The sequence below is a fragment of the Anomaloglossus baeobatrachus genome, chromosome 3, assembly GCF_048569485.1.
Source record: "Anomaloglossus baeobatrachus isolate aAnoBae1 chromosome 3, aAnoBae1.hap1, whole genome shotgun sequence".
In the NCBI taxonomy this organism is placed as follows: domain Eukaryota; kingdom Metazoa; phylum Chordata; class Amphibia; order Anura; family Aromobatidae; genus Anomaloglossus; species Anomaloglossus baeobatrachus.
In genome coordinates this window covers 621,423,603-622,000,318 of record NC_134355.1, presented here as the reverse complement: position 1 = coordinate 622,000,318, position 576,716 = coordinate 621,423,603, and the positions used below count along the sequence as shown (strand labels likewise).

At 47.3% G+C, this 576,716-nt stretch overlaps 2 protein-coding genes and 1 long non-coding RNA gene across 3 annotated transcripts; 1 reads left to right on the top strand and 2 right to left on the bottom strand.

Moving 5' to 3' along the window:
- Positions 1 to 3,180: 3,180 nt before the first annotated feature.
- Positions 3,181 to 68,632, bottom strand: LOC142295663 (uncharacterized). The gene is made up of 4 exons (XR_012751512.1): positions 68,468 to 68,632; positions 32,657 to 32,799; positions 15,558 to 15,635; positions 3,181 to 3,336 (listed from the first exon to the last, which is right to left on the bottom strand). It is a non-coding gene; the product is annotated as an uncharacterized LOC142295663 (long non-coding RNA).
- A 94,266-nt stretch (positions 68,633 to 162,898) lies between these two features.
- ODC1 (ornithine decarboxylase 1) lies at positions 162,899 to 167,638 on the top strand. Its single transcript, XM_075341109.1, has 11 exons — positions 162,899 to 163,073; positions 163,953 to 164,100; positions 164,180 to 164,323; positions 164,404 to 164,577; positions 165,020 to 165,192; positions 165,362 to 165,496; positions 165,604 to 165,769; positions 165,897 to 166,059; positions 166,141 to 166,256; positions 166,835 to 167,049; positions 167,203 to 167,638. The coding sequence occupies exons 3-11, from the start codon at positions 164,222 to 164,224 to the stop codon at positions 167,339 to 167,341; spliced, it is 1,383 nt and encodes a 460-aa protein (XP_075197224.1). The 5' UTR covers positions 162,899 to 163,073; positions 163,953 to 164,100; positions 164,180 to 164,221; the 3' UTR covers positions 167,342 to 167,638.
- A 103,621-nt stretch (positions 167,639 to 271,259) lies between these two features.
- On the bottom strand, positions 271,260 to 534,930 carry HPCAL1 (hippocalcin like 1). Its single transcript, XM_075341108.1, has 6 exons — positions 534,383 to 534,930; positions 438,405 to 438,464; positions 362,517 to 362,587; positions 288,762 to 289,167; positions 284,711 to 284,816; positions 271,260 to 276,376 (listed from the first exon to the last, which is right to left on the bottom strand). Exons 4-6 carry the CDS (start codon positions 289,137 to 289,139, stop codon positions 276,279 to 276,281), a joined length of 582 nt encoding a protein of 193 aa, XP_075197223.1. The 5' UTR covers positions 289,140 to 289,167; positions 362,517 to 362,587; positions 438,405 to 438,464; positions 534,383 to 534,930; the 3' UTR covers positions 271,260 to 276,278.
- Positions 534,931 to 576,716: the final 41,786 nt, after the last annotated feature.

The following is a 576,716-nucleotide window of genomic DNA, read 5'->3' as shown; positions in this document are numbered from 1 at the left end:
CAAAATTTGACCGGTGCAAAAGTATGGGCACCCTTATCAATTTCTTGATTTGAACACTCCTAACTACTTTTTACTGACTTACTAAAGCATTAAATTGGTTTTGTAACCTCATTGAGCTTTGAACTTCATAGGCAGGTGTATCCAATCATGAGAAAAGGTATTTAAGGTGGCCACTTGCAAGTTGTTCTCCTATTTGAATCTCCTATGAAGAGTGGCATCATGGGCTCCTCAAAACAACTCTCAAATGATCTGCAAACAAAGATTATTCAACATAGTTGTTCAGGGGAAGGATACAAAAAGTTGTCTCAGAGATTTAAACTGTCAGTTTCCACTGTGAGGAACATATTAAGGAAATGGAAGAACACAGGTACAGTTCTTGTTACGCCCAGAAGTGGCAGGCCAAGAAAAATATCAGAAAGGCAGAGAAGAAGAATGGTGAGAACAGTAAAGGACAATCCACAGACCACCTCCAAAGACCTGCAGCATCATCTTGCTGCAGATGATGTCAATGTGCATCGGTCAACAATACAGCGCACTTTCTACAAGGAGAAGCTGTATGGGAGAGTGATGTGAAAGAAGCCGTTTCTGCAAGCATGCCCCACAGTCGCCTGAGGTATGCAAAAGCACATTTGGACAAGCCAGTTACATTTTGGAAGAAGGTCCTGTGGACTGATGAAACAAAGATTGAGTTGTTTGGTCATACAAAAAGGCGTTATGCATGGAGGCAAAAAAACACGGCATTCCAAGAAAAGCACTTGCTACCCACAGTAAAATTTGGTGGAGGTTCCATCATGCTTTGGGGCTGTGTGGCCAATGCCGACACCGGGAATCTTGTTAAAGTTGAGGGTCGCATGGATTCAACTCAGTATCAGCAGATTCTTGACAATAATGTGCAAGAATCAGTGACGAAGTTGAAGTTACGCAGGGGATGGATATTTCAGCAAGACAATGATCCAAAACACTGCTCCAAATCTACTCAGGCATTCATGCAGAGGAATAATTACAATGTTCTGGAATGGCCATCCCAGTCCCCAGACCTGAATATCATTGAAAATCTGTGGGATGATTTGAAGCGTGCTGTCCATGCTCAGCGACCATCAAACTTAACTGAACTGGAATTGTTTTGTAAACAGGAATGGTCAAATATACCTTCATTCAGGACCCAGGAACTCATTAAAAGCTACAGGAAGCGACTAGAGGCTGTTATTTTTGCAAAAGGAGGATCTACAAAATATTAATGTCACTTTTATGTTGAGGTACCCATACTTTTGCACCGGTCAAATTTTGTTTAAATGTGGATTGCACATTTTCTGTTAGTACAATAAACCTCATTTCAATCCATAAATATTACTGAGTCCATCAGTTATTAGATATATGAAACTGAAACAGCTGTTGCAAAAACCCAAATTGTTATGAAGAAAAAAGGTTAACATTAAAGGGAACCTGTCAGCAGAAATTTTGCTCTAAACCTAAAAGTTTCCCCTTCTGCAGCTCCTGGGCTGCATTCTAGCAAGGTTTCTATAGTTTTTGTGCCCCTTTTTTAAACCAAATTAAATACTTTATAAAGTACCTTTTGGTATGCAAATCTTCTAAATTATCCATGGGGGCGGGCTGTCTGGTGTCCGTTACTGTCCCTCCTGCCGATTTACGCCGTGCCCCAACGCTCCATTTCATACCTCAGGACGCCGTCCAGTGCGCCCGTGGACCCGTGCATGCGCCATGCGTCTGTATCGGGACTGTGCACTGTGTGACCGCTGGTGACGTGTTGCGCAGGCACGAGATTATGGGCGGCGCTGTGATTGTTATCAGCAAGTGCCCGCCCATAATCTCGTGCCCGCCCTTTCCCCTCTGCCTCCAGCATTCTGCGCAAGCGCTGGCCAGATGACCTGACGTCACCGCTCGTAACCGGTGGTGTCCTGCTCCGCTCCTCCCATCTATTTCCTGCTCCATGGCAAGATGGGAAAGAGGTGACGTCGGGTTATCTGGCCAGCGCTTGCGCAGAATGCTGGAGGCAGAGGGGAAAGCGCGGGCGAGATTATGGGCGGGCACTTGCTGATAATCACAGCGCCGCCCATAATCTCGTGCCTGCACAACATGTCACCAGCGGTCACACTGTGCACACAGTGCACAGTCCCTGTACAGTCGCACGGCGCATGCGCGGGACCACGGGCGCACTGGGCGGCGTCCTGAGGTATTAAATGGAGCGTTGGGGGACGGCATAAATCAGCAGGAGGGACAGTAACGGACACCAGACAACCCGCCCCGATGGATAATTTAGAAAATTTGCATACCAAAAGGTACAACTTTATAAAGTATTTAATTTGGTCTAAAAGGGGGCACAAAAACTATAGGAACCTTGCTAGAATGCAGCCCAGGAGCTGCAGAAGGGGAAACTTTTAGGTTTAAAGCAAAATTTCTGCTGACAGGTTCCCTTTAATAGGGGTACCCAAACTTTTTCATATGACTGTAAGTGTGTCCTACCTACAGTCAGGAATGGTGGTGGGAGTGTCATGATTTGGGGCTGCATGAGTGCTGCCGGCTGTGGGGAGCTACAGTTCATAGAGAGAACCATGAATGCCAACATGTACTGTGACATACTGAAGCAGACGATGATCCTCTCTTCGGAAACTGTGGCACACTGCAGTATTCTAACTTGATGATAATCTTATACACCTCCAAGACAACCACTGCCTTGCTAAAGAAACTGAGGGTAAAGGTTCTGGACTGGCCAAGCATCCCTAGTTTGCATCTGTGTGGCCTCCTCAAATGGAAGATGGAGAAGCACATGGTCTCTAACATCCACCAGCTATGTGATATCATCATGGAGGATAGAAAAGTATTCAGCGGCTCCTGTGAAGCTCTAGTGAGCTCCATGCCCAAGAGAGTTAAGGCAGTGATTGAAAATAATGGAGGCCACACAAAAGTTGACATTTGGGCACAATTTGTTCATTTTCACTTAGGGGTGTACTCCCTTTTGTTGTCAGTGGTTTAGACAGTAATGGCTGTGTGTTGAGTTATTTAGAGGGCACCAAATTTACACTGTTATACAAGCTGCACACTGACACTGTACATTGTATCACAGTGTCAGATCTTCAGTGTTATCACATAAAAAGCTATAAAATATTTACAAAAACGTGAGGAGTGTACTCACTTTTGTCATATACTGTATTATAGTCTGGTCTATCATTCCCATTCTCGGCCTTATGTAGTTTCCTGAACAATCTGAGATGGGCTTTAAATTATTCATTTAATTGTTTCCATGAAAAGTCAGAACATTTTAGTAATCTGCATTTATCTGGTTCTGCTTGTACTGTTCAGGGTGTGCGTCCTCAGTCTCTAAAATAATTGATAATAAAGTCTCAGAGTTACTCATAATAAACACTTTGTACTGTGCTAAACTAGGCAGTGATTAAGACATCACTCAACAATTCAGGAAAAGTAAGGCCCTGACATGTAGAAAGAAAAAGTTATTGCCCTGCCGTGACTTGTTGGAGAAATAGGTGCAATGGCGTGAGTACTGGTAATGATTCTGGAACTGTTGGTAGAAGTTGTGGGAGGTATAGTAAATACACTGGAAAATATAAAGGTACTGCTGTGAGTAGACACAAATAAGGAATTTGGTTCAGCTCACCACTCCAAAGCAGGTATCTCCAACTTCTGGTCTGGTGCATGGAAAAAGTGGTTTGGCTTCCACAGCTGAATATCAGTCACATCAGGAGTAGGAGGGGAGGAGAGAAGATCCAGCACCGACGTAATAAACAATTCTTTATTCAAAATTCATAAAAAAGGTAATTCCAACCAAGTGCAGAATATATTTATGCTTGACGCGTTTTGGAGAAAGTAGACTCCTTATTCATAAGCAACATAAGGTTATGTTGCTTATGAATAAGGAGTCTACTTTCTCCGAAACGTGTCAAACATGAATATATTCTGCACTTGGTTGGAATTACCTTTTTATGAATTTTGAATAAAGAATTTTTTATTACGTCGGTGCTGGATCTTCTCTCCTCCCCTCCTCCTCTTGCTGTGAGTAGAGCCTGACTGGGAAATGCCAAGTAAGCATGGTCCGGCACTGGGCGGCATCGGCCCACAAAACGTTCAACTGTATTGGAGTTTTCAGGGTACAGATACTATTAAAGGGAATCTGTCACCAGGTTTTGCCCCCTAATCTGAGAGCAGCATAACGTCGGGGCAGAGATCCTGATTCCAGCGATCTCTCCTCTCACTGTATCTCTCCTGGGTCCAAACAGGCCTCCTCCGTTCTAGTGGATGTTATGATAAAGATTCCCCCTGCAATGCCGAAGTCATCCCTGGTTGGGGATTTAGGTCTCTACTAGGCCGCGGGGGCCAGTCTTAAGGCTGCTTTACACGCAGCGACATCGCTAGCGATGTCGCTAGTGAAAGCACCCGCCCCCGTCGTTTGTGCGTCACGGGCAAATCGCTGCCCGTGGCGCACAATATCGCCAGTACCCCTCACACTAACTTACCTTCCCAGCGACGTCGCTGTGGACGGCGAACCACCTCTTTTCTAAGGGTGCGGTTCGTGCGGCGTCACAGCGACGTCACACGCCAGGCGTCAAATAGAAGCGGAGGGGCGGAGAGCAGCTGCATTATCGACACGCCCACCTCATTGCCAGAGGACACAGGAACGCTGTTTTTCGTCGTTCCCGGGGTGTCACACGTAGCGATGTGTGCTGCGTCAGGAACGACGAACAACCTAACTCCACAATGACCAACGAGATTTTGAAAATGAACGACATGTCAACGATCAACGATAAGGTGAGTATTTTTGATCGTTAACTGTCGCTCAGAGCTGTTACACGCAATGACATCGCTAACTATGCCGAATGTGCATCACGATTTCCGTGACCCCGACGACATATCGTTAGATATGTCGTTGCGTGTAAAGCCACCTTTAGGGCTCAGGGTAGGCTGCAGGCAGACATGAGGACTTCTATGGAGGGTAGCAAGGTTCTATATGTGTTAATGGAGGACATATTTCAGGCCTATGTTTAGGGGAGTCCTAATGCAGATTAAAGGTTCCAGATTCATATATTCCGCAGAACAAAAAGTGTTTTTTCTCACAAATGGTACTATCTGCAGGCATGATACAGACGTTTAGGGGGTAAGTAAAATAATTTGCTTGCTGTGGGGTGTTAGGATGGTGGAGCTTGTTGAAAACACGTCTGCTCCATGTCCTGCCAGGTAAGAATCGTCATCATTACCCCTATAAAGTGTAACTGTTGTTTCATAATTCGCAGCAGACGTCTGCTTCCCTTTTCTTTCCCCTGCCCTCTCCATAGAATCTTATAAACAATATACCAACAAAAACCAAAAAGAAAAAACTCCTAAAAAGATACTTTATTCTAATCGATATTAAAATTTATGAATATAAAACACTGCTCATCCATGATTACTACAGTGATACATTACAGTGGGTGTGATAGGGTGATAGATCCGATTGGTGGGGACAGTGTTGATTGTTTACTGTTCTCAGGGTAGGGGCAACACTAATAGTTGCACTAATTAACTCAAATATGTCGATACGTGGATTGGGGGATAAACTATCTATCCCTCCCTATCTCCTACCTACCAGCGGAGGTGCACCATAAATTATTGGGTACCCCCCGCTCCACGTCGTCTCTCCCTAATATCTCCCTTCAAACTAGTCAGTCAGATCCGGGAGACCCACCACCAAGGAAATGTGCAAGTAGTCACAGTAGGTTAAGGTAATTTGATATATTACAGCTTTTTATAGATGTTAAATGGATCTCAGATCAAAAATTGGTTCATATATACATATGGATATAAAGTCCCAGCAGGGAATGACTTATCTGCCGAGACCATCCAGTATTCTATCCCGACGCGTTTCCCCCCTATATTTTTTCTAGGGGTTCATCAGGGGAATGATCCGGATTAGATCTCTAGGAAAAATAACATATCCATGACATAATATCTTGTTCTATTCCAATAAACCATACGGTGCTCATCAAGCTGTGGAACTACTGATATTAGCATATAAAAGGGGACATACCTTATATCTTAGTAACTGACGGTCACAACGACAGTGTGGCATCAACCGCCCATAAAAGGTCATTCAGTCTGTAGTGAAACGCTGCTCTCAATATTCTGCAGGTCCCATAATAACAGCTATCAAAAATAACATATCCATGATATACTCTCTTGTTCTATTCCAATAAGCTATAAGGTTCTCAACAAACTATGGGACTACCAATATTACCATAGGAAAGGGGACATACCTTATATCTTAGTAACTGACGGTCACAAAGGCAGTGTGGCATCAATCGCCCATAATAGGGTATTCAATCTGTAGGGAAACGCCGCTTTTAATGTCCTGCAGCTCCCGTAGTATCAGCTATCATATCATACAGCTTCCCTTCTCCTTCACTGTCTTATATGTACTTTGGAAACTTATAGTTCCCGCCTCCCAGTATCGCGCCGGAAGTGCTAGATGTATCACTTCCGTATCAGCTCACTGGGACTGTATCGTGACGCGCCATGGCGATCAACCGGAAGTGATCCGGAGATCACTTCCGTAGCTGCGCAGTATGGTGCGTTCCATGAAGTGCTAGCCGGAAATAGTCATCCAGCGTCACTTCCGGTATGCGTTTTTTCTATTCCTCCCCATATTCTACGTGCCGCAATGCCTCACTGGAAGCAGTCGATGACATCACTTCCAGTGTGCGGCTCCTCTATGTATCCCCACATATGCTGCATACAATAGTTCCTGGTCAGAAATAGTTAGTGTTATTCGCGTAATCTCAATGAGAACCTATATCTAATTGCACAAATATGAGTTAAATGTATAGATAAGAATACTGACAGCAGATATTACTGTCAGTCAATACAACAACAAAATTGTCGAATATTAGCCTGGCTACATTTGTACTTATAATACCTCTCGGGTATAGCATTATAACCTCATTTGATACTCTTAGATGAAGCTGGTGTAACTAAGAACCTCGTTAAGTCCATTTGGACTAACTGTTTCAAGTAGGAATGTCCACCGTGCCTCTCTCTGAAGGATTTTAATATCCCAATTCCCTTTCCTGCTTGGCCTCGGGACAACTTCGATTCCCTGGAATCGTATGCTCTTTAGATCTCCTCCGTGACACATATTTACATGCCTCGCTATAGGCGTATCACGTTTGTGAATTATGTCACCCACGTGTTCTCCTATACGGACACGTAATTGACGTTTTGTCTTGCCGATGTAACTAAGCGGGCATGTACAAGTACATCTATATACTAAGCCCTCCGTCCGGCAGTTCGTAAAGTCCCTAATATGAAAGACTCTGCCCAATTGGTGATTACTGAAGGTTTTATTCTGGTCAATGTAGGGGCAAAACTTGCAGGACCCACACCTAAAAGTCCCGTGAGGCTTTCTTTCTAGCCATGATCCTGGTGCTTTTTCTGCCACATAGTGGCTATGGACCACAAAGTCTTTGATGGTTTTGCCTCTTCTGTAAGTAACACTCGGGTGGGGTGTGATGTACTCACAGATATCTGGGTCTGATCTTAATATCCCCCAATGTCGTCTTAGTATATGCATGATCTTGCTATTTTCATCATCATAAGAGCCAATCAGTCTAGTGATCTTTTCTTGTTCAGGTTTAGGCTTAGGGGCTAGCAGTGTGGCCCTCTTTTGGCCCCAAGCAGATCTAAAGGCTGTCTGAATAACGTGTTCAGGGTACCCCCTTTCTCTAAAATTATCTCCAAGCCCAACTGCCCTCTGTTGGAAATCATGTAGCGAGGAGCAGTTTCTCCTAAACCGGAGAAACTGCCCCTTCGGAATGCCCCTACGTAGGGTCTCAGGATGGTGACTCTGCCACCTAAGCAAACTATTTGTTGCCGTTGGCTTGCGATAGACTGTCGTCCCCAAGGTACCATCAATGTTTTTCGTCAGGAGGATGTCTAGGAACGGCAGTCTATCACCTCCCACCTCACATGTAAACTTGAGTCCAAAGCTGTTAATATTTAGGTGTGCTACAAACTTCAGGAAAGATGCTGCATCCCCCTTCCAGAGGACGAGGATGTCATCTATATAACGCCCCCAGAAGATAATCTGGGGGGTCCACGTGACATCCTCGTCCCCAAAAACCACAGCATCCTCCCACCAGCCCAGGTATATGTTTGCAAAAGTGGGAGCACAAGGGCTCCCCATTGCAGTATCCCTGAGCTGGTGGTAGAACTTGTTATGGAAGGTAAAGTAGTTGTGAGTAAGCACAAAGGTGAGAAGTTTGATTATGAAGCAGTTATGTTCTCTATATTGTACCCCTCTTGTCTCCAAGAAATGTTCAACTGCTCTGATGCCATTATCATGTGGTATACAACTATACAGTTGTTCAACATCAATTGATGCAAGGATAGTATCCTCGTCAATATGTATACCATCTAGTTTACTCAGCAGATCTGATGTATCTCTGATGAAAGAGGGCTGTATGTTCACAAACTCCCTCAGGACTTTGTCCAAGTAAATACTGGGGTTTTGGCCCATAGCATCAATACCTGACACTATGGGCCGTCCCCTCAGGGGATGTATCCCCTTATGGATCTTCGGTGTGGAGTAAAAAGTCGCTATTGTCACATCCTTTGGGGCCAGGAAATCCATTTCATCCTTAGAGATGAGAGTCAACTCAAACCCTTCCTGCACGATTTCAGTAAGGGCTATCTTAAACTCGGATGTAGGATCTCCAGATAGAACCGCATACGTGGCTTTATCTGAAAGCAGTTGGAGGCACATAGAGCGATATTGTTCCGTATTCATAATCACAATATTGCCCCCCTTATCGGAGGGCTTTATTGTTATGGCTTTATTATGGTCAAGGGACAGAAGGGCCTCTCTTTCTCTATGTGTGAGATTACTTTTGTTACTGGTTAGTCCAGGTCTTATTTTACGTATCTCCTTTGTCACCAGTGATGCAAAGATGTCAATACTTGTGCATTCAGTAGGAGGAGGCATCTTCCTATTCTTAGGTTTCAGGTTGGTGAATGGACCAACCCCCTTATCTGTCCTGTCAATTTCTGATAAACTTGCCAATAGTCTGACGTCTGGGAGCATACCAGGGGATATCCCCAGCCTCTGACACTCATTCAAATCATTATGCCTAAAGTGCTTCCTCCATCTGAGCTTCCTCAGAAACAGTTCAAGGTCTTTGACCCAGACAAAAGAATCAAAACGTGTAGTGGGAACGAATGATAGACCATAGCCAAGGACCCTCTCTTCCATTTCAGACAGTCTATAGTCGGATAGGTTGACAATATGTTGACCGTCCGTTTGGCCTCCATTTGCCATTTTTTGGCCTTTCTGTTGTGTCTTTTTCGGAAGGGATACGGGTCCCTCATCCCTAAAAAATTGTTCTGATGTACAAAAGAGGCTGGTGGTCCAAAAGAAGAGGAGGATTCTGAACCCGAGGTATGTGCTCCTCGTTGGTCCTGATTTCCATAGTGATTTTTGTTCTCCCCCAAGGTACCACATCCTCTGATCCCACCACGTCCAGTAGACTGTGTACCTCCCCTAGATCTGTTTTGACCTCTCTCTCTCGATCTACTCTCAGAGTCTGAAAGGTCCGAGGACGATATGTCGCCTCCTCCTTCTGTAAGGTTATAGGCCCTTCTCTGCTTAAAATCTTCCAGATCCCTAATGAAATGTTTATGTTTACGGCTCTTAAGGTTTTGTTGATATTTCTCTACTGCACCTTGTAGAGCCAATTCCTTGATCTGGAAGTCAGAGTCGGTATTAAATTTCAGGGCCTCTTCTCTGAGGGTAGTGAGAGTCTTATTGGTCTCCTCAAATTTCTTTTTTTCCTCTTCTAGGAGGATATTCATGAAGCGGAGTGAGGAGGCCACACACTCCTCCTCCCACCTCTTGAGGAGAAGGGGGGTCCTTACTCTTTCTGCTGGAATTAGATTGATTCTCAATCCTCTGGGCACTATATTATTTTTTATATAGTGTTCCAGGGATTGTAGTTCCCACCAACTTTTTGCGTTGTCTATATATGCTGTTTGTAACTCAGAGAACACCACTCTGAGATTTCTATTTGTTGGGTTTGTGTCAAGGTTTTTGTCGGAAAACACCTCTTCAGCATCGCTGAGCCATCTATTGCTATTTAGAGGTCCCGAGAGGAAGCTGGCCATGTCAATATATTTATAACCAAAACAAACATATAGTGATAGGAGTAAATGTGAACAAAAACCAAAAAGAAAAAACTCCTAAAAAGATACTTTATTCTAATCGATATTAAAATTTATGAATATAAAACACTGCTCATCCATGATTACTACAGTGATACATTACAGTGGGTGTGATAGGGTGATAGATCCGATTGGTGGGGACAGTGTTGATTGTTTACTGTTCTCAGGGTAGGGGCAACACTAATAGTTGCACTAATTAACTCAAATATGTCGATACGTGGATTGGGGGATAAACTATCTATCCCTCCCTATCTCCTACCTACCAGCGGAGGTGCACCATAAATTATTGGGTACCCCCCGCTCCACGTCGTCTCTCCATAATATCTCCCTTCAAACTAGTCAGTCAGATCCGGGAGACCCACCACCAAGGAAATGTGCAAATAGTCACAGTAGGTTAAGGTAATTTGATATATTACAGCTTTTTATAGATGTTAAATGGATCTCAGATCAAAAATTGGTTCATATATACATATGGATATAAAGTCCCAGCAGGGAATGACTTATCTGCCGAGACCATCCAGTATTCTATCCCGACGCGTTTCCCCCCTATATTTTTTCTAGGGGTTCATCAGGGGAATGATCCGGATTAGATCTCTAGGAAAAATAACATATCCATGACATAATATCTTGTTCTATTCCAATAAACCATACGGTGCTCATCAAGCTGTGGAACTACTGATATTAGCATATAAAATGTATCACTGTAGTAATCATGGATGAGCAGTGTTTTATATTCATAAATTTTAATATCGATTAGAATAAAGTATCTTTTTAGGAGTTTTTTCTTTTTGGTTTTTGTTCACATTTACTCCTATCACTATATGTTTGTTTTGGTTATAAACAATATACCAACAAAGGTTATGGACCTACGCGTTTTGGCAAAGCCTTATTCATGGATATTTACAAAATAAATAGCCTTTGCCGAAACGCGTAGGTCCATAACCTTTCTTGGTAACTTGTTTATGTCATGTTGCGAATTTTAAAGGTGATAATCAATGTGATGTTTTATTCAGCATACCAGATGGCTATTCTTTTATGTGTGTCTCTAAATTTAATAAAAATTGTCATATGAACAAAAAATATTGCTAAAAATGGATAAGAAAAATACATTAAGTACTTTATTGTATAGGTAGTCCAAAAAATGTAACGTTTCGACCCCAGTATTTGGGTCTTCATCAGTCACAATAGAGTCTTGTACAATGATATGCCATTAGGATGGTGGTATTGTCAAAAATCGCCTTGCGATTTATAAAAAAAATCAGACTGCTGAAATGTATAGATGTGATGGCACGGTATAGCAGAGCATCTTACACATTGAAGAAGTGCGCCTTTCTCCACTATACCGCGCCATCACATCGATACATTCTGATTTATTTATAAATTGCGAGGTGATTTTTTTCCAATACCACCATCCTAATGGCATAACCCTGTACAAGAATCTATGGAGTCTGATGAAGACCCAAATACAAGGGTCGAGACGTTTCATTTTTTGGACTGCCTATACAATAAAATCCTTATATTAATTTTGGTGTGCCACGTTCTCTTTTTATCTATTGACGGTTTTGCCCCATATTTTGAAGTGTGCCATAAACCTTATTCTACTGACTTACACAATAGTTCATTTCAGACATTCCCTTTAAGAGGATTCAAAGTCTGTATTTTTGGCAGTTTGGTATCTGCATTAATTTAGGAGGGGGTCTAATAGTTAAGAGGATCCATATTTATTTAAGGGTTCAGGGGTTATCTTTTCATTTGTTGACAAGTTCTGGGGTTCTGTATTTATTAAAGGAGTCTTTAAATCCACAAAGGAGATAATAGTCCGGCATCATTACCTAACACGCACCTAGCTCCATTTTATAAATCTCCAAGAGAAAAAGGCAAAGTCAATATAACACCGGACTCAAGCAGGGAGGTGATCCACTTGGCAATCAGCACAGTAATCCAAATCCAACAAGAAAGGAAATAAAAACCGGTGGCACTCACCCTTCTTAACAATCTTCTTTTATTTTATCCAATGATAAAAAACATACAGTAGGGGGATGTCAAAGATGCAGGGCGAGTTGGGGGTGATGGTGACCGTTTCGCGTACCTCGGCGCTTTGTCGGGTCCTTTATGTTTTTTATCGTTGGAGGAAATAAAACGATTTTTATGAAGGTTGAGTGCCACCGGTTTTTCTTTCTTTCCTCGTTGGATTAGAGGAGTCTTTCGTTTGGTCTGTATTAGTTATGGGGTCTGATCTGGCATCTGTATTTGGATTATGATGGAGGAGGTCAGGTGCATTTCATGTTTCACCAGACATCAGATTAGGGGAGCTTCTATATGAGAGGGCCAGACAAAGCACACTGCTTTATATGATTTTGGTGATCTCATTGAATAGGGAGTTTTTCCCTTGGACACCAGCACTATTTGGGTCTGCAGTGTGCTATTTATCATCAGGATCCCCTCTTTGAATCAGCCATCAGGCTACAGAGGGTTTTTCTGAACCACCATTGTAGTTTACTATTGGCCTCCTGAGGAACCCACTTCTGGGAGAAACGCGTTGAGGCTTGAAATTACTATTTTATTCATATCAATGAGATAAGTTTTTGAATTTTCCTCCCTACTGTCCACCTGCCACACGAATTTATTTGTTGCACTTATCTTAGGCACTGCACCTTTTTTCCGGCAGGGACTTCAGGGGCAGCAGGGAAAGTTGTCGCGGAGTGGGGGCGCCACATCGCATTTTTAGGGTGCCAACCCCCGCTGTAAGGCTGTGTGCACACGTTGCGTTTTTTACCGCGGAAACGCTGCGTTTTGAACCGCAGCGTTTCAGTGGCAAATTGCATGCGTTCAGCTTTCCCAGCAAAGTGTATGGGAAAGCTGAAAAATCAGTGCACACGCTGCGTTTCTAAACGCAGCGTTTTTGATGCCAAAAATCGGTGCGGAAAGAAAAGCAGCATGTCACTTCTTTTGTGCGTTGTGGCTGCGTTCTCTCCCCCATTGAAATCAATGATGTGGGGTCAGAACGCAGCTACACCGCAGTGACCTGCTTTTTTGTTGCGGTCCGCGGGCTTTGTCGGCACGCCAGAACGCAGGCATTTACCTGGAAGTGAGGTCAAGAGGTTTCCTGTTGACCTCACTTCCTGGCAAAGTTCAGGAAAGCCCCCGGTGTCGCCAAAGTGCCCGCCCCGACCCAACAAAATCCAACATGGCCGCGTGCACAGTAGCGCACCGGCCGCCCTGCTCCTATGTTATCTGTCGCATGTGCCTTGAGACATGCGACAGAAAAATGCACCCAGGCCCTGCCCGTTCGCCCCAATTCCCCCCGGTGTCATACATACCTGTCCGGTCGCAGCGCTGATCCCCCGCGGCTCCCTCCTCCTTCACAGCAGACGCCGGCTGGTCACATGTGCCGAGCAGCTGACAGCCAGCACTGTGTTCAGTGTGAGCTGTGCTGGCTGCTCGGCACTCTGCAGCTGTGACCTGGGGAGAGTGGGTGCAGATTTTTGCACCCACTCTCCTCAAATGGAGGGTCTGCCCTCCTAGAAAATGGGGGATACGTTCCCTGAACGTGCCCCCATATTCTAGAAGGTCCAGAGCCGATGTGGGACATCCAAATGGATTTCTGCGGACCCATTTTTTTTTATTAAATTGGAGAACAAGGGAATGATTTGGGGAGTGTTTTTTCTAATAAAAAATTTTTTGTTGTCTTTTTTTGCTTTTGTTTACTGTCAATTAGTTATGTCGGGTGTCTGATAGACGCCGTGACATCACTAATTGCTGGGCTTGATGCCAGGTGACATTACACATCTGGTATCAACCCCATTTATTACCCCGTTTGCCAACGCACCAGGGCGCGGGATGAGTTGGGGCGAAGCGCCAGGATTGGCGCATCTAATGGATGCGCCACTTCTGGGGCGGCTGTGGCCTGCTATTTTTAGGCTGGGAAGAGTCCAATAACCATGGCTCTTCCCACCCTGAGAATACCAGACCTCAGCTGTCAGCTTCACCTTGGCTGGTGATCTAATTTGGGGGGACCCCATGTTATTTTTTTTTTTATTATTTTTATTTATAATTAAAAAAAAAAAACCTGGGGAGCCCTCCAAATTGATCACCAGACAAGATGAAGCTGCCAGCTGTGGTTTGCAGGCTACAGCTGTCTGCTTTACCCTGACTGGCTATCAAAAATAGGGGGGACCCCACGCCATTTTTTTTTTTTTGTTTTTGTGATAAAAACTAGGCTAGGCACCCTTTAGTGCCACATGAAAGGTACTAAAGGTGCCAGCTTAGAATATGCAGGGGGGGCTGGGACGTTGTATATATATTTGACCTCCATTGACGCTTTTTAGGCTGGATGCCCACAATCGGGGTTTGCAGCGTTTTGGGCGCAGAGTGTTTTCCCTGCGTCCATGACGCTGCGTTGTGCAGTAGAAGCACAGTGGAAGGATTTTTAGAAATCTCAGGCCCACTGTGCTTCTTTTCTCTGCAGCATAAACCGACCTGTGAAGCAGCTTCCCGAGCCTCAGCATGTCAATTTATGCTGCGTAGATGAGTGTTCTCTGCAGGTAGAATAGAGCTCCACAGCAGCCTGAACCCAAATCGTGGGCATGGGCAGCTGCGTTCTCCCGTGGGAAACACTCACATCTCTGCAGGAAGGCTGACACTGTGTACTAGACGCCGTGTCGCTGGATCATGGCCACATAGCCCAACAGTGAGAATATTGTTGCTACAGCTACATTTTGGGGGAAGTAGCTGTGGATTCAAAATGATTAATATACTCCTGAATAAAATCCTTGAGGGGTGCAGATTCCAAAATGGGGTCACTAGGTACCCAAGTCTTAAAAAACGCACCTAAAAAAACGCATGAAAAACGCATGCGTTTTCGATGCGTTGTTTCTCAAAAAGCATTGTTTACAATTCTCCCCTCTGCCAGAGGGTGCGTTTTTTTCCGCGCGGAAAAAAAAGTAACGTGTGCACATACCCTAAGGCAGTGCACAGATAGGTGCAGCTATTGAGGGCCAGCAATCTATCCTGTGCACTTTTAGTAAGCACGGTGTGGTTTTAAGTGATTTAATAAAGTATTTAAATTTTATAGGGATAGTCTATGTGCACGCATTTCATGTTTCACCAGACATCAGATTAGGGGAGCTTCTATATGAGAGGGCCAGACAAAGCACACTGCTTTATATGACAATTTTCAGAATCTCCCTGACATTCTTTTCCAAAAGTTGTCAATTCTGATGTACATATACCACGTGTAAATGATTGTGAAAAATTGTTTGTTTCATGAAACGTGGCACTATACACCAGGTCCTGCCTCGTTAATCCAAACCATGTGTTATTTTTTACATTTCTAATTTTACCTTATCACATCACACAGCCAGTAAAGTAAAATTACTTCCTTGATCTTCCGGTTTCCTCCTGTGATGTACGTCCATTCCCTGGAAACAAGATGGAAATTAAAATTCCAGCCACACGTCCGCCGCAGCTGTTTGGAAAATGTTTCCTATTTACACATTTGGTGTGAAAAAGGGGAAAGAGAAATCTTATAATAGCTGTAATGAAATGTTCCTCAGGGATTTGAAAGGTAGACCCAGTGAATGTATGGTGTAGTTCACCTTCAGGAGTCATTTTATACTTCTCATGTGGAGGGAATAAATTGAAAAGTAACTTTGTAGATGTTTTACTTTTCTAATCTTGTACTGAGTCCAAGATATAATAATTCTATAGTCTAATCTATTTGAGAACTGTATTCACACTTCTGAGCTCAAACATTACAGCCCTCCCTGCTTGTTCAGTGTTAATACTTAGCTTAAAGGGCGTCTGTAAGTATAGAATGACTGTAGAAAACAAGCACAGGTACTCGGAGCATCATGGCGGGGCCAAATATTTAAGTGTACCTTCCCATCTGCTTACTTTCCCTATATCTCCACCCCCACCCCCCTTTTTGATTGACAGCAATAGAGCTGGAGACAGATGGAAAACAAGCAGGTGGGAAGGAGCAGTTAAATATTTGGTCACGCCATGGTGCACCAAACTCCTGTGCTTGGTTTGTACAGTCATTCTGTGATGAAAAACTCTCTTTAATCAAAGGATTGTCAATCTGAGTAGTGTAGTCAACTATAGTATAGTAATTTTGTCATGCTGACTGTGGGATAGCGAGGAACCAGGCCTACTAAGCTGTCCCTCATGCTAGGGGCCCTATGCTATCCCTATTCTCAGGCATACCCTTAAAGATGGGGATGCCTGAGTCTCCTTCCTGGCCCTGTTCCTGACCAGTCGAGATCTGTTTTCTCCTCCCTTTCACCCCTGGGAGGAACGGGACAGGAGTGTAATAAAAGTCACAGATATATAGTGTGTCCACCCATATCCTGTCCACCGCTATTAACATGAGAACGGCGGCAACTATAGGCATAGAAGTGGTGTCTAGGTATAGTAAAGTAGCCATGCGCTACGCAATGAAACCACCTATGGCGCCACCTGGTGGAAAACAACGGAGTTAGTATTTTTAGCTCAAAAACGGAACAAGATGGAGAAAAAAAGTGAATTACAAAGTTGTAGGGCATCATCAGTTCAATACGAATCAACACCTTGCATACAGAAATGCTATGATTAGAATATATACAACTCACAAGGCTGCGAACATGAAGCGATGCCTCATGGAGACCTTCCTACAAGTCATTGGGTATGGTGGCCTCCACGCTCACCTGACCTGACCCCATTGGACTTCTTTCTGTGAGGTCACATCAATCAGCAGGTGTATGCGACCCATCCACCAACATTGCAGGATCTACGACGACGTATCACAGATGCTTGTGCAAACGTGTCACCTACCATATTGCACAACGTGCAGCAAGATACAGTATGCTGTCCAGAGTCCAGATGTGCATTGCAGCTGATGGTGGCCACTTTGAGCATCAAAGTTAAATGAGTGCCATATGCGTGACCAGCATTCAATGTTATGGGGGGGGGGGGTCATGGGTTTCATATCATAGCATTTCTGTATGCAAGGTGTCGATTCATATTGAATTAATGATGCCCTACAATTTTTTTAATTCACTTTTTTTCCTCTATCTTAGCAGATAGCAGAGAAACCATTGGGCAAAGTGTCAGAATCAGCAATGTGAAAAGAGCCCAGCGCAGCCATGACAGTCGGCTAAGTTTGTGCAAAACTCCGTGTGACAAATTTAAAGTAAACACATGCTAACCCACCTAATATTTAGCCCAAAACATACATAAAACTGAAGAAATAATTTTTTTGCAATGAATTTGGTGGTATTTGCCACCAATTAGTCTAATAACTTCTTAAACTTACAGAGAAGGAGAACCCTGAACCAAAAATAAATACAATTTTAAATAAAGGATTTTTTCTGTGTTTTGTCTTTTATTGCTTTTCGCTTACAGATTTTTAATAGGGGGGTCTCATAGATGCCTGCCATTACTCATCTAGGGCTTAGTGGCAGCTGTGAGCTGTCATTAATCCCATATTATCTCGACTGCCACTGCACCAGGACAATCGGGAAGAGCTGGAGTAAGTTCCGGGATCGTCATATCGATTGGATGCGACAATTCTGGATGGTGGTAGGCTGCTATTTTTTAGGATGGGGGGGGCCAATAACCATAGGTCCTGTCCAACCTGAGAATACCAGCCCGCAGTTGTCGGCTTTATCATGGCTGGGTTTAAAAATTGGGGGAGGTGTGTGCTGCACACTGATTTTTGTAAATTATCTATTTAAATAATTTAAAAGAAAGTCACATGCAGTCACTCTTATTTTTATATAAATTTATAGAGAACATTGGCACTCACCAGTTCTTGCTGTGCAGAGGATTCTTTATTTAATTGTGCAGGTTCAGACCAGCTGAAGCACTGAATGAAAGTGCGAAACGGCCGTCGTCTGACGTGTCGGGTGGTCCATTCTCTCCCCGCCAGCCCCACGTATGTAACCTCCACAATTAAATAAAGAATCCTCTGCATAGCAAGAACTGGTGAGTGCCATTTTCTCTATAAATTTATGTGGCTATATCTCTTCTAAAAATGAGCACCCCAGAGCAGCACCGACATTTGCTTGTTTGCTATAGACATTGATCACACAGCAGGAGAACAAGTGTGTGGAGCAGTGCCCCAGATTCTCTTCTAACCTTTTGAAGACTCTTATTTTTATACACAGCCAAGATAAGCAAACTGCTGGGGGCTGAGGCCTGTAGCCATATGCTTTATCTGTGCTAGGTATGACAATATGGGGGTACCCTACGCCAATGTTTTAAATTTATTTTTACACTCTAGACACGTACACAGCGTCTGTGATTAAAAGCAGCCAGACACGCTGTCACACAGGGTGGGGACACGTCTCACTGCAACCAGAGATGTCGGGACAGCCAGTAGGTGGGGGAAGCAGTGCATATGTATGAAAGATAATGAGTGGCCCTAGCAGTAGCGTTACAGCAATGCAGGAGACTGGTAAGTATAACGAGTTGCTCTAATCCCCGACGGATTCTGGTCCCCGTATGGGGACCGGCGTCCGGGCAGATATCCGGAATGGAACTGTTTGGGGGTTTTTTTGTTTTTTGTTTGTTTTTTTTTAAACCTGGTTGGACCAGCCGATCCCATGTATCTGTGGGTCTGCCCATCACTAGTCACAACTCAACATGATCCTCGGCACTGTGATCTCAGACACCACTGGAAGAGCGCCGGTACGGGAGGTGAGATAGTCTTTATTATTTTACCTTGGAGATACATGTAGAATCAAAAGGGAATGTCCTGGTAGTGGACAACCCCTTTAATAATGCCTTTGTGTCCTTATGTATCACCCTCTCATTGCAAGTGTTGCTGTAAGCATTTCCCAGAATTCTTGTTGTTCTACATCTCCTGCATCTCGGGGCTATAGTCTGTTTTTCAATGTTAGCAGATTTGCTTTATCCGGCCTGAGAAAATATGTCTGTGTTTTGACATTTCTCAGACAGGCTACTGTCATTTTGAAGAAAATTACTCCAACAAGCAAAGAAAATAAAAAAGCAAAGGTGCCGTCCCATTTTCCAGCGAAATCCTGGAGGTCTGCTCGCAGGCTGCTGTCTCAGGATGGGTCTGTAAGGAGTTTAATCGGGTCTTTTCAAAGCTGTTGTTTTATATTCCACATTGTTTTGCTTTGGCACAAAGATACGCTGGCGCCTCTCGTCTGGCTACTTCCATTCTACTGAAAACAGGCAGTTTTTTCCTTCTTATCTCAAGAATCTGCCTGGGCATCGGATGATTTAAATTAAAACGATAATTTGCTGTCTACTTTTGGTTAATGCTTGGGTTACGCTGTTATTCTAGCTCCACAGAAAGGGGCTTCCCTGTGATAACATGTTGTAGATACAAAAACAATCAAGACCGCTTCTTTGGAAAATTCCTTACACTGTAACCTACCATACTTGTTAATAGGGCTTTGATCTTGGGCCTGGAAAAATATATTCCTTGAAATTTACAAAGTTGTTCTAAATGCATCAAAGCAGCCATGTGAAATCCACATGAGCATCAGAGACTCTGAAATTTCGTTTCACTCGATCAACAAATTTAAAATGATTTTAAAGCGTCATTCCATTTTTAATATTTTAGGTTATTTAATAGCTAAAACGAAATAATAACACAATTTCTTTTGCCCTATTTTTTTTTTAATTAAAACCAATTTATGATTAGACTATCTTAGTATGTACACAAAAAACATGAGTCCTACAAAGACTGTACAACACTTTAATGGGTTAAAGTTTAAATGCAATTAGAAGCTTAACAAAAAAGCTGAAAAAAAAATACATCACAGATTTATGGACCGCAAAATAGGGAATATTACAATAAATAATTAACAAGTGTGAGAGGGGACAATATAGAGAGGGGGCAGCATGTGAGAGGACAGAGTGGAAAAGGGGCAATATGGGGGGACATTATGGAGAGGTGGCATCAAGTGATGGACATTATTGAGGGACAGAATGAAGGGACTATATGGAGAGGGGGCAATGTTTGGGTATATATATATAGAAATATAGGCGATTAGAAATGAGCAAGCCGAGATTCAAATTAAGAAGATCTCTTAAATTTGGCAGGGAAATTCAATTTCGATTGAAGTTATTCAATGTTATTTGAAGGTTCTTTATTATGCTCTGGGGTCTCTCCAGACTTCAGAACATAATAAACATGGGGTGAAAAAAAACCTAAATAAATACCTCTCTGCCTACTTGTCCCACTATATCAGTCCGCCCTCCAGTGCTCGGCGCCTCCTCTTGCTACTTCTTCCTGAATCTTCACTTGGAGCCAAACTTCTGGTTCCTTGCTTAGGTATCATGATGCTCACCGCCTGAGGCATGCCATAGACCTCCAGTAACGTGAGTCAGATAATCTGAGGCCTACTTGGCAACAGAAACCCGACAGTGGATGAAGATTGTGAAAGAATCAAAAATAGACATAAGGGTGCTTTACACGCTGCGACATCGCTAACGATATATCGTCGAGGTCATGTCTTTAGTGACGCACATCCGGCGCCGTTAGCGACATCGCAGCGTGTGACACCAAGGAGCAACAATCAACGAGCGTAAAAACGTGAAAAATCGTTGTTCGTTGACATGTCACTCCTTTTCAAAATATCGTTGCTGCTGCAGGTACGATGTTGTTCGTCGTTCCTGCGGCAGCACACATCGCTATGTGTGACACCGCAGGAACGACGAACATCTCCTTACCTGCGTCCACCGGCAATGAGGAAGGAAGGAGGTGGGCGGCATGTTCCGGACGCTCATCTCCGCCACTCCTCTGCTATTGGACAGCTGCCGTGTGACGTCGCTGTGACGCCGCATGAACCACCCCTTTAGAAAGGAGGCGTATCGCCGGCCAGAGCGATGTCGCAGGGAAGGTAAATCCGTGTGATGGGTGTTAGCGATGTTGTGCACCACGGGCAGCGATTTGCCCGTGACGCACAACCGATGGGGGCGGATACGCTCGCTAGCAATATAGGTACCGATATCGCAGCGTGTAAAGTACCCTATAGACTATGGAACATCAGGCTGCACTCGCGAGACAAGTAACTGGTGAGTTCAGTATTATTTTTTTTTCACCATTTGCTCACTACAATTCTACAACTATTTTGATAAACTGGAGTGAATTGCAAAAAAATTTCATTTTTGAGAATTTTAAATTTTGTAAAATTCAATTCATATGAAAATCCCCTAAATAGATTATTTATTTCTAATAGATAGTGACATGAAGAATAAGAAAAGAAACAGCATAAATTCTTAAAACTATTCTTAAAACTTCAGTTTTTATATTAAACTATGTTTAATATAAAAACTGTCATTTATAGATTTAAACAATGAGTCATTCACTGATTATATCATTTTCTTTAAACGTTAATCAAAGTTACTTTCTAAATACTTGTTTCTCTGTTTTTGTTTTCTCTACCGATGTACATAGTTTCTTTCAAAATTGTACTGCCTGCCCTTGGACAAAGAATTCCCTATCTGCCCTCTGATATTTGACCGGAGACTGAGCTGAAATTGTAAAGGTTACTATTGATGATTAGAATTCTGGCAGAAGGAAGTCTGCATCTTTAGTTAGAATATTTGCTCACAACTTGTGGTTTCTTATAATTGAGACCATCATTTGTTGCCGGATTAGTAGTGTGACATATACTAACGGCGCCCAATGGACCCCACTTACAATGGGGTCTGTTCAGTTCAGTTGATTTGATGAAAAATCATGCAGCCCGCAGTGCTAATCTTCTCAGCAAATATGATGAAATGAATGACACAGGCTCCGAAACTCCATTACAAAAATGACCGAGGCCTTATCATACATGTGGGGCAATAAAAAGACACAATGTAGAAGATTTTCTACAGAATTCTGGCAAACACTGTACCCAAAAAGTGGAATACATGGTGTACACCAGTAGTTTCCAACCTTTCTTACCTTGAGTGCCACATTTAAATCTAAGAAAGGGTCGCAAGCCACATCCAGAGGACTCCCCTCCCTCTGAGCAGTGACATCCAGTTCCCGCTTCCCCCACAATAGTGACACCAACAACACCTATTATTGGTATAATGACAGCCAAAGCTTCCCTCAAACATAATACGGTGGAAATACACTGACAAGTAAAAAGGTAACAATGTTTTGAATTTTTGACTTTCAGGCTCCATATCTCACCATCCACTACAGCTTTGAGTGTGAGACTACCTACATTTTATAGACAATTATCTTGGCTATCTCACACATAAAATTGACTTGCAACTATTTAGCATGTGATTATTTATGCAGAGTCTTGTCATGTCACTGTATTGTTACTGTTTTTAGTGTTGAGCGAGTATGCTTGTCACTACTCGGTACTCGCACGAGTATCACTGTACTCGGGCTACTCGGCGGGGACCGAGTAATCTCACGATACTCGTGCTGTACTCGTGGTCTTCATCCCTGCATGTTGGCGCTCTTTTGAGAGCCAGCCCTCATGCAGGGATTGGCTGGCAGACCACTGCAATACCACAGCCCTGTTAGTTGTGGAATTGCAGTGATTGGCCGGCCTGCACAGCGTGACCGAGCCTTTATACCGGCGGGCGCGCTGTGCTCTCCTCACAGCCATCCAGACAGTCAGTGCAGGGAGAGTGTTGCTGCTTCAGGGAAAGGTTTGCGGCCCTTTATAGTTATTTCCGTAGCAGGGCTGCAAACAGTGTGACCAGAAGTCCTTGTCAGGACTATTGTAGTTGTATACAGGCAGGCAGGGTATAGCCAGGTCGGAGTACAGGAGCAGAGTCCTTCTCAGGACTATTGTTGCTGTATACAGGCAGGGTATAGCCAGGTCAGAATACAGGCTAGTGACCAGAAGAGTCCTTCTCAGGACTATTGTAGCTGTATACAGGCAGGCAGGCAGGCAGGCAGGGTATATAGCCATTCCTAGTGGTGACCGTATACCAGCCTTCATCATATCTGGGGCTGGTGTACACAGTCTAAAACAGTCCTGATAGTGTCAGACGTCTCAGTAATTGTCGCTCCTAAAAACCTGTTAGGTTCTTAGTGCGTCGGTGCGTGCATTTAAAAACCGCAAGTGTGTGCCTGTCGGTGGCAGCGTACAGGTGCACTTGTGTGCGTTTTGCACAAACTAGTATATAACGCACAAGTCTAGTGAATAATACACGTCAGTCAGCAGTGTCTGATAGTGTCAAACTTCTCAGTAATTGTCGCTCCTAAAAACCTGTTAGGTTCTTAGTGCGTCCGTGCTTGCATTTAAAAACCGCATGTGTGTGCCTGTCGGTGGCAGCGTACAGGTGCACTTGTGTGCGTTTTGCACAAACTTGGATATAACGCACAAGTCTAGTGTATAATACACGTCAGTCAGCAGTGTCTGATAGTGTCAAACTTCTCAGTAATTGTCGCTCCTAAAAACCTGTTAGGTTCTTACTGCGTCCGTGCTTGCATTTAAAAACCGCATGTGTGTGCCTGTCGGTGGCAGCGTACAGGTGCACTTGTGTGCGTTTTGCACAAACTTGGATATAACGCACAAGTCTAGTGAATATAATACACGTCAGTCAGCAGTGTCTGATAGTGTCAAACTTCTCAGTAATTGTCACTCCTAAAAACCTGTTAGGTTCTTAGTGCGTCCGTGCTTGCATTTAAAAACCGCACGTGTGTGCCTGTCGGTGGCAGCGTCCAGGTACACGTTTTGCACAAACTAGTATATAACGCACAAGTCTAGTGAATATAATACACGTCAGTCAGCAGTGTCTGATAGTGTCAAACTTCTCAGTAATTGTCGCTCCTAAAAACCTGTTAGGTTCTTAATGCGTCCGTGCTTGCATTTAAAAACCGCACGTGTGTGCCTGTCGGTGGCAGCGTACAGGTGCACTTGTGTGCGTTTTGCACAAACTTGGATATAACGCACAAGTCTAGTGAATACACGTCAGCACAGCATTGCAAAATGCGCAAGGGCGTTGGCAACGAACAAGGAAGTGGACGTGATGGTGGTGCAGGCAGAGGCCGAGGTCGTGGGCTAGCTCTAATTTCGCCACAACAAAGGGCCACATCTACTCGCTCGCACGTCCTGTCCCAAATTCTTGGGGACCGCAGCAGTACACCGCTCTTGAACCAAGACCAGTGTCAACAGGTTGTTAGTTGGATAGCGGATAATGCTTCCAGTCAGATTGGCACCACCACAAACACTCTGTCTTCCACACGGTCAAGTGTCAGTAGCTGTGATACTGCACCGCACATTTCAGAACCTGATCCTCCTTCCTACCACAAGGCTGAGTACACGTCCACGGACATTACTGATCCCACACTTGGACACTCGGAAGAGCTGTTCACGTTTCCATTCGCACATTCTGGCCTCTCGCCAGCTCCTGTTGAAGTGGGTCATGAGGAGATCGTATGTACAGATGCCCAAATATTTGAGCAGCCACGTTCTCACGAAGTTGGCAATGTGTCTCAACAAGGGGTGGACGATGATGAGACACAATTGTCAGGAAGTCAGGAGGAGGAGCAGGGTGCGGAAGAGGAAGACGACGTGGTGGATGATCCAGTAACTGACCCACCCTGGCAGGAGGATATGCAGAGCGAGGACAGCAGTGCACAGGGGGAGGGAGGCGTAGCATCCCAACAGGCAGTAAGAAGCAGGGTGGTGGCCCCAGGCAGAAGTCAGGCAACCGTTCCCCGGAACAACAACACGACACAAGGTGCCTGTACAAATGGTAGGTCTTCCCGAGTCTGGCAGTTTTTTAAGTTGGCTCCAGATGATTCTAAAAAGGACATTTGCAACACCTGCCATGCCAGCATCAGCAGGGGTACCAAAACTAGCAGCCTGACCACCACCAGCATGATCAGGCACATGTCAGCCAAGCACCCGACTTTGTGGGAGGTACAACAGAGTCGAGGAGCAGTGCTTGCTGATGTCACTGCTACGTCTTCGCTTGTTGTGCATGCGAGCCAATCCCCTGTCCATGCTGCCTGCGAACAAGCCTCCTCCGGCCCTGCACCTGTAGTTGCCTACGCAGAAATAACACCATCATCAAGCACGTCCTTGTCCCAGCGCAGGGCTCAGTTATCCATTCAGCAAACCTTTGAGCGCAGGCGCAAATACACTGCCAACGCCCCACATGCCACAGTTCTAAATGCTAACATTTCGCGACTGCTTACGCTGGAAATGTTGCCTTTTAGGCTGGTGGAGACAGAAGCATTCCGCGACCTGATGGCGGCAGCTGTCCCATGTTACTCGGTCCCCAGCCACCACTATTTCTCCCGGTGTGCCGTCCCCGCATTGCATAACCACGTGTCACAAAACATCACACGTGCCCTGAACAACGCTGTTTCAGCCAAAGTCCACCTAGCCACAGACACGTGGACAAGTGCTTGTGGGCAAGGCCGCTACATCTTGTTGACGGCACACTGGGTTAATATTGTGGAAGCTGGGACCCAGTCTGAGCAAGGGACGGAACACGTCCTTCCCACACCAAGGTTTGCATGCCCTACCTCAGTCAGGGTTTCACCCACACTCTACAGCTCCGGAATGTCATGCTCCTCAGCCTCATCCTCCTCCTGCCCATCCTCATCCACTTTACCCTCCACACCAGTCCCAAGCTGGAAGCACTGCAGCACTGCCTCGGCGAAGCGGCAACAGGCTGTGCTGAAGCTAATCTGCATAGGTGACAAACCCCACAATGTAGAAGAGGTGTGGACAGCTCTGAAACAGCAGGCAGATCACTGGCTCACACCTCTGAACCTAAAGCCAGGAAATGTCGTGTGTGACAATGGCCGGAACCTGGTGGCGGCTTTGAGGCGAGGCCAGCTGACACATGTTCCATGCGTGGCCCATGTGCTCAACCTCGTGGTTCAGCGGTTTCTAAAGTCATACCCAGAGCTGTCTGCTGGTAAAAGTTCGCCGCCTGTCTGCACATTTTCGAAAGTCACCTACTGCTTCAGCCGGCCTTGCCGGCTTTCAGCACCGTTTGCATCTTCCGGCTCACAGACTGGTGTGTGATGTCCCCACGCGTTGGAATTCAACTCTGCACATGTTGGTCAGGATATGTGAGCAGAAGAGGGCAGTTGTTGAGTACCTGCATCACCTAAGCCGTCGGGAAATGGGTCAAACTCCACACATAACACATGAGGAGTGGAGATGGATGTCCGACCTATGTACCATCCTCCAAAACTTTGAGGACTCCACCAAGATGGTGAGTGGGGATGACGCCATTATTAGCGTCACCATACCGCTTCTCTGCCTTCTAAAACGGTCTCTGCTCAAAAACAAACATGATGCATTGCAGGCGGAGCGCGATGAGTTGGAGCAAGAAACAGTAGTGGGTGTGGGTGATAACACACAGCCGAGCCTCGTCTCATCACAACGTGCAGTAGAGGACTATGACGAGGAGGAGGATGAAGACATGGAGCAACTCTCCGGCCAAATTGAGGATATGACATGCACACCAGTCATATCCTCGGTTCAGCGTGGCTGGCCAGAGGACAGGGTAGATGAGGAGGAGGAGGAGGAGGAGGAGGAGGAGGAGGACAGCATGTTCAGTCATCGTGTTGGTCAGGATACTGAAGTACTGGCTGTTAAGAGTCTGGCGCACATGGCTGACTTTATGGTAAGCTGCCTGTCTCGTGACCCTCGCGTTAAGAACATCTTGGCCGACAATCATTACTGGTTGGTAACACTGTTAGACCCACGCTACAAGGAGAACTTTATGTCTCTTATTCCCGAGGCGGAGAGGTCAGCCAAAATGCAGCAGTTCCGGTAGGCCATAGTCACGGAAGTAGGCAAAGCATTCCCCTCACAAAACGCTAGCGGCATAGGTCAGGAATCAGTGGACAACCAAGGCGTACAGCCGAGAGGGGCACAAGTCCAATCCGCCAGAGGTAGGGGAACAGTCTTTAAGATGTGGGACAGTTTTCTCAGCCCCTCATGTACCACAGCCCCTGAGGTGCGGGAAAGTGCCACAAGAAATCCTAAGTTTGCCCAGATGCTCAAGGAGTACCTTGCAGATCGAACAACTGTACTCCGACATTCCTCTGTGCCTTACAATTATTGGGTATCCAAGCTGGACACGTGGCATGAATTGGCTCTCTACGCCTTGGAAGTCCTGGCCTGCCCTGCCGCTAGCGTTTTGTCAGAGCGTGTTTTTAGTGCCGCAGGTGGAATCATTACAGATAAACGCACCTGCCTGTCAACTGAAAATGCTGACAGGCTGACTCTGATCAAGATGAACAAGGGTTGGATTGGGCCAGACTTCACCACACCACCAGCAAATGAGAGCGGAATTTAAAGTTTGTAACGGGAATTTGCCATGTACCTCCACTCACCCATGGGTACACACTTCTGAACTTTGGATAATCGCTGGACTGCTCCTCCTTCTCCTCATGCGCCACCATGATGACCGTTACAATAGTTAGGCCGTTGTTTCAGGTATACCCCCAGTGGTAAATTTTTTCGCCCATTCTTTCAGAATGGACATTACAACGACAGGAGACCCGCTCCTTTGCAATGGGAACAATGTTTTGAGGCCCTCATGCACATCTCTATCCAGGGACAATGTGGAGCCTCCCAATTTTTTGCTGCCCTGCCAAAGGGCTATACTACAATAGACCCACTTCCTTACAATGGGCACTTCAGGTTTACAGGCCCTCATGCACGTCTCTATCCAGGGACAATGTGGAGCCTCCCAATTTTTGGCTGTCCTGCCAAAGGGCTATACTACAATAGACCCACTTCCTTACAATGGGCACTTCAGGTTTACAGGCCCTCATGCACGTCTCTATCCAGGGACAATGTGGAGCCTCCCAATTTTTGGCTGCCCTGCCTAAGGGCTATACTACAATAGACCCACTTCCTTACAATGGGCACTTCTGGTTTACAGGCCCTCATGCACGTCTCTATCCAGGGACAATGTGGAGCCTCCCAATTTTTGGCTGCCCTGCCAAAGAGCTATACTACAATAGACCCACTTCCTTACAATGGGCACTTCAGGTTTACAGGCCCTCATGCATGTCTCTATCCAGGGACAATGTGGAGCCTCCCAATTTTTGGCTGTCCTGCCAAAGGGCTATACTACAATAGACCCACTTCCTTACAATGGGCACTTCAGGTATACAGGCCCTCATGCACGTCTGTATGCAGGGGCATTGGTAAACCTCACAATTTTGGACTGCCCTGGCAAAGGAAAATACTACAAAGACTCACTTCCTCAAAATGGGCACATTAGACTCAAAAGGCCTTCATGTACGTCTCTTCTCAGGGACATCGGAGTGCCACACAATGTTTTCACGTAAAATCTTTCATGTAATCTCCAAAAGTAACATACACCAGCTCTATCTCACTATTGGGTATGTGCCCTTAACATTTCCGCCATGAAAATTCATTTTGGTGTCATTTTTGAAGGTTTTCTGGTGAGTCCGTAAAAATGGCGTAAAACGCGGACAAAATTGTTCACAGCTGTGACTTTTGAGTGATAAATGCTTCAAGGGGTCTTCCCCATGCTGTTGCCATGTCATTTGAGCACTCTTCTGAGACTTTCGTGACATTTTTAGGGTTTCTACATGCTGCCGGGGGTCATTTCATAAAAATACTCGGGTCTCCCATAGGATAACATTGGGCTCGGTGCTCGGGCCGAGTACACGAGTATCTTGGGATGCTCGGCTCGAGCCTCGAGCACCCGAGCTTTTTAGTACTCGCTCATCACTAACTGTTTTGCTTCCTAAAGTCTAAATTTTTATTATTTTTGTTAGTATTTTGTATATCTGCATTTGGCTTTCAACACTTCCTGAATCCTACTAGGCATTATCTCATTCACATTCAATCATGTCTCGACCAAAATATGTATGTATACAGCGTTTTCTTCAACTCTACTCACAATTGTTCAATTGGGCTGAGGTCTGTGGAATGTGGGGGCCAATACAGCACCTCTATTTCATTGTCATTGAATAATTTATTTGCTAGTCTAGGTCGTCAATAAGTTGTTGTCCTGTTGGAACAATAGGTCATCCTTTTTATACCCATACTACTCGAGTGTATGAAGTCTTGTAGGATACTCGTATAGCTCAACATTGAGAACAGTTTTGACCCTGGTCAAGTATCCAACATCGTTGGCTGTGAAACAACCCCATATCATCAGGCTTCCTGCATTGAAATTGACAATTTCTCGATCAGTTAGTGCCTTTTTCTCTTGTTTCATTCAGACCCATTTGCACAGATCAGAACCTAGGCTGCAGACTTTCATCTCATCGCTCCAAATCACCCGTTTTGAATCTTCTACTGTCCACTTTTCTTATTTCTTTCCAAACTTGAGCTGACGCTTCTTATGATGATATTGAAGTCGAGACTTCTTCACCTTTTTTCGGGCCACCATTTCAGACTTGGGCAATGTGTGTCGAATGTTACTTGCATTGACGTCTGTGATTTCATTATTATGAAGCATACGAGCTGCTTCCACTGCCATGTTTGTTACACAAGAACTGATAGACCTTCTGATGAGCCAACTTGTTGATATTTTGCCTAGACGTCTACTTCTTGGCTTTTGAATAGATGGATGGACTTAACTTCCATGTCATCGGAACTCACATGATGCAGTTTGGCAATTTTCTTAGCTGAGACACCGCCATCGAAGAGCTAAATGATGCTGTTTTCCTTTTCTTGGGAAAACTTCTCCATGGCTGCTCATTGATTCAAACTAGTGACTTTTCACTTGGCAAACAACCTAATAACACACAGAGCTATTAAGGAATGTGAGAACAGGTTGTAATTATTAGTGTATAGGAAGACATTTTTTTCCACAACAGGAGGAAAAAAGTAACAAATCAGTGACATGACAATAAACTACATAACTAATCATATGTTAAATAATTGCAAGTCAAATTTATGTTTGAGATAGCCAAGATGATTGCTATAAAATGAAGGCAGTCTCATTTTCTAAGCTCTAATGGATGGTATTGTGACGCCCTGGCCTATCAGGTCGTCACAAGGTATTGTGCAATCTAACCTTCTGTGCAATATCCATCTCTTCCTTGGTTACGGGTCCCAAACTAATAGTGTTGCCAAAACCAGCTAATCAAAATCCTAGGAACACTCTGCACCACACCCACCAGACACACCAGTGGATGGCCTGAGTGGAATAGGGTGGCCCACTTGGAGGGTTGGTTAAGGGGAGGTCAGGAGTGTCAGGAGTCAGTCAGTCAGAGTGTAGTGTTGAAGGTGAAAGTGAGAGGAGGTCAGGAGCTGGGCTCCTTGGAACTACTAGGTAGCAGACGTTGGTCTGGGCCTGGTAGGAGCTGGACCCCCGGTCAAGGGGATCGTGACAAGGGGCACTGAATTGTCGTGGAGGACAGCCGGCGGCCTTGTACCATCACCGGGCTGGGATCAGGGCACAACGGGGTATGTGGACCCTAGGTCAGGGAGTAGCTTCAGGCAAGCTGACAATTCGCCCGACGAGAACGGAGCCTTCAAGATCCGCTCTCCACCCGAATCTCCCGAGGGATCACCCAGGCCGTAATCTGGAGCCGGTAGAAGTGGTTGGATATACCCGACATTGGAGTGAACGGCGCTGGTATGCCCTTGATGTGAAGCGGCTCGCTATAGTTAACGGGCAGGTTGTGCCAGCCGCCGCTGTCAATTACCAGCCTCCCAGTGAGCGGTACCAGTAGCTTAATGAGTTAAATAGCAAATGTTAGGTATCTGTGCCTTCGTTTATTGTTTTTCTAAGTTTGTTATTTTTCATATAGAAAATGTTAGAAGATAAATACCTAATCAACCGGGTCTGAATGAAAGAGTGAAAATTACCAGATTTAAGAGAAGATTTGTTATAATGTGTACCCCGGTACATGGACTGTGTTAGTTATATATAGTAAAAATGGACCACAGTCACAGGACTGGTTGTGACCAACATGAACTTGTGTTTTTGTACATAGTTGCACCTCCTGTGCCCACCAGAGTAGTCTATCACAACACCCGGAACCTTAACCTGGTCACGGACCCACCATAGGTTTGCAGGGGGTCAGGTTGTTTGGGTGGTGGGTTAATGGGATACGGGACATTTGGACTGGACTGTTGCAGGAAGAGGCTGCAATGGAGCAGGTTGAGCCTACGCTACTACTGAAACCGGTAGCGTTCCACCGTTGGAAAGATGAACTCATAAAGTGTTAAGTATTGTTTAAGTGACAAACCTCCCTATTGTGGGATGAACCTGTGTAAATAAAAATGTTCTTTTTCTAATTTTCCACAGTTAAAAATAAAAAAATAAACCTCTGATGTCCTGTAGCTCGGGGCCGAGCTACGTTTAACCAAGGGGGAATGTGACGCCCTGGCCTATCAGGTCGTCACAGGGTATTGTGCAATCTGCCCTTCTGTGCAATATGCACCTCCTCCTTGTTTATGGGTCCCCAACTAATGGTGTTGCCAAAACCAGCTAATCAAAATCTTATGAACACTCTGCACCACACCCACCAGACATACCAGTGGACAGCCTGAATGGAATAGGGTTGCTCACTTAAGGGGTTGGTTAAGGTGAGGTCAGGAGTCAGTCAGTTAGAGTGTAGTGTTGGAGGTGAAAGTGAGAGGAGGTCAGGAGCTGGGCTCCTTGGAACTACTAGGTAGCAGATGTTGGTCTGGGCCTGGTAGGAGCTGAACGGGTCACAGGGGATCATGACAAGGGGCACAGCATTGTCATGGAGGACAGCCAGCGGCCTTGTACCATCACCGGGCTGGGACCAGGGCAGAACGTGGTACGTGGACCCTAGGTCAGGCAGTAGCTTGAGGCGACCTGATAATTCACCCGACGAGAACGGAGCCTTCAAGATCCGCTCTCCACTCACTCCAAACTCGGGGTACTAGCATAACGAGAGGGATAGGACTTTCCACAAATACGGTTCAAGAAATCCCAAACGTGAACTCTGAGAGCAAGCTACCTCAGTTAGCCATACTGGGGAGCGGGACTCGACTAGTTTCAAGCTACACGGACCAACTAGAAGGAAACAAAGTGCCAAGGGAAAGGTCACAGATCAACAGGCAACACCAGCAGAAACGGGACCCAAACATGCTCCCCCTCAGCGGCAGTGGTGTCCAGAACTTTGGTTTACTAAAGTTGTCGGTGTCAGCATTACTGGACTGAGTGAGTACATAAGTGACCCTTACCTCCCCAAAGGCACATCCCTGTCACCGTCACCGAGTCCCGGGGCATTCCCCCCTACCCGTGGAGGGGTTAAACACCTGGCTGCCCAGTCCATCACCACCGGGTACTCCCAGCTGCAGCGGTGGTACTCCACCTTACCACACACCACGGATGGCGTCATGAACTCTCAATATACCACCCCCCTGTAAATACCCCCTTCATTCGAGTGGCTGCGAGACCCCCGGGTCCGGACGCCCCTCGAGCCACCGCGGATCCGAATCCAAGCAGCTTGGCTGCTGACACGAGGGTGGCACACCTCGAAAAACTTGGCATCACGAACAGGATACGAACAGGACCTACTTACCTGGGTGACGTGCGCCTTGAAGACCGAAATCCGCGAGTCAAGATCCCGATCCCGCCAATTCCGCCATCTTCTGCCATCTTTTCGCGCCAAAAACGCCATCTTCTTCGGCTGCTGACACGGGGCGGCACAGTAACATATGGAGCCTAAAAGTCAAAAGTTAAAATATTTGTTACCCTTTTGCTCTTCAGTACATATACTGTATACCTGCATACCTCTCAAAAACTCAAAAGATGTAAGACTCTGCTACTTAGCAAAACAGTGGGTGGGAAACCCAGAACAACCAACCATGGCATCCCTATATTATCAACATTCATTAAGTTTTCCTCTTTCTATAAACTCCTCTTCCCAACTATATGACAGTGTATAGTTTATTTATTAGCTCATTAAGTGATGGTAGTTGAGGATCCAACCAATATGAAACAATAAGTTTATGTGCTGATATAATACTCTTGAGAAGCCAACTGCTAACGGGGATTCAAAATCAACGGCGTCTCCCAAGTGACTTAGTACAAAGGTCTTAAGATCTTGAATTCGCACACCAAACACTCTATCAGGGAGAATGTGTTTTTCCAGTATAAGCCTAAAGGCTACTTTACACACTGCGATATCGGTCCCGATATCGATAGTGTGGGTACCTGCCCCCATCTGTTGCGCGACACGGGCAAATCGCTGCCCGTGCCGCACAACATCGCCCAGACCTGTCACACATACTTACCTGCCCGGCGATGTCGCTGTGACCGGCAAACCGCCTCCTTTCTAAGGGGGCTGTCCGTGCGGCGTCACAGCGACGTCACGGAGCGGCCGCCCAATAGCAGCGGAGGGGCGGAGATGAGCGGGATGTAACATCCCGCCCACCTCCTTCCTTCCGCATAGCAGCCGGGAGGCAGGTAAGGAGAGCTTCCTCGTTCCTGCGGCGTCACACATACCGATGTGTGCTGCCGCAGGAGCGACGAACTACATCGTTACTGCTGCAGTAACGATAATCGAGAATGGACCCCCACGTCACCGATGAGCGATTTTGCACGTTTTTGCAACGATGCAAAATCGCTCATCGGTGTCACACGCAGCAACATCGCTAATGCGGCCGGATGTGCGTCACAAATTCCGTGACCCCGATGTTGGAGCGTGTAAAGCCCCCTTAAGCCTACAATCCCAGAAAATGTGCATTAGATGGGCATCTCTCATTCTACATCTGGGTGTCACGCTAGGTACGGGTAAGTACCAAGCAAATGGAGTTTGACATGACACAAGTCAGGTATTGATAATGTTTTTAACTTCAGTAGGTTAGGGACTGTCTCAGATGGGTACACCTTGACGAGGTGAGACAGCTTTTTACCTTTTTGCAAAAATGTATACACTAAGTACCCTGTTATTAAGCACTTGCAATTTATTTATTTATAGTCAGGGTATTTTTCATGCAATTTTCTCTTTGGTTTTTTTCTAGTCTTAAGGCTGCAATTCACATGCTTAATGTTGCATGTTTACTGAATATTGTTTCAGCTCAGGTTTTTTGTGTTTTCTGTCACACATACTTACCTGCCCGGCGATGTCGCTGTGACCGGCGAACCGCCTCCTTTCTAAGGGGGCGGTCCGTGCGGCGTCACAGCGATGTCACGGAGCGGCCGCCCAATAGCAGCGGAGGGGCGGAGATGAGCGGGATGTAACATCCCGACCACCTCCTTCCTTCCGCATAGCGGCCGGGAGGCAGGTAAGGAGAGCTTCCTCGTTCCTGCGGCGTCACACATAGCGATGTGTGCTGCCGCAGGAGCGACAAACTACATCGTTACTGCTGCAGTAACGATAATCGAGAATGGACCCCCACGTCACCGATGAGCGATTTTGCACGTTTTTGCAACGATGCAAAATCGCTCATCGGTGTCACACGCAGCAACATCGCTAATGCGGCCGGATGTGCGTCACAAATTCCGTGACCCCGATGTTGCAGCGTGTAAAGCCCCCTTAAGCCTACAATCCCAGAAAATGTGCATTAGATGGGCATCTCTCATTCTACATCTGGGTGTCACGCTAGGTACGGGTAAGTACCAAGCAAATGGTAAAAGGAAAGGTAAGCCTGTGTCTAGGGAAAGGGAAAATGATGACCCCTGACCAAACCTCTTGCTGGTCCATGGTGACCCTCACCACCCTAGTTGGTTCTGCACCTATGCGCAGAGCTGGATACCTGACCCTAGTATCCCTAATGCTGAGCCGTAAGTAGGGAACGGATGGGATGAGCTCTTCATCAACCCCACTAAACACTACATGACACAAGGAGGACACAGGGATATAATTCATGATTTACTTATCTACAGATGACACAGGTAGAAGTTCAGCAATGATGCCACAGAGGAGTGCAAGCCACTTGCTTGCATCCAGGGCCTCAATGTACTGAAAATATCACCAGCACCAGTCCAAGGAAGGAAGGGGTATTTAAGCACCAAGATAATGCTGATGATCAGCAACTGTGTAGAAGTCAAGCTCCTGCTGGGTCCGAAAGGGGGAAAGATGAATCCAGCAGGAAAGCTGCCTATACCAATGAACACTGACAGCAGGAACAATGGAAAGTCAGAGAGCATTCTGCACAGCCAAATGATGTGACCTTCTATGGCTAAAAACCACATGACTGTCTGCCACCCGTGACACACCCGTGACACTGAGGCATTCTGAGTTTGCCAAAATTCCAATTTTGAAGAGAAAATATGGTATTTTGTATACTCTAGACAACCTAGGAATAAGTTCCAATATTTCTTTCCATTGCTCTTCAGAGTTTGGCCCTATAACCAAAGCCCATTTTGATTTGACTACTAGAGAATATTGATATAGATATTGATATACTTTGAAAATAAGATCTTTCATATATCTTGTGAAGTTAATCGCATGCAACGCACATTTCTGTTGCCCAACCGGTGTGACCTCTTGAAACTGTTTCTGGTATGCATGTCTAAATTGCAAGTACTGGAAGAAGAAACTACTGAGAAGAACAAATTCCTGCCAAAGCTTGTCGAAGGATCTACATGCACAATTTTCCATCAACTGTGCTAATGTTTGTATTCCTTTCTCCTCCCAACCTCTAAAGCCAGTTAGTTTATCAAACTCCAACAGCTGAGGGGTGTGTCATATCTGGGTATATTTAGAATATCCGGTAATTTCCAGCAATCTCTTCCCCCTGTGCCACACCTTATACATCAATGTTTAAATTGGCCTAATTCCCGATTTGCACACCGAGAGTTCACTTTCAGTGCATATATAGGTAGGGACTACCTTTTGACAGCCATGACAAGATGTGCTATTTTACTCAGACTCTCCCTCTTTTCCCAGCCATGAAAGGTTGCATTTGAGAAACTAATAAATACATACATGGATCTGCTATGGTCAATCACTCCCATTTTTTCCCCTTTGCCTTTAAGTATCATTAGTTTTATCCTTGCATTATGTCTGCACAATATAAGGCTCTGTGCCCACGTGGCGTATTTTCATTCAGTTACGCTGCGATCTGCACCACAGCGTCCTGCGTCCCCAGCACAATCTATGAAGATTGTGCCTAAGCCATGCCCACGTGGCGTATTAGAACGCAGCGATTTGGCTGCTGCCAAATTGCTGCGTTCTAAGAAGTGACATGTGATTTATTTCGTGCGCTTTGCATGCAGCCCCCGCTCTATGGGAGGGGCTGCATCCAGAGCGCATGAATTTTGCAGTCACCAAAGCTTCAGAACGGAACTTTTCAGCTGCGCTCTGAAGCGCACATGCAGTGACGTTACGCTGCTGTGCAGAGCGCACACACGTGGGCACATACATTAGCCTTAATTCCCTAAGCAGTGTTTGGATTTTTTCGGAAAATCAGGGCTTAAATCCAGCACAGAGAATTATGTATTAAATAAAGCAGTTGCGGCATCAGTATCATTTTAATAAAATTCCCTCTCTATAGAACTGACAAGGGTAGTGTACACCACATATTTATTCTATATCTAAATCTGTCCAGCAAAGAGTTTATATGCAACATTATATATTCCCTTTGGGTTTGAATAAATAATGACCACACCGAGGTACCTAAATTTGTACTTTCGATCCTTCAATTATCCCTAAAAGGGGCTTTACACGCTGTGATATCGGTAACGATATATCGTCGGAGTCACGTCGTTAGTGACGCACATCCGGCGCCGTTACCGACATCGCAGCGTGTAACACAAAGGAGCGACGATCAACAAGCACAAAAATGTGAAAAATCGTTGCTTGTTGACATGTCGCTCATTTCCTTAATATCGTTGCTGCTGCTGCAGGTACGATGTTGTTCGTCGTTCCTGTGACAGCACACATCGCTATGTGTGACACCGCAGGAACGACGAACATCTCCTTACCTGCGTCCACTGGCAATGAGGAAGGAAGGAGTTGGGCGGGATGTTACATCCCGCTCATCTCCGCCCCTCCGCTTCTATTGGCCGGCCGCTAAGTGGCGTCGCTATGACACCGAATGCACCTCCCTCTTGAGGGAGGGATTGGTCGGCAGTCACAGCGACGTCGCTGCACAGGTATGTGCGTATGCCGCTGCTGTAGCAATAATGTTCGCTACGGCAGCGATCATCAAAAGTCGCATGTACGATGGGGGCGGGTGCTATCATGCTCTACATCGCTAGCAATCGCTAGCGATGTCACAGCGTGTAAAGCACCTTTAAGAGTGGCAGAGGATTTAGTGATTATTTTTCCCAGTTGATGTACATACCTGACCATTGACCAAAATCTGCTATATCCATCATTATTGGACCAATAGATGACTCCACATATCCCATACAGAGTAGCATATCATCCACATATAGGGTAACCTTTTCTACAATGTTGTTACATCTGAAACCCATAAATTCCCTTGCATCTCTCCATTTAAATATCATAGGTTCTACTGCCAAAGCAACTTGAAGAAGAGATAGCGGACATCCCCATCACGTGCCACTCCTCAAAGGAAAAAGACCTGATATTCGACTATTTACTCTCAATTTGGCAGTTGGCAACCTACAGTATATAGCAATTTAATCCAGGCGATATTGATTTTGTTGCTTCTCACAAATGCTTTTCCAGGCTTGTGTCAGCTGGGATTGCTGTATATATATCAATAGGAGATGCTGAGGGCATATACATCACAGAGGACACTGGGGGCATATACACTACAGGAGGGTCTGGGGAATATACTGTACATCACAGTAAACATTGGGAGCATATACATAGGAGGGGATGGAGACATATACATCACAAAATGGGATAGGGCATATACATCATAGGAAGGGATGGGGGCATATACATCACAGGAGAGGCTGGGGGCAAATACATCACAGGGAAGGTCTGGGAGGAATATACATCACTGGGAGCTGGGGGCTTAAACATGCTTGGGGAGGCTGGAGGCACAAACATCACAGGAGAGATTGATGACATATATGTCACTTGGGAGGGCTACGAAGAAAATACATAAATAGGGAAGCTGGGGGTATATATGTCGCGGGCTAGGAGGGGATGCTGCGCTCACCACGCTCGGGTCCGGGGCTGCTGCTGCTGCTCGGTGGCTCGAGCGGTGGCACGGATCCGAGGACTCGAGCGGCGCTCCTCGCCCGTGAGTGAAAGGGGTGGTTTGTTGGGGTTTGGGATGTCGGTTTGTGACGCCACCCACGGTATGTGGTGAGGTAGGTGCACCACCGCTGCTCTGTACGGGGATCCCGGGAGCGATGACAGGGAGCAGCTGGGATGGTTCTCTCCCCTCCATGGGTAGGGGGAATTTTGGTGGTCCTGGGGCCCGGTGATGTTGACTGGAAGGTGGATGGCAGGGTTTGGCGAGGTGCAGGGTCGCGGGGGCAGCGCGGTGCCAGACGGCACAGTGCTACTCACTCAGCCAGTAACGTACACGGAGTCTCTGGTAAAACAGACGGCTGGATGGACGGGTCCCACAGGCGGCTGCGGTGATCACTCCCGGTAGGTTGGCGGTGACTGTCTCTCCCTGCACCTTTGTTGTGTTTTCGGCCCCGATGGCTTCCCACCGGTAGCCCGCTCCCCAGTGGTGTGTTTGCCAGAGGAGCCCCTTTTGCCCCCAGGCGCTGGCCCTGGGAACTCTAGCTGTGGCAGTAGCTGTATTTCCCTTCACGGTTGAGCGGTTGCATTCAGTCGGGTCTTTACTGCTGGGAAACCCCGGAGGTTCCCATCGCTGACGGATTTGACCGGTTTAACGGCGACTCCAAGCCTGGTCGGGGTCTGTAGTCCCTGCCGGATGGTGCTGGCTTCTCTTCGCTCCCCGATCCGGTACCGGCGGGCCACCGCCCGTCCCCGGTCCTTACGGTTGTGCGTCAATCGGCCTCTCCTGCAGACGGTCACCACCGTCTGCCAACCTTGCTCTCCGGTGCCCGGGCCACGTACCCGGACACGGTCAGTCAGCTCCTCTACTACTACTTCCCTCAACTCCACTCCACTACCAACTGTTCTGACTTCCTTTTCCCGCCTCCAGGACTGTGAACTCCTCAGTGGGTGGGGCCAACCGCCTGGCTCCACCCCACCTGGTGTGGACATCAGCCCCTGCAGGGGAGCAACAAGGATTTTGTGTCTGACCTTGATGTTCCTAACCGGGGTGTGGGGTGTGTTGTTGCAGTACCTGTGACGTCCTGGCTCGTCCAGGGCGCCACATTCCCCCTTGGTTAAACGCAGACCGTCCGCGGGCTGCCCATCCATCACCGGTTTTATTTTCTTTTAAACTGCAAAAAGTAGAAAACACATAAACATCAACACATGCATTTCTTTATAAAACTTCCCATAACGGGAGGCACGGTACTTTAACGTTACTAAACGGTAGTCTTTTATTAATGGTAACGGCTTCCGCTCTCCCCCCGCCCAAACAACCTGGCCCTGATGCTGTGCTGCCCCTAAGAAGTGGGCAGCACCCCTTGCCCCAGTCCAGAACCAAATTGCCCGAGCGGGTACGGTCCCTTTCAGGGGACCCCGCGTCCATGGGGGGGCACCTGACCCCGGAGGATCACCACCTGTTACGGTAGTGGCGGGCCTGGGCCATCCCTTTCCTCCAGACCCATCCTCCTAAATCAGCCTCTCCGGAGGCGGTAACGGTATAAGCCAACATTCTTATTTACATGCCACTAGTTTGTGGTTGCCCTGCAAGTTCTCGGGCTTGTCCGTAAGCAGTTTCTTACGCACAGTGCAAAGGGTCAGCCCAGTCCGGGACCGGACGGTACATCGGGTTCTCCTTCCATATGCAGTGCAGTCCGGAACCGTTGATCGCTGCTGGAAATGGTGGAAGCGTGCTCGGGGTCTCCTCTTCCATCAACGGTACTCTCTCTGGACCCCTTGCGGCAGGGCCGGTGCCCGGCTCCCACTCAATCAGGGTTGGTTCGGGAACTTGGGTGGCCTGGTCACGACGCGCCACGGCTGCTGCGGCCCCTTGCTCACGGGCCTCCACTACGGCGACCATTCTGCGCACCTCCGCCCTCCAATCCAACAGCTACTGCAGGCTCTGCGCTCTGACCTTCATGCAGAACCGGCCCAGCTCCCGTTCCAGCCACGCAGCGGTCCCGGCGGGGAGCTCACCCGGGCCGCCATCTTCGAAGGCTACTCCCCCTCTGCTCCTCCAGAGCTTAGACGCTCCGGTGGCGGGTGCTCCCACGCTCCAGCCCCAAGACGCCGCCATCTCTCCATCCGCGTTCCCCCTTGGTTTCTTTCCGGCACCTCCTCTTCAGGGGCGGGGCTTCGGCTTTCGCGCCTCCACTGCTCGGGAAGACGCTCGAGCGGGGAACTTTTCGCGCTCAAGATGGCGGCTTCTGAAAATTTTCGGCCGAACACCTCCGGCGGGTCACAAGGCGCACTTCTACCAGGCGGTAGAATGGTAAGATCCTGTTCGTGACGCCAAGTTGTCGCGGGCTAGGAGGGGACGCTGCGCTCACCACGCTCGGGTCCGGCGCTGCTGCTGCTGCTCGGTGGCTCGAGCGGTGGGCCGGATCCGGGGACTCGAGCGGCGCTCCTCGCCCGTGAGTGAAATGGGTGGTTTGTTGGGGTTTGGGATGTCGGTTTATGACGCCACCCACGGTATGTGGTGAGGTTGAGGCACCACCGCTGCTCTGTACGGGGATCCCGGGAGCGATGACTGGGAGCAGCTGGGATGGTTCTCTCCCCTCCGTGGGTAGGGGGAATTTTGGTGGTCCTGGGGCCCGGTGATGTTGACTGGAAGGTGGATGGCAGGGTTTGGCGAGGTGCAGGGTCGCGGGGGCAGCGCGGTGCCAGAGGGCACGGTGGTACTCACTCAGCCAGTAACGTACACGGAGTCTCTGGTAAAACAGACGGCTGGATGGATGGGTCCCACAGGCGGCTGCGGTGATCACTCCCGGTAGGTTGGCGGTGACTGTCTCTCCCTGCACCTTTGTTGTGTTTTCGGCCCCGATGGCTTCCCACCGGTAGCCCGCTCCCCAGTGGTGTGTTTGCCAGAGGAGCCCCTTTTGCCCGCAGGCGCTGGCCCTGGGAACTCTAGCTGTGGCAGTAGCTGTATTTCCCTTCACGGTTGAACGGTTGCCTTCAGTCGGGTCTTTACTGCTAGGAAACCCCGGAGGTTCCCATCGCTGACGGATTTGACCGGTTTAACGGCGACTCCAAGCCTGGTCGGGGTCCGTAGTCCCTGCCGGATGGTGCTGGCTTCTCTTCGCTCCCGATCCGGTACCGGTGGGTCACCGCTCATTCCCGGTCCTTACGGTTGTGCGTCAATCGGCCTCTCCTGCAGACGGTCACCACCGTCTGCCAACCTTGCTCTCCGGTGCCCAGGCCACATACCCGGACACGGTCAGTCAGCTCCTCCACTACTACTTCCCGCCTCCAGGACTGTGAACTCCTCAGTGGGTGGGGCCAACCACCTGGCTCCACCCCACCTGGTGTGGACATCAGCCCCTGGAGTGGGGCAACAAGGATTTGTGTCTGACCTTGATGTTCCTAACCGGGGTGTGGGGTGTGTTGTTGCAGTACCTGTGACATCCTGGCTCGTCCAGGGCACCACGTATACACAGCTGAGGGGCGGGCACAGACAGCCAAGGAGCCACTAACAACTACAGGGGTGCAGACAGCTGGAGGGATGCTGGAGGGGCACATACAGCCATGGGGATGCTGGAAGGGCACAGACAGACCTGGGGGATGCTGGGGGCACAAACAGCGCTGGGGGCACAAACAGCCCTGGGGGATGTTGGGGGCACAGACAAATGTGGGGATGCTAGGGGCACAGACAGACCTGGGGGATGCTAGGGGCACAGACAGACCTGGGGGATGCTGGAGGTCCAGACAGCACAGGGAAGGCTTGGGACACAAACATCCCTGGGGTACTCTGGGAGTGTAGACAGACCTGGGGAACCATGGAGGTACAGACCGCACTGGGGATGTTGGGAACACAGACAGATCTGGGGGACACTGTGGGAACAAATAGCCCTGGGGAATGCTGGTGGAATAGACAGACCTGGTGGATGCTGGGGGTACAGACAGCACTGGGAATGCTGGGGGCACAGAGAGATCTGGGGACACTAGGGGCACAGACAGCACTGTGGATGCTGGGGGGCACAGACAGACCTGGGCAGACGCTGGGGGTACAGACAAACCTGCGGGGCATACTGGGGGCACAAACAGATATGGAGGGATGTTGGGGGCACAAACAGATCTGGGTGGGTGCTGGGGACACAGAGAGAAATGTTGGCATTGGGGCAGCTGCTCCTCTTTTGTGGGACAAGAGCGCCAGAGTGAGGATGTCATCGTCCAGTGTATGTATCACAGCATTCAGCATTGAACGTTGCATTTGGAGTTTAAAGGGCCGGCAGCCAGCAACACCCGGCTGCCACACGAGCACTGCAGTCCATGGTAATTTGCCCAGAGGATGCAGAAAAGGTCATCCATATGTGGCCCACGGGCTGGAGATTCCCCACCCCTGCTATAAACCTATGTCCAAACCCCATTCTGCGCAGAACCACCCACAAATAATTCCACTCAGCGCTGTTAAAAGCTTTAGCAGCGTTGAGGGGCATTATTGCTCTATGACCCGTGACCGCTCTACATAATTGTAGGTTTAGGTACAGCTTGATGGTCTCCTGAGGAAGAATTGTGACTTCTAAATGCATTAAGAAATACATTTTATGCAGGGGACATTTGTGCAGATTTTATCAAGTGCTGATTTTAATAAGTGCATAGCAGTTATTCATGGCAGTTGAACAGGGCAGGAGACAGGTAAGGCATGTAAGACAAACAAACAAACTTGCTCCAAATTTTTCCATATTGCAAAATGTTTCCACTCTATGTATTTGTACCATTTATATGCTAGCTGCTTCAATCCCTCATTTCTACTGCTCTTTTACACACCCAGTACACTCCATCTATATTAGTCCTTCTCTCCTCTCCTCTCCTCTCCTCTCCTATGTACTGCTCTCATGCTCTTTTCAAAATTATAAACCATCCAGATCCATTCACTCCCACCATGCAACGTAAGAGACAATCTCATAAATCTCTTAACCACATGCTCACTCTCTCTATTCTCCTTCTCTTGTTAGCAGGAGATAGTGCACCTAATCCGGGACCTTCTTATAATAGTAAGCTCAATTCCTTCCCTGGCATACTCAGAAACCCCTTAAATCTCATTACTATTCCTTGCATACCTTCTGTCTCTTTTAGCTGTTCCCTTTGGAACTCACGCTCAGTGTGTAACAAACTCTCCTTCATCCATGACCTCTTCCTTTCAAATTCCCTTAACCTCCTGGCTCTTACTGAGACCTGGATTCAGCAGTCAGACACCGCCACAGCTGCTGCTCTCTCATATGATGGCCTACAATTTTCTCACACCCCTAGACTTGACAACAGATCAGGTGGAGGTGTTGGTCTGCTGCTTTCTCCAAACTGCACTTTTCAGGTCATCCCTCCTGTTCCCTCACTTATCTTCCCTTCTTTTGAGGCTCACACTGTCAGACTTTACAAACCCTTCTCCCTGCAAGTAGCAGTTGTGTATCGCCCTCCAGGCCCAACCATCTTGGATCATTTCGCCACCTGGCTTCCACATTTTCTAGCCTGTGACCTCCCCACTCTTGTCATGGGGGACTTTAATATCCCTATTGATGATCCCCCCTCCTCAGCTGCCACTCATCTTTTATCTCTAACCTCCTCTCTTGGTCTTGCACAACTAACTAACTCTCCTACACATGAAGGTGGGTATACGCTGGACCTGGTTTTCTCCCGCCTCTGCTCAGTGAATGATTTTACTAACTCCCCTCTTCCACTCTCTGACTACAACCTTGTTTCATTCTTAGTCAAGAGCTGTCAACCCACTCAGGACACCCCCACTTACCTCCCATATAGGAATATACACGCCATTAACACCCAGAAATTTCTGAAGAAGTTGCAGTCATCAATGGCCCCAATATCCTCCCTCTCATGTCCTGGCTCTGCTGTAAAACATTATAATGAAACCCTACAGAGTGCCCTAGATGAAGCTGCACCTGCTACACACAGAACAACTTGGCGCAGACAGCAGCAGCCCTGGCACACGTTGCACCCTGTTTAACCCAGGGAAAAAGCCTATTATTGCTTCACTCATGGAGATAGGTAAACTTCCTGACAATTGAGCCTCCTGAAACACTCCCAATCATTTTGGAAGCAAAATCATCCCAAATTTTTTATACAACTCACACAGGAAACCATCCCAGTGGCCTTATCATCCTGTAGACCACTCAATGTGTCTTCCATTTCTTCTAACATCAGTGGCGGGCCTAAAAGTGTGCTCAAATCTGTGGATTGTTTAGGAAGCCTAATACCATCTAATGTCCTCTTCTTAAGGGCTCCGCCACACATCCGTGAAACACGTGCGTGTTTGGTCCGTTTCCGTGTATACTGGAGACACGGCCAAACGTGCACCAATGTTACTATATCTCAGCGGTTACAATTGCGTTTTTGGTTATGTCCGTGAGTCCGTCTCCGTGATGCGTTTTGTGGGCCGTGTCAAATGCCAGCATGTCCGTTTTATTCACGCAACACGCAGCACGGACCCAATGAAAGTCAATGGGTCTGTGCGCACGTCCGAGTGACACGGACGCATCTCTGTTTGTTCCCTGTATGTTTTGTGTTTTTTCATGTGATGTCAGTCTTTTTTCTTGTTATGTTTCGTTCTCTCCCTCAGTCCGTCAGTCGGTCTCTATGTCTGTCTGTCCCTCTATCTGTCTGTCGGTCAGTTCCCCCCCCTCTCTCATACTTACCATTCCCCGATCTCCGGTGCGGCGCTGCACGGCTGTTATAAAAACTCCAGTGGCTTTTCCTCTTTTGAAAAAGCCGGCCGCCCATTAATCAATCTCGTATTCCCTGCTTTCCCCGCCCACCGGCGGCTGTGATTGGTTGCAGTGAGACATGCCCACCACGCTGAGTGACAGGTGTCACACTGCACCCAATCACAGCAGCCGGTGGGCGTGTCTATACTGTGCATTAAAATAAATAAATAAATAATTAAAAAAACCGGCGTGCGGTCCCCCCCCATTTTAATACCAGCCAGATAAAGCCATACGGCTGAAGGCTGGTATTCTCAGGATGGGGAGCTCCACGTTATGGGGGGCCCCCCACCCTAACAATATCAGTCAGCAGCCGCCCAGAATTGCCGCATACATTATATGCGACAGTTCTGGGACTGTACCCGGCTCTTCCCGATTTGCCCTGGTGCGTTGGCAAATCGGGGTAATAAGGAGTTATTGGCAGCCCATAGCTGCCAATAAGTCCTAGATTAATCATGTCAGGCGTCTATGAGACACCTTCCATGATTAATCTGTAAGTTACAGTAAAAAAAACACACACACACCTGAAAAAATCCTTTATTAGAAATAAAAAACACAAACAAATTCCCTCATTACCAATTTATTAACCCCCGCAAACCCTCCATGTCCGGCGTACTCCACAGTCCTCCAGCGTCGCGTCCAGCTCTGCTGCATGGATGTGACAGGAGCAGCAGAAGACACCGCCGCTCCGGTCACCTCCATGCAGCTAATGAGATGAGTAGCGCGATCAGCTGCTGTCAGTCAGGTAACTCGCGGCCACCGCTGGATCCAGCGGTGGCCGCGGGTAACCTCAGTGACAGCAGCTGATCGCGCTACTCATCTCATTAGCTGCGTGGAGGTGACCGGAGCGGCGGTGTCTTCTGCTGCTCCTGTCACCTCCATGCAGCAGAGCTGGACGCGACGCTGGAGGACTGTGGAGTACGCCGGACATGGAGGGTTTGCGGGGGTTAATAAATTGGTAATGAGGGAATTTGTTTGTGTTTTTTATTTCTAATAAAGGATTTTTTCAGGTGTGTGTGTGTTTTTTTTACTGTAACTTACAGATTAATCATGGAAGGTGTCTCATAGACGCCTGACATGATTAATCTAGGATTTAGTGGCAGCTATGGGCTGCCAATAACTCCTTATTACCCCGATTTGCCAACGCACCAGGGCAAATCGGGAAGAGCCGGGTACAGTCCCAGAACTGTCGCATATAATGTATGCGGCAATTCTGGGCGGCTGCTGACTGATATTGTTAGGGTGGGGGGCCCCCCATAACGTGGAGCTCCCCATCCTGAGAATACCAGCCTTCAGCCGTATGGCTTTATCTGGCTGGTATTAAAATGGGGGGGGACCGCACGCCGTTTTTTTTAATTATTTATTTATTTATTTTAATGCACAGTATAGACACGCCCACCGGCTGCTGTGATTGGGTGCAGTGTGACACCTGTCACTCAGCGTGGTGGGCGTGTCTCACTGCAACCAATCACAGCCGCCGGTGGGCGGGGAAAGCAGGGAATACGAGATTGATTAATGGGCGGCCGGCTTTTTCAAATTAGAAAAAGCCGCCGGAACAGTGTGAACGCCGTGCAGCGCCAGGGATCGGGGAACGGTAAGTATGAGAGAGGGGGGGACACTTCAGTCACTCGGGGGATTAGTGGTCACCGGTGAATCCTTCACAGATGACCGCTAATCAGTACACAGCACAAAGACAGAGCCGCAGCATGACAATGAACTCGGGTGAAGTTCACCCGAGTTCATTCTCATCCCGCTACTCTGTCTTCCGACATGTAGTAACAACATTTTGCATCACACACGTACATTTCACACGGACAACACATACACATGTCAGTTATTTCACTCACGCACACACGGACATTCCACACGCACATACGGCTAGCATACGGGATACACACGCAGGCCACACATACCATAAAAACGGACCTAAAAAACGGAAAACGGACCCGAAAAACGGCCCGTTTTACACGGACGTGGTTTTCACGGATGTGTGGCGGAGCCCTCAGCCAAAGGTTTAGAGGCGTGTAGCTCTGCAAAATAAGAGCATAATATTGATTCAATGATATTCATGCCATTAACTATATTTCTATCTGCTATCAATATAACTACATGTGAGGGTCCATCTTGTGCCTTAACTATGGATGCCAATAATTGTCCTGTACTTTCTTCTTCAATAAAATATTTTCGTTTAGTAAACATTTGCCTCCGAGACGCCAGCGCAAGCAAATGGTCATTGAATTATTTTTGTGCTATCTCCTACTATTGCCTATTTTTATGGGATGCATCTTATACATACATTTCTTATACCATGACCACTTGTAAATCTAGTGATTTCTTCCATGTATTAGAATTCCCCTTATCCAAACACCTTTTCTGTACACCTTAATGGCATCCAGGGCTGTATTTTGCCTTCGTGCTGCCCTAGGCACTTTAAGTGGTCGTGCCCCTTATTGACAACGTAAAACTGAGTTTTCGCACACGACATCTGTTTAAGGCAGATCTACTCTGTAAAACACTTTAAAAAGTATCAATGAGAAACGAAGGGCACTAACCCCCCCCAATGGGGATCACCACAGGCACATCAAAATATAGCATGAGTATAAAATATTCCCACCATCCCCACTTATATACTGTGACTGTGACACTGCCCCTAATATACAACACTGCCCTCCCTTATAAATTATACCCACCACACCTTCCTCAATTATGAAATATGATCTGCACATTGACCTCACATCATGCACCCCCTCCTCACAATGTCCCATGCATGCTGCCCCCTCCTCACAGTGTCCCATGCATGCTGCCCCCTCCTCACAATGTCCCATGCATGCTGCCCCCTCCTCACAATGTCCCATGCATGCTGCCCCATCCTCACAATGTCCCATGCATGCTGCCCCCTCCTCACAGTGTCCCATACATGCTTCCCCCTCCTCACAGTGTCCCATGCATGCTGCCCCCTCCTCACAGTGTCCCATGCATTCTGCCCCCTCCTCACAGTGTCCCATGCATGCTGCCCCCTCCTCACATTGTCCCATGCATGCTGCCCCCTCCTCACAGTGTCCCATGCATGCTGCCCCCTCCTCACAGTGTCCCATGCATGCTGCCCCCTCCTCACAGTGTCCCATGCATGCTTCACCCTCCTCACAGTGTCCCATGCATTATGCCCCCTCCTCACAATGTCCCATGCATGCTGCCCCCTCCTCACAATGTCCCATGCATGCTGCCCCCTCCTCACAATGTCCCATGCATGCTGCCCCCTCCTCACAATGTCCCATGCATGCTGCCCCCTCCTCACAATGTCCCATGCATGCTGCCCCTCCTCACAATGTCCCATGCATGCTGCCCCCTCCTCACAGTGTCCCATGCAGGCTGCCCCCTCCTGACAGTGTTCCATGCATGTTGTCCCCTCCTGACAGTGTCCCATGCATGCTGCCCTCTCCTGACAGTGTCCCATGCATGCTGCCCCCTCCTCACAATGTCCCATGCATGCTGCCCCCTCCTCAGAGTGTCCCGTGCATGCTGCCCCTCTCCATGAGCTCCTAATGCTGCCTTCCTCTTTTCCATAATGACACCTCCATGCTGCCCCACTCATCATACTAAGACCACCACACTAGCGCTTATGCTGAGACCCACACACACACACACACACACACACACACACACACACTACCCCACTCTTGGTATTGACTCCCCTACATTGTTCCACTCCATACTGAGCCCACACATGCTGCCCCTTCTCCATAATGAGCTCCCAATGCTGCCCCCCTCTTATTCTGAGTCCTTACACTCCCCCCCATCGATATTGTCATTGCACTATCCCTCAACCCTTGTCCTCTGTCTCTAGCATTGGCCCCTCTCTCCCATTCCCCCAGCAGCAGCCTCTCTCCCCCCACCTCCAGCAGCAGCCTCTCCCCCAGCATCAGCCTCTCTCCCCCCAGCCTGCCCCAGCATCAGCCTCTCTCCCCCCAGCCTCCCTCAGCATCAGCCTCCCTGCTCCCAGCTTACCCCAGCATCAGCCTCTCTCCTCCCAGCCTCCCCCAGCATGAGCCTCCTCCAGCATCAGCCTCTCTCCTCCCAGCCTCCCCCAGCATGAGCCTCCTCCAGCATCAGCCTCTCTCCTCCCAGCTTCCCCCAGCATCAGCCTCCCTCCTCCCAGCCTCCCCCAGCATCAGCCTCCCTCCTTACAGCCTCCCCCATCATCAGCCTCCCTCCTCCCAGCATCAACCACCCTCCTCCCAGCCTCCCAGCTCCCATCCTCCAAGCCTCCCCCAGCATCAGCCTCCCTCCTCCAAGCCTCCCCCTCCCCCTCCCAGCCTCCCCCAGCATCAGCCACTCTCCTCCCAGCCTCCCCCAGCTTCAGCCTCCCTGCTCCCAGCTTCCCCCAGTATCAGCCTCCCTCTTCCCAGCCTCCCCCAGCATCAGCCTCCCTCTTCCCAGCCTCCCCCAGCATCAGCCACCCTCTTCCCAGCCTCCACCAGCATCTGCCTCTCTCCTTCCAGCCTCAGCCTCTCTCTCTCCCCCCCAGCCTCAGCCTCCCTCTCCCCCCAGCCTCCCCCCCAGCCTCCCTCTCCCCCCAGCCTCCCCCAGCATCAGCCTCTCTCCTCTCAGCCTCTCTCTCCCCCCAGCCTCCCTCCCAACCTCAGCCTCTCTCTCCCCCCAGCCTCCCCCCCAGCCTCAGCCTCTCTCTCCCCCCAGCCTTTCTCTCCCCCCAGCCTTAGCCTCTCTCTCCCCCAGCCTCCCCCCCAGCCTCATCCTCTCTCCCCCCAGCCTCAGCGTCTCTCTCCCCCCAGCCTCCCTCTCCCCCAGCCTCAGCCTCTCTCCCCCCAGCCTCAGTCTCTCTTCCCAGCCTCCCCCCAGCCTCAGCCTCTCTCTCTTCCGAGCCTCCCCCCAGTCTCTCTCTCTTCCCAGCCTCCCCCCAGCCTCTCTCTCTTCCCAGCCTCCCCCAGCCTCTCTCTCTTCCCAGCCTCCCCAGCCTCTCTCTCTTCCCAGCCTCCCCCCAGCCTCTCTCTCTTCCCAGCCTCCCCCAGCCTCAGCCTCTCTCCCCCCAGCCTCAGCCTCTCTCCCCCCAGCCTCCCCCCAGCCTCAGCCTCTCTCCTCCCAGCCTCCCCCAGCATGAGCCTCCTCCAGCATCAGCCTCTCTCCTCCCAGCTTCCCCCAGCATCAGCCTCCCTCCTCCCAGCCTCCCCCAGCATCAGCCTCCCTCCTTCCAGCCTCCCCCAGCATCAGCCTCCCTCCTCCCAGCCTCCCCCAGCATCAGCCTCCCTCCTCCCAGCCTCCCCCAGCATCAGCCTCCCTCCTCCCAGCCTCCCAGCTCCCCTCCTCCAAGCCTCCCCCAGCATCAGCCTCCCTCCTCCAAGCCTCCCCCTCCCCCTCCCAGCCTCCCCCAGCATCAGCCACTCTCCTCCCAGCCTCCCCCAGCTTCAGCCTCCCTGCTCCCAGCTTCCCCCAGTATCAGCCTTCCTCTTCCCAGCCTCCCCCAGCATCAGCCTCCCTCTTCCCAGCCTCCCCCAGCATCAGCCACCCTCTTCCCAGCCTCCCCCAGCATCAGCCACCCTCAGCATCAGCCTCCCTCCTCCAAGCTTCCCCCAGCATCAGCCTCCCTCCTCCCAGCCTCCCCCAGCATCAGCCACCCTCCTCCCAGCCTCCCCCAGCTTCAGCCTCCCTGCTCCCAGCTTCCCCCAGTATGAGCCTCCCTCTTCCCAGCCTCCCCCAGCATCAGCCTCCCTCTTCCCAGCCTCCCCCAGCATCAGCCACCCTCTTCCCAGCCTCCCCCAGCATCAGCCACCCTCCTCCCAGCCTCCCCCAGCATAAGCCACCCTCCTCCCAGCCTCCCCCAGCATCAGCCACCCTCCTCCCAGCCTCCCCCAGCATCAGCCACCCTCCTCCCAGCCTCCCCCAGCATCAGTCACCCTCCTCCCAGCCTCCCCCAGCATCAACCACCCTCTTCCCAGCCTCCCCCAGCATCAAACACCCTCCTCCCAGCCTCCCCCAGCATCAACCACCCTCCTCCCAGCCTCCCCCAGCATCAGCCTCCCAGCCTCCCCCAGCATCAGCCTCCCGCCTCCCAGCCTCCCCCAGCATCAGCCTCCCGCATCCCCCAGCATCAGCCTCTCTCCTCCCAGCCTCCCACAGCATCAGCCTCCCTCCTCCCAGCTTCCCCCAGCATCAGCCTCCCTTCTTCCAGCCTCCCCCAGCATCAGCCTCCCTCCTCATCAGCCTCCCTCCTCATCAGCCTCCCTCCTCCAAGCCTCCCTCCTCCAAGCCTCCCTCCTCCCAGCCTCCCTCAGCCTCAGCCTCTCTCCTCCCAGCCTTCCCCAGCCTCAGCCTCCCTCCTCCCAGCCTCCCCCAGCCTCAGCCTCCCTCCCCCCAGCCTCCCCCAGCCTCAGCCTCCCTCCTCCCAGCCTCCCCCAGCCTCAGCCTCCCTCCTCCCAGCCTTCCCCAGCCTCAGCCTCCCTCCTCCCAACCTCCCCCAGCCTCAGCCTCCCTCCTCCCAACCTCCCCCAGCATCAGCCTCCCTCCTCCCAACCTCCCCCAGCATCAGCCTCCCTCCTCCCAGCCTCCCCCAGCATCAGCCTCCCTCCTCCCAGCCTCCCCCAGCATCAGCCTCCCTCCTCCCTCAGCATCAGCCTCCCTCCTCCAAGCCTCCCTCAGCATCAGCTTCCCTCCTCCAAGACTCACCCTCCCCCTCCCAGCCTCCCCCAGCCTCTCTCCTCCCAGCCTCCCCCAGCATAAGCCTCCCTCCTCCCAGCCTCCCCCAGCATCAGCCTCCCTCCTCCCAGCCTCCCCCAGCATCAGCCTCCCCCAGCATCAGCCTCCCCCAGCATCAGCCTCCCTCCTCCAAGCTTCCCCCAGCATCAGCCTCCCTCCTCCCAGCCTCCCTCAGCATCAGCCTCCCTCCTCCAAGCCTCACCTTCCCCCTCCCAGCCTCCCCCAGCATCAGCCTCTCTCCTCCCAGCCTCCCCCAGCATCAGCCTCCCCCAGCCTCAGCCTCCCTCCTCCCAGCCTCCCCCAGCCTCAGCCTCCCTCCTCCCAGCCTCCCCCAGCCTCAGCCTCCCTCCTCCCAACCTCCCTCAGCATCAGCCTCCCTCCTCCCAACCTCCCCCAGCATCAGCCTCCCTCCTCCCAACCTCCCCCAGCATCAGCCTCCCTCCTCCCAGCATCAGCCTCCCTCCTCCTAGCCTCCCCCAGCATCAGCCTCCCTCCTCCCAGCCTCCCCCAGCATCAGCCTCCCTCCTCCCAGCCTCCCCCAGCATCAGCCTCCCTCCTCCCTCAGCCTCCCTCCTCCAAGTCTCCCTCAGCATCAGCTTCCCTCCTCCAAGCCTCCCCCTCCCCCTCCCAGCCTCCCCCAGCATCAGCCTCCCTCAGCATCAGCCTCCCCCTCCCAGCCTCCCCCAGAATCAGCCTCTCTCCTCCCAGCCTCCACCAGCATCTGCCTCTCTCCTTCCAGCCTCAGCCTCTCTCTCTCCCCCCCCAGCCTCAGCCTCCCTCTCCCCCCAGCCTCCCTCTCCCCCCAGCCTCCCCCAGCATCAGCCTCTCTCCTCTCAGCCTCTCTCTCCCCCCAGCCTCCCCCCCAACCTCAGCCTCTCTCTCCCCCCAGCCTCCCCCCCAGCTTCAGCCTCTCTCCCCCCAGCCTCAGCCTCTCTCTCCCCCCAGCCTTAGCCTCTCTCTCCCCCCAGCCTCCCCCCCAGCCTCAGCCTCTCTCCCCCCAGCCTCAGCCTCTCTCTCCCCCCAGCCTCAGCATCTCTCTCCCCCCAGCCTCCCTCTCCCCCAGCCTCAGCCTCTCTCCCCCCAGCCTCAGCCTCTCTTCCCAGCCTCCCCCCAGCCTCAGCCTCTCTCTCTTCCCAGCCTCCCCCCAGTCTCTCTCTCTTCCCAGCCTCCCCCCAGCCTCTCTCTCTTCCCAGCCTCCCCCCAGCCTCTCTCTCTTCCCAGCCTCCCCCAGCCTCTCTCTCTTCCCAGCCTCCCCCCAGCCTCTCTCTCTTCCCAGCCTCCCCCAACCTCAGCCTCTCTCCCCCCAGCCTCCCCCCAGCCTCAGCCTCTCTCCCCCCAGCCTCCCCCCAGCCTCAGCCTCTCTCTCTTCCCAGCCTCCCCCCAGCCTCAGCCTCTCTCTTCCCAGCCTCCCCCCAGCCTCTCTCTCTTCCCAGCCTCCCCCCAGCCTCTCTCTCTTCCCAGCCTCTCTCTTCCCAGCCTCCCCCCAGCCTCTCTCTCTTCCCAGCCTCCCCCCAGCCTCTCTCTCTTCCCAGCCTCCCCCCAGCCTCTCTCTCTTCCCAGCCTCCCTCTCTTCCCAGCCTCCCCCAGCCTCAGCCTCTCTCCCCCCAGCCTCCCCTTGCATGATTATAGTGGACAAAAAGAGGCATCGCAATTGTCAACGATCATCAACTAACCTGTAAGGTGCCCATACATTCTAGGCTCTGCCTTACCTGCTCCGGTGCCCGCCGCCCTGCTCTGGTGATTATCCTCTTCTGGCTGGCTCCAGCTTCAGACGCGTCCTCCTCCACGGCGTGTGTCGTCTGCAGCATTGGACGCTGCAGCACGGGGCAGTGAGCTGATTGTCGCGCCCGCGCGCCTCTGACACCGGAAGTGCAGGCGATGGAACTTCCGGGGTTAATCAGCTCACTATGCCTGGCGCCCGCCATGTATTTAAATAGACAGCAGAAGTGCGCCTCTCCTCCCTCTCATCCCCCCCCCCCCCGAACACAGCCGAGTGTAACGGAGGGAGGGACGAGGGGCGGGGATGTAAAAAAAAAAAAATATATATAATTTTTTTTTTTTTTTTGCTGCCAGAAAGTGCCGCCCCCCGCAACGTGCCGCCCTAGGCACGGGACCAAGGGTGCCTAGTGGCAAAAACGGCCCTGATGGCATCCCATACTATAGCTTTCCTCGCTGCTCCTTCATTAATACAAAAGTATTCCAAAATATTGGATGAGAGAGGTGCCCAAATAACTTGCAATCAATATGGATGTAGATGCCAAATAGATTTTCCAAGAGAACAAACATCCTCCAATAGCAATTGGACCAACAACAGGGAGTGGTCTGACATGTTTCTGGCTAAAAAGTTTATAGATTTAACATAGGCTGAAGAAGAGGTACATAACTCTAGTCTTCGAGGGCCACCAAGAATTCATGTATTCAGGATTTCCTTGGCATTGCAAAGGTGATGGAATCACATCCTGTGCAGATAATTAAATTATCACCTGTGCAATACTAAGGAAATCTTGAAAACATGAACTCTTAGTGGCCCTAGAGGCTGTTAGGACCAGGAGGACGGGTAGGCCCAGGAGGTGGATCCACTGGGCTGAACACCTCACCGAGGGCAAGGTGCCCGGTAGCCGGAGCACTACGGGTAGCAGGACAGTCCATTCAGAGGAGTGGAGTGAAGAAGTCCCTGGGACCACAGAGTCTCTGAAGGTAGTCCGGGTGACGGAGCTCAGGTTCGGAGGCCGAGATGATGTCAGGCAGAATCCGGAACCAACGGAGCGAGGAGGTGGGTCACCACACGGATCCAGGGATCGGAGATGGTAGGGACTGACGAGATGGCGGACAGTCACCGTTCGGGGTTCTGGAATCGTCAGGACCGGTTGGCGGAACAGGAGCGACTCTACAAGAGAGATAGGTAAGTACGGAACAAGGCACAGGGAGACCTGACTCCTAGCTTAGCAAACACGAAGAACAGGCCCCGCTCACTTGGAAAGGAACCCCCTATATACCCTGTACCTGATTCTTCAATATCCTGTTGGAGGACGCTGGCCCTTTAAGAAAAGGTCAATGACCGCGCGCGCGCCCTAATGCGCATGCGCGAGGCCCGGGTGCCAGAAGCCAGAGCAGGATGCTGTGTGCAGGAGGCAGGAGTGCCGGGCCGGCTCAGGACAGCAGACGGGCGCCGGGACCGGGGACCGGGTTGCCTGGAGGACGCAGGTGAGGGAGCATGGAGGCTGAGGAGCGGGGGACCGGGGAGCATGGCACGGGAGCGGGGAAGCGAGGTCTGGGAGCGGGGGAGCATGGCAGAGGAGCCGGGGAGCATGGCAGAGGAGCCGGGGAGCGTGGCAGGGGAGCCGGGGAGCGTGGCAGGGGAACCGGAGAGTGTGGTACGGGCACTGGGGAGCGTGACACAGGCCCTTAGAGGACTAGAGTTGTGCAGGCCTAGGCTAAAATATGGTTATTACAATGGCCTTTTCGTGATAATGACTGGTGTGAAGATGAAAAACAAGAGTATTGATTTACTCCTGGGTGATATAATCTCCACAGATCCCATATTCCAGTTTCTAACAGCAAATGATATAAAGCTGTGGGTCTGATATTTTGTGGGATGGAGCCCGAATGATATTTATCACAATAAGGGTATGGGTATGTCGCGGGCAGAGGAGGGGACGCCGCGCTCTCCCACTGCTCGGGTCCGGCTGCCGCTGCTGCTGCGGCCTGCTGCTGCTCGGTGGCTCGAGCGATGGGCCGGATCCCAGGGACTCGAGCGGCGCTCCTTGCCTGTGAGTAGAGTTGAGCGCGGTTCGCGGTTCTCCAGTTCTAGGCTCGAGTGATTTTGGAGCCTGTTCTAGATCGAACTAGAACTCGAGCTTTTTGCAAAAGCTTGATAGTTCTAGAAACGTTCGAGAACGGTTCTAGCAGCAAAAAACCAGCTAATTCCTAGCTGGCTTTCCGCTGTAATAGTGTAAGTCACTCTGTGACCCACACTATTATGACATTTCAGTGTATAGTGTGCGGGAACAGCGCCTTCAGATCACTGCTGTTTGTATAATGGCGATCACCATTTTTTTTTTCCTTGTCTTCCTTCCCTAAGCGCGCGCGTCTTGTGGGGCGGGACAGCATGTCAGCCAATCCCAGACACACACAGCTAAGTGGACTTTTAGCCAGAGAAGCAACGGCATGTGTGATAGGATGTCCATGTCACATGTCCCTGCATTATAAAAACGAGTATCTGGCCGTCCGGACGCCATTATCTCTTCTGCGTCCTTGGTGTCAGACATCACTGGCGCAGCTCCGTCCTTTGTCCTATCGCCGATACTGCTGTATGCGCTCCATACACAGCGCTGGACAGCATAGGGATAGCACTTTCCATCAGTCCTTTTAAGGGACCGGCAGGGTCAGAGCCATAGGTGACAGGTCCTGAAAACAGCGACAGCGTCTGTGTAGCAAAGGTCAGGGATTTCGTCGCTGCATTTCCCCATTAGGCTGCTTTCACACTACGTTTTTTTAACATGCGTCAGGAACGTTTTTTTGCTGCAAAAGCGGATCCTGCTTTTACAGCAAAAAACGCATGCTAACGCATCTGTTATTTTGCAGGATCCTGTCACTGGATGTTTAGGGGCGGGCATTGGAGTCATGTGATCGGGAGTGAGGGGAACTAAACGTGCCAGACTGGGAGCCGGCTTCTGACAGCTGCAGACGCTCGTAACCAAGGTAAACATCGGGCTTGGATACCCGATATTTATCTTGGTTACGAGTGTCTGCAGCTGCTAGGAGCAGGGCTGCCTGCACACGTAACCAACGTAAACATCGGGTAACTAAGAGAAGTGGTTACCCGATATTTACCTTGGTTACGAGTGTCCGCAGCTCTCAGGTAGGAGAGAGAGGGAGGAGAGGAAGGGGGAAAGACAGAGATAGAGAGGGTGAGGGAGGGAGGAGGAGAGAGAGACAGATCACGCGAGACTGGTTCTGGGCATGCTCAGTACTTTCTAGGCATGCTCAGTACAAAAGCAGGATCCTGTTACAACGCAACTCAACGCATTCTGCTAGGCAGGATCCAGCGCTCATTGAAATGCATTGCAGCTCGCGGCGCAATGTGAAGGATCCTGTGAGATGCGTTATTTTGACAAAGGTAAAAACGCTACAAGTAGCGTTTTTGAAACATGTTAAAATAACGCAAAAGTACGTATCCTGTGTCTAACGCACGCAAACGCATGCGAACGCAGGTGGACGCGAGTCAATTGCAAATGCATTGAAGTGAAAACGCATTTGCACTGGATCCGTTTTTCCGCTAAAAAAACGTTATGGACGGATGTTAAATAAACGTAGTGTGAAACCAGCCTTAGGAGGGAATAGAAAGGCAGGCTTCCATTCCTCTACCCAGAGACCCACAACCCTGCCACTGTACCCTCCTGTCCTCTGCACACTCCAACTCATTATAACTAAGCAATTATCCTAGCAAACACTCAGTGTACCTAGTGGCATCCTAAACGTGGCTATTGGACTTTGCTATAGTCCCACTAGTGCAAAGATATTTGCAGCACGTCTGCCTGCATTGCACACTCCAACTCATTATAACTAAGCCATTATACTAGCAAACACTTAGTGTACCTAGTGGCATCCTAAACGTGGCTATTGGACTTTTGTCTAGTCCCACTAGTGCAAAGACATTTGCAGCACCTCTGCCTGCATTGCACACTCCAACTCATAATAACTAAGCCATTATACTAGCAAACACTCAGTGTACCTAGTGGCATCCTAAACGTGGCTATTGGACTTTTGTCTAGTCACACTAGTGCAAAGACATTTGCAGCACCTCTGCCTGCATTGCACACTCCAACTCATTATAACTAAGCCATTATACTAGCAAACACTCAGTGTACCTAGTGGCATCCTAAACGTGGCTATTGGACTTTGCTATAGTCCCACTAGTGCAAAGATATTTGCAGCACCTCTGCCTGCATTGCACACTCCAACTCATTATAACTAAGCCATTATACTAGCAAACACTCAGTGTACCTAGTGGCATCCTAAACGTGGCTATTGGACTTTGCTATAGTCCCACTAGTGCAAAGATATTTGCAGCACCTCTGCCTGCATTGCACACTCCAACTCATTATAACTAAGCCATTATACTAGCAAACACTCAGTGTACCTAGTGGCATCCTAAACGTGACTATTGGACTTTTGTCTAGTCACACAAGTGCAAAGACATTTGCAGCACCTCTGCCTGCATTGTACTCTCCAACTCATTATAACTAAGCCATTATACAAGCAATTGATGCTGCCAGTTTAAGGGCCGTAGTTGCATTGTCAGGGATATTTATTCTTTATTATTCTGCTGTTAATAAAGCTAGACCACCGCTGCAATCTACAACACCTCTCAATTTTTACTACCACATTTTCAGTGCACAATCTTGTCGCAATCAACATGAGTGGCAAAATGACAGATGCTGGTGGAAAGGGGAAGAGGCGTGGTGGAAAAGGAAAAAAAGGGTTTGTCCGTGGGGAAGGTGGCAAAGCTCCATTATCATCTGCTGAAGATAGACCATCTACCAGCAAAAGTAAGATGTCTACTACTTACCATGGACAATCCGATGTGCTCCCTTTTTTACGGACACGAACAACAGGAACAAAGGTAGATGATGGCCAAAAAAGGAAAATGCTTGAATGGATCTCAAGTGGTCCAACAAGTGCCCTCTCAGCCACTTCAAGTACTGCATCCAAAAAACACCAGTCCTCTGAGTTGTCATCCCAATCAAACTTGCTTTCTCCCAGCTCTGAAGTCTCCATTAGCCCTGCACAGTATGGTGGAACTGAGATGGCTGAGTCTGCAGAGCTGTTCAGTCACACTATAGCCTGGGAATCAGAGGTCTGCTCCCAAGCTACAGTGAGTACAGAACAGGAAATGGTCTGCAGTGATGCCCAGAACCTTTGTGACTCTGATTCAGGCCGTGAGGACCAAGTTTCTGAGCATAATGTTGACCCTTTGTCACAAACTGTAACACCTGTGGTTATAGACAATGAGGAACATACTGATGAAGATGAGACGCAGATACCCGATTGGGATGACAACTTAAATATTCGGTCAGGGCAAGAAGAGGCTCGGTCTGAGCGGGAGGGGAGTGCAAACACAACAATTGATGATGAAGTTCTAGATCCCACCTACTGTCAACCCACAGTCAGGCACTCGAGGAGGTCAACAGAGGTGGTGGAGGAGGATGCAACTGATGACGAAGTTACCTTGCGCCTTTCTGGACACAGTCGGAGTCCTGGTAGCACGTCTACAACTGCATCCTCAGCCACCACTCTGCCTCTGAGCATTATTCGGGGTGGATCAACAGGTCGCATGGCCTCTAAGCCTTGCCTAGCCTGGTCCTTTTTTGACATAGAAAAAGATCGCCCCAATTATGTGATCTGTAAAATTTGTCATGGTTCTCTTAGTAGAGGTCAAAACCTCAGCAGTTTGACAACTTCTTCCATGAATCGTCACATGAATAAATATCATATGGCCCGGTGGGAAGCTCACCGTGCTGCAATGCGGCCTAGCGGAGCGAATCATCCACCGCCTGCCCCTTCCAGTGCATCCGCGCGCTCGTCATCTTCTAGGACTGTGGGGACAGCTGTCACACCTGTTTTTCCACCCACAACTTCCACCACTGTAACCGCAACAGGCAGTTTGCTTGGTAGGTCGTCAGTTGGTTTGGAAGGGAAACAAGTGAGTGTGTACAGCTCTCTCAGACATCGATAGCACCAACGTTGGATGAAGGCAACATCATGTCTCCGCCTGCACTTTCCTCACAAACCTGCATTTTTCCAGGGGCACCCTACTCAACACCGTCTACACACAGCAGCCAGATCTCTGTCCCTCAGATGTGGTCAAATAAAAGGCCACTTCCTGCGACCCATGACAAAGCTAAGAGGTTGACTCTATCCCTCTGTAAGCTGTTGGCTACCGAAATGCTGCCTTTCCGCCTAGTGGACACACAGGATTTTAGAGACCTTATGTCTGTCACTGTGCCCCAGTTCCAGATGCCTAGTCGCCACTACTTCTCTAAGAAAGGTGTGCCCGCGCTACACCAGCATGTCGCACACAACATCACCGCTTCCTTGAGAAACTCTGTGTGTGAACGGGTGCATTTCACCACCGATACTTGGACCAGTAAGCATGGACAGGGACGTTACATGTCGCTGACTGGGCACTGGGTAACCATGGTGATAGATGGTGAAGGGTCTGCTGCACAAGTCTTGCCGTCCCCACGACTTGTGTGGCAATCCTCTGTCTGTCCAAGTTCCGCCACTGCTTCTGCATCCTCCACCTCATCTGGGTCCTCCACCTCCGCCCCAAGCCTGCCTGGTCAGGCCACCAGCGTTCTCACTGCGCAGAAGGAATCACGCACCCCTCATTACTATGCTGGCAGCAGAGCGCAACGGCATCAGGCGGTCTTTAGCTTGACATGTCTTGGGAATAAGAGTCACACAGCTGAGGAGTTGTGGTCAGCTCTGCGGTCCGAGTTCAATAAATGGTTGTCTCCACTCAACCTGCAGCCTGGTAAGGCAGTGTGCGACAATGCTGCAAACCTGGGTGCGGCCCTTCGCCTGGGCAAGGTGACACACGTACCTTGTATGGCTCACGTGTTGAACCTTGTCGTCCAGCAATTTTTAACACACTATCCCGGCCTAGATGGCCTTCTGAACAGGGCACGAAAACTGTCTGCTCACTTCCGCCGTTCAAGCGCCGCAGCTGAGCGACTTGCATCGCTCCAGAAGTCTTTCGGCCTGCCGGTTCATCGCCTGAAATGCGATGTGGCGACACGCTGGAATTCAACTCTCCACATGTTACAGCGACTGTGGCAGCACCGCCGAGCCCTGGTGCAATACGTCATGACGTATAGCCTGGGACAACGAGATGCAGAGGTGGGTCAGATCACCCTGATGGAGTGGTCTCAGATCAAGGACCTATGCACCCTTCTGCACAGTTTCGACATGGCGACGAATATGTTTAGCGCTGACAATGCCATTATCAGCATGAAGATTCCAGTCATTTACATGCTGGAGCACACGCTAAACACTATTCGGAGTAAGGGGGTGGGACAACAGGAAGGGGATGAACTACAGGAGGATTCATATGCGCAAGACACAACAACATCACCAAGGTCCAGACGTTCATCATCACCAAGGCGCCAGGCATGGGACCATGGGGGACAGGGATCAACAAGGGCGCATAGTAGCAGGCTAAATGTTGAGGAAGGTGCAGGAGAACATGAAGAAATGGAGGACGAACTGTCCATGGACATGGAAGACTCAGCAGATGAGGGAGACCTTGGTCAAATTTCAGTTGAAAGAGGTTGGGGGGAGATGTCAGAGGAAGAAAGAACGGTTAGCACCTCTATGCCACAAACACAGCGTGGACTTGGTCCGCATGGCTGCGCAAGACACATGAGTGCCTTCTTGTTGCACTACCTCCAACATGACCCTCGTATTGTCAAAATTAGAAGTGATGATGACTACTGGCTTGCCACACTATTAGATCCCCGGTACAAGTCCAAATTTTGTGACATAATTCCAGCCATAGAAAGGGACGCACGTATGCAGGAGTATCAGCAGAAGCTGTTACTCGATCTTAGCTCGGCTTTTCCACCAAACAACCGTACAGGTGCAGGGAGTGATTCTCCCAGTTGTAACTTGCCAAACATGGGACGGTCTCGTCATCTTCAACAGTCTACCCGTACCAGTAGGACCGTATCTGGTGCTGGTAACAGCAATTTTATGGAATCTTTTCATAATTTTTTTAGACCCTCTTTTGCAAGGCCACCAGAGACAACAAGTCTGACACATAGTCAACGGCTGGAGAGGATGATACAGGAGTATCTCCAAATGAACATCGATGCCATGACTTTGCAAATGGAGCCTTGCTCCTTTTGGGCTTCAAATCTAGAAAAATGGCCAGAGCTCTCCAGTTACGCCTTGGAGATTTTGTCGTGTCCAGCTGCCAGCGTTGTCTCTGAACGTGTCTTCAGTGCTGCTGGGTGTGTGCTGACAGATAAGCGCACGCGTCTGTCCAGTGACAATGTGGACAGACTGAAGTTCATCAAAATGAACAAGTCATGGATCCACAAGGAATTTACTACCCCTGTGTCATCCTGGGGAGAGTAAATGCTTGTGGATTTGGAATGTGCTTGATGCAAATCAAAACATCCTGTTTGCAACTAGGGCACAACTGCTGCCACTGAAGGGGTGGGTGTGTGTGGGGCCCAATTTTTTGAAAAAAGGGAGACTCCGCTTGGAGTAACCCTTGCTTGCTGTGTTTTTTAAAAGGAGCCAAGATGAACAGAGCTGGGATCATGAAAGACTTTGCTACCTACCCTGGTGTCATCCTGGGGACGGTTAATTATGGCGTATTTTTGAATGTGCTTGATGCAAATCTAGCTGTGAAGTGTACAACTGGGGTACAACTGCTGCCACTGAAGGGGTGGGTGTGTGTGGGGCCCAATTTTTGGAAAAAAGGGAGACTCCGCTTGGAGTAACCCTTGCTTACATTGTTTTTAAAAAGAGCCAAGATGAACAAGTCATGGTTCAGCAAAGACTTTATCTACCTACTCCAGAGTCATCCTGGGGACGGTTAATTATGGCGTATTTTTGAATGTGCTTGATGCAAATCTAGCTGTGAAGTGTACAACTGGGGCACAACTGCTGCCACTGAAGGGGTGGGTGTGTGTGGGGCCCAATTTTTGGAAAAAAGGGAGACTCCGCTTGGAGTAACCCTTGCTTACATTGTTTTTTAAAAGAAGCCAAGATGAACAGAGCTGGGATCATGAAAGACTTTGCTACCTACCCTGGTGTCATTCTGGGGACGGTTAATTATGGCGTATTTTTGAATGTGCTTGATGCAAATCTAGCTGTGAATTGTACAACTGGGGCACAACTGCTGCCACTGAAGGGGTGGGTGTGTGTGGGGCCCAATTTTTGGAAAAAAGGGAGACTCCGCTTGGAGTAACCCTTGCTTACATTGTTTTTAAAAAGAGCCAAGATGAACAAGTCATGGTTCAGCAAAGACTTTATCTACCTACTCCAGAGTCATCCTGGGGACGGTTAATTATGGCGTATTTTTGAATGTGCTTGATGCAAATCTAGCTGTGAAGTGTACAACTGGGGCACAACTGCTGCCACTGAAGGGGTGGGTGTGTGTGGGGCCCAATTTTTGGAAAAAAGGGAGACTCCGCTTGGAGTAACCCTTGCTTACATTGTTTTTAAAAAGAGCCAAGATGAACAAGTCATGGTTCAGCAAAGACTTTATCTAGCTACTCCAGAGTCATCCTGGGGACGGTTAATTATGGCGTATTTTTGAATGTGCTTGATGGAAATCTAGCTGTGAAGTGTACAACTGGGGCACAACTGCTGCCACTGAAGGGGTGGGTGTGTGTGGGGCCCAATTTTTGGAAAAAAGGGAGACTCCGCTTGGAGTAACCCTTGCTTACATTGTTTTTTAAAAGAAGCCAAGATGAACAGAGCTGGGATCATGAAAGACTTTGCTACCTACCCTGGTGTCATCCTGGGGACGGTTAATTATGGCGTATTTTTGAATGTGCTTGATGCAAATCTAGCTGTGAATTGTACAACTGGGGCACAACTGCTGCCACTGAAGGGGTGGGTGTGTGTGGGGCCCAATTTTTTGAAAAAAGGGAGACTCCGCTTGGAGTAACCCTTGCTTGCTGTGTTTTTTAAAAGGAGCCAAGATGAACAGAGCTGGGATCATGAAAGACTTTGCTACCTACCCTGGTGTCATTCTGGGGACGGGTAATTATGGCGTATTTTTGAATGTGCTTGATGCAAATCTAGCTGTGAATTGTACAACTGGGGCACAACTGCTGCCACTGAAGGGGTGGGTGTGTGTGGGGCCCAATTTTTGGAAAAAAGGGAGACTCCGCTTGGAGTAACCCTTGCTTACATTGTTTTTAAAAAGAGCCAAGATGAACAAGTCATGGTTCAGCAAAGACTTTATCTACCTACTCCAGAGTCATCCTGGGGACGGTTAATTATGGCGTATTTTTGAATGTGCTTGATGCAAATCTAGCTGTGAAGTGTACAACTGGGGCACAACTGCTGCCACTGAAGTGGTGTCTGTGGGGCCCAATTTTTGGAAAAAAGGGAGACTCTGCTTGGAGTCACCTTGCGGTGTTTTACATGATTTTAGAAGGGCGTGCCATGCCTATATCTGTGTCTCGTCCTCTTTTTCCTCGTAACGCTGTTTTGTTTTCACATGACAATTTGTCCTTGTCACTTTCCCATGTGTTTGTGTTGTGAGTTGTTTGTCACCTTTTGGACACCTTTGAGGGTGTTTTCTAGGTGTTTTTATGTGTTTGTGATTGCCTGCCATTGTTTTCTATGCAGTTCGAGTTCGGTTCGGCGAACGTTCGACGAGCCGAACTCGAACGGGACCTCCGTTCGGCGAACCGACCTCGAGCCGAACCGGGACCGGTTCGCTCATCTCTACCCGTGAGTGAAAGGGGATTGGGATTTGGGATAGTTTATTGTCTGTGACGCCACCCACGGTTGTGGTGATTTGTTGACACCACCGCTGCTCTGTATGCGAATCCCGGGAGTGATGGTATGGAGCAGCTAGATGTTAGTCCTCCCCTCCGTGGGTAGGGGGGTTGGTTGTCCCGGGGCCCAGAGATGAGGTGGGTGATGCAGGGCTTGGTGGGGTGCAGGGACGCGGGGGCAGCGCTGTGCCGCACGGCACTGTGGTACTCACTCAGCCTGAGACGATGACACAGTTCTCGGTAAAACACACGGCTGGAAAAGACGGTTCCCACGGACGGCTGCACTTGCTTTTCCCCAGTAGGTGACGGTGACGGTCCCTTTTCCTGCACCTAAGATGATGATGGTTTCGATGGGTTCCCACCGGTAACCCGCTCCCCGGCTTGGATATGGGCCGGAGGAGCCCTACTTTGCCCGCAGACGCTGGCCCTGAGAAACTAGTGCCCTGGCGGTGGTGGTGTCTCTCTGTAACGGTTGGACTGTTGCCTTCAATCGGGACTTGCTTGTTGGGAGACCCAGAGGTCCCCTTCACTAACGGATTTGGCAAATTCACGGCGACTCCTAGCCTTGCCGGGATCCGAAAAGGCCCCTGCCACTGGTGCGGACTGCTCTTCGTATACCGCTCCGGTACCGCCGGGCCACCACCCGTCCGCGGTCCTTCCAGCAACCTCGAAGCAGTCACCCCTGCAGACAGTCACCGCCGTCTGCTGACCTTGCTGTCTCAGTCCGGGGCACACACCCAGACCAGCTTCAGGCTTTCTTAACTGTTCCTTTTCTGTCACTACACTCACTGTCCTCCTTTACCACTTCCTTCTACTTCACTCCTCTAAACTCATCTGCCTGGTTCTCCCGCCTTCAGGGCTGTGAACTCCTCGGTGGGCAGAGCCAACCGCCTGGCCCACCCCCTGGTGTGGACATCAGCCCCTGGAGGAAGGCAACAAGGATTTTAGGTTAGCCTTGATGTTCCTAACTGGGGTGTAGGGTGTGGTGGTGTTATGACCTGTGACCCCTGGCTTGCCCAGGGCGTCACAGATATGCATTAAAGTCTCCCACCATGATCACTGGAAGGTCTCCATACCCACTTACATACGAAAGTATTATTAAATAAATGAAATAAAGATAACTCTCCCCCAGTATTTGTATAATACAAACTATTTTATATAAAGGGATTTTTTTTAATCTGTGGCCAGGTTAGTTAGCACTTTTCTGAATTTTGCCTAAACTATAGAGAAGGCATTTTTTGTACATGTATTTACAAAGTTGTGGGATATGGTCGCTCAGCATACTGGTAACTGCATTTATCTGTGTACTATACTGAAGGAGAAAATGGCCTGGACATAATGAACAAACAATTTTATATTGTTTGAGAACCAGCAATTACTTTTTGGCAAGAAATCAAGAACTTAGACATCGATCAATAAAGCTGTAAGCATCAAGGAACAACTTCTTCATCATAGCCTGAAGACTGATGGCAGGTTTCTGTCTGTGGATCCAGGATCTTGCTCCAGGATGTTCTCAGTTTAATGATGACTTGTTTTTTTACGTCAAAACAAGTGAGTGTTGGATCTCAAATATATTTTACAAAGGTATTCAACGTTTTAGAATGTTATATGTTACAGGTGAAATGTTGTAAAGTAGTTTCTTACTTAAATGATGAAAAACAATAATGTAAAAACAAAAAGAGGAAAAAACAAAAAAAAATACAAACTGTCACTTGCTGTTTATTTTTTCAAATTGTCTCTCCAGTAAAGGAGACAAACTCTAGCACAGCGCCACCTATTGGAAGTAGCGATCCTAAAAGTCACAAGTGGATTTTTGACAATCCTTTGCAATATGACTCAGGATATATAAGCCAGATCAGAATCCCAATTTGCAGACACGGTGTTTCGGGGTTTATGTTTATTTTTTGAAAGCAATGGTCAAAATCCCATGCACAGACTGAGCTGAAAACCTAAGTTGCCATCCAAGGAGGCCATGGCGTCAAAGCCAACTTCATCGCAAAAGTCTATGAGTAACATCTGAGATGCATTAGCCTCACTACTGCTTCATTTAAGAAACTATATAGAAGCTCCATTTTAGGAATTGGCTATGGAAGGGGATAAAAAGGTGCTGGCTTAGCATAGCTGATCCATAGACACAGAAGGGGGCTGCTTTAGTTATTGAAGTAAGCCGTCAGCCAGCCTCCCTTCACACACAGTGAACTTGTGACGTCTGCCAGGAACCACAGACTCAGGATGGCTGTCAAGGACAGACTAGAGGCAAACCGCCCACTCAGCAGGATCCCGAGGGCCCCGAAACACTTTAACCCCTGTACAGGGATCTGGAATTACTAAAGGGTCCAGGAGGTCACTGCCTATGGAAGGCTGCAATCCAGAGAAGAGTAGTTGTCAGGCAGGATCAAAACCAGGAGGTATAAAAGGGACAAAATTGGCAGGCAAGAGAGTAGTCAGGAAATCAGGCTAAGGTCAAACTGGAGATGGCAGCAAAGTACAAAAACGCCAGGTAGGAGCATTGTCAGAGACCAGGCAGGGATCAATAGTAAGCGCAGGGTGTGAGCCAGAGACACAGCAGTAATACCACAAGACTATATCTGGCAGCAACCAGCTGACTGGAGAATCAATAAGAAGGGTGTGGTGCCTTGCCATTGGCCCTGGCTGAAAGGTGGTAACCTCAGCTGGAAGGCACACGCCACCACAGTCAGCCAGTGGTACTGCAGGTCCTAGTGACACCCAGCTTACTGGATGAGCGGAGCCTGCGTTCACCAGAGCCACTGGCACTGACTGCTCCCCTATCATAGTATCATAGTATCATAGTTTTTAAGGTTGAAGGGAGACTCTAAATCCATCTAGTTCAACCCGTAGCCTAACATGTTGATCCAGAGGAAGGCAAAAAAACCCCAATGTGGCAAACAAGTTCCAATGGGGAAAAAATTTCCTTCCTGACTCCACATCCGGCAATCAGACTAGTTCCCTGGATCAATACCCTGTCATAAAATCTAATATACATAACTGGTAATATTAAATTTTTCAAGAATGGCATCCAGGCTCTGCTTAAATGTTAGTAGTGAATCACTCATTACAACATCATGCGGCAGAGAGTTCCATAGTCTCACTGCTCGTACAGTAAAGAATCCTCGTCTGTGATTATGATTAAACCTTCTTTCCTCAAGACGTAGCGGATGCCCCCGTGTTCCAGTCGCAGGCCTAGGTGTAAATAGATCTTTGGAAAGGTCTCTGTACTGTCCCCTCATATATTTATACATTGTGATTAGATTTCCCCTAAGCCTTCGTTTTTCCAGACTAAATAACCCCAAGTTTAATAATCTGTCTTGGTATTGCAGCCCACCCATTCCTCTAATAATCTTGGTGGCTCTTCTCTGCACCCTCTCCAGTTCAGCTATGTCCTTCTTATATATCAGTGACCAGAATTGTACACAGTATTCTAAGTGCGGTCGCACTAGTGACTTGTACAGAGGTAGAACTATATTTTTTTCATGAACACTTATACCTCTTTTAATACATCCCATTATTTTATTAGCCCTGGCAGCAGCTGCCTGACACTGTCCACTAAAGTGAAGTTTACCATCCACCCATACACCCAAGTCTTTTTCTGTGTCTGTTTTACCCAGTGTTCTACAATTAAGTACATAATCATAAATGTTATTTCCTCTACCCAAGTGCATGACCTTACATTTATCTACATTAAACGTCAATTGCCACTTCTCAGCCCAATCCTCCAATTTACATAAATCTCCCTGTAATATAAAATTATCCTCCTCTGTATTGATTACCCTGCAGAGTTTAGTATCATCTGCAAATATTGAAATTCTACTCCGAATGCCCCCAACAAGGTCATTTATAAATATGTTGAAAAGAAGCGGGCCCAATACTGACCCCTGTGGTACCCCACTATGAACTGAGACCCAGTCCGAGTACGTACCATTAATAACCACCCTTTGTTTCCTATCACTGAGCCAGTTTTTAACCCAGTTACACATATTTTCCCCTATCCCCATTATTCTCATTTTATGTACCAACCTTTTGTGTGGCACCGTATCAAAAGCTTTTGAAAAGTCCATATACACAACATCCACTGCATTTCCCTGGTCCATGCTTGAACTTACCTCTTCATAGAAGCTGATCAAATTAGTTTGACAGGATCGATCCCTCATAAACCCATGTTGATACTCTGTCATAAGGTTATTTTTCTTGAGATACTCCAGTATAGCATCTCTCAAGAAACCCTCAAGGATTTTACCAACCGTAGAGGTTAAACTTACCGGCCTATAATTTCCCGGCTCAGTTTTTGTCCCCTTTTTGAATATTGGCACCACATTTGCTATGCGCCAGTCCTGCGGTACCGACCCTGTTATTAAGGAATCTGTCTATCTATCACCAGCACTATCCACGGCAGAAACACGGTGGCGCCTGGTGATCAAAGCAGAAGTCGCAGGAGCGGACTCTGGTGGAGACATGACAGAACTAATGAAGTCATTGGATAATTTAGGGTCATAAATAATCATAGATACAAAAAAGACAACATAAACCCTTATTAAATTTCATCCAAAAATAACAAATACTTTATCAGTATAAAGATTCATAATAAAAGTATAATAAAAGCATACATAAAAGCATGACGTGGTGTAGAGAAAGAAACCAAGCACTGGTATATGCAGGTATAATAGGGTACTGGTTTCAGTGTGGCTAGTAGCGGAACCAATTGTATATAAAGTAATGTAAACATAATAATTATAAGTTATAGCTAGCGGAGAGATGACATATCTCAATATAACACCACAAGAAATAAGAATCTAAAAAAAAATGGCTATAGACCAGCAGGAGGGCAATTAATTTTACCAAAGGGCCAAATAAGTAACTGGGAATATTGTGAAGGGCTGAACCAATTGGCTGAACTTAAAGGGTTATTCCCATCTACAAGATCCTGTCCCAATAGGTAGTAGGTGTAATAATAATATTAGCAAATACTTCCAATTAGAAATGTAGTATAGTTCTCCAGATTAGAGATGAGCGGACCCGTGGATGTTTGGTTCGGCAGGTTCAGCCGGACAATAATTGTGTGGTTTGGTACCCCAATGGAAGTCACTAATTGGTCAGTTCAGGTCTCCGCCCACATGCAGCCAGCCATAAACAGAGCACATTCATGGGGGTGGGTGGAGTTTTTCCATTTTTACTTTTTTTTGTTGGGTGCAAACTACATCTATTTACACTGTTGTTACCACGGTGCAAGCTTTTCAAAGATGCAGGTGGCTTGCACTGGGCTGAGCACCGAGTGCGCCCAAAAAAAAAGAAAAGAAAGTATTAGAAAAATGGCAAAGATGGCAATCAGTAGAGAGTGAGCTGCCCATCCTGTGCAGACAAAAGGGGTCTGGTAGGTTTGATAAAGTTGGGTCAGCCTTTAATTGACCAGTGGGGAGACTGTAAGATGTGAATAGACCACATCATGCTAGTCCTCTGCTGCAAGGATGGAATTAGTTAACTCCACCTATCCTTTACTAGCATCTAGGGGTAATCAACCTTGGCTAATAGAGGACGTGTATAGATAGCTGTAATCGGCCCTCTAGGGCCCTGGGATTTAAGATTACGAATAAAGGGTGCTTTACACACTGCGACATCGCTAACGATATATCGTCGGGGTCACGGTGTTTGTGACGCACATCCGGCGTCGTTAGCGACATCGCAGCATGTAACACCTCTGAGCGACCTAAAACAATCGCAAAAGAGGTAAAAATCGTTGGTATTGGAGAGGTCGCTCAAACACGAAAAATCGTTGACAGGTGAGTAGCGAGGTTGTTTGTCGTTCCTGTGGCAGCACACATCGCTATGTGTGACACCGCAGGAACAAGGAAACTCACCGTACCTGCGTCCCGCCGGCAATGAGGAAGGAAGGAGGTGGGCGGGATGTTTGGCCCGCTCATCTCTGCCCCTCCTTTACTATTGGGAGGCCTTTTAGTGACGTTGCTATGACGCCAAACGAACCGCCCCCTTAGAAAGGAGGCTGTTCGCCGGTCACAGCAACGTCGCCGGGCAGGTAAGTAGTGTGATGGGTGTTAGCGATGTTGTGCGCCACGGGCAGCGATTTTCCCATGACCCACAACCGACGGGGGCAGGTACGCTCGCTAGCGATATTGGTACCGATATTGCAGCGTGTAAAGTACCCTTAAGAGGATATGAGAAAAAAGATGTAGAAGTAGTGAACTGTGCACTGAATATATGTCTCAGTGGAAAGTACCTAAACATGTATGAGTGAGGAGTACCAAAGGTCTCCAGGGGCTGTGAAAGGGAGAAAAGAAAATTATTAACATACCTATAACCTAAACACATAAATCTCCAGGAAATCCACAAGTGAGGATCTGTAACCGCTAATACGGGAGGGTCCAATTGTGCCAAAGAGGAATGTCAGGGATAATGGAATTCTGTAGTAGCTTTTTAGAACCTTGCCAAATCTGTAGCGCCAATTTTTGAATGGGTAGGAGATTATTATTGTTTGTATAGGTTGGTCGCTGCAGGAAGCTCAGTAAACCACTACTCGCCATCCTGGCAGTTAGAAAAAAATTACCCACGGGCATAGGGCAAGATTGAAACAATGGCTTAATGCTCTTTGAGACTCATAGTTGGCGCATGTTGTAAAACATTAAACATTTAGGATGTAGAACCATCTTTATTAGGTTAATAAGACCCACCATAGAAAGCAGCATTTTGACTCGCTTATTAAATTTGGATTTAACTAGGTTCATAAATAAGGTTAAATTATTCTCCTGAAACAAAACATAATCTCTATTCATATCAATTACTAAGATTTTGAATGTGTCTGGAGGATAGAAAGCAGGAGGAACTAGATAGATAAGAATGGGAAGAATTGGCTGATTTCTGCCATTTAACATAAAGGCCTGACATGCCCTCAAACTTTATCAATTAAAAAAAAATGACCTCTACGGCAATGGGCAGCGATTGCTGTGGATCACTCACAGATAATACCAAGTCATCTGCATAAAGCCCAACTAAGGGTGGCTTTACACGCTACGATATCGCTAAAGCAATCTCGTTGGAGTCACGGAATTTGTGACGCCTATCCGGCCGCTTTAGCAATGTCGTTGTGTGTGACACCTATGAGCGATTTTGAATCGTTGCAAAAACGTTCAAAATCGCTGATCAGTGACATCACCCCCTATTCACAATTATCGTTACTGCTGCAGTAACGATGTTGTTTGTCGTTCCTGCGGCAGCACACATCGCTATGTGTGACGCCGCTGGAACGACAAACATCTTCTTACCTGCGTCCACCGGAAAAGGAGGAAGGAAGGAGGTGGGCAGGATGTTCCGGCCGCTCATCTCCTCACCTCCTTTTCTATTGGGCGGTGGTTCAGTGACGCTGCTGTGACGTCGCTGTGACGCTAAACGAACCGCCCCCTTAGAAAGGAGGCGGTTCGCTGGTCACAGCGATGTCGCTGACCAGGTATGTGCGTGTGACGCTGCCGTAGTGATAATGTTCGCTACGGCAGCGATCACCACATATCGGCCGTGCGACGGGGGCGGGTGCAATTGCGCTCGACATCGCTAGCAAATGCTAGCAATGTCGCAGCGTGTAAAGTCTTTTTTACTGGGCAATTCAATTCCTTGTACTTCAAAGGGGAATCGTTAAAGCCTCATTTGCAATTGCAAAGAGGTCAAGTGATTGTGGGCAGCCCTGCTAGGTCCTCCATATGCAGCAGGAAGGTGCCAGATGGAATGTCATTAAGGCCCCTTCACATGCCTGTGTAATACACAAATATGTGACACTGTCCATTTTTTCCATCCATATGGTGGAGTATCCGTGTGTCATCTGTTTTATTCATGGATGACTAAATAAATAAAGTTATTGCAAAGCTTTTCCTATACTATGCAATGTTAAACACGCACAGCACATGGATGTGTTTTTTATGGACCAATTGACTTGTTTTGGCCCTTGTGATCTGTGCTGCCGGAAAAAATTGGAAATGTGGTTACAGACACACGGTCCATGTGAAAACACGGACATGTGAAGAACACCATAGATTATAACAGGTACATGTGGTATCAGTGAAAAAAATGGATGCCACATGTACCAGAAGCACAGACATGTGAAGGGGCCTAACACAAACATTGGCAGACGGGGGTAGCATAAATGAGTTGTACCCATTTAATAAAGTTAGGGAAAAAAATAAAACAAAAAAAGGCCATTCCAATAAAATAAAGGCCTTCATTGAATCCTGTGAAACCAGAGCCTATAGTCTATCATTACCTTTGCCTAGTTGTATTAATGTCTGCATCTGCCTAAAGCCAGAGTCACACTTGCGAGTGCCTCGCATGCAACTTGCGCGAGTCTCTCATTGCATCACCTGTCATGGCCGCACACTCTCCAGACAGCAGCATGTCAGCTGCATAGAGATACATGCAACCAACCGCTCCTGCCAGGAGACTGTGAGTCCGTGCTGGGTGATTCAATGAGAGACTCACGTGAGTTACACGCGAGGCCCTTGCAAGTGTGACTCTGCCCTAATATTATTAGTAGAGGTATTCTTGGGCATAAAGCCCATTTGATCCGAGTGGATAATAGAAAACATTACACGATTTAGCCGCGCTGTTAAGATTTTAGTCAGTATTTTAAAGTTCACATTAACCTGGGAAATTAGCCTATACAATGCAGAGTTTTGCGGACTCTTATCAGGCTTAAAAATCACAATAATGGACTTCTACTAAAAGGAAGTATGGCACCAAAGGGTCCTTTTATGCTGTCTTTCGCTGTGCGAAAAATGTAGCATCGTACAGTTCTAGTAAAGTGAATGGGATTTATAGAAATGTAATGTCCACTGTGCGTTTTGTTTCTTTTTTTACCCGACCTGCAGTGCTCTTTGAAAACTGCAACATGTAAAATTTCTTTTAGGAAATATGCTTTTTATTTGTGGATTTTCCTCATAGTCTGAACAATGTGAGGAAAATCCACAGGTAAAACATGTACTGTATATGCATTTTTATTGAGTTTCTGCAGCAGAAACGGACTAAAAAAGCATGTAAATCAGATATGGTTATCAAAAAAGTTTTATCAAAGCTGAGTATGCTGAAATTTTTAAAACAAAAGTAGATTTAAAATATGACAAACAAAAAAAAAAGCAGCTAAAACAATACACAAATTAAAATGCATGGAAAAAAGCGTGTTTGTGATTACTTGGATTATCTTTGTCTCATATTTAAAGAAGTTTCATGATCTAAAACATTTAAATGTGACAAATTTGCAAGAATAGAAGAAACTGGGAAGGGGGAAAGTAGTTAGGACATTGTATACTCATCTGTGTGAACTGTATTCTTTTTTCATATTTTTGGAACTGCCAAGGATTTCTCCTATCTAGTAGCTGTTCCTGTTTGTCTCAAGGTCGGTCGGTTATGACTGGGATGATAAGCTCTTCCACCAGTTATTCAATCACATCTGGACACCTCAATAGAGAGGATCATTATTGGTGAATACAGCTTCTTGTTTTTCCTATCTTGAAATTAAAAAGCAAGTCAAAATACGATAAAAAGAATAATTTTTATTCAGTTCATGAAACAAGAAAAACAAGAATTGCAAATACTGTACAGTAATATTGAGACATCATAGCTAAGCAAAAAGAGACGGGTAATAATATAGAAAAAAACAAAGTTGGCAACCTAACTTAAAAAAGAGTAACCTGGGTACGTCAACTATACATGTGAATGAATAATCATGAAATAGACATGAAATTGGTGTATTTATAGAAATAGAAATGTGAAACGCATCAGGTGCGGTGGGCCCCTGGTTGTCAGCCCTATTCGTGACTGGCATTTGTACATAAAAGGGTGTTGGTTATATTTAAAACTATTTCAATAATTAATGGTACATATACTGTATATGTAGTCATGATATTAGTATAAATATCTATCTATCTATCTATACATATTGTGCATAGTCAACCCTGCACTGTCCTGTCTTCCCACCTCCACCTTGACAGGGACGCCGACGTACTCACTGCCACTGCCAGTCTGCTCACTCCCTTGTTCCACCACAGTCACTCACATGTTCTCCATTCCACTGCGACCATCCTGCTGCCTCTGCTCCGCTCCTGGCTAGGTCTGTGTCCTAAGACCTGTGCATGTGGCGCCCCTGAGGCTCCAGTCGCCACAGAGTATTGCATCGTATTTTAGGTGCGATATTCGCCTTGGGTAAGGAGGGGTTAATCACCGGTGTTCCATATTCACACCTTACATAAAGCTTAGGAGCCAGCTCACTGGGGAGCTGTGCTAGGGTAGGCAGGGGGTTGGCCATCACGAAGCATGGGAATGTCCCGGTCACTAGGACAACCACCTGGGGGGCGGGTTCCACATGGGGTAGAAGTTGGAGCATCTCACACGATCACCAGTCAGTCAAGCCGGGACTTCAGTTCTGGTGACACGACACCACCTTCTTCTTCTTTTTCTTTCACAGGGCTTGAGGCTTGGAGCGGAACGCTTAGCACAGGTTCCTCCCTACTGGAGGGGCACCACTCAGCAATGACACTTTCAAAATACCGGTGGCTACCTCTAACTTAACCGAGATTGACTGGAGCCCATCACGGCGGTGACCGGTACTCTGGGACAGCACTGCAACAGTGAGTAAAGACATCTGGAGCCGCAGAGACTGTGCCAGCCTGTTATTGTTGATGCCAACAATCATCCTACTACAACCCCCATCATCATCCCCCTTTATTGGTGTACACCTCAGGGCACGAAGCCGGGAAGGCCACCACGACATCCCAAACCACCACACTGGCCTGGTGACGTGTAACTCAGGTACAAGACTCCCATCCCTGCCAACCCCTGCCCCCTGGGTGCTACATGCACACCACAAAAGGTCTCCAGGTATGGCTCCTAGGGCGCGCGCACTTGCTGTTTCTTAAAAGGCAGCACACGCACTCCAAAAGTCTTCCCCAACCTATTGTTGGTAACCTTTAGGTTTTAAAGGCAACTTCTCCTTTTATCGAGGTACTTGAGCAACATGTGTTTTCAGTCAGTCTGCAAGTTGTTAGTTGTCAAGTCCCTATAATTCTGATCCTGTTCTGTGTATCTGAACCTGTGTTCCAGTAATCAGTTCTTACCCAGTGTTTTCTAACCCATGCTCCAGAACCAAAAACTGTCCAGTGTAGCCGCTCTTTTGTTTGTCTGTACCTGCTGTCCAGCCTGTACCAGCCATCCTGCCTGTACCAGTCACCTTGCCTGTACCTGCTGTACTATCTATACAGCCACCTGCCTGTACCAGCTCTCCCGCTCGTACCAGCTGTCCCGCCTGTACCAGTCCACCCTATGTTCCTGTACCCGTCTTGTCAGGGGTCCACTACCTGTGCCGCCATTCTGTACCTGTGACTCTGTCTGCACCGGAACCAGTCCTGCCTGTGTCAGTAGTCCTGTCTGCACCTGTACCTAAACCTCTCATGCCTGTGGCTCCAACTCGACCTGCCACCAGCCCAAACTCCTGCCTCTGGCCCTGACTCTGTCCTACCTGCTGCTGTTTGGGTCAGGTACTGCGGACTTGGGGATTGCCTTGGAGTGGTACTTGGTGTCTACCGGCAGCCAAGTCCAACCTCACCATCAAAGACTCTGGTGAATACCCGACAGTCACGTCTCTCCAGGGTAAGCGTGGGCTCTGTGGTCCAGGGGGTTCACACTCTCATCTCGGCTGTTACGCGCATTAGTGCTACGGCCTTAACATAAATACACCAACTTCATGTCTATTTTGTGATAATTTATTCACATCTGCAATCGACACACCCAGATTACTTTTTTCTAGCCAGGTTACCAACTTTGTTCTTTTATACAAGGAAATGCAAAAGTTTGGTCAAAATTACTGTTATGAACAAGTAAAAAGTTAAAAAACATGAAACAGTTTCATGAAAGCATGTGTAGACACACATGTCTACGCATTTCAAGCAGGTGGACTGCTCTAATGAAAAGACCTGCGTGTTGATACATGCTTCCATGAAACTGTTTCATGTTTCTTAGGTTTTTTCATTGAAATTTAAATTTTATTACATTTGATGGATGCCGGATTTTTCTGCCACTTTTTCTTCATGTGAACACCTGAATGCCGCTTCAGGTTTCCGAGCATTGCACCCATATACCTGCTGTTTAGTGAGCTGTTACTTTCTTTTTATTTTTGTCCTTAGGAACAATGCCTATTTTGGCCTTTAAGATACAATTATTTTCATCTTTTTCCTTACAGCTGTTATAAATTCAATAACTAAAAGTAGGTATCCAGATGTAGAATTTGTGAAGACCTCTGCACTTCACAAGTCCTAAGGGCCCCCTTTTATTGACATTTTGATCCCTGAATAAAGATCTGGACTACACTGCATGTGGCCCTTGGGTTGCATCAAAGGAGTAGCTGCTAATGGGAGGAACGAGATGAATGAAAAGATGGAACAATCCGGGTCAGAACCAGAGATGCAGACACAATTACAAAATCAGAAACAAAGGGATAGCAGAGTTCAAATCTAGCAGGATAGTCAAGAAAAGTGAAATAGTCCAAGGCTCAAATCTATGAGAAAATCAAAAATCAAAATGTTAATCTGAAGAACAAACAAAGAACAGAGCAGGTGCAGAGGTTAATCCAGTAAAATGTTCACTTGGGTAATAGTAATACAAGAGCAATCAAATAGTCCAAGGGTCAAATCTATAAGAACATCAAAGTGTTAATCAAAAGAACAAAGCAGTGTCAGATACAGAGGTCAAGCCAATGATAAGTTCATGTGGATAGTATAGCAATACACTAAGGAAGGAATTTAATTAGGGTGTTGTGCACCCTATTGGCTGCTGGACATGTAGGTCCACTGAATGGTGACATTTATACAGAGACCAGCAGGGACAGTTATATCTCCAACCACGATTCTTGGTTGGTTGGCAAACATGGCATCCAGCAGAAGGGTAGAGCACATTACCAAAATAATGAGGTTCCCGAGTATTTGTTTGGGGATAAAAACACTGCCCACCATGATGAAGATTCACTCCTGTGCCCATTAGGTGCCTTTGTCACAAATCTGGCCAAAAATATGCGTAAGCATGCTAATTTATATTCTCTTGTAAAATGATGGACAAAATGAAGGAAACTTGACAGGCCCCATTATATTCAATGAGCTTCATTGGTCATTGCTGGTGTCAAAATTTGAAAGCTCCAGCAATTCAGTAAATTCCATTGTTCCTCTGACAGAACAAATTACATTTGTAACTGTGTATAATATATACACTGGAGAACAAAATTAGAGAACAACACACAATTTCCTAAATGTTGTGGTCATTGTGTAGGCCTATGTGATTATATCCTAATATGAGTAAACTAGCAGTATATTAAGCTTATTTCATAATTTGAATTTATTACACAGCACATAATAAGAATTTAAATGAGATAAATGAAAAAGAACAGTGATGAAAATTAGAGAACACTTTCAGATACCTGCAAGTTACTGGTGTTAATCTGGCACCTGGTGCTAATTTCCTTAATCTGACAAACCCTATACAGTATATGTAACTGGCAGCCTAACTTTCCAGTTTGCAATGACTTTGAAAAAATGGTGTGCCGTTCCAAAGTGACTGAAACCCTCCGGCAGCAGGTTGTCCAGATGAAGGCCAAAGGGGTGACCCTATCAGTCATAGCAAGAGAAGTTGGTCGTGCCAAGTCTGTGATTTCAATCACAAACTCTTTCAAGTTACCCCTGAAAGACAAATGCAAGAGAGGACAGGATAATGTGGAGAATCTCCATGGGTAATCGCTTTAACACTGCAGCTGGAATTGCTCACCAGTTCAGCACTGACCAGGGTAAGGATCTGTCTCGTCATACAGTCTTATGATATTTAAAAACATTTGGACTGAAAGCCTATGTGCCGCCCCCGTGCCAGCAGCCAGGCTGCTCGGATCCGGATCCGGGGTGGCTCGAGGGGTCTCCGGACCCGGGGGTCATGCGGCCCCTCGATGAAATGGGGGGGCTATATACAGGGTGATTAGAAAGTTCGTGACGTCACCCACGGTGCGTGGTAATGTGAGGGACCACTGCTGCCGTTGGGGAGCCCGATGACGATGGTGTGGCAGCCTGATGTTTAACCCCTCCGTGGGTAGGGGGTTTGTGTCCCGGGGCCCATTGGATGGTTGGTGTTTGGGTGCCGTTGGGGATAGGAACCAGGGTTTTCAGTATACTGACTCAGTCCAGGAATAACAACACCGACAGTTTGTAAACCAGAATTCTGAGCACCACTGCAGCTTGTAGGGAGCACGCTTGGGTCCATGCCCTTGGTGTTGCTGTTAGCCTGCAGCCCTGTCCTTGGCACCTTTGTCTCTGTTTGGATCCTTGATATAAAACTCTTCAGGTCCCGCTCACCTGTATGGCCAACGGAGTGAGCTTGCTCTCAGGGTTCACGAGTAGGATTTCTTTGAACTGTATTGGGAAAGTCCTATCCCATCGGTGCGCTAGTACCCTGATTTTGGAGTGAGTTGGGGATGACACTTGAAGTCTCTTCACCCCCATCGGGTAAATTACCGGAACGCGTGAAGCTACTTTCCGGCCTAAGGTCCACGTACCCCGTCGTGCCCTGGCCCCTGCCCGGTGATAGCTCAAGGCTGCCGGCTGCCCTCCTCGGCAGTCCGTGCCCCTTTACACTGTCCCCTGCGACCAGGGTTCCAGCTCCTACCAGGCCCAGACCAACGTCTGCCACCTAGTGACTACAGGAGCCCTGCTCCGTGATGTCTCCTCACGAGGGCCACCACTCTCCACCTCGACTCCAGCTCAACTTCAGCTCAACTTCAGCTCAACTGTCACTTTCTTCACTTTCCCCTTAACAACCCCCCATGTGGGCGGCCCTATTCCCTTCAGGCCCCCCCAATGGTGTGTCTGGTGGGTTCAGTGTAAAGTGTTTCTAGGATATTGATTGGCTAAGCTGTTAGCAACACCAAAGGACCAGGACCCGTAACCAAGGAGGGTGGATACTGTGCAGAAGGGCAGATTGCACAATACCTTGTGATGACCTGATAGGCCAGGGCGTCACACCCACTCTGCAGTGACCAAACCTCTCAATAGCAGAAAGAATCAAAAGGAGCATGTTGTGTCAACAGAGAAGTGGTCCACAGTTCATTTTAGTGATGAAAGCAAGTTTAGTTTATTTGGGTCTGATGGGAAACATTATGTTGGTTGACAAACTGGGGAAAGACTGACTCCAAAGTGTGTTAAGAAGTCAGTGAAAGGTGGTGGAGGAAGTGTCATGGTTTGGTGAATGTCTTCTCCAGCAGGAGTTGGACGTCTCATACAGCTACAATGCACAGTGAATGCAAGTATGTATCAGAAACTTCTTCAACAACACGTGGTTCCTTACTTGCGTTCATCACTCAATCAGCCAGTAATTTTCATACAGGACAATGGCCCCTGTCACACAGCAAAACGAGTAGAGCAGTTCCTTGAAACAGAAAACATTGAATCAATGAAATGGTCAAGAGTCCTGATCTAAACCCAATAGAAAACCTCTGGAAAATCCTTGGTGACAGTAATGGCCAAGAAATCCACAACAGTCAAAGAACTGTCGAAGAGACTCGAAGAAGAGTGGACCAAAATCACACCAGAGCAGTGTGAGAGACTAGTGATGTGGCCACAGATGTGCTTAAGTCATTCAAAGCAAAGGCCTGTACGTCGCTAGGCAGGTAAGTACGTGTGACGGGTGTAAGCGAGGTTGTGCGACACGGGCAGCGATTTTCACGTGACGCACAACCAACGGGGGCGGGTACGCTCGCTAGCGATATCGATACCAATATCGCAGCGTGTAAAGCACCCCTTAGACTTCATAAACTAATAGCATTAAAAAACAAACTTAAACAGGCTCTTCTGGCTTAACCCTTAACGATCTTGACTTATCCTAAGCCATGATCATGTAATCACCTGGGGCTGCTGCAGGCTGCCGGCAGTGATTCGCGCATATGTCAGCTGATTTGTGCAGCTAACCTGTACCTTGCAGGCATGAGTGGATCCGCAATCCACCTGTGCCTGTTAACCCCTCAAATTGCGCTGTCAAAATGTGACAGAGCAATTTAAATGCCATTCGCAGTAAATCTTCACTCACCCGGCTCCAATGGCAGCACCATGACGTGATCACTGTGAGCCGATGGTTGCCATTGCAGCTCATGTGATGACTCCTGTAGCTCACATGACTCACTTCCTGTTTCACCCAGCCGAGTGCTGCCTGTAACAAGAGGTGAGTAGTTCTGGTGATCACAGCTGTGTAGCTCAGGGGACTAGTAAAATAAAAATAGTAACAAAAAAGTTTTAAAAAATTAAAAATAATAATAAAACCAAAAAGTTCAAATCACCCCCCTTTTGCCCCATTGAAAATTAAAGGGTTAAAAAAAATCAATCACAACTTCAGAAATGCCTGATCTTTCAAAATATAAAATCACTTAATCTGATCGGTAAATGGCATAGTGGCAAAAAAATTCCAAACTCCAAAATTACAATTTTTGGTCACCGCAAATTTTGCACAAAATGCAATACAGGCGATCAAAACATAACATCTACGCAAAAATGGCACCATTTAAAACGTCAGGTCGAGAGGCAAAAAAATAAGCTGTCACTGAGCCACAGACCCCACAAAATGAGTACGCTACAGGTCACGGAAAATGGCGCAAAAAGTGTGCCACTTTTTTTGGAGAAACTTGATTTTTTTAACCCCTTAATGTAAACCTATACATTTTTGGTATCTACAAACCTGTACCTACCTGAGTCATCACACAAACACATCAGTTTTACCATATAGTGAACACACTGAATAAAATATCTCAAAACAATCATGCATCACATGCAATCACAATTTTTTTTGCCATTTTCCAGTACATTATATGGTAAAACTTATGGTTTCATTTAAAAGTATCATAGTATCATAGTATCATAGTTTTTAAGGTTGAAGGGAGACTCTAAGTCCATCTAGTTCAACCCGTAGCCTAACATGTTGATCCAGAGGAAGGCAAAAAAACCCCAATGTGGCAAACAAGTTCCAATGGGGAAAACATTTCCTTCCTGACTCCACATCCGGCAATCAGACTAGTTCCCTGGATCAATACCCTGTCATAAAATCTAATATACATAACTGGTAATATTAAATTTTTCAAGAAAGGCATCCAGGCTCTGTTTAAATGTTAGTAGTGAATCACTCATTACAACATCATGCGGCAGAGAGTTCCATAGTCTCACTGCTCGTACAGTAAAGAATCCTCGTCTGTGATTATGATTAAACCTTCTTTCCTCAAGACGTAGCGGATGCCCCCGTCTTCCAGTCACAGGCCTAGGTGTAAAAAGATCTTTGGAAAGGTCTCAGTACTGTCCCCTCATATATTTATACATTGTGATTAGATCCCCCCTAAGCCTTCGTTTTTCCAAACTAAATAACCCCAAGTTTAATAACCTGTGTTGGTATTGCAGCCCACCCATTCCTCTAATAATCTTGGTCGCTCTTCTCTGCACCCTCTCCAGTTCAGCTATGTCCTTCTTATATATCGGTGACCAGAATTGTACACAGTATTCTAAGTGCGGTCGCACTAGTGACTTGTACAGAGGTAGAACTATATTTTTTTCATGAACACTTATACCTCTTTTAATACATCCCATTATTTTATTAGCCCTGGCAGCAGCTGCCTGACACTGTCCACTAAAGTGAAGTTTACCATCCACCCATACACCAAAGTCTTTTTCTGTGTCTGTTTTACCCAGTGTTCTACAATTAAGTACATAATCATAAATGTTATTTCCTCTACCCAAGTGCATGACCTTACATTTATCTACATTAAACTTCAATTGCCACTTCTCAGCCCAATCCTCCAATTTACATAAATCTCCCTGTAATATAAAATTATCCTCCTCTGTATTGATTACCCTGCAGAGTTTAGTATCATCTGCAAATATTGAAATTCTACTCCGCATGCCCCCAACAAGGTCATTTATAAATATGTTGAAAAGAAGCGGGCCCAATACTGACCCCTGTGGTACCCCACTATGAACTGAGACCCAGTCCGAGTACGTACCATTAATAACCACCCTTTGTTTCCTATCACTGAGCCAGTTTTTAACCCAGTTACACATATTTTCCCCTATCCCCATTATTCTCATTTTATGTACCAACCTTTTGTGTGGCACCGTATCAAAAGCTTTTGAAAAGTCCATATACACAACATCCACTGCATTTCCCTGGTCCAGGCCTGAACTTACCTCTTCATAGAAGCTGATCAAATTAGTTTGACAGGATCGATCCCTCATAAACCCATGTTGATACTCTGTCATAAGGTTATTTTTCTTGAGATACTCCAGTATAGAATCTCTCAAGAAACCCTCAAGGATTTTACCAACCGTAGAGGTTAAACTTACCGGCCTATAATTTCTCGGCTCAGTTTTTGTCCCCTTTTTGAATATTGGCACCACATTTGCTATGCGCCAGTCCTGCGGTACCGACCCTGTTATTAAGGACTCTGAGAAGATTAAAAATAATGGTCTATCTATCACAGAACTCAATTCCTGTAGTACTCTGGGGTGTATGCCATCCGGGCCCGGAGATTTGTCAACCTTAGTGATTTCGAGGCGGCGGCGTACTTCCTGCTGGGTTAAGCAGGTAATATTCAAGGGTGAATTTATGGTATCACTGGTCATGTCATCTGCCATGGCATTTTCTTGTATAAAAACCGTAGAAAAAAAGTCATTCAGCAGGTTGGCTTTACTCTCATCCCCTTCCACCATTTCACCAAGACTATTTTTAAGGGGGCCAACACTATCGCTTTTCAGTTTTTTACTGTTTATTTAGTTAAAGAATATTTTAGGATTATTTTTACTTTCTCTCGCAATGAGTCTCTCTGTCTCAAACTTAGCTAACTTAATTTGCTTTTTACATATTTTATTTAATTTTCTATAATTATATAATGCCTCATCACTACCTACCCTCTTTAATTCTTTTAAGGCTTTCTGTTTTTCTTTTATTGCTTCCCTTACAGCTCTATTTAGCCATAGGGGTTTCCTCCTATTTCTAGCATGTTTGTTCCCATAGGGTATATTTTCTGCACAAGCCCTATTCAGGATGCTCATAAAAGTCTCCCATTTGCTTTGTGTACTTTTATTACTTAGTACATCATCCCAGTTTATTGCACTAAGATCATCTCTCAACCGTTTAAAATTTGCTTTCCTGAAGTTTAGTGTCCTTGTAGCCCCTCTACTATACATCTTACTAAAGAATACATGAAAACTTATTATTTTGTGATCACTATTCCCCAAGTAACCCCCAACTTGTATATTTGATATGCGGTCTGGCCTATTGGTTAGTACAAGGTCTAGTAGTGCTCCCCCTCTTGTGGGGTCCTGTACCATTTGTGAAAGGTAATTATCTTTCATTGTTATCAAAAATCTATTTCCTTTGCTGGAACTGCAAGTTTCTGTTCCCCAATTTATATCAGGATAGTTAAAGTCCCCCATAATAATTACCTCTCCGAGACTCGTTGCTTTATCAATTTGCTTTATGAGGAGATTCTCTACCTCTTCCATAATATTCGGCGTCTTATAACACACCCCTATCAGTATTTTATTATTCATTCTCCCCCCCCTTATCTCCACCCATAGGGACTCTACATTCTCAGTACCCTCACATATGTTGTCACGCAGGATGGGTTTTAAGGATGATTTTACATATAGACACACACCTCCCCCTCGCTTATTTGTACGGTCATTCCTGAATAGGCTATAACCCTGTAAATTAACAGCCCAGTCATAGCTCTCATCCAGCCATGTCTCTGATATCCCCACTATATCATAATTTTCTTCCAACAATATTAATTCTAATTCCTCCACCTTATTTGTGAGGCTTCGGGCATTAGTGTACATGCACGTTACGTATGACTCTGTACCTGTATTCCTGCTTACTGTATTGACTGTCCTAACCCTTCCCCCCGTACCACCCCCAATTTCATTACTTGTGCCCTGGTCACTATCTGCACTACATTCCCCTTCTATAAAGTGAATACCCTCGCCCCCCATTCCTAGTTTAAACACTCCTCCAACCTTCTAGCCATTTTCTGCCCCAGCAGAGCTGCACCCTCCCCATTAAGATGCAGCCCATCCCTAGCATAGAATCTGTAGCCAACTGAAAAGTCGTCCCAATTCTCCAGGAACCCAAAACCCTCTTTCCTACACCAATTCCTGAGCCACCTGTTAACCTCCCTGATCTCTCTTTGCCTCTCTGGTGTGGCTCGTGGCACAGGTAGTATTTCCGAAAATACCACCTTTGAGGTCCATGCTTTAAGCTTACAACCTAATTCCCTGAAATCATCTTTAAGGACCTTCCACCTACCTCTAACTTTGTCATTTGTGCCTATGTGTACAATGACCGCTGGGTCCTCCCCAGCCCCTCCCAGTAATCTGTCAACCCGATCAGCGATGTGCCGAACTCGAGCGCCAGGAAGACAACACACTGTTCGGCGATCCCTGTCTTTGTGACAGATTGCCCTATCTGTCCCCCTAATAATTGAGTCCCCCACTACCAGTACCTGTCTTGCCTGCCCTGCACTCCTATTCCCCCCCTTACTGGAGCAGACACTCCTCTGGCATTCAGAGGTCATGCCTTGCTGCAGCAATGCTACCCCTGTAATGACATCCCCCTCATCTGCCAAGTTTGCAAACCTATTGGGGTGTGTCAGTTCAGGACTAGCCTTCCTAGCACTTTTCCCTTTACCCCCCTTTCTAACTGTCACCCAGCTACCTACCTCACCGTCCTGCCGCTCCCTACTACGATCCTCCCCCACATCTGACCCAGCAAGCTGCTGCTCAGTGAGCAGCAGACTCCTTTCCATATTTCTATTGCATCTCAGAGTTGCCAGCTGCTCATTTAGATCCAGTATCTGGGCTTCCAAACGTGCAACTTGCGCACATCTCGAACAACAGTATGCACCCTCGAACGGCTTTTCAAGGACTGCATACATGAGACAAGATGTACACTGGATCGCATTAGCAATAGTGGAGCACATTTTCTAATGGGGATAGCACTAAACAAATGCTAAGTAATTAAACAACTAAATACAAACAATTCTACTCACACTTACTTTTGCGCACACTTTGCTCACTCACGCTCACAATGAAGAAGACAGGCTAAATGTCGCGCGCCGCTAGGCGCGCGGCTTTCAGAAGTCTTCCTTCCGGCTGTAACGGCCAAAACCCGGTTCTCCTTGAGCTCGCGGTGACTCTTCACTTATCCCAGAAGGCACTGGGAATATGCAAATTATCCTCGCAAGACTCCTTCCCTGGCTTTCAGAAGTCTTCCCGGGAGTACAACTCGTCCCGCAAAAAACAAGCTCTCTTATGGCAAGATAGATGGAAAAATAAAAAAATTATGGCCCTCGGAAGAAGAGAAGCAAAAAAAGAACAAAGGGAAAATCGGTAGGGGTGAAGGGGTTAAAGAAACAAAGAGAACGGAAATAGTCCATATATAGCTGTAGGAACATGGTTTACGTCTTTCAGTATAAACGTAGCTCTGGAGAACTGCTCACCTCCATACACAGACCCCTGAGTGAATCCAGAGGTGTTCATTTTACCTCCTGGACCACACCCTAGGGTGGAGATATGTGAACAGCCATCCCACCCAACTCTTCAGCTGTTCACAAACCTGGGACCTTATCATGGATGATTTACCTTGTCAACATCTAACATGTTGGAGCATGCATCCAGGTTCACATCACTAAGGCTGACAACCTCAGTGAAACATATCTCCCATCCAGTATTTCATCAGTGACCATCTTACAGTATGAGGAAATAGGGGAGGAGCAAGAGATTAATGGTAAAAAGTGCTTTTATTGTCTGACCGAAGCCATGACTATAATAAATAGGGAATTCAAATAATTATATATGATCTGGTCACAAGCCCATATGTGTACAAGTACTGGTACAGAGTGCTATTAAGTGCATAAAGGGTGTAAACAGAAGATAAGAAGTACCAGAATTTGAAGAAAATATTGTAAGGGCAAAATGGGAATAGTTAGATAAGTGAGGTGAGATGATAGGCCAGTCTAAAGAAATGCGTTTTTACGGTACGCTTAAAACTGTGAGTATTGTGAGTTAATCAAATTGTTCTTGGTAATTTGTTCCAGAGAATAGGCACAGCTCGTGAGAAGTTACAGAGACGGGAATGGGAGGTTCAAATTTGAAAGGATATCAGTCTTAGATCATTAGTGGAAATGAGGTCACAGTTAGGATGACAGAAAGAGATGAGGGAGGATATGTAGTGCAGAACTGTGAACCACTTTGTGGGTGACAGTGATAAGTTTATATTGTACTCTGTAGCGGATGGGCAACCAGTGCAATGAAGAGCAAATGGTGGCAGCATCGGTAGCGGTTGGAGAAGAATATGATCCTGGCTGCTGCATTCAGGATGGATTGGAGAAGGGAAAGAGTTTAGTAAGACGGAGACCTATTAGTAGAGAGTTGAAATTTTCCAGAAGAGAAAAATAATAATAAAACTAAACTTTTAATAAATATTTATTAAATATATCTCCTTTTGTATGCAGCCTGCATTGTTCATTACACCTATTTTGTTATCCTAAATGAGTCCTTGTTTACTGGCCATATGAGCCCCTGAGACATACTAAAGGGGATTTGCGGTGTGTGGCACTTTTATGGATAACTTTTATTGAAATGAGGATCCCTTACTTCCTTTTAAGGAATATTTATTAAAAGTTAAGTTTTATTATTTTTCTATACCCACCCTGCTTATTTCTGACCTGAATCTGAGTTGTGGTACTGTATCAGTGGTTTGTTTATTTTCCAGAAGAGAATGAGAGCAACAGTAGACGTTTTTGCAGTCAGTGGTAAGAAAAGTTGAATTCTATAGATGTTTTGAGGTGTAAGTGACATGAATGACCAAGTGGTCAGTGTAAGTGTCACCCCCAGCCTGTTACCATGGATGGACCATACTGTAATCAGACCTACTTTAGCATTTTCTGTCCTGCATATGGTGGGGGCATGTGTGCCTTTGGTCCTCTCTACAGGGGGCTTCCCTAATACACAACCCATATAGACAGGCCGGAGACTTTGTGTATGTAAACTTCTTTATACTCTGAGGACATGTAGTAAATGTTTAAGGGGGTGGGTGTGAGCACTTCTGCTCATCAAGGAGGTTGATCCTAGGAGAGGTAAAAGAATCAGCCATATGTTTGGCTTGCGAGATGATGCTGTCCAGTGAAGGGCTAGGATCTGTTGCCAGGTCCTGGTGCGCGTTTATGGACTACCAGACATTGTAGATAAGTTGCCACATGGGGTTGTAGTATCTGGGCCACTCTGCTGGATTTGAATACAAAGCATGGGAAGATATACGCCTGCTTTGTAGACTTTAAAAAGGCCTTTGACTCAGTGTGGCACTCTGTCTTGTTCTTGAAATTGCTGGAGAGCGGAAAAGGAGGAAAGACCTACGATGTCATCAAAAGCTCCTACACCGAGAACCTCTGCAGTGTGAGAGTGAAAGGTAAAAGAACGGCCTATTTCCAGCAGAACCGAGGAGTCAGACAGGGCTGCAGCCTAAGTCCAACGCTCTTCAATATCTACATCAATGAGCTGGCTGCTGCTCTGGAATCTTCATCTGTTCCAGGTCTCACACTCCATGATGTCCAGGTGAAATTCTTGCTCTATGCAGATGACTTACTGCTGCTGTCACCAACCGAGAAAGGCCTCCAAGACAACCTACAAATCTTGGAGAAATTCAGCTCCACATGGGCACTACCAATCAACCTAAAGAAAACCAACATCATGGTGTTCCAGAAGAGAAAAAGGAGATTTGACCAGCATCCACCATTTGTCCTAAACAACTGCACTCTTACAGGAACAGACAAATACACATACTTGGGCCTGTAAATTCACCAGTCAGGGAGCTTCAAACAAGCCATAGAGACCCAGAAAAACAAGGCCTCCAAGACCTTCTATGCCATCCGAAGGAAACTCAAGTCTGGGGCCCTCACACTTACCCAGATTGGTCAAGGTGGGATTCCAGCCCAACAGAAATATTCCACCTGGAATTCTGTAAGCACCTTCTCCAAGTCCATCGAAGCACGTCCAACAGTGCCTGTCGAGCCGAGCTGGGCAGATTCCCTCTACACCTAGCAGCTCTGAAGAGGTCACTATCATTTCAGGCTCATCTAGAGAGGAGCAATCCAAACTCCCATCACCACAAAGCTCTCATATATATACGTGGGCCAGATGAACCAGGACCCCTGGCACAGCCCTCCCAAACCCAACTGGACAAAATGACCAATCACACCAGCCTGACAAAAACCAGAATCAGGAAGATGGTAGACGAGGGCCAGGAGAGGTATGTCAATGGCTGGAGGACGGACATCAACACCTCAAAGAAACTGACCACGTACCAGAGTCTACAGAGAGACTTCAGACTGGCCCCATATCTGGAAAAACTCCCAGACCCCAGAGACCGCAGAACCCTGAGCCGATATAGACTCAGTGCCCACAGTCTAGCCATTGAATCCGGCCGACACAAGCAGAGCTACAAGCCAAGGGAGGACAGACTGTGCCAACACTGTGACCTGGAGGCCCTGGAGGATGAAACCCACTTCCTGCTACACTGCACCAAGTACTCAGTAGTGAGGGACAGTCACTTCAGGAGACTCTCCCATCTCTTCCCGGATTTCAGCTCCATGAAGGAGGAAGAGAAAACATATATCCTGCTGGGGGAAGAAGAGAGCGCAGTGGAGATAGCAGCGCGGTATGTGAGCAAATGTCATAGACTTCGAGAAAGAGAACTATGATAAGCCATGGACTTCCATAGCCCCCCATCCCAAATGTGGCCCCCCAAACCCCATCCTGGATATGCCCCATCCACCGTTACTACAGTCCCCACCCTGGATATGCCGCATCATAAGCCATGGACTTCCATAGCCCCCACCCTAGAAGTACCCCCACAGTCCCCACCCTGGATGTGCCACATCCATCCTTCCTACAGTCCCCACCCACCATCCCCACAGTCCCAGTCCCTAATGTACACTTGCTTTGGCAAGACTAATTTATATTTTGTCCTGCCAATAAAGCTTATTTGATTTGAAATCATCAAAGGACTATTTTATTTTCCATGGTGTCGGATTTCTGGGTGGCGTCCAAAGATCTGTTCCTTTTGTTGTACCTGCCTTGCAGACTCTAAAGAAATATATCCATGTTTGATAGTATGTTCTCCCAGTCCCAATAAAGTTCTTTTGGATTGTTCACCAGCTCGCTGTCCTTGCCTGTTCTGTCGCACATCTAGTCACAGTCGGCTGTAGGGAGTGAAAGAGAGATCTGAGTCAAATATGACCCTTAAGCTGGTGTCACACACAGCGACAACGACAACGACGTCGCTGCTACGTCACCATTTTCTGTGACGTTGCAGCGACGTCCCGTCGCTGTCGCTGTGTGTGACATCCAGCAACGACCTGGCCCCTGCTGTGAGGTCGCCGGTCGTTGCTGAATGTCCAGCTTCATTTTTTGGTCGTCACTCTCCCGCTGTGACACACACATCGCTGTGTGTGACAGCGAGAGAGCGACGAAATGAAGCGAGCAGGAGCCGGCACTGGCAGCTGCGGTAAGCTGTAACCAGCGTAAACATCGGGTAACCAAGGGAAGACCTTTCCCTGGTTACCCGATGTTTACGCTGGTTACCAGCCTCCGCTCTTGCTCAGTGCCGGCTCCTGTACTGTGACATGTAGCTGCAGTATGCATCGGGTAATTAACCCGATGTATACTGTAGCAAGGAGAGCAAGGAGCCAGCGCTAAGCAGTGCGCTGCTCCCTGCTCTCTGCACTGTGACATGTAGCTGCAGCACACATCGGGTTAATTAACCCGATGTGTACTGTAGGAGAGCAAGGAGCCAGCGCTAAGCGCGGTTCCCTGCTCTCTGCACATGTAGCACAGCGACGTTATGATCGCTGCTTCTGCTGTGTTTGACAGCTGAGCAGCGATCATAACAGCGACTTACAAGGTCGCTGTTACGTCACCGAAAATGGTGACGTTACAGCGACGTCGTTGTCGTTTAGTGTGAACCCAGCTTAAGACATCTCGTGTGCTGCTGGGGAGTAATGGTCAAACCACATATGGAACTGGTAATGCAGGGGTGATGTCTGAAGACAATGTGTATAATTGGAGGTCATCAGCATACAGATGATACTGAACACTGAATCCACTGATGGTTTGTCCAATATGGGCAGTGTATAGAGAGAAGAGGAGGGAAGCTGTGCACTTATTGTGGCTGTCTATGAAAATAAGAAGAACCACATGCTGCTTTTTTTTTTAAATAAAATTAAATAATTTTTAAAAATGGCGTACAGCCCCCCCAATTTTGATACTCGGCCATGATAAAGTCTAACAGCTGGGGGCTGATATGCTCAGGCAGAAATCTGATGCAGACCTTTCAGCACCAAATGTGCACCTCCTGGCATTAAACCACACAGAAGTGGCGTAAAAACGTTTTTTTTTTTCACTTTTGGGCCAAGAGATGCAAATTTGTTGAAATTTTTACACCATATGCATGCACCCACTCTACATCTCCTTGCAAAACACTGCATCACTACCGCATCATACCACATGCGGTAGTGATGCACAAAATCTGAATCTATTTGCAAAAAAACAGCGGTTTTCTATCAGGTGATGCAAGTCTGTGAACTCAGTCACTTGAGGTCAGGTTACCTGCGTTCACAGGTGAAGGACCTTGGGAACCTCCAGCTATGACCGCAACTAACCTGAGTGATGTCACCACTCATTGCTGCAGCTGATTCATTCTCTTAGCAAGAAATTGGCCATAATAAAGTATCAGCTTATGGGACCACTAAGTAGTGGCCCATAAGGAATTGCCTGCTCCATAAACCATAAATGACTGGAGAAGAAAAAGAGATAAGGCAAGGAACATGTGTGAAAAATTCCATTTTATTCATAGAAAATATCATATACAGTGCCTACAAGTAGTATTCAACCCCCGCAGATTTAGCAGGTTTGATAAGATGCAAATAAGTTAGAGCCTGTAAACTTCAAACAAGAGCAGGATTTATTAACAGATGCATAAATCTTACAAACCAACAAGTTATGTTGCTCAGTTAAATTTTAATAAATTTTAAACATAAAAGTGTGGGTCAATTATTATTCAACCCCTAGGTTTAATATTTTGTGGAATAACCCTTGTTTGCAATTACAGCTAATAATCGTCTTTTATAAGACCTGATCAGGCCGGCACAGGTCTCTGGAGTTATCTTGGCCCACTCCTCCATGCAGATCTTCTCCAAGTTATCTAGGTTCTTTGGGTGTCTCATGTGGACTTTAATCTTGAGCTCCTTCCACAAGTTTTCAATAGGGTTAAGGTCAGGAGACTGACTAGGCCACTGCAACACCTTGATTTTTTCCCTCTTGAACCAGGCCTTGGTTTTCTTGGCTGTGTGCTTTGGGTCGTTGTCTTGTTGGAAGATGAAATGACGACCCATCTTAAGATCCTTGATGGAGGAGCGGAGGTTCTTGGCCAAAATCTCCAGGTAGGCCGTGCTATCCATCTTCCCATGGATGCGGACCAGATGGCCAGCCCCTTGGCTGAGAAACAGCCCCACAGCATGATGCTGCCACCACCATGCTTGACTGTAGGGATGGTATTCTTGGGGTCGTATGCAGTGCCATCCAGTCTCCAAACGTCACGTGTGTGGTTGGCACCAAAGATCTCGATCTTGGTCTCATCAAACCAGAGAACCTTGAACCAGTCTGTCTCAGAGTCCTCCAAGTGATCATGAGCAAACTGTAGACGAGCCTTGACATGACACTTTGAAAGTAAAGGTACCTTACGGGCTCGTCTGGAACGGAGACCATTGCGGTGGAGTACGTTACTTATAGTATTGACTGAAACCAATGTCCCCACTGCCATGAGATCTTCCCGGAGCTCCTTCCTTGTTGTCCTTGGGTTAGCCTTGACTCTTCGGACAAGCCTGGCCTTGGCACGGGTGGAAACTTTCAAAGGCTGTCCAGCCCGTGGAAGGCTAACAGTAGTTCTATAAGCCTTCAACTTCCGGATGATGCTCCCAACAGTGGAGACAGGTAGTCCCAACTCCTTGGAAAGGGTTTTGTACCCCTTGCCAGCCTTGTGACCCTCCACGATCTTGTCTCTGATGGCCTTGGAATGCTCCTTTGTCTTTCCCATGTTGACCAAGTATGAGTGCTGTTCACAAGTTTGGGGAGGGTCTTAATTAGTCAGAAAAGGCTGGAAAAAGAGATAATTAATCCAAACATGTGAAGCTCATTGTTCTTTGTGCCTGAAATACTTCTTAATACTTTAGGGGAACCAAACAGAATACTTGTGGTTTGAGGGGTTGAATAATAAATGACCCTCGGAATAAACTTTTCACAATTTAAAAAAAAAAAATAAAAAAAGAAATAACATTCTTTTTTGCTGCAGTGCATTTCACACTTCCAGGCTGATCTACAGTCCAAATGGGGGGGGGGGAGGGGGGGATGGGAAGCAACCTGCCTCTCAGAAGCAACCAGGGTGAAGTGTTCATGTGACTAAGTTGCCATCAACTGCAAGGCCAACCAATAATGAGGAACTAGTGGTGAAATGGGACCAAGAGGGGGAATACAGGATATATGTCATGTGAACCACATGAGATGTGCAACCATTCAGCAAGTGGGTATATATGCATGTAGTAAGCCCATCTGGAAAATGTAAGACCACAGTGAAAGTAAGGCTGAGTGACTGCGCGGGGCCACAGGCGAGGACCAAGTGATTCCTCAATTTATACATGTAGATGTATATATATATATACATGTGCACAGCAAGTCTGAACCGGGTGCACCGTGCAACCAAGGAGCCTGAGAATATGGAAAGATTTCTCAAATAATAATAGCTGTGGCAGAAGAGTTGAACCAGAAAGGGGCTACTAAATTATACATGCAAAAAATAATCACCAGCTGAAAGCAGCATGCATGTAAGTTCCCATTATATTCACCACAGACACATAAGAGTTAATACTGGTGCTGCACGGAGCTAAAGGGAGGGTCTATGGCAATACAAAGGCACAGGAATGCTGTGCAATTATTAGTCCCAATCCAAATCACCGTGCAGTCGGAGGAAGGCGAAACAATGGTGGGCAACATCAATAAGTATACCTGGTGGTTGGTTCTGAGGGGCAGGAAACAGCCTCCTGACAGCTGTTTCGCAGCGTTGCTTTTTCGAAGGAGGTATGGGTGGAATGAGCATGCCAAGCTTTATTGAGACTGAACCGGGTGTATACTATTAAGCCTAATTGTGGTCATTCACTGTGCATGCGGCGGCGCCCAAGTACGGGAAGCAGGAGGGAGCAAATTACCGCCGTGTACGGCGCACGCGCGGGACCACGAGACGCGTCACCATGGTACCCGCGCACCAGCGATCCCGCTTCCAGCCCCTGCCCGCAGTCAGAGCACCGGAGGACGCGCATAACCACAGGTAAATGGAGACATTACAATAGTTACACAAAGCATGTTAGAAAATGGCATAATAATGAATTATAAACATAATCCGGATTTCAACAAGGGGCCAAAAAAGAATTGTAGAAGTCCCAGAGAGAAGCTGTGATGAAACCTGAAGGACATAAGACAAAGGGATGAGCGAATAATACAATAAAATGGTAAAATAGGAAATATGAATAATATATATATAAAAATATATATACACAAAAGGTGTAATGACATACACAATTAAAAACCCCCACAAAATTACCCAACCACGGATTATAACCAGGGTGGAAAATTCCACCACAGTGAACCCGAACGTGGCATAGGAAAAGGACAGGAGGAGAAATCAGAATCGCAAAAGGTCCATAATCATATGGAACAATTAAAAATTATGATGGAAATTAGTTATCATGATGCAAAAAGGCCAAAATGAGAGAAAATGCCGGGTGTACATTACAGGAACGGGGCATAACTAACCACCTCGTTTAATCCGAAGGGCACGAGGGTGTTCAGGGAGACGATCCACTTGGACTCCCGCTGAGCGACAATCTTCCGTAGATCGCCCCCCCGAACCCCTCCGTGGATCACATCGATGCCCCTAACTTGCAATGATTTAGGGCTGCAATTATGGGCAGCCCTAAAATGACGGGGCAAAGTTTTCAAGAGGGTGACATTCTCCACAGAGGCAGCAGCAATAATATCTCTCACGTGCTCCCTGACCCTAATGCGGAGCTCACGGGATGTGAGCCCCACATAGATCAGGGAGCACGAGCATGTGGCGTAATAAACCACATGTGTGGTGCTGCAAGTGATGTAATTGTTGATGGAAAACGTCTTCTTACCATCAGATGAAGTGAAGGATGGCACCCTAATGATGTTAACGCATGCGGCACAATGGCCGCAAGGAAAACAACCCCTGAGAGGGTCCCTAGAGCCAAAAGGGTTCTGTCTGGGTGGAACGTAGCTGCTCTTGACAAGAAGATCCCCCAGGTTTTTTGCTCGCCTAGCCGTCAAGAGGGGTCTCCTGGGAAGCACTGCAGCCAAAGTAGGCTCGGTGAACAATACAGACCAGTGCCTCTCCAGGATCCCCCTCATCGTGTCCCACTCGTGATTAAAGGTCCCAATAAAACGGATCTGATTGTCCATGGTTGGCCGATGATGTTTGTATTGGAGAAGATTTTCCCTGGGGGTATGCTTTGCACGTAGATAGCCTTTTTCAATGCATCTGTTGATATACCCCATCGCTCTAAACCTGCATCGGAGATCGGACGACTGGGTTTCAAAGGTGGAAGAAGTAGAGCAGATCCGCTTCATCCTCAAAAACTGTCCGGTCGGGATGGCGCGTATGGTTGACATGGTATGATCAGAGGATGCGTGTAGGAGGGCATTGACCGACGTGTCCTTGCGGAAAACGTCAGTCTGAATGCCCCCCGCCGCATCCACATAATTGTTAACATCAAGGAAGTCCAAGCTGGAATTACTGGATCTGTAAGTCAACTTGATGTTAAGGGAACTAGAATTGAGGTCATCCATGAATTGATCAAGCTGCCCGACTGTGCCCTGCCATATGACAAAAACGTCATCAATGTAGCGGAGCCAGCACTGCACATGGGAGCTCCCCGCAGCACCGCCGTCGCCAAACACCAACCTCTCCCAATATCCTAGGAAGAGGTTGGCGTAGGCAGGTGCGCAGGAAGCACCCATCACAGTACCGCGCCGCTGTAAATAAAATAAATCGTTGAAAACAAAAATATTGTGAGTCAGGGCAAAGTCGAGCAGCTTCATCACCAGTGTAACCATGGCGCCATCGAGACCGGAGGTTGAGAGGTAGAAGCGGACCGCCTCCAAGCCATCAGTATGTCCGATGCAGGTGTAGAGCGACTCCACATCGGCACAAACCATGAGCATGTCCGAATCCATAAATATGCCATCAAGATGCCTCAGGACGTCTGTGGTGTCCTTAACATAGGAGGGTAGGTTTTCAACTAAAGGTTTTAAATAAAAATCAATAAATCTACAAATAGGTTCACACAACCCTCCTATGCCAGACACAATCGGACGACCCGGGGGGTTGAGGGCATCTTTATGGATCTTGGGTAACAAATAAAACGTGGGAACACGTGGACAGCTAGTGAGCAACCCCCGAAGCATCTTCTCGTCTATGATTCCCTGATGGTGAGCCTGGGTGAGAATTTTCTTCAGATCAAGGGAAAAGGAGGTCAAAGGATTATGAGTGAGGCGTGAATATGTTGTCTTATCCCTAAGTTGTCTTAGTGCCTCTTTCTCATATTTATCTATCGGCCAGACCACTATGTTGCCCCCCTTGTCTGCCGCCTTGATCACGACATCATCGTAGCTTGTCGCCTGTGGCCCCGTGCAGTCACTCAGCCTTACTTTCACTGTGGTCTTACATTTTCCAGATGGGCTTACTACATGCATATATACCCACTTGCTGATTAGTCTCACATCTCATGTGGTTCACATGACATATATCCTGTATTCCCCCTCTTGGTCCCATTTCACCACTAGTTCCTCATTATTGGTTGGCCTTGCAGTTGATGGCAACTTAGTCACATGGACACTTCACCCTGGTTGCTTCTGAGAGGCAGGTTGCTTCCCATCCCCCCCTCCCCCCCCAACCCACCTTTCTGTTTGATCCTTGTCCTTTTGATCACATATTGTTGTGATATAATTATATATGATATTTTCTATGAATAAAATGGAATTTTGCACACATGTTCCTTGCCTTATCTCCTTTTCTTCTCCAGTCATTTAAACTGATTCATTCTCTGACTGAAGCTCACAGCGGATGATCATGTTCTATGACCCCTCGCTGTGACTTTAGTGAGCTGGAATCGTCATGGGACTTAGTGTGGATTACGTCGGACCTGGGTGTTTTAGGGTTAATAAAAGAGGTGACAAAGGGTTTTTTGTATTTTATTTCAAATAAAGGATTTTTTCTGTGTTTTGTATTTTATTTCTTTTGACCTACAGATTAGTAATGAGGGGGGTCTTATAGATGCCTGCCATTACTAATCTAGGACTGAGTGGCAGCTGTGAGCTGTCAGTAACCCCTTATTACCCCACTTGCCACCACACCAGGGCAATCAGCAAGAGTCGGGACTTCCACATCTAATGGATGCGACAATCCTGGGCGGCTGCAGGCTGCTATTTTTAGGCTGGGGGGCTCAATAAGCACGGTTATCACCAGCCTGAGAATACCAGTTCCCAGCTGTCGAGCTTTATCATGGCTGGGTATCACAATTGGGTGAGACCGTATGCCGGTTTTTAAAATTATTTATTTAAATAATTATAAAAAAAGCCACATGCGGTTCCTCTTATTTTGATGCACAGCCATGATAAGCACATGCCAATTTTTTTATTTTTACTTCAATCTACATTGACCCGCAGACAGGGTCTATGATTGTTTGCAGTCAGACGCTGTTACACAGGCTGGGGGCACTGTCTGACTGCAACCAATCACAGACGCGGGGACTGTTGGTGAGCGGAGAAAGCAATGCATATGCATGAGCAATAATGCGCGGCTCAGAGGTAGATTGAGCGGCTGGGAAGCAGTTGAAGCTGCGCCGGAGACTCGGTAAGTATAGTGCGCCTGCTCCAATACTCCTATCTCTTCTACCACCATTTTTAAGTGCCGGATTCTGGTCCCCATATACTTACATGGGGACCGGCGTCCGGCCAGCTATCAATTCCAGGTTGGACCCACTTGTTTGTTTTTTTTAAATCCGGTTAGTCCCGCCCATCACCAATCGTTAACAAGCAATCAACTAATTTAGGACAGCAGGAGACAATAAAGCTGGGTTTACACACTGCAACATCGCAAAGGACATCGCTGTAACATCACCGGTTTTGTGACGTAACAGCGACCTCCCTAAGTCTCTGCTAAGTCTCTGGTGAGCTGTCAAACAGGCAAACCTGGCCAACAACTCAACAGCGATCCGGACCTGCAGAGCGACCTAGCTGGTTGTTGGGGACGTTGATAAGCAGCCTTTTGAAAGGGAAGTTGCTAACAAAGTCTCTGCAAAGTCTTTCACACACTGAAACTTTCCAGCGATGCTTGCTGCACAGCTGGAAACAAAGGACCTAGGAATGGTCCTGAACGATTTGTAACGATTACAACTTCACAGCAGGGGCCGGGTCGCTGATAGGTTTCACACACTGCAACATCGCAAACAACATCGCTATTGCGTCACAAAACCGGTGACGTTACAGCGATGTCGTTTGAGATGTTGCAGTGTGTAAACCCAGCTTTAGATGCAAAAGACAAACAAACAACTTGCAGGCCAACATGGATCATAAAATCTTTGATCAAGTAAGAGGACCTTACGGCAGCAGTTAGCAGCAGTTAACAAACACAGTAAGATGAATGACATATATGACATTACATGCTCGACAGATGGATTAAACACAGCAAATGAATGCAATGTATACCATTGATACACACTGTAAAGTTGGGTTAAACACAGCAGATGAATGAGATGTATACATGTACACTACAGTTCAAAAGTTTGGGGTCACCCAGACAATTTTGTCTTCTCCATGAAAAATCATACTTTTATTTATCAAATGAGTTGCATAATGAATAGAAAATATAGTCCAGACATTGACTAGGGTAAAAATAATGATTTTTACTTGAAATAATAATTTTCTCCTTCAAACTTTGTTTTCATCATAGAATGCTTCCTTTGCAGCAATTACAGCTTTGCAGACCTTTGGCATTCTAGCTATTAATTTGCTGATGTAATCTGGAGATATTTTCCCCCCTGCTTCCAGAAGACCCTCCCACAAGTTGGATTGGCTTGATGGGCACTTTTTGCGTACCATACTGTCAAGCTGCTTCCACAACAGCTTAATAGGGTTGAGATCCGGTGACTGGGCTGGCCACTTCATTACAGATAGAATACCAGCTGCCTGCTTCTTCCCTAAATAGTTCTTGCATAATTTGGAGGTGTGCTTTGGGTCATTGTCCTGTTGTAGGATGAAATTGGCTCCAATCAAGCGCTGTCCACAGGGTATGACGTTGCAAAATGGAGTTAAAACCTTCCTTATTCAAAATCCCTTTTACATTGTACAAATCTCCCACTTTACCAGCACCAAAGCAACCCCAGACCATCACATTACCCCCACCATGCTTGACAGAAGGCGTCAGGCACTCTTCCAGCATCTTTTCAGTAGTTTGGCGTCTCACAAATATTCTTCTGTGTGATCCAAACACCTCAAACTTTGATTTGTCTGTCCATAACACTTTTTTCCAATCTTCCTCTGTCCAATGTCTGTGTTCTTTTGCCCTTATTAATCTTTTCCTTTTATTAGCTAGTCTCAGATATGGCTTTTTCTTTGCCATTCTGTCCTGAAGGCCAGCATCCCTAAGTTGCCTCTTCACTGTAGACGTTGACACTGGCGTTTTGCGGGTACTATTTAAAGAAGCTGCCAGTTGAGGACTTGTGAGGCATCGATTTCTCAAACTAGAGACTCTAAAGGCTACTTTACACACTGCGATATCGGTCCCGATATCGCTAGTGTGCGTACCCGCCCCCATCTGTTGCGTGACACGGGCATATCGCTGCCCGTGCCGCACAACATCGCCCAGAGCCGTCACACATACTTACCTGTCCGGCGACGTCGCTGTGACCGGCGAACCGCCTCCTTTCTAAGGGGGCGGTCCGTGCGGCGTCACAGCGACGTCACTGAAACGTCACTGAACCGCCGCCCAATCGCAGCGGAGGGGTGGAGATGAGCGGGACTAACATCCCGCCCACCTCCTTCCTTCCGCATAGCGGCCGGGAGGCAGGTAGGGAGAGCTTCCTCGCTCCTGCGGCGTCACACATAGCGATGTGTGATGCCGCAGGAACGACGAACAACCTCGTTACTGCTGAAGTAACGATAATTGGGAATGGACCCCCGTGTCGCCGATTAGCGATTTTGCACTGTTTTGCAACGATGCAAAATCGCTAATCGATGTCACACGCAACGGCATCGCTAATGTGGCCGGATGTGCGTCACGAATTCCGTGACCCCAACGACTCCGCATTAGCGATGTCGTAGCGTGTAAAGCCCGCTTAAGGCTATGTTCACACTAGAAAAATGATTTTTCTTAAGAAATTTCTTAAGAAATTTCTTAAGAGTGAAGGATTAGTGCACCTGCGTTAAAAAACGCATCAAAAACGCACCTGCGTTTTTGCCTCGTTTTCGGTGCGTTTTTGGTGCGTTTTAGGTGCGTTTTTACCGCTGGTTGCTCCCTGCATTATTGTGCCAATTATCTATGGCAAAAAACGCAGTTAGCTGCAGAAAAGAAGTGACATGCTCATTCTTTTTCTTAAGAAAATCTACTGAAAGAATTTTCTTAAGAAAAAAACGCAGTGTGTGCACAGCTAATTTTTTTTGCCATAGGTTTTGCTGGGGAATGTCTGCAGAAAGGTTACAAGAATTTCTCAAGAAATTTCTGCAGCAAAAACGGACCCAAAACGCAGGTAAAAAACGCAGTGTGTGAACATAGCCTAATGGATTTGTCTTGTTGCTCAGTTGTTCAGCGTGGCCTCCCACTTTTCTTTCTACTCTGGTTAGAGCATGTTTGTGCTCTCCTCTGAAGGGAGTAGTATACACCGTTGTAGGAAATCTTCAGTGTCTGGGCAATTTCTAATATTTTTCATTTCTAAGAACAAGAATACACTGTCGAGTTTTTACATGAAAGTTCTCTTTTTCTGGCCATTTTGACAGTTTAATGGAACCAACAAATGTAATGCTCCAGATTCTCAACTAGCTGAAAGGAAGGTCAGTTTTATAGCTTCTCCAATCAGCAAAACTGTTTTCAGCTCTGCTAACATACTTGCACAAGGGTTTTCAAGGGATTTCTAAACATCCATAAGCCTTCTAACACAGTTAGCAAACACAATGTACCATTAGAACACTGGAGTGGTGGTTGTTGGAAATGGGCCTCTATACACCTATGTAGATATTGCATTCAAAACCAGAGGTTTGCAGCTAGAATAGTCATTTATCGGAATAACAATGTACGGAGTGTATTTCTGTTTAATTTAATGTTAGCTTCATTGAAAAAAAAAAGCGTGGATGGTGGAGCCCTCCGCGAGCAGGTCTTTTCCCCAGGGGTAGGTGAAGGGTTAACGTGGAGGCGCGTGGCAATGAAGCAGCCCAGACAGAGAGTACAGTTTGAAGGTTTTTACTCACTGGATTCACGCCCTGAGGACGTATTGGCTCCCAGGTGTGCCCGTGTCCTGATGGCTGTGCCTGCCAACCTGGTGCAACTCTCCACCTGTGCACTCTGGTGTATGCGGGTCCTCCCTGGCGTGGAGCACTTGGAGGTCCTCCTGGTGTCTGGGTCCTGCCGCAGGCAGCTTGCACTATTTAAGGGAATATGTCCCGGTCCCCTCTTTGCTGCTGATGCCTCGGACGTTAGTGGTGGCAGATGAGTCCTGGAAACCCACCCGCCTGGCAGAGTTAACATATGGCTTGAAGTCCTGGTCTGTTCTGGGATCTGCAACCCGTGCATGCAAAGCACTGTGAACCCTGGATGTCCACCCCACAGGATCCTCTGTCCTTGGAGCTTGCTCTCTCGCTCTGCAGCTACTTTCTTCCTCTGAGTGGCTGATCTTTCTCAGGTCTTTGCAGTGTCTTTACTACCACTCTACCAACTTTCTTACTCCTCACTTTCCTTTCTGGTTCCTTCCACTTTCTCTGTGTCTCAAGAGTCTCTGGTCTGTCTTGACACCTTTCATACTACTCCTCTCCTCACAACCTACTACTTCCTCCTCCTAAACTCCTCTTCTTCGACTGCTCACTAGCCACACTCCCCAGGTCACTTTCTCCTCCCCCCAGGTCTGGTCTCTTCCTCCCACTTGGCAGCCTGTTATTTAACAGTGCCCAGCCCTGTCATATGGCTAGGTGAGGCTCCCAGCCGGGTACAGCGAATGTAGATGTCCTGGTGTGCTAGTGTGTGTGTAGTGGCTGGCACAGTTATATTGGATCTGGGCTGTTATCTTATTTTTGTGACACTTGGTTACCACAGGGGTGTCACATTATCATAGCAATAAAACAGGAATCCTCTGTTCTTGTAAGTATTTTCTATACAATTTAGGGAATCCCTATAACATAAATAAAAAAATACAATTTAATAAAACAGCATCACAGTCCTATTAAGCACTGTTATAGGATATGACTCTGAGTCTCACGCATAAGCTTTGAAAAATCTATCAATTAAAAAAAATATATCAGCCTGGAAATGTTTATGAGCACAAAGAAGCTTTGTTTGCTAACAGAATCTGTGTGAGAAGAAATCACAGATATGTGAAGAATTTTTCATGATAAAAGAACTGAACTTGAAGAGTACACAAAAGAGATTTTGCTAAAAGGCAGCAGTGTTCTTGTAGCTGTAATAATTGTTAATTTTTTTGTTTAAAGATGTAATTAAAGGTACCGAACCAGAGAATGAATGTACACTCCAGTCACATTCTTCTTCTTCTTCAGACCCGCAACACACATCCGTTTAATTTGTACATGTGCGGTACGTATTTGCACGTACCGGAGACACGTACACACGGAGACCCATGTTATTCAATGGTAGATGGTAAACACACGTAAAATCACACGGAACGTGTGTCTGTGTGGTAAGTACGTGTGTGCGCTTTGCTACCCGGACGACATGTCCGTTTTTGGCTGGCAGCACGCAGGCACGGACCCGCTTTAGTCTATGGGTCCGTGCCTGCACGGACCGCACACGGAGTATGTCCGTGTTCAGCACGTTTCGTGCGTGTGCGTTTTTACACTAGCGATCTTATTTTTATTTTTTTTTAAATGAAATTCAGTATACTTACCTTTTTTCTGCTGTTCTCAGTCATACTTACATTGGCGCTAGTTTTTTTTCTTCCCCCAGCTCATACCGCTCCCCGATCACCAGCGCGGCGAGGAACAGCTGTGCAGAGAATATGCGGCAACAATTACTTTGAATGTGTCGGCCGCTCATTAATCAATCTCGTATTCCCTGCTTTCCCCACCCACAGACGCCTGTGATTGGTTGTAGTCAGACACGCCCCCCACACTGAGTGACAGGTGTCTCACTGCACCCAATCACAGCAGCCGGTGGGTGTGTCTATACTGTGCAGTAAAATAAATAAATAATTAATTAAAAAAACGGCGTGCGGTCCCCCCCAATTTTAATACCAGCCAGATAAAGCCATACGGCTGAAGGCTGGTATTCTCAGGATGGGGAGCTCCACGTTATGGGGAGCCCCCCAGCCTAACAATATCAGTCAGCAGCTGCCCAGAATTGCCGCATACATTAGATGCGACAGTTCTGGGACTGTACCCGGCTCTTCCCGATTTGCCCTGGTGCGTTGGCAAATCGGGGTAATAAGGAGTTATTGGCAGCCCATAGCTGCCACTAAATCCTAGATTAATCATGGCAGGCGTCTCCCCGAGATACCTTCCATGATTAATCTGTAAATTACAGTAAATAAACACACACACCCGAACATTCCTTTATTAGAAAAAAAAACACTAACAAATTGCCTTGTTCACCAATTTTATAAGCCCGAAAAAGCCCTCCATGTCCGGCATTATCCATGATGGTCCAGCGTCGCTTCCAGCTGTGCTGCATGAAGGTGACCAGAGCTTCAGAAGACACCGCCACTCCTGTCAGCTCCACGCAGCTAATGAAGGGAATAGCGCGATCAGCTGTATTCAGCGTTGGCCGCGAGTAACCTCAGTGACAGCTCAGCTGATCGCGCTATTCCCTTCATTAGCTGCTTGGAGCTGACAGGAGCGGCGGTGTCTTCTGCAGCTCCGGTCACCGTCATGCAGCAGAGCTGGAAGCGACGCTGGACCATCCTGGATAACGCCGGACATGGAGTTCTTTTTCGGGCTTATAAAATTGGTGAAGAAGGCAATTTGTTGCGTGTTTATTTACTGTAATTTACAGATTAATCGTGGAAGGTATCTCGGGGAGACGCCTGACATGATTAACCCCTTCAGCCCCCGGGCACTTTCCGTTTTTGCGTTTTTGTTTTTTGCTCCTTTTCTTTCGAGAGCCGTAACATTTTTATTATTCCGTCAATCTTGCCATATGAGGGCTTGTTTTTTGCGGGACGAGTTGTACTTTTAAATGAAACCATAGGTTTTACCATATATTGTACTGGAAAACAGCGAAAAAATTCCAAGTGTGGAAAAACTGCAAAAAAAGTGTGATCGCACAATAGTTTTTGGGATGTTTTATTCACCGTGTTCACTATATGATAAAACCGATGTATCTATGTGATGCCTCAGGTCGGTGCGAGTTTGTAGACACCAAACATGTATAGGTTTACTTGTATCTAAGGGGTTAAAAAAAAATCACAAGTTTGTCCAATAAAAGTCTGCTCTCGGCTGAGGGAAAACGAAAGTGAAACATCATAGCAGCAGGCGTCATCACATGACCCTGTGCTACGATGGCAACCACCGATAGTCACGTGATAACACACGTGACTTCCGGTGGGGGCGGCAGTAAGTAAAAAACATGGCCGCGCGCATTTAAATCTTGCTGCCAGACTTTGGCAGCAAGATTTAAGGGGTTAATGGCCGCGGGTGGAAGCGATTCCACTCGCGGCTAGCAGGCACACATGTCAGCTGTTGAAAACAGCTGATATGTGTGCCGATCCACGCCGCCTGCCCGCGGCAGGGGGCGGGGCTTAACGGGACACGATCTTGGATGGACAGATCCGTCCAAGGTCGTGAAGGGGTTAATCTAGGACTTATTGGCAGCTATGGGCTGCCAATAACTCCTTATTACCCCGATTTGCCAACGCACCAGGGCAAATCGGGAAGAGCCAGGTACAGTCCCAGAACTGTCGCATATAATGTATGCGGCAATTCTGGGCGGCTGCTGACTGATATTGTTAGGCTGGGGGGCTCCCATAACGTGGAGCGCCCCATCCTGAGAATACCAGCCTTCAGCTGTATGGCTTTATCTGGCTGGTATTAAAATTGGGGGGGACGGCACGCCGTTTTTTTTTAATTATGTATTTATTTTACTGCGACAGAGAAAGGGGGTGACCCTGCTCACCTGTACCCGAGATCAAATCCAGACCGTGCACGGAAAGAGAGAGGTAGGCAGACCTCAGCAGCAGCATGAATAGGATTCACTATTGAAATCTTCTTTTTTATTCCCTTATCCATTGTATACTGGTATTAATTGTGATATGAAAGGCATTAATATTTGCGATTGTTTAGAACCTTTTGAGTATAAATAAACAGAAAAAAGCAGGTAAAAATATTAATTAGTTTCTCATCATTCTTCTTCTTCATCTAGTATTTGCTGAGTTCCATCTTGTTCATGTAACAATATACACTCCTCAATATTGAAATTAAAACACCAAGAAGGAAAAGTAATGAAAATCACAGGATGGATAGACATGTTAATAATATGGAAATTATTTTCAAAATTCTTGATTTATTCAATATCAACTATGAGCAGCATGCAAAGAAATAAACACACTTAACTGCTATCAGTGAGGATATTAATAGTTGTCTGAGGAATATTCTGCTCGAACACCAGTAATACGGCCATTTCTCCAAAGTGTCCCAGGAGCTGCTTTTCAACACGACAACAGCAGGATGCATATTGTTTGTGTAACTGCGGTAAGAGCAGCCTGTGTGGCGTAAATGTGCTACCATGACCTACAGGCTCTCTGGACTTGTCTCTTATCAAGCATATTTGTGATCTCATCGGTTGGTGATTGCAGAGGAAGCTGCCAGCAATGGATCTTGATTTCCTTAAGTGATTTCAGCGTGGCAAAACAGTCCTCAAGCAAGAAAATATACACAATATAATAGACAGGTGTGTTAAAAAGTAAAAAGGGTTTAAAAAGTGTTAATAGCTCTCAATGGTCCAAAAGTGCAAGTTCTCCAACACTTAAGGAAGGTAGGTAAAACTTAGTCTTTAATCCTATTGGATACAAAAAATTACATTTTGTGCCCCTTCTGCATTTTTTTTTTATTGTATATGATTAAAGGCTAAGTTGTTAAGTTGTAATTACATTCCTTTGGTGCTGGAGAAGATTTCATTTTGGACCATTAAGACCTATTTCACCTAGAAGCCACAACAGAAAATACTCTGCCCCACACCCAGGGAACAGACTGTTAAGTCTGGATGTTTTGTGGGATACTTATCTATAACACAGGAGTGGGGAGCTAAATTTACATTTTTTTCTAATTTTTTTGTAGGTGTTAATTGTTCATTTTTATTGAGGAACAAAATGCAAAGTGAATGAACAAAAGAAAAATCTAAATCAAATCAACTTTGGTGTGACCGGCCTTTGACTTCAAAAAAGTTGATGCACTTGCACAAAGTCAGGGATTTTGCAGGATTATAGTCAGGTGTAACCGTAACCAGTTATACCAAACAGGTGATAATGATCATCATTTTCATTGACTGATTCATTAACTGAAACTGCTACATAAGAGGCTTAGGGTGAAGAACTGCCAAACTCTGCTGAAAAGGTGAGGTTGTCGAAGATAACAGGTCATACACCATGACAAGACTGAGCACAGCAAAAAGACACAAGACAGTTATACTTCATCAGCAAGGCCTCTCCAAGGCAAAGATTTAAAAACAAACTGGGGTTTCAAGATTTGCTGTTTTCTTTTGAAAAATCAAGAAATGGGCAACATTGAGTACCGTAGACACAGTGCAGCAGATGAAAGACTCGTCAAGCCTACTGCCTTTTTGAAATTTGAAGATGCTCAGTGGTGCCTTTGGCTTTGACATAGCAGCACCAGTGGTACCCAACTATACCCATCTACTGTTCTGAGACGTTTGCCCAGAAGTGGTCTTTTTTGAACCATTGCGGCCAAAAAGCAAGAACTTCCACAGTGAAATAAGGCGAAGAGACTCAACTATGCACAAAATTATAGTAACTGGGGAGCAAAAATATATCAGCAGGTGCTCTGGACTGATTAATTAAAATGTGAAATATTTGGCCACAACAGGAGGTAGTTTGTTTCCAAAGGGCTAGAGAGGAGAACATTAATAAGTGTTTGCAGGTGACAGTGAAGCTTCGTGGAGGTTCTTTGCATATTTGGGGCTGAATTACAGCAAATACAGTTGGGAAATTTGGTCAGAGTTAATGGTGTCCTCAATGAGAAATACGGGCAGAAACTTATCCATTATGCAATTTCATCAAGGAGGCATCTGATTGGCTCCAAATTTACTCTGCAGCCGGACAACTCTTCCAAACAGCCAATACCATTAGGAAATATATTCAGCTAAAGAAGAACAAGGAATCCTGGTATTGATGATATGGGCCACACGGATCCCTGATTTCAACATCATTGAGTCTGTCTGGTACTACATGAAGAGACAGAAGGTTTTGCATAAACCTACATCTACAGAAGAACTGTGGTGAGTTCTCCAAGATATTTGGAACATCCTCCGTGCCAAGTACCATCAAAACGTGTGTACAACTGTGGTGTTTTGAAGGCAATTTGTGGTCACACAAATGATTTAGATTTACCTTTGGTTTATTCACTTAATAGTTTATTTTTATCCATAAATAAAATACAAACACTTTTAGTTTTAAAGTATTCTTAGGCTGTGTGAGCACGTTGCGTTTTTTCATGCGTTTCCGCAGCGTTTTCAACTGCAGCGTTTTAATGAAAAAATGCATGCGTTTTGATTTCTAGGCAAAGTCTATGGAAAATAGGGCTTTCTTGTGCGCACTATGCTTTTATAAACCCAGTGTTTTAGTTGCTTAAAATTTGTCAAAATCCCTGCGTTTAAAGAAGCAACATGTCAATTGTTTTTGCCATTTTGGCAGCGTTTTACTCTCATTAAAGTCAATGATAATGATCAAAATGCATCCTAAATCAAATTCATAGCGTTTTACATGCTTTTTTGATGCAAAACGCATGCTTTTCTGACAAAATTAAAGCATGTGTTTTTGACATTATAGTGAGGTCATGACGTCTCCTTTTTCACACACATATAGTCTGACTATAAAATCAGTGAAAAACAATATTTTTACGTTATTTTATACATAAATATTAGATCACATTAATCTTTTTATTAAAATTAGCTATTTTGTGTATGATTTAAAGCATGATATTTGTTATCATTTTTTTCCTTTTTTTCATAGTGTTTGAATGTTTCAACTTTATTTAGTAGTGTATTTGTATTGAAAACCCATCTGTCTTTAAGCACAGAAAATGCAGGTAAAACGCGGTAAAAATGCGGCAAAAACGCATGCGTATTTCCAGTGTTCTTGTGGTCAAACCCAAATTTGACATTGACAAATTCTGCCAGAGGATGCGTTCATTTCTGCAAGGTACTGGACGCAACGTGCGCACATGGCCTTACTGCAGTATTTTTTTCTTCACCTGTGCAATATTGTTATCTATCGATCGATCTACCTACATTTTACTTGATGTACTATAAAATGAATGCCATGGATGCAACATTCTTTTTAAATTTTTTTTTTTTTGGCCGCGAAATGAAAGATTGAAATGAAACATTTTTTCACACAATTAACAGTTTACCAGTTAGTAAAAAAATGCTGATATGACATTGTAACAAGAAGATATTTCCAGGGACACTGAAGCTGGATAGCCAAATATATACAGATCTGTCTATGTAACCTTGGTACTTTGCAGCTCCCACATAGTCAAGTACTGTGTATTACCAAAGCTGCGACATACAATGTGGCTCAATATATAATTGCCTTATTCTGTCTGTCTGTCTGTCTGTCTATCTGTCTGTCTATCTGTCTGTCTGTCATGCTCCGAAATTGTGTCCTTACGGTGACACAAAGCTGATTGGCCGCTGGGCTCGCCATGGCCCCGCCCCCCCACACGGATTGGCCTCTCGCCCCGGCTCTCTGCAGGCCCCGCCCCCCTCACGCAATGCACGCTCGCTCTGGCCCAACTGACACGGAGCCCCGATTCCCAGGTGAGTACACACACACATCAGATCACACTCACTCTCACACTCACTCTCACACACACCTCACACATCACAACATGCTGGGATATCGCTTGCTTCTACACCGGCTGCGTCAGGATCCCAGCAGCGCCACACATAACCTTGCGATGCTGGAATCTTCACGGAGGCCGTGAAAGCTGGTAAACATTATACCCATCGGGTAACTAAGGTCCCTTAGTTACCCGATGTGTATCATAGTTACCAGTGTACACCGGCTCACACTCACTCTCATACACACCTCACACACACATCACATCGCATCCACACATCAAGGTCCTGCAGCTGCGGAACATACACACACATAACAGCACACACACACACAAATCAGATCACACTCACTCACACACACACATCACATCGCATCCACATACTCACAACATCCTGGGATATCGCTTGCTTCTCGGCGGCGATACTGTGCTGTTGTGATCTTCCAGGACCTGCCGGGGGATCACATGGCCAGAAGCATGTGATATCCCCGGATGTTGTGAGTATAAGCGCGTATGTGCGATATCGTCAGTGTCTGTGTGTGTGAGTGTATGCGATCGGGTGTGTGTGAGTGTATGCGATCGGGTGTGTGTGAGTGTATGCGATCGGGTGTGTGTGAGTGGATGCGATCGGGTGTGTGTGAGTGTATGCGATCGGGTGTGTGTGAGTGGGTGCGATCGGGTGTGTGTGAGTGGATGCGATCGGGTGTGTGTGAGTGGATGCGATCGGGTGTGTGTGAGTGGGTGCGATCGGGTGTGTGAGTGTCGGCAGAGGAGCACGGCGTGCTGGAGGAGGCTGGGAGCAGAGAGGCTGATCATGGGGAAGGCTGGGAGGAGAGAGGCTGATGCTGGGGGAGGCTGGGAGGGGGAGGCTGGGACGAGGGAGGCTGATGCTGGTGGAGGCTGATGCTTGGGGAGGCTGATGCTGGGGGAGGCTGGAAGGAGAGAGGCTAATGCTGGTGGAGGCTGATGCTTGGGGAGGCTGATGCTGGGGGAGACTGGGAGGGGAAGGCTGATGCTGAGGGAGGCTGGGAGGAAGGAGGCTGGGAGGAGAGAGGCTGATCCTGGGGAAGGCTGGGAACGGGAGGCTGATGCTGAGGGAGGCTGGAAGGAGAGAGGCTGATGCTGGGGGAGGCTGGAAGGAGAGAGGCTGATGCTGGTGGAGGCTGATGCTTGGGGAGGCTGATGCTGGGGGAGACTGGGAGCGGAAGGCTGATGCTGAGGGAGGCTGGGAGAGGGAGGCTGGGAGGAAGGAGGCTGGGAGGAGAGAGGCTGATCCTGGGGAAGGCTGGGAAGGGGAGGCTGATGCTGGGGGAGGCTGGAAGGAGAGAGGCTGGAAGGAGAGAGGCTGATGCTGGTGGAGGCTGATGCATGGGGAGGCTGATGCTGGGGGAGACTGGGAGCAGAAGGCTGATGCTGAGGGAGGCTGGGAGGAAGGAGGCTGGGAGGAAGGAGGCTGGGAGGAGAGAGGCTGATCCTGGGGAAGGCTGGGAAGGGGAGGCTGATGCTGGGGGAGGCTGGAAGGAGAGAGGCTGGAAGGAGAGAGGCTGATGCTGGTGGAGGCTGATGCATGGGGAGGCTGATGCTGGGGGAGACTGGGAGCAGAAGGCTGATGCTGAGGGAGGCTGGGAGGAAGGAGGCTGGGAGGAAGGAGGCTGGGAGGAGAGAGGCTGATCCTGGGGAAGGCTGGGAAGGGGAGGCTGATGCTGAGGGAAGCTGGAAGGAGAGAGGCTGATGCTGGGGGAGGCTGGAAGGAGAGAGGCTGAGGCTGGGAGGAGAGAGGCTGATGCTGGGGAAGGCTGATGCTGAGGGAGGCTGGGAGGGCAAAGCTGATGCTGGGGAAGGCTGGGAGGACGGAGGCTGGGAGGAGAGAGGCTGATCCTGGGGAAGGCTGGGAGAGGGAGGCTGATGCTGGAGGAGGCTGGAAGGAGAGAGGCTGATGCTGGCGGAGGCTGATGCTGGGGAGGCTGGGAGAGGGAGGCTGATGCTGAGGGAGGCTGGGAGGAGGGAGGCTGGGAGAGGTAGGCTGAGAGAAGAGAGGCTGATGCACACACACACACACACACACACACACACACGCGCACTGCACAACACACCACACACACACACACACACTGGGAACCACAAACAACTGCCCTACACAGACACCCACACATACAGACAATGCTGCACACACACAACACCCAACACACAAACACCGCGGCACACACAAATATACGCACATACCGCACAACACACACATTGCACAAAACATACCTCCCCCCAAAACACACCACACACACACAAACCGCGCAACACACACACAACGCTACAGACACACAGCGCTCCACAAACAACGCAACACACGCAACACACATACAACACCGCTCTCACCCCCCGTCACACCCAGACAACACCCAGAACATGTACAGACCCTACACAAACACTTGGTAACTACAGACAACAACATCTCTCTATATATATATATATATAACAAAAATCATACATGAACTACACAATACGTAAATTCTAGAATACCCGATGCGTAGAATCGGGCCACCTTCTAGTATATATAAAAAGAGCTACTGCTCTATGCAGGTGATCAATGTATCCATTGCACCACTTCTACATATTTCTTGGCAACCATGTACTAAAGAACAACAGGTCTCAATCATGGGAACTTCAGATGTAATTGCAGTATTTATGTTATCGCAAAGCCCTATTCTGGCTACATTCAATCGTGTGACACTTATTGACATGGCTCATACTAGGAAGAAATGTTCATGAACAATTTAAGAAAATGTTTGACCGGTACAATCTAAAATACAGTCTTTTAGATCAACAAGTGTGGAATATATACATATCTGTATATTATGCTATACTTCCTATTATTTAAAGAAAGTGCATCAATGTTCGTTTAGCTCTATACACTTGGAGTAAACATCTCTCTGCACTGTATGTAACTGAACATTGTTAGTGTAATAATTTATTCAGTTTTCTTAGTATATTGGCAGTACATCCCTGTTTACACAAGGATGTGTTGATGATGAATGTTGATTTTATGATCTCATAGTAGAAGCGATCAAACGATCTGCAGAACAGGTTTATAAGGACCATAATTAAGGACCAATAGTAGATATATAACATTCATCTGTGAGATGATCAGCTCATATAAATAAGGCAATTTTATACAACTAATTTAAAAGATGCATCCGTTTTTTATTTTTCTACCAGGTGTACATAAGACATTGAGTAAAGCCCTCAGAGTGTTTTCTAATAAAATATATTGTGTATGAATAACAAGAGGCTAACTGGTCTTCTGATAAAAGTCAGCAGTCACTCCAATGTTGCCAGCTTTCACATTAGATGGCTGCTGGGCCAATGATGGCTTGATCATTCGGCCAGCAGCTATCTATATTGCTAAGCTCTCCCATACACAGTAGCAACCACTCTGCAGAGCACTCCTGTGTTTCCTATGAGGTAGTTTCTGCCAGATATCTAATCTCAGGGAGAACAAAAGCATTAGCAATCTTAAGGCTATGTACACACACAGCTTTTTTGGTAAGTTTTTGCTGCGTATTTTAGCTGCAGATTTGCCTTGGTTTTATGCAAATCCATGCTAATAAAAAGCTGCTTTTTTCAGCCCCAGCAAACTCTATGAGATTTCTGAAATCTCATACACACTGTGAGGTAGCACGGTCGGCTGCGCAGCAGAAGACACGGGATCCAGGCATTAAGGTTCACAGCACACGGTTTTAATGTCCAAACAAAAGTCCATAACAAAATACATGTGCCTCTCCAGCAGAGAACTCAGGGAGTTCTGTTCACTCCCCCACACCCGGCACACCTGCCCTTGTTCCTGATTCTATTTAACCCTTCCTTCAGCCTGTAGGGAAACAGCATTAACCCTAGAGTGGATTTACTTTCTATCATGGAGTGAGCACAACCGGGGCGAGACATACCGGCCGTCATAGATAACCCCGGTCACAGTCTCACATACCCCCCCCCTCAGTTCAAGCGTGCGGGGTTGAACTCCTGCCATCAAACACGGGCCGCGGGACAAGGCATCGGCGTTGCCCTGCAACCTACCGGCCCGGTGTTCAACCGTAAACCGGAAGTTCTGCAGAGAAAGGAACCACCGGGTAACCCGGGCATTCCGTTCCTTGGCGGACCTCATCCAGACCAGTGGAGAGTGATCAGTCACCAAGCGAAACTGCCGTCCCAGCAGGTAATAGCGTAGGGACTCCAAGGCCCACTTGATCGCCAGGCACTCCTTCTCCACTACGCTATAATTCCGCTCGGGAGGGGTGAGCTTCCTACTTAAGAAGGTGACGGGGTGTTCCTCCCCCTGAACCACCTGAGACAGCACTGCCCCCAGGCCGACCTCTGAGGCGTCAGTCTGTACTATGAACTCCTTCCGGAAATCAGGGTGTACAAGAACGGGCTGTCCGCACAGGACCTCCTTCAGGGCCCGGAAGGAGTCCTCGGCCTGCGGAGTCCAGTGCACCATGACGGACTTCTTGCCTTTGAGAAGGTCCGTCAAGGGGGCTGATAGTCCCGCAAAATCCTTTACAAACCTCCTGTAGTACCCCACGATACCCAGGAAGGCCCTAACCTGCTTCGTGGTCAGGGGTCTAGGCCACTTCTGGATCGCCTCAACCTTGTTAATTTGGGGCTTAATCACTCCTTGGCCTATCACGTAGCCCAAGTAGCGGGCTTCCGTGAGTCCCAACGCACATTTCTTGGGATTGGCTGTCAATCCGGCTGTTCGAAGCGCGTCCACCACCGCTTGTACCTGTTTCAAGTGGGTCTGCCAATCGGAGCTGTAAATAATGATGTCATCCAGGTACGCTGATGCATACGCCTGGTGGGGTTCCAGCACTAAGTCCATCAACCTCTGGAACGTGGCCGGAGCGCCATGTAACCCAAAAGGCAAGACAACATAGTGGAAGAGACCCTCCGGCGTAACAAAAAGCGGTTTTCTCCTTGGCGGACTCCGTTAGTGGCACCTGCCAGTACCCCTTGGTCAGGTCGAGCGTGGTAAAATATCGTGCCTGTCCCAGCCTATCAATCAGCTCATCCACCCGGGGCATGGGGTAGAGATCGAACTTGGATATTTCGTTCAATCTCCTAAAGTCATTGCAGAACCTTAAGGAGCCATCGGGTTTTGGTATTAGGACAATCGGACTAGCCCATTCACTCCGGGATTTTTCAATGACCCCCAGGCGTAACATTGTCTTTACTTCCTCCGATATGGCTTGTCGTCGAGCCTCTGGTACCCGGTATGACTTCAGGCGTACCTTCAGGTGGGGCTCGGTGACAATATCATGTCGTATCAGACTAGTCCTACCGGGCAGCTCGGAGAAGACATCGGGGTTCTGCTGAACCAACCGTCTGGCCTCTCGCCTCTGTGTCTTGGTGAGGGCTTCTCCAATCCTTACTTCCGGTTCGTCCTCTCCGGAGGTCGCTGGAGCCGGATGTGAACGACCCGAAGAGGAGGGAGGTGGGGAAAAAACAGCCATCAGGCTTTCCCGTTCCTGCCAAGGTTTTAATAGGTTGACATGGTATATTTGTTCAAGTTTCCGCCTACCGGGCTGCAATACTTTATAGTTAACCACCCCTACTCTTTCCTTTATCTCGTAGGGGCCTTGCCACTGAGCCAGGAATTTACTCTCCGCCGTGGGGATTAATACCAACACCCGATCCCCGGGTTTAAAGGTCCGCACGGTGGCTTGTCTATTGTAGCGGCCGCTTTGCGCGGCCTGAGCCTCCTGTAAATGCTCCTTCACAATTGGCATGACCGCGCTTATGCGGTTCTGCATATCCAAAATGTGTTCAATCACACTTTTATGGGGGGTGGGCTCCTGCTCCCAGGTTTCCTTTGCCAGGTCCAACAATCCCCGGGGATGTCGCCCGTATAACAATTCAAAAGGCGAAAACCCCGTGGATGCCTGTGGCACCTCTCGTATGGCAAACATCAAATAGGGAAGCATCATATCCCAGTCTTTCCCGTCTTTTGAAATCACCCTTTTGAGCATGGTTTTCAGGGTTTTATTGAAACGCTCGACTAAACCGTCCGTTTGAGGATGATACACAGACGTACGCAACTGCTTGATCTGGAGTAGCCGGCATAGCTCTTTGGTCACTTTAGACATGAATGGGGTCCCCTGATCCGTAAGGATCTCCTTGGGCAACCCCACCCGGCAGAACACCGCAAACAACTCCCGAGCTATAAGCTTCGCCGCAGTATGTCTGAGAGGTATCGCCTCGGGATACCGGGTGGCATAGTCAACGATCACTAGGATGTGTTGGTGCCCTCGAGCGGACTCTACGAGGGGCCCCACCAGATCCATCCCTATCCGTTCAAAAGGGACTTCTATAATGGGTAACGGTACCAACGGACTGCGAAAATGGGTCAGGGGTGCGGTAAGCTGACACTCCGGGCAGGTTTCGCAGAACCGTTTTACCTCCCCAAAGACCCCGGGCCAATAGAACCTTTGCAATATTCGCTCCTGCGTTTTCTTGACCCCTAGGTGGCCACTCATCAGGTGTTTATGAGCCAAGTCGAGGACCCGCCGGCGATGCGGCTGGGGCACCACCAACTGTTCTACCCCCACGCCCCATATTTCATCTACCCGGTAGAGTAAATCCTGCTTAAGAGCGAAATGGGCACCGGGCAGCTGTGCCACCCCGTCAACTACTGTCACCCGACTCCGGGCATGTATTAACGTAGGGTCCTGGAGTTGGGCTGTCCCAAACGTATCCGGGGACGCCTCCAACTCCGGGATGGGCTCGACCGTCTCAGCCTCTCCTGCCAATACCTCTAGGGGCGACCTATCGGGTTCACACTCTGTCCCTATCATGGTGACCCCTACGGCAGGTGTCCCGGATTCAGGATTGTAGGGCTCAGGTCCCGGACCGACCAATATCTGAGGGGACTTAGGGGGTCCCCTCCATAAAGTCCAAAAATAGGGCGGATCCCTTCCTAGGATCACGTCATAAGGAAGAGTGTTAAGAAGTCCCACCTCATGTTGCACCTGACCGCAAGGTGCTGTGATGGTGACAATCCCCGTGGGATAGTCGCGGCGGTCCCCATGTATGCAAACCACCCCCACGGTGCGTCCTGTGGCCTTTACTTTAGCCCTTAGGGTTGATCGCACAAGGGTCACTAAGCTTCCGGAATCCAACAATCCTGTAACCGGACATCCATTCACCTGTATTTGGCACAAGTGGGGCTCCGTCTCTGGGGAGACCAGGTCAGCGGTACACACCACCTGAGCATACATTGAACCCCGCCGGGTAACCCGACAATCCATGGGCTCTGTGGTGAGTGGACACTGGGCTTCCATATGTCCCACCCGCTGGCACCGCCAACATCTAATGGGGACGGAAACCCCCTTGACGGGTTGTCGTTTAGGGTACAGAACCTTCCGGACCTCAGGAATGGCGGCCGCGGCCTCAGACGGGACGGTAGGGGACTCCTGCACCGTTGTCAGCGGTGGGTCCTTGGCCCTAGGCTTGGAGGGGCCGGACCGACGGGCGGTACGCAAAGTCTCAGTGTCCCGTATCAAGTCCTGCGTAGCCACATGCCGCTCTACCAGGGACACTAATTGGTCCAGGGTACTCGGGTCACCCTGTCCGACCCACTGTTGAACGGTGACGGGTAAAGTGTGCACAAAACGATCCACTACTACCCTTTCCACCATTTGCGCCGGGCTCAGAGTGTCAGGCTGAAACCACTTTTTTACAAGATGCAACAACTCATAGGCCTGGGAGCGTACGGGTTTGGCTTCCTCATAGAACCACTGATTTACCCGCTGAGCCCGTACATAGGTATTCACCCCCAACCGAGCCAGTATTTCGGCTTTCAGGGTCACATAGTCAATGGCGTCCTCGGTACAGAGGTCCAGGTACGCTTTTTGGGGTTCCCCCGTCATATAGGGCGACAATACCTCAGCCCACTGCGGGGTCGGCAGCTTTTCCCGCTCGGCCACCCGCTCAAACACCGCCAGGAACGCTTCCACATCATCACCCGGGGTCATCTTTTGCAACGCTTGTCTCACCGCTTTCCGGACGCTGCCGTCGTCACCCGGTCCCGGGGTTGTTGCTGCCGGTCCGGCACGGATCGACTTGGCCAGGAGAACCATCTGTTTTTGGTGCCTTTTTTCCTGCACTTGCAAGGATTGCTGCTGACGTTCCAACGCCCGGAGCAGGTGTGCATTGGTCTGTTGCTGCTGTGCATTAGCCTGTTGTTGCTGTGCATTAGCCTCTTGTAGCTGTGCATTAGTCTGTTGCTGCAGCCTTAGTATGTCTTCCATGGCGTCGCTGGGTTTGGGCTGTAGTATAGCCGCTCGAATCCAGGACATGTGCTACCGGGTCACCAGGGATGGATGCTACACCTCACCGGCTGTCATGCCCGCATTCTCCACCATATGTGAGGTAGCACGGTCGGCTGCGCAGCAGAAGACACGGGATCCAGGCATTAACCCCTTCACCCCCGGCCACTAAAACACCCTAATGACCGGGCCATTTTTTGCAATTCTGACCAGTGTCACTTTGACAGGTTATAACTCTGGAACGCTTCAACGGATCCTGGCGATTCTGAGATTGTTTTTTCGTGACATATTGTGCTTCATGTCAGTGGTAAATTTAGGCCGATATTTTTTGCGTTTATTTGTGAAAATTTAGGAAATTTGGCGAAAATTTTGAAAATTTCGCAATTTTCAAACTTTGAAAATTTATGCCCATAAATCTGTGAGATATGTCACACAAAATAGTTACTAAATAACATTTCCCACTTGTGTACTTTACATCAGCGCAATTTTCGAAACAAATTTTTTTTCCGTTAGGAAGTTAGAAGGGGTCAAAGGTCATCAGCAAATTCTCATTTTTCCAACAAAATTTACAAAATAATTTTTTTAGGGACCACATTACATTTGAGGTGACTTTGAGAGGCCTAGGTGACAGAAAATACCCAAAAGTGACCCCATTCTAAAAACTTCACCCCTCACACTGCTCAAAACCACATCCAATAAGTTTATTAACCCTTTAGGTGCTTCACAGGAACCAAAGCAATGTGGAAGGAAAAAATGAAAATTTTACTTTTTAACACAAAAATGTTACTTTAGCCATAAAATTTTCATTTTTACAAGGGAGAAAAGAGAAAGTACACAATACAATTTATTGTGCATGTTCTCCTGAGTACGCTGATACCCCATATGTGGTAAAAATCAATTGTTTGGGCGCACGGCAGAGCTCGGAAGGGAAGGAGCGCCATTTGAATTTTTGAACGCAAAATTAGCTGCACTCATTAGCAGACGCCATGTCGGGTTTGAAGACCCCCTGAGGTGCCTAACCAATGGAGCTCCCCCACAAGTGACCCCATTTTGGAAACTAGAGCCCTCAAATAATTTTTCTAGATGTTTGGTGAGCACTTTGAACCCCTGGGGGCTTCACATAAGTTTATAGCGTTGAGCCGTGAAAATAAAAAAAATTTTTTTTACCACAAAACGGTTGCTTCAACTAGGTAGCTTTTTTTTTCACAAGGGTAACAGGAAAAAATGCACCATAAAATGTATTGTGCATTTTCTCCTGAGTACGCAGATACCTCATATGTGGTGGAAATCAAATGTTTGGACACACAGCAGTGCTCGGAAGGCAAGGAGCGCCATTTGAATTTTTGAGTGCAAAATTAGCTGCACCTGTTAGCGGACGCCATGTCGGGTTTGAAGACCCCCTGAGGTGCCTAAACAATGGAGCTCCCCCACAAGTGACCCCATTTTGGAAACTAGAGCCCTCAAATAATTGTTCTAGATGTTTGATGAGCACTTTGAACACCTGGGGGCTTCACAGAAGTTTATAGCGTTGAGCCGTGAAAAGAAAAAAAATTTTTTTTACAACAAAACGGTTGCTTCAACTAGGTAGCTTTTTTTTTCACAAGGGTAACAGGAAAAAATGCACCATAAAATGTATTGTGCATTTTCTCCTGAATACGCAGATACCTCATATGTGGTGGAAATCAAATCTTTGGACACACGGCAGTGCTCGGAAGGCAAGGAGCGCCATTTGAATTTTTGAATGCAAAATTAGCTGCACTCATTAGCGGACGCCATGTGGGGTATGAAGACCCCCTGAGGTGCCTAAACAATGGAGCTCCCCCACAAGTCACCCCATTTTGGAAACTAGAGCCCTCAAATAATTTTTCTAGATGTTTGGTGAGCACTTTGAACACTTGGGGGCTTCACAGAAGTTTATAGCGTTGAGCCGTGAAAAGAAAAAAAATTTTTTTTACCACAAAACGGTTGCTTCAACTAGGTAGCTTTTTTTTTCACAAGGCTATCAGGAAAAAATGCACCATAAAATGTATTGTGCATTTTCTCCTGAGTACGCAGATACCTCATATGTGGTGGAAAGTAATTGTTTGGGCGCATGGCGGGGCTCAGAAGAGAAGGAGCGCCATTTGACAGCAAAATTGGTTGGAATCATTAGCGGACGCCATGTCACGTTTGGAGACCCCCTATGGTGCCTAAACAGTGGAGCTCCCCCACAAGTGACACCATTTTGGAAACTAGAGCCCTCAAATAATTTTTCTAGATGTTTGATGTGCACTTTGAACACCTGGGGGCTTCACAGAAGTTTATAGCGTTGAGCCGTGAAAAGAAAATTTTTTTTTTTACCACAAAACAGTTGCTTCAACTAGGTAGCTTTTTTTTTCACAAGGGTAACAGGAAAAAATGCACCATAAAATGTATTGTGCAATTTCTCCTGAGTACGCAGATACCTCATATGTGGTGGAAAGTAATTGTTTGGGCGCATGGCGGGGCTCAGAAGAGAAGGAGCGCCATTTGACAGCAAAATTGGTTTGAATCATTAGCGGACGCCATGTCACGTTTGGAGACCCCCTATGGTGCCTAAACAGTGGAGCTCCCCCACAAGTGACACCATTTTGGAAACTAGAGCCCTCAAATAATTTTTCTAGATGTTTGATGTGCACTTTGAACACCTGGGGGCTTCACAGAAGTTTATAGCGTTGAGCCGTGAAAAGAAAATTTTTTTTTTTTACCACAAAACGGTTGCTTCAACTAGGTAGCTTTTTTTTTCACAAGGGTAACAGGAAAAAATGCACCATAAAATGTATTGTGCATTTTCTCCTGAGTACGCAGATACCTCATATGTGGTGGAAATGAATTGTTTGAGCGCATGGCGGGGCTCAGAAGAGAAGGAGCGCCATTTGACTTTTCAAACGCACAGACGCAGTGCACTGATCGGCCGCTGCAGGACGCACGGTCGGATGCGATAAAAAAAAGCGTCGGGGATACGTAAAAAAAAAAAAAAGTCACGCCAAAAATTGACCATGGATGCAGATCCGTTATGTGCATCCCTGATCAGCGCTTGGTGGGACGCACGGACGGATGCGATACAAAAAGCGTCGCAAATATGGAAAAAAGTCACGCCAAAAATTGACCATGGATGCCGATCCGTTATGTGCATCCCTGATCAGCGCTTGGCGGGACGCACGGATGGATGTGATACAAAAAGCGTCGGGGATACGGAAAAAAAAAAGTCACGCCAAAAATTGAGCAGGGATGCCGATCCGTTATCTGCATCCCTGATCAGCGCTTGGCGGGACGCACAGACGGATGCGATACAAAAAGCGTCGGGGATACGGAAAAAAAAGTCACGCCAAAAATTGAGCAGGGATGCCGATCCGTTATCTGCATCCCTGTTCAGCGCTTGGCGGGACGCACGGACGGATGCGATACAAAAAGCGTCGGGGATACGGAAAAAAAAGTCACGCCAAAAATTGAGCAGGGATGCCGATCCGTTATCTGCATCCCTGTTCAGCGCTTGGCGGGACGCACGGACGGATGCGATACAAAAAGCGTCGGGGATACGGAAAAAAAAAAAAAAGTCACGCCAAAAATTGAGCAGGGATGCCGATCCGTTATCTGCATCCCTGATCAGCGCTTGGCGGGACGCACGGACAGATGAGGTGTAAAAATGGACAGGGGATACGGAAAAAAAAAAAAAAGTTATACTCACAGTACCCAGAGGACTAGCAGGAGGATCACTGACCAGAAGAGCTGCAGAGGAACAGATGGCAGAGAGATGGACAGCTTTACAGGAGCAGCAGGCAGATCAGCAGAATGCCCAGGAAGGACCCAGCGATGGACGCAGATGTGATCAGGCCGGTGAAGACAGGTAAGAGGACGTCGGGGGAGAGCAGAGGGGGAGAGGGGGGGGGAGTGAGAGCAGAGAGGGGGGGGGGAAGCAGAGGGGGAGGGGGTAGAGCAGAGGGGGAGACCGGAGAGGGAGCTGCAGAACAGAGATAATGGGGGAGGCAGTCAGATCGCGGGGGGAGCAGATCGGGATGTCGGGGGGGGGGGGGGGGGGGTTGGGGGGAGCAGATCGCGGGGGGGGCACGGCAGGGGCTACCATGGCAGCGCGCAGGGGCACCACGGGAGCGCGCAGGGGCACCACGGGAGCGCGCACGGGCTGGCTGCAAAGTGAGCACAGTACTCACGTGCAGCAGCGGTGACAGCTAGGGCGGCGGCGGCGGCAGCAGCGGCGGTGGCGTGGTACCACAAGTACCAGCCACTGCACGCTGCAGACATGTTGGGGGAGGGCTCGCAGGCCAGCACAGGCCTGGGGAGGGCGGCCACCGGCAGATCACACCGCCCCACTGCACACTGATTGGAGCGATTGCGCGTCATAGCACGATCGCTCCAATCAGTGCTGCAGGGGCTGGGGGCGGCATGTTTGAGGTCCACCTATGATATGCTGCAGCAGCTGCGGCATCTCATAGCTGGATCTCACAGGATCGCACTAATTCGGGCATTATTTTTGCCGAAATTAGTGCGATCGATGTGGTTGGCGGTTCAGATTTGAACAGCCAATCACATCGATCGTCGATAGGGGGTGGCGATGCCGCCCCCCCTAGGGTCAAGCAAAGGTCCCCTGCTGTAAGAAACAGCAGGGGACATAATTTGAAAGCCGTTGCTATGGCCACGGCAATCAAATGAAGTTTAGGCAGTAAAATTACGTCCCTGGTCGTTAAGTCACGTTAAAATAGGACGTAATTTTACTGCCCGCGGTCGTGAAGGGGTTAAGGTTCACAGCACACGGTTTTAATGTCCAAACAAAAGTCCATAACAAAATACATGTGCCTCTCCAGCAGAGAACTCAGGGAGTTCTGTTCACTCCCCCACACCCGGCACACCTGCCCTTGTTCCTGATTCTATTTAACCCTTCCTTCAGCCTGTAGGGAAACAGCATTAACCCTAGAGTGGATTTACTTTCTATCATGGAGTGAGCACAACCGGGGCGAGACATACCGGCCGTCATAGATAACCCCGGTCACAGTCTCACAACACACACACACACGTGCCGCCCCCATGCCTGTAGCAGCCGGGCTGCTCGGATCCGGGCCCGCTGTGTGGCTCGAGGGATCCTCCGGACCCGGGGGTCACGCGGACACGCCAAATGAAAAAGGGGGGGACGTAGTTGTACGGGCTTGGCCGTATTCAGTTCGTGACGCCACCCATGGTGTGTGGTGAAAGGTGGCACCACCGCTGCTGTTGTGGGACACCCCGGGGGAGATGTGATGGCAGCTGGATGTTAACCCCTCCATGGGTAGGGATGGTTGTCCGGGGCCCAGTGGCTCTGTGCAGGGGATGGCGATGGCAGGGGCCTGCGTGCCAGGGGATGTTTGGTTACTCACAGTTGAATAAATCACACAAGTCTTTTGGTAAACCAACCTGTTGGTGGCCGGCCGCCGCGGCCGGTTGTACTCTGATCCCCCACCCGGGCTGGTGGTCGCCGTCTTTTCCCTCCGCACTGTTTTTGCTTGTGTTAGACTTCCCGGTATGGAACACGGGAGTCCGCTCCTGGCCTGTTGTGTGCCTGAGGAGCTGTGCCCGCTGACCCGTGGGATCTACCGGGTCCTGGCGGTTGCCCTATCCCTCTCTGTGGGTGGTTGTCTGCTTTTGGGACTTTGGTTAAGACAGAACCTAAAATCCTGCCCTCAATTGGTTAATTAGCTAGGCCGTTGGTTCCGGTCCTGGCTTCAGGGTCCAAGTACCCCCTCTGTGCACGGTTTCCGGGTCGGTTCTCCGGTATCGGTACCGGCGGGCTCCAACCCTGACGCTCGACAACTTGAGCTTTGCCTACGCTGGAACCACACCTAGCCCCAGCCTCCACTCCACTCCACCTCAACTCTCACTCCTCAACGCCTGTCTTTCGCGCCCACTGGTGTGCCTGTCTTGCCCTGAGGGGGGTGGCTAGGGTTTCAGGTCGGCTGTGTGTAACCCTGCGAGGGATGGTGTTATGCGGGGGCCTTTTTCTGTGACTACCTGGTTTTGCCCGGGCGTCACATTCCCCCTTGGTTTAATACAGACTGTCCGCGGGCTGTCCGGCCGCCAACATTTATTTTACTGGAACTGAAAGATAAAACAGGGATAACAAGTATAAGAACATTTGTACAAACTTTTTCTTTTTCTTCCCTTACAGGAGGCACTTTTCTTAAATGTTACACATCTAAAACGGGACGGACCGGGCCACTTCTCACCGCACCCGCACCCAAAACAACCTGCCCCCTGGTGCCACCGCTACACACTGGTGCGCACCACTTGCCCAAGTCCGGGAACAGGTCCGGGGGTCGCCCACATGGGCTGGGTAAAAAGTTCCTTACCCGGCAGTCCTTTTGTCACGGGCCCCCTGGCCTGGAGGGTAGTCACCGGTCTCAATGGTGACTGGGCCTCGGCCTACTCTACCGCAGACCCTTCCTCCAATCAGCCTCTCCAAAGACTGCGGCAGGATGAGAGGGGTGGTCAGGGATTATTTACAAGGCCCAATAGTTTTTGGGTTGGCCTGCCAGTTCACGGCCTTGGTCCATTTTTAAAACTTTTTAACCAACGGTGAACGGTCCCAACGGGGTCTCACACAACTGGGGTAGCCGGGGTTCCACTACCACTGCTGCATGGGGCCGTATGGCTCACTATGGATGTGATGGCAGCTGGATGTTAACCAATTCGTGGGTAGGGATGGTTGTCCCGGGGCCCAGTGGCTCTGTGCAGGGGATGGCGATGGCAAAGGCCTGCGTGCCAGGGGATGTTTGGTTACTCAGTTGAAAAAATCACACAAGTCTTTTGGTAAACCAACCTGTTGGTGGCCGGCCGCCGCGGCCGGTTGTGCTCTGATCCCCCACCCGGGCTGGTGGTCGCCGTCTTTTCCCTCTGCACTGTTTTTGCTTGTGTTAGACTTCCTGGTATGGAACACGGGAGTCTGCTCCCGGCTTGTTGTGTACCTGAGGAGCCGTGCCTGCTGATGCTGACCCGTGGGATCTACCGGGCCCTGGCGGTTGCCATATCCATCTCTGTGGGTGGTTGTCTGCTTTTGGGACTTTGGTTGGGACAGGACCTAAAATCCTGCCCTCAATTGGTTAATTAGCTAGGCCGTTGGTTCCGGTCCTGGCTTCAGGGTCCAAGTAGCCCCTCTGTGCACTGTTTCCAGGTCAGTTCTCCGGTATCGGTAGCGGTGGGCTGCAACCCTGTCCCGGTCCACCTCGGATCTCCGGCTCCGTCTTCCCGTCGCCTGCTGACGGGGACTACAGTTTGCCACCTAGCCAAGGCACCAGGGCTCCAACCCTGGAGCTGGACAACTTGAGCTTCGCCTACACTGGAGCTACACCTGGCCCCAGCCTGCACGCCTCTCCACCTCAACTCTCGACTTTCACTCCTCAACTCCTGTCTTTCTCGCCCCGGGCTGTCTAGACCCCTAGGTGGGCATTTCCTAACCGCCTGGTCCCGCCCACTGGTGTGCCTGTCTTGCCCTGAGGGGGGTGGCTAGGGTTTCAGGTCGGCTGTGTGTAACCCTGTGAGGGATGGTGTTATGCGGGGGGCCTTTTGTGTCACTACCTGGTTCTGCCAGGGCGTCACACAAACACATCAGGTTTTTTTCCTGACTGTTTTGTCAAATACCTGCATTTTTGGTCAGGTTTTTAAAGAGTGAGCATGTCAATTCTTTGCTGCAGATTTGCTGCGTTTTTTCATTGATATATCCCATTTTGTAGAAAAAAAAGCAGCAAATCTGCACCAAATCTGCCACTAAAAAACGCATGAAAAACGCACCAAAAGCGCAGATGACTCAAAGGAGATTTCCTGCAACAAGATAAGGTTTTGGTCAGGAAAAAAAATTACCAAAAAAGCCCTGTGTGATTAATAAGACATGCTAAATCCTTAACTCACCCGACAATTACGGTATATGCCAGGCATCAAACACAGAAGCATCACCTTAGGGAAAAAAAAAAAAACAGGACACATTTTTATAATCTGCTTAATAGGGCTGGGCGGACCCAGACTGTAAAAGTCCAGATTCAAGCAGTTTCAAAGGTGCCAGGCACGGGATTTCGGGCGTTTGATACAGATTCAGCACTCAAGAAATAAAAAAAAGTAAAAGGAAAAATAAAGAAAAAAAGAAAGAAGCTAGTGCTTCATACTTACCAAGGCTCCATCGTGGCTGCAAACTGCTCCTGCGCAGCTGTATGCTGCTCATGCGACCTTCCTGGGCCACTCATCATTGCTCATTGCATAAGCACAACTTTCCCCTTCCACCGGCTGGCCTGACGTCTGTAATTGGTTACAATGAGACATGCCTGTGTGACAGCGTGTGAGTGGTTGGCATCCTCAGCTTCCTGCTGCATGAAGCATGCGGCTCAAGCTGGGCAAAGGAGGAGGGCACATCACGGGTGCAGCTCATCCTAGCTGCCTGCTGCATGAAGCAGGTGGCTCAGGCTGGGCAGAGGGGAGCACATTGCGGCGCAGCTCATCCTGAGTTGCCTGCTGCATGAAGCAGGAGGCTCAGGCTGGGCAAAGGGCACATCGCGGGCGCAAGTCATAATTGAGCTGCCTGCTGCAGGAAGCAGGCGGCTCAGGCTGGGCAGAGGGGGGCACATCATGGGCTCAGTTCATCCTGAGCTGCCTACTGCATGAAGCATGAAGCAGGTGGCTTAGGCTGGGCAGAGGGGAGAATATCGCGGGCACAACTCATTCTGAGCTGCCTTCTGCATGAAGCAGGTGGTTCAGGCTGAGCAGAGGGCACATTGAAGGTGCAGTTCATCCTGAGCTGCCTGAAGCATGAAGCAGGTGGCTCAGGCTGGGCAAAGGAGGGCACATCGCAGGCGCAGTTCATCCTGAGCTGCTTGAAGCATGAAGCATGCGGCTCAGGCTGGGCAGAGGGGGACACATCGAGGGTGCAGTTCATCCTGGGCTGCCTGATGCATGTGTTACGGGCGGGTGCCGCTGCTGCTTCTCTCTCTCGGGGCCCTGCTCGGATCCGGGGTACTGCTACGGCTCAAGTGGTGACCGGACCTGGGCTCTCACGGCCGCACATCCTCACAACCATCGGAAAGGGGATATTTACAGAGGAGTTGTTGTGCCTGTGACAACACCCGTGGGTTGCGGTGAGGGATGGTGGCACCGCCGCTGCCTGTTGATGGGGCGCCCAGGGCTGATGGAGCGGGGCAGCAAGATGGGATCCCCTCCACAGGTAGCGGAGGTGTAGTCAAGGGGCCCACGGTCTGAACACGGGAGTGATGGCTGCTGGAGGTGGAGCGCTGGGTTGGACCAGGGGACAATGATGTACTCACAGTTCAGTAATTTCACACAAGTCCAGTAATAAACCAAGTTGCCAGTGGCTGGCTGCCTTAGGAAGCTGCATTCGGGTCCCGCACCCAGGTTAATGAACAGGTATCCCTTCTTCCTGCACTTTGTGTTTTTCCTTTCCTTTTTGGATGACTTCGCATGGAACGGAGAAGTCCACTCCCGGTTCTGTGTCTTGGGAGCTGTGGCCCGCGAAAGCTGACCCTTGGGATCTCAGTGGGTTCTAGCGGACACCCTATCCCCTGCGTTGGGCTTACGTTTCGCTCTATCTGGGCAGTTAATGGGACAACGTCTGGAACCTTGTCCCCAGCTGGTTAATTGACAAGGGGCTTGAAGCTTTCCTCGCCCTAGGGTCCAGGCACCCCGATTGTGCACGGCCTCCGGACCGGATTCACGCTGTCGGCACCGGCGGGCTACAACCCTGCCCCGGTCCACTTTAGGTGTCCCGCGACCGGATCTCTGTCGCCTGTGGCCCTGTTCACCGTCTGCCACCTAGCCGGGTAGTCCAAGGGCTGCTACCCCTGACTACACTGCACACTTCGCTCCTCTCAGGACTTGACTACTACTTTAACTTCAACCTGACTCCAACTTAAAACTGACGTGTTCCCGCCTCTGACACCTCAGGACCCCTAGGTGGGCATTCTCATCCGCCGGATGCCGCCCACTGGTGTGTCTTATCATGAGGGAGTGGCTAGGGTTTAATGGCTGTGTGTTATGCCTAAGGGGTACTTTACATGCTGCGACAATCGCTAGCATTTGCTAGCGATGTCGAGCAAGATTGCACCCGCCCCCGTCGCACGGCCGATATGTGGTCATCGCTGCCGTAGCGAACATTATCGCTACGGCACCGTCACACGCACATACTACCTGCGCTACGACGTCGCTGTGACCGGCGAACCGCCTCCTTTCTAAGGGGGCGGTTCGTTCAGCGTCACAGCGACGTCACAGCAGCGTCACTGAACCGCCACCCAATAGAAAAGGAGGGGAGGAGATGAGCGGCCGGAACATGCCGCCCACCTCCTTCCTTGCTTCTTTTCCGGTGGACGCAGGTAAGGAAATGTTTGTCGTTCCAGCGGAGTCACATATAGCGATGTGTGCTGCTGCAGGAACAACAAACAACATCGTTATTGCAGTAGCAACGATAATTGGGAAGAGGGGGTGATGTCACCGATGAGCGATTTTGAACGTTTTTGCGACGATTCAAAATCGCTCATAGGTGTCACACACGACATCGCTAAAGCGGCCGGATGTTCGTCACAAATTCCGTGACCCCAACGAGATCGCTTTAGCGATCTTGAGCGTGTAAAGCCACCCTAAGTGTGGGTTTACGGTGGTAACAAGGAGAATGTACACCTTTGTGACTACCTGGTTTTGCCAGGGCGTCACACTCCCTCTTGGTTGAATACAGCCCGTCTGAGGGCTGTCCGGCCACTGATGTTTATTTTTGCAGCAACTGAAAATAGAAAAAGTAACAGGAATATATAAAAACATTATAAAAACTTTCATCCCTTACGGGAGGCATATTACTTAAACGTTGCAATAAACAAAGCATACATCTACTTTTTCACCCGCCACCCAAAACACCTGAACCCACCCTCTGTGCCACCGCTAGTCTCAAGTGCACACCGTCCCGGGTTCCTGCGGACATTCGCAATGTCCGGGCAAAGTCCCTCACCCGCCAGTCCACCCCAAGAGTTCCATAGTCAGCACCACATCTCCGGGTGCAAAGGGGGCAGCTTTTGCATGTTTGTTAAAGTGCTGCTCTTGTCTCTCCCTGCTCTGGTTTAAGTTCTTCTCCACATAGTCCTGGATTTGTCTGTACTGCATCTGGCGTGTGGCATTCCAGTCTGTAGCTGGTGAGATGGTCTCAGGCATCTCGATATCCATGTCCAAGTCTACCGGTAATCTTCCAGGCCTCGCCCTCATAAGATACGCAGGTGTACATTTAGTAGAACTGACAGGGATATTGTTATACATATCCACCAGATCGGGTAGTCTCTCAGGCCACAGGTTCCGCTCTTCAAGAGGTAGAGTCTTAAGCATATTGATAACCAAGTGGTTCATCTTCTCACACATCCCGTTGGTCTAGGCATGGTATGTGTCACGCTCCCCGGGTCCCCTGTGCTGCCCCCCGGCTCACCTGTCACGCTCCCCGCTCTCCAGCACCCCTTGCCAGCGCGTCCCCAGCGTCCTGGTCCCCGCACCCGGCGTCCGTCGGCTTCACAGCCCCATCCTGGCCCTGCTGCTTCCTCCTCGCAGCTTCCTGCTCTGGCTTCTGGCACTCGGGCAGCGCGCATGCGCATTAGGGCGCGCGCGCGGTCATTGACCCTTTCTTAAAGGGCCAGCTTCCATTAACAGGAAATGATGCAAAACAGGTACAGGGTATAAAGGGGGTTTATGTCCAAGGGGGCGGGGCCTGATCTTCGTGTTTCTTAAGCTAGGAGTCAGGTCTCCTGGTGTATATGTGTATATACTCACCTATCTCTCTTGTAGAGCCGTGCCTGCCTCGCCATCCGGTCCAGACCGAATCCCGAACGCAGTCCATCTGCCATCCTGACAGTCCGTACCATCTCGGATCCCTGCGGTGACCTGTCATCTCGCTCCAAAGGTTCCGGACCCCGCCTGACATCTTCTCGGCTTCCGAACCTGAGCTGCGTCACCCGGACTACCACCAGTGACTCCGTAGTCCCAGGGACTTCTCCGTTATACTCCTGTACACAGACTGTTCTGCTGCCTATAGTGCTCCAGCTACCGGACCCCTTACCACCATCTAGGAGTTCGGCCCAGTGGATCCACCTCCTGGGTCTGCCCGTCCACCTGGCCCTGACAGTATGGTATGGTACGGATCTCCTTGCATCCGTATAGACTGCAGAACTCCTTGAAGATCTTAGCTTCAAAGGCAGGGCCTTGATCTGTAAAGTACCTTCTCCAGGTAGCCATGCGGCCAACAGAAATGCGCCTGGAAAACCCTCGCTGCCGTGCGAGCTGTTAGATCCTTGACGGGTACCACGACCATAAATCTTGAGTAGTGGTCCACTATTGTGAGAGCAAATGTGTACCCGCTCCTACTCGGTGTGAGCTTGACATGGTCCAGAGCGACGAGTTCTAACGGCTGATTGGTGATGATCGGCTGCAACGGGGCCTTCTGGCTGTTACCATCTTTTCTTCTTAACACACAGGGACCACAATCCTGACACCATGCTTTCAATGGATTCCCTCATACCAGCCCAATAGAAGCGTTCTTGCAGCAACATCTCCAATTTCTTCAGCCGAAGTGTCCAGCTCCATCATAATAGGCCTCTATGACTACCGGTACGTATGCCTGAGGTACTACAACCTGACAGGATCCTCTCATGCATCTTGGGGTTAATCAGTCCTATGCACAGCTTGCCTCTCTACAAGTATAGCCGGCCCCTCTCTTTCCACAGCCTCTGTGCCTCTGCCAGTGCAGTAGACTCCATCCTGGAATCAGCCTGGGAAATCAACGTCTTGATCAGTCAGACTGCAGGATCTTTATCTTGGGCTTCCTGCCAACCATGGTGGGGTAACGGATTGAACGCTGCCTCCTGCTGACTGCTGTAGAGTCTCGTATTCTCCAAATCGGCAGGTTGGTGGAATGCAGGCAGTTCAATTCTTCCAACTAATCTTCATTCACCCACCATCAGGCAGGTGTGGCATTCTGGACAACGCATCAGCGTTGGTATTCTTCCGACCGGCTCTGTACTTTATGGTGAAATCATAGTTCGCCAACCGGGCTACCCAACGCTGCTCCAAGGCTCCAAGATTTGCTGTGTCCAGATAAGTTAAAGGATTATTGTCCGTATACGCAGTGAACTTTGCAGAAGCCAGGTAGTGCTTAAACCTTTCCGTCACCGCCCAGACGAGTGCCAGGAACTCCAACTTGAAAGAACTGTAATTCTCAGGGTTCCTCTCCGTTGGGCGGAGCTTCCTGCTCGCGTAAGCTATCACCTTCCACCTTCTCCTGGCCATTCTGCATCTGAGACAGACAGCTCCCAATCCCATGTTACTGGCATCAGTATAGAGTATGAACGGTAGACCGTAATCGTGGTACGCCAGATCTCTTCTCCGGTCAGGACCGACTTCATTTGCTGGAAGGAATCCTCTTGCTCCTTGCCCCAGGCAAATGGAGGACTGGGAATTTTACCATGTTTGGTTTGTCCAACAAGGAGATTTTGCATAGGGGCTGCCATCTTAGTGTAACCCTTGACGAAGCGGCGGTAATAGCCCATTAGGCCCAGGAACTGCCGTACTTCCTTGATCGTGGTGGGGTTGGCCAGTTTTGGATGGCGGTTATCTTTTCCGATCCGGAGCTTACACCTTCTGCGCTTACCACATGGCCGAGGTACTGGGACCTTGGGCTTCAGCAGGTGACACTTAGGCGGTTTCAACCTCATCCGTACTTGGAGAGGGCTTCAAAGACTTCAGCAAGATGTTCCAAATGTTCTTCATACGTCTTCGAATAGACAATGACCTCATCCAAGTATAGCAGAACCGTTTCAAAGCTCCGATGCCCCAAGCAGCACTCCATCAATCTCTGAAGGTTCCCGGTGCGTTGCACAACCCAAAGGGCATGCTGTTGAACTCGCAGAGGCCATCGGGGTAGCGAAGGCGGTCTTCTCTTGATTTTCTCTGCAACGGACACCTGCCAGTAGCCACTAGTCAGATCAAGAGTGGAAAAGTAATTTGCAGTTCTCAATGCAGCCAGCGATTCCTCAATACGGGGAAGAGGATATGCATCCTTATGGGTGATCTGATTAATCTCCGGTAATCCACACACGTCCTCATGGTGCCGTCCTTTTTCTTTACCAGGACCAACAGAGCTGCCCAGGGTTACAACTATCATGGATAACCCCTGCCTCTCTCATGTTCCTCAACATGTCCTTGGCACACTGGTAATGTGCAGGTGGTATTGGCCTATACCTCTCTTTGATGAGTGGGTGTGCACCTGTGGGGATGTAGTATTGTACCCCTTTTATCCTTTCAAAATCTAAAGGGTGTTTGCTGAAGACCTGCTCATACTCCTGCACTACCCTGTAAACCCCCTCCTTGTGATGTGAAGGGGTGGAGTCAGTGCCTACATGTAGTTCTCGACAACACTCCTCTGGCTGACTTGGACTGTCACTGGCTGGTTGAGGTGCAATATTGGGGGGCACAGTGGTTTGAATGGCATGTGCATCTACAGTGTATAGCTTAGCAATGGTGGCATATCTGGGTAGCTTAACCTCCTCTTCTGCGCAATTCATCACTCTCACGGCACTCTCCCCTTCCGGACATCAATTATCCCTCTGGCTGCCAAAACTGTGGGCCAGTGTTCTGAAGGCAGGGCTCCACCACTGCTTGATAATCCTGTCCCCCGGACACCTACTGCTGCCCTACACCAAATCATCATCTCACCTTCGCGGAGGCACTACAAGGGGTGGCTCATCCATCATTCGCACACCACCAATCTCTCCACCAGACAGATTCACCTGTTGCCGCTGCAGGAGGGCCCAAATTTCACATTGCAGAGCCCTCTGCTGGCCCACGCCTGCCGTTGCAGACAGTTGTTGCAATAGGTGCAATACTTTGCCCATACAATGTTCATTAACATTAGTCCCTAGGACCATTTTTGGGTTACGATCACTAGGGTCATTCTACACCACGATAAGTCCTTGATGCTCTAGTTCCACTCTCCCACTTTAAGAGTCACCTCCTTAAACCCCACTTGGGTCATGGGGAGTCCATTGGCCGCAATGATAGTAAAGCCAGAGTCTGGTGGGGTGAGGTCATCATCAGACCAGTAACTCTTATACAGTACATAGGGAATAGTCGTTACCTGCGAGCCAGTGTCCAGGAGCGCCAACGTCGGGATCCCGTCTATGGTGAGGGAGATGATGGGGCGGGCCTCTGACATACCGCTCATGCCAATCAGCTGGGCCTTGTGGATCTATTCCTGAGGATTGGCCCTTGGCCTCAGGGGTTGCTCGTTTAAAGGACACCGACGGGAGTAGTGGCCAGTCTTGTTGCATCTGTAACAAACAGGTTGTCCATATCGGTTGTTCCTCCTTCTCTGCATCCAGGGGACGTCTTCAGGGCTGTCGGTGAGCTGGATCTTCTCCGCTGGCTTGGTCTTTGGCTTCGAGGACTCGAGGATCCTGGCGACGTCCTTGCTCAGCTGCTGAACTTGGATGACAGATCATCGGGAGCTCCAAGGGTGCTGATGGCACTGCGGGTGGCTGGCAGGGCTAATAGAGGAGGTTTCACCAATAAGTGAGAAGTATCAACCGGCCAGGGTGATGGTAGAGTCACTAGCTTCTGGGGTTTGTAAAGCCTTAATGGCCCCGGTCTTTTAGGACTGCGAAGTTTAAGTTTGGATGCTCCAGGGCCCACAGCCGCAGTTGCTTACGATCCTCTACTGACCCAGCCCCTGCAGGAACTGTTCCACCAGCATTTTGTTACTCTCAGGCTCGTGATAGAGTCTACCTGCCTCAGAGTGTGCAGGGCTGGTTTGTAGCCTCAAGGCGTAGTCCCTGATACTGTCCTGTGGACGTTGCCGGCAGTTGTAAAAATGCGTTCTTAATTCCGCTTTCCGTGCGGGTCTCAAAGGCTACTTGCAGCTTGTCAAATATGGCGGTTACCAAGACCCGGTCCTCATCAGTCCAAGTTTTCTACTTCTTGCTCAGCGGCGCTGGTCAGCTGTCCAAGCACCACGGAGGCACGCTGCTTGCCAGTCATGGCGTACATATCAAGAACGGTACATATTTTCTTCTTGAATACCTGCAAGGCATCGGGTCGGCCATCATACTGGGGTAGCCAAGCAGCGCCAGGCACGTAAGGTAAGGTGATCGGCATCACTTCCGTAACTGCAGGGACCGCAGGCTCCACCGCTCCTGCGACCGAAGCGGGGCCTGCCGGCTCTCCGTCACCTTGCACCGCTGCGGGAGCCACCGCTCCATCATCGCCATCGGGTGCCGACATTCTTCCGGTCTTTTCGCCCTTGGTTTTTCGACAGTAGTCTCGCGGGACTCACTGTCCTTTGCGCTTCCTGTCTTGGTAGTCACCAGCTTCCGCCCGTGTTCCCAGGGGGCAGGGTTTCAACTTTGCGCCTTTTTCGGGGAAGATGTGGGAGCTGTTGTTTTCCAAAGATGGCGGGCAAGATGGTGGCAGTTCAAAATTTTCAACAGTTCACAGAATTCAAAGCAAGGCGCACGTCATCTACTGATGGGGTAGGAATCCTGTTCGTGACGCCAGGTTCGGGTTGTTGTGGGCGAGGGCCGCTGCTGCTTCTCTCTCTCGGGGGCCTGCTCGGATCCGGGTTACTGCTACAGCTCGAGTGGTGACCGTACCCGGGCTCTCACGGCCACCCGTCCTCACAACCGTCGAAAAGGGGATATTTACAGGGGAGTTTTTGTGTCTGTGACACCACCCATGGGTTGCGGTGAGGGATATTGGCACCGCCGCTGTCTGTTGATGGGGTGCCCGGGGCTGATGGAGTGGGGCAGCAAGATGGGATCCCCTCCACGGGTAGGGGAGGTGTAGTACAGGGTCCCGCGGTCTGAACACGGGAGTGATGGCTGCTGGGGGTGGCGCGCTGGGTTGGACCGGGGGACAATGGTGTACTCACAGTTCAGTAATTTCACACAAGTCCAGTAATAGACCAAGTTACCAGTGGCCGGCTGCCTTAGGAGGGTGCATTCGGGTCCCGCACACAGGTTAATGAACAGATATCCCTTCCTCCTGCACTTTGTGTTTTTCTTTCCTTTTTGGGCGACTTCGCATGGAACGGAGACGTCCACTCCTGGTTCTGTGTGTGTTGGGAGCTATGGCCCGCGAAAGCTGACCCTTGGGATCTCAGTGGGTTTTGGCGGAAACCCTATCCCCCGCGTTGGGCTTCCGTTTTGCTCTATCTGGGCAGTTAATGGGACAATGTCTGGAATTTTGTCGCCGGCTGGTTAATTGGAGAGGGGCTTGCAACCTTCCTCGCCCTAGGGTCCAGGCACGCCGACTGTGCATGGCCTCCGGACCGGATTCCCGCTGTCGGCACCGGCGGACTACAACCCTGCCCCGGTCCACTTTAGGTCTCCCGCGACCGGAGCTCCGTCGCCTGTGGCTCTGTTCACCGTCTGCCACCTAGACGGGTAGTCCAAGGGCTGCTACTTATGACTACACACTTCGCTCCTCTAAGGACTTGACTCCTACTTCAACTTCAAACTGACAACAACTCAAAATTGACGTGTTCCCGCCTCTGACACCTCAGGACCCCTAGGTGGGCATTCTCATCCGCTGGATCCCGCCCACTGGTGTGTCCCTATTATCATGAGGGGGTGGGTAGGGTTTAATGGCTGTATGTTATGCCTAAGTGTGGGTTTCTGGTGGTAACAAGGAGAATGTACACCTTTGTGACTACCTGTTTTTGCCAGGGCGTCACACATGAAGCAGGGGGCTCAGGTTGGGCAAAGGGGACACATGCGGTTTTGCAATTTTTGAAAATAGCTGTCCCCAAACTGTAGTTTATAAAAAAAAACTGTGCTTTACTAATCAATGTCTCCCAAACTCACTGGGTCCAGCGTTAAATCTCCTTTGCTGCTCCCAGTGTCTGATATTGTCTGCAGCGTGTATGTCACATTGACAGCCCTGCAGCCAATAAGCAAACTAAGTGGGATTAGCATGGAGTCGCTCATTGTCAGAGATCTTACTGATTGGTAGCAGGGCTGTTGACGTGACATAAGCGCTGCAGACAATAACAGACATGCAAAGTAATGGCAGTTACATAGCTCAGGAGTCAGTGAGGATGAGAAACAGCAGTTTGTTTTTTCAAACAAACTACAGTCAGGGAACAAGTAATATCTATGATATAATCATTACCACTCGTTAGCAATAATAATTGGTTGCTCAAACACCTGACTGTAAAGGTACCGTCACACTAAGCAACTTACCAGCGATCCCAACAACGATAGGGATCGCTGGTAAGTTGCTAGGAGGTTGCTGGTGAGCTGTCACACTGCGACGCTCCAGCGATCCCACCAGCAACCTGACCTGGCAGGGATCGCTGGAGCGTGGCTACACGAGTTGCTGGTGAGCTCACCAGCAACCAGTGACCAGCCCCCAGCGCCGCGTGGAAGATGCTGCGCTTGGTAACTAAGGTAAATATCGGTAACCAACCCGATATTTACCTTGGTTACCACTGCACGGAGCTACATGTGCAGAGAGCAGGGAGCAGCGCACACTGAGCGCTGGCTCCTTGCTCTCCTAGCTACAGCACACATCGGGTTAATTACCCGATGTATGCTGCAGCTAAATGTGCACAGAGCAGGGAGCAGCACACAATGATTAGCGCTGGCTCCTTGCTCTCCTAGCTACAGCACACATCGGGTTAATTACCCGATGTATGCTGCAGCTAAATGTGCACAGAGCAGGGAGCAGCGCACAATGCTTAGCGCTGGCTCCCTGCTCTCCTACTTACAGCACACATCGGGTTAATTAACCCGATGTGTCCTGCAGCTACATGTGCACAGAGCAGGAGCCGGCAGCACAGGCAGTGAGAGCGGCGGAGGCTGGTATCGAAGGTAAATATCGGGTAACCAAGGACAGGGCTTCTTGGTTACCCGATGTTTACATTGGTTACCAGCCTCCGCAGAAGCCGGCTCCTGCTGCCTGCACATTTAGTTGTTGCTGTCTCGCTGTCACACACAGCGATTTGTGCTTCACAGCGGGACAGCAACAACTAAAAAATGGCCCAGGACATTCAGCAACAACCAACGACCTCACAGCAGGGGCCAGGTTGTTGCTGGATGTCACACACAGCAACATCACTAGCAACGTCACAAAAGTTGTTCGTTAGCAGCGATGTTGCTAGCGATGTTGCTTAGTGTGACGGGGCCTTTATCCTACAAAAGCCTTGACTTTGTGAAAATGTTAGGGCACACGCACGCACGCACGTCCAGAGCTGCTGTCATAGCAGATTCAGCTCACTCCCGATCACATGACTTTAATGCCCGCCCAGTAGTGATGGGCAGTCCGGCTCTTTTTGGTGATCCGCTTCCTATGGCTCCGTTCACCAAAAAGAGCCGGATCTTTCAGCTCGTTCTCGGCTCCTTATTAAATATGTGTTCACCCCAGGTGAACACATATTTAAGATTATAGAAACGCTGCCAAAGCCCCGCCCACTTGCAACTAAGCCCCGCCCACTTACAAGTGGCCAATTAGATTGCTGAGTAGGCGGAGTTTAGCCGCGGGTGGGCGGGTTTTAACGGCAAAAAGAGCCGTTTAGATATTTCAGCGGCTAACACTTGTGATCCGGCTCCTGTCGTTCACAGCAGGGAGCCGGATCTTTGTGTCGGATCGTTCGCGACCGACACATCACTACCGCCCAGCCCCATTCAGCTCATTCCCGACCACATGACTCATAAACTGCAAGTCACAGGATCCAGTAAATAACACTTGCGTTTGCATGCATTGAACTCAAATTCAACAGGATCCGCTCACATGCAGTTTGCGTTTTTTTCCCTCAAGGCAAAAAAACGCTGATGTGAAACCAGCCTAAGAGAGTTCAGAAATGTGATGCACATACAAAACACTTGTAGTATTTTTTTCCTCACTGAAATGTCAGCCTCCTTGGTTTTTGCTGCGTTTTTGAAAGAAGCAGCATGTCAATTTTTTCAGCGGTATTGCATAATTTTTCACCTTTACAAACTAATGAGGAAGTGCAAAAACGCTTTAAAAACAGCGAGAAAAATTGCACCAAAACTGCAGGTTATTTCCTGCCAAGAGATGAGGTTTTTCTACAGTTTTACTGCAGAAAAAAAATGCACTGTGTGAACATAGCCTTAGGGCTTATGCGCACGTCGCATAATAGCATGCATTTACGCTGCGTATTGCATTGCAGCGTAAATGCATGCGTCCTGCGTCCCCAGCACAATCTGAAGATTGTGCATGAGACGTGAGCACAATGCTTTTAAGAACGCAGCGATTTGGGTGATGAAATTTTGACCCAAATCCGTGCATTCCTAAAAGCAGCATGTCAATTATTTTTGCATAGTGGATGCAGCTCCTACTCTGTCTATGGTGGGGGCAGCATCCCGAGCGCATGAAATCGGCTTTTTTTAACAAAAAAACTGCATTCATTATGCAGTCTTTCTGCAGCGATTTGACTCGCACATGTGCTGTCAAATCGCTGCAGAAGATTATGCAGTTACGTGCGCATGAGCCCTTAGACTACGTTACCACGATGATTTTTTGGCAAGTTTTGGTGCTGCATGTTTTCACTTCATAAAAAAACACAGCGTCTTACAGTTCCAGCAATGTGAATGGGATTTCCAGAAATATCATACCCACTGTGCTTATTGTTAAGGCCGCTTTCCACGCTGCGATATCGATACTGATATTGCTAGCGTGCGTACCCGCTCCCATCGTTTGTGCGACATGGGCAAATTGTTGCCCGTGGCGCACAAAATCGCGCGGACCCGTCACACTACTTACCTGCCTAGCGACGTCGCTGTGACCGGCGAGTCGCCTCCTTTCTAAGGCGGCGGTCCGTTCAGCGTCACATCGACGTCACTAAGCGGCCGCCCAATCAAAGTGGAGGGGCAGAGATGAGCGGGACGTAACATCCGGCCAACCTCCTTTCTTCCTTGCAGATTTGGTGCAGAAAATAATCTGCCGCATATAATTGCTTTTTTTCTACAAGATGCAGAGTTTCTGCATCAAATACTCAGCAGCGCATATTGCCTTAGGCCTCTGCCACACTCACGTGAAAATCACGCACGTGCCGAGAGACACGTATTTCCCCTGCGTGTTGCGTGCAGGTAAGTATGTGTCTCTGGTACGTGCGGTCCACGTGTGTTCTACGTGTGCTATCCGCGATAGCACACGTAGAACCGGTAATTTACATACTTACCTGGTCCTTCCTGCTGTCCGCGCTGCTGTCCGTGGTGCTGATCCTCGGTCTCCAGCCCTCCCGTCTCCCCGCTGCTGCCGGCAGCAGTGAAGTGAATATTAAATGAGCATAATGAGCGGCGGTCGGCAGCAAGTGGCAGCAACGGCAGAGACAGGAGGGCTGGAGAAGGTGAGTTAATGTTGTTTTTTTTTTTTCACTGACACGTGTGTTTTCTCCGGCGCGTGTCACACGGGACCGCATCCATACTACACCCGTGTGGTACGGGTGCGGGCCGTGTGACACCCGTGCTACGGGAGAAAACACTGACATGTCAGCGCTTTGAAAAACGCACACACGTACAAACGCACACGGACACACGTTCCGTGTGGTTTTACGTGTGTGTGCTTGCTACCATAGGGTAGCATTGCTGAACGTGTCTCCGTGCCGCCGGTACGTGTAAAAAATGACAAACACGTACCGGCGGCACGGATGTGTGTCGCAGGCCTTAGGATGTGTCAACACATTGCAGATTTGTCGCGTTTTTTATGCATAATTTCGATGCAGATTTCTCACAAAACCTGAAGGGTTTCCTGATGCCAGCAAACTGAGTAGCAATGCTAAACTAAAGTCTCATGCACAGTTGCGTATTTTCACCTTGCAGATTTAAATATTTAAATCTGCAGCTTTCTTTCGGCTTTCTTGCTGATAATTTCATCCATAGATGAGTGTCGTAATTGATGTCAGAGCTAGATAAATGCAACATATGTTTTCATGTAAGTGAATCCAGTCTATACCTGTCCTTTATTATTAAATACATGAGAGGACTGTAAATTTGCAGCACAATCCAACAGGTGAGTCAGCTTCTCTTTGTTCCTGGTGGTAAGTTCATGAATGAACACAAAAACCTCCTATTTTTGTTTTGCAAGCATGACAATGCAAAAAAAACCTGGGACAAAAGGGAAATATCTACTCACTTGTGCGGACAAAAAGGAACAGCTACCTAATGAGGTGAAACTAAGGCCCGTTTCACACATCAGTGAAAAACTGACGTTTTTCACTGGCGTGTAAAACACGCACATGTCCCTCCGTGTGCCGTGAATCACGGCACACGTGGGTTGTCTAAGTGCAATCCGGGCTCCGTTCTCCGTGGCCCATGATTGCACTTAGAGATTAACTCACCTGTGCGCGCTCCCGCCCTCCATGGTGCTGATCGCTCCCGCGGTGCAGCATCTGGCCGGCGCTGACCCCCGCAGCAGCTGCTTCCAGGTCGGCTGTGTCGTGCATCATGAATATGCGCGACAGTAATGAGCCGGCTCAGAAGTAACAAGCTGCACGGGCTGCAGAGCTGGGTGAGTAAAAATGATTTTTATTTTAAAAGCACGTTTCTTTCTGGCACGTGTTTCACAGATCACACCACTGCGTGGTCCGTGGGACATCAGTGATGCCAGAAAAAAATGGACATGTCTCCGTGCGGCAATCACGGACACGCGTGAACTCTGCACGTAGACATAGTCAGTGAAACATCACTGACATGTGAGCAGACCCATTCATTATAATGGGTCTGCGTATGTCAGTGATTCTGGTACGTTTAAAAAAAAGCACAAAAGTACCAGAATCACTGACGTGTGAAAAAGGCCTAAATGTGTATTATTTTTTTTTATAAAGTTCCAGGAAAAAGGGGTGATTGGAACTCTGCGCACGGTGATGTTTTGTTTCTTCAGCGAAAAAAGCACCCTCTGGCAATGAAATGCACCTCTAGCTCATTAAACGCATCCAGAAATCGCATGTTTTTACCGCCTTTCGGTGTGTTTTTCAGTACGTTTTTGCCTTTGCGTTTTTTTAAAATTGTCATTGGCAAAATGTAGGTCAAAACCACCAAAAGTAGTGACATGCTGCTTCTTTTTTCTGCAACCAAAACTGTAGGCAAAAAAGAAGCAACATGCGCACAGCCTTTCAGATTTCTCATAAACTTTGCTGGGGAAGGTCATGCATGCAGCTTAGGGCCAAAAACGCAGCAAAAAACGCAGAGTGCGCACAAGGTCTTAGGGCTCAGTTCTACTTGCATTTTACACGGACGAGTGTAATCCAATAAAACATCGGAATGAACTCGCTCCAGTGTAAAACTATGGGGCAGTGTCCATCTGTGATACTTTTCTCATGCCATATCGGTATGAGAAAATAATCACAGCATGCTCCGTTTGGCAGGGAGTCTCTCCTCACATGCACCATTACAAGTCTATGAAACATCTCACTACACTCACATGTCATCTGAGTGCACTGCGATATACGCACAGACAGGCAGCAGGAGGAGAGGGAGGAAGTGGCAAGATCAGATCCCAGTCGCATACCACTTGGCTCACGCTCGCATCAGAGCCTGAGTCCGAGGGTCATTAGCACATCGCTTCCGATGTCCTCACATCAGAAGTGATGCGCAAGTGGAGCCAAGGCCTTAGGGTATGACCGCACTTTGCGTTTCCACCTGCGTTTCAGCTGCTTTTTATGTCCGCTTTGAACTGCAGCATTTTCATGCCAAAAGGCATGCGTTATGCTTTTCCATAATGGTCTATAGAAAATGTAGATTTCTAGTCCGCACTTTGCGTTTTAAAACGCTGCGTTTAATTTGCATAATTTGTGGCAAAAACCATGCGTTCAAAGAAGCAGCATGTTAATTGTTTTTACCATTTCTGCAGCGTTTTGCTAACATTGAAGTCAATGAGAAGTGTCAAAAAGCAACAAACTGGGTTTTAGGCCTAAAACACACTTCCGCAAAAAAAATGTATGTGTCTTACGGTCCGTTTTTCGGGTCCGTGTTCCGTTTTTTAGGGGCGTTTCTCCGGTACGTATGGCATCCGTGTGATGGCGTATGCGAGCCGTGTGTGCGTGTGGAATGTCCGTATTGACATAAAATACGTACGTGTGCTGTCCGTGTGCTGTCCGTTTTTAAAGGCCCGCATTCTTACCCAATTACCGTTGTTAATAATTCATCATGAGATCCTGGTGTTGTTGTTTGCCATCAATTGACCTGATAGATTGGTAACAAGTGTTTCAGATTTTGTGATTAAAAATGGACACGGACGATACGTGCTGAACACGGACACACTCCGTGTGCGGTCCATGCAGGCACGGACCCATAGACTAAAGCGGGTCCGTGCCTGCGTGCTGCCAGCCAAAAACGGACATGTCGTCCGTGTAGAAAAGCGCACACACGTACTTACCACACGGACACACGTTCCGTGTGATTTTACGTGTGTGTGCCATCTACCATTGAATAACATGGGTCTCCGTGTCTCCGGTACGTGCAAATACGTACCACACACGTACAAAAAAAACGGATGTGTGTTGCGCGTCTTACATGCTTTTTAGGTGCAGAAACACTGCGTTTTTTACTTCAAAAACGCATGTTTTTCAAACATTAAAATAATGGAATAATATGTCTCTTTACACGCACATAGTCCGACAATTACATTTTTGATAATTATGATTTTATTGCTATTTTAGCAATAAATATTATAAAACCGCTATTATTTCATGAAATATAACTATTTTCTTAAATAATTCAAAAATAATGTTTTGCTTTTTTTCTCTTTTTTCATTCCGTTTGACTATTTAATCTTTATATAGCAGTGTCTTGATGTTCAAAACGCATCTGTCAAAACGCAAGGGAAAAAGCATGTAAATAGCGCTGAAAACGCATCTAAAACGCGGTAAATACGCATGCGTTTTTAGCGCTAAATTTCTGAAAAAGGCAACTTTGGCTAAATCAATTAATTCCAAAACGTGTGTTTAGAAATGCAACTAGGACAACGCAAAGTGCGGTCATACCCTTATACACAGCCAGCATCAGCGCTATATGGTGAGGGCACAGCTTCTGAGTCATTTCCATATATACGTATACAGGCAGGGCCGTATTTACCATTAGGCACCTGTGCCTGGGGCGGCAGGATCCGGGGGGGGCGGCACCTTCTAGCAGTTAAAAAAAAAATTTATTTTTTTTTTTACACATCCATTAAATCCGCTGTATTTTCGGAGGAGGGAGGGGGGAGAGGCGCACCTCCATTTACTTGTATCCGCGTCAATTAAGACGCGAATGCAGACAAACTGCGGCGGCAGGGCACAGAGAGCTGATTGACCTCGGAACTGCCGGCACTTGCATTTACGGGGTCACAGGCGCTCCAATCAGCTCCTTCCTCTGTGCTGCGTCCAATGCTGTGTGGACGTCACATGCAGAACTCACAGCAGGACGCCGTAGAGGACGCCGCGATGGAAGCCGGTGTCAGAAGAGGATACTCACATGAGCCAGGAAGATGACGGCGGGCCCTGGAGCAGGTAAGTGCTCGCAGAGCTGAAGATTCATAAGGAGCGTGGGGGTGTCTCTAATGCAGACCGGAGATCTGCGCATGTGGTGGGGGGAGAGAGGCTGATACTGGGGGAGACTTGGGCGAAGAGAAGCTGATACTGGGGGAGGCTGGGAGGAGAGAGTCTGATGCTGGGGGAGGCTGGGAGGGAGGAGGCTGATGCTGGGGGAGGCTGGGAGGGGGGAGCTGATGCTGAGGGAGGCTAGGAGGGGGGAGGCTGATGCTGGGGGAGGCTAGGAGGGGGGAGGCTGATGCTGGGGGAGGCTAGGAAAGGGGAGGCTGGGAGGAGGAAGGCTGATGCTGAGGGAGGCTGATGCTGGGGGAGGCTGGGAGGAGGGAGGCTGAATCTGGGGGAGGCTGATGCTGGGAGAGGCTGGGAGGGGGGAGGCTGATGCTGGGGGAGGCTAGGAGGGGGGAGGCTGATGCTGGGGGAGGCTAAGAGGGGGAGGCTGACGCTGGGGGAGACTGGGAGGGGGGAGGCTGATGCTGGGGGAGGCTGATGCTGGGGGAGGCTAGGAGGGGGGAGGCTGATGCTGGGGGAGGCTAGGAGGGGGGAGGCTGACGCTGGGGGAGGCTGGGAGGGGGGAGGCTGACGCTGGGGGAGGCTGGGAGGAGGGAGGCTGATGCTGAGGGAGGCTGATGCTGGGGGAGGCTGGGAGGAGGGAGGCTGATGCTGGGGAGGCTGATGCTTGGGGAGGCTAGGAGGGGGGGGCTGATGCTGGGGGAGGCTGGGAGGAGGGAGGCTGATGCTGAGGGAGGCTGATGCTGGGGGAGGCTGGGAGGAGAGAGGCTGATGCTGGGGGAGGCTGGGAGGAGGGAGGCTGATGCTGGGGAGGCTGGGTGGAGGGAGGCTGATGCTGGGGGAGGCTGGGTGGAGGGAGGCTGATGCTGAGGGAGGCTGATGCTGGGGGAGGCTGGGAGGAGAGAGGCTGATGCTGGGGGAGGCTGGGAGGAGAGAGGCTGATGCTGGGGGAGGCTGGGAGAAGAGAGGCTGATGCTGGGGGCAGAGAGGCTGATGCTTGGTTCAGAGAGGCTGATGCTGGGGGAAGCTGGGGGAGAGAGGCTGATGCTGGGGGAAGCTGGGGGAGAGAGGCTGATGCTGGGGGAAGCTGGGGAAGAGAGGCTGATGCTGGGGGAAGCTGGGGGAGAGAGGCTGAAGCTGGGGGAGGCTGGGGGGAGAGAGGCTGATGCTGGGGGACGCTGGGGGGAGAGAGGTTGATGCTGGGGGAGAGGCTGCTGCTAGAGACGGGGGAGAGAGGCTGCTGCTGGGGGGAATGGGAGAGAGGGGCCAATGCTAGAGACAGAGGACAAGGGTTGAGGGATACTGCAATGACAAAATCGATGGGGGGCAGTGTAAGGACTCAGAATGAAAGGGGGGCAGCATTGGGAGCTCATTATGGAGAAGGGGCAGCATGTGTGGGCTCAGTATGGAAAGGAGCAATGTAGGGGAGTCAATATCAAGAGTGGGGTAGTGTGTGTGTGTGGGGGGGTGTCTCAGCATAAGCGTTAGTGTGGTGGTCTTAGTATGATGAATGGGGCAGCATGGAGGTGTCATTATGGAAAAGAGGAAGGCAGCATTAAGAGCTCATGGAGAGGGGCAGCATGCATGGGACATTGTGAGGAGGTGGCAGCATGCATGGGACATTGTGAGGAGGGGGCAGCATGCATGGGACACTGGGAGGAGGAGGCAGCATTCATGGGACACTGGTAGGAGGGGGCAGCATGCATGGGACATTGTGAGGAGGGGGCAGCATGATGTGAGGTCAATGTGCAGATCATATTTCATAATTGAGGAAGGTGTGGTGGGTATAATTTATAAGGGAGGGCAGTGTGTAGTTTATTAGGGGCAGTGTGACAGTCACAGTATAAAAGTGGGGACGGTGTGGTGGGAATATTTTATACTCATGCCATGTTTTGATGTGCCTGTGGTGATCCCCATTGGGGGGGGTTAGTGCCCTTCCTTTCTCATTGATACTTTTTCAAGTGTTTTACAGAGTAGATCTGCCTTAAAAAGAGGTCGTGTGCGAAAACTCAGTTTTACGTTGTCACTAAGGGGCGCGACCACTTAAAGTGCCTAGGGCAGCACGAAGGCAAAATACAGCCCTGTATACAGGGCTAAGTGCAGTGGGCCTTGGCACTTTCTTATGGCGCCTACACTGCTTTAGCTATCCTTGGAAATACATGCAGTTATAATCCGTTAAGCCATTTGCATATGTCCAATATTCTCTATGCATTCATGTATGGGTCATGATTTCCAGACTGACCATTAGTTAGGAGACCTACAGCCCGTCCTGCAATCAGACCATGAAACTCCATGTGTGAAACTGACTTCAGGAAACTGTTTAATTTCCCTGCAGCACCACTAAATAAAAAAAGCAATAGGCTGACAATATACAGTACATAAACATGATCTTCCAAAGTGAAAGACTCTTTACCATCTCTTTTACTACGTGGCTAACCCCTCCTTTATTTAGTTAGAATTCTCTAATTTGAATTTTATTTTGTAACCCAACCATAGCCACATCTGTTTCCCTTTTTGTTTGCACACAATCTCTAGGAGAATGAACTTGTGTGATGTAAAATAGAGAAGTGTGGCAGGATGTCATTGATTCTGTGCTTTCACAACGCCCAGACTTTCAGAGAAAAGTGAGCAAATAGAAATGGGAGGATACCTGTGTAAAAGTGGTGAAACGCAAACAAGGGTGTACACAGGATCAGATAGAAGAAACCACTACTGGCTCATTATGCTGAGACAGGGGAAATAAAATGGTTAGAATGTTCATCAAATAAGAAGAATAGAGAAATTTACATTTCTAGTATGTGTTTAGATCATTTGAGTTGCAATGTATTATATACTGTATATCGTGTGTATGCAGTGACACTAAATGATTTTAGTTCTCTCTTCATATAAGGTGGGCACATTGTACCTGTGTTTAACTGACTAATCTGAAAATAACTTCCTGGCCTGTCCATTTCAGTTCGATGAAAAGAATAAACACTCCGCAATGCTGGGGAAACTGAAGGAGAATGGGGCTCGCTGAATTTACATACACAGCTGGTGTCTGGAAGAGCAGTTGTGCAGAGAAAACTTAAGAGCAGATGCAGCACCAATTCAGTTCATCTTGTTCTCAGGATCGATGTGAGGTATCAGAGGTTGATCAAGTAATGGCCAATTCTAAAGATTTGCTATAATGTTATAAGATGGTCATACCAATGTTAAGGAGGTTTTCCAAAGGCAACAACTTCTGTCATGAAGACTGGTTAGGATTTATAAGGATCTCCCACATCCAGAATAGTGGATCTCCTGTATAAACTGATTTCATTCATGTACTGTAAGTCCACTTTAGAGGAAATATTCAACTAGATACTACTTTCCTGGTAAAAACAGTTGATCGCACAGGGCTAGAGAAGATAGCTTCATTTCAAAAAGGGGTCATCTTCATGAGGCATTCCACGTAAAGAAGTTATCCACTGATATTATATTTATGATCTAACCCTAGTATTCATTATCAATGTCAGATTGGTAGGGGTCTGACATCCACACAGATTAGCTGTTAGCTCCAGATAAATGTAAACAGTGTGCAGCCCTGCACACTATTTCGTGGCCATTCCTAGGCAATGCAGATCACAGTCTGTAATTATAAAATAAGGTCTCCTTTCCCAGCAAAGCCAACACTCTTGTCCATTGGTTATATCTAGACCAAATATCCTCAAAACAAATAAATACGGTAATAAATTATAAGAAAAAACTTGATCACAAGGTAAACAATGTGTTATATTAGGTGCATAACACTTTACTATTAAATATATACCAAAACCCTAGAAAATTGTAGTGATCCCTAGGTTAAAAAATGATTAATGCAAAATATTAGTGCATTAAAAGGAGACTAAAATAGGTAAAACCTCCTATGAGGGAACATATAAATAGCCTGGAGAGTCAAGGAAAAGAAAGGGTTACACTAAGGCGGGCTTTGCACGCTGCGACATCAGTAACAATGTGTTACCGATGCTGCAGCGATAGTCCCGCCCCCGTCGCACGTTCGATATCTAGTGAAAGCTGCCGTAGCGATTATTATCGCTACGGCAGCTTTACACGCACATACCTGCCGTGCGACGTCCCTCTGGCCGGCGACCCGCCTCCTTCCTTAGGGGGCGGGTCGTGCGGCGTCACAGTGACGTCACACGGCAGGCGGCCAATTGAAGTGGAGGGGCGGAGATGAGCAGGATGTAAACATCCCACCCACCTCCGTCCTTCTCATTGCAGCCGGCGGCAGGTAAGGTGAAGTTCCTCGCTCCTGCGGCTTCATACATAGCGATGTGTGCTGCCGCAGGAGCGAGGAACAACATCGCACCTGTCGCTGCATCGGCATTATGGAAATGTCGGAGGCTGCAGCGATGATACGATAACGACGCTTTTGCGCTCGTTCATCGTATCATCTAGGATTTACACACTACGACATCGCAAGTGACGCCGGATGTGCGTCACTTTCGATTTGACCCCACCGACATCGCACCTGCGATGTCGTAGTGTGCAAAGCCCGCCTAAGTCAGCATGTGGTGCAATAAGTAGAATGCATGCATGCATCAATTAACCAATAAATATCCAAACCACAGGTTGCTCAGCTTACACACCAAGGTTCCTACTTGTCCATTACAGTACCAAGTATAGTCTAGTATTCAATTAAATTACCTGAATAGGTGATGCACAGTAAATGGCGTCCCAGGCAGAATGTCCCTCCACCCATAGGAGGTTTTCCCTATTTTATTCTCCTTTTAATGTAATCTAATAATGATACTATATTATTCTATTATTTTTGAATGAATCCCTTTAAAACCTAGGGATCACTAAAGAAGGGAATTTTGTTACTTACCGTAAATTCCTTTTCTTCTAGCTCTTATTGGGAGACCCAGACGATTGGGGTATAGCTACTGCCCTCCGGAGGCCACACAAAGCACTACACCAAAAAGTGCAAGGCCCCTCCCCTTCTGGCTATACCCCCCCGTGGTATCACGGGTTCTCCAGTTTTAGTGCCAAAGCAAGAAGGAGGAAGCCAATAACTGGTTTAAACAAATTAACTCCGAATAACGTCGGAGAACTGAAAAACCGTTCAACATGAACAACATGTGTACCCGCAAACAACAAAAAAATCCCGAAGGACAACAGGGCGGGTGCTGGGTCTCCCAATAAGAGCTAGAAGAAAAGGAATTTACGGTAAGTAACAAAATTCCCTTCTTCTTCAGCGCTCTATTGGGAGACCCAGACGATTGGGACGTCCAAAAGCTGTCCCTGGGTGGGTAAAGAGATACCTCATGTTAGAGCTGCAAAACAGCCCTCCCCTACGGGGATGTCACTGCCGCCTGCAGGACTCTTCTACCTAAGCTGGCATCCGCCGAAGCATAGGTATGCACCTGATAATGTTTGGTGAAAGTGTGCAGACTCGACCAGGTAGCTGCCTGGCACACCTGTTGACGCCTGGTGTCGTAATGCCCAGGACGCACCCACGGCTCTGGTTGAGTGGGCTTTTAGCCCTGAAGGAACCGGAAGCCCCGCAGAACGGTAGGCCTCTAGAATTGGTTCTTTGATCCATCGAGCCAGGGTGGCTTTAGAAGCCTGCAACCCCTTGCGCGGACCAGCGACAAGGACAAAAAGTGCATCGGAACGGCGCATGGGCGCCGTGCGGGAAATGTAGATTCTGAGTGCTCTCACCAGATCCAGCAAACGTAAGTCCTTTTCATACCGGTGAACCGGATGAGGACAAAAGGAAGGCAAGGAAATATCCTGATTAAGATGAAACGAGGAGACGACCTTAGGGAGAAACTCCGGAATGGGGCGCAGCACTACCTTGTCCTGGTGGAACACCAGGAAGGGAGCCTTGGATGACAGAGCTGCCAGCTCCGACACTCGCCGAAGCGATGTGATCGCAACAAGAAACGCCACTTTCTGTGACAGGCGAGAAAAGGAAACTTCCTTCAGAGGCTCGAAAGGCGGCTTCTGGAGAGCAACTAGTACCCTGTTCAGATCCCATGGATCTAACGGCCGCTTGTACGGGGGCACAATATGACAGACCCCCTGCAGGAACGTGCGCACCTTAGGAAGACGTGCTAGACGCTTCTGAAAAAACACGGATAGTGCCGATACTTGCCCTTTAAGGGAGCTGAGCGACAAGCCCTTTTCTAACCCCGATTGCAGGAAAGAAAGAAAAGTGGGCAATGCAAATGGCCAGGGAGACACTCCCTGAGCGGAACACCAGGATAAGAAAATCTTCCACGTTCTGTGGTAGATCTTAGCAGAAGTCGACTTTCTAGCCTGTCTCATTGTGGCTACAACTCCTTGGGATAATCCTGCAGACGCTAGGATCCAGGACTCAATGGCCACACAGTCAGGTTCAGGGCCGCAGAATTCTGATGGAAAAACGGCCCTTGGGACAGTAAGTCTGGTCGGTCTGGCAGTGACCACGGTCGACCGACCGTGAGATGCCACAGATCCGGATACCACGATCTCCTCGGCCAGTCTGGGGCGACGAGTATGACGCGGCTGCAATCGGATCTGATCTTGCGTAACACTCTGGGCAAGAGTGCCAGAGGTGGGAAGACGTATGGGAGCCGGAACTGCGACCAATCTTGAACTAATGCGTCTGCCGCCAGAGCTCTTTGATCGCGCGACCTCGCCATGAATGCCGGGACCTTGTTGTTGTGCCGGGACGCCATTAGGTCGACGTCCGGCACTCCCCATCGGCGACAGATTTCCTGAAACACGTCCGGGTGAAGGGACCACTCCCCTGCGTCCATGCCCTGGCGACTGAGGAAGTCTGCTTCCCAATTTTCTACGCCTGGGATGTGAACCGCGGATATGGTGGATGCTGTGTCCTCCACCCACATTAGAATGCGCCGGACTTCTTGGAATGCTTGCCGACTGCGCGTCCCTCCTTGGTGGTTGATGTATGCCACCGCTGTGGAGTTGTCCGACTGGATTCGGATCTGCTCTCCTTCCAGCCACTGTTGGAAGGCCAGTAGGGCAAGATACACTGCCCTGATTTCCAGAACATTGATCTGAAGGGTGGACTCCTGCGGAGTCCACGTCCCCTGGGCCCTGTGGTGGAGAAACACTGCTCCCCACCCTGACAGACTCGCATCTGTCGTGACCACTGCCCAGGATGGGGGCAGGAAGGATCTTCCCTGAGACAATGAGGTGGGAAGGAGCCACCATTGTAGAGAGTCCTTGGCCGTCTGGGAAAGAGAGACTTTCCTGTCCAGGGACGTTGACTTCCCGTCCCATTGGCGGAGAATGTCCCATTGAAGTGGGCGCAGATGAAACTGCGCAAAGGGAACTGCTTCCATGGCTGCCACCATCTTCCCGAGGAAGTGCATGAGGCGCCGTAAGGGGTGCAACTGGCCTTGAAGGAGGGATTGCACCCCTGTCTGTAGGGACCGCTGCTTGTTCAGCGGAAGCTTCACTCTCGCTGCTCGAGTATGAAACTCCATGCCAAGATACGTTAGCGACTGTGACGGTGACAGATTCGACTTTGGAAAGTTGATGATCCATCCGAACGTCTGTAGAGTCTCCAGCGTAGCATGTAGACTGAGTTGGCATGCCTCTTGAGAGGGTGCCTTGACAAGTAGATCGTCTAGGTAAGGGATCACCGAGTGTCCCTGAGAGTGCAAGACTGCTACCACCGCCGCCATGACCTTGGTGAAGACCCGGGGGGCTGTCGCCAGACCGAATGGCAGAGCTACGAACTGAAGATGGTCGTTTCCTATCACAAAACGTAGAAAACGTTGATGTTCTGTAGCAATTGGCACGTGGAGATAAGCATCTTTGATGTCTATTGAGGCAAGGAAGTCTCCTTGAGACATTGAGGCAACGACAGAGCGGAGGGTTTCCATCCGGAACCGTCTGGCGTGCACATGTTTGTTGAGCAGCTTTAGATCCAGAACAGGACGGAACGAGCCGTCCTTTTTTGGAACCACAAAGAGATTGGAGTAAAACCCTCGCCCTTGTTCCTGAGGCGGTACAGGAACCACTACTCCTTCCGCTCTTAGGGAGTCCACCGCCTGCAGCAGGGCATCTGCTCGGTCTGGATGTGGGGAGGTTCTGAAGAACCGAGCTGGAGGACGAGAACTGAACTCGATTCTGTACCCGCGAGACAAAATGTTTGTCACCCACCGGTCTTTGACCTGTGACATCCAAATGTCGGAAAAGCGGGAGAGCCTGCCCCCGACCGGAGATGCGGAGGGGGGGGGCTGGAAGTCATGAGGTAGCCGCTTTGGAAGCAGTTCCTCCATTTGCTTTCTTGGGGCGTGCGTGAGCCCGCCAGGAATCTGAGACTCTTTGCGTCCTCTGAGTCCCTTTGGACGAGGAGAATTGTGTCTTGCCCGAACCTCGAAAGGACTGAAACCTCTGCTGCCATTTTTTCTGCTGAGGTTTGCTTGATCTGGGCTGGGGTAAAGAAGAGTCTTTACTCGCCAAACAGTCTATCTCTAGATAAAGGCAAGCTGGTTAAACATTTTTTGGAACCAGCATCTGCTTTCCAGTCCTTTAACCACAAGGCTCTGCGCAAAACTACCGAATTGGCGGACGCCATTGAGGTGCGGCTGGTAGATTCTAGGACCGCATTGATAGCGTAAGACGCAAACGCAGACATCTGCGATGTAAGGGACGCCACTTGCGGCACCGCTGGATGTATGATAGCATCCACTTTTGCTAAACCAGCTGAAATAGCTTGGAGTGCCCATACGGCTGCGAATGCTGGAGCAAACGACGCGCCGATAGCTTCATAGACAGATTTTAACCAAAGGTCCATCTGTCTGTCATTGGCATCCTTAAGTGAAGCGCCATCCTCCACTGCAACTATGGATCTAGCTGCAAGTTTGGAAATCGGGGGGTCTACTTTTGGACACTGGGTCCAGCGCTTGACCACATCAGGTTGGAAAGGAAAACGTGTATCCTTAGAACGTTTAGAGAAACGCCTTTCTGGATGAGCGTCGTGTTTCTGGATTGACTCTCTGAAGTCAGAGTGATCCAAGAAAGCACTCAATTTACGCTTGGGATAGAGGAAACGAAACTTCTCCTGCTCTGCAGCTGCCTCCTCTGCAGAAGGAGCTGGGGGAGAAATATCCAACAGTCTATTGATGGCTGAGATAAGCTCGTTTACCATGGCGTCCCCATCCGGGGTATCCAGATTGAGAGGGGTTCCAGGATAAGACTCCTGATCACTCTCTTCAGACGCATCACAGGGCGACTGATTGCGCTGAGACCCTGAGCAGTGTGATGACGTTGAGGGTCTTTCCCAGCGAGCTCGCTTAGGGTGGCTGGGGCTATCATTTGAGTCATAATACTCAGCCTGGGAAGCCGGGGACCCCCTTGCAGTCTGGATTAATTCCAACTGAGGGGGATTAGAGGACAGAGACCTCGCCGTGTCCATAGACTGAGCCCCAGTCATGGATTGCAAAGTTTCAAGGATTTTTGCCATAGTCACAGACATTCCATCAGCAAAAACTGCAAAGTCTGTCCCTGACACCGGGGCAGGACTTACAAGCGTCTCAGCCTGGGTCACTACCCCTCCGGACTCCGGCTGGCGAAGCAGCACCGGATCTGAGCATTGCACACAATGGGGGTCTTTGGAACCTGCTGGTAGAGCAGCCCCACATGCAGCACACGCAGTGTACACAGCCCTAGCCTTGGCAGCCTTGCGTTTTGTGGATGACATGTTGCTGCCTCCTCAGAGCGATCTGGGGTATCCAGCCAGGAAGCGACCTCACAGTGCAAGAAATAAATATATATATCTGGTGACACAGTACACCAATGCACACTGAGGCACTAGAGGGGCCAGCTGAAATGCCGCTTACCGCCCGCTTAATAGCGGGTGTGTGGTCTCCAAAAGCCCCCTAGTCCAGGTCTCCCAGAGCCTTGCGTCCTTCCTCTAGCCAGACTGCATGTAATGGCTGCCGGCGTCCTGGGAGAGGAGGGAGGGCGGGCCCTGGGCGTTCCTGACTAAGAGCGGGAAGCCTGCTTCCCTCTGTGCCTAGTGAGAGGGCTGGAGCATGTAAATCAGGCTCCAGCCCTCGTCGCTGCTGCGAAACAGCGTCTCTCCCCTACCCTGATTGACAGGGTGGGGGCGGGAACGAAGCGGAGCTAGGCCGCAAAAGCCGGGGACTGGATTTATAAACGCCGCCGCCGTAAAAGCGCGGTCGGCGTGTCCCCGGCGCACTACAAGTCACAGCAGCGCCGCCGGTCCAGTGGGGGTCGGCGCTGCGTTCCCACAACACAAAAGTCCCCCAGTAAACTGCAGGAACACCAACTCAATCGTTACGGTCCCCGGCGCACTACAACACCCAGCCAGCCCGGAGTGTGTCTGTGCCTGCCGGGGACACAGAGTACCTGTATGATGCAGGGCCATGTCCCTGATTGTACTCCTGCTCCGTATCCATCAGGTTCAACTGGGTCTGTGGATGGAGCCCGGCGTCAGAGCTTAGAGGCCGGCAGGATCCCACTTCCACAGAGCCCTACAAGGGGATGTGGAAGGAAAACAGCATGTGGGGCTCCAGCCCCTGTACCAGCAATAGGTACCTCAACCTTACAACACCATCCACGGGTGAGAAGGGAGCATGCTGGGGGCCCTATATGGGCCCTCTTTTCTTCCATCCGAAATAGTCAGCAGCTACTGCTGACTAAAATCTGTGGAGCCATGCGTGGATGTCTGACCTCCTTCGCACAAAGCTTGAAAACTGGAGAACCCGTGATACCACGGGGGGGTATAGCCAGAAGGGGAGGGGCCTTGCACTTTTTGGTGTAGTGCTTTGTGTGGCCTCCGGAGGGCAGTAGCTATACCCCAATCGTCTGGGTCTCCCAATAGAGCGCTGAAGAAATTTCCTATATTCTTGGTATACATCAATTATAAAAAACCCTGAGGCTGCAGCATCGGGATAGTTCAGTCACTTTCAATGAGTCACACACCATTCTTTTTATACAAGGGAAAAAACTAAGTGCAGAGGAAATCTTTAGTCAGCTCTCTCAGTGCTCCTCCTATTCCTGAGCATAGTAATAATCCTGATAAAGCGACAGTGAATGCACGACAGACATCCACTTTTTGCTGTATATCATATAAAAATAGTGACACCTTGGACAAAGTAGAAGAGAACTTCATACATGGAAAATTGCTTACAGTAATAACAATAGTGCCTGTAGTAAAAGAAAATGCTTATAACAATGAAGTACAGCTCGTTCCACAAAAAAAGAGCCCATGACCATATTGACTGAAAAATAAAAAAGTTACGTCTCTCGAAAGAAGAATGTCGAGAAAAAAAACGGAAAATGCAAATTGTGTCGGCACGATATTAGCCACTGGCAGCACCTCCGATCTTCAGGAAAATGACGCCATATGTGCAGATTTAGAGCTTGGCTCAATGACAAGCAGAGTTCGCAATCTGTGAAGCCATTTTAGTGAAGACTAATGGGAGATAAATCAGCGCATGCGCTGGGAGATCAATGTGTGCATGTGTAGCGCCCTGGAAAACCAGGTAGTTGCACGCGTAGGCCCCCACATAACACCAATCCCATGAGGGGTTAAAATAGCCGACCTGAAACCCTAGTCACCCCCCCTCAGGGAAGGACAGACACACCAGTGGGCGGGACCAGGCAGATAGGGAACGCCCACCTAGGGGTCTGGAGAGCCCGGGGCGGGAAAACAGTCGGATAAGTTCTAGGTTAAGTTTGGAGTGGAGGTGAAGTCTGGCAGTTGCGAGGGTCGGAGACCTGACACCTTGGCTAGGTGGCAGACGGTAGTCAGAGTCTGCAGAAGACGGGAATATGGCTGCCGGAGATCCGAGGTGGATCGGGATAGGGTTGTAGCCCGCCAGTATCGACACCGGAGAACCGACCCGGAAACCGTGTGCAAAGAGGGGGTACTTGGACCCTGAAGCCAGGACCGGCACCGACGGCCTAGCTAATTAACCAATTGAGGGCAGGATTATAGGTCCTGTCCCAACCTAAGTCCCGAAAAGTAGACAACCAACCACAGAGAGGGATAGGGCAACCGCCAGGGTCCGTAGATCCCAAGGGTCAGCGTCAGACGGGCACAGCTCCCAACCAAAGGATAGGGAGCGGACTCCCGTGTTTCACACCGGGAAGTCCTTTCCACAAAACACTAACTGCAGAGGAGAGAGACTTTGACTACCAACCCGGGTTTGGGATCAGATACACCTCTCTGCGGCAGCCGGCCACCATCACCTTGGTTTACTACAGGACTTGTGTGCTTTATTCGACCGTGAATAACATCCCCGGCCTGGTCGGGTGCGCTGGCCCCTGCAATCACCATCCTCAGCATAGAGACACTGGGCCCTGGGACATCCATCCCTGCCAACGGAGGGGTTAACATCCAGCTGCCAGCCCAACGTCCCCGGGAGCCCCGCAACGGCAGCGGTGGTGCTACATCTCACCACACACCGTGGGTGGCATCACAGACATTCCACAACCAATCCCGTATAAATATGTCCCCCTTTTATTCAGAGTGTCCGCGTGATACCCGAGTCCGGAGAACCCCTCGAGCCGCACCGTAGATCCGGATCCAAGCAGCACCAGCTGTTGGCACAGGGGCGGCACACATGCACCTTCACAGATGCCATTTTACTGAAGCTCACCAGGGGATAAATCTGTGCAAGCGCCGCCCACAGCCAAGACGGCGCCAGTGCAAACTTTAAAACAGGAGGACAGAGATGAAGATCCTACCCACGGTAGCGCTCCAATGCACAAATAGCTTATGAAACCCAAATTTCAAATTATTGAATCAGTATAACATCGCCATTATGGCCATATCTTTATTTTAACATGCAAAATCGTGATGACAGGTTCTCTTTAAACAGACTTCTTAATCATGATAAAGCAGGTGTACTTTGGAACAATTTTTTTAGAATTGTTTTTTGTAGAAGCTTTTTTTTTTTTTTTTACCTGAAGTGGTTTTGAAAAGTTCTGTTATTAAAACGTTTTTTATTTTTTTAAGCCTTTTGGGTGTACAGTGCCTAGTTTTGGACAGATTCACACAGGAGCAGTTTTAAAGTTACATGAATTTTTTTCATTCATTCTCTTCCCATTGGCGAAAATAAAGTTGGATCCAAACTGGCCGACTTCAAAATGGCCGGCATGGTCAGCACCCATCTTAAAGTTTCCCCCCTCCCATATACTAATGAGCTACAAACAGGAAATTTATATCACTAACCATTCCCATTTTATTTAGGTGTATACTTATAAATGGCCCACCCTGTACATTATCACTTCTCCCCAATTTATAATTTGCATGACTATACATGTAGTTATAATTTACCTCAGTGTATGATATATACTGATAATTTACTTTACTATACTATATATACACTTATAATTTACCTCAGTGTACTATATAGTTATAATTTACCTTACTCTTCTGTATATACTTATAATTTACCTCAGTATACTATATATATATTTATACTTATAATTTAACTCACCAATAATAATCTTTATTTCTGTAGCGCCAACATATACCGTAGCGCTTTCCAATTCAGAGGTAGGTTCATATACAAATAAATATTCATAAGTACCTGTTAAAGAAAATATAATAATTAAAGCAAAAATAATGACAACCCTGCTCGTAAGAGCTTACAATCTACAATGGGGGGAGTTGGGTGTGACACAAGGTACAAATGCTTCAAAGAAATGGGCGACAGATAAGGCTGCAAGAGCCAGTCACCAGCCAATCTTTTTGATGCTTTCGGGTGCGGTGGAGTGTGACAGAGAATTGAAAAGTAGCGGAGGGGCTCTATGTGAATTGACTTCGATTAGAAAAGGTGAACGGCCACCCTAAAAAGATGTGTTTTTAGGGAGCGTCTGAAGCTCTGCAAATTGTGGATCATCCTAATTTCTTGGGGTAGAGCATTCCAGAGAATTGGTGCAGCTCGGGAGAAGTCTTGGATCCGGAAGAAGAAGGTTCGGATTAGTGTGGATGTTAGTCGAAAGTCTTTTGTGGAGCGTAGAGAAATGGTAGGGTGATAGACAGAGATAAGGGTGGAGATGTAGGGGGGTGCCGCAGTGTCGTGAGCTTTGTGGGTGAAAATAAGCTATTTAAATTGGATCCTATGATAGGCAACCAGTGCAAATGACTGGCACAGAGCTGAAGAGTTCGAATAATGATTAGCCAGATACGTGACCCCGGCTGCTGCTTTAAGGGTGGACTGCAGAGGAGAAAGTCTAGTTAGGGGGAGGCCAATTAATAGAGAATTGCACTAGAACGATATATACTGATTTACCTCACTATTCTATATATACTTATAATTTAACTCAGTGTACTACATATACTTGTAATTATAACAGAGAAAAAGGAGCTAGCACGATCTGAAATTGGCATGCATCATATAAAAAGTGAAAATTAACAGATTTATTCCAACTGTACTATAATAAAAAAAAATGAGATTTTTAGCAAATAATTGATCAATTTTTTGAGCCACCCCTGCCAACGTCACGGCAAATCTCAATAGGGGGGTCCTACTCTATATTCTGTATTTCATGTGCCATGCGGCCTCCTAGATAAAGTTAAAAGCAGAACCATAATGGAGCACACATACCTGCAACCTGTATATAGCCGCTTCCATGTTGCAAAAAAGGCAATTGTGGATAGAGACCAGCCCAGGTCCCAGCATGTGGAGCAAGCTCTACACATACCAGGACTATATCAGAACTGACCCTCCCAGTGCCAAACAGCAACCATTGATAAAGGCGGACCAGATCCAAGAATGGTGCTTAATTAGCATTGCCTGAGGAAAGGGGTGAGGTAACTGAATCTGAACAGCCACCAACAGGAGGAATACATTGCAAACCAAAATCAGGCGTGCATGGTATGGTGATGGTCAGTCACCAGAAATTGTAGCATAACTACAGTCATAACAGAGAAAAAGGAGCCAGCACGATCTGAAATTGGCATGCATCATATAAAAAGTGAAAATTCACAGATTTATTCCAACTGTACTATAATAAAAAAAAATGAGATTTTTAGCAAATAATTGATCAATTTTTAGAGCCACCCCTGCAAACGTCACGGCAAATCTCTATATACTTGTAATTAACCTGACTATACTATATATACTTATAATTTACCTCATATACTATATATACAGATAATTTACCTCATATACTATATATACTGATCATTTACTTCACTATACTATATATACTTATAATTTACCTCAGTGTACTACATATACTTGCAATTTACCTGACTATACTATATATACACACTTATAATTTACCTCATATACTATATATACTGTTCATTTACTTCACTGTACTATATATACTTCTTTATTTCAGTGTGCTATATATACACTTATAATTGACCTTATACATACCTTCCAACCGTCCGGGATTAAAGCAGGACTGTACCGGATTTGAGCGGGTGTCCCAGTGTCACGATTGTAAGCCATGTGTCCCGTGGCTCCGCCCACCCGCTCTCTCCCCGTCTGACTTTCTCCCCCTCCTATCCATATGAGCAGAACCGAGTGCTACTTCACTACTCTGGCTCTGTGTGCTGCCGCTGTTATGGGTCGGCGGCAGCAGCACTTTCCTGGCTGCCGGCGCTTTAAATCCGGCACCTGCAGTCCAGTGCACTGCTCACTGCTGGGCTGCTTGTGTACGGAAGTGCATCTGTGGGCGGAGCTACCACGCAACATGCTGAGCTCTGTTCAAAGATGAAGAGACTGGAGGGAAAGGAGTTGCAGCACCAAGGAATGCTGTATGTGATCCCTCACCTACCCAGAAGTGTATGCCCCTGCCCTTTCCTCACCAGAGCTATATGTCTCCAGTCACCCCCTCACCAGATCTGTATGGCCCCCTCACCAGATTTGTATGCCCCCACACCAGATTGTATGCCCCCCAGCCCCCACACCAGATTTGTATGCCCCCCAGCCCCCCACCAGATCTATATACCCCCAGCTCTGTATGCCTCCAGCCCCCTCCCACCAGATCTGTATCCCCCAGCCCCCCCTCACCAGATCTGTATGCCCCAGCCCTCTCCTCACCAGACCTATATGCCTCCAGCCACCCCCCCTCACCAGATCTGTATGCCCCCAGCCCCCTCCCACCAGATCTGTATGCCCCCAGCCCCCCCATCGGAGCTGTATGTGCCCCCAGAGCTGTATAAGCCCCAACACCAGAGCTATATGCCCCGTAGTAATATCTATGCTACCAGTAATTTGTATGCCCCACAGTAAAGTGTATTTCCCCCAGTAATGTGTATACCCCTTAGTAACGTGTATGCCCCTCAGTGAAAAACACAGACGTTCTTCACTGACGTGTTAAACATGCATATATCCCTTCACACTCCGTGATTCACGGCACATAGTGGTTATCCATGTGCAATCCGTGATCCGTACTCCGTGATTGCACATGGACATATACTCACCTGTCCCCGCACCTGCTCTCCGTGGTGCTGAAGAGTCCCGCGATTCAGCATCCAGCCACCGCTCTCTCACCTCTGCAGCTACTTCTGGGTTGGCTCTGGCTGCATAAATGAATATGCATGCCATAATGAACCAGGCAGAGAGCAGCTGCCGAACTCAGCATCGCTGGAGAAAGTGAGTTGAAAAAGCTTTTTATTTTAAATGTCCGTGTTTTTCTGGTATGTGTTTCATGGATCACACCATAGTGTGGTCCGTGAGACATCAGTGATGCCAGAAAAAAACGGACATGTTTCTGTGCGGCAATCACGGATACGCATGTACGCCGCACGGAGACACGGTCAGTGAAAAATCACTGATGTGTGTGCAGACCCATTGATTATAATGGGTCTGCATAGGTCAGTGATTCTGCTACGTATAAAAACTAGCACATACATACCAGAATCACTGACATCTGAAACAGGCCTAATATGTATGCCCCCTCAAGTACTGTCTATGCCCCAAGACCCTCCTGTGATGTATATACTATAACCCCAGCCCCGCCTGTGCTGTATATACTGTAGCCCCCAGCCCCTTCTGTGCTGTATATACTGTAGCTCCCAGCCCCTCCTGTGCTGTATATACTGTAGCCCCCAGCCCCTCCTGTGCTGTATATACTGTAGCCCCAGCCCCTCCTGTGATGTATATGCTGTAGCCCTCAGCCCCTCCTGTGATGTATATACTATAACCCCCAGCCCCTCCTGTGATATATACTGTATATATACAGTGTATATGTGTATATATGAGTATATAAAACCCCCATCCTCCCACAGCGGTGTCAGTGTGTACTGTGCGTGGCTAGGTCTGTTAAAGTGATGCCAAGTGATCACATGCCGAGGAGGAGCTGGACAGAGACAAGCGGGGTAGGTGAGTGAGGCTGCTGCCGGCTTCCCCATATTATTACCTGCAATGTGTGTATATGTATGATGTATATATCTATGTATGTCAGTGCAGATGACTGTGTATAGATTTGTCTGTTTATATGTATTTTAGGGAATTTGTCTTCAAATATGTACCGTATATGTGCGTATGCCTGTACCCACAATCAGGACTCACTGTGTCCTGACATGCGGGGCTGCACGTCTCCTCCGCAGGAGACCACAGCTGCCTGTGCCCATGATCAGGACTCGCTGTTTCCTGGAGGCAGCGGGTCCGGACCTGCGGGGCTGCACGTCTCCTCCGCAGGAGAACGCAGCTGCCTGTGCCCATGATCAGGACTCGCTGTTTCCTGGAGGCAGCGGGTCCTGACCTGCGGGGCTGCAAGTCTCCTCTGTAGGAGAACGCAGCTGCCTGTGCCCACGATCAGGGTTCAGTGCGCTGCGGTCTCCTGCTGTGTTCTCCCTGCGGAGGACGCATGCAAGTGCAGCAAACAATTGATATGCTGCGGTCTGGAAAGACGCTCTGCAGGTCAGTATTTGCTGCAGAAAAAACAAGCACAGTGGGCACGGGATTTCTAGAAATCCCTCCACTGTGCTTGTACTGTACAACTCAGCGTTTTGGACACAGCAAAAACACGATTCATCCAAAATTCTGCAAACACTGATTTGTGGGCACGCAGCCTTAGGCCCCCTTCACACGCACGTGTTTCCGGTACGTGCTAGGTCCGTGCCCGCATGTACCGGAGACACGGGCACACGTAAACCCATTAAAATCAATGGGTTTATGTGCACGCACGTGTGCAGCCATTGGCCCGTGCCTCCGTGTGGAGCAGACGTGTGTCCGTGTGCTCCACATGGATGCATGTCCGTTTTTCTCCGGCAGCATGGGTGTCACATGGCCCGCACTCGTACCACACGGATGTAGTGTGGATGCGGTCCCGTGTGACACGCGCCGCAGAAACACACGTGTCAGAGAAAAAAAGAAAAAAATCTTTACTCACTTTCTCCAGCCCTCCTGTCTCCGCCGCTGCTGTCAATTGCTGCCGACCACCGCTCATTTAATATTCACTTCACTGCGGCCGGCAGGGCTGGAGACCGAAGATCAGCACCACAGACAGCGACGCCAGGGACAGGTGAGCAGAAAGTTCCGTTCTCCGTGTGTTATCACGAATAACACACGGAGAACACACATAGTGCCATAAACACGGCACACGGAGGGGAAAACGCACTTTTGACACGTCCGTGAAACACGTGCGTGATTTTTACGGACGTGTGAAGGGGGCCTTAAACAATGTTATCAGCAGTGCTGAAAAGGATTGGATGTGGGCGTGACAGATTGCAAAATGGGTGTGGTTAGGGGCGTGTCCTAAAATTCGTCCCTCTTACTCATCTTTAAATGTTGGGAGGTATGCTTATATATTATATATAATAATTGACCTCACTATACTATATATATACTTATATTTTACCTCATATACTATGGTAATTTACCTCACTATACTATATATACTTGTAATTTACCTTATATACTATGTATACTGATAATGTACCTCACTCTACTGTATATACTGATAATTTACCTCACTATACTATGTTTACTTATTTACTTCAGTGTGCTATATACACTTATAATTGACCTCATATATTATATATACTGATAATTTACATCACTGTGTATACTGATAATTTACCTCACTATACTATATATAGATAATTTACCTCATATACTAATATATTGATAATTTACCTCACTATATTATATATAATTTACCTCACTATATATATGTATATACTTATAACTGACCTCATATTATATATACTGATAATTTACACCACTGTATATACTGATAATTTACCTCATACACTATATATACTGATAATTTACCTCATATACTATATACACTGATAATTTACCTCATACACTATATACACTGATAATTTACCTCATACACTATATATACTGATAATTTACCTCATATACTATATATACTGATAATTTACCTCATACACTATATATACTGATAATTTACCTCATATACTATATACACTGATAATTTACCTCATACACTATATATACTGATAATTTACCTCATACACTATATATACTGATAATTTACCTCATACACTATATACACTGATAATTTACCTCATACACTATATATACTGATAATTTACCTCATACACTATATATACTGATAATTTACCTCATATACTATATATACTGATAATTTACCTCATACACTATATATACTGATAATTTACCTCATACACTATATATACTGATAATTTACCTCATATACTATATATACTGATAATTTACCTCATACACTATATATACTGATAATTTACCTCATACACTATATATACTGATAATTTACCTCATACACTATATATACTGATAATTTACCTCATACACTATATATACTGATAATTTACCTCATACACACTATATATACTGATAATTTACCTCATACATTATATATACTGATAATTTACCTCATATACTATATATACTGATAATTTACCTCATATACTATATATACTGATAATTTACCTCATATACTATATATACTGATAATTTACCTCATATACTATATATACTGATAATTTACCTCATATACTATATATACTGATAGTTTACCTCATATACTATATATACTGATAATTTACCTCATATACTATATATACTGATAGTTTACCTCATACACTATATATACTGATAATTTACCTCATACACTATATATATATACTGATAATTTACCTCATATACTATATATACTGATAATTTACCTCACTTTACACCACCTATTTATCTATATGATGCTGCCCGTCCATTCTGCACACACTTTCACCACACGTTTGCTCTATACACAAATCTCTCGCCTTCATCCCTTCGGCCACGGCCGGACGCCGACGTCACAATAGACAGTGGCTGCGCGCCCGGACTGACTCCCGGAGTAAACCGATCAGCGCTGGTTTGAGCTGGCGCGTCGCCCTGACAACGCAGGCCCTGTCTATAAAAGGCAGCGAGCGCCAGCTTTATCATTTCAGTCAGTGTCAGGTTCGAGGCGGGTGAGGAGCTGCGCACACGTGTGTGAGGGGACCGTACAGTTACTTTTTATATTTTTTTGTCGGTTCTCCGTGTGGCCATATTTCTTCTCTTCTGGGCATTTGGTGCCTCGATGGGTACAGATTTCGTAAATGCTTTTTAAGGTAAGTTTTCTATGTGCGGTCGGGCTCCTAACGGTCCGGTGGGTGGTGGCGGGGTATAATTTACTGAGCGTGACCGGGGAAGAAATGTGCGGTGCGTGATTTGAGCACTTTTGTCCTTTTTTGCGTTCCGTAGTTTATATTTAAGAAGATTCTAATGGAAAGAAGGGGCAGCACACGTGGCTGTATGAGTGAGGTGGGGGATGGGTGACGTATCGTGACTATCACGACTTTTTACTAGATCATACCCAAGGACTCTTTTTCTGTTGCATAGGGTCAGCAAAGTCATGAGCATAGTGGTCAGTATATGGCATATTGGGCTTAAATGGGGATTAATGGACTATGCTGTATATCTGTAAAATGTGAATTTTGAGGGGTTAAGCTAAAAATGAAGATGTTTCTCACATAAGCTACCCTTTTGACCATGTGTGGTTCCTGGCTTACAATTCTGCCCTGGTGAAATTAATGGAGCTGTCAGCCATGGAAAGAAAGCAGCCATATTTTTTTTCTATTTCTGGGCAACCTCTTTAAGATCTTTATTGCATATCTGTAGAAGTTGGGTGATCTGGGTTTTTTTCTGGTAGCCTATGCCATGCTGTCAGTTGCCGTGTGCAGCGGGTGGCATTGATTAAGACAGGAGCCGGCATGGGCGCTGATTGGGCAGCCGAGCGCCCTCCCTGCCGGCTGGTGACACGAGGCGATTTCTGTGCAGGCGGATGGAGCGTCTCGGCCATTCATGAAATGGGCTGGGTGCATGACGCATTGGATCTGGTTTCAAATTTTTTTTTATTTTTTTTTCCTCCCTATTGATTGTAACTGACTACTATGTAACGAGATGTGATGACTAATGACTCTTTTTTTTTTTTTTCCTTCCTCCTGTAGAACGCCAGCAGCACAGCAGTAAAGAACGGCTCCTTTGAGAGCGTAGGGCTTGTTTTATACTTACCGGGCTTCTATTTCACTGGAGAGCCTCCTTGGGTGCAAAGCTGAGTCCCTCTTTGTAATAAACCCCCATCTCTAACTTGTCCATGTAAGTGAATAGAATCTGTTCTTTTCCTCCCTACTGTTGTGATTGTGTCTGTAACCAGTTTTTTTTTTTTTCCTTTTAGTTTGTTGCATTCTCGTCTTGTGAATTTTATATAGTTGAGACAATGAACAGCTTCAGCAACGAAGACTTTGACTTTAGCTTCCTCGAGGAAGGCTTCAGTGCTCGTGATGTCCTGGAGCAGAAGATCAACGAAGTGTCGCTATCCGTAAGTCTAAGGTGGTTCAGCAAGTGCGGGTGGTTTTGCCATTCAGTAAGTTCTGTACAGCTGACCCTTTTTTGTTTTAGGATGACAAGGATGCATTTTATGTGGCTGATCTCGGCGATATTGTGAAGAAGCATGTTCGGTGGTTTAAAGCACTCCCTCGTGTAACTCCATTTTATGCTGTTAAATGCAATGATGGCAAGGCCATTGTGAAGACTCTGTCCATATTGGGGGCTGGATTTGACTGTGCCAGCAAGGTAAGATGTACTAGCTTGCAGTAACTTAAGAATAAATCCTTCTCAAGTCCCATCAGCAGGTGAATGAGGGAGTTGGTATGTGGTCAGGTGCATACCTGCAGCTTGTATGTTAGGCAGCAGTTATCTGTAGATGTATTGATCCATGATCACACCTAACGTGGCTGGGTTACCCCTTTAAGGCTGTGTAACTCCGTACAAACATGTCTAAAATGTCACAAGGAGTAATATTTTAGACTCAACCCAAGTCTGTTAACTGTAGCAGTCATGTCATTGCTAATAGCTAGGGATCAAATGACTGGGGGAGCTTTACTACTTTTGGGTTAAACAGTTTGGTAGAGTGGAATTTGTACTGCTAAACTTCCCCTCGATTTGTACAAATTACTAACAGGATTTTCTTATATTTTTTTTTTTTTTATTTTTTGTTTTGTTTTTTTTTAATCAGACTGAAATACAACTCGTCCAAAGTATTGGTGTTCCGCCTGAGAGAATTATCTACGCCAACCCCTGCAAACAAGTTTCTCAGATCAAGTATGCGGCTAGCAGCGGTGTGGAGAAAATGACCTTTGACAGTGAAGTGGAACTGATGAAAGTGGCAAGAAACCATCCCAATGCCAAGTGAGTTTTGTAATGACTAAAGAACAACTTGTAGTATCTGCCTGAAACACTATTAGTCCAGCGTCCCCCATCTCTGATGCCAGGGTAATTGTGTGGCCAGATAAAACAGACTTGAACACTTCTTATAGGCCACAGCGCTGTTTGTTATAAGTTTTTAATTTTCTTTTAGACTTGTTCTGCGGATAGCCACGGATGACTCCAAAGCAGTGTGTCGACTGAGTGTAAAGTTTGGGGCCACTCTGAAAACGTCCCGGATTCTTCTGGAACGCGCAAAGGAGCTCAATGTGGAGATCATTGGAGTAAGGTAAGGCTGTAATCTGAAACAGAATAACCTGCTGCTGGCTTGGTTTATACTCGTACACTTGTATTTTAATGGTTGTAACCTAATATTCTGCTCTTTATCCAAACTAGCTTCCATGTTGGCAGTGGGTGCACTGACCCTCAGACATTTGTTCAAGCTGTTTCTGATGCCCGGTGCGTCTTTGATATGGGAGAAGAGCTTGGTTTCAATATGCACTTGCTTGACATTGGTGGAGGATTTCCTGGATCTGAAGATGCCAAGCTTAAGTTTGAGGAGGTAAGGTTATGTCACTGCAGAGTTTTTGCTTGGACTATGCTCCTCCATATACATAATAGAGGTCAAATGTAACATGCTATTCAGTGGCTTTGGTCTTGGTTGTGACTGCGTCTAATTTCCTTTTTAGGTGACCTCTGTAATAAACCCTGCTCTAGACAAATACTTCCCAGTGGATTCCAAAGTGCAAATCATTGCAGAACCAGGAAGATACTACGTGGCATCGGCCTTCACTCTTGCTGTCAATATCATTGCAAAGAAGGTTATGGTGACTGAACAGAGTGGATCTGATGGTATGTGTGCGGGTTTCTTTGCAGATCTATAAAAACAAAACCAAAAAACACTTTGATCTAACAACCTTTTATACATTTCAGATGAAGATGACTCCAGCTGTGACAAAACGCTCATGTATTATGTCAATGATGGAGTCTACGGATCTTTCAACTGCATCTTGTATGACCATGCTCATGTCAAGCCTATGTTACAGAAGGTAATGCTGTAATACCAGATACATCCTATAGGCTTAGGTGGCACTTTAGAGATTAAAGTGTATTGATCTTCGTGTGTGTAGATTGGTCACTCAGACAAGTCAGTAGTCAGATGCAGGACATGGGGGAGTAATAGGCATTGCAGGAGAGATGAAAGTGCAATATACCACCCCAAAGCACTTGCTGATCATGTGCATAAGGCTTTGTGAATTTGGCATGTAAGGGCCTGTACACAAGCCATTAGTATGAGGTATAAAATCTTCATAATGGGTTCTCTTTAACCATGCAGAATCACAACACTTGTGACTACATTGGTTGCTCAGACATTAGTCTGATTCAGAACATGTATTAAAAGAGCAGATAAACATGACTAGACTACCTTATTAAATGGGTGTATCCCACAAAAGGGATTTACTGGTGTAATCTCTGGCTGGATTAAAGTTCAGCAATTTAAGGTAGGGTAATGCCATGCTATTTAATGTAGTTTGTCACGTTAGCTACTTTTCCTATTGGGAGCTTGCCAAGGTGAGCTTTATCTGCATTTTAAGACCGTGGCCTTAAAACACATCTGTCATTACAGAAGCCTAAAATGGATGAAAAATACTACTCTAGCAGCATTTGGGGACCAACATGTGATGGCCTGGATCGTATCGTTGAGCGATTTGACCTACCAGAGCTGCAGGTTGGAGACTGGATGCTGTTTGAGAACATGGGCGCTTACACCGTAGCGGCATCTTCAACATTCAATGGATTCCAGAGACCATCGCTCTTCTACGTGATGTCAAGGCCGTACTGGTAAGAACTGCTGCTAGATCATGGACTATAGTTTGTGGCAAAGTTATGTCTGCAAATCTGCTGCAAAAGCACAGAACTTTCCCTTTATCTGGCCTAAGATCACTTTGCTGCTGGTAGTAACTAATTTTTCTTTTTTTTTCTGTACCTCTTTAGGCAATTGATGCACGATATCAAAGAACATGGTATTATTCATGAGGTGCCGGAGTCGAGCGCTCTTCACGTGTCCTGTGCCTGGGAGAGTGGGAAAGAGCTGAGTACCGCAGCCTGTACTTCAGCAAGCGTCAATGTATAGAGTTTTTATTTAACTGTTGTAGGTAGATGTAGTCACTATATGTAGCTGTAGTGATTTGGGACCATAACTTAACTTTTTTTTTTTTGTTTTGTAGAGTTAGCGTTCAGCATTAATGCAACAAAATGGATGACTATGAGATGGGGTCACAATTATCTGTGTTCCTATGGAAACTTGTTTCTTTTTATTTTTTCAGTTGTATTAGAGACATTGCTGTCCACCAAGCATTTTTAGCTTGTGTATTGGCAGACTGTCCTCTTCTTTAAACCATTTTACAAATAAAAATATTTAAAGATTAAATCTGAGCTCATGTAATTTTTACAACAGTCTCAAATCCTAACATGTAAACCCTATTATGACATGGAATAAAGGTGCAGCATTCTCAAGCCAGAAGACAGAACATTGACTCTGAATAAGCAATTAAAATGTTGCCATCCATAAATATGGTTCATTGGTCCATGGTGGCGCTTTTTTTCATAAAAGCTGTGCTAATCTGTCATTGAGACACTAGGTTGGTTTCTGCAATAGAGTAACCACTCCTACTGGTTAAAATAAATTGGGTACTCAATGAAAGCTCAGCCTTCAGTGTGGGATGCAGCTTCAGTGTCCCTCTAAACAAAGGACCATTATCAAACACTGTAGAGCAGAGGTCACAAACCTGTGGCTTGGGAGCCCCATGTGGCTGTCTGCCAGCTTGGTGCGTTTGCACTACATCTTGCAAACTGCTATGAAGAGCAGGTCCACAGATAGTAACACTTAGGTTTACAGCCAAGTCAGATGAAGTGGTTTTGAGCTGCTTGAGTATAAAAGTAATCTTAACTCTTTTTTTTTTTAGGCTGCTTTTACACATCCGGTTTTAGCAGTGCGACTAAATCCAGCTCTAAAACTTATGCAAACTATGCAGTTTTGCCGCATCCATTGCATAAGTTTTTACATGCGGCCCGTCCGGTTTTTGCCAGTTGCGGCATGCTACTGAGCGTACGCAGTGCAAAAAAAAAACAGATGTTGTTGCCGCATGCATTGGAAAGCACCAGATCGGTCGGATGCGGCACAATGCAGTGGGTTTTTTTTGTTTTTTTTTCCACACAAACGTGCCAGGCAACCTTCCGGCCGCTGCATGGGCTAAATATGCTGCATCCGGCAAAAACCGGACCGAACGCAAGGCCATGCGGCACAATCCGGCACTAATGTCTATATTCGGGAAAAAAAACCAACGGCAAAAAAGTTGGGTTTTTTCTGCAAAGAGCCAGATTGTGCTGCACAGCAAAAACCGGATGTGTGAAAGCAGCCTTAGCTACACAACTATCCTAAAATGGGGAAATACAGCACTGGAGTTTCTTTTGCTTGGGTAAGGGATGGGGACTCACCCCATATCAATGTAAAGAGAGATGGGTAATAAAACATTTTTCCACTAATACCAGTCTGTAGGGTAAAATATGATCCACTCTCAAAACTTTTAATCAGTTGACTCTAAATGCAATAGTCAATCTGTGAAGACCTGTGCAATGCACAAGTGTGCAGCTGTAGTGGTGCAATGAGAACTTTCCATATATTAGGCCAGGGGTCTCAAACACGCGGGCCGCATGCGGCCCCTCAGGGTAGTTCGTGCGGCCCACAGTCCTGTGCCCCTGTTCACTATCGCGGCAGGGGCTGCACTTTGTTAGATGAATGTGTTGCCGGCGCTGCGCTCACGCCGGCAATACAATCTCACATATCACTGACAGTGACACTGCACCTGCAGCGATAGTGAACGGGCACGGGTCTGGGGGCTGCACGAAGCAGAGATGAGGGAGCGCGGGACAGGTGTGTGTGTGTGTGTGTGTGTGTTTTGGACGGTAACCCCTTAGCAACCTATGACGTCCTGGGTACGTTATGGTTCCTTGGTACTTAAGGACCCATGAAGTACCCAGTACGTCATGGTGAAATCACAACCCCGGTGGCTGATTGCTACAAATACCTTAGTTTCGGGGAGGAGGGGACCTCAGGAGGGGTGGTGTCTCCTCCCCGGACCTACAGGGGCTGTGATTGGCTGAGTGGCGTTCGTCAGCCAATCACAGCCACTAATGTTTCAGCCATTGAAAATCGCTGAAACATTGAAATCCAGCCAAGATCAGTGCAGCTGTAGGCCTGATCATTGGCTGGAGCTGGATGACCTGTTTCACCCGCCCTCAGCTCTGATTAGAGAGACCGGCCTTGTGACCAATCTTTCCAATTACTGTGGATCTGGGGCCGCAGACCACTCCCCTCAGCTTCACTCCGGCGTCTGGAAGGTGAGGGGAGCTGCTGACCCATTACTACAGGATGGGGACAAAGTGCGCACATTACTATGAGATGGAGATAAGGCTGGGGACATTATTATAGGATTGGGACATTACTATACGATGGGCACATTACTATAGGATAGGGACTAGGATGGGCACAGTACTATAGGATGGGGACAAGGTGGGCACATTACTGTAGGATAGGGACATTACTACAAGGGGACAAGGATGGGAAACATTACTATAGAATAGGGATAATGCTGGGGACATTACTATAGGGTGGGGACAAGGTGGGGACAAGGTTGGCACATTACTAAAGGATGGGCACATTACTATAGAATGGGGACAGTACTACAGGATGGGGACATTGCTTCAAGGGGACAAGGATGGGGAACATTACTATTGGATGGGGACAAGGATGAACACATTACTGTGGGATGGGGACTAGGATGGGGTACAATACTTACAAGGGGACAAGGATGGGTACGTTACAACAATATGGGGAACATTACTAAAAGATGTTGGTCAAAATTTCTATATAGTGCTAATTGTGAAGCAGGCTTTACACGCTACGATATCACTAGCGATATCGAGCATGTAAGCACCCGCCCCTGTCGTGTGTGCGATATCGTGTGATTGCTGCCGCAGCAAATATCGCTACAGCAGCGTCACACGCACTTACCTGGTTGGTGTCGTCGCTGTGACTGCTGAACAATCCCTCCCTCAAGGGGGAGGGACGTTCGGCATCACAGCGACGTCCCTAATCAGCCGGCCAATCAAAGCAGAGGGGCGGAGATGAGCGGGACATAACATCCCGCCCACCTACTTCCTCCCGCATTGGTGGCGGCAGGTAAGGAGACGTTCCTCGCTCCTGCGGTGTCGCACCCAGCGATGTGTGCTGCCGCAGGAACGATGAACAACATCGATAATCAACCATTACCGATTTTTGTTTTTGGGACGACCTCTCCATGGTGAACGATTTTCACCATTTTTGAGGTCTCTTAAGGTCGCTGGTAAGTGTCACACGCTGCGATATTGTTAATGACGCCGGATGTGCATCACTAACAGGATCCCGACGATAAAACATTAACGATATCGTAGCGTGTAAATCCCCCTTTAAACTATTAGTTACAAGAAAGGGATAAAATGTAAAAAAAAAAATTAAACAGAGTGTGCACGTTTGCTATAATGAACAAGTGAAAATGTTCAAAATCAGTGATCCCAAGGTGTATAAAATAAAAAAAATATATATGGTACCAATAAAAATGTCACTTTGTCCTGCAAAGAATGCGGCCCCCCCAAATTATTTTTTTTTCCTCTGTGCGGCCCATACACCCAGCCGAGTTTGAGACCCCTGTATTAGGCCCTGTGCACACGCTGCATTTTTTTTTTTCTCCTCTGCAGAAAAGGTGCAGTTTTTGTTCATAACCTTTCTGCAGTCCTACAAAAATCTGCAAAATGCTGTGTGCACTTTTTGTTTTTGTTTTTTTACTTCCTACAGAATTTCTGCAGCAAAAGAGTAGCATGTCATTACTTTTCTGCAGGTACCTCCCCCCCCCCCCTTCCCCCCCCCCCCCCCCACTAGGAATTGGTTAGAGAACGCAGGGACCAACCCACGGGAAAAACTGCAGCAAAAATTTGGGTGCAGGTTTTTTGGGGGGTTTTTTTGTGCAGAATTCTGGCAGAGGGTGTGGATTTTTCTTGAGGTCATTTCCCAGTGTGCACAGGGCCTAAAGCTGGGTTCACACATAGTGACAGCGACAACGACATCGCTGTTACGTCACCATTTTCTGCGACGTAACCACGACCTTGTAAGTCGCTGTTATGATCGCTGCTTAGCTGTCAAACACATAACAGCATAACGTCGCTACATGTGCAGAGAGCAGGGAGCCGCGCACACTGCTTAGCGCTGGCTCCTTGCTCTCCTAGCTACAGTACACATAGGGTTAATTACCCGATGCGTACTGCAGCTACATGTGCACAGAGCAGGAGCCGGCATTAGCAGCAAGAGCGGCGGAGGCTGGTAACGAAGGTAAATATCGGGTAACCAGGGAAAGGTCTTTCCTTGGTTACCCGATGTTTACAGTGGTTACAGCTTTCCGCAGCTGCCAGATGCCGGCTCCTGCTCGCTTCATTTCGTCGCTCTCTCGCTATCACACAGCAATGTGCTTCACAGCGGGAGAGCGACGACGAAAAAATGAAGCAGGACATTCAGCAACGAGCAACAACCTCACAGCAGGGGCCAGCTCGTTGCTGGATGTCACACACAGCGACAGCGACGGGTCGTCGCTGCAACGTCACAGAAAATGGTGACGTAGCAGCGACGTCGTTGTCGTCGTCGTCATCGCTGTGTGTGACACCACCTTTAGAGTGTGACTTTCCTGTCTTACCTAGTTTTCATTACTTCCTTCCAGTGAGCTTTTTGTGGACCTTTCAATCTTTGTAGATGGCTTCCACTTTTCCAGACAGTTCTTGAAGTGGTTCAGCCATATTTATTTGCTAGATCGATATGTTAAACTGTTTCTCTCAAATACCTTATGTTGGCAATAGTGCCTGATGTCACATTATTAGGAAGGTGATGTGACCTCACCGCGGCCAGCCCCAGTCTTCCTGAGTGACTGGGCTGTGGGTTGAGTTTCACTGCTCTTCAGCTCAGCGTGTCTCCTGCTCTGCTGTGAGGTTGGAGGGAGCTGATGGGCTGTCGCACTGGGCTGTGCTGAGCGATGAAACTCCACCCACAGCTAATCACTCACGGAGACTGCAGCCAGCCGCGGTGATGTCAGGTCAGCAGGAAGTTGAGATGACCTCACCGGATCCCTGAGATCACGGCGCCCAGGTGTCAGGCGATGGGGAACAGTGGTTTGCAATAGCGCCGCTCACAGGCACTATTGCCAACATATGGGATTTGAGAGAAACATTGTTTCTCAACATAATATTGATCTAGCAAATAATAAATATGGGTGAACCACCCCTTTTAATCCTTAACACTTTTAGTGAATCTATATATATACCGTATTTTTCGGACCATAAGGCCCATTTCACACGTCGGTGAAAAACAGACGTTCTTCACTGACGTGTAAAACACACACATGTCCCTGCGTGTGCCGTGATTCGCAGCACACGCGGGTTGTCTATGTGCAATCCGGGCTCCATTCTCCGTGGTCCATGATTGCACATAGAGATTAACTCACCTGTGCCCGCTCCCACTCTCCTTGGTGCTGAACGCTCCCGCGGTGCAGCAACCGGCCGGCGCTGACCTCCGCAGCAGCTGCTTCCGGGTCGGCTGTGTCGTGCATTCATGAATATGCACGACGGTAATGAGCCGGCTTAGAAGCAGCAGGTAGAGCAGGCTGCAGAGAGCGCCGCTGGAGCCGGGTGAGTAAAAATTTTTTTTTTATATGCACGTGTTTCACGGATCACGTGTTTCACGGATCACACCACTGCGTGGTCCGTGGGACATCAGTGATGCCAGAAAAAAATGGACAGGTCTCCGTGCGGCAATCACGGACATGCGTGTACGCCGCACAGACACGTTCAGTGAAAAATCACCGATGTGTAAGCAGACCCATTGATTATAATGGGTCTGCGTATGTCAGTGATTCTGGTACGTAGGAAAAAAAAGCACAAACGTACCAGAATCTCTGACGTGTGAAACAGGCCTTAGACGCACTTTTTTTTTCCCCCGCTGTGACCACGTGTGCCCCCCCTGTGTACCATCAGCGCGGGGTGCAGTGAATCAGTATACATACTCACCGTTCCCCTGCAGCTTCGTGATGTCCTCCCATCTGCCGGTCAGCTGATCCGTGTAGAGAGCGGTGAGCACAGCGATAACGTCAGCGCTGTGCGCGCCGCTAGTCACGCAGGTCAGTTGACCGACAGACAGGAGGACATCGATGCTGCAGGGAAGTGACCAGTGACTGCTCCACACTCTGCTGCTTCAGCCACAGACTGGGAGAAGCAATGCTGCATAGAGCAAGGAAAGGTGAGTATAAACGGGTTTTTGGTTTTTTTTTGTTGTGTGATCCAGAATACATGCCATTTAGCAGGATGGGGCACCTATACAAGGCAGGAGGATCATTACCAGGATGGGGTACCTTTAGCAGAGAATTTGGCGACATTACCCCCATAACAGTGTAAGCAGAAGATCCTCGCCCCATAAGGCTATGTGCGCACTAGAACTGTGAAGTTTCTCAAGAAAATTTCTTGAGAAATTTCTGGGAGTGGAAGATTTCCGGACCTCCGGAAAAAATCCTCACCAAATCCGCGGCAAATCCGCATGCGGATTTGCCGCGGATTAGCCGCGATTTTCCCGCAGGTTGTTCCCTGCAGATTTTGCAGGCTGTACTGCCGAAATCCGTAGGGTACCTGCAGAAAAGAATTGACATGCTCATTTTCTCAAGAAATTTTCTCAAGAAATTCTTCTCAATGAAATTTCTTGAGAAAAATCCGCAGTGTGCGTACAGCTATTTTTTTTCACATAGGATTTGCTGGGAAATGTCTGCACAAAGATTGCAGACATTTCTCAAGAAATTTCCGTGGCAAATCCGCAGGTAAAACGCACTAGTGCGCACATAGCCTAACAGTGTCAACATTTGTTGCTTAACTTTATTTTCCTCCTCTAAAACCAGCGTGCATCTTATAGTCCGGTGCGTCTTATAGTCCAAAAAATACTGTGTGTATGTATATATGTGTGTGTGTGTGTATATATACAGTTAGGTCCAGAAATATTTGGACAGTGACACAATTTTCGCGAGTTGGGCTCTGCATGCCACCACATTGGATTTGAAATGAAACCTCTACAACAGAATTCAAGTGCAGATTGTAACGTTTAATTTGAAGGTTTGAACAAAAATATCTGATAGAAATTGTAGGAATTGTACACATTTCTTTACAAACACTCCACATTTTAGGAGGTCAAAAGTAATTGGACAAATAAACCAAACCCAAACAAAATATTTGTATTTTCAATATTTTGTTGTGAATCCTTTGGAGGCAATCACTGCCTTAAGTCTGGAACCCATGGACATCACCAAACGCTGGGTTTCCTCCTTCTTAATGCTTTGCCAGGCCTTTACAGCCGCAGCCTTCAGGTCTTGCTTGTTTGTGGGTCTTTCCGTCTTAAGTCTGGATTTGAGCAAGTGAAATGCATGCTCAATTGGGTTAAGATCTGGTGATTGACTTGGCCATTGCAGAATGTTCCACTTTTTTGCACTCATGAACTCCTGGGTAGCTTTGGCTGTATGCTTGGGGTCATTGTCCATCTGTACTATGAAGCGCCGTCCGATCAACTTTGCGGCATTTGGCTGAATCTGGGCTGAAAGTATATCCCGGTACACTTCAAAATTCATCCGGCTACTCTTGTCTGCTGTTATGTCATCAATAAACACAAGTGACCCAGTGCCATTGAAAGCCATGCATGTCCATGCCATCACGTTGCCTCCACCATGTTTTACAGAGGATGTAGTGTGCCTTGGATCATGTGCCGTTCCCTTTCTTCTCCAAACTTTTTTCTTCCCATCATTCTGGTACAGGTTGATCTTTGTCTCATCTGTCCATAGAATACATTTCCAGAACTGAGCTGGCTTCATGAGGTGTTTTTCAGCAAATTTAACTCTGGCCTGTCTATTTTTGGAATTGATGAATGGTTTGCATCTAGATGTGAACCCTTTGTATTTACTTTCATGGAGTCTTCTCTTTACTGTTGACTTAGAGACAGATACACCTATTTCACTGAGAGTGTTCTGGACATCAGTTGATGTTGTGAACGGGTTCTTCTTCACCAAAGAAAGTATGCGGCGATCATCCACCACTGTTGTCATCCGTGGACGCCCAGGCCTTTTTGAGTTCCCAAGCTCACCAGTCAATTCCTTTTTTCTCAGAATGTACCCGACTGTTGATTTTGCTACTCCAAGCATGTCTGCTATCTCTCTGATGGATTTTTTTCTTTTTTTTCAGCCTCAGGATGTTCTGCTTCACCTCAATTGAGAGTTCCTTAGACCGCATGTTGTCTGGTCACAGCAACAGCTTCCAAATGCAAAACCACACACCTGTAATCAACCCCAGACCTTTTAACTACTTCATTGATTACAGGTTAACGAGGGAGACGCCTTCAGAGTTAATTGCAGCCCTTAGAGTCCCTTGTCCAATTACTTTTGGTCCCTTGAAAAAGAGGAGGCTATGCATTACAGAGCTATGATTCCTAAACCCTTTCTCCGATTTGGATGTGAAAACTCTCATATTGCAGCTGGGAGTGTGCACTTTCAGCCCATATTATATATATAATTGTATTTCTGAACATGTTTTTGTAAACAGCTAAAATAACAAAACTTGTGTCACTGTCCAAATATTTCTGGACCTAACTGTATGTATGTATATATGTGTATATACAGTCATATGAAAAAGTTTGGGCATCCCTATTAATGGTAACCTTTTTTCTTTATAACAAATTGGGTTTTTGCAACAGCTATTTCAGTTTCATATATCTAATAACTGATGGACTGAGTAATATTTCTGGATTGAAATGAGGTTTATTGTACTAACAGAAAATGTGCAATCCGCATTAAGGCTCTGTGCGCACTAGAAATGAGAAGTTTCTCAAGAAAATTTCTTGAGAAACTTCTGGGAGTGAAAGATTTCCGGACCTCCGGAAAAAATCCGCACCAAATCCGCATGCGGATTTGCCGCGGATTAGCCGCGGAATTGCCGCGATTTGCCCGCGGGTGGTTCCCTGCGGATTTTTGCAGGCTGTACTGCCGAAATCCGCAGGGTACCTGCGGAAATAATGGACATGTTCATTTTCTCAAGAAAGTTTCTCGAGAAATTCTTCTCAAGGAAATTTCTTGAGAAAAATCCGCACCAGTGCGCACAGCTTTTTTTTTTTTTACCATAGAATTTGCTGGGAAATGTCTGCACAAAGATTGCAGACATTTCTCAAGAAATTTCCGCGGCAAATCCGCGGGCAAAACGCACTAGTGCGCACATAGCCTTAAACAAAATTTGACCGGTGCAAAAGTATGGGCACCTCAACATAAAAGTGTCATTGATATTTTGTAGATCCTCCTTTTGCAAAAATAACAGCCTCTGTGCAATCCGCATTTAACCCCTTCACGACCGGCCGATTTTTCGCTTTCCGTTTTTTTTTTCCCCATTCTTTTTCTAAGAGACGTAACTTTTTTATTTTTCAGTCAATATGGTCATGTGAGGGCTCATTTTTTGAAGAACGAGCTGTACTTTTCAATGAAACCATACGTTTTACCATAGAGTGTACTGGAAAATGGCAAAAAAATTCAAAATGCAGAAAAATTGCAAATAAAATGCGATATAGCACTATTGTTTTGGAGATATTTTATTCACTGTGTTTACTGTATGATAAAACTGATGTGTGGGTGTGATGCCTCAGGTCAGTGCGAGTTTGTAGACACCAAACATGTATAGGTTTACTTTTATATAAGGGGTTAAAAAAAATTCGGAAGTTTGTCTGAAAAAAGTGGCACACGTTTTACGCCATATTCCGTGACCCGTAGCATTCTCATTTTTCGGGATCTGAGGCTCAGTGACGGCTTATTTTTTGCGACTCGAGCTGATGTTTTTAATGGTACAATTTTTGCGCAGATGCTACGTTTTGATCGCCTGTTATTGCATTTTGCGCAAAAGTTGTGGCGACAAAAAAAGTCATTTTGGCGTTTGGAATTTTTCTGCCGCTACGCCATTTACTGATCAGATTAATTGATTTTATATTTTGATAGATTGGGCGTTTCTGAACGCGGCGATACATAATGTGTGTATAGTTTTTATTTTTTTAACCCTTTTATTTTCAATGGGGCGAAAGGGGGGTGATTTGAACTTTTATGGTTTTTTTTAATTTTTTAAAACTTTTTTTTTTACTTTTTTTTTTTATTTTACTAGTCCCCCTAGGGGGCTATTGCGATCAGCAATCTGATCGCTCTGCACTATCTGCTGATCACAGCTACACAGCTGTAAAGAGCAGATACGTGCACTTTCTGCTTCCCTGGCCTCTGTGGAAAGCGAAAGTGAAAGTAGTTCATGTCTAGCATAGGAGTCATCACATGACCCTGTGCTACCATGACAACCATCGGAAGTCACATGATCATGTCACGTGACTTCCGGTATTGGGCGGTAAGTAAAACTTTACCGCGATCGCGTTTATAATGGTGCTGTTACATATTGACAGCGCCATTACAGGGGTTAAACGGCACGAGCAGATAACGATTCTGCTCGTGCCTAGCAGGCACACATCTCAGCTGTGAAAATCAGCTGAGATGTGCGCCGATCGCAGCATGCTGCTGCCAGGAGACCGCGGGCAGTAACGTTATGACCGCTAGGACATAATTTTACGGCCCGCGGTCGTTAAGGGGTTAAACAAAATTTGACTGGTGCAAAAGTATGGGCACCTCAACATAAAAGTGACATTAATATTTTGTAGATCCTCCTTTTGCAAAAATAACAGCCTCTAGTCTCTTCCTGTAGCTTTTAATGAGTTCCTGGATCCTGGACGAAGGTATATTTGACCATTCCTGTTTACAAAACAATTCCAGTTCAGTTAAGTTTGATGGTCGCCGAGCATGGACAGCCCGCTTCAAATCATCCCACAGATTTTCAATGATATTCAGGTCTGGGGACTGGGATGGCCATTCCAGAACATTGTAATAGTTCCTCTGCATGAATGCCTGAGTAGATTTGGAGCGGTGTTTTGGATCATTGTCTTGCTGAAATATCCATCCCCTGCGTAACTTCGACTTCGTCACTGATTCTTGCACATTATTGTCAAGAATCTGCTGATACTGAGTTGAATCCATGCGACCCTCAACTTTAACAAGATTCCCGATGTCGGCATTGGCCACACAGCCCCAAAGCATGATGGAACCTCCACCAAATTTTACTGTGGGTAGCAAGTGCTTTTCTTGGAATGCCGTGTTTTTTTGCCTCCATGCATAACGCCTTTTTGTATGACCAAACAACTCAATCTTTGTTTCATCAGTCCACAGGACCTTCTTCCAAAATGTAACTGGCTTGTCCAAATGTGCTTTTGCATACCTCAGGCGACTCTGTGGGGCGTGCTTGCAGAAACTGCTTCTTTCGCATCACTCTCCCATACAGCTTCTCCTTGTGCAACGTGCGCTGTATTGTTGACCGATGCACATTGACACCATCTGCAGCAAGATGAAGCTGCAGGTCTTTGGAGGTGGTCTGTGGATTGTCCTTGACTGTTCTCACCATTCTTCTTCTCTGCCTTTCTGATATTTTTCTTGGCCTGACACTTCTGGGCTTAACAAGAACTGTACCTGTGTTCTTCCATTTCCTTACTATGTTCCTCACAGTGGAAACTGACAGTACAAATCTCTGAGACAACTTTTTGTATCCTTCCCCTGAACAACTATGTTGAATAATCTTTGTTTTCAGATCCTTTGAGAGTTGTTTTGAGGAGCCCATGATGCCACTCTTCATAGGAGATTCAAATAGAGCAACTTGCAAGTGGCCACCTTAAATACCTTTTCTCATGATTGGATACACCTGCCTATGAAGTTCAAAGCTCAATGAGGTTACAAAACCAATTTAGTGCTTTAGTAAGTCAGCAAAAAGTAGTTAGGAGTGTTCAAATCAAGAAATTGATAAGGGTGCCCATACTTTTGCACCGGTCAAATTTTGTTTAAATGCGGATTGCACATTTTCTGTTAGTGCAATAAACCTCATTTCAATCCAGAAATATTACTCAGTCCACCAGTTATTAGATATATGAAACTGAAATAGCTGTTGCAAAATCCCAAATTGTTATAAAGAAAAAAGGTTACCATTAGTAGGGGTGCCCAAACCTTTTCATATGACTGCGTATATATATATATACATACATATATATATATTTGCCTTATTCTGTCTGTCTTGCTCCAAAATGACATCATTACAGTGACAACTGTCACCACAAAACGTGCGCTAAAGAGCCTGGGACCAACGGCTCAGCTAAGGCTCCCTGCACATGTAACCAGGGTACACATCGGGCTACTAAGCAAAGCGCTTTGCTTAGGTTACCGAATATTTACCCTGGCTATGTGTGCAGGGAGCCTAACTGAACAGGCCCCCCCGCACTCCGCATGTATACACTGAACACACTCACTCTCCTGCCCCCAGCCATGCAGTCCCCACCACTGACGTTCTCAGCGCCATGGGCCCGCTCGGCTTCACCCACCCCGCACTCCGCCCCCCCGCACACATTAGGCTACTTTCACACTTGTGCTGTGAGGCATCCATCAGTACGTTATGTGACAGATGCGTTGCAAATAGTGAGCTAATAAAGTAACTGATTCCTGTAAAAACGTCTTGCGTTTTTTTTTAAAATGTTTTGCTGGGAAAAGGAGATTTGCGGTCGGGAGGAGAGAGAAGTAACCGCAAATCCCCTGAGTGACCGCAGTGAGCTGCATGATGAGCTGTGCCGTCACTCAGGTGATCCACGGCCACAGCTGTGTCCGTGGGTCACCTGAATGAGGTGACAGCTGATCGCGCAGCTCACTTCAGTTGCTGTGTGGAGCTGATAGAGCGGTCATGTTCTACTGCCGCACCTGTCAGCTTCATGTACCATAGCTGAAAGCGTCGTGGGACCTCTGTGGATTGTCGGACCTGGAGGGGTATTTGGGGGTTTAATAAAGTGGTGAAAGAGGGTCTTTTTCTTTTATTCCAAATAAAGGATTTTTTCGGGTGTATGTTTATTTTCTTTAACTTACAGGTATCTCAGGGAGACACCTGCCATGATTAACTTAGGACTTAGTGGCAGCTATGGGCTGCTGTCATTAACTCCTTATTACCTCGATTGCCACCGCACCAGGTCAATTCGGGATAAGCCAGGTAGAGTCCCGGGACTGTTGCATCTAATGGATGCGGTAATTCCGGGCGACTGATATTGTTAGGCTGGGGGGCTCCCCATAACGTGGGGTTCCCCTTCCTGGGAATACCAGCCTTCAGCCGTGTGGCTTTATCTTGGTTGGTATCAAAATTGGAGGGGGGTGGGGACCGCATGTCGGTTTTTTAAATTTATTTTACTGCACGATATAGGCCCGCCCACCGGCGGCTGTGATTGGTTGTAGTGAGACAGCTGTCACTCAGCGTGGGGGCGTGTCTGACTGCAACCAATCAGACGCCCGTGGGCGGGGGAAGCAGGGAATACGAGATTGAATAATGAGTGGCCGGCATTTTCAAAAGAGGAAAAGCCGCCGAAACTTTGTGACAGCCGTGCAGCGCCGCGCCAGTGATCGGTGAGTATGAGAGAGAGGGGGGGGAGAGACCAGGAGTGATTTTAAACGATTTAGATCGTTCTGCTGAGCATGCTCAGTAGAACGTGACGGCATTTGTCAGTGAATTCCACCGCTTAGCGCATAGCGGCGGATTCCGCCACCATAGTCAATCATTAGACACATTGGCGGATTCCAACTGACTCTGTCAATGTGCGTTATTTTAACGACCCAAAAAAAGCTACATGCAGCGTTCCCTCCACCCGACACTGCGTCAAAATAACGACTCTGCGTCGTCCAGTGGATGCAACGCAGACACTTGCGTTACAGTATGTCGTCAATACAAGTCTATGGAGAATAGCGCAGTGTGTTAACGGACTATGCAATTCTACATAGCGGCAGATTGTGCTGAACGCAAGTGTGAATGCGTCCTTACCCCGCAGGATGGGGGCACATGTCAGGATGGTGGCTGCACCACGATGGGGGCACATACCAGCATTGGGCCACATCACAGCATCAGCATATTTTTCCTTAACTTTACACTGTTCATGGCCTTCTTTCATTACAAGCCATGGACATCATTACACATTAGACTCATCTATTAAAACTGTTCCTTCTGTTGTTTGTCATTTTAAAACCAATAAACAATTATAAGAATACTAAATTAAACCTAACCCATCCAGTCCATTCATTACCTTATTATTCAATCTGCTAACCTACATACACATTCTAGACTACCCGATACATTAGAATCGGGCCACCTTCTAGTATCTGATACAAGTCTAAACATCCTATTTTTCTCTCGGAGAGTACAAGGTGCAATTTTTCCACTTCTCATTATTGGCTGGATTCCTTTTCATTGAAATGTATCCTCATGCAGCTAGTCATAAAGCTAAAGTGATGTGTTTATGAGGTAAAGCCTGGAATGGATTAAAGAATGGGACATTTTTTATTAGGGAGTACACATTTTTCCTTGATCAATTCCAGTTTTTAGTTAAACAAAAACCTGTATCAAATGGTTTCCAGACTTATGAATCTAATGTAAAGTTGCTACTTGCTTTGTGTCTCACACAGAAACTGCCTGAGATTAATCACAGTACATGACAGCTTTTATTAACCCTTTGAGCCCAAATACTTTACTACTGGCTGGCACCTTAATAGATAGGCCAGTGTTACACACTGACTGAATTATATATATATTTTTTTTTTTTTTTGCACAAGTGTACTCCGTCACACTTTACCACTAGTTTTATGTGCATCTGAAGGTTGAGTGCAAATTTTGCAACATTTTAACAATGTAGCTTTCTGTAGAAGTTACAAGAAAAGTTAACTTTTTTTTTTTGCAACTTTAATGAGCTAAAGGTGTCATTTTGAAGAATTTTTAATAAAATACTCAGACAAGTGGCTTAAATTGGAAATGATGAATTGGGCCCATAGACTTCCTATAGTAAGACTCGTTTATGCCCAGAGTAACACCAGTAAGACTGCATCAGTGTCTCTAGGGTATAGGCAATCACTTTTAACCCCTTCACGACAGAGGACATAACTACTAATTCATGAAGGGGTGCTCACCACCGGGTACTGTGGTGGGCTGGTGGTGGTCCCCGCACATGTCTGCTGATTTGTACAGCAGACGTGTGCCGCTCAGGTGGATCAGTGATCCCCTCGCACCAGTTAACCCCTTAAATCATGCTGTCAAAATGTGACCACACATTTTAAATGCCTACAGCAGGTAACGCACACTTAACCGCCAATGTTTGCCATGGTAGCACAGGGTCATGTGGTTATTTCTGTCACTATCATGACTCATTTCCTGTTACAGCCTGCAGAGTGTTGGCTATAAGAGGAGAGCAGCATTTCAGTTGATCTGAGCTGTGCAGCTCAGATCAGAAGAAATGAATGAGCAATCAGACCGCTGATCCTTTTAGTCCCCTAGGGGAACTAGTACTATAAATAATAATAAAAAAAAGGTCATTTTAAAAAAAAACAAACCCCTAAACATTCAAAAGTAAAGGGATAAAAATATACACACATTTGGTATCGCCGCGTTCAGAAATGCCTGGTTTATCAAAATATAAAATCAATTAATCTGATCGGTAAATGGCATAGCGGCAAAAAAAAATTCCAAAAGCCCAAATTACTTTTTTTTTCATCGTTGTAAAATACAAGAACAGGCTATCAAAATGTGGCATCTGCACAAAAATGGTATAATTAAAAATATCTGCTCATGACGCAAAAAATAAGCAGTCATTGGTCCCCATATCCCAAAAAATTAGAACGCTATGAGTCGTGGAAAATGGTGGAAAAAAAAGTGTGCCCCTTTTTATTGGACAAACTTCAGAATTTTTTTTAACCCCTTAGACAAAAATAAACCTATAAATGTTTGGAGTCTACGAACGCGTACCGGACTAAGGCATCACCCCCACACATCAGTTTTACCATATAATGAACACTCGGAATAAAATACCCCCAAAAACAATCATGCAATTGCACTTTTCTTTTGCAATTTTTCCACTCTTGGAGTTTTTTGCCGTTTTCCAGTACACTATATGATAAAACTCATGGTTTCATTTTAAAGTATAACAAGCTCTCATATGGCAACTCTGACGGAAAAATAAGTTACAGCTCTTGGAAGAAGGGGAGCAAAAAGCATAAAAAAGCAAACAAAAAAACATGGAAAATCGCTCGGATGTGAAGGGGTTAAGGGATGGAATGCTACGGAAATTTCTACAGCTATTCCTCCAGAACCTAACCTTAAGCTTAAAAGAAGGCAAGTGTCCAAGGTGATCAATTCATAACTATTGGCAACCTGCAACAAATTAGGATTATCATGGCTTGATATCTCCTTCGTACTTAGTGATGCTTATATTTCTGCAACCTTCCAGGAAGACTCCGCTGCTTTTTATGGATATAAAACCTGTAATATTGTTTTAAACCCAATATTGCTGCCATCTTGGTCACACAATCTAATTTAGAATAACCTATTCAAAACAAGACCCTTAGGATATAACAGGTTTTTTTGGTATGTTTTTGCTGCGTTTTTTTTAGCTGCAGATTTGTCTTGGTTTTATGCAAATCCATGCTAATAAAAAGCTGCTTTTTACAGTACCAGCAAAGTCCATGAGATTTCTGAAATCTCATGCACACATAAACACCTGCAGATTTTTTTCCTGATGTTTGTCAAATACCTGCATTTTTGCTGCAGATTTCAAAGAATGAGCATGTCAATTCTTTGCAGTGTTTTTGCAATGTTTTTTTCTTTGATACAACCCATTTTGTGGAAAATAAATGCACCAAAAACGCCACTAAAAACGCACCAAAAATGCAGATGACTCAAAGGAGATTTCCTGCCACAAGATCAGGTTTTGGTCAGGAAAAAAAATTACCAAAAAGCCCTGTGGGAACATAGCCTTAGGATACCGTCTCATTAAACGACGTACCAGCGATTCTGACCACGATACGACCTGGTCAGGATTGCTGGTGCGTCGCTACATGGTCGCTGGTGATCTGTCAATCAGACAGATCTCAAAAGCGACCAGCCACCAGCGACTCTGCACTTGGTAACCAGAGTAAATATCGAGTAACTAAGCAAAGCTCTTCGCTTGGTTAGCCGATATTTACCCTGGTTACCAGCGTACACCGCTTAGCGCTGGCTCCCTGCACACGTAGCCAGGGTACACATCAGGTTACTAAGCAAAGCGCTTTGCTTAGTTACCCGATATTTACTCTGGTTACCAGCGTATGCTGCTTACACAGAGTTGGTGCTCGTCGGTCTCCCGCCGTCAAACACTCCGATGTGTGCTGCACAGCGGGAGACCAACGAGCAAAAAATGAACCAGAACAGTGTGTATCAATCAGCGATTTCACAGCAGGGGCCAGGTCGCTGCTTAGTGTCACACACAGCGAGATCACTGATGAGGTCACTGGTACGTCACAAAACCTGTGACTCAGCAGCAATCTCGCTATGTGAGAAGTACCCCTTAAGGTCCAGTCACACTAAGCAACTAACCAGCAATCCCAACAACGATAGGGATCGCTGGTAAGTTGCTAGGAGGTTGCTGGTGAGATGTCACACTGCGACGCTCCAGCGATCCCACCAGCAACCTGACCTGGCAGGGATCGCTGGAGCGTGGCTACACGAGTTGCTGGTGAGCTCACCAGCAACCAGTGACCAGCCCCCAGCGCCGCGTGGAAGATGCTGCACTTGGTAACTAAGGTAAATATCGGGTAACCAACCCGATATTTACCTTGGTTACCAGCGCACGGAGCTACACGTGCAGAGAGCAGGAAGCAGCGCACACTGAGCGCTGGCTCCCTGCTCTCCTAGTTACAGCACACATCGGGTTAATTACCCGATGTGTGCTGCAGCTACATGTGCACAGAGCAGGGAGCAAAGCACAATGCTTAGCGCTGGCTCCCTGCTCTCCTAGCTACAGCACACATCGGGTTAATTAACCCGATGTGTCCTGCAGCTACATGTGCACAGAGCAGGAGCCGTCACTGACAGTGAGAGCGGCGGAGGCTGGTAGCAAAGGTAAATATCGGGTAACCAGGGACAGGGCTTCTTGGTTACCCGATGTTTACATTGGTTACCAGCCTCAGCAGAAGCTGGCTCCTGCTGCCTGCACATTAGTTGTTGCTGTCTCGCTGTCACACACAGCGATCTGTGCTTCACAGCGGGACAGCAACAACTAAAAAATGGCCCAGGACATTCAGCAACAACCAACGACCTCACAGCAGGGGCCAGGTTGCTGCTGGATGTCACACACAGCAACATCGCTAGCAACGTCACAAAAGTTGTTCGTTAGCAGCGATGTTGCTAGCGATGTTGCTTAGTGTGACGGGGCCTTTAGGCTATGCTCCTGTAGAGCTTTGACAAGGATTTTTAATCAGATATGCTCCATAAAAGGCTTACTAGCCCCTCCTCACCCTCCAGTATTCATTGTTTTCCTTAGCCCTATGGGGCTTGACAAGGCTATTCAGCAGGGTTCTGCTTTGTGGCAGTACAGTAAATAACTTCTTCTGATGCTACCATGTTTTTCCAAAAATAATACCTCCCCCAAAAATAAGCAGGGATTTTCAGCATTTTTGGAACAAGGCTTAAATGTGAACCCTACTCCAAAAATAAACCCTGGTCGCGGTTCAATAATGAAGTGTCCATGCAGCTAAAAAACTTAAAGATACTGCAGATCACTTCATTATAGACAGCGGACACCCCATAATCACACTCACCAGAGAACTTGCAGTGCCATGCACCCACACACATCCGATCTCACACACAAACATCGGATCACACATACATCAGATTGCACACACATACACCCAGTGTCACCAATTTCTTCTCGCCGGCAGAATCCTGAGAGGCTGTGCGGTGGAGCGCAAGGACCTGCTGCAATGCTTGCTTACAGGAACTGCGACATTTGACTTCCTCCCATCTTTCCCTGCGGCCAGAAGCCTTCTGTAATGCTGGATATAATGAGTGAGTGAACGAGTCTGTGCGTGTGATCTGATGTGCGTGTGATCTGATGTGCGTGTGATCTGATTTGTGTATGTGTCAGCCAGAAGCAGGGGAGGACGGCGTGCAGCACAGCTGCTGGGATCGCTCTCCCGGAGATCACGGGGAGGACCTGGCAGCCACGCAGACGCCTGGGGTCAGGTAAGTACGAGTCTCCTGGGAAGTGGGTGGTCTGCTTTTTTGGGGGTTAAACTTACCCCCAACCATGTTTCTCCAAAAATAAGACCACCTTCAAAAATAAAACATTACTTTTCATCTGAAGATATGGCTTTTTATAAGGCCAGCGTTTCTGGCGAGATGTGCATCATGGACGTGTGTCCTGATAAATAGTTCAGGGGCTGCAATTGAGGGATAGTTAGTGCATAATATCGCAATATGTGGTAGTTGAGAGGGCAATCCCAATCAAGGAAGGTCATTTTATTCTTATCCAAGCTGCAGTGAATGCGGATATCCGCGTGTCCAACTTGTATACACAGCGCTTAAGTGCTTGTACTGCAGCTCCGGCAATAAGTGAATGCTATAGAAAGTTGAGCGCAGCTGCAATATACAACTCTGTAGTGCTGACCTTGCTCACATAGTTTGTGTAACTAGACACATAGCACTCGTTTTACATCAATCACATACTGTGGCCATCTGTCTACTGTTAACTCAGTGAGTGGTACAATGAGCCAGTGTGACTATAATTTATGTGTGTTGATATAGTGAAGCTGCTTTATGGGAATTAGAGCTCTGTTCATATTAAATATATACTGTACTTACGTTATTACATGTTAATTATTAAAATCATATAGATGATTTTTTACTGTACAGCTATATACAGTATATATTAGCTATGTACATTCTATTGGAGCCTCAACTATAAAAATTTGCAAAGTTAAAAACCTTAGGAAAGTAGGAAGTGATTTTTATGTACAGTCATGGCCAAAAGTTTTGAGAATGCTGCAAATATTAATTTTTACAAAGTCTACTGCTTAAGTTTTTCTAATGGCAATTTGCATATACTCCAGAATGTCCTAAATAGTGATCAGCTTAACAGCAATTACTTGCAAAGTCAATATTGGCTAAGAAAATGAACTTTAACCCCCAAAACACATTTCAACATCATTGCATTCCTGTCTTAAAAGGAGCAGCAAACATTGTTTTAGTGATTGTTCCATTAACACAGGTGTGGGTGTTGATGAGGACAGGGCTGGCGATCAATCAGTCATGATTAAGTAAGAATGACACCACTGGACACTTTAAAAGGAGGCTGGTGCTTGGTATCGTTGTTTCTCTTCAGTTAACCATGGTTATCTCTAAAGAAACACGTGCAGCCATCATTGCTCTGCACAAAAATGGCCTAACAGGGAAGAGTATCGCAGCTACAAAGATTGCACTTCAGTCAACAATCTATCGCATCATCAAGAACTTCAAGGAGAGAGTTTCCATTGTTGCCAAAAAGGCTCCAGGGCGCCAAGAAGGACCAGCAAACACCAGGACCGTATCTTAAAACTGTTTCAGCTGCGAGATCGGACTACCAGCAGTGTCGAGCTAGCTCAGCAATGGCAGCAGGCTGGTGTGAGTGCTTCTGCACGCACTGTGAGGCGGAGACTGCTTGAGCAAGGCCTGGTTTCAAGGAGGGCAGCAAAGAAGCCACTTCTCTCCAGAAAAAACGACTGATATTCTGCAAAAGGTACAGGGAGTGGACTGCTGAGGACTGGGGTAAAGTCATTTTCTCAGGTGAATCCCCTTTTCGATTGTTTGGGACATCTGGAAAACAGCTTATTAGGAGAAGAAGAGGTGAGCGCTACCACCAGTCTTGTCTCATGCCAACTGTTAAGCATCCTGAAACGATTCATGTGTGGGGTTGTGTGACGCCCTGGCAAAGCCAGGTTGTCACAGAAAGAGTTAATCCTCCTTGGTAATCTGATCTCACACCGGTGCAGCAGGACAAACCACAGCCCCCAGTGTAAGAGAAAAGCAGAGCAGAGGGGAGGGGCTGGAGCAGAGTGTAAGGAGAGGCAGACAGAAGAGGAGTCTGGAGTTGTAGCTCCCAGGCTGATGGTGAAGCGTGCTCCGAGAGGGCCGGGACAGGCTGTGAGTGAGGAAGGGGCCAGAGGTAGCCGGGCAGGGTAGTGGCCCCCCGGTACCTGGGTGACCCGGATCACTGCAGGGGAGTGGATTCCCTGTTCCCTGCTGAGGAGAAGGAGGAAGAGAGTGGAGAGAAAGGCACCTGGCTGCAGGGAAAGAACAACAGGAGCTGCTGCACCGTGTGTGGGACACTAACACCCCGTACCGAAGGCTGCGGACACCGGCAATTCCTAGTTTACCAGTGACTCTGTGTGGAATACTTGTGAGTACGCCCGTGCCCTCGGGCACCACACCGCAGCACTGCGCCCTGCTCCCTGCTTACCCCATCACCGGGCCCCGGGACAACCAACCCCCTACCCACGGAGGGGAGATATAACAACCAAGCTGCTCCCTGTCACCGCTCCCGGGATCCCCATAAAGAGCAGCGGTGGTGTCAACAAATCACCACAACCGTGGGTGGCGTCACGGACAATCTCCCTTAACAAAACCCCTTTTACTGTGGAGCCTGGGATCACAGACCGGGTCACGCTACCGTGATACCCACAGAAGTGACCCCGTGGCCCGGATCTGAGTACTCCCTGGTCTCTGGGCAACACAGTTGCTTCTCAGCCAAGGGAATTGGCTCACTCACAGTCTTGCCTAAAAACACAGCCATGAGTAAAGAATGGTACCAGAATATCCTCCAAGAGCAACTTCTCCCAACTGTCCAAGAGAAGTTTGGCGCCCAACAATGCCTTTTCCAGCATGATGGAGCACCTTGCCATAAAGCAAAGGTGATCACTAAATGGCTCATGGAACAAAACATAGAGATTTTGGGTCCATGGCCTGGAAACTCCCCAGATCTTAATCCCATTGAGAACTTGTGGACAATCATCAAGAGACGGGTGGACAAACAAAAACCAACAAATTCTGGCAAAATGCAAGCATTGCTTATGCAATAATGGACAGCTATCAGTCAGGATTTGGTCCAGAAGTTGATTGAGAGCAAGCCAGGGAGAATTGCAGAGGTCCTGAAGAAGAAGGGTCAACACTGCAAATATTGACTTGCTGCATTAACTCATTCTAACTGTCAATATAACCTTTTGGTACTCATAATATGATTGCAATTATATTTCTGTATGTGATGTAAACATCAGACAAACACAATTAAAAACCAGAAGGCAACAGATCATGTGAAAATATAATTTTGGTGTCATTCTCAAAACTTTTGGCCATGACTGTACATTTCTGTTTTTCTTTCTGTCAAGATCGGGTGCAAAGTGTACATTAATGAGGAAAAAAATGAACTTTTTAAATTTACCAAATGGCTGCAATGAAACAAAGAGTGAAAAATTTAAAGGGGTCAGAATACTTTCCGTACCCACTGTATGTGGATCAGATTCAACCATACAAGTTTTTGGGGATCTGTGAAATACGGATGCAAACGGGAATGCTTTAGATTTGTTTCCTTGTCTCACAGAAGCAATGCTGAGTGATCACTTTTAGGATATGTGCGCACGTTGCGTACAGTCACTGCAGAAATTTCTGCAGCGATCTGAAGAGCACACGTGCGCTTCCAATCGCTGCAGAAAATGTCCGTAGTGAAAAAAAAAAAAAGCTGATTCCATGCGCTCTGCCTGCAGCTCCTCCCATAGACAGAGCAGGGGCTGCCGGCAAAGCGCACGGAAGAAGTGACATGTCACTTCTTAGAACGTGCGCTTCGGGCAGCAGCCGAAGCGCTGCGCTCTAAGACGCCACATGCGCACGGCTCCTGCATAATCTCCATAGATTATGCAGGGGATGCAGGACGCATGCAGTTACGCTGCGCTACAAAGCGCAGCGTAACTGCATGTAATTACGCAACGTGCGCACATAGCCTTATTGCAACTGGGATGATACCTGAGAAAAAAAAGGCAGTGTCATACGATTGTGTGACTGTAGCCTTAGGCTATGTGCGCACGCTGCATCTTTGTGGTGACCATAAAGATGCAGCGTTTGTGGCAAAAATGCATCCAAAAAATGCATGCATTTTGATGCATTTTTGATGAGTTTCTACCTCGATTTTTGCCCAGTTCGTTTTTTAAGTCAAATCTATTGACTGGAAGGGTTCAAAAAGATTGGAAAAAACGCAGAAAGAATTGACATGCTACATCTTTGTGGTCACCAGAAAGATGCAGTAAAAGAAAAACTGCTACAGCGAAAATGAAATCTCATAGACTTAGCTGGGGAAGGAAATTCATGCAGTTTTGAGACCAAAACAGCACCCGGAAAACGAGGCAAAAAAACGCAGCGTGAGCACAGGGCCTTAGGCCGATTTTCCACATCAATGAAACAGACTGTTTTCAAGATCTGAATACCTGACCCACCCACGGGGTCTGCTGACCTGAGCTAAGTAACTTATAGTCAGTGAGCTCAGGCTAGGAGACTTGGACATGCCTTCCAATCAGAGCTCAGCCTGTGTTTTACGGATGTGTGAAATTAGTTTTGGTGCTGATAAATGGCTTAGATCCCAGAGGGAGAAAGAGGGTAAAGGATATCCTTTTTGCTAGTATATAAAAAAACATATACCGGTATACAGCGGGTGAAATAAGTACAGTGGCACCTCGCTTAAAGAGTTAGCGAGTATTTCACTTAACGAGCAAACCTTGCTGTAAATTTGTAACTCAGTTTATGAGCAAGCTTTGCCGTATGAGCAAAATACTCACCGCACACACTTCCGGTTCCGTACATCCACCACGCTCTAACCTGCTCTTGCAGTCCACACAAACACACACAAGCACGGAAAAACACATGTGGCGCCCCTGACCTGGTCAGGCACCACTGAGTACTGCACCCATGCTGGGAACAGTACAACACAGGTAATCCAGAAGGCTGACCGGGGTGTGGAACACAGGCGCATAGTGATCAGGTCTCACACATGTACCCATGAGAGGACCCCTGGGGATCCCAGGAGGGGGCAAGCCTTCACCTTCACTGGAATAGTGGAGGGGGTAGAGCCTCCATCTCCTCTCAAGGGGTGTGGTGGAGAGTCTGGTTGCTAGGTGGCGTAGGCAAGAACAGGAGAGGAGGGGCAGTGAGTCAGTTAGAGCAGAACTCCATAGGGCTCAGTGAGGAGCAGACCTGTGGGGCTGTTGCTGTCTAACAGCGCCCGCGCAGTGGCTACAGACGGGGGAGAACGGTCAACTAGGAGTGCTGCCTGAAAGCCAGCTTCAGCTAGAGAGTGCACGGAGTGGGAAGTAAGGAGACTGCTAGAGAGCACCAGGCCCAACCGGGCGGCAGATCCCGAAGCGGAGATAGATTCAACTTTCTTCTGCTAAACCTGCCGGTGTGGGGCTCTTAAAGCCCACACCACAACACTACAAAAGCCGCAGCCACGTAACCGCAGTGAGGGCCCATAGGTCATAGGAGGCAAGAGGCTGAAGTGGCCTGGTCCGGGGAACAAGCACACGGCAAACAAGAAGGGGAGAGAGGCTTGGAGCATCTTCCCTGGGTGACCCCCATAGGGACTCAAAGTCGGGGTCACCCCAAACCACCAAGGGCTAAGGAAGGCGAGTCAGTAGTCACCCTCATAAAGTCAGCCTGAAGGATACCTGGTTCCTACCTGGTTCATCTCAGCTACGCCCGGGTTACTCACCCTGCCATCTAATGTGAGTAAAAACCCTGAAAGACATCCTGCCTGTGTGGTCATTCTGCGACTTGTGGTACTACAAACCTACACAGGGCCCTGGGGCTTGCCTCACTCTCAGGAGGCTCCTACATCTAACTGCACACACCATCAGCCCCAGGCGACCCTCAACCTGCAGTGGCGGTCCCTACTGGCCGCAATACTGAGAGTGGCGTCACGATCAAAAACAGAAGATTTCCTACCAGTGACGGAGATCCAGCTACGTGGAGTCCCTGAAGGTAATGCACCGACACAGCACCGGCGGGGCTTCACATCTGGCGTCACGAACAGGATAAGGACTAGACCTGTCCAGACAGGTGACCATGTGCCTAGGCGGTCCGCTTGAAAAATTGGAAGCGCCGCCATATTGCCACCATGAAAAGCGCGCTGAAAAACAACAGCAGCCCGCGCTGGAAGAAGTTACCGCCCACGAAGAGGTGTGGCTACCCAGAGATCCTCTGCAGAGTTCTGACCTTGCCAGCTATGAGAGCGGAAGCGTCCAGAAACGGCGGAGCAGAAGAGAAGCCAGCAGCTTGCTAATGAAGATGGCGTCTGAGAGCAGAGATCCAGAGCCAGGCTCCGCTGCCTGGTGGTGCCGGGAGCTTGCTATTTTCTGTGACCAGCTGGAGGCTAGGATTGTGCGACAGCTCAGGGAAGAACGCACGGAGCTCCTGGAGATGGCTGCGGCGGTGCGGACCTACGAGGAGGGAGCCGCGCGACGCCTGCCAGACCGAGCGGCGACGACGCAGACCCCGATGCTGCCACAGATGGGTGAGTCGAGTGATGCCCCGGCCAGCGCAAGTGCCCCGGCCCCTGCTGCCACGCCCGCGGTCCCAGAAGAGGCGCCCGGCGCGGCGACGCTGGACCAGGCCGCAGCCACGCTAGAAGCGGCCCGCCAAATCCAGGCCGCCGCAGCGATGCCCCGCCTGTCCCGCAGGGCTCCGACCACCACGGCAGTGCTCATCCGTGCTGCAGGTGTGACGCTGACCCAGGCTGCCACCCTGCTGAACCCGGTCCGCCAAGACCCCACCGCAGCAGCGACGCTCGTCCGCGCCGCAAGTGAGATGCTGAACCAGGCCGCAGCCCCGCCAGGTGCGGCCCGCCAAGCTCCGATCGCTGCAGCGACGTCCAGCCCAGCCTGCACAGAGCCCCCTGCAACAGCGACACTGATCCAGGCCGCCGCCATGCCAGGCGCGGCCCGCCAAGACCAGGCCGCCGCCATACAGGGCGCGGCCCGCCAAGACCAGGCCGCCGCCATACAGGGCGCGGCCCGCCAAGACCAGGCCGCCGCCATACAGGGCGCGGCCCGCCAAGACCAGGCCGCCGCCATACAGGGCGCGGCCCGCCAAGAAGAGAAGACTACCTCACTATTTTCCCCGGCCTGCAAGGCCAGAGCAGACACCGCTCCCCAGCTCAAAGAGGTCCCTGCCAGGAAGACCCTGATAGGAGAGGACCCCGCATACTGGAAGCTGAAGGCTGATCTGGAGGCCCAGTTCCCGCAAGAGATGGTGGATCGGTACCTGCTCCCTCCGCATACCCCCAAGGAGATTCAGGCAACCCCTGCAGCTGCGCCAGAGAGTCCACCGCCCAGACCAGCTGAAGAGAGCCCATCCCCAGCACTGCCACAACCAGAGTGCAGCGAAGAACTAAGGGGGAGAGGAGGCCAGGAAGCTGAGGAGCTGACTCCGGAGCCACCAGCAGTGGATCTATACTCAGAGCCGGAGATGCTGCCCTATTCACGCTGGGATGAGGAAGATTTGACACCGTCTGCAGACGAAGATCAGCCCAAAGACCTCACCTGGGAGCCTGCAAGCATGAACCCAGCCCGCAAGACACGGCGCAGCAGAACAAAGTATCCTCCAACACCACAGTCTCCAGAGCAGAGGGAGGTCACAGCCAGAGACCTGGAGGAGAAAAGGTGCCTAAGAAGGTCCCAAGCCCAGGCTAGAGGACCCCTTTACAGAGGAATAGTAGAGGACTTCAACTTGAAAAGCGGATACGGCTTTATTGTAGTAAAAGGAATAAAAGAGGGCATATTTGTAAATCGGAGAGATGTTCAAGCCCACCTGCCCAGAGGACATTCAGGCAGAAATTTGAAAATTGGGGACTTAGTACAGTTCACCTTGCATCAAGGAGAAAGGGGCTACTATGCCTTAGACGTAGCACCATGTCCCAGACAAGAAAGACAAGAAAGACAAGAAAGAAAAGACAGAGATAAAGACCCAGATGTAGAAACAGACGAAGACCAAGAAAGGAAAGATAAAGAACCTACAGATGAAACAACCACAGACAAAGATCCTACAGATGAAACAACCACGGACGACGACGGAGAGCAAGAAAGTCACAGGTGCCGGTGCCCTACATGCCCACGCCCTAGTGAAAAAGAGGAGTAAAGTAAAGGAAAGTAAGAAGTTACTGTTTTGACCAGTTTTGACAAGTTTTGTTTGCAACGTTTAAGAAATGCGCCCACAAAAACTATTGTGAGAAAACCATAAACCTTAAGGCTATGAACTGGCTATAGCCACAAACTCTCGCAGTGTAAATAGTTACACCAGTGGCACCACCACCAGGGCCAGCCTGTTTAGGGGCTTGGCTCGTCTGCAACCAGGGGGGCCCGTCCGTAGAAAAGGGCCTTGGCTCACCTGCGACCAGAGAGCACGCCTGTTTATGGGGCCTTGGCTCACCACCACAAAGAGGGTACCTGGTCAGCACCAACTGTGGAGGCCGCCTCTGCATCCTGCCAGAAGAGGCTGACGGCGCGGATCCACCAGGCCAGGTATACCCTGAAACCACCAGCCCATGAAAGCCGCCTCTACATCCTGCCAGAAGTGGCTGAAGCCGCGGCCAACGGGAGAGGAAGATTGGAGGAAAGGTCTGGGGAAACGGATGGCCCAGACCTGGTTACCAACAGGACCGGTGACCTGCCTCCTGAGAGGGTTTTGGGTGGGTTAACGGACTTGTGGGTGGAGGGTGGTGATGTCTGACACCTGGTGGTTTTAAAAATGTTTTTACATGTTTTAATGTTTTATGCATTTTAAAATGTTGTCTTGCAGCCCGAGGACGTGCTGGTGATAACTAAGGGGGAATGTGGCGCCCCTGACCTGGTCAGGCACCACTGAGTACTGCACCCATGCTGGGAACAGTACAACACAGGTAATCCAGAAGGCTGACCGGGGTGTGGAACACAGGCGCATAGTGATCAGGTCTCACACATGTACCCATGAGAGGACCCCTGGGGATCCCAGGAGGGGGCAAGCCTTCACCTTCACTGGAATAGTGGAGGGGGTAGAGCCTCCATCTCCTCTCAAGGGGTGTGGTGGAGAGTCTGGTTGCTAGGTGGCGTAGGCAAGAACAGGAGAGGAGGGGCAGTGAGTCAGTTAGAGCAGAACTCCATAGGGCTCAGTGAGGAGCAGACCTGTGGGGCTGTTGCTGTCTAACAGCGCCCGCGCAGTGGCTACAGACGGGGGAGAACGGTCAACTAGGAGTGCTGCCTGAAAGCCAGCTTCAGCTAGAGAGTGCACGGAGTGGGAAGTAAGGAGACTGCTAGAGAGCACCAGGCCCAACCGGGCGGCAGATCCCGAAGCGGAGATAGATTCAACTTTCTTCTGCTAAACCTGCCGGTGTGGGGCTCTTAAAGCCCACACCACAACACTACAAAAGCCGCAGCCACGTAACCGCAGTGAGGGCCCATAGGTCATAGGAGGCAAGAGGCTGGAGTGGCCTGGTCCGGGGAACAAGCACACGGCAAACAAGAAGGGGAGAGAGGCTTGGAGCATCTTCCCTGGGTGACCCCCATAGGGACTCAAAGTCGGGGTCACCCCAAACCACCAAGGGCTAAGGAAGGCGAGTCAGTAGTCACCCTCATAAAGTCAGCCTGAAGGATACCTGGTTCCTACCTGGTTCATCTCAGCTACGCCCGGGTTACTCACCCTGCCATCTAATGTGAGTAAAAACCCTGAAAGACATCCTGCCTGTGTGGTCATTCTGCGACTTGTGGTACTACAAACCTACACAGGGCCCTGGGGCTTGCCTCACTCTCAGGAGGCTCCTACATCTAACTGCACACACCATCAGCCCCAGGCGACCCTCAACCTGCAGTGGCGGTCCCTACTGGCCGCAATACTGAGAGTGGCGTCACGATCAAAAACAGAAGATTTCCTACCAGTGACGGAGATCCAGCTGAGTGGAGTCCCTGAAGGTAATGCACCGACACAACACCTGTGGGGCTTCACACACACACAGACACACACATATTATGCTCACCTTACCTTCCGTTCCATCGCCGGCCTCCAGATTCTTGTAGTTCGCCACTACAGGATGTGTATTGGTAACCATCGCGACCGATGCCGGAACTTCTGCTGTCAGCCGCTATTCAAAGGCAGCGCGCTGACCAATCAGAGGCAAGCGGCTCCTGCCTTTGATGTCAGCGCTCTGGCAGCGGAAGTTCCTCCCTCGTCGCGATGGTTACCCGATACACATCCTGTACCGGCGATGGAATGCAAGGCATTATGTGCATAATGTGTTTGTGCGTGTTTGTGCGTGTTAGTACGTGTGTGGAATGGCACAATAGGTTACCAGGAAGGGACATTTAACAAGCTGTGGAACGAATTGTCTGCATTGCAATGATTTCCTATGGGAAATCTTGCTTTGCTGAACGAGTAACTTGGTTACCAAGCACAGTCCCAGAACGGATTGTTCTCGTTAACCAAGGTTCCACTCAGTGGCGTAACTAGAGTTGGATGGGCCCCGGTGCAAAGTTTAGACCTGGGCCCCCCCTCCACATACACAGAAATTTTTAGGCCACGCCCCCTAACCACACCCATTTCACAGTCACGCCCATATCCACTCCCCATCCACACCCATTCAGCATGGACACGCAGGCAGCCGGCGGGCCTCCAGCATGGACACGCAGGCAGCCGGTGGGCCTCCAGCATGGACACGCAGGCAGCCGGCGGGCCTCCAGCATGGACACGCAGGCAGCCGGCGGGCCTCCAGCATGGACACGCAGGCAGCCGGCGGGCCTCCAGCATGGACACGCAGGGAGCCACAGTGAGGCGGCCGGTCGCCCACACAGTGAGGTGGCCGGTCACCTTCACAGACAGGCGGCAGGGGGGCGCCCGCACAGACAGGCGGCCGGCCGACCGCACAGACAGGCGGCCGGCCGACCGCACAGAGAGGCTCCGGCCGGGGGTGAGGGGGGGGGGAGGGAGGGAAATCAGCGCTGGGGAGATTTTACTGTACCAGCAGCAGCACAGGCAGCGCTCCTCTCTGTTATGCCACGTCTACTGGGATGGTAGGAGGGAAAAGCAGGGATGCGGAGAGAGAGTGGGTGGGCGGAGCCCGGGAGCCGGCCGTCCCGATCGTGGCAACGGGACAAACAACGTAAAGCGTGAAAGTTCCGCTGTATCCGGGACGGTTGGGAGGTATGGGGTAAGGGATAATGACACTGACACTCGGGGTACAGGATAATGACGCTGACACTTGGCTCTCACCCACAGCACCCTGAAATCCCTCTATCAGCACCCAGCTTTCCTATGTTCTGATATTTATCTTGTCCTCAGCACCCAGCTTTCCCATATCAGAGCATGAGAAAGCTGGGTGCTGAGAGATGTATATCAGAACATGGGAAAGCTGGGTGCTGAGAGATGTATATCAGAACATGGGAAAGCTGGGTGCTGAGAGATGTATAGCAGAGCATGGGAAAGCTGGGTACTGAGAGATGTACAGCAGAGCATGGGAAAGCTGGGTGCTGAGAGATGTATAGCAGAGCATGGGAAAGCTGGGTGCTGAGAGATGTACAGCAGAGCATGGGAAAGCTGGGTGCTGAGAGATGTATATCAGAACATGGGAAAGCTGGGTGCTGAGAGATGTATAGCAGAGCATGGGAAAGCTGGGTGCTGAGAGATGTATATCAGAACATGGGAAAGCTGGGTGCTGAGAGATGTATAGCAGAACATGGGAAAGCTGGGTGCTGAGAGATGTATATCAGAACATGGGAAAGCTGGGTGCTGAGAGATGTATAGCAGAGCATGGGAAAGAGCCTTTTTCCCTCAGCACAAAACATTTCCATCCCATACTTGTATCTTTGTCCCCCCTGTATAAAGTTCTCAAAATACTATAACAGCCCCCACATAGCCTTCCAAATAATTGTATAAAGGGTCTCACATAACCCTTCATATATTAGAATGCAGATACATAGCCCTCCATATATTATAATGCACCCCCATAATCCTCCATGTATAAAGTAGCCCTTCAATTATAATGCATTTCCCATAGTTCTCCATGTACCGCGGTCGCAGCGGTCGCGATCGCGACCGGGCCCGGGCGGTTTGGGGCCCGCGGGGACCCGGCAGATCAGCAGCCAGCTCCTCTCAGTGAGAGAGAAGTTGCGCTGATCTATCACAGTGCACGCGCCCACTATATGACCCGCTGCCGCCCCCGACACCGGGCCCTCCTGCCCGATGTCAGCGGCGGCACCGGGGCCCCCCTCCCCCGTCACCGCGCACAGTAATAATGAAGCAAAGAGCGGCCGGCGCCGCTCTGCATCATCATTCTGCCCCTGTGCCTGTGCGGTGACGTCACTCCTGTGCGACTGCTGTGCTGAGTTCACAGAGCGCAGGGAGGGAGGACGCCGCCGACCGCAGCACCGGGAGGACGAGCAGCAGTGGAAGGAGGAGAGCAGGGACTCGGGAGTACAGCATCAGTGGAACAAGGAGACGTCAGGACAGAGCAGCAGTGGAAGGAGGAGAGCGGTGAGTACTTGGTTTTTTTTTTTATATATATATGAGTACACGGTGGTCAGAGGCCTGGAGTGGGGAGGCTGCATTATACTGTGCATGGAGGCCTGGGGTGGGGAGGCTGCATCTGTACATGGAGGCCTGGGGTGGGGAGGCTGCCTGATACTGTACAAGGAGGCCTGGGGTGGGGAGGCTGCCTGATACTGTACAAGGAGGCCTGGGGTGGGGAGGCTGCATGATACTGTACATGGAGGCCTGGGGTGGGGAGGCTGCATGATACTGTACATGGAGGCCTGGGGTGGGGAGGCTGCCTGATACTGTACAAGGAGGCCTGGGGTGGGGAGGCTGCATGATACTGTGCATGGAGGCCTGGGGAGGCTGCATTATACTGTACATGGAGGCCTGGGGAGACTCCATTATACTGTACATGGAGGCCTGGGGAGGCTGGCAGCATTATTATACATGGAGGCCTGGGGAGGCTGGCTGCATTATTATACATGGAGGCCTGGGGAGGCTGGCTGCATTATTATACATGGAGGTCTGGGGAGGCTGGCTGCATTATTATACATGGAGGCCTGGGGAGGCTGGCTGCATTATTATACATGGAGGCCTGGGGAGGCTGGCTGCATTATTATACATGGAGGCCTGGGGAGGCTGGCTGCATTATTATACATGGAGGCCTGGGGAGGCTGGCTGCATTATTATACATGGAGGCCTGGGGAGGCTGGCTGCTATATTATACATGGAGGCCTGGGAGGCTGGCTGCTATATTATACATGGAGGCCTGGAGAGGTTGGCTGCATTATTATATATGGAGGCCTGGTGAGGCTGCATAATAAACATGAAGGACACCTTATACATTGAATATAGAGGTGTAATATACATAGAGGTCTATGAGGCTGCATTATACTGGAGGTCTATAGGGCTGCATTAAAATGGAGGTCGGGGGGGGGCTGTATAATACAAAATGAAGGGACACCTTATACATGGAATATAGGGGTGAATTATACATGGAGGAGTATGGGGCTGCATAATACCATCTGAAGTTTTATGGGGTTGTGTTATAATACATATAGGACTATGGGGGCTGCATTATAATATATGGAGGACTATGGAGGCTACCTTATACATGGACTATGGAAGTGCATTATAAAACATGGAGGACTATGTGGTGCAGTATAATATATGGAGAACTATGGGGTGAATTTTAATACATGGAGATCTATGGGAAATGCATTATAATTGAAGGGCTACTTTATACATGGAGGATTATGGGGGTGCATTATAATATATGGAGGGCTATGTATCTGCATTCTAATATATGAAGGGTTATGTGAGACCCTTTATACAATTATTTGGAAGGCTATGTGGGGGCTGTTATAGTATTTTGAGAACTTTATACAGGGGGGACAAAGATACAAGTATGGGATGGAAATGTTTTGTGCTGAGGGAAAAAGGCTCTTTCCCATGCTCTGCTATACATCTCTCAGCACCCAGCTTTCCCATGTTCTGATATACATCTCTCAGCACCCAGCTTTCCCATGTTCTGCTATACATCTCTCAGCACCCAGCTTTCCCATGTTCTGATATACATCTCTCAGCACCCAGCTTTCCCATGCTCTGCTATACATCTCTCAGCACCCAGCTTTCCCATGTTCTGATATACATCTCTCAGCACCCAGCTTTCCCATGCTCTGCTGTACATCTCTCAGCACCCAGCTTTCCCATGCTCTGCTATACATCTCTCAGCACCCAGCTTTCCCATGTTCTGATATACATCTCTCAGCACCCAGCTTTCTCATGCTCTGATATGGGAAAGCTGGGTGCTGAGGACAAGATAAATATCAGAACATAGGAAAGCTGGGTGCTGATAGAGGGATTTCAGGGTGCTGTGGGTGAGAGCCAAGTGTCAGCGTCATTATCCTGTACCCCGAGTGTCAGTGTCATTATCCCTTACCCCATACCTCCCAACTGTCCCGGATACAGCGGGACTTTCACGCTTTACGTTGTTTGTCCCGTTGCCACGATCGGGACGGCCGGCTCCCGGGCTCCGCCCACCCACTCTCTCTCCGCATCCCTGCTTTTCCCTCCTACCATCCCAGTAGACGTGGCATAACAGAGAGGAGCGCTGCCTGTGCTGCTGCTGGTACAGTAAAATCTCCCCAGCGCTGATTTCCCTCCCTCCCCCCCCCCTCACCCCCGGCCGGAGCCTCTCTGTGCGGTCGGCCGGCCGCCTGTCTGTGCGGTCGGCCGGCCGCCTTTCTGTGCGGGCGCCCCCCGGCCGCCTGTCTGTGCGGGCGCCCCCCGGCCGCCTGTCTGTGCGGGCGCCCCCCGGCCGCCTGTCTGTGCGGGCGCCCCCCTGCCGCCTGTCTGTGCGGGCGCCCCCCTGCCGCCTGTCTGTGCGGGCGCCCCCCTGCCGCCTGTCTGTGAAGGCGACCGGCCACCTCACTGTGTGGGCGACCGGCCGCCTCACTGTGGCTCCCTGCGTGTCCATGCTGGAGGCCCGCCGGCTGCCTGCGTGTCCATGCTGGAGGCCCGCCGGCTGCCTGCGTGTCCATGCTGGAGGCCCGCCGGCTGCCTGCGTGTCCATGCTGGAGGCCCGCCGGCTGCCTGCGTGTCCATGCTGGAGGCCCGCCGGCTGCCTGCGTGTCCATGCTGGAGGCCCGCCGGCTGCCTGCGTGTCCATGCTGAATGGGTGTGGATGGGGAGTGGATATGGGCGTGACTGTGAAATGGGTGTGGTTAGGGGGCGTGGCCTAAAAATTTGCCGCGGCGCGCTTAGCGCGCCGCAAACTTTGTCCTTCTTTTCCTTCTTTAAAAGTTGGGAGGTATGCCTTACCCCAAGTGTCTGTGTATGTGGAGGGGGGGGCCCAGGTCTAAACTTTGCACCGGGGCCCATCCAACTCTAGTTACGCCACTGTCTATGACCATAAACCTAAGAAGTAAACAAGCAATCATCTGATTTACTTAAAGTTATACGGATATAATCAATACAATCCGCATTAAGGGACTACGAAAGTAAAACTACACATGATGTTATGGGATTCCCTTTTATTCTACTGTGTACGTGGAATAAGTATTTATGGCAATTTTTTTTGTTTGCAAAACTCCCTGCAAACTCATTTAAATCCATGTCATATCTGATTTTCAGGCCTCATTGTAGACAGGTGAAATCTATGATGAATTTCACTGCAAATGAGAAATTCACAGGTGGATTTGTGAAATTTTTCCCCATTTCATCTGGACATAATACACAGCTCCAGAATGATGTCTGTGGTATGAATGCTGGTCCTTGGCGCCCTCTAGTGGCAGCTACTACACAGACAAGGCTTTTCTTCAATGTACATTATTCGCTCTCCAGAAATGGAAAAAAGTACAGTAAAGAGATGTTTGTTCAGTAATTTGTACTGTGGTTCTGGACAAAGTCTCATGGTACATTCCCACGATCACTGTTTGTTGAGTTTTCGATGCTGCAGAATCTCTGCACCAATTCCGCACCTAAGTTTACTTGTGTTTTTTTCCTTGCATTTTTGTGTGCATTTTTTGTTACATGCGTTTTTGAATCATTAAACTTTGATGAAACACAGGCAGTATAACAAACAGTAACTTGCCCAACACGTTTATTATTATATATCATAGTGGTATAAAATCATCATATTATAAACTTCACCATCTCATAACAATCACTATTACCAGCCACATCCCAATACACAACAACACATATACAAAAAATATGTATAACAATAGAGCTAGATAGATCTAATAAATTAGATAAAATAGATAAAGAAATGTATATCCTGCAGCTATTTAATGTCCCACCCCTCCTACATATTATACCCTTGCACCCTTCAGTTCCTTTCATGTGGTACTAAAGGGTATTTAGAGTGTGCCTTATCCTAATAAATAAATCATTTAAAAAAAACAACATGGGGTCCCCCCATATTTTGGAAAACAAGCAAAGATAAAGCAGACAGCTGCGGGCTGATATTAGGAGGCTGGAAAGGTTCATGGTTATTTGGCTCTTCAACCCCTTGTTTATATAAAAGTATACATTTTATTCAGACAAATATAACAATAAAGTGCAAGTTAAAATTCAATTGGTTAGTGCATTTTTTATAGTTAGAGGAGGGTCCTTGAGCATCTTCCCTATCCTTCCCCTTCCTGTCAGTGGGGGTCGGCACCCTAGTGCGTGACGTCGTGGTGCCCCCACTCAGCGTTGACTGATCCTCACTGGCCCTTTACTCAACACTGTTACGTGCCGCTAACCTTCATGAAGGGCCTTATCAAAGTACAGTGATTCTCACTCATGCCATATCCCCATATGATCACAATTCTATCAATCTGGCCAATTCCCCCTTCACTTTATCTCATATCTGGGGTGTGAATCCTGTCAGCCTATGGTATCTATGGGATTCAGTCGTATTTGTTATGCCGCAATTTATAATCATAGATAAACTAGCGTAATAGCACGTCCTTCACCGCCCTAGACGGTTCTCTGCCCAACGCGTTTCCCCTCCAGGACTTTCAATCAAACGGAGGTTCCTCAGGGGCTGTCCAACATTTAGGATCATTTATGTGGAAGAATTATATCTAACATATTGCTCACGTAGTGAACGTCTACCGACTGCCATACAGGCAGATGCCCAGATTTACCATACAACAATACCAACAATGATTGAGAATTCCACATTGGAGAAATAACTACACCCTTTGGGTGGACAGAAGAAACAGGTGTCATCCCAGCACTGTTGCATAGGCAGATACCTATGGTCATTGCAAAGCTTCTGTTCACTTAATTGAGGATTCATCATTGAAGGACGAATTTAGCCCCTTGATATGTTAGATATGTTGTAGCGTGTAAAGCCCCCTTTACACAGAGCAAACATTTCAGCTCCAGTAGTAGTGTACACTGCAGGCTGCTGCTGTTAAAAAGCTCATAGTTGGATTTGGGATTGAGCTGGTAGTCTGCCGTGAGACTTAAGGCCCTGTCACACACAGAGAAAAATCTGCGGCAGATCTGTGGTTGCAGTGAAATTGTGGACAATCAGTGCCAGGTTTGTGGCTGTGTACAAATGGAGCAATATGTCCATGATTTCACTGCAACCACAGATCTGCCAAAGATTTATCTCTGTGTGTGACAGGGCCTTTAGAAGAGTTCCCCCACAGAGCAACAATTTAAAAAAGGCCCCTAATATAGACTGTTTTCAGAGTTGACCCACACATGCAAGACTGTTAAGTGGGCTTTACACACAGCGACATCGCTAGTGATGTCGCTGGTGAAAGCACCCGCCCCCGTCGGTTGTGCGTTACAGGCAAATCGCTGCCCGTGGCGCACAACATTGCTAGGACCCAACACACATACCTGCCTAGCGACGTCGCTGTGGCCGGCGAACTGCCTCCTTTCTAAGGGTCGGTTCGTTTGGCGTTACAGCGGTGTCACTAAGCGACTGACCAATAGAAGCGGAGGGGCGGAGATGAGCGGGCCGAACATCCCGCTCACCTCCTTCCTTCCTCATTGCGGGCGGCTGCAGGTACGGTGATGTTACTCATTCCTGCGGTGTCACACGTAGCGATGTGTGCTGCCGCAGGAATGACGAACAACCTGCGTCCTGCAACAGCAACGATAATCGGGAAAGGAACGAACGGTCAATGATCAATGATTTGGTAAGTAATTTTGATCGTTAACGGTCATTCCTGTGTCGCGGGCAGGGAGGACGTGCTCGCCGCTGCGCCTTCGCTGGCGCTCCGGTCCGGCGCTGCTGCGGCTGCTGCTCGGTGGCTCGAGCGGTAGGCCAGATCCGGGAACTTGAGCAGCGCCCCTCGCCCGTGAGTGAAAGGGGTGGTTGGGTTAAGGGATTTAGTCCGTGACGCCACCCACGGGTTGTGGAGAAGATGGGCACCACCGCTGCTGGTGACAGGGATCCCGGGAGCGATGGTAGGGAGCAGCTGGGTTGTTGTTTTTCCCCCCTCCGTGGGTAGGGCTTGGTGATCCCGGGGCCCGGTGAGGTGATGGTGGAAGGATGCTGGGTTGGTGAGGTGCAGGATGGCACAGGTGTACTCACTCAGCAAGAAAGGTACAAAGTCCTTGGTAAACCAAACGGCTGGATGGATGGGTCCCGCAGCCGGCTGCTGTGTCTCTCCCCTGACAGGTGATGGCGGCTGTCTTTCCCTGCACCTTTGTGTACTTCTTGACTACGATGGATCCCCAACGGTAGTCCGCTCCCCGGTGTATGGGTACCGGAGGAGCCCGTTTTCCCGCAGACGCTGGCCCTTGGGTCTCTAGCCTTAGGCGGTAGCTGTATACCCTCACGGTGTGGGCGGTTGCCTTCAATTGGGACTTTTGCTGTTCTGAAACCCCTGGGGTTCCAGTCACATTCGGATCTGACTATTGTCGGCGGCTCCAAGCCTGGTCGGGGTCCGATGGCCCTGCCTGTGTGTGCTGGCTTCACTTCGCTCCCCGGTCGGTACCGGTGGGCCGTCGCCTGTCCCCGGTCCTACGGTTCCGCGTTGCTTCACCACTCCTGCAGACGGCCACCACCGTCTGCCAACCTTGCTGTCAGTGCCTGGGCCACAAACCCAGACACCCAAGTGTTTACTCCTCTCCCTTCCACCTCCTGGACTAAACTGTCACTTTTCCCGCCTCCAGGCCTGTGAACTCCTCGGTGGATGGAGCCAACTGCTTGACTCCGCTCCACCTGGTGTGGACATCAGACACTGGAGGGAGGCAACAAGGATTTTTGTTTGGCTGTTGTCCCTGTCTAATGGGGGTGGGGTGTGTTAGTGTGTTATCTGTGACGACCTGGCTAGGCCAGGGCGCCACATTCCCCCTTGGTAAAATGCAGACCGTCCGCGGGCTGCCCGTCCATCACCGGTTTTATTTTTCTTTTTAACTGTAAAAATATAAATTAACATGTAAAATTGTCAAACATAAGCATTTCTTGTAAGGACACTTCAACGTTGCACATATAAACATTTTTAATAACAGAATAACAGATAGACAGACAGATGTCTTCCGCTCTCCCACCCAAGCAACCTAGCACTGATGCTGCCCCTAAGAAGTGGGCAGCACCCCTTGACCCCAGTCCAGGTTCCAGGCTGCCCGAGCGGGAACGGGTACGGTGACTCGCACCCGGATGTCACTTTAGGGGGCCCGACGTCCTTGGGGGACCCCTGAGCCCCGGAGGATGGCCACCGGTCCCAGTGGTGGCCGGACCCCAGCCTACTCCGCTGCAGGCCCTTCCTCCAATCTGCCTCTCCGGAGGCGGCACTGACGGAAAACAACCCCAACTTATTTACAAACCCACTAGTTCGTGGGTGGCCTGCAAGTTCTCGGCCTTGTCCATGAGCAGTTCCTCATGCCGGTTGCAGAACACAAAGGGTCCCTCCGGGGACAACGTTGCCGGCAACGGCCGGGATAATCACATGGACAATCAGGTTACAGTCACGGTTCATTGGTATCTTTCAATCACATATTTTAACGGTGCTGAGGGTCCCAACGGGGACAACTGTTTGCAACGGTGAACCCCTGCCATTATTTCAGGTCAACCTCTTCATAGACCTGCTCCACCTCGACATCCAGCTGGCAAGGTGGGGGAGGGGACTGGGACTCCACTTGAAAGCTGCGGCCCTTTCTCACTTTTACATCGAGGGCAAACCAGCCCCTCTCCCCGCAGTGTCAAGTGTAGCACACTAGGTCACCTGGCAGCAGGTCTCGGCCTGGGTGGCCCGTTGGCAGATGGGCATGCACATCACGGCGAGCCACGAACACCTCCGCTTCCAGGCCCAGCTCATAAATAAAGCCATACTCCCGATGGGGGTCAAACCTTCGGACCTGTCCTTCGTACACCGGGCCCTGCACCCGGAATGTAGCATTGCGGAGGCTATCCTTTTCACGGATGGTGCGGGCCACCACTTCAGCTCTATGTCGCTCCCTCTCGGCGATTTCCCGGCCCAACGGGTTCGAATCCCTGTCCCAGTATGGGGTGTTGGCAGACCCCTGCGCCCGGGTCGGGCCCCACTGGACCGCACCCACACTGGCCACGACCGGTTCTCTATTGTGGGGGTCCCGCAGTGACATGGCCTGGACTGCGGCTTTTCAGTTGCGGCCTGGCGCAGCCTCAGCCGAGGCGGGGGATTTAGGGCTTGTTGGCCTCACCAGTTGAGCCTTTGGGACAGCAGCGACCAGTTCTTCCATGGCCGGGCGAACTGCTGGAGCCAGGATGGCTTCAGGTGCGGCCACTTCCGGGGCCGATGGCTCCTCGTCTCGGACGGCTACTTCCCGCGGGGCCTTTCATGGTAGCAGGAGGAACACAGGCCACTCCCGGACAACGTCCCCAGGCCGGTCCTCTTGGGCGGACGGGTTAGACTCCGCCACCGGTGGTAGAGGTAGCAGACCGAGCGGAGGGGCAACAACAGCCGGCACGGATGGCGGGGGAGGCAGGAGAGTGAGCGAGCGCAGGCTGGGCCCCTCAGCCGCAGCGGCCAGTCCTTCTCAGACACAGGGGCGTGGGTCGCTTACCCGCTCCTTCAACTCTACCTCCACCTCGCGTTTCCGCACGGCCGCCGGCACTTCCTCCATCTCGGCCACCCAGCGCTCCATCAAGAACCTGACCTGGGTTTGAAGGCGGCAGCACATTTGCTCGGTCCGGGCTTCCACCCACTACGCTGTTCCTGGCATGGGCTCGGGGATTTCCGCGGTGCCGGACGGATGGGACATCGAGCGCAGCAGTGTTCCAGGAACCAAATGCTTGCAGAGTCCTGGCGTCCCTGCTTTTATAGCCTCGGCTACATGAGGCAGACACACTCTCGCGCCCCCTTGGTACTCTTCAGCACTTCCGTTTGTTGGGAGCGGGGCTTCTCTTTCGCGCCTTTGTTTTGCTATATTTTAGCACTAAGGTTCAGATACAGCCTTCCTTGCTCGGAGAAGATGCTCGAGCGGGAGATTTTCGCGCCAAGATGGCGGCGCTTCAAAATTTTCGGCCGGACGCCGCTGGCGGAGATCACAAGGCGCACTTCTACTGGTAAGTAGAGGGGTTCAATCCTGTTCGTGACGCCTAGTTGTCGCGGGCGGGGAGGATGTGCTCGCCGCTGCGCCTTCGCTGGCGCTCCGGTCCGACGTTGCTGCGGCTGCTGCTCGGTGGCTCGAGCGATAGGCCGGATCCGGGAACTCGAGCGGCGCCCCTCGCCTGTGAGTGAAAGGGGTGGTTGGGCCTCTACAGAGCCTAAATTTTAACTCCAGAGGTGTACACTACAGCGGCTCTAGTTAAAAAGCTTGTTGTTGGATTTGTAATCGAGCTGGCAGTCCTCCAGCTAGTCTTGCTACTGCTAGCCCCTTTGCCTTTGGGGTGCCTCCCTGATGCTGTTGACTGAGTGTCTTGGGGACTGATTTCAGAGTTCCCTCACAGAATTAAAATTATAAGAGTGCTGCCACAGAGTCTGTTTTCACAGTTCCCCCACAGAGCCAACATTTCAGCTCCAGTTGTGTACACCACAGCTGCTACAGTTAAAAAGCTCATAGTTGGATCTCAGATCAAGCTGGTAGTCTGCTGCGATGCTTGCTACCTCTAGTCCCAGCCTTTTACATCGGGGTGCCTTCCCAATGCTGTTGACTGAGTGTCCTGGAGTCCCAAATCGTTTAGTTTGAACAGATTACACTGGTCAACAAATTTTAACTTTTTTTTTGTTTCCTGTTTTCAACTATGTTGTTGTCAAGAGAAGGGCTGGAATGGGGCGCAGACGTAGTGGAAGACCGGACATGACAGGGGTTTGTAACGACAAGACACATACAGGGGTTAATGGGGAGTTTAAGCAGGAAAAGGTTAATAGAAATAGAAGTTTGGCACGTTTACAACAGGAAATGAAGGGGGAGTCATAGGATTTCAAGGGGTCACATGGATTGGCGAGACTGTTATAGGATTGTCTGGAAGCCTGGAGGAAGGGGTGTGGAAAGGAAGGAGGAGTACCTGTTATAAGAAGAGGAAGAGACGTCTTGACATCTTGTCTCATGGATCCAGGACCAGTGAATGACCTACCCACCCACCCTTATTTAATGTTAAAATTAAAAAATAAATATATTTATATATGTTAACTTAATATGACAATAAGGTGGTGCGAAATGTTATGTTGCATTTATGTCATGGCAGCTGAGGTGAGGAGGTCAGGGATGGCCTTCGGTAATGGAGTAAGGGGTCTTATCGGAGGTATGCTGACACCTCATGGTTGGTTATGGTTAAGTTCAGGCCGGGACGGTTCCCAGGGAAAAGGAAAAATTTGGAGAAGGGACAGCACTATGACACTTGTCAGCCCGGAGTCGGTGTGGTGCGACTGGGGAGGGTATTCTGGTGCTGTCCAGTGGTTTAGGGCATCCAGGATCTCCTCAAGAGATAAGGTTATGGTTATTATGGTTATTATATTGAGTATGTTCGTAATTGTAATTAATAAAGGCTGCTGTGGCCGTATATTTCCATCATCACTCAGCCTTGTGTGGTTTTTCTACTTGGACACTTTACAATACCCTAGTCATGTATTTTGAGGCTCTGATTTCAGAAATATAATCCAAATTTCTGTAGCACATACTATTTCCGAGATATTTTCGTTTTATTCTGTTTTATTTCTTTTATGCCAGAAAGTTTATTTTTTTGTTTTTGTTTTGCTTGTTTGGGCTAGTTTATGAAGTTGCAATTAACCAACTGAGAATTTAACCCCTTCACCCCCGATTTTCCGTTTTGTTTTTCTTTTTTTGCTACCCTTCTTCAAGAGCCGTAACTTTTTTATTTTTCCGTCATTCTTGCTATATGAGGGTGGTGCACTTTTAGCACCATTTTCTATGACCCATAGTGTTCTCATTTTTTGGGATCGATGGCTCAGTGATGGCTTATTTTTTGCGTCTTGTGCTGACGTTTTTCCTGGAACTATTTTTGTGCAGATGCTATGTTTTGATCGCCTATTATTGCATTTTACGCAAATGTAATTTTGCGTTTGAAACTTTTTTGAAACTGCGCCGCTAATCAGATTAATTTATGTTATATTTTGATAGTTTGGGCATTTCTGTACGTGGCGATACCGAATGTGTGTGTAGTTATTTTTTTAACCCTTTAATTTTCAATGGAGCAAAAGGGGGGTGATTTGAACTTTTAGGTTTTTTTATACATTTTTTAAAACTTTTTTTTTTTACTAGTCCCCCTAGGGCAGGGTTCCCCAACTCCAGTCCTCGAGGGCCGCCAACAGTGCATGTTTTCAGGATTTCCTTAGCATTGCATGGGTGTTGGAATCATCAACTGTGCAGGTGATTAAATTATCACATGTGCAATACTAAGGAAATCCTCAAAACATGCACTGTTGGCGGCCCTTGAGGACTGGAATTGGGGACTCATGCCCTAGGGGGCTATAAGGATCAGCAGTCTGATCGCTCATTCATTTCGGCTGAGATCACCAGAAATGCTCATGTCTTGTAACAGAGAGCACTCAGCTGGCTGAAACAGGAAATGAGTCATGTGAGCTACAGGAGTCATGACATTACCCTGTGCTGCCATGGCAATCATCAGCTCACAGTGATCATGTCATGGTGATCATGTCACGGTGCCACCGATGGAGCCGGGTGAGTGAACAAGTGCGATTTCAGGGGTTAATAGGGGCGGGTGCACCCGTGCCTGTGAGGCACACATGTCAGCTGTTCAAATCAGCTGACATGTGAAAAATCACCCCAGGCTGCCCGCAGCAGCCGCAGGTGATTACAACTATATGGCTTGGGACTTACCAGTACGGCCCGCAGTTGTTAAGGGGTTAAATGGAAAGCATTGCTGTGTCTACCTCGACTTACAACTAAGAGAGCAAATCCTTACAATTGGTGCTAGAAGTGTGAGAAAGATTCCCAGGGGGCATGTATGACAGCTGCGGAAAAACTACATGTCTTTGGTGAAGTGGCCATAACTTTGGAAGCACATCAGACAGTATGGAGGACCTGATCAAACACCTCAGCTGCAGCAACAACAAGCCCAGCAGGAAGCGAATAAGCTGTTTATGCAACAGATCCAGCAACAGCAGCAATGGGAGCAGCAGCAGCAACAGCAGCAGGAGGCCCTTGAGCGGCAGATGGGGTTCCTAGCAGAGGCAGTGGGTTCCAGGGTGACCACCCCACCCCCAAGTCCAGGTGATGAGTCCCACGCCTGGAATGCAGGAAGATGAGTCATGCAAAAGATGATCCCGGATGATGATGAAGCTGCAGCAAATGCAGTGGGTGGACGTGCTGGCTCCATATCTAACTGGCGAGCCACAAAAGGAATATTATTACTTAACCTTACAGGACGCAAAGAAGTAAGCCAAACTAAAAACAGATATTGGTGCGCCTGGGAGTGACTATCTATCAGGGCACAACAAGTCCATCATTGAGCTTATTACGGCAACAAACCCCCTTGCTCCCAAATGTTTGATCTGCTATATCTTGTCCAGAAATGGTTGCAGCAAGAGTCCTCCACTTCAGCCCAGATGTTCAAGCTCGTTGTTATGGACAGATTTATTCACTTCCTCCCAAATCCGGTGCAGACCCAGATTACCCAGGGAGATCACCGGAGGTGGTCGAAAAGTCCTTAGGGATATCAGCTGTCATTGTATCCAATTACTAGGGAACCCAAACGGAGGCTAATGCGGGCTTCACACGAGACAATCTATCGTGCGATTGCACGAGCGATCGTACCCGCCCCCGTTGTTTGTGCGTCACGGGCAATTAGTTGCCCGTGGCGCACAAAGTCGTTTACCACCGTCACACGTACTTACCTCCCGGGCGACGTCGCTGTGGGCGGCGAACATCCTCTTCTTGAAGGGGGAGGGACGTTCGGCGTAACAGCGACGTCACACAGCGGCCACTATATAGAAGAGGAGGGGCGGAGATGAGCGGGACGTAACATCCCGCCCACCTCCTTCCTTCCACATTGCCGGCAGGATGCAGGTAAGCTGCAGTTCATCGTTCCCGGGGTGTCACACGGAGCGACGTGTGCTGCCTCGGGAATGATGAACAACCGGCGCGCAGAAGGAGGAACAATTTTGTGAAACTGAGCGACGTGTCAACGATGAACGAGAAGGTGAGTATTTCTGCTTGATCACCGTCGCACGTAGCTGTCACATGCTACGATATATCAGACGATGCCGGATGTGCGTCACTATCAACATGACCCCGACGACATATCGCCCGATATATCATACCGTGTGACGCCCACATAACTCTCAAAAGAAAGGTACTAGAGCCACAAGTGGGGGGGTGTCCAAGGTTCCAAGGGGCAGGTGAGGGTTTGCCAAAGTCTCCAGATAGGGAAATAATTTATTGGCAGTGTCATGGCTCAGGTTACATATTTGTCTGTTCATATTTGTCTTTACCACTGAGCCACTGGACTGCAGCATGGGTCGGGGCTCCTCGTAGTGCATCTATCTGGCCTGCAGTGTGGGCTATCAACCTGGCGAGGGTCCGGAGGCATGTCCTGTGATGATAAATGGGTCACACTCCTCCACCAGTTGATACCTGGGAAAATGGTGGGCGTCCACTGTATTCTCGGGGCAACAAGAACTCTCATGATGTCCAAGCAGCGAAAGATCTATTACATCCATTAAAAATAGGGTGTGACGTTTCCTTACTCTGGGACTCCTGTGGCAAAAGGTGGCGGTACACAGTGTCTTGGATAAAGGCCAGTATGCCCTTAACGAGACTTCATTGCAGTCGGAGTCAGATGAGTTTCCCATGTGTGTGTTGGTTGGTCAAGAGGATGAGACAGGGACTCATGAGGGCAATATCCTGCAGTTGGTAGTTTCCGAGGGAAACTTTGGAACTGCTCAAATGAGAGACCTGATGCTAGAGGGACATTTGAAAATGTTTTGGTTATAAATGGGGTTGCCCAGGAGCCGGGAGCTGACAACAGATTCCCATACTTTGCCGTAAATGGGGAATTACTATATCAGGTTACCCCAGCTGAGGGGTGATATCGAACAACTCTTGGTACCAGGGTGCTATTGATGTAGAGTGTTAGAAATGGCCCATTCTCATGTCTTAGGTGGTCATCTGGGAGTAGACAAAACCCAAGAGTGGAACCTTTGGAGGTTCTACTTGCCCAGATGTCACCGAGAGAACTATTTTAGATCCTCTCCCACCTGCTAGCTAACCACATCGGTCTCTCAGTTCCGTAGTCCCCTGGTGCCATTACTAATTATAGAAGTCCTATTTGAATGTATAGCTATGGACTTAATGGGTCACCTGCTCAAATCTGTACGAGGGCATCAGTACATGTTAGTAGTTCTGGACTATGCGATATGCTACCCAGAGGTGGTACCATTGAGCAATTCCTCCACTAAGAATATAGTCCGTGAATTGGTCCATATCTTCTCTCGAACTGGAGTGCCGAAGGAGAGCTAATGGACCAAGGGACCCCCCTTATGTCCCAAGTCATGAAGGAACTATATGAATCACTGCAGTGCACATTACCCAACTGAAGACTTCAGTGTACCACCTGCAGACAGACAGCGTCATGGAGAGATTCAATAAGCCCTTAAAGTTCCTGCTCAAAAACGTCATGGAGAAGGATGGCCGAGACTGGGACTATCTGCTTCCATATCTGCTGTATTCCATCAGAGACGTTCTAGCCCACTACTCGGTTCTCTCACTTTGAACTCTTGCATGGCCAACATCCTAGCATCTCCTAGACATAACAAAAAGAGATCTGGGAAGCAGAGGTTACCCCCCCACAGGAGCTTCATTGAACATATCGCCCAGATGCAGCGAAGGATGGCAGAGGTGATGCCCATCATGAAAGAGAGTCTTCTCTGGGTGCGAGAGGCCCAGGTGAGAGTATACAATCACTTTACAAGGGTTAGACGGTTCAGCCCTGGCAATTGCATGTTGGTGTTGATCCCCACTGTGGCGAGTATATTTCTGTCCAAATGACAGGGACCCTATGAGATGGTCAGAAAACTAGATGAATTGAACTACAAGATCCACCAACTGGGTAGGAGGAAGTCCTACCAGGTGTATCATGTCAATCTGATTAAGCCGTGGCGAGATTGGGAAGTTGTGGAAACTGTGTGTGGAAGCCAAAGTAATAAGCGACATTGAAAATTACACGGTGGCAGAGATGCTGTCATGGGCCCAAAAACAACATTGTCGAAAGTTGCTTCTAAACACTCTTTTCAAAATTGGCATGGTTTATTCTAGTTGTGGAACACAAAATTGTGACAAGCACATGTGAGGGTGAACTTGAAGCCGTCTCCGAAGGTTGCAGGGATATTATTTTGAAGGAGGTGACGAGAATGCTTAGCCACAGTATAATTGAAGAATCTAAAAGTGGCTGGTCAAGTCCCATCATCCTTGTGCCAAAGCCAGATGGAGAATGGCGATTTTCTAACGATTATTGCAAATTGAATGTAGTCTCCAAGTTTGATACATATACGTTGCCCCGTGTTGATGAGCTAATTGAAAGGCTATGTGACAAGGTATATCACCAACCTTGACCTGACAAAAGGGTACTGGCAAATCTCCATGTCCCAGAGCACCAAGGAAAAGATGGCCTTCTCTACACCTGATGTTTTTTTCCCAATACACCACAATGATGTTTTGGTAGCATGCAACCCCGTCCACCTTCCAGAGGGCAATGGATCAGATCCTAGACCCCCATAAGAAGTATACCACAGCATACCTAGACAACATTGTAATCTTTAGCAGGGATTGGGGAAGTTATCTGAAGAAGGTCCAGGGGATAATTTATGTGCTGAGGAAGGCGGGATTACCTTAAACTCAAAAAAGTGAGTCATGGTGAAAAAGGAGGCCTAATAATGGGGCTATATCATCGTAGGGGTGAAATAAAGCTGCAAGTGAACAAGGTGGAGGTGATCCAAAATTGACCGCAACTGCTATACAAGAAGCAGGTTAGGGCATTTCTGGGATTTGTAGGGTACTATCGACTATTTATCCCGAATTTCGCCATGATGGCTGCACCCCTGACTGACCTTTTTAAGGACACAAAGTTGTTGATGGCGAAGTATACTGCTGAAGCTTAGACAGTTTTACAGGAGTTAAAGCTAGCCATATGTAATTTGGTCTTCGTGGCTCCCACCCTCAATAAGGAGTTCATGCTCAAGATGGACGCTTCAGAGGTCGGGTTGAGAGTCGTGTTGTGTCAGGAAATAAATGGCGGGGAACATCTGATCCTATACCTGAGTAGGAAACTCTCCTCCTGTGAAAAAGATGATGCCATCTTAAAGAAAAAGTGCTTGGCCATCAAATGGGTGGTGGCACCTTGAAATATTGCCTATTAGGCTGAATGTTCAGGCTAGTGTCAGACCATGCGCCCCTGAGGTGGCTGAGATAAAGGCTGAGATAAAGGAAGGGGATGAACACCTGGTGACCAGGTGGTTTCTTGCTCTCAGGACTTCAGCTTTCAAGTAGAATATAGGCCTGGGAAACTACATGGTAACGTATATGCCCTGTTGAGGCTTCCCTGTTTAGGGTGCTAAACCATTGGCTTTGGGCAGTGGGGGAGATGTAATGTGGTTACTGGTAAAATACAAGAGGAGAGGTATAAATCACTGAGATTATCAGCCTCAGTGATATGAACCCGGATGTATGCTCCAGTATGCATACTGTGTGGGAATGTACAGTGCCTTGCGAAAGTATTCGCCCCCCTTGAATTTGTCAACCTTTTCCCACATTTCAGGCTTCAAACATAAAGTTAAAAAAATTAAAATTAATGGTGAAGAATCAACAACAAGTGGGACACAATTGTGAAGTTGAACAAAATGTATTGTTTATTTTAAACATTTTTAAAAACTAATAAACTGAAAAGTGGGACGTGTAATATTATTCGCCCCTTTTAGTTAATACTTTGTATCGCCACCTTTTGCTGCGATTACAGCTGCAATTCGCTTGGGGTATGTGTCTATCAGTTTTGCACATCGAGAGACTGAAATTCTTGCCCATTCTTCCTTTGCAAACAGCTGGAGCGGAGTGAGGTTGGATGGAGAGCGTATGTGAACAGCAGTTTTCAGCTCTTTCCACAGATTCTCGATTGGGCTCAGGTCTGGACTTTGACTTGGCCATTCTAACACCTGGATACGTTTATTTGTGAACCATTCCATTGTAGATTTTGCTTTATGTTTTGGATCATTGTCTTGTTGAAAGACACATCTCCGTCTCAGTCTCAGGTCTTTTGCAGACTCCAACAGGTTTTCTTCAAGAATGGTTCTGTATTTGGCTCCATCCATCTTCCCATCAATTTTAACCATCTTCCCTGTTCCTGCTGAAGAAAAACAGGCCCAAACTATGATGCTATCACCACCGTGTTTGACAGTGGGGATGGTGTGTTCAGGGTGATGAGCTGTGTTGCTTTTACGCCAAACATATCGTTTGACATTGTTCCCAAAAAGTTTGATTTTGGTTTCATCTGACCAGAGCACCTTCTTCCACATGTTTGGTGTCTCCCAGGTGGCTTGTGGCAAACTGTAAACTACACTTTTTATTGATATCTTTGAGAAATGGCTTTCTTCTTGCCACTCTTCCATAAAGGCCAGATTTGTGCAGTGTTCGACTGATTGTTGTCCTATGCACAGACTCTCCCACCTCAGCTGTAGATCTCTGCAGTTCATCCAGAGGGATCATGGGCCTCTTGGCTGCATCACTGATCAGTCCTCTCCTTGTTTGAGATGAAAGTTTGGATGGACGGCCGGGTCTTGGTAGATTTGCAGTGGTATGATGCTCCTTCCATTTCAATATGATCGCTTGCACATGCTTCTTGGGATGTTTAAAGTTTTGGAAATCTTTGTGTAAGCAAATCCGGCTTTAAACTTCTCCACAACAGTATCATGGACCTGCCTGTTGTGTTCCTTGGTCTTCATGATGCTCTTTGCGCTTTACACAGAACACTGAGACTATCACAGAGCAGGTCCATTTATACGGAGACTAAATTACACACAGGTGGCTTATATTTATCATCATCAGTCATTTAGGACAACATTGGATCATTCAGAGATCCTTAATGAACTTCTGGAGTGAGTTTGCTGCACGGAAAGTAAAGAGGATGAATAATATCGCACGCCGCACTTTTCAGTTTTTGATTTTTAAAACAATTTTAAAATAAGCAATTGTTCAACTTCACAATTGTGTCCCACTTGTTGTTGATTCTTCACCATTAATTTAATTTTTTTTATCTTTATGTTTGAAGCCTGAAATGTGGGTAAAGACTGACAAATTCAAGGGGGCCGAATACTTTCGCAAGGCACTGTAACTAAACTGTATTGCAACTGGGCTCGCACACCAACAATTTTAAAAGTATGGTCTCAGTCCACATCCACTAAAACAGCAAGTGGCTCTATGCAGCTGCTGGGATACTGGGTTGGGTGGCATTTGCTACATGGACAACCCCTATCCCCCCAGCCGAGCCAGCCCCTGACACAAATCCAGTGTATATGTGATAACTTTCATAAAGCAACACTCCAGGATTTTTTTTCATTGCACCTCTTGAGCGGTGCTTTAAAGGGTACTTGTCACATGGAAAAATGCTATTAACGTGCAGATATTATTATTATTATTATTATTATTTATTATTATAGCGCCATTTATTCCATGGCGCTTTACAAGTGAAAGAGGGTATACGTACAACAATCATTAACAGTACAAGACAGACTGGTATAGGAGGAGAGAGGACCCTGCCCGCGAGGGCTCACAGTCTACAGGGAATGGGTGATGGTACAATAGGTGAGGACAGAGCTGGTTGCGCAGTGGTCTACTGGGCTGAGGGCTATTGTAGGTTGTAGGCTTGTTGGAAGAGGTGGGTCTTGAAGTTCCTCTTGAAGCTTTCCACGGTAGGGGAGAGTCTGATGTGCTGAGGTAGAGCGTTCCAGAGTATGGGGGATGCACGGGAGAAATCTTGTACACGATTGTGGGAAGAGGAGATAAGAGAGGAGCAGAGAAGGAGATCTTGTGAGGATCTAAGGTTGCGTGCAGGTAGGTACTGGGAGACTAGGTCACAGATGTAGGGAGGAGACAGGTTGTGCATGGCTTTGTATGTCATGGTTAATGTTTTGAACTGGAGTCGTTGGGCGATGGGAAGCCAGTGAAGGGATTGGCAGAGTGGCGAGGCTGGGGAGTAGCGAGGGGAGAGGTGGATTAAGCGGGCTGCAGAGTTTAGGATAGATTGGAGGGGTGCAAGAGTGTTGGAAGGGAGGCCAGAGAGCAGGAGGTTGCAGTAGTCGAGGCGGGAGATGATGAGGGCATGCACTAATGTTTTTGCAGATTCTTGGTTAAGAAAAGCACGGATCCGGGAGATATTTTTGAGTTGTAATCGGCATGAGGTGAAGAGGGCTTGGATGTGTGGGGTTGATCTGCAGGTTAATAACATTCTGAACCTGCCTGGCACCTGCACATGCAACCCCGCTGCCAGGAGTAAATTAACTTTATTCCTCCTGGCAGTGTTCTGGATTCAGTCATGGAGGTGCCAGCGCGGTTCAATCACCGCTGTGTTTATGGAGAGCAGCGGCTGTAACAACATCCTTGCACTGACTGATAGCTTCCTCTAATGCAGAGCGCCTGTCACTGAGTGCAGGGGGTGTGGTTACAGGCGCCGCTCTCCATACATGGAGCAGTGACTGAACCTGCGTCGGCACTGCCTCCATAACTGAACCAGAATGCTGCTAGGAGGTATAAAGTTTGTTTCCTCCCAGCAGCGGGGTTTAATGTGCAGGCGCTGGGAAGGTTCAGAATGCCATTAATTTGCAGATTAATCCCAGATCTGTAGGTTAATAGCAAATTTCCATGTGACAGACTCCCTGTAAGTCCCCATATACTCACCTTCCAGTGGCTTCATCTTCTATTGCCACAGCTCCTGTCATTCTCTGGAGATTTGTGACCTGCCAGCAGCTCCAGGGTTTCATGAAGGGCGCCGCAGATGACAATTCAATGCATCTCTGTGAGAGCTTTGTTTTGGCTCTCATAGAATTGCATTGGGAGATTGTGACGTTACTTCTGACTTCCAGCAAGTCAAAAGATACAGTCACAAGATGGCGCCACAGGACCAAAGCAGCGCCAAAAAAGTATGAAAATGCTGGAGATTGATTATAACGCTAAGGGGAGGGCAGGGACTTACATTTAATGCACCACTCCAGCGCAGAAAATAAAATAAAGTGGTGCTTTCACCTCAATACCCTTTCATGTATATTTAGATTCATTTATGTATTGAATCAATACACATTTACAAGCAATAATACTTTTATAATAATGAAGCCAGTGTAAACAGGTGTCTGAAATGCCATGACGCAAGAAAATGTGACTCAGTAGTGACTCACAACAATTATTTATTTTACAGCATAGAGAATTAGGAAATAGGCAATCAAGAAGTGGTACAAATGACCAAGACAAATAAAATCAGTTCACAATTGACAATATGCAGGGTAACAATTGATTTAACTATTACACACAACTATTACAGATTCCAGTAAACAGATTTCACTAACGTTAACCCTATCACAGTCTTTTTGTCAGGGGAGCATCAGTGCCCCCCTACTCAAGTTCTATATAACGATATCTATCTTAACAGAATACTAACCTTAACACAGTTGCATTTCAATTAATTGCGTCAACAGTCTAACTTTGGTAATTAGTTAGGCTTCTCAGTACCGTGTGTCAGGGCTGGGAGTAATGGCTCGGCTAACTCGCACATAGCATTGGAGTGAATGTTCATTTCCTGGTCACCGGTATTCTACCTTTGGTACTTGACCTCGAAGTCTGGTCTTCCACTTGAGATGGTGATCAGTGTTATGTCTTTGTTGCTTGACTGTAAAGTCTGGCCTTCCTCTGGAAATGGTACTCGGTATTCGGTCTTCGGGTTCCTCTGGAAACGGTATTCAGTCTTTGGCTTCCTCTATAGATGACACAAGCCTGCTCCTCTGTACACACGTCCTCTCCCCTGCGATGCATTGGGCCAATTTCGCCTCCTCGCTGCCAACCCGGCCTTTTATATTTTGTAACTGTGCCACAGTTGTCACCTAATCCAGTGTTCCCTCCAAACTTTTCCCTCGAGGAAACACATTGTTTCCACTTCAGTTCCTGTCATTTCTGTCCCACCAGCAGATGGCGGCATTTTGTTTTCAAGTACTGTGAATCATTGGGTACAAGCATCTTCTGTTTGCCAACCCTTGGGAGTACTTTGCACGTTGCGACATCGCTAGCATTGGCTAGCGATGCCGAGCGCGATAGTACCCGCCCCCGTCACACATTGTGATAGCTGCCGTAGCGAACATTATCGCTACGGCAGCTTCACATGCACTTACCTGCCCTGCGACGTCGCTCTGGCCAGCGACCCGCCTCCTTCCTAAGGGTGCGGGTAGTGCGGCGTCACAGCGACGTCACACGGCAGGCGGCCAATAGAAGCGGAGGGGTGGAGATGAGCGTGACGTAAACATCCCGCCCACCTCCTTCCTTCCGCATAGCCGGTGGAGGCAGGTAAGGAGATGTTCCTCGCTCCTGCGGCTTCACACAGCCATGTGTGCTGCCACAGGAATCAGGAACAACATTGTATCTCCTATTGGTGCGACATTATGAAAATGACCGACGCTACACAGATCACCGATTTTCAACGCTTTTGCAATTGTTTATCGGCGCATCTAGGCTTTACACATTGCAACGTCATTACCGGCGCCGGATGTGCGTCACTTTCGATTTGACATCGACGATATCGCAGTAGCGATGTCGCAGTGTGCAAAGTACCCCTTACACCGCAATAACCTTGAAGAAAAATGAGGTGGAACACTAACTTTTGTCTTTCTTCAATGTTAACACTTTGCTCTGTCTGGCATTGTATACTGTATATAAATCTCATGCAGCAACCATTCCAAAGTCTAGAGAAGAGACGTGCACCAGGTACCCCTAAAGAACAGGAAAAGTGCTCTGTGTGCAGTTTACCTCCTGTAAATGATTATATAGACTGTTATACAAGCTGTGCACTGACTACTTTACATTGTATCAAAGTGTTAGATCTTCAGTGTTGTCCCATGAAGAGATATAATAAAATATTTTTATATAATAATATATTTGATATTCTGTATATGCATATATTATACATACTGTGTAATATGTCAGAAAGTGTTGGCACCCTTGAAATGGTGGCAGAAAACAAAGTATTTCTACCAGAAAATTACATGTTTTGTTATACATATGTTTATTTCCTTTTTGTATATTCGAACAACACAAAAAAAGCAGAAAAAAAGGCAGATTGGACATAATTTTACACAACTAGAAAAATGAGCTGGACAAAATTGTTGGCACCCTCGAGTTAATATTTAGTTGCACATCCTTTGGAATAAATAACTACAATTAATCGCTTCTTATAATCATCATGAAGCTTCTTACTCCTCTCAACTGGAATTTTGGGCTCTTCTTTTGTAAAATGGTCCAGGTCTCTTATATTTGAAGGCGCCTTCTCCCAACAGCAATTTTAAGATCTCTCCACAGGTGTCAATGGGATTTAGATCCTAACTCATTGATGACACCTCAGAATTCTCCAGCACCTTGTTTCCATCCATTTCTAGGAGCTTCTTGAAGTATGTTTGGGGTCATTGTCCTGCTGGAAGACCCATGACCTAGGTTACAAACCTATCTTTCTTACTGTGCACTATATCACCACCCAAAATCCTTTAGTAATCTTCAGATTTCATGATACCTTGCACAAAGTCAAGCCACCCAGGTAGGAAAACAGCCCCAAAATATCTTTGAACCGCCACCATATTTGACTGTAGGTATTGTGTTCTCTTCTTTGTAGGCCTCATTCCATTTTTGGTAACCAGTAGTGTGCTTTACCAAAAAGCTCTACCTTGGTCTCTTCTGTCCCCAAGACGCTTTCCCAGAAGGGTTTTTTGCTTACTCGCGTACAGTTTGGTATACTGAAGTGTAGGTTTTTTTTATGTCTCTGTGTCAGCAGTTGGGTCCTCCTGGGCCTCCTGCATAGAGTTTCGTGCCCCCCCCTGAGCCTGCAGGACAGCATGAATTTCTTTGGAACTTGATTGGGGCTGCTTATCCACCATCCGGACTATCCTGTGTTGCAGCCTTTCATCATTTCTTCTCTGCTGTCCATGTCCAGGTAGATAAGCTACAGTGCCACGGGTTGTAAATGTATCAATTATCAAAAAGAGAAAACAAAAATCTAGTAGGACTCACTATCCATAAAAATCCATATATATTGAACTCTGAGGGAGGAAGCAGGGTGCATTAGGACGGCAGCTGTTTCGCGTCTCTGCACAATTCAATGGGTCCCACCTACAACATGATGTCAAACTACTTCCTTTAAAATAGTTTTACCTACCAATCACGGAATCCAAGCAATTACAAATTCACAATATTACAGTGATAAAAACAAAGTATCAATTCCTATCCACATCAAAAAGGTTTTTTCAAACTGTAGCCCCCACTTGCCTGAGATAAGGAATCCATCTGACAATTGTTTCGGACTAGTCCCGCCCCAGCAGCGGTCGAACCGCTCGGATCCGGGTGTCCCTACTCGTGGCTCGAGGGTCTCCGGACCCGGGGGTCGGGGTCACGCCGGAACGTGATGGGGTGTTATTTACAGGGGAGTTTAGATAGTTTGTGACGCCACCCGTGGTGTGCGGTAATAGGGAGTACCGCCGCTGCCATTGGGAGTACCCGGGGTGATGGAGTGGGGCAGCCAGATGACGTTACCCTCCACGGGTAGGGAAAGGCCCCGGGACCCTGGATGGTGGGATGGATTGCAGGGGGAGTGCAGGCTTGCTGGTAGCAGGGGTTAATCAGGTACTCACTCAGAAGGAAAGCAGACACTGACAACGTTGTAAACCAAGTCTCTGGGTGCTGCTGCCCTCTTGGGGAGCTCGTCCGGGTTCCGTCCCCTGCAGCACTGCCTGGTGGTCTGTAACCTGCCTCCGTGCACAGAATTTTGAAAGTGTTCAGGTGACCTGTAAGCTTGAAGCTGTCCGGACCCCGCTCCCTACTATTGGTAGCAGAGGAGCTTGCTCTCAGGAGCTCACGCTTGGGATTTCAGTGCGCTGCTTTGCTTGGAAAACCCTATCCTCCTCATTACGTTAGTGCCCCCGATCTCTGAGCTTCGTGGGAACAGTCCATAAAGGCCCTTTCCTCCGTAGGTTAATTGCCGGGTTGCTTGAAGCTTCTCCCTGTCCTAGGGTCCAGTACCCCGACGTGCTTTCGGCCCCAGACCGGCTATTAGACTGCAGCTGCCGACCGTCCTTCTCGACTAAGCCAGCACCTAGTCTCAATCTCCCGCGACCAGGTCTCCGACTCCTCCGGGTCCAGACAACCGTCTGCAACCCAATCTACATTTTCCTCTGGGAGCTCCAACTCTCAGCTTCCTCCGAGCTCCTCAAAGCTCGAGGGCTACCACTCAACTGACTTGTCACCTCCAACCTCCCTGCCTGACCCCTAGGTGGGCGGCCCTATTCCAACTTAGCAGCCCACTGGTTTGTGGTGCGAGGTGTGATTAGGATTTGTAAATGCTGGTGTGGCAGTACTGCAAGTTGGGAACCCACAACCATGGGGGGTTGAGTCCTGCACAGGGAGATGAAGAGCGTGCAGTACCCTGTGACGACCTGATTAGTCCAGGGGCGTCACACACTTACTACTTACTTACTTACTTCAGAACGTGCTTTACAATTATGGTCTACCCTTTCACTCACAAGACACATGCAGGTCTGTTAACATTAGGACCATAGATCTGTCTTCATTCAGCACTCTTCTTTATATGCCTAATAACAAGGAAGTCACTTTTCTTGCTTAATTAAACCCTTCCACTGTGCGCTGACCCCAATAGTTAACCCTGTGTACTGGCTAACTAAGTGAATACGCCACACAATTGATAAAAACCACATATGAAACATGAGAATGCATTATAAGAACTTCAAGGGTGGTGTCAACATCTTCTGTACTCCTTTCCAGCTTTACACCACTCCATCCTACACTTGGCATTGTGCTTGTTTATCTAAGGCTTGCATGTAACTATATGGTCATGGAAACCCAAGCAATGAAGCTCCTGGCGGGGGCAGTGTTTGTACTTTGGCCACATCATACGAAGAGAGAAATCAATGGAGAAGGACATCATGGTCAAAAGAATAGAAGGAACAAGGCTTGGGCCACATCATACGAAGAGAGAAATCACTTGTGAAGGATACCATGGTCCAAAGAATAGAAGGAAGAAGGCGAAGAGGAACACCAGCAACCTAATGGTTTAATACTATCAAGATAATGGCGGAGAAGACCCTGGTCGATCTGTATAGGCTTGTACAAGATCAATCTTCCTGCAGAGCTGTTCATCCATCAAGTTGCCATGGCTTCAGATCGAGCTGAAGGACGTTAAATAAATATTAATAATTATAGTACCAGAGGAGGTCCAGACTATGGGTTCAGCAGAGTGTTGGTGACTTTTCTGCCCTTTTCTACCCTCTGCTCCTCAACACTCGGCCCCCCACTCAATAAAGTTACGTGGTCTCCACTTTGTGGCTGAGTTGCCATTGTTTCTTCCACTTCTCAATAATGTCAATCATAGGTGATAGGGCAAGATTTAAGAGGGAAGAAATGTCAGGAAGGGATTTGTTACACCTTGGCTCCTATTACAGGACCGCACTGGTATCAGTGAGGTCTGTACCACTAGTCATTCTGTCATGTTCGTAAAGGCAGATACTGTTACATGGCGAAGGGCCTGATATTATACACTGGGGGCGAAGGGTCTGATATTATACACTGGGAGCGAGGAGTCTGATGTTATAAACTAGGGGTGGAGGCCATGATGTTATACACTGAGGGCGAGGGGACAGATGTTATACAATTGGGGCGAGGGGACAGATGTTATACTCTAGGGTTGAGTGGCCACATGTTATACACTTGAGGCGATGGGCCGGATGTTATATACCAGTGGTGAGGGGCTGGATGTTATACACTGGGGTTCAGAGGTTGGATGTTATACACTGGGGGTGACTCGCCCACCCCAGGGCTATGGGACACCCGGTGCCGGGCCGGACTAGTCCGGTGGTAGTCAGTGGTGGCTGGGCCCGGCTCCGTGGCCCTGGTGGGTGTCAGTAGAATATATGGCTTGATGAATAAAGTTTGTGTTCGTGACGCCACCTGTGGTCTGCGGCTATTAAGCCGCCGCTGCTGTGTGAGGCCTCCGGGGTGATGTTATGGCAGCAATGGTAGTACTGCTCCCCACAGGTGGAGCGGAGCCCCGGGGACACTGTTAGTGCTTGTGAAAGTCTATGGGGTTGTGTGGCTAACACGGTGCAGGGCCGACAGGCAATGAAAGAACCAGGCACAAACAACAGTCTCTTTACCTTTTCCTCTTTTACTTTGGGAACAGTCAAGTCCTGGGAGACCGTTACAGGTGGTGATGGGGATCCGGTTGGCCTGGAAGTACTTGGGGTGATCTTTCTGGCCAGCTGAGTATGAGGCCTACTCCTGTGCTTTTCTTGTGATGTTAGGACCCTGCTTCTCTGAATCCAGCAATGGCCCTCTTTGCTGCTGGGACTGATGGTACGTCCCTTTCCCTCTGTAGCAGGCTGCGCAGGCCCTCTCTGGTGCTTCTCTGCTGGAGTCCACACCGTGCCCTGATGCTGCAGCTGTGCCTTCGGGATGTTTATGGGCCGGGTGCTTGCAGCTCTCCTGCCCTTCGGATTCGGCTACCAGGGAGTATTTTAAGCCCTGGTGGCCACAGACTCCGATGTCCGAGTCTCTCTCCGCTGCCTCTCTGCTACTCCTGCTTCCCTGGGCCAAGCTACTCTAGCTCTAGGCCCCAGGTCTACAGGACAGCATACTCTGTGTCTGCTTCCTTCCACTTCTCCCTACAGACTGACCACTACTTCCTCCCGCAGGTCAGACTTGAGGAAAGCTCCCTGGAATTCCAGGTTCAGAGCTCCCCCTGCTGGCCGGAGGGAGAACTGCGTTGGGTGTTAAACTTGCTGGCCAATGGACCTCCCCATTACCTCCAGGCTCAGCATTAACCCTTTGGGAGGGCAATGCTGTTGTGGCGACCAGGTCCTGGGGCGCCACACTCCCCCTTAGTTAAATTCAGTACTCCCGGACTGTAGAAAACAAAACAAGACATACATGTTACAACCTTAAACAACTATAAGAGTCCAGTGTGGCTCCCTGCCGGGTGTCCATTACACTGCTCCATGGGGAACCCGCCGCGATAAAACCCCCAACGTAGGCTCTGGGCGTGCGTCAGAGCATTGATGACCCCACTCCATGCACGCCGGAGGGGTTTTTCTCCAGGGGTGCTGAGCACACTGGTGCTAACTATGTACAGCTAGGTGTTGGCCACCCATAGTCCAGTGGCCCAATTGTCTATTTTCTTAATCAAAAAAGAAAAACATTTTATACACAACATTACAGACATTGCACATAACTATTTACATTCTAATAAGTACTCTTTCTTTTTACTCTCTATACCTTGGAGGGGGCTGTCCCCGAGTGCTGCGTTGAGACCTGCGTAGCTCTGGTGTTTGTCCCTGACTACTTGGTGTGTCTTCTACCTCAGCACTACAGGTAGGCCTAACCCTAATAGGTAAGCGTGATGATTGCCTATGTGGTCTAAGAGTCGCCAAGGGTATGACAGGTTCACCACTAACAGGGGGTTGATTCTCCTGTTCCACTGCTGGCGTGTCATCTCGTGTTGGAGCGGACGGTTCTTTAGGTAGATCTAGAACCTCTTCTGTTTCTGGCTCGACCAACTGCGGGAACGTCAACACTGGTACCACTATGGCATTGTTTATTCGGGTCCAAGTTTTGGGGAATTTCCCAAGGATTGTTTGGATCATCTCTCCCTCTTTTTATTGACTTTGGGGACTTTCTTGTACTTCTTCTACTTCTTTTTGGATTCTGCACCGTTTGGGGCACGCTTTCAGGCGGTCTCGAGAAACTGCTTGATAGGTCTTGCCTTCATCTTTGCTTATGAGGCATACCTTACTATTGTCAAAGTTGGAGGGGATAATGGTGTAGGGTTTATTCTCCCACTGATCATCTAATTTATGCGCCCTCCGCTTTTTCTTGAGGACCTGTTCTCCAGGTGCTAAGGGAGTTGCTGGAGCTGTTTGATTGTAATGCTGCTCTTGTCTCGTTCTTGCTTGGGACAGGCTCCTTTCTACGCATTCCTGGACCTTGCGGTACTGCTGTTGTCGCTCTGTATCCCAATCTTCTATCTCCTGAACCGCTTCAGGTGACACAGTCCCCATCTCAAAGTCTACAGGCAACTTGCCAGGTCTTGCTCGCATCAGGTAAGCAGGGCTGCAGTTGGTCGAATTTACTGGGATATGGTTGTACAGGTCTACCAGATCTGGTAACTTCTCTGGCCATTGGTTTCTTTCTTCCAGAGGTAGAGTCTTGAGCATATCAATAACCACATGGTTCATCTTCTCGCACAATCCATTGGTTTGGGGGTGGTACGGTGTGGTTCTGATTTTCTTACAACCGTACATGTTACAGAACTCTTGGAACACTTCTGCCTCGAATGCAGGACCTTGATCAGTCAGTACCCTTTCAGGGTAACCGTGAGGTCGACAAAAGTATGCCTGAAATGCTCTAGCTGCTGTTCTGGCTGTCTGGTCCTTCACGGGCACTACTACCAGGAAACGAGAGTAATGGTCCACAATGGTGAGGGCGTACACATAGCCTGACCGGCTTGGTGTTAACTTCATGTGGTCCAGGGCCACCAACTCCAGGGGCTGCTTCGTGACAATTGGCTGTAGGGGAGACCTCTGGCTGGCATCATCTTTCCGCCTCAGGTTACACGGACCACAGTCTCGGCACCACTTCTCAACTGTCTTTCTCATGTGCACCCAGTAGAACCGATAACGGAGTAGGGTCTCCAACTTCTTCCATCCGAAGTGTCCTGCATTATCATGGTAAGCTGCTAGGACCATTGGAGCATCCCTCTGTGGGACCACTATCTGCCACACGAGTTCATTCGTTCGCCAATTGACATATCTCTTGCAGAGCTTGCCTTGGTACGTGAACAGTCGTCCCCGCTCCTTCCACAGCTGCTGAGCTTCTTCTGGAGCATCTGGGCCAAGATGGGTCTCAGCTTGTGCTAGCTTTTCTTTGACCAATCGCACGGCCGGGTCACCGTTCTGTGTCTCTTCCCAATTATGGTGGAGTAATGGGTTGACCGAGACCTCGTGCTGGCTCGAGCGCTTCACTCCTACAGCATGCTCACACTGGGAAACACCTTAGTGATGGAAAGCCGGTAACTCTATCTCTTCGAGTTCATCCAGGTCTTCTCCAGACTCGGGTAAGTGAGGCATTCTGGACAGCGCATCAGCATTGTTATTCTTCTTGCCAGCCCGGTACTTGATGGTAAAGTCAAAGTTGGACAGCCGGGCCATCCATCGCTGTTCCAACGCACCTAACTTGGCTGTTGCCAGATGCGTCAACGGATTGTTGTCCGTGAAGATGGTGAACTTGGCTGATGCCAGATAGTGCTTGAAGCGTTCAGTCACTGCCCAAACAATAGCGAGGAACTCCAGCTTGAAGGAACTGTAGTTTTCTGGATTCCTGTGGGCCGAAGCTTCCTACTGGCGTAAGCTATCACCTTCTCTCTGCCTCCCTGCACCTGGGACAGAACTGCTCCCAGTCCCACGTTGCTGGCGTCTGTATACAGTACAAACGGCTGGCTGTAGTCAGGGTAGGCCAGAATTTCTTCTCCCGTGAGAGCCCCTTTCAGCCGGACAAAGGATGTTTCTAGTTGGCTGCTCCATTCAAATGGAGGGCTCTTCTTCTTAGCCTGCTTTGGCTGGCCCACCAGGAGATCTTGAAGGGGCGCTGCTATCTTTGTGAAACCATCAATGAATCTTCGGTAGTAGCCCACCAGCCCAAGGAACTGCCGTACCTCCTTTACCGTGGTGGGTCTTGGCCAGTCCTTGATTATGGTGACTTTCTCCGGATCAGGTGCCACACCTTCTGCGCTGACCACATGACCCAGGTACTGTACCTTTGGCTTCAAGAGGTGACATTTGGACGGCTTTATCTTCAGGCCATATTTCGACAAGGACTCAAACACTTCTGCTAAGTGCCTCAGGTGGTCTTCATAAGTCTTGGAGTAGACTATAACGTCATCCAGGTACAACAGCACGGTTTCAAAGTTGTGGTGGCCCAAGCAGCACTCCATCAACCTTTGGAATGTCCCTGGGGCATTGCAGAGCCCGAATGGCATACAGTTGAACTCGCAGAGGCCCATTGGTGTCGTGAATGCAGTCTTCTCCTTGTCCGCCTCTGCCACGGGAACCTGCCAATACCCACTGGTGAGATCCAAGGTGGAGAAATAGTTAGCTGACTTTAAGGCTGTTAGTGACTCCTCTATTCTGGGTAGTGGATAAGCGTCTTTATGTGTAATGCGGTTAATTTGCCTGTAATCTACGCACATTCTCATTGTACCATCTTTTTTCTTTACGAGCACTAGTGGAGCTGCCCAGGGGCTACAACTATCTCTGATAACCCCAGCCTCCTTCATTTCCCGTAACATCTCTTTGGCACGCTGATACTGTGCGGGGGGTACAGGGCGGTATCTCTCTTTAATGGGATGATGATCACCCGTGGGGATTTGATGTTTAACCCCTTTCACCTGCCCAAAATCTAGGGGGTGTTTGCTGAAGACCCGCTCGTACTCCTGTACCACCCGGTAAACCCCATGCTTTTGGTGTGAGGGGGTGGAGTCCGTGCCCACATGTAATTTTTGGCACCAGTCTTCCAGCTGCCCCTTGGAGCCATTGTCTTCCGCCTGGTCGGACGGGATCAAGGGTTCCACTGCTTTGATGGTATTGTTGCTGACAGTGTACAGTTTTGCTACAGTGGCGTACCGGGGCAATTTGGCTTCCTCCTCCCCACAATTCAGCACACGGACGGGCACTCTCCCCTTGCGAACGTCTGCTACCCCTCTGGCTATCAGGACTCCAGGCCTACTGTCTGAATACCCCGGTTCTACCAAGGCATGGTAATCCTGACCCTTGAGGCCTATTGCTGTCCGACACCATATCAACATTTCACTTCTTGGGGGTATTGCAATGGGGAGGGGGTCACTTACCCTCACACTGCTAATTTCTCCTCCGGCCAGCTCTACCTGCTGCCTCCTCATCAGGGCTCTGATCTCCCTCTGTAGGGCACGCTGTTGCCCGGAGCTGGCAGTTTCAGACGCCTGTTGCAACAAAATTATCACTTCGGCAATACAATTTTCTATCACATTTGTACCAATGGTTAGCAGTGGGTCAGATTCTTTGCGATCAATATCTACAATTATCATCCCCTGACATGGCAATTCTACCCGCCCCACTTTAATGGTTACTTCTTTATACCCAATTTGAGGTAAGGGCTGACCATTACTGGCCACAATTGTTAAATCATCATCTGGGCCATGTTCAATGTCTGAATCAGCCCAATATCTTTTGTACAGTTTATAAGGGATGGTTGTTACCTGGGACCCCGTATCCAGGAGGGCATTCAAAGGGATCCCATCCAGCACAATAGGAAGGACCGGTCGTCCTCCCACATATTTTCTGCAGCTGGGGGTTGAGCCGGGCTTCCTTACACCTGCGGGTCGGCTCCTGGCACCAGGTTCGGCCCATTTAAAGGACAGTGTCGTGCAATGTGGCCCGCCTGGCTGCAGCGGCGGCAGATCGGTTGTCCCGTTGAATCGTACCGGTCTGTGTCTTTTCCTCGGGTCGGCGGAATCCTCCTCTGTCTCATCCATGGGACGTCATCTGGGCTGGAGGCCAACTCGATTCTTGCAGGCGATGGGGTCACTTGTAGAGACTGCACGGTCTTGGCAAGGGCAGCTACAGTCTTGGTCAGCTCCTGGACCTGCCGTCTGAGCTCTGCAGTGGGGTCCTTATCCAGGGACTGCGCCTCGGCCCCTGCAGCGGCTCATGTTGCAGGCACCACCCCGGGGTACGTGACAGCAAGAGGCCGGAGGGGTACTGGGTCATTCGGTGTAGATTCTCTCAGTACCCGGATGGCCTGGTCCTTAAACTTTGCAAAGTCCAGAGCAGGGTTCTGCAGGACCATGATACGCAGCTGGGTCCTGTGGGCATCTGACAGGAGCCCCTCTATGAACTGCTCAGTTAGGAGTTTGTGTTCTTCACGTACGCTCTCTGGGTCCACCTGTTTAACTGCTTTCAGGGCCTCCTGCAAGTTTAAGGCATAGTCCCTTATGCTGTCTGTGGCCCGTTGTTTGCACCCAAAGAATCTCATCTTTATTTCTGCTGTGGTGCGGGTGTCAAAAGTACTCTTTAGCTTGGCCAGTATCTGGGTTGCTGTCCCTTTATCTGTATCAGGCCAGGACTTCACTTCACGCTGGGCCGCGCCGGCTAGCTGCCCCATTAATATGCCCACCTTCTGGCTCTCAGTCAGAGGATACACCCAGAACAAGCTGTGCAGACTTTCTCTGAAGTCGCTCATGGTATGGGACTCCCCGGAGTACTGCGGCAGCCATTCCGCTCCCGGGATGTACGGCATTGTGATCGGCATTACCGGCGCTACAGCGGGGGCTGGGGCGACGGCGACTGGGATTGCTTCGGCTGGCGCCGCGGCGTCTCGGGCTATGGCAGCCACCTGCCCTCCCTCCGAGTCGGACATCTTCCTCCCCCTTAGTGAACCTTACCAGGCTCCGTTCACTTTTCAAATTCCCTTCTGGGTCGCGCGGGGTTAACAGCGCTCTGCTCTGATGGCGCGCTCCCTTCGCGCTCTTGGTCAGGCACGCCCCCCTTCTTCCTGCGCTCAGCGAGGCTAATGGCGGCGGCAGTTTGCAATCAGTAACACAGTCTTTTAAGCACAGTTTCTGCAGGCGCACAGTACCCGGTGGGACCGGGCACGAAATCCTGTTCGTGACGCCAAAATTGACTCGCCCACCCCAGGGCTATGGGACACCCGGTGCCGGGCCGGACTAGTCTGGTGGTAGTCAGTGGTGGCTGGGCCCGGCTCCGTGGCCCTGGTGGGTGTCAGTAGAATATATGGCTTGATGAATAAAGTTTGTGTTCGTGACGCCACCTGCGGTCTGCGGCTATTAAGCCGCCGCTGCAGTGTGAGGCCTCCGGGGTGATGTTATGGCAGCAATGGTAGTACTGCTCCCCACAGGTGGAGCGGAGCCCCGGGGACACTGTTAGTGCTTGTGAAAGTCTATGGGGTTGTGTGGCTAACACGGTGCAGGGCCGACAGGCAATGAAAGAACCAGGCACAAACAACAGTCTCTTTACCTTTTCCTCTTTTACTTTGGGAACAGTCCAGTCCTGGGAGACCGTTACAGGTGGTGATGGGGATCCGGTCGGCCTGGAAGTACGTGGGGTGATCTTTCTGGCCAGCTGAGTATGAGGCCTACTCCTGTGCTTTTCTTGTGATGTTAGGATCCTGCTTCTCTGAATCCAGCAATGGCCCTCTTTGCTGCTGGGACTGATGGTACGTCCCTTTCCCTCTGTAGCAGGCTGCGCAGGCCCTCTCTGGTGCTTCTCTGCTTGAGTCCACACCGTGCCCTGATGCTGCAGCTGTGCCTTCGGGATGTTTATGGGCCGGGTGCTTGCAGCTCTCCTGCCCTTCGGATTCGGCTACCAGGGAGTATTTTAAGCCCTGGTGGCCACAGACTCCGATGTCCGAGTCTCTCCGCTGCCTCTCTGCTACTCCTGCTTCCCTGGGCCAAGCTACTCTAGCTCTAGGCCCCAGGTCTACAGGACAGCACACTCTGTGTCTGCTTCCTTCCACTTCTCCCTACAGACTGACCACTACTTCCTCCCGCAGGTCAGACTTGAGGAAAGCTCCCTGGAATTCCAGGTTCAGAGCTCCCCCTGCTGGCCGGAGGGAGAACTGCGTTGGGTGTTAAACTTGCTGGCCAATGGACCTCCCCATTACCTCCAGGCTCAGCATTAACCCTTTGGGAGGGCAATGCTGTTGTGGCGACCAGGTCCTGGGGCGCCACAGGGGCGATGTTATACACTGGGGATGAGAGGCCTGATGTTATACACTGGGGATGAGAGGCCAGATGTTATACACTGGGGGCGAGGGGATGGATGTTATACACTGGGGGTGAGGAGCCAGATGTTATACACTGGGTGCGAGAGGACGGATGTTATACACTGGGGGTGAGAAGCTGGATGTTATACACTGGGGGCGAGGCCGGATGTTATACACGTGAATATATTTAAGAGTGGAAAAATAAAGAGGCCATCTCTTTCATGTACACCTGGAGACCTAAACCCCCACCCTTTTAAAGATATACCCTTGTTCATGATGATATGTGTGAAAAGAGACAGAATAGATTGTGAGCCCCAATGGGGACAGTATTGTTGATGTATGTGTGACGCCCTGGCAAAACCAGGTAGTCACACAGATAGGCCCCCGCATAACACCGCTCCCACACAGGGTTAAATCAGCCGACAAAACTCTAGTCACCCCCTCAGGGAAGGACAGGCACACCAGTGGGCTGGACCAGGCAGAAAGGAAACGCCCACCAAGGGGTCTGGAGAGCCCGGGTCAGGAAAACAGGGACGGGAAAACAGGGAGATAAGTTTTGGAGTTGGAGTTGAGAGGAGTGAGGAGGAGAAGCTGACAGGTGTCAGGGTCGGAGCCCTGACACAAAAGCTAGGTAGCAGACGGTCGTCACAGCCAGCAGGAGATGGGAAGACTGCTCGGCAGATCCGAGGTGGAGCGGGGCAGGATTGTAGCCCACCGATACCAATACCGGAGAACCGACCCGGAAACCGTGCACACAAGGGGGTACTCGGACCCTGAAGCCAGGACCGGGACCAACGGCCTAGCTAATTAACCGATTGAGGGCAGGATTCTAGGTCCTGTCCCAACCTAAGTCCCGAAAAGTAGACAACCACCCACAGAGAGGGATAGGGCATCCGCCAGGGCCCGGTAGATCCCACGGGTCAGCATCTGACGGGCACAGCTCCCAACCAGAGGACCGGGAGCAGACTCCTGCGTTACACACCGGAAGTCTACATAAGAAAACACAAAGTGCAGAGGAAAGGGGCATTGACTACCAGCCCGGGTGTGGGATCAGATACACCCATTTGCGGCAGCTGGCCACCATCACCTTGGTTTACCAAAAGACTCGTGTGATTGATTCAACAGTGAGTAAGATCCCCGGCCTGACCGGGTGCCCTGGCCCCTGCTGTTATCATCCCCTGCAAAGAGACATTGGGCCCCGGGACATCAATCCCTACGGAGGGGTTAACATCCAGCTGCCAGCCCATCGCCGCCAGAAGTCCCACAGCAGCAGTGGTGGTGCTACATCTCATCACACACCGTGGGTGGCGTCACAGACAGTTTTCAACAACCCCCGTACAAATACGTGCCCCTTTTATTCAAAGTGTCCGCGTGACCCCCGGGTCCGGTAGAGTCCCTCGAGCCATACCGCAGATCCGGATCCGAGCAGCACAGCTGCTGGCACGGGGGCGGCACATATGTTAAGCGCTATTGAATTAATGGCGCTATATAAATGAATAAATATTTTATTATAATAGCTGCTCACTAAGTACTGTATATACACAGTGTATGTATAAAGTAAACCTTATGGTGTTAGTATCCACTAGATGGCACAATAGACCTATGCACAATATCAATGAATGGACACATTTTACTATACTAGTACTTAGTACACTTGAGAAATCATATATCATTATATATCATTGTCGCGGGCAGAGGAGGGGACGCTGCGCTCACCCACTGCTCGGGTCCGACTGCTGCTGCTGCTGCTCGGTGGTGGCTCGAGCGGTGGGCCGGATCCCGGGGACTCGAGCAGCGTTCCTCGCCCGTGAGTGAAAGGGGGTGGTTTGGTTTAGGGATATTGTCCGTGACGCCACCCACGGTTGTGGTGAGGTTGTGACACCACCGCTGCTCTGGACGGGGGTCCCGGGAGTGGTGACAGGGAGCAGCTTGGATGTTGGTTCTCCCCTCCGTGGGTAGGGGGGTTGGTTGTCCCGGGGCCCCGGTGAGGGGTAGGGATGGTTGGCAGGCGGGCTACGGGGCCTGGTGAGGTGCAGGGTCGCGGGGGCAGCGCTGTGCCGCACGGCACGGTGGTACTCACTCAGCCAATGATGAATGCAAAGTCTCCGGTGAAACAAACGGCTGGATGGACGGGTCCCACAGACGGCTGCGGTGTTTCTCCTCCCGGCAGGTTGATGGTGACTGCCGTTCCCTGCACCTGTGTAATGTGTACGGTTCCAATGGGTTCCCACCGGTAACCCGCTCCCCAGCTTGGATGGAGGCTGAGGGAGCCCCTTTTGCCCGCAGGCTCTGGCCCTGGGAACTGTAGCCTTGGCGGTGACTGTGCTTCCCTTTACGGTTTGAGCTGTCGCCTTCAATCAGGTCTTGACTGCTGGGAAACCCCGGAGGTTCCCTTCGCTAACGGATTTGACAAATTCAACGGCGACTCCTAGCCTTGTCGGGGTCCGTAAGCCCTGCCGGATGGTGCTGATTTCTCTTTGTTCACCGGTCCGGTACCGCCGGGCCACCGCCCGTCCACGGTCCTTACGGCTCACTCTAATCGGCCTCTCCTGCAGACGGTCACCACCGTCTGCCAACCTTGCTGTACCATCCGGGCCACACACCCGGACCGCCTTCAGACTGCTCCTCTACCACTTCACTTCCTTACTCCTACCCTCTCCAAACTAATCTCACTCCTTTTCCCGCCTCCAGGACTGTGAACTCCTCGGTGGGCGGGACCAACCGCCTGGCCCACCCCCTGGTGTGGACATCAGCCCCTGGAGGGAGGCAACAAGGATTTTGTGTTTGGCTTCGGTGTGCCTAACCGGGGTGTGGGGTGTGATGGTGTAGTTCTGTGATGACCTGGCTTGTCCAGGGCGCCACATCAAGAATCAGTTACTAAAAACAAAAGATACATACAATCAAATTAAAAAAATAGGAAAATACAGAACAGAAAACATAAAAAAATATTCTTGGACTCTAAATAGCTGAGATAAGGGATGGCATGTGACTGCTGCGTTTCCCCTTCTCTCATGTCAATATGGAGCCAATTAAGCATTGAAATAAACATGTTTTGGAGGAGCGGGCTCACAATTTCCGTTTTAGTTCATCAAACAGGTTTTGGATGGGTTATTTGAGATTCACCTATCACCAGTTTGATTTTTTGCAACAAATTTTCTACAATGTTGTCAGACTATGGGGTACTTTGCACGTTGCGACATCGCTAGCATCAGCTAGCGATGCCAAGCGCGATAGTATCCGCCCCCGTCGCACATGCGATATCTTGTGATAGCTGCCATAGCGAACATTATCGCTACGGCAGCTTCACACGCACTTACCTGCCCTGCAACGTCGCTCTGGCCGGCAACCCGCCTCCTTCCTAAGGGGGCGGGTCGTGCGGCGTCACAGCGACGTCACATGGCAGGCGGCCAATAGAAGCAGAGGGGCGGAGATGTGCGGGACGTAAACATCCCGCCCACCTCCTTCCTTCCTCATAGCCGGTGGAGGCAGGTAAGGGGATGTTCCTCGCTCCTGCGGCTTCACACACAGCGATGTGTGCTGCCGCAGGAATGACGAACAACATCGTATCTCCTATTGGTGCGACATTATGAAAATGACCGATGCTACACAGATCGATTTTCGACGCTTTTGCGATAGTTTATCGGTGCATCTAGGCTTTACACGTTGCGACGTCGTTACCGGCGCCGGATGTGCGTCACCTTCGATTTGACCCCGACGATATCGTAGTAGCGATGTCGCAACGTGCAAAGTACCCCTGAAGGTTTCCCTAAACCTATATTCTGGTGAATGTGTAGGATGAGTATAGAGAATTTGAAAGGGTTAATATATCAGCAAGTGATTTTCAAACTGATAGGGGTTCATCGGTAACTTTTCCTAGGCACAGCAAGTTCCACTTCCAGACGAATACACTGTGGGGACGACCACTTTTGAGAGGGTTTTACACAAACCGCACTCCTTTTCGAAGGAATACATCCCCCAATTGGCTGAGATTGTCTGTTTTAAAGGGGCCGACTCACCTAATAAATGGGTAAAACTTCACAGTTCTTGTAAATCAATTAATTTTGCTAGTCTTACCTCTTTTTAAAAGTCCTTTCTAGTCTGGAAAACATGTGCTACAACACAGTTTATATGGCAGCACAAAGAGGACTTTTGTCCTTGTGCACCTACCATACTACAGAGATCTGCTCTCCTTCCCCAAGGTATAGATGTCTGCATCTTTTTGTTCTGCCAAATTCAATAGAGACTTCACTTTCTCACTGGCATATATCATAAATACGGATGATCGAATACCTCAAATATTCGGCTTCGCGAATATTTGCCAAATAGGTTGCCGCTATTCGATTATTCGCGAATATTTGATTTGCAATGTAAGTCTATGGGAAACCCGAATAACAACTATTTGGAATTATTCGGGCTTCCCATAGACTTACATTGCGCATCAAACATTCACATAGCGGCGACCTATTCGTCGGATATTCGCAAAGCCGAATATTTGTGGTATTCGATCATCCCTAATCATAAACAATGCCTGAAGCAGGTGAACTAAGTATTGAACATGTTACCAATTTTCTAAGTAAATATATTTCTAAAGGTGCTATTGACATGAATTTCTCACCAGATGTCTAACAACCCATCCCATCCACATGGGCAAATAAATCAAACCATAGATATCCATAAATGTGGTGGTGTGTAATAATGAGAAATTATAAAGGGAAAAAGTATTCAACACGCTTACTGAAATGTATTTAATACTCCGTACAAAAGGATTTGTTGATGATGAAGGTTCAAGACACCTCCTATATGGAGAAACTAGTGGCATACATTGCTCAGGTGAGATTTTGGCCCTTTCTTCCACAAAAACACTGAATGTCCCGTGTTCTCCTTCTATGAACTTTGAGATTTAGTTCCTTCCATAATTTTTTTATTGTAGTTGTCGCGGGTGGAGGAGGGAACACTGCGCTCACCCACTGCTCGGGTCCGGCTGCTGCTGCTGCTGCTCAGTGGTGGCTCGAGCGGTGGGTCGGATCCCGTGGACTCGAGCGGCGCTCCTCGCCCATGAGTGAAAGGGGGTGGTTTGGTTTAAGGATATTGTCCGTGACGCCACCCACGGTTGTGGTGAGGTTGTGACACCACCGCTGCTCTGGACGGGGATCCCGGGAGCGATGACAGGGAGCAGCTTGGATATTGTTTCTCCCCTCCGTGGGTAGGGGGGTTGGTTGTCCCAGGGCCCGGTGAGGGTTAGGGATGGCAGGTGGGTTACGGGGCCTGGTGAGGTGCAGGGTCGCGGGGGCAGCGCTGTGCCGTACGGCACGGTGGTACTCACTCAGCCAATGATGAATGCAAAGTCTCCGGTAAAACAAACGGCTGGATGGACGGGTCCCACAGACGGCTGCGGTAGCTCTCCCGGTAGGTTGGTGGTGACTGCCTTTCCCTGCACCTGTGTTGTGTTCATGGTTCCAATGGCTTCCCACCGGTAACCCGCTCCCCAGCTTGGATGGATTCTGAGGGAGCCCCTTTTGCCCGCAGACTCTGGCCCTAGGAACTGTAGCCTTGGCGGTGACTGTGTTTCCCTTCACGGTGTGATCTGTTGCCTTCAATCGGGTCTTGACTGCTGGGAAACCCCGGAGGTTCCCTTTGCTAACGGATTTGACCGGATTTACGGCGACTCCTAGCCTGGTCGGGGTCCGTAAGCCCTGCCGAATGGTGCTGGCTTCTCTTTGTTCCCCGATCCGGTACCGTCAGGCCACCGCCCGTCCCCGGTCCTTACGGTTCACTCCAATCAGCCTCTCCTGCAGACGGTCACTACCGTCTGCCAACCTTGCTGTATGTGCCCGGGCCACGCACCCGGACACGGTCAGTCTCCTCTACTGCCACTTCACTTTCCAAAACTCAAAACTAATCTGACTCCTTTTCCCGCCTCCAGGACTGTGAACTCCTCGGTGGGCGGGGCCAACCGCCTGGCCCACCCCCTGGTGTGGACATCAGCCCCTGGAGGGAGGCAACAAGGATTTGTGTTTGACTTCGGTGTGCCTAGCCGGGGTGTGGGGTATGTTGTTGTAGTACCTGTGATGTCCTGGCTTGTCCAGGGCGCCACATTCCCCCTTAGTAAAATGCAGACCGTCCGTGGGCTGCCCGTCCATCACCGGTTTTATTTTTGTTAACTGTAAGAGAGTAAAATGGTAAAACACAAAAAAAAAATCACAGACATTTTCAACGGTACGGCTTCCGCTCTTCTCCCACCCAAACAACCTGGCCCTGATGCTGCCCCTAAGAAGTGGACAGCACCCCTTGCCCCAGTCCATCACCAGGCTGCCCGAGCGGGTAAGGTCTCTTTCAGGGGACCCACGTCCATGGGGACCCCTGAACCCCCGGAGGATCGCCACCGGTTATGGTAGTGGCGGGCCTGGGCCATCCCTTTTCTCCAGGCTCTTTCTCTCAAATCAGCCTCTCCGGAGGCGGTAACGGTATCAAGCCAAAACATTTTTATTTACATCCCACTAGTTTGTGGTTGCCCTGCCAGTTCTCGGGCTTGTCTGTAAGAAGTCCCTTATGCAACGGTTGCAGGAAGTCCCTACGGGGACAACATTGCTTCGTAGCCAACGGGCTACCACAAACAAAACTGTAGAGTCCCAACGGAGACTTGCCGTAGGGTCCCAACGGGGACTGTCAGCTGGGTCCCAGGGGCCATCCACAACACCTGACTCCGGTACAGCTTCCTCCTGCAGCTTTCCTACAGTCCACCATTGAACAGCACGAGCCCCCAATGCCACCCTCACACAGGGGTGACACTGTCCCACAGGACTCCATTTTCAGCTGCCGATGATGCGGGTACGACTGCTCCTCCAACCGGACTCCTTAGCCTTGAGGGCCGTCTGGAACGTCAGCAGAGTCCCAATGGGGACCGACAGCAAGGTAACCGAGAACCGCTACCATGCTCTAACTTTTCTTATTTCAAGGCCGTCCATTTGCAGGGCACTGACCTGCAAAGTGCCCCAGTTGCCGGCAGTACCTGCAGCACCCCACCCACGTGTCTCCGAAGGCGTGAATGACGAGCGGGGTCTCATCTTCCGACAGGGACTCTGTATCTTCCCCTAAGCTACCTCCATCTGTCGTCTCCTGTCCCGAGCTGGCGTCCCCTGGGTCTTCCGCGCCGGCTGCCACTCCTGTCATGGTCGGGCGGATTGCCGGGGCAGACATCCTCCCAGCGGCAGGCGGGCCGCTGTCAGCTGCCGCGTGGGGAATTACTGCCGCATTCTCGGGGCCCGCTGCTCCTGCGACCGGAGTAGGGGCTACAGCCATCTCACCATCCTCTGCCCCCGCGGGCGCCGCCGCTCCATCGGTCGGCGTGGGGTTAGCATGAAACTCGGGAGCCGACATCTTCCATCCCATTCCCCCTTAGTCTTTTTCCGGCTCCTCCTCTACAGGGGTGGGGTTTCGGGTTTCGCGCCTCCACTGCTCGAGGAAACGCTCGAGCGGGGACTTTTCGCGCCCAAAATGGCGGCTTCTCAAAATTTTCGGCCGGACACCTCCGGCGGTTAGAAGGCGCACCTCTACCAGATGGCATAGTGGTAAGATCCTGTTCGTGACGCCAAGTTGTCGAGGGCGGAGGAGGGGACGCTGCGCTCACCCACTGCTCGGGTCCAGCTGCTGCTGCTGCTGAAGCTCGGTGGTGGCTCGAGCGGTGGGCCGGATCCCGGGGACTCGAGCGGTGCTCCTTGCCCGTGAGTGAAAGGGGCTGGTTTGGTTTAGGGATATTGTCCGTGACGCCACACACGGTTGTGGTGAGGTTGTGACACCACCGCTGCTCTGAACGGGGATCCCGGGAGCGATGACAGGGAGCAGCTTGGATATTGTTTCTCCCCTCTGTGGGTAGGGGGGTTGGTTGTCCCGGGGCCCGGTAAGGGTTAGGGATGGCAGGCGGGTTACGGGGCCTGGTGAGGTGCAGGGTCGCGGGGGCAGCGCTGTGCCGCACGGCACGGTGGTACTCACTCAGCCAATGATGAATGCAAAGTCTCCGGTAAAACAAACAGCTGGATGGACGGGTCCCACAGACGGCTGCGGTAGCTCTCCCGATAGGTTGGTGGTGACTGCCTTTCCCTGCACCTGTGTTGTGTTCACGGTTCCAATTGCTTCCCACCGATAACCCACTCCCCAGCTTGGATGGATTCTGAGGGAGCCCCTTTTGCCCGCAGGCTCTGGCCCTAGGAACTGTAGCCTTGGCGGTGACTGTGTTTCCCTTCACGGTGTGAGCTGTTGCCTTCAATCAGGTCTTGACTGCTGGGAAACCCCGGAGGTTCCCTTCGCTAACGGATTTGACCGGTTTTACGGCAACTCCTAGCCTGGTCGGGGTCCGTAAGCCCTGCCGAATGGTGCTGGCTTCTCTTTGTTCCCCGATCCGGTACCGTTGGGCCACCGCCCGTCCCAGGTTCTTACGGCTCACTCTAATCAGCCTCTCCTGCAGACGGTCACCACCGTCTGCCAACCTTGCTGTATGTGCCCGGGCCACGGACCCGGACACGGTCAGTCTCCTCTACTGCCACTTCACTTTCCAAAACTCAAAACTAATCTGACTCCTTTTCCCGCCTCCAGGACTGTGAACTCCTCGGTGGGCGGGGCCAACCGCCTGGCCCACCCCCTGGTGTGGACATCAGCCCCTGGAGGGAGGCAACAAGGATTTGTGTTTGACTTCGGTGTGCCTAGCCGGGGTGTGGGGTGTGTTGTTGTAGTACCTGTGACGTCCTGGCTTGTCCAGGGCGCCACAGATTCAGCTCAGGTAATTTCTCTGGGCCATTATAGCAGCTATATTTTTTCTCTGCAACCAAGTGAGAGTTTCCTTGCCTGTGTGTTTGCTATTGTCTTGCTATTGTTATTCTCTTGCTGAAATGTGTACACCATGTGCAGAATTATTAGGCAACTTGTATTTTAGAAGATTTTTTTTTTATTATTGATCAACAACTATGTTCTCAATCAACCCAAAAGACTCATAAATATCAAAGCTTAATATTTTTGGAAGTTGGAGTGTGCTTTTTTAGAATTGGCTATCTTAGGAGGATATCTGTTTGTGCAGGTAACTATTACTGTGCAGAATTATTAGGCAACTTAATAAAAAACAAATTCCCATCTCACTTGTTTATTTTCACCAATATAACTGCTCAAAATTTAGAAATAAATATTTCTGATGTGCAAAAACAAAACCCCAAAAAATTAGTGACCAATATAGCCACCTTTCTTTATGATGACACTCAACAGCCTACCATCCATAGATTCTGTCAGGTGCTTGATCTGTTTATGATCAACATTGCGTGCAGCAGCCACCACAGCCTCCCAGACACTGTTCAGAGAGGTGTACTGTTTTCCCTCCCAGTAGATCTCACATTTTATGAGGGACCATAGGTTCTCTATGGGGTTCAGATCAGGTGAACAAGGGGGCCATGTCATTATTTTTTCATCTTTTAGACCTTTACTGGCCAACCACGCTGTGGAGTAGTTGGGTGCGTGTGATGGAGCATTGTCCTGCATGAAAATCATGTTTTTCTTGAACGATGCCAACTTCTTCCTGTACCACTGCTTGAAGAAGTTGTCTTCCAGAAACTGGCAGTAGATCTGGGAGTTGAGCTTCACTCCATCCTCAACCCGAACAGGTCCCATAAGTTCATCTTTGATAATACCAGCTCATACCAGTACCCCACTTCCACCTTGCTGGCGTCTGAGTCGGAGTGGAGCTCTCTGCCCTTTACTGATCCAGACTCTGGCCCATCCATCTGGCCTATCAAGAGTCACTCATTTCATCAGTCCATAAAACCTTTGAAAAATAAGTCCTAAGATATTTCTTGGACAAGTCTTGACGTTTTATCTTATGTTTCTTGTTCAAAGGTGGTCATTTTTCAGCTTTCCTTACCTTGGCCATGTCCCTGAGTATGGCACACCTTGTGCTTTTTGATACTCCAGTAACTTTGCAGTTCTGAAATATGGCCAAACTGGTGGCAAATGGCATCTTGGCAGCTTCATGCTTGACTTTCCTCAATTCATGGGCAGTTATTTTGCGCCTTTTTTGCCCAACATGCTTCTTGCGACCCTATTGGCTATTTGCCATGAAACGCTTGATTGTTCGGTGATCACGCTTCAAACGTTTGGCAATTTCAAGACTGCTGCATCCCTCTGCAAGACATCCCACAATTTTGGACTTTTCAGAGCCCGTCAAATCTCTCTTCCGACCCATTTTGCCAAAGGAAAGGAAGCTACCTAATAATTAAGCACACCTTATATAGGGTGTTGATGTCATTACACCACACCCCTCCTCATTACAGAGATGCACATCACCTGATTTACTTAATTGATAGTTGGCTCTCAGCCTATACAGCTTGGAGTAGGACAACATATATAAAAAGTATCATGTGATCAAAATACTCATTTGCCTAATAATTCTGCACATAGTATATATTGGTTTTCATCTTCATCATCCTGGTAGATGGCAGCAGATTTTTATCAAGAATGTTTGTGTACATTTGTCCATGCATCTGTGACGCCCTGGACTAGCCAGGTAGTCACAAGCACAACATCACACACACCCCCTCCCCTGGATAGTTTACATCAGTCAAACAAAATCCTTGTTGCCTCCCTCCAGGGTCTGATGTCCACACCAGGTGGGGCGGAGCCAGGCAGTTGGCCCCACCCGCCGAGGAGTTCACAGGCCTGGAGGCGGGAAAAGTGACAGATCTGAGTTGGAGTTGAAAGTGAGAGGACAGAAACCGTTAGTGTCTGGGTAGGAGCCCAGGCACTGTCAGCAAGGTTGGCAGACAGTGGTGGCCGTCTGCAGGAGTTAGTGGATCTCTGCAGAACCGTAGGACCGGGGTCGGGCGGTGGCCCGCCGGTACCGAACCGGGGAGCGGAGTGAAGCTAAGCACAAAGGCAGGGCCATCGGACCCTGACTAGGCTTGGAGCCGCCGACAACGGTCAATTCCGAAAGTGACCGGAACCCCAGGGGTTTCCTAACACCCAAGACCCGACAGAAGGCAACAGTCCACACCGTGAGGATACACAGCCACCGCCATAGGCTAGAGATCCAAGGGCCAGCGCCTGTGGGCAAAACGGGCTCCTTCGGTACCTATACGCCGGGGAGCGGACTACCGTTGGGAAACAATCGGAGTCAATACAAACTACACAGGTGCAGGGAAAGACAGCCACCATCAATCTGTCCGGGGAGAGCAAAGACACTGCAGCCGGCTGCGGGATCCGTCCATCCAGCCGATTGGTTTACCAGAGACTCTGTGAATCTGTGCCTGAGTGAGTACAACAGTGCCATCCGGCACTGTGCCGCGCTGCCCCTGCAACCCTGCACCCTGGCCATTCTCCCTCCCCGTACCGCCACCGGGCCCCAGGATCACCAACCCTTACCCACGGAGGGGACAACATCTTAGCCGCTCCTTGCCATCGCTCCTGGGATCCCCGTCATCAGCAGCGGTGGTGCCCATTATCACCACGACCCGTGGGTGGCGTCACGAACTATTTCACCAAACAAACCATACCCCTTTTTACTCGTGGGCGAGGAGCGCTGCTCGAGTCCTTGGGTCCAGCCCACCGCTCGAGCCACCGAGCAGCAGCAGTCGTGGACCCGAGCGTAGCGAGTGCGACCTTCCCCGCCCGCGACACATCCTTCCCTCAATTATAGGAAATGTGTCAGTGCCGTATGCTGAAAAACAGCCACACAGCCCCCCACCATGACGTTCCCACCTCCAAACTTCACTGTTGTATGGTGTTTTTGGGGTGATTTGCCTTTTGATCTCCAACCATGCTGTGTATTATGGCATCCAAAGAATTCAATTTTAGTCTCATCTGACCAGACTATATTCTCCCCGTATTTCAGAGACTTGTCTAAATGTTATTGAACAAAGTTTAAATGCACTTGAACCTGCTTTTTGTTTAGCAATAAAGTCTTGCGTGGTGAGCGTGCATACAGGCCATGGAGAGGGAGTGCATTACTTATAGTTTTCTTTGAAACAATTGTACCTGATGTCCATTTCTTTCTGTTGTTCTCCAGAGGTGGTTTTTGGCTCTTGGACAGCTCTTCTGATAATTCTTTTCACTCCTCTGTTTGAAATCTTGCCAGGAATACCTGGTTGTGGCTGGTTTATAGTGAAATGATTTTCTTTCCACTTCTGCATTATGGCCCCAACAATGCTCACTGGAATCTTCAGTAGTTTAGAAATTCTTCTTGTCACGTGTGCACTGTTAGTAGTTACCTGGCAGCTCCAAAATGGCTACCAGGAGCAGGTTTGGCGCAAGCTACTCCATTTCCTAAAACCCAGATGTTGCCCTGGTCTTCAACTTTAACCCTTATACAGGGATCTGGACTTAAACAGAGGTCCCTATGAAAGGGCCACAGAGTTAGCTGCTGTTCAGTGGCTCAAGGTAGCAAGAACGATTGTAAGGATGCCAGGTCAGATCCAGGAGGTCACGCCAGGAAAAGAATAAAAAACAAGCAGCTTTAAAATAGTATTGAAGCTATCAAGCATCAACAGTGTATAGCCAACTAGCGGCCGAAGCAGAAGCCGACACAGATATTACAGTACACCTCCTCTTACAAGGGCCCTCCAGAAACTTAGGACCAGGCTTACCAGGTAAAGAATAATGGAACTTTCTGACAAGATTGTCAGCATTGATGTCATTAGCTGACGCCCAGGATTTTTCCTCTGGTCCATAGCCTTTCCATTTTATAAGGTACTGCAACAATTGTCTTACTATCCTGGAATCAAGGATTTTTTCCACTTCACACTCGGGGCTGCCTCTACTGTTTCAGTCACCAGTGTATGAATCTAGATTGGTGGCTTTAACCACGCCCACCGCACTGACTGACAGCCGCTCATCATTAGAACCTGCTGTCAGTCAGTGCAGGTGGGTACAGGGGTGGGCAGGGTTACAACCACTGCTCTAGATTCACAGAGCAGTGACTGAACTGGCGCCGTCATCGCCCCCATGACCAAACCTAGAATGTTGCCAGGAGGATAAAAGTTAATTTCCTCCCAGTAGTGGGGCTCAATGTGCAGGCGCCTGGCAAGTTTAGAATGCTATTAGTCTGCAGATTAACCCCATATATGCAGGTGAATAGCATTTTTATAGGTGACAGGTTTCCTTTAAACAAAGATTTATGAAAGACATTCGGAATCTGTAATGAGGGGGAAAGTTTCAAACAGAAGGCTACTGGATTGACCATCTCAATAATCTCTTAAAGATCAATGAATTTGAGCCAAAACTTAATAGAGGGAACCTTGAATTTTATATTTCTAGTAGATAACTGTAGCGCCCCTGAGCCATCAGGAGCTACAGGCTACTGTATCCTGTCAAAGATGCAGAACCTACCCCCAGGGACTCAGAAGACCAGTGCCAGTAACACCAAAAACACTCATACAACCCCTGTTTCCTCTCCCCCAAAACTGGTGACGGGCTAGGGAAGGACCCAATGGATGGCCGCTTAGGGGTGGAGCTGATCAAGTCCACTAGACGACAACCAGGGAGGAGGGGACAGACAGTCAGTAAGTGGAGGTAAAAGGAGACAGACGTATTGGTACTGACGGGAGAGTGTAGCAGTGACGTGTCAGGCTCAGGCGTGTGGTTGCTAGTTGCCGAGGGAGTACAGTGGAGTACTCGCGGAACCATAGCACGACGGGGTGCAGAGCACTAGGTCAGGAAAACGCTCCAGGCAGACCTGATAAAATCTGCACTGTGAGGGCACCATCCAGGACCTCACCGACCGTAAAGTCCGGGGCACAGTAACGATGGAGAACCTGGGAACAAGAACAGAGATCTGACCCAGCAGGGTTCAAGTTACCTGCCGTATGGACTAAGACTGAAAGACAACCAGGAGGGGACCCCAGACGCTCAAAGCAATGGGGCCCTACCAGCCAGAGAAGTGTGCAGAGAAAGTAAGCCACCAGGTCACCACACTGACACTGGAACTAAGGGGACCAGTGGTGAGAACCAGCCTCCATCGGGTTGCCAGCAACATCTCGTGAGTAAAGAACCAGTTACACTGCAATCCCTTGTGTGGCCTACCTTCTTTCCGCGCCCCAGTATTATTAATGGACATAAACAACAACTACCATCATCTATCCCATGGGGCCTGGCCCTACTTTCGGAGGGCCCCAACATCCAGGCTGCCATTAACATCAGCCATAGCGGTGAGAGACTGTGAAGCGGCAGCTCCATCTATATAGCCGCAACCCGCAAGTGGCATCACGACAAAAACTTTATTAATAATCCCTGTAAATACTCCCCTTTTAAAAGCGACCCCCCAGGGTCATTGAACCGGGCACCGGCCATTACACCCGTGACAATTCCCAGTGCAACCAGGCCCGGGACCGAGTACCCCATAGCCCTGGGGTGCGACATAACCATACCATGGTTGAGAAGCCTATCATTGATAACAGTGAGTTTCATAGGAAAACATAATTTAATAAGGGTAACCCAAGATGTTTTGATACCTTAGCATCAACAAAATTGGCTGCAGAACCACAATCAATAAAGGCCTGAAACCACACAGAGTTTTCTAGGCAAGATAAAAAAACAGGAAGCTTAGTTTTACAGAATCATAGGGAAACACCTGTGCATCTAGGTGGGCATCCAGGGACCCATCTAGGCACTGGCGTGTTTCTGGCAGCGGTTGTCTTGGGCTGGCATGCGTCTGATGTTCAGTCTTTCCACAGTTGCTACTAGGATTCAGTTTTTGCTGCTTGGCCCATTATTGTCGATGGGAATTGGTCATCCCAATCTACATTGTTTCAGCAGTAATGGTAATATGTATACCATTTTTAGGTACGGGTGCAGAGTCAGCAGTTCATTTGTGTCTGCATTCGCATAACTGCCTATCAAGGTGTATTGTCACGGACATGGCCGTGTCAAGGGAGTCAGGAGATGGAAACTGCTCTAAAATATCTTTAAAGGGAACCTGTCACCTAGAATATGCGTTCTGACCTATCAGCAGACGCATGTGTGCCCTAATTACACCTCCCTACCCATCCCTGTGCTGTAAAATTGTATAATATGAAAGTAATAAAGAACGTTTTATTACCTTCATACTTCGTATGTAAATAGCAGGGAATGTGGTCATAGGGGCGGCGCCTTGCCCTATGGATGTCTGCATATTTCCGTGGTATCACGCCCCTGTGGGCGTGATACCATGGAGCGACGTCCCCATCGCTCATTCTATCATGCGCGCATTGCAGCAGGCTTCTTTTCTGTGTGTTCAATCCCCAGCTTCAGAAGCGGCTGCGCATGCGCAGTGCGCCTCTGAAACTGACAAGGAGAACCCGGAAAAGAAGCCTGCCGCAATGCTCGCAGGATAGAATGAGCGACGGGGACACCCACAGGGTGTGCCAAAATCCTCAAAGTAGGAGCACAATGTTTGATGAACGAAAGGAAATTCAAAGATGCTAACTTAGATTTTTTTTTTTTACTCTTTTGTGTTTTTAAAGTAAAGTGTTGCATATAACTTTCAATTCATTTTAATTTTTGCACATTAGGCTTTAAAGGGAACCGATCATCAGGATTTTCGTATATAAGCTAAAGTCAGTGCTATACTGGCACTATCCAGCTGATTCTATACATAATGGAAATAGTGGGCAGCTCGGATGTTTAGGCTTTCAAATCCAAGAAAGTAAACCACAGGTCCTTAAGCAAAGTGAATCGTTTGTATATTACCATAGTGAACAGAGAGGGAGGAACAACAGGCAGGGAGGCGGGAATCCATATGAATACCCACCCATATATTATCTGCTCAGTTGCAAATGCCAATCAAGAAGCTGCTGATTTTTTAAAGTTTACTTTCTTGGATTTGAAAGCCTAAACATCTCAGCTGACCACTACAAATATGTATAGAATCAGCCTGATAGCGTCAGTATAGCACTGTGGCTTTAGGATATATACGAAAATCCTGATGATTGGTTTCCTTTAAGGGGGACCAACCACCAGGATATTTCTATATGAAGTAAAGGCAGTGCAATACAGGCACTAAGGTGCTGAATCCAGACATACCTGTTATAGAAAGATCCATTGCTTGGTTGCAGAAATATCTTTAATCAAAGTTGCAGAAATGCAGTGCACTTTGATTGACAGGAGCAACGAGGTGGGCTTTTGTGGGTCAGGTCCTCACTGTAAAGTCCTCCTCCTGCGTCCTCCTGGCTTGCCCCCTTTTCTTTGTTTGAATATCGCTCCGGCATTGCTGTTTTTAGGGGTGCGTGTGCATTGCCACAGTAATTATGTCTCCATTAAAATGGCGCCGGAGTCTGCACATACATGTACTGTGATCTCTGGCAGCATTTTATTGAAGAAACTGCGGTGAAGACCACAGGAGTGTGTAAAAAAATAAATAAATCTGTGCACACATCGATGCCTCTCATAGTCTTCACCGCATTCTTCAATAAAATGGTGTCGGAGATCGAGGTATGCGCATACTCATGTGCAGACTCCAGCGCCATTGTAATGAAGACGGAATTACTGTGGCAATGCACACGCGCTGCCAACAACAGCAATGACGGTGCAACGCGATATTCAAATAAAAACAAAGGGGGGAAAGCCAGGAGGACACCAGAGGAGGAGGAATAAACGCGGGGACCCGATCCACAAAGGCCCGCCCCGTTGCACCTGTCAATCAAAGTGCAGTGCATTTCTGCAACTTTGGTCAAATATATATCTGCAACCAAGCATTCGATCTTTCTACAACAGGTATGCCTGGATTCAGTATCTTAGTGCCAGTATGGTACTGCCTTTACTTTATATAGAAAAATCCTGGTGGTTGGTTCTCTTTAATTGCACAAAAAAATTAGATAGATCATGTACTCACTAAGGTACTGAAGTACTTTTTGTGCAATATTTAAAAAAGCCAGAAATAATTAATTATGCTTAATCATCTAGATAGCCAAAACCATGCGCATATAATGCCAAACAAACAAACAAAAAGACAAAGAGGAAAAAAAAGATGACATTTAATAATCTTATAAGAGGTGTAAATTAATTAATGAATATGGCACAAATAAAAAGTCACTATGAAATCAATTTTTATTCCAGAAAAAAGCGACAGAAGCAATGATGAATCAGTTTGTATATATCATCACCACAAAACCAATTACACAACCCAGCGTCTCCTATTATAATATGTACTCGGTGCTATTTTTAGGATCCAGATGTCACGTATTCATCAATTTGGAAAATTACAAATTATAGAACTTTTGCATTAATGCAAATCCATTAAAAAATAAATCTGAATGCTTATGTAGAGTAGATACCGTAATTCTCATGTGACCTTTTAACACTTTAGATACGGAAAATCGCACATTGTCATATGCGTATACCTTTTAATGGACCCTTTAATTTTACTAATGCATGCACTAATGTATTGCTGGTCACCGACTGATCAAGAATAATAACACAAGATGGACACAAACCACTTCATTGGAAGGTTAAGCTTTCTTGTTGACTAATTTCATAATATATCCCTATATCGGTTGGTTTTCCACATTTAGGGCTCCAAAACTCTGGCTTCAGCCACGGTTTTGAGTATAAAGGTGTTATTAGACAGTCGCTATTGTGCATACAGGCTCATTATTAGAAAAGCAATTGTTCGCTTGAAAGATCGCTGGAGCCGCCGATGGAAAGTCACTAGTTGTTCATAAAAGCATGAATTACAGCTTAAGATTAGTGATGGGTGGACCCGGACTGTAAAAGTCTGGATTCACAAAATTTCAAAAGTACCCGTGCACCGACCCCGGGCCTGGAGTTCTCAGGTAACTCTGGGTACCGATCCGGATCCTTCCATCTGGGTAATTAAAAAAAAAAAAACTAAAGGAAAAATAAATAAAAATAGGTAAAAGCAGGCACGATATTCTTGCTAGTGTCCCGTGTGGCTTTAACACTACTTCCGGGGCTGCTCATACTACTTCCAGGGCCGCTCATTATCCCTCATGCATATGCACTGCTTCCCTTGCCCGCCAATAGTCCCAGCATCTGTGATTCGTTGCAGCCAGTCTCGCCCCAGCCTGTGTGATAGCATGTTTGACTGTTTTCAATTACAGAGGATGTGTGTGTCTGTGTCTATAGTGTAAAAATAAATAAATGAATGAAAAAATTGGCATAGGGTCCCCAGTTTATTTGTGGACACAGTTGGAGGTTCCCACGGTCCTCCACCTGTGACCACAGGTAACTTAACCTCATCTAAGGTGAGGCCACTGAGTTCACAGACCTGCACCATTGGGTATCAAAATTGAAAAAATGCGCATGCAGTTCCTATTATTTTGATACATAGCCAAGATAAGCACATGGCTGGGGTCTGCAGCCTGTAGCCGTATGCTTTATCTCTATTGGGTATTATAACATGGAAGGACCCTACACCAGTTTATTTATTTATTTTCACACTATAGGTACGCACATAGCATCTGTGATTTGAAGCAGTCAAACACGCTGTTACACAGGGTGGGAGCGCGTCTGACTGCAACCAGAGACACCGGAACTGCCGGTGAGTGGGGAAAGCAGTGAATATGTATAAAGGATAATGAGCAGCCCTACTACTGTGAGAATACAATATATTTTTCTATATGATTTTCTACTGTGAGAATCCAATATATTTTTTTTTCTATATGCCTTTTCTATAACCAAGCTTACTTTTCTATATAAGTGACAAGAGACTATAAGCATGTCTATAACAAGGTCAGCAGCTGATATCGCAAAGAAGGGAACAGAATGAAGAGATTGATAATGATGATGACTGGCTACAAAGTTCGGATCCATGGCTGAGGTGCTACGTAATAAAAACAGTTGGAAGACAGGAGGGGCTGGAGGGGAAGTCACAAAAAATGGATAAAAATCACAGGCTTTTTTCATATGATTTTAATATAACCAATGGTCTACTTAGGAATTTTACTAAAAGATTAACCCATTATTGCTCTATATAAAGGCTTGTGATAATAAAGGCTTGTCACCTGTGCACCTACTCTTACTGAGAAAAGGATTCAAACCAGCTAGATTGTGTGGTGTGAATTTCTCCGCGGTTGTCAGCGACTTTCAATCTGAGATTACAACAGACATTCCTTGTTAAGAAGGAGATTTCCCAAAAACTATGGAATTTCTTCTTGACACGTGCTCTGAGCGGCTTACAGATCGGTGAGAGGTGATGCAGGTAAACTGTCACTCTGCTCTACTGCAGACTTTAATTGTATAGTTGTAAGTGATGCTCAGTCTGGGTAGACCCCTCCATGTGTGTGCACTGCTGGGAGTCCTCTTGAGGATGGGGGGCATGGACAATTTTCCAATTTTCCCTGCCCTGTCGCTGGCCCTGCATACTGGGTAAAAATCAATTCACATCTAAAAACAGATAAATTGTAACTTTATTGCATCCCCGGTTAAATAATATAAAGTTATATATGTATTTTCTCCTCTCTACCTGTAAGACAAAACTCTTGCTTCATAGGAGCAGGTAAGACTACATATACTGTGAGTGAACTTACCTAAATTGTTGCATATTTACGATTTTATGTTGGCTTTAGAGGGCATCCTCATTAGTAACAATATACATAAAATTTGCAAAGAAAGGAAACAGATGAGGGAATACAGGGTGAAAAGAAAACAGAAAAGGTTGATAGATTGGGTTGTTCTCTTGTTGTGACATATTACATCTCCAGTTCCACAGTTATGATGTCACTGATTATATGTGCAGTTAATGTATAGAGTATCTTAGATAATATTGTAGCAGTTTGACAAGCTTGCAATGTATTTCCATTAAGCAGATTGTCAAAGGATATTATTTCAGATCTAATTTTTCCAATTTGAACCTGGGAAATTGAACGTGAGAATGAATAATGTGACATTTTCAGATTTGGCTGCCTGAGAGAGCTGCAGTGATATAAGAAATTGCAGACAAGGTACTAATAATATTCACTGCTCTGACCTTTCCATTCTACTATGTTTTAGTTAACCAGGTATAATTATAAGCTGGCTATCCAAACATGGGAGTGAGAACTATGATGGAACAGACAATACCATGTATTATATATAGGTGTAGACTCCATTTATAGGACATATACTATGGGTGAAATAAGTATTGAACACATCACCAATTTTCTAGGTAAATATATGGCCTATAAAAAGCGGTCTCATTACCAAGATGCTACACAAGAAACATCACGTGATGGGTTAAACCAGTGAGCTGTCTCAAGATCTTTGCAACCTTGATGTTGATAAACATACTGATGACATTTATTACAGAAGAAGTTGTAAACTACTGATGTTTCCAGTGAGCACTGTTGGGGCGGCAATCCGGAAGAAAAGAACATGATTTCGCCATAAAATTGTGAAAATAATTATCAGAAATGTGGTCCAAGGGTCAAGAACCACCTGTGGAGAATTACAGAAAAACCTTGAATCAGCAGATAAAATTGTTTTAAAGGAAAACAATAAGTAATGCACTCACCATCCATGGTTTGTATGCACGCTCACCACGCCAGACTGCATTGTTGAAGAAAAAGCATGTTCAAGCTCGTTTAAAGTTTGATCAACAACATTTAGATAATCCTGTGAAATACTTGGAGAATATACTGTAGTCTGGTCAGATGAGACAAAAGTTGAACTCCTTGGATGCCATAAAACACCATGTTAGGAGGCCAAAAAGGCATATTGCCCCAAAAACACAACACCAACAGTGACCTTTGAAGATGGGAACATCATGGTGTGGGGCTGTTTTTCAGCATGCGACACTGGCAAATTTAATATAATTTAAGGAAGAATGAATAGACAAATGTACACAAACATTCTTGATAAAAATCTGCTGTCATTTACCAGGACAATGAAGATGAAACCAGGGAAGACATTTCAGCAAAACAATGCCCCCAAACCCACAGCCAAGGAAATTTTTAATTGGTTTCGGAGAAAGAAAATAGAGCTGCTAGATCGGCCCAGCCAATCACTTGACCTGAATTCAATAGAAAATATATGGAAGGAACTAAAGCTTAGAGTTCATAGATGGATCCCACGGGACCTTCAGGATTTCAAGAGTGTTTGTGTGGAAGAAAGGGCCAAAGTCACTCCTGAGCAATGCGTGTGACTAGTTTCTTCATATAGGAAGCATCTGGAAGCTTCATCACCAACAAAGGCTTTTGTACAAAGTATTAAATACATTTCAGTAAGGGTATGTACGCACGTTGAGTATTTGGTCGCAGACATTTTTGCACCCTTTCTGCATCTCTTGGCAGCAAAAATGCTATGTTTTTGCCATGCATTTTTTCCCAATTCATTTTTCATGCCTTCTGGGGTAAAAAAACGCTGAAAGAATTGACGTGCTGCAGATTTATTTCTGCACCAAATCTGCAAGGAAAAAAAATTCTCATTGACTTTGCAGATACAGTGGGGAAAAAAAAGTATTTAGTCAGCCACCAATTGTGCAAGTTCTCCCACTTAAAAAGATGAGATTTGCCTGTAATTGACATCATAGGTGACCACAACTATGAGAGACAAAATGAGAACACAAATAAAGAAAATCACCTTGTCTGATTTGGCAAGATATTTTTTGCAAATTATGCTGGAAAATAAGTATTTGGTCAATAGCAAAAGTTAATCTCAATATTTTGTTATATATCCTTTGTTGGCAATGACAGAGGTCAAATATTTTCTGTAAGTCCTCACAAGGTTGGCACACACTGTTGGGGGTATGTTGGCCCATTTTTCCATGCAGATCTCTTCTAAAGCAGTGATGTTTTGGGCCTGTCACTGGGCAACACAGGCTTTCAACTCCCTCCAAAGGTTTTCTATGGGGTTGAGATCTGGAGACTGGCTAGGCCACACCAGGACCTTCATATGCTTCTTACGAAGCCACTCCTTCATTGCCCTGTCGGTGTGCTTGGGATCATTATCATGGTGAAAGACCAAGCTTTGTTTCATCTTCAATGCCCTTGCTGATCGAATGAGGTTTGCACTCAATTTCTCACAATACATGTCCTTATTCATTGTTTCATGTACATGGATCTGGTCCCTTTGCAAAGAAACAGTCTCAAATCATGATGTTGCCACCCCCATGCTTCACAGTAGGTATGGTGTTCTTTGGATGCAACTCAGCATTCTATCTCCTCCAAACATAGCGAGTTGTGTTTCTACCAAACAGTTCTACTTTGGTTTAATCAGACTATATGACATTCTCCCAATACTCTTGTGGATAATCCAAATGCTCTCTAGCAAGCTTCAGACGGGCCCGGACATGTACTGACTTAAGCAGGGGAACACGTCGGGCACTGCAGGATCTGAGTCCCTGGTGACGTAGTGTGTTACTGATGGTTGCCTTTATTACGGTGGTCCCAGCTCTATGCAGGTCATTCACTAGGTCCCCCTGTGTGGTTCTGAGATTTTTGCTCACCATTCTTGGGATCATTTTGACCCCACGGGTTGAGATCTTGCATGGAGCCCCAGATCGAGGGAGATTATCAGTGGTCTTGTATGTCTTCAATTTTATTACTATTGCTCCCACAGTTGATTTCATCCCACCAAGCTGCTTGCCTATTTCAGATTCAGTCTTCCCAGCCTGGTGCAAGGCTACACTTTTGTATCTGGTGTTCTTCGACAGCTCTTTGGTCTTCACAATAGTGGAGTTTAGAGTGTGTCTGTTTGAGGTTGTGGGCAGGTGTCTTTTATACTGATAACAAGTTCAAACAGGTGCCATTATTACAGGTAATGAGTGGAGGACAGAGGGGCCTCTTAAAGAAGAAGTTACAGGTTTGTGAGAGTCAAAAATCTTGCATGCTTTTAGGTGACTAAATCCATATTTTCCACCATAAATTGCAAAAAAAATGTTGCCAAATCAGACAAGGTGATTTTCTGGATTTGTTTTTTCATTTGGTCTCTCATAGTTGTGGTCTACCTATGATGTCAATTACAGGCCTCTCTCATCTTTTTAAGTGGGAGAACTTGTACAATGGTGGCTGACTAAATACTTTTTTCCCCCACTGTATAAGGATTTGCATGCAGTTTTGTGAGAAAACTGTACTCAAAAATGCATAAAAAGGGATAAAAATGCAATGTGTGCAGACAGCCTAAGCAAATTCAATAATTTTTCCCAGTGTCATTTCTCGTTATTACACATCATTACATTTATGGATATCTATGGTTTGGTTTCTTTGCCTGTGTGGATTGGATGGGTTGTTAGCGACATCTGGTGAGAAATTCATGTTAATATTGCCTTTAGAAGTATATTTAATTAGAAAACTTGTGAAATGTTCAATACTTCACTCACTGTATATTATATGTGCACTATGAACGTCTTCATAGTAGGTTAAGATGCCCAATTCCACCCTTGCTTCCACATATCGATTAGATTTCATGCAATGCAGTAATTTGTTTTTACTTATATATACTTACTTATACTTATATATACTATACTATATATATACACACACACACACACACACACACACAGGCCAAAAGTTTGGACACACCTTTTCATTCAAAGATTCATTCAAAGAGTTTTCTTTATTTTCAGGACTCTGAAAATTGTAGATTCACATTGAAGGCATCAAAACTATGAATTAAAACATGTGGAATGAAATACTTAAAAAAGTGTGAAACAACTGAGAATATGTCTTATATTCTAGGTTCTTCAAAGTAGCCACCTTTTGCTTTGATTACTACTTTGCACACTCTTGGCATTCTCTTGATGAGCTTCAAGAGGTAGTCACCGGAAATGGTCTTCCAACAGTCTTGAAGGAGTTCACAGAGATGCTTAGCACTTGTTGGCCCTTTTGCCTTCACTCTGCGGTCCAGCTCACCCCAAACCATCTTGATTGGGTTCAGGTCTGGTGACTGGGGAGACCAGGTCATCTGGCGTAGCACCCCATCACTCTCCTTTTTAGTCAAATAGCCCTTACACAGCCTGGAGGTGTGTTTGGGGTTTCCTGTTGAAAAATAAATGATGGTCCAACTAAACGCAAACCGGATGGAATAGCATGCCGCTGCAAGATGCTGTGGTAGCCATGCTGGTTCTGTATGCCTTCAATTTTGAATAAATCCCCAACAGTGTCACCAGCAAACCACCCCCACACCATCACACCTCCTCCTCCATGCTTCACAATGGGAACCAGCCATGTAGAGTCCATCCGTTCACCTTTTCTACAAAGACACGGTGGTTGGATCCAAAGATCTCAAATTTGGACTCATCAGTCCAAAGCACAGATTTCCACTGGTCTAATGTCCATTCCTTGTGTTCTTTAGCCCAAATAAGTCTCTTCTGCTTGTTGCCTGTCCTTAGCAGTGGTTTCCTAGCAGCTATTTTACCATGAAGGCCTGCTGCACAAAGTCTTCTCTTAACAGTTGTTCTAGAGATGAGAAGGTGTGTCCAAACTTTTGTTTGGTCAGTACTGTGTATATATATATATATATATATATATATATATATATGATTTTTTTGTACACATTTTGCTAGCAAAATGTGTACTTACCAAGGGCATATTAAGAGTTTTGTTACAGAGGGTTCATAAGCATAGCAATGTAAATGCACATATACAATGCCCTCATTATAAAGAGGTTGTTTAAAGAGGTAACCCCCACCTAAATACACAAATATTCATTAATAATGTCTTTCCTATATGCCCCATAGCTATTACTAGTTATTTTATTTTGACTAATACAGCTCCATGGTCTACAATTGTGCCATCGCTGCACTTTCACAATGGAGGCAGGACTCGGTTTTTCAGACTACACTGAAAGACTGCACATCCAGAAATCCTCCTGGTTCTTCTGTTTAGCTACTGTCCTTGCATGTGAGTGCACTCAGCCCCTTACCCCTATTCATCATGTGCTGGCCTGTCAGCCATTCTCTGTTTAGACCCTTGTGGTGACGTGATCAATGACCACCCGATAAGAAGCACTATGGTTTGAGATCAGAGGGCATTCACAGAAATCATGGGGCTCCATAGCAAAGTTCTAATTGGGCCCCCTCACAAAAAATAAATAATATTCGTCATGGTCACAAAAGAGCATATTTCACAGATTTGAAGCTCTTCCAAAGTAATTTTCCTTCTTTTGAAGACCCCATATCATGGCTCCCAATGCCAACAAAAGTGCCCCCCAAACACAGTATGATACACCCACAGTGACCCTAACACAGTATGTTGGCCTCGACACAGCCCTCCATACAGTATAATGAGACCTCATGCATAAGAATGACCCTTACATCGATTCACACAGTATGATTGCCTTTTCACAACCCTCCATATAGTATGATGCCCCTCCAGATTGTATAATGGTCCGCACACAGTATAACAGCCCCCACTAGCGATCCAGACAGTTTAATGGCCTACACACAGCCCTCCAAACAGTATAATGACCCCTGCACAGTCATCCAAACAGTAAAATAGTGCACAAACAGCCTGTCACAAAACAGAATAATTGGCTCCAACAGCGCCCTTCAATAGCCCCCACATAGCCCTACAAATGTACAATGGCCCACACATAGCCCTCCAAACAGTATAATTGCCCCGACACAACCCTCCAAATTGTATAATGGCCCTCACATAACCCTGCAAACTGTATAATGGCCCCCACCTAGCCATGCAAACAATACATTGGCTTCCATAAAGTCCTGCAAACTGCATAATGGCCTCCCAAATAGCCATCAAACTGTATAGTGGCCCCCTCATAGCCTTGAAAACAGTATAATGGCTGCCCACCTAATCCTCTGTAAAGTATAATGGCCTTCCACATAGCCCTCCAAATAGTATAATGGCCCTCACACAGCCCTGTATAAAGTATAATAGCCCCTATATAGCACTGGAAACCATATAATGGCCCCAACATAGGCCTCCAAAGTGTATGATGGCCTCCCACATAGGCCTCCAAATAGTATAATGGCCCTCACACAGCCCTGAATACTGTATAATGGCCCCCATATAGCACTGTAAACTGTATAGTGGCCCCACATAGCCCTGAAAACTGTATAATGATCCCCACATAGCCCTGCAAACTGTATAATGAGCTCCACGTAGCCCTACAACTAGTATAATAGCCCTCAATGATTTAAAAAAAAATAAAAAAAATAATAATAATAAAAATAAATAAATAAATAAAAATACTCACTTCTCCTTGTTCCAAGGCAACTGCAATCTTTCTGAGAAATTTTTCTATGAAAAGATCAAAACGAACTATAGGTCTTTAGCAATTGTAATAACGCGACTCACTTGGCTGCTTGTTGAAGTAGAGACCGGAACTGTTTCTATTTAAATGTCATCTGGTTTACTCAATCTTCATAAACCGCTCCATAGAATGAACATAAACAGCCTTTTCCAGGTACAAAGTAATGAACAGGACCACAAATTGACACGTTCATAAGGTACTGCAAGGTATGCCCACTCTGATAATGTCCGGCTCTTTAACAAGACTATCACCACTGGAGGTCTGCACACCTCCACATACAAAGAGACTCTGAGACTATAGGTTTTCCTTATACTTGAAGTACCACACCCCAGGGTTGGGATATGTGAGCAGTCAGTCCCACTCATCTCTCTGACTTCCTGTAAACCTGGCTCTTGTCAGCCCTTTTAACATTCTCAGTCCTGTATTAAACTGGAGCTTGCTTCCAGGTTTACATCATACAGGGTAACCACCTCTGTGATACATATCTACCTTCGAGGACCTGTCCGGTAGCCATCTTACACAATGCAAACCAGTGTTATGTTTATAGAAGATAAAATTATTCTAATAAGTAAAGGGCACCCTACCTATAATGATACACGGTGGAGGATCCATAATGTTGTGTGGCTGTATTGCTACCTCTAAGACTGGAGGCCCTCAGGAACAATAAAATGTGAGAATTATCAGTATTTTAGAGCAAAATATGCTTGAGGGAGTTTTTGTGGGAGAATAATTACTAGAAGACAGGTACAAGAAGCTCACAGATACTAGAGATATGTGAATCAAATTAGTTTTGAATTTTAGGAATTTTGCTTATCCTGGAGATATCAAACAAATTTGCATTCCAATTTACGTGAGTCTCTCAAAAAGCTGGCTGCTGCATTTTACACATTGCAGAAGATGGGATCAACCAGGGAAGGGGCACATGACCTCAAGTAGGGACGGTAATAAGCTGTATAAAAGTTGAGGCAGGGAATGCAGCAGCTATTTTAGAATGATATTGCATAACTTCTTCCAGTTGATTTATTGGATGAGATCTACAGTCAGCCTTTAAACTCAGATGACATTGGGACAAAGAAGAGTAAGGACACTGTGTTGGTGGCCGCTTATTTTGATAGTGGGCAGTCTGAGTTAGGGTATTAGATGGGTGTTGGGGAGGAGGGGAGGGAGCAAGGAGCTCAGACCATTTTCCCCACTGAGGCAATTGTCAGCTGAGTCACAGATAATGATGATGATGATTCTGTTGTAGACAAGTCATGGGAACCAGATTGGGGTCCCGAAAAGGGGATGTAATCATTACTGTCATAAAGAGTGTAGCCTACACTTATCTAATAGATCTTCTAGAGGCAGATCTTCTTCTTCTGTGGTCAATTCAGGAGCAGGTGATTCCACAATCTCCATGGAAGGAAGGCTTATGACTATTATTAAATAGAAGGGCAGCTATATTGGTAATTCCTATTTTTTGTTGAAATGTCAGAAATCGAGTTGTTTGGTTATTATTATCAGTGTAACATGAAAATAAAAAAATGAGATGGAAAATTTTATATTTTTTCATTTAGTTCCATAATAATTCTGCACACAGAGATAGTCTAAGAAAGACTAAACCTCACTTTTACTTTCTTAAATAATCAGGTTTTAGGTTTATTACTTTTTCGATTGACCAATGGCCCTGTAGTTGTTCAATAATAAAAGTTATTCTCAAAATTTCAAAGTGCCTAATAATTGTGCACACAGCGTAAGAGCCTGCTAAATATTGCCGTCCTGCTCAGCTTGATTGTAGTCACGCAGTATATGACGCTTAAGAATAATAAATGTCTACAAAGCTGATGGTCGTTTTGTATTCCCCTGAGCTTCTAGATATCAAAATATAAATAGCACTTGAGCAGAGTTCCTTATAATTTTCCTTGGAAGAATGATGATAATTTAGACTTGTTTAAGTAGATGTAGTGACACTCTTTGTCTCTTAGTGCACACTGACAACTGGTTTATTGACTTGAATTTCAAAAGGAAGGCAATTATTCAAAAAGTAAGCATTAATTTGATTTATTTGGACTTTGCAAAGGCCTTTGATACTGTGCCACATAACAGTATTGTAATGAAGCTCCAGAAACAAAGACTAGGGGAAACTATAAGCAGATGGGTAAGGAATTGACTAAAAGATCGAAACAAAGAGAAGTCATAAATGGTATATTCACTAATTGGACTATAGTCAGCAGTGGGGACCGTAGGGATCTGTGCTAGGACTGATTCTTTTTAATAGTAAAGTGTCAGTCTTTGCTGACAACACCAAACTATGTAGGATATTAAAAACCGACGTTCATAATACAATATTACAAAACGATCTGGATAAGATGTCAGAATGGGCAGATACTTGGCAAATTAGATTTAATGTTGATAAATGTAAAGTAATGCACCTAGGACGGAGTAATCCTATAACTGCGTATACATTAAATGGAAGTAAATTCGGGACTACAGAACAGAAGAAAGACTTGGGTATTCTCGTTACAAATAAGCTGAGCAGCAGCACTCAATGTCAAGCAGCAGCTGCAAAAGCAAACAAGATTCTAGGGTGTATAAAAAGAGATTAGATCCTGTGATCCCAACGTATTGTTACCCCTCTATAAATCACTTGTAAGGTCACATCTGGAATATGGGATCCAGTTTTGGGCTCCACATTTTAAAAAGGATATTAATAAGTTAGAGTCAGTTCAAAGGCGGCAACTAGACTATTACAAGGAATGGAGGCCCGCCCGTATGATGACAGGTTGAAAAAGTCAGAGTTGTGTAGCTTAGAAAAAAGACGTTTCAGAGGAGATCTCATTTATATGTATAAATACATGTGTGGTCAATATAAAGGACTGGCACATGACTTATTCCTTCCAAAGACAAAACTAAGGACCAGGGGGCACTCACTGCGAGTGGAAGAAAAGCGATTCCGACAGCTGAATAGGAAAGGGTTCTTTACAGTTAGAGCAGTCAGACTGTGGAATGCCCGACCACAAGAGGTAGTAATGGCAGATACTATAACAGCTTTTATATCAGGGCTGGATGATTTCCTCAGTACACAACATTGTCGGTCATAAACGATTTTGTGACAAAATATATAATTGGTGGAGGAAGGTTGAACTAGATGGACCTAGGTCTTTTTTCAACCTATGTAAGTATGTAACTAATGTAATAGTCCCATCTCACTGACGGATCTGATGCCATTTTATGCTAGTTTTAAGGAACAATAACAGCAGCAAAATATGAGAGGTATAGAAAAAAACAGTAACTTTTACTAAGTACACTAAAATAAAAGGCAGGAATATGTTAAGATGTTCATCCTCTACAACTGCTTTGGCCTTGTCTATATTCCTGACATGTCCTCTTACCCTTGGGTGCAAATGGGTCTGGAGGAAACAAGGGATAAAGGGGCTAACGGATCAAGAAATTGAAGGAATCGTCAATTTCAGTGGAGGAAGCCTGATGATATGGGGCTGTTTCACAACCAAAGGCATTGGATACTTAACCAGGATCGATGGTGGTCTCAATTTAGGGCTATTTTCTTTCTCAGTTCACAGAAAGAAAATATAGTTGCTAGAATGGCTAAGCCAATCACCTGCCCTGAATTCAATAGAAAATTTATGGAAGGAACTAAAGCTCAGAGTTCATAGAAGGAGCCTACTGAAGCTTCAAGACTTGAAGAGTGTTTGTGTGGAAGAATGGTCCAAAGTCATACCTGAGCAATACATGCTACTAGTTTCGCCATACAATAGGCGTCTTTAAGCTTCATCACCAACAAAGGCTTTTGTATGAAGTATTAAATATATTTCAATCAACAGGGTGAGATGAAAAATGACCGCAAAACAGCTGCTATACCGGATGCTCTTTATTCAATCTTTGTGCAGGGTAAAAATCGCGGCGGGAGGAGACCTGGATACCGGCCCCTCACAGAGGACGACGGCCGTTTCGCCTGTCAATAGGCTTCTACGGGTCCACCGCAGAAGCCTATTGACAGGCGAAACGGCCGTCGTCCTCTGTGAGGGGCCGGTATCCAGGTCTCCTCCCGCCGCGATTTTTACCCTGCACAAAGATTGAATAAGGAACATCCGGTATAGCAGCTGTTTTGCGGTCATTTTTCATCTCACCCTGTTGATTGGATCGTAGCTTCTTACTTGACCAGCACGCTGTGTCCGGAGTAATTCTTATACTGGTGCTGCAAGCTCCTGCAAGTGAAAGTTTATCATCTGGGTAACGGAGACGCACGAGTGGTGCAGGACTCAGCTTCTTATTGCACGTATTAAATATATTTCAGTAAGCGTGTTTTCCCTGTGCAATTTCTCATTATTACAGATCACTAAATTTATGGACATTTATGGTTTGATTTCTTTGCCTGTGTGGATTGGATGAGTTGTTACTGACATCTGAAATTCATGTCAATAACACCTTTAGACCTTTAGAAATATATATATACTTAGAAAATTGGTGACATCTTCAAAACTTATTTCACCCACTGTGTATATATATTACAAAGGATTAATTATGGATTACGCCGACGCTGCACCGATGATATGATTACGACGCTTTTGCGCTCGTTAATCGTATCATCGAACCTTTACACACTACGATGTCGCATGCGATTCCGGAAGTACGTCATTTTCAATTTGACCCCACCGACATCGCACCTGCGATGTCGTAGTGTGCAAAGCCCGCCTATGTTATCCTTTTGATAGCCATAGTACTCGAGTGTACAAAGTAACTTGTCTTGTATGATACTCCCACATAGCTCAGTATTGAGACCATCATCAATCCTGGTCAAGTATCCAACAACTCTGGCTCTGAAACAAGCCCAGCTTGATAGTTCCTTCAACCTCTCAATCTGTTAGCTCCTTTTTCCCTTGTTTCTTCCAGACCAATTTGAACCCATCAGAGCCTAGTCCATTGACTTTCATCTCATCATTCCAAATCACCCTTTTCCATTCTTCTACTGTCCACTTTTTTTGCAAACTTAAGCTTACACTTCTTACGACAGTATTGAAGTTGAGGCTTCTTCCCCTTTTTTCGGGCCACCATTCCAGACTTGTGTAACATGCGTCTCACGGTGCTTACATGGACGTCTGTGATCTCACTATTATGAAGCAAACGAGCCACCTCCACTGCAATCTTTGTCGTGCCATAACCAATAGACCTTGTGATGAGCTGACTTATTGACTCCGATATTTTGCCTGGATGTCCAGCTCTTGGCTTTTGAATGGATGAACGGACTTAATTTCATATTCTTCCAACTGTTATTGCACTCACATGATGCAGATTGGCAATTTTCTTGGCCGAGAGACAACTATCAATGAGTTGGATGAACTGTTTCTCTTTTCTTGGGCAATCCTCTTCATGGTTGCTCCTCCATTCAAGCTAGTTACCTTTTGATTGGGAATCAACCTAACAATACACTGAGCTATTAGGGAATGTGAGAACAAGTTTTAATTTGTTGTATTCAGGAAGAAATAGACTTTTCCAACTCTAGGAGCAAAACAGGAACAATGCAGTGATATGACAAGAATCTGCGCAACTAATCACATGCTAAATAGTTGCAAGTGAATATTATGTAAAAGATAACCAAAATGATTGTCTATAAAATGAAGGTAGCCTCACAAAGCTGTAGTGGATGGTGAGATATAAAGCCTGAAAGTTAATAGCTCAAAACATTGTTACCCTTTGCTCGTCAGTGTATATACCAGGATGGGCCTTGAATGAGGGGCATATATACCAATATAACAACATATATACCAGGATGGGGAACATATATACCAGGATTGGCCTGGAATGAATGACATATATACCAGGCTGGAAACATATACAGTATACCAGGATGGAAACATATATACCAGAATGCGGAATATATATACCAGGACGGGATTAAGATGTGGAACATATATACCAGGATGGGGAACATACAGTGCCTACAAGTAGTATTCAACCCCCTGCAGATTTAGCAGGTTTGATAAGATGCAAATAAGTTAGAGCCTGCAAACTTCAAACAAGAGCAGGATTTATTAACAGATGCATAAATCTTACAAACCAACAAGTTATGTTGCTCAGTTAAATTTTAATAAACTTTCAACATAAAAGTGTGGGTCAATTATTATTCAACCCCTAGGTTTAATATTTTGTGGAATAACCCTTGTTTGCAATTACAGCTAATAATCGTTTCTTATAAGACCTGATCAGGCCGGCACAGGTCTCTGGAGTTATCTTGGCCCACTCCTCCATGCAGATCTTCTCCAAGTTATCTAGGTTCTTTGGGTGTCTCATGTGGACTTTAATCTTGATCTCCTTCCACAAGTTTTCAATTGGGTTAAGGTCAGGAGACTGACTAGGCCACTGCAACACCTTGATTTTTTCCCTCTTGAACCAGGCCTTGGTTTTCTTGGCTGTGTGCTTTGGGTCATTGTCTTGTTGGAAGATGAAATGACGACCCATCTTAAGATCCTTGATGGAGGAGTGGAGGTTCTTGGCCAAAATCTCCAGGTAGGCCGTGCTATCCATCTTCCCATGGATGCGGACCAGATGGCCAGCCCCTTGGCTGAGAAACAGCCCCACAGCATGATGCTGCCACCACCATGCTTGACTGTAGGGATGGTATTCTTGGGGTCGTATGCAGTGCCATCCAGTCTCCAAACGTCACGTGTGTGGTTGGCACCAAAGATCTCGATCTTGGTCTCATCAGACCAGAGAACCTTGAACCAGTCTGTCTCAGAGTCCTCCAAGTGATCATGAGCAAACTGTAGACGAGCCTTGACATGACGCTTTGAAAGTAAAGGTACCTTACGGGCTCGTCTGGAACGGAGACCATTGCGGTGGAGTACGTTACTTATGGTATTGACTGAAACCAATGTCCCCACTGCCATGAGATCTTCCCGGAGCTCCTTCCTTGTTGTCCTTGGGTTAGCCTTGACTCTTCGGACAAGCCTGGCCTTGGCACGGGTGGAAACTTTCAAAGGCTGTCCAGGCCGTGGAAGGCTAACAGTAGTTCCATAAGCCTTCCACTTCCGGATGATGCTCCCAACAGTGGAGACAGGTAGGCCCAACTCCTTGGAAAGGGTTTTGTACCCCTTGCCAGCCTTGTGAGCCTCCACGATCTTGTCTCTGATGGCCTTGGAATGCTCCTTTGTCTTTCCCATGTTAGCCAAGTATGAGTGCTGTTCACAAGTTTGTGGAGGGTCTTAATTAGTCAGAAAAGGCTGGAAAAAGAGATAATTAATCCAAACATGTGAAGCTCATTGTTCTTTGTGCCTGAAATACTTCTTAATACTTTAGGGGAACCAAACAGAATTCTTGTGGTTTGAGGGGTTGAATAATAAATGACCCTCTGAATAAACTTTTTACAATTTAAAAAAAAAAATAAAAAAAGAAATAACATTCTTTTTTGCTGCAGTGCATTTCACACTTCCAGGCTGATCTACAGTCCAAATGTCACAATGCCAAGTTAATTCCGAATGTGTAAACCTGCTAAATCTGCAGGGGGTTGAATACTACTTGTAGGCACTGTATATACCAGGATAGGACCAGGATGGGGAACATTTATACCAGGATGGCGAACATATATAACAGGATGGGAGACATATATACCAGGATGGGGAACATATGTATAAGGATGGGCCTGAATGAGGAACATATATACCAGGATGGGGAGCATATATACCAGGATGTGAAACATATATCAGGATGGTCCTGGGTTATGGAATATATACCAGGATGGGGAACATGTATACCAGGATGGGAAACATATGCCAGGATGGGGAACATGTATACCATGATGGGAAACATATACAGTATGTCAGGATGGGGAACATATATATCAGGATACACCCAGAATGGGGAACATAAATACAGGGATGGGTGACATTACTACATTATGGGGGAAGGGGGCAACTCATATGTCTTTATAGGATTTAGAACGCTGTAAGGGCCCATACAGCTGACCAATATGCTGAGAGGGGAAAGGGCCCAGGTCCAAATTTTGCATCGGGTACCCATTGGCCTCTAGTTATGTCACTGCCCTTCTGTTGTGGATGTGAAAACCTAGCACCACAAGGGGAAGACCGCTCATCCTATATTAATATTAAAGAGCCATAGGCAAATTGCGCAGCAGAGTATGGGGTGTCCATAATCTTCCCTAGAAGCAATGTGGTGAAATTTCTGGGAGTTTTTTTTCCATTATAGCTTCTTAAGAAATTTGTGAGAAATAAGCTCTTATTGCATGCGTTACCTCACTTCCCATACCTCCTCTTTGTGCTAAACTTCTATTTAAAAATAAGGGGAAGACAGAGAAGGAAGCAACACATGTTAGTAGTATTAGACTATAAACATATCCATGTGTAGCCTGAAACCCCAGAGCCACACAGACATGCATAGGAGCTATAGAGACAGAACAGTAGATATGTAATACAAGTCATTTAGAAAATGGGGATGTTCTGCAACTATATATGGAGAATATAATTTTTCGAGACTACCAGATCAAAGAAGATGTCTATAAGACACGATAGTTACCCTCAAAAATAAGAGTGCCATTGTAATGCTCCTGAATAGGGAAAACGGAACCTGAACTGTAAGGGCTACAATTTTGTTTCTGGTGTCCTTCGACAGCTCTTTGGTCTTCACCATAGTGGAGTTTGGAGTGTGACTGTTTGAGGTTGTGGACAGGTGTCTTTTATACTGATAACAAGTTCAAACAGGTACCATTACTACAGGTAATGAGTGGAGGACAGAGGAGCCTCTTAAAGAAGAAGTTACAGGTCTGTGAGAGATAGAAATCTTGCATGTTTTTAGATGACTAAATACTTATTTTCCACCATAATTTGCAAAAAAAATCTTGCCAATTCAGACGCAGTGATTTTCTGGATTTGTTTTCTCATTTTGTCTCTCATAGCTGTGGTCTACCAATGATCTCAATTACCTGCCTCTCTCATCTTTTTAAGTGGGAGAACTTGCACAATTGGTGGCTGAGTAAATACTTTTTTCCCCACTGTATAGTGTAAGGTACTGGAGCTGAAATTTTGATTCTGTGGGAGAATGGTGAAAACAGGCAGTGTAATAAACTGATGGGCACTCTCTTACAGACCATGTAATATTGTGCACTTTTTTGGGATGCAAAGAATGTGGACAGTATCAAATAGGGGATGTGGCTGTGGTGCTGCTGCTGGTGGTGGAGGTTGAGCTCCTGCAGGGAGATGAGGTGAATCTGAGCCTGCAATGTGCCCAAATGAAGTACCTTTCTTTGGTGCACTCTGGTGACAGTATGCTCCTCAGCACGCATCCAACATCCAGCAGCACCATCTGATATGCTTCGTATTAGCAGAAGGCAGCATTTCAACAACATGGTGGAAGAGTATGTGTCCACATACTGAATTATGGTTCTCCATACTTAGTTCCAGTTTCTTTGCTTTGACTTCCAGCGGATGGCCTCAGTACTGACAACATACAAAATAGAAACGGAGTCCTATTCCATTATTCCTAACTGTAGTATTCAGCTGTGGCTGCCTGCTTTGAACAATAATTTTTTCAAACTAAATGTGAGGACACTTAATGAACAGCATCAGGGAGGTGCCGAAAGGGAAAGTAGTTTGGACTGCCAGTAGCAAGGCTATCTGGTGTACTGCCAGCTTGATCACATATCCAATTATGAGCTTTTGAACTGCTGCAGTTGTAGTGTATGCTACCAGAGTTAAAATGTAGGCTCTGTGGGGGCATTTGTTTTAATTGTTGCTCTGTGGGGGAACCCTAACAATCTTACTGTGTGGGTGAACTGGGAAAACAGGCTCTGAAGGGGCATGTTTGAGAATTGTTGCTCTTGAGTGAAATGCTAGCAATCTTGACTGTGTGTGTGAACTGGGAAAACAGGCACTGTAGGGACCTTTTTGAGAATTGTTGTTCTGTGGAGAAACCCTATCTTGACTGTGTAGGTAAATGGAGAAGACAGGGTCTGTAGGGGCCTTTTTGAGACTTGTTGCTCTGTGGGGGAACATTAGCAATCTTGACTGTATAAGTGAACTTGGAAAACAGGCTCTGTAGGGGCCTTTTTGATAATTGTTGCTCTATGGAGGAACTGTGAAATAAGTCTCTGTGTGGTCACTCTTAAAATGTTTAGTTTATTCATTTACTTTCTATGTAACCATGATTGCTGTGGTGGCAGAACCGCTTTAAGTACTTTCCCTATGCACATTTGTTTGTAGGACAATTGCCCTTCCTTTACCCCAATTTTGCTTCCTTTTACAACCTCCCAGGCCTTATTATGACAATTCATCAGCCATTTTACAGCACAGAAGTTTAGGTCTCCATTAACTGGTATGGAGTTCAGTGTCCGTGGTCAAGATCGAGTCAAGTTCAAGCACTGAACCAAACTTTACACTAAAGTCCAGTCGTACTTGGGGAACCCAAACATCCACGTGTCTGCTCATCACTACTCCTCAATGAAAATATCTGCCATACACTGTCCTTTAACAACACTATAGCAAAGGACACCTACTGAGAGTAGAGGTGACAAATATCTTTATGAATAATTGACTCAAAAAAGTAGACCGCCCGGACGTTTGCAGCCCATTTGTGCACTCCATACATAGTGGAAATAAGGCTGAAATAATACAATGTGGTAAAAGTTTCAAGGGTATGAATACTTTGTGGATTCTTTCTCTGTGTCTGCAGTTCTGGTACTTGGCTCACATACTTGTACTCTTGAGTTGGCACGGTCTGATGAAGTTCTTGGTGTGAGTACTGGTTTAATACAGACTACATAGAAATGCTGCCTACGGAGCCATACGCTTGCAGCCTAGTTATGGAGTCAAAATATCGAGTAACCAGAGATTAATCCTTAAAGAGGAAATGTCACCTCCCTGACATGTCAGTTTTAGTAAATACTTAAATTTGCCCATGACATTATTACTCTGGAGCATCTTTCCTCGTACCTTTGCACTGTGGTGTTCCTCTGTTATTCCCCCAGGACATATATAAATAAATTCACAATTGGTCGTTACCTCCTAGAGTGGTGTGTATCTGCAGACTGAGTTCATCATCTCTGGTTGGCGAGGATCAGACTGGTCAGGTGCAGTAACAGACGGAAGAGGGCCCCTGTGTTACAACAGTATATTGGCCCTTTGTAGTCCAACAACTCATCAGAATGCACAATTCCACTATTTTTTGCCCTGTTGTGTGCCTGAATATGCAGCATTAACTATGGTGACATCCCAACGGGAAGCGGTTATGGCTGCTGTACTGTCAGTCAGTCTTTGTTTTTACTTTTTAGATTAGATTTTTATTTTCAAGGTGTAGTTGCTCTTCTGTCATGCTAGGTATGGGGGCGTACCAAACGAACGGTGGAAAGAAGGCGGAAAGATGGTAGGGAAGGGGGAAGATGGTGACCCCTGGTAAAACCTATGTCTGATCCCTTGCTCCCCAGAAGTCCCTAGATAAGTTCTGCACACATACGCTAATCAGGAAACCTTGGTCCTAGTTGACCCTGAAATACGTCCTAGGTAGTGACCGGGTGGGATGAGCACTATCCAACCCCATTAAGACCTAAAGAATACTCAGGGAGAACAACAAGGGAATGCAAACGGACAACTATTTTTGTAAGATGACTTTGGGAGAATGAAAGCAACATACAGTAACATGAGATATCAAGCTCACTGCTTCCAATCTGGAGAGCATAGGAGTGAACTCTATCAGTGGCAACAAACCAAGGAGAAATACAAGTATACTGTATATAGACAAAGGGAGTAGGGATAAGGATTTGCAATTGAACTGCCAAGATATCTGCAGGGTACAAAAGGGAAAGAGTTAACCCTAACAGGGAAGATACATAGAACTCTATTCACACATAGGAATAACGAATAACGATTAGAATATCAAGAAGTGGTTTGTGCAGCCAAACGCATTGACCTTCTGCAGCCGGACACCACCGGGTTGACTGTCAACCGTGACACATCCATGACATCTTCATGATGGATCATGGAAGAAATGTTCATTGTACAGCCAATGGTATGTCCTCTTCTGAGTCAGTGCAGGGACTCACTCTCAACTGGTAACACCCATTCATCAATGTATTTATATTAACTCTTTCTCGACATGTGACATACATGTACATCACACACTGAGTGTAGGCTTAGGAACTGAGCCCATGCTAGGTCTAGTTGATGCTGGCCGTGTTAAGCAACAGTAAGTGACTAGTTCCAAATGAGGTTGGATCTTTGTACCCACCAGAGAATGTATAATACCCTATGTTGGGCTGATACATAGTGACACATACCCTGACAAATGGTTGCTATTACAATCGCAATATAGGTAATAATGATACGTTCTGCAGTTCTTTTTATCTTTATTTTTTTTTAAAGCACAATAAGCTTTGGAACAATCCACAAAAGACAGATCTTTCTCTCTTTAAAAAAAAAGAAAACAATTGCATTCGGTAATTAGTGAACAATAGAGCTGGTCATGCAGCATTCATTTTTTCTCACTAAATGTATAATGGCCACATAAAGTAAAATCATTCATGGTTATTCATAGTAATCACAGATACAGAAAATGTGGTCCTCTTATAAATGGTCTTAACACATGCTATCTCTCTCTATAACATGGCAAAGTGTATATGCATGTATATATATGTATCAGCTATACACGTATTAAATACGTATGTGATATAATTATTTATATATAATTATACAGTACATACGTATATACAGCGGGTGAAATAAGTATAGAACACGTCACCAATTTTCACCAAAAAGTAAATATATTTCTAAAAGGTACTATTGACATTAATTTCTCACCAGATGTCGGTAACAACCCATCCAATTTACAAAGGCAAAGAAATCAAACCATAGCAGTCCATAAATTTAGAGATGTATAATACACTACTCACAAAAAGTTAGGAATATTTGGCTTTCATATTAAATTTCAGGATGATCCTAATATGCCCTCTAACCTTTTCAGGTGATCTTAATGTGACCTTCTCTAATCTTTTGGATGCACATGTCCAACTGTTCAATGTTTCAGGACTTTTTGCGCAACGTGCTGTTCTCTAACAAGGAGCTTAATGGCAAAACTCACAACAGGTGTTTGATCCATGAATCACCCAATACATTTTAGGGTTTAAGTAGAATTGTTATTTAGTCAGTCTTCCTCATCATGCTGTTCACATTTTGACTTCATCAGACCGAGACGGCACCTAACGATTGATCAACAGTAGCTCACTATTGTGAGGCTTCAAGCAGGATGTTCTCAGACGGAATTGGCCACAGAGCTTAGAGTGTCACAAAGTGTCATCACCAGGTTGGACAGAGATACAAAAACTGGAAGAGTCACAGAAAGGCAGAGAAGTGAATGTCTATTGACCACATCCCACACTGATGACCGCTTCATTGTGATCAATGCAATTCTGAACTGAATGACGAATGCTGCACAAGTCCTTTCACATTTAAGGATGGTGAAATACACCCAAATGTCAGATCAGACCATTCAAAACTGTTTACATCAGCATGGTCGGATTGCTAGATGAGCTGCAAGGGTACCAGTGGTACCAGACCACACAACTAGGCATAGGCGTTATCTACACTGGACGAGGGACCAGTGGCCTCAGAGCTGTTCACTGATGAAGGTTGATTCACGCTGAGCAGAAATGATGACCGCCAACAATGTTCGAGACGTCAAGGAGAGCGCTATGCATCAGTCACTGTTGTTACCAGACAAACCTTTGGTGGTGGTGGTGTTCAGTGGGGGCAGGTGTGTCTTGTCAATACAGACCTGACCTACACTTTGTGAATGGTACAGTGACAGCCTCTTCTACTGATTAACATCATTAATCCAGTCATTGTCTCTATACATGAACAACACAGGCCTACTTTCATAATTTCATCTTTATTTAATGTCAATGCTCCAGCTCATCAAAGTCGCAACATTAAAAAATATCTGCTGAAATCTGGGATACCTCAAATGGAGCTGCACTTTCTCCAGAACGGAATCCCATACAAAACGTATGGGATCAGCTGAGTCGCCGTGTAGAGGATCGAAACTCTGTACCCCAGAACCTCAATGACATGAGGGCCACCTTCATGAAGAGTAGGATGCCATGACTTAGCAGACTATAACTCCGCTTGTGACCATTAGGAGACATCGTTGTCAGCTGTACTTGATGCTCAAGGCCACATGACAAGTTATTGAGACATTGACATTTTGGGAGGAGGTATACCCTCCACGGTTGTTGGCTTTTGTTTCAATAAATTGTTTGAGATGAGGAAATCCCCATTGCATGCATCTACTGAAACGCCCAACTTTCATGATAAAATATCACTGTAGTGTGAACTTTTTACATTCTACATACATTTCATCCAAATGCCATATATCCCTAACTTTCTGGAACTAGTATAATGAGAAATAATACAGGGAAAAAGTTTTGAACACATGAAACAAGAGAAGTGCTTAAAGCCATGGAAAACATGACACTTGCTGAAATCTATCAGTAATTAGAAAGCAATCCTGTAACTTAGTGAAAAATAATATCAGTTGGTTCAACTGATGGCCTATAAAAAAAGTGTCTCATTATCAAGGATCCAGACCGGAAGCATTTCATGATGGGTAAAACCCTCTCAAGACCTTTGCATCCTTATTGTTGCAAAAGATAGTGATGCCATTGGTTACAGTAGAATCTCTAAACTACTGTAGATTCCAGTGACTGTTGGGGCCAAAATCCGTAAGTGGAAAGAACATAATTTCACACCGAAACTGGCCACGACCAGGTGCTCCCCTCAAGATTTCAGACAAAGGAGTGAATAGAATTATCAGAAAAGTGTCCAACACCGGTCGAGAGCTACAGAATGACCTGAAATCAGCACATACAACTGTTTCAAAGAAAACAAGAACCTCCATGGCCTGTATACACGCTCACCATGCAAGGCTTCATTGCTTGATTCAAATATGTTTAAAGTATGCTCAACAACATTTAGACAAACCAAATGTGAAATACAGGGAGAATATAGTCTGGTCAGATGAGACCAAAATTGAAATCTTTGGTTGTTATAATATACACCATGTTTGGAGGCCAAAAGGCAAATCACAGAAAAAATACCAACAGTGACGTTTGGAGGAGGGAACATCACGGTCTAGGGCTGTTTTTTAGCATACGGGACTGGCAAACTTCATATATTTAAGGAAGGATGAAAAGATAAATGTACAGAGACATTCTTGATAATCTGCTGCCATCTACCAGGATGATGAAGATAAAACAGGGTGGACATTACAGTAAGACAATGATCCCAAACAAACAGCCAAGGAAACTCTCAATTGGTTCTGAGAAAGAAAATAAAACTGCTGGAATGGCCGAGTCGATTACTTGACTGGAATCCAATAGACAACACAGTTGATAGAATGAGACCATAGGAGCTTCAGGATTTGAAGAGTGTTTGTGTGGAGAAATGGACCAAAGTGACACATGAGCAATGCGTGTGACTAGTTTCGTCATACAGGAGGCATCTCAAAGCTGTAGTCACCAACAAAGGCTTTTGTACGAAGTATTAAGTATATTTCGCATTTTCAATACTTTTTTCTCTGCGTCATTTCGCAATATTACACATCACTAAATTTATGGACATCTAAGGTTTGATTTGTTTTCCTATGTGGTTTAGATAGGTTGTTACTGATATCCGGTGAGTAATTCATGTCAATAGCTCCTTTAGAAATGTTTTAACTTAGAAAATTAGTGACGTGTTCAATACTTACTTCACTCGCTGCATACATACACAACTACATATAATTATTAGAGCTGAAGGATAAGATTTGTAGGTCTTATTCTGTGGATGCAAGACCAGAGCCTTGCAAACCTCTTCTTTCCTTCTGGCATCCCTGGCGTTTCTTATGATTTTCAGGACCGATGTGATGTCATCACTGTGGTGTGCATGATGTCACCCAGATTAGGTGCGACGGATGCCAGGAGGAAGGAAGACGTTTGGAGGGCTCTGTTCTGGCAGCCATGGACTACCATCGTGGCTACTGGACTAGGGTCTAGCAAATCTTTTGGCTCAACTCTAATATATATACATATATTATTTATTCACAGTATGAGAGATATACAGTAGAATATACACAGAGATGTAAGTACACACAATATGTCCTTAAGTCCAGCATTAAAAAAGTTCAGAAATTCGGATAGTCCAGTACTTTGCAGGAGAGAATTGAAAGATATTCTGAAGCAGAATGTCACCACATAGTTTGGTAAGTTACTACAGTTTATACTACTGTGCATTGAACTCAATAGTAATAACAGTATACGAAAAGCTCCCCCTGGTGGTGAAAACATGCAGCCAGCATTTTATCATTTCACACTAAGATCAGGCAGGCTCTGATGATGCTCTCATCATATATTAAAAAAAAAAACAGCTCTGAATTTTGGACCTAAAAAAGATGTGCTGATAAAATTAGTAGATTAATTTTATAATCTTCTACCTAAAACAAGTAATAGACAAATAATCCAAAATATTTTGTAATCTAAGGCCTTTAAGTTCCTACTAATACCAGAATAAAGGAACTTTACTTAGGGACGTGCAAAAAAAAGTTTAAACAGCGATCCTTTAGGATGTAGGGATTTGCCCTTTAGGACCTTTAGGACTTTGGGTCATTTCCCAACCCTTTTATTTGCAAACAATGCAGTTTTTGTATAGGGGAGTCCTGCACAGGTTTCCACCACCTAAATGGAAAGGGGATTGGACGAAGGCGGTCTGGGCCCCATAGCAGCAGCATGGCCTGAATTAATAGTACATACACCTTTTGATTTTGCTATATTTCATTGCTATATATATTTTCTTAATTAGTGTGTGTCTGTACATACATAAATATATGCAGAATTACATTTCATTCAATACGGAATTTCAAGCCATTTGCATTAAAGAATAACAAAGAAAAATATATATTTATACATAGATACCCTTGTGCTTTCAACATTGTCCATACATCCTTGCCGAACATTTGGTTGCAGAATAAAACAGCTACATATTTTATTAGTATGACCGAGTCCAGTATAGTGTTGTCATAACATGATGATATGGGATATTCCATAGTTTGATAGTCCAAGGCCCCGACTTTCATTGTATCCATAAGTAAACATACTTGACAGTGGACGTAATGTATAGGAGATTAATGTCTTATACAGCAAATGAATCAGGCGCAAGGCGTTTTTTTCCCCCTGTAATATATAGAAAATTTTCTGGCAGGAGGTTGTTATCCACTAAGAGTAGAGGAATGACTGAGAAGGCATTCACTTGCAGGCAAGGCTTGGTTTGTAAGCCAGTGTTTTCTTGTGACTGTTCGTACGGGTAGGAAAAGAATCATTAGAACTGACTTGTGCTGCTGGGGTCACATTGTAACAATCGCACAATTGAAGGATCACTTTTGGCACCTTTGATAAATTCTTCAAGGGACAGTTTACCTGAAATAGAGATACAATGGTTAGTTCATATAACAGTATAATCTTTGTATTTACTCTGTACTGTGACATGGCTGTGTGTATTATCCCAGTACTGTGACATCATTGTGTGTATTATCCCTGTACTGTGACATCATTGTGTGTATTATCCCTGTACTGTGACATCATTGTGTGTATTATCCCTGTACTGTGACATCACTGTGTGTATTATCCCTGTACTGTGACATCACTGTGCCTATTATCCCTGTACTGTGACATCATTGTGTGTATTACCCCTGTACTGTGACATAACTGTATGTATTATCCCTGTACTTACTGTGACATCACTGTGTATTATCCCTGTACTGTAACATTACTGTGCCTATTATCCCTGTACTGTGACATCATTGTGTGTATTACCCCTGTACTGTGACATCACTGTGTGTATTACCCCTGCACTGTGATATCACTGTGCCTATTATCCCTGTACTGTGACATCATTGTGTGTATTACCCCTGTACTGTGACATCACTGTGTGTATTATCCCTGTACTGTGACATCACTGTGTGTATTACCCCTGCACTGTGATATCACTGTGCCTATTATCCCTGTACTGTGACATCACTGTGCTTATTATCCCTGTACTGTGACATCACTGTGTGTATTATCCCTGTACTGTGACATCATTGTGTGTATTATCCCTGTACTGTGACATCATTGTGTGTATTATCCCTGTACTGTGACATCACTGTGTGTATTATCCCTGTACTGTGACATCGCTGTGTGTATTATCCCTGTACTGTGACATCGCTGTATGTATTATCCCTGTACTGTGACATCACTGTGTGTATTATCTCTGTACTGTGACATCACTGTGTGTATTACTCCTGTACTGTGACATCACTGTGTGTATTATCCCTGTACTGTGACATCATTGTGTGTATTATCCCTGTACTGTGACATGGCTGTGTGTATTATCCCTGTACTGTGACATCGCTGTATGTATTATCCCTGTACTGTGACATCATTGTGTGTATTATCCCTGTACTGTGACATGGCTGTGTGTATTATCCCTGTACTGTGACATCACTGTGTGTATTATCCCTGTACTGTGACATCATTGTGTGTATTATCCCTGTACTGTGACATCATTGTGTGTATTATCCCTGTACTGTGACATCACTGTGTGTATTATCCCTGTACTGTGACATCGCTGTGTGTATTATCCCTGTACTGTGACATCGCTGTATGTATTATCCCTGTACTGTGACATCACTGTGTGTATTATCTCTGTACTGTGACATCACTGTGTGTATTACTCCTGTACTGTGACATCACTGTGTGTATTATCCCTGTACTGTGACATCATTGTGTGTATTACCCCAGTACTGTGACATGGCTGTGTGTATTATCCCTGTACTGTGACATCGCTGTATGTATTATCCCTGTACTGTGACATCATTGTGTGTATTATCCCTGTACTGTGACATCACTGTGTGTATTATCCATGTACTATGACAACACTGTGTGTATTATCTCTGTACTGTGACATCACTGTGTGTATTATCCCTGTACTGTGACATCACTGTGTGTATTATCTCTGTACTGTGACATCACTGTGTGTATTACCCCTGTACTGTGACATCACTGTGTGTATTATCCCTGTACTGTTACATCACTGTGATTAAATCTGCCAAAGAAGACCTTTTGAACAATGAAAATCCTACATCAGACAAGAATGGCACATGTATCCTCTCCTAAATCTCCATCACTTGGTCTCCTCACCTCCCAGACATTTATAGACATTTGTAGAAAAAAGGCAGGGAGCTACATAATGGTAGACACGGCTTGGGCCCAACTTTTTTGAGATGCGTTGTTGCCATCAATTTCTAAATGAGTTAATTTTTTTTTTAAATAAAATGGAAAACTTTCAATGTTCAACTTCTGATCTGTATTTTATGTTCTTAGGTGAATGCAATATGGCTGTAAGAGATTTCCCTATCATTGCATTCTTGTTTACTATACGTTTTAAAGAGCGTCTCAACATTTTTGGATTTGTCCCTGTACTGTCTATAGATGAAAATTGCTGTTACTGGAATTATAGGCGTAAGTGTACAGGCTTCTAATATTAATGATCTAACCTATTTACTTCAGTAAGGCCTGAGCTGCAGTATCAGTGCTCTTCACCTCCATTACCTGTGTACATGTGGCCACAACCAGGGCTGATAACAGCCGATTAATAGGGGGGTTGGGTATTTGGATTGGCTATCTAAGGATAGGTCATCAATATTAGGAACCTGGAAAATCTCTTGAATTGATTTCTAAAAAGTAAATTCTCTCGGAAATCATACTGACTGTTATTAACCCCTTATTACCCCAATTGTCACCGCAGCAGGCCAATCTGGGTGAGCTGGGTAAGGTTCCGGGATTGTTGCAGCTAATGGATGCAACAATCCTGGGCAGCTGCAGGCTGCTATTTTTTAGGCTGGGGGGGCCAATAAGCATGGGTCTCCCCAGCCTGAGAATACCAGCCTCCAGCTGTCGGCTTTATCATGGCTGGGTATTAAAATTGGGGGGAGGGGGAAAACCGCACGCCGTTTTTTTAAATTATTTATCGCTAACTCTGGGAACTGGGGGTAAATGCTCGGGTACTTTTGAACCAGCGCGGATCTGGACTTTTACAGTCCGGGTCCGCCCTTCTCTAGTAATGACCAAAAATCCAACATTTTGATTATATGGCATGTAGTTGGTCAGGTTAACATGATAGACTAAAAAATACGATTTAAGAAATTAAACCCAAAAAGGGGAGTTTACCAGCTGTCATATTCCGCTACCTATTTTTTCCCTCAAATTTAATGTCGAGGGCTGAAAGCATCAAGCTCTCTTCTAAATGGCATGTCATTATCTAACTATAATAGGCCATTTCTATGGTAACATGCTTATTTGGATCCAAAAGAGGATAAATGGCAAAAAAATATATAATTGTAGAAAAACTGCTCTCCTGGAGAGGTTTATAATTATAATGCTATTTTCACTCACGAGTAACCACAACAGAGCCTCCAGCTTTTCCGGAACATGACTAATAGGGCTCTTTGATGGAAGTTTCTTTTAAAATGTAAAATGGGACTGGAAGATGGATGAATCTTATAGGGACTGATTTCATGGACCTTAAATGCACTGAAGGACAAAGAGCAAAGTGTTTTCAGACTCCGGGCCTCAGGAGTTCTGGCTTCAAATGGGATTTGAAGACCATTTACTAGTATACACTTTGAAATCTCACTAAATAAAAACACTCATGGAAATATTTTTTTTTCTGTGGGGGGTGTAAGAAGAAAAAGTCTCCATATAAAGATCATCTTCTTTTGCATACATTACAATCATCAATGTTATCTTTATCCAAAGAATAAAAATAAACAAGTAAACTTTTTTTTTTTAAATTATCATCATTTACAGACACTGCGAAGTTCTGAATTTCAGTAGTAAACTTTATTCCTTTATCTTGCTTCCTCTTTTGCTTTAAAAGATGCTTTTAACTGCTGTTCAGCAATATTTATACGCTACGATAAAGAAGAATGGTTGGCACTCAACAAATAGCGTAAAACATTTCTTTATTTCATCTGTAAAACCAGATCGATTGGAAGGGGGATGCGGGGTGGTAAATGGACAACAGCGGTCATTTCGTTCGGGCACTCGCGCTTCAACAGATTCTGTTGAAGCGCAAGTGCCCACGTGAAACGACCGATTTTGTCCACTTACCACCCTGCATTCCCCTTCCTATCAATCTGGTTTTACAGATGAAATAAAGAAATGTTTTATGCTATCTGGTGAGTGCCAATTATTCTTTATCATCGTGTATAAATATTGCTGAGTAGCAGTTAAAAGCATCTTTTAAAGTAGAAGAGAAAGCAAAATAAAGGAATAAAGTTTATTACTTAAATTCAGAATATATGTAAACAATGATAATTAAAAAAAAAAAACAAACAAAAAAAAACAGTTTACTTGTTTATTTTTATTCTTTGGAGAAAGTAAATATTGATGATTGCAATGTATGCGAAAGAAGATGATCATTTTTTGGAGACTTTTTCTTCTCACTTTTTCTTCTCCCCCAGAAAAGAAAAAAAATGTTTCAACGAGTGTTTTTATTTACTGAGATTTCAAATTGTATACTAGTAAATGGTTTTTAAATCCAAATTGAAACCAAAACTTCTGAAGCCTGGAGTCTGAAAACACTTCCCTCTTTGTCCTTCAGTGCATTTAAGGTCCATGAAATCAGTCCCTATAAAGACCCCGTTACACGCAACGACATATCTAACGAGATATCGCTGGGGTCACGGAATTCATTCTCGTTAGCGACGTTGTTTTGTGTAACACGTACGAGCGACCGCTAACGATGAAAAATACTCACCACATCGTTGATTGTTGACACGTCGTTCATTTCCATAATATCGTTGCTCGTTCTGGACGCAGGTTGTTCGTTATTCCTGAGGCAGCACACATCGCTACATGTGACACTCCAGCAACGACGAACAACAGCATACCTGTGTCCTCTGGCAACGAGGTAGGAGTGATGATCCTGCGGCTGCTCTCCGCCCCTCCGCTTCAATTGGTTTTCTACTGGGTGAGGTCGTTGTGACGCCGCACGAACCGCCCCCTTAAAGAAGAGGTTGTTCGGTGGCCACAGCGATGTCGTTTGTAAGGTAAGTATGTGTGCCGCCCCACGACAGCCAACGGGCTGCTCGGATCTGGATCCACAGTGGCTTGAGGGGTCTCCGGACCTGAGGCAGGGTCGCGCAGCCTCTTGAAAATAAAAAGGGAGAAAGAAAGGGTGGATTGGATAGTGTTCGTGACGCCACCCACGGGTCGTGGCAAAATGGGATACCACCGCTGCTGCGTATAGGAGAGAGGGAGAACGCCCAGGAGCGATGGAATGGCAGCTAATGATGTTACCCTCCGTGGGCAGGGGAAGGTGTCCCGGGGCTCGGTGATGGCAGGCTGGGGAACCCGTTGGAAGCAAAGGGGTACAACGTACTCACACAGTCCAGAGATGCTGACACTGACACCAGGTAAACCAAAGTCTTGAACACCCTGCAGCCTTAGTTCGAACACGCTGGGTCCATGCCCTTTTGGCGTTGCTGGTTGGTCTGCAGCCTTGTTCCTTGGCACTGTGTTTACACTTGGTGGATCCCTTTCGCCTAAAACTACTCGGGTCCCGCTCACCTGCGTGGCTAGCAGCGTGAGCTTGCTCTCAGGGTTCACGCTTGGGATTTTCTGGACGGGTTTGGGAAATCCTATCCCTCTCGTTGCGCTAGTACCCCAATTTTGGAGCGGGTGGAGAGCGGTTCATGAAGATTCCGTCCTCGTCGGGTGAATTACTGGGCTGCATAAAGCTACTTCCCAGCCTAGGGTCCGCGTACCCCGTCCTGCCCTGGCCCCTGCCCGGTTGTAGTACAAGGCCGCCGATCTGCCCTCCATGGCAGTACTGTGCCCCTTGCCACTACCCCCTGCGACCAGGGTTCCAGCTCCTTCCAGGCCAGGCCAACGTCTGTCACCTGGGACGGGTACAGGAGCCCAGGTCCGCAGCGTGGCCTTTCCTGTCACTGCTCACTGACATTCTTTGACTACAACTGACACTTCTGGCCCTCCTTCTACCATCCCTCCATCTGGGCGGCCCTATTCCCCTCAGGCTGCCCAATGGGTGTTTGATGGGTGTGGTGCAGAGTGTTCCTCAGGATTTGTGTATACCTGTTCTTAGCAACACCAAAGGGACAGGACCCGTAACTAAGGAGGAGCGGGTAACGTGCAGAAGGGCAGATTGCATGGCACCCTTGTGACGAACTGATAGGCAAGGGTGTCACATAAGTATGACGCGTACCAGCGATATTGTGCGCCACGGACAGCGATTTGCCAGTGAACCACAAACGACGGGGCCGGGTGCTTTCACTAGATGTCGCTACGTGTAAAACGACCTTAAGATTAATCCATCTTCTAGTCCCATTTTACATTTTAAAAGAAACTTCTTCGTTATCAATGTGAAGTTTGGATGTGTATATTCCTGATCTGATCACCTCCAAGGCTTTGTCCCCATGACAAGTTACCATCAATATGGGGAGATAAGGTATGCACACCAGTGACTATGTAAGGGGAATACATGAAATAGCAGAAACTGATGTGTGAATACTGACTTGAAAAATCCAATAGCTATATGTAAGAGTGAAAATGTGAAAAATGGAATCTGCATTACTGCCATGAACATATGAATCAAGAGAATCAATTGCATTGATCAATTCAGTAGCTAAATTTCTCTTGATTCATATGTTCATGGCAGTAATGCAGATTCCATTTTTCACATTTTCACTCTTACATATAGCTATTGGATTTTTCATGTCAGTATTCACACAGCAGTTTCTGCTATTTCATGTATTCCCCTTACATAGTCACTGGTGTGCATACCTTATCTCCCCATAGTGATGTTTTTTAGGTTTTTGCACCCAGTTCAGACATAGAATGGTGTTCCAAACGTTATTCCTTATTTGTTAGTAGTTTTTCGTTTGTGAACCCTCCCCAACCACACCTATTGCCAATCCATATCATACGCATAAATAGCCTGGGTCTCAGCTTCCCATACACGGTAAGTTTTTTAACTGCATGAGAGGACACACACAAGCTAGGGACCCCAACGTAGAGAAATACTTTGGCGTAGTGTTGGGGCTCTATTGCATTGATCAATTCAGTAGCTAAATTTCTCTTGATTCATATGTTCATGGCAGTAATGCAGATTCCATTTTTCACATTTTCACATTTTCACTCTTACATATAGCTATTGGATTTTTCAAGTCAGTATTCACACAGCAGTTTCTGCTATTTCATGTATTCCCCTTACATAGTCACTGGTGTGCATACCTTATCTCCCCATAGTGATGTTTTTTTAGGTTTTTGCACCCAGTTCAGACTTAGAATGGTGTTCCAAACGTTATTCCTTATTTATAAGTTACCATCAATGTCTGTACAAATTACTACAGAAGATGCTCTCTAGTACCGGACTCTCTATACGTAAATATCTATATACTATGTTTAACAGGCTGTGAACGGTCATTCCCCTGTTTGAGCACAAGGATGGGAGCACAGAGGCTCAGATAGGGAAAGTCCTGTACACAGACTGTGAATATACTTAAATGTGTGGATATTGCTGAGCTGCAGATAAAAGGAGCTTTTAAAGGAGCATGAACTTGGCAGCACTGCATCATAGTGTTTGTAAGAGATGGAAGCTATATAAATTAATTATATATAGTACATAAATTCATAACTGTGCAATACCTGAAGGTAAAAAATAATCCTTAAAGTTATCCTTAAAGGATGGACGGTAATGTGGATAAGTGTCGGGTCCCCTAGAGTAAAAATAGTTTTTGTTGCCACTCTTTTCTTTTCCATTAACTCAGGCTATATATTAGCAGGACACTCTGTGATTACTGTAACTTCCAGGGACCCTTTATTTATTTTTTTAAAAATACAGGACAATTATTTTTATAAAACTTTTTAAATAACCAGTATTTAGCAAGAATGATATTTCACAGAAGAATAGATGCATCAGGATTGAAGCCATGCCTCCCTTTCTAAACCTTTGCCTTAGACTAAAAGACTTTTTGGCCATTAAGGTTAAAGAGGTTGTCCTCTACTTTTACATTGATGGTCCTTCCTTAGGATAGGTGATCAATGTCAGATTGGCCGGGGTCCAACACCCTCCATCCGATCAGCTGTTCTCAGTACAGATCAATAAGAGGCGGATGTGCAGTACCCGGCCGCGGCCACTATGATAAGACAGAGCAGCTCTGGAACTGAGCATTTCCAGCTACGTGCTGCCACAGCAGGCACTGAGAACAGCTGATCGGTGGGGGTGCGGGGTGTCGGATCTGATCTGAAACTGATGACCTATATGAGAGGCACTAGCTCAGTGGTAGAGCTGCTGCCTATGGACAATGTGTTCACAAGTTTGAGTCCCAGCCGTCCTGGAAAACCAGAGCGGTTTAGTATTTAATTTAGTGGAAATTGATGACCTATCCTAAGGATAGGCCATCAATGTAAAAGTAGTGGACAACCCTTTAATTATTTTTTCTGTACTGCCTTGATGTGTACTAGAGAAGAAGCTGAACAGGACAAGTTCTCCTTTTCTCTCACAAACTGCTTAGTATTATTTTATTCCAAAGGATGACTCCTAATATTAATTTATGATACTAATAAAATCATACCAAGGTGAGAACTACAAAAAATAAACCCAACAAATATTGGTCAACTGGAGGTGACCATGATGGGATGTAGAGCGTTCTCTTTAAATAAATCACAAAATGAAGATGCACATCCTACCATCATTATTTGTGTCCATCTGCTTGAAAATCTTATCTGTCCTCTTCTCCGGTGTAGACTCATCTTCTGGCATTTTCATCACAGATGATACCATCTTGTAGATTGCCTAAAAAAGAGAGATAATCCTTAGATTTTATTTCCTCCTCTGCAATTATGGACCATAATCATTTTCTATCCCTTCTTTTTTCCGGAACTCAATTTTTGAACAATTCATCACCTTGCGCTTTTTCCCAAGCTTCTACGGTAGGAATGTTTGTAAATACTTGATCCCAAAGAGGCGAAACGTACGTTGGTGGGGTATTGGGGAGCTCTTTCCATATGCATTCAGGATTTTGCACTGGGCACTTTAGATGCACTGGCCACTTTACAACATTACTTTTCTGTCATCATGTTATTTGACCTGATTTTTTTGATACAAGAGGGTTAGGGGGGCTTATTTATATGTATTTATTATATGCACTTGCACTTTCTGTATATTTCTTTGAAAATTGCCCCGATACCTTACCTTCATGATGTGTATATGTAGATTGGTCATATTCTGAAAAATTCTTTTGACTCTTATTGCTGTCCTGTTATGCGTATCACATCCCTTTGTATTTTTTATCCCCTTTTTTGCTGGTTGCACATAATTACTATAATAAAATCATTCTATTTTTGGCACTTTATGACTCTTGTTCTCCGATTTTTCACATGTTATTTTGAGTCTGTGCAATGGTCTAATGACCAGCTTGGGCTTAGCTACGCCTAGCATGACTTTTTGTACTGCTGTATGGGGGTTCCTATATTTAACATGTTTGTAAATACGGGGCTGAGATCACCCTGGATCACAGGGTTCAATTTTTGGAACTTTTTAACATTACGCCTAGAAGCTCCGGTTGTTTTCGCATTTCTTTGCAACATCAAGTTTCACATCTATTTGATGCCCGTAGTAAGATGCTAGGTGGCAGCACAAGACAACGAATGCTGAAGGAAGTTCATCCACAACTTCAGTAGATGCAGTTGACACGTGGACACCTATTAATACTCGTAGTCTGTGGTACAGAATATTTACTATTTTCCGAACGCATTACACAAATTTTCTAAAAGCATCCCATAAATCAGGACAGATAAGGCTCAAAACACATCAATATAATATGTGTGCCGTTCTTAGCCATGGAGGAGCTTGAAGAACCATCTTGACCTGGTAGCTTTCCCAGTATGTTTTCCAGCTGCTGCTAAACTGCTGCTCAACCTCCTAATCTACCCACACTGCATTATATGGTATTATAGAGGTTGTCCACTACTGTAACATTGATGGCCTATTCATAGGTTCATAGGATAGGTCATCATTGTCTGATCAGCCGGGGTCTGACACTCGGGACCCCGCCAGCGATGGCTACTGGAAATGCTCAGTTCCGGAGCTTCTCAGTCTTCTGATAGCGGGTAATGCACATCTGCCTCCTATTGATCTAAATAGGAGAAGGATGTGCAGTACCCGGTCGTGGCAACTATCAGAAGACAGAGCAGCTCCGGAACTGAGCATTTCTGGCCACCGCCAGCACCAAGAACAGCTGATTGGCGGGGGTGTGGGATGTCAGACCCCTGCCGATCTGACATTGATGACCTATCCTAAGGATAGTCCATCAGTGTAAAAGTGGACAACCCCTTTAATCTAATATGTTATCTGATGGGTATAATTTGTGCAGAAAGGTCAGAATGGGAATATTTATCCTGTAATGTACCCATTCTGGCTATTTGTACCAGGTTTATTATCTTTTCTTAATGAGATTAACCAGGGGGTGGGCCAGGCGGTTGGCTCCGCCCACCAAGGAGTTCACAGTCCTGGAGGCGGGAAAACCAGGCAGAACAGTTTGGAAAGGAGAAAGATTAGGTTTGGAGTTTGAAGTAGAAGGAGGGAAAGTAGTGAAAGAGAAAAAGTGACAGTTTGAAAGCCTGACGTTGGTCCGGGTGTGTGCCCCGGACTGAGACAGCAAGGTTAGCAGACGGCGGTGACCGTCTGCAGGAGTGGCCTATCAGAGGTGCCGTAAGGACCGTGGACGGGTGGTGGCCCGGCAGTACCGGACCGGTACACAAGGAGAAGCCAGCACCATTGGCAGGGGCCTTTCGGATCCCGGCAAGGCTAGGAGTCGCCGTGAATTTACCAAATCCGTCAGTGAAGGGGACCTCCGGGTCTCCAAACAACTAAGTCCCGATTGAAGGCAACAGTCCAACCGCATGAGAGAGACACCGCCACCGCCAAGGCACCAGTTTCTCAGGGCCAGCGCCTGCGGGCAAAGAGGGGCTCCTCCGGCCCATATCCAAGTCGGGGAGCGGGTTACCGGTGGGAACCCATCGCTACCAACATTACACAAGGTGCAGGGAAAGAGACAGTCACCGTTAACTACCGGGGAAAAGCAACAGCAGCCGTCCGTGGGAACCGTCTTTCCAGCCGTGTGTTTTACCGAGAACTGTGTCACCGTCTCAGGCTGAGTGAGTAACACCGTGGCGTGAGGCACAGCGCTGCCCCCAGTGACCCTGCACCTCACCGGGCCCCGCACCTGGCCTACCATCTCTCATCCATCCCTACCCCATCACTGGTCCCCGGGACAACCCACCCCTACCCACGGAGGGGAGAACTAACAACTCTGCTGCTCCCTGTCACCGCTCCCGGGATCCCCATACAGAGCAGCAGTGGTGTCCACACAATCACCACAACCGTGGGTGGCGTCACGGACAATGAATCCCCAAAACCAAACCCCCTTTTCACTCATGGGCGAGGAGCGCCGCTCGAGTCCCCGGGATCCGGCCCATCGCTTGAGCCACCGAGCAGCAGAGGCCGCGGCAGCAGCGGCAGCCGGACCCGAGCCGTGGGAGAGCGCAGCGTCCCCTCCTCCGCCCGCGACACTGGTATTGCATTTATCCCCTTTATCTGAATACTAGGAACAGAAAATGAGACAATTCATCATCTTGAAATTGTGACAGCTCTCAGTCCTGAGATATTTGTTTTAGTTAATTGCCAACTTATTCCTTCATCTCTAGAAGGAGTGGCAGAGGGGTCGGTACAGCATATAGTGCCAATAAAGAAGTCACTGAATTGTTATCCTCTGCAAGAATACATTAATGAGATACAACAGGTCATCTTTAAATGGAATCTGTCATTAAGTAATGTAAATCCATTGACACCTTTATATCTTATATCTGTTGCTACATTCCCCAGAACTCAGAGTTTTAACTCGTAGAAATGAGGTTGTAAAGGCCCTGTCACACACAGAGATAAATCTGTGGCAGATCTGTGGTTGCAGTGAAATTGTGGACAATCAGTGCCAGGTTTGTGGCTGTGTACAAATGGAACAATATGTCCATGATTTCACTGCATCCACAGATCTGCTGAAGATTTATCTCTGAGTGTGACGGGGTCTTCAGTGTTGTGTCTTTGTGACAAGGAAATCAGACAGGGATGTATTAATCAAGCTAAAGAGGCTGGTCCTGGGTAAGAAAACAATATCGGGAGGCAGAGGACTGGAAAGTTCACCTACCGACTTAAAACTTTACCTGTGAATTAAAACTTTGAATTTTCGAGAATGCAGCAACAGATAGAAGATATAAATGTGTCGATGGATTTATATTTAAAGAACCTGCACGTCATTAAATGTGGTTTGGGGGGGGGGGGTTGATCTCATATATAATTTCTGATGTAATCTCCAAAATTTATGGGAGAACAGTATAACTAGTATATAATTAGGCAAAGCAACCATTACCAGGCTGAGTCCAGTAATTGAAGGCTTTCCAGATTTTAGTTGCCTCTGAAGTAACCACTTGTAGAGGGGTGTGGAAGGCACCATATACTGCAATTTCCCTCTTTTTACCTTGCCAGGAACTTGAACGTGGCTATTTCAGTAGAATTATATGATCATTTTCTTCTGCATTAGCTGGGTGACTAATTACTTTTCATGACTTTTTGCAAGACTTAGCAATTGATAAAGGTTTCTGCTGCAGCAAGCTTCCTCCCAGCTGGATACAAAACAATATGAAGTTCTGAATATAAGGTCTTGCAGCATTAGCCAAATCTTACCTGGACAATTTCCAACATCTCTCCACGACTTATGTAGCCATTTCCATCCAGGTCGTACATACTAAACGCCCATTTCAGCTTCTGTTCCAGTTTCCCCCGTGACGTCACGCTTAGTGCAATTATAAACTCCCGGAAGTCAATCGTCCCATCGCCATTTGTGTCAAACGTACGGAACACGTGCTCTGCAAACTTTGAGGCGTCTCCGTAAGGAAAAAAGTTTGCGTAGATCTTTTTGAACTCGTCTACCGTTAAATGTCCGGTTGGACAATCCTTCAGGAAACCTTTGTACCACTCCTGCAGCTCGTGGTCCGTGAATTCTGTATTTTCCCTCAGGTCCTGTAGAACTTCAGGTCGCAATTTACTGTTCTGTTTCCCCATTCTGTAACGTCTTCTTTATATACCAGATCTGAAAAATACATTGTGGAGATAGTGAGGTTGGAATGTAGATTTCCTCATTGTCAATAAGAAAAACAAAGGTACCGCATACAGCTATGGAGGTGTCACGTTAGGAACGAGGACGTACCAATCGCATGGCGAAAGAGAAGGGGACGTAAACCTTGTGTATATGGAAATGGAAGATGGTGACCCCTGACCAAGCCTACTGCTGGTCCTTGGGGTCCCTCACCACCCTAGATAGATTCCGCTTCTATGCGCCAAGTCGGATACCTGACCCTAGGCATCTGTAGTGCTGGGCCCTAAATAGGGAATGGATGGGATGAGCTCTTTGTCAATCCCACTAACCACTATGGATGACACAAGAAGAACACACAGAGGGGAAAATGCATGAACTACTTATCTACACATGACTCAAGTTGAAGTTTAGCAATGATACCACAGAAGAGTACAAGCCACCTGCTTGCACCCAGGGCTTGAATAAACTGAAGAATATCACCAGCACTAGCCCAAAGGAAGAAAGTGGTATATAAGCACCAAAATAATGCAGATGATCAGGAGCTGGGTGGAAGGCGAGCTACTGCTGGGTCCAAAAGGGGGACATATGAGTCCAGCAGGAAGGCTACCTATACCAATGAATACTGACAGCAGGAACAATAGAAAGTCAGGTAGCATATTTTACAGCCAAACACTGTGACCTGCTATGGCCTGAAACCACATGACTGTGTCACCCATGACAGACCTGTGACAGGAGGACTAGCATCGTCCACAGAAACAATGAGTGCCATCTGATTTCTTTTTTTTTGCATTGCTATTATAGGAGAAAGACGTTTAGCAATTTCACTCTAATCTGGTGGTCATAGGAAAGACCTCCAGTGATCGGCCATTGGTCCGGAGCCTGAAAATATGAGAAAAATGTGCTCAAATAATAGAAGAAATTATAACTTCCATGTCCAAGCCCCGATAACCTGGCGGAACGGTAGAATAAGAACTCATGCGCCCAGTAGGTGTAAGCAAATATCTTCTATACATAATCCTTGTCCAATGTATTATGCAACCTTTACATTTACTGTTCAGATTCCCTACCTCTGCGAAGGAGGCTGTGAGGATTCACCAGTTTCAAGGGTTGGAACGGCACTCACGTGACTGCGAGTATGTGATATGCTCACTCCTGGCCAGAATCCGACTGGATGGGCGCAGCCTGGTGCCCCTTTATTTAGACAACCCCTTTCAAGGAAATCGGTTAGCAGGTTTTTGCTAAGCAATCTGAAACATGCATGATGTATGGAGAAATACCCTTATTCCAGTGATGTATCACTTGCTGGGCTTCTTAGTGAAGTTTTGATAATATCCCTGTTTTTCTCAATTGTAGATATAGCAGTGCTCAGAATTCAGCAGTGTATAACCCCGCCCACACCACTAACTGTCAGCTTCTTTGGTACACTGTGAATGGTCAGCAAGACACCAATCATGAGGGCGGGATTTCACAGGTTAGCCTGACTGCCTTGCACATGTAACTACAAAATACATACAGCTGCACTCTAAAATGTTAATAATGAATAAGGGAACGCTGGTATTGCATTACTGCCATAGGAATATTTGAAAAAAGAGATACTTAGCTCATGTATTGGCCATTGCATAAGAGCCCAGTAACCAACAACAAGGTGATCTCTAATATACAATATATTGACTCCCTTGCACATGTAGTCAGGCAGTGATAATCTCTTGTAGATAAAACACTGATTGTAACTAGGGATGATGGAATATCACAAATATTCGGCAATATTCGGCTTCACGAATATCCGAATAGGTCGCCGCGATGCGAATATTCAATGTGCAATTTAAGTCTATGGGAAGCCCGAATAGTTGCTATTTGGCAACTATTCAGGTATCTCATAGACTTACATTGCGTATCGAATATTCGCAAATAGTCGAATAGTGGCAACCTATTCGGCGAATATGGCCGTTGCCGAATATTTGAGGTATTCGATCGACCCTAATTGTAACAAAACAACAGCACATAGCCTACTAAGTGACACATCCTTGGAATCAGGCTCTCTGTGCCTACATTGTACAGCTCTCACAGCACAAACCTGGAGACAGATTCTCTTTAGCAAAAGAAACATCATTAGAAAATAGAATTCTCTGCCACATGCGTTGCGGTATTCAAGATCTCCTCATCCAGTGGGCCGTTATTTTTCACAATGTGCAGAAAATTCAGCAAAACTTATAAGCTCCTTATGGAATTATCCTACCTCCACCAAACACCACAATAGATGAAGAAAAGTTCAAGATTAAACCTGCAGATTATTACAAGGAGACTTGCTATCAAGATGGCAAGCAAATTGCTTTTATCAAAGTTCTGTTAACAGCATTTTTCCAACTTCTTAGTTTCAGGATTCACATTTGGAAAGTCAAACAGACAGTGAGTGTCAGAGGTGTGCGGATTATTAACTTATATCATTGACTCGCATTATGTAAAAAACCTATTTATACTGTACAATTACCATCATGAAAACAATAAGTGACATAAAAGGTTCCATTTATATTTGCTAAATCATGTAAGGCTCTGAAGCTCCATCCCCCTCTTCTCCCCTCTCTGTTTTTTAGTTACTGCATTACTCAAGACTTAGAAGGTTACTGAATATTTACAGGGAGTCTACTAGTCACATTATCACTAAGGGGTACTTTACACACTGCGATATCGTTACCGATATCGCTAGCGTATGTACCCGCCCTCATCGTTTGCGCAGCACGGGCATATCGCTGCCCGTGACGCACAACATCGCGCAGACCCGTCACACTACTTACCTGCATAGCGTTGTCGCTGTGACCGGCGATCCGCCTCCTTTCTAAGGGGGTGGTTCGTTCGGCGTCACAGCGACGTCACTAAGCAGCCGCCCAATCAAAGCGGAGGGGCGGAGATGAGCGGGACGAACATCCCGCCCACCTCCTTCCTTCCTCATTGCTGGCGGGACACAGGTAAAGTGAGGTTCCTCATTCCTGCGGGGTCACACATAGCAATGTGTGCTGTGGCAGGAAGGATGAACAACATTGTTACTGCAGCAGCAACGATAATTGAGATTGGGGGGATGTCACCGATTAGCGATTTTGAACGTTTTTGCAACGATTCAAAATTGCTCATAGGTGTCACACACGACATCGCTAACGCGGCAGGATGTGCGTCACAAAATCCGTGACCCCAACGACATCGCTTTAACGATGTCGTAGCGTGTAAAGCCACCTTAATGGTGTGGGGTATGATAATTTCCTTTTAAAGTGGCAAAGTGCAACACATACAGTATATCATAAAAGTGAGTACACCCATTTTTGTATACATTTTATACAACACTGAAGATATGACACTTTGATACAATGTACAGTAGTCAGTGTACAGATTGTATAAGGCTGTATGTGTACACATTCCATCTTTGTGGTGACTACACTTGCGGCAAAAATGCTACATCTGAAGCTCACAACGAGTGCCATAGAACATGACTGCCCACTGTGAGCTCCATGCAACAACTGAAGTGAGCCGCACGGTCAGCAATGACACACTTAGGTTACCTGCAGCCACAGCTGGAGTCCTCCACCTGTGACAGCAAATCACCCGAGTGACTGAAGTGAGCCGCGCGAACAGCGGTGACATCACTCAGGTGCTTTCCGGTCACAGATAGAGAACTCCAGCTATGACCGCATATCACCCGAATGACGTCACCGTCTTTCAGGTTGGGGGCTCGTCTGACTGCAACCAATCACAGCCACCAGTGGTCGGGAGAAGCAATGACTATATATGTGGCTAATCAGTGGCCTGGGAAAAAGAATGAGAGGCAACGGGAGCAGTGTGACAGCCACCCCGGTGATCGGTGAGTTATGAAGCGCTTGCTCCTATGCCTTTGGACCGGATTCTGGTCCCCGGCATCTGGCCAGATACCAGGGATCAATCCCCCGCTGACCCCGAGTGAGAGGGGGATTGATCTGTCAGTCCTTCGAAAAGCAGGAACAAAACACAAAAATAATTGACATGCTGTATCTTTGTGGTCACCACAAAGATGCAGCCAAAAAAAACTGCAACGTGCACACAGCAAAAATGAAATCTCATAGACTTTGCTGGGGAAGGAAATGCATGCAGTTTTCGGACCAAAACTGCACCCAAAAAATGCAGAAAAACACAGAAAAAAAAGGCAGCGGGCGCACAAGGCCTAACAGTGTAAAATTGTTGTCCTCTAAATAATTCAACACTCAGCCATTAATGTCTAAACCACTACAGCTCATATTTGTCTCCAAAGTGTCTCAAGTAAAATGGCCCCGGAGATCGTGGTATATGCATGCGCTGATTCCGGTGCCAAATTATTGAAGACAACATCAGAATTGCAATGCACATGAGCCGCCAACAGCGGTAATGGCGACAGAGGCACAAAATGTAACTGAAGAAAAGTAGGCAAGGAAGGAGGAAGCCTATGCGCAGATTTAAATTTTGTCTTCATCAGCGCATGCGCCACCAGCGCTCATAGTCATCTCTATAGTGTCCTTAGTGAAATGGTGCTGGAGATCGCTGTACATGCATGTGTTTATTCCAGCGCCATTTTAATGAATACAATGTCAGAACAGCAATGCGCACACATTGCCAACAGCGGTAATGGCGGGTAGCGGCGCAAAATTTAAATGAAGAAAAGGAGACAAGGCAGGAGGAGGAATCATCACAGAGGACCCGACCCACAAAGTCCCAACTTGATGCTCACACCACTGTACCAAGTAATTTCTGATGGTTTCAATGAGACAATGAGAGTAATCATTGTTGAAATAAAGCTTCGGATTACTCAAATAAAGGTATCATTTTAATCAGTATCCTAGCGCCATTATGGAACTACTTCTAATTTATAGGGCAAAAACCTGGTGGTTGATTCACTTCAAGAATGAATTGTAGTGGTGCAAGAGTGAAAGATGGCAGGCCACAGAAGGATGTTGCAGTAGTCTAGAAGGGAGATAATAAGGGCATGCACAAATATTTTTAGACACAATGCAAAAAAAGAACAATGGAGTTGATGTATGGAACCTCATGCAAAGAAAAAGTGGAGTAAATCAGGTCATTGCTTTCATTTTTAAAAAATAAGAGATGGATTCTGGTTGGCACAGACAACTACTCTAAATATTCTTGCACTGGGTTTGATACTTCTCTCTTAATGTACTTTATTTTAAAAAATAATGTTATTATGTGACACCAATTTCTCTGGCAATCAATCACCATATTCCAACCACCCAATATGATGACCAGATGAGAAACTGACCATGTTGAGACAAGAGAACTACTTTAGTGCCTCTAATGGGGCATATTCATTCCTCCATCAGATTCCCCAGTGACTTGGATTTTAACCTTTTATCTAATATAAAAAGCTGAGTGTATGTATGTACAGTATGTATGTGTATGTAACACCCCAGGGTCGAGGGGTTTTCACCCGACAAATCGCCGGGCCGGGGGTGCAGATCCTCTGTGTCGTCACAGGCTGGCCTGACCTGGTTTCGTGACCCCGAGATGTACATGAGGGAGGGAAGGTGGTGGACGGGAGGAAGGATGGAGAATGGGGGTGGTAGTGACGGTTAGGAAAGTCTTTTTAGATAGTGACACCACCTGTGGTCCATGGCAAGGGATGGGCCGCCGCTGCAGATGCTGCTCTCCGGGGCTGATGGTGAAGTTCGCAGCTGGGATGGTGTCGCTCCACACAGGCGGAGCGGGGTTACCTTGGGGAGTATGATGGAGGATGGACGGGGGTGGTGGTAGTCCCGGTTGGCGCTGCACTGGTCTCTGCCACGATGGGCTCCAGCTGATCCCAGATAGTCTGCGGTCACCACCGGTGCCTGTGAAAGTCTTTCTAGTGAAGTGTCCCTCGGTTGCTATCCGGATCCCGGGCCGAGGTTCCAGCTCCAAGCAAACAGGCCCACGAAGAGAGAGGAACGCTCAACTCCTGTTGTCTGTGTCAGATGTTATCCCAAGCTGTGCCTGGGAAAGTCTGCTCTATTGTGATGGTTGACCCTACTTCTTACCCCAAGTGGTGCCCGCCCCAGTGGTTGTCCTAGGGCTAACCACCTTGTCTACCCTAGTCCAACCCCCTGTGGGAAAGCACCTTACTGTTGTATGTGTGTGGTTTTGTGAAGGCACCAGCAGTTAAACTCCTCCTAACCCGTAATGGATATTACCCCTTAAAAGTGGTGTAATACCCTGTGGTGCCTGATGCCCAGGGGCGCCACACGCTAAAGGAATCCGCACCGTCACTTTTACAATCACGAAATTTTGCACAGACGCCTCATGTGACTCAGGGAATGTCATAAACTATGTTATGAGGGGAAAATTTAACCCTGCACTTTACAGTTATTCGCCAAAAAACCTGCTGACATTAAGGTCAACGGAGCTGGGAACGCATCTGTTATTATAGACTCCTATTATGGACACAGAGAGAGACACAGAAAGAGAAACACTCACAGTTCTGCTTCTATTTTGCTACAGGTCATTAATAGGAACTCTGGTTGCTATAGGCAACGAAGGACATTTTTAGTATAAGAAGCTTATGTGTCAGTTAATATGATTTCAGGGAGAGACGGAGAGAGACAGACAGAGAGAGACAGACAGGAAAACATGCATATGGAGACAGAGACATAGAGATAGAGAGAGAGAGAGACAAACAGACACACAGAGGCAGACAGAGAAACAGGGAGTGAGAAAGAGAGAGACACAGAGAAAGAGAGACTAACAGACAAACAGAGACAGATAGAGAGATAGAAAGAGACAGACACAGAGAGAAGCAGAGAGACAGACAAAGACAGACAGAGAGAGACAGAAAGAGGCAGACCGGGAGACAGAGACAGAGAGACAGAAAGAGGCAAACCGGGAGACAGAGACAGAGAGACAGAAAGAGGCAAACCGGGAGACAGAGAGACAGAAAGAGGCAGACCCTGAGACAGAGACAGAGAGACAGGCAGAGACAGAGAGGGAGAGAGAGACAGAGACAGAGACAAAGACAGAGAGAGACAGGCAGACAAGGAGAGAGACTGAGACATAGAGACACACAGAGAGACAGACAGAGACAGAGAGGGAGAGAGGTGGAGAAACAGAGAGCCACTTAGTCACTATCCCGAGCACCGCCGGGTATTACAGCTAATTATTAATAAACTACATGTAGTTCTCAAATAAATAAAATGAAACTTAGTAGAATAGATGTATGGCGGGAAAATATTCTTGTCGTAAAGGTGTGCTATATTGAGGCTTGGTACTACGTGGATCAGTAATGGATCTGTCTATCAAAAAATGCATTGGGGAGTCAATTTCATCCTTGTCTTACTTGCGTTGCGCTATCTCGCTCCATCACATTAGTGGCCTCGTTTAGGATTTCTTGTCCATTTGTTCAGACACCGCGGTGTGTACAAATCCTGTTGCTTTTCAATTTCTAGTGGTAAAATCCTGCCAAATACACATCCTGTTCTGCGGCTGCAAAACACTGCTTAATGCAGAAATACACAGCTGCTAGTCAATAAAATAGAAAACAGAACGGGGGAAATTAGATCCTCTGTGGCCATTAATTAATTAAATGAAGCCAGCTGTGTATATGCAAATGCACCGAGATCCCGTACATGTGCAGTCTCGAGGTTGTATCCGCTATATTTAGATGGAGATGGCTTTAGGTTTCCAGTCTGAAGCTGATTGATTGACTGAGCGGACCTAGTTCAAGACAAATGCACAATTTGTTCACCGAGCTTTGGTAAACCCCCCCTCCCCCCGAAGACGTTTTGTAGCAATAGAAGTATTAGGCTATGTGCCCACGCTGCGGATTTACCGCGGATTTTGCCGCAGATTTACCGCGGATTTGCCGAAAATCTGCAGCAGCGGCACTTCCAAGCCATTTCAATGGCATTTTGGAAATGCTGTGCCCATGCTGCGGATTTTTCCGCGGCGGATTTGCCGCGGATTTTGATCCGGAAAAATCTGCAGCATGTCAATTATTGTTGCGGATTTTGTTGCGGATTTTTCCCATGCAAGTCAATGCAAGGTGTAAAATCCGCAAGAAATCCGCAGGTCTGTTCCCACAGGCTCGTTTTCCTGCGGATTTGGTGCGGATCTCGCAAACAAATCCGCAGGAAGTGATGTAGGATAGTTCAGGAAGAGGAAGTTTCACCATTTTGTAGTGTAGAGTAGTGGCAGTGTAGTCGTGTTGTGTCCGGATTCTGGATTGCCAGCTAAAAGCAGCTAGTTACAGGCTGCTTGCTTTTAGCTGGCAAAACAGGATCCCAGGTCTTTTTTCACAATTCTTTTTTAAAAAAAAAAAAATGTGCTCCGCTGTATTTTCACTGTCCAGCCCGATGCAAGCAAGCAACTGAGGGCTGTGCTTCTCAGCGGGATAAGGCTGAAGCATTCTCTGCCCCTCCCGCTGAGAAAAACAGTCCTCAGCTGCCCCTGAAAATGGCGGCTCCGTTGTGAAGCGCCATTCACAGGTGCTGTACCGAGGCTCATCCAGCTGCCCTGATGCATTCGCTGGCTGGGTAATTACGGGGTTAATGCCAGTTTTCTGCAAACTGGCACTAAGCCCGAGGTTCATAATGTCATGCCTGTGTAGACACGGCCATTATGAACCTCCGTTTGGTACTAAAGAAAAGAAAACACTTTTTTTAAAAATTTTATTTGAAAGAAAAACACACACACATCCCTGATTCCCATCTTTATTACTCCCTGAATCCCCCGACGATAATCCATGACAACTCCGAGCCGGGCTCCGATGTGCACCCGGCTGACCCGGGCACTGACGTCAGCCGGTGACAGCAGCCGTCAGTGTATTATTAAATGCTGCACAGCTCTCTTCCGGCAGCTGGGAACGTCTGATATCAGAGCCCTGGTCAGCTGACTTAATTCGCGAGCGCAGGCGGGTCAGCTGACGATGTGCACTCATGTGACCCGGGCACGTACGTCAGCCGGTCCCAGCAGCCGTCAGTGTTCGAGATGCTGCAAAGCTCTCTTCCGGCTGCTGGTACCGGCTGACGTCCGTGCCCGGGTCACATGAGTGCACATCGGAGCCCGGCACATCAGCTGATCGGTATGCAGTCAGCTGACCCGCCTGCGCTCGCGAATTAAGTCAGCTGACCAGGGCTCTGACGTCAGACGTTCCCAGCTGCCGGAAGAGAGCTGTGCAGCATTTAATACACTGACAGCTGCTGTGACCGGCTGACGCTGTGACCCGGGCTCAGCTATGAACTGAGCTGACCCGGCCAGTGAGTTCTGCCGCTCACAGCAGCCGGCAGAGAGCAAACCAGTGATTACAATTGTCCTGGATTAACCTCTGAGGCTTGGGAGTAATAAAGATGGCAATCAGGAATGTGTGTGTGTTTTTCTTTCAAATAAAATTTTTCAAAAAGTGTTTTCTTTTATTTAGTACCAAACGGAGGTTCATAATGGCCGTGTCTACACAGGCATGACATTATGAACCTTGGGCTTAGTGCCAGTTTGCAGAAAACTGGCATTAACGCCGTTATATTACCCAGCCAGCCAATGCATCAGGGCAGCTGGATGAGCCTCGGTACAGCACCTGTGAATGGCGCTTCACAACGGAGCCGCCATTTTCAGGGGCAGCTGAGGACTGTTTTTCTCAGCGGGAGGGGCAGAGAATGCTTCAGCCTTATCCCGCTGAGAAGCACAGCTCTCAGTTGCTTGCTTGCATCGGGCTGGACAGTGAAAATACAGCGGAGCACATTTTTTTTTTTTTTAAAATAACAGTGAAAGGGAACATGGCACCACATTTTTTGGCTGTAAGCTGAGGCCACCACCACTGGGTTATTATATACAGCCTGTTAAAATGCTGTATATAAGAGCACAGTGGTGTTGGCCGCAGCTTTTTACAAAAAAAGTGGCGACAGGTTCCCTTTAAACATTTCTGCCCCTTTATTACAAAATGGGAGAAGAAAGGAGGGTTGGGACAGGAAATTACATAAAGAGCCTTTTTTTTCCTTCAAAACAGACTAAGCTTTATTCAGAAACACAATAGAGTACAATGGACAAAATCCGCATCAAAATCCGCATCAAAATCCGCAACGAAATCCGCGTCAAATCCGCGTCAAATCCGCACCTATGCTAAGGTGCGGATTCCGGGGGAAAGCTGCGGATTTTGATGCAGAAAAATCCGCAGGTACTTTCTCCCGTGGACACATAGCCTTAGGCTATGTGCGCACTTTGCGTTTTAATGACAAAATGCATGTGTTTTGATTTTCAAGCAAAGTCTATGGGAAATAGGGTTTTCTTGTGCGCACAATGCTGTTAAGAAAGCAGCGTTTTCAGTTACAGAAAATTTGGCAAAAACTCAGCGTTTAAAGAAGCAGCATGTCAATTGTTTTTGCCATTTTGGCAGCGTTTTGCTAACATTGGAGTCAATGAGAAGTTGCAAAACGCATTCTTCAAAATTCTAGCGTTTTACATGCTTTTTTGATGCAGAAAGCATGCTTTTTGGACCAAATAAATGCATGCGTTTTTGACAAAATATTAAGGGCATGATATATCCCTTTACACACACACATAGTCCGACAATTAAATGTATGAAAAAAAAAAATGTAATTTTATGCATAAATATTAGCACACAGTTATCATTTTAATAAGCCATTTTTTATATGATTTTAATATTGATATTTGTTATACATTTTTTTCCTTTTTTTTCATAGTGTTTGTATGTTTAAACTTTATTTAGCAGTGTATTTGTAGTCAAAACGCATCTGACTTTAAGCAGTGAAAAAGGATCTAAATTGCAGTAAAAACGCGGATAAAACGCGGTAAAACGCCAGCGTATTTATAACGTTTTTGTGGTCAAAATCAATTTTGACAAAAAACATTTCTGCCAAGGATGCATTTAGAACTGCAACTACCTCGACGCAAAGTGCGCACATAGCCTAAAGGTGAGATCCCTATGATAGGGACACAATCAACAAGTAAAAAATTACATAAAGGTCCCATTTCCATTGTTAGGAGAGGGTGTTGACTAGGCTATGGGTCCTCCTAGTTGCTCCAATGACTTATTTCCTGATTAACATTAAAGGGGTGGACCATGACTTTTTTTTTTTTTTTTTTTAAACTGTGCTTAAAAAACAACAGGCAGGTAGTTGCTAACAATCTGCAAGTTGTGTCCGTCGCCATTCTCAGCCTCCGCAGAGGTGACCACGGTGGTTTCCGCTGACGTCACGAACATAGAGAATGAAGATTTCTGAAAATCTGCGTCAAAATCCGCATCAAAATCCGCAGCGTGGACACAGGGCCTAAGATATCAGGAAGGGTCAGATGGGGGTTTGGAGCAAAGTCAGAAAGATCAGAGGTTGGTAACGGGGTCAGGCAGTAGCGGGTCATGTAATGTTCAGGCAGTATCGGGTCATGCAATGCTCAGGTAGTATCGGGTCATGTAATGCTCAGGCAGTATCGGGTCATGTAATGCTCAGGCAGTATCGGGTCATGTAATGCTCAGGCAGTATCGGGTCATGTAATGCTCAGGCAGTATCGGGTCATGTAATGCTCAGGCAGTATCGGGTCATGTAATGCTCTGGCTATTTCGGGTCATGTAATGATCAGGCAGTATCAGGTCATGTAATGTTCAGACAGTATCGGGTCATGTAATGCTCAGGCAGTATAGGGTCATGTAATGCTCAGGCAGTATAGGGTCATGTAATGCTCAGGCAGTATCGGGTCATGTAATGGTCAGGCAGTATCGGATCATGTAATGGTCAGGCAGTATCAGGTCATGTAATGTTCAGGCAGTATCGGGTCATGTAATGCTCAGGCAGTGTCAGGTCATGTAATGTTCAGACAGTATCGGGTCATGTAATGCTCAGGCAGTATCAGGTTATGTAATGCTCAGGCAGTATAGGGTCATGTAATGCTCAGGCAGTATCGGGTCATGTAATGGTCAGGCAGTATCAGGTCATGTAATGTTCAGGCAGTATCGGGTCATGTAATGCTCAGGCAGTATCGGGTCATGTAATGCTCAGGCAGTATCGGGTCATGTAATGCTCAGGCAGTATCGGGTCATGTAATGCTCAGGCAGTATCGGGTCATGTAATGCTCAGGCAGTATCGGGTCATGTAATGCTCAGGCAGTATCGGGTCATGTAATGCTCTGGCTATTTCGGGTCATGTAATGATCAGGCAGTATCAGGTCATGTAATGTTCAGACAGTATCGGGTCATGTAATGCTCAGGCAGTATAGGGTCATGTAATGCTCAGGCAGTATCGGGTCATGTAATGGTCAGGCAGTATCAGGTCATGTAATGCTCAGGCAGTATCGGGTCATGTAATAGTCAGGCAGTATCGGGTCATGTAATGCTCAGGCAGTATCGGATCATGTAATGGTCAGGCAGTATCAGGTCATGTAATGTTCAGGCAGTGTCAGGTCATGTAATGTTCAGACAGTATCGGGTCATGTAATGCTCAGGCAGTATCAGGTTATGTAATGCTCAGGCAGTATAGGGTCATGTAATGCTCAGGCAGTATCGGGTCATGTAATGGTCAGGCAGTATCAGGTCATGTAATGTTCAGGCAGTATCGGGTCATGTAATGCTCAGGCAGTATCGGGTCATGTAATGCTCAGGCAGTGTCAGGTCATGTAATGTTCAGACAGTATCGGGTCATGTAATGCTCAGGCAGTATCAGGTTATGTAATGCTCAGGCAGTATAGGGTCATGTAATGCTCAGGCAGTATCGGGTCATGTAATGGTCAGGCAGTATCAGGTCATGTAATGTTCAGGCAGTATCGGGTCATGTAATGCTCAGGCAGTATCGGGTCATGTAATAGTCAGGCAGTATCGGGTCATGTAATGCTCAGGCAGTATCGGATCATGTAATGGTCAGGCAGTATCGGGTCATGTAATGCTCAGGCAGTATCAGGTTATGTAATGCTCAGGCAGTATAGGGTCATGTAATGCTCAGGCAGTATCGGGTCATGTAATGGTCAGGCAGTATCGGGTCATGTAATGCTCAGGCAGTATCGTGTCATGTAATGGTCAGGCAGCATCAGGTCATGTAATGTTCAGGCAGTATCGGGTCATGTAATAGTCAGGCAGTATCGGGTCATGTAATAGTCAGGCAGTATCGGGTCATGTAATAGTCAGGCAGTATCGGGTCATGTAATAGTCAGGCAGTATCGGGTCATGTAATGCTCAGGCAGTATCGGATCATGTAATGGTCAGGCAGTATCAGGTCATGTAATAGTCAGGCAGTATCGGGTCATGTAATAGTCAGGCAGTATCGGGTCATGTAATGTTCAGGCAGTATCGGATCATGTAATGGTCAGGCAGTATCAGGTCATGTAATGGTCAGGCAGTATCGGGTCATGTAATGCTCAGGCAGTATCGGGTCATGTAATGGTCAGGCAGTATCGGGTCAGTATATATAAAAGATTACAGTACTGAGGACTTGACACATCAGTCATAATAGGAGTAGCTTAACCCCTTAATCCCCGGGCGAATTTCTGTTTTTTTCTCCCCTTGTTCCAAGAGCCATACTTTTTTTATTTTCCTGCCAATATAGCCACATGAGGGCAGGATGAGTTGTACTTTTGAACAACACCATTCAATCTGCCCCATAGTGTACTGGAGAACGGGAAAAAATTCCAAGTGCGGTGAAATTGCAAAAAAAGTGTGTGCAATTCCACGATTGTTTTTTTTTTTTTATTTATTTACCATGTTCACTATATGGTAAAACTCACCTGGTAATATAATTCCCCAGGTTGGTGCGAGTTCGTAGATACCAAACATGTATAATTTTACTTTTATCTAAGTGGCGGAAAAAAAATTCAGATGTTGCTAAAAAAAAACCCCAAAAAAACCCCAACAAAAAACGGAATTGCGTTTTGGCGCCTTTTTACGAGACCCGTAACGTTTTCATTTTTCGGGATCTGGGGCTCAGTGACAGCTTATTTTTTGCGTCTTGAGCTGATGTTTTTAGCTATATCAATGTTTTGATCGCCTGTTATTGCATTTCAATACAATGTTGGGGCAACCAACAAAACGTAATTCCGGCGGTTTGAATTTTTTTCTTGTTACGTACTTTGCCGATCAGTTGAATTGATTTTATATTTTGATAGATTGGGCATTTATGAATGAAGCAATACCAAATATGTGTATTTTTTTATTACTGTTTTATTTTCAATGGGGCAAAAAGGGGGGGGGGGGTTTGAACTTTTAGGGTTTTTTGTCATATTTTGAAAAACTTCCTTTTTTAGTTTTTTTTTTTCATTGATTTTACTAGTTCCCCTAGGGGACTTTATGCCTGCACTGTCTGATCGCTTCTGATCACAGTGACAATTCAGCATCGCTCTGATCAGCTGAAAAGCTGATCTCCTGTGAGTGCCGGCGCTCAATCAGCATTCACATGAAGTGAGTAATGACAGCAGCAAAGGTCATCAACTGATCCCGTGCTGTCATGTCAACAAATTGGCGCTCTGTGATTGCGTCATGACACGATACCCGCCGGTGTGTGTTAAATTGTGCTCTCAGAGTTTGCCAGTATGATCTAAGGGGTTAACAGGCATGAATGGATCTTCAATCCACCTGTGCCTGTTAGCTGCCCATGTCTGCTAATTAAATCAGCAGACTTTTGTGGGGAATAATGCAGGCTCTCCAAGTGAGCCTGTATTAAAAGGGACACACAAGGCCAAGTACGTATATTTACGTCCTTGGTTGTGAAGGGATTAAGTTGGTTTTTCTGGACAGGGAATCTGTCATCAAGTTTTTGCTACCTCATCTGAGAGCAGCATAATGTAAGAAAAGACATCCCCATTCCAATGCAGCTGTTGTGACACAATAAGGCTATGTGCCCACGGGACTTTGTACCCGCGGATTTTGCTGCGGAAAACCTGCGGGTTTATGTGGATTTTGTAGATAAATCCGCAGGTTTTAGGAAGTACAGACACTCCCATACCTCCCAACTTTTCAAGAAAGGAAAGAGGGACAAAGTATGCGGCGCGCTGTGCACGCCGCAGCAAATTTTGACCACGCCCCTAGCCACACCCCTAGCCACACTTATTTGGCAGTAAGGGTCATTCAGCAGATGCCGTGGACTGTTCATTCATATTCATAGCAGTCAGAATTTTCTTATATTTCTATGTGTCACTATATGACATGTTGCTTATTTGTGCCTATCAATCCGTGTTCACACGTTGCATAAATTCTGTTTCTTTTTGTTTCTGTCTGCACCAAACTACATAATAACTATCTTCTCTGATCTTTCCATTTTTGCTGCATTTTTTCTGCCTTTTCTCCATTATTTAATGTGTTTTGGTTCAGATGTGAATCTGCGTTTTTAAGTGTTTTTATTGTACTGAGAAGCTTTTTCCTGCATTTTTTTTAAGCTCCACATAGAAACCTCCAGAGGAAAAAAACCCCGAAAACCGCAGAATTCAGCGGCGTCTTCTCATGGAATCACATCCACTTTACTTGGACAATTAAACACAGCAGAATAAATGTACAAAAAAACAGCAGAAAAAAATGCAGCATTTACACTACATGTGAACACGGACTAATTGTCCAAGCAAAGTGGATCAGACGTCCTGAAATCTCCGCCCCTGGTGCGTGGAAAGACGCCGCTGAACTGTGCGGATTTGGTGTTTCTTTCTTTATAAGCTTCAGGATTCACATCAGCAACAAACATGTATCAAATAAGGGGGACAATGCATAAAAAATACCGCAGACACGCAATAATCAGAGGAGACTGTTATTGCGCTCATGGCGCGGACATCTGCAGAAAAAACGCAGCATTTACGCTACGTGTGAACACGGCCTCAGTGATACATTTTTATTACATTTTTTATGGGTTTTAATAAAGAAAAATAATAAATTACGCCATTTTTTTCCCGCCATTTACCGAACCCCATAAATAACCTAATCACTGTATTGTTCGGGTCGTTACGATTACAGGGACACCAAATATGTCCATGTTATTTGCTGATTTGTGATGTTTATTATTTTATAAAAAAGTGTAATAAAATTACATTATTCTATTTTTTTTTATTATTTTTAGTAATTTTATTAGAAGAAAAAAAATCCTCTTTTCCTCTCCCTCTAGAATAAAGGACACAGAGACGCTGCTCTGTACAATGGAGCTGTGTCCTGTGTAATCTGCTGTGTAAGACTGCATTGTAGGTTCATTTATGTAAAATCCTCCCTCTGACATCATCAATCCTAGTGGCTCAACAGCTAGAGCAGCTAGGAAAGCCAGGAGGCTGCTGGACACAAGTTTTGAACGTTGCTGGTTTGAATTTGAATCCAAGGTGGTGAAGATAAAAAAAAAAGTATTTGTATTTTTTTCCTCATTTCTTTATAGAAGTTTTATGGGAACAAATGAATCTGACTCTTTCCTTCACCTACATTGAGATACAGTATTTATCTATCTATCTATATCTGTCTGTCTATCTATGAATCTATCTATCTATGATTCTATCTGTCTATGATTCTATCTATCTATCTATCTATCTATCTATAATTCTATATATCTATCTATCTAGGATTCTATCTCTCTATCTATCTATCTATCTATCCCTCTATCTATCTATCTATCTATCTATCTATCCCTCTATCTATCTATCTAAGATTCTATCATGTATGTATCTATCTATTATCTGTCATGTATCTATATATCCCTCTATCATCCATCCCTCGATCATCCATCCATCCCACTATCATCCATCCATCCCTCCCTCTATCCCTCCATTCATCCTTCCATTTATCCATCCCTCCATCCATCTTTGCAGCTGAATAATCTGCCTCTGGTGTCTCACCTGTAGTATAGAGGTCAAGATAACAAAATCTTCCAATTGGTTTCAATATAGGCAGTAGCTCAGTGGTAGAGCTGCTGCCTTTGAAACCATGAACTCACAGTTCCACAGGTTCGAGTCCCGGCCGCCCCGAAAATCCAATGATAATTTAATTTATTCACTGCACTGAGGGGAGGAACCGGGACATCAGCTGTGAGCCGTGGGGCTGCGGGACACACCTCTAAAATCGTGGCAGTCCCGCAGAATCTGGGACGGTTGTGAGGTATGGACACTCCCCATGTTATCCTATGGGACATGGGGAGTGTCTGTTTCCATGCTGTGGTATGTGCGGCTGCAGCATATGCTGTGGATGTCCCGCAACCACACGTAACTGCATGTCAATTATTCCTGGCCCTCCACTATGGAGATAGAGGCCGGGACTTCCACAGGTAAGTTGCATGAATGTCCGCAGGTTTACCGCAGCTATTTCGCTGGAATCCCGCAACTATGGATAGCTGCGGATTCCGGGAAGCTGCTGTGGGAAACCTGAGGACAAACCTGCGAATATATCGCGAGCTCCCGTGGGCACATAGCCTAAAGGCCGCTTTACAAGCAACGATATCGCTAACGAGATATCGCTGGGGTCACGGAATTTGTGACGCACATCCGGCGTCGTTAGAGACGTCGTTGTGTGTGACACCTACGACCGATCACTAACGATCAAAAATACTTACCTAATCGTTGATCGTTGACACGTCGTTCATTTCCCAAATATCGTTGCTGGTTCAGGACGCAGGTTGTTCGTCGTTCCTGAGGCAGCACACATCACTACGTGTGACACCCCGGGAACGACGAAGAACAGCATTCCTGTGTCCTCCAGCAACTAGGTTGGCGTGTCGTTAATGCGGCTGCCCCTCCACTTCTATTGGTGGGCCGCTGTGTGACGTCGCTGTGCCGCCGCACGAACCTCCCTCTTAAAAAAGACATCGTTAGGAAGGTAAGTTGGTGTGACGCGTACCGGCGATATTTTTCTCCACGGGCAGCGATTTGCCCGTGACGCACAAATGACGGGGAGGGTGCGATCGCTAGCGACATTGCTAGCAATGTCGCAGTGTGTAAAGCCGCCTTAAGAGTCTTTAGCTGTAGGATGAAAGAAAGCTGCCCACGCCCTCACCAAAGCTCTCTGTGCACATTGTCTATTGACAGTAAGCTGCTTATTAGAGGAGGGGGTGTGGTCAGTCTAACAGTCGCATGAGCTGTAATCCAGGCAGTGATAATCTCCTGGTGAAAAAACCTTCAGTATATGTGAACAACAGCACACAGCCTGATAAGTGACACATTGCTGAATTCAGTGTTTTAACCTCTATCCTCAGATTATATAGCAAAAACCTGCTGACATATTCCCTTTAAGAGGGTACAGTCCTTTTAGTCTTTCTTTTGCCTAACTTGCTGCGCACTGATGGTTGACCACTGTAATCCATTTCTAGACACTGAGATGGATTGCAGGAGGTGGGGGCAGATGTTTATTTCTCTTGCTCTTCTGTCTGCCAAACTCCGAAGCCATTGGACAATGACAGGAGCAATGAATCCTGCAAAATACGAAATAGAGAGTTCCGGTTCATGTAGTGCTGATAGAATCCTAATGCATTGTAACTAAGCACTCAAAAAGAGTGGATGACAAGTTACAGAACATGAGATTTGGAAGAGTTTCTTGATATACTTGACTGGTAGGTGCACCAAAATTATTCTAGGTCATAGAAAACATCCGTAAAAGCACCGTAATATTTATCACTTTTGCTTCACGATTACACAGTTCCGTGTGTTTCCTGCGCTGAGCAGGGGAATATGCAGCACGCAGAAAAAATGGTTCCTGTGTTTATATCACTACTCGTCCTTCACCGCTAATCATAACTGGTAAAACAGTAATTATTCTCTCCATAGACCAACTGGGATTCCATTCATTTATTCCACAATGGTCCCTAAACGGACCGGCGGGCTCCACCATCAGCGCCCCGGACAATTACCATGCCATTACTGTATAGTCAATAATGTACTGTCCTTGATCATAAAGTACAATTACCCTCCGGTGATTGGTTAGAACAGCTCCATAATCACTCGTAAATGGAGCACAGACCGCACCGGTCATCGCCATTTTACCTTAATGCAAATGCACTTTGTATAAATTACCTTGTAAAGCCAATCTTTCTATTAGGAGAGTGCTATCAGTAATATAGTCTCCTGCCTCACAGTCCGTGCAAGCAACATACACTTGGATAGGACTGCGGATTCTTTATTGCGGTCTATTTTTCCCTGTTATCAGCAATTTTAGTGCCCAATTGGCATCGGCATCCCCCAGCAAAATATCTACCAGCATAAATATTACTTTATCTCCAGATATTCGGGATAAATTGTGTGTGGATTATACAATTTTATAGGATTTATTCACACTAATCTTTTTAATTATATATGTACTATTACGGTATAAATGATTATTTTTTTGCTTTAGTTTCAGCAGTTAATAATATGAAAGGAGTCAGTGAGACAATCTGCACAAATTCCGCACCCTCTATTCATCACCCCAGAATAATATAAAAAATTAAAGGGGTTGTCCGAGACGTTGGCATTGATGACCTATCCTGAGGATAGGTCATCAATGTTTGATTGGTGGAGGTGCGACACCCGACACCCCCACTGATCAGCTGTTCACAGTGCTGCCGCCGCTTGCCGGAATTACTCGGTTGCGGAGCTGCACATAATAATAATAATTTTATTCATTTATATAGCGCTATTAATTCCACAGCGCTTTACATACATTGGCAACACTGTCCCCATTGGGGCTCACAATCTAGAGTCCCTATCTGTATGTCTTTGGAGTGTGGGAGGAAACCGGACACATCACAGCTGTCACGCTATGTACGAGGAGGTACCAATCAAGCGGCAAAAGGTAAGGGAAGAGGACCCCTGTGTGACCATTGACCAACCTACCCCTGGTCCCTTGGGTCCCTCACCACCCTAGATAGGTTCCTCACTTATGCGCTGAGCCGGTTACCTGACCCTAGGTATCACTAGTGCTGGGTTCTCAATAGGGAACAGGTGGGATGAGCTCTTAGTCAACCCCATTAAACACTAAAGGAAGACACAAGGCGGACACACGGGTGGGAAATGCATAAATACTTATACAGATGACTCAGGCAGCAAGCTTCAGCAATGATACTACAGATGAGTACAAGCCACTTGCTTGCAACCAGAGCTAGATTGAACTAAATAATATCACCAGCACCAGTCCATGGAAGAAGGAAGTATTTAAGTACCAAGAGAATATAATGAGAATATGATGAGATGATCATCAGCTAGGTGGAAGGCGAGCTCCTGCTGGGTCCAAATGGAGGAGAGATGAATCCAGCAGGAAAGCTACCTATACCAATGAATACTGACAGCAGGAGTAATGGAATAATCAGGGAGCATTTTGCGCAGCCAAGAGCTGTGACCTTCTATTGACATATATAACTGTCTGTCACCCGTGATACATCCGTGACAACAGCTCAATCAACTGTATAGTGGCTGAATCAATAGGGGGCGGATGTGCAGTACTTGGGCATGGCTACAATTCTGTTCACAGAGCTGTGCTGTGCAGTTACACCATTGAGTTTGCCGCCGGCAGCCTCGGGAATAGCTAATCGGCAGAGATGTGGGTGGCACACCCTCACCGATCAGATATTGAAGACCGATCCTGAGAATAGGTCATCAATGTTAAACTCCCCGGCAAACCCTTTCACCAATGCCTAGTTTATATTGACTGGAATGCAAAACAGCTCCAGGCTTATGCTGTGGGATTTTTATGGGCAGACATCAGATGGAGCTGTGTTAACTGGTAAAGAGTGTGTTAATCCTGTACTGTGTGACCTCTGGTTTGTGTCATTGTTCTTTCCTGTAATTATCCATATTGTGATAATGTCTGAATGCTGATGATTCTGCTCTCTGAAATGCTATAACATGTAAACTTGAATATAAGAAATTGGAATATCATTACTACTATAACAACTATGTTAAAAAATGAGGGTTCAACAGCCAGCAACAAGGCGTACCCCTTTGCTGGCACCCTAACGTTATATGCCTCTAGCCGGGAGAAATGCCTACAATATAAAGGGCAGGCAGGATTAAAAATACTCTAGGCTAAACGGAGGAGTGCCCAGCCAGAAGGAAGTGTACTGTAAATACCAAAAAACTGACCAGAATCTTGAAAAATAAGACAAGTGTGAACAGGTGCAAGCTGAGATGACTAGTCAATATAATAAAAAAAATACAGCTGCACTCTGAAATGTTATAACATGTAAGCTTGAATACAGGAAATTGGAATTCCATTACTGCTATAGACACTATGTTAAAAAATGAGGGCTCAACAGCCAGCGACAAGGTGTACCCCTTAGTGCAGCTTTATTTTTAGATTATATTGACTCAGCTTGCACCTCTTCACACTTGTCTTATTCTTGGAGGTGCTGGTCAGTTTTTCGATATTTGCAGTACATCTGTTGATGGTCATGATCACTTTCCACTGCTGATGCTCAGATCTACTTCCGAGTAAATACTTTCAATACCAATTACACAGGCGTCGTCTGCAGACAAGTCCCCTCTGGGCGCAGACTACAATATCTGTATCTGTAATAATAGTATTATGTGTCTATAGACTGCTGTAAGTAAATAAACTAGATTATAATTATGAGTTTTTCTGATTTTATAATAATAAAGTGGAATCCTCCTATAATGAAATGTTCTGCAACCTTCTAATATACAACATGTGTTCACTCAAGATTTCAGCTTGCTGGTCAGAGAATAGGAATATACAGACTCACGGTCAGAAAAACAGATTTTAAAAACTGTGAAGAATTATAACATCCAGTTTTCTCAATATTGCGCTACATAGCATCGTCTTGTGACAAGTGCAGGGCAAGATGGAACGGTGGTGTGACCACACAATGGCAAAGAAAAAGTAGAGCAACCATCCTCCTCCAGTGTTACATGGGCTTCTGCCATTGTATTTTACTTGGACACCTCTCCCTAAGATGTTTGCAGATTATTCTCACATGACTGTGTATGAAAAGAGCACATTAGAGAGGCAGAGTCTCTCAGAAGCCAAGGTGATCGGAATATCACTAATATCACCAAGTCATGTGCGAATTTTGAGGTCTGGGGTCTGTAGTAATTCAATTTATAGAGTCTCTCATTTTCAGATTTTTATTTTCTTTCCATAAATTAACAGTACATGTGAAAATAGGAAACTTTACAATATATTATTAGATAAATCTGCTTCTTTCTCTACCTGGACTGGTCTTTCAGTCTCTAAATCCTCGGATAAAATGTATCTTCAACTAATACAGATTTTCACACCACTAAAATAGGAGATGACAGTTGGTGCTCATAAAGTTCTATGGAGAATTGTAACTGTCATGTCTGTGTCGGCCTCTAGCTCCTCCCCCTCCATAGAATTTTAAAAGCATTAACTGTCTTCTATCTCAGTCTGTCTTCACTTAATACAGATTTTAGAGATTTTTTTTCCATGAAATGAGAATAAAAGATCAGTCCAGAAGGAAAAATAAGCAGATTTCTATGATTGAAATATATTTCAAAGTTCCTTATTTTCATGTGCACTATTGAGTTATGACATACAAATTAAAACTATGGTTACTCTTGAAGGCCACAGGTCTCTGTTAATTCAATTTGGGTACTATATTCATTTTTGGGGTCTTGAGTCCACAATAATTTAATTTTTTGTACCCAATGTCTGGATTCTGTGTTACAATGGTTTTTCAGAAATCAGATGGAAGGGGTCTGTGAGGAGCTAGTTGCAGACTTAAGGTCCAGTCACACTAAGCAACTTACCAGCGATCCCAACAACGATAGGGATCGCTGGTAAGTTGCTAGGAGGTTGCTGGTGAGCTGTCACACTGCGACGCTCCAGCGATCCCACCAGCAACCTGACCTGGCAGGGATCGCTGGAGCGTGGCTACACGAGTTGCTGGTGAGCTCACCAGCAACCAGTGACCAGCCCCCAGTCTCCTAGTTACAGCACACATCAGGTTAATTAACCCGATGTGTGCTGCAGCTAAATGTGCACAGAGCAGGGAGCAGCGCACAATGCTTAGCGCTGGCTCCTTGCTCTCCTAGTTACAGCACACATCGGGTTAATTACCTGATGTGTGCTGCAGCTACATGTGCACAGAGCTGGAGCCGGCAGCACAGGCAGTGAGAGCGAAGGAGGCTGGTATCAAAGGTAAATATCGGGTAACCAAGGACAGGGCTTCTTGGTTACCCGATGTTTACATTAGTTACCAGCCTCAGCAGAAGCTGGCTCCCTGCTCACTGCACATTAGTTGTTGCTGTCTCGCTGTCACACACAGCGATCTGTGCTTCACAGCAGGACAGCAACAACTAAAAAATGGCCCAGGACATTCAGCAACAACCAACGACCTCACAGCAGGGGCCAGGTTGTTGCTGGATGTCACACACAGCAACATCGCTAGCAACGTCACAAAAGTTGTTCGTTACCAGCGATGTTGCTAGCGATGTTGCTTAGTGTGACGGGGCCTTTAAGACTATGGGACCCATTGGACGTAGACAGAAAAGATTAGTAAGCCTGAGGTTTGATGTTCGGAGTTTGGGTTCGGAAACTGACTACCAAAAAGAAAGTTTGGGTTCGAAGTTTGAGTGAGTTACGAGTGCAAACCACTCAAGCGAGCAGCGCTGTGCTTGGGCATTAGCCCTGTGCGAGCCGCTTGCAATGTTTGAACGGCTCACACTGGGGGTAAAATCAGCGTGATCAGATGTGGCGTGCACACACAAAAAAAAAAAGAAAAACCCTGGCCACCCTCCAGTGTTCTGCTTATGGCTGGCAGCATGTGGGTGGAGCCAGAAACTGCCCAATTACTGAATTTGATTGAGGTTCAGATCAAGTCGGGGTTACAAAATGAACTTTTATAAGGTTTGACTGTACCTGCCGAACCGAACTTATCTCTACTACAGAGCAGTCCATGGCTCTAAAGGATTCAGACTCTGTACAGCACAGAGTGACAGTTACTGCAACCTTATTGTTGTGTTTTATTAGAGATTGCTTACTCATCAGTTTAAGGTACACAATTTGAAGGGGGGAGGGGTTATAAATGTGTGTATCCTAGTTTGCCTCCATGGACTCTAATGTTATCAGGTCATCAGTAGATTAATTTTCCTACATCTGGTGGAGGAATGATACATCTATTGTTCCCCTCTCCCTGATACACAATCCTGCAGACTGGCTGGACACTGCCCTCCTTCATACTTGGAGTTACATGAAATAAATATTTAAGTGGGTGGGATGGGATCACCTCTCCTCATCCAGGAGGCTGATTCCAAAAGAGGTAGAAAAGCGGTGAGACACGTTTGTAGGAAGTTGCGGTTGTGACTTCAAGGGGCGGGGATCTGTTGCTGAGGCCAGGTCCTGGTGGCAATGAATGCACTATATAGATTTGGAGCTGGATACCCATCCTACAGTCGTGATATCTGTCATCTGGATTGAGGAACTATCCTAAGTACAATTGTGGCCGACTGGGGCTGGATATCCAGCATCTGGAGGAGCATAAGGACTGTTTTTGCTGTAAGACCATGCCTGAAATAAATAAAAACTGTTATATCATTAACCTGCCTAGGCGATTAACCCAAAACCTCAGATCTTCACAGGGCCCAATTCTCCTAGCAAACGACTGTTGAAAAGGACAACCCCAATTTGTTTAGTGGCAGCTGAGTTTGCCCTTACAGCTTTGTCTAATTTATGAAATTAACCTAAAATTTTGAGAATAGCTTCTAGTAAAAGTATGATGCAGTTGCATAAACAATGAAGGGGGGGGGGGGACGGCTGACTGGCAAGGGTGCCAGGTGTCAGAATCCCACTAATATAGATTAATGACATATCATAAGGGTAGGCCATCAATTTTAATAAACTGGAAACCCCTTTAATTGATTTTGGGCTGTAAAGTTAAGGGGTTTCTGAGGGACTGATTAATAGCTCATATATAATGAAGTACATATCATTCAAGGGAATTAGGATGAGCGCATTTGGAGGCATTGCTTATATTAAAGGGAACCAATCACCAGAATTTTCGTATATAACCTATAGCCAGTGCTATACTGGCACTATCAGGCTGATTCTATACATACCTGCAGTGGTCAGCTCGGATATATAGGTTTTGAAATAAGAAAAGGAAAGTTTATAAAATTAGCTGATTGTTGAGTGACAGCTGCACTGGAGCAGATAATATATTCATAGTTATCCCCTCCCCCTGTTAGAATTAGCATAAGTATTATACAAACGACTCACTTTGTCTCTTGCAGGACCTGTGTGAGGTCATACCCATGTGACCTGGTATCAGCTTCATTGGCTGAGGCCCCACCCTTTCTGGTCACATGGGTATGACCTCACACAGGTCCTGCAAGAGACAAAGTGAATCATTTGTATAATACTTATGCTAATTATAACAGGGGGAGGGGATAACTATGAATATATTATCTTCTCCAATGCAGCTGTCACTCAACAAGCAGCTAATTTTATAAACTTTACTTTTTTAGATTTGAAAACCTATACATCCGAGCTGACCACTACAGGTATGTATAGAATCAGCCTGATATATATGAAAATCCTGGTGATTGGTTCCCTTTAAGGGGTCTGTAACAATTTTGGACCGTCTGTGCATTTTAGCTCAAATATCCAGAAAAAAAAGGAGGTTGGCAACCCTTCTGGAGTCAGGTGACATTTTCAGGGCCACAGGAATTTTTGCCGAGGATTTGTTCTCCATGGCGCGTGTTAACATTAGGAGACAATAAATTACACACAATCAATGACAGCCGTTTTCTTTCCATCCTGCTTTTGCTAAATATTTAACGAGCTCATAAACATAAATATAAATCAGCTCCTCGAAGTTTCTTTGTGAATCAATTTCAATAAATCACAGCGATAAATTAGTCATGTGTGAAGCAAAGCAGGTACACAGCGGACGGGCACCGAGCCACCAACATACCCCACGGTGTATAAATAGAAATCACTGCCGAGGTATCCCGCTGTGAGCCTCCGTCACTTACACCTTTATTATATACTAGAAGGTGGCCCGATTCTACGCATCGGGTATTCTAGAATTTACGTATTGTGTAGTTCATGTATGATTTTTGTTATATATATATATAGATGTTGTTGTGTGTAGTTACCAAGTGTTTGTGTAGGGCGCTGTACATGTTCTGGGTGTGGCGGGGGGTGAGAGCGGTGTTGTATGTGTGTTGCGTGTGTTGCGTTGTTTGTGGAGCGCTGTGTGTCTGTAGCGTTGTGTGTGTGTGTGTGTTGTGCGGTTTGTGTGTGTGTGGTGTGTTTTGGGGGGAGGTATGTTTTGAGCAATGTGTGTGTTGTGCGGTATGTGCGTATATTTGTGTGTGCTGCGGTGTTTGTGTGTTGGGTGTTGTGTGTGTGCAGCGTTGTCTGTAGGTGTGGGTGTCTGTGTAGGGCGTTGTTTGTGGTTCCCAGTGTGTGTGTGTTGTGCAGTGCGCGTGTGTGTGTGTGTGTTGGGGGGAGGTGTGCACCTTCCATCGTGCTCCATCCCCCATGCTGCGCACCCCCCATCGTGCTCCATCCCCCATGCAGCGCACTCCCCATCGTGCTGCATCCCCCATGCTGCGCACTCCCAAACGTGCTGCATCCGCCATGCTGCGCACTCCCAAACGTGGTCCATCCGCCATGCTGCGCACTCCCATACGTGCTCCATCCGCCATACTGCGCACTCCCCATCGTGCTGCATCCCCCATGCTGCGCACTCCCAAACGTGCTCCATCCGTCATGCTGCGCACTCCCCATCATGCTCTATCCGCCATGCTGCGCACTCCCAAACGTGCTCCATCCCCCATGCTGCGCACCCCCCATCGTGCTCCATCCCCCATGCAGCGCACTCCCCATCGTGCTGCATCCCCCATGCTGCGCATTCCCAAACGTGCTGCATCCGCCATGCTGCGCACTCCCAAACGTGGTCCATCCGCCATGCTGCGCACTCCCAAACGTGCTCCATCCGCCATACTGCGCACTCCCCATCGTGCTGCATCCCCCATGCTGCGCACTCCCAAACGTGCTCCATCCGCCATGCTGCGCACTCCCCATCGTGCTCTATCCGCCATGCTACACACTCCCAAACGTGCTCCATCCGCCATGCTGCGCACTCCCAAACGTGCTCCATCCGCCATGCTGCGCACCCCCCATCATGCTCCATCCGCCATGCTGCGCACTCCCAAACGTGCTCCACCCGCCATGCTGCGCACTCCCAAACGTGCTCCTTCCGCCATGCTGCGCACTCCCAAACGTGCTCCATCTGCCATGCTGCGCACTCCCAAACGTGGTCCATCCGTTAAGCTGCACACTCCCAAACGTGCTCCATCCGCCATTCTGCGCACTCCCAAACGTGCTCCATCCGCCATACTGCGCACTCCTAAACGTGCTCCATCCGCCATACTGCGCACTCCCCATCGTGCACCATCCGGCATGCTGCGCATTCCCAAACGTGCTCCATCCGCCATGCTGCGCACTCCCAAACGTGCTCCATCCGTCATGCTGCGCACTCCCAAACGTGGTCCATCCGCCATGCTGCGCACTCCCAAACGTGGTCCATCCGCCATGCTGCGCACTCCCAAACGTGGTCCATCCGCTATGCTGCGCACTCCCAAACGTGGTCCATCCACCATGCTGCGCACTCCCAAACGTGCTCCATCCGCCATGCTGCGCACTCCCAAACGTGCTCCATCCGCCATGCTGCGCACTCCCAAACGTGCTCCATCCGCCATGCTGCTCACTCCCAAACATGGTCCATCCGCCATGCTGCGCACTGCCAAACGTGCTCCATCCTCCATGCTGCGAACTCCCAAACGTGGTCCATCCGCCATGCTGCGCACTCCCAAACGTGCTCCATCCCCCATGCTGCGCACTCCCCATCGTGCTCCATCCCCCATGCTGCGCACCCCCCATCGTGCTCCATTCCCCATGCTGCACCAGCATCAGCCTCTCTGCCCGCAGCATCAGCCTCTCTGCCCGCAGCATCAGCCACTCTCCTTCTAGCCTCCCCCAGCATCAGCCTCTCTCCTTCTAGCCTCCCCCAGCATCAGCCTCTCTCCTTCCAGCCTCCTCCAGCATCAGCCTCCCTCTCCCAGCCTTCCCCAGGATCAGCCTCTCTCCTCCCAGCCTCCGTCCTCCCAGCCTTCCCCAGCATCAGCCTCCCCCAGCATCAGCCTCTCTCCTTCCAGCCTCTCCCAGCATCACCCTCTCTCCTTCCAGCCTCCCCCAGCATCAGCCTCCCTCTCCCAGCCTTCCCCAGGATCAGCCTCTCTCCTCCCAGCCTCCGTCCTCCCAGCCTTCCCCAGCATCAGCTTTCCCCTCCCAGCCTCCCTCAGCATCAGCCTTCCCCAGCATCAGCCTCTCTCCTCCCAGCCTCAGCCTCTCTCCTTCCAGCCTTCCCCAGCATCAGCCTCTCTCCTCCCAGCCTCAGCCTCTCTCCTTCCAGCCTCCCTCAGCATCAGCCTCCCCTTCCCAGCCTTCCCCAGGTTCAGCCTCTCTCCTCCCAGCCTCCTTCAGCATTAGCCTTCCCCTCCCAGTCTCCCCCAGCATCAGCCTCCCCCTCCCAGCCTTCCCCAAGATCAGCCTCTCTGCTCCCAGCCTCCTCCAGCACGCCGTGCTCCTCTGCCGACACTCACCCACACCCGATCGCATACACTCACACACACACCCGATCGCATACACTCACCCACACCCGATCGCATACACTCACACACACCCGATCGCATACACTCACACACACCCGATCGCATACACTCACACACACCCGATCGCATACACTCACAGACACCCGATCGCATACACTCACACACACCCGATCGCATACACTCACACACACCTGATCGCATACACTCACACACACAGACACTGACGAAATCGCACATACGCGCTGATACTCACAACATCCGGAGATATCACATGCTTCTGGCCATGTGATCCTCCGTCAGGTCCTGGAAGCTCACAGCACAGTATCGCCGCCGAGAAGCAAGCGATATCCCAGGATGTTGTGAGTATGTGGATGCGATGTGATGTGTGTGTGAGGTGTGTGTGAGGTGTGTGTGAGGGTGAGTGTGATCTGATGTGTGTATGTGTGTGTGTGTGCTGTTATGTGTCTGTATTTTCCGCCGCTGCAGGACCTTGATGTGTGGATGCGATGTGATGTGTGTGTGAGGTGTGTGTGAGAGTGAGTGGGAGCCGGTGTACACTGGTAACTATGATACACATCGGGTAACTAAGGGACCTTAGTTACCCGATGTGTATAATGGTTACCAGCTTTCACGGCCTCCGTCAAGATCCCAGCATCGCAAGGTTATGTCTGGCGCTGCTGGGATCCTGACGGAGCCGGTGTAGAAGCAAGCGATATCCCAGGATGTTGTGATGTGTGAGGTGTGTGTGAGGTGTGTGTGAGAGTGAGTGTGATGTGTGTGTGTACTCACCTGGGAATCGGAGCTCCGTGTCAGTTGGGCCAGAGCGAGCGTGCATTGCGTGAGGGGGGCGGGGCCTGCAGAGAGCCGGGGCGAGAGGCCAATCCGTGTGGGGGGGCGGGGCCATGGCGAGCCCAGCGGTCAATCAGCTTTGTGTCACCATAAGGACACAATGTCACCGGAAGGACACAATTTTGAAGCATGACAGACAGACAGACAGACAGACAGACAGACAGACAGAATAAGGCAATTATATATATAGATTACATGACTGTGGTCATATTTTTAGTGCATTTTTTTAGGTTTTTCTTCTATGGTTTTGCCTAAAAAGGAGAGAAGATAAAAAGTGAATGGACAATGATAAAGCTCAGGTTGCAGTGCGGCGTATGAAACAGGCACCATATGTTTTCATTTTTTATTTATTGAACATCTGCTAATCCATCTAATAGTTTGCAGAAGACCCGATCCTGCCTTATATTTCAGCAAAACAACAAACAACCATGAGTATAGTTTTCACAGTTTTAACTCAAAGGCCTATACTATACTTTTCCCTAAAATTTTGAAAACATAAACATGCCTCTTTTACAGGTCACACTCCTTTACCCCCTCATTCTCACCCCTGAACGTGTGTTTTGCAGGTCACATGACTCCAGGTTCTGACCCCCTTATTGTGTTTCTGGATGCCAGGGACCAATTCAATTTGTTGCATCCTGCTGCTATGCACAGCAAAAATCCAGGGGGCGCTGCTTTGCAGGAGCTTATTGTAGCTACAATTGGAGGGTGCAGGAAAGGTTGGATTTCAGATATTGAAATCCATGCTCATTTTGGGCTCAGAGGTCCAGTGGGCGGTCCTAATGAGTCACTGACAGCTGCTTATGTCAATCATTGATTACAACTGCCCACTGGACTTTTCAGCCAAAAATTATCAGGGATTTTAATCAATAAAATACAAGTGACATTGAATCTTTGTCATGAGTATGTCATGGCTTGATATGATCTCGAGGGGGGATCTGGGATCAGAAGGTTACAGCGTATTGATAATTGCAAATCATCTTTATTGTCCATTCATCGTTTACCCTGAGTTGGAGAGTTAATTTCATCCGGTACTAAAGAGGTTAAGGTTCATTTATATCTTGCAGTGATCTAACAGATAGTTGTAACCTCATCTGCAGCCATTCCCTTCTGCTATAAATATCCGCTCCTCACTCTTCCCTATGCCGGCTATAGCTCAAACCTATGCTGTTCACTTTGAATAAGCCAGTTTCTGGAGAAGCTGAGGTGTTAATTCAGTTGCAGCTAAGAAGTTCCTGCTTGAGAAGCTGTAGAGTGTTATTTTTTCGGTTCCCCACCACTTTATCTTAGCTTCTTCATGTTGAATTATTGCAGTAGTGAGACTATTGTCTTGCTGACCTTCACTAGTCAGGGTGAGTTTAGCGCCAGCAAGGGCCTAGGCACATGACGGCGTATGTAGGGATGGACCCATCTAGGAATGTTAGGGAGTGCAGGGATCAGCCTAAGGTGACTGTTAGAAGGTTGACCCTGCTCACCTCACCCTAGCGTTAGGGCCTTCCATCGTATTGCTACCCTAGTGTTCCTTTTGTGTTGCATCGCTTGCCAGGAGTCCTCTCATTCCTTTAGAGAGGCAGAGTCTCTCAGAAGCAAAGGTGATCAGTATTTTACCAATTTTTGAACAATTGCATCTAAAAATTGCAGAACAAATTTAGAACAATGTTCCTCAATGTACAATTGCCAAGATTGTGAATATCACACCATCTACATCAAAAAATATCATCAAAAGATTCAGAAATTCTAGAGAAATCCATGTGCACAAAGGACAGCGTCACAACATTTTTGAAATTGGTATTATATATAACTATATAAAACCTGTCAAGGTGACATATTTACATCTACAGCATTTTCTGTTTGAAAAAAAACAGAATATAAAATAAAATCTATAGAATATAGAATTCATTTTGAAGAGCCCAGCTGCAATCTCATTTTCGAGCTTTCAGGAGCTACTTCCCTTTCATATTGCCTCAGAGCCTGATTACTGGTGCTTTATTCCCCTCATTGAAGAGATTAAGGAGATATCATTGCACAAACAAAACATCAAAAGGAGAACATCATATAAACTATATCCCTGATTAGGGAGAGTGAATGAGCAGTCAGGCCACAGCTGTAGCTCATGGGAAGCCATGAGTTACAAACTTTTCTCAAGGAGTCAAATCAGGATGGAAAAAGCCATAGTTCCTCCGATGCAGATGCCTATGGAAGTTTTCTAGGATTAGCAAAAAGTTTGCCTGAAAGAGACTAAAGCTGGGGTCACACTAAACGACAGCGACAACGACGTCGCAGTTACGTCACCATTTTCTGTGACGTAGCAGCGACCTTGTAAGTCGCTGTTATGATCGCTGCTTAGCTGTCAAACACAGCAGCCGACGCAGCGATCATAACGACACTCGTCGCTGTGCTGCAACATGTGCAGAGAGCAGGGAGCCGCGCACACTGAGCGCTGGCTCCCTGCTCTCCTAGCTACAGTACACATCGGGTTAATTACACGATGTGTACTGCAGCTACATGTGCAGAGAGCAGGAGCCGGCGCTGGCAGCGTGAGAGCGGCGGAGGCTGGTAACGAAGGTAAATATCGGGTAACCACCTTGGTTACCCGATGTTTACCTTGGTTACAGCTTACCGCAGCTGCCAGATGCCGGCTCCTGCTCCCTGCTCGCTTCATTTCGTCGCTCTCTCGCTGTCACACACAGCGATTTGTGCGTCACAGCGGGAGAGCGACGACCAAAAAATGAAGCTGGACATTCAGCAACGAGCGGCGACCTCACAGCAGGGGCCAGCTCGTTGCTGGATGTCACACACAGCGACGGGACGTCGCTGCAACGTCACAGAAAATGGTGACGTAGCAGCGACGTCGTTGTCGTTGTCGCTGTGTGTGACACCACCTTAAATGACATATAACAACAAAACAAAATCTCCCATTGCTCCAAATTCCATGTTTTAGTGCTCCCACTTATGACCACTGCAACCCATCTCTGGCCTCAGTGGTCTTGTGCTGACCAGCTAAAGGCCCCGTTACACACGTCGATTTATCGTGCGATCGCATGTGCGATCACACCCGCCCCCATCGTTTGTGCGTCACGGGCAGTTTGTTGCCCGTGTCGCAGAAAAGTCGGTTACCCCTGTCACACGTACTAACCTCCCAAACGACCTCGCTGTGGGCGGCGAACATCCTCTTCCTGAAGGGGGAGGGACGTTCGGCGTCACAGCAACGTCACACAGTGGCCACCCAATAGAAGCGGAGGGGTGGAGATTAGCGGGACGTAACATCCCGCCCACCTCCTTCCTTCCTCATTGACGGCAGGACGCAGGTAAGCTGTGTTCGTTGTTCCCGAGGTGTCACCACGGAGCGATGTGTGCTGCCTCAGGAATGACGAATAACCTGCATCCAGGAATGTGACTGATATTTTGAAAATGAACGACGTGTCAACGAGCAACGATAAGGTGAGTATTTTTGCTCGTTAACAGTCGCTCGTAGCTGTCACACGCTACGATATGTCAAACGATGCCGGATGTACGTCACAGAATTCGTGACCCCAAAGACATATCGCCAGATATATCTTAGCATGTAAAACCCCCTTAAGCCCTACAACAGTGGCCAATGACTGTTTATGTAGATATTTATATGCAGAAATATTTTACCTTGATTGCAACTTTTAGCTCCTAATCCTCCGTTTGCACCATGGTCATGATCTGATTACAATCACAGCATCACCTGTGACAGCAGTGGCAAATAATATCTTCCTAGATCTTGAAGGTATGGTCCTTTTACAGGGGGTCAATTTCTGTCCATAACAAAAGCCAATTGATAACATAGCATGTTGATTACTGGAGTTTTTAAAGACCCTTTTAGGCTATGTCCGCACGTTGCTTTTTACCTGCTTTTTTGCTGCTTTTTCAACTGCAGCGTTTAATGCCAAAATGGTTGTGTTCTGCTTTTCAAGCTTAGTCTATGGGAATTTGGGTTTCTTGCCCGCACTATGCAGATTCAAACTGCATGTGAACAAACGATTCACCCAGTATTTTTGCTAATTCGTCATCGCCAACATTTGTACAAACCAGGCCTGCAAACAAAACACAACTGGATTTTTCAAGTGTTTGAGAGATTTTTGCATGCTGAATTTGTGAACAATACTAAAAAAAATTCCATTACGTCAGGTTTTCTGGAAAAAGTTGTGTTTTGGGTGTAAAGTTGCTAAACTTGTAATGGAACAAAAAACTTTTTGTGAGCTATTCCCGAATTGAAAACTTTTAATTGAAAAATGATTTCTAAAATGAAGATTAGGAGTTCAAAAGAAAAAGGAGGAAAGTGAGGGGGAGAGAAGAAGGAAATGGGAAGGAATTAGGGACAGTGATAGGGATTGTATGGTGGAGGGGGACTTGGACTACATCACAGTCGATCATGTTCTCTTGTATTTTATTTAGATTTTGGTAGACGTTGTGGTGGGAATACAAGAAACAACCAGTCTGAACAAGCCCTGAGGTTTCCCATTCAGTAAATCCATCATAAATAGTTGTGCATTCGAGCGTGCCAGTACAGTACAAAACAATTCAATTCTGTTAGTGTTCAAACGCTACTTTTGCAAAATGCTGCGAACAGGCTGTGTTATGTCTCTGAACTGTTTTTGCTTTGTTTCTGGTGAATACGCTGTTAAAACGCAACAAAGAAGCATAAGTGATTTTGGGAAGACAGTTATTTTTGTGTTCTTCAAATTGCCGCTTGGTGGATCAAGACAAGGCCTGGACTCCTCATAAAGTGTGCAGGAGATACAAAGAAGATCTCCGCTTGTGGTATAAAGGCAAGAAGCCATCTTTTCGCTTTGCTTTTCCAATGATGTTTTATGAACATTGTGGAACCAGTAATGACTGCTATTTTTGTTCAGTTGACAATAAATGTTTCAATAGATGAAACAAAAAAGGACTATCTTACCCTGACCTAAAATCAGCTATTAATCCAGTAGATCACAGCAGCGAACTACCAATACTGCATCCACCCCCTAACTTGGAGGATATCAGGTTAGAAGAAGAAGATGCAGGACCAGCACTGGAAGAGTCTGGCTCTGAAGTTTCTATGGATAAGGGTCCTCAACATTTTTCTCAGAACGAGTTAAGCGATGTTGTTATAGATTTTAGCCTTTCCAAAGATGTTGCTGAATTGTTGGGTTCAAGACTCAAGAATAACACCTGTCACATGGAACATCGATTTCATGGTACAGGCATAGAGAGAGTGACTTCATATTGTTTTAGTCTAAAGCGGGGAATCTGGCTTATTGTAGTGATGTCCCTAGGGTCATGAGGCAAATTGAAATCGAATATGAATCATCCCAATGACGCCAATTTATTGATTCTTCCAAAAGAAGACTAAAAGCAGTCTTGCTGCATAATGGAAATGAATTTGCATCACTTCCTGTTGGACACTCAGGAAACATGAAAATTTGGCTCCGATTTTTGAAAAAAATCAAGTATAAAGATCATCGATGGAGACTTTAAAATACTAACTATCTTATTAGGCTATAGTCAGGTTTTACAAAGTATCCCTGCTTTCTGTAATTCCTGGATAATCAAGCCAGAGATCTTCATTGAAAAAAACTGACTGGCCACTTCGAAATCTGGTCCCTTGTAAAAGAGTTCGCTAACCATCTCTTCACATCATAGTGCATCTTATGAAGAATGAGGAATGCTTCAAACAACTGTTCTCCAAGTTCCCAAACCTCTCTGATGCCAAGCTAAAAGAAGGAGTTTTTGTAGGAAACGACATACATAAACTTTGTTCTGATTCCTTGTTTTTAACGTCCGTGAATGAAACTAATGGAGAAGCATGGGATTCACTTAAAGATGTGGAGTGTGTACGTTTTTGGTAAATTACAAAGATCCAGGTTACAAAGCGTTGTAGAACACGTTAACTGCATTTAAAGCTCAAGGCCCATTTTTTACATTCACACATGGACTACTTTCATGAAAACTAAAGGCCGCTTTACACACTGCGATATCAGTACCGATATCGCCAGCGTGCGTACCCGCCCCCATCGGTTGTGCAACATGGGCAAATCTCTGCCCGTGTCACACAACATTGCCCGGACCCGTCACACGGACTTACCTTCCCTGCGACGTCGCTGTGACTGGCGAACCGCCTCCTTTCTAAGGGGGCAGTTCGTTCAGCGTCACAGCGACGTCACAGCAGCATCACTGAACCGCCGCCCGATAGAAGCGGAGGGGCGGAGATGAGCGGGACGAACATCCCGCCCACCTCCCTCCTTCCGCATTGTGGCCGGGAGGCAGGTAAGGAGAGCTTCCTCGTTCCTGCGGTGTCACACGGAGCGATGTGTTCTGCTGCAGGAACGAGGAACAACTTCGTTACTGCTGTAGTAACGATATTTGAGAATGGACCCCCATGTCACCGATGAGCGATTTTGCACGTGTTTGCGACAATGCAAAATCGCTCATAGGTGTCACATGCAACGGCATCGCTAAAGCGACCGGATGTGCGTCACAAATTCCGTGACCCCAACGAGATCACTTGAGCGATGTCGTAGCGTGTAAAGCCCGCTTTAGAATCTTAAAGTGAGGAGTAACGGGACATTTTTCACCAAGATGTTAAGGAAATGGAGAAAAGTTAGTGGGGAAGATGGAATGTGAATATGATGGGTGACTATTGCTGGGTGCGGAAACTAGAAATACCGGAAAACTAAAGCGCCCAACGAGAACATTGAAAGACTACAAAAAAACGGTTTCACAGGCCATCGGAGTGGATACTGAACATTGATCAATCAATTTTGTTTTGTAGATCACAAATGTAATAGTGTTTTACTTGATTAGAAAATTAAACTTTTTGACCAATCAGTATTGAGTAAATATACCGTATACTATATTGAGTAAATATATTCTCTCCTTTTGCAAGACAACTGTACGTGATGGGGGAAAATACAAGTAGATTCAGCATACCAAAATACATGAAATTATGTGAAAACCTCTTATACAGGTTTTTAAAGATATTTTTTGCAGACCTGTGAATTATTGACTATATGTAAAAAAGTCATTCTAACATTTAAAGTTATCACCTATCCATTTGCAAATTGGTGACTGAACATGTACATTGACGCTCCATTTATTCACTATCAGATCATTGGAGATAACTGAGCACATCGTATGCAGCCTTTGCTCTTTTCTCAATCAGAGGTGTATTTTTGGGATTTATGGGAGTCAGGGGCATAACAATGGTGGGTGACAGTCACACCCAGGCCCTGAAGCATAGGTGGGCCAAAAAAGTCCAACATGAGAAGACTAATACTATTAATGACTTGTGATAGCTTGGAGCCCTATTGGAAATTTTGATTTGAGGGCCATAACTTCATATTATACCATTGGTGGACATCCCTGCAAGCGGACCCCAACCATCCCACCATATGTTATCTCCTGCCCTGTGATAACTTTAAATGTTCGAAATAACCCATTATAGAGAACCTGTTTCTTGCCAATGATGTAAATTTTCATTCTCTTGTGTAAATGCCAATAAGACAGCCATTGAGGTGAGTTGAGGATCACGCTCACTTGGCTAACAACACTATATATTTATACAAGGAAGAGGTGGCCATATCTCAGGAATGGAGAGGTGCAGCAACAGTAAAACAACAATGCCAGATTCAGAATTATAGCGGCATTTACACCATGTGAAAGACAAAAGTACAAATTTATGGAAGTGACAAACATTTCCATTCCCAATGTACCTCTCTCTAATTCACCAGTAGACCACTGTGTTTAGGCTCTATATAAACTAGAACCCATAACAAAAAAAAGCTATGTTCAATACTAACCCTTTAGCCTTGGAATTTAAAGAGAACCTGTTAGGTGCAATATGCACCCAGAGCCACGAGCAGTTCTGGGTGCATATTGCTAATCCCTGCCCAACCATCTCAGCCTATAGTAGCATAGATAAAGAGATTTTAGAATAAGTATTTCTAAAGATTATTTATAATATGCCAATGAGGCCAGGGACTAGTCGCAAGGGCGTTATATCACTCAACTGGTCCGCTCTTTTAGCATGTTAGCACGCCCACAGGGTTGTGCTAACATTCTACTCAATACAGCATCAATACAGCATCATACATGCGTACCTGTGTCCGCTGTCTCCGCTGTTCAGAAGCTCACAGCACTTCCGGTTATGCGCAGTATGAAGATGGGTGTATGCGTCCCGGCTTCAGCGAGGTCTAGTGCGAATGACTGGAAGTGCCGGGAACTTCTGAACAACGGAGACAGCGGACACAGGTACGCACGTCACTGCTGGTGATTCTGCATTGAGTAGCTTGGTAGTACGCCCCTGCGGGCATGCCACCATGCTGTTACATCCCCACCAGAGTCCGCTCTTGCGACTTCTGCTTCGATCACCAGACAACGCCATGTTCTTGTTATGGACTTTGCTGGTGGTAGGAGAGGAGTATATGCCAGTAGCTCTGGTGGGCGCAGGCTTCGCTCATCCACTAAGCTGGGTTTCCCTGGGACCTGCAGTACCACTGGCTGATTATAGGTGGCATGTGTCTTCTAGCTGAAGTTACCACCATTCAGCTACAGCCAATGGGAAAACACCACACCCTTCTAATTCCCCCTCCTCTCTGCTGGTCACTGCCAGAGATAGTTTTGTATTCCTGCTTTCTGGTTCCCGCTCTGTTCTAGATAGTGATCCTTGTGTTTTGACCACTGCCTGTCTCTGACTACCCTTCTGCCTGCTGTTCTTGTACTTTGCTGCCAGATCCAGATTTGACCTATTTCTGCTTTCCTGACTATGTCCCTTGTCTGCCGATTTTATCCCTGTTCTGCATCTCCTGGTTTGACCCTGCCTGACTACTACTCTCCTCTGGACTGCAGGCTTCTACAGGTAGTGATCTCCAGGGCCCTGCAATAATTCCAAATCCCTGTATAGCGGTTAAAGAGTTTCGAAGTTCTCAGGGTTCTTTGCATTGGCCTGTCCGTGACAACCAGACTGAGTCTGTGGTTCCAGGTAGGCGTTACACATGCTAAGAAGGCGGACTAGTCGGGGGAAGTAACGTCCTTGTGACTAGTTGCTGGCCTCATTAGCATATGATAAAATATCTTTAGAAATACTTTTTCTAAAGATCCCTTTATCTATGTTAGTGTATACAGGGACGGTTAGGCAGGGATTAGGAATATGCACCCAGAACTGCCCGTGGTACTGGGTGCATATTGCAGCTGACAGGTTCCCTTTAAACCTGGAAAATGGAAGACAATCTGAATACCTCCTGCTCATTCAGCATTGGGCACTATTCTGCAGATTAGCGGGAATTCTAGCGTACTGCGTTTCAGAGTATTGTAGATTTAAAATAATGAAAAGGGCATTCATCATATGAAATAATTAAGCAAAAAAAAACAGATGGGAAAAAGTTGGATTACAGAGATGTCATTTATGTAATAGTTTATTTTGCAGCGGAATGGCAGAAGCTGGGGGAGCGCAGAAAATGACAGTATTACATGTACAATGGATGTTTTTATGTAAATATAATCTGTTCAGTAGGTCACAGTTACCTACGTATCCGTTTCATGCCAGATGTCCTTTAACTGTCCACACAAAGCTTCTTTTAGGCTTAGCATTCTCATGCTCAAACCAATAAAAGGCGTCTATTTACTGTACATCTAATGCAGGTAATACTACAAGGACTACATTACACAATGAGAGCGCGGAGAAACAGAGAAAGCGCTGAGATAATGAAAAAGACTCATCAGACGGCAAGGGTACAATGCACCATTCACAAAGGATAGGTTTACGGCAACTTAAACATTGCATGACTTGTTATTGTCAGCGGACTTGCCTGGAGTCAAGAAAGGGGAAAATTATTTCTTCTTAGACTTAAAGGCCGCTTTACACGCTACGACATCGCTCAAGCGATCTCGTTGGGGTCACGGAATTTGTGACGCACATCCGGTCGCTTTAGCGATGTCGTTGCATGTGACACCTATGAGCGATTTTAAATCGTTGCAAAAACGTGCAAAATCGCTAATCGGTGACATGACGCCCTATTCCCAATTATCGTTGCTGCTGCTTGTATGATGTAGTTCGTCGTTCCTGCGGCAGCACACATCGCTACGTGTGACACCGCAGGAACGAGGTAACTCAGCTTACCTGCGGCCGCCGGCAATGCAGAAGGAAGGAGGTGGGCGGGATGTTACATCCCGCTTATCTCCGCCCCTCCACTTCTATTGGGCGGTCGCTTAGTGACGCCGCTGTGACGTCGAACGAACCGCCCCCTTAGAAAGGAGGTGGTTTGCCGGTCACAGCGACATCGCTAGGCAGGTAAGTATGTGTGATGGGTCCGAGCGATTTTGTGCGCCACGGGCAATGATTTGCCCATGTCGCACAAATGATGGGGGCGGGTACGCGCGCTAACGATATTGGTAACGATATCGCAGCGTGTAAAGTGGCCTTTAAGGCCACTTTACACGCAACGACATCGCTATTGAGATGTCGTTGGGGTCACGGAATTTGTGATGCACATCCGGCCTCGTTAGCGACGTCGTTGCATGTGACACGTACGAGCGACCCCCAACGATCAAAAATACTCACCTAATCGTTGATCGTTGACACGTCGTTCATATCCCAAATGTCATTGCTGCTTTTCGACGCAGGTTGTTCGTCGTTCCTGAGGCAGCACACATCGCTACGTGTGACATCCCAGGAACGACGAACAACACTGTACCTGCGTCCTCCGGCAATGATGTGGGCATGTCTTTCATGTGGCTACTCTCTGCCCCTCCCCCGAAAGTCACAGCGTTTGGCTGCACAAACTGACCTTCTTTCGCTCCTACTTGGTTTTTATCCATTCCCATTTGGGAATCTGGGGCGTTGTTCAGCCTGTCAGCTGCTTTTCATCAGTACTTTCCTTGTCTATATATATCTTCACTTCCTATTACTTGGTGCTGGTGATATCTGATACATCTTTATCAAGTCTTCAGTGCAAGCAGGCAGCTTGCATACATCAGGAGAATCTTGGTGGCTGTTGCAGCTTCTTTCCCTGAGACAACTAGATATAAGTTGTTTGTGGTTTTCCCTTGTTTGTTATTCCTGTGTGTCCTATAGTGCCTGATGGGGTTGATGAAGAGCTCATCCCTTCCGCTACCTACCAAGGGCCCAGATCAGGGTCAGCCTGCTATATTGACACTATTACGGTCTAAACTATGTACCTCATTATATTCTTATATTAATCCACATTAGTGTTTTTAAGTGTTGCTAAATTTGGGCTCATCTTGTATGGACCTTTTGTTCAGGGCTGTTCTCTTTTAGCTATTTATTATTCTACCATCGTTGCATTTTGATGGTCATATACATCATAGCTGTACAAATTTTGACTAGTCCCAGTTTATCCTGTCTAGTCTTATTTTGTCTGCTTGCCTTATGTGTTTTTTACATTGCCAACCATTGTTAATTTTTAAAATACTAATAATTATAACCCAAATAACTTAGCAATCGTTTTTATGGTTTATAGTGTGTTCATGTTTAAGATTTTTATTTTGGGCATTTCCTTTTGAATTGGCTTCAAGTTTTCACTTTCTCACCTGCTTTCCTGTAAGCGACATAGAAACATTTAGTATTTTCTCCCTGTTCTCCATGATGTAAGCACAGGTAGTGCTTTCTCCTTGTTTCCCCTATAAATGCTATAGATACAGGCCATACTTTACTACCTATGTCTACATCACTTACAGGGGGACAGGGAGCACAAGCTGCTTGTATCTAGATCATTTACAGGGGGATAAAGGAGAAAGTACTATCTTTGTCTGCATAATTTCTATAATGAGACAGGAAGAAAGTACTACCTGTACCTACACCATTTACAGTGCTACAGTGGGGGCAGGGAGGAAGTACAACCTATGCCTACATCACTTATAGGTGGAACAGGAATAAAGTACTATGTCTATATAATTTCTGGGATGAGACAGGAAGAAAGCACTACCTGTGCCTATGCCATTTACAATTTTACAGTGAGAATAGAAAGAAAGCACTACATATGTCTACATAATTCACAAGAGGTAGTTTTACAATGAGGACATAAAGTACTACATATGCTTACATCATTCAAAGGAGGAAAAGGGATAAAGTACTACACATGGCTACATCATTTGTAGGATGAGTCAGGAAGAAAGTACTACCTGTGCCTACACCATTTACAATGCTACCGTGAGGACGGGAAGAAAGTACTACCTATGCCTACATCACTTATAGATGGAATAGGAATAAAATACTGTGTCTACATCGTTTCTAGGATGAGACAGGAAGAAAGCACTACCTGTGCCAACTCCATTTACAGTTTTACAGTGAGAACAGAAAAAAAGTACTACATATGCCTACATAATTCACAAGAGGTATAGGGATAAAGTACTGTGTCTACATCATTTCTAGGATGAGACAATAAGAAAGCACTACGTGTGCCTACATCATTTACAGTTTTATAGTTTGGACACAAGGTCCCTACATCATTCACAGGAGGAATAGGATAAAGTACTACATATGTCTACATCATTTGTAGGATGAGTCAGGAAGAAAGTACTACTTGTGCCTACACCATTTACAATGTTACAGTGAGGACAGGGAGAAAATACTACTATTCCTACATTATTTACAGGAGGAATATAAAGTATTATCTGTGTCTACATCATTTGCAGAAGGGACTGGGAGATTTTACTGTGCAAAATGTGTTTATAGATGATCTTGCACAAATATGAGATTCACTATGTTTCACACAGTTGATGCCAACATACCATAACCCTAAATATATATTCAGAAGAGCCCCTTTCCCATATTGTGAAGCTGATGGCCACCCATACTTTTAGCTAAACTTCTACTTTCTTTCTTTTGTGTTAAATTGTGCTAGCAACAGGATTCTGTTTCCATGATTTAATACTCAATAAATACTCTTTTTCCAGTATATGGTGGGCATCCATAAATCACTAGATCATGTAGAGGAAGAAAACACAAAACTAAAGGCCCTGTCACACGCAGCGATATCGCTAGCGAGCGTACCCGCCCCCATCGTTTGTGCGTCACGGGCAAATCGCTGCCCGTGGCGCACAACGTTCGGAGCCGTCACATGGACTTACCTGCCTAGCGACGTGGCTGTGGCCGGCGAACTGCCTCCTTTCTAAGGAGGCGGTTCGTGCGGCGTCACAGCGACATTACTAAGCGGCCGCCCACTAGAAGCGGAGGGGCGGAGATGAACGGCCGTAACATCCCGCCCACCTCCTTCCTTCCTCATTGCCGGCGACCGCAGGTAAGCTGTAGTTCGTCGTTCCCGGGGTGTCACACGTAGCGATGTGTGCTGCCTCGGGAACGATGAACAACTTGCGTCCTCAACAATCAATGATTTTTTGAAAATGAACGACGTGTCAACGATGGACGATTTGGTGAGTATTTTCCATCGTTAACGGTCGCTCGTTGGCGTCACACGCAACGACGTCGCTAACGGACGTCGCCATGGAATCCGTGACCCCGGCGATATATCGTTAGATACATCGTTGCGTGTGATGGGGCCTTTACTGTTAGAAGGTGGTGAAGTCGTTACATGGACATTCATAAGCTACACAAGACTCCTCATTAATTCAATTTTTTTCTACACTTGCAAATAAAGTGGAACTGGGGTGACATACAGTATGATATTGCATCTCGTCTAATGGCAGCAGCTGACGTTAATTTCACAGTTTATTTTACAACTGATATTGATCCTTCAAGAAGAATTCATGTAGGTATCAGCTGGTGAAGGAAGATGCGGTCTAGGAAGATACATTAATGATGTAATTAATTTCTACTTTGACGGTAATGGTTGAGCGCTGACAAACATTTACATTTAACATCTGTAAAGATTTACAATACTTGGATTTCGGGGCAGAGTATTAGAGAGCTCTACACAGTTATGAGATCTAGTACTGAATGGACTGTGCTTATGAATAGTTGCATCCAGGAGGTGGCTACGCCGGCTGCCATCTGTGGGAAAACATTTAGTCATTGACTAGGCTATAAAAAGCTAGTGCCCCTTTGGAACCATGGTTGCAGATATTTGGTCATGATTATACCTCCTAACTACTTTCTTACGTTGATCTAAGAGTACGCCAATGTGCAAGAAAAAAAGGATCTGGTAACGTCAGATTAGAGAACCAACATACAACACCTTCAACCAGGACTGGAAGAGAAAACTCACCAAGAATTAGGCCCAATTTGGAATGAGAACCTGCAAGTGGCTTAACTAGAGTCCGATGGGCCCTGGTGCTAAATGTACATGCCCCCCTCTAGTTGGTCAGATGTATGAGCTCTTGTAGCATTATAAATCCTATAAAGGCATATGAGTTGCCCCCCCTTTCATTATGTAGTCATGTCCCCCACCCTGGTATACATATCACCCATCCTGGGCCCCATCCTGCTATATATGTCCCCCTCCTAGTCTATATGGCCTCAACCTGGTATATACAGTAGGTCACCCATCTTGGTATATACAGGTATGTCCTCATTGTGGGCCTATCCTGCTATATATGTCCCCCATTCTGGTATGTATGTCCCTCATGCAATGCAGGTATATATGTCCCCCATCCTGGGCCCATCCTGGTATATATGTCCTCATCTTGATATGCATGTCCCCCATCTCGGTGTATTTTTCCCCAATTCTGGTATATATGTCCCCCATCCTGGTTTATATGTCCCCCATGCAGGTATATATGTTCCACTTCCTGGTATATATGTTCCCATCTTGGTATACACGTCCCTCATCTCTGTCTATATTTCCCCCATCCTGGTATACATGTCCTACATCCTGGTATATATGTCCTTATTCTGGGCTCCTTCCTGGTATATATGTCCCTATCCTGCGCCCCTTCCTGGTATCTGGTCTCTTCAGTTCATAAAGTGATATATATATATGGTATATATATGGGTCTTTGGTTTACCTTTTGTTAAACAACCCAGGAACCAGGATATTTTCACAATTCATATTTAATAACCATTTATAAACATAAAATAAAAAAGTAACTATCAGACTCAATATATGTGAAAAGTCCTTCACATTGCAATTTCTGCGCCTGTCACACAGTTTATGTCCTACAGTCCGCTGACAAGAATTGATATACCCTGAGGAAGGTGTAGTAATATGACTTCATTAATTCACTTACGGGTGACATTTGATACAGTATAATGAAATGTACCTGAATTAATGTCAGACAGCTGGCATGAGGCTTGTGTGAATCTAGACTGACACAAATGGGATTCATGCATTTATATCCATAATATATCCAAATGATAATGCAATGTGCCAGGAGCAAGACAACTTTTGGGTGAGCCACATATGCTCTTAAAGAATACCTGCCACCTTGAAAAATGCTATTTACCTGCAGATATAGGGTTAATCTGCAGGTAGATAGCACCTACACTCTGTGTGGACAGTTTATTGGAGCAGCGGCTATAGGGAGAAAATTAAGCTTTATTCTCCCTGCAGCTGCTCGATTCCAGTCATCATGGAAGTTGACCGGTTATAGTCAAGTTATGCGGGCGTCACATGAGACGATCTATCGTGCAATCACACGAGCGATCACACCCACCCCCGTCGTTTGTGCGTCACGGGCAATTAGTTGCCCGTGGCACATAAAGTCGTTAAACCCCCATCACACGCACTTACCTGCTGAGCGACCTCGCTGTGGGCGGCGAATATCCACTTCCTGAAGGGGGTGGGACGTTCGGCGTCACAGCGACGTCACGCAGCGGCCGGCCAATAGAAGCGGAGGGGCGGAGATGAGCGTGACGTAACATCTGGCCCACCTCCTTCCTTCTGCATAGCCGGCAGGACGCAGGTAAGCTGTGTTCATCGTTCCCGGGGTGTCACACGGAGCGATGTGTGCTGCCCCGGGTACGATGAACAACCGGCATAGACAAGAAGAAACGACTTTTTGAAAATGAGAGAAGTGTCAACGAGCAACGATAAGGTGAGTATTTTTGCCCATTCACCGTCGCTCGTAGCTGTCACACGCTACGATATATCAAACGATGCCGGATGTGCGTCACTTACGACGTGACCCTGCCGACATATCGCATGATATATCGTCTCGTGTGACGCCCGCATTATAGTCACCAATCACTATTCTGTGAGTTCAATCTCTTCCTTGTACATTGACAGCCTGAATTTGCACACACATACTGCAGAGAAGACTGTCAATCAAAGCGTCACAGAGTGATTATAGTATGCTCACAGTGTATACCCAGTAATTGTAACACCTCCCTAATGACTAGACGCGAGTGACTACTGGTAGAATAAAACTTCATTTTCTCCCTGTACCCACTTCTCCAGTAAGCTGACCACAAAAGGTTTAAATGCTATTTACTTGTAGATCACATCTATTTATGCTGCTAAATAGCATTTCTCAAGGTGACAGGTTCACTTTAAGATTAGTTATATTTTAAGTGGCTCTGTCAGCATATTCCACGATTCACAAATAACATACACTATTGATTAGTTATCTTACACCTGATGTGGCTCATGTACCTATAAGAAAATCCATGTCAGAATTACTGTATGATCGCTTTTGAAAGTTTTTGTCATCTGGAAATTAGACCCCTGACTAAGAGGGCTTGTTTGGAAAGGTCCCTGTTTAGTCCACGTGCGCAGGTTGAGTATTTGGTGAGGTTTTTTTACCTCAGTATTTATAAGACAAAACCAGGAGTGGTTAAGAAATGGAGAAGTGGTGACGTGTCTCTATTATACTTTTCCTCTGATTGTTCCACTCCTGGTTTTGAAATGAAATGCATACTTTCTTGTAAAATTTTATTTGGAAATTGTAGAACAACCCATCTTTGAAGCATTAATAGCAACTAAAGTTGGAGGACACTGCACTTACAGCTCCCATGGCTGTCTCCTTCTTTCCTCGCCCGCCGTTGGCCTTCAGGCTTTGCCTGACAGAACATTCCTATCTTCCCCTGACTAAAGGGGGCTTTACACGCAACGACATATCTAACGATATGTCATCGGGGTCACGGAATTCGTGACGCACATCCGGCGTCGTTAGCAATGTCGTTGCATGTAACAGCTCCGAGCGAGTGTTAACGATCAAAAATACTCAACTAATCATTGATCGTTGAGACGTCGTTCATTTTCAAAATCTCGTTGGTCGTTGTGGACGTAGGTTGTTCGTCGTTCCTGAGGCAGCACACATCGGTACGTGTGACACCCCGGGAACGACGAACAACAGCTTACCCATGTCCTTCGGCAATGAGGTGGGCGTGTCGTTAAAGCGGCTGGTCACCGCCCCTCCGCTTCTATTGGTCGGCCGCTGTGTGACGTCGCTGTGACGGCGCACAAACCCCCCCCCTTAACGAAGAGGTTGTTCGCCGCCCACAGCGATGTCACTAGGAAGGTAAGCACGTGTGACGGGTGTTAGCAATATTGTGCGCCATGGGCAGCGATTTGCACAAACGACGGGGGCGGGTGCTTTCATGAGCGGCATCGCTAACGATGTCGCTGCGTGTAAAGCAGCCTTAAGATTCTGTGCAGATGCCGGATCACTCCCCATATTTGTCTCATCAGACAAGGTGGCGCACATGCAGTAGGCTCCTGATGATGTTGCGGGAGCTGGTCTAACGATCTGTGCATGCGCCGGCCCCCCTACTGACGTGACCTCCAGCAATGATTCAGCACCTTCGCAGAATCACCACCTTGAGTTGTTTCATCAGAGGGCAGCACATGCAGAGACCATTAGGCCGGCTACAGCAACGTCATCAGGGATCTCTGAATCTCAGACCACTCCACACTTTCCCTGCCTGAGAGATCTATTTAATATTGTATGGAGGTTGTATTGTGAGATCATGACAATCAGGGGTTTGCGGAAGATCCTGGTGCCTGTGACGTCGGTGCTCCATTGAAGTCCAGCTTGTAGCTGGCGTTCATAGGAGACCATGATTCTTGCTATATACAGCAATACTACTGTATAGCTGTGTAAAGTAAAAGCAATATGACTAACAACTATAGTGAAAATGTAAATAAAAGTTTTTTTAAAAATATGAAAAAAATAAAAAGATCAAATCACCCTCTGTAATATAATAAACAAAAATACACCTATGTGGTATCGTTGTGTCCTTAAAAATCAGATTTATATAAATATAAAAAAAATAAGATGAATCGCATTGTAAACACCGTAAGGCTATGTTCACACTTTTCCGTTTTTGCTGCGTTTTTCTCATTGGTTTTATGCAAATAAAAAGCTGCTTTGTACCAGCAAAAGCTGTCAGATTGCAGAAATATCATGCACACATTGCTTTTTTTCCCTGACTCTAATGGAGAACGGCTTTGTTTTTTAAAGAAGCCCCATGGAAATTATTTCAGCATTTTAGCAGCTTTTTTTACCATTGAAAGTAATGAGAAAGTGCTTCGTTTTTTTGTTGCATTTTTTGCTGCTTTTGAGAAGACTGAAACTAACTTTATTTAAACATGTAATGTAGACAGATGACACACCAAAAGTAGAGCACATAAAAGCCGCAAAAAATGCAGCAAAGACGCAATGTGTGAACATAGCCTTCAGAGCAAAAAAAAAAAAAGTTGAAATGTCTGAACTGCACTTTCTGCTGCCGCAACACTACAAAAATTGGAGTAAGGCCAGAGTCACACTTGCGAGTGCCTCGCGTGTAACTTGCGCGAGTCTCTCATTGAATCACCTGACATGGACTCACACACTCACACAGGAGCGTCTCAACTACATAGACATAAATTCAACCGACCCGCTCCTGTCAGGAGAGTGCGAGTCCGTGCCGGGTGATTCAATGAGAGACTCATGCGAGGCACTCGCAAGTGTGACTCTGGCCTAAGAAGCGGCCTTGCTCAGTTCACGGCACTAGAAATTCTTGACAGTGTGCGTAGTGTGCCAAACCTAGACAAAAAAAAAAAATAAATCAAGAAACTTCGCTCACCCGTCTCTAGATGCACCTGGTCCGTATGGGTGTTTATCGCACGGAGCTGCCCAGGACCGAGCTTTCATTAAGCAGATGAAGAGAAAAAGATCCTCCAGCGTCCAATGCGTTTCGACTTGCAAAGTCTTAGTGATGGTAACACCATGACTAAAGGCTGCTTTAAATGCAGCGACATCGTTAGCGATGTCACTCGTGAAAGCACCTGCCCCTGTCGTTTGTGCGTCACGGGCAAATCGCTGCCCGTGGCACACAATATCGCTAACACCCGTCACACATACTTACCTTCCTAGAGACGTCGCTGTGGGCGGCGAACAACCTCTTCGTTAAGGGGGAGGTTCATGCGCCATCACAGCAACGTCACACAGCGGCCGACCAATAGAAGTGGAGGGGCGGTGACCAGCTGCTTTAACGACACGCCCACCTTGTTGCCGGAGGACGCAGGAAGGCGGTTGTTCGTCGTTCCCGGGGTGTCACATGTAGCGATGTGTGCTGCCTCAGGAATGACGAACAACCTGCGTCCACAACGACCAATGAGATTTTGAAAATGAACGACGTCTCAACGATCAACGATTAGGTGAGTATGTTTGATCGTTAACACTCGCTCGGAGCTGTTATACGCAATGACGTCACTAACGACGCTGGATGTGCGTCACGAATTCCGTGACCCCGATGACATATTGCTAGATATGGCGTTGCGTGTAAAGCCCCCTTTAGACTTTGTAAGTCGAAACGAGTTGGTTTGAGCACAGCAGAGTTTCAGTGGCTTCTTTATATGTCTTACTACATTTTTCAATAAACATATTTTTAATAGTTTTGTACAATGGAGGATCTTTTTCTCTGCAAACCTAGACAACCCCTTTAAATTATATTTTATTTTTTATAGATGACGGAGTATTTCAGAGAACAATATACCTGGCTACAATCACTTTCTTTTTGCTCACGGGAAGGCACAAATTTTGGACTAAAAAAAGATGATCTGCCCGGCCTTTACATATTCCATATGACCCAATGGACACTGATGCTGAAAATTCTAGGGTGGGGGAGGATGGCACGTTTGGAAAACCCTGCCCTGGATACCAGTAAAGCTTGTCCCATTCCTGATCTTTGTTGGATGAACTATTATGGAGGTGTCCGCCTCTAAAAGGTGTACTTTTAGATAAAATATCTCTATGGTGCCATATGTGACTGTGACGCCCTGGGCAAGCCAGGGGTCACAGGTCAAAACACCACCACACCCTACACCCCAGATAGGTACACCAAAGCTACACAAAAATCCTTGTTGCCTTCCTCCAGGGGCTGATGTTCACACCAGGGGCTGGGCCAGGCAGTTGGCTCCGCCCACCGAGGAGTTCACAGCCCTGGAGGCGGGAAAACCAGGCAGATAGAGATCAGTTAGGGAAGGAGAAGGAAGTGGTAGAAGAGCTAGTGAGAAGAGTAAGAGTGACAGAAAAGTGACAGTTAGAGAGCCTGAAGTCGGTCCGGGTGTGTGCCCCGGACTGAGACAGCAAGGTCAGCAGACGGCGGTGACTGTCTGCAGGAGCGGCTACTCGGAGTTGCCGAAAGGACCGTGGATGGGTGATGGCCCGGCGGTACCGGAGCGGTATACGAAGAGAAGCCAGCACCATTGGCAGGGGCCTTTCGGATCCCGGCAAGGCTAGGAGTCGCCGTGAATTTGCCAAATCCGTCAGTGAAGGGGACCTCCTGGGTCTCCCAACACATAAGTCCCGATTGAAGGCCACAGTCCAACCGTAGTGGAGAGACACCGCCACCGCCAAGGCACCAGTTTCTCAGGGCCAGCGCCTGCGGGCAGAGAGGGGCTCCTCCGGCTCATATCCAAGCCGGGGAGTGGGTTACCGGTGGGAACCCATCGCTACCAACATCATCTTAGGTGCAGGAAAAGGGACCGTCACCGTCAACTACTGGGGAAAAGCAACAGCAGCCGTCCGTGGGAACCGTCTTTCCAGCCGTGTGTTTTACCGAGAACTGTGTCACCATCTCAGGCTGAGTGAGTACCACAGTGCCGCCAGGCACAGCGCTGCCCCCGCGTCCCTGCACCCTGCCAAGCCCTGCACCGGCCCTGCCATCCAGCATTCCCCACCTCATCATTGGGCCCCGGGACAACCACCCCCTACCCACGGAGGGGAGAATTAACAACTTTGCTGCTCCCTGTCACCGCTCCCGGGATCCCCATACAGAGCAGCGGTGGTGTCCACACAATCACCACAACCGTGGGTGGCGTCACGGACAATAAACTATCCCAAAAACCAATCCCCTTTCACTCACGGGCGAGGAGCGCCACTCGAGTCCCCGGGATCCGGCCCATCGCTCGAGCCACCGAGCAGCAGCAGGCCGCAGCAGCAGTGGCAGCCGGACCCGAGCAGTGGGAGAGTGCTGCGTCCCCTGCTCCGCCCGCGACATAACCACCACTCCAAAGTATGTAAACTACCTGCCGCTCCACCGCATGGAACCACAGGCTTTTTATGTTTTATGCCATGTGTACGATGCCTAACATGTAGAAAAAAAATATGTTAACACATTAATTGGACAACTTCAAGTTCTGCCCATGTTCCCACCATCAATACAATGGACTATATAAACAGCCTGTGGAATCTATGTTTCCCCCCAAGCTTTTTTTCCTTTACAATAGACACTTTATATGTACGGTCTCAGAAAGAGCACATCATGGTGAATTAATAAGTTCTGATGAAGAGCAGGAGATTCATCGGTCCTTGGAGAGCAGACCACATAGTGTCTTTTGTACAGAGAGCGGACACTGGAGCTTGTGTAAGAATCCTGGATGGAGAGGCCGGGAAGGAGACAATTTCCTGAGAAGCACAAGCATGCTGACCTTTTTAATAATTCCTTACTGTGGAAAAATGCCCGAGCTGTACTTTTGTTTGCACATCTGATTACTAATCAACCCGGAATTCACAATCCTTTAGGCTAAGATCCAAAATATATTTCTCACTCTGTGCCCATTTCTAAAATAAATCTTGCAATCTAATCTACAAAGTCCTTAAAGAAGTAACAAGTAGCCAGTTTTTGCTCCAATTTTATTCCAGCTGCTCCCCAAAGTATTACATTTTTTGAATGTTGTAAATCCATCTTTAACTCCTGCCTGGATCAACAGACTCAGGGGGTATGTAATGGACAGACTAGAGGGAAGCCACTCACCAAGCAGGACCCCCAGAACCCTGAAACCCTTTAACCCCTAAACAGGGATTTGGAATTACACAGGGCCCTGAAGATCACTACCTGTGGAAGGCTGCAGTCCGATGAGAGTAGTCGTCAGGCAGGGTCAAACCAGGAATTGCGGAACAGGAACAGAATCGGCAGACAAGGACGTAATCAGAAAACAGAGCAGAGGTCAAATCCGGATCGGGCAGCGAGGTACAAAAACAGCAGGCAGAAGGGTAGTCAGAAAACACGCAGAAGTCAGCACATAGGAATCACAAAACAGAATAGGGCGGACCAGGAGCCAGGAAATCAGAACTATCTCTGGCAGTGGTCATGTGACAGGAGGGGGAATAAGAAGGGTGTGGTGTCTTCCCATTGGCTGTAGCTGAACGCTGGCAACTTCAGCTGGAAGACACACGCCACCCACAGTCAGCCAGCGGTACTGCAGATCCCAAGATAATCCAGCCCAGTGGATGATCGGAGCCTGTGCCCACCGGTGCCGCTGGCATCGACTCCTCTCCCATCACCAGCACCATCCACGGCAGGAACACGGCGTCGCCTGGCGATCGGACCAGAAGTCGCTGGAGCAGACTCCGGTGGTGAGGCAACACCATCATACCGTTCCAGAAATATGAACTTTTTTTTAATTGACAACTAAATTTTAAGGTTCTTTACCAAGGGGGTGTGTCTCACAGGACTCTTTGGGGGCATGTCCTTAGGCTGCTTTGCATAATTACCCTATAAAACTACCCCCGTAAAAAACATAAAAATTAGCATTAAATAAAAATGCCCATATTACTAGAGGATTTAAATAAAAGTAGACAAAAAAGAACTAAACAAAGTGATAAGTGGAGCAACGGAATAAAGAAAGTGCAAAAATTGCCCACTTTGGATCTACTAACTGGTCCTCTTCTTAATATAAAGTATGTCAGCAAGAGTAATCCCTCCAAGCCAAATGTATAGGTGTGAAGCTCTTTGAAATATAAATCCATCGACACCTTTATATCTTTTATAATTCCAGAATAATTAGCAAATATAATTTAAATAATATGTATAATAATTATAATTTAAATAATATGCAACTTAGTCTTTAAGTGCTCTGGGCGTGAAACAGTACTTAAGGAACCACTGCTTCCCAATGTTGTCTGCCGAGCACCATACCTTCTAACTTTTGAAGGACAGAAAGAGGGATAAATTATGCTGCAAATTTTGATTATGCCCCTAGCCAAACTCCAAGGCACAACCTTTTGTCGTTTCTTTCTACTCTGGCAGGAGGAGATGTCAGAGGGGCGAAGGCAGTGAGGGACATTCAGCCACTCTATCCAGGACAGTTGGGACTAGAGATGAGCAGATCGATTGACGGGGCTCCGGTACAGTGTCCAGATCAGTGGTACCCAGTGGCTCAAAATGAGGCTGAAAATCCTTTATGACTTTTGATTATCCAGGACTGGGGCTGTAGAGGGGAGCAAATGCTGGGCGGACACGGTTCTGCTCTACTTCTCCAGACAAAACTGATATTTGTGATCCACCACAGATGAAGGGTTGCGACATTTACTTTGATCTTCAGGGGAGCATCCACCTCCCCACAGCTGGTCACCGTCGTAGATGTGGCACAGCAACACATCACACAGAGAGTCTCTTTACAACATACTGTAACATGGGACAAATTATTTCCTTTTCAAGCTTTTCGACAGACATGGCCATTCCTATCCTGTTCTGCTGCCACTGTTCACTGGTGTACTTTTTCTGCCTAGCCCGCTGCTTGGGAATTAGCCTTCCAGCTCCCGAACCTATGCCTGCCTGCAGCTACCTGTGTCAAAACACTACCTCTTATGGCTTCAGTCCCCCGACTTTCTTAGGCCCGTCCTGAGGAACTCTCTCAGGCATGTCTGTCTAGTCCCTGGACTCTTCTAAGCCCGTCCCGAGGTGAACCTTAAGCTTTTTTACATGAGCTTCTTTTTAGACTCCACATAGAAGCCTCTAAAGAAAAAAAAACACCAAATCCGCACAGTTCAGCGACGTCTTTAGACACACAGAGGGTGTGTGGAGAAAAAAGGGCACAGAATTTCAGGAAAAAACATAACCCCAATCATTAAGCATGAGGGTGGAGCAATCATGCTTTGCGGTTGTGTTGCAGCCAATGGCACAGGGAACATGTCACAGATGGAGGTAAGAAAGGATTCAATGAAATGTCAACAAATTCTTGATGCAAACATAACACCATGTGGAAAAAAGCTGAAGTTGAAAAGAGGAGAAAAGAGGATGACTTCTACAAATGAATAATGATCCTAAACACACAACAAAATCCACAGTAGACGACCTCAAAAGGCACAAGCTGAAGCTTTGACAATGGCCCTCAGAGTCCACTGATCTGAACATCATTGAAAATCTGTGGCTAGAACTCAAAAGGCGCAAGCTGAAAGTTTTTTACAATGGCCTTCACAGTCTCTGATCATTGAAAATCTGTGGCTAGTCCTGAAAAGAGAAGTGCATGCAAAATGATCCAGGAATCTCACAGAAATGGAAGACGTTTCCAAGGAAGAATAGATGAAAATCCCTCGAACAAGAATTGAAAGTCTTTAGGCTGGCTACAAAAAGCGTTTCCAAGCTGTGATACTTGTAAAAGGTGGTGCTACTAGGTACTAACCATGCAGGGTGACAAAACTTTTGCATTGGTCCATTTTCCTTCTTTTTTTATTTAAAAATGGGAAACATTAAAATATTTTTGGCTGTAATAAAAAAGGAAATGTGTCATCTTTAACACTATGTCTTATAGAGTTCATTTCATTTTCAGCTAGCTTAACTGTTCATGTGTCGCCCTGGGCAAGCCAGGGGACACGGGTAACAACACCACCACACCCCACACTCCAGGTAGGCACACCTGCTAACCCAAAAATCCTTGTTGCCTCCCTCCAAGAGTCTGTTGATGCACACCAGGGGGTGGGCCAGGCGGTTGGCTCCGCCCACCAAGGAGCTCACAACTCTGGAGGCAGGAAGTTACCAGGCAGTCGGGTGAGGGACATGTAAGAGTTCAGTCAGGGAGGAGGAAGTGGAAGGAGTGAGGAGTAGCCCAGGCAGGGGCTAGAGTAAACAACAAGAAGTGAAAGTAAGGAAAGGAAAGTGGAAAAGGAGGAAAGCAAGAAGTGGAGACAGCGCGGAGAAAGTGCACAGCCTGAGAGCCCAGCTGTGTGTAGGGCTAGAACAGCAAGGTCAGCGACGGCGGTGACTGTCCGGAGTGGGACGGTTCGGAAGTTCCTGGAAGGACCCCGTTGGCTGTGTGCCCGGTGGTCTGGAGCAGTGTTCCGAAGGACAGTCAGCACCAGGGCAGGGGCCTCTCGGACCCCGGCAAGGCTAGGAGTCGCCCAATTTGCCGAATCCGTCAGTGAAGGGGACGTAGATCCCCCAGCAACAAAGTCCCGATTGACGGCAACAGCCCGACCATTACCGGGGAGACACCGCCACCGCCAAGGCACCAGTTTCCCCAGGGCCAGCGCCTGTGGGCAAAGTGTAGAGCTCCTCCGGCCCAGATTGCAGTCGGGGAGCGGGTAACCGGAGGGAATCCACCGATACCATCAGACAACACAGGTGCAAGGAAGAGAGACGTCACCGTCACCTACCGGGAGTGCAGGTGCAGCCGTCTGTGGGACCGTCCTACCAGCCGTTGGTTTACCGTACAAACTGTGTCCGTGTCTCAGGCTGAGTGAGTACCACAGTGCCGCAAGGCACAGCGCTGCCCCCGCGTCCCTGCACCCTCCAGGCCCTACACTTTACATCTCTTCACCGGGCCCCGGGATCACCAACCCCTACCCACGGAGGGGGCAACACAACACCTGGCTGCTCCCATCACCATCCCCGGGACCCCCACACTGAGCAGCGGTGGTGCCATCACCACAACCGTGGGTGGCGTCACGAACTATAACCCCATCAAACACCCCCCTTTCACTCACGGGCGAGGAGTGTCGCTCGAGACACCCCGGGATCCGGCCTACAGCTCGAGCCACCAGGAGCAGCTGCCGGACCCGAGCAGAAGGGGTGAGCGCGGTGTGCTGACACCCTCCTCCTTTCCCGCGACAACTTGGCGTCACGAACAGGATCTTACCGCTCTGCCGTCAGGTAGAGGTGCGCCTTGTTACAGCCGGAGGTATCTGGCAGAAAAATTTCAGAAGCCGCCATCTTTGGCGCGAAAAGTTCCCGCTCGAGCGTCTTCTCGAGCAGTAGAGGCGCGAAGGCCAAAACCCCGCCCCGAAAGAGGAGGGGCCGAAAAGAGCTAAGGGGGACGCGATGGCGGCTGGCGGCATGTAGTCGCCGCTATAAAAGCAAGGACGCCAGGACCTTGCCAGAAAACCGTTCCTGGAAGCAAACAGTGAAGATACCATGTGGATGCCGTCCCGAAACACCGTGGCCCCCGCACCGGGAACCGCAGCGTGGGTGGAGATCCGGACCGCGCAGCTCCATCTAAGGCTGCAGGTCAAGATGCAGCTCCTCCTGGAGGAGTGGGAGACCGACATGGCGGACGTTTTGGCAGCCGTGCGGAGACGCGAGGAGGAAGCGGAGGAAGGGAGGGTGAGTGACCCACGCCCCTATGTCCCGGAGGGACCGGTCGCTGCGGCTGAGGGACCCAGTCCAAGCCCTCTCCCCCCGTTGCCTTCCTCGCCACCCGTCTCGGAGGCCGTGACCCCGCCACTAGGCCCGCTGCCACCGCAACCGGTAGCGATACCCAGCCCGTCCGCCCCAGCGGACCGACCTGTAGCCGGAGCCCGAAGCAAACCGGAGGCATTGCCATGGAAGGCCCCGAAGATTGTGCCAGAGACAGTCCCCGAGCAGTTTCCCGAGCCGGAGCCGGTGACCCGCTCCGAGCCGAAGGCCCAACTGCGGAAAGCCCCTGTGCCCATCCCCCACACCTCGGCTGAGGTGGCGCCGGGTTGTTGCTGCAAGGCAGCGCCCAAGGCCATGACACCGCGGGATACGCCGCCCACCTTCCTGACAGTGGGTAACGTACTGGATGTCCCGCGGGGCTCAACCCGTGCGCCGGAGCCATACTGGGACAGGGAGCCGACCAAGCTGGGCCGGGAGATCGCGGAGAGGGAGCGGAGGAAAGCCGAGCTGGTAGCCCGAGCCATCCGGGAAAAGGAGAACCTGCGGCAAGCGACCTTCCGTGTCCGGGGCCCGTTCTACGAGGGGCAGGTGAGGCGGTTTGATATCCGCCGGGGCTACGGGTTCATATACGAACCGGGCCTGGAGGCCGAGGTGTTTGTAGCCCGGCGGGATGTGCATGCTCACCTGCCCGAAGAGCATCCTGGCCGCAATCTAATACCAGGGGACATGGTGCGTTACACCCGGCACTGCGGAGAGAGGGGGTGGTTTGCCCTGGATGTAAAGTTGAAGGGCAGCCCGGAGAGCAAGGTGAGCTCTGCACCCCCTCCCTCGGAGGAAACAGCAGCAGCAGGACCGGAGTAGGGCAGCGGATGCCCGTTGCACCGTCCCCCGTTGGGACCACCACTGAAGTTAAGTTTGTTGAAAGTTTTGAAAAATTAAAAAAATGATTACCGAGTTTTCACCAGATTTGCCTTTGTGATTTGAACCGGCTGGAGCCGGCACCGTTGTCCCCGTGGGGACCGTTAAAAGTTTAAAAATGCATGGGAACTAGCCATGGACAAGCCCGTGAACTCTGCAGGGCAACCACAAACGTTAGTGGCTTGTAAATAGGTTGGGTACCGTTACCGTTTCCGCAGGCCGCCTCCGGAGAAGCAGGTTGGAGGGAGGGCCCTGAGCAGAGCAGGCCAGGGCCCAGCCACCAAAGGAACCGGTGGCTACCCTCTGGAGGGAAGGACAGATCCCGCTCGGGTGACTTGTGCTGGACTGTGGGTCAAGGGGTGCTGCCTGGGTTTTAGGGGCAGCATCAGGGCCAGGTTGCTTGGGTGGGAGAGAGCGGAAACCGTGACCGTACACCGTTGTAACGTTAAAAGAAAATGTGCCTCCCGTCTTGGGAAGAGTTTATTAAAAATGTCATGTATGTTATGTTTAACCCTGTTATCCCCTTTTTGCAGAAAAATAAAACCGGTGTAGGACGGCAGCCCGCGGACGGTCTGCATTTTGCTAAGGGGGAATGTGTCGCCCTGGGCAAGCCAGGGGACACGGGTAACAACACCACCACACCCCACACTCCAGGTAGGCACACCTGCTAACCCAAAAATCCTTGTTGCCTCCCTCCAAGAGTCTGTTGATGCACACCAGGGGGTGGGCCAGGCGGTTGGCTCCGCCCACCAAGGAGCTCACAACTCTGGAGGCAGGAAGTTACCAGGCAGTCGGGTGAGGGACATGTAAGAGTTCAGTCAGGGAGGAGGAAGTGGAAGGAGTGAGGAGTAGCCCAGGCAGGGGCTAGAGTAAACAACAAGAAGTGAAAGTAAGGAAAGGAAAGTGGAAAAGGAGGAAAGCAAGAAGTGGAGACAGCGCGGAGAAAGTGCACAGCCTGAGAGCCCAGCTGTGTGTAGGGCTAGAACAGCAAGGTCAGCGACGGCGGTGACTGTCCGGAGTGGGACGGTTCGGAAGTTCCTGGAAGGACCCCGTTGGCTGTGTGCCCGGTGGTCTGGAGCAGTGTTCCGAAGGACAGTCAGCACCAGGGCAGGGGCCTCTCGGACCCAGGCAAGGCTAGGAGTCGCCCAATTTGCCGAATCCGTCAGTGAAGGGGACGTAGATCCCCCAGCAACAAAGTCCCGATTGACGGCAACAGCCCGACCATTACCGGGGAGACACCGCCACCGCCAAGGCACCAGTTTCCCCAGGGCCAGCGCCTGCGGGCAAAGTGTAGAGCTCCTCCGGCCCAGATTGCAGTCGGGGAGCGGGTAACCGGAGGGAATCCACCGATACCATCAGACAACACAGGTGCAAGGAAGAGAGACGTCACCGTCACCTACCGGGAGTGCAGGTGCAGCCGTCTGTGGGACCGTCCTACCAGCCGTTGGTTTACCGTACAAACTGTGTCCGTGTCTCAGGCTGAGTGAGTACCACAGTGCCGCAAGGCACAGCGCTGCCCCCGCGTCCCTGCGCCCTCCAGGCCCTACACTTTACATCTCTTCACCAACCCCTACCCACGGAGGGGGCAACACAACACCTGGCTGCTCCCATCACCATCCCCGGGACCCCCACACTGAGCAGCGGTGGTGCCATCACCACAACCGTGGGTGGCGTCACGAACTATAACCCCATCAAACACCCCCCTTTCACTCACGGGCGAGGAGTGTCGCTCGAGACACCCCGGGATCCGGCCTACAGCTCGAGCCACCAGGAGCAGCTGCCGGACCCGAGCAGAAGGGGTGAGCGCGGTGTGCTGACACCCTCCTCCCCGCCCGCGACATTCACAATAACAGTAATTTCCACCATGGGTGCCAAAACATTTGCATGCCACGGTATGTCTCACAAGTCCAACATAACGTGCTCATGTCATGGAACAGTTTAATGACACAAGCTCCTTAAGTTGTTTGTCCAACGCTGCACACTTCCGCATCGTTGATACATGGTGGTATGCATGCACAATGCACATGTCCTATTCTACTACCATGATACAGACGTGAGTAGTTCTGGACAAATCCTTCAAAGGTTCCCTGGTCATATATTGGTTTACAACAATGACTGGGCTTTAGAGAGTTTAGCAGATTTTTAAAGGACTGTTTTTTGATGAGACAGCATTAATTTCCCTGAATGAAACGAAACCTGTTTAACAGGATCTTAGTTGGGTTTGTGGATTTTTCAGTGCGAGACTTTGACGAAACTACCAAGGAGTTTCCAAGTCCAATGAAGAACAAAGAAGTAATATCTAAATTAAACCCCTAAGATTTATTATTATTTGATAAACATTTTTAGTAAAACTTTTTGGTAACATGGAGTGCCATTATCTGCTTATATGTCACCAGATTTCACAATGCAAACTGCATTCATTATTATGACAAGGCTGTTATACTTACTTTGAAAATTTAGGCCCTTTCTTACAGTTCTCCTGCCCTATATTAAGATGAACATTTTATAAATCTAGCTGTATCTGGAAACAAAATGTTCATCTTAAAGGTAACCTGTCACCGGATGTTTATAATACTTACCTAACGGTCGGTGCGGAGCAGATGGGTCGGATGGACGTCTCCATTTTCCGTGTCAACGCGTCCTCTTTCGCCCATCCGACTTATCTGCTCCACGCCAACCGTTAGGTAAGTATTATAAACATCTGGTGACAGGTTCCCTTTAATATTAGGATTACTCAGTCATACTAATGTGAATCATTAAAGTAAGTAAACCAGCTCCATCAGGTTTAAGAGATATATTTACTAATGTATGTAGTTTATTTTGTGAAATTTGATGACAGATTTGCTTTAACCCCTTCAGCCCCGGGGCACTTTCCGTTTTTGCGTTTTTGTTTTTTGCTCCCCTTCTTCCGAAAGCCGTAACTTTTTTATTTTTCCGTCAACTTTGAGGGCTTGTTTTTTGCGGGACGAGTTGTACTTTTAAATGAAACCATAAGTTTTACCATATGGTGTACTGGAAAGCAGCAAAAAAATTCCAAGTGTGGAAAAATTGCAAAAAAAGTGTGATGGCACAATAGTTTTTGGGATCTTTTATTCACGGTGTTCACTAAATGGTAAAACTGATGTGTGGGTATGATGCCTGAGGTCGGTGCGAGTTTGTAGACACCAAACATGTATAGGTTTACTTGTACCTAAGGGGTTAAAAAAAATTCACAAGCTTGTCCAATAAAAGTGGCGTACATTTTGCGCCATTTTCCGAAACCCGTAGAGTTCTCATTTTTTGGGATCTATGGCTCAGTGATGGCTTATTTTTTGCGTCTCGAGCTGATGTTTCTAATGGTAGCATTTTTGCGCAGATGCTACGTTTTGATCGCCTGTTATTGCATTTTGCATAAAACTTGCGGCGACCAAAAAACGTAATTTTGGCGTTTGGAATTTTTTTGCCACTACGCCGTTTACCAATCAGATTAATTGATTTTATATTTTGATAGATCGGGCATTTCTGAACGCGGCGATACCAAATATGTGTATATTTAATTTTTTTTTAACCCTTTAATTTTCAATGGGGGGAAAGGGGGGTGATTTGAACTTTTAGGTTTTTTGTTTTTTTTTTAAATTTTTTAAAACTTTTTTTTTACTTTTTTTATTTTATTTTACTAGTCTCCCTAGGGGGCTATAGCGATCAGCAATCCGATCGCTGATCGCTATCTGCTGATCACAGCTATACCGCTGTAAACAGCAGAAATAGTCACTTTCTTTTTTCCTCTGCTCCGTGCCGAGGAAAAACGAAAGTGAAACTTCGTAGCAGCAGGCGTCATCACATGACCCTGTGCTACGATGGCAACCACCGAACTTCACGTGATCACTCACGTGACTTCCAATGGGGGCGGCGGTAAGTAGAAAACATGGCTGCGCGCATATAGATCTCGCTGCCAGACTTTGGCAGCGAGATCTAAGGGGTTAATGTTCCGGGTGGAATGCGATTCCACTCAGAACATGTAGGCACACATGTCAGCTGTTGAAAACAGCTGATATGTGTGCCGATCCACGCCACCTGCCCGCGTCAGGGGGCGGGGCTTACTGGGACACGATCCATGACGGAAAAATCCGTCCATGGTCGTGAAAGGGTTAAAGGGAATCTGTCACCACTTTGACCTTTTTAAACTATTAATATGGGCATACAGGTTATAGAATTCTGAAAAGTCATAACTTTATGTCTAATATCAGATGCCTTGTTGTTGAAATATCATCTTTTATCACTTTATGTAAATGAGCACTTCCAGGTTATCGGGCGGATGCTGCCTGGAAGATTACTCCACCTCCAGAGCTTATTAGTGTGACATGTGATGGTTGCTCTCTTCTCCTGTGGCACCCCTGACCCGGGCAGGCACCACTGAGTACTGCACCCATGCTGGGACAGTTCTTCCAGGTAATCCTAAGGGCTAGAACGAGGTGTGTACGCACAGACACATAGCAACCAGGTCTCCCACACCTTTAGAGGGGACCCTTGGGTAGTCTCCAGAGGGGGCTAGCTTTCAAATCTCATCAAGGGGTGGAGCGGAGAGGCTGAGAGCTAAAGTGCAGAGGTTGTCAGGAAAACAGTGGAGCGAGCCAGTCTGGTAGTGGTGAGCGGCAGTCGCTAGGGGATACGCGCGCGGCCATTAGTCAGACCCTGCACGGTGTAGTGACAGTTGGCTGGGGAGAACAGTCACCGAGGAGTCAGAGTAAAGAGGTGCTCCTGGTGACTAGGCACGTACAGAGACAGGTCCTTAGATCAGACTCCAGTTTAACTATCTGCTAAACCTGCCGGTGAGGGGAACTACAAGTACCTCACAAACCACACAGCCTCAGCAGCAACACAGGGACCCATAAGGAAACAGAGCTTGAAGCCATCTCACCTGGTCGACGCTGCCGGCGAACGGGCCAAACACAGGGGAGAAAAGGCCGTTGCAACTCCCTGGATAGACCCCCATGGTACTTCAAGTCAGGGGGTTATCCGAACACAGACTTCTAGGAAGGCGAGCTAACAGGTCACCCTCAGACTGGCCCAAAGGAGCCCCTGGTCCTATCTGGTTCATCACAGCAATGCCTGGGTCAGCTCACAGCAACATCTGAGTGAGTAAAAATCAGTTAAAGACTTTTGGACTCAGTCTGTGTTATTCCTGGACATGCCTCTCTGCTCACCCAAGCCCCTGGGGCCTGCCTCACTCACGGAAGGCTACATCACCTGGCTTCAGACCCCCATCCGCCCCAGACGCTTGTAAAACCTGCAGCGGCGGTCATCCACATCCCTGACTGCAAACCGTGAGTGGCGTCTCGACACATAAAATAAAACTGACATTACCTGTTGCCATATCAAATAAGCTCTGTGGCGTCCCTGAAGAGGCTCAGCATCCCTGGGGCGACACATCCCACTGTCCCACTGCAGTGCTGTGTGTGATATAACTGACACTTCTGCAGGTTCCTCTCAGATTCAGCCTGTATCTCACAGGCAGACAGTGTTGCAATATAATTGCAATAAAGCAGAACTATGTGAGTTGTAAAAAATTAGTTTGCAAGAAGTCAAATTTCATATCTCGTGTTCTGTGTCAGTTACTTGTCTCACATTGGTAATGCCCCCTTTATTTAAAATAAGCTGTGGAGGCGGAGTTATCTTCCAGGCAGCAGCCACCCCATAGCCTGGAAGAGCTCATTTACATAAAGTGATAAAAGATTATATATCCACAAGGCATCTGATATGAGACATACAGGTATGCCCGTATTAACAGTGTAAAAAGGTCAAAGTGGTGACAAATTCCCTTTAATGAAATGTCCTGAAATACAGTTTTAACAGGGCCCTTAGGCTTACATCAATGCCTTTGGTTTTCATAACAACAAAGAGTTTGGAGGTCAGATATTTTATTGTATCCAGGAGCTTTGAAGGGGTTCAGACTGATTGATTAAAAAAAAAAACAAAAACAAAAAAAAACCCTCACAAGACCACTGACCCTCATTGATTCTTTAATTCTGGCACTAACTTGCTACTCTTGGTCACCATTTCCTAGTCCCATCTTAATATACTTGAAATATCTGTTCTGAACCATGACCAACCATGTCAAAAAGGCATGGTAAAGTTGAATCACTACTGCCTACAAAAAACAACAGACACATCAGGTGGAAAATTAAGCAACAAAAGAAACCGGTGATGCTAGTCACTAATCGCTTGCTAGCCATGAGGCTGGGTAGTCAAGAGATCCAGTGACAGATACCAAGGGGTTAGCAATATATCTTACAGACAGTGGCATAGCAAAGGGGGGACAGAGGGGGCGGTCCGCCCCAGGTGGCACGTGTAAGGGGGGCAGCATTTTGGGAGTAAAAAATAAAAAATAGAAAAACATAGAAGAAATAATAATTGTTGATTAACCTCTTAATGACCCATTACATACTGGGTACGTCATGGTGACCTGGTACGTTAGGACCCATGACGTACCCAGTACGTCATGGCGAAATCGCGGCCCCGGAGCCTCGGTGGCTGCGATCGGTGGAGTCTCAGCCACAGCCACTGTGATATTGAAAATGGCTGAAACATTGAAATCCAGCCAAGATCAGTGCAGCTATAGCACTGACTGGACTGGGTGACTTTTGTTTCACTCGCCCCCAGCTCTGATTGGAGAGATCGGCCTTGTGACCGATCTCTCCAATCACCTTGGATCTGGAGCCGGTGACCTGTAAGTGACCACTCCCCTCAGCTTCACTTCATATGTGAAAGCTGAGGAGAGTGATCCCTGCAAGTGCCATTTGGTAAGTGCCCCCGATCCACCGCTGCCCCCGATCTACCGCTTCCCCCGCTACTGCCCCCTTTCAGTCGCGCCACTGCTGCAGCAGCAGTAGTCACCGCCCCCGATCCACTGCCGCTACTGCCTCCGATCTGCCACCGCCCTCTTCCATTTGCTGCCCCCCCATCCGCCACCGCTCTCCCCATCAGCCGCTGCCCCCCTGCATCCACCACCGCTCTCCCCATCAGCCGCTGCCCCCCTGCATCCACCACCGCTCTCCCCATCAGCCGCTGCCCCCCTGCATCGACCACCGCTCTCCCCATCAGCCGCTGCCTCCCTTCATACGCCACCGCCCTCCCCATCAGCCGCTGCCCCCCTCCATCTGTCACCCAATACCCAAGATACTCAAGTTATATATTTTTCTAAATTATCGATGGCCAACGGAGGGGGGCGGCAAATTTGACGACCGCCCCGGGCGGCAAAAGCAGTTGCTACACCACTGCTTACAGACCTTCAATAGCAGAAGACTGAGTGGTGCCAGAAGGTGCAATATGCTTCAGGGTCTTCTTATTCTGGGAATTGGCGACAATCAAAAGACTTTGCTTATGCCATCTGCCAACACAGATCTATAAGATAGCAGAAGAGATTTTTCTCTGGAGTTCTATTAAAGCACCACGCCAGCATTTTGTTTAATGCACCGCTGAAGTGATGCATCTAAACTAAGTCCCCTGCCCATCTTCAACTTCTATCACTGCTGCTCCCATCGGTCTTCTGCAGTTTGTGTCTGGATGCCTGCCCCGGTACTTCATGGAGTGCGCTGGAGGTCACTCTTCAATGCAAGTCTGTTAGAGCCTCGTTCTGGCTCTCATAGACTTGTATTGAGAGCTTGTGACATTGCTTTTGACTTCCGGATAGTCAGAAATTATGGGTACAAGATGGCACCGTGGGACATCAGCAGTGCAGATAAAAGGTGAAGACACCGGAGGGTGAGTATAGGACAGGGGGCAAGGAACTTAGATTAGCAACACCACTCCAGAGCTGAAAAGAAAAAGCCAGAGTGGTGCTTTAAATGTCTTGAGAATTTTGGTCATTCACAGTAAAAAATATTTTTGTTAGCTAGTCCCGTAAAAGTGTAGCCCAATGCAAGCAGGAAGGTTAGAGTGTAATAGGCTACATTACAGTATGAGCAGCCTGCTGCACACAGGCATCCAGAGGAAGTGAGATACAAGGGACACGTCCGTAGGGAAAAGCCAAACATGTATTTTAAGAAATACATTTCCTTTCAACAATAGGCTTCAAAGGAATGCCTGCACGTCTCCTCAATAACCGAGGAGCGCTCATGGTGCATGGATTAATAGTAAAAACACAAAAATAAACTAATATGGAACCCTCTATGGTTAAGTATGTTATTGGATTTAAAGGAAAAAGCCCTGTGAAATCTTTGTATCCTCAGAAATTTTACCGAGGACAAGCTGTTAGCTCTTTTGGCAGTATTACTAAAATAGTATTTGTAAATTGGAGTTCAGTAAAAAGATTTGCAGGATCCCAGTTCGTTGTCACTTTGCTAGTCCTTGGCCACCATTCGAGAGCACTATGAAGCTCTTACTACCTGCAGCATCCTCAACATCAATACTTTGTGGGTGGCTACTGATGATACTGCGGGGAGGAGGTTCTCAGGATTCTGGTCCGGCAACGTAACCACTGGACCGGAGTCTTGTGAATCTTTTTGCCCAACCCTTTAGTAAATACAGTGCGTTACAAAAGTATTCAGCCCCCTTGAATTTTTCTACCTTTTCCCACATTTCAGGCTTCAAACATAAAGATAAAAAATTTAAATTTTAGGGTGAAGAATCAACAACAAGTGGGACACAATTGTGAAGGTGAACGAAATTTATTGCTTATTTTAAATTTTTGTAAAAAATAAATAACTGAAAATTGGGGCGTGCAATATTATTTATCCCCTTTACTTTCAGTGCAGGAAACTCACTCCAGAAGTTCATTGAGGATCTCTGAATGATCCAATGTTGTCCTAAATGACTGACCTGTGTGTAATCAAGTCTCCGTATAAATGCACCTGCACTGTGATAGTCTCAGTGTTCTGTTTAAAGCACAGAGAGCATCATGAAGACCAAGGAACACAAGAGGCAGGTCTGTGATACTGTTGTGGAGAAGTTTTAAAGCCGGATTTGGTTGCAAAAAGATTCCGAAAACTTTAAACATCCCAAGAAGCACTGTGCAAGCGATCATATTGAAATGGAAGGAGTATCATACCACTGCAAATCTACCAAGACCCGGCCGTCCCTCAAAAATTTCATGTCAAACAAGGAGAAGACTGATCATAGATGCAGCCAAGAGGCCCATGATCACTCTGGATGAACTGCAGAGATCTGCAGCTGAGGTGGGAGAGTCTGTCCTTAGGACAACAATCAGTCGTACACTGCACAAATCTGGCCTTTATGGAAGAGTGGCAAGAAGAAAGCCATTTCTCAAAGATACCCATAAAAAGTGTTGTTTAAAGTTTTCCACAAGCCACCTGGGAGACACACCAAACATGTGGAAGAAGGTGCTCTGGTCAGATGATACCAAAATCGAACTTTTTGGGCACCATGCCAAACGATATGTTTGGCATAAAAGCAACAGAGCTTATCACCCTGAACACACCATCCCCACTGTGAAACATGGTGATGGCAGTATTATGGTTTGGGCCTGCTTTTCTTTAGCAGGGACAGAGAAGATGGATAAAATTGATGGGAAGATGGATGGAGCCAAATACAGGACCATTCTTGAAGAAAACCTGTTGGAGTCTTCCAAACATCTGAGACTGGGACGGAGATTTGTCTTCCAACAAGACAATGATCCCAAACATAAAGCAAAATCTACAATGGAATGGTTCACAAATAAACGTATCCAGGTGTTAGAATGGCCAAGTCACAGTCCAGACCTGAATCCAATCGAGAATCTGAGGAAAGAGCTGAAAACTGCTGTTCACAAACGCTCTCCATCCAACCTCACTCAGATCCAGCTGTTTGCAAAGGAAGAATGGGCAAGAATTTCAGTCTCTCAAAGTGCAAAACTGATAGGCACATACCCCAAGCGACTTGCAGCTGTAATCGCAGCAAAAGGTGGCGCTACAAAATATTAGCTTAAAGGGGCCGAATAAGATTGCACGCCCCATTTTCAGTTTTGTTTTTTGTTACAAAAATTTAAAATAAGCAATAAATTTCGTTCAACTTCACAACTGCGTCCCACTTGCTGATTCTTCACCAGAAAATTAAAGATTTTTTATCTCTATGTTTGAAGCCTGAAATGTGGGAAAAGGTTGAAAAATTCAAGGGGCCGAATACTTTTGGAAGGCACTGTACTTGAATTCCTCAAGACATAAGTGTTTTTTAAATGTTTTATATGCTGTTCTTCTGTTATTTCTTGAATAAATTGTCCTTACACAATCTGATACTGTCAATGTTGATTGGACATTGTCAAAATTTGTTAATTTTTCGTTACAAAACATAAGATTTAAGGAAGGTCTCATCATACATATTTATTGCATACTCCTAGGATATACCATGATGTTCACCTCTTTTTCCAGCCAAGTCAATGAGATACACAAATAGTCGTTATTTAATCTTCCCCATAACCGAGGTTATAATAAGAGTCTTCCACAAATTCTACTAATTAAGGTGGACCTGACCTTTAAAGGGAACCTGTCACCAGGTTTTTCCCTTATGAGCTGCAGCCACCACCAGCGAGCTCTTATATGCAGTATTCTGGATGCTGTATATAAGAGTCACGTCAGCAAAATACCTATCTACTTTGAATACGAAGAAATTTTTTTTAAAAAAAAATTATCAGCTTTATTTGAATATATTAAAAAAAAGTCCTTTGACCAGAACAAACATGATACCAACACCGACACATATAGTTAGCAGTAACACATATAAAAGATGACAATAGATAGTCTCAAACCACTTTGTTGAGAATGAATAGAAAGGTTTTGAGTGAATGCCTAACAGCACTTCCACCCTAGATTACATCAATATTTAGGGAAGTGGGTGGGGCTATATTCTGGCCTTAGTTTACCCCTCAAGACACTATCCCTGCCTATCAATGGAGCACATCCTTAGTTACACGATGCCCCCATTCCTCGGCGGCTCACCCTTAAATGTCCCTTCTCTATCCCTTTCAAGATAATTTGGACGTCTCTACATGTGGTACAGACCACCATTAGGACAGGCACATATAGATTTCACAGATTAATTTGATGAAGACAAGCAAATTCAAAAATTAGGATTTTTTTAGAACTTATCTCCAAATCTGTCTCCCAAGTGCCTAGAGACCGTCCGACAGATCTTTCATTCAACAAAGTCCATGTGATTTCATTTCATCTTTACAAGATCTCATCAATTCTTGCCCATCATATTCTTTATACTGAGTCCTTGTGATTTTATTTAATCTTTTCAGGAACTCATCATATCTCATCTCATCTCGACGCGTTTCACTCCATACAAATGCAAGACGGAGTTCATCAGGAGATTTTTTCATAGAAGCATGATAGCCTTTAGATGTTAGTGCCTCCAGGAATCAGAGCGGTGTGACACCTGACGTGATATTGATTTGAGATACCTTTTAAAAAACTAGTTTTTGAGATTTTGATTGCTGTATATAAGAGCCCAGGACGCTCTGTGTAACGTAAAAATCACCTTTATTATACTCAGCTAGGGGGTGGTGTGGTCCGATGGGTGTCGCTGCTCTCGGTCAGGAAACTCCTCCATTTTGTGTTTCCTGCCCAGCCCCGTGTGCATGGCGCGCCCTGCATCATTCACATAAAGGCCGCCATTGCGCTCCTGCACATGCGCACTTTGATCTGATGGGAGAGCAAAGTACTGTAGTGCACAGGTGTGAGGAAAAGTCAAAGATCACCCGCGCATGTGTCGCGGGCAGGGAGGACGCCACTGCGCTGCGCTCGCTAACGCTCGGGTTCGGCGCTGCTGCGATGGCTGCTCGGTGGCTCGAGCGGTGGGCCGGATCCGGGGACTCGAGCGGCGCTCCTCGCCCGTGAGTGAAAGGGGTGGTTGGTTTGGGGGATTGTAGTCCGTGACGCCACCCACGGGTGAGGTTGGGCACCACCGCTGCTGGTGACGGGGATCCTGGGAGCGATGGTAGGGAGCAGCTGGGATGTTGTTTTCTCCCCTCCGTGGGTAGGGGTTGGTGGTCCCGGGGCCCAGTGAGGTGATGGGGAGGCAGGGCTGGCAAGGTGCAGGGTCGCCTGGACTGCGCAGCGCGGTGCCAGATGGCACGGTTGTACTCACTCAGCCACAAATGTACGCAAAGTCTCTGGTAAACCAAACGGCTGGATGGACGGGTCCCGCAGCCGGCTGCTGTGGTTTCTCCCGGACGGTTGGTGGTGGCTGCCTTTCCCTGCACCTTTGTGTATGTTCGGTCCCGATGGCTTCCCACCGGTAACCCGCTGCCCAGCGTGTATATATGCCGGAGGAGCCCTTTTGCCCGCAGGCTCTGGCCCTTGGAACTCTAGCTGTGGCGGTAGCTGTATTTCCTTCTACTGGTCGGACGGTTGCCTTCTATCGGGTCTTGGCTGTTAGGAAACCCCTGGGGTTCCGGTCACTAACGGATTTGACCTATTAACGGCAACTTCAAGCCTGGTCGGGGTCCGCAAGCCCTGCCGGTGTGTGCTGGCTTCACTTCGCTCCCCGGTTCGGTACCGGCGGGCCACCGCCCGACCACGGTCCTACGGTTCCGCGTTGATCTGCCTCTCCTGCAGACGGCCACCACCGTCTGCCAACCTTGCTCTTAGTGTCCAGGCCGCACACCCGGACACGGTCAGTTTACTCATTCTAACTCCTCACTTCACTCCTCTCACTTGCACTTCCCTAACTGATCTCCCTTCCTTTTTCCACCTCCAGGACTGTGAACTCCTCAGTGGGTGGGGCCAACCGCCTGGCTCCACCCCACCTGGTGTGGACATCTGCCCCTGGAGGGAGGCAACAAGGATTTTGTGTCTGGCTGATGTGCCTGTCTCGGGGTGGGGGTGTGTGTTGTAGTTCCTGTGACGACCTGGCTAGTCCAGGGCGCCACACATGCTCACTACAATACTTTGATCTGCCCTCAGCCAGCCAGATCAAAGTGCGCATGCTCTGGAGTGTAATGGCAGCCTTTATGTGAATGACGCAGGAGGCATCATCCACACGGGGCTGGGCAGGAGACACAAGATGGAGGAAGCGTCGGACTGAGAGCAACGACACCCCCAGCTGAGTATTCTAAAGGTGTTTTTACGTTATACACAGTGACTTGGGCTCTTATTCTGGAATGCTGACTATAAGAGCCCCCTGGTGGTGGTCATAGCTCATAAGGGAAAAACCTGGTGACAGGTTCCCTTTAAGGCTCAAGTGAACAAAAATCCTTTGTCCTATGGATCATTTATGTAACATACAACGTGGGGATATAAATAGGGTGAAGTAGATTAAAAAAACATTTTGCAATATTACCTCTAAGTCCTAGTATGTTATTAGTACAAACATTCGTAATTACAAAATATATGTATCTTGTAAGGTGAGACCGCGCCGAGTGTCTGTATACAGGAAGGAGGATGGAACGGACACAAAGTGAAGCTGAAAATACACTTCCTGCCATGTCGACCTCAGATAAGCACATTCTGTCACCCTCGGCTCAAATTATGTCAAAGCAATTTCAAAGTGGCCACGGGAAGTGTCAGTAAAATTGCTGCAAGTCAGTAAATCCTGCTTGATATGAAAAATGTATGTATACTAACAAACTCAGTACGAGTAGGATGCACATCAAATACAATCATATGGGCCAATGCTTTGGAATTAGGCAGAACAACCCTTTCCAAATGTCTTATTGACTACATCGAGAGGGTGATCTACTTCTGATTGCCCCTTATTTGTCAGACTGGACATTACCTGACCTGGCCGCCCTAGATGGCTAAAAATCCTTCAGCTATCTACCGTTAGACCTGTAATTAAGGACGAAGCATCCGTGTTATTTTCTTTTGCAGTTAGATTTATAGATCCTGACGTCTTATCTGTTTTTTTCCGGTTATGCTACATCCCTGCGTTATGCGTGGTCCCTGATCCTTGATCAGTGTTTGGAGTCTTAAATCTCGAGGAAGCTGTACAGATGTATTCCATAGTAGAATATTGGGGTCACCACATGGCAGGGTGAGCCCCCGAGCTTCAGTGTGCATTCTACCACGGCAATTTTAATAGCTGCATTTTTCTTACTTCTTACGTTATATTGACAGAGTCTCTCTAAAGCCGGCGACTCCAGTATGTGCACAAAAAGAGGTCATGGCCAACAGAGGGAAAACACATTCTGCCTCTTTCACATCCATTTTTCTACTTACACATCTAAAGTAAGGTCATTTTTCTTGGAATATTGCATTTTGCTAAAGTATTTAAAAGGGTATTCCACCTGTGGTCGTGTCTATCTACTCTTCTAAGGGTGACCTGTTTATCTAGATACGGATAGATCCGTCAAAATATTTCTTTTACAGATAAATACCCTTAGATCCAGAATACTACCTCAAGATGTATACTAGTATCACAAGTGGTGTGGATAGAAGAAATCCGAAAATCTATTTCACATGATGTTGATTTTATGAGTTTTGTCATACGAAGAAGAACGTTGTCTTATGAAAACCACACTTATCCATATTGCCCTAGTGTAAAGGGTACTTTACACACAATGATATCGCTAACGAGATACGCCGGGGTCACAGTGTTCGTGACGCACATCCGGCACCGTTAGTGATATCGTTGTGTTTGACTAAAAGGAGCAACGATCAACGATCGCAAAAACGTCAAAAATCGTTGATCGTTGACACGTCTCTCCTTTTCATAATATCGTTGGTGTTGCATGCCGCTGGTTGTTCGTCGTTCCTGAGGCATCACACATGTGTGATACCGCAGGAACGACGAACAATCTCCTTACCTGCGTCCACCAGCAATGAGGAAGGAAGGAGGTGGGCGGCATGTTCCGACCCCTCATCTCTGCGGCCGCTTAGTGACACCGCTGTGACGCCGAACGAACAGCCCCCTTAAAGGAGAGATTGTTCGGTGTCTCCAGCAACGTCGCTAAGCAGGTATTTGCGTGTGACGCTGCCGTAACGATATTGTTCGCTACGGCAGCGATCACCCCATGACGAAATAGCGACGTGGACGGGTGCTATCGCGCACGACATCGCTAGCTATCACTAGCGATGTCGCAGCGTGTAAAGCACCCTTAAGTCTCTCTGTAAGGGGGGATCCTGCTCTGACTCACCCAGTATGTCCATGAATTACATAAATCAGCCATTGATGTGATTGGCGGAATGAAATTTACCAAATAGTGACCTGTCACACCGTCTCTCTGCAGTATGAGGCTAGTGACAGGTTCTGGGTTAGAGTCTTTCACTGCCATGTAAGACTCTATATTGAATGTAGTTTCTTTTGGCGAGCTAAGAGTTAATGACAGTTTCTCTTTGCCAGCAGCATCCTTATTACCTCTCCTCAGGTGCTTCCAGTTTGGGACTACTCCCAGTCCCTATAAATACCCTCTTCTCCCAGTAGAAGGTTCCGGTTATTCTGAATTTATTTGGATGCCTTGAGGTGGAAGGAGCTGGTGGAGCCCTAATCGCAAGTTGTTGAGTAGGTTGCAGTTCTGGCATGAGTTGGGCTTTGTCGTTTGTTGTTAGTCCCTTTCTGCCTTTCCTTTCCCTGGTGTTGTATTAATGCAGTGTTGGGACTAGCATCCCACATCTGCAAGCTTACTAGTCAGGGCTCTTACCGAGCATGACAGGATCCAGGTATCCTGTTCGGCTACAGGTGCAGTACCCGTATAGGGACTGGCTAGGAGTGCAGGGTACACCTGCAGGTGAGCAAAAGGTGTCCCATCTTCCCCCTCACTAGTGCTAGGGCCCACTGTTGTTATAGTGTTCCCCCTTGTACCCCTTATTTTGTTGTCTGTTACGATGTATGCTAGACCTCCTGTAGTCACTTTGTGACACGACCACTCTAGAGGAAACCTTTAGCCAGACTTGACTCGCTGGTGATACATATAAGCGAGGGTTAGAAAAGCCACAGGCTTGCCTAGCCAAAGGACTTCCATTGAGAAAAAAAAAATCCCCATTTCATAAATCCCTTAACAAATGTTCAATTAAAAGGGTCAGTAGTGGGGTGTGAAATTATTATATTAGTATTTACATCACTAAATTAACAATGGGGCATTGCTGTTGACCAGGTCTTTGCTACCTACTGTCTTAAACTGTGGTCATACAGGAGATAGTGATCGACTGAACAGTTCTCTCCCTACTCCCCCACACACATGAGAACCAGTCTTGATCAACGTGTTTTCAATGGGGAGAGAGGAGAAAAATGCATGCAGACTCTTCCAAAAGCACAATATCTCTCCTGAACACAAAAGGATTGGGCTTTAAAATTCCAAGTGGTCAATCCTTCTATTCCGTGGCACCTGTCAGAGAAAAGTCGGGAGACCAATGTACATATCAGCAAATCTGCATATTAAGTCAATGATCATCCATTGTGTATGGGTACCTTTAGTGTCTTGATGACGTTACCTTTGATTCATAAACAAGTCATAAAAGCAAATGTCGAATCTTACCTCAATGGGTGTGGAAGTGACGGCTTGAGGAAGTTTATACAATTGTCCTCCAAGAAAATTCCACTCGCATTCTGCAGGGAAGGAAGAAAAGGAGATTAAGAAAAAAGTTAAGAAAAACAAAGTGATATTAACAGTATCAAGTAATTATTGTAAGATGCAACATTTTCCAGAAAGAAAAAAATATAAAGCACAATATGTTGCCAGAGTCCTGTATTTAATTAAAATCAACACATGCAGATTTCCCGACACCAGGGGCATACATAGGAAAAAGAAGGGTTCACAGCACCAGGGGCATACATAGGAAAAGGAAGGTTTCACAGCACCAGGGACATACATGAGAAAAAGAAGGGTTCACAGCACCAGGGGCATACATAGGAAAAGGAAGGTTTCACATCAAAATTGGCTCCCATGATGATTATTAGTTGAACGTGAAGAACAATAGGTCTTGGTGTTTGTTTTCCTCTCCTTACCCCTTCTATGACATTTGGTGTTTTTCGTCACCCCGTACTACATAGTGTAAAACGAAGGAGGGTATTTATCACGGATGTGGAGTAAACCTGGATGTCTGCTCTGCTACTTGTAGTGGCACAAGGTTTATTAGGGCCTTCTAGGGAGAGGTTTTACGGATTGTTGGAGAAATTGGGCGGATCTAGCTATCCAAATACCTCTGCCCAAGGGTGTGTCTCATATGTCAAAATCTAAACTGATTGTTTGACACATGGTCAGTGTGGGGAGGCTGTGTTGCTCCAGGAAGGAATCCTCTGAGGGAGAGAGAGGATTAGCTTGTCCTGACCGGGACCGTGTGTAGAGGTTGTGATGCCTCCGGAAGGAATCCTCTGAAAGAAAGAGGATTTGCTTTTTCTGACTTGGGTCAGTTTATGGAGGTTTGTGATACCTCTGGAAGGAACCACTGGAGAGGTGTGTGTATACTGACTTGGGTCAGTGAGAGGAGGCTGAGATGGCTTCACTGGGATATTTCTGCAGATAATTTTTATCCAAACCTGTGCGGCACACTGCAGGTTAAACGGACGGAAAACTGTGTGATGTTTTGTGAAGCTGAAGGAAAGACTTATGTTATAGTACAGATGAGTGGTTTATGTGCATTTTAATAAACCAGGTGGACTTTTAATTGAAAGTGTTCCTATGTACTACCTCAAACAGCAAGCTGAGTGAGTAACCCCATCACGATAGTATTAAAAGAGATGGATCCTACCAGGGGCCCCTTTGCTCTAATGATCTTCAAAGCCGCTGCATTACCAGGCTCTATGGTACTTGTTCCTGTTTCCCGTAGGCGCTACTGTACACTTAAACTCCAGGAACATACATGGAATCAACAATAAGTGGAAGGCAATCTTCTGTCAGCTTGAAAATGTAATATAATCTATGGCCATCAGATTAAAGAGCAGAAGAAACTGAGCAGATTAATGTATAGATTTGTGGAAAAAAAAAGATTGAGCATAACTTGTATTTTATTCATGAAAAATCTCTGCTCATTCTGGGCTTCGGAGTCAAGTAGGCGGAGTAAATTAGGACCACCCACTGGACTCCTATGACCAGAATGAACAATGATTTCAATGAATAAACAACAAATTAGACTAAAATTTGATTGGTAAGTTATTAAATAAAATGGTGCTGCTGTAGAAAGAAAGGTACACAATGTATATTATTTGCTTATATCGATTTTGAAAACAAAACAAACAAAAAAAACAGTGAATATGCAAAAATCTAATGTTCATATGTGTTTTTTTTCTCTTTTTTGCAAGTACTCCCTTTGCAGCGCCTTATATATCGAATATATTCTCCATTGTATGTGCTGGTACTCCCCTAATCCTAAAGAATGTAATCCCCAGATCAAGAACTTCCAAGATGTCTGCTTGTTCTTTCTCGTAGCCTGCAGTACTATGTTATATAGTAAGTGATCAATGAAAATTCATTAAGTCTAGACACTGAGCTCAGAGCTGCGAGGTTACATTACTTTGGTACCGTCAAATGCTCTATATTAAGGAAAAACAACATTATAGATCGCCTGTCCCAGAAGAGCCACTTTACTAAGGCGAATTGATTAGAAGTAACTGAGAATTTCTCTTCATTTCCCCCATGCCCAGCCTTCATTCCTACTGCACATCGTTGTGTCTGGGTCTATACTTAGGACTCCACACATTTGCTGGCTCTCCCCACAGCATCTGCTGAATGTTATTGGCTGGATCACGTACTGTGTGGGGATTTCTTTGTAGTTTTTTATTTTCTTTTTAAAGAGTACTTGTCACTTACTAAAAAAAAATTGAGTTACATACCTTGTTAACATCCCTGAGCTTTCCTGATTCTGCAGCTCATTTCTCTTTTCTGCTGCATGGCTCTATTGCAGAGATATTCCCATTTCTTACTTTTGGATCACAGAGCACTTGGCTGTTTCTTCAGAGTCTTCTCTGTGGGCGGCTCCTTTCACCCCTCCCTCCCAAATCCTGCCAATCACAGCTCGGAAGATGATCTAGCAGTTCACCAGTCCCAGACTCTCTGATTGGCAGCATGTGGTAGAGAGGGGTGAAAGGAGCCGCCCACAGAGAAGACTCTGAGGAAATGCCTAGTTGCACTACCTACAAGCATTTGAGAGCCAAATGCAAAAAATGTGAACATCTCTGCAAAGTAGTGACGCAGCACAATACAGAAAAACTGCAAAATCAATGAACTTTGGAGATTTTTACAATGTATTTATCTTGCTGCTTGGTGCTTCACTCCACACATAGCACAGAGCGGAGGTAAACGGAGATGCTCAACATATTTTCTTATTTTGTTGTGTCAGTACATTTACAGTTGAAACCAGAAGTTTACATAGACTATCTATAAGACACACATGCATGTTTTTCTCACTATCTGACATGAAATCAGAATAAACCTTTCCCGTTTTAGGTCAATTAGGAACCAAAATTATTTATATTTTCCAAATGCCAGAATAATGAGAGAGAGACAGCCAGAGAGAGAGTGAGAGAGAGAGAGAGAAAATGTTTTAAGGCATTTTTATTACTTTCTGCAAAGTCAAATGTTTACATACACTAAAGCGGGCTTTACATGCAGCGATATCGCAAGCGATATCGCTAGCGAGCGTACCCGCCCCCGTCGGTTGCGCGTCACAGGCAAATCGCTGCCCGTGGCGCACAACATCGCTAACACCCATCACACTATACTTACCTGCCTAACGACATCGCTGTTGTTGTCGAACCGCCTCCTTTCTAAGGGGGCGGTTCGTGCGGCGTCACAGCGGCATCACTAAGCGGCCGCCCAATAGAAGCAGAGGGACGGAGATGAGCGGGACGTAACATCCCGCCCACCTCCTTCCTTCCTCATTGCGTGCGGCCGCAGGTACGATGTTGTTCCTCGTTCCTGTGGTGTCACACATAGCGATGTGTGCTGCCGCAGGAATGATGAACAACCTGCGTCTTGCAACAGCAACGATTATTGGGATAGGAATGACTGGACAACGATCAACGATATGGTGAGTATTTTTGATTGTTAACGGTCGTTCCTGGGGTGTCACATGCAACGACGTCGCTAACGAGGCCGGATGTGCATCACGAATTCCGTGACCCCAACAACATCTCGTTAGCGATGTCGTTGCATGTAAACCCCGCTTAAGAGTACTATGCCTTTAAACAATATGGGACTGCCAATATGATGATGTTATGTCTTTGGAAGCTTCTGTGTTATGATCCGGAACCATGGAAGACCACCACAAATCATTGGCAAAAGGTGACAAGAGCATTGGCAACTAATCTGGCCGCCATCCCCTTACTAACCATCACAACTAGAAGTAGCCGAGGGGTGAACTAACATCCTGTGCACCGCGAACCCAGCCGGAGAACTAACTATCCTAAAGGTAGGAAAGATGAATAACTCTTTGCCTCAGAAAATAGACAAGAATAGCAAGCCCCCCACATTAAAAGACTGCGGTGATATAGGAGAAACACAATACACAGATAGATGACAGGATTAGCAAAAGGTGAGGCCCCCGCTGACTAAAATAGGAAAGGACAGGAAAGGGACTGATGGTGGCCAGAGAAAAACCCTGCAAAATACCAACTTCCTGAAAGTACAAAAAGGCCCTCAGATCGCTCGATCTGAACTCCGTCCTATACCAGGTGCCCTTGTCATACCAATGAACAGAAAACAAGAATTATAACAAATTCAACAAGCCACAAACACATGGACCCAAAGGAGCTATACTCCACACAGAACTGCAGGGAGTTCCTCAACAATCCACTGAGGGGGAAAATCCCTGCAAGCAAATAACCTGAAACCAACCACAGCAAATGACAAACCCAGATAAACAAAAGAACCAGACAATAAATAAAGAGCAAGCACTTATCTGGAGTAGATGTGGTGTAGAGCAGGATTAAGCAGGCTGGAGATACAAAGAACAACTGACATCCGGCAACAGCCTGCAATCAGACCAGGACTTAAATAAGCAGAGAGTTAGCAAAGGAAACACCCACTGCACAACACACCTGGTCCAAGTCCAAACCATTCCTGGCCACCAGAGAGAGCCTCCCAGCAGCCAAAACATAACTAACATTCACAACACTTCTGATAGGTTTATTGGCAACATCTGAGTTAACTAGAGACACACCTGTGGATGTAATTTAATGCAGACGTTATGTACTGCTTCTTTGTGTAGTATCACGGGAAAGTTAAAAGAAATCAGCCGAGATCTCAGGAAGAGAATTGTGGGCTTGCTCAAGTCTGGTTCATCCTTGGGTGCAATTTCCAGATACCTGATGGTGCCTCGTTTAGGGTTACAGTGTACACCGTGACAGTCACTTTCCTTGCTTGCAGTCCCACATCCAGTCTTCTCGGGGTTCTCATCATGATAGTAGTGTAGCCTTGCACACCAGATGTCTAGCGGGACACCGTTCAGTTGGTTATCTATGTCACAAGTTACTAGAGGTTAAACCGGTACCTTGACAGTTAAGGGGCCTGGATGTTAGGGTTCCGTTCCCTGGCTCCTATTGTTTGGAGCCACTCTTTTGAGGATTGGTATCTACATACAATGCTAATCTCACAGTGTCTCTGGCCTCTCTCCAGATACATGCTACCGTGCCTTTTGTCTCCTTTGCTCCATTGCCACAAATCATCTTCTGCCTTCATGACTGACCGACTACATCTGTCATGTTCGCTCACTAGGCCTTCACTGACTCTTTCTAGAATGAACCGTCCTTTCCCTCTCAGCTGTCCCCTCCCAGGGTGGGCTATTCCTAACACTTAACTGGTTTTGTCTCTGCTGTCAATTGATGGGCAGAACTTCCTTATAAACATCCTACACCTTAAAACAATACACATTATACAGAATATCATAAAAGTGAATACACCCTTACATTTTTGGAAATATTTTATTACATCTTAAATTGGTGTGTCCTGTAAATAACTCAACACACAGTCATTAATATCCAAACTGCTGGTGGCAAATTGTGTCCAAAGTATCAATATTTGTGTGGCCATGATTATTTTCAAGCACTGTCTTAATTCTCTTGGGCATGAAGTTCACTAGAGCTTCACAGGAGCCGCTGGATCCTTTTCCAATCCTCCATGATGACATTACAAAGCTTTTTGGATTTGAGGATGCCCCTCAGAAGCTCAATAGGGTTTAGGTCTGGAGACGCTTGGCCAGTCCAGCAACTTTACCCTCAGTTTCTTTAGCAAGGCAGTTGTCGTCTTGGAGGTGTGTTTGGGGTCATTATTATGTTGGAATAATGCCTTGCGGCCCAGTTTGCGAAGGGAGGGGATTATGCTCTGCTTCAGTATGTCACATGACATGTTGGCATTCATGGTTTCCTCAATGAGCTCCCCACAGTCGGCAGCAATCATGCAGCCCCAAATAAAGACACTCCCACCACCATGCTTGACAGTAGACAAGACATAATTGTCTATGTACTCCTCACCTGGTTGCCACCACACAGTCTTGACACCATATGAGCCAAATAAGTTTGTCTTGGTCTCATTAGACCACAGGAAATGGTTCCAGTAATCCATGTCCTTTGTCTACTTGTCTAGAATAAACTGTTTGTTAGCTTTCTTGTGCATCATTTCTAGAAGAGGCTTCCTTCTGGTACAACAGCCATGCAGATTAATTTGATGCAGTTCGCAGCATATAGCTACAGCACTGACAGGCTGACATCCCCTCTCAGCCCTGTAACCTTTGCAGCAAAGCTGTCAACACTTATACATCTATTTTGAAAAGACATCCTCTGGATAGGACATTGACCATGTGCACTAAGTGTCTATGGTCGACCATGGAGAGGAATGTTTTTCGTGGAATCTGTCTTGTTAAACCAGTCAAAAAGGAAACGAATCAGCTCACTACCATATGGTTATTCCTGGAAGGAGAATCTGGACAGTGCTTGTGGGTCAGAAGGGCTGTAGTCAATCAAGGAAGGCGGAACCCCGGCACAGGAAGACATCCATGAAGACTTGAAATAAGGTTAATATTTCATTTTATTCCAAAATTGGTTAAAAACACTGTTTCTGGTCCTGTGGCGGGGTTCCGCCTTCCTTGATTGTTAAACCACTGTATGGTCTTGGCCACCGTGCTGCAGCTCAGTTTCACGGTGCTGACAATCTTCTTACAGCCTAGGCCATCTTTATTTAGAGTAACAATTCTTTTTTTCAGATCCTCAGAGAATTCTTTGCCGTGAGATGCCATGCTGAACTTCCAGTGACCAGTATGAGAGAGTTTGGGAGGGATAACACCAAATGTAACACACCTGCTCCAAATTTAGACCTTGTAACACTGATGAGACACATGACACCATGGAGGGAAAATGGTTAAGTGGACACAATTTGGCCATTTTCACTTTGGGGTGTACTCACTTTTGTTGCCATTGGTTTAGACATAAATGGCTGTGTGTTGAGTTATTCAGTGGGCACCAAATTTACACTATTATACACGCTAACTTTTGTAAATTGTGTGAAAATGTCATATCTTCAGTGTTGTCCCATGAGAAAATATAATAAAATATTTACAAAAATGTGAGGGGTGTACTCACCTATACTGCATCTATACATTACAAATCAAATTACTAATGGCTATCACATTCTATATTACAATACGATACATTATTACACTTCAAATATTTACAAAAGACGCACGACATTGTGTTTGCAGGGCTAGGAACAAAACAGCCGTAGTCCACCACACCTACACTATTATGGAAAAAAATAGCAATCAAAATATTTGGCATCTAAACAGTTAATTTTGTTTTATTCCAAGTGGGCGATACCAGAGAGATTTCACTGGGGGTGTGTACTTTTTCCTGTGTGACACTAACCAATCATAGTAAAGAAGGAAGCACGGTCTGATAGAGCGCTAAGGAGGCCACAGTATTAGATTAATTTTTGTAGAATTTATTGATTTGTATCAGCCACAACGCGTTTCGATATACACAATATCTTCATCAGGTGGATAATCCACCTGATGAAGATATTGTGTATATCGAAACGCGTTGTGGCTGATAGAAAACAATAAATTCTAAAAAAATTAATCTAATACTGTGGCCTCCTTAGCACTCTATCAGACCGTGCCTCCTTCTTTACTGCTGATCTTCCCCTCTGTGGGTTCACGGCAAGAGCTGCTTGGTACAAAGGTCAGATGACCAGAGACGCCCAGTGATCTGTCACGTGGCCAGCTCTTCAGGATTGTGCTTCCCTGGATGGACATCGTGGGCTAACAGGTTAGAAGATTACTGACACCACACTCCTGCCTTATACCGTGGTTGTGTGAGGGCTGCACAACCACATCAGGTGAGCAGATTCTTTTTCTCCTCCTCACCGTCATCTCCCAGACCCTTCACATGCGCTCCCTTGTTTAATTTTGTATTCACTAACCAATCGTAAGCAGACAACAACACCCTGGGGAAAGAAGAACACACCCCCACAATAGCTGAGCACAGACTCAGTGTGAGACATGTATTGACAGACAGTCTGCTATCCTCACTGCAGAGGGACTCTCAGCTCGCAGCTCTGACAGTGTGAGGATAGGGGCAGTGCTGCAGAATTTGAGTCTCATAAACACTTCTAGAAGCAAAATTTTAGGAAAAACATTTTTTTTTATTCTGCTCTACACCCACTATTACATTAAGCATGAAATATTTGATGACATATCCTCTGTAAGTGGTAAGATGACTATGACAAGAAGGGATAAGCCTTGCTACATGGGTAATTGCTATCTGTTGAGCTTCCTGGAATATCTCTTTAAAACTATAGCTTTCATTTAATTAAATCCTGAACTGAATCAACAGCGGTGATAAATGATCAGGACTTTGCCGGTGGCGTTATCAGTTATGACATCAGCACCGCAGACTGGTATTATGAGGGCCATTACTAACACAGTGTGCTGCCTGACAACGAAAGGTTATCTATGGGGCATGTCAGCCTGTTTAATATGTTCTTCTGGCAAGCAACAGCCTTATTACAGGAATACATCAAACACATTTTAACACTTTATATATTGTATTTTTTATTTTTATCTAAAATTTTGATAATGTTGTGCATCACTTCTTATAAAGGATTGTCTACTATTCAAAATCAATTTAATTTCAGATGCCATATGTTAGAAAAAAGCAAGCGTGTGCCCTGGAGTACATTTTAGTCACTTCCTTCCTATGCCACCCATTGAGGGATACAGCCATATCGCGGCACAGTGGCTCAGTGGTTAGCACTGAAGTCTTGCAGCCTTGGAATCCTGGGTTCAAATCCCACCAAGGACACCATCTGCAAGGAGTTTGTATGTTCTCCCCGTGTTTGCGTGGGTTTCCTCTCACACTCCAAAGTCACACTGATAGGGAATTTAGATTGTGAGCCCCAATGGTGCTATGTAAAGCGCTGCGGAATATGTTGGCGCTATATAAAGAAACAAAGATTATTATTATTACATAATTAAAGTGAATCTGTCAGTAGGATCAACCCTCGTAAGCCATCTATATGGGCATGCAGGTCATAGAAAGGTGAATAAAATGACACCTCTATATCTGAAATCCAATGTCCAACCCATGTTTTTCCTAATATGTAAATAAGCTGTTAAAATCTGGACATAGATCTCCCTGAGAATCTGCTTCTAGAGCTTATGAAAAATGAGAGGGTACATTAGCAGTTCAAAACATGTACAGTAAATCAGGAGAGCAGACTGTCAGTCATTACATGTCTCACACTGGTAACTCCCCCTTAACTCCAAAGTAAGATTCTCAGTGAGATCTATGTCCGGCCCATAGATCTTAACAGCTCATTTACATAAAAATGATAACGTGGATTTCCGTGGAATGAGATATCGCATTGCAGATATTAAAGCACAATTTTATTGAACTATCTATGACCTACATGCCCATATAGATGGCTTAGGATGGTTGATGCTACTGACAGATTCCCTTTAGGGACCAAGAAATGTAGCATTATTTATTACTATGGCCATCCCTTTTCTCTATGTATGCTCATGGACATGAACTGTGCTTGAGCAGATTTCACTTATTAACTAATGTGGTATTCGCCATCTCAGATATTTTTGGCATCCATTGTCTGATAGGAGCAAGTCCTAGAGAAGTGTACCGCCCCCACGTCATCAGCCTGCTGCCGCTGCTCGGATCCAGATACACGGTGGCTCGAGGGGTCTCCAGACCAGAGGGTCGGGGTCGCGCGACCACCCGGAATAAAGGGGGTTATTTACAGGGGACTGTATGGACAGTTTGTGACGCCACCCTTGGTGCGTGGTAAGATGGAGTACCACCGCTGCAATGGGGAGTACCCGGTGGCGATGGTGTGGGCAGCCAGATGTTTAACCCCTCCACGTGTAGGGGAGAATGCTACGGGACTCGGTGTAGATGATGGGGAGGTGCCATTGGGATGGTCAGGGATCACTTAAGTACTCACTCAGTCCAATAACGCTGACACCGACAACCGTGGTAAACCAAAGTTCTTGATATCACTGCAGAAGGGAGGGAGCACGCCTGGATCCCGTGCCCGTTGGTGTTGTTTGTTAGCCTGTGGCCTTTTCCGTGGCACCTTACTTCTAACTGGTCCCTCTAGCATAGAACTATCGGGTCCCGCTCACCAGTGTGGCTAACTGGATGAGCTTGCTCTCAGGGTTCACGCTAGGGATTTTCTGGACTATGTATTGGAAAAGTCCAATCCCCCTCGTTGCGCTAGTAACCCGATTTTGGAGAGGGTGGAGAACGGATCTTGAAGGCTCCGTCTTCGTCGGGTAAATTGCCAGGACGCCTGAAGCTCCTTCCTGACCTAAGGTCCACGTACCCCATCGTGCCGTGGACCCTGCCCGGTGATGGCACAAGGCCACCGGCTGTCCTCCTCGACAGTCTGTGCCCCTTGTCACGATCCCCTGCGACCGGGGTCCAGCTCCTACCAGGCCCAGACCAACGTCTGCCACCTAGTAGTACTAAGGAGCCCAGATGCTGACCCCCTCTCACTTCGAGAGCTACTTCTGTTCTGTTCCTAACACTCCTGACCTCCCCTTAACCAACCCCCCAAGTGAGCGACCCTATTCCCTTCAGGTCAGCCACTGGTGTGTCTGGTGGGTGTGCTGCAGAGTGTTCCTAGGATTTTGATTAGCTTGTTCTTGGCAACACTAAAGGTCAGGGACCCGTAACCAAAGAGGAGGTGGATATTGTACAGGAGGGCAGATTGCACAATACCCTGTGACGACCTGATAGGCCAGGGCGTCACAGAAGGAACCCACATCTATATTAAGATCAGGAGTCAACCATTCTAGGAACTCCTGTAGAAGTGAATGTGAATCGAGAGATCATTGCTTATGCAGCCACCACACTGAAAAACTTATTGCCAGGAGGAAATTAACTTTATTCTTCCTGGCAGCCTCATGCTTTCAGTCATAGGGGTGGCTGTCAGTCACCCCTCTGTACATAGTGAGCGGCAGCTATGACATCACCACAGCACTGACTGACTGCTTGGTCTGTACTGATGCAATGCTGAACCAGCAGTCAGTCAGTGATGGGGCGCGGTTACAGCTGATGCTCACTATTTACTAAGCAGGGACTGAAATTGTTCCAGCCGCACCTTTATGACTGAAAGCCCGAGGATGATGGGATGAACAAAGCTCATTTCCCACCGAAAGTGGGGCTTTCACGGCTTCAGAACACTATTCACTGGCAGATTAACCCCATATCTGTAAGTTAATAACATTTTCTTTACATGACAGGTTGCCGTTAAAGTAAATGGTGTAGCTCAAAAGTACAATGTTTCGTACAAAAAACAAGCCCTCATATGACAATGCTAAAAAATAAGAGATGTGACTCTTGGAAGAAGGGGATGAAAAAACTGAAGAGCAAAAACAAAAATTGTCAGCGTCCTTAAGGGGTTAAAATGCAACTAGGACAATTTTCTCTCATCTCTTGGAGACCAATTTTTCAAAATGCAGAAAAACCTGAACTACAAAAAAAAAATCCCATATGGCATAAACAACTAGGTCTGTTTTAGGCTTATTATAGATTCAACCAAATTTTCCATTGTTTATGGTTGGGACGCGCATCGAAGTTATGACAATTCGTGTTTAGACAAGTCCGGATTTAATTAGACTTAGTAAACAGGTTACAGGATTTACAGGAGCTAAATTGAGATGCGACAACAAATACAATATTTCACAGCAGAATCGTGTCCAAAGGAGATTAAGGCTGCTTTCACACATCCGGTTTTTGCAGTGCTGCTCAATCCGGCTCAAAAACCTATGCAACAGTTGCGGAGAAAAAAAACGGATCTGTTGCATAAGTTTTTCCATGCGGCCCGTCCGTTTTTTGACGGATGCGGTTTGATACTGAGCATGCGCAGTGCAAGAAACCGCCTCCGGCCACCGGATGCGTTTTTTGCCTCAGGACGGCGCATCCGGCGTCCATAGGCTTGCATTGTAAATTGCGGCGCATCGCGCCGGATCCGGCGTTATGCGTTTTTTTTGCCGCACAAAAAAACGTGCCAGGCAACGTTCCATTCGGCTGCCGCATGGGCTAAATATGCCGCGTCCAGCAAAAACCGGACGCAACGCAAGGCCATGCGGCACAATACGGTGCTAATGTAAGTCTATGCAGAAAAAAACGCAACCGGCGGCAAAAAAAACGGTTGCGTTTTTTCTGCAAAGCGCCGTATTGTGTCGCTCAGCAAAAACCGGATGTGTGAAAGCAGCCTAACATTGAAGGTCTGAATCATCCGTACCCTCCGGAGAGAGGAGGCCATGGCAATCAGGATTCCGTAAATAAAGCAGATTTTGGAGATAAACCTATTGACGTTGTAATACAATGGACATGGCCAATGTATTGTATCCATTCTTGGGTTTCATAATTTAGCTTTTTGGAGTCAGTGGTTGAAGTGGAGAATTAATAGACTGTGTAGGTATGTTTATACTGTGCTTTATTGGTGACATATTGCCATATCATATAGTATTTCCTCTAAGAAGGCTTTGACCACATAGATTAAATTGTGGCGGTCTCCTACTGGTTGTCAGAGTGGTGGCTACTATACTTAAATAAAAAAATAAAAGGAACCTAGGTCATGTTGGTCAACTTATGTTTAGTGTTGGGCAATGAGACCTTGTGAACGGCTACAATTATCCCCATGAAAGATAACTAAAAAATTAGTGGGGATCACATTATCATATCAAGAATGGTGGAAAAAGTGGGTTTCTTTAAATATATAAAAAGTAGAGTTCAGCACCATTAGAAGGACAAGACTCAAATCCAGGTCCAGAAACAAAAATCAACTTCTTAAAGCCTGTCAGGTGCAATATGCACCCAGAATCATGAGCAGTTCTGGGTGTATATTGCTAATCTCTGCCTAACCGCCCCTGTATCTAGTAGCATAGATACAGAGATCTTTACAAAAAGTATTTCTAAAGATCCTTTATGATATGCTAATGAGAGCAGGGACTAGTTGCAAGGGCGTTACTTCCTCGACTAGTCCGCCCTCTTAGCATGTTAGCACACCCACAGGGGCATACTAACATGCTATTCAATGCCCAATGCCTAGCGCCATCAGCGGTGACGCGTGTACCTGTGTCTGCAGTCACCACCTCAGACGCCAGGTTTCGGGTCAGTGCACATGATGAGAAGTCACCGCACTTCCTGTCATGCGCACTATGAAGCCGTGTGTACATGTCCTGGCTTCAGAGAGGTCTAGTATGCATGACTGGAAGTGCCGAGGACTTCTGATCATGCGCACTAACCCTAAACCTGGCGTCTGAGGCGGTGACAACCAATGATGTTGGGAATTGAATAGCATATTAGCACTCCCTTGTGGGCGTGCCAACATGCTTAGAGGGCGGACTAGTTGGGGGAAAGAACACCCTTGCAACTAGTCCATGCACGCATTAGGATATCATAAAGGATCTCAGGATCTTTTTCTAAAAATCTCTTTATCTATGCTACTAGGTACAGGGACAGTAAAGGCCCAGTCACACACAACGACTTACCAGCGATCCCGAAAACGATGCGACCTGATAGGGATCGCAGGTAAGTCGCTGGGAGGTCACAGGTGAGATGTCACACAGTCAGATCTTACCAGTGATGCAGGAACAATACAGGTCACAGTAGCGACCTGTATAACGATCTCAGCAGTCACTGTGACCCTGTCACACAGTGTCAAACACAGCGATGTGTCCTGCCCAGCAGGACATCGCCTTTGAAGAAAATGGCCCGGACACTTCTGCAATGACTAGAGATCTCACAGCAGGGGCCTGATCGCTGGTAGGTGTCACACATAACAAGATCGCTAACGGGATCGCTACTGCATCACGGAAACCGTGACTCAGCTGCGATCTCGCTAGCGATCTCGTTATGTGTGACGGTACCTTTAGGCAGGTATTAGCAATATACACATAGAACTGCTCGTGGTTGTGCGTGCATATTGCACCTGACAAGGTCACTTTAAGGGATATTCAGGGGCTCCACCTTACACAACAGTGATGTGGTAATGGAGTAAAAAGAAGGAAACATAGGTGGCACTCACCATACCATTATAAAACCTTTATTGACAATCCTGTAAAAGTATGGATGTAGGTGCAAGCAGGTGATCGGCATTGTGGACAACTGATTAGGACCTGTTGAAGCGCACTTGTGCACGAAACAGCCGTTGTTCACAATGCAACTACATCCATGTTGATATAGGATTGTGAATGATGTTTTTTTTTTATGGGATGGTGTGTGCCACCTATCTTTCCTTCTTCTAATTCCATTACTAGGAAAAGTAGATATCTTACGAGACATGGATGTGGCGACTCATTCACAATCGTCTTCAAAGTCAGCACATAGCCCCAGCCTTACAAAGAGTGAAGAAAGGTGCCCATAACTTCTTTCCTAAATAAGAAGCTAAGGTGATCAATGACAAAAAAGAGAGGAGATCGGGTTAGTGCATTGTTTATAAACTAGATAAAAACAAAAAAGTGAGCCGGAGTATGAGATGGTATACATGGTACTTGTGAGACCATGTTCACACTGGCCATAAGACAAAGAGAAACCAAGGAAAAAATTGTGAAAAAATACCCTGCTGTAACTAAATAAAAGCATAGTGCATATAAACATAGGGTACTTAGTAAACACTGTTTTTGATCAAAAAAAGCATAAAGCTATCCCACCAACGCCAAGGTGTACCCAGTTGGGATAGTACCTACACTCTCTAATATTAAAACCTTACCATGGGTCTAAAATAGGCCTCAATGTGGCTAAGGGCTGAGAGCGACCGGGTCCCAACAGGACACACACAGTCAGGGGGATTCACAGAATGAAATGTCCAGCTCGCTGAGAAGGGGGCCACTCCCTGTTTGTACTGAATACAAAAAAACTACATAAAAACAAAAAAGTGAGCCGGAGTATGAGATGGTATACATGGAACTTGTGAGACCATGTTCACACTGGCCATAAGACAAAGAGAAACCAAGGAAAAAAATTGTGAAAAAATACCCTGCTGTAACTAAATAAAAGCATAGTGCATATAAACATAGGGTACTTAGTAAACACTGTTTTTGATCAAAAAAAGCATAAAGCTATCCCACCAACGCCAAGGTGTACCCAGTTGGGATAGTACCTACACTCTCTAATATTAAAACCTTACCATGGGTCTAAAATAGGCCTCAATGTGGCCTTCTCAGCGAGCTGGACATTTCATTCTGTGAATCCCCCTGACTGTGTGTGTCCTGTTGGGACCCGGTCGCTCTCAGCCCTTAGCCACATTGAGGCCTATTTTAGACCCATGGTAAGGTTTTAATATTAGAGAGTGTAGGTACTATCCCAACTGGGTACACCTTGGCGTTGGTGGGATAGCTTTATGCTTTTTTTGATCAAAAACAGTGTTTACTAAGTACCCTATGTTTATATGCACTATGCTTTTATTTAGTTACAGCAGGGTATTTTTTCACAATTTTTTCCTTGGTTTCTCATTGTTTATAAACTAGACAGCACTAATAGTCGGACTCCTAGGTGATGAGCTGGATACAAAGGAAAAGGGTCTTGAAATCAAGAATAGCTGCAAATGTCATAAAACAGTAAATTGCAAAAGCGCTTATTTTTACAAGAGCTATCCAACAATATACATATATGAAGAAAAAATTGCCCTATAAACTTTCTGAATTTACACCTTATCATTTGGTTACTAAATCACACCCTCTAATATTACCCTTTTGTATATATAACTAATTGCTCCATATCTAATCTTCTTGCACTTGCTTTATTTCCTATATGTATTCAAAAGGATCAGAAGTATCAAAAGGATTTAGACACACTTGAACAATGGGCTGAGGAGAATAAAATGGTTTTTAACAGGGACAAATGCAAAGTCCTACATCTGGGTAAAAGAAATGTAAAAAGCATATATACCATCGGAGGATTAGCACTAGGTGATAGCATCGGGGAAAAGGACTTGGGCCTAATAGTAGATCCCAGATTCAACATGAGCCAGCAATGCGGAGCTGCAGCTAAAAAGGCCAACAACATTCTGGGATGTATCAAGACAAGCATTGAATCTAGATCAAGAGAGGTCATTATTCCCCTATACTCTCCCGTGGTCAGACCACACCTAAAATACTGTGTACAGTTCTGGGTGCCCCAATTCAAGAAAGATATCAATATATTGGACCAAATTCAGAGAAAAGCAACTAATACGGTAGAAGGTCTGCAAACCATGTCATATGAAGAATGGCTAAAAGAGCTAGGAATGTTTAGTTTGAAAAAGAGTAGGCTGAGAGGAGACTTAATAGTGGTCTACAAATATCTGAAAGGCAGTCACAGTGCAGAGGGAACTACCCTATTCTCATTAGCACAAGGAGGTACAAGAAACAATGGGATGAAACTAAAAGGAAGGCAATTCATATTAGACATTAGGAAAAACTTTGACAGTGAGGGCAGTCAGGGAGTGGAACAGGCGACCACGGGAGGTGGTGAGCTCTCATCAATGGAAATCTTCAAACGGAAACGGGATAAACATATAGCTGGGATGATTTAAGAAAACCTGCACTCGCAGGCAGCTGGACCCGACGGCCCTTGAGGTCCCTTCCAACTCTACCATTCTATGATTCTATTATATGTGGCTATTATTGTTTGGATAGTACATCCCGATAAATCAAAATATAAGACTAATATTTCCGTGTCAGTGAAGGTTATCAATCTCCCATGCCACCCCTAGGGAAATCTGTACAAAACAAGTGTCGTCCCCTAAGTTAAATGCTGCACAAAATGTGATACTTGCGTCATGAAAAGGCAATAAGTAACAGTAGGCAAGCTGCTTCATCCATTAATGTGACTGAGCACAAAAGAGAAGATTATAGGAAAAAAAGCCATAAAATCCACTCTTTTGTGCTGCAAATGTGCATATTATCTACAACTGACATTACTTACTAGCTCGTCCACAGCTTAAGCACATAAAAAGGCATTATTAAATTAGGAGATGAAACAGAAATCCATTACAGAAGCCGGTCACACATGTCTCTGAGCATCAAACACAAGCTGCAAACTTCAGATTAATCCCGAGCAGACGCTTTCTAAGAAAGTCAGAGAATAATGACTAGGGATGCTATTTGTAAATAAGAAAAATAATTGAAAATATAATAATAATAATAATAATAATAATAATAAAAAAAAAAAAAGAATTATAACTGTATCATTGCATTACTCATCTTGTAATCATCTGGATTTACATCAGATATACACACGTGGTCAAAATTATTGGTACCTGTCGGTTAATGAAAGAAGGACCCACAATAGTCACAGAAATAACTTGAATCTGACAAAAGTAATAATAAATAAAAAAATCTATGAAAATGACCAAATGAAAGTCGGACATTGCTGCTTTTCAGCTTCCACAGAATTTTTTTTAAAAATAAAACTGATAAAATCGGCCTGACCAGAAATGATGGCGCCCTCCTTCTCCTCCTTAACTTAATATTTGGTTGCACAACCTTTTGAGGCAATCATTGCAATCAAACGATTCCTGAAACTGTTAACGAGACTTCTGCACGCCTTGACAGGTATTTTGGCCACTCCTCAAGAGCAAACTGCTCCAGTTGTTTCGTGTTTGAAGGTTGCCTTTTCCAAACGGCATGTTTCAGCTCTTTCCAAAGATGCTCAATAGGATTTAGGTCAGGGCTCATAGAAAGCCACTTCAGAATAGTCCAATGTTTTCCTCTTAGCCATTCTTGGGTGCTTTTAGCTGTGTGTTTTGAGTCATCATCCTGTTACAAGACCCATGACCTGTGATTGAGACCAAGCTTTCTGACACTGGGCAGCACATTTCTCTCTGGAATCCCTTGATAGTCTTGAGATTTCATTATACCCTGCACAGATTCAAGACACCCTGTGCAAGATGCAGCAAAGGAGCCCCAGAACATAACAGAACTTCCTCCATGTTTCACAGTAGGGACAGTGTTCTCTTCTTGATATGATTCATTTTTCCGTCTGTGAACATAGAGCTGATGTGCCTTGCCAAAAAAAATCACTTTTTGTCTCATCTGTCCATAGGACATTCTCCCCGAAGCTTTGTGACTTGTCAGCATGTAGTTTGGCAAATTCCAGTCTGAGATTTTTAATAATTATTTTTCAACAATGGTGTCCTCCTTCGTCATCTCCCATGAAGTCCACTTTGGATCAAACAATGACGGATGGTGCAATTTGACGTTGATGTTCCTCAAACTTGAAGTTCAGCTTTAATCTCTTTAGAAGTTTCTCTGGGCTCTTTTGTTACTATTCGTATTATCCATCTCTTTGATTTGTCATCAATTTTCCTCCTGCAGCCACGTCCATGGAGGTTGGCTACAGTCCCATGGTTTTTAAATTTCTGAATAATATGTGCAAGTGTAGTCACAGGAATATCCAGCTGCTTGGAGATGCTCTTATAACCTTTACCTTTAACATGCTTGTCTATAATTTTCTTTCTAATCTCCTGAGACAACTCTTTCCTTCGTTTCCTCTAGTCCATGTTGAGTGTGGTACACACCATGTCACCAAACAGCACAGTGAAAACTATGAAACTATGAAACTATGAGTATCTGTAGCCCTATATACAGGCCCACTGACTGATTACAAGTTTGTAGACACATGTGATGCTAATTAGTAGACACATCTTGATTTAACATGTCCCTTTTGTCACATTATTTTTAGGGATACCATCATTTCTGTCCAGGCCTGTTTCATGAGTTTCATTTTTTTTAAATTCTGTGGAAGCATGGTTGAAAAGCAATGTCTGACATTCATTTATTAATTTTCATAGATTTTTTTTTATTTATTAATAGTTTTCTCAGATTCAAGTTATTTCTGTGACCATTGTGGGTTTTCTTTCATTAAACGAGGGGTACCAACAATTTAGACCGTGTGTGTATATAAGAGCTGAATTCACAAATCTTTAGGCTCCAGTGACGAAATTGAGCAGTTAAAGGTGTGTAAAAAAGAACAAACTAAGTGATACTAACCTATTGGCACCTACCAGGACCCCGCGCAGGCTGCTCCCTGGTTTACGCTGACACGTAGATTACACATAACTGTTCCAACGGTAGCAGGAGCGTAATTGGCTGCACGGCTCAAGTGACTTGGAAACATCCGATGATGCTCAGCTCAAGTCACCTTACCGCTGCAGACAATCATTGTCATTGTCTTGCTGCTGGTGTAACAGTGATGAATTTTATTCCTTTGTCAGTGTAGACCATGGACCAGCATGCATTAGATCCCAGTGGGTTCTGGTGAGCGCATCAGCTTTGTTTTTTTTCTTTACAAATCCAAGCCTTTAGGAAACTTTTCAAATTGCCTGGACATCTCTTTCAAAAGGTTAGTTGGCTCACACACCCTACTGTACTAGTTTTCTAGGAAATAATGACGAGTGAGCATGCTCGCCACTGCTCAACGCTCGATCGAGCATCAGGATACTTGGGTACACTTGTTACTCGATTATCTCGGGTGCTTGAGCACCATTCTCCCCATCCGACATGTTTTTCGGCTGTTAGTAACTTCTGGGCCTTATGTATAATTATGGGGCTTTCCAGCCTGATAATACCAGCCAAGTAAAAAGGATAACCCCGGCACACTGTGTAGTTTCCCACAAGAAAAGCGGACACAAGTTCAGTAATCTTGATCTATTTTTTCTTTTATTGTGAATAGGTGAAAAAAATCGTGCTGTACAATAGTAGAAAGTCCACCTCGACGTTTCGGCTTGAAGCCTTCATCTGGTCGGACAATCAGACCATCTAAGCCCGCATCCGGCAAGACGGAAATTGAAAAATATTTAATGGAGGATGTCAGTCTGCTGAATAAGGTCTGGAAAAATTAACGTGCTGTAATGGCAACAATTTCTGCCACGTGTGATCCTGTGTGTAGGATTACCACTATAGGTCTGTCGACGTGTATAGATGTATAGGGACCTTTGAGGGTGTCCACTCTAAAGACCTGTGTATAGTGTCAGCTTATATAATGGTAGGTACAGGTGAAATACAGCTGACTGTGGTTGTATCAGACTCGTTATCAAGAGTAACCAGGATAAATTCGTCCGTTGGTGCAATGGTAGGCACAGGAGGTAGGGTAATGGCTCTAATGATATCGCTCAATATAAGGACATGCTGTGTCTCAGGATTAAATGGTTATATCTGATAGCGTCCACAAGGCTTGGGTCAATCATAATATGCAGGAAACTGTATTGAAGTCAGGATCTGGCTATGGGAGCCTGGGATATAAACGAATCCCTATAGGCGGAGTGGCCCTCCGTGTGCTGATGCACTGGACGCACAGAACGCACGACCATCAGCACACGGAGGGCCACTCCGCCTATAGGGATTCGTTTATATCCCAGGCTCCCATAGCCAGATCCTGACTTCAATACAGTTTCCTGCATATTATGATTGACCCAAGCCTTGTGGACGCTATCAGATATAACCATTTAATCCTGAGACACAGCATGTCCTTATATTGAGCGATATCATTAGAGCCATTACCCTACCTCCTGTGCCTACCATTGCACCAACGGACGAATTTATCCTGGTTACTCTTGATAACGAGTCTGATACAACCACAGTCAGCTGTATTTCACCTGTACCTACCATTATATAAGCTGACACTATACACAGGTCTTTAGAGTGGACACCCTCAAAGGTCCCTATACATCTATACACGTCGACAGACCTATAGTGGTAATCCTACACACAGGATCACACGTTGCAGAAATTGTTGCCATTACAGCACGTTAATTTTTCCAGACCTTATTCAGCAGACTGACATCCTCCATTAAATATTTTTCAATTTCCGTCTTGCCGGATGCAGGCTTAGATGGTCTGATTGTCCGACCACATGAAGGCTTCAAGCCGAAACGTCGAGGTGGACTTTCTACTATTGTACAGCACAATTTTTTTCACCTATTCACAATAAAAGAAAAAATAGATCAAGATTACTGAACTTGTGTCCGCTTTTCTTGTGGGAAACTACACAGTGTGCCGGGGGTATCCTTTTTACTTGTCTACAAATTATTACCCCAGAGCACCTGTCTAAGGTGATGCTAGGTCCTATCCTCCTTTTTATTGATAATACCAGCCCACAGCTGTCTGTTTTACCTTGGCTGGTTATCATAAATAGTGGGGAATGTACCTAATTTTTTTCATTTATTTAAGAAGTGCAGTAAACTACACAAGCAAGACAGTAATTATATATCTGATGGATATCTATGTGCCTTGCGTGTGTAGTTTACTGTGTTTTTAAATAGAATAAATATATGAATACATGTAAATAAATGAATAAAAAAACAAAGTGGGGTCCCCTTTTTTTTTAATAACCAGCAAAAAGTAAAGCAGACAGCTGCCAGCTGGTATTATAAGGATGGGAAAGCACATGGTTATTTGGCCCTTCATGGCCTAAAAAAAATCTAGCCCGCAGTTGCCTTAGAATTGGTGCATCACATTAGATGCGCTAATCCTGGACCTGAACCTGGCTCATCCCATTGTCATGGGGCAGGCATCGGGGTAATATTTTTCTGGTTGATGTCAGCTGTGTAATGTCTGCTGGCATCAAGCCCTGGTATTTGAAATGAAGAGGCGTCTATCAGATACCACCAATACTAACCCAGTAATCAAAAAAATATACTGTATACTACCACAAACACAGAAACAAATATTTATTTGAATAAGGTTACCCCCACATACCATACCTCATTCACCAATTTATTATCAAAAATGTTTCCCCAAAGCTCCTCATTCGTAGTCCACGATCCCCAAATGCAGTTCCAGCGACTGTGAGTAGTGGTAAACTACAGTATGTACAGGTGTTGGGGTACTGATTTAATGATGATAATTCTCATCAGAGCCCCCGGGTCTTGCTAAGCGCAGCATTGAGCTGGCGGCTCTTATGAGAGTTGTCATCACTACTCTGCGCCTGTGAATACCTATACTTTACTGCTATACACAGTTGCTGGAGCTGCATACAGGCATCGTTGACTATGATGGAGCTTTGTGGGAACATTTTTAATAATAAATTGGAGTGGGTAATTCTTTATTTAAATAAACTATTTTTTTCCTGTGTGTGTGCGTGTGTATATGTGTGTGTGTATGTGTGTGTGTGTGTGTGTTTTTATTACTGGATTGTCAATGGGAGTGTCTTATAGACCACCTCTCCATTCATAACCCTTAGGCTTGATACCAGCTGACATTATGTGACGCCCTGGACTAGCCAGGTAGTCACATACATACCAACATACACACCCCCCACCCTAGACAGTTACAACAGTCAACCAAAAACACTTGTTGCCTCCCTCAAGGGTCCTATGTCTACACCAGGTGGGGCGGAGCCAGGCGGTTGGCCCCACCCACCAAGGAGTTCACAGGCCTGGAGGCGGGAAGAGAGTCAGATGAGTTTAGGAGTTAAAAGTGAGAGGAGTAAAACGTCTGAGTGTGTCTGGTTCGGAGCCCAGACACTGACAGCAAGGTTGGCAGATGGTGGTGGCCGTCTGCAGGAGGTAGTGGACCTCTGCAGAACCGTAGGACCGAGGTCGGGCGGTGGCCCGCCGGTACCAAACCGGGGAGCGAAGTGAAGCTAAGCACACAGGCAGGGCCATCGGACCCCGAACAGGCTTGGAGCCGCCGACAATAGTCAAATCCGAGTGTGACAGGAACCCCAGGGGTTTCCCAACAACCAAGTCCCGACAGAAGGCAACAGTCCACACCGAGAGGATATACAGCCACCACCACAGGCTAGAGATCCAAGGGCCAGCGCCTGCGGGCAAAACGGGCTCCTACGGCACCTAGACACAGGGGAGCGGACTACCGGTGGGCAACCACAGGAGTCAGAACATTCTAAAAGGTGCAGGGAAAGACAGCCACCATCACACCGTCCGGGGAGAGCAACACTGCAGCCGGCTGTGGGACCCGTCCATCCGGCCGTTTGGTTTACCAGAGACTCTGTCATTGACTGTCTGAGTGAGTACACCAGTGCCGTCCGGCACCGCGCCGCGCTGTCCCTGCAACCCTGCACCCCAGCCATCCAGCCTCCCCATATCACCACCGGGCCCTGGGATCACCAACCCCTACCCACGGAGGGGACAACATCCTAGCTGCTCCCTACCATCTCTCCCGGGATCCCCGTCACCAGCAGCGGTGGTGCCCTCATTACCACATCCCGTGGGTGGCGTCACGAACTCTCTCCCCAAACCAACCATCCCCTTTCACTCACGGGTGAGGAGCGCTGCTTGAGTCCCCGGGTCCGGCCTACCGCTCGAGCCACCGAGCAGCAGCAGCAAAAGTTCTGGACCCAAGTGTGGCGAGCGCGCCCCCTCCGCCCGCGACAATTACACAGCTGACATCAACGTCAAAAAATATTACCCTGATTGTCACAGCATTAGGCAAAATGCCAGGATTGGCCCATCTAATGTGGTGCGCCAATTCTGGGGCATCTGCGGACTGATATTTCTAGGCTGGTAAGGGCCAAATAACCATGGACATTCCCAGCCTGATGATGTCAGCCCCCAGCGGTTTGCTTTACCTTGGTTGGTTATCAAAAATGGGGGAACCCTACATCATTTTTTATAATTATTTATTTATTTAGTTCACAGCGGTGACCTGGGAGTCAGAGATACATCCAGGCTTCTTTCCCATGCCGTTTCCATCCATTTTAGCACTTGTCCTGCCCCAGCCCTCTTGGTAGGTTCTTCTGGAAAAAAACTTGAGTTTCCCGTTGACTTCCATTATACTTGTTTCTCGAGTCGAGACCATCCAAGCGTCCGACCTGCTTGTTTCGCGTAATGAGTACTCGAGCATTTTAAAGCTTGCTTATCACTATAAAACCAAAAAGCATACAAGACTTTTTAGTTATTACTGTTCGTTTAGCCACATATGTCAAACTAATATTAGATGTTCTCTTTTCTTGATGTATGTTGTTCCCAGCAGACTAGCGGACAGTAATGGACAACCTCTTTAGCCCAGGATCTATTAATCATGAAATACTGTGGTTTTTCAATGCCTTTTTGAAGCTTGTTAAAAGCCAGGAACTTAGGCTTTGCAGCAATATTTCAAGGCAAAGTAATTTTCTCTAAACTGATACATTTTAGAAAAATCTCAGGACATGAGTGAGCTTTTCACAGCAATAGTGTGTAAACTAAATCTGTCAGTTATAGAGCCGGAGTTCCAGAGGCCTCAGATCTACCACACTTCATCCTCATTTGCATACCAACTCAAACATTGATTTCTCAGTAATGGAGGAGCAGATTGGACATGTAAAGGAGTTGCTGGACTTATCTTTGGAAGAGTTACATGCACATATTTTGAGTTTAACCCCTTAATAACTTCTGATGTGCTATGCAGGTCATAAGTCGTCTCCCTGCCTTTGATGTGGACTTGCATGCCGAGACTGCATCTTGCCCTGCATATGAAGGCTGCATTATTTAGCTTTCATGCGCCACTAAGAGCTGTGGGTGAAGTGGTCTGCCCGCGGTTGTTAATCTGTTAAATGCTGCTGTCAATTTCTGAGAGCGGCATTGAACACGCGCCGGCAGGGGGACACGCTCTTCTGACCCTTCCCTAGCGTCCCTGACAATGTGTTATCATGACAGCCAGGGGTCTGCTGTGTTTGCCATCAGAGTACAGTGCTCCTGTGAAAACCAGCCTGTGGCCGTCGTTTAAAGGAGACTGATTTGTTCCAAAGCATTGCTATATATAGAACAAGTGATCAGACCATTGTGGGTTCAAGTCTCATAACGGGGCTATTTACCATTTTTTTTCGGATTATAAGGCGCAATTTTCCTCCCAAAAATGTGGGAGGAAAATGGGGGGTGCGTCTTATAAGCTGAATGTAGCTTACCGGGAGATGGTGGAGAGGGGTCAAAGGAGAGAGGGGCGATGCTGCAGCCTGTGTGCTGTTCTGTGGGCGGTGCTGATGCTGAGGGTTGTGCTGGTGCTGATGTCAGGCTGTGCTCACTGTGGGGGGTGAGGCAGGGACCATCCTGAAAATGTCGACGGTGCAGGCTTCAAATAATGGTGCCCGGAGTCCGCACATGTGTAAATTGAGCTCTCGGCTCAAGATCTCATCTGACACGTGATGCTTCTGGTCCACTGATCTCCCAGCAGTGGACTTAAGGAAAATGGTGCCCGGAAATGACATGTGTGCAGATGAGATCTCGGGTCATCATTCAGCTGATAGCTCAATCTGCACATGCGCCAACTCCGGGTGCCATTTCTTTGAAGCCCGTACCGCCGACAGTTTCAGATGCTCCTGCCTCACAGAGCCCGCAGCAAGCATCTGGCACACCACCTGCAGCATCGCCATACTCCACCACTGCCCCTGCCTCCTGTGACCTGTGCCACCTTACCCCCCCCCTTGGTAAGACAGAATTATAAGACGGACCCCATATATTTCTTTTACCTTTTTTCTTTCCTCTATATCTGAGGTGCGTCTTATAAAATGTAGAAAAAATGTTTTAAAAAATATGTAAAAAAAAATATATATAAATATATCTAAAAGTTAAAATCACCCCCTTTTACCATATTAAAATTGAAGAAAGAAAAAAGTACACATATATGGCATCGCTGCATCCGTAAAAGTCTGATCTATCAAAATATAAACTAAATTATTCCAATCGATAAACAGCGTAACAAGAAAAAAAAAAATAAACAAGAGAATTAAAATATTTTGGCAGCTGCAACAGAAAAAAAATGTAATACCAGGAATTCAAAACATCGTATATACCCCGAAAATAACATTAGTAAAACCATCAGCTCGGGGGTGCAAAAAACAAGCCCAAAGATTGAAAACGTTACGGATCTCGGAAAGTCGCAACACAAGCACTCCATGTGCAGTCCTCCTTTCCTGCCACGGTAATGATGTTGGTAATGTGACGCTACCTTCTGATGACAATGGGTTGCCATTTGTTTTAGAGAAAACCAGGAATGGATACCAAAGAGAAAAAAAAAAACAAGGATTTCGTTATACCTCTGAATTTTGGATCCATTCCCAGTTTTCCCTAAAAGAAAGAAATAAAGCATTGTGTAAGCCACACTAAACCCGGCATTAGTGTCTGCGGGTGCGGGTACTGTAATTACTCGCCATTATAAAACACTAATAGCTTTAACTTTATTTTGCAGCTGTTTACATAAAACACTAACTAAGCCTTAATTAATGATGAAAAAGCCATGCGGAAAGAGCAGACTGTTAACAATAAGAATGGCATAGTTCAAGTAAGGTCACAACTAATAGAAAATATACAGACAAAGAAAAAAAGAGAGCGAGCTGCTGCTGCACTGTGTGCCCTAAAGGTGAGCATTGCAAATCAAACATATTACCCATTACAGGAGGACCTGGAGCCCGAAATATATTGCACTAATGGTAGAATTCAAAATCTCTGTACATTATGAGAAAATAAGGATGAACAATACAAATCTAAATATAGGCAATTCTTTCCAACTCAAATTTTGTAAACCAATTGTCCTCAAATGCAAGACCAAGGTAAAGCAGATCAAATTGACCCCATGGCTATCAAAAGCCTGGGGATTTCATATTAAAATGCCAAGTACTTTCTGAGTACTAAAAAATCCATTTATTTGGGAGGGGGGTTAAAAAATTGTATTACACATATATTCTAAAATCAAATAAAAAAAGGATGAATCTATAAAAATAAGATAAAATTAAAATGTAAAACAACTAAAACTCATAAATCTCGTAAAATGTAAAAACAGACAAAGATTATACAGCGCAGACCAAACGTTTGGACACACCTCATTCAATGAGTTTTCTTTATTTTCATGACTCTAAAAATTGTAGATTCACATTGAAGGCATCAAAACTATGAATTAAAACATGTGGAATGAAATACTTAAAGTGTGAAACAACTGAAAATGTGTCTTATATTCTAGGTTCTTCAAAGTAGCCACCTTTTGCTTTGATTACTGCTTTGCACACTCTTGGCATTCTCTTGATGAGCTTCAAGAGGTAGTCACCGGAAATGGTTTTCCAACAGTCTTGAAGGAGTTCCCAGAGATGCTTAGCTATTGTTGCCCTTTTGCCTTCACTCTGCGGTCCAGCTCACCCCAAACCATCTCGAGTGGGTTCAGGTCTGGTGACTGTGGAGGCCAGGTCATCTGGCGTAGCACCCCATCACTCTCCTTCTTAGTCAAATAGCCCTTACACAGCCTGGAGGTGTGTTTGGGTCATTGTCCTGTTGAAAAAATAAATGATGGTCCAACTAAACGCAAACCGGATGGAATAGCACGCCGATGCAAGATGCTGTGGTAGCCATGCTGGTTCTGTATGCCTTCAATTTTGAATAAATCCCCAACAGTGTCACCAGCAAAGCACCCCCACACCATCACACCTCCTCCTCCATGCTTCACGGTGGGAACCAGCCATGTAGAGTCCATCCGTTCACCTTTTCTACAAAGACACGGTAGCTGGATCCAAAGATCTCAAATTTGGACTCATCAGACCAAAGCACAGATTTCCACTGGTCTAATGTCCATTTCTTGTGTTCTTTAGCCCAAACAAGTCTTTTCTGCTTGTTGCCTGTCCTTAGCAGGGGTTTCCTAGCAGCTATTTTGCCATGAAGGCCTGCTGCACAAAGGTTCCTCTTAACGGTTGTTTTAGAGATGAGAAGGTGTGTTCAAACTTTTGGTCTGTACTGTATATTCTAAAATCAAATTAAAAAAAGGATGAATCTATAAAAATAAGATACAATTAAAATGTAAAACAACTAAAACTCATAAATTTCGTAAAATGTAAAAAAAGAAAATAAATATATGTAAATTAATACCTGTTACACAGTTACAAGATTTTGTTGTATAGACTATAAAACTATTAGATGTTTCTGTTATATGGTCATGGACATCATTTTCAACGATTGCGCAATTCATTAGTACAAGTGAATCTAAGGAACTTTGTGATATCTGTTATCAGAGAAACATGCTTCTTTCTCCACTTATAAGCCACTTCGTCCCTCTTGCTGCTCCTGAACTCATCACTCATAATGAAAATCCATTTTGGTCATAGCAAGACAAAGTGTCTTTTCAGTGAGGTGTCAGGTTACAGCTCCTACTATATTTTATTAAGTAAATAAGGGGGTAGGAGGAGTGAGGAACACTCAGCACAATGAGACACCAGACTGATTCGGGTAGGGTTGAGGCTAAATCTCAGTGGCTAGAAGAAATTTGGGCATGAACGACTTGGTTAGTGGGCGTGGCTGGATTTGTTGGGCGTGACTGGCTTGTCCTGCTGCACTTTCCAGCATTGTATTTCCTGTCAGTTCTGGATTCACAGCTACACTGCATAGTCCTGCAGTATTTTGCCCCCAAGGTGAGGCTACTTATGTCTGTGATACAGAGAAAGAAGAGCAGAATCCCATCTCTCTGAGTGTACAGTGTATGGTAACTGTCATATAGCTAGTCCCTACCCACAAATGAAAATTAGCAATTATGCCTGCAGAGGGGAAAACTAGTGAAAAATGCAGGATTCACATGATATAATAGCCAGAAATAAAGTTACTCCTCATGTCCACACATAGGACAGCTTTAATTCCCCCCCCCCCCCCCCATTTGTTTCCTAAATAGTATCTCCAGGTGGAATATCTATAAAAGAAGAATATATAAGGAAAAAAACAACAGCTAGGAATCTTAAAGGGGTGGTTCACTACTTAGCTTTCCAAGCCACTTCAATATAACATGGAGATATAAGGCTTCTCTCACATATCTTGTGTTGGCAGTAGTGCCTGTGAGTGACGCTATTGCAGTTCGCCTTTCCCCATCACCTGACCCACGGGCTCCGTGACCTCTGATATCCAGTGGTGTCACGTCAACTTCCTGTTGACCTGACACCTCCGAGACCGGCCCCAGTGTTCCTGAGTGACTTTTCTGTGGATGGTTTTTCACCGCTCATCACAGCCCAGTGTTGCTCCTGCTTGTAGCTCTCTGCAGGGAAGGAGAGCAGGGAGATGCTGGCTGCGAATCTGGAATGTGACGAGTGGTGAAACACCACCCACAGCCCAATCACTCAAGACTAGGGCCCACCTCGGCGGTGTCAGGTCAACTGGAAGTTAATGTGGCATCACAGAACATCAGAGGTCAAGGAGCCGGGAGGGGGGGGGGACACACGCTATGGGAATGAGTGGGACGCAATAGTGCCGCTCACAGGCACTATTGCCAACCCAAGGTATTTGAGAGAAGCCTTGTTTCTCAATATTATATCAATGTGGCTTGGAAAACCAAGAAGTGAACCACCTCTTTAAATGGGTATTCCAGGCTAAATCTATTATCACCTCACAATTTGTGTCACCCAATGTTCCCTAGTTTTCCCTGGTCGCTAGACCTCAGACGGGAGAAGCTGAATGAAGTGGCTGATCACACATATTCAATTTTAAATATATGGTACTTGAGAATCTGTCACCAGGTTTTTGAAATGTAATCCGAGATCAGCATAATGTAGAGACAGAGACACTGATTCCTGCAATGTGTCACTTTCTTTTTGTTGCAGCTGTGTGAAGTGTAAAGTCTAGTGCCTTGCAAATGTTATCTTGTGGTGTCTGATGCGCGTTTCACTATGGCTTCTTCCAGGAGCCCCTGGAAGAAGCCACGGCAAAATGCATGGCGGACACCCCAAGTTAACATTTACAAAGCACCAGACTTTATTCTGTTAATTAATTCTGAACACACTTAAAAAATTTCTTCATCTATCTATATTTTTCATAAGCCATCTCTCTGTACCTACCTATTATGCTATTTACATTAGAAGCATTCAATTATTTTGTGCAGTGCCATTTATTGTGCCATCCTTTTTTCATTTTTTTTCCTTCTTTTGCATCACATCCCTTTTTATCTTTATATGTTTTCTAATTATTTGTACAGTAAAGATTTGAATACATCTTTAATTGGATATACCGTAGTCATATTTATAGGTTTATAGGTGTCAACCAGTTGATTTTCGATCTGTATAGCAGTGAAATCAGAAAATCTCCTTTTTTGTTCATGCATCCAATGGAGGAAACTAGTCGCAAACCTACTACTTGCCCACTTTAGAAACATCATACGAAGATCACTGAAGAAGGACATAATGGTCGGAAGAATAGAAGGAACAAGGTGAAGAGGAAGACCAACTCGATGACTTGAGATGATCAAAGTGATGGTGGAAAAGACCCTAGTGGACATCTATAGACCTTCACAAGATTGATCTTCCTACAGATCATTCATCTATCAAGCTGCCATGGCTCAAGAGTGAGCCAAGTACCCTTAAGGCCCCGTTACACGCAACGACGTATCTAACGATATATCGCCGGGGTCACGGATTCCGTGACGCACATCCGGCATCGTTATCGACGTCGTTGCGTGTGACACCAATGAGCGACCGTTAACGATGGAAAATACTCACCAAATCGTCCATCGTTTATCGGTGGCCGCGGGTAACCTCAGTGACAGCTCAGCTGATCGCGCTACTCACCTCAGTTGCTGCCTGGAGCTGACTGGAGCGGCGATGAGTAGCGCGATCAGCTGAGCTGTCACTGAGGTTACCCGCGGCCACCGCTGCATCCACCGCTGGATCCAGTGACAGCGGGTAACCTCAGGGACAGCTCAGCTGATCGCGCGGCTGTCTTCATTAGCTGCGTGGAGGTGACCGGAGCGGCGGTGTATTCTCCTGCTCCTGTCACCTGCATGCAGCACAGCTGGAAGCGACGCTGGAGGTCCGAGGATTATGCTGGACAAGGAGGGCTTTTTGAGGCTGATTAAATTGGTGATGAGGGAATGTGTTTGTGTTTTTTATTTCTAATAAATTATTTTTTCAGTTGTGTGTGTTTATTTACTGTAATTTACAGATTAATCATGGAAGGTTTCTCCGGGAGACGCCTGACATGATTAATCTAGGACTTATTGGCAGCTATGGGCTGCCAATAACTCCTTATTACCCCGATTTGCCAACGCACCAGTGCAAATCGGGAAGAGCCGGGTACTGTCCCAGAACAGCCGCATCTAATGGATGCGGCCATTCTGGGCGGCTGCTGACTGATATTGTTAGGCTGGGGGGCTCCCCATAACGTGGAGCTCCCCATCCTGAGAATACCAGCCTTCAGCCGTATGGCTTTATCTGGCTGGTATTAAAATTGGGGGGACCGCACGCCGTTTTTTTTAATTATTTAATTATTTATTTCACTGCACAGTATAGACACGCCCACCGGCTGCTGTGATTGGGTGCAATGAGACACCTGTCACTCAGCGTGGGGGCGTGTCTCACTGCAACCAATCACATTTGCCGGTGGGCGGGGAAAGCAGGGAATACGAGATTGTTTATTGAGCGGCCGGCTTTTTCAAAAAAGGAAAAGCCGCCGGAGCAGTGTGAACGCCGTGCAGCGCCGGTGATCGGGGATCGGTGAGTATGAGAGAGGGGGGGAAATCACCAGCAAATGAGGTGAGTAACGCGATCAGCTGCTGTCACTGAGGTTACCCGGTGGCCGCCACTGGATCCAGCGGTGGACGCGATTAACCTCAGTGACAGCTCAGCTGATCGCACTACTCACCTCATTGTGGAGCTGACAGGAGCGGCGGTGAGTAGCGCGATCAGCTGAACTGTCACTGAGGTTACCCGCGGCCACCGCTGCATCCACCGCTGGATCCAGGTAACCTCAGTGACAGCTCAGCCGATCACAAGGCTGTCTTCATTAGCTGCGTGGAGGTGACCGGAGCGGCGGTGTCTTCTGCTGCTCCTGTCACCTGCATGCAGCAGAGCTGGATGCCACGCTGGAGGACCGTGGATTACGCCGGACATGGAGGGCTTTGTTGTGGGTAATAAATTGGTAATGAGGGAATTTGTTAGTGTTTTTTATTTCTAATAAAGGATTTTTCGGGTGTGTGTGTTTATTTACTGTAATTTACAGATTAATCATGGAAGGTTTCTCCGGGAGACGCCTGACATGATTAATCTAGGACTTATTGGCAGCTATGGGCTGCCAATAACTCCTTATTACCCCGATTTGCCAACGCACCAGGGCAAATCGGGAAGAGCCGGGTACTGTCCCAGAACAGCCGCATCTAATGGATGCGGCCATTCTGGGCGGCTGCTGACTGATATTGTTAGGCTGGGGGGCTCCCCATAACGTGGAGCTCCCCATCCTGAGAATACCAGCCTTCAGCCGTATGGCTTTATCTGGCTGGTATTAAAATTGGGGGGGACCGCACGCCGTTTTTTTTAATTATTTAATTATTTATTTCACTGCACAGTATAGACACGCCCACCGGCTGCTGTGATTAGGTGCAGTGAGACACCTGTCACTCAGCGTGGGGGCGTATCTCACTGCAACCAATCATAGGCGCCTGTGGGCGGGGAAAGTAGGGAATACGAAATTGTTTAATGACGGCCGGCTTTTTCAAAATAGTAAAAGCCGCCGCAGCAGTGTGAATGCCGTGCAGCGCCGCGCCGGGGATCGGGAGAACGGTGAGTATGAGAGAGGAGGGGAAAATGACCGACAGACTGTGAGAGAGGGACAGAGATAGTGACGGACCGACAGAGAGAGAATAGAGACCGAGAGGGAGACACCGACTGACAGAGAATAGTGATTGACAGATATTGTGACACATCACTTGTTTCCAGTGTTTTAAGTCCCCTTTACACACTGAGACTTTGCTGCACAGCGGGAAACAAAGGACCAAAGAATGGTCCTGAACGATTTGTAGCGATCAGCAACTTCACAGCAGGGGCCAGGTCGCTGATGTGTTTCACACACAGCAATGTCGCTGGGGAGGTCGCTATTACGTCACAAAACCGGTGACGTTACAGCGATGTCGTTTGAGATGTTGCAGTGTGTAAAGCCACCTTTAGACTTAGAAATTTGAAGATTATTATCCTGGTGGTAAAGAAAAGATTCATGGTGGTCAAAATAGGCAAAGAAAATTGCCCAAATTAGTTTTGGCATGAACTGCGTGGGTTTTATTTCCATTTAAACAATTCTAAGATTCCTTCATTGGTATATGACTGAAGCTCTATGAAATATCAAGAAATATCCAAGATCAGTTGGGTTAACTAGCTCATCTTCAGCTCCCTACCACGGAGGAATTACAAGGGTTTTCAAGGGGTGCTGTATTGAAAAAGGCAGCATCTTGCCAAAATATTTTGATAGGGGATATTCCTTATGCTTTTCTGTGGTTCAGCTGGAATTGGTGGAATGGTAGCTAAATGAGAAGGTTTTTCAACCCACAATACCAAACAGGGGAAATTTTCTTTGTACATATCATATCAAGTCTCTAGATCTTCACGACATTCAGTAATTTTGAATGTTAAGGAGGGAAGAGATTATACTCTCTCCTGACCCAACAGTAGTGAGGTTAACTTTTCAAAATGTTTGTGTCTGAGCTGTGTCACACTTGAGAATAGTTTTATTAAGTATATACAGGATAAAATAAAATATTAATTTTCTATCTGACTCCTTAAGTCAGTATTGTGACGACATGGACTCTCATTGGTCAAAGTTTCTTAAATCACTGTTATTTTAGTGTTTGAAATTCAATTTTTTTTTCCAGATCAACTAAATGAAATAAAGCTTTCTGAAAAAAGATTCTTGGTGCTCTTCTCCCGGAAAATCGTCCAAGCATAAATCAAATTCCTTCATTTTATGTGATCTGCCAATTCTGAAAAGATTCTGAGAAATTTTAACCAGTGCTAAGCCAATCTTTAGTCTTTAATTCTTTTAGTCTAGGCTTTTGAACCTATTTGCATTATGTTTTGCACTTTGACTTCCTTCATGTTTATATTGATGTTTTTTTCCTTCTCCAGGCTTTCCCAGTTGGCTCTCAAAGAAAGGATCACAGTTTATTGTACAACTGATGATAGAATGATTATAGAATTTGAAAGGATCAAAATATTGGAAAAACAAAAAACAAAAAACCCCTGAATTTTTGTAAATCAGTCATGAAGCTTTGCATTTGTAGATTCAGAGAGGAATGCACAGTCACTCCAATAAGTAATGAAAGGGGAAAAGAACAAGAAAAACTTTCATTTAATCTAAAGTTCATTTGTCCTAAATAGGAGGCTAAAGATCTAATATGGACCCAGAACCATCAGCAGTTCTGGATGCATATTTCTTATCCCTGCCTAACCGTCCCTACATCTAGTAACACAGATAAAGAGATCTTAAGAAAAAGTATTTCTAAAGATCCTTTATGATATGCTAATAAGAGCACGGACTAGTCGCAAGGGTGTTACTTCCCCTGACTAGTCTGCCCTCTTACTGCGTTAACACACCCACAGGGGCATGCTAACATGCTATTCAATGCCCATTGCCCAGCGTCATCAGCGGTGACGGGCGTACCTGTGACTGTTGTCACCGCCTCAGGCTTAGGCTCTAGGCGCATGATCAGAAGTCCCGGCACTTCCAGTCATACACACTATGAAGCTGTGAGTACGTGTCCTGGCTTCCGAGAGGTCTAGTGAGCATGACAGGAAGTGTCGGGGACTTCTGATCATGCGCACTGAGCCTAAACCCGGCATCTGAGAGGTGATGACAACGAACACAGGTAGGCGCGCCACTGCTGATGACACTGGGCAATGGGCATTGAATAGCATGTTACATGCTAAAAGGACAGATTAGTCGGGGGAAATAACGCCCTAGCGTCTAGTCCCTGCGCTCATTAGCATATCATAAAGTATCTTTAAAAATACTTTTTCTAAAGATCCCTTTATCTATGCTAGTGCATACAGGGACGGGTTAGGCAGGGATTAGCAATATGCACCTCAAACGGATTGTGGTCCTGGGTGCATATTGCACCTGACAGGTTCCCTTTAAACGTTTTCCAGTTTCTTGTTCTTATGCTTACTCTCAGCCATGTGGATGTTAATGGAGGTTTTCTGAGAATATATTTATTTTTAAGAACCTGTGTCCATTTAACCCTTTTTTAATTTCCATCCTAAAAAAATTGCTTACTGCTACTGATCTTCTAACTTCCATCAAAAGCCCATGCCAGCTCGCCTTGCGAGATTAGTATAGAACATCATTATTTAGTGCAATTAGGGATAAATAGGACTTTTTATCGTTTAACAAGGTTTTCCGGGAATAAGATTTTATTGTAACAACACATATCCATGCACTTTGGTAATTTATACCCCATCAAAATTCTTCACCTTTTATTATTCACTAGAAGGTGGCCCGATTCTACGCATCGGGTATTCTAGATTTTACGTATTGTGTAGTTCATGTATGATTTTTGTTATATATATATATATATATATATATATATATATATATATATATATATATGTTGTTGTGTGTAGTTACCAAGTGTTTGTGTAGGGGCTGTACATGTTCTGGGTGTTGTCTGGGTGTGACGGGGGGTGAGAGCGGTGTTGTATGTGTGTTGCGTGTGTTGCGTTGTTTGTGGAGCGCTGTGTGTCTGTAGCGTTGTGTGTGTGTTGCGCGGTTTGTGTGTGTGTGGTGTGTTTTGGGGGGAGGTATGTTTTGTGCAATGTGTGTGTTGTGCGGTATGTGCGTATATTTGTGTGTGCCGCGGTGTTTGTGTGTTGGGTGCTGTGTGTGCGCAGCGTTGTCTGTGTGTGTGGGTGTCTGTGTAGGGCAGTTGTTTGTGGTTCCCAGTGTGTGTGTGTGTGTGTGATGTGTGGTGTGTGGTGTGTTGTGCAGTGCGCGCGCGTGTGTGTGTGTGTGTGTGTGTGTTTTGGGGGGAGGTGCGCACTCCCAAACGTGCTCCATCCCCCATGCAGCGCACTCCCCATCGTGCTCCATCCCCCATGCAGCGCACTCCCCATCGTGCTCCATCCCCTATGCTGCGCACCCCCCATCGTGCTCCATCTCCCATGCTGCGCACTCCCAAACGTGCTCCATCCGCCATGCTGCGCACTCCCAAACGTGCTCCATCCGCCATGCTGCGCACTCCCAAACGTGCTCCATCCGCCATACTCCGCACTCCTCATCGTGCTCCATCCCCCATGCAGCGCACTCCCCATCGTGCTCCATCCCCTATGCTGCGCACCCCCTATCGTGCTCCATCTCCCATGCTGCGCACTCCCAAACGTGCTCCACCCGCCATGCTGCGCACTCCCAAACGTGCTCCATCCCCCATGCTGTGAACTCCCCATCGTGCTCCATCCCCGATGCTGCGCACCCCCCCATCATGCTCCATCCCCGATGCTGCGCACCCCCCATCGTGCTCCATCCCCCATGCTGCACCAGCATCAGCCTCTCTGCCCCCAGCATCAGCTTCTCTCCTCCCAGCATCAGCCTCTCTCCTCCCAGCATCAGCCTCTCTCCTCCCAGCATCAGCCTCTCTCCTCCCAGCATCAGCCTCTCCTCTCTGTCCCCAGCATCAGCCTCTCTCCTCCCAGCCTTCCCCAGCATCAGCCTCTCTCCTCCCAGCCTCCCTCCTCCCACAGCATCAGCTTCCCTCTCCCAGCCTCCCCCAGCATCAGCCTCCCCCAGCATCAGCTTCTCTTCTCTCAGCCTACCTCTCCCAGCCTCCCTCCTCCCAGCCTCCCTCAGCATCAGCCTCCCTCTCCCAGCCTCCCCAAGCATCAGCCTCCACCAGCATCAGACTCTCTCCTTCCAGCCTCCCCCAGCATCAGCCTCCGCCAGCATCAGCCTCTTTCCTTCCAGCCTCCTCCAGCATCAGCCTCCCTCTCCCAGCCTTCCCCAGGATCAGCCTCTCTCCTCCCAGCCTCCGTCCTCCCAGCCTTCCCCAGCATCAGCTTTCCCCTCCCAGCCTCCCTCAGCATCAGCCTTCCCCAGCATCAGCCTCTCTCCTCCCAGCCTCAGCCTCTCTCCTTCCAGCCTCCCCCAGCATCAGCCTCTCTCCTTCCAGCTTCCCTCAGCATCAGCCTCCCCTTCCCAGCCTTCCCGAGGATCAGCCTCTCTCCTCCCAGCCTCCTTCCTCCCAGCCTCCCTCAGCATCAGCCTTCCGCTCCCAGTCTCCCCCAGCATCAGCCTCCCCAAGCATCAGCCTCCACCAGCATCAGCCTCTCTCCTTCCAGCCTCCCCCAGCATCAGCCTCCCCTTCCCAGCCTTCCCCAGGTTCAGCCTCTCTCCTCCCAGCCTCCTTCCTCCCAGCCTCCTTCCTCCCAGCCTCCCCCTCCCAGTCTCCCCCAGCATCAGCCTCCCCAAGCATCAGCCTCCACCAGCATCAGCCTCTTTCCTTCCAGCCTCCCCCAGCATCAGCCTCACTCCTTCCAGCCTCCATCAGCATCAGCCTCCCGTTCCCAGCCTTCCCCAGGATCAGCCTCTCTGCTCCCAGCCTCCTTCCTCCCAGCCTCCCTCAGCATCAGCCTTCCCCTCCCAGTCTCCCCCAGCATCAGCCTCCCCAAGCATCAGCCTCCACCAGCATTAGCCTCTCTCCTTCCAGCCTCCCCCAGCATCAGCCTCCCCAAGCATCAGCCTCCACCAGCATCAGCCTCCCTCGTCCCAGCCTCCCCCAACATCAGCCTCCCCCTCCCAGCCTCCCCCATCATCAGCCTCTCTCCTCCCAGCCTTCCCCATGATCAGCCTCTCTGCTCCCAGCCTCCTCCAGCACGCCGTGCTCCTCTGCCGACACTCACACACCCGATCGCATCCACTCACACACACCCGATCGCATCCACTCACACACACCCGATCGCATCCACTCACACACACCCGATTGCATCCACTCACACACACCCGATCGCATCCACTCACACACACCCGATCGCATCCACTCACACACACAGACACTGACGATATCGCACATACGCGCTGATACTCACAACATCCGGACATACCACATGCCTCTGGCCATGTGATCCTCCGTCAGGTCCTGGAAGATTACAACAGCACAGTATCGAGGCCGAGAAGCAAGCGATATCGCCGGATGCTGTGAGTATGTGGATGCGATGTGTGTGTGAGGTGTGTGTGAGGTGTGTGTGAGGTGTGTGTGAGGTGTGTGTGAGGTGTTTGTGAGAGTGAGTGCGATCTGATGTGTGTGTGTATGCGTGTGTGTGTGCTGTTATGTTTGTGCGTGTGGAAGTCCCGCCGCTGCAGGACCTTGATTTACTGGTAACTATGCAAGCATGGTTACCAGCGCAACACGTCCCCCGCTCGCACGGGAGCCAACACCAGGATACGGCGGCGGCGTACGCTGATGTGGGCTCCCGTTGGTGAGGGGGGAAAGGGGGGGGGAGTACAGTACTCACCTGGGATTCGTGGCTCCGTGACCGTGTCAGTTCGGGCAATGCGGGGGGAGGCGAGAGCTAACGTCTATTGCGTGAGGGGGGCGGGGCGTGGCGTGGGCGAGTTGCCAATGCCTGCAGGGTGCCGGGGCGAGAGGCCAATCTGTGGGGGGGGGGGGCAGAGCCTGGGCGAGCGGCTGGCCAATCCGTGTGGGGGCGTAGCCGGGGCGAGAGGCCAATCCGTGTGGGGGGGCGGGGCCATGGCGAACCCAGCGGCCAATCAGCTTTGTGTCACCGTAAGGACATGTCACGGTGACACAATTTTGGAGCATGACAGACAGACAGACAGAATAAGGCAATTATATATATAGATACGTCCTAGGCTGCGGCAGGCTTTTTCTACCCCTGAATGCATCAGATTACTATGATAACCTATTGATGTCACTCTCTAAGGCCAAATTGGACTTCGGGCTACTGGCCACCTCAGGTTGCAATATGCTGCCTGAGTATTCAGGTACTTTGTTGTCTGCATCTGCCATATCATCAGGCACTGCAAAGAATCTGTCCTGACTAGATGGAAATCAAGTAGGTGGGGAGGTGCACTGAACTTTTTGAGTGCACTGAGTGCCTGTGCTTGGTTTGAACAGTCAAAATCCATTTAAGGATACAGAGAATGAGCGGATCTACACTTACTATGTGATGTTTGCTTGCTTTTCCACAAATGACTATTTGTTCTTTGTATCAATATAATCACATCAGTTACTTTTCCCCCAATTAATATTTGCCTGAGTAAATACAGCATCTTTATGGCTTTTCTTTGCAAAGTAAACTGTGCTGGCTTACAGGGATTACAGCTCTTCCTGCTTGAATAACAATATAGCGCTGAGCTTTTTAAGCATTGGCAAACACAAGTTCTCCAGGAGAAACTGCCTGCTCTGATCCATGCGTGAATTACAAGACGGCCATTTCTTCACCTAGCAGCGTAGTGGCTCCACAATCTGAGTGGTTTATTAGTATAACATTTACTTTGCACGGGTCAGTGGGTATAACAGAAAATAAAACCACAAATCTATGGAAAATAAAGATATATTCGCCTTAAGCATAACAGTAAACAAAGGTTTGGTAAATGTCAGTTCTAACCATACACTGTAGTTAGCAACCTAAATACATATAATAAAGCTACTTTGAGTGCACATATCTGTCTAGTATATCCATAAACTGTACTGATTCCCATGATCTGTAAGTTGCCTCTCATTCTGTTACAGTGGACTGATCCTTGTCATCAGCAATCTGCTAGTGTTGCGGGCGGGGGCAGACCGCAGCAGGGGGGCTGCTCGAGACGCTCAGATCCGGGGTCGTTGCGGTGGCTCGAGGGGAAGCCGGATCCGGGCCTGAGCACCCGCCTGTCGCCCGTAAGTGAAAAAAGGGAAGTTTATATATACAGGGGAGGTTTGTCCGTGACGCCACCCATGGTGTGCGGTGATTGTTGGTGACACCGCCGCTGCCGCTGGAGGTGATGCCTGGGGCCGATGAAGTCGGGCAGTTGGATGTTATCCCCTCCACGGGTAGGGGAGTTGTTGTCCCGGGGCCCTAATACAGGTGGGATTGTGCTGTGGAGCGCAATCTGCAGGGTTGGACCGGAGGGTGTTGGTGTCACAGTTCTAAAATAACTTGACATAGAGTCCAGATGGTAAACCAAACTGCCGGCAACCGGTAGCCTCCGGAGGGGTGTGCTCGGATCCCACACCGGGTGTGCTCGGACCGGATTCAGGCTGTCGGTACCGGCGGGCTACGACCCTGCCCTGGTCCACTTAAGGTTTCCCGCGACCGGATCTCCGTCGCCTGTGGCCCTCTCTACCGACTGCCACCTAGTCAGTTGTCCAGTCCTCTGGTAGCCCAGGAGCTCCAACTCCTCACAACTGTCACTCTCAACTGTCACTTCTAACTGTCTGTCTGATTGAAAATGGCCCCTCCCATAACACCTCAGAACGCCTAGGTGGGCATCGCCATCCTCTTGGCCCCGCCCACTGGTGTGTCCCTATTGTAATGGTAGGTGACTAGGGTTTGATGGCTGGTGTTGTGTACCTGGATGGGGATTGTGTTGGAGGGTCAAGGAGGAGGGAATCCTGCACCTGGAAGAGGGATGCAGTCATCTGTGACACCCTGATTTTGTCAGGTCGTCACACTAGCACTATAGGTGCTGGAGCTTCCTTTCTTTCACTTCCCAGCATGCATTGCACTGGAAATTGTCCAATGACTTAAACCCAACTCTTTGTTATATCTATATGTCATTTGACAGGCAGAGCAGGAGCAGCGGGAGACGACAGACCCTCCTCCACCCCCTGTAATCCATCTTGGCGTCTCTGCTGGTGGCGGATTACACTTGACAACAGGCAGTGGGGAACACGTTACAAATAGGAATGATCGAATACCTCAAATATTCGGCTATGCCCATATTCGACGAATAGGTCGCCGCTATTCGACTATTTGCGAATATTCGATGCGCAATGAAAGTCTATGGGAAACCTGAATAGTTGCCGAATAGCAACTCTTCGGGCTTCCCATAGACTTACATTGCGCATTGAATATTCGCATAGTGGCGACCTATTCATCGAATATTCGCGAAGCCGAATATTTGTGATATTCGATCATCCCTTTTTACAAAGAATGAAGGCTTCAGTAGCCCAAAGTATGAAGTGATTTTTCAGGGAGAAATACACCATAAGTAAGTGATTTGCACATTATTTATCACATTATCTATCAAAAGAGATCAAGTTGTCTGAAAGAACAGACATCAAGTAAGACCATGTGCACACGCTGCAGAAAATATGTTCACAAAAAATTGTGCCTGAAAACGCAACAGAAAGACGCATGCATTTTTGGTGTGTTTTTGTCCCATGCGTTTTTTTAGTGAAATCAATGGCTGGAAGTGGTTAACTAATGCAGGACAAAAACGCACAAAGAATTGACATGCTGCAGTTTACGGCTATGTGCGCACAGTGCGTTTTTCGCGGCGTTTTTGCGCATTTTTCGGGTGCGTTTTTGGCCTCAAAACTACAGGACTTTGCTTCCCCAGCAAAGTCTATGAGTTTTCATTTTTGCTGTCTGCACACATCTGGTTTTTTTACCTGCGTTTTTGAGTTAAAAAAAAAATGGACATGTCAGTTCTTTCCTGCGTTTTTCTGCGTTTTCCGCCCATGCAATGCATTTGAAAAATGCAGCAAAACGTAGAGATCAAAAACGCAGCAAAACGCAGCCAAAAACGCACCAAATCGCGCATGCGTTTTTTGATGCGTTTTTTCGACGCAGGTGCGTTTTTGTGCGTTTTTAGCAGCCAAAAACGCACAAAAACGCAGCATCAAAAAGACGCAGTGTGCGAACCTAGCCTACTTCTGCACCAAAAACTGCAAGGAAAAAAAGCAACGTGCGCACAGCACTTCTGAATTCTCATAGACTATGCTGGGAGAAGGAAAGACACGCAGTTTTGGGCAACAAACTGTACCAAAAAATGGGGCAAAAAACGCAGCATGCGCACACGGCCTAAAGCCTCTCTTAGGAACCCTGAAAACTGCAGTTTGAAGAAAATTGTATGAATTAGACACATAGCATACATCGCCATCTTTCCATTTCTGACAGCACGCAATGGTCACACGTTTTCAAAAAGAATGCATGTGGATGGGTGATAGAACCCATGCACCTAGGACGGAGTAATCCTATAGCTGCATATACATTAAATGGAAGTAAACTCGGGACTACAGAACAGGAGAAGGACTTGGGTATTCTCATTACAAATAAGCTGAGCAGCAGCACTCAATGTCAGGCAGCAGCTGCTAAAGCAAACAAGATTTTAGGGTGTATAAAAAGATTAGATCCAGTGATCCCAACGTATTGTTACCCCTCTATAAATCCCTTGTAAGGCCACATCTGGAATATGGGATCAAGTTTTGGGCTCCGCATTTTAAAAAGGACATTCAGAAGTTAGAGTCAGTTCAAAGGCAGCAACTAGACTACTACAAGGAATGGAGGCCGCACGTATGATGAGAGGTTGAAAAAGTTAGATTTCTTTAGCTTATAAAAAAAGACGTCTCAGAGGAGATCTTATTTATATGTATGAGGCCAGAATCACATTTGCTAGTCCCTCGTGTGTAACTCGCGCGAGTCTCTCATGGTAGAACCCGGCTTGGCCGCACACTCCCCTGACAGGAGCGGGTTGGTTGCATGTATCTCTATGCAGCTCAGACGCTCCTGTATGCATAGTGTGCGGCCATGCCGGGTTCTACCATAAGAGACTCGCGCGACTTACACACGAGGGACTAGCAAGTGTGATTCTGGCCTAAATACATGTGTGGTCAATATAAAGGACTGGCACATGACTTATTTCTTCAAAAGACAATATTAAGGACCAGGGGGCATTCACTGCGAGTGGAAGAAAAGCGATTCCAACAGCTAAATAGGAAAGGGTTCTTTACAGTTAGAGCAGTCAGACTGTGGAATGCCCTACCACAAGAGGTAGTAATGGCAGATACTATAACAGCTTTATATCAGGGCTGGATGATTTCCTCGGTACACACACAACATTGTTGGATATAAATGACAAGTGTAGAACTGGTGGAGGAAGGCTGACCTAGATGGACCTAGGTCTTTTTTCAACCTATGTAAAAAAGCACATCCATCAAATATTTACCGTAAATAGAGGATATCCAGTATAAAGAGAAAAAAAAATATTCCGGGGCAGAAACATCACAATACCAATATGCACTACATTACAACACCAAGAAACAGAGCACTTCGAGATGGGAACAGGATGCAAACACTTCAATAGATGCTTTAAATGTAAGCCCCGTTATGTACTGACATCCGGCAGCTTCATCCTTTTTATCCATCGCTTTGGTCCCACAGCGCCATCTGGTGCCAGTAACTTTTAACTTGCTGGAAGTCAGACGTTACATCACAAGTGCTCAATGCAAGTCTATGAGAGCCAGAACGAGGCTCTCATAGACTTGCATTGATTAGTGACCATCATAAAAGTGCGGGACAGTAGCTCAGTGGTTAGCATGCAGCCTTGCAGCGCTGGGGTCCTGGGTTCTAGTCCCACTAAAAACAACATCTGCAAGGAGTTTGTATATTCTCCCCGTGTTTGTGTGGGTCTCCTCCCACACTCCAAAAACATAATGATAGGGAATTTAGATTGTGAGCCCCAATGGGGACAGAGTTGCCAATGTATGTAAAGCGCTGAGGAATTAATAGCGCTATATAAATGAATAAATATTATTATTATTATTATAAAACGCTGGAGCTGCCGGAAGATCACAAATCACAGGAGCAACACTGGGAAAAGATGAAGATGTGGCAGTTGAGTATAAAGGCGGCGTTACACGGGACGATATATTGTGCGATCACACCTGCCCCCATCGTTTGTGCGTTACGGGCAATTTGTTGCCCGTGTCGTACAAAGTCGTTAACCTCCGTCACACGTACTTACCTCCCGAACGACCTCGCTGTGGGCGGCGAACATCCACTTCCTGAAGGGGGAGGGACGTTCGGCGTCACAGAGATGTCACACAGCGGCCGCCCAAAAGAAGCGGAGGGGCGGAGATGAGCGGGACTTAACACCCCCCCACCTCCTTCCTTCTTCATTGCCGGCGGCCGCAGGTAAGCTGTGTTCGTCGTTCCCGGGGTGTCACACGCAGAAGGAGGAACGATTTTATGAAAATGAGCGACGTGTCAACGAGCAACGATAAGGTGAGTATATTTGCTCGTTAACAGTCGCTCGTAGCTGTCACACGCCACGATATAACTGAATAGGATAACTGAAGTGAGCACTAATATATATATTATGAGTGCAAGCCAAAAATTACATACTATATACGGATAAGGCTGCACATCAAACTTAGATAATGGTATAATGCCTCAAGCATATGGACAAATATTGGAATATACAATGAAAAATGCTACTTGCTAATTTGAACATGTGAATAATGAATTGCATACCTGCCATGAATATTAGGAAAAAGGAGATATTTAGCAATCGCATTGATCAATGTAACTGAGCCCCAAGGCCTCGTCAAGGCATATCTCTATATTGGGGTCCCTAGCTCTGTGACCCTAACTGTGTGTCATCTCATTGCAATTAAAAACTGCTATGGGTGGAGAGGGGTAACTAAGGACTTTCTTATATAGGAGATGGAAAAAAAACATGGCCGAAAGGGGTGGAGCTGTGTTCACATTCAGAAAAAAAACTACATATAACTGAATAGGATAACTGAAGTGAGCACTAATATATATATTATGAGTGCAAGCCAAAAATTACATACTATATACGGATAAGGCTGCACATCAAACTTAGATAATGGTATAATGCCTCAAGCATATGGACAAATATTGGAATATACAATGAAAAATGCTACTTGCTAACTTGCAGGTATGCAATTCATTATTCACATGTTCAAATTAGCAAGTAGCATTTTTCATTGTATATTCCAATATTTGTCCATATGCTTGAGGCATTATACCATTATCTAAGTTTGATGTGCAGCCTTATCCGTATATAGTATGTAATTTTTGGCTTGCACTCATAATATATATATTAGTGCTCACTTCAGTTATCCTATTCAGTTATATGTAGTTTTTTTTCTGAATGTGAACACAGCTCCGCCCCTTTCGGCCATGTTTTTTTTCCATCTCCTATATAAGAAAGTCCTTAGTTACCCCTCTCCACCCATAGCAGTTTTTAATTGCAATGAGATGACACACAGTTAGGGTCACAGAGCTAGGGACCCCAAGATAGAGATATGCCTTGACGAGGCCTTGGGGCTCAGTTACATTGATCAATGCGATTGCTAAATATCTCCTTTTTCCTAATATTCATGGCAGGTATGCAATTCATTATTCACATGTTCAAATTAGCAAGTAGCATTTTTCATTGTATATTCCAATATTTGTCCATATGCTTGAGGCATTATACCATTATCTAAGTTTGATGTGCAGCCTTATCCGTATATAGTATGTAATTTTTGGCTTGCACTCATAATATATATATTAGTGCTCACTTCAGTTATCCTATTCAGTTATATGTAGTTTTTTTTCTGAATGTGAACACAGCTCCGCCCCTTTCGGCCATGTTTTTTTTCCATCTCCTATATAAGAAAGTCCTTAGTTACCCCTCTCCACCCATAGCAGTTTTTATTTGCAATGAGATGACACACAGTTAGGGTCACAGAGCTAGGGACCCCAAGATAGAGATATGCCTTGACGAGGCCTTGGGGCTCAGTTACATTGATCAATGCGATTGCTAAATATCTCCTTTTTCCTAATATTCATGGCAGGTATGCAATTCATTATTCACATGTTCAAATTAGCAAGTAGCATTTTTCATTGTATATTCCAATATTTGTCCATATGCTTGAGGCATTATACCATTATCTAAGTTTGATGTGCAGCCTTATCCGTATATAGTATGTAATTTTTGGCTTGCACTCATAATATATATATTAGTGCTCACTTCAGTTATCCTATTCAGTTATATGTAGTTTTTTTTCTGAATGTGAACACAGCTCCGCCCCTTTCGGCCATGTTTTTTTTCCATCTCCTATATAAGAAAGTCCTTAGTTACCCCTCTCCACCCATAGCAGTTTTTAATTGCAATGAGATGACACACAGTTAGGGTCACAGAGCTAGGGACCCCAATATAGAGATATGCCTTGACGAGGCCTTGGGGCTCAGTTACATTGATCAGTGCGATTGCTAAATATCTCCTTTTTCCTAATATTCATGGCAGGTATGCAATTCATTATTCACATGTTCAAATTAGCAAGTAGCATTTTTCATTGTATATTCCAATATTTGTCCATATGCTTGAGGCATTATACCATTATCTAAGTTTGATGTGCAGCCTTATCCGTATATAACACGCCACGATATGTCAAACGATGCTGGATGTGCGTCACGGAATCCATGACCCCGACGACATATCGCCCGATATATCGTAGTGTGTGACGCCGCCTTAAGACTGTGGGCAGATGACTAAAGGGTGCTTTACACGCTGCAACATCGCTAACGATATATCGTCGGGGTCACGTCGTTCGCGACATCGCAGCGTGTGACAGCTAGGAGCGACGATCAACGATCGCAAAAACGTCAAAAATCGTTGATCGTTGACACGTCGCTCCTTTTCATAATATCGTTGGTGGTGCATGCCGCTGGTTGTTCGTCGTTTCTGCGGCAGCACACATCGCTGTGTGTGATGCTGCAGGAACGACGAACATCTCCTTACCTGCGTCCACCGGCAATGAGGAAGGAAGGAGGTGGGCGGCATGTTCCGGCCCCTCATCTCCGCCCCTCCTCTGCTATTGGGCAGCCGCTTAGTGATGCCGCTGTGACGCCGAAGATTGTTTGGTGTCTCCAGTGACGTTGCTAAGCAGGTATGTGCGTGTGACGCTGCCGTAGTGATATTGTTCACTACGGCAACGATCACCCCCATGACGAAATAGCGACGTGGGCGGGTGCTATTGTGTCGCCCTGGGCAAGCCAGGGGACACAGGTCACACACCACCACACCCTACATCCCAGGTAGGAACAACACAGCTAACCAGAAATCCTTGTTGCCTTCCTCCAGAGGCTGATGATTCACACCAGGGGGTGGGCCAGGCAGTTGGCTCCGCCCACCGAGGAGGTCACAGCTCTGGAGGCGGGAGAAACCAGGCAGTTGAGTAGAGGAGGGAGAAGTAGAAGGAGTGGAGGAGTAGCCTAGACAGGGCTAAAGTAAACAGCAAAGTGAGAGTTAAGGAAGAAAAGTGGTAAAAGAGGAAAGCAAGTAAGGTGACAAGAAGGAAGGAACGCCTGGAGGGTCCAGCTTTGTGTAGGGCCAGGTCAGCAAGGTCAGCAACGGCGGTGACTGTCTGGAGGGGGGACCGTTTGGAAGTTCCTGGAAGGACCCCGTTGGCTGTGTGCCCGGCGGTCTGGAGCAGTGTTCCGAAGGACAGTCAGCACCAGGGCAGGGGCCTCTCGGACCCCGGCAAGGCTAGGAGTCGCCAAATTTGCTAAATCCGTCAGTGAAGGGGACGTAGATCCCCCAACAACAAAGTCCCGATTGAAGGCAACAGCCCAGCCACTATAGAAGAGACACCGCCACCGCCAAGGCACCAGTTTCTTAGGGCCAGCGCCTGCGGGCAAAGAGTAGAGCTCCCCCGGTCCAGCTTGAAGCCGGGGAGCGGGTTACCGGTGGGGACCCATCGCAACCAACAAGTACATCAAGGTGCAAGGAAAAGGGACATCACCGTCACCTACCGGGAGAGCAAGTGCAGCCGTCCGTGGGGCCGTCTATCCAGCCGTTTGGTTTACCGTAAAAACTGTGTCACGTCTCAGGCTGAGTGAGTACCACAGTGCCGCAAGGCACAGCGCTGCCCCCGCGTCCCTGCGCCCACCAGGCCCTGCACCTCCCTCACCATCACCGGGCCCCGGGATCACCAACCCCTACCCACGGAGGGGAAACACAACACTTGGCTGCTCCGCATCACCATCCCCGGGAGCCCCGTAGAGAGCAGTGGTGGTGAAATCACCACAACCGTGGGTGGCGTCACGGACAATAATCATCCCCACACCCAACAACCCCCTTTCACTCACGGGCGAGGAGTGCCGCTCGAGAAACCCCCGGGATCCGGCCCACCGCTCGAGCCACCACTGAGCAGCAGCCGCCGGACCCGAGTAGAAGGGGGTGAGCGTAGTGTGCTGACACCCTCCTCCCCGCCCGCGACACTATCGCTAGCGATGTCGCAGTGTGTAAAGCACCCTTCAGATTTAGAGCACTACTCCAGAGGTGCAATAAAAAAATAAGTGCTGGAATGGTAATTTAAAATCATTCTTGTGTTTTTTTAACCCCTTGACTGCACTATTCCTTAACATGTTGCTCCAACTGCTGTTGAGTAGATTACGACACTGCTGTTTACAGTTGACACAATAGTATTTCCGTTCTCTGGGGATTGTTCATGTCCTAAGGTGCCTATGACAACCTGTTAAATATGGTTGCTCGCCACCCAGCCCAGCACCCTCGAGAAAGAGTCACTATGGCAATCAGCAAATTATACGGAAGAGAGAAACAAATCATGGCTGGTTACTCAACTGTAAAAATTTCAAGGGATTTCTGGGACGGGCTGGATGTGGCTGCAGCATCTGGTAAGTTATATGTCTGTTTAGGACTTAGAATCAGGAAGAACCGTGGAACCAAAATACGGTAATCAAAGCAAGAGACCCTCGTCTAGTGGTAGCCCATCCCACCAAACCCCATCATTTGTTATTAAACATCACAGTCCTCAGCTGTTTTAGGACGCCCTAGGACAACAGTTCTACAAAAGGTAAATTGCACACAAGGGTTGGAAATTAATATTTGTAGTTCCCTTATTAACCAGATTACCAATTTCTAAAGCCGTGGTCTCTAACCACTAGTTTCACAAAAGCTGGTGAGTTGCATGTTGGAGAACACAGCTCTTTAGTACATTAGTCCATTCATTTTAAAGGGCAAACCACTTTGCAGCAATTCTCAGACACAGACAGACATAGCTATAGGGCTAAGGCCACACAGCCGTATATTCGTTCACATTGGTCGAATTATGTTAATCACAGTGCGATTTGATTTTCTCGGTTGTGAAGATGGAAAACAAATTTGCCTACCTTCTTTATTCTGACACTCTGTGAATATCGGACCGCACTCGGATGTCATACAGTTTCACTTCCTATCGTTGGTTTAGTGGTAGGTTTCTCGCTTGGCATGTGAGCTATTGTGGGTTCGAATCCTGGTGAATGCCTATGGACTGCGTATGACTGTGTGCAATTACATAGTCCAATGGCCCATGATGGCTATCAGCATCACTTCTTATCGGTGGTCTAGGGGTAGGTTTCTCGCTCGGATGTCATACAAGTGCAGTCCAAAAAAAATTGGATATGTGCGTGGCCCTATAGAATAACACTGGTCTAATTGCAATCTGATGTTTTGTTGGATGACATTCAGACCGAAAATATGGTTGTATGACCATAGCTTGAGTCTGGATTCTCACTGAAATTGGGGAAAATTGTTTGGCAGGACCCTTTCTACTGGCTAAATTCATAATTGGAGGCTGATGGATGGGAATCCTGAGAACCTCCTCATCAATGATGGCATTCACATTTTTTTTGTGAGAGATTTTAAGTTCCCTGAGCACAACAGACATAAATGTGACTCATTTTTGGACATGCAGTGTGGAGGAGAGAAGCAGTACAGCAGAGCTGACAGTGCTGTAAGAGGAGGAGAGTTGATATAATTGTTTGTAATGTGACAAAGATAAACTCAGCTGTGCTGCTCCTCCTCTCCTCCACTGACTCATGTAGGAGGTTAGACCAGGAGACCAGGGCTGTATTACTACATCTCACATATTAAGAAATCTGCTGTAACCTATGGTCTTGGTGTGTATTATTTGAATCTTGCTGCCTGTTTTAGATTGGGCAATTAATACAGGGAGAAGAACTAAACGCCCCCATTGAAAACAATCTGCTAACAATCACTTGGGCTTAACAAACGTTAACTCAGCTCACCAAGTAATAGCTGAAACCGCGGCTCAATCATCACATGGAACCGCCCTGGTCAGGGCTGGCAGACCAAACATGAAAAAATATATATCCAGGGATGAAGTTCAAATAAAATTTTCAACTTGATTCCAAAGATGAAAGATTACTGAACAGCGGACACAACAGATAACAGGTATACCGTATGTGTTTCGGTATACCATGGTACCATGAATAAGGCATTATACCAAAACACATAGAATATATTTGTCATGTTGTCTGTTGTGTCCACTTGTCAACTTTAGTCCAAGGATTAAAAAGTAGTGAGCAACAGATACAACAGCCAACAGGACAAGTATACCCAACGCGTTTTGCCGTGAATAAGGCATTACGGCAAAACTCCAAGGATTAAAAAGTAGTGAAGACTTTATTTGAACTTCATCGCTGGATATATATTTTTCATGTTAACCCATTATGTGCCAAATACTTTGATCGCTAATACTTCTGTAATGGAGAGGCAGAATAAAAAAAAGAAAATCACAAAAAATAAACTCACGTTTTATTTTGTTCTACAGCTTCTATTAAATTGTGTGTTCAGATGAACGTGAAACATTAGGTGAAAGAGCTTATTTTAGTGGATGCCTGTCACACATGCCATGAATTTGTCACAGAAAATTAATTACAGAGCCAGACCGCAATTAATAAAGGGCCATGAGCAACATAAAAAAAAATGGAATAGGCCACCTCTCTAGTAACTGGTAATACACATGACTCCGGAAAGTCTGACTAAACAGCCTAACCAACAACCCCCCCACCCTTTTCCCGGGTTCTTACCTAAAATAAACACAAAGACTCCATGACATTTGGATATAAAAGGCCACGGCAGCCCCATTTATTAAACAACAACAAAACATCAAACAATAAATAACATTTTAATAACAATATCCATGAAAAGCACCCGAAAGGAGGAGGGGTAAATGGAGGTTCCCAATAACCGCTTGATTGCAACATCAGCTCCCCCACCTGTCCTCAGCCGCACCACATTGGCTCAAAGGCACCTAGCCAAATGTTGCCCAACCAGTGTCCCGCTGAGACTCAACCCAGCAAGGACCCATGTTAAACCAAACAATTGCACCACCAGGGGTAACCCGTTCCTGCCCTGGCTTCCCCCCTCGCTCTTTTGTGCAAACCCTCACCTTCAAATAACCCCCTCCTTTCCCTCGATTCTGTGACAGATACTACTTGGATCCTTTTCTCCGTGTCGGATGACCAAAATTGTAATAGGGCGGGTGGGCAGGAACGATTCTGGACACCGTCCAGGTAGGAATGGCTCACACCCCCAGGGCTCTGACCTATATACTGCCCTACACCACTACCTAACCAATCACAAGGCCCCAGATCCCAACTGCCCCTATAGCTCCCCCCTACACTTTTCCTGCACAAAAGTGCACACTGAATTAACCCCTTAATTGCATCTAAGGCCTAGCATCCCTCCTCAGTCATGCTGCCCTCCTTTGAGCCCCTTCAGGGCGGCCGTCCGGGCTGTCCCTTTAGATAAATTCCAGGAGAGCGGCATAGAATTGCTAACACTAAGTCATACGAGGGCAGCCTGTTAGTGATGAATTAGGGGGAATGTCCGACCCCTCCATATTGTATTTTATCATGCTCGAAACATTCTTTTCAAAGAGACACACTGACTGCTGTTTAGTTCAGCTGGGAGTATCTGGAAATCACATGAAAGAATTGGAGGAGGAGTACCTCCGGGTGGTACGGGCAATTGACCCTTTTGCCTTACTTACAAAGAAACCATGTTGATTAAAAACATGTGTTTGTTTAACAACTAAAGTTTCAGTTTTGTTCATTTTTGAAGTAATAATGATCCGATTAATATTTTGTCTTCGTGCCCACGATGCCATAATCTATTAGAAGATTAATCTGGTGATGTGCGGCACATTACGTATATCGTGGCACACTGAAGTAAATGTTATTAGCACTAAATTAATACATTCATTTTGCAGTGCTCTGCGCTCAAAGCAGAAATTTTCCGAATGCTTGATCTGACACAATAGATTAGCAGTAGGAGAATCTAGGAGGGGAAAACAGACAGGTCTGTAATTGATAGATCATAGACTGAGCAAATCTAGCCTCGATCCCTAGAGTTATTGGAAGATGTTATTCTAGCTGCTGTCTAACTATTGTACTGAGACTTTAAATTAGACTTGTGTGGTCCTGTGGCCACCAAACCATGGCGGCAGTGATGGTCATAGCCACAAACAAGAGAACCATGGTGTATACAGTTAGGTACCATATATACTCGTGTATAAGCCGACTTTTCAACACATTTTTTATGCTGAAAAAGTCCTCTTGGCTTATACTCGAGTAAGGGTCCCACTCATGGCCGGCTTTAGCTATGTGCGACTTGCGCGATCCCACAGGGCGCTGACTGCCAGACTGCAGGAGGGGCGACAGCGAGTCAGGTTAGTTACTGTGCACACTGATCCCTGCCTCCCCTCTGCCATAATCCAGGTCTGTATCCCAGGGGGCTTAAACACTCGGACCACAGGCACATAGACCTCTTGATTATCTCGGTTGGTGCAGGGGGCCATCAGGGCTATACTTCAGTTGACTGATTTGCGGCACCACAAATCGTTCAACTGAAGTAAATAAAGTGCTGATGGCAGCGGAGGCCCCCTGCAACGGCCAAGATCATTGTGGGGTCTACGTGCCTGCAAGAAGTGGGTAAGAGTATAACGAAGGAATGGAGGACAGGTGAGAAGAATTTATTGTGTGTGTATGGGAATAATGGCATAATAGAGGACAAGAAGGGGACCAGTATGAGGACATTACTAAAGGATGTGCACATTACTACAGGGCACAAGGATGTGCACATTACTACAGGGTACAAGGATGGAGCAGAAGAATGGGGCATATTACTGCAGGAGTCAAGGTTAGGGCACATTACTACAGTTGACAAGGATGCGGCACATTACTACAGGGCACCAGGATGGGGCACAAGGATGGGCATATTACATTTTATTGGTATCTATTTAATTTTTAAAATTTACCAATAGCTGCTGCATTTCCCACCCTAGGCTTATACTCGAGTCAATATGTTTTCCCAGTTTTTTAGTGGTAAAATTAGGTGCCTCAGCTTATATGTGGGTCGGCTTATACTAGAGTATATACAGTATATCTGGGGAATCTAGAGAAAACAAGAGGCAGAAAAATACATTTATAGTGTGCTTTGTAACCATTTACATGATATGGGAATATCCCTTTACATTCATATAATTTGCTGTATTGTTTGTTAAAATGGCATTGATCTTGTCAATTTTAGGCAAGCAGATCTTTATGATAATAGGTGAAATATTGTTAAATACGTATTCCAATAGTTAAAAGTTATCACCTGTTTACAGAACCTGCAGATCCAACTGCTGGAACCAATACTGATCCCAAGAACGTGGCCTGTACATGGCCGTCGGAATGGAGTTGTGGCAGCGAATATGTGTAGGGGATTGATAAGCCGAGTTTTACTTTATTATTTTTTATTATTTTACAACATAGTCATTGGTTAAATAAGTAGTTACTGAAAAGAAAAAAAAATAAAACAGCAAGTTAACTAAGTTAAATATCGGGTAACCAAGGAAAGCACTTCTCTTGGTTACCCGATATTTACCTTAGTTACTAGCCTCTGCCGCTCTCATGCTGCCAGTGCCGGCTCCCTGTTCCCTGCACTCCTAGCCAGAGTACACATTGGGTTAATTACCCGATGTGTACTCCAGCTACATATGCAGGGAGCAGGAAGCCGGCACTGGCAGCGTGAGAGCGGCGGACGCTAGTAACTAAGGTAAATATCGGGTAACCAAGGAAAGGGCTTCTTGGTTGCCCCATGTTTACCGTGGTTACAGCTTACCGCAGGCTGCCAGACGCCGGCTCCCTGCTCCCTGCTCGCTTCAGTTCGTCGCTCTCTCGCTGTCACACACAGCGATGTGTGCTTCACAGCGGGAGAGCAACGTCCAAAAAATGAAGCAGGACATTCAACAACGACCGGCGACCTCACAGCAGGGGCCAGGTCGTTGCTGGATGTCACACACAGCGACAGCGACAGGACGTCGCTGCTACGTCACAGAAAATGGTGACTTAGCAGCGACGTCGTTGTCGTCGTCGCTATGTGTGACACCACCTTTATTACGCTTCCACGCGTCGCTGCTAGCTGGGGGCTGGTCACTGGTCGCTGGTGAGATCTGCCTGTTTGACAGCTCACCAGCGACCATGTAACGACGCAGCAGCGATCCTGATAAGGTCAGATCGCTGGTCGTGATCGCTGCTGCGTCGCTATGTGTGACACCACCTTAACAGATTTGTCAGTAAACAGATGTTCAAATGTTCTCTGCAGAGTCAACATACATTTGGCTTGTCTGATTTGAAGATTAGCTGTCAGCCTGGGGGATCGGAGGAGGGGATGCAGCAGAAGGCATTCATTATCCATCTTGTGTATATACTGCATATACTGTATGTGTACTGTATTTTTGCAACTGCTAAGGGCAATGACAGCAAAGGTGTAATGAACCAAGTCTCAGAGAGCATGACCAGGCCCGGGGGTGGAGGGGGCCCCAGCGCCTACTTCAGCTATACATGCTTCTAAGGATGCATATTCAGTTGCAGTGTATTGTAGTGCAGAGACCCGCCGGGATCCTGCACTGCAAGATAAGTTGTTTGCCAATCAGAGTCTGGGAGCTGACACTGACGTGCCAGGCACTGGTGTCACATGGCAGTGAAGTCATAGCAGGCACACCAATGTAAATTGCCAGCCTCTGCATCGGCCACAGAGGAGGATGCCACCCACGGATGCAGAGTAACGTTAGTAGGGTGTTTTTTTTTTTTCTTTAATGCATCAGACGCAGGATGGAGACATATATACCAGGAAGGAACTCAGGATGGGGACATCTATACCTGAAAGGGGAGGGGAGATTTTATATATATATATATATATATATATATATATATATATATATATATATAGATACACACCAAGATGTAGCACAGGATGTGGGACAGGGACATATATACCAGGATGAGGGACATATGAGGATGGGAGTCATATATATTCCAGGATGGAGGACATATATAACCAGGATGGGGCCTGTGATGAGGTCATACATCCCAGGATGGAGCCCGGGATATGGGACACATACACCAGTATGGAGGACATCTATACAAGGAATATACAAAGAATGGGGGATACATCAGGATGGGGGACATATATTCCAGAATGGGGTATACATTTCCAAGGAGGATGGGCATATATAACAGGTTGAGGGGACATATATACAAGGATGGGGAACATATACATCTGGAAGGGGCCCAGGATGAGGGACATATATACCTGGAAGAGCCTAGGATGGGGGACATATATACCTGGAAGAGCCTAGGATGGGGGACATACTGTATATATCTGGAAGGGGTCCAGGATGGGGAGTAATACTACATAATGAAGGGGGGGAGAAACACACATCTTTATAGGATTTACAAAGCTACAAGAGCCCATATGTCTGATCAACATGGGGGAGGGGGAGACTCTGACCAACATGCAGGGGGGCCCAAGTCCAAATCTTACATCAGGGCCCATTGTACTTTAGTTATATCACTGCATGTCAGTGGGGTCGACACCTCACCACTAAGGTTAATGATTGGCTACTGTAGTAATATGACAAGGCAACATGCCATTGCCACATTGTTAGATATTTTTAGGACCAGTTAAATATAACATGGGAATAAATCCATATGCAGCATACTTTTACATTTCTTAGGGGTTTAAACTTTGTTGTTTTGAACTTTTCAACAATGTCTTTTTGATAGAAGAGTAATCTAACAATAAACTGATGACAGGTTGTCTTTCTGCTGGAATCATAAAGTTTTGATGTGCTGTAAAACCTGGCCTAATTCACTTGCATCACCATCACAGGTGACTTAAACCTACTAGCAAAAGCATGTCATTGAGCCTTGTGAGAAGCGTATAATGGGCAGATCTCTTCTAGTTGAAGTCATTAAGCCTGTGAAGACACCTATGTTGGGCAGATCTCTTCTGGCCCAAGTCATTAAGCCTGTGAAGAAACCTATGCTGGTAGATCTCCTCTGGCTCATGGTATGAAGCCTGAGGAGGAGCATACATATGACACACCCGCACCGGGGCCTTGGGTGACTCGTTACCAGGCAGCGGTTCTGCTCCTGGGGCGCCACGGTGGCTAGGCCTGTCTCCGTGACCCCGGCGGTGTCGTTTAGCAAATAGGAAGGGGATGATGACAGTTTATTCATGACGCAACCTGTGCTATGCGGCAAGTTAGCTTAGATGGTGCAGCTCTCCTCAGGCAGAGCTGGGCCCCAGGGCGGATGAGGGTAGTAGTAGGAGATGGTGTGGCGCCCCTGAGGCTTCCGTCGCCACAGAGACATTGCACCCCATCCAGAGGTGTGATGTCCCATCCTGAGTAAGGAAAGGGGTACATGCCAGGTCCCCAGGCAAATCTACACTACACCCATTGTTAGGTACACACTGGGGCCAGGGAGAGTGGCAGCAACCCTCCCATGCTGCATGCTGGGAGGGGCCGTAAGACCCATCCCTGCTCCTATAGGGTACAGCTTAGCAACTGGGGAGGTGGGAGGAGCCACCAGAGAGCAGACAGAGAAAGGAAGGTCAAGTTTGAGTGGTCTGAGAGTGAGGGGAGAAGGAGGAGGAGGTCTGCGGGAGGCAGAGGAGAAGGAGAGAGAGTAAGGAAGCTCTAGTCAGTCAGGAGCTAAGAAGAAGAAAGTGACGCTTCCTGGTGAAGAACCTGGGACTCTGAGGGTCCAGGTGACACCAAGCAGAGGAAGAGAAAGGATTCCAGGGCCACGGATAGCTTGTGAGCTGTGGTGGCCTGTTCCACAAGAACATCGGTGGAGGGATCAAGCTGCAACAGGGGACGGTCCCTAGAAACCGGAGGAGTGAAAAATCATCTCCAACAGTAAAAACCGAGGCCCAGGGAAAGTTGCAAACTCCCAGGGCCACAGCCCACAGCAGAACCTCTAGAAAGGGGGCAAGTAACCGACAGGTGAGCTCCCAGCCCGGAGGCTGTTGTGGAGGCCGAGCCAGGTCCATCCTACAAAGGCAAGGTTTAAGAAGTCAGCTGAGAAAGGGACACAATTAGAGGGGTGCCCTGGCATTTACCCCCAGATCTACCCGGGATCGGCGGAGGTCCCTGACGGTGGTCCCAGCAGTCCAAAGGCTCCTGCAGGCCTTGACAAGAACTGTGAGTAAAGACCTTGAAACTGCACCCCTGGTGTTGCCTCATTTCTCTGCATAGACATTTACAAGCACCAACTGTGCCCCGGGGCACCGCTCCACCTGTGGGGAGCAGTACCATCATTGCTGCCATTCCATCACCCCGGAGGCCTCATACAGCAGCGGCGGCTTAATAGCCGCATACCACAGGTGGCGTCACGAACACAAACTTTATTCACCCCCAAGTCACCAGCCATATGTTAATTGACACCCACCAGGGCCACGGAGTCGGGCCCCGCCACCACTGACAACCCCCGGACTAGTCCGGCCCGGCACCGGGTGTCCCATAGCCCTGGGGTGGGCGAGTCAACTTTGGCGTCACGAACAGGATTTCGTGCCCGGTCCCACCGGGTACTGTGCGCCTTTGAAAAGACTGTGTTTTTTTTGTGGAAACCGCCGCCATTAGCGCTGCTGAGAGCGGGAAGAAGGGGAGCGTGCCTGAAGAAAGGGCGCGAAAATAAGCCCCGCCCCCTTGTCTAGAGAAAGAGCGTGAAACAGTGCCCGCTATGGAGAGCAGAAGAAGAAGGCATGGCACCTAGAGAAACTGGCTGGCAAAGCAACCTTAAATGCCAGACCAGGCAAGTGCAAGAATGTACCTGATCGTAAGCGGAGCAGTGCCGGCTGTGATGGGCTGGGTGCCAGTCTGGCGTCAGGCACTGGTACAGCCCCCGGCCCCGTCTCCAGCGGAGAGAAGGGTGCAGCCGAGTGGTGTGGTCGAGCACCCGAGCAGAGCAGCAGCAAGCAAGAACCCGGCAGGGAGCATGGCCGAGCACCTGCAGCCAAGCGTCCCAGGGAGCCGACAGGCAGATCCCCTGCTGGACCTGCTCCGTGAGGAAGTGGAGCTGCTTACCCGGAGGCTGAGCGGAGTCAGAGCGGAGGTGTAGAAGCAGATCGAGCGTGCCGAGGAGGAACGGGCGGCACCCGAGGTGGTGGGCCATCGAGAGCAGGCCGTCGTAGCCCACCCGGGTAAGCTGTATGCCGCCCCTGTCCGTCCAGACCCAGGGCACCATGGAGCGCCACCGCCCAGCCCTTCTGCAGGCCTGCAGGAGGTGTCCGCTAACCGCGCCAAGGCCCCAGCGGCCCCAGCTGCCCCAGCAGTCCCCGGCAGTGCAGAAGACTCCCTGATCCCCGCGGGCCCCGATGACCTGGTAGGCCCCGTGCCGAGCCCTCCTATCGACCTGCTGGCCGCGTGCTCACCGGGGGTGAATTGGAATCCCGCTCCGGTCTGCGACCTGGGACTGGCTCGTCCCCTGCACCCTGTTGAGACCCTGCTTGCAACCGAGGTCGCCTGTGCACGTCGGCTGGAGCAGTTCCAGCGAGAGCGGGAGCTCCGGGAGGAGGCAGCCCCAGAACAGCCAGAGTGGCGCCGTACGGCTGGTAACCCCCTGCAAGCCAGCAGCCCCACGCCAGCCAGTAACCCTATGCAAGCCAGCAGCACTACCTCAGAGCAGGCCCAGGCTGCAGCATCTTGCAGCAGGCCTGCTACAGCCACGCAGGAGACGCAGACCCGGATCTCCATGGCCTACCTGCTACCCAGGGCCCTGCCAAAGCAGGACCCCAGCCATTGAAGTAAGAAAAGAAAAAGGAAGAACTGAACTGTAAATAGACCCTGTCTGCCCCTCATCCTTTCTGAAGATTTTCCCTTCTGTGCAGCCCCTATGTTCTTTTTGAAGACGTCACTCTTCCTGAATGTTCTGCCCCTTTGTGCTTTTCGAAGATGTCAACCCTCCCACTGTTAATGTGTTACCGGGCCACTGGACTTGAAAGTGGTCCGCCGTTACATGTGTTTATATATGAAGTATGTTGATGTGTAACCAGGCCACTGGACGTAATGTGGCTGGTCTGCCCTAGTTTAAAAAGTCTCTAAAGTTATTTTAATTTCCTGCAGCGTTCAAGAATATGTGCCTCCCATAAAGGGAAGAAAAGTTTTACTGTTTATGCATGCATAACAAAAATTTTGCAGTTTCTACCACTGTTTTTATTGTTTCAGCCCGAGGACGTGCTGGGATTCGCTGTGGGGGAGTGTGGCGCCCCTGAGGCTTCCGTCGCCACAGAGACATTGCACCCCATCCAGAGGTGTGATGTCCCATCCTGGGTAAGGAAAGGGGTACATGCCAGGTCCCCAGGCAAATCTACACTACACCCATTGTTAGGTACACACTGGGACCAGGGAGAGTGGCAGCAACCCTCCCATGCTGCATGCTGGGAGGGGTCGTAAGACCCATCCCTGCTCCTATAGGGTACAGCTTAGCAACTGGGGAGGTGGGAGGAGCCACCAGAGAGCAGACAGAGAAAGGAAGGTCAAGTTTGAGTGGTCTGAGAGTGAGGGGAGAAGGAGGAGGAGGTCTGCGGGAGGCAGAGGAGAAGGAGAGAGAGTAAGGAAGCTCTAGTCAGTCAGGAGCTAAGAAGAAGAAAGTGACGCTTCCTGGTGAAGAACCTGGGACTCTGAGGGTCCAGGTGACACCAAGCAGAGGAAGAGAAAGGATTCCAGGGCCACGGATAGCTTGTGAGCTGTGGTGGCCTGTTCCACAAGAACATCGGTGGAGGGATCAAGCTGCAACAGGGGACGGTCCCTAGAAACCGGAGGAGTGAAAAATCATCTCCAACAGTAAAAACCGAGGCCCAGGGAAAGTTGCAAACTCCCAGGGCCACAGCCCACAGCAGAACCTCTAGAAAGGGGGCAAGTAACCAACAGGCGAGCTCCCAGCCCGGAGGCTGTTGTGGAGGCCGAGCCAGGTCCATCCTACAAAGGCAAGGTTTAAGAAGTCAGCTGAGAAAGGGACACAATTAGAGGGGTGCCCTGGCATTTATCCCCAGATCTACCCGAGATCGGCGGAGGTCCCTGACGGTGGTCCCAGCAGTCCAAAGGCTCCTGCAGGCCTTGACAAGAACTGTGAGTAAAGCCCTTGAAACTGCACCCCTGGTGTTGCCTCATTTCTCTGCATAGACATTTACAAGCACCAACTGTGCCCCGGGGCACCGCTCCACCTGTGGGGAGCAGTACCATCATTGCTGCCATTCCATCAACCCGGAGGCCTCATACAGCAGCGGCGGCTTAATAGCCGCATACCACAGGTGGCGTCACGAACACAAACTTTATTCACCCCCAAGTCACCAGCTATATTTTAATTGACACCCACCAGGGCCACGGAGTCGGGCCCCGCCACCACTGACGACCCCCGGACTAGTCCGGCCCGGCACCGGGTGTCCCATAGCCCTGGGGTGGGCGAGTCAATGGCGGTGGTGCAGGTGAATAATGGAGCGACACAGGGATGCAGTCTCAAGGTTTTTAATCACTGTAACAGGTTCCCAGGTGACACGACATGCCAGTGACCGCTTTTGGAGTGCTGGGGTTTCACTGTGAGGTAGTTTGGAGGTCGAGTCCGGTGCACCTTTCTTATGTGTACCTCCCCTGGCCGTCTTCTTGCGCTTGCTTCTCCCTCCTGCTTTGCGTCCTCACACACAGAGCCCTGAGCTGGTGCCCGTGGACCTTTTTGGGTGGCGTGAAGCTCTATCCCTTGGTCCCTTGGGGTCACGAACTCGTGTGCAGTCCTGGCCTTGGTGGTTGCAGTCACCTCGGCCGCTGGTTTTACTAGCGGAGTACGTAGGTTCTTCTCCTCTAGCCTAGGCAGTCCCCTATTTGCAGCCAAGTTCTTCCACCCAAAGTTTGTATGTGTAACAAGGCCACAGGAGGATGTTCACTTCCCATGCTCTCTGGGACCCCTTCTGTCTTGTGCCTTGTGCCTTTGTCGAGCGGTGCCAGCTCCTAACCATAGGTCTTTCCTCCTCCACTGCTCCTTCCAACTCTCTTCTACTTTCTCCACACTTCACTACAGTGTATACTCACTCCTAAACCCCCGGCCTGGCTTCGGGTATTATATGCCCTTGCCATGCCTGATGAGGTGTTGCTGAGTGAGAGTGTTGTGTTTTGTGTGAACCGGTGGATGACCTCCTCCATACCCTGGATGGAATACCATACCTCTGGATGAGGTGCAGTACCTCTGTGGCGACTGAAGCCTCAGGGGCACCACACATACACAAGGTAGATCTCCTCTGCTTCATTCCATTAAGTCTAGTGAGAAATGTACGTTGGGCATATCTCCACATTCTTAATGGTGTTAGCCACAGGAGATCTGCCCAGCATATACTTCTCCACAAGAGAAGAAAATGCTGGGCAGATCTCCTATGGCTCATACCAGTAAAGGGGTGGTTCACCCATATTTGTTATTGTCTAGTTCGATATTATATTGAGAAACAATGTTTCTCTCAAATACCTTGTGTTGGCAATAGTGCCTGTGAGAGGCGCTATTGCAGACCGCTGTTTCCCGCTCCGGTGACGTCACGTCAAGTTCCGCACACGTCACATCCCTGCGGCCGGCTGCAATCTTCCTGACTCACTGAGCTGTGAGCGGTGTTTCACCGCTCGTCACAGCCCATCTGCTCCCTCTTTCCTCCTCCCTCCTACCTCCTCCCTCACAGCAGAACGCTGCAAGCAGGAGACGCGCTGAGCTCTGACAAGCGGTGAAACACCGCCCACAGCTCAGTGGGTCAGGAAGACTGCAGCCGGCCGCAGGGATGTGACGTGTGCGGAACTTGACGTGATGTCACCGGAGCGGGGAACAGCGGTCACAGGCACTATTGCCAACATAAGGTATTTGAGAGAAACATTGTTTCTCAATATAGTTTCAAGCTAGACAATAAAAAAATATGGGTGAACCACCCTTTTACGCATGGGAAGATGCATATACTGGACAGATCTCCTCTGGTCCCACCCATGTCAGTCTCTCCGTGATTGACAGGCCTATCCCTACACAAATAGGAAGGGTATAGGGAACTGTTGGGTGGCCGTCTAGAAGACTACTGCCTGTGCCTGTCACATAAAGCTGGGAGTAGTCCAGGGAGTTCTATAATCTAACATAATTGATGAGGATCATGGGAGCCAGCACATAGTATTATTGTGGCATCTTGTAATGATGAACAGGTCCTCTGTAAAATCATTTGGCCGGCCATGTAATGCAGTGAAATGTCAGGCCAAGGAATTTACAGGATTCATGACCATTGAGGAAGGATTCTCCAGTCGTGCTGTATGTGTGTTACCCACCAATACCATCTGTAAATAATACACGAACTGCATGTGACTTGGTTTAAAATTGGCCACAGCAGCCTTTATTACCTATTAATTACATACTAACACAAGGGGGCGCCGTCCAACGGGCGACCCCAACAAATAACAATAGGTAACACAGTAACCAATACAGTAAATATACAACCCTGAGTAGGCCCAGTCCAGGAACCACTTCTCACCCCAGTATCCCTGGCCGCAACACACCGACCCAGAGATGAGGTATTAATCACCTACGGATTAACCCTCCAACTTTGCAGAACCCCGTGCCTGCAACATCCCGGAACCTGGAGCCACCATACCAAGATGGTGTCTCTCTGTCCAGTTACCATTGCCTTCAACCGCCTCTGGACCAGACCTACCCCCCGCTGCTGTGACAAAGAAACAACCCAGACAAAATTCCCCTCGGTATTAAACACAAGGGAGGGTGGGCGGGGATCGTTCCATATCCGGAAGTCAAGAGAGAGGGGGTAAGTCAAAGTCCTTTACTTACACCCCTCAACTGTCCCACCTCTTCCTCCAGGGAACTCCTCCTACCCACCAATCCCTTTTATTCTGCCTTATAAACAAACCATTCCTGTTTCCATTAACCCCATCACTCCTTCCCTTCCCTCTAGTCATGTCGCCCCTCCACCTTATGGGTTCCATGGCTTTCTTGACCATTGAGGAAGGATTCTCCAGTCGTGCTGTATGTGTGTTACCCACCAATACCATCTGTAAATAATACACGAACTGCATGTGACTTGGTTTAAAATTGGCCACAGCAGCCTTTATTACCTATTAATTACATACTAACACAAGGGGGCGCCGTCCAACGGGCGACCCCAACAAATAACAATAGGTAACACAGTAACCAATACAGTAAATATACAACCCTGAGTAGGCCCAGTCCAGGAACCACTTCTCACCCCAGTATCCCTGGCCGCAACACACCGACCCAGAGATGAGGTATTAATCACCTACGGATTAACCCTCCAACTTTGCAGAACCCCGTGCCTGCAACATCCCGGAACCTGGAGCCACCATACCAAGATGGTGTCTCTCTGTCCAGTTACCATTGCCTTCAACCGCCTCTGGACCAGACCTACCCCCCGCCACAGGACAGGGCACGTGACTCCTTACGTGGCCTGGACCCGCCACACACCAAAAGCTTGTACCACACCTCCACGCAATCCCAGCGTCCACAAACAGCACCAAGAACGTTAAGATGCACCCCCATCGCATCACCAAAACCACCAGTTCAGCGCCACCAACTTTAGGCGCCGCCCCCCAATAAAGGCTCGATTGATACTGCCTACCGCACAAGCCACACGCCATTCCAAACCGGTCACACTATCAAAAACTACCCCACGATTAAGCCCGGGTATGTCTTCCACAATGCAACAAACCAACAATTTTTTTTTTTTTTTTTTTAAACATTCATAAATAACTTCTCGAGATACCTAATCGCTGCCTCCCACTCACTGGACCAGTACCATCGACCCGTCCAGACCCCACTGGCAAAATTTGGGCGAGCCTCAGACCGTCGAGGCCCCGAGAACCAACGAATGCCCAAATATCCAAATGAGGCACACCCTCACCACAAAACCCAGAGGTTATAAACCCACAGATAACACCAACCTGTTACGCCAACCCATTCCACTCCCAAAAGACTCAAACGCCCCCATTGGCCTTAACCCGATAACAACTGAGGCCAACGTAACACCGAAACAAGAGGACTCCCACCTCCCAATACTTCTCACCACCCCTTTTCTGAGCCCACCGAGGGGCCTCCGTGGAAGCCCAATCCAGAAGGAAGACGACCCGTAGTATTCCGGGCGCCCACCCCCGCCACCTGCAATCCAGTCTGCAGCGCTGCCACAAAATGGTACCTTAACAAACGCGACACAATAATGATCCTGGGCGTCCTCACAACATAAATTCCGCACCCGGGACCGCGTATAACAACACCAACCTTCACCACCCGCCTAATCTGATTCGGTGAGCGACAAAGCCGGCGCTCAACCCACTGCACCACCTCGGACACATCCTCCAACATCCAACCTCCGCTCCTAACCGTAGATGGGCTGACCAACCCCACAATCTCAAAGCCTCCCAAAAGGCTAACACAAACCGTTTTGGACAAGGGAAACAAAACCTGCTCGTGCTCAGATGAACATAGCCACCACAAACCACTCACCAAACGCTGCCACAAAACAACGGAGACGGACCCTTGTATCCCGCTGCCTCACACCCTTACGACCAAACCCTTCAAGGCCTGCCGCGCACTAAGATCCTGCGAAAACATCTCTCCACATCTAATCCTCAACAAGACAGCCACAGCCGCCACCCTCTGCTCCACTGCTGACGCCGGCCTAGCAGCCTGAAAACCGTTAATCACCACTGCCAACGCCCCCACCAAATACTCCACCGGGCCTTCCTCACACATTGTCCCAAACAACGTTATCCGCACCACCCACACTTCTGGATATCAGCCCCAAATAACCTCAGTCACTGGGCACCGAGCCGCTCCCCAACACAGCCACACCAGACTCCACAAGCCCTCAGGACACACCGTGCCCACCTCGTCTGTTACGCGGCCTCAACTCCCGAGACCTGCAGAACTGGAAGGAAACAAAGCAGCTGCTATTCCCTTGGCGAACCCCAGTACTGGTTGCGCCACGCATACCATTTTTTTTTTTTTTTTTTAAACGCATACAATTGCGAAACCAACTGTCGCAAGTACGCCACCCTTGGCCCCAGGATTAGCAAACCAACTATTAATCGAATTCTCCACCAACTGATAGTCAGAATGACAGCACACCTTCCTCTTGGAAAAACTGCCAACCTCCCCAACCCGACTACTACCACCGATTGGAAGCGCTACCCCACAATGCCCAACCAGAAAACCAACTGGACCCGCTGCATCCGAGTACCGCAGCTACGTTCCATCAGGCACCACCTTACCCAGCCACAATCCGCGGCCACTAAATCGCCGTAAGAAAAAATCTCCTACACCATCAGATCGTCATTGATCTCCTTCGTGACCACACACAAATGATCCGATGGCTGCACCCTTGGCGCAGCCATCGCCAGCCGTCCAGCAGACACGCCCCCCAGCGGCGTAACTCTGCACCCGTGGTTCGACCGCCCCTGCAAAGACTGCACTGCCTGAAACCGCACCGTCTTAGCTGACCTAACTGCCTCTATCGCAGCCCATAGGACCACACCATTACCCACGAATCCTACCTCTCTGACCATAACATCAAACTTTATCCCCCACAAACTGTATCACTGGCGTTGGACCCTCAGTCTTCGCCTGCGCCAACAGGCCCAAAAGAGTATCCACCACCATCTGCAATGAAACAAACAACCTCAACGAATCATCAACCCGCCAACCCGATGTAAAGAGAATCAACCTATAATGAATAAGAGGTGTAAGCTGGGACACACCACGCACAAACCACTCCACAAAGAAATAACCGCCCCCAACGGAACATAAAATGGGACAAAACCCATTAGCCCCCACCGATCAGCATAATAATAACTCCCCTCCCCACCGCAGCACCAGAACTGCTAGCTAGCAGGGTGGACCAGTAACAACCTAAATGCCGCCTCCAAATCCACCTTTGCCATCAATGCTCCACGGCTCACCGCCTTTACCAAATCCCACCCTCTGTCCAACGACACATAATAAACCGCCGACAATTCTGGAGCCAAGCAGGCATACACCGATGACTCCTCCAGATAAGATACGTTTTGAACAAGCCGAAATATATACATCTATATACAGCTCATTTCCGGCACTACCCACCAACAGAGAAACCCAATCATGACAAGGAGGGCCCCGAATGGCCCACCCATCCTGCCCAAAGCCACGTCCTGACCCCTCTTTCCACTGACAACCACCAGGTGTCCCCTAGCCCAGCACAAACTTCCAATAAGGAGGCAAAGATCCACCAATATAAATAGAAAGACGCAGAATTACTATGTTCCTTACCACAACCCAACACGTATGCTTAAGACAACCGTCCGCACCAAATCTGCACCACCCATCATTCTATTCCCCCCAAAAAACCCTCATCGACCGTGTCGCCGGGGTTCCACGCCCCGAACAGCCAACTACCCCCCAAAAGGGGGGGGCTGACTAGGAGCCGCCATCCACTGCAGCCATAAGGATGTGCCCGTATGCTCCTACCGCATACTGGCACGCAACACCTTCCCTTGCTGAAATTACACGGCGTACTGAAGCCAGACTAAACCGCCATATGACCTAAACAAGCCACCCCAAATGGATCCATATAACCGAACCATGCCGAACCAATTACCCAATTCCTTCCCCCGATACCCTTGCCAAAAACGCAAATGCCCGCAGCCACGTTGCAAATGTACGAGGGGTGAGCCTCCACCGGCGCTCCCCTCCCTCTACTTATCCTTCCTGGAATCACTTGGCTTAACCTAATCCAGGTGAAACTGTTCCAGGGGGAGCAGCGAAACTATTGCTACACGTTCCCCCATTCAAATCTTATCCCTCACATCCTCCAGCAAGTGAGCCCCCCCCCAGCGGGGCCTTTGAAGCACCCATAACTCTCACACTTGACCACTGTCAGCCCAATGCACCACCTCATCCCCCTCTTTGCTCCTCACCACTCACTCTGTCACAGCCCTTGCCGCCTCTGCCCGAAAATGCTCCCCTGCCGCCTCATGCGCCCTCACTCTGCCTGCCGCACCTGCGCCTACTAACCACCGATCCCGTCCATGCCGCCGGCGGTGCATGCGCACTCTCCACAACCGTATACACCACTGCAGTAAACCCCATACCTTGTCAAAACACAAACCCACTCGGCGCTGCCGTGTCCGCAGCCGCCCCCCCCCACCAACTGCGCCCCAACCCTGCCGAATCCACGGCCGTCTCACCCGACCGCGACCCGGCGTATCCTGGAATAAAAGTCACGCCATCCAGACGTCTGATTCTTCCGTCGCTGCTTCCTCCTCCTCCTCGCTGGAGCCGACCGCCTCTGGCTCATGTAATGCAGACGCCGCCGAAGCGCTGCCACCACCACGGCCGTCCTCCTGGTACGCCGCGTGGGCACCATCCTCCAAGCTCCATCTTCTGTCCCGCGGCGACAACCCCGGAAACCGTCCCGACCCACGGGCTGCCACCGCGGGCCTCATCTTCTGGCCCGACCCCCCCCTGCTGCCTGCAAGGACAGGGGGTACCTGTGGCCCGACCCGCTGCCAGCAGACTCCCATCCAGAGCCGCCAGCCTCCTGCCCACCTGGGCCCAGAAGGCATCCGTCCGCCGGGTCCTCGCCCCCCTGGGGGAGACCGCCGCTGCCGGGAGCTGCACGCCTGCTCTAGGTGACCAGGCGGGGACCGCAGGGTCCCCGCCGTCACCCCCACGTACCGACGCCTCCCGGGCATCCGTCGCACCAGGCTCGCCTGCCCTGGTGCCGGACCCCTTGCTGGCTGCAGCCCCCCGGCCACCCCCCCTCCACCCACGGGGGAAGGGGGGTAACGCTGGCCTCCGTCCTCGCCGGGCGCTCTCCTGGCCAGGAGCCGCCGCATCCAGCCCTCCTGGGCCCCATGAAAGCCTCTGTCTGCTGGGCCCTCCCCCTCCTGGGGGAGACCGCCGCGGCCGGGAGCTGCAACCTGATCTGGGTGACCAAGCAGAAACCGCAGGGCCCCTGCCGTCACCCCCACTCACCGACGCCTCCTGGGCACCCGTCGCCCCAGGCCCGCCTGCCCTGGTGCCGGACCCACCACTGGCTGCAGCTCCGCGGCCCCCCCCCACCGTCCGCGAGGGGTAAAGCTGGCCTCTGTCACCGCCGGGCGCTCTCCCCGTCCGGGAGCCGCCGCATCCAGCAATCCAGGCCGCGGCTCGGACCGGAAATAGGCCGCAGACAAGCCACGCCCCCCTCCCGGCTGCCGCGGCCCGGACGGAGATTCCTCCCGCGGCCGGAGCAGCAGCTGAGTACTGCCCTGCCCACGTCCTACCGCGGAGGGTCCCCGAAGGGGCTCTCGCATCTCCTCCTCGCTCCCCCCGCACACGGCAAGTACCTGAGATATGAGGGAGGGGGGACGCCGCCCGCAGCTGACAGGGGAGCGAGGGGAAAGTGCCAACGGGTTAACCCCCAGCAGCCAAGGCGTGGGACCGCGCTGCCAGGGGCCCGTGCACTGCCATGATGAATCCGCTGCTCCCGGGTAGCAGCCATCCTGTCGCACGTCCGGATCGTTCCATATCCGGAAGTCTGGTGATGTGAGGGGCTGGGGAACCTCCATTATGACGTCCTTGTACAGATCTTTGTGTCCTTCTAAATACTCCCACTCCTCCATGGAGAAATAGAAGGTGACGTCCTGACACCTTATAGGAACCTCTCCAGTCAGATCGTTCCATATCCGGAAGTCAAGAGAGAGGGGGTAAGTCAAAGTCCTTTACTTACACCCCTCAACTGTCCCACCTCTTCCTCCAGGGAACTCCTCCTACCCACCAATCCCTTTTATTCTGCCTTATAAACAAACCATTCCTGTTTCCATTAACCCCATCACTCCTTCCCTTCCCTCTAGTCATGTCGCCCCTCCACCTTATGGGTTCCATGGCTTTCTTTCTAGTGAATAGATAAGAGTACTAAATTGGAGAGGACCTCTACTAATGCTATAAGTGGTATTTGTGACCTAATTGGCCAATTTTGTCTGCCCATTGCGTTTTATAGTATATGTATATATACACATAAGATATACATACACATATTTTTATCTACAGCATTGAAAGTTTTAGTGGGAAATGTGGTACATAACTTCACCTAAGTGTGAAAACAAGATCAGATGAATATCCTTGAGTCAGGGCGACATCAATGATTCATTCAGCTTATCACTTAACAAAAGGACACCCGTCTACACTGTAGGTCTAATACTTTAACCTATTTCTTTGTAGAGCAGCCATCATGACGTTTGTTTCATTTGCAGAAAATACAAACCTCACACAGTCTACATGAACTTATTATCAGTCTAAAAATAACAAGCAAAGGCGAATCTAGATGAACAAAATGTACAGATTAATTGCTTGTTGTTGATGTGGGAATCGCACATCTGGGATATGTAAAGTGCATATAGAGGAAACCTCAGTGATGTTCATGGGCTGGTGAAGAATGTGGACTAACATCCTCTGCATCACCCCTACTTCTTCATAAATTGTAAGCTTCCGCTTCTATATTCTGAGTTGTCAATTAAAAGAAGTTGTCCACTACTAGGGCAACCCCTTCTGATTCCACTTGTTTACCTTAGTTAAAATAAAAAACCCTATACTCACGTACCGTTCTGTCGCCTTTCCAGTGATCGCGGTTCAGGGCTCACATAACATTGTGACGTCACGCAACCATGGCGTCTAATCGCTGATGATTTCTCTCACCATGTCTTCAGACCAAATGAGCAATCAACAGGAAGTGAGTGATAGCCACAGTGTCACTTCCTGTTGAGTAACTCATTTGGTCCGAAGGCGGGGTGAGAGCGAAGTCGGCGGTGGTTGGACGTGGGGCTCACGTGATGTCATTATGTCACGTTAGCCCAGAACCACGATTACCGACAATGCTGGAATGGCACCACAACGGGACGTGAGTACAGGGTCTTTTATTGTAACTAGAGTAAACAAATTAAATCAGAAGGGCTTGTCCTAGTAGTAGATAACACCTTCAAATTGTTGCTCTGGAATATCAGATTTTATTTGTACGTGTTGCCTCTGTTGTACAGTGGTCAAGTGTCTTGGATTTCATATTAGGAGAACATGTAGTCTTTTCTCAGAAGAGGATTTATTTTGTCTGTCTTTGCACCTGCAGCCATAGCCAGGATATATCGGTCATCATCCTATGGAGGTGACTTTACCATCCCTTTCACTGGAACTTATATATGTCCATTTCCTTCACATTGGAATTTAAAGTCTGTCATAAAAAAAACAATCCGTCGTGAAAAGTTGACAGGTGGAAGGGTATTCTAGCAAATAGGTGAGTCAGGGGAAAGTCCTAAACATGGAACTGTAAGGAAGTAATTAGTAATGGGGGGGATGTAAATTCATGTGTAGTGTGGTATCAGGAGATCTGTAAGAACATGCAGGTAAGGGGGAAAGATGGAAAAAACTTCAAGTATGTAGATACAACCCGTATTTTTCTAGAATAGTTTCTGCTTTTCAAATATTTGCATGGACTGATGAAGCCAGACGAAGGCAATTTAAAAAAATATTCGTAATTTCAGGATTCCCTGCTGCTAAGCCATTCTCGTAAAGTCTTAGACAATCCTTTGAAAAGGGGTTATGCGCCAAAGTCCATTTATGATACTACCGCATACACCTGCATAAGTGCATACATGATGGACAGGTATCATGCACATGTCACGTTCATTAGCATTGGCCGCATCTACTATACTTCCCCACCATACCCACTTTTTCAGCAGGTGGTGGGATCATAACATCACTGGCACCGTTCCCTTCAAGTGCAGAAGGTTGACGAATACTCTCCTTAATCTTTATAAAAAAACCCTATTAAACATCTTTTTTTATTTTGAACACACTGAAATAACTGAAATAAAGCCAAGCCAAAATGGTAGGAGTGTGTATAAGGTAGCACCACTGTAGAATATGGTGGACACTTTCTAAACTAAATGGATTTATATTTGTAAAATCAGTGAAAAGGGTGCTTTACACGCTGCGACATCGCTAGCGATCTCGTTATCTGATTGCAGTCTGGACTTCAGGGGTTCATTCCCACCTACGTCCCGTCAGAAGGCAACAGCCCAACCCGTCCGGATAAGTGCCACCGCCAAGGGCCAGAGATCCAAGGGTCAGCGCCTGCGGGCAAACGGGCTCTCCAGACACGTACACGCCGGGGAGCGGACTACCCGTGGGAAGCCATAGGAGTCAAATACACTTACACAGGTGCAGGAAAACGACAGCCACCATCAACCCGTCCAGGGAGAGTGAGAACACCGCAGCCGGCTCTGGGCCCCGTGCATCCAGCCATTTGGTTTACCAGAGGCTCTGTCCTTCTGTGTCTGAGTGAGTACAACAGTGCCATCCGGCACCGCGCTGCACCGCAACGTTGCACCCGCGCCCACGCTGCCTCCCCGCCTCGGCACCTGCACCTATACCTCCTCCCTACTCCCCAACCGGGGCCCCGGGACCAACAGTCCCTACCCACGGAGGGATCAACACCTTAGCTGCTCTCCGCCATCGCTCCCGGGATCCCCCATCACCAGCAGCGGTGGTGCCCACCATCACCACAACCTGTGGGTGGTGTCACGACCGACATCCCAAATACCCACCACAAACCTCCCTTTTCACTCGTGGGCGAGGAGGCGCTGCTCGAGCCCCGGGTCCGGCCCCGTGCTCGAGCCAGCGAGGAGCAGAAGCACCAGACCCGAGCGCCAGCGATCCCAGACGAGCGGCGTTCCCACCCCTCCGCCCGCGACACATGCTTGGTGGTTACACGCACACTTAGAGAGATTAGTCAAACTGATGAACACACACACTTTAAGTTGAGTTTTTACCGCAGCCTGAATGATCATGGGTCCAATTATGTCCCCGGTCTATTATACTTTTAACCAACACGCACAGAAAATATAGGTAGACAGTCTCCATAGGACATTGTGCCACCAGTTGTCATTATACATTCTCACTGACCGGGCTGAAATGTTTCTCAGCTCACAGAAATACATCCTCTGGCTTTCAAACTCTACAGTCCCTTTTTAGAGTCATGAATTCTCTCACACTTCTCAGAGACGCTTTAAGGCCTATGTCCTGTGACCATCTCTGGATCCATGGCTCCTTCTTCTAGCTTACACTGCCTTCCACAGTTACTCTGAACCTCATTTGATCACAGTTTCTCATGAAGAGGTGATCCACAGTCCATTGTCTGACCTTTGCGGTTCCTAACACTCTCAGGCCTTTCCTCTTCTGAGTCTCGGTACAATGCCTTCGATCAGCAGTTATTGCCTAAGAGCTGTACTTCTTTCTGACTTGGGAGTAGGAATGTATTCTATCCTTCTACTAATGTCTATCAATCTTATATATATTGTTCAGCCACATACCTAGGCCTATCATGCCTTCTTGGGATGGTACAGGAGAATAAGGCATTGACGTAGTAGTGCTTACATGACAGCATATGGGATGGAAAGCTGCCAATAATAACTCATTTCATGAAGACCCTACCTACCAACTATCCTGAAATACACTCTTCCGGGTGTATATAGAAGTTTCCTAAAACTTCTCAGAAAACATTGCTTACAAAAGGGTGCTTAGCTGCTTGGATGCTCCTTCATCATGTGACAAAAATAGGAACAAAGTATCAGCTCACTATATGATATTTCAGGATGTCTCAATCAGGTGCGATGCAAGGAGAAAAACAGGCCGTGTCTTGGGCAAGTGGTCCAAAGTTTTATAAAGCCAGCATCCTCAAAAAATCTTCAATAAAATTGTTACTTTATTATTCCATACAAAGGTTTAAAAACATAGACACAGGCCGGTCTACGCGTTTCGAGCAGACTTGCTCTTATTCATGGGAAACGGTCATGGAGGAATTGTAAACAAAAAGGCATGGCTTGTAAACAGGGGGCATGGTTATGGGAAATTTTTCATGATGCTCTTTTCACATCACATTTAGGGACCTCTATAAAAGGGAAACTTTAATAGCAAATAAGACATTACAAAGAACATGAAAATTGTCTCTCCAAGAAGGAGAAAAACTGAAGCGCCATCTATTGGAAGTAGCAATACTAAAAGTTAAAAGTGGCCTCTGCCTTTTCATATGACTAAGGGGCACTTTGCACACAACGACATCGCAAGCCGATGCTTGCGATGCCGAGCACGATTGTCCCCGCCCTCGTCACAGCAGCGATATCTTGTGATAGCAGCCGTACCGAACATTATCGCTACGGCAGCTTCACATGCACTCACCTGCCTTGCGACGTCGCTCTGGCCGGCGACCCGCCTCGTTATTAAGGGGGCGGGTCGTGCAGCGTCATAGCGACGTCACACGGCAGGCAGCCAATAGAAGCGGAGGGGCGGAGATGAGCGGGACGTAAACATCCCGCCCACCTCTGTCCTTCCGCATAGCCGGCGTGAGCTGCAGGACGCAGGTAGGAGATGTTCCTCGCTCCTGCGGCTTCACACACAGCAATGTGTGCTGCCGCAGGAACGAGGAACAACATCGTACCTATCGCAGTCGCATAATTATGGAATACCCAGACACTACACCGATGATACTATTACGACGATTTTGCGCTCGTTAATCGTATCATCTAGGATTTACACACCACGATGTCGAGTGCGACGCCGAAAGTGGGTCACTTTTGACATGACCCCTCCGACATCGCACCTGCGATGTCGTAGTGTGCAAAGTGCCCCTTAGGATTTATACCAGATCAGAACCCCAATTTGCACACACAGTGTTTCGGGGTGATTGCCCCTCGTTAGTGCAAAGTATGGGATCTGATCTGGCTTATGAGAAACTATAGTGGGGACCACAGGGAAGAACTATTCTCCTTGCGTAGACCTGACAAACCAGTCTGGCTGCCAGTGAGGGGTCTTCTAGCTACAAAGTCCCCTTGGGAAATATTCAAATTGTCTCTCCAGAAAGGAGACAAACTCTAGCGCCACCTATTGGAAGTAGCGATCCTAAAAGTCAAAAGTGGCCTTTTAACAAGCCTTTTCATATGACTTAGGCCCGTTTCACACGTCAGTGAAAAACACTGACGTTTTTCACCGGCGTGTAAAACACGCACATGTCCCTCCGTGTGCCGTGAATCACGGCACACGTGGGTTGTCTAAGTGCAATCCGGGCTCCATTCTCCGTGGCCCGTGATTGCACTTAGAGATTAACTCACCTGTGCCCGCTCCTGCCCTCCATGGTGCTGATCGCTCCCGTGGTGCAGCATCCGGCTGCCGCTGACCCCTGCAGCAGCTGCTTCCAGGTCGCCTGGTCGTGCATCATGAATATGCGCGACAGTAATGAGCCGGCTCAGACAGAGGACATCGCTGGAGCCGGGTGAGTAAAAATGATATTTATTTTAAAAGCACGTTTTTTCTGGCACGTGTCTCACGGATCACACCGTGGGACATCAGTGATGCCAGAAAAAAATGGACATGTCTCCGTGCGGCAATCACGGACACGCGTGAACGCTGCACGGAGACATGGTCAGTGAAAAATCACTGACGTGTGAGCAGACCCATTCATTATAATGGGTCTGCGTATGTCAGTGATTCTGGTACGTTTAAAAAAAAGCACAAACGTACCAGAATCACTGACGTGTGAAAGGGGCCTAAGGATTTATACCAGATCAGAAAGAACATGGAGGCATTCATTACTGCTGGAGGAAAGGTGATTCTGGCAGATAAATAGGAAAGGGTTCTTTACAGTTAGAGCAGGAATGCCAACCACAAGAAGTTATAATAGCAGATACTATAACAGCATTCATGAAAGAGCCGGATGCTTTGTCACAACAAATGGCATTGTGGGTTCTAAATAATCTATGTGTGAAAAAAAGCATAGTGATGCTACCTTCACTTAAGTAGAAGATTGTGACTATGTTTGTTGAGGAAAGCCATTAGTTCAAATACTTAATTAACCTCTGGACATAGAGCACTGTGAGAAGTGTGTTCAGTGAAATCGATTCTCTATACATAAGCCAGTCAGTCTCACTTTGGCAGATCTGTGGTTGCAGTGAAATCATGGACATATTGTTCCATTTGTACACAGCCACAAACCTGGCACTGATTGTCCACAAATTCACTGCAACCACAGATCTGCCGCAGATTTATCTCTGTGTGTGACAGAGACTTTAGAGGGTATTTAAGCGTCTAATGACTTATGGATTGAAGCACATCATGTAGAGTAAACACAAAGATGGGCTCTGTTATACATTATAATTTATAGAAATCGATTATACTGTGCACATGGTAAATTGTCTTGTCAACTTACTAAAAGAGAGAGAAAAATCTTGGAATTCAAGCTAAGAATGTTACAGTTTTTGACAAAGGACTCAGTCCAAGGCCCCCTTCACACGACCGTGCAAAAAGAAAAAAAACGTTTTGTGGTGTAGGTACATATCCATGTATGTATGTATGTCCATGTGCTATACGTGTGACATTCGGATAGCGCACGGACAGCATGAACTTGTATACTTACCTATATCCAGCGCTGCTGTCACACTTGATTCTGGGTTTGCGGTGAGTGCAGTGAATATTCATGAGCATAATGGGCAGGCAAGTGTGACAGCAGCACTGGAGACAGGTAAGTATAAAAATACATTTATTGTTCAGTGACATGTGTTTTCTCTGGTACGTGTCACATGGATCACATAAGTGTACGGTCCGTGTGACATCCGTGCTGCCTTCAGAAAGTTGACATGTCGCCATGTGGAGCACACAGTCATGCGTTTGCTCCACATGGACACACAACACGTGTAAAGACACCACGTGTGCGCAAGCCCATTGATTTCTATATGTCTACGTGTGTCCATGTCTCCGGTACATGTGAAAACGGACGTCACACATACCGGAAAACACAAATGTGTGAAGGAGGCCTAACACACTCAAAACATGGACACTTCCAACCTCCAAGATCACCAAACTTCTAAGCCATCACGCCCACCACCTTTGCATTTTTAAGCAAAACCTTAATTTTAGAACCTTGGCTGATCTTTAGGAGGCATCACCCCGACCACCCCATACACAAATGTCCTGCTGTAACATCTCTTCAATGTGTGCTCTTCTCTCAGTAATTCATTTGTAAACCAGCCTGATGAAGGAACTTACAAATATAGTATTTCTGGTATCTATCCACATTTGTCATTTTTCTGCATATACATCAACTTACCAAACAGAAGACTTCTGCATCAAATCCCAGATTGGAGCAATGGGTGACGTGTCGCAGACCCTGCATAACAGAAGAAACAAAGCAAAGGATTTTACCACAAAGTAGTGAACATTCACTGTATTGCCACATTTTGTGTACATGAAGAGCTTAGAGGTGAAAGTGCAACAAACAATAAACAACACAAAGGACAAAGTGCAAGCTCCATGGATCCCATTATCACACAGATATTAAACTATAAGTGCGGATTATAGATAGCGAGATGTATAGAAAACATGAATCAAAGATTGGAATCACTGGCTCTCATTCAGACATCAGTTTTGAAGGTATTGTTCTATCAATATAACCCCACCGATCCAATATTGATGATATGACCCATCTGTAGAGAATAGATCATCAATGTAAGAGTACTAGACAACCCGTTTATTAAAAATTCAATGCAAAACAACTTTTATTGAATGATTTACGCTACAGTAGATGGACAACCCCTTAAATTTTCTAACACACAACAATCTTGTAAAGATTAAAATAAGCTGATAACAACCTTATAAACTCTTATGAGGAGCATGGTGGCTTAGTGGTTAACCCCATATGGTGACTCAATGGTTAGTACTTTACGGTGGGTAGCTCAGTGGTTAGCCCATAGGGTGGCTCAGTGGTTAAACCCATACGTGGCTCAGTTGTTAGCTGCATACGGTGGGTCAGTGGTTAACCGCATACGGTGGCTCAGTGGTTAACCGCATATGGTGGCTCAGTGGATAGCATACTACGGTGGCTCAGTGGATAACACCGTACAATAGCTCAGTGGATAGCACCATACAATGACTTAGTGGTTAGCCCCATACGGTGGGCTCAATGGTTAGCCCCGTATGGTGGCTCAGTGGTTAGCCCCGTAAGGTGGCTCAGTGGTTAACCCTGTACGGTGGCTCAGTGGTTAGCCCCATACCGTGGCTCATTTGTTAGCCTCATACAATGACTCAGTGGATAGCCCTGTACGGTGGCTCAGTGGTTAGCACCATACAGTGGCTCAATGGTTAGCCCCGTATGGTGGCTCAGTGGTTTGCACTGCACTGTGTTTCAGTGGTTAGCCTCATACTGTGGCTCAGTGGTTAGTACCATATGGTGGCTCAATGGTTAGCCCCATATGGTGGCTTAGTGGTTAACACTGTATGGCTCATTGGTTAGCACTATACAGTGGTTCAGTGGTTAGCATTGCAGTCTTGCAGGGCTGGAGTCCTGGGTCCAAAACCCACTAAGGACAACATTGATAAAAAGTTTGTATGTTTTCCCTGTGTTTTTGTGGGTTTCCTCTGGTCTCTGGTTTCCCCACACACTCCAAAGACATAGGGATAGGTAATTTAGATTGTGAGCCCCAATGGGGATAGAGTAGATCATGTTTGTAAACCGCTGTGGAAATAATAGCTATATAACTGAGTAAAATAAAGAATTAACACAATCCAATATATTAGACCAAATATGAACTTGTGGGGGAGGACGAGTATTTTTTCATGTGAAACTTTTCTAAATACCAGTTTCTTTTTAAAGAATGAAAATCCATTGCAGGAAGAAAACAAAGAAAAAAAAGAACAATTATAGTAAATCATTTTGTGTGTAGATGGAACTTTCCAATCTTCTAGAAGCGGCTGTAATACGTCATGGATGTCCCTTGTTTATTTACACTAGCTGTAATTAGATAAAAGAGTATCCTGCAGTGCACAGAAGCGGAGGGTGTCACGCTGCGGCGGCGAGACACACAATAATAGATCAAGAATTTTAGTATTGCCAGAAGAAGAATATTACAATTTATGAATGAACTATAAAAAGCTACAGGAGGCTGAGAATTTTGTAATTAACAATGAAATAAAAGATAACCACTGGAAAGTACAAAGATTAAAAGGAATGTATTATCAGAAAAAAGGTATTGTTATACAGCAGAATTTTATGTAAGTTTTTTTTTTTAATCTTCTTCAGTTTCCATTTTTTTGTTTTTCCTCCCGTTCTTCCAAGAGCCATAACTTTTTTTTATGAGAGTTGACATTTACTGTGCGCTATCTACTGTATCTGGAGATGTTGTCTTTGTAAGTCTTTGTAATCCTGCCTGTGAGGATAATTAGATGGCTGAAAATCGTCTGTAATGAATAGCGAATGTGAGTCTAGTATTAGCTCCAAAAAGACAGTATAGACAATCTTGCTGCCAATGTGTGTGACACGCACTATAGTGCACACATGGAAAATAACATAAAATAAGGTCTAACTCAAAACTACTACACCTGACCCACCCGATTCTCGAACAGAATAGAGGTTCCAGCTGCACAGTACTTGGACAACCCGGCGCAACCTCAGCCGAGGTGTGGGGGATGGGCACAGGGGCTTTCCTCCGCTGGGCCTTCGGCACGGAGTGGCCTGTCGGCTCCGGCTCGGGGAATCTTTCGGGGGATGCCTCCGGCTCAGGCTTCTGGGCTTTCCACGGTAGCACCTCCGGTCGGCTATGGGCTCCGGCTACAGGTCGGTCCGCCTGGGCGGACATGCGGGGTATCGCTACCGGTTGCGGGGGTAGCGGGCCTAGTGGCGAGGTCACGGCAGCCGGGAGGGGTGGCGAGGGAGGCAGCAGGGCGAGAGGGTTCAGACCGGGTCCCGCAGCTGCGATGACCGACCCACTAGGGGTATCGGGGCGTGGGTCACTCACCCTCCCTTCCGCAACTTCCTCCTCGCGTCTCCGCACGGTCGCTATGACCTCCGTCATGTCGGTCTCCCACTCCTCCAAGAGGAGCTGCATTTTGACCTGCAGCCTTTGTGGGAGCTGCGCGGTCCGGATCTCCACCCACGTCGCGGTTCCAGGTGCGGGGGTTACGGTGCTACGGGACGGCATGTACATCTTGCTGGCGGCCTCTCCCAGGAACAAGATGGCCGCAGGGTCCTGGCGTCCCTGCTTTTATAGCCGCACTCACATGCGACCAGCCGCCATTTCGTCCCCCTTAACCTCTTTCCAGCTCCTCCTCTACAGGGGCGGGGTTTTGGCCTTCGCGCCTCCACTACTCGAGGAGACGCTCGAGTGGGAATTCTTCGTGCCCAAGATGGCGGCATCTCAAATTTTCCGGCCGGACACCTCCGGCGGTAACAAGGCGCACCTCTACCAGACGGCAGAGCGGTAGGATCCTGTTCGTGACGCCAAGTTGTCGCGGGCGGGGAAGGGGACGCTGCGCTCTCCCACTGCTCGGTTCCGGCCGCTGCTGCTGGTGCTGCTGCTCGGTGGTGGCTCGAGCGGTGGGCCGGATCCCGGGGACTCGAGCGGCGTTCCTTGCCCGTGAGTGAAAAGGGGATTTTGATGGTTTTGGTTATTGTCCGTGACGCCACCCACAGTTGTGGTGATATTGGTGACACCACCGCTGCTCTAGACGGGGATCCCGGGAGCGGTGACAGGGAGCAGCTTGGTTGTTATTTCTCCCCTCCGTGGGTAGGGGGTTGGTTATCAAGGGGCCCGGTGATGGGGTAGGGATGGATGGCAGGCAGGTTACGGGGCCTGGCGAGGTGCAGGGTCGCGGGGGCAGCGCTGTGCCACACGGCACGGTGGTACTCACTCAGCCAATGATGAGGACACAGTTCTCGGTAAAACACACGGCTGGATGGACGGGTCCCACAGACGGCTGCGGTGTTGTTTCTCCCAGCAGGTTGATGGTGACTGCCTTTCCCTGCACCTGTGTACGGTAGATGGTTCCAATGGGTTCCCACCGGTAACCCGCTCCCCAGCTTGGATATGGGCTGGAGGAGCCCCTTTTGCCCGCAGGCGCTGGCCCTGAGAAACGGTTGCCTTGGCGGTGGCGGTGTCTCCCTCACTTGGTTGGACTGTTGCCTTCTGTCGGGACTTGGCTGTTGGGAAACCCAGGAGGTTCCCTTCACTAACGAATTTGGCAAATTCACGGTGACTCCTAGCCTTGCCGGGGTCCGTAAGCCCCTGCCAGATGCTGCTGGCTTCTCTTTGCGTACCGGTCCAGTACCGCCGGGCCACCGCCCGTCCACGGTCCTTACGGTAGACTCCAATCAGCCACTCCTGCAGACGGTCACCACCGTCTGCCAACCTTGCTGTACCGCCCGGGCCCCATACCCGGACGCTGTCAGTTAGTTGCTCCACTACCACTTCTCCTACTTTCACCTCCAAAAACTGAACTGTCTGTTTTCCCGCCTCCAGGACTGTGAACTCCTCGGTGGGCGGGACCAACCGCCTGGCCCACCCCCTGGTGTGGACATCAGCCCCTGGAGGAAGGCAACAAGGGTTTCGTGTTTGACCTCGGTGTGCCTGCTGGGAGTGTGGGGTGTGTTGATGTTGTTTTCTGTGGCCCCTGGCTTGTCCAGGGCGCCACACAAGCATATGACTTGGACAAGCGCAACGTGAGAAAATCTTGCATTGTACTTGGGCCAATGTTAGTCAATGATGGAGAGCAGATGGTCAGCTTTTTTCTCATCCAGATTCTGGATGAGTGAAAAGTCACAGCATACTGCGATTGTCAGTGAGAGCCGTGTCACTTGCACCCATACAAGTCTATGGGTGTGAGAAAAACATCGGAATGCACTCATATGACATCCAAGTGCAGTGCAAAATATGCACAGGCTGACAATGGAGGAGATGGGGAGATTAATCCCGCCCTTTTCTCTGCAGCTGTGATCACAGGATCGGATCCCAGTTGCACTCAGTTGACACTCAGCTCACACTCGCAACACAACGGAAGCCGAGGGTCAGTATCATATTGCATCTGATGCTCTCACATCAGATGCCATACTGTGACGCCCCTGGACTAGTCAGGTCATCACAGGGTACTGCACGCTCTTTATCCTTAGTGCAGGACTCAACCCCCAATGGTTCTGGGTTCCAAACCTATAGTACTGCCTCCATCAGCATCCAAAATTCCAATCACACCTTACACCATACCCTGTCAGACACACCAGTGGCCTACTGAGCTGGAATAGGGCCGTCCACCTAGGGGTCAGGCGGACTGGTGGGAGGGGAGAAGTGAGTCGGTTCCAGGGGAGCAAAGTGAGAGGAAGGGAAGTAGTAGCTCTCAAAGGGAGAGGAAACTGGGGGTTGGAGCTGCCAGGGAAGCTGAGTAGAAGGTTGGGTTGCAGACGGTGGTCTGGACCCGGAGGAGTCGGAGACCAGGTCGCGGGATATTGGGACTGTGTGCTTAGACCTAGTCTTGGAGGACGATCAGCAGCTCGAGTTCAATAGCCGGTCCGGGACCGAAAGCACGGCGTGGTACTGGACCCTAGGTCGGGGAGTAGCTTCAGGTAACCCGGCAATTAACCTGTGGCGGATACTGACTTTCTGGGGTGTCCCCACGAAACTCAGAGATCAGGGGCACTAGAACAACAAGGAGGATAGGGCTTTCCAACCCAAGCAGCGCCCTGAAATGCCAAGCGTGAGCCCTTGAGAGCAAAGCTCCTCTACCAATAGATAGCTTTATGCCTACGGACCAACTGAACACTTCTAAAATTGTGCACGGAGGCAGGCTTCAGACCATCAAGTGGTACTGTAGGGGACGGATACCTGGACGGGCTCCCCTCAAGAGGGCAGCGGCACCCTTGAGACTTGGTTTACCTTGTTGTCAGAGTCTGTTTTCATCACCAACGCTGTCTGAGTGAGTACATGGTCATCCCCTGCTACTACCTAGCCCTGCACTCTCCTGCACCCCACTATCCAGAGTCCCGGGGCCTCCCCTACCGATGGAGGGAACGTCATCTGGCTGCCCCACTCCATCTTCCCCGGGTACTCCCATCGGCAGCGGCGGTACTCCCCTTACTGCACACCACGGGTGGCGTCACAAACTATTATCCCCTGTATATAGCCCCCTTTTTATTTGACAGTGGCCGCAAGCCCCCGGGTCCAGAGACCCTCGAGCCACAGTAGCAGAAACCCCCAGATCTGAGTGGTTCGACCACTGCAGGGGCGGCACAATACCATTGTGTGAATCCAACCTAACAGTAACATAAAATGTGACTGTTTAACACTAGAACTACTGGACTCGTGACACCTATATAGAAATACATGGTGCAAAGTAGTCAACATGACTACCTCAGTAGTTCTAGTGTTAATAACACAGATATGTGAGGTACTTGGCACCTCAGGCCTCAGTGATAATGAACTGACAGGCCATACATTATATAATAGCGGCCTTCACTGGACTGTGTGACTAGAGCACTTTAGAAGATGCTAAGTGCTGATCCCTGCTGGAGAGATTTGCCAGGAAAAAAAATGCAAGATGGCACTTAATCTTCCAGGTTAACAGTGGGCATTAAACTCTTTTATAGCCCAAAGTACAAAAATGAAAAAGATAGGAGCAAATCTAGAACAAATCCACAAATCAGTCGATAGCCAGAGAACTTGACTTGTTAAACATGAAAGTTTCGTAGGTGATGCTATAATTGAGATTTATTCTAATGAACGCGACATGACATGGCGGTCGCTTTTCTCACACAGTCAGGCTGGATCTCCGCATCAATTATTAACTCCACTTCAAACACGGCAAACAATCCGGCTACTTAATTACACTCAGTCCTTCACATTATTTATACAAGGAGGAAAAAAAAAAGGTGAATGCTTTTGTCATTAATCTGACTGAGGGAAAAGAATAGGAGGCTATTTATATTATAGATGTGGGGGGCACGGCTAATCTGCTCCATCCCAAGGGCTTCAAGGCTGAAACATTTGGCGTTTTTATTCCATTGACATTGGTGATAAAGGGATTACAAATAAATCCTAGAATAGATGCAATGAGGACCAACTTTTAAAAATGAAAAGTAGGGGGCCCCCCATCCTCGTATGATTGGAGCGTTGGGATGAAAATCGGAAGAAGAACCAGCAGCAATCTGAGATATGAAGATGACACAACCCCGCTGGCAGAAAATGAGAAGGAACTGAAGAAACTAATCCTGAAGATGAAAAAAGAAAGCAAGAAGATGGGGATCCGAACATCAAGAAGACCAAAACCATGACCACCACCAACGACGAAGTCCACATAAAGATTAACATTGAAGAAAATGAACTCGTTGATATTTGTTTTCCTTGGTTTCCTTTGATCACAGTGGCAGTTCATCAGAAGAGAGCAAGCATTGATTAGCACTGGGTCAACATCCATGATGAGCGTGGATCAAATATGGAAGGGCAACAACATCTCCAGTCTCCATCAAAGACTGATCACTGCAGTTGTCTTCCCAATTGAGATGTTGATCCTCACGAAGCAGACAGCAGAAAAATGTGTATCTTTGAGCTGTAATTCTGGAGAGTACTTTTACGAAAATCCCATTGACAGCTAGGATCACCAACAAAACTGTTCTTGGTCATATAAACCCAGAGATATCCCTGGAAAACAAAGTCACTAGATGAAAACCGTCCTTTTTTAAACATGTGATAAGAACCAATTTACTAGATACTCGGAATGGTCAGTGGTAAAAGTAAACATGGGAGTCTTAAGACTCTTTGGCTGTATACCATCAAGAAGGACATGCAAATTAAACTCGAGCTATTGAAAGAATCCATGGAAAACAGAGACGTATGACAAAATACATCCTTTAGATTATATAAGGGCTGAATGGATTGAATCTGAATTTAACTTGGCATTAGTCCTCAGATGCCACCATAACTGTACTTACTTGAAGCTTCATCCTAGTTTGCAATCTGGGCAGAAAATATAAAAACTGAATTCTGTATCAGGATCTAATGGCATCCCTTAGGCTCACCAGAACAAATACATTTTAAGTGCTTACCCTATAATCTATGCAAAATGTGTTGTGTTGAAACAAGATTGTCCCGTTCTGGAACTTGGGCTTGGCGGATAATCCACTGGCACTCTGGTGGGCCGTTCTGGCCATGTACAATGTTAAAAAAAATGTCAGCTAATCCCAAATTATTAAAGAATAATCGCTGCTACAGCATGCAATGAGTAAGTTTCCAGTTCATAGACTAATGTGCAGGGCTTCTACCAAAACCAAAGTTTAACTATTATCACAAATCTGATACTTAAGTCTCATTCAGACATCTAATTTTTTATTAGTGTGTTGGAACCGGTTTTCATCCTTTTGGTCTTTGTGTCCATTTTTATTATCCCATCTATTTTTTCATATAAAAAAATAAAGTAAAAAATCAAATTTCTTAAAATCTTTTCTTCTTTTTTTTTCCATGGACTCATTGATTTGAATAGGGAAGTTTGATCCTTGACTTGGCTCAAAAATTGACATCTCTATTTTTCTTCCTTTGCAGATACTTAGGCCTCAATTCACTAAAGCACCACTTCAGTATTTTTTTATTTCACCGCTGTAGTGGTGCTTAAAGGGGTTGTCCAGTACTTTTACATTGATGGCCTATCCATAGGATAGGTCATCAATGTTTGATCGGCCGGAGTCTGATACCCCGCACCCCCGCCGATCAGCTGTTCTCTTTCCCGGCGGCGGCAGCCGGAAATGCTCAGTTCTGGCGCTGCTCTATCTTCTGATAGCAGCCAGGGCCGGGTACTGCACGTCCGCTTCCTATTCTAATCAATAGGAGGCGGATGTGCAGTACCCGGCATTGGCCGCTATCAGAAGACGGAGCAACGCCAGAACTGAGAATTTCCGGCCGCCTGCTGCCACCGCTGGGATCAAGAGCAGCTGATCGCCGGGCGTATGGAGTGTCGGACCCCGTCCAATCAGACATTGATGGCCTATCCTAAGGGCAGACCCTGAGGTGTAGTCAAATAAAGTATCCTAATTATAATGGTTAGGGAGGTGGAAAGGATGGAGTGGAAGATTCTATGATCTTCTATTTTGTTTACCCAGATTACTAAATTTTCAGAAATATTAAATTCTCTAGAAGTAACATAAGAAATGACTGGAATATTCTCATGATGCATCCTGTCCTACTAATCATACACGTAATGTTAAACCTGCTGGACAGGTAGACCAGAAATTCCAGAATAGCTAAAATAATCTGAAATTGCTCCAAAGAAACAAACAACCAGGAAAAAAAAAACCCAAAACAAAACAAACCAAAACCAGAGCCACATCAAAGAGTAGACTCAGTGCCAGGAACCGCAAGCTTATAAATAACCCTAGAAAAACCACTGGAAATAACTAGAATGCAAAAACAAGGATAGACAACGATTAGCACTAATTCTCTAATCATTTTTTAAGTGCTCGTTCCTAAAAGGGGTGTGCAGTGCCTCTGTCTTCTACCAAATCTGGCATCAGGTGTGGAGAGATGCTGGCCCGAACAGGTGATAAATGGATGATAGATGAAGTATGTTCTCTGAGACTCCCACTGATTTCACAAGAAGTGTCAATGTGAGTGGAGATCATGCATGTGTAGTAGCACTCCCATGGAATTAAATTGAGTGGGGTCCACACATGCTCACTACTGCTCCATTCACATAGAACAGCCATTCTCAGCAGTGGGGGTAATTGTGGACGAATCCACAGATCATGCTGGTGAAAAAGTTGTTATCCCACAAATATTTAAAGGGTTTTTCCAATGAACAAAGTACACTTTAATCAATAGATTTTGGAATAAAAATAAGTTCTACAATTGGATGTGTTAAAATGTTCCTGTGCTGAGATAATATTATATATGTGTCCTTGCTATGTACTGTGTAATGGCCGTGTCTGACCATACAGGGACATAGTCCTGGGCAGGTGAGCAAACAGAAAAAAAAAAAGAGTATACAAACAGGACAGCATGGGAATCACAATTCTTGCTTTCTGTGAGATAAAATATTTCCCTGCCTGTTTAAAAACAATATTTTACCTCAGAAAAAAATGTTTTACCTCACAATAAGAATCAATTGTGATTCAATGCTGACCTGTCTCTATACTCTCTTGCATCCTTCCCTGTCCAGGAGCTGTGGTCCGATGATCAGACCATGTCCCTGTACGGTCAGACACGACCATTACACAGTACACAGCAAGGGCACATATATAAGATTATCTCAGCACAGGAACATTATTTTTTAAAACACATCCAATTGAGTGACTTAGTTGAATTCCAAGATCTATTATTTTTACTAGTACTTTGTTCACCTTTAGGTCTTTCATATAGAGAATGAAGCACTCACAGAGCAGTGTTCGGATTGAGTGATAAGTAATGATAAGCGAGCATCCTCGCCACTGCTTGATACTTGATCAAGAATCGGGGTGCTCGGTAGTCTGGTATGCTCGGTACTCGGCCAAGTATCACAGATGCTTGGATGTGTCAATCGTGAAAGATCAGACACAAAGAACTGGCTCCCTTCAATGCATGATGGGATCCAGCACTCTAAGGTTATGTGTCCATACACCGCTCTGTAGTAGGGCTATGCATATGTACACCGCTCTATAATGAACATAAGGACCCATAACTTACTATTGAGCCCATACACTCCTCTGTGCTTTGATGGATCCATTAGGGTCTCAAACTTGGAACCTAACAGATTAGAAACACTATGCAGCACCTATAATATATAAGAAATTTATCAAAATTATAGTTACACTTTAAATCAGGGTTGCACAACCTGTATGCCGGGAGTTATAGGTGGCCCACTATGCCATCCTGCGCGGCCCCAACAATCCAGTAACAGAAATGGTTTGAGTGTGTGACTATATGCATGTAGCTTCCATAACTAAGAAGAGAAAGGTATCTTTGTGTTCTGCATGAATTCTAGGCAAATGAGGACCCCTGACCCCTTTTTGTTACTTTGGAAACGAGCATATGAGCCTTATGCGGGCATCACACGGTACAATCTATCGTGCGATTGCACAAGCGATCGTACCCGCCCCCGTTGTTTGTGCGTCACGGGCAATTAGTTGCCCGTGGCGCACAAAGTTGGTAAACCGCCGTCACACGTACTTACCTGCTGAGTGACCTCGCTATGGGCGGCGAACATCCACTTCCTGAAGGGGGAGGGACGTTCGGCGACACACAGCAGCCGGCCAATAGAAGCGGAGGGGCGGAGTTGAGCAGGACATAAACATCCCGTCCACCTCCTTCCTTCCACATAGCCGGCAGGAGCCGCGGGACGCAGGTAAACTGCAGTTCATCGTCCCCGGGGTGTCACACGGAGCAATGTGTGCTACCCCGGGTACGATGAACAACCGGCGCAAAGTAGAATAAGTGGTTTTTTAAAAATGAGCGACCTGTACACGATTCACGATTCGTAACCAATTCGCGATCGTTTACAGACGCTCATAGGTGTCACACGGGACGACATCGCAAGCGATGCCGGATGTGCGTCACGAAAACCGTGACCCCGACGATGCATCGCATGATAGATCGTCTCGTGTGACGCCCGCATTACAGGTGGCCATCTATGGTCTGATGCTGACAATTGGGGGTTAACAGCCTTTCTTCCCCCTAATTCTTCACAAACAAACGAGAGCATATTAGGTATTCCTATGTCCTAATTTTGCTATTAGTCCAAAATCCTGAAACCAAGGTTTGTGTGTCACAGAAGGTGCGCTTCCTTGCTTGTGACATGGACAAGCTACAATTTATTATTTTAAAGACAAAAGTAAAATCTTCATAACCCAGATATTTAAACACCACAGTCTACCTCACAAAGAGTGTGCGTTGTAAAATATATTATTTTTTCGTTGTTCCAATATTATAATATGCCACCCATATACCGCAGTTAATGACCGCCGATTACCATATGGTTTTCCCTCGTGCAGTAGGTTAAGGTCACTAACTTATTACAAAGAATCGGTTTGCATCAAAGAGCTCAAAAGGGTTCAATAAAATTTTAGAAGACCTCAAAGTCTATTTTCTTTTTAACGTGTCGATTCGCGATTAATTTATTTGTTGGCAATTTTCATGGAAAACTTGGTGAAGCGAGAAATTAAAAATTCAAATATTCTGCCTAACTCTAACAATATCCCTGGGGCTTGTATTGTAAACTGGTCTGTTAGAGAATTCCTGAGCTAATGGACATCCTAATACCTACAAATCTGTTATCTACAGTTAGGTCCAGAAATATTTGGACAGTGACACAATTTTCGCGAGTTGGGCTCTGCATGCCACCACATTGGATTTGAAATGAAACCTCTACAACAGAATCCAAGTGCAGATTGTAACGTTTAATTTGAAGGTTTGAACAACAATATCTGATAGAAATTGTAGGAATTGTACACATTTCTTTACAAACACTCCACATTTTAGGAGGTCAAAAGTAATTGGACAAATAAACCAAACCCAAACAAAATATTTTTATTTTCAATATTTTGTTGCGAATCCTTTGGAGGCAATCACTGCCTTAAGTCTGGAACCCATGGACATCACCAAACGCTGGGTTTCCTCCTTCTTAATGCTTTGCCAGGCCTTTACAGCTGCAGCCTTCAGGTCTTGCTTGTTTGTGGGTCTTTCCGTCTTAAGTCTGGATTTGAGCAAGTGAAATGCATGCTCAATTGGGTTAAGATCTGGTGATTGGTGAAGGGGCTCCCTCCACGTAGTGATCATACTACCATGCCGCTTTAGGCTTTCTCCTGGTGCTCTCACCCTTATCCCAGTGCTCCTAGCACCACTGACGTCATCTTGACAATTCATTTGTCATACTACATATGATCAATAATTGTAGTACACATATGACAGTGTCTCATTGCAATCATCCTGTACCCTTATCTACCGTGTGAGCCCCTTCACATTGTATGCTAACCCCTTTTGGCGTTTCCCTTGTCTACTTTACATGTAGCAACAATCTCCTCTTGCCGGAATAACCCTTTAGCTGACTCCACTAAGTCCTGATGTACCTACATGATCTTTTACCATAACCATTTTCTTCGGTACTCTTGACCCCTGGTGAAGGCTCCTGCGTGAGCCGCAACGTTGGGCGGGCAGTACAGTAATTTGGTGAAAAATAAAGAAATCTTGTTCAAGCATATTATACCTGGACTCACCATTTTTTTCATACTGTGTGCCGGGACTACCCCTCTTGAAGATCTGGTGATTGACTTGGCCATTGCAGAATGTTCCACTTTTTTGCACTGATGAACTCCTGGGTAGCTTTGGCTGTATGCTTGGGGTCATTGTCCATCTGTACTATGAAGCGCCGTCCGATCAACTTTGCGGCATTTGGCTGAATCTGGGCTGAAAGTATATCCCGGTACACTTCAGAATTCATCCGGCTACTCTTGTCTGCTGTTATGTCATCAATAAACACAAGTGACCCAGTGCCATTGAAAGCCATGCATGCCCATGCCATCACGTTGCCTCCACCATGTTTTACAGAGGATGTGGTGTGCCTTGGATCATGTGCCGTTCCCTTTCTTCTCCAAACTTTTTTCTTCCCATCATTCAGGTACAGGTTGATCTTTGTCTCATCTGTCCATAGAATACTTTTCCAGAACTGAGCTGACTTCATGAGGTGTTTTTCAGCAAATTTAACTCTGGCCTGTCTATTTTTGGAATTGATGAATGGTTTGCATCTAGATGTGAACCCTTTGTATTTACTTTCATGGAGTCTTCTCTTTACTGTTGACTTAGAGACAAATACACCTACTTCACTGAGAGTGTTCTGGACTTCAGTTGATGTTGTGAACGGGTTCTTCTTCACCAAAGAAAGTATGCGGCGATCATCCACCACTGTTGTCATCCGTGGACGCCCAGGCCTTTTTGAGTTCCCAAGCTCACCAGTCAATTTCTTTTTCTCAGAATGTACCCGACTGTTGATTTTGCTACTCCAAGCATGTCTGCTATCTCTCTGATGGATTTTTTTTTTTTTCAGCCTCAGGATGTTCTGCTTCACCTCAATTGAGAGTTCCTTAGACCGCATGTTGTCTGGTCACAGCAACAGCTTCCAAATGCAAAACCACACACCTGTAATCAACCCCAGACCTTTTAACTACTTCATTGATTACAGGTTAATGAGGGAGACGCCTTCAGAGTTAATTGCAGCCCTTAGAGTCCCTTGTCCAATTACTTTTGGTCCCTTGAAAAAGAGGAGGCTATGCATTACAGAGCTATGATTCCTAAACCCTTTCTCCGATTTGCATGTGAAAACTCTCATATTGCAGCTGGGAGTGTGCACTTTCAGCCCATATTATATATATAATTGTATTTCTGAACATGTTTTTGTAAACAGCTAAAATAACAAAACTTGTGTCACTGTCCAAATATTTCTGGCCCTGACTGTATATATACTATATGTATATATATATATATATATATATATATATATATATATATATATATATATATATATATATATATATATATATATATATATATAGTACAGACCAAAAGTTTGGACACACCTTCTCATCTTTAGAACAACTATTAAGAGGAGACTTTGTGCAGCAGGCCTTCATGGTAAAATAGCTGCTAGGAAACCACTGCTAAGGACAGGCAACAAGCAGAAGAGACTTGTTTGGGCTAAAGAGCACAAGGAATGGACATTAGACCAGTGGAAATCTGTGCTTTGGTCTGATGAGTCCAAATTTGAGATCTTTGGATCCAACCACTGTGTCTTTGTAGAAAAAGGTGAACGGATGGACTCTACATGACTGGTTCCCACCGTGAAGCATGGAGGAGGAGGTGTGATGGTGTGGGGGTGCTTTGCTGTTGACACTATTGGGGATTTATTCAAAATTGAAGGTATACTAAACCAGCATGGCTACCACAGCATTTTGCAGCCGCATGCTATTCCATCCGGTTTGCGTTTAGTTGGAACATAATTTATTTTTCAACAGGACAATGACCCCAAGCACACCTCCAGGCTGTGTAAGGGCTATTTGACTAAGAAGGAGAGTAATGGGGTGCTACGCCAGATGACCTGGCCTCCACAGTCACCAGACCTGAACCCAATCGAGATGGTTTGGGGTGTGCTGGACCGCACAGTGAAGGCAAAAGGGCCAACAAGTGCTAAGCATTTCTGGGAACTCCTTCAAGACTGTTGAAAAATCATTTCTGGTGACCACCTCTTGAAGCTCATCAAGAGAATGCCAAGAGTGTGCAAAGCAGTAATCAAAGCAAAAGGTGGCTACTTTGAAGAACCTAGAATATAAGACATATTTTCAGTTGTTTCACACTTTTTTAAGTATTTCATTCCACATGTTTTCATTCATAGTTTTGACGTCTTCAATGTGAATCTACAATTTTTAGAGGTATGAAAATAAAGAAAACTCTTTGAATGAGGTGTGTCCAAACTTTTGGTCTGTACTGTATATATATACATATATATATATATATATATATATATATATATATATATATATATATATATATATATATATATATATATATATATACACACAAAGTAGAGCTTTGTAAAAAATTGTAATTTGGTTTAAGAGCAATGCTTTGCAATGAGAGCTAATACTCACAGTGCACACGTCTAGTTCTGCCCTTTCACCACGCTCTGACCCGCTCTGGAGGTAACTTTCTGTGCATATATACTATACACAGTATACCATTATCCAGTTCAGTATATACTATATAGCATTTCTATCAATTTGCATTTGTGGATATAGCATTGCACTGTTGCTTGTACTGTACCTCTCGCGCACCAACAATTCTATTGTAAGCTACAGTGCAGTTTAATTTGTTTTATATGTTTTTACTGTACTGTACAGTATTTTGTATTAGTATACTATAATAATTTTATATGATTATAGTACATTATATTGTATTACTGTAATACGTTTCTATAAATGCAGTAAATATTTTTGGGTTGTGGAATTAATTGTCTGCGTTTCAATTATTGCTTTTAATCCAAGGTTACACTGTGTATATATATATATATATATATATATATATATATATATATATACAATTTTTGTGTGTGTATATGTGTGTGTATATGTACATATATATATATATATATATATATATATATATATATATATATATATATATATATATATATACACACACACATATACACACACAAAAATTGTAAAAGCAATGCAATACTCCTCCATCAAGGTGCTTCCCCTAGTACCAGGGCTTCATAGTAACTGCAACCCTGGCACCATCTATTTGTATATCAACAGGTGTGTTTATCTATTCAAATAGGAAAATCTGGCTAAAAGTACGTCAAAACCTAATGTACAGAATGCAAACGTCCATTAAGCAGTATTAATTTGCTGTATAACGTTACTTAAGTGTAAATTCTCTATGAAGGCTTTTGATGATCTCTGGGAAAGGATTTATGGGCCTAGCAAAATGATAATTCCATTAAAGCCTTGATGAACCTCATTATTTTCTTCCGAAGGAAACACTTCCAGCTGATAAGATCGGATACCGTCATTTGGTTCCACTGGTTGCGTTTTCCCATAACTTTTTGATTGCTTTGTCTTGGGTAAATAATTTGCATCGGAACGTAATACTGAAAATGATTAACAGATGGACTCTCTCCAGTCATCAGAACTTACACATCCTATATACTGCTAAGGGTCTATGAAAACCAAGTTGAAGAAGCTCATCACATAGTTTATGAAGACCAAAGTCAAGTTCTATTTACTGTGTTGTTGAAAAGAGAAATCCAAGTCTGAAGCCAAAAACTAGGAATGTCAGGTTGATTTTTTTTTTTAGATGGTCAGCAAAAACACTTTTACATTTCTGCTTATGATGTGCTAATTAACCAGGCCTAGTCTTGCAGGTCATCTATTCCCACAAAATCGTCCAGTCTAAGGTGCTAGGGTCATGCCCTTCGGCCATCTTCACGGTCACCCTGTGATAGCTTGAGTGCAGGGGATTTTACTCAAGCGCACAACGTCCTGTACTGAAGGTATTATGGCAACAGTGAAGAGAAAGTCAAATCGTACCAAGCTTTGGATCAGCATGGTGGCTCAGTGGTTAATGTTGCAGTCTTGCAGCGCTGGGGTCCTGGGTTCAAATCCCACCATGGACAACATCTTTATGGATTTTGTACGTTCTCACACTCCAAAGACATACTGATAGGAAGTTTATATTGTGAGCCTCAGTGGGGACAGTGATGATGATGTCTGTAAAGCACTGTAGAATTAATGGCGCTATAGAAGTGCAGAAATATTATTATTATTATTATATTACACTTGATTAAAATGAGGAATATGCTTCTGAAGGATACTAGTGGTAGCTTAGGTAGGGCTTACAGGTCCCCTTCTAAGGAGTTATGTAACCAGAGACAAACGTTTAGCCAACTTAACAGGGGTCTGGACATGTTTTACGACATGAATAGCCATCAATGTAACATATAAATAGTCATTTTTCTTACAATACAGCCCCTTTAATTAATATAGCAGCACAAACTTTTGCACTGGGTCCCAACTTCCAATCGGGACACTATCTACATGTAGCTCATATTTTTACAATTTTTGTATGTTTGTGTTTTCGTAATCCAAGTCCACCTAGAAGAATGACCAGGGTCCTTTTAGGTTATGGGTTTATGGTCAATGGATGTATTCCTAGTAATAGAATTGCTTTATTAAATAGGTTATACAAATTATTGTTGTTTTAGCCCCACGATTTCAGCCGGACCAAGTAACCATCTTATGAACATTAATGGTTTCTTAACATTTCAATGCACAGTTCTTCAGTTTTAAGTGGACACGTTGCCAGAGATGTGAACACATGAATGCTCATCCAAGCCAAGTGTACAAGTGACCAGCGAGAATGTCCTCCACACTACGATGTCTACACAATCATTATTAACACAATTGTTTTGTGCCCATAGAAACTAAGTTGATTGGCAGCACATCATCTCTTTACTCAGTACGACGTGCTGCCGAGAACGATGATTTTTTAAGCAAACTTGAAAATCGTCTGACCCGGCAATTGGACGATTTAAACATTGGTCAAGTGATTGTTGGCTTATTCAGTTCAGTAAATAATTGGGAAATAAACTTTCTGAGGAAGACATGTTCTCCATTATCAACTGTCTAAATGGGTCTTAAGATTCTTTTCATATGTTGATCATCGATGATTCTAAACTGAACTTACATTGTCATAGAACTAAATGTGGATCTAAAGGCCGCTTTACATGCAACGACATCGCTAACGCGATGTCGTTGGGGGTCACGGAATTCGTGACGCACATCCGGCCTCGTTAGCGACGTCGTTGCGTGTGAAACGCACGAACGACCGTTACCGAGCAATTTTACTTACCTTATCGTTGATCGCTGACACGCTGTCCATTTCCCAAATATCATTGCTGCTGCAGGTACAATGTTGTTCGTCGCTCATGCGGCAGCACACATCGCTATGTGTGACACCACAGGAACGAGGAACAACCTCGTACCTGCGGCCGGCCGCAATGAGGAAGGAAGGAGGTGGGCGGAATGTTTATCCTGCTCATCTCCGCCCCTCCACTTCTATTGGGCGGCCGCTTAGTGACGTCACTTTGACGCCACACGTACTAGGAGGCGGTTCGCCGACAACAGCGACGTCGGTAGGCAGGTAAGTAGTGTGACGGGTGTTAACGATGTTGTGCACCACGGGCAGCAATTTGCCCGTGATGCACAACCGACGGGGGCGGGTATGCACGCCAGCAATATCGATAGCGATATCGCTACGTGTAAAGCAGCCTTAAGTTAATTCAAACTATAAATGCTGAAAGAGTAACATTTAGGGAGCATTTGTATAACCGATTCCTTTTAAAATGTGGTCTTTAGTCATTACTGGCGAAGTAGGGGCTTTTTCTGCAATATTTATCAATATCACAATTGGGGACTTTAATTACCCCCCAAGAAAGCTAAAATTAACATGCTAAACAAGTATATCATTCATTAGAAGAAACAAAAATATAAAAAAAAGAGAATAGACAACAACTCATTTTGATTTTTTTTTTTAAGTCTCCCAGATATCGGAGTTCACCATTCTAAATTTACACAACGGTAAAATAACAGCACAAAATGTCTCATTAGAGGAGGTTTTTGCCATTAGTACAATGTCCTCTAGAAAACATGAGCCAATTATCCTTCTCAAAGTCCTCATGTGGCTGCAGCAAGTAAAGGTGTATGGTGAAGAGCGTGAATATAGCAGAAGCAAACCTAAAGCCAGAAAACAACCTCAGCTAGATTACATACACAAAATGCATTAATATATGGGGGTGAGCTGTCGGGAGGCATCTAGGGTGTAAAAGCCCGTTATACGGACTAGTAAACAACAATTTGTTACTTTCTATGGAGAAGTCAAAAAGGTCCACCTCATAAAGATTCAGATCTAGATAGAGATGAGCAAAAAACATTTGCTCTATCCTGGTTAGATGTGCTCTACTATGTCCATCGTAGTCAAACCAGGACAACGTGACCTTCCTTGTTCTTCACTCGAATGCCGTCATCTTGGACCCTTTTTGCGATTTCTGTATCCCTATAACATCATGACTTTGCAGCCCAATAAAATTCATGATGTCACATGAGGTAAAGTAATCTCAAGAGGTGCCCAGGATGCCATCATTTCTGTGCCGGCTGAAGAAATTTGGACTGCCCTGGTCCAGCTGCCAAGGAATAACGAAAAAGTAGAGAAAATCTTTTTGCTCATCTTTTGATACAAGAAAATCTTTTCAGCCAGGTCCATGTCACATACTGTATATATCTCCATTCATGACTCCAATTTGAAGCCCCAAAAATGTGATTCATACAGGTCTCTGATGAAGTCATTAACTTTGAAGGGGCATACAAAGTTAAAAATATAACATTTTAGATTCTGGTTGACCTCCTCTGCAATGGCTATGGTAGACAATGATATTGTGTTCCCAAAATGAGGTCAAACCGATTCCAACTTTTAATATTTGAAGTTCGTTATTCTCTGACGTCAATGGCGGCATTCATGAGAAATGGGATTCAGATAGAAGCCGTGAACGAAATCATAAACATGGGACATCACACATGACATAAATGTGACACCCCTGAACTAGTCAGGGTGTCACAGGGTACTGCACTTCTTTTTCTTCTGGTGCAGAACTCAACCCCTCATGGTTCTGGGATCCTAACCTTTGGTATTGCTCCATCAGCATTCAAATCCTAGTCACACCTCACACCACACCCTGTCAGGCACAAAAGTGGGTGGTCTAGCTGGAACAGGGCCACTCGCGTAGGGGTCAGGCGGACTGGTGGGACGGAGGAAGTCAGAGAGAAGAAGTGCAGAGCAAAGCTTAGAGAGTTCAGGAGTAGTTCCCACAGAGTGTGGAGCTGGGAGTAGCAGCTCCCTAGAGTTGAGTAGTAGCTCCCAAAGAGTGAGGAGCTGGGAGTCGGAGCTTCCTGGGGACTTTTGGCTAGATCGCAGATGGTCTGGGACCGAAGGAGTTGGAGACCCGGTCGCAGGGTATTGGAGATAGGTGCCAGGCTTAGTTTTGGGGAATGGTCGGCACTGGAGTACCTAGTAACCAGACCGGTACCAAGCACAACGAGGTACTGGACCCTAGATCAGGGAGTAGCTTCACATAACCTGATAATTAACCTGTGGAGGATAGTCTCTTTATGAACTTTCCCCAAGAGCTCAGAGATTGAAGGCATCAACACAAAGAGTGTGATAGGGCTTTCCAGCTTATGTGGCCCATTGAAATCCCAAGTGTCAGCCATCGAGAGCACAGCTTCCCTACTTAACAGCGGGGCGCAAGACCCCAACAGCTTCAAGCAGAGGTGTCATTCAGAACATCTAAAATACAGTGCATGGAGGCAAGGTACAGACTACTAGCAATACCAACGGAAGCGGACTCCCGGACGAGCTCCCCTGAAGTGGCAGCGGCACCCAGAGACTTGGTTTACTTCTGTGTCAGAGTCTGCTTTGTGGTCACATCACTACCAACACAACCTGAGTGAGTACGCTGTCCTCCCCTGCTTCCAATCTGCACCACGCTCCCCTACACCTCCATCATCCAGAGTCCCAGGGCCTCCCCTACCTGTGGAGGGAACGTCATCTGGCTGCCCCACTCCATCTCCCCCGGGTACTCCCATCGGCAGCGGCGGTACTCCCCTTACCGCGAACCACGGGTGGCGTCACAAACTCTTATCCCCTGTAAATACACCCTTTACATTTGAAGTGGCCGTGAGACCCCCGGTCCGGAGACCCTCGAGCCACAGCAACCCCCGGATCTGAGCGGTTTGACCACTGCAGGGGCGGCACATAAAGCCAGCCTTAGGGGTACTTTGCACACTACGACATCGCAGCTGCGATGTCGGTGGGGTCAAATTAAAAGTGATGCACTTCTGGCATCGCATGCGACATCATAGTGTGTAAAGGTTCGATGATACGATTAACGAGCGCAAAAGCATCGTAATCGTATCATCGGTGCAGCGTCGGCGTAATCCATAATTACGCTGACGCGACAGTCCGATGTTGTTCCTCGCTCCTGCGGCAGCACACATCGCTGTGTGTGAAGCCGCAGGAGCGAGGAACATCTCCTACCGGCGTCACCGCGGCTTCCGTAGAATATGCGGAAGGAAGGAGATGGGCGGGATGTTTACATCCCACTCATCTACGCCCCTCCGCTCCGATTGGCCGCCTGGCGTGTGACGTTGCTATGACGCCGCACGACCCGCCCCCTTAACAAGGAGGCGGGTCGCCGGCCAGAGCGACGGTCACAGGACAGGTGAGTCCATGTGAAGCTGCCGTAGCGATAATGTTCGCTATGGCAGCTATCACAAGGATATTGCTGATGCGACGGGGGCGGTTACTATCGCGCTCGGCATCGCAGCATCGGCCCGCGATGTCGCAGCGTGCAAAGTACCCCTAAGACTTTGCAGCTTATTACATTTCCTGGAAACAAATAATAAACAATATAAAAAAAGTATGAGCCATCATTTTATTAAATATTCTGAGCATCTATAATAAGCGCGCCTTGCATCCAGTTTGTAAGAAACACACAAATGGCTTAACTTGGACTCAGACAGCAATTTACAAATCCGGAAAGGGCAACGAGATCGTAAGGTCGTAGTGCTTGCAAAGTTGTGTGCGCATTTAATTCTCTCGGACTTGGGAAACAGTTAATGATCTCAGTCAGAGGAGTTCATTTTATGCAATTATGGTCATAGTGGTGCACAATGTAGACTTTCCAAGTATTACGATTTGTATCCGCTTTGCTCATTATTTTTGAATAATCCGATTCCTAACAAAACAAACAAAATTCCACCAAGAATATACAAGTGTATGAATAAAATCTACAGTATCACCTTTCCAGACAGTTCATTACATAGAATATAATGAGCGCCAATTGAGCTCATCTACATACAAAAAAAAAATAATTGACTCCCAAACTCCCCACTACCATGTTCTTACTACCTGATTATCATTTCTGTTATTAGTCTGAAGGGGGGTTTCTTTAGCCGGATACCGTACATTAGGCTACGGGTTGAACTCAATGGACTTAAGTCTACCTTCCACTTTAAAAACTATGAAACTGTATTCATGTTCTGGTTATGACAAACCCAATCCTATTATTTGGGCATAATTATTCTTTAGGGTTTGTATGGCACTGTTGTTTGGACACAATGAGGGCCAGATTCCCCAGACAAATTTATTAAAGTTAACCTGTCAGATGCAATATGCACCCAGAACCACGAGCAGTTCTGGGTGTATATTGCTAATCCCTGCCAAACCATCCCTGTATACACTAGCATAGATAAAGAGATCTCTAGAAAAAGTATTTTTAAAGATCCTTTATGATATGCTAATGAGCGCAGGGACTAGTCCCAAGGGTGTAAGTTCCCCCGACTAGTCCGGGCTCTTAGCATGTTACCACGCATAGAAGGGCTTACTAACATGCTATTCAATACCCATTACCCAGTATCATCAGCAGTGATGCGCGTACCTGTTGTCACCGCATCAGATGCCGGGCAGTGCGCATGATCAGACGTCACCGAACTTCCAGTCATGCGCACTAGATCTCTCTGAATTTTGGACGCGTACACCCGGCTTCATAGTATGCATAACTGGAAGTTCGTGGACTTCTGATCATTTACACTGAGCCGTAAACCAGTGTCAACCGCAGTGGCAGCAGAGAGGTGAGAGCAACAATACTTCTGACGCTGCTCATTCATTAGCAGTTTAGCACGCCCACAGGGGCGTACTTACAAGCTAAGGGGGCCGACTAGCCAAGGGAAGTAACGCCCTTTCGACTAGTCCCTGGCCTCATTAGCATATGCTGCTGCTGGTATGATGTTGTTCGTCGTTCCTGCGGCACCACACATCGCTATGTGTGACGCCGCAGGAACGCCGAACATCTCCTTACCTGCCTCCACCGGCAATGTGGAAGGAAGGATGGGCGGGATGTTACGCCCCTCCACTTCTATTGGCCGGCCGCTTAGTGACGTCGCGGTGACGTCGCGGTGACACCGAATGCACCTCCCCCTTGAGGAAGGGATTGTTTGGCCGTCACAGCGACGTCGCTGACAAGGTATGTGCGTGTGACGCTGCTGTAGTGATAATGTTCGCTGCGGCAGCGATCACCACATATCGTGCCACCAACGGGGGCGGGTGCTATCGCACGTGACATCGCTAGCAATCGCTAGCAATGTCGCAGCATGTAAAGCACCCTTTAATTAGATCTGCTGAGGTTTTCTTGGTGAAGCTGCTTTAGGAGAAAGCCAATGATCTTTTTCATAAAGTGGCTTAGTTGGTGACATTACTGTGGCTTTTTGCAACCCCTCAGCCGCCAGCATTTTTTCTCTAGGTTTTCAACTGTAAAGGGCTGGTGGCTTCCAAATGAAGCCACTGAAGTATGAAATGGTACGTCTTTTAACCTTTTCACAGTTTTTGATCCCTGCATTAGTTAAAGGAAGTAACGACAGAAAGTAAATTTTACATTGCTGTGCATTATGTTATTTTTATTGGCAGTTTTGTGACGCTTTTTCAGGGGGAGGTTTAGGTGGATTCCACCTGAAAAAGACATTGTGGACACATAGCCTATCAATATTATTTTAAGACTGCAAAAGTCATTAAAAATTATCAGATTTCATTGCAATCTCAATGGAGCATGACCCTGTAACGGGGTGCCAGGGGTGCCTCGGGGATTGTAGTCGTGGCCCCTGTTTCTGTCAGGCTTACCCCCGGCTCCGCCGTCACTTTTGGGACAGGAGATGACTTGGTGGGGCAGAGTGTGGTGGTGCAGATAACGCCGTCAGATGTACAAACACTTTGCAGACGTAGGTCGGTTGAACCAGAAGGCATGTTTATTGTACACTTCTTCGTAACAGAGGCAAAACAAATCAGATGGTTTCACGCTTTTGCTAGGGGAAAACCTGTTCTGGACGTCTCCTCTAGTGGGGATGTGCCCTGCTACTCCACTTCACCTGGCTCCCACTCCGGCTAACACAGACTGGACCCACACCAATGCTGCTTCACCCTTGAGGACACTTCTTCTCTTCTTTTCCTTCACTTTCCTGTCCACCCAGCTGCCACACTCTGCCCCTTCTGCTTCTTCTCTCCCGCCCCGGACTCAACTGCCTCTGACTCAACTTTTTCCTTTACAACTCTTTTTCTCCCTCCCCTTTCTGCTGCCGGCTCCTCCTTTCCTCTGCCCTGTTTCTATGGGGACAGCCGTCCCACCCGGCCACTAGGGGAACCCACTAAAACAGTAAAACATTTTCTATTAACATCAGCATTAACAACTCTCAGGGGAAGACGCCTCCTTGTAAGGGATCTGCCCACCCCTTACATTCCTCCCCTCTTTCTGCCTAAGCCTCCCGGCAAGGCACGACCCTGAAAAACACAAGTTAGCAGCAAAATCATTTTTATAAAACTCTAAACATGTTCACATCAAGGCACACTCAAGGGGCGCACAAGTCCGGCGCCCGGAGTCCCTCCTGGGAGCTCCCGGTCTTGGTAGATAGTGTGCCCGGAGGCCTTCAGCAGGCACTCACGGTCTTTGCTGGTCTTCTGCCCGGAGGCTTTCACAGCACTCCCGGTCTTTGAAGGCAGGATCATAAAACAACAAAGTCTTCTTTGACAACACAGAAGGAGCCCCTGGCTCAGTCCAGCATCAGGCTCCTTCCGGGCTCGGTAGCTTAAACATGGTTGCCAACTGTGGAACTTTTCCGGCTCTTTAACAACGCCGGTTCTTATATACAGTATTCTGGAATGCTACAGTATATAAGAGCTCACTGGTGGTGGCCGCAGCTCTTTAAGGAAAAACCTGGTGACAGGTTCCCTTTAATGGACACCCATGTCATCTTCACACAGGACTTCCACAAGCCTCTACGTAATAGTTCTTTATGCCGCTCAATTGATAGCAATTTCCGCTTCGATTTTGCGATTCATCTCTTTATCTGTGTCTGTAAATTTGGCTGCTGATTCCCTGCGATTACGTTATTGAACACAGCAAGCCTAATCTAATTAATTAATGCTCCACATTACACGTAGAGCTTCAGTTCTAGCTATGAGAAAAATAACCGCTGAAACACCAGGGTTCATCTCCAGCAGTGCGCTCTGCAGATGGAGCCGAGATTGGACGGCAGCCAAAGATAAGTAAAAAAAATGCACCTTAGGAGTCTCAGCTGGTCTTTCGCTACCAAAAATTCTTAAAATAAGGCTTAAATTATAACCATGGAAAACAATATTTAAAAAAAAAACATCTCTGAATCTATAGAAAAACAAATTACAATCAGCAAACTTGCAGGGCAGAGTGTAGGGGGATATATGGTGGCACATGATGGGGTTCGTGTGGTTGCATGCTACTGAGCCGCACTAACGCCATGCGCTACATTTCAGAAAAGCTTTGAAGTGTGAATGCTAGTCCCCTGGGTGTTATATCCCCCAACTAGTTTGCCATCTTAGCATGTTAGCACGCCCACAGGGGTGTACTAACATACTAATCAATGCAGCATCACCAGCGGTGCCGCACGTACCTGTGTTAGCTGTCAACGCGCTTCTGAATGCTGGGCACTTCCAGTTATGCGCACTAGACCTCTCTGAAGCCGGAACACATACACTCGGCTTCATACTGCGCAGGACCGGAAGTGCCAGGCATTCAGAAGCGCGGTCACAGCGAACACAGGTATGCGCAGCACCGCTGGTGATGCTGCATTGAATAGCATGTTATTTCACCCCTGTGGGCATGCTAACATGCTAAGAGGACGGACTAATCCGGGGATATAATGTCGCGGGCGGAGGAGGGGACGCTGCGCTCTCCCACTGCTCGGGTCCGGCCGCTGCTGTGGCTGCCGCTGCTCGGTGGTGGCTCGAGCGGTGGGCCGGATCCCGGGGACTAGAGCGGCGCTCCGCGCCCGTGAGTGAAAAGGGGGATTTTGATTGTGGGGATTTGATTATTGTCCGTGACGCCACCCACGGTTGTGGTGATATTGGTGACACCACCGCTGCTCTAGACGGGGATCCCGGGAGCGGTGACAGGGAGCAGCCTTGTTGTTAGTTCTCCCCTCCGTGGGTAGGGGGTTGGTTGTCCCGGGGTCCGGTGATGAGGGTAGGGATGGATGACAGGTGGGTTACAGGGCCTTGTGAGGTGCAGGGTCGCGGGGGCAGCGCTGTGCCGCACGGCACGGTGGTACTCACTCAGCCAATGATGAGGACACAGTTCTCGGTAAAACACACGGCTGGATGGACGGGTCCCACAGACGGCTGCTGTGTTGTTTCTCCCGGCAAGTTGATGGTGACTGCCTTTCCCTGCACCTATGTACGGTAGATGGTCCAATGGGTTCCCACCGGTAACCCGCTCCCCAGCTTGGATATGGGCCGGAGGAGCCCCTTTTGCCCGCAGGCTCTGGCCCTGGGTAACGGTTGCCTTGGCGGTGGCGGTGTCTCCCTATCTTGGTTGGACTGTTGCCTTCTGTCGGGACTTGGCTGCTGGGAAACCCAGGAGGTTCCCTTCACTAACGAATTCGGCAAATTCACGGCGACTCCTAGCCTTGCCGGGGTCCGTAAGCCCCTGCCAAATGGTGCTGACTTCTCTTTGTGTACCGGTCCGGTACCGCCGGGCCACCGCCCGTCCACGGTCCTTACGGTAGACTCCGATAGGCCACTCCTGCAGACGGTCACCACCGTCTGCCAACCTTGCTGTACCGCCTGGGCCACACACCCGGACGCTGTCAGTTAGTTGCTCCACTACTACTTTCCTTCCTTCCACTTTCACCTCCAAAACTAATCTGCCTCTTTTCCCGCCTCCAGGACTGTGAACTCCTCGGTGGGCGGGGCCAACCACCTGGCCCACCTCCTGGTGTGGACATCAGCCCCTGGAGGAAGGCAACAAGGGTTTTGTGTCTGACTTCGCTGTGCCTGACCGGGAGTGTGGGGTGTGTAGGTGTTGTTCTCTGTGGCCCCTGGCTTGGGACTAGTCCCTGCGGTCATTAGCATAACATAAAAGATCTTTAGAAATACTTTTTCTAAAGATCCCTTTATCTATGCTAGTGTATACAGGGACGGTTAGGCAGGGATTAGCAATATGCATCTAAAACTGCTTGTGATGCTGGGTGCATATTGGACCTGACAAGTTGCCTTTAAAAGGGAATCTGTCCAAAGTATCAACCTCCTAAGCCGTCTGTATGGGCACAAGGGCTGAATAAAATGATACCTCGATATTTGCATCTGATATCTTATTCTGGAGAAGTCCACATTTTATATGTAAATGAGTTGTGTGTGATTAGACCTAACACTTCTTTAGCTTCCCTCTCACAGCCAGCCATTGTCATCAGAGGGGAGCACAGCTGAGTTGACAGAACTATGAGAAGAAAGCTGCAGCAGAAGATGTGTTTGTAATGAGACAAAGCTCAGCTCTGGTGTACTGTGTTAGTTATAATAACACACAGCTCTGCATTCAGATCAGTAGATGAGACTGTCAATCATTACATGTCTCAAACTAGTAATGCCCCTTTTCATTTAAAATGAGCTCTGAAAGCAGATTTTTTGGGGAGCTTTAGGTCCTGCCCATAGATCTTAAAAATAATCCATCAGATCAACCCTCCCAAGCCCTTTATATAGGCATATAGCTCATAGGAATAGAGTGATATATTGATATCTGTGATCCGATGTTATAATCCAGAGAAATTAATATTTTTCTTATATGTAAATGAGCTGCTAAGATCTCTGATCTTCCGGACAATCGGCCTCCAGAGATTATTTTAAATGAAAGGGGACCTTACCAGTGTGAGACATGTGGATCAGGAGAGCGGGGTGGACTTTACTCGTGCAACCTGTGCAGTTGCACAGGGGCTGAAGATTTTAAGGGAGTCTGCCAGCAGGTTTTTGCTATGTAAGCTGCTGCAAGCTTTAACACAGAGAATTCAGGGATGCCTGTCTTGTCAATGTCCACTCTGTTGTTTATTTTCTATGTTTATTTAAGCAGCAGGACCCTTATCATTGCTCAGACTATAATGTCACACACACACCTGGCACACCACCTCCTCTGATTGACATCTCACTGTCAATGCATAATCTCTCTGATTATCTAATGTGATTGTGTCAGAACGGCTGAACCCAGTAATCTAAGTGATACCTCGTTGGATTCAGGATCTCGTTGCCTACATCATGCTGCTCTCAGATGAAGAAGCAAATATCTTCTGACAGATTTCCTTTAAGGGGGTCCATTATCACCTCCAAAGTAGATTGAATTGGGCATTATTATGAGCTATTGGACTGTATAGGGTCCCATATATTGTATACTTTATTTTCCAGTTTGTAAGACGCACTTTTTCCCCAAAAAGTCATGGGAAAATGGGGGTGCGTCTCACCGGGACGGCAGTGGTGGCACAGGGTCTGTGATACTGCGGGCTCGTTGGGTGTCGCGGCAGCGAGCACCATTGATTTGCCGGCAGACTGCGGGCTGCTTTGAATCTCCCATAGTTGACTAGATCGACTTCAAGAAAATGGTTGCTGAGGCGGCGCATACACATATAGGACTCTGCGGCAATTTTCCTGAAGTCCATCGCGTCGATCTGCGCACGCGCCACCTCCACGGCCATTTTCTTAAAGTCAATCTCGTTAACTAAGGGAGATTCAAACCAGCCCGCCAGTAGATCAATGGTCCACACCGCCGGGACACCCCACGAGCTTGTAGTATCGCCGACTCACCACTGCCGCACACTAACCCACGTCACCCCCTCTTCGAGCCCGCCGGCAGATCAATAGCGCCAGCCGCGGTGACACCCCACGAGTGTGCAGCAGTATCGCCAACCTCCGCACGCTGACCCTCCTGAACTGCGACACCCCCTCCTCCAAGCCCACAGCATCGCTGCCCCTCCTGAGCCGCGACACCTACTTCTCCGTGCCCGCAGCATCGCCTACCCTGCCTCCTGGGACCTTCCTGAGCCGCTCCACCACTGCCGCTCCCCCTGGTGAGTTAATATAAGAGGCACTAGGATTATAAGACGGGACCCTTTATTTTAACAATAAAAATTTTTTTTTTACTATTTTCCTCCTTCAAATTTGGGGTGGGTCTCATAATCCAATGGGTCTTATAAAGCGAAAAATACTGTAGTTCTTTTACAGAGGCCTCTTCTGTCTGTGTCTTCTCCTGAACAGACTGGCAGTATTTTAGGTTTCCAAGGATATAGAAGAGGCATGAGAGTTGGGCAGTATCCTGAAGAAGTAAGCGCTAATCACTCAGACTTTACAATGCACGTACATACAGAAAACAAAAGCCGCTATTATTACTCAGACAGAAGAATGTGCCCCGAGATCAGTCGTTGATACGTCCTGAAATACCAGATTGTTAGTAAGGTTTAAAGTCTTTACACCTAATACCGTGTGCAGCCGCGACCAGATGCTAAACATAGCGTCCAGCTAATACAACACAAGCTCCAAGGTTCAGATAAAGGTATTTTTACTGATAAACCAGTTCTGCAACCATTTTACAGTAAAAGCAAGACAAAGAGACTTTTCATTATTAGTGTAAGTAGAGAAGCCTAAAATCTGGTGTGGAATGTATCATAAATTATATAAAAAAGAAACAGAAAAAATATTTTTTGATTGAAATAATAAGACAGCACCAGCTAACGCTGTACTCCGTGTATTGTACAGTCAGGTTCTTACATTGCAGAAATTAAACAAACCATTAACACGATGCATCCATTAAAGTGTATCAGTCACTAAATTTCACAATACAAACTGCATTATCAAACAGATTTTTTCTTCAGACTTGATGAAGCTAGTATATTTACTATGAAAATACACGTCAAAATGGCTGTATGATCCATTTTGAACGTTTCACTGACTAATATATAGCTGGGGAAGGAGCAAAAACATTAGTGCGTGCCCTCATCATCTCCCGCCTTGACTACTGCAACCTCCTGCTCTTTGGCCTCCCTTCCAACACTCTTGCACCCCTCCAATCTATCCTAAACTCTGCGGCCCGCCTAATCCACCTCTCCCCTCGCTACTCCCCAGCCTCGTCACTCTGCCAATCCCTTCACTGGCTTCCCATCACCCAACGACTACAGTTCAAAACATTAGCCATGACATACAAAGCCATCCACAACCTGTCTCCTCCTTACAACTGTGACCTAGTCTTCCGGTACCTACCTGCACGCAACCTCAGATCCTCACAAGATCTCCTTCTCTGCTCCTCTCTTATCGCCTCTTCCCACAATCACGTACAAGATTTCTCCTGTGCCTCCCCCATACTCTGGAACGCTCTACCTCAGCACATCAGACTCTCTCCTACCGTGGAAAGCTTCAAGAGGAACCTCAAGACCCACCTCTTCCAACAAGCCTACAACCCACAATAACCCTCAGACCAGTAGACCACTGCGCAACCAGCTCTGTTCTCACCTACTGTATCCTCACCCATTCCCTGTAGACAGTGAGCCCTCGCGGGCAGGGTCCTCTCTCCTCCTATACCAGACTGTTTTGTACTGTTAATGATTGTTGTACGTATACCCTCTTTCACTTGTAAAGCGCCATGGAATAAATGGCGCTATAAATAATAATAATAATAATATAGAATTGTATTATTCAGGGCTCTAGACTCCTTTTACCAATGTCAGAAAGCTTTTCTTGTGTCATGACCTGGAGGCATACCTGAATTATATGCTGGTGATTCAAACTAATGAGTGATCATAAAGTACAATCACAGTATTACACTAAGGTAGGAGTCCTGAGCAATGCTAACTTTTATTAAATAATTACTTATTGTAAAAAGGGGGTTAAAAATAAGCATGCATTTCTGCATAAAAAACGCTCCGCTGTCCATATGTTCAGTCTTTCAAAAGTTTTTTTTTTTAAACCGCTTCAGTGCAGGTTTCCCGGGAGTGCACCTAAGGCCCCTTTCACATGTCAGTGATTCTGGTACGTTTGTGCTTTTTTTAAAACGTACCAGAATCACTGACATACGCAGACCCATTATAATGAATGGGTCTGCTCACACGTCAGTGATTTTTCACTGCACGTGTCTTCGTGCGGCGTACCTGCGTGTCCGTGATTACCGCACGGAGACATGTCCATTTTTTTCTGGCATCACTGATGTTCCACGGACCACGCAGTGGTGTGGTCCGTGAAACACGTGCCAGAAAAAAACGTGCTTTTAAAATAAAAATCATTTTTACTCACCCGGCGTCCAGCGATGTCCTCTGCAGCCCATTCTCCCTGCTGCTTCTGAGCCGGCTCATTATTGTCGCCCATATTCATTATGCGCGACACAGCCGACCCGGAAGCAGCTGCTGCGGGGGTCAGCGCCGGCCGGATGCTGCACCGCGGGAGCGATCAGCACCATGGACAGCGGGAGCGCGCACAGGTGAGTTGTTTTCTAAGTGCAATCACGGGCCACGGAGAACGGAGCCCGGATTGCACTTAGACAACCCACGTGTGCCGTGAATCACGGCACACGCAGGGACATGTGCGTGTTTTACACGCCAGTGAAAAACGTCAGTGTTTTTCACTGACGTGTGAAACGGGCCTAAGACACGTGCGTGCACACCAGCCCTTCTCTTAAAGGGCTGGCGTGCTATTTCCAGGAAATGCCTCTCAGCCTATGGCTTAGAGTCACAGTGTATTTAAGGCCCTGTGCGCACTTGCCGTTTTTTGCCGCGGATTTCCTGCGGTTTTGCTGCATGTTTCGCTGCAGAAAATGTTCATAACATCTCTGCAATGATTCACCAGCAAATCCTATGGGGGAAAAAAAATGCTGTGCGCACTAGGCGGATTTTGACAGCTGCATGTTTTGCTGCGTGATTCCCGCAGTAAAAACAATTGCATGTCACTTCTTTTCCGCAGGTCCCTTCGGTTTCGAGCTCTGGCAGATCAATCACCCGCTGACTCTGGGTCGGCGGAGGATTGATCCCCGGTATCTGGCCAGACGCTGCTACCCATATAAAGTTTATGGGGAACAGAATCTGCCCCAAAGGGGTAGGAGAAAGCGCTTCATACTCACCGATGACCGGGCGGCTGTCACACTGCTCCCACGGCGGCTCTTTCATCTTCCCGAGCCGGCTCATTATTCAAACTCATATTCACTCCTTCCCTGCTCACCGGTGGCTGTGATTGGTTGCAGGCATACACACACCCACGCTGAGTGACAGCTGTCTCAGTGCAACCAATCACAGCCGCTGGTGGGCGGGTCTATAGCGTACAGTAAAATAAATAAATAATTTAAAAAAAATGGCGTGCGGTCCCCCCCCAATTTTGATAACCAGCCAGGATAAAGCCTCACAGCTGGGGGCTGATATTCTCAGGCTGGGGAGCTCCACATTATGGGGAGCCCCCAGCCTAAAAATATCAGCCAGCAGCCGCCCGGAATTGCCGCATCCATTAGATGCAACAGTCCCAGACTTTTCCAGGCTCTTCCTGTTGCAGTGAAGTGGTGGCAATCGGGGTAATGAAGGAGTTAAAGGCAGCAGCCCATAGCTGCCACTAAGTCCTAGTTTAGTGATGGCAGGCATCTATATGACACCCCCTCATCACTAATCTGTAAGTGAAAGTAAATAAGCACAAATACCCCAAAAATCCTTTATTTGAAATAAAAGACAAAAAAGCCCCCTCTTTCACCACTTTATTAACCCCTAATAACAGCCCTCCAGGTCCGTCGTAATCCACAAGATGTCCCACGACGCTTCCAGCTCTGCTATACCTGGCACTTACAGTGAGCGCCATAGACCATGACTGCTCACTGTGAGGGTCAGGACACAAGTGAAGTGAGGCGCCAGGATCAGCGGTGACTTCACTGATGTGCTTTGCAGTGACAGGTGGAGGACTCCAGGTGGAGGACTCCAGTGGTCACTGCACATCAGCTGACTGAAGTCACCGCTGATCTTATACTCACCTTCTCCTGCGAGGCTGTCTCCGGACACTGCTCTCCTGCTTCCAGGCCGGCTCATGCATATGCAGTTATGCAGTGCACAGCTGACCCGCAAACAGCAGAGCGCCGGAGGCAGCCGTGCATGACAAAAGCACGGCCAGGAGATTTCAGCACCACGGACAGCAGGAGCGGGGAGAACTATGAAATCCCGCAGGAAACAACCTGCGGCAATTCCGTACCAAATCCGCACCAATAGGCAACATACCGCATGCGGATTTCGGTGCGGATTTTTTGAGTTTTTTTGCCGCAGGTGCGGAAATCTTTAAGAGCCTGCGGAATTTTCTTAAGAAAATTCCATTTTCTAGTGCGCACAGGGCCTTAGGCATCCTTCCATTAAGGAAGGTGCCTGTGCAATGCCTTTAGTTAGTTAGTCAGTCAGACTCCACTCTGCTACCTAGCTAGTTGTTAGGTCCTGTGCTCGTGCCCTGTTATTTCTGTGTCTGTCTCCAGTATCTGCCTTCCCATACCTGACTATCCCTGCTGTGCCCACCATTCCTGTCCATATCCGCCTGTCAAGCCTGCCTCAGTCACCCCACCTGTACCCTGTACCTGCCTATACCCGAGTTCGTCACCTGCTCTGGGGATCAACTGCCAGTCCCGGTCACTGCCCTGCGAGTAGTACCTGGCATCTGCCGCGCTTAGTTAAGCCCCTCCCACTATGGGGTAAGTCGGGGCCCCCTATCGTCCAGTGGGTTCACTAATCCCGCTCGTTGCCGCTACACTGGCTGCAAGTGTTACACATTGATTGCATCTTCTCCATCTTTGATGGTTAGGTTGCTACATAGTCCATGACTACCTAAACCAAAATTACTAAAATCCAGCCCTAAGGCCAAGAAATGTGCACAGTAAAGCTGGTCTAGACGCTTTGTGATGTCATTTCCATAGTTAATCCTGCCTAAATTCCAGTGGTTGGAAATATGTTACTCTTCAAAAAGTTTAGTCAGCCAGCAAGTTGATGACATAATGAATAAGCTGTGAACCATTTCCACCACATGCGCCATCGACTAATCCTCGGTACAGCTCATGTTCTGTGTTTTCATGCGGATCTGCACCACTGCTTTATGCATTGTCTTTAGGAGTCGGGGAAATAGCCATTTATACTCCTTCACAATCTCCACCAATCCAGCAAACAATGAATAGAATGGAGGTGCAGATACACTATTGAAATGTAGGACTCCAGGCCCCCGTTTTTGGAATTGGCGGGAGCCCCATCATTCAGACCCCCAGCAATTGGACATTTAGGGGATAACTTGTTAGGGGGGTGCAATCCTTTGTTATCTCCTACCCATATCATCTGGAACATGAAGTTCTGAAAATTCCTGTAAGAATAGAGCGGTAACTGTCCATTCATGCCTCTACTCCATTCATTATAAGACTGCCAAAAAACTGAGCACTATACTCCGCTACCTCTATGTAAAATGATTAAAATTAATACATCTAGTTATCAAATATTTCATAGTAAGACATATACGTTCATAGTTCTGTTTATGTTGGAGGGCATAGGTTATTAATAAAGTTTATAAGGGTAAATATGCCCATATTGAATATACTTGAGTGCTGAGCATGGAGGGATATATTTAAATCCTTCCCGAAGCTTCTCGAAGCTTCTAGAAGCTTACGTAATATGGAACTATATTCAACTGTGTTACACTAGAATGCCCTATATGGTTTGAACAGCTGGTATATAATACACGATGGAGGGGGCTACGGGGCGCTCTCCACACTGCCTGCGGTGAGAAGACTCCAGTGCTGCAAGATATGACACGTTGTCCAGGCTAAGAGATGACATCCCCAGCATTGCCGTTCAGGAGCCAAAGAGAGATGGGTAAAGACTTCCCATTGTTCAATATGGACTAAATGAACTCTTTTTACATAAGCTATCAAAGTATATTATTTTTTTCCTTTCTGTAACTGAACCTTGGCAACCATTTTTAAATAGATAAAATACATTTATTTTTTACATTTTTGAGGTCTTTTCTTTCATGCGGCTTTACGTATTTGAAGAAAAATATATTTAAGAGTATATTTTTTAACATTTGGCGAGTCAGCTATTCGTGATTTTTTATATATATATTTTTTTGTTGTTCCTTCACTTTGCATAAGGGGGGTCGAAGTTATCAAAGTCATAAGTATTTTAAGTATCTCCTGCAAAGGATCAGGAATCAACAATTTATAAAAATCACGTAGAACCTAGGAAATACGTATAAGTCAAGTTGCATGAATGTTTTTTTTTTTTTTTAAATGAACTTTAAAGTCTTTACAAAGTTACAGGAGTTAACTTTCGACGTATTTTTGAGCAAGAAAGATAAAGTCAGTCCATAAGAAGTATTGGACGTGTTGAATAAGGTGGATCAAGTCTTACAGGATCATCCATCAGATCATCTGATCATTTCAGGTAAGAAAATGGATTTTATCTCTTCATATGTGAAGCAAAGTAAACTTCAGTTCACTTATCCAGATATTTCTAATGTAGAAGAGATTTGGTTACGCTTTTATGAGGAGTGTGAACTTGAGAATTCACGTATAGAATGTGCAAGGTCTTTTAATAGAGAGAAACAGAAAATCAGAAATGTCTGTCATTTAGTCTATGATTTTCACAAGTTAATCGTAGAAAAGTGTAAAAATGGTGGAAATAGACAACCTGAATTGTCAGGAGAGTCAGTGACAGAGAGATCCAAAGACTGCTTAGAACCTGGAATGTCAGTCAGTGATATTGTGAATTCTGACTGTAATGTTGGCTGTAATTTTGTAAATCAGAATTTTGATAATGGCGGCAGACATGTGCTACGTAATCAAGGTGCCTTTCAAGATACTGAGAAAGAAGCAGGAAATGACGTAGTGAAGCCAGAAGGGGGAGGAGCCAGAATGGGACACGTGCAGAAAAGACACGTGGAGAGAGAAAATGGCGACGATCAGTTTCTAAAAATAGAACAGGCTAAGTTAGGGATTACACTTAGAAAAAATTTATTGGACATATGCAAATTAATTCCCGCATATAATCCTAAAATACATGTTTGCAGAAATTCAGAGGTTTTTGAAGGTTCCATCGAGAAGTTAAATTTAACCAATAGTGAGACGAATCAGTTATTCTGTATGTGGTTACCTCAGCATTTTTTTAGACAATTGGCATTAAAAAAGTCTTCTGACAATGAGACATTTGATTGTTCAAATGATAACGACATCATAAGGCTGAAAAATCTCATATTCTGTACAAGGAATGAATCTGATCCAAACTATGAGATGTTGAAGGAATTACAAATTGAACAGAATGAGAGTACGTTCTTATTTATGTCCGTTTTTGAACGTTTATATAGGGCGGTTATTCCAAATGTCAGATTGGATGGAATGATACGTTTATTCATCAAGAAATTTAATTTCCTTGACAATGCAGCCTGTGCGGTGGCATTAAATAAAAAGTCCCTATTCGAATGTACGACATTTATCGATTTTGTTAGAAATCGCCAAAGTCAATCAAAACAGAAATTAATTAATTCTGAAAAACCAACACAAAAAAGGGTGAGTTTTTGTGAAAAACCAACAGTGTTTCCCAGATCCAAATATTTTTGTGACAAAATTTATGAAATTCGCAGGAAATTTCATGTGAATTATAAGTCATACACCCCCCCTCTTTCCTTGTCACCTTCAATGAAAGAGAAAATTGTCACAAAATCTGATACCGATTATCTCAGACAAGCGATTTTTAAAAGCCCTGAAAGACAGAAACAGGTGTCTTGTGCGGATTCTCTCCCCTGGTCACTAGTGAAAGAAAAAAAGTCGTCCAGAGAATTTGATAGGCAGCGACAGCTGGGTGGTTTTCCAGAGAAAGATATTTTTCCTCATTTAAGGAAAAAAATTGAGTTACAAAATAACTTCAATTCCAATTTTCTGGAAATTACTGTAATAAATCGAATCTTGCAAAAATTGAGGTTTGGTTTTTAGCTGGATAAAAGGGGATTTCTGGATAAATTAATTTTGCTATTTGATAATCATAATTTTTCATATACAGTGAATATATTTATATATTAGAAGTAGTGATAGTAAATCAAGGTCATATTTTCATTTAGTCAAATGATAGTTTAATGTTATAAATTTAATAATTTGATCTCTGTATATGAATAATAATATTTAAAATAAAATAATAAGAGAAAGTAACGGATTTTAAGTGTTTCATTTTTATCATAAATATGATAATAATTTTATTCTTTTATTTCCCTCAGAATTTATCAGTAAAACAGATTGATGAAGTATTAACTTTTTATTTTTACATATGTTCTTGTCTTCAATCAGGTAACATATATTTTCTTGTGTAAGGTTAATTCGCGAAAGCATGATTGAATAATAATTATTATTTTCTCAGGTACCAATGGTCAGAGAAGTATACTTGAACGTTTTTTTTATGAATATATATATCTCCTTTAGAGTTATTAGAAATGTAATCTGAGCTTTGGAATGTAGTAAAACTGCTTGCTGTCTTGGAATGGTGTTCCTTGCACGTGACCAGAGCATGACTTGATACTAAAAGCTAAAAATAAATGTTTGTTCCATGGTCATATGTACAGTGTGTAATACATTGGAATTTGTTTTTTTCGAGAAGTACTTCAAATTAGTAACATAATCTTTGAAATGCGCATAGAATAATTGGGAATACAGGGATTTGAGTCCGTCAATGTTTTTATGTGAAAGTATGTTACAGTCTTGTGTGCATAGATGTGTCAATGAATGATTGATTGTTTGAGCAGCTGCTAAAGTCAAAGTATTTGGATCCAGAGAGAAAAAAAAAAAAAAAAGAGAATTTTTGTTTTAACTTAGAAGTTATAAGATATGTATGTATACTATATAGAATAAATAAGTTATAGTACATAAGGAATTTATACAAGATATATATTTTAATTCTTAGACATAGTTCTTTAGTATAGAGATATTAGGATTTTTTATTAAGGGTTTATTCTGAATAGTTACATTCTAGAATAAGGTTATAACGTTTTGATTTTTTTATATCTTTTTGTGTTAGTCACTTCTTTTACTGATACACAGATTGGTAATCATTTTTTCTTTTCAAATATGGAAGTGATATTGATAATATGGTCTTGAAGATATACCACACAAATTTTAATTTAATTTAATCTAAACATATTAATTTTTATAATATCATATTTCATGATATTGAAAGGGGGAGGTTTGGTCTCAATCACACACATTTATATTTGATAAATATATGTGTTTACAGGATACTTTAATAATTAATATTTCAAGTACAAAGGAAGAATTGGGAAAAAAATATATATATTTGAAGTATATCATAATGCATTTATATACTAAGAGAAGTGTATTATTTGCAAGGTTACATGACTTAATTATTTTTATTGGTTATTGATAGGCTTGGTAATTTTATAAGATACTGGTAACATTAAGGTTATGTATTATTAAAGACATAGGTGTTATATACATAGAAGGCCTTATTTTTATTTCAAGTTTTATTTTTATTCCGATTTTTCATTTTTCTTTTTATTCATATTTTTTATATTAATTATTTTAATATTCACATTTTTAAATTAAAATCTTAATTCTACAATTTTATTTTTTTCTTCAGATTTTAAATATCTCAATTGAGAAAACACTTCAATATTTAGTTCAGTAATATCTAATATAAGAATATTACTTTATTAAATATGAATCATATGAAAAGGGGAAAAGTTCCATTTTTTTTTTTTTTTGGAAGAAAAGATACTTCCTTCATGAATACATACAATTGTTTACTTTCTGGTAATACATTATTTTTATATTAGTATGTTAACACATTAAGGGTGAAATATTACTTATAGTTACACATTTTCTTATAGTAGGTTATTTAATAAATAATAGACAAATCAAATAAATTAAATTAGAGTAATAAAGATGGAAGATTAAGGTACATCTAGGTTTACCTTCCTATATTTACAAATAATATATATTATATTTTTAATCAATAATAATTTATAATAGGTATTATTGTGTTTTGATGGTATCATCCAGTCTTTTCTAAAAGGTTATTTGCTTTGATTTATAATTTACAAATGATCTAACTAAAAGCCACATTGTTGCTTTCATATTTATAATATGATACATGTTATAGGTACACATTATATTGTTTCATACTTTATATTATATTTTGGTTACATTCAACACATTGCCACCTATGGGTTTGGAAGGGTAATGCACCAATGACAAAAAAGGTCATTACAAGAAAATACTATTGTCTATACCATTATGCAATATTTTATCATTCTGAGTATCAATTATATTAATACTTTTACGATAATAATAATAATGACATGGTATTATAGTATTAGAGTTATGGTACGCTGTGACATTTATTAGTGATAGTTATTGCCATATTTGGTATCTAGATTAGGGAATGAATCAGTCTTCAATCAAGATTAGAGAAGATAAAAAGACTTTATATTTTTTCCTAAAGTTAAAAGGGATTTTGCAAAAAGGTCCAAAAGGTAACGTCTCAAATAAGACTGTGTAACATACAAAATACACTTACTGTGCTTGCATCTCAGAAACACAATAGTCCTATGATTTCAGGATGGACAATGACACATGGTCTGTGCATTAAGACCTCCCTAAAGTTACTAAGAAGAGCAATGACGTGTTAAAGTTAACCCCTGTCGTGCTGACCAAGAACGTCTTAACATCTGTTATTCGACAACAGGCAGCATGGAGGATAAAAGGTGACTAATGTAAATTGCACTGCACAGACATCAAAGACTTCTGCTATTCTTCTTCTACACCCATGAACTGTGGTTTATCAACATTGGCTATGGACTTTGTAATAAAGAATAAAGTTTATGGACTTTGATCTAACAATGATAAACGCAATACGGGACTGTACTAAATCGGTAACCATTCATTTTTATCAAAGGATTTATTTCTAAGAGACTGTGTTTATGCCGGATTACATCGGAGATAAGAAGACATCAACTCAGAGGACATCATATGGTGACCGGATTTGGTTTTTGCATTTCTTTTTAGGTCTAGCGAAGTATAGTTATATACATTTTTATATGATTGATCAGTCACAGCCTGTCATAACATAAATCCACATTATTATATTATTGAATTTACAAATTAATTATTCTTCATCATTATTATTGATATTAATCCATTATCGCCAAATAAGGAAAGAAGATTTGTTGTTTTAATGATGTATTAATTAATTTTCGGGGTTGCTCCACCCACTTCAAGGGGGAATTGTAAAATGAATAAAATTAATACATCTAGTTATCAAATATTTCATAGTAAGACATATACGTTCATAGTTCTGTTTATGTTGGAGGGCATAGGTTATTAATAAAGTTTATAAGGGTAAATATGCCCATATTGAATATACTTGAGTGCTGAGCATGGAGGGATATATTTAAATCCTTCCCGAAGCTTCTCGAAGCTTCTAGAAGCTTACGTAATATGGAACTATATTCAACTGTGTTACACTAGAATGCCCTATATGGTTTGAACAGCTGGTATATAATACACGATGGAGGGGGCTACGGGGCGCTCTCCACACTGCCTGCGGTGAGAAGACTCCAGTGCTGCAAGATATGACACGTTGTCCAGGCTAAGAGATGACATCCCCAGCATTGCCGTTCAGGAGCCAAAGAGAGATGGGTAAAGACTTCCCATTGTTCAATATGGACTAAATGAACTCTTTTTACATAAGCTATCAAAGTATATTATTTTTTTCCTTTCTGTAACTGAACCTTGGCAACCATTTTTAAATAGATAAAATACATTTATTTTTTACATTTTTGAGGTCTTTTCTTTCATGCGGCTTTACGTATTTGAAGAAAAATATATTTAAGAGTATATTTTTTAACACTCTACCAGTTCTGTGAAAAATGAATGAAGTGGTGGAGAGCATGCGCGGCCATTGCTCCATTCAAAGAAAGAACTTCCGAGCCATATAATCACATATCCTTTGGATAGCTGATTGAGTTACATGTTGGGAATAACGCTTTTATTACGGTTTTTTCAATTACAATGCCTTGAAAAAGTATTCATACCCTGTGAATTTTTCCACATTTTTTCATGTTAGACTCTTAAACTTGAATATATTTTATGTGAAATACCAACACAAAGAAACAAGTATTTGTGAAGTGTAAAGAAAATTATACACAGTTTTCTAAATATTTTTAGAATATTAATCTGAAAATTGTGATGTGCATTTGTATTCAGCCCCCTGAATCGATAAGTGGTAAGACCATTTTTTTCTGCAATTACTGCTGAAAGTCTCTACCAGCTGTGCAGATCTAGAGGCTGAAATTTTTGCCCATTCTTCTTTGTAGATGAGCTCTATTTCAGTGAGATTGGATGGAGACATCTGTAAATAACAACTTTCAAGTCTTATCACAGATCTTCAATGAGATTTAGGTCTGTACCTATACTGTGCCCGTTCACACACACGAATCGGCTTGGATCTAAACCATCCATTGTAGCTTTGGCAGGATGTTTAGGGTCATTGTCCTGCTGGAAGGTGAATCTACACCCCAGTTTCAAGTCTTTTGCATTCGCTAACAGGGTTTCCTCCAGGATTGCCCTCTATTAGCTCCATCCATCTTCTCATCAACTCTGACCAGCTTACCTGTCCCTCCTGAAGAAAAGCCTTCCCACAGCAGGATGTTGCTACCACCATGTGTGATGGTGGGGATGGTGTTTTCAGGGTGATGTGCAGTGTTAGCTTTCCACCACACATAGTGCTTTGCATTTAGCTAAAACAGTCCTTCTTTTGTCTCATTTGGCCAGATCACCATCCTCCACATCTCGCTGTGTTCCCTACATGGATTTTTGCAAACTGGAAGCGCCACTTCTAATGACGTGCTTTCAAAAATATCTTTTTTCTTGCCACTTTTCCACAAATGCCAAATTTGTGGAGTATATCACTAATAGTTGTCTTGTGCACAGATTCTCCGACCTGAGGATCTCTGCAGCTCCTCCAGAGTGACCATGCGCCTCTTGGCTGCTAATTAATACTCTGCTTGCTTGGGATGTCAGTTTTGGTGGACAGCCATGTCTTGGTAGGTTTGCAGTTGTACCATATTCCTTCCATTTTTCGATGATGTATTGAACCGGGGTCTGTCAAATGTTCAGCATTTGGGCTATTTTTTTTATAACCTAACCCTGCTTTCTCTTCTCCACAGTCTTCTCCTGACCTGTCTGGTGTGTTCCTTGGTATTCATGATGCTGTTTGATCACTTAAACCAGTGTTCCCCAACTCCAGTCCTCAAGAGCCACCAACAGTGGTTATTTTCAGGATTTCCACAGTATTACACTGGTGATAAATTAATCAATTGCACAGGAAAGGATTCAAGCACCTGTGCAATACTAAGGAAATCCTGAAAACATGCACGGATGGTGGCTCCTGAGGACTAGAGTTAGGGAACACTGCCTTAAACAAACCTCTGAGGCATTCACAGAACAGCTGTGGTTATACTGACAATATATTTTACACAGGTTGAGTCAATTTACTAATTCGGTTACTTCTGGAGGCAATTGGTCACTTAGGATTTTATTTAGGGTTATCAGCCTCCAGGGGGCTGAATACAAATGCACGTCACAATTTTCAGATCGATATTTTTTAAACATTTAGAAAACCAGGTATCATTTCCTTTACTCTTCACAAATACTTGCTACTTTATGCCATACAATATCAATAAAATACATTTAAGCTTGTGGGTGTAAAGTGATAAAATGTGGAAAAGTTTATGGGGTATGAATACTTTTTCAAGGCACTGAAAAGAAACTTTTTAATCTAAAAATGTAATCTTTGCAAGTGGTGCGCTAATGTTATTACTTGAGAGTAATTAATTACTGGTAAGTGATTAAAGTTAAGCTCAATTAGCGATGAATGCGTCTCATTATAAGATATTATTGAATTCTAATCTCAATAAAGCACAAAATTCTTGCAGCTTAAACATAGAAAAAAAAAGTCCCCAAATTCCAAAGTGACATATCCAGTAGCTTCCAATGAGAGGATGACTGCACTCACATCCCCAGCACATAAATGCGTGGGTGTCTCTGACACGGGTGGATACTGTGGGAGGATCATAAACTTGAAAAGTGGATTAACCTGTTTAACCAACAGTACAAATTGATGAGTAAACATCGTGGCCAACATTAAAAATGGAAAAAAGAAATGTTTTTATTATCCTTCCTGAGTACTACAAGCAGCCAAATCTAAACACCACCACACAAAATATCACATGTGTATCAGGAAACATGTAGCTATTGGAGTTTTTCCATGCAGATTTTTCTGTCCATAAACCCATTGAAAAAAAAAAGTGTCAAAAAGCTAGTTTTATTATTTTTTTTTTGCATTTTTGCCACTTTTTTTGTACTAGGAGGTGTTTTTTTTGGTGTTAACTGTTTCGATAGTCAAATTTGGAGCTGATTCTTGTTTTAAAATGATGGAGGATTGGCATGTGGAAAAAACAGCACCACGTGCCGTGTAGGAGCGTTTTCCAAATGAAATACACAGGAAACTCATTCAAAGCAGTTTTTCATGGATTTTAGAGCAGAAAATACACTTTAACAAAAATTTAGAGGACGCTACATCAAAGTGTTTATGCCAGAAAGCTTGTGTAAAAACTCTAAATGTTTGAAAATATTTGAGAAATGTTTTCTTCATGCCAGTTTAATGTAGCACCGCCAAAATGGGTGAAGCTGGGAAAAGCTGGGTCGTGATGGAGCGTTCCTATGCCCACCCATCAGATTCAGCAAAAGTGTTGACATTTCTTATGCTAGAAGTATTACTCCAGTCGTAGCATTTCTGAAGAGGGACAAGGAGGCGCACGCCACTGAGAAGCTGCACCAAATTCATTAAGTGTCGTGTACCTCTTCGAAGCACCCTAATCCAAAACACCACTTTTATTAAGGCTTGCGTGTATAATGCCTGTCTTAATAAATCCGGCCCTTAATGTTAATATATCTTAATGCTACACTCCTCAACATTAAAACTGCATCACCAAGAAGGAAAAGTCACGGAGTTATGGAAATCACAGGTCAGATAGACAAGTTAATGATATACCATATCCTGTCCACCGTCATCAACTTGAGAACGGCGGCAGCTATAGGCATAGAAGTGGTGTCTAGGTATAGTAAAGTAGCCATGCGCTCCGCAATGAAACCACCTATAGCGCCACCTGGTGGAAAACAATGGAGTTAGCATTTTTATCACAAAAACGGAACGAGAGAGAAAAAAAGTGAATTACAAAGTTGTAGGGCATCATCAATTTAATAAAAAATTGCTTATAGCTGCCGTCGTTCTCAAGTTAATGGCAGTGGACAGGATATGGGTGGACACACTGTGTAAATCATGAAAAAATGGTAAAACATCTTGATTTATTCGATATCAGGTATGACCACTTCACACAGAAATCTCTTCACTAAGACATCTTGGCTGCTATCAGTGAGGTTATTAATGGTTGTCCGAGTAATGAACTGCCACTCTGAATGCACTTGGGCAAATCATCAAAGATCCGCCGCTGGCAGCTTCTTTTCTGATTGTAGACCAATGACGTCCCATATGTGTTCAATGAGATACAAGTACCGAGACCCTGGAGGCCATGATAGAAGATTTTGGCTATACATGCTGCTCACAGTAGCACAAATAATATGCAGCCTGGCATTATTGTGTTGAAAAGCAGCTACTGGGACACTACGGAGAAATGGCCGTACCTCAGATTCCATGACAAAATCAATGAAATGCCGAGCTGTTAGTGTACTTGGAATGAAGACTAGAGAGGTTTGGTTACTGTACATTTCGCCACCCCAAAGCATAATTCTGAGAAGGGCCAGGTCAAGTTCCTTCATAAACGCCTCTTCGCAATGTTCCTCACGTGGTCTCCAGACCAATATCCGGCTATCACTGTATCCAAGACAAAAGTGGGACTCATCACTGAAGAGGATAAACCTCCATTTCAATCTCTATTGTACTATTGCTTTGCAACAGGTTAGTCCTTCAGAGTGGTGGCATGAGGACAATGGAGACCTGTAGATGGACATCTAGCTCAAAGGCCAATGTCGTGAAAACGCCTTCTCATGGTTTGTATAGACGATGTTTGATGGCTATGACTTGATATTTGACATCCAATTTGACTTATAGTACAGAATGTTTAAATCGTGAAACCGGCAGCACGGCCATTTCTCCACAGTGTTCCAGGAGTAATTTTTCAACACAACAACGCCAGGCGGTTGGATATGAGGTCCATTTTATGGTACACTTAGGAAGTATGTATGATACATAGCTCTTATTTATTGTAATATCCTGTTACTTTCTGAAATGATCAATTTTTGAGCTCAGAAGCAATGGAAGAGTTTGACATGAAGGCAATACTTCATGTACCTACTTCACAGTCAATGAGAAAGTATTTGCATTTACCGTACATCACTTGACAGTGTGACATCCTTAGATAAATAAAAACTTGGCGCCCTCTTTGAAAGGCCAACATTTAGGCACATGTGATACAATAGTCACATAGGCTTTATTTGCTTTAGCACAGTGTGTGTTAGACTAGGTTCACATCTAAAAAGTGTTCTACATTAAGCACTGCGTTGGGATTTCCATCTAAATCTCTAAATAACAGGATTCACTTTGAACTCAGTTTTGCCTCAATTCCAGCAGTGTCTACCTTAGTCAATGGACACAAAAACATACTCTAAATTAGAAAACATGTACCCAGTTAGTACACAAACCAAAATGTCTCCAAAGTGGAGGAAAAGTATCTAATGGTGTATCAATGTCTAGTGGAGCATTTTTTTTTTCTTCCTGAAATATATGGACAAAAGAAAGGTAATGGAAAAGGTCCATAGCAAATTTTATAAGAAGTATTTTAGAAAGACAGAATGAACACTTTATGATGATGTTGCTTAACGCTATTGATATTGCATAATTTAACAGCGAGCATTACAATTCTGTTAAATTTGACATGACCTTGAAAAATTTGTGAAGACACGGTATGTTCAAAATCTGAGACTGGAATGAAGGATCTGGAGCCCTTGAAAATGCATGTATAGGCAAAACATGTTGGACAAAATACTAGTTACACCAAAGACATATTGATATGCTGTTTTATAGTAAATAAAATAAGGTGGAACTTATTTTATATCAACCTCCAGGGAGACCATACCTGTGAGAGCCGCAAACAAAATGATGAAAGCACTCACCAAACATAGAACACAAGGTGCCGAATGGGAGTCAGACTGATGGCTATGGTATCTGTAGTGGAGGAAAGGAGGGCAATTTATGAACGCCAAAACTGGTGTGGGTGATCTGAGGACTTATGTCACTGGAACGGTAAAGAGCGATGAGAGCATTCAGGCAGATCATCTCCATTTATGACTGACCTGATGACAATTTAATCCACTTGAGAGTATCTCTGTTTCTGATTGACATTTTGGCTTTTTTACGTGGCATGAGCCATTGGTCGGCTGACAGGATCTGAGAAGTTGTTTTTTTAAGCTAAGTTTACATTAGATTTTGCATAGGCTTAGGGGTACTTTGCACACTACGACATCGCAGGTGCGATGTCGGTGGGGTCAAATCGAAAGTGATGCACATCCGGCGTCGCTGTCGACATCGCAGTATGTGAATCCTTTTACATACGATTAACGAGCGCAAAAGCGTCGTTATAGTATGATTGGTGTAGGGTCTGACATTTCCATAATTTCGCAGCAGCGACGGTACGATGTTGTTCCTCGTTCCAGCAGGCAGCACACATCGCTGTGTGTGAAGCTGTAGGAGCGAGGAACATCACTTTACCTGCGTCCCGGCTGCTATGCGGAAGGAAGGAGGTGGGTGGGATGTTTACGTACCGTTCATCTCCGCCCCTCCGCTCCTATTGGCCGCCTGCCGTGTGACGTCGCTGTGACGCCGCACGACCCGCCCCCTTAGGAAGGAGGCGGTTCGCCGGCCAGAGCGACGTCGCAGGGCAGGTAAGTGCGTGTGAAGCTGCCGTAGCGATAATGTTCACTACGGCAGCAATCACAGGATATCACTGCTGCGACGGGGGGGGGGGGGCTATCGTGCTCGGCATCGCAGCATCGGCTTGCAATGTCGTAGTGTGCAAAGTACCCCTTAGTATTCCTAACCCTAACGTTTCCTACAAAAACTGTAAGAAATCATAGAAATTAAAATTCAAGCGCTGACAGCATTAAGTGCACAAGTTCTATGTCCCAGTGCATGGCAAGGGCATAGTTTTTTGTGTCATTACATCTCCGGATACCATGAAGGTATGCAAAAATATTTGCTTAGGCAATATTTCATCAAATATCATTGTCTTTTATTTATATAATCCAGGATTCAGGTAGGTATATAATACAGCTATTTAAGGCTGCCACAAAGCTTTGTATGTTACATGTGTTTATAAAAATCTGTAATTTTTTTTCATATAATCCTTATGAAAAAAAGTACAATAAACAGAAACCTGATTTAAAGAATCATTTGTTTTCTGATGATTAATTCATGATTTAAAGGTTCTTTTATTAGAATAAGGGGTACTTTTCACGCTGCGACATCGCTACTGCGATATCATCGGGGTCAAATCGAAAGTGACGCACATCCGGCGCCGGTAACGACGTCGCAAAGTGTAAAGCCTAGATGAGCCGATAAACGATCGCAAAAGTGTCGAAAATCGGTGATCTGTGTAGCGTCGGTCATTTTTATAATGTCGCACCAATAGGAGATACGATGTTGTTCCTCGTTCCTGCGGCAGCACACATCGCTGTGTGTGAAGCCGCAGGAGCGAGGAACATCTCCTTACCTGCCTCCACCGGCTATGCGGAAGGAAGGAGGTGGGCGGGATGTTTACGTCCTGCTCATCTCCGCCCCTCCGCTTCTATTGGCCGCTTGACGTGTGACGTCGCTGTGACACCGCACGACCCGCCTCCTTAGGAAGGAGGCGGGTCGCCGGCCAAAGCGACGTCGCAGGGCAGGTAAGTGCGTGTGAAGCTGCCGTAGCGATAATGTTCGCTACGGCAGCTATCACAAGATATCGCATGTGCGACGGAAGCGGGTACTATCATGCTCGGCATCGCTAGCCGATGCTAGCGATGTCGCAACGTGCAAAGTACCCCTAAGGGTTCTACATATTCACAATTTGATTTTTTTTTTGTGCGCATGTCAGGCCCTCTTACGTGCTACATCTTTTTTGTAGTGAACATCCTATAGATATACAAACAGGAGCGTTTTTTCTTTGTGGGCACAACTCAGATAAATGAGCACAAAAACCTGCTGTAAGGATACCTTATAGGTGATAATTTCCAGCAAAGTTTATTTTATGTGAATTTCGAAACGGATCTGCTACAAATTCCATCAAAACCTCTTCTACTTCTCTTTTTAAATGAACCTGTCACCAGATTTGGTGACTTTAAGCTGCGGCCAGCACCAGTGAGCTCTTATATACAGCATTCTAGAATACTGTATATAAGTGCCCAGGTCACTTTGTAGAAAGTTAAGACCACTAGGGAGTGGTCCGGTCTGATGGGTGCTGCTGCTCTATAGTCCGGCGTCTCCTCTCTGCAGCGATCTCCGTCATCCTTCTTCCCAGCCCAGTGTGCATGACGTGTCCTACGTCATCTACACAGACCAGCATTGCGGTCATGCACAGGCGCACTTATCTACCATGCTGAGGGCAGATCAAAATTCTGTAATGTACAGGTTTGAGGAAAAGTCAAAGACCGTCCGCACATGGGCACTACAATACTTTGATCTCCCCTCAGCGGGGCAGATCAAAGTGCGCCTGCGCAGGGCCGCAATGCTACCCTCGGTGGATGACGTAGGACACGTTATGCACACTGGGCCTGAGAAGTAGGATGGCCATCACAGCAGAGAGGAGGCCAAGGACCAGAGAACAGTGACACCCATCGGACCAGACCATCCCCTAGGTGAGTATAATCTATATGTCTTTTTTACATTCTACAGAGCAGCTTGGGCACTTGTATACAGTATTCTGGAATGCTGTATATAAGGGCTCATTGGTGGTGGCAGCAGCTTACAGCCGCCAAATCTGGTGACAGGTTCCCTTTAATACTTTGAAATCTCTTTTAGGGTTGTTGTACCCTATACTTGCGAAAAGCATTAGATCCATCCAAAATTTTATCTCACTTTGAAAGCCTTGTCCTTCAACCACTAGGCGCAGTCCCTTACCATGCTTATTTTACAATACCGGGATTGGTTGTCACTCAAGTCTAGTCACGTTTGTTTGCAACGTATGCTGAGACTCACTTTGAAAGTCTTCTCCTTCAACCACTAGGCATGGTCCCTTACCATGTTGATCTTACTATACTCGGATTGGTTATCACTCAAGTCTAGTCACGTTTGGCTGTGATGTATGCTCGGACTCACTTTGAAAGCCATACCCTTCAACCACTAGGCCCAATCCCTTACCATGCTGATCTTACTATACTTGGATGGATATCACTCAACTCTAGTCACGTTTGGCTGCGATATATGCTGTGACTCACCACCTTTTGTGGTGATGGTGTTCTGCAGAGTCAAGTGCTGCTTCTCCAAGCAGTGTAACGTTTTAGCTCTAACAGTCAGCCTAATTTTTATGCAATCTGCTCAGAAGAAAGGAAAAAAGGAAGAAAGAAGGAACAGAGTAAATGTGATGCCCTCGACTAGCCAGGTAGTCACAGGTAGACCCCCTGCACAAACACCAGCCCCTAATAAGGTGACAGCAGCCAACCTACAAACCCTTGTCACCTCTCTCAGTGTTCAATGGTCACGCCAGGGGGCGGAGCCAGGTGGTTGGCCACGCCCACCGATGAGTCCAGAGGGCCTGAGACAGGAAACAAACAAGTTAGTTCCCGGTGGGGAGCACAGTGTTGAGTAGTCAGTTGAGTACAGTGGAGTGAAGTGGAGTTCAAGTGCAGCAGGCCTGTGGCGTCAGGTCTGCAGCAACAACACTGACCGGTGCCGGGGTCGTAGCCCTGGTACCGTGGCAAGGAGGCAGACGGTGGTTGCCGACTGCAGGAGGTGGGAAGACGGATGAGGGACCGGGACAGGGTAGTGGCCCGCCGGAACTGAACCGGGGAGCCAAATGGAAACTGGAGCACCAGGAGGGGTACTCAGACCCAGAACGAAGTCCAGAAGCCACTGGACCACATCGAATTCACTGATTGAGGTCTGGACCTTAGGTCCTTTCCCGTCCCAAGACCCGAAAGACGGCAACAGCCCACCGAGGGGGATAGAAAGCCACCGCACAGGCAGAGAGATCCCAGGGTCCAGCACCTGCGGGCAAGTGGGTTCCCCGACGCGCATCGGGCCGGGGAGCGGACTACTGTTGCTGAAGCATAGGCAGTCAAGTTCTACAAAGAGGTGCAGGAGAAAGGCGGGAACCACCAACCTGAGAAAGGGGCAAAGCGCAGCCGGCTGCGGGCACCGACCACCATCCTTTTTGGTTTACCAGAGACTCCGGTGTATCTGTCATAGTGAGTACAACAGTGCCCTCGGGCCGCGCACCGCACCACACCATCTTGCCCACACCTCACAACCACCGGGCCCTGGGACTATCGCACCCTACCCATGGAGGGGTCAACACCAGGCTGCATAACACCGTCCCCGGGAGCCTAGTTAACGGCAGCGGTGGTGTCCACATTCACCACAACCCGTGGGTGGCATCACGAACTTACACCTTTAAACTCCACGGCCTTGGCCGTGAACCTTCCCCACCGAAATTCCTACACGTAGCGCCAACTCCCTTTCAGAGCGACGTGACCCCCGGGTCCGGGAGGAGCTCGAGCCACCCACCAACGAGCACGGACCCGAGCGGCTCGGCAGCTGGCTGAGCCCCGGGGCAGTACACATCGACTCTTCTGGCGTCACGAACAGGATTGAACCCATCCACTTACCAGTGGAAGTGCGCCTTGAAGCAGAAGTCAGCGGTGATCCGTTGAAAAATTTCAGAATCTGTCATCTTGTCACTATCCCTTGGCGCAAAGTTTCCCCCCGGCCCGTCTTCCCAGCGAAAAGAGCGTGAGAGTTGAAGCCCCGCCCCCTGGGAACAGAGAGGTGCAGAAGTTTGTGCGGCTAAAAAGTGAAGCTGAATAGAAAAAAAAGCGGAGTGCCCCGAAAAGACCGGGGGGGGGGGGCTTTGAAGATCCCATGCCATGTGACCGAGTGGATAAAGGGCAGGGACTCCAGGACTCTGCCACCCGTTTGGTTCCTGGACTCCAAGACAACAACATGTCCGCCCTGTCCGGCAAAGGTGCGCTTCCTTATGGAGCGGTGGGCGGCCGAGATGGAGGAGATTGCTGCAGCCGTGCGGGTACGTGAAGTGGAGGCAGTTTTGGAAGCACAGGAGAGCGCCCCGCGCCCCTATGTCCCCCCAGGGATCAGCCGCTGCGGCTGAGGGACCCGGTCTGCCCCTGCTTTCCATGTTGCCTTCCTCACCACCCGCAGCGGCTGCCGCCCCTTCCCCACTCGGCCCGCTGTCCCCGACACCGGCAGCGGAGCCCGCTCAAGATGCCTGCGAGGACCCACCTGAAGGAGCTGCCCGCGGACGGCCAGTCACCAAGCCAGGGCCCATCCTACTGCCGTGGATGATGCCCGTTCCCGGAGTGGAGCTGCCGGTCCTGGAAGTGACCGCGCCCAGGGTGATCCAGGCCCAGGCAGTCTGCTCGGCCAAGATGAAGACGGCGGTGGCCCGAAAGCCCGCCCAGCAGGTAAAGCTGGCCACTCCCGAAAACCAGGCCTCGGCGGAGGCAGTGCAGGGTTGTTGCTGCAAGGCAGCACAGCAGGCCATGACACAGCGGGGTTCCCCAGTATCGAAGGTGCCAGTTGTGGCCAGCACAGGGAAGCACCGGCTGGGCCCAACCCCCGTGCAGAGGGAGCAAACCCCGTACTGGGAGCGGCAGTCAAACCAGCTGGGCAGGGAGATAGCCGCCCGGGAGAAACAAAAGGCCGAGGTGCTGGCTCGTACAATCCGGGAGAAGGAGAACCTCTGGAGTGCCACCTACAGAGTGCGGGACCCGACCTATGATTGCCAGGTCCGTTAGGTTGACCCCCAGCATGGATGGGGGTTCATCTTTGAACCGTGCCTGGAGGCCGAAATTTTTGTCTCCCGGCAGGACGTTAACCCTCACCTCCCGATGGCCCATCCGGACCATGACCTGCAGCCAGGTGAGCTCGTCACCTACACCCAGCATTGCGGGGAGAGGGGATGGTTTGCCCTTAATGTCAGAAGAAGGGTGAGCAGCAGTGCCTCCAGGCACACCCAGTCCCCTCCCCCGCCATACAGTCCTGATGCCGTGCTGGAGGAGGAATACGAGGAGCAGCAGGAGTAAAAGGTAGCGGATCCCGGCTACCCCAGTGTTTCTCCCCATTGGGACTATTCTGTCCGTCCCCGTTGGGACTTTACTGTTTTACCCCGTTCCAAAATAGACAAGGCCGTGAACTTGCAGGCCACCCAATAACTTTTGGGCTTGTAAATAATTCCCGACCACCCTTCAGATCCCACAGCCTCCGGGGAGGCAGACTGGGGGAAGGGCCTGCGGCAGAGGAGGCCGAGGTCCCGTCACCAATGCAACCGGTGACAACCCTCCGGGTCAGGGGTCCCCTGGACGTAGGGCCTCCGCAGAGACTGCCGGGTAAGGAACTTTTTACCGGGCCCCTTTGAGCAACACCTGGGCCCGTTCCTGTTCCTGTTCCTGGACTGGGAAAAAGGGGTGCTGCCTGTTTCTTAGAGGCAGCATCAAGGCTAGGTTTGTTTGGGTGGGTGACTGAAGGACCTGGTCCCGTTCCCGTTAAATAAAAATGTTTTTATGTGCAACGTTTAAAAATGTGCCTCCCGCAAGGGATGATTAACCAATGTGCTTGAATGTAAAAAGTTTAGATGTTCTTTATCTTTCAGCAAACAAAAATAAACCGGTGGTGGTCGGGCAGCCCGCGGACGGTCTGCATTATATCATGGGGGAATGTGACGCTCTGGACTAGCCAGGTAGTCACAGGTAGACCCCCTGCACAAACACCAGCCCCTAATAAGGTGACAGCAGCCAACCTTCAAACCCTTGTCACCTCTCTCAGTGTTCAATGGTCACACCAGGGGGCGGAGCCAGGTGGTTGGCCACGCCCACCGATGAGTCCAGAGGGCCTGAGACAGGAAACAAACAAGTTAGTTCCCAGTGGGGAGCACAGTGTGGAGTAGTCAGTTGAGTGCAGTGGAGTGGAGTGGAGTTCAAGTGCAGCAGGCCTGTGGCATCAGGTCTGCAGCAACAACACTGACCGGTGTCGGGGTCGTAGCCCTGGTACCGTGGCAAGGAGGCAGACGGTGGTTGAAGCCTGCAGGAGCCAGGAAGACAGCTGGTGGAGCCGTGAGGGACCGGGACAGGGTAGTGGCCCGCCGGAACCAAACCGGGGAGCCAACTGGAAACCGGAGCACCAGGAGGGGTACTCAGACCCAGAACAAGGTCCAAAGCCACTGGACCATGTCGAATTCACTGATTGAGGTCTGGACCTTAGGTCCTTTCCCGTCCCAAGACCCAGAAGACGGCAACAGCCCACCGAGGGGAATAGAAAGCCACCGCACAGGCAGAGAGATCCCACTGGCCAGCACCTGCGGGCAAGCGGGTTCCCCAACGCTCATAGGGCCGGGGAGCGGACTACCATTGCTGAAGCATAGGCAGTCAAGCTCTACAAAGAGGTGCAGGAAAAAGGCGGGAACCACCAACCTGAGAAAGGGGCAAAGCGCAGCCGGCTGCGGGCACCGACCACCATCCTTTTTGGTTTACCAGAGACTCCGGTGTATCTGTCATAGTGAGTACAACAGTGCCTTCGGGCCGCGCACCGCACCACACCATCTTGCCCGCACCTCACAACCACCGGGCCCCGGGACTATCGACCCCCTACCCATGGAGGGGTCAACATCAGGCTGCATAACACCGTCCCCGGGAACCTAGTTAATGGCAGCGGTCGTGTCCACATTCACCACAACCCGTGGGTGGCGTCATGAACTTACACCTTTAAACTCCACGGCCTTGGCCGTGAACCTTCCCCACCGAAATCCCTACACGCAGCGCCAACTCCCTATCAGAACGACGTACACCCGGGTCCAGGAGGAGCTCGAGCCACCCACCGACGAGCACGGACCAGAGCGGCTCGGCAGCCGGCCGAGCCCCAGGGCGGTACATAAACATCACAATAGACATGGAGGATTTACTGATCTGGGCATGTTCCAGGATAGTGTTAAAATATTCTGTTTTGGTTTGAAAACATTAAGTAAAAAAGACACATAATCGGCCTATGTGAAAATGCCCTCGGGGTGCGGCTGCATGGTTTCTGTAATTGACTCAGTTTTCAGTGAGCTCTTTATGGAAAGATCAGATATATAACAGCCCCCTAGATATTGATAGAACAGGCTACCAAAACAGCAGACAGTAGTCAGCGCCGACACAGTGTAACAAAACAACAATTTAATTGATGTGTCTGTACCAGAGATGACATAGACAGCGGTGGCTGTGACACAAGCGCTCTATTGATACACTTCATACAGCCTCAGGCTTTGTCTGTTTATTGGCAAAGCCATAATTGAATTTTCTTATGTCAGATAGAGTCCTGTCCTCTAGCTGTGGAAATCGCCATGTGTCTCCTTCATTAGTTCAAAAGTGTAAATGTTCCAAAACAAGCCTACGTGGCGTCCGTGATTTATGGGTACAAGCTAAGGGTGCAGCCGGATAATTTACAGTATGCCCACCGGCTTCATCATTGAACTTTGTGACATGGGCAGACAGTTCATTATCGCCCTTGTGCAACGTTCCTTCTTCTCATCTCTGTAATCCATTGGACCATTAACCCTTGAAGGATGCGGCCTATTTTCGCTTTGGGACTTATTTTTTCTATTGTCTCATTTTTTTTTTCCCCATATCTGTCGTCTGAGGCCTCTTTCATACATTCCTGTTGCACGCACTGTATGTGTTCCAGCCGTGTTTTGCGCCGATACAATAAGTATTTACATAGGACACCAACAACATATGCAATTCCATATAACAATTAAATCTTTATTACCGTGTTTCCCCGAAAGTAGGACCCCCCCGAAAGTAAGGCAGGGTGGGGGTTTCGGGGGGGTCCGCCAATGTAGGGCACCCCCCGATTGTAAGGCAGGGTAGCGGGGGGGGCCGGGGAATGTAAGGCCGCCTATGGGTGGTGGTCGCGGCGTAATGTAAGGCCGCATATGGGTGGGGGTCCCTGGGGAAAGTACAGGAACTTACCGCTGCCGCTGTTCCCTCGCTCCATCCAGGCCTTCTCCAGTCTCGTGCCACCCGTGGTCCGCCTCCGGTGAATGGCCCCCGCAAGGCTCCCTGCTGGCCATCAGCTCGAGCTGTGATTGGCCAGTCAGCCGGCTCGCAGCTGATTGGCCCTCAGCTCGAGCTGCGATTGGCCAGTCAGCCGGCTCGCAGCTGATTGGCCCTCAGCTCGAGCTGCGATTGGCCAGTCAGCCGGCTCGCAGCTGATTGGCCCTCAGCTCGAGCTGCGATTGGCCAGTCAGCCAGCTCGCAGCTGATTGGCCGAAATCAGCCGCGACGTCACCGCCTGCAGGCTCGCTCCGATTTCGGTAAGTTCCGAAACTGTGTGTGTGTGTGTGTGTGTGTGTGTGTGTGTGTGTGTGTGTACGGTATGTGTATGGGTGCCGTATGGGGCTGTATGTGTCAGTGTGTGTGTGTGTGTGTACGGTACCGGTACGATATGTGTGTGGGTGCCGTGTGGGGCTGTACCGGTACCGTATGTGTCAGTGTGTGTGGTGGCAGAGTGGGGGGCAGAACCACTGTATGGGGAGGCTGCAGGGGGGAGGATGGGGTGGATGCCTGATCTCAAACAATGGGGAGGCTGCAGGGGGGAGGAAGGGGTGGATGCCGGATCTCAAACAATGGGGAGGCTGCAGGGGGGAGGAAGGGGTGGATGCCGGATCTCAAACAATGGGGAGGCTGCAGGGGGGAGGAAGGGGTGGATGCCGGATCTCAAACAATGGGGAGGCTGCAGGGGGGAGGATTGTCATTTTTTTTCCAATGTAAGGCCTCCCCCGAAAGTAAGGCAGGGTGGGACTTTTGGGGGTAAAATTAATGTAAGACAGGGCCTTACTTTCGGGGAAACACGGTAGATAGATAAAAAAATGTTAAAATACCAAACATACAAAAAATGTCTCCAAAAACAGATCCCCCTCAAAGGGTAGATATTATATTGGGAACACCTAGTCGGACAACTCCCCGTATAGTGTAAACAGTGACTACAACCGGACCAGTAAAAAAAAAACTGTATGGTCACATACACAAGTAATGCATGGAAAAACGTATTGAGCAAAATCACTAAGTAAAAATACAAGTGAGTTTAAGAAAAATGAAATAGAAGTCACATTATAAACGCATGGTTTTGCAAAAAAGGTCCTATGGTAACCCACAGTTTACCTATAAGGGAGTCAGTAGGTAAAAGGTAATGGTGTCCCCCACACCCAACGCACGTTTCGCATTAGCAATGCTTGCTTTCTTTGTTGTAAGTAGTTACATAGGTTGAAAAAAGACCTAGGTCCATCTAGTTCAGCCTTCCACCACCAATTAACGTATACATTTTGTCACTAAATTATGTTGAGTGTACTCAGGAAATCATCCAGCCCTTTTCTGAAAGTTGTTATAGTGTTAGCCATTACTACCTCTTGTGTTTGGGCATTCCACAGTCTGACTGCTCTAACTGTAAAGAACCCTTTCCTATTTAGCTTCCGGAATCTCCTTTCTTCCACTCGCAGTGAGTGCCCCCTGGTCTTTGGAAGGAATAAGTCATGTGCCAGTCTGTTTGTATTGACCACACATGTACTAATTATAATTTATGCCACTATTAACATCTGTATTTTTTTTATGGACTTTGTGCACATGAAAAAATCATGGAGACATAGCCTGTTTTTTCACGCACATGTGCTGTCAAATCGCTGCAGAATATTCAGCAGATACGTGCGCATGAGCCCTAACACACCAAAAAAGCACCGACGTTTCATGTGTTTTTGGTGCGTGTTTTGATGAAGTCAATGGCTGTAAGGGCTAAAAAACACAAACAAAATTGCCCCAGCAATTGACATGCTGCAGATTTTTATCTGCACCAAATCTGCAAGGAAAAAAAAAGCAATGAGCGCACAGCACTTCAGAAATCTCATAGACTTTTCTGGCTTCAGTATAGGCGTGCAGATTTTGGTGCTGATTTTTAAAAAACTGAATTAAAAAAAAATGCACAAATCTTTAATACAGTGTCTTAGGCAGTATTCAGACTGAAATTGTAAAAATTGGCCACTTCTGCAAATATTTCAAGTGTGTAAGCATTTTTTCCTCCATGGAGATGGGCTGCCTACGTGTCTGGCAGTGACTTGTGTAGGCTTTACATGCAATGACATCGCTAACGAGATGTTGTTGGGGTCACGGAATTCGTTAGCGACGTCGTTGCGAGTGAAACGACCGTTAATAATCAATATTACTCACCTAATCGTTGATCGTTGCCCATCGTTCTAATCCCGATTATCGTTGCTGTTGCAGGACGCAAGTTGTTCGTCGTTCCTGCGGCAGCACACATAGTTATGTGTGACACCGCAGGAACGAGGGACATCACCGTACCTGCGGCCGCCCGCAATGAGGAAGGAAGGAGGTGGGCGGGATGTTCTGCCCACTCATCTCCGCCCCTCCGCTTCTATTGGGCAGCCGCTTAGTGACACCGCTGTGACGCCGAACAAACCGCCCCCTTAGAAAGGAGGCGGTTCGCCGGCCACAGCGACGTCGCTATGCAGGTGAGTACGTGTGATGGGTCCTAGCGATGTTGTGCGCCACGGGCAGCGATTTGCCAGTGACGCACAACCGATGGGGGCGGGTGCTTTCACCAGGGACATCGCTAACGATGTCGCTGTGTGTAAAGCCCGCTTTACTCTCCTCTCCCCATAGAAAAAGCAAGAACGTATTCAAGCTTGACATGTGCGAGTATGTGGTGTGGTAGGAAAACATAGCTGTCGCATGAACAACTACCTATTGTGTACAGCTAGGATCAATTCTGGGCACCAACTGAAGACAGAGCGCTGGAGGACGGATTCTGCTGTAGACAGTTGCCTTACATCCAGATACAAGATTCATGTTTCAGTTTTTGGGGTTTTCTTGCAATAAGAAATAAGATGAAAAAAGATGGGAATAAAAAGGAAGGAACTGCTGTAAATTTTTATTCCTTTTTCCAATTTTTCTACATTTAGCCGTCCTTTCAATGTAATACGAATTTGAATACAGAACAAGCCGCACAGTATGCAGCTCAGGTATCCGATGCTGCCTGCATGTACAGTAGGTAAATAAGGTCTGATCTGCTTTGAGATGCTTCCATTAATGTAAGTGAAGCCTTTTTGCCTTTCCTCAAGACAATTTGCTTTCCCTTTCACACAAAGCTGGAAATCACCAGAATGTTCTTTTATACACAAAATGACCTTGCAGTGCGGTATGCGTGGAGAAAAATCACAATACAACTCAGAATAACAACAAAAATGAGACAGCTGCACTCTGTAGTGCTAAGACATGGTAGAACAATGAATATAAAATATAACCATGCATTACTGCTATGAAAAACATGCAAAATTGAGATACTTAGCGCACAAAAATGGCCAGTTTTATGTGAGCCCAACAGCTTTTTATTAGTATGTTTCATGTTCAGTTTGCACCTGTTCACATTAGAAAGGTAGGATGTGCCATCAGTATTTTTCTTAGAATACAACTCAGAAGCTTGCAAGCTTGTGAGACAGTATCATGTATGCAGACAAGTATAGGAATGACTGGCTATTAGAGCTTGCCTGGGACAGTGTCATGATTCCTCGGTGCAGAGCATCTTGCACTGGATATAATCTGCTGTATTTTCTGGATGGCTGAGCTGGCATTTTGATTAACTGTGCAGGATTCCATTCTGGTTCTGGGAGGTGTGTGTTCAGGTGTTTCATCTTTCTGGTAATTGCTCTGTTTCTTTACTGAGCATGCTCCCCCAGAACCTTGCCAGTCATACATTCTGGTGCGGTAGTTGTGATGTTAACCTGTGTCTTTGCTTTGTTCTGATCTCTGCTTTCTGACCCCGGACTGCTGCTTGACTTCTTTTTGCCTGCACCCTATTCCTGCCATGACTTCTTGGTTTTTGACCCCGGATGGTTATCTGACTACGTCTTAGTTTTTCTCCCTGAAGTTATTAAGTGACTCCTGGAATACTGACCCCAGATCATGACCTGACTACGCCTGAATTCTCCCTGTATCCATACGTGTCCTCCTTTTACCAGAATCCTGGCTTTCGTGACTACTGTTCTGTCTGCAATACCCGTAAGTAGTGGCTACATTACAGACAGTTAAAAATGTGTTTTTTGGGGGAGAAAAAACCCTTAAAAGGGATTTTCTGGGCTAAAAAAGTGTGCAGTTACAAAGATGGCTCACTTCCACTTGCGTATAAAGAATCATTCCTATTCTCATTTAGAAAAGTTGGACAAGTGAAATCCGTTTGGTATTCCATGTCATGCGAGTGCTATGAGTTTGCAGTCCATTTTTTTTCCTTGCACTTATTGACAAGTCTCGTCCGATAAACGCGACCATACGCAGCATGCTGTGATTTTTTTCCTCAGCTGAGGGAAACTCACAGATCAGCACTTAAACAGGGAAATATAGATGGGAAATAGAGCTGGAGTGACAGAGGCTTCGGATCTACAAATAGTTATATCTCATTTGCATATCAAAGCAAACGCTGATGTCTCAGTAATGGAGTAACGAGTTGGCCAGGTAAATGTATTGCTAAACTTGTCTTTAATGAAGCTAAATGCACATATAACTGGTTTAGGGTTTATCTGCTGAGGATCAAGGGACATATACTGTACATGTCCTATACATGTTCTATAGTTTGAAACTGCCCCTGAGTCGATTGAATCAACTTTTAGTCCTTGAAGGGTTAATAAACTATGGAACTTTTTTTGTTGTTTTTGTCTCCTCTCATTCTATCAGTGCTGTTTTTTCAGACTACATTGCTTTTTAAGGCCGTTAATGCAAGATAAGTCATACTTGTTTTTATAAAACAATTTGGGGAAATACCTGTTTATAGCTCTAATTAATTTAGAAAAATGGCAGAATGCAATAAATAAGGAAAAGCTGGATAATACTTTGTAATTATAAGTATGTAGATATTGTATGCTTTTTGGTTATTAAAAGTATGGGAGATTTTGTTTTTGTTTTTTTTCTAAGTTTTTTTTTTTAATTATGCTTATATTTATTTTAGTCGTGTTTGGGAAATTTTAGTTTTTGGTTTTTTTTTTAAATAATGTGATGTCATGTTTGAAGATGACACAAGATTATTGTTTGTGCATGCAAATGCATTAGTGAGTATTATAAAACTTACTGCTGGATACCACATCTCTTCTCAAGACCAAATAAATTTTACTCTTTCCTCAAGATCTTTCGTATCCTTTATCTGTATTGTGGCTCTTTTTTTGTACCTATTCTAGCTCCAGTTTATCGTTTCTATGAACTGAACTACATACTTTTGATGAGGTTACACTCTCTATCTTGGAAGTTGATACCTCTTTTAATACATGACCATATCCTCCTGGTCCTAGAAGTGCTGATTGTCAATGCATGATATAGTCTTTGATCTACAAATACACCCAGATCCTTCTCTACAAGTGACTCGCTCTCCCTAGAACATACAATGCCTGCATATTATTAGTGCTCAGGCACATTACTTTATATTTCTCCACATGAAACCTCATCTTATATAATTATCCAAGAAGACCTGGAGCCCTTTTTGAAAATGGGCACACATTAGTTTTACACCAGTCGCTTGGTACTGTACCAGTCACTAAAAATGATGTACAGGGGCACAGCAATACCTGAGCCAAGCTCCTGAAAACTGTTGGATGTCCATGTGGCCAAGTGGCCTTGTTAACTTTGACTGTATGTATATTGGTTTGGACCAGAGGTACATTTAGCCAACTGAGTATGTTAGTTGACTTTTTAAGAACACTGGACCCAGGTACATCTGCTGCTCTCTCTTTTTTATATACATATATATATATATATTATTATTATTTATTATTATAGCGCCATTTATTCCATGGCGCTTTACAAGTGAAAGAGGGTATACGTACAACAATCATTAACAGTACAAGACAGACTGGTATAGGAGGAGAGAGGACCCTGCCCGCGAGGGCTCACAGTCTACAGGGAATGGGTGATGGTACAATAGGTGAGGACAGAGCTGGTTGCGCAGTGGTCTACTGGGCTGAGGGCTATTGTAGGTTGTAGGCTTGTTGGAAGAGGTGGGTCTTGAGGTTCCTCTTGAAGCTTTCCACGGTAGTGGAGAGTCTGATGTGCTGAGGTAGGGCGTTCCAGAGTATGGGGGATGCACGGGAGAAATCTTGTACACGATTGTGGGAAGAGGAGATAAGAGAGGAGCAGAGAAGGAGATCTTGTGAGGATCTAAGGTTGCGTGCAGGTAGGTACCGGGAGACTAATATATATATGTATATGTATATATATATGTACATGTATATATGTATATATGTACATATATATATATGTATATATATATACAGAGATCTGAAGAACTCATTCAGTAATTCTGCCTTCTCTTGATCTTCAGTGATCATCTCTCTGTTACCTTTGTTTGGGGACCCACATGATGGTCGTTGGACCAACATTTTTGTGAACAACCAGCTCTGCATTGTAACAAATGATCGAATCCAACAGGACATCGTCTGTTGTCAGGTCGTCTACGAATTGGCCCATAAAATTATCCTTCAATCAGATGAGACATTTTCTCCCATTTGCAGTTGTAGCAGAACCATAAAACCATGGTTAGTTAAAATCTCCCATAAACAGTCCTGTAGAAATGTGTACAGCCCATACCATCTGATATGCAGCCAACCTTTCAACTTGTCATGGATATTGTCATCTATATATTACAACAAAATTACTTTTTCGGTGTTTACTTTGCTATTTAATTTCATCCACAAGGTTTCCACTTGCTCACAACCTTCCTTGCCTATTTCTACTTATGTCACATTGACTTATATATCACACTTCATTTTTATCAACTTAACCTGTCTTTCCGAAAGAGCTTGATCTCAGGGAGATTTACAGCTCAAGGACGTGAAGGATCCAACTATGTCTCAGCAACTCCAACCAATCAGTGTGTTAGTATCAAAGGCTCAAGCTTTCCCATTTTGCTAGACTAATGGCATTTGTGAACATAGAAACCAAGTTTTCCCATCAATTTTCCCACATATGTGGACTTTTTGAGGACACGTTTGCCTTCACTGTCTATGTGTAACACATGGATCTCCCCCCTTTGATATAGTCTCTCCAAACTACCTACCCCTTTCTTTTCTGTCTTAACCTTCCCCCTTGTTCCTACTATAAATACACCACCAACCCTGCTATAATTCACTTCTCCAACGTAGCTGACCCTCTTCCATTCAGATGTAATTTATCTTCAGAAGACACGTTGTATTGAATAAAAAGTTAGCCCAGTGCTCTAGGAATCAGAATCCTTCTGCTCTGCACCAAGCCTTAATTCTTGAGCTCCCACCTTCCATTTCTTTGGAGGTCCTTCCCTTCAGCTTTCAGCCTAATTCTCAAAATGTAATCCTAATTATCCTTCAACTACGACTTACTATGTCATTGGTTAATTTTCACTAGCCCCCCTCATCGTCACTAGCCTCCCTCAATAATTTATTAACTGTTCTACCATTACCATATGCCAATCTCTGGCAACCAAGGAGACAGAAAACCATTTGATTGAGGTGGTCTTTGCGACAAATTATTCAATCCATCTTCCAAGTTATAGAATCTCCTATAACCCTTGTTTAACTCTACCTCTATTACTCTCTCCCAGCTTCTATCTGGTCTGTTCTCTCAGCTATCAGAATATTCATTATTGGTCACATCGATATTATGTTGAGAAACATTGTTTCTCTCTAATATCTTGTGCTGCCAATAATGACTGTGAGCGGTGCTATTGCAGTGCACTCACCCCCTTCTCGTGACCCCCAGGCTCTGTGACCTCGGGGATCCGGTGAGGTCACATCAACTGAAGCGGGTTGCAGTCTTCCTGAGTAACTGGGCTGTGGGGGGTGTTTCCCAGCTCAGCGTCCCAGCCCACCATCTCCCTGCTCTCTTCCTCACTGCAGAGTGCACAAGCAGGAGACATACTGGGCTCTGATGAGTGGTGAAACAATGCCCGCAGCCCAGTGACTCACGAAGACTGGGGCCGGCCGTGGTGATGTCAGGTGAGCAGGAAGTTAACGTAACATCACCGGATCCCCGAGGTCATGGAGCCCGGGGGGGTCACTTCATGGTGATGAGCGGACTGCAATAGTGTGATGCCCTGGACTAGCCAGGTAGTCACAAACACAACATCGCACACACCCCCTCCCCTGGATAGTCAATAACAGTCAAACAAAATCCTTGTTGCCTCCTCCAGGGTCTGATGTCCACACCAGGTGGGGCGGAGACAGGCGGTTGGCCCCACCCACCGAGGAGTTCTCAGGCCTAAAGGCGGGAAAAAGCAGTTAGTTAAGTTTTGGAGTGGAGACGTGGAGTAGAGAAATTGTGAGTGTCTGGGTCGGAGCCCAGGCACTGTCAGCAAGGTCGGCAGACGGTGGTGGCCGTCTGCAGGAGTTGGCGCAGGTCAGCAAAACCGTAGACCCGGGGACGGGCGGTGGCCCGCCGGTACCGAGCCGGGGAGCAGATCTGCACCAAGCACAAAGGCATGGCCATCAGACCCCGACCAGGCTAGGAGCCGCCGACAACGGTCAAATCAGATAGTGACTGGGACCTCAGGGGTTCCCTCACACCAAGATCCGACAGAAGGCAACCGTCCACACAGTGAGGATAAAAAGCCACCGCCATAGGCTAGAGATCCAAGGGCCAGCGCCTGCGGGCAAAAGGGGCTCTTTCGGTACATACACGCCGGGGAGCGGACTACCGTTGGGAAACCATCGGAGTTAATACATTCTACAGCGGTGCAGGGAAAGACAGCCACCATCAACCTGTCCGGGGAGAGTCAAGACACTGCAGCCTGCTGCGGGACCCGTCCATCCAGCCGTTTGGTTTACCAGAGACTCTGTGAATCTGTGCCTGAGTGAGTACAACAGTGCCATCCGGCACCGCGCCGCGCTGCCTCCGCAACCCTGCACCCCAGCTACCCTGCCTCCCCGTACCGCCACCGGGCCCCGGGATCACCAACCCCTACCCACGGAGGGGGAACCAACATCCTAGCTGCTCCCTGCCATCGCTCCCAGGATCCCCGTCACCAGCAGCGGTGGTGCCCATTATCACCACGACCCGTGGGTGGCGTCACGAACTATCTCCTCAAACAAATCACCCCCTTTTCACTCGTGGGCGAGGAGCGCTGCTCGAGTCCCCGGGTCCGGCCCACCGCTCGAGCCACCGAGCAGCAGCAGCCCCGGACCCGAGCGTAGCGAGCGTGGCCCCTCCGCCCGCGACAATAGCGCCACTCACAGGCACTATTGGCAACATAAGGTATTTGAGAGAAAACTTGTTTCTCAACATATCGATGTGGCCAATAATGAATATGGGTGAACCACTTCTTTAATGGGGAAGGGGTCTGACTACTTGCCTGCTCTTCTCCTTCCTGATTGTCCATCCCACTAATTGCTTTCTCAGTAAGGAGCATTTTCTCTCAAGATTGTTAGCCGCCCTCAGTGTATCAGTTTGTTCCACCAGATCTCCAATACAAGTTTCCAAATAGACAACAGCTCACATCTGCGACAGCGGCCTTCACCCTACAACTCCATCTTCAGTTGGGCACACATACATATGGCGGACCATACACTGAAGGAAACCTCCAATCCTGTGATTCATTATCCAAAAAGCAATAAAATGTAGAGATAAATCAAGTACTTACATGCCTTGAAATCCTTTTTCGACTTGTGTCTTTATTGTTTTCACTGGTTCCTAAAAGTCACTAATTAATTAAGCAGTAGACCTAGTCCTCTGCTTTAATATAAGCACCTGAGAACAATGAGTGCCTCCTCCTCCTAATTAAGCACACAGATAACAGGAAACAAAAGGGGTTTTAACTTGTGTAAGTAGTTATAACCTGTCAATCAGTATAAGTAGACAAAGATTCAATTCAAGGGTTATACTAAGGGAGTTAGGGTACCTTCACACTTAGCGATGCAGCAGCGATCCGACCAGCGATCTGACCTGGTCAGGATCGCTGCTGCATCGCTACATGGTCGCTGGTGAGCTGTCAAACAGGCAGATCTCACCAGCGACCAGTGAACAGCCCCCAGCCAGCAGCGACGTGCAAGCGACGCTGCGCTTGCACGGAGCCGCCGTCTGGAAGCTGCGGAGACTGGTAACTAAGGTAAACATCGGGTATGGTTACCCGATGTTTACATTAGTTACCAGTGTGAGCAGGGAGCAGGGAGCCGCGCACACTGAGCGCTGGCTCCTTGCTCTCCTAGCTACAGTACACATCGGGTTAATTAACCCGATGTGTAATGCAGCTACATGTGCAGAGAGCAGGGAGCCGCGCACACTGCTTAGCGCTGGCTCCTTGCTCTCCTAGCTGCTGTACACATTGGGTTAATTAACCCGATGTGTACAGCAGCTACATGTGCAGAGAGCCGGAGCCGGCACTGGCAGCGTGAGAGCTGCAGAGGCTGGTAACTAAGGTAAATATCGGGTAACCACCTTGGTTACCCGATGTTTATCTTGGATACAGCTTACCTCAGCTGTCAGACGCCGGCTCCTGCTCCCTGCTCGCTTCATTTGTCGCTCTCTCGCTGTCACACACAGCGATCTGTGTGTCACAGCAGGAGAGCGGCTTTGAAGAAAACGAACCAGGGCTGTGTGTAACGAGCAGCGATCTCGCAGCAGGGGCCAGATCGCTGCTCATTGTCACACACAGCGAGATCGCTAATGAGGTCACTGCTGCGTCACAAAAAGCGTGACTCAGCAGCGATCTCGGCAGCGAGCTCGCTGTGTGTGAAGCACCCCTTAGGGTACCTTCACACTTTAGCGATGCAGCAGCGATCCGACCAGCGATCTGACCTGGTCAGGATCGCTGCTGCATCGCTACATGGTCGCTGGTGAGCTGTCAAACAGGCAGATCTCACCAGCGACCAGTGAACAGCCCCCAGTCAGCAGCGACGTGCAAGCGACGCTGCGCTTGCACGGAGCCGGCGTCTGGAAGCTGCAGACACTGGTAACTAAGGTAAACATCGGGTATGGTTACCCGATGTTTACCTTAGTTACCAGCTCACACCGCTTAACTTAGCGTGTGCAGGGAGCAGGAGCCGGCACTGGCAGCGTGAGAGCTGCGGAGGCTGGTAACGAAGGTAAATATCGGGTAACCACCTTGGTTACCCGATGTTTACCTTGGTTACAGCTTACTGCAGGCTGTCAGATGCCGACTCCTCCTCCCTTCACATTCAGGATTGTTGCTCTCTCGCTGTCACACACAGCGATGTGTGCTTATCAGCGGGAGAGCAACAATAAAAAAACGAACCAGCACTGTGTGTAACGAGCAGCGATCTCACAGCAGGGGCCAGATCGCTGCTCAGTGTCACACACAGCGAGATCGCTAATGAGGTCACAAAAAACGTGACTCAGCAGCGATCTCAGTAGCGATCTCGCTGTGTGTGAAGTACCCCTTAGTCAGTACAGAATGACTGTTCAAGCCAAGCACAGGCGCTAGGTAGCCAAACATTTTAGTTCACCTTCCCACCTGCTTGTTTTCCCTCTATATACACCAACTTCCTCCCCTATGTTCTTTGATTGACCACTCTAGCGTTATAGAGCCAGAAAAGGGGGAAGATAAAGGTAAAACAAATGGTTGGGAAGGCGGACTTAAATTTTTAACTGCGTCATGATGCACCGAGCGCCTGTGCTTGGTTTGTACAGTCATTCTATGCTGACAAACTGCCATTAAAAATGCATCTCAAAATGGTTCTAAGTACCACCAAGTCTATGAGAGCCATCTAAGGCTGAGTTCACATGTCCAGTAATCATTTGTTAGAACGGATCCAGCAGCAATCCGTTGTGCTGACACAACTTTTTTGTCAGTTTTGAAAAAAAAAAAAGATTTTTGCAGGATTTTTTTTTTTTTTTAACATGGGAGTCTATAGAAAATGGATCCATTAACTGATACAGTGAGCAAAAAAGGTATAGTGAAATAGAAATCTGTTAACAGAACTGTTTTCCATAGATACCCATATTGAAAAAACCCAAATCTTTTCAAAACGGACAAAAAAGTTGTGTCTGCACAACGGACTGCTGCTGGATTTTTCCTAACGGATGATTACTGGACTTGTGAACTGTATATTAATATAAACAGCTTGAATTGTGAAACGTAGCGACAGATCTACTTTAAACCTCAAGAAGCCCTTTTTTTGGCAGAACAAAAACACAAAGACTGGGGTAAAACAAACAGTCAGAAACTGAAATGCGGCAATGTTTTTGCCCCACAAAAGGTGTGCAAAAATTTTATGACATTATTTTTACGCCAGTCCTCGGCAGCTCTGCCCACATAGACTGGGCATGGTTCAGGTGGGATTGGCCACGGCCAAGCACATGCGACAAATTTATCATAATTTCTGTTATAAAAGTGGTGTAACCAGACTAATAGTTGATGCCCCAAATTCATTAAAGGGAACCTGTCACCACTTTTTTGCCCTATAAGCTGCGGCCACCACCACCGGGCTCTTATATACAGCATTCTAACATGCTGTATATAAGAGCCCAGGCCACTGTGAGAACATAAAGAACACTTTATAATACTTACCTCACGGTCACACGGTTGGCCATATGGGCGTCTCCGTTGTCCGGTGCCGGCGCCGCCTCTTTCGGCCATCTTCGTCCTCCATCTTCTGAAGCCGCGGTGCATGATGCATCCGACGTCATACATATTCGCGGCATTCAGGTCCTGAGCAGGTGCACTTTGATCTGCCCTGAGTAGGGCAGATCAAAGTATTGTAGTGGGCCTGCACAGGACCGGCGAGTGTGTATGATGTAGACGCGTCATGCACACGGGCTTCAGAAAGAGGACGAAGATGGCCAAAAGAGGAGGCGCCGGCACCGAACAATGGAGACGCCCATATGGCCAACCGCACGACCGTTAGGTGAGTATTATAAAGTGTTTTTATCTTCTCACAGCAGCCTGGGCTCTTATATACAGCATGTTAGAATGCCGTATATAAAAGCCCGGTGGTGGTGGCCGCAGCTTATAGGCCAAAAAAGTGTTGACAGGTTCCCTTTAAGAGATGCACGCCTCTTGAGGAACTTGGCGCATCTTGCTCCGGGACTTCCTTTATTATGACTGTCGTACAAAACACCATTCTTAGAAAATTGAGGCTAAACAATCTACTCTGATAATACATTGGAAGAATGTACTTTAAGGGGTACTTTGCACGCTGCGACATCGCAAGCCGATGCTGCGATGTCGATCGCGATAGTCCCCGCCCCCGTCGCAGCAGCGATATCTTGTGATTACTGGCGTAGCGAACATTATCGCTACGCCAGCTTCACATGCACTCACCTGCCCTGCGACGTCGCTCAGGCCGGCGATCCGCCTCCTTCCTAAGGGGGCGGGTCGTGCGGTGTCACAGCGATGTCACACGGCAGGCGGCCAATAGCAGAGGAGGGGCAGAGATGAGCAGGATGTAAACATCCCGCCCACCTACTTCCTTCCGCATTGCAGCCGGGACGCAGGTAGGAGATGTTCCTCGCTCCTGCGGCTTCACACACAGCGATGTGTGCTGCCGCAGGAACGAGGAACTACATCGTACCTGTCACTGCACTGGCATTATGGAAATGTCGGACCCTACACCGATGATACGATAACGACGCTTTTGCGCTCGTTAATCATATCAAAAAGGATTTGCACACTACGATATCGACTGCGACGCTGGATGTGCGTCACTTTCGATTTGACCCCACCGACATCGCACCTGCGATGTTGTAGTGTGCAAAACCCCCCTAAGACCCTGAAGCTAGGAATGCAAACCCCAACACAGCACTGTCCATCTAAGGGGACTTCCACAATGTGTTCTGATCTCCATTCAGTGGTACCGTTGGGGCTTCCGTTAGAACTCCCCGCACAACGGGTTTTGGACGTATGCACCAACAGGGCCATTGACCATAATGGTGTAGAAGGAGTCACCATGTGCTCTGTCGTGTACCATTTTCGGGAGTATACGCCTATTGGAAGTGGACACCCAGACACAGTCTGCCATGTCTGGTTGTCCTTCTCCAGTAGGCATATACTCACGAAAATGGTGCACGACAGAGCACATGGTGACTCAGTCTGCACCATTATCGTCAATGGCCCCGTTGGTGCATATGTCCAAAACCTATTTTGAAAGGGTTTGGATGGAAGCCCCAATGGGACCATTGAACAGGGGGAGGAACGCAGTGTGAAAGGCCCCTAAGGATTCAAACGCTTTTTAAAAACCAACTGGAGAAAATCCACATAACATACAATGCACTACCACAAGACATTTCATATGGAGGAAGGGTGCTTTACACGCTGCGACATCGCTAGCGATTGCTAGCGATGTCACAAGCGATAGCACCCGCCCCCGTTATTGGTGCGATATGTGGTGATCGCTGCCGTAGCAAACATTATCGCTATGGCAGTGTCACACGCACATACCTGTTCAGCGACGTCGCTGTTGCTGACGAACAATCACTCCTTCAAGGGGGAGGTGCGTTCGGCGTCACAGTGACGTCACTAAGCAGCCACCCAATAGCAGAGGAGGGGTGGAGATGAGCGGCCGGAACATGCCGCCCACCTCTTTCCTTCCTCATTGCCGGTGGACGCAGGTAAGGAGATGTTCGTCGTTCCTGCGGTGTCCCACATAGCGATGTGTGATGCCGCAGGAACGACGAACAACCAGCGGCATGTCCCACCAACGATATTATGAAAAGGAGCAATGTGTCAATGATTTTTGATGTTTTTGCGATCGTTGATCGTCGCTCCTAGGTGTTACACGCTGCGATGTCGCTAATGATGCCGGATGTGCGTCACTAACGACGTGACCCCGACGATATATCGTTAGCGATGTCGCAGCGTGTAAAGCCCCCTTTAGTGTTGCACAATGTAGATAACTATAGCAGAGACAAGTTTTTATCTGGGACTAAAGCTAAATCTAATCAATATAATTATTATGCACAACTAAAGCGGGCTTTACATGCTACGATATTTCTAGCAATTGCTAGCGATATCAAACGCAAAGGCATCCGCCCCCGTCGTGCATGCGATATCGTGTGATCGCTGCCGCAGCGAACATTATCGCTACGGCAGCATCACACGCACTTACCTGGTCAGCGTCGTCGCTCTGACTACCGAACAATCCCTCCCTCAAGGGGGAGGTGCGTTCGGCGTCACGGCGACGTCAACGCGACGTCACTAAGCGGCCGGCCAAACAAAGCGGAGGGGCGGAGATGAGCGGGACGAACATCCCGCCCACCTCCTTCCTTCCTCATTGCGGGCGGGGCACAGGTAAGGTGAGGTTCCTCGCTCCTACGGTGTCACACACAGCGATGTGTGCTGCCGCAGGAACGAGGAACAACATCTATAAACAACCAATAACAATTTTTGGTTTTAGGACGACCTCTCCATGGTGAACGATTTTCACCACTTTGAGGACGTTTAAGGTCGTTCGTAAGTGTTACACGCTGCGATCTCGTTAATGACGCTGGATGTGCGTCACTAACGACGTGACCCCGACGATAAAACATTAACGATATCGTAGCGTGTAAAGCCCTCTTAACAGTCAAAGCAATAGCGTGTTTTGACTTGGCAAATACAATTTCATGAATACTATGGGTGAAATACATAAAGAAAATGACAGCTGGGTACAGGAATTTTTTGTTTTAAGATTAGCAAATTATATATACAATGTACAAGAATGAATTAAATTAGAGATGAGTGTATACGCATGAACTACATCCAACCCCGTCACCAGGGCAGCACGGTTACATCATCAATTAGGAAGTAAGACATTTTCCAAGAACGTAAACGCTGACCCCGAAATGCACACAACCATTTCCTCCAGATAATGATCCATCATCATGACAGAGGTCTTTAATGTTGAGCATGTACTAAAAGTTCTTCTTATGGAAAACACTTGGAGATCTGCAACTATATGTAAATTACTTTATTCTCCCACAGCTGTGTGGCCAAGGGTGATCCCATGCAAGCTCAGATCGTAAGTGTCGAAGCATAAAACAAGCTAGAAGGCCACTTTGTATAATCCAACGATGTCTCCTGAGAAGCTAGCTCTGTCATCAAGCAAGATGAAGGGACAAATAGCTTGATGCCAGGTACATGGGAATGTGAATGGAATTGCTTGACCACGCCCAAAGTGCCCAGAGCACCTTATTAGCATATATATATATATATTATATATATATATATATATATTTCTCTCAGCCCACAGTCCCCTGTAAAGGTGTGTTTGGTTTAGACAATGGTTGGGAGCTTATCTTTAATGGGAACCTATCATGTAAAAAAAACACTATTAACTGCAGATATGGGGTTAATCTGCACGTTATTGGCATTCTGACACCCAACTACTGGGAGGAAATTAAGTTTGTTCCTCCCGGCAGCCTCGGGTTTTCAGCAGTAGAGGCGCAGCACTGATACATAAATCACAGTCTCCTTTGAAGCCCGGTCACAGGCAGGTTTTAGAGGAGCGCTGTAATAATGAGTACGGAGGTCTTCAGCAGACCCTCTGCTGTTATAGCAACTCATCGGCGACCCACAATCACGTCATGGGTGCATCAAAGGAAGCTGAAAATTGCGCACCCCCATGCCGGCGCATGTTAAATCCCGCTGTCAGAGTTTGACAGTGGAATAGATCAAATTAACATTCATGGACAGAGCTCCCCTCCACTTGTGATTGTAAGTGGCAGGTCTTGGCTGTTACCTGCCGGGTATGGAGCGAGCTCACCCCTTGAGCCTACTTCATACACCCACTTCCCACATGCGCCATACTTGTTCGGCAGATGTCATAAAGGGGTTAATAGCATTTTTTTTTTTACATAAAAGGTTCTCTTTAAGGCAATTACTGGACCCAATAACACTTGTCATGATTTTGTGGGGCCTAGCAATAGCCAGAACGTTGAGGATGGTGCCACAGAAGTCAAGTCTTCCCTGGTCCATCTGCCATAGCTATATTTATGAGCTGAAATATCTAAAATCTAGATGTTGATGTGTTTCATAAAGTACTATAGTTCTGTCAAGTTGGACCTCATAAATGGCAAACAGAAAACAATGGCGTCTCATCTTATTTGCCTAAGTGGAACTGGACTTTTCACTTATTTGCATGTTGGATAGTTCAGAGAATTTAACTCATGCAGCTTACAATTAAAGGGAATCTGTCACCAGGTTTTTGCTCCCCCACCTTTTTGATAAAGAGCAGTGAATTTGCCCAGGAGCTCAGCGACATGATTGAGTCTGGAAACTTCTAGAAGAAACAATGAGTTTTCCCTCAGGATTCAAGTCGCCTGTGTGGCGCCCCTGACCCGGTCAAGCACCACTGAGTACTGCAACCATGCTGGGACAGTACTTCTAGGTAATCCTAAGGGCCAGAATGAGGTGTGTATGCACAGACACATAGCAACCAGGTCTCCCACACCAGTAGATGGGACCCTTGGGTAGTCTCCAGAGGGGGCTGGCTTTGAAATCTCATCAAGGGGTGGAGCGGAGGGGCTGAGAGATAAAATACAGAGGTTGTCAGAAAGGAGGAGAGCCAGTCTGGTGGTGGTGAGCGTGGCAGTCGCGAGGCAGATACGCGCACTCACACTAGTCAGACCCTGCGCGGTGTAGTGACAGTTAGCGGGAGAGAACGGTCACCTAGGAGTCAGCGTAAAGAGGTGCTCCTGGTGACTAGGCACTTACGGGGTACAGGTCCCTAGAGCATACTCCAGTTTAACGACCTACTAAACCTGTCGGTGAGGGGAACTACAGGTACCTCACCAACCTCACAGAGTCCGAGCCTCAGCAGCAACGCAGGGACCCATAAGGAGACAGAGGTTGAAGCTATCTCACCTGGTCCACGCTGCCGGCAAACGAGCCAAACACAAGGGAGAAAAGGCAGTAGCGACTCCCTGGATAGACCCCCATGGTACTTCAAGTCAGGGGGTTATCCGAACACAGACGTGCTAGGAAGGCGAGCTAACAGGTTGCCCTCAGACTTGCCCGAAGGAGCCCCTGGTCCTACCTGGTTTATCACAGCAACGCCCGGGTCAGCTCACAGCAACATCTAAGTGAGTAAAAAACAGTTAAAAAGACTTTTGGACTCAGCCTGTGTTATTCCGGACCCACTACTCTGCTCAACCGAGCCCCTGGGGCCTGCCTCACTCACGGGAGGCTGAAACATATGACTGCAAACCCCATCAGCCCCAGACGTTCGTAAAATCTGCAGTGGCGGTCATCCACATCCCTGACTGCAAGCCGTGAGTGGCGTCACGACACATTAATAAAAACTGACGTTACCTGTTTACCATATTGGAGAAGCCCTGTGGCGTCCCTGAAGAGGATCAGCATCCCTGGGGCGATACACCTGCTCGCTGGAAGAGTTTTCTTGTCTTGAAAATCAAGACACCTATTCCCAGGTAGGGAAGTAGTGGCAGGAAGAATATACTACCACAACACATCAGAGAAACCAAACTCTCATTGGGGCAGGTCAGACCACCATCATTACAAATGCTGGAAGGAATATTCCAGACTATTCTGCAGAGCTTCAGTAAAAGGTAAAAGCTCATGTGGCTCCCCTGAGTGTCAGGTGCCACAGGGTACTACATCTAACCCCGGATTACTGGAAGACCAGTGCTGGTAACTAACACAACACACACACAAATCCACGCCTTTCTCCCTAGACTGGGTGACAGGCTAGCGATGACTGGTGGTCACCTATTGGCTGGGACGCATCCAATCCACTAGTCAGAAAACTGGGAGGAGGAGGGGCTAGTCAGTGAAGTGGACGGACATTTGTCAGAAATATAGAAGATGAAAAGACAGACGGTCAGTCAGAAGTTGAAGTGCTGACGGAAAGTGTAAAGTGACTACTGAGTAACAGGAGTACGGTTGCCAGGGAGAGTAAGGTGCAAATACTCACTAGACCGAGCACCGACGGGTTACAGAGCCCTAGTTCAGGAAGACGCTTCAGGCTCACCTGATAACAATCTGCCCAGTGAGGGAACCATCAAGGACCTTACCAATGTTAGTGTCTGGGGCACAGCAGCAGAGAGAGAACCTGGCAACGGGGACAGAGGTCCGACCTAAGATAGGTTCAAGCTGGCTGCCGTATGGGCCAGGACGGAGGCGACAGGAGGGGGACCCCAAAAATGCTCCAAGCCACGGGGGACCCACCAACTACTACAGGGTGCATGGAAGTAAAGCTCACAAGTTCACTACACCGGCACTGGAACAAAAGGAATACCGGATTGGTAAAGACCAGCACCAACCGGGTAGCAGCAACTCCAAACCAGTGAGTAAAGTTAAACCGCAGCCCGTGTTGTCTGAATTCTTCGTACACGTCTGCACCAATATACTACAACCACCATCATCCTCGCCTGGGGCCTAGCTCTACTTGCGGAGAGCGATCACACACACCTAAGCTGCCCAATACCACCAGCCCCAGCAGTGAGAGACTTTGCAGCGGTGGCTTTAGCCATACAGTCGCATACCGCAAGTGGCGTCACGAAAAAATCTTTATTTTTATTTTTCCCTTGTACAAAACCCCCTTTTAAGCGACCCCCAGGGTCACGGAACTGGGCAACAGCGACCCGTGGTGAAATATCCCAGTAATATACAGCCTGGAACCGAGTACCCCAAAGCCCTGTCCTGTCTCTGGCTGACATATTCTCTGCTGCTTCATCCCTACCTCAACATCCCCAGGAACCAGACCTAGTTGGGGGGACGAGGGGACAACCCTCCAGCACCCTGCATCAGCACCTAACTCCTGGGGACCTCCAGCAGTGCCTGGCCATACCAAAGCCGAACATCCCAACTGGCGTCACAAACTTTTTATTTATATAATTTATTTTTCTCTCCCCTTTTTAACATTATTTTTAATCCCCATCACAAAAGCCTGTTGCACGCGCCCAGTATGGCCACATCGCCACTCGGACCCACCTCTGTAACATCAGAGGTCTACCGGGGGTGGCACATTTGGAGGTGTCTCGAGTTCAACACAATGGTGGATGGTGAATGTATGAAGGAATGAACTTCAACATGCTGAACCAGAGATGGTCACCAACAAAAAAGGGGCCCTGTGCTAGAACATTATATGAGCCCTTTGCATCACAATGCACCTCTTTATGTATCAGTGACAGAGAGACTGTATGTTGTTTGGAGGTAGATGAGGCCCCTTTATCTCTTGGACCCCTATGCAGTTGCATAAGGATGCACCTTTGGTATATCTTCCCCTGTGATCAACCCTTTTACTTTCAGAAAAGGTAAAGCCAGTAGAGATATCTGGTATCACCAGGGGCATCACCACAAAGGGTTCAGGAGTTCCTTTGGCCCATAGTAAAAAACTAGTAAAAACTTAAACATTTATTAAATGTCTGCAATCTTCATTCCTTCATTAATTTTTGGAACTGCTATGCTGTTATGCACTTTGTAGCATTTAGGAGTGTATCTTCCAGTAATATAGGCTGGATGTGAAGTCTATGTATCTGTAATGCTGCCCTATTCAACTCTACAGCTTCTATCCTTTAATCCTCTCCTCGTCATGAACTTTCCTTCTTATCTATTGCCTTTTTTTTCTCTGTCCTTTACAAGCTTTCTCCCTTCTTCACGCCGTGAAGATCAGGGTACAGATTCAGCCCCCTCCATGCTGCCATTTTGAACAATCTCTCAAAGAGAAGGGATAGGGAAACAGAAGGGGCCATCACAACTGAGCCAGAGTGCTGATGAATTTGCAATATTTTTTTTACTTAGATGAAGGACTTAGGGGTACTTTACACGCTGCGACATCTCTAGCGATTGCTAGCGATGTCGAGTGCAATAGCTCCAGCTCCCGTCGCTTGTGCGACATTTGGTGTTCGCTGCCGTAGCGAACATTATCGCTACGACAGCGTGACACGCACATACCTGGTCAGTGATGTCGCTGTGACCGCCGAACAATCCCTCCCTCTAGGAGGTGCATTCGGCGTTATAGCGACGTCACGACGGCGTCACTAAGCGGCCGGCCAATATAAGTGGAGGGGCGGAGATGAGCGGGACGTAACATCCCGCCCACTTGCTTCCTTCCGCATTGCCGGTGGAAGCAGGTAAGGAGATGTTCGTTGTTCCCGCGGTATCACACATAGCGATGTGTGATGCCGCAGGAACGACGAACATCATCATACCGGTGGCAGCAGCGATATTAAGGAAATGAACGACGTGTCAACGATCACCGTTTTGGAACGATTTTGCGATCATTGATCGTCGCTAATTAGTGTTACCTGCCGCGATGTCGCTACCGGTGCCGGATGTGCGTCACTAACGACGTCACCCCGACGATATATCGGTAGCGATGTCGCAGCATGTAAAATACCCCTTAGAACACACTCGTCAGCAGCAAAACTGAAAAAACTCCACTATTTTGAAAGTTGCATAACTTTTCATTTAGGGCGCAAACAGTTATATTGAGAACTTCAACAATTGCTATTCTCATCTCTCAGAAAGCTATTTCAGGATGCCACCTAGGAGAAGGTCCACTTTCTAGGTGCTGATGTTAGTAGTACAGTATTCCTGTCAGTAGAAAGTCAGTATATAGCCCCATGTCAAATAGGGGTGGAAAGCAAGGCTAGACTTAAAGAGGTTGGCCACTACTTTAACATCGATTGCCTATCTATAGGATTGGTCAAGAATGTCTGATCGGCCGAGGTCCCATACCCCACTGATCAGCTGTTTTCGGAGCCGGTGGTGACGGGAAATGCTCAGTTCCTAAGCTTCCCTGTCTTCTGATAGTGGCTGGGGCCAGGTACTGCAGATCCGCCTCCCAGTCGGATCAATAGGAAGCAGAAGTGCAGTACCCGGCCGCTATCAGAAGGGGACAGCTCCGGAACTGATCATTTCTGACTGCCTGCTGCCGCCACTGAGAGCAGTTAATCGGCGAGGGTGTGGGTGTCCGACCCTGGCCAGACAGACATTGATGACCTATCTTAAAGGCCGCTTTACACACTACGACATTGCTAGCAATTGCTAGCGATGTCGAGCGCGAAAGCACCCGCCCCCATCGTACATGCGATATCGTGTGATCACTGCCGTAGCGAACATTATCGCTACGGCAGCGTCACCCGCACATACCTGCTCTGCGACATCGCTGTGACCGGCGAACCGCCTCCTTTCTAAGGGGGCGGTTCGTTTACCGTCACAGCGACGTCACAGCAGCGTCACCGAACCGCCGTCCAATAGAAGCGGAGGGACGGAGATGAGCGGGACGTAACATCCCGCCCACCTCCTTCCTTCCTCACTGCGGCCGGCCGCAGGTAAGGTGAGGTTCCTCGTTCCTGCGGTGTCACACATAGGGATGTGTGCTGCCGCAGGAGCGACAAACTACTTCGTAAACCGAGCAGCAGCGATATTTGAGAATAGGGGGGCATGTCACCGATGAGCGATTTTGACCGTTTTTGCGCCGATTCAAAATCGCTCATAGGTGTCACACACAAAGACATCGCTAAAGCGACCGGATGTGCGTCACAAATTCCGTGACCCCAACGAGATCGCTTGAGCGATGTCGCAGCATGTAAAGCAGCCTTTAGGCGAGGACATCAATGTTAAGCCAGCTTTTTTTTCACCTCTGGCACCATTTACCCAGTTGCACGAGGCCTTGATTCCATTTCTCATGTCCACCAACTGCATCAGAAGAAGGTACTGTACAGAACAGCAACCAACCTAAGGACATTCCTGTTGTCAAGGACCAAGCAACCCCTTACAAAAGATGTACTATAAAGAATCTATTGTAAAGATACACTTTACCAGGATCCATTACAAATAAGTATTGTTGTGTTCTTTCAGGTGCTAGCTGACGGCAATGATAAATTATGCGTGCCTGTTACTGGTACTATATACTAAAGGCAAAGGTGCTGCCTACTCGAAGTAAAAACACAAGCGTGATTTGTCATAGTCTCTACTTCTTCTGCCGACGCCAGGAAAACAACGGAAAGAAGACATGTTGGGACAACTCCGTCATAACATTGCAATGTAGCAGGTGGGCCAAGTGGTTTCCACAGACGAAGAGGGAGGCTTTACAACAGAATCATTTCACAGTAACGCCACATTCAAGATTTGGCTGAGGAATGAGGAAGCCGTCCAACATCTTGGCTGAGTAGAAATGTCAAATGCAACGAGCCTTCTTAAAAAAGAAGCAATTTCTAATCATTTTCAAGGTCGAAACATAATCAAAACCTTTCACGGTGCAGGAACTGATGGTCAAGTATCTCCAGATTTTTGGACAAGAAGATATAATTTTACCCAGGCATGTCTCTCCTACAATGTGGAACATACTCTAGCGCTGGGCTGTTTTAGGATCAGAGATGGAAGAATGCGTATTTCTGTGGGTTGTAGAGAAGAAACCATTTTTTATTGTATATTTGACAGACACATGTAACACCATCCTACATACATTGCTAGCGCTAACAAGCCTTTATTTTTTTTTTATATCACCTGAGGAAAACAACAGTGGATTGTTGAAACGCGTTGTGGTTTGAGAGACCGCTAATAAATTTTGTCTCCAAAATAATCCTCTGGCAAATATCTTCATCAGCGCTCCATAAGACCGAATAGCCATTTCTCATTTATTTTTAGACAGACTTACGGTTTTACAGATAGAAGTGAAAAAAAGTTATTTCAGACATGGGAGCCGATTATGCAACTACAACCCCTGGCAAAAATTATGGAATCACCTGGCTCTGAGGATGTTCATTAAAGTTGTTTACTTTTGCATATAAAAAAAGCAGATCACAGACATGGCACAAAACTAAAATCATTTCAAATGTCAACTTTCTGGCTTTAACACTAAAAAAAAAATCATGAAAACATAATGTGCTAGCCAGTAACGATTACTTTTCAAAACCAAACAAGGGTTAAAATTATGGAATCACTCAATTCTGAGGTAAAAATTATGGAACCACACTTTAAATTTCCATTCCCAAAACTAACACCTGCATCAAATAAGATCTGCTCGATAGTCTGCATCTAAAAAGGAGTGATCACACCTTGGAGAGCTGTTGCACCAAGTGAACTGACATGAATCATGGCTCCAACACGAGAGATGTCAATTGAAACAAAGAAGAGGATTATCAAACTCTTAAAATCTTCACACAATGTTGCAAAAGATGTTGGTTGTTCACAGTCAGCTGTGTCTAAAATCGGAACCATATACAAACAACATGGGAAGGTTGTTAAAGGCAAACATACTGGTAGACCAAGGAAGGCATCAAAGCGTCAAGACGGGAAACTTAAAGCAATATGTCTCCAAAACAGAAAATGCACAAGAAAACAAATGAGGAACGAATGGGAGGAAACTGGAGTCAATGTCTGTGACCAAACTGTAAGAAACCGCCTAAAGGAAATGGGATTTACATACAGAAAAGCTAAACAAAAGACATCATTAACACCTAAACAGAAGAAACAAGGTTACAATGGCTAAGCAATCGTGGACTGTGGATGACTGGATGAAAGTCAAATTCAGTGATGAATTGCGAATCTGCATTGGGCAAGGTGATGATACTGGAACTTTTATTTGGTGTAGTTCCAATGAGATTTCTAAAGATGACTGCCTGAAGAGAACATGTAGATTTCCACAGTCATTGATGATATGGGGCTGCATGTCAGGTAAAGGCACTGGGGAGATGGCTGTCATTACATCTTCAATAAATGCCCAAGTTTACATTGAAATTTTGGACACTTTTCTTATCCCATCAATTGAAAGGATGTTTGGGGATGATGAAATCATTTATCAAGATGATAATGCACCCTGCCATAGAGCAAAAACTGTGAAAACATTCCTTAAAAGAAAACACATAAGGGCAATGACTTGGCCTGCAAATAGTCCAGATCTCAATCCAAGTGAAAATCTTTGGTGGAAGTTAAAGAAAATGGTCCATGACAAGGCTTCAACCTGCAAAGCTGTTTTGGTAACAGCAATCAGAGAAAGCTGAATCCAGATTGATGAAGAGTACCGTTTGTCACTCATTAAGTCCATGCCTCAGAGACTGCAAGCTGTTATTTAAGCCAGAGGTGGTGCAAGACAATACTAGTGATGTATTGGAGTGTTTTTTTGTTTGTTTTTCTTGATTCCATAATTTTTACCTCATAATTGAGTGATTTCATAATTTTTCCCTCTGTTTGGTTTTGAAAAGTAACAGTTACTGGCTAGCACATTATGTTTTCATGATTTTTTTAGTGTTTCGTAAAGCCAGAAAGTTGACATTTGAAATTACTTGTTTTGTGCCATGTCTGTGATCGGCTTTTTTTTAAACAAAAGTAAACAACTGAATGAACATCCTCAGAGCCAGGGGAGGCGAGAATTTTTGCCAGGGGTTGCATCAAGAGCAAATTTGATGGTGCTTTAAAGGGAACCGGTCACCACTTTTTTGGACTATAAGCTGCGGCCACCACCACCGGGCTCTTAGATACAGAATTCTAACATGCTGTATATAACAGCCCCGACCACTGTGAGAACATAAACAATTTATAATACTTACCTAACTGTCGTGCGGTGGGTCATATGGGCGTCTCCTTGGACGAAGATGGCAGAAAGAGGCAGCGCCGGCACCGGAGAATGGAGACGCCCATATGGCCCACCGCACGACCGTTAAGTAAGTATTATAAAGTATTTTTTATGTTCTCACAGTGGCCTGGGCTCTTATATACAGCATGTTAGAATGCTGTATATAAGAGCCTGGTGGTGGTGGCCGCAGCTTATACGTCAAAAAAGTGGTGACAGGTTCCCTTTAAAGGGTTTGTTTCCTTTCAGAAAACTATAATGTGAGCTGCAGAAGTTTTAACAAAACTAAGTATTTCTAACACTACCAGGCAGGGACAGCGTCAGCACCCGGGCAAGCATTGGGACCCTCGACAGCCGAGGGTCGGCAACAGCACTTTACTGGCTGTCGACCCTTTAAAACTGGTACATGCACCCAGCATTCACTGCTGAACGCTGTGTGCACATATATAAATTCATATATGGGTGGTGCTAGTGCGCAAAGTGGTTCGCTCCCGCCCCACAGATGAAGAGAGTAGAGAGAGAGGAGCCATAGCACAGTGTCAGGCAGCAGAACCTGGCCCTATAACTGTATGTGCCCCCCGCCTCACCCCCCTAACTGTGTGCCCCCCCCCGAGCTGTATTTGTATTTGCCCCTTAGTACTGCTCATTCCCCCAGTAACATCTATGCCTCTCTCGTATTGTGTATGCCCCTCAGTAATGTGTATGCATCCCCAGTAATGTCTACGCGCCGAGCCTCCCCTGTGATGTATATACTGTAGCAACAACCCTCCCCTGTGATGTATATACTGTGGCTACCAGCTCCTCCTATGATGTATATACGTATATACTATATTCCCCAGCCCCTCCTGTGATGTATATACTGTAGTCTCAGCCTCTCTTGTGATGTATATACTGTAGTCTCCAGCCCCTCCTGTGAAGTATATTCAGCAGTCTCAGTGTGCACTGTGTGTGGCCATGTCTGTTAAAGTGACGTCCATCACACAGTGTGCCCTGCACGGTCACAGGCCCGTGAGGAGCTGGATGGAGACAAGCGGGGGAGGAAGGTGAGGCTTGTTGCCGACTTCTCCATTTTAAAAATATCTCTAATGTGTGTGTGTGTGCATGTATGATAAATGTATCTATGTATGTCAGTCTATATGACTGTATCTAGATTTATATCTGTTTCTATGTATCTTTGTTTATTGCAAAGGATTGTTGAAAATCCACTTGTGACTTTTAGGATCGCTACTTCCAATAGGTGGCGCTGTGCTAGAGTTTGTCTCCTTTACTGGAGAGACAATTTGAATATTTCGCAGAGGGGCATTGCAGCTATAAGTCCCCTTACCTGGCAGCCAGACTGGCTTGCAAAGTCTCCTTAAGGAGAATAGTGTTCCCCCGTGGTCCCCACATAGCTTTCTCATGAGCCAGATCAGACACCCCCATACTTTGCACTGACGAGGGGCAAGCACCCCGAAACACCGTGTCTGCAAATTGGGATTCTGATCTGGCTTATATATCCTGAGTCATATTGCAAAGGATTGTTGAAAATCCACTTGTGACTTTTAGGATCGCTACTTCCAATAGGTGGCGCTGTGCTAAAGTTTGTCTCCTTTACTGGAGAGACAATTTGTATGTATCTTTGTGAATTTGTCTTCAAATATGTATATGTATGTACTGCATGCCTGTACGTGTGCGCATTTGTATGTGCATGTCTGCATGTGCATGGGTGCCACTGAGACTTTTTCACCCGGGGCCGGCCCTTCTACCAGGCTACAGTGCCAAATTTTCACTACTGTTCCGATCTGTTGTCTGCAATGCTGACATTGCATCGACAATGCTGCAGCCAATCAATGAACTCAGTGGCTTGTGCCAAATACACAGGCAAAGACACTGGGCTCAATGGACGACTGCAGCGCTGTCGACATGATGTACAGACAGAGACCGAGAGCAGTCGCAGAGACTGAACTCTGGACCCAGGAAGGGGAAGTAATAGTTTGTTTTGCTATGATTACCGCAGCTTATGGCCCATAGTTTTCTGAAAGGAAATAACCTATTTGAGGATAACACATGGGTTTTAAATCAGCATCTAAACAAATTTCCTCCTCTTTAATTGAAGTCCTGCAATTGCCTGGGGATGTTATTTGGAAAACATTTAGGCTGTGAGCACATATTGCATTTAATGTGTTTTTTTGTAATGCTTTTTTGAGTGCTGATTTGTCACAAAACTGCAAGCAACTCCTGATGCCAGCAAAGTAAATGGCAATTCTGAAGTATAGTGCACACGATGAGCAGAGCCGGCGTCACCATCTGCTGCACCTGGGCAAGTGCCGAGGCTCTGAACAAACATGGGGGGCCCACTCGCTGTCGGGCACACCGTCAGCGCTGTTTGCCCGATGGTGTCCCCAGTCCTTTATGATGTATGGTGCCTGCCACCCGGATAACTGTCTCCCCCCTCCCTCATGCGTTCTTTCCTCCCGTGCGCTGTCTCTCTGCACTATATGAAGAGCACAGCATCCTGACTTATAAGTATTCATAGGCCAGGAGCAGAGACCGATGATGTCACCTGACATGTGCGGTTTGCAGCACTGAACCCCTACATCACTGGGACACCGATCAGCAGTAAGGACGCTGCGCTCATCACACAGCGCAGGGAGAGATGAGAGAGCACGGGGGAGAAGAGACCGCACAGGGGGAGTAGAAACTGTATAGGGGAAAAGAGAGTGAGCGGGGGGGGAAAGAAAGTGCACGAGGGGAAAAGAGACCACAGGGGGGAAAAGAGACAGCACAGGGGTAAAGAGACAGCACGTGGGGAAAAGACAGCACAGGAGGGGGGAGAGACAGCACGGGGGGGGGAAGAGACAGCACGGGGGGGAAGAGACAGCTCGGGGTGGGGGAAAGACAGCACAGGGGGAAGAGACAGCATGGGGTGGGGGAAACACAGCACAGGGGGGAAGAGACAGCACTGGGGGGAGAAAAGAGAGTGCACACAGGGAAATGAGAGAGCACCCGGGGTAGAGGAGAGAGCGCACGGGGAGAAGAGAGCGCACGGGGGAGAAGAGAGTGCGCATGGGGAGAAGAGAGAGCGCACGGGGGAGAAGAGAGAGCGCACGGGGGAGAAGAGAGAGCGCACGGGGGAGAAGAGAGCGCACGGGGGAGAAGAGAGAGCGCACGGGGGAGAAGAGAGAGCGCACGGGGGAGAAGAGAGAGCGCACGGGGGAGAAGAGAGAGCGCACGGGGGAGAAGAGAGAGCGCACGGGGGAGAAGGGATTATATTTATGGTAATTATATTATTTATATATACAGCCCTGCAACCTCTATATGCTAATAATGAATCATGGAATGTGTTAAATGTGCCCACTGGGACTCTTTCACCCAGGGGCCCACGAAAACCTGAAGCCGGCCCTGACGATAAACATTTTCTCCTTGCAGATTTGGTGCAGAAAATTATCTGCAGCATGTCAATTCTTTCAGCATTTTAGCAGTGTTTTTTTCACCTGACTTCAGTTTTAAAAACTCATGTAAAAAGGCGTAAAAAAATACATAAAAATGTGGCAATCAAAAAGCAGGCCGCTGCATTTTTCTGCCAAGAGATAAACAAATACTGCAGAATTCTTAAGGTTACAAATCCATCTCCAGAGATCTTGATCTCTCTAGATCTATGAGTGAGAAGACCACATAGCTATGATAGTATGTACTACTAATGGGCAGTACAAATGGAAGAGTAGTCAGGAAAGCCGGGGTCTGCTAACAGGAGGACAAGCAATGAATTCCAGTAGAAAACAGAGGCGTAATCAGGTCATGATCTGAGGTCAGGATTCCAAGAGGGCACATATGGATACAGGGAGTAAACTGAGACGTGGTCAGGTAACGGTCCGAGGTCAAAAGTCAGTAGGTCATAACAAGAACAAGGAATGGGCAGAGGAAAGTCAAACAACTGTCCAAGGTCAGACAACAAGGATCAGAACAAACAGGAATACAGGCTAACCGCACTAGTCACAAACCAGAATGTAGAACTGGCAAGGTTCTGGGGGAGCATGCTTAGTAAAGAAGCAGAGCAATTACCAGGAAGGTGGAACAGCTGAGTAATCAGCACCTCCCAAAACCAGCATGGAATCTTGCGCTGTCAATCAACCTGTCAGCTCAGTAGCTCAGGAAAATACAGCAGAGTACCTCTTAGGCCCCCTTCACACGTCCGTGAAAATCACGCACGTGTTTCATGGACGTGTCAAAGGTGCGTTTTCTCCTCTGTGTGCCATGTTTATGGCACTGCATGTGTTCTCCGTGATAACACACGGAGAACGAGAACTTTCTGCTCACCTGTCCCCGGCGTCGCTGTCCGTGATGCTGAACTTCGGTCTCCAGCCCTGCCGACTCCCCGCTGCTGCTGCTTCCGCCGCAGTGAAGTGAATATTAAATGAGCATAATGTGCGGCGGTCGGCAGCAAGTGACAGCAGCGGCAGAGACTGCAGGGCTGGAGAAGGGGAGTAAAGATGTGTTATTTCTTTCTCTGACACGTGAGTTTTCACCGGCGCGTGTCACACGGGACCGCATCCACACTACATCTGTGTGGTAAGGGGGCGGGCCGTGTGACACCCGTGCTGCCGGAGAAAAACAGACATGCATCCGTGTGGAGCACACGGACACACGTCTGCTCCACACGGAGGCATGGGCCAATGGCTGCACACGTGGGTTTACGTGTGCCCGTGTCTGGCACAGACCTAGCACGTACCGGAGACACGTGCGTGTGAAGGGGGCCTTAGTGTGCAAGATGCACTGCACAGAGGAATCATGACAATAGCATTGAATATGCCCCAACTATCATCATGTATTTTTTTTGATCTTTCTTATACTTCTCCCATCTTCTACTTGCTCTCATGTTCTAAGGTTGAAAAATAAGGTTTGCAAATCTTCAATAAAAACATTAAACATTAAAAAAAAAGAAGTGATGGCGACCACTGGGCAGGAGAACACTTTACCACATTAATAGAAGAAGCCATCTGATCCATAGTGCGAGTTATCAGCTTTGTAGCCACGGTTATTTGCAGTTAATTCATCGTTCAGTTTTATACTTTTACCAGTAATGCCGCCATCGTGGGTGGGAAGCTTAGCAAACTCACCAGGGCAATGTCCTACTAGTAAACCTTGGCCCTGACATTTTGTAGAAATCTAGAATGAAATTAATGGATTTTCTTTTTATACAATTTCTAAACTTAGCAATATTCATTATTCATCTTTATTATAAAATGTCTCCTTTTCCATACCCCGGCAGATTACATACATATTCTATTTCATATTCGGTCATGTAATTAGCTGCACACTATACAGGAGGCAGAAGGTCAAGCACAGATAATTCTGCCTTGCCGTAAACCCTTGCATCTCCAGAGCCTTCTCAGTGTGAAGAATGAGCACAATGCATGTGTGTAATGTAATAGTGACTTATCGTCCACAGCAAACACCTCCTGCGCCCTGGATCTCCATATAAAGGGTGAAATATTAACAAACCGCAGGCGCACAAATCACTTGCAACTAAATATTCTCCAAAGGGCAAAGGTTAAGTAGCAAAGCGGTAATGAAAGTCTCAGGCGGAAGGTACAGGTCCCATAATCAGTATTTAGTCATTCAGGGCATTACCTAAAATCTATATATGAAATATAGGATGCGTATATAAACATAAATTAGATTGTAAGCTCTTCGTTTATCTTCCCACGAGGCGCATATTTAGTGGATTTTTCATCCGCTGCGTTTTACAGAACTGTGGCAACAAATGAGATTTTTAAGAAATAATGTAGAAAATGATTGTAGCATAAATTGCCCAGCAATGAGACACTGAAATCTGCGACAATTGATGCTGCTGATATTACCGCTGATTTATTTCCTTGAAATCTTCAACATCGCCATTTTTGCTATAAAATCTGCAGGCATTTTATCTGCAGTGTTTCTGCCCCTTGTGTTCAGTCTGGTGGTCCTTACATGTTCTTTAAACACATGGAGTGAAAACGCTCTGTAAGTTATAGCTAGCTAGAGAACAACAGAGTACAGAGAATTGCTTTAGGCTATGTGCGTGAGTAAGGCCCTGTGCGCACGCTGCGGATTTACCGCGGATTTTGCCGCGGATTTGCTGCCGAAAATGTGTCTAACATTGCTCCAGTCATTCCCCAGCAAATCCTATGGGTTTTAAAAAAATGCTGTGCGCACAATGCAATTTTTATACCTGCGGATTTTCCGCTGCGGAATTAATGAGCATGTCACTTCTTTTCTGCAGGTATCTGCAGTTTTTGCCATGGATAATGGTAAAAATCCATAGGGACCAACCTGGGAAAAATCCGCAGTAAATCCGCGGTAAATCCGCGGCAAAACCGCATGCGGATTTCGCTGCAGTTTTGGTGCGGTTTTTTACCGCAGGTGCAGGATTCTGTAAGAAGGTCCGGTTTTTCCTTAAGAAAAAGGCACTTTCTAGTGCGCACATAGTCTAAATGTGCAGCATAAATGTGCATGTTTTATACAGTGTTTTTTTCTGCCAACACAGAAAAAACTGCTGCAAATACTCAAAATGTGCACAAAGCCTAAGGCAGTGTGCTCACGGTGCGTTTTCTGATGCAGATTTGGTGCAGATTTTGGCACAAATCTTTATGCCAGCAAAGTCAATGAGAATCCTGAAGTGTGGTGCGCACGTTGATTATTTTTTACGTGCAGATTTGGTGCAGAAAATAATCTGCAGCTTGTCAATTGCTGGAGCGTTTTTTTTAATGCATTTTTTGCTTAATTTAAAAAAATGCATCACACAAAAAGGCAAAAAAACTAATTTTTTGTTCGGTGCATTTTTCCGCCAGAAGGTGCACAATTCATGCACAAAATTTCTGCACCAAATCTGCAGCGTGCGCACATAGCCTAAAGTATGTAACGGCGTCTGTTACTGACAGCAGAGCAGGGCCCACGGGAGCTCGGAGGCTGCACCGGGTTTCTTGGGTTTTACAAGAAGATGGGAGGATGGAGATAGATTGAAAACAAGCAGGTAGGAAGGTGTAATTACATGATTAGCTCCGCCATGATGCACGAGTGTCAGAACTTGGTGTGAACAGTCATCCTGTGCTGACAGAGTCCCTTTAAACAATCCAATGAGATGCTGTGATCATAAAGCGGAGGGCAAAAAAGGGTTGACAGATGGCCCCTCCCCATCCGCTTAGATGCCACCTGTGCATTTAAGGGGTTAAGCTGCCACAATAAACGCTAGCTCCAACTTCAACAGTTACTGACGGGTGTCAGCTGTTCAAAACAGCCAGCACAAGCCAGGTATAGAGAAGACTCCTGACTTCTGCCGAATATATACACCGATTGTTTAAGAGAAATGGGCAGAGAGTGGGTCTGTTTGGCTCATGAGCCCTCATTGCAATCGCGTGGCTTGCCACCATTGGTGTTACACCTCTGGGTGCACTTATGACAGGATGTGTGGAATGAAACCATCTACCATAGATCTCCATATCCTGGAGCTCCACAGGCATCTGCTCACAATAATGGCTTTCTGTTGGTAACATATATTGATTTATTACTATCAGTTCAGTTGTGCTGCGTTAGAAACGAGCAGTTCTTTGGTCAGTAATATCTCGTTATGGGGGTCCAAACACCTAGCAGGAGAATACATACCCCATACAGTCCTAGAAGAAGAGCGTAACAATCAGTAACATATGGAGCTGTCACGGGTTAACCCTTAAGCCTGCTTTACATGTTACGATTTTGCATACGATATCATATGCGATCGTAACTGCCCCCATCGTATGTGCGGCACGTTCAATTTTGTTGAATGTGCCGCACAAACGGATAACCCCTGTCACACGTACTTACCCGTCCATACGACCTTGATGTGGGCGGCGAACGTCCACTTCCTGGAGTGGGAGGGACGTTCGGCGTCACATCGACGTCACGCGGCAGCCGGCCAATAGAAGCGGAGGGGCGGAGATGAGCGGGACGTAAACATCCCGCCCACCTCCTTCCTTCCGCATTGCTGGCCGGGAGCCGCAGGACGCAGGTAAGATCTGTTCATCGTTCCCGGGGTGTCACACACTGCGATGTGTGCTATCCCGGGTACGATGAACAACCTGACGTTCAATTTATGAGGAATGAACGATGTGCGTGCGATGAACGTTTTACCGTTCAATCGCAATCGCACGTAGCTGTTACACACTACAATGTACCTTACGATGCCGGAAGTGCGTCACTTACGACGTGACCCCGCCAACACATAGTGTCAGGACCGGGAGGACTGATGGGCCCAGGAGGTGGATCCACTGGACCGAGTATCCCACCGGGGGGCAGGGTACACGGCAGCCGGAGCACTGGCGTGGCAGGGACAGGTATAACCAGGTCAGCAGAGTCACAGAGTTCTTCAGGACGGTAAGGAAACAGGCACAGGTACCAGGGAGCAAAGACAAGGAGTCTACAGGACACGGCACCAGGGGGCCTGAGCACCTAGCTCAAAAGACAAAGCTTCCAGACACGTTGATCAGGCAACGCCCCTATGGAAAGGCCAGTCTTATATATCCAGCACAGCCGTATGTCACATCCTGCTTCAGGTGTGCTGGGTCCATAAAACCAGGAGAGTGGGCGCGGCCTGGTCCTATACAGAGGCATGAGGCTAATACTCAGAGTCAGACTCATGAGACCAGGAGCAGGACACAGGAGAGCACGAGCGGGAGCGGCAGCCATGACCGGTGGACACGTGGAGTGGATCAGTGGGTAAGGAGCAGTGCAATGACGGTGAGGCCGGATCAGTGGGTACGGAGCGGTGGTGCGATGCAGGTGCGACTGGATCAGTGGGTACAGAGCGGTGGTGCAATGCAGGTACGACTGGATCAGTGGGTATGGAGCGGTGGTGCGATGCAGGAACCGGCTCAGTGGGTAAGGAGGGCTGCTGGGACACCGGGAGCGTGACAGTACCCCCCCCTTGAAGCCCCCCTCCCCGTGGCCGGGACATGTAGGCGCGCCGAAGAGGGGCAGCAACGTACTTCCGGGACAACCAGGACCGAGCCTCGGGGCCGCAATCCACCCAATCGACCAGGAAGGACTGCCTACCCCGGACCGTTTTCATGGCCACTATGTCCCGTATCGGAGAACCCAAGTCAGCGGCAACGGAGGCAACGGATAAGGGAAGACAGTCAGAAACAGGACTGGAGTCGTGGGCGACCGGTTCGGGCGTCTCGGACCGGGTACAGGAAAGTGTGTCATCCTCAGTAGCAGGGGGCATCAAAGTCTCAAGTGCCAGGGATGGTGGAACGACGCTGGACTGCGTCGACTCTGCTTCTGGGTCCGGTGGCACCACAGGCACAAGTGCCAGGAGCTGTGGTACACCGCTGGACTGAGTCGTCGCCTCTTCTTCTTCCTGCGGCATAGCAGGCTCGGGTGACAGGGGCCGAGGAACGGGCTGTAGGCAGTGGTCATGACACGAGGACCCCCAGCGGTTAATAGCGCCAGAGTGCCAACTAATGGCAGGGTCATGAAGTTGAAGCCAGGGCAGGCCCAACAGGAGCTCAGGAGCCATCCTCGGGATCACAAAGAAGGTGATGGTCTCAGTATGCAAAGTGCCAACCTGGAGTCTTACTGGTTCAGTGGTATATCGGACAGGTTCGTATAGCAGTTTGCCGTCCACGGAGGCGAACCAGAGGGGCTTGGCAAGCGGGATCACAGGTACTTGGTATCGGTCCACTGCAGACTGGCGTATGAAATTACCCGCCGCCCCAGAATCGATGTGGGCCTCTGCTGTGAACCTGGTCTTCTTCGTCGTCACCTGGACAGTCTGTGTAAGTGGAACGGAGGGGATTCCGGTGCCAAGGGTAGCGGTTCCCACCATCCCTTGGGCCTGGGGTCTACCAGGTTTCTCAGGGCATGTCCGAAGCATGTGTGACCCGTCTCCACAATAGAAGCACAGGCCCAGGGCGAGCCGTTCTGCACGGCGTTGCTTGGCTTGGTTCAGTCGGTCAATTTGCATGGGTTCCGGAAACATGTCACAGGAAGGCAGGGGCAAAGGAGCGGTAGGCCTCTGCGGGGACAAGGCGTGACGGGGTGGTAGCTTCTCCCGGAATACCTCTTTGGTTCGCTCCTGGAAACGGAGGTCAATCCGGGTGGCTAAGGATATTAAAGCGTCCAAAGTGCGTGGAACGTCACGGCCAGCAAGCTCGTCTTTGACGCGGCCAGAGAGTCCTTCCCAAAAGGCCGCCGTCAAGGCCTCATTGTTCCAGCCCAGCTCAGAGGCGAGCGTGCGGAACTGGATGGCGTATTGGCCGACGGTCAGGGTCCCTTGGCGTAGCCGGAGGAGCGAAGAGGTCACTGTGGTGGTACGTCCGGGTTCATCGAATGTACTTCGGAAAGCGTGCAAGAATTCCCGGATGTTAGTGGTCATTGGATCCTCATTCTCCCACAGGGGGTTAATCCAGGCTAGAGCTTCGCCTTCCAAGTGTGACATCAGGAACGCCACTTTAGCCTGGTCTGAGACAAACAAATGAGGAAGCAACTTGAAATGCAGGGAGCACTGGTTCAAGAAGCCGCGGCAGGACTTGGGATCCCCTGCATAGCGAGGCGGAGCAGCGAGGCGAAGTTGCGAGGCCATGGCGGAAACTGGTTCGGAGCCGGAGACTGGTTGCTGCGTGGACTCAGACGAGGCAGCGGTCTGCAGCGTATATAACCGGTGGTCCATGGACGCCAGGAATTTCAGCATCCGGTGTAAGGTGTCACGCTGTTGCACCAGTTCCTGGCGTAGTTCGGCCAGCTCAGATGTTTGTGCTCCAGCGGGATCCATGGCCTGATCAAACTGTCAGGACCGGGAGGACTGATGGGCCCAGGAGGTGGATCCACTGGACCGAGTATCCCACCGGGGGGCAGGGTACACGGCAGCCGGAGCACTGGCGTGGCAGGGACAGGTATAACCAGGTCAGCAGAGTCACAGAGTTCTTCAGGACGGTAAGGAAACAGGCACAGGTACCAGGGAGCAAAGACAAGGAGTCTACAGGACACGGCACCAGGGGGCCTGAGCACCTAGCTCAAAAGACAAAGCTTCCAGACACGTTGATCAGGCAACGCCCCTATGGAAAGGCCAGTCTTATATATCCAGCACAGCCGTATGTCACATCCTGCTTCAGGTGTGCTGGGTCCATAAAACCAGGAGAGTGGGCGCGGCCTGGTCCTATACAGAGGCATGAGGCTAATACTCAGAGTCAGACTCATGAGACCAGGAGCAGGACACAGGAGAGCACGAGCGGGAGCGGCAGCCATGACCGGTGGACACGTGGAGTGGATCAGTGGGTAAGGAGCAGTGCAATGACGGTGAGGCCGGATCAGTGGGTACGGAGCGGTGGTGCGATGCAGGTGCGACTGGATCAGTGGGTACAGAGCGGTGGTGCAATGCAGGTACGACTGGATCAGTGGGTATGGAGCGGTGGTGCGATGCAGGAACCGGCTCAGTGGGTAAGGAGGGCTGCTGGGACACCGGGAGCGTGACACATAGTAAGATATATTGTAGCGTGTAAAGCGGGCTTTACTCCATTGTACTGATTAAGAATGAGAATTAAGAATGGGTTACACTTGGATCTTCTCTAATAGTGAGTGGGAAAAGTTTTAATCACTTATGGTCAAATCCACATCACAGAAGACCGATAAATTACCTCTGAAGCTGCCCGTAAAAAAGTAATAGACTATAAAAAGCTATCCCTCTCTATACTCAGCCCAATAAAGTAAGGAAGGGTTACTGGGCCGGTATACGGTATACACTCATTGGGAGATTTTAAACAAGGGTGTCCACTGTAATGACAGTCGCTGCCCATGGATTACACACTATTACAGCATGGCCATATAACGTATGCTCAATTAACTCTTCTTGTGTTGCTGCTGGGCTGCAATCTATTGATAGCAGATGGAAATCTGGTAGCTTGGTAAGATCTCTAGTAACAATAATATAATACAATCTAACATTATATGAATATTTATATCGCACCAGCTTAACTAACATAGGTGCCTAGAGGTAGTGACAGATGGTACAAGTGCTATCCAGAACCATAGAACATGCTTAATTAACCCTTCCTGTCTCTCTATAGTCTCTGCTGCTGCTAAAAGCGTCAGATAAAGAATTGAACCTTTTTTATTTTGTCGCTAAAAAACAATGGTCACCAATCTTCAATACCCTAAAAACCACATTCAGGTCTGACAGATGGTCTCGAGCCACATCCAGATTCCACCAGGTAGTTGCATCCAGTTTCCCCAACCTTCCCCAGTAGTTGCATACAGTTTCCCCGACACTTACCCAGGAGTTGCATCCAGTTTTCTCACCCTTCCCCAGTAGTTGCATCTCGTTTCTCCGACCCTTCCCCAGTAGTTGCATCCTGTTTCCCCGGCCCTTCCCCAGAAGAAGCATTCAGTTTCCCCATCCTAACACAGTAGTTGCATACATTTCCCCCCATCCTTCCCCAGTAGTTGCATCCAGTTTTCCCACCCTTCCCCAATAGTTACATCCAGTTTCTCTACTTTTCCCCAGTAGTTGCATCCAGTTTCCCCATCCTTCCCCAGTAGTTGCATCCAGTTTCCCCATCCTTCCCCAGTAGTTGCATCCAGTTTCCCCATCCTTCCCCAGTAGTTGCATCCAGTTTCCCCATCCTTCCCCAGTAGTTGCATTCAGTTTCCCCAACCTTCCCCAGTAGTTGCATCGAGTTTCGCCAACCCTTCCCCAGTAGTTGTATCCAGTTTCCCTGACCCTTCCCCAGTAGTTGCATCCAGTTTCTCCGACCCTTCCCCAGTAGTTGCATCCAGTTTCCCCATCCTTCCCCGGTAGTGGCATCTAGCTTCCCCACCCTTCCCCAGTAGTTGCATCCAGTTTCCTGACACTTCCCCAGTAGTGGCATCCAGTTTCTCCGACCCGTCCCCAGCAGTTGCATCCACTTTCCCCGACCCTTCCCCAGTAGTTGCATCCAGTTTCCTCGACCCTTAGCCGGTATTTACAACCAGTTTCCGCACCCTTCCCCAGTAGTTACACCCAGAGCCACCCCCCATTTCCAGGATAATGCTAGCCAAAGCTTTCCCCCAGAAATCATACTGAGACCTTATTCCAACCTGCCTTATTGGCAGTATACTTAAATCCAGGGGTTCCCACCGCACTCCCATTACGTTATGGCAACCCCCAAACTGGTGCTTCCATCCTATTCTTCCACACCCATGACCAGTGAATGTGAATGCAGATCTGTTCTTCTGTTCAGGGCTACTAAGAAAAGTCACTATCTGGAGACCTGCTCTTCATAGCTGTTTGCTAGACCTGGTGCTAAAGCAACAAGCTGGCAGAAAGCTACGATCCGCACATCATGGGCCCGCGAGGCACATGTGGCTCCTGAGTCACAGTTTGGGGCTGCTTACTATAGAATACTACTACTTCTACCACCACACTAGTATTCTACTGCTACTGCTCCACATCTACATTCACATAGAGGATACCCATAGGTGGTATGAGCCTCAAGAATCCCTGGGGTATAGCCTTGGCACATAAAACATAGCATATGGAGTAGATTAACCCCTTATTACATCACAAATGCATATTGATGCTCAGGACAGTTTGTGCCAGCGCTACTAATTATCATCTACTTCCGGGAAAAGTAAGTGGGTTCCCAGGTGTAGCGACAGGTGTCATATCCCAAGACTGGGTTCACGTATGAATTTCCTACACATAAAATACGCAATATTTTGCAGTACAGTTGATAAATTGTAACTTATGCACATGCTGCGTTTATTTGGGGTTTTTTTGCGAAATCATGTCTTTTCTTATTTTTATTTGCTATTCACAATGTATTAATTTCTGTTGTGGAAACGCATCCTTTTAATATGGATATTACCCATTAATGAGGACCGCAAATCTGCGGGTTAAACGGAATTGTATTCTTACGTTTCTGCAACAAAAACCCCGCACATAGAAATGTATGAATAAGTGTGTAAAATATGCAGATGCAGAAACTCTTTGGATTTCTGTCTACACCCCAAATATGTTCCGATGTGTAGAATATTTGCTCGTCTAACCCTTTTCTACGTCTTTTGTAGCACCACAGCCGGCACTTGCGGAGCGGACCGGTTAACCCTTTCTAGCCACACTAATGCAGTCAGATGCTCAGTGCAGCCCATCTTGCCAACAAGAACACTGTTCTCCCACCTACAAAAGTAAACTGGATGGCGAATCCTAACTCAAACTACAGAATAGACACGATATATACAATATGTGCTCCGTTAACCCTTTCTTGCCACACTAATGCAGACAGATGCTCAGTGCAGCTCATCTGTTGTCCCATCTATAAAACTAAAGTGGATGGCGAATCCCAAATCAAACTACATTATAGCCACGATATACAGTATGTATATATATATATATATATATATATATATAAAATATGTACTCCGTTAACCCTTTCTTGCCCCACTGATGCAGACAGATGCTCAGAGCAGCTCATCTCGCCGACAAAAACACTGTTCTCCCACCTATAAAAGTAAACTGGATGGTGAATCCTAAATCAAATTACAGTATAGCCACAATATATATATATATATATATATATATATATATATATATATATATATACATATAATATGCACTCCGTTAACCCTTTCTTGCCCCACTAATGCAGACACATGCTCAGTGCAGCTCATCTGTTTTCCCACCTATAAAAGTAAACTGGATGGTGAATCCTAAGTCAAACTACATTATAGTCACGATATATATATATATATATATATATATATATATGTATATATATATATATATATAATGTGCTCCGTTAACCTTTTCTTGTCACACTAATGCAGACAGATGCTCAGTGCAGCCCATCTCGCCAACATGAACAGTGTTTCCCACCTATAAAAGTATACTGGATGGCGAATACTACATCAAACTACACTATAGCCACTATACATATATATGTACCCTCCATACGTTAACGCAGCACCAAAGGAAAGAGTTATGCAGAGGCTTAGTAACCCTTTCCAGTGTCCCAATCCTTCAACGCTTTACAATCAGAAAACAAAACAACAACACCAACAAGAAGAAGAGCTAACAATCTACATACGTGAGCTCAGCCGCAAGTACTACACTTACCAGCTGTCTTCGCCTCTTCTCTCTTTAAGTTACTTCTTGCTAGTTACTTGGTATCTGGGTCGCTTCCGCAGGCGTGAGCCACACCGACAGCCCCAAGACATCGATCAAATATCCTCCTCATCAGTGGGCTGAAAGAGGAAACGAGATGTGGGGCGTAGGCATCCAAGAATATCAGACTAATGATAATAAGAGTGATACAAAGTTCACAGGGCTGTGTTCAGAGAGGGAGCCCTGACCCTGGCTGGCTGCAGACAGGCACTGAGCTGCTGTCAATCACCATAGTGGGGGCACTGGGCATAGTAAGGAGGCAGCACTAATGTAATATTACAATAGAGCACACCACATTGCCAGGAGGGGGCGGACTGGATTTAGGAAATATGCTCTTAATTATTGCACCGCCTGGTAGACTACTAAAGTGCGCCTTAAGTATTTGCATATGATAGAAGGGGGGTTAGGCCTTGGATCCCCAGTGCACATTAGCCGCCCTGCAGACAGTTCCTGCTTCTGGTAGTGTGCTTGTCTGTATAGATGAGGCTTGGTGCATTCCACTCTGTAAGTAGTAGTAGGTGGAGCAGCTGGGAGTGGACGGAGGATGGGAGTAGCTTGTGCTGTAGGCAGAGGTCCATGATATTTAATACAGTATATATAAGCAATGCGCTTGTTGCTCTTCGTGGAAGGCTCCCTCTAGTGATCCACAAATACATGTCACATTGTTTCCTAAACACCAAAGCAGTGGATACTTATTATATCACATGTTACAGCTCATAGAGAGAGAAGATACATACAAAAGCCAGAAGTCACCAGATCTGGACGGTTTGTACGATACGTTAAACAAAAAATTGTAAAAAGTGTCATTATTCTGAGAGATGTTTGCAAAAAAATTCCAAAGAATTTTTATTTATATACATATTCCGCAGCGCTTTACAATCAAGAGGTTCATATACAACCAAATCATGAGTAAAGGCCGCTTTACACGCTACGAGATCGCTACAGCGATCTCGTTGGGGTCACGGATTTTGTGACGCACATCCGGCCGCTGTAGCGATCTCGCTGTGTGTGACTCCTAGGAGCGATTTTGGATCGTTGCAAAAACGTCTAAAATCGCTCCTCGTTGACATGGTGGTCTATTCTCAAATATCGCTGCTGTCGCGTGGGCGAAGTTGATCCTCGTCCCTGCGGCAGCACACATCGCTACGTGTGACGCCGCAGGAACGAGGAGCCTCTCCTTACCTGCCACACGCCAGCAATGAGGAAGGAGGTGGGCGGGATGTTCGTCCCGCTCATCTCCACCCCTCCGCTTTGATTGGCCGGCCGCTTAGTGACGTCGCGGTGACGTCGCTGTGATGCCGAACATCCCTCCCCCTTGAGGGAGGGATTGTTCTGCAGTCACAGCGACGCCGACGACCAGGTAAGTGCGTGTGACGCTGCCGTAGCGATAATGTTCGCTGCGGCAGCGATCACCAAATATCGGCATAACGATAGGGGCGGGTGCTATCACGCTCGCCATCGCTAGCATCGGCTACTGATGTCGCAGCGTGTAAAGCCCGCTTAACAGTTATAGAAGATACAATAATTAAAGGGATGGTTCATCAATTTTTTTTATTTTCTACATCGATATTATATTGAGAAACAATGTTTCTCTCAAATACCTTATGTTGGCAATAGTGCCTGTGAGAGGCGGTATTGCAGACCGCTTGTTCCCCGCTCCGTGACCCCCGGGCTCCGTGACCTCGGGGATCCGGTGACGTCACGTCAAGTTCCGCACACGTCACATCCCTGCGGCCGGCTGCAATCTTCCTGACTCACTGGGCTGTGGGCGGTGTTTCACCGCTTGTCACAGCTCAGTGTGTCTCCTGCTTGCAGCATTCTGCTGTGAGGGAGGAGGGAGCAGATGGGCTGTGACGAGCGGTGAAACACCGCCCACAGCGCATCACTCACGGACACTGCTCCTGACCGCGGTGTCAGGAACTTGACGTGACGTCATTGGATCCCCGAGGTCACAGAGCCCGGGGGTCACGGAGCGGGGAACAGTGGTCTGCAATAGTGCCTCTCACAGGCACTATTGCCAACATAAGGTATTTGAGAGAAACATTGTTTCTCAATATAATATCGATCTAGAAAATAAAAATTATGAATGAACCACCCCTTTAAAGCAAAAATAAAGACGATGCTGCATGTAAGAGCTTACATTCTACAATGGAGTGAGGCAATGGTGACATAAAGTACAAGTGCTTATTTACAATGACGGTCCAGCCATCAAGAAATGGGGGATAGATAAAGGCTGCATGAGCCAGTCACCAGCCAATCTTTTGGGTGCCTTGGAGTTTGATGGAGAATTATGTTCTGAGAAATAGTGAATGGGCTTTATATAAAAGGACTTTGATTAGGGAATGTGATAGGCTACCCAAAAGAGATGTGCTTATAGGGAGCATCTAAAACTGTGTAAGGCCTCCTTCACACATCCTTGTCTCTGGTACGTGGGACGTCTGTGTTCACACATACCAGAGACAAGGACACACGTAGAAACATTAAAATCAATGGATTTGTGTTTTGATATGGACCATGTGTGCTCCACACGGCAACATGTCCGATTTCTGCCGATAACACGGATGTCACATGGACCGCACATTGATGTGAACCAAGTGACACATACCAGAGAAAATACGTGTCACATAAAAAAAAAGAATTTTTATACTTACCTGTCTGCGTCGCTGCTGGCACTTCCGGATCTACTCATTATGCTCATACATATTCACTGCACGCACCTGGAAGTAACAGCAGCACCAGGGATAGGTGTTACACCTCGTGGCACTCCTGTTGCAAAGAATGAGGCGGTCTCCCATTCCTTGCCTGCCACGAGCCCTCCTGCTCAACAGCACCAAAGGTCTGGCAGACTGCAGGAGATACCTGCTCAGAGAGGGAGCAGAAGGCTGACACCTAGTGGTTCTCCTGTTGCAAGGAGTGAAGCGGTCTCCCATTCCTTGCCTACCGTGGGTCCTCCTGCTCAGCAGCCCTGAAGGTCTGTGAGGTTGCGCAATGTGCAGAGATTTGCTGCTCAGGAAAGCAGTGAGACTCCCGTTATCTCTGCACATTGTGAGACCGAGGATCCCGCCTCTATATCCCAGAGGCAGGAGGGTGAGCATGTGCAATGCGTGGCGTGTCCTGATTCGCCCACTGACGTCACACGGCTTGATGACAAGGCTGGTGGCGTGGTGAATCCTGACTGGCCGGGCTGGGACGTCGTGGACCCTGATTGGGTCAAGTCCGTCATCTCCGCCTCGCGCCCGCCCTTGGGTGGAGCTACACCTCCTTAAAAGCTCTTCCTGCCTTCATGGCATTGTGTGACTGTCCTTTATTGTTGGATGACTGTCAGCGGTCTGCTATGCCACTGTACAGTCATTTGTTGTCTTCTTGTGGGCTTTGCCCTTGCTGCTTCGGCAGTACCTGGTCTGCAGGCCGTGTTCCTGCCTTGCTGCTCCGGCAGTATCTCATTTAACAGGCCGTGTTCCTGTCCCAGGTGAGCTCCTCGAGTCTCCGCCGGACTCACCTGGTTCTTGAAGCACACGTGCGTGGGCACCTCTGTGCTTCCCTCGTGCCATATTCTCATGACTTCCACTGGCACATGTGCTTCCCCCGTGCAACAGGTACACCGAGCTGTGAGCCCTGTGCCATACAACCCTCACGGGTTAGGGCAGGCCGGTGAATGCAGATCGTCTGTGACCTCAACAGGCGATCGCTAGCAGCAACCCGCTCACTCTTCACCCACCATAGCAGTGGTCCCCTACACCGCACAGTGGACCTTGACCGGTGGAAGCTGTCCATATACCATCTTGGCATGCTTCCCCGGGTCCCCCTCGTAACATTTCGGTCGCGTCAAAGGTCTGGCTATGGCTGAAGAGCAGCAGCAGTTGCTGCGTTATGTGCAGCAGTTGTAGTCACGATTAGCAGCAGTGGAGCAGTCTTCCTCCGATAAGATTACTCTGACGACAGTTGCCACCCAGGCGGCTACCCAGGCTGTGCTATTGGGCGGAAGGTCACCTCGCCTTGCGCTTCCAGAGCGCTTTAGCGGGGACAGCTCCGAGTGCCGTGGCTTTATAAACCAGGTCACCACCTACTTAGAGCTGTCCGTGACTCTTTACGCTACCGAGAAGGCGAAGGTAGCCTTCGTCCAGTCCCTGGTCACAGGGAGAGCGCTGAAGTGGTCCACGCCGTTGTGGGAGCACGGAGATCGGGTGGTGAATAACTTAGCAGCTTATCTTGGGGCCATGAGAATGGTGTTCCTTGGGCCTCAAGTCACCCACGACTCCGCGCTGTGCCTCCTACTACTTTGGCAAGGGTCTGCTTCAGTCGGGGACTTTGCGGTACACTTTAGGACACTTGCCGCAGAGCTGGACTGGCCAGATAAGGTCCTTGTCCCTGTGTTCTGCGAGGGCCTGGCAGGGTTCGTCAAAGATGCACTGGCCACGCGTGAGGTGCCTGCCACTTTAGAGTCCTTGATTCAGGTTGCCTCTCGCATAGACATCCGCCAGGCGGAGCAGAGGCTCGAGGTCTCTTCAGCACCCACGTCTTCTCGGCCTAAAAAGCGTCTGGTTCCCGTCTTCCACCAGACAGGTTTCCCAGCCAGCCCTGTAGGCGACTCCGTGGAGTCAATGGAGGTGTCCAAAGCGGTCTCCTCTACCCCAGGTTCTCGGTCTTGTGTCATCTGCTTTTCCTGTGGGCAGAGGGGACACATAGCTACCCGATGTCTCAAACCGTCGGGAAAAGACAGCGTCTAGTTTCCATCAGAGGGGGGACTCTAGACGCTACCTCTCCCTCTAGGTTGACCATCAGCACCCAGTTGCAGTTCGGCACTACTGTCTTCTCTGCCCTGGCTTGCTTAGACTCAGGCGCTGATGGCAATTTCATTTCGACCTCCCTGGCAACCTGATACTCAGTTCCCCTGGTTCTGTTGCCCAAACCACTCAGGATCCGGGTAGTCAACTGATCCCTACTTGTCGATCCCATCACCCAGATCACCGTCCCTCTCAGGATGGACGTACCACCGGGTGCAGGTGCAGGTGTCCTTCCTGGTGCTTCCAGAGGGGATGGATGAGATCCTACTGGGTCTCCCCTGGTTGAGACAGCATGCTCCTATACTCAACTGGGCAACAGGGGAGATCTCATCCTGGGCAGGATCCTGTAGGGAGCACCTCGTGACTACCGAACCACCCACTACCATAAGGTCGGTGGGGCTCTCAGGGAATACAGGGGGGCCGGGTTTACCGGCACCTTATGAGGCCTACAGGGACGTCTTCTCCAAGAGGGCCGCAGATACCCTTCCTCCCCACCGGCCATACGATTGCCGAATAGACCTGAAGCCAGGCTCCGAGCCCCCTAGGGGGCAGAGTGTATCCACTCTCTGCTCCAGAGACGAAGGCTATGTCCAAATATATTCAGGACAGCCTGGTGAAGGGGTTCATTCGCAAGTCTATTTCACCGGCTGGTGCGGGGTTCTTTTTCGTGCAGAAGAAGGAAGGGGATCTGCGCCCCTGTATCGATTATAGGGGATTAAATAACAATCATGATCAAGAACAAATAGCCGTTGCCCCTCATTACGGAGTTTGATCGATTCCGCGGGGCAAAGGTCTTCACGAAGCTGGATATACGTGGGGCGTATAATCTAGTGCGAGTCCGAGAGGGCGATGAGTGGAAGACCGCCTTCAACACCAGGGACGGTCACTACGAGTATTTCGTAATGCCCTTCGGACTCTGCAATGCCCCCGCCATATTTCAAGACTTTGTGAATGACGTTTTCCGAGATTTGTATCTTTCCGTAGTTCCATACCTGGATGACATCCTTATCTTCTCCCCCGATCTTGCCACCCATCGGAGGGATGTCATCCGAGTACTTAAGAGGTTCTGCACCCATTCGTCATATGCTAAGCTGGAAAAGTGCGTTTTTGAACGTGAATCCTTGCCGTTCCTGGGGTATATCGTGTCCAGTCAGGGGTTAGCAATGGATCCGGGGAAGTTGGAGACAATGATGAACTGGCCTGAGTCCCGCTCGCTGAAGGCGATCCAGCGATTCTTGGGGTTCATCAATTATTATCGCCATTTCATTCCCAACTTCTCGATGGTGGCAGCACCCATCATTTTCCTTACCCGCAAGGGCGCTAATCCCAAAGCGTGGACATGGGAAACGGTAGAGGCATTTCACACTCTCAAAACCCACTTCTGCAGAGCTCCCATCCTTCATCGTCCAGACATCTCCAAACCCTTTCTACTGGAGGTAGACGCCTCTTCGGTCAGTGCAGGTGCAGTCCTGTACCAGAAAAACGAACAAGGAAGGAAGCATCCGTGTTTCTTTTTCTCCAAGACCTTTTCTCTGGCCGAGAGGAACTACTCCATAGGGGATAGGGAGTTACTGGCGATGAAACTAGCATTCCAGGAGTGGCGGCATCTCCTGGAGGGTGGGAAGCATCCATTTGAGGTATTTTCCGACCATAAAAACCTCATATACCTCCAGACAGCACAACGCCTGAACCCAAGGCAGGCCCGTTGGTCTCTGTTCTTCTCCCAGTTCCGCTTTATTATCCGCCACCTGGCCGGTGAGAAGAATGTACGGGCCAATGCCTTGTCACGTTGTATGGTTGTGTTGGAGGAGGACGAGGAGGAGCCTCGTCTTATACTACCACCGGACAGCTTGAGGATGGTCACTCCCACTTCTCTGGACCAGATGCCACCTGGCAAGACCCTCGTTCCCCCTGAACTATGGAACGAGGTGCTATCATGGGCCCATGTCTCCAAGGTCGGGGATCACTTCGGGGTCAAAAGGACCAGAGACCTTATGACCAGGCATTATTGGTGGCCGAGACTACCCCAGGACATACAGGAGTATGTGGGAGCCTGTATGTCGTGTGCACGGAATAAGCCATCCCGGCAGAGACCGGCAGGTCTTCTTCACCCACTGCCAGTGCCGGATCGTCCCTGGGAAGTGGTGGGGATGGACTTCCTGGGAGATCTGCCCAAGTCAGCAGGGCACAGGGTCGTATGGGTCATCACAGATCACTTCTCTAAAATGGTCCACTTGGTGCCTCTGCCACGACTCCCGACGTCACATGCTCTCGCCACCTTGTTCATTCGGCATGTATTTAGGCTGCATGGCATGCCTGACAAGGTGGTGAGCGACCGGGGTCCCCAGTTTGCGTCTCGCTTCTGGAGAGAGCTCTGTAAGCTCATGCAGATAGAGCTGAACATCTTCTCCGCATACCATACCGAGACCAATGGACTGGTGGAGAGGACCAATCAGACCTTGGTAACTTACCTCCGCCATTTTATCTCCGCGCACCACGACAACTGGGCTAACCTCCTTCCTTGGGCCGAATTTTCCATTAATAATTCGGTCCATGAGTCCTCTGGCCAGACTCCGTTCCTGCTCAATAACGGACAACATCCCAGAATCCCGGTTCCGATGCCCATTACGTCACCCGATCCTAGAGTGGAGGATTGGGCGACCGAGGTCCGGGAGATCTGGGATAACACCCAGGAGGCCCTTAAGAGGGCTAAAGACCGGATGGTGACAACGACTGATGAGCGCCGCCGCCCTGCACCATCCTTCGCCCCTGGTGACCTAGTGTGGCTGTCCTCTAAGAAAATTAACTTACGGGTACAGGCAGCCAAGTTCGCCCCTATGTACCTGGGCCCGTTTAAAGTACTAGAGCAGGTAAACCCGGTGGTATACCGACTCCAGGTCCCTCCACGCTGGGCTATAGCCAACACCTTTCATGTGTCCCTCCTGAAACCCGTACGACTTAATAAGTTCTCGGGGTCTCTGCCGGCTCAAACAGACTCCCCGTCCGACGACCCTGAGATAGCGAAGCTTGTGGAGACAAAAAGTCATACGGGGCAGGAGGTACTACCTCGTGGAGTGGGCCGGTCGTGGCCCAGAGCATAGAACCTGGGAATTGGAGGTGTGGCGCCCCAGGATCTGGTTGCCACAACAGTATTGCCCCACCAAAGGGTTAATGCTGAGCCTGGAGGTAATTGGGGAAGTCCATTGGCCAGTAAGTACCAACATCCAGCGCCGTTCCTCTCTCAGGCCAGCAGAGGGAGCTCTAAACCTGGAGTTCCAGGGAGCACTTCCTTAAGTCTGACCTGAGGGAGGAGTTAGTGTTCAGTCTGTTAGGAAGTTTGGAGAGAGAGGACGTGGAGTAGTGCAGTCTTGTGAGCTGGGGTTGGAGCTAGGTTAGCTCAACCCAGGAAAGCAAGAGCTGTAAAGAGGCACAGAAGAAGAATTAGACATCGGAGTCTATGGTTGCCATGGTGTAAAACGCTTTCCTGGTAGCCGAATCCGAAGTGCAGGAGGACTGTAGGTCTCCTGGGCCCCAAAACAATCCGAAGGTACAGCTGTGTCACCAGGGCCCGGTTTGGACCCCAGCAGGGAAGCATCAGAGAGGGCCTGCGCAGCCTATCCTAGGAGTAAGGGACGAACCACCGGTCCAAGCAGCAAGATGGACGTTGCTAAATCCAAAGTGCAGGGTCCTGTAGAAGCAAAGGAAGAACAGGGAGTAGGCCTCAATACTCGACTGGCCAAGGAGATCACCCCAGTTACTTCCAGGCCGACCGGATTCCCTTTACCACCTGTGACGGTCTCCCAGGAGTGGACTGTGTTGCCAAGTAAAAGAAAAGAAGGTAAAGAGACTGTTGTTTGTGTCAGTTCTTTTCACTGTCCTGAGTAGCCCTGCACCCTTCCCAAGCACCATAGACTGTAATAAGCACCAATGGTTGCCCCAGGGTACCGCTCCACCTGTGGGGAGCAGGACCATCCAAGCTGCCATTCCGCCAGCCCCATACAGCAGCGGTGGCTTAATAGCCACAAACCACAGGTGGTGTCATGAATACAAACTTTAATAATCACCCCCAACACAGCAGCCATATTAGTTGACCCTGCCAGGGTCACAGAGTCAGGCCCCGCCACCACTGACTACCCCCCCAGACTAGTCCAGCCCAGCACCCGGTGTCCCAAAGCCCTGGGCTGGGCTAGTCAGAGGATCATATCCATAACCCAGGTTTGATAGCAGCCTTTGAGCATGGACAGGAGGGGGGCCTAGACAGGGGGGTAATGTTACACCTCGTGGCAAGGAATGAGGTGGTCTCCCATTCCTTGCCTGCCATGAGCCCTCCTGCTCAGCAGCACCAAAGGTCTGGCAGACTGTGCAGTGTGCAGGAGATACCTGCTCAGAGAGGCAGCAGAAGGGTGACACCTAGTGGTTCTCCTGTTGCAAGGAGTGAAGCGGTCTCCCCATTCCTTGCCTGCCACTGGTCCACCTGCTCAGCAGCCCCGAAGGTCTGCAAGGTTGCGCAATGTGCAGAGGTTTGCTGCTTAGGGAAGCAGTGAGACTCCCGTTATCTCTGCACATTGTGAGACCGAGGATCCCGCCTCTATATCCCAGAGGCAGGAGGGTGAGCATGTGCAATGCGTGGCGTGCCCTGATTCGCCCACTGACGTTACACGGTTTGATGATGAGGCTGGTGATGTGGTGAATCCTGAATGGCCGGGCTGGGACGTCGTGGACCCTGATTGGGTCAAGTCCGTCATCTCCGCCTCGCGCCCGCCCTTGGGTGGAGCTACACCTCCTTAAAAGCTCCCCCTGCCATCATGGCGGTACGCGACTGTCCTTTATTGTTGGATGACTGTCAGCGTGCTGCAACGCCACTGTACAGTCATTTGTTGTCTTCTTGTGGGCTTTGCCCTTGCTGCTCCGGCAGTACCTGGTCTGCAGGCCATGTTCCTGCCTTGCTGCTCCGGCAGTATCTCGTTTAACAGGCCGTGTTCCTGTCCCAGGTGAGCTCCTCGACTCTCCGCCGGACTCACCTGGTTCTTGAAGCACACGTACGTGGGCACCTCTGTGCTACCCTCATGCCATATTCTCGTGACTTCCACTGGCACGCGTGCGTGGGCACCTCTGTGCTTCCCTCGTGCAACAGGTATGTCGCGGGCGGAGGAGGGGACGCTGCGCTCACCCACTGCTCGGGTCCGGCTGCTGCTGCTGCTCGGTGGTGGCTCGAGCGGTGGGCCGGATCCTTGGGACTCGAGCGGCGTTCCTCGCCCGTGAGTGAAAGGGGGGGTGGTGTGGTTTAGGGATATTGTCCGTGACGCCACCCACGGTTGTGGTGAGGTTGGTGACACCACCGCTGCTCTGTACGGGGATCCCGGGAGCGATGACAGGGAGCAGCTTGGATGTTGGTTCTCCCCTCCGTGGGTAGGGGGGTTGGTTGTCCCGGGGCCCGGTGAGGGGTAGGGATGGATGGCAGGCAGGTTACGGGGCCTGGTGAGGTGCAGGGTCGCGGGGGCAGCGCTGTGCCGCACGGCACGGTGGTACTCACTCAGCCAATGATGAATGCAAAGTCTCCGGTAAAACAAATGGCTGGATGGACAGGTGCCACAGATGGCTGCGGTGTTTCTCCTCCCGGCAGGATGATGGTGACTGCTTTTCCCTGCACCTGTGTAGTGTATACGGTTCCAATGGGTTCCCACCGGTAACCCGCTCCCCAGCTTGGATGGGTGCTGAAGGAGCCCCTTTTGCCCGCAGGCTCTGGCCCTGGGAACTGTAGCCTTGGCAGTGACTGTGTTTCCCTCTACGGTTTGAGCTGTCGCCTTCAATCGGGTCTTGACTGCTGGGAAACCCCGGAGGTTCCCTTCGCTAACGGATTTGACAATTTCAACGGCGACTCCTAGCCTTGTCGGGGTCCGTAAGCCCTGCCGGATGGTGATGGCTTCTCTTTGTTCACCGGTCCGGTACCTCCGGGCCACCGCCCGTCCACGGTCCTTACGGCTCACTCTAATCGGCCTCTCCTGCAGACAGTCACCACCATCTGCCAACCTTGCTGTTCCGTCCGGGCCATACACCCGGACCTGTCAGACTGCTCCTCTACCACTACACTTCTCCTCAACTCCAAAACTAATCTGCACTCTTTTCCCGCCTCCAGGACTGTGTACTCCTCGGTGGGTGGGACCAACCGCCTGGCCCACCCCCTGGTGTGGACATCAGCCCCTGGAGGAAGGCAACAAGGATTTTGTGTTTGGCTTTGGTGTGCCTAACCGGGGTGTGGGGTGTTTTGGTGTAGTTCCTGTGACGTCCTGGCTTGTCCAGGGCGCCACAGGTACACCGAGCTGTGAGCCCCGTGCCATACAACCCTCACGGGTTAGGGCGGGCCGGTGTACGCAGATCGTCTGTGACCTCAACAGACGATCGCTAGCAGCAACCCGCTTACTCTTCACCCACCATAGCTGTCCATCTACCATCTTGGCATGCTTCCCCGGGTCCCCCTCGTAACAGGTAAGTATACCAGCTCATGATGTCCGTGTGCTTTCTGGATTTCACAGGGATAGCACAGGGACAGCACATGTAGAACACACACATAGGCAGCTACACCACAAACCGTGAAACACATGTATATTTTACGCAGACGTGTGAAAGAGGCCTAAGTTGTAGGTTGTCCTACTTTTATTGGGTAGAACGTTACAGAGAATTGGTGCAGGTCACGAGAAGTCTTGGAGCCGGGAGTGGGAGGTTTGGATTACTGCGGATGTTAGTTGAAAGTCGCTTGCAGAGTGTAGAGAACGGGTGGGGTGATAGACAGAGATGAGGGTGGAGATGTAGGGGGGTACCGCACTGTGGAGAGCTTTGTGAATGAGAACAAGCAATTTAAATTGGATCCTATAGTGTATGGGCAGCCAGTGCAGATGTGAAGCCCCGCAAGTATTGTGTCGGTGCATTACCTTCAGGGACTTCACGTAGCTGGATCTTGTCACAGGTAGGAGATCTTCTTGTCGTGACGCCACTCTCAGTATTGCGGCCAGTAGGGACCGCCACTGCAGGTTGAGGGACGCCTGGGGCTGATGGTGAGTGCAGTTAGTTGGAATAGCCTCCTGAGAGTGAGGCAAGCCCCAGGGCCCTGTGTAGGTGCGTAGAACCACAAGGCGCAGAATAACTCCACACAGGCAGAATGTCTTTCAGGGTTTTTACTCACTTCAGGTGGCAGGGTGAGTAACCCGGGCGTAGCTGGGATGAACCAGGCGGGAACCAGGTATCCTTCAGGCTGACTTCTGATGGTGACTACCAACTCGCCTTCCTTAGCCCTTGGTGGTTTGGGGTGACCCCGACTTTTAGTCCCTATGGCGGTCACCCAGGGAAGTTGCTGAAGCCTCACTCCCCTTCGTTTGTTGTTTGCTTGTGGCCTGGACCAGCTCACTCCAGCTGCTTGCCTCCTGTGAGCTATGGGCCCTAACTGTGGCTACGTGGCTGCGGCTTTTGTGGTGTTGTGGTGTGGGCTTTAAGGGCCCCACACCGGCAGGTTTAGCAGGGAAAGGTGGATCTATCCCCGCTCCGGGATCTGCCGCCCGTTTGGGCCTGGTTCTCCCTAGCAGTCTCCTTACTTCCCACTCTGTGCTCTCTCTCTAGCTGGAGATGGGTTTCGGGTAGCCCTCCTAGGTGACCGTTCTCCCCCGTCGGTAGCCACTGCGCGGACGCTGTCAGACTACAGCAGCCCAGGGGAAGGGGTCAGCTCTCCTCGGAGCTCCCTGGACTCTGCTCTGAACCGGCTCACATCTGGGACCTTCACTGCTGCTCCTGTCAGAGCTTCACTTTCCTGCTCCTCACTCCTCCACACTCTGCTGCAGACTCTTTACTCCTCCTTCTCTTTTCCCTTTTGTGCCTGCCTACGCCACCTAGCAACCAGATTCTCTTACCACACCCCCTGAGAGGAGATGGAGGCTTTTGGCCCCCTCCACTATTCCAGTGAAGGTGAAGGCTTTTCCCCCTCCTGGGATCCCCAGGGGTCCTCTCATAGGTACATGTGTGAGACCTGATCACTATGCGCCTGTGTAGTCACACCTCGGTCAGCCTTCTGGATTACCTGTATTGTACTGTCCCCAGCATGGGTGCAGTACTCAGTGGTGCCTGACCAGGTCAGGGGCGCCACACAATGACTGGCACAGATCCGTGTCTCTGGCTGCGGCATTAAGGATGGACTGGAGAGGGGAAAGTCTACTGAGGGGGAGGCCAATTAATAGAGAATTACAGTAATCAAGGCGGGAGTGGATCAGGGCCACGGTGAGGGTTACTGTCTCATGGCTTTTGATACATGCACCTATTACTACAAAAATAAAATGAAGGCAACATCCCTATATATACATCAGGATTTGGTGCCAGCCCAGTGGGAGGAGATAGCCTGGGGTACTTTATTTGTACTTTATTTGCTAAATTAGCCTGGGCACTCTGTATTCGTCACCCTTTATAGTTGTATAAATGTACTTATCGCACTTTATGTGATTTTTCGCTACCGCTGTTAGTAGGCTGTATAGTCACTGTTAGTGATCAGCGAGTGTGCTCAGCACTGTTTAGTTTTCGATCGAGCATCGGGGTGCTCAAGTACATGTGGAGCTCATACAAGTATCGCGGGTGCTCAGATAGTTTGTTCGTGAAACAATGACCACATTGACCTATATGTTGTGCACAGGTTTGCTTCACTGCATGAGGTGCGCAGGCACCCCATGGAGAGCTAGTCGCAGTCTCTGAACGATTCTCCCGTGGAAGAAACAACATTCTCGGACGTAGTATGACTTTAAAAACCATACTCTGTTTATAGCTGGCTGTATGTGGGTGGACTGGCTTTCCATAATACTCGTTACTCGCCTTGAACTTTATCTGAGCGTCTGACCAGCTTGAATCGAGTAACAAACATTCGGACATTTCAGTGCTCGCCAATCATTACTTATTTTATATTCAGTTTTGCCAAACAATATTATTCATCATGAGTTTAAAGAGAACCTGTCAGGTGCAATTTACCGTTCTGGGTGTATGTTCCTAATCCCTGCCTAACCGTCCCTGTATCTAGTAGCAAAGATAAAGATATCTTTAGAAAAAGTATTTGTAAAGATCCTTTATGATATGCTAATGAGCACAGGGACTAGTTGCAAGGGTGTTACTTCCTCCTCTCGTTCCACAGGGGTGTGCTAACTTAATATTCAATGCCAATTGCCCAGAGTCGTGATCGGCAGTGACGCGCGTACCTGTGTCCGTTGCACCACCTCAGATCGCCAGGCTTAGGGCCAGTGCGCATGATTAGAAGTCACTATGTGCCGCCCCAGCAGCAGTCGAACTGCTCGGATCCATGGTTGCTGTGGCTCAACGGTCTCCAGACCCAGGGGCTTACGGCCACTCGAATGTAAAGGGGATATTTACAGGGGATGAATGTTTGTGACACCTCCTGCGAGTTACGGTAAAGGTGAGTACCGCCGCTGTCGATGGGAGTATTGAGGCAGATGGGATGGGGCAGCCAGGTGTCAGTCCCTCCGCAGGTAGGGAAGGCCCCGGACAGTGGGGATTTGGTGAACGGGTAGCTTGCTTGGCCTTGAGAAGCAGGGTGCAGATTACTCACTGTTTTAGTCGTGGTGTTGGATCAGGTGGATTAAACAGACACTCACACAGATGGTAAACTAAAGTCTCCAGGCACCGCAGTCACTAGGGGGGAAGCCCGTCCAGGTCCCGCTCCCACCAGTATTACTTTTTTAAATCTAGAGCCCTGCCTCTGTGCACAAATTGTTTAACAGTTGTGGCCCCTTGTCTTGAAGCTTTCGGGACCTCGCTACCCGTGTGTATGGCAGCTGTACTCTTGGTGGCTGGCACTTTGGATTTCAGTGGGTTGTGTGTTTTGGAGAACCCTATCCCCCACGTTGTGCTGATACCTCCAATCTCTGAGCTCTTGGGGAAAGTTCATAAAGAGACTATCCTCCACAGGTTAATTATCAGGTTGCTTGAGCTTGAAGCTACTCGCTGATCTAGGGTCCTGTACCCTGCCGTGCATGGTACCGGTAAGGTGGCTGGGCTTTCTGGTGCCAACAGTCCTCCTAGACTGCATCTGTTACACTCCTTTCCAGTGCTCCTAATACCGGTCCCCGACTTCTGTGGTCCCGGACCACCATCTGCGACCCAACCTGTCGCCACCCTGGGAGCTCCAACCCCCCTGCCCCTCACTCTCTCTGAGGGCTAACACTGTTCTGCTCTCCACTTCCTCCCTCCCACCAGTCTGCCTGTCCCCTAGGTGGGCGGCCGTGCTCTAAATTGACCGACCCACTGGTGTGTCTGTCCAGCCCTGGTGTGAGGTGTGGTTGGGATTTGTAGTGTGGATATCAGTGACACTGTTGATGGGAACCTGGAACCACGGGAGGTAGGCCCTGCACCCTGGGTGACAGGATGCAGTACACTGCAGCACCCTGACATAGTCAGGGGCGCTACAACTGTACTTCCAGTGATGCTCAATATGAAGTCTTGTGTATGTGTCCCGGCTTCAGAGAGGTCTAGTGCGCATGACCGAAAGTTAATTTTTTTTTCATTTATTGCTTATTTATTATAACAAACATGCACTTTTTTGTTTATAAATGAAAATGCATATTCTTGTAAGTAATATTGTCATACAATTAGCACCATGTAGTAATTTTGGCCAACGTCTTGGAGTAATTTTCTGATCCTGGTCCTCATCTTTTAGTAATGTCCCTCATCTTTGTCCATATCCTGTAGTATTGTGCCCATTCTTGTCCCCATCCTGTAGTATTGTGCCCATTCTTGTCCTCATCCTGTAGTCATGTGCCCATCCTTGTCCCCATCCTGTAGTATTGTGACATCCTGGTCATCATCCTTTAGTAATGTCCCCATCATTGGTATAACTAGAGTTTGATGAGCTGTGGTGCAAAGTTTGGACCTGGCCCGCCCCCCCCTCCCCCCCCCAACTGTACACCGACACTTGAGATACGGGATAATGATGCCGATACTCAGGGTATGGGATAATTTTGCTTGTAACAGGATAAGGCACAGCCACTGAGCTAGAAATGGAGGTGCACTTGTCAGTTTTCAAACCGTAGATATCCAAGATAAAACAAGGTACTCTTCAGGGTATACTTTAAACAGTTTATTTTCAAAAGAATTTTGTCGTGAACATGTGACGTTTCGGCCACGTAGTGGCCTTCATCAAAGAACTCACAAAATTGTACATACTGGAACAAATATATGCAGCAATGTGTATTAGCACAGTATAGAGCAGCGTCTTATGCAAAAAGACCAAGGTCAGTAAGAATATGGTAATGTAAACAATTTTAAGATTGTGTCAAAACCTGAGATGCACCCAGTAACAGGAGCCAGCGACAGCACGGAGCAGCAGTGTCAAGCAGCAGTGGTTTTAGAATGGGAGGTCAAAAAAGCTCCTATAGATGTAATGTGAAATGTCCCTATACTTTTATATGTAATGTGAAATGTCCCTATACTTTTATATTTTATTGTAGCTTATATCAACTTTATTTGGAATATTCATATCGGACCCTTTTAAACTGTGTTTTCTAAAGGACGTGTGTTATGTCTGTATGGCTGGGGCCACACGGGGACTACTGCGATCCCCTTGCATGAGACTCGGCTCGTGCTGGCAGTACAGCAGAGCCGAGTGTCATACTTGTGTCCTTGCAACTGAGGTCCGTTCGTGCGAGCAGACCTCAGCTGCAGGGGGCGGGCCGGCACTCAGGAGGGGAGGCAGGGATTTCTCCCCCTCTCTCCTGCGTAGCCGGCTATAGCCATTCTCGCACTGCACTAGCAGTACACCGGTGTACCGCGAGTGCAGTGCGATTTTTCTCTCGCCCCATTCACTTGAATGGGTGCGAGAGAAAGAGTCTCGGATTACAATCGCAGCATGCTGCGATTGTTTTCTCAGTCCGATTAGGGCTGAGAAAATAATCGCTCATGTGTGCTGACACACAGGCTAGAATTGGTCCGAGTGGAATGCGATGTTTTATCGCACTCCACTCGCACCGTTTTTCTCGCCGTGTGGCTTAGCCCTATCTGTCAGTGTGGATACTAACCATGGGCTCTGTAAATAGTAAGAATTGCTAATGTTTGCTTTAGTCTACCCGCCTACAGGATACATTTGTATTAAATTAAAGTATGGGAGATTTGACCAACAAAACAGATTCAGAAGGAGATAATTACTGAATGCGAAACACATTTCAGAGAGTGGGGCACTTCCGAGGCTTCATAAATGCATTAAACCTTTTCATTCCTCTCCGAAGACTGGAAAAAACACTTTCCTTCATTGATTTATTGTAACCAGCTCCGATGTTGAAATCTATGGCTTACTCTTTTACAGCAGTGTAGTGGTGTATGGGTTAATATTACTGCATTATGGTACCGAGCGCAACACTCAAATCTGCTGTTTGTGTAAGTTCCTTGTCAACTCTCTCTGCTGATGGGGCATATCTAATATATAAAGCCGAGTGTATGTGTGTGTGTGTAAGTAAGAAGGAGTGTGTGTGTGTGTGTTTGTATGTACAATATGTCTGCTAAAGGAATCCGCACAGTTGCATGTATAATCAAGAAATTTTGCACACTACCTCATTTGACTCAGGGAACGTCATACTTTATGTTTTGAGGGGAAAATGTAACCCTGCACTTTACAGTTATTCGCCAAAAAAATCTGCTTACATTAAAGTCAATGGAGCTGGGAGCTACAGATCATTAATAGGCAACGAAGGACATTTTTAATATAAGAAGCTTATGTGTGAGGTAATATGATTTCAGGTAGAGACAGACAGAGAGAGAGAAACAAAGAGACAAAGACAGAGAGAGAGAGAGACACAGACAGATACAGATGTCGCGGGCGGGGAGGGCGCTGCGCTCACATACTGCTCGGGTCCGGCTGCTGCTGCTGCTCGCTCGGTCGGTGGCTCGAGCGGTGGGCCGGATCCCGGGGACTCGAGCGGCGCTCCTCGCCCGTGAGTGAAAGGGGTGGTTTGGTGTAGGGATATTGTCCGTGATGCCACCCACGGTTTGTGGTGAGGTTGGGACACCACCGCTGCTCTGTACGAGGATCCCGGGAGCGTTGACAGGGAGCAGCTGAGATGTTTTCTCCCCTCCGTGGGTAGGGGGTTTTTGGTGGTCCCGGGGCCCGGTGGTGGAGGTCGTAAGGTGGGATGTGGGGCCTGGCCGGGTGCAGGGTCGCGGGGCAGCGCAGTGCCAGACGGCACGGTGGTACTTACTCAGCCAGTAACGCACACGGAGTCTCTTGTAAAACAAACGGCTGGATGGACGAGTCCCACAGACGGCTGCGGTGTTTTTCCCCTGACCCCAGGTTGGTAGTGTAAGTCCTTTCCTGCACCTTCTTGTACGCTCCTCCTGTGCTCCGGTTTCCAGCTGGCTCCCCGGTTCGGTACCGGTGGGCCACCGCCCAACCCCGGCTACCTACGGTTCCACCAAGACTGCCCAATATGGCAGCTCTCGAAAATTTTCGGCCGGACACCTCCGGCGGGACACACGGCGCACCTCTACCAGATGGCAGAGCGGTAAGATCCTGTTCGTGACGCCAAGTTGTCGTGGGCGGAGGAGGGGACGCTGCGCTCACCCACTGCTCGGGTCCGGCTGCTGCTGCTGCTTGCTCGGTCGGTGGCTCGAGCGGTGGGCCGGATCCCGGGGACTCGAGCGGCGCTCCTCGCCCGTGAGTGAAAGGGGTGGTTTGGTGTAGGGGTATTGTCCGTGACGCCACCCACGGTTTGTGGTGAGGTTGGGACACCACCGCTGCTCTGTACGGGGATCCCGGGAGCGTTGACAGGGAGCAGCTGAGATGTTTTCTCCCCTCCGTGGGTAGGGGTTTTTGGTGGTCCCGGGGCCCGGTGGTGGAGGTTGGAAGGTGGGATGTGGGGCCTGGCCGGGTGCAGGGTCGTTGAGCAGCGCAGTGCCAGACGGCACGGTGGTACTTACTAAGCCAGTAATGCACACGGAGTCTCTTGTAAAACAAACGGCTGGATGGACGAGTCCCACAGACGGCTGCGGTGTTTTTCCCCTGACCCCAGGTTGGTAGTGTAAGTTCTTTCCTGCACCTTCTTATACGCTCCTCCTGTGCTCCGGTTTCCAGCTGGCTCTCCGGTTCGGTACCGGTGGGCCACCGCCCAACCCCGGCTACCTACGGTTCCACCAAGACTGTCTTCCCGGCTCCCGCAGACAGCCACTACCGTCTGCCTGACTGCTACACGAGGGCCCTAGGCTCCAACCTAGGCCCCCGTCTGCTTCTGCCACTCTGCACACCTCCTCTCCCTTCCTCTGCCTGGACTTGTCTGAACTAGTTTCCTGCCTCAGCCCAGCTAGACTCTTAGGTGGCCGTGCCTATCTGCCTGACTCCGCCCACCTGGTGTGTCTGTCTGAACCCTAGGGAGGAAATCAGGTCTCACTGGAGATGACTGCTGTGAACTGCTGGGGGTGGAGGTGTATGTGTGTAGTTACCCGTGGGCCCTGGCTAGTCCAGGGCGCCACATTCCCCCTTGGTTAAATGCAGACCGTCCGCGGGCTGCCCGTCCATCACCGGTTTTATTTTCACAACTGGAAAAGAAAATAAACAAGCATGTTCAGAAATCTTCCCTTAGGGAGGCATATCACTTCAACCGTTGCAACAACAATAAAACACTTTTAATAATAACAATGGAACGGGTCCTTCAGTCACCCACCCAAAAAACCTGGCCCTGATGCTGCCCCTAAGAAGTGGGAAGCACCCCTTGACCCCAGTCCAAGAACGGGACCAGGTTTGTTAACGGGATGGATACTTCGCTGCCGTTGCGGCCGGGCGGACTGCCGGAGCCGTCGTCATCTACGGTGCGGCCGGGATAGAAGCCGGGACCGGTGGCAGGGCGGTGACAAAGGTGAGGCCTGGGGACCCCAGGTCTGGGCCCTCCCTCACAGACGCTGCGAGCTCCGCTACCAGTGACAGGGGTAACGGGTCGGTCGGGGCGTTGGCCGCGGGCATGGGCACTGAGGTTTCAGTGGTGCCGGACAGACGGGACATCTCGTGCAGCGGTGCTCCAGGAACCAAATACTTGCAGAGTTCTGGCGTCCCTGCTTCCACAGCCGTGGTTCACATGCGGCAGGACGCCATCCGTGCCCCCTTGGTGTCTCTTTGGCACCTCCTCTTCAGGGGCGGAGCTTCGGCTTTCGCACCTCCACTGCTCGGGAAGACACTTGAGCGGGAACTTTTCGCGCCCAATATGGCAGCTCTCGAAAATTTTCGGCCGGACACCTCCGGCGGGACACACGGCGCACCTCTACCAGATGGCAGAGCGGTAAGATCCTGTTCGTGACGCCAAGTTGTCGTGGGCGGAGGAGGGGACGCTGCGCTCACCCACTGCTCGGGTCCGGCTGCTGCTGCTTGCTCGGTCGGTGGCTCGAGCGGTGGGCCGGATCCCGGGGACTCGAGCGGCGCTCCTCGCCCGTGAGTGAAAGGGGTGGTTTGGTGTAGGGGTATTGTCCGTGACGCCACCCACGGTTTGTGGTGAGGTTGGGACACCACCGCTGCTCTGTACGGGGATCCCGGGAGCGTTGACAGGGAGCAGCTGAGATGTTTTCTCCCCTCCGTGGGTAGGAGTTTTTGGTGGTCCCGGGGCCCGGTGGTGGAGGTTGGAAGGTGGGATGTGGGGCCTGGCCGGGTGCAGGGTCGTTGGGCAGCGCAGTGCCAGACGGCACGGTGGTACTTACTAAGCCAGTAATGCACACGGAGTCTCTTGTAAAACAAACGGCTGGATGGACGAGTCCCACAGACGGCTGCGGTGTTTTTCCCCTGACCCCAGGTTGGTAGTGTAAGTTCTTTCCTGCACCTTCTTATACGCTCCTCCTGTGCTCCGGTTTCCAGCTGGCTCTCCGGTTCGGTACCGGTGGGCCACTGCCCAACCTCGGCTACCTACGGTTCCACCAAGACTGTCTTCCCGGCTCCCGCAGACGGCCACTACCGTCTGCCTGACTGCTACACGAGGGCCCTAAGCTCCAACCTAGGCCCCCGTCTGCTTCTGCCACTCTGCACACCTCCTCTCCCTTCCTCTGCCTGGACTTGTCTGAACTAGTTTCCTGCCTCAGCCCAGCTAGACTCTTAGGTGGGCGTGCCTATCTGCCTGACTCTGCCCACCTGGTGTGTCTGTCTGAACCCGAGGGAGGAAATCAGGTCTCACTGGAGATGACTGCTTGAACTGCTGGGGGTGGGGGTGTAGTCGTGTTGTTACTCGTGGCCCCTGGCTAGTCCAGGGCACCACACAGACAGACAGAGAGAGATAGAGAAAGGCAGACAGGGAGAGAGTCTGACAGAGAGAGATACAGAGATAGAGACAGACAGACAAAGAGACAAACAGAGAGAAAAACGGAGGGACTGACAGAGAGAGAGAATAACAGAGAGAGACAGAGAGAGAGGCAGACAGGGAAAGAGACAGACAGAGATAGAGAGACGGATAGAGTGAGACAGAGGCAGACAGAGAAAAATGCAGAGAGTGACAGAGAGGGATAGACAGAGAAAGAAAGAGAGAGATAGAGACAGGCAGACAGGTAGAGAGACAGAGAAATGTAAAAATGAATTAGTGAACTCCCAGAAACTCACCATCTACCGGTCACTGTGGAGGGACTACCCTTTGGCCCCATATCTGGAGAGATTATGTGCCGCCCCCGTGCCAGCAGCCGGCGCTGCTCAGATCCGGGCCTTCTGGGGTGGTGGCTTGAGAATCTCCGGACCCGGGGTTCTCGCGGACATGCCAAATAAAAAGGGGGACGTAGATGTACGAGCTAGGCCATATTAAGTTCGTGACACCACCCACAGTGTGTGGTGAGGTGGGACACCACCGCTGCTATGTGGGCACCCAAGGGAGATGTTGTGGCAGATAGATGTTAACCCCTCCGTGGGCAGGGATGGTTGCCCCGGGACCCAGTGTCTCTGTGCAGGTTATAGCGACGACAAGGGGATGGTTGAATACTCACAGTCAATAAATCACACGAGTCTCTGGTAAACCAAGGTGCTGGTGGCTGGCGCATTCAAGTCCCTCACCCGAGTTGGTGGTCTCTATCCTTTTCCTCTGCACTGTTTTGTGTAAGATGGACTTCCTAGTCTGAAACTCAGCAGTCCGGTCCCGGCTGGATGTGGCCTAAGGAGCCGTGCCCACAGACGCTGGCCCGTGGGATCTATGGGCCCTGACGGTGACCTCCTATCCCTATCGGTGGGCTGTTGTCTTCTATGAGGGACTTTGGGTGGGACAGAACCGCTAGTCCTGGCCTCAATCGGTTAATTAACCAGGCCGCTTGTTTCCAGTCCTGGCTTCAGGGTCCGAGTACCCCCCTTTGTGCTCCGGTTTCTTGGTCAGTTCCCCGTGTTGGTACCGGCAGGCTACAACCCTGTTCCGGTCCACCTCGGTTCCGCTGAGCCTTCTTCCCATCTCCTGCTGACGGAGACCACGTCTGCCTCCTAGCCAAGGTACCAGTGCTCCGACCCTGGCATCGTTCAACTTGAACTTGCTTTTGCTGGAGCTACACTTAGCTCCAGCCCACACTCCTCTCCAAACTGAACTACAAACTAGACTAGACTCACTGTTTTCCCGCCCCGGGCTGTCTAGACCCCTGGGTGGGTGGGTGTGTCCAACCGCCTGGTCCTGCCAACTGGTGTGTCTGTCTTTCCCTAAGGGGGGGTGACTAGAATTTTAGGTCAGCTGTGTGTTTCCTAAGTGGGGGAAGGTGTTATGCGGGGGCCTATCTGTGACTACCTGGTTTTGCCAGGGCGTCACATTTACGCCACCCCAAAGACAGACAGACCCTTAGCCTGTACAGACTGAGTGCCCACAGCCTAGAGCCAGAAACAGGGCGGCACCGACAGACATACAAGCCACGGGAGAACAGACTGTGTCAGCACTGCCAGCAGGGGGCTCTGGAGGACGAGGCGCATTTCCTGCTGCACTGCAACAAATACTCAGCAGTGAGGGCCTCCCACTTCAAGAGACTTACCACTCATGACCCGGACTTTCCATCCATGGACGAGGAGAGGAAACTCTGGGGCAAGTCTCATCATTGGTGGAGATCGCCGCCCAACATGTCACCACATGTCATAAGCTGAGGGGAACTAAAGACCTCCAAATGGACCATCATTTCCCAAATTGTGCCCCCGACACCCCATCCCCACAACCCTAACCCACTCCCCTGTCTCACCTCTATTTCTTGCTTTGGCAACACTAATTGTATTTTGTCTTGCCAATAAAGCCGATTTGATTTGATTTTACAGAGAGAGACAGAGTGACAGAGACAGAGAGAGACAGACAGAGACAGATGGACAGAGGCAGACAGAGAGAGCCAGGCAGAGACAGACAGAGACATATGGACAGAGGCAGACAGAGACAGACAGACAGTAAGACAGACAGAAAGGGTGACAGAGAGGGAGAGTGAGAGAGAGACAGAGAGACACTTAGTTACTATCCCAGGCAACTCCGGATATTACAGCTAGTACTCCTATAAACCTAATGTAAAATTGTTTTGAAATACCAAAAAATGACTACATAGGAATAGTAATGATTACTCTAATGCTCAGTTCTGTGCAAAATGAAAGGAAAAGTTTCGTCAGTTTTTCTGTTTTCATTTAGAAGCTGTTTTTAAAACTATTTTTGCAAGTGACCATTTTAGAGACAAACCTTTTCTTGCATTCGCTGTATCCAATTTACAGAAGGGTGTCCACACATTTTAGAAGTGGAACCAGCTCCTTCGGATGAAAAGCAACCCAACACATGGTCTCAGGATGGTCTACTGTTGGCATGACACAGTGGTAGTGATCCGCTTTTCCACTCTGGGACAATGATTATTAAAGTAGGCCAAAGGGGCTTCATCAGAGAAAATAACGCCAGTGCTCTGCAGTCCTATCCCTGTAATACCTGCAAAGATATTTCTCTGATTATTTGGGACTCCTAGAAGAATAATTGTCCAGAGGAGAAATGTTGAGCGCTGCCATGTGTCCTGTGTCATGCTAACATTAAGGCTATGTGCGCACGTTGCGTATTTGCATGCAGTTACGCTGCGATCTGCACCGCAGCGTAACTGCATGCGTCCTGCGTCCCCAGCATAATCTATGAAGATTATGCAGGAGACGTGCGCACGTGGCGTATTAGAGCGCAGCACTTCGGCTGCTGCCCGAAGCGCGCGTTCTAAGAAGTGACATGTCACTTCTTTCCTGCGCTCTGCCTGCAGTCCCCGCTCTGTCTATGGGAGGGCCTGCACTCAGAGCGCATGGAATCGGCTCTTTTTTTTTTCACTACGGACTCTTTCTGCAGTGATTTGAAGTGCACGTGTGCTGTTCAAATCGCTGCAGAAATTTCTGCAGGGTCAGTACGCAACGTGCGCACATAACCTAAACTCACAATTTTGACAAAGAACACAGTCATGAGCACGCTACATCTTTTTGTGTTCACAAACTGCAGCCAAAACTGCAGCCAATACTGCAGCCAAAATGCAGCCAAAACTGCACCTTGTCAGAGAGAGCCTGGAAATGGTGTGTTTTCGGTGCATTTTTGCTGCATTTTCGGTTCGTTTTTGGTGCGTTTTTCCCAACATGCGTTTTTGCTGCGTTTTTGTGACAAATGTTGACAAAAACGCAGGAAGAATGAACATGCTGCATTTTTTTGTCACAAATAAAACGCTGACAAATAAACTGCAATGTGCGCACAGCAAATCTGACTTCTCTTAGACTTTGCTGGGAAGTCAAATGTAAGAAGTTTTGACAACAAAACTGCACCAAAAACGCAGCAAAAACGCAGCAAAAAACGCAGCGTGCGCATGTAGCCTAAAGAATAGGATCTCATCTTCCAAGAGCAACCTCTCCCAACGATTCAGGAGCAATTTCGTGATGAACAATGCTTTTTCAGCATGATGGAAATGATGTTAACAGGCAAAAGTGTAAACTAAGTGTTTCCCTGAACAAAACGTTGAAATTTTGGGTCAATGGCCAGGAACCTCCCCAAAACTCAATCCCAATTAGAACCTGTGGTCAATCCTCAAAAAGCGGATGGGCAAACAAACACAGAAATTGTGATAAACGCCAAGAACTGATGAGACAAGAATGTATTGTCATCAATCAGGATTTGGCTCAGAAGCTGATATCCAGCTGCCAAGGAGGAAAGGGTCAGTTTTGGAAATATTCAGTCTTTGCATAAACTTGATCTGTCAATAAAAGTGTAAAAACTTTTGAAATCTTTATAATTTTACTTCAGTAACCATAGAAACTGACTCGCCCACCCCAGGGCTATGGGACACCCGGTGCCGGGCCGGACTAGTCCGGGGGTCGTCAGTGGTGGCGGGGCCCGGCTCCGTGGCCCTGGTGGTGTCAGTTTAAATATGGCTGGTGACTTGGGGTTTGAATAAAGTTTGTGTTCGTGACGCCACCTGTGGTATGCGGCTATTAAGCCGCCGCTGCTGTATGGGGCCTCCGGGGCTGTTGGAGCGGTACCCCGGGGCAACAGTTGGTGTTCATGAGAGTCTTTGGTGTGAATAACACGGTGCAGAGCCGACAGGCAGTGAAAGAAACAGGCACAAACAGTAGTCTCTTTACCTTCTCCTCTTTTACTCGGCAGCAGTTTAGTCCAGGGAGACCGTCACAGATGGTAAAGATGGTCCGGCCGGCCTGGAAGTGCCTGGGGGTGATCTTTGGCCAGTTGAGTATGAGGCCTACTCCCTAATCTTTCTTTTCTTTACTATTATAGGACCCTGCACTCTGAATTTAGCAAAGGCCCTCCTGCTGCTGGGACCAGTGGTTCGTCCCTTTATCTGTGTGGTAGACTGCGCAGGCCCTCTCTGGTGCTTCTCTGCTGGAGTCCACACCGGGCCCTTGGGATGCAGCTGTACCTTCAGATTGCTTCTGGGCCAGGTGCTTGCAGCTCTCCTGCCCTCCGGATTCGGCTACCAGGGAAGCATTTTATACCCTGGCAACCACAGACTCCGATGTCCGAGTCTCTTCTGTGCCTCTCTGCACTTCTTGCTTCACTGGGCCAAGCTATTCCAGCTCTAGGCCCCAGTTCCACAAGGCAGCACTACTCTGCGTCTGTTCTCTTTGCTTCCTTTCTACAGACTGCCCACTACTTCCTCCCTCAGGTCAGACTTAAGGAATGCTCCCTGGAATTCCAGGTTCAGAGCTCCCCCTGCTGGCCGGAGGGAGAACTGCGTTGGATGTTAAACTTACTGGCCAATAGATCTCCCAATTACCTCCAGGCTCAGCATTAACCCTTTGGGAGGGCAATGCTGTTGTGTCGACCAGGTCCTGGGGCGCCACACTCCCCCTTAGTTAAATTCAGTACTCCCGGACTGTAGAAACAAACATAACATGTTAGAACATTTCATCCCATTATGGGAGGCGCATTACTTAAACGTTACAAACTTAAACACTACTATAAGAGTCCAGTGTGGCTCCCTGCCGGGTGTCCATTACACTGCTCCATGGGGGACCCGCCGCGATCAAACCCCCAACGTAGGCTCTGGGCGTGCGTCAGAGCATTGATGACCCCACTCTATGCACGCCGGACGGGTTTTTCTTCAGGGGTGTTGAGCACACTGGTGCTCACTATGTACAATTAGAGTGTTGGCCACCCATAGTCCAGTGGCCCAATTGTCCATTTACTTAACTACCTAAAACAAAACATTACATACAAGACATTTTCACATAACTATTTACACTCTGTTAGGTATTTTACTTTCTATACCTTGGAGGGGGCTGTCCCCGAGTGCTACGTTGGGACCGGCGTAGCTCTGGGGTTTGTCCCTGACTACTTGGAGTGTCTGCCCCCCCCCCGTGTTATTGGTAGGCCTAACCCTGACAGGGATGCATGTTGGTTGCCTACGGGGTCTCAGATTCGCCAAGGGTACAGCAGGTTCACCACTGGCAGGGGGTTGAGCCTCCTGTTCTACTGCTGGCGTGTCATCTTGTGTTGGAGCGGACGGTTCTTTAGGTGGATCTGGAACCTCTTCTGTTTCTGGCTCGACCAACTGCGGGAACGTCAAGACTGGTACCACTATGGCATTGTTTATTCGGGTCCAAGTTTTGGGGAATTTTCCAAGGATTGTTTGGATCATCTCTTCCTCTTTTTCTTGACTTTGGGGACTTTCTTGTACTTCTTCTACTTCTTTTTGGATTCTGCACCGTTCAGGGCACGCTTTCAGGCGGTCCCGAGAAACTGCTTGATAGGTCTTGCCTTCATCTTTGCTTATGAGGCATACCTTACTATTGTCAAAGTTGGAGGGAATAATGGTGTAGGGTTCATTCTCCCACTGATCATCTAATTATTCGCCCTCTTCTTTTTCTTGAGGACCTGTTCTCCAGGTGCTAAGGGAGTTGCTGGGGCTGTTTGATTGTAGTTCTGCTCTTGTCTCGTTCTTGCTTGGGACAGGCTCCTTTCTACGCATTCCTGGACTTTGCGGTACTGCTGTTGTCGCTGTGTATCCCAATCTTCTATCTCCTGAACCGCTTCAGGTGACAGAGTCCCCATCTCAAAGTCTACAGGTAACTTGCCAGGTCTTGCTCGCATCAGGTAAGCAGGGCTGCAGTTGGTCGAATTTACTGGGATATGGTTGTACAGGTCTACCAGATCTGGTAACTTCTCTGGCCATTGGTTTCTTTCTTCCAGAGGTAGAGTCTTCAGCATATCAATAACTACATGGTTCATCTTCTCGCACAATCCATTGGTTTGGGGGTGGTACAGTGTTGTTCGGATTTTCTTACAGCCGTACATGTTACAGAACTCTTGGAACACTTCGGCCTCGAATGCAGGACCTTGATCAGTCAGTACCCTTTCCGGATAACTGTGAGGCCGACAAAAGTATGCCTGGAATGCTCTAGCTGCTGTTCTGGCTGTCTGGTCCTTCACAGGCACTACTACCAGGAAACGAGAGTAATGGTCCACAATGGTGAGGGCGTACACATAGCCTGACCGGCTTGGTGTTAACTTCACGTGGTCCAGGGCCACCAACTCCAGGGGCTGCTTCGTGACAATTGGCTGTAGGGGAAACCTCTGGCTGGCATCATCCTTCCGCCTCAGGTTACACGGACCACAGTCTCGGCACCACTTCTCGATCGTCTTTCTCATGTGCACCCAGTAGAACCGATCGCGGAGTAGGGTCTCCAACTTCTTCCACCCGAAGTGTCCTGCTTTATCATGGTAAGCTGCTAGGACCATTGGAGCATCCCTCTGTGGGACCACTATCTGCCAGACGAGTTCATTCGTTCGCCAGTTGACATATCTCTTGCAGAGCTTGCCTTGGTAGGTGAACAGTCGTCCCCTCTCCTTCCACAACTGCTGGGCTTCTTGTGGAGCGTCTGGACCGAGTTGGGTCTCAGCTTGTGCTAGCTTTTCTTTGACCAATCGCACAGCCGGGTCACCGTTCTGTGTCTCTTCCCAATTATGGTGGAGTAATGGGTTGACCGAGACCTCGTGCTGGCTCGAGCGCTTCACTCCTACAGCATGCTCACACTGGGAAACACCTTGGTGATGGAAAGCCGGTAACTCTATCTCTTCGAGTTCATCCAGGTCTTCTCCAGACTCGGGTAAGTGAGGCATTCTGGACAGCGCATCAGCATTGTTATTCTTCTTGCCAGGCCGGTACTTGATGGTAAAGTCAAAGTTAGACAGCCGGGCCATCCATCGCTGTTCCAACGCACCTAACTTGGCTGTTGCCAGATGTGTCAACGGATTGTTGTCCGTGAAGATGGTGAACTTGGCCGATGCCAGATAGTGCTTGAAGCGTTCAGTCACTGCCCAAACAATAGCGAGGAACTCCAGCTTGAAGCAACTGTAGTTTTCTGGATTCCTTTCTGTGGGCCGAAGCTTCCTACTGGCGTAAGCTATCACCTTCTCTCTGCCTCCCTGCACCTGGGACAGAAGTGCTCCCAGCCCCACGTTGCTGGCGTCTGTATACAGTACAAACGGCTGGCTGTAGTCAGGGTAGGCCAGAATTTCTTCTCCCGTGAGAGCCCCTTTCAGCCGGACAAAGGATGTTTCTATTTGGCTGCTCCATTCAAATGGAGGGCTTTGCTTCTTAGCCTTCTTTGGCTGGCCCACCAGGAGATCTTGAAGAGGCGCTGCTATCTTTGTAAAACCATCAATGAACCTTCGGTAGTAGCCCACCAGCCCAAGGAACTGCCGCACCTCTTTTACCGTGGTGGGTCTTGGCCAGTCTTTGATTACGGTGACTTTCTCCGGATCAGGTGCCACACCTTCTGCGCTGACCACATGACCCAGGTACTGTACCTTTGGCTTCAAGAGGTGACATTTGGACGGCTTTATCTTCAGGCCATACTCCGACAGGGACTCAAACACTTCTGCTAAGTGCCTCAGGTGATCTTCGTAGGTCTTGGAGTAGACTATGACGTCATCCAGGTACAATAGCACGGTTTCAAAGTTGTGATGGCCCAAGCAGCACTCCATCAATCTCTGAAATGTCCCTGGGGCATTGTAGAGCCCGAACGGCATACAATTGAACTCGCAGAGACCCATTGGTGTCGTGAATACAATCTTCTCTTTGTCCGCCTCTGCCACGGGAACCTGCCAATACCCACTGGTGAGATCCAGGGTGGAGAAATAATTAGCTGATTTTAAGGCCGTTAGTGACTCTTCTATTCTGGGTAGTGGATAAGCATCTTTATGTGTAATGCGGTTAATTTGTCTGTAATCTACGCACATTCTCATTGTACCATCTTTTTTCTTTACGAGCACTAGTGGAGCTGCCCAGGGGCTACAACTATCTCTGATAACCCCAGCCTCCTTCATTTCCTGTAACATTTCTTTGGCACGCTGATACTGTGCTGGGGTACAGGGCGGTATCTCTTTTTAATGGGATGATGATCACCTGTGGGGATTTGATGTTTAACCCCTTTTACCTGCCCAAAATCTAGGGGGTGTTTGCTGAAGATCCGCTCGTACTCCTGTACCACCCGGTAAACCCCATGCTTTTGGTGTGAGGGGGTGGAGTCCGTGCCCACATGTAATTTTTGGCACCAGTCTTCCAGCTGTCCCTTGGAGCCATTGTCTTCCGCCTGGTCAGACGGGATCAAGGGTTCCACTGCTTTGATGGTATTGTTACTGACAGTGTACAGTTTTGCTACAGTGGCATACCGGGGCAATTTGGCTTCCTCCTCCCCACAATTCAGGATATGGACGGGCACTCTTCCCTTGCGGACGTCTGCCACCCCTCTGACTATCAGGACTCCAGGCCTACTGTCTGAATACACCGGTTCTACCAAGGCCTGGTAATCCTGACCTTTGAGGCCTATTGCTGCCCGACACCATATCAACATTTCACTTCTTGGGGGTATTGCAATGGGGAGGGGGTCACTTACCCTCACACTGCCAATTTCTCCTCCGGCCAGCTCTACCTGCTGCCTCCTCATCAGGGCTCTGATCTCCCTCTGTAGGGCACGCTGCTGCCCGGAGCTGGCAGTTTCAGACGCCTGTTGCAACAAAATTATCACTTTGGCAATACAATTTTCTATCACATTTGTACCAATGGTTAGCAGTGGGTCAGATTATTTGCGATCAATATCTACAATTATCATCCCCTGACATGGCAATTCTACCCGCCCCACTTTAATGGTTACTTCTTTATACCCAATTTGAGGCAAGGGCTGACCATTACTGGCCACAATTGTTAAATCATCATCTGGGCCATGGTCAATGTCTGAATCAGCCCAATATCTTTTGTACAGTTTATAAGGGATGGTTGTTACCTGGGACCCCGTATCCAGGAAGGCATTCAAAGGGATCCCATCCAGCACAATAGGAAGGACCGGGCGTCCTCCCACATACTTGCTGCGACTGGGGGTTGAGCCGGGCTTCCTTACACCTGGGGGTCGGCTCCTGGCCCCAGGCTCGGCCCAGTTAAAGGACAGTGTCTTGCCATATGGCCCGCCTGGCTGCAGCGGCGGAAGATCGGTTGTCCCGTTGAATCATACCGGTCTGTGTCTTTTCCTCGGGTCGGCGGAATCCTCCTCTGTCGCATCCATGGGACGTCATCTGGGCTGGAGGCCAACTCGATTCTTGCAGGCGATGGGGTCACTTGTAGAGACTGCACGGTCTTGGCAAGGGCAGCTACAGTCTTGGTCAGCTCCTGGACCTGCTGTCTGAGCTCTGCAGCGGTATCCTTATCCAGGGACTGTGCTTCAGCCCCTGCAGCGGCTCGTGTTGCAGGGACCACCCCGGGGTACGTGATAGCAAGAGGCCGGAGGGGTACTGGGTCATTCGGTGTAGATTCCCTCAGTACCCGGATGGCCTGGCCCTTAAACTTTGCAAAGTCCAGAGCAGGGTTCTGCAGGACCATGATACGCAGCTGGTTCCTGTGGGCATCTGACAGGAGCCCCTCTATGAACTGCTCAGTTAGGAGTTTGTCTTCTTCACGTACACTCTCTGGGTCCGCCTGTTTAATTGCTCTCAGGGCCTCCTGCAAGTTTAAGGCATAGTCCCTTATGCTGTCTGTGGCCCGTTGTTTGCACCCAAAGAATCTCATCTTTATTTCTGCTGCGGTGCGGGTGTCGAAAGTACTCTTTAACTTGGCCAGTATCTGGGTGACTGTCCCTTTATCTGTATGAGGCCAGGACTTCACTTCACGCTGTGCCGCGCCGGCTAGCTGCCCCATTAGTATGCCCACCTTCTGGCTCTCAGTCAGCGGATACACCCGGAACAAGCTGTGCAGCCTTTCTCTGAAGTCGCTCAAGGTATGTGAGTCCCTGGAGTACTGCGGCAACCATTCTGCTCCCGGGATGTACGGCATTGTGATCGGCATTACCGGCGCTACCGCGGGGGCTGGGGTGACGGCGACTGGGATTACATTGGCCGGTGCTGCTGCGTCTTGAACTACTACTACAGCCACCGGCTCTCCCTCGGTGTCGGACATCTTCCTCCCCCTTAGTGAACCTTACCAGGCTCCGCTTTCTTTTTACAATCTCTTCCGGGTAGCGTGGGGTTAACGACCCTCCGCTCTGATGGCGCGCTCCCTTCGCGCTATTTTTAGGGCACGCCCCCCTTCTTCCTGCACTCAGCGAAGCTAATGGCGGCGGCAGTCTTCAAACAGTAAACACACAGTCTTTTCAAAGGCGCACAGTACCCGGTGGGCGCCGGGCACGAAATCCTGTTCGTGACGCCAAAAGTTGACTCGCCCACCCCAGGGCTATGGGACACCCGGTGCCTGGGCCGGACTAGTCCGGGGGTCGTCAGTGGTGGCGGGGCCCGGCTCCGTGGCCCTGGTGGGTGTCAGTTTAAATATGGCTGGTGACTTGGGGTTTGAATAAAGTTTGTGTTCGTGACGCCACCTGTGGTATGCGGCTATTAAGCCGCCGCTGCTGTATGGGGCCTCCGGGGCTGTTGGAATGGCAGCTAGGATGGTCCTGCTCCCCACAGGTGGAGCGGTACCCCGGGGCAACAGTTGGTGTTCATGAGAGTCTATGGTGTGAATAACACGGTGCAGAGCCGACAGGCAGTGAAAGAAACAGGCACAAACAGTAGTCTCTTTACCTTCTCCTCTTTTACTCGGCAACAGTTTAGTCCAGGGAGACCGTCACAGATGGTAAAGATGGTCCGGCCGGCCTGGAAGTGCCTGGGGGTGATCTTTGGCCAGTTGAGTATGAGGCCTACTCTCTAATCTTTCTTTTCTTTACTATTATAGGACCCTGCACTCTGAATTTAGCAAAGGCCCTCCTGCTGCTGGGACCAGTGGTTCATCCCTTTATCTGTGTGGTAGACTGCGCAGGCCCTCTCTGGTGCTTCTCTGCTGGAGTCCACACCGGGCCCTTGGGATGCAGCTGTACCTTCAGATTGCTTCTGGGCCAGGTGCTTGCAGCTCTCCTGCCCTCCGGATTCGGCTACCAGGGAAGCATTTTATACCCTGGCAACCACAGACTCCGATGTCCGAGTCTCTTCTGTGCCTCTCTGCACTTCTTGCTTCACTGGGCCAAGCTATTCCAGCTCTAGGCCCCAGTTCCACAAGGCAGCACTACTCTGCGTCTGTTCTCTTTGCTTCCTTTCTACAGACTGCCCACTACTTCCTCCCTCAGGTCAGACTTAAGGAATGCTCCCTGGAATTCCAGGTTCAGAGCTCCCCCTGCTGGCCGGAGGGAGAACTGCGTTGGATGTTAAACTTACTGGCCAATAGATCTCCCAATTACCTCCAGGCTCAGCATTAACTCTTTGGGAGGGCAATGCTGTTGTGGCGACCAGGCCCTGGGGCGCCACAAAACATCCAACTAAAAGACCTAAAAAAAAATAAATCTAACTACCGTATTTTTCGGATTATAAGATGCACTTTTCCTCCGAAAAATTTGGGAGGAAAATGAGGGGTCCGTCTTAAAATCCAAACTTAACTTACCGAGGCGTGGTGGAGAGGGGTCACAGGAGGCAGGGCAATGCTGTGGGCTGTGCTGCTCTCTGCGGTGCTGCTCTCTGCACCGGGCGACCCTGCTCTATGTGGCTCTGTGCAGCAGGCGGCCCTGCACTGTACAGTGGGCAGCCTTGCTCTATGCGGCTCTGTACGGCAGGCAGCGAGGTGTAACGAGTGCCCGTGGTCTGGCAGCAGTGGTAACGGTGCATTCAGGGGTTACCAGGCCGCAGCGCAGCCGCTCAATAACCCCTCGCCCCCCGGTCGCCACGTTACTACAAGGATGACTTCCATATAGTCCATTCTCACACTGACGCAATAAACTGCACACAGTACTATGATTTTCAAGCAACCGCACTTAACTTCTTTTCTCAGTAAAACGTACAGCATTCATCTTCTGCACTTCACTTCTAGTCTGTTCAACATTTAATACATTATTCAGAGAATTTGTATAAGTAATAGGTAAGAGATTAACAAGTGTTGTGACAGAAATTACCTACTTATTAAAAACTTTCTTTATTCATATGCATTAAAAAACAAAACAAAAACATAACCAAATGTGGACTAAAAATTCCTAAGGTAGCATAGAAGATACCATGAGCCCAATTTGAAAATACTGAGGCCCTTGAGTGCCAAAACAGATACCTCGTCAGATTAGGAGGCAAAAAGAAGGGGGGAGGAGGGGGGGAGAAATTCCCTTTCCTCTCACCCTAATTCAATATATCACTGCCTGTCAATGGAGTACAGTTAGGTCCAGAAATATTTGGACAGTGACACAATTTTCGCGAGTTGGGCTCTGCATGCCACCACATTGGATTTGAAATGAAACCTCTACAACAGAATTCAAGTGCAGATTGTAACGTTTAATTTGAAGGTTTGAACAAAAATATCTGATAGAAATTGTAGGAATTGTACACATTTCTTTACAAACACTCCACATTTTAGGAGGTCAAAAGTAATTGGACAAATAAACCAAACCCAAACAAAATATTTTTATTTTCAATATTTTGTTGCGAATCCTTTGGAGGCAATCACTGCCTTAAGTCTGGAACCCATGGACATCACCAAACGCTGGGTTTCCTCCTTCTTAATGCTTTGCCAGGCCTTTACAGCCGCATCCTTTAGGTCTTGCTTGTTTGTGGGTCTTTCCGTCTTAAGTCTGGATTTGAGCAAGTGAAATGCATGCTCAATTGGGTTAAGATCTGGTGATTGACTTGACCATTGCAGAATGTTCCACTTTTTTGCACTCATGAACTCCTGGGTAGCTTTGGCTGTATGCTTGGGGTCATTGTCCATCTATACTATGAAGCGCCGTCCGATCAACTTTGCGGCATTTGGCTGAATCTGGGCTGAAAGTATATCCCGGTACACTTCAGAATTCATCCGGCTACTCTTGTCTGCTTTTATGTCATCAATAAACACAAGTGACCCAGTGCCATTGAAAGCCATGCATGCCCATGCCATCACGTTGCCTCCACCATGTTTTACAGAGGATGTGGTGTGCCTTGGATCATGTGCCGTTCCCTTTCTTCTCCAAACTTTTTTCTTCCCATCATTCTGGTACAGGTTGATCTTTGTCTCATCTGTCCATAGAATACTTTTCCAGAACTGAGCTGGCTTCATGAGGTGTTTTTCAGCAAATTTAACTCTGGCCTGTCTATTTTTGGAATTGATGAATGGTTTGCATCTAGATGTGAACCCTTTGTATTTACTTTCATGGAGTCTTTTCTTTACTGTTGACTTAGAGACAGATACACCTACTTCACTGAGAGTGTTCTGGACTTCAGTTGATGTTGTGAACGGGTTCTTCTTCACCAAAGAAAGTATGCGGCGATCATCCACCACTGTTGTCATCCGTGGACGTCCAGGCCTTTTTGAGTTCCCAAGCTCACCAGTCAATTCCTTTTTTCTCAGAATGTACCCGACTATTGATTTTGCTACTCCAAGCATGTCTGCTATCTCTCTGATGGATTTTTTCTTTTTTTTCAGCCTCAGGATGTTCTGCTTCACCTCAATTGAGAGTTCCTTAGACCGCATGTTGTCTGGTCACAGCAACAACTTCCAAATGCAAAACCACACACCTGAAATCAACCCCAGACCTTTTAACTACTTCATTGATTACAGGTTAACGAGGGAGACGCCTTCAGAGTTAATTCCAGCCCTTAGAGTCCCTTGTCCAATTACTTTTGGTCCCTTGAAAAAGAGGAGGCTATGCATTACAGAGCTATGATTCCTAAACCCTTTCTCCGATTTGGATGTGAAAACTCTCATATTGCAGCTGGGAGTGTGCACTTTCAGCCCATATTATATATATAATTGTATTTCTGAACATGTTTTTGTAAACAGCTAAAATAACAAAACTTGTGTCACTGTCCAAATATTTCTGGACCTAACTGTACATCCTAATGTAAACGATGCCCCCATTCCTCGGCGGCTCTCCCTTATCTGACCCTCACTCTTTACGTGTTAGGTCACTAGGGTCTCACGTGAAAAATATTTATCACTTAGGGCTCATAGACAAAATATAAACACTACCACTTATAAATTCAGTGCACTCAAAAGATCCTAACCTAGATAGCAGACACTTATATAGAAACATTAACCATATCTCATAGATAGGGGACTGTATACAATGATAAATGTCCCTTTCCAGGTTACTTCTCTGCTATTCTAGGAAGTGCTCTGCAACTATATTATGTCAAAAATCATGTCAACAGAATTTTACCCAACCTACAGTTAGGTCCAGAAATATTTGGACAGTGACACAATTTTCGCGAGTTGGGCTCTGCATGCCACCACATTGGATTTGAAATGAAATCTCGACAACAGAATTCAAGTGCAGATTGTAACGTTTAATTTGAAGGTTTGAACAAAAATATCTGATAGAAATTGTAGGAATTGTACACATTTCCTTACAAACACTCCACATTTTAGGAGGTCAAAAGTAATTGGACAAATAAACCAAACCCAAAAAAAAATATTTATTTTCAATATTTTGTTGCGAATCCTTTGGAGGCAATCACTGCCTTAAGTCTGGAACCCATGGACATCACCAAACGCTGGGTTTCCTCCTTCTTAATGCTTTGCCAGGCCTTTACAGCCGCAGCCTTCAGGTCTTGCTTGTTTGTGGGTCTTTCCGTATTAAGTCTGGATTTGAGCAAGTGAAATGCATGCTCAATTGGGTTAAGATCTGGTGATTGACTTGGCCATTGCAGAATGTTCCACTTTTTTGCACTCATGAACTCCTGGGTAGCTTTGGCTGTTTGCTTGGGGTCATTGTCCATCTGTACTATGAAGCGCCGTCCGATCAACTTTGCGGCATTTGGCTGAATCTGGGCTGAAAGTATATCCCGGTACACTTCAGAATTCATCCGGCTACTCTTGTCTGCTGTTATGTCATCAATAAACACAAGTGACCTAGTGCCATTGAAAGCCATGCATGCCCATGCCATCACGTTGCCTCCACCATGTTTTACAGAGGATGTGGTGTGCCTTGAATCATGTGCCGTTCCCTTTCTTCTCCAAACTTTTTTCTTCCCATCATTCTGGTACAGGTTGATCTTGATCTCATCTGTCCATAGAATACTTTTCCAGAACTGAGCTGGCTTCATGAGGTGTTTTTCAGCAAATTTAACTCTGACCTGTCTATTTTTGGAATTGATGAATGGTTTGCATCTAGATGTGAACCCTTTGTATTTACTTTCATGGAGTATTCTCTTTAATGTTGACTTAGAGACAGATACACCTACTTCACTGAGAGTGTTCTGGACTTCAGTTGATGTTGTGAACGGGTTCTTCTTCACCAAAGAAAGTATGCGGCGATCATCCACCACTGTTGTCATCCGTGGACGCCCAGGCCTTTTTGAGTTCCCAAGCTCACCAGTCAATTTCTTTTTTCTCAGAATGTACCCGACTGTTGATTTTGCTACTCCAAGCATGTCTGCTATCTCTCTGATGGATTTTTTCTTTTTTTTCAGCCTCAGGATGTTCTGCTTCACCTCAATTGAGAGTTCCTTAGACCGCATGTTGTCTGGTCACAGCAACAGCTTCCAAATGCAAAACCACACACCTGTAATCAACCCCAGACCTTTTAACTACTTCATTGATTACAGGTTAACGAGGGAGACGCCTTCAGAGTTAATTGCAGCCCTTAGAGTCCCTTGTCCAATTACTTTTGGTCCCTTGAAAAAGAGGAGGCTATGCATTACAGAGCTAGGATTCCTAAACCCTTTCTCCGATTTGGATGTGAAAACTCTCATATTGCAGCTGGGAGTGTGCACTTTCAGCCCATATTATATATATAATTGTATTTCTGAACATGTTTTTGTAAACAGCTAAAATAACAAAACTTGTGTCACTGTCCAAATATTTCTGGACCTAACTGTAGATAACGGATACTCCAATAGTGACATTAGACCATATCTCGTATAATACAGGGGGTTGTTATAATAAATGTCCCTTATCAGCTTTCCTCTACCTAGCAATGGAGTACACCTTCAGTTTTTTGGTGCCCCCATTCCTCGGCGGCTCTCCCTTCTATACCCTAAAACTCCCTCTCAATTTATATGGGATTAGGGTTTCAAGATATGGAGTAATTAGTTCCAAGTCACTTATCTGTCATTTTAGGAAGTGCTCTGGGAACATATCATTTTCATGTCAGCAAATATTCCTATCTCATCTCGACGTGTTTCTCTCCGCCCTGATTGTGGATGGAGTTTATCAGGAGATTTTTGTCAAACAGCACAATGGCTTCCTATAAAAAAGTATGTTAAAGTCAAGATTTTTTATTTTGCAATGAAATAATCAAAAAAGAAACTGGCTCCTAATCACGGGCCAGTTCACCCCATCTTAGTGCATCACGTTAGTTGCCCACCCACAGTCCAAGAGACTACACAACACAGATGAAGCTGCCCTTACCTTAGATGTGTCACCTTCAAGAATCAAAGTGGTATAATACAAGGAGGACAAGCAGCAGGGGTTTAAATAGGGATAAACCCTCCCCTTAAGGTCATATGACATTTTACTGTCTTTCTATTGGTGGGCAGCTTATTTACAACTATAGGTTACTATCCGCTTCCAGAATGCATATAAAGCATCCCTTTATGTTTTTAGGGCTGGCGCTAGTCCAGGGATCACATCCTGATCCGGGGGTATAGTATACAGGACAGAATAGCGTATTCCGCTATCCGGAAATGTTAGTGGAACGCGCAATGCGTTCCACGCCTCTGAACCGGGTTCTGGTCCATCTGACAGCACAGGCGTGGAATGTGGGATGTACTGTGCGTCGCACGCCTGCGCTGTCAGATGGACCAGAACCCGGTTCAGAGGCGTGGAACGCATTGCGCGTTCCACTAACATTTCCGGCTTCTTCCAACTTATCCGAGGTCGACGGGGCCCATCACAGAGGTGGCCACTACTTCAGTGGCAGCAACCAGGTTACTTAAAGAACTGTTAGTAAAGACACCTGGAACCGCAGCGGCTGACTCGGACTCTTATTACCGGCGCCGTTGCCCCGCGCCTCGACGCCAACGGCCACCGCCACCACTACATCCCCTCATCAACCTCTCCAGTGCCCACTCCACCTGTGGTGAGCGATACCATTGATTATTCCACGTGGGAAAAGAAGGGGCGTGCCATCGTGGGAAGTACCCGAAAAGAGCGCGAAAGCGTGGCTAGACCCCGGAAAGAGCGTGAAAGAGAGCCCCACTGCCGGAAACCAGCAGGATACCTTGACTGACTTTAAACATAGACTCTACCACTTGTTTTGGATGTACCTCTTGTAACCAGCCAGTGAACAGACTCTAGATAAAGACTCCATGAATAAACTGCGACTTAAGATCCTGTAACTGACCAGAGCTATGGCTTCTCTGACCAAAGTGGTGCAATCTAAGCAAGGGAATAAGCAACCTGTATCCTTTGAACTGGCTTCCAGTGCTGATGACCTCCCCTGGCGGCGAAGCGGGAGAAACCCGCTGCCACAAGTCCCCGACTGGTACAATGCCGACGGGCAGCCGATCTGCTGGTGTTGCGACAAAGTTGGACACTTTACCCGTGGATGTCTTTTGAATGCCCAGAGCCAGGGGGCTTAAACCAGCCCTCTGACACCACCAGCAGCCAAGCAAGAATAAATGTTTTTCATATGCTAATGTTGATGTTTTATTGCATGATGATACTGCTGACCGGTAATTGTTGAACATGTTTAAAGCTGTTTATTAATGTGCCTCCCATAGACAGAAGAATGTTATTTTTTTTTATTGCATACAAAAATTGCGATGTACTAACTTTGCTTGGTTGCAGCCCGGGAGTGCTGCCATTTGCTGTGGGGAAATGTGGCGCCCCTGCAGCTCTAGTTGCCACAGAGTACTGCACCTAATTTAAGGTGCGGTATTCGCCTCGGGTAAGGAGGGGGTTAATCACCGGTGTTCCACATTCACACTTTACATTCAGCTTAGGAGCCTTCTCACTGGGGAGCTGGACTAGGGTAGGCAGGGGAGTTGGACAACACGAAGCTTGGGACTTTCCCGGTCACTAGGACAACCACAAGGAGGGCGGGTTCCACTTTGGGTAGAAGTAGGAGCAACTCACACAATCACCAGTCAGTCTACCCGGGACATCAGTTCTGGCGACACGACACTACCATCATCTTCTTTCTTTTTCTTCGTTCACAAGGCCTGCGGCTTGGAGCAGAATGCTCAGCCTGGGTTCCTTACTCCTGAAGGGGCAACTCTTAGAAAGAACATTTTCCAAACACCAGTGGCTTCTTCCAACGTATCCGAGGTCAACGGGGCCCATCACAGCGGTGGCCACTAGTTCAGCAGCAGCAACTGGGTTACTTAAAGAACTGTGAGAACAGACACCTGGAACCGCAGTGGCTGACTCGGACTCTTATTACTGGTATCGGCGCCCTGCGCCACGGTGCCAACATCCACCGCCCACACTACATCCTCTCACAAACCTTGCCGGGGCCCGCTCCTCCTATGGAGAGCGATACCATCCTCGCTGCTACTACCATCCGCCTCGGAGGACGGCGACAGCAGCGGCGGTGGCTATTTTCTGGTCATTTACCGTAGGTGGCATCACGACAATCATCCACCTCTTATGCCCCTTTTTTTTGTGGACACCTCGGGGCACGAAACTGGGCAGGCCACTGCCACATCCCAGACCTCCACACCGGCCCGGTGACGAGTAAACTGGTACGAGACCCGACCTGAACCCCCTGCCCCCTGGATGCTACACATGCGCCGATTCTGGCCGGCATTTCTTTGAAGCCTGCACCACTGACATCTTCAGAATGGCTCGTGCCTCACTGACCGCACTGAGCACTAGCAGAGAGCAGAGCCGCCTGCCCCAGCACAGAGCAGCAACAGCTGCCCCATCACAGAGCAGCGCCAGCTACCCCAGCCCAGTGCCGCGCCGTCTGCCCCAAGCCCAGTGCCGCAGCCTGCAGTGAGTATCTGGGCCCCCCTCTGCACCTCCGGCAGCATTGCTGTACTCTTGTACTGCCCCTGCCTCCTGTGACCCCCGCTCCACCACCGCTATCGTCCCACCTCACCGGTAAGACACCACCAGATTATAAAACGGACCCCATATTTCTTTTTACCCTTTTTTTTATCCTCAATTTGGGGTGGGCCTTATAATCCAGTGTGTCTTATAAAACGAAAAATACGGTGTGTATCAGTCACCATACTTTTAGCCATGGCTAGGGAACTATAGAAAATAGTGGACACTTTGAACAATTAATAACAAAAACACCACTAAAATGTTTCATAAATACTTTTATAAGAAAAGCCTTGATTAAATAATGTCATTTACTGATGATAGATTGGTAATGTGACGCCCTGGCCTATCAGGTCGTCACAGGGTATTGTGCAACCTGCCCTTCTGCACAGTCCTTGGTTACGGATCCCTGTTCTTTGGTGTTGCTAAGGTCAGAGCCAGTCAAAACCCTAGGAACACTTTGCACCACACCCACCAGACACACCATTGGGGGGCCTGAATGAAATAGGGCCACCCATTTAGGGGTTTGGTAGGGGAAAGTGAAAAGTAACAGGAGAAATGAAAAAGGAGTGGAAGGAGTAGGAGAGTAGAGTAGTGACTCTCGGAGGGAGAGGTCACCGGTTAGGAGCAGGGCTACGGAGGACTACTAGGTGTCAGACATTGGTCTGGGCCTGGTAGGAGGTGGAACCCCAGTCGCAGGGGATCGTGTCAAGGGGAACAGATTGCCGAGGAGGGCAGCCGGCGGCCTTGAGCCATCTCCGGGCAGGGGCAAGGGTACGACGGGGTACGTGGACCCTAGGCCGGGAAGTAGCTTCAGGTGTCCTGTAATTTACAGGACAGGGGTGAAGTCTTCAAGATTTATCCCTCACACGCTCCAAAATCGGGTTACTAGCGCAACAAAGGGATAGGACTTTTCCGAAAACACAGTCCATCAAATCCCAAGCGTGAACCCTAAGAGCAAGCTCACTCCGTTAGCCATACGGGTGAGCGGGACCCTATTAATTCCCCACTATAAGGTCCAACAGTGCAGAAGGTGCCACGGAAAATGCCACAGGCTAACAAGCAACACCAAGGGCACGGATCCAAGTGTGCTCCCTCCTTGCTGCAGCGGTGCTCAGAATTCTGGTTTACAAGCTGTCGGTGTCAGTATTCTTGGACTGAGTGAGTACGCAGAGACCCTTTCCTTTTCCAACGGCACCCCTTCACTACCACCACTGGGCCCCGGGGCACAACCCCCTACCCACGGAGGGGTTAGACACCTTGCTGCCATACCGCCGCCACCGGGCTCCCCAACAGCAGCGGTGGTACTCCATCTTACCACGCACCGTGGGTGGAATCACGAACTTCCTAATCCCCTGTACATATCCGCCTTCTTCACTTCGTGTGTCCATGCGACCCCCTCCCGGGTCCGGAGACCCCTCGATCCACCGCGGTTCCGGATCCGAGCGGCTCGGCCGCTAACACGGGGGTGGTACACTATCACCTTTTGAGACACGTGAACGATCGGCAACTATCAGGCACCGTTCCTGTTCACTAGGATAGCATATGTGCACAATACATGTTAACTGTAAATATGTGTTATCACGTGTATGGGGTTGTTATGTCACTGCTAATGTGGAAGTGAGTGGCGCTGTACAGCACCT

What these genes read in the sequence shown, in the direction of transcription:
- HPCAL1 (XM_075341108.1), bottom strand. Translation starts at nt 289,139, where the DNA reads ATGGGGAAACAGAACAGTAAATTGCGACCTGAAGTTCTACAGGACCTG. An exon ending in AGATGTTGGAAATTGTCCAG is followed by an intron (nt 284,817 to 288,761) that starts GTAAGATTTGGC and finishes TCTCTTTTTTAG; the next exon opens with GCAATCTACAAGATGGTATC. An exon ending in GATGGACACAAATAATGATG is followed by an intron (nt 276,377 to 284,710) that starts GTAGGATGTGCA and finishes TCTCTATTTCAG; the next exon opens with GTAAACTGTCCCTTGAAGAA.
- ODC1 (XM_075341109.1), top strand. Translation starts at nt 164,222, where the DNA reads ATGAACAGCTTCAGCAACGAAGACTTTGACTTTAGCTTCCTCGAGGAA. An exon ending in TGAACAGAGTGGATCTGATG is followed by an intron (nt 166,060 to 166,140) that starts GTATGTGTGCGG and finishes TATACATTTCAG; the next exon opens with ATGAAGATGACTCCAGCTGT. An exon ending in TCAAGCCTATGTTACAGAAG is followed by an intron (nt 166,257 to 166,834) that starts GTAATGCTGTAA and finishes CTGTCATTACAG; the next exon opens with AAGCCTAAAATGGATGAAAA.